Raw genomic sequence first — 480,169 nt, 5'->3', positions numbered from 1 at the left:
AGAACCAATAAAAAAAACTGATTAAAGAGGTATACATGATTCCTCTAGTATCAGAATATCTAACATAAAATCTCCTAAGTCTCCAAGATACAGAGTCACAGCTATGAAGCTAGCATAATCCTTTAAAGAAATTTGGTAAAGGACAACATCCAAATCAAATCAGCTATAAAAAATAATCCACTGTACTTATGGTATAGGAATATTCCAATTAAAATAGCAAGTAAAGGGGCACCTGGGTGGCTCAGTCGTTAAGCGTCTGCCTTCAGCTCAGGTCATGATCCCAGGGTCCTGGGATCGAGCCCCACATCGGGCTCCCTGCTCTGCAGGAAGCCTGCTTCTCACTCTCCCACTCCCCCTGCTTGTGTTCCCTCTCTCGCTGTCTCTCTCTCTCTGTCAAATAAAATCTTTAAAAAATAAAAAAAATAAAATAGCAAGTAAAGGGGCGCCTGGGTGGCTCAGTTGGTTAAGCAACTTCCTTCGGCTCAGGTCATGATCCCGGAGTCCCAGGATCGAGTCCCACATCAGGCTCCCTGCTCAGTAGGGAGTCTGCTTCTCCCTCTGACCCTCCTCCCTCTCATGCTCTCTGTCTCTCATTCTCTCTCTCGCAAATAAATAAAATCTTAAAAAAAAATAATAAATAAAATAGCAAGTAAAATCTAGCAGCCTGTTGAAGAAAATAGGGTGGTTGGTTTTTGGGGGTCTTTTTGTCCAGAATAAAATGGTTCATGACCCGTCCAATTTTTTTTTTAATGTAATGTATAAAGGTAGTGTTTTCACATTGAAAACTAGACCCTAAAATAACGATTTCCCACGGAAAGTAGTAAATGAGAAACTATTAAAATATATACATATTCAACTGCTGTGAAGTCACTGCAGTTATCCACTTAATCCTACCTCATGGGCTGCAGACACATTTGGAATAATCACCATCCAGTGGGTTCCACTTTAGCCTCACACTTTAGAAAATGATACATACTTCAAATAAGTTTTTGGGTTTTTTTTAAGATTTTATTTATTTATTTGACAGAGATTGTGAGAGAGGGAGCACAAGCAGGGGGAGTGGGAGAGGGAGAAGCAGGCTCTCCGCTGAGCCCAGAGCCCAATGCAGGGCTCTATCCCAGGATCCTGGGATCATGACCTGAGCCACCCAGAAGCCCCAGTTTTATACTCTTAAAGGACATACTATTCTGTGGTTGGGAATGAAGGAATGAAAAACTGTTAGGTAAGAGTAAAAAATGTAATTTTTTTTTAGTATAAAGGTAAGTTGGGTCATTTTATATTGGTTCTTATTTAACATATTAAAACACATGTACTAAGGCAAAAGGGCTTTCTCTCCCCATCTACCACTCACAAACACAATGACCCAGGACTTTACTATTTTATTTTTTTTTAAATATTTATTTATTTGAGAGAGAGAGCATGGGGGGGGCGGTCAGAGGGAGAAGTAGACTCCTCGCTGAGCGGGGAGCCCGATGCGGGACTCGATCCCGGGACTCCAGGATCATGACTTGAGCCGAAGGCAGTCGCTTAACCAACTGAGCCACCCAGGTGCCCAGGACATTACTATTTTAATCACAGGGCAGTTCAGCCCTTTCCAAAGAGATGTATTAATCTGATTACATTGTAGTTTATTCCCTAGTCCCACCCCCAACTCCCACTCCTTGTCTTTCATTCAGTTATGTGAAAAGGATCCAGGAAAAATTCAAGAAAATGCCCTACTCCAAATGGAAGAGGTCAGCTAATGGATGAAATGGAACCAAAGTGAAACTGTAAAAGGGGCAGTCGGTAGAGCACGCAACTCTTGACCTTGGGGTTGTAAATTCGCGCCCCACATTGGGTGTAGAGGTTACTTAAAAATAAAATCTTAAAAAAAAAGTGAAACTATAAGAAAAATAATTGACATGACAGGCCATATTAAAATTTTAAGTGACAACATAGAAAATTGGGTGGATATTATAATTACATTGGTTTTCACCTCCCAGTTATTTACCCATTTACCTCTTTTGTTTCCAGTTTGTGGCTATTATAAATGTGTAATATATTCTTTTAAAATTGAAGTACAGTTGACATTTGTGTAATACATTGTTTATTGAACTAGGGAGATTCCTGAGGTGACTCATTCATCCCTTCTATGAATGCAAAAAAAAAAAAAAATCACCTGTGTTAATTTACCTATTTAAGTACAACTGGTTTTGCTTTCATTTGTAAGCCACAACTGCACTATGACAGAGTCTGGCGGCTTTCGGGGGGTGGGGGGGATCTTTAGAATTCTTTTAGAACTCAGGAATGAAGAAATGTTGTATTAAGGGAATTGGTGAATTTTTATTTTTTTAAAGATTTTATTTATTTATTTGACAGAGAGACAGCTAGAGAGGGAACATAAGCAGGGAGAGTGGGAGAGGGAGAAGCAGGCTTCCCGCTGAGCAGGGAGCCCGATATGGGGCTCGATCCCAGGACCTTGGGATCATGACCTGAACCGAAGGCAGATGCTTAACGACTCAGCCACCCAGGCGCCCCAATTGGTGAATTTTTAAAGAGAATAAAGGACTGACTGTTCAGCCTGAAACAATCTGTTAATGACTTACAGCAAAAATGGAAAGTAGTTAGTTCCCTGTTTTCACTGATTGAACTAAAGGACATTATCACAGGTGATCTTAAGGCTTTAAGTTAATGAACAAATTCCTTAGTGTTAAATCCAAATTAGCTTGTGGTCAGTCAGTTCAAAACTTTTTTTTCCCCAAGATATGAACCCTAAAAAAATACCCTGCTTATTTTCATGCTAACATTTTTATTGAGGTTTTATATAGTAAAACGTTGTCAGTGTGTTCCAACCAAATACCACCAGGAACATTCCCTGTGGTCAAACAAGTTGGGTTTACTGCTCATTGCAGCGAAGGAGAACACACAACATTGGATTTGTGTTTATTGATTTAGAGAAGGTTTAAGGAAGTGAGGCTTTGTTCTGGATTGGATGTTGTCAGGAATCAGGGCAATTCTATAACTGCATATCTTAATTAATCTTATCCATAAGGAAGGAAGACTAAAGGAAGGCTAAAATTGTAATTGGTAAAGAAGTAGCAAATTATCCAGGAGTGTTTACCATTTTGTGGCTTGAATAATGTTCATGTGTTATCTGTTTAGATATGTTTAGATATGATTACAAGGTGATCTTGTTTTTGTCTTGATCCACTAGGATCCCAAAGTTGCCTATCTGTCGTTGATGTTATGTGAATTCATAACAAGATCTCGTTCACAGTACTAAGCTAGCTCTTACATGTCAGCGGCAGCTTCTCTTTCTCAACTGTATAAAGAGCATAAATCTTTTTTAGAAAAGATTTTATTTGAGCGAAAGAGAAAGCGTGTGCATGAGCAGGGGGAGAGAAGCCCAAGCAGACTCCATGCTGCGCACAGAGCCCCACATGGGGCTCCATCTCACAACCTTGAGATCATGACCTGAACCAAAACCAAGAGTTGGACGCTTAACCGACTGAGCTACCCAGGTGCCCAAAGAGCATAAATCTTAAGTGTACAGCTTGATGTCATTTTATCCACTTTATTGATTTATATACAATAAATAACACTTAGTGTACAGTTGAATTTTGAAAGGTGATACCCATGTAACTACCATGACAAGTATGATGCAGAACATTTCCATTGCTTGAGAAAGTTCCTCATGGCCTTTATAGTTAACCTCTCCCACCACACCTGGTCCCAGACAACCAATGATCTGCTTTGTCACTGTAGATTAGTTTGCATTTTCTGGAATTTCACAGAAAGGAATCCTACAGTATGTATTCATTTGTGTATGGCTCTTTCACTTAGAATGCTTAGGGCATATGGTTTTCTTGTGGGTATATTCCCAGGAGTGGAATTCCCCAGTTCTTAAGTTTATAATTCACCCTATTAGAAAATGCTAAACTGTCTTCAACAGAGGTCATTTCATTTTACATTCCCACAAACAGTATTGGAGTATTCTCACCAACACTTTGCATTGTCAATCTTTTTTTTCCTTCCCCCATCCTCAGCCTGTATGGTCAATCTTTCTAATTTTAGCTATTCTATTGCTTGAGTTGCAGTGTCTCATTGTGGGTTGTTGTTGTGGTGGTTGTTTTTAATAGGTTACATGCCCAACATGGGGCTTGAACTCATGATCCTGAGATCAAGAGTCAGATGCTGTACTGACTGAGCCAGGTGCCTCTCATTGTGGCTTTTTATTTTTTAAAGATTTATTTATTTGAGAGAGAACTAGTGCATGCGTGCATGAGTGAGGGGAGGGGTGAAGGGAGAATCTTCAAGCAAACTCCCCACTGAGCACAGAGCCTGACAAGGGGGCTCGATCTCACGACCCATGAGATCTGTGACCTGAGCTGAAACCAAGAGTTGGATGCTTAACCGACTAAGCCACCCAGGCAACCCCCTCGTTGTGGTTTTAACTGGCATTTCCATGATAACTTTAATGATGTTGAGCATCCTTTTGTGTGCATATTGGCCACTCTTTTATATTCTTTTTGAAATATCTAATAAGTAAGACTGAAGGTTTTTGTTGCATGTCAGTACTTACCACAAAACAAATAGGGCCCAGAGGTTGAGGTTCTGAATGTACTGGTTACAGCAGAGAAATCATGAGCAATATTGGGATACTGAAGAGATAGAAGTCTGAAGGATGATACACCTGAATAATGGAAAGGTAGAAGAACCTATTGTTTTTTAAAAAATATGACCTATAAGACAAGATATTTAGAGAGGAGGGACATCTTTCCCATAGTTGAGATTGACCTTAAGACTTGCTTCAATAGAGAGCTACACAAAAACTTACGGAATTGATGGAAATCAATTAAAATGAAACCTGAGGGGTGCCTGGGTGGCTCAGATGGTTAAGTGTCTGCCTTCGGCTCAGGTCATGATCCCAGCGTCCTGGGATTGAGTCCTGCATTGGGCTCCCTGCTCCGCGGGAAGCCTGCCTCTCCCTCTCCCACTCCTTGTGCTTGTGTTCCCTCTTTCGCCGTGTCTCTGTCAAATAAAATATTAAAAAAAAAAAAATGAAACCTGAATATAGAATTTAATGAATAGACACTTCCAGATTATTGGTTTTCCTTTCCTTTCAAATATGTCTTTATCAAAATCTCTTGCTCCTCCCACTTGAGATGAAATATAGGGTAAGAAGATAACCACCAAAATACGCTGGGATATGTAGTTTGTAGCATAGCAAATAGGAAGTCTAGCTTAAATTGTGTGTGTGTGCATGTGCTCATGTGTGAGCCAAAATCTGGGACCATGGCTTAAATCTGAACTGGGCACTGAATAATAGAATGATCAACTTTTTCTTTTTTTCTTTTTTCTTTTTTTAAGATTTTATTTATTATATAAATAAATATAGAGAGACACAGTGAAAGCAGGAACACAAGCAGGGGGAGTGGGAAAGGGAGAAGCAGGCTTCCCAGTTGAGCAGGGTGCCCGATGTGGGGCTCCATCCCAGGACGCTGGGATCATGACCTGAGCCAAAGGCAGACGCTTAACAACTGAGCCACCCAGATGCCCCTAGAATGATCAACTTTTTAGAGAGGCAAGCTGGGGCTCAGCCATATGAAACAAAAAGCTTCCCATAACAATACGATATATAATAATAATACACATGTATTAATATGAAAAGGATTTATTTGAAGTTAAATATTACTGTCTTATTTACTTTTGTCACATCCACACTATCATTTAAACAAAACTATAGGACTAGTTAACAGTAGCAATTAGTAATAATTATTAGGATTAAATAAAAATAAGAAACAGGCGCCTGGGTGGCTCAGTTGGTTAAGCGACTGCCTTCAGCTCAGGTCATGATCCTGGAGTCCTGGGATCGAGTCCCACATCAGGCTCCCTGCTCGGCGGGGAGTCTGCTTCTCCCTCTGTCCCTCCCCCCTCATGCTCTCTCTCTCAAATAAATAAAATCTTAAAAAAAAAAGAAAATACAAGTTTTTATACAATTTCTGTTCTCTGATTCAACAATTTAACTCTATTTTGAAACTTAAATTTTGTAGTCCATATTACTGTATATATATTTTTAAGTAATTACTATCCCCAGTGTGGGGCTGGAACTCACAACCCAGAGATCAAGAGTTGCATGCTCCACTGACTGAGCTCGCCATGTGCCCCATTTTTTTTTAAAGATTTTATTTATTTGACAGAGAACAAGCAGGGGGAGCAGCAGACAGAGGGAGACTGAGCAGGGAGACTGACGGGCCCCATTATTATACATTAAGACACAAAAATGTCAGGGGTGCCTGGGTGGCTCAGTCAGTTAAGCATCTGACTCTTGGGTTTCAGCTCATGATCTCCAGGTCATGAGATTGACCCCACACTGGGCTCCACAATCAGTGTGGAGTCTGCTTGAAGTCCTCTTTTTCCCTTTGCCCCTCCCCGCCAAATAAATAAAAAGAAAAAAAGACACAAAGATGTCAGACTTTTAAAAAAGAGAATGGAAATATAATAGAATCAATTAAGCATATATTACCTACGTACATGAAAAATTAATGACATGTTTCCTTCTATCCTTTGGTGTAACAGGATATTTTTACTCATCTCCTTTTCCAAGGAGAACTAAGAACTAAGACATTTTTCTTGTATATTGGTAAAAAGGAATATAGTCAAAACAGAATTCCCTTTGACTTATAGCTCTGCTCTTATCAAGCCCACATTACAGAGATTCTTGGTGTCAGCCCAAGGTGATGATATCAAATACCCTCTCAACAAAAGCATTTGAGCATGAACATACAGCATTTTACTTACAAGCAAGAGCATATTTTTAGACTTGTAGATGATCTCTGGGGCCCTGGAATGTCCTGCCTGATAGGAGTATCTTTGCTTGCTTGGGAGCTTTGGCCACCAGACAGTCTAGGCTGTGAGTTATGATGGGGGCTTTAGGACACACCATATCAGTTGTGAACTCTGGAGGAACTGGAGACTAAAGGTAAGAGTTTGAACCTTCAGAAGGAGCTGGAGACTAAAGATCAGCCTCATGGGAAGAATGTAATTGAACCCCAGGAACAACTCTGGCAACCAAAGGCTCAGGTAAGCTTTCCTGTGGGAATTATCCCATGTCATAACCAGGAAGAGGTAATGCCATCCCTAACTCCACAGGGAAAGGATGACTGGAAGCTCCACATTTGGATCCCTCCCATAGTTTTCCCTATGTATCTCTTCCTTTAGCTGATTCTAATTTGTATCTTTTCACTGTAATAAAACTAATCATAGGTGCAGTATTTTCCTGAGTTCTGCGAGTTGTTCTACCGAATTACTGAACATAAGAGTGGTCATAGGAACCCTTGAAATTGTCAAGAGATTTGTATAATTCATCACATCAGCAAATTAAAGGAGAAAAACATGTTCACACCAACGGGTGACAAGATGGCTTCTGACAAAATCTAGCAGGCATCAAGTAAAATAGGGCCTGACTGAAAATAGTTATGAATAACAGACTACTCTAAATCAAAAGGCATTACACAAAATGTTTAAACAGTTACATGATTTCCATTAAATTGGAAAAAAATGAGAGAAATGTATCCCCACTAATACTCAACATTATTCTGAAAATACCAGCTACTGCTATGAGAAATATAAATAAAATAAATATAAATATTGAGAGAACTCTTTTCTACTTGCAAATGCCATGAACATATGGCACAAAAATATAAGACTAGAAATAGAAAGAGTAAGATAATCTGGTAAGGTTGAGAATGAAACTATATCTAAATTTAAAATGTGAGCAAAACAGTAAATGCCATAACACAGTCATAACACAAGTCACCTTGAGAGAAAATAACTCCAATATTTATAAATGTGTAGTACCTGGAATATTTTACATATCATGAAAAATCAATGAGATAACCCCAAAGAAATAGAGAAAATGCATGAATAAAAAAAGCACTGTTAAGAGAAACATGACTGACCAATAATCACATATGAAAAAGATGCTCAAGGGGCGCCTGGGTGGCTCAGTCGTTGAGCGTCTGCCTTCGGCTCAGGTCATGATCTCAGAGTCCTGGGATCGAGCCCCGCATCGGGCTTCTCGCTCTGCGGGAGGCCTGCTTCTCCCTCTCCCACTCCCCCTGCTTGTGTTCCCACTCTCGCTGTGTCTATCTCTGTCAAATGAATAAATAAAATCTTTAAAAAAAAAAAAAAAAGATGCTCAAGTCACTTGTAATCAGGGAAATACTGAAACCAGTAACAGAAGTAGGAAAATCTAGATGCTTGTTTCAGTGATTAGAGAAATGCAAAATTAGTGCAGTGATGGAGCAACCATCTGGCAACATGTAAAGTGGAGAGTCTGTACAACCTACAGAGAACAATTTCACTTCTAGATATGCACCTTAGATTCTTCACTCTTCAAAGAAATCAGAAAATACACAAAATGATATTTAATATAGCATTTTTATTACAATGAAAAATCATTTATGTCCTAATCACTATTTAACAGAATATTTAAGCATGTTTAATATATACATATCAAGGACCAAGCTAGAATCTTTTACATTCTATAGAAAAGCACTAGCCCTCAAGATTCAAGCAGGAAGCTTTCAGAATATGACGTGAGTTACAAAGAAAAGTGCCCTTTCCTCATCCCCTGCCAACACAATCACTCACCGTAATGTCTGAAATGATGGTCTTAAAGACATTCATTGTGGTAATAGAAGCATCTAACAAAGTGGTTCACATTCTAAAGATGGTACGAAGATACTGGGAATGAGAATTCCACAGTGAAGTAAGTTTGAGATACACTGTGTTAAATAAAAATCTCTTTACTGTATCTTTTGACAAGCTGATGATGTGTACTTGGATTTCCCCACAAGCAAATGCTTTGCTGCACTTACACATTTTCCTAAGAAATCTTTTCCCAAATATCATCAAGGACTAGAAAATCCCAAAACAAGTTTGTGGAGAACGCTGGGTTAAGGTCTTACACTCTGTTAAACACAGCTCTCCTGGAGATATCTGAAACTTGGGAAAGGCAAACACATGGATCTATTAGTGAAGACTGATTTTGTAATTAATTCTAAATAGAATTAAGATGAATAGAATCTTCATAAATGAAGCTGGTCTAGATTTTGCTTTTTAGGAGCCATCTTCATTCAGGTTTGTATCAGGATTATTTTAGCTGTGCAGAATTAACTGGTAGAATTTTGTGAAGGATTATCTATTTCTTAAAGCTTTTACCTGCACAACTATCAGACTTTTTCTTAAGCAGGGAGTTCATATATACATACACATTTGCTTGTTGGTCTATTTGAGTCAATTTTCATAACCTTCCTACAGAAAAAAAAGGTACCTATATTTTAGGTATTAGAATACATATAGCACATATATATAGTATTGTGTTGTAATTAAAACAAAATTTTCTGGATAATCTGTAGCTATGTCACCTTTATCACGGTCAATATTCTAAAGGCATTATCTTTCATTTTCTTTTTCTTGACTGGATCTTCCAAAATCTTATCATTAGTACTGGATTAAATATACTGTCTAGTCCTTAATTTCTATTTTCTTTGCTTCTCTTTTGTAGGTTTTATTCTGTTCTGTTTCTGGTTTCTTGACGTAAGTATTCACTCCCTTAACACATTTATTTAGGTGACAGGCTCTGTGTTGACTGCTATGGATAAGGTGAAGATGATGAAGACTGGGTCCACAAATAAAACTTCCTTATAATGCATTAAAGGGGATGAATTTCTCACTGAACAGAACTTTGGTGACATCTAACATGTTTAGATGCACACATCTCATTAACAATCATTTCTAAGTAGTCTATAAATTTCAGTTTTGATTTTAAACATTTTATTACTGAAACTTTCAAACACATAAAAAAGTAGAAATATTAGAACGAACCCCCCAAAGCAAACCACTCCATGTCAGTAATTACCAACATTTTACCAACCTACTTCCCAGCTCTCTTTGCCAATTCTTTTTCCTTTGCTGGAGTATTCTAATGCAAATTTTATATCTTACCATTTCTTAAATATATAAGTATGTATCTCTAACACACAGAACCTTTTATCTTTTAATAACCACGTTGACATTATCATCCCTAACAAAATATTTCTAAATATCATCTAATACTCAGTGCATGTCCACTGTCTCCAAAATATCTTTTTACGTTTTGTTCAAACTAGGTCCAAGCAATGCCCACGTACTGAATTTAGTTGATGGGTCTCTTAAGTCTCTTTTAATCTGTTAATTGTTGCCCTTCCCCTTTTCTTTTTCATGCCACTCATTAGTTGAAGAAATCAGGGTCATTTGTTTCTTAGAATTTTACGCATTCTGGATCTGCTTGGCTACTTCCTTGTGGTGCCATTTACTTTTTTCATCTATTCCCCAAATTGTTGTTTTTAAAGAGTTTGATTCAAAGGTTTGCTTCCTTCAGTTCACTGTTTTGGCAATAAGGCTTTGTAGGCAGTGGTTTGTATTTTGTATTGCATTTTATCAGGATGTAGATATTGTCTGATAGTCCCACTTTTATAGAGATTAAAATTGATCAAAGGGCTCAGAGGTGGTCAGCTTGATAAATCCACTGTAAAGTTCTCACTATAAAATATTTCACCCAATAGTTTTTTTTTTTTTTTTTTTTGAGACAGAATGAGAGAGAGAGAGAGCTCATGAGAGGGAGGAGGGTCAGAGGGAGAAGCAGGCTCCCCGCCGAGTAGGGAGCCCAATGTGGGACTCGATCCCGGGACTCCAGGATCATGACCTGAGCCGAAGGCAGTCGCTCAACCGACTGAGCCACCCAGGCGCCCCACCCAATAGTTTTAATATCGACTGAAGATCATTTTCTGGACCCATTATTCCATTAGGGAACTAGAAAATGGTGATTTTTCTAATCCTATCATTCTTTCTGTATTTACGGATTTCTTAAAAACAAAACAAAACAAAAACCTTTTAATCTGAGCAGCTTTTGGTGGCCCTGAAACTTGGTTCACATGGAAAAAGCAAAATAAATGCTTGTTTTTCCCCTTACCAATTTTCAGGATGAGTTGGTGCCCAAGCATCTTCCATTGCTGACCAAACTGTGCAGCTGTAACCAAGTAAACTATCAAACTACTAGTGGGGTCATGTCAGAAGACCCAACTCCCACTGGTTGAAGATGGGGCAATTTGAACATCAAACCATACACTGCCTGTAATGGAATGATGATCTTTCTTTTATATGAGTTTTACATACATGTATACGCACACACATGCGCGCACATTATTAAATTTCCAACTGGTTTCCTTTCTGTCATCTTTTTGATGTTTCTAATTAAGCTTTAACAGTGGCCAGACAACAGGGATTGCAAAACATTTACTCTTTGGAATTTATTATGGGAAAATAATTTCGTATTTTTCTGATTCTTCAACAGTTGTACTCTTAACCTCACATTCATGACATTTGTAAGGTTTCTTTTCAGCATGAAATGATTGATGCAGCTCAAATGATGAAGAACTTCCCACATTCAATATAACCTCTTAGATTTTATCTGGAATAAATTATCTTAAGTTTAGTAAGTGCTGAGCAGTGACATGAGGCATTTCTACATTTACTACTTCTAGAGTAAATTCCTTTCATATGAATTCACTAACACTAATGATAACAATTGTAGATAATATTTACAGAAAACATGCTATGTGGCTGCTATTTTTCCAAACATTAACTACTTAATCCTTAAGACAATCCTATTACACAGTGTGGCAGGCTGACTCTGAAATGGTCCCTACAGCCTGGTATTCATACTCTTGTGTAATCCTCTACCCTTGAGTGTGGGGTGACCCAGTAACTTGCTTCTAACCAGTAGAATACAGCAAAAGTGACTAAAAGGTGTTACTTTGGTGATTAGACCACACAAGATTATAGCTTCTATGACGCTAGTAGATTCTACTGCACTCTTGGCTTGCACACTTAATAATCAGTCATGCTGAAGAAGCCCATGTGGCACGGAACTAAGGTCAGCCGTCAGCCAGCTAGAAACTGTGGACCTCAGTGCGAGAGCCAACAACCATGTGAGGTTGGATATGGATCCCTTCCCCTGTTGAGCCTTCAGATGAGACCGAACCCTGGCCGAAACCTTTAGTTTAGCTCTGTGAGAGACCCTGAAGCAGAAGACCCAACAAAGTTATGCCCAGACACCTGACCCATAGAAATTGTGAGATAATGTATATTATTTTAAGCTACTAAGTTTGTGGTAATTACACAGCAATAAATAACTAATATACATAGGTACTATTATCACCATTTTACAAGTGAGCAAAATGAGGCACAGAAGTTTAAGTACCTTGTCCAATAACACACTGGTAATAAAGGAGTGAAATGCGGATAATGATAGGTAAGGCTAAAGATTTCCCTACATTCATTATATTATTCCCTCATACAAATTTGCTAAAGATAAACAATGTTTGAATGGTGATAGATGGCTTTTAAAGCAACATATTTTTTTCAATAATATAAAATTTCTTATGCTTAGTTGAAGCATGAAGCAAATTTCTCAAAAATGAATTTTCAGATATTCTGTAACATAATGTACAATTGAAGGCTTTCTCATATTAAACCCCATTATGAATTTTCTGATGTTGAGTAAGGTGTGAATGTTGTCTAAAGGCCTTCTTACATTCCTTACATTTGTAGGGTTTCTCTCCAGTATGAATTCTCTGGTGCTGAGTAAGGAATGAATAAAGTCTGAAAGCCTTACCACATTCCTTACATTCATAAGGTTTCTCACCAGTATGAATACTCTGATGCTGAGTAAGTTGTGACAGCAGTCTAAAAGGTTTTCTGCATTCCTTACATTCATAAGGTTTCTCACCAGTATGAATACTCTGATGTTGGGTAAGTTGTGAGAGCAATCTAAAAGCCTTCCCACATTCTTCACATTCATAAGGTCTCTCACCAATATGAATGCTCTGATGTGAAATAAGTTGTGAGTAACTACTAAAGGTCTTCCAGCATTCCATACATTCATAGGGTTTCTCACGAGTATGGATTCTCTGATGGCGAACAAGTTGCTGCCTTAGTCTAAAAGTCTTCCCGCATTCCTTACATTCATAGGGTTTCTCACCAGTATGAATACTCTGATGGACAGTAAGTTGTTGGCATATTCTAAAAGCCTTTCCACATTCCTTACATTCATAAGGTTTCTCACCAAAATGAATTTTCTGATGTACTCTAAGGTCTGGACCACATACAAAGGCTTTCCCACATTCCTTACATTCATAGAGCTTCTCAGCAGTATGAAGTCTCTGATGTCGAGTAAGGTGTGTACACTGCCTAAAGGTCTTCCCACATGCCTTACATTCATAGGGTTTCTCACCAGTGTGAATTCTCTGATGTCGAGCAAGTTGCTGATGCACCCTGAAGGCCTTTCCACACTCCTTACATTCATAGGGCTTCTCACCAGTATGAAGTCTCTGATGTTGAGTAAGTTCTTGGAGCACTGTAAAGGCCTTCCCACATTCCTTACATTCATAGGGCTTCTCACCGGTATGAAGTTTGTGATGTCGAATAAGGTGCGCACGCTGTCTAAATGCCTGCCCACATTCCTTACATTTATAAGGTTTCTCACCAGTATGAATTCTCAGGTGTTGACTAAGTGTTGAGCGACGAATAAAGGTCTTCCTACATTCCTTACATTCATACAACTTTTCTCCATTATGGACTCTCTGATATTCAGCAAGAAAATTATGCTTTTTGTAAGTGGTCATTTTTTCAGAAGTAATTTTCACTTGCCCAAAATATCCCTCTTGTGGTTCCTTTTGTCCCTCAATCTTGCCTTTGCATTCCCAATCATTTCTAAAAATGGAGTCCTGAAGACTACAGCTTTTAATTCTTTCCATTATCTCCCACTGGAATGAATATATTTCATAAATGTCCTTTTGTGGAGATAAAGTATTGGTCCTATATCTGGACTGCAAATCTGAAAGAAAACAGAAGGCAAACACACACTATTTTCCTGTGACAGAAGAAAGAAAACTTCTATAGAGAAATAAAAGGCACCTAAAATAATGCTTACTACAAGTGAATGGATTAGATATCTCTAAAACAGGCATTTCTGCTACAATACCACATATGTGTACCTAAAAAAACCCTTATCTTCTGCAAAATTACACACCAAAAAATTAAGAGTTTATGAAGAAAATGGCTAGAGAAGACCACTCAAACCCATGCAACTTTATTGGCAGAGCGCTAACAAATATAATAATTGATATTTCAAGAGATAACTCAAAAGGCAGTTCAACACGGCTGAAGGCCACTTCCTGGATACTGAAATGCACACACAGAAAAGTGGAAAAGCTAGATTTCAGGTGCTGAGACATTGCAATGAACAAGAAGCCCTGAGGGGCGCCTGACTGGCTCAGTCAGTTGAGCCTCTGCCTTCGGCTCAGGTCGTGAACCTGGGGTTCCTGGGATCGAGTCCCGTGTTGGGCTCCCTGCCCGGTAAGGATGAGGAGTCTGCTTCTCCCTCTCCCTCTGCAGCTGCCCCTGCTTGTGCTCTCTCTCTCAAATAAATGAATAAAATCTTAAAAAAAAAAAAAAGCCCTGAGCCAGCAAGGCTACCATTAAGGTGGGAATAGGGTAAAATGTAACCTGTCTCCAGCTAGAAGCCATGCAAGGTTGATGGCATCTATCTCTGGGAAGAAAGTCCTGGATGTAGACACTTACTACTGATTTTTTTCATATAGAGGTGAAAGGGCCACCAACAATAAAATATCCCATTGAACGCTTTGCCTTGCTGAATGTTGTAAGTTTACTTCTATTCTGGCTTCATTCAAGTAGGAAAATGACCTGTGAACCAACTAACTCTCACATTATACTGCTATCATTCCCTATTCCATAACACTATTAAACTAATTTGTATTGAGGGTTATTAATTGTATTATGGAACACACTGTATTCTCATATATTAAAAAAAGAGGAAAAAGGCAAAGGAAACACAGAGAATGGAGTCCAGGACTGGAGATAAGGCTGGTGATTAGAGAAAGAAGTTACATCAGTGATAAGAATCACCTGAAGATTTCTTAAAACTATACAGAAGCATTTTTAACAGACTGCAACATAAACTACAGGATTAAGTCCTGGGCATGTTTTTGTTTTGTACTTATTTAAATTCTCCAGCAAATGATTCTGATGCTGATCAATATTTGAGTCTCTCTACTTAAATGTTTTTAATGCTTTCTCTTTATATTTAGAATCAAATATAAATACCAGAACATGGATAATAAGCTGCTTAACTGCTTATCAACGCCTCTCATTTACTCTCTCTGTTCATGCCACAAAGGCCTCTTTTCAGCTCACAAAAGGCACTACCACTGTTCCCATTAAATAGGACCTTTCATAGGTTGTTCCTTCTTTGAGAAATCCTCTGCCTGCATGCTTGGCTTCCCTTCATCATCAGGTCTCAATCAAAAATCACTTCTTCCAAAAAGCCATTCCTGCTGATCCTGTTTAAAACTATGCACTCTTGGGGTGCCTGGGTGGCTCAGTTGGTTGAGCATCTGCCTTCGGCTCGGGTCGTGATCCCAGGGTCCTGGGATTGAGCCCCGCATCGGGCTCCCTGCTCCGTGGGAAGCCTGCTTCTCCCTCTCCCATTCCCCCTGCTTGTGTTCCCTCTCTCACTGTCTCTCTCTGTCAAATAAATAAATAAAATTAAAAACAAAAAACAAAAAACAAAACTATGCACTCTATATTCCATCCCAGCAACAGGTTGCTCTTCTTTGTCCCAATTTTGGAATATTTATAAATTTTCTCATTTGTTATTCTGTTAGTTTCTTACCCCTAAGCTTCCCTAGTGGCAGAAACAATCTGTAAAGTCCATTTACCATTAAATAACAAACCCCAAATACACAATGGATGTTACTCATTTATTCCCATAATTACATAATCACTAATGAATATGTACATCTGTTTCTAAACTTTTAAAATGTACTACAATAGGGGCGCCTGGCTGGCTCAGTCAGTGGAGCATGTGACTCTTGATCTTAGAGTTGTGAGTTTGAGCCCCATGTTGGGAGTAGTGTTTACCTAAAAAAAAAACGTACTACAATGTTTTACTTTTCTCCACTAGAGTTTATACTATTACTTATCAGTGCTACATTTACTCAAATTTTTGTTCCTTCATACCTCCTCCAGGTGTTCCTTCCCATTCTATATAGCTAAAGCAAGGTTTGTACTTCCCAGAAAACTACCTCAAGTATCTTTCAATAATCCTAACATTGAAAGGCTTATGAAATCCTGAGCAAAAAGGCATGGGCAGATACTGAGTATAGGAGAATGACTGTCAAATATGGAATGGTACTTGGGATCACCTGAGTGCAAAAGAGTAAAAATAAAGGCTATGTTGGATATAGGCTCGAAACTAATGATCCAAAGATAATGGGGAACTTGCATGAGAAAATCTAAAAGTTGAATGAAATAAGCAAAAATATGGGGACAAGTGGGTAGGAGAGATAAGAAAGGTTTTTTTCTATGACTACAGTACAAATGTATAAAACTGCTGAAATGACTCAAAAGTCTCATCACTATGAAACATGAAGAGACTTTGAAACTATTCTAAACTCTTGATTATGGTGGTTACATAACTGTATCATTTTTCAAAATTCATAAAACTAGGTACTAAAAAGAGTGAATTTTAATGTACATAAATTATATTTCATTAATTAACTAGACTTATAAAGTATTTTAAAAACGTAAACACAAAAAAAGATGTCAATTCCCACTAATTTGCAAAAATAATGCACTCTTAGGGAATATGTGGAAAATCTCCACCGTCTGCTCAATTTTGCTGTCAACCTAAAACTGCTCTAAAAATGAAGTCTATTAAGAGAGGGGTCCTGGGGCGCCTGGGTGGCTCAGTTGTTAAGTGTCTGCCTTCGGCTCAGGTCATGATCCCAGGGTCCTGGGATCGAGCCCCATATCGGGCTCCCTGCCCCGTGGGAAGCCTGCTTCTCCCTCTCCTACTCCCCCTGCTTGTGTTCCCTCTCTCGCTGTGTCTCTCTGTCAAATAAATAAATAAAGTCTTAAAAAAAAAAAAAGAGGGGTGCTGGGTGGCTCATTCTGGTAAGCATCTGACTCTAGATTTCAGCTCAGGTCATGAGCTCAGGGTTGTGAGATCGAGCCCTGTGTCAGACTCCACACTGGGAGTGCTTGCTTAAGATTCTTGCTTAAGATTCTCTCTCTCCTTCTCCTTCACCCCCCCAATCTCTCTCAAAAAAAGCAAAACAAATTATATATGTATATATAAAATCTTTTTAAAAAGCATACATTTACATGTATGTATAAAAAATATGTATATATGTGTATATATATATCTCCAAATAGAAATCTCATAACTGAAAAATACAATAGCTAAAATTAAGAATTTAACAGATATCTTTAACAGTAGATTAGACTTTCTTTAACAGTAGATTAGACTTAGCAGAAAAGAAGATCAGTGAACTAGGAAATGGGTTTATAGAAGCAGCACAGAAATAAAAAATAAGAAAAAAAGAAAAAACAGAAAAGAACATAAGATATATGCAACAATTTAAAAAGGTTTAACATATGTGTAACCTGAGTCCCAGAAAGAAAAGCAAAAATGGGAAACAATACTTGAAAATATAACCAAAAAATTTTCAAAACTGACAAGATATGAAGCCTAATTTAATTCTTTAAAACAGCAAACAGAATACATACATCACGATATAAAACTAGATACACCACAGTAAATCTGTGAAAACCAAAGAAAGAATATTCTAAAGGCAGTCATAAGGGAAAAAAAATACTTCCAAAACAATACCTTGGAAGGAATTACAATATGACCAACAAATTGTTGCTAAATGGAAATGATAGAAGCCAAAAGACAAGATATTTGCTAAGAGAAAATAACTGCCAATCCAGAATTCTATCCAACAAAAACAAAGACAAAATTCTGTACCCTTGAAAAATATTTTCAGGGACGCCTGGGTGGCTCAGTTGTTAAGCGTCTTCCTTCAGCTCAGGTCATGATCCCAGGGTCTTAGGATCGAGCCCCGCATCGGGCTCCCTGCTCGGCGGGAGGCCTGCTTCTCCCTCTCCCACTCCCCCTGCCTGTGTTGCCCTTCTCACTCTCTGTCAAATAAATAGATAAAATCTTTAAAAATATATATATTTTTTCAAACAAAACCTAAGAGAATTCATTGCCAAGAGGCACAATAAAAGAAATATTCAAGGACATTCTTCAGGTACAGAGAAAATGATTCCAGATAGAAGCATGGCAGTGCAGAAAAAAATGAGGAGCACTGTAAGAGGTAAACATGTAGGTAAATCTAAATAAATATTGAGGCACCTGGGTGGCTCAGTCTGTTAAGCGTCTACCTTTGGCTCGGGTCATGATCCTGGGGTCCTGGGATTGAGCCCTGCATCAGGCTCCCGGCTCAGCAGGGAGCCTGCTTCTCCCTCTCCCTCTGCTGCTCCCCTTGCTTGTGCTCTCTCTCTCTCAAATAAATAAATAAAACTAAATAAATACAATGTTACTAATATCTTCACAATATTGGGAAAGATATAAAGGAATTAATTTAAGGTACAATGTAGTAAGTAAAGAATCCATGTTTTAATCTCTAGGGCAACTCTGAGAAGAAAACTAAAAGTATACATAACTAACACACTCAAGAGGCAAAGCTAAAATTGAAACATTTCATTAATCCAGAAAAGGCAGGAGAGGAAGAAAAGGAAGAAAGAATAAGTTGAACAAATGGAAAAAATTAGGAAGATAGTAGATTTGCACCTGAATACGTAAGAAAATGACTTAAATGTAGATGGATAAAATAATATCAATTAAAGGACAAAGATGCTTCTTATCCATGTTGGGGGAAGGACGCTGTGTGAGGAGTCCAATCCGGGTAAAGAGGGCATCCACCGATCAGGGCAGCCCCAGGCAGGTTGTTGAAATCCAAGTAAGGTGAGGAAAGTATCCAGACAGAGGAGCAGACCAACATGTACTGGTCACATCTACCATGAATCTAACTCTACCTCCCATCACTACTATTCCAATCAAAACCACTATAATCTTCAACCGGGACAAAAGAAATAACCTCCTAACTGGTCTTCCTTCCCATCTTGCCCCTATTCAATCTGTTCTCCATAGAGTGATAATTATAAGACAGATCAGCTTATGTAATTCCCCTGCTCAAAAGTTTCCAATGGCTTTTTTCACATTTAAAAGTCACATGCCTTACCTCTGAATAATCATCATTCTGGCCTTTTTGCTGTTCCTCAAACATACAAAACTTATCTCCTGATCCAAGGCCTTTGCATGTGCTGTTCTATCAGGACTGCTCTGGCTTTAGATATTCCTATAACTTGAGCTCTTTTTTCATGTCTCCACTCAAATATCACCTCCTTAAAAAGCCCTAACCACCCTAACACAAATGTGTCTACACCTGCCAATTTCTATTCCCTTGCTCTTCTCACTTAATAATACTTGTCACCACCTAATATTATTTATTCATTTACTTGTTTACTTCATGTCCTTACTCCTATTAAAATGTAAACATGACTGCTGGAACCTACCACTCTTGTTCACAGTTGTTCCACCAGTGGCTAGCACAGTTCATGGTTCCGACCAGGTACTCAATGAACGAATATATTTGTAGACAACAAAAGACATATAAACTAATCAAAACAGAAGCCAGAAAGAAACTGGATCCTATACAGATAGATATTGCTATGGACTGAATTGTGTCCCGCCCCAAATTATACATTGAAGCCCTGACCACCCACCCTGACTATATTTGGAAATAGTGTTTTTAGAAGACAATTAAGGTTAAATGAAGTCATAAAGCTCCTAATCCAATAGGACTGGTGGCCTTATAGGAGGTCTCTCTCCCTCTCTCCTCCTCCTCCTCTCTCTCTGCCATGTGAGGACAATGTGAGAAGGGAAGATCTGCCAGAAAGGAAGAGAGCCCTCATCAGAGCCCCCAAATGCTAATCTCAGACTTCCAACCTCCAGAACGATGGGAAACAAATTTCTGTTGTTTAAGTCACCCAATCTATGGTATTTTGTTATGGCAGCTCAAGCTAACACAGATTTATATATAAATGAATTATAGTCATTGACAATAAAAAGGAGTACCCCCTCTCTTTGTTCAAATTTTTTACCCATCATCCCTAATGGGACATTTTTGCTTCCTTTTTATTTTGAAAAAACTGTAGATTCCTATGAGGCTGCAGAGAAATATACAGGAAAGTCTGACGCAACCTTCACCCAGCCTCTCTCAATGTTAACATCTTACATAACCATAGTATAATATTCAAACCAAGAAATTCTCCTAGTTTTCTTCTAAAAGCTTTATATTTAGCTTTCATTTATTTTAAAGTTTATTTTCTTATTATTTTTAGTAATCTCTACACCCCACAACCCCAAGATCAAGAGTTGCATGCTCCTCTGACTGAACCAGTCAGGCATCCCTAGCTTTCATGTTTTTTATATAAAATTTATATTGAATTTAAAAAATTTTTATTTTTCAAGTTTAGCTTTTATATTTGGCTTTTTATATTATGTTTAGTTTTTATATTTAGGTCTAAAATACATCTTAATTTGGGGAGGAGGTACGGGGTCAGGATTTTTTTCCCAGTTATCCAGCACCATTTGTTGAAAAAACTTTCCCTTCCCCATTGGAATGTTTTGGTGCCTTTGTCAAAAAATAAATGATCTTTTAAGTGTGAGTTCTACCTCTAAGGTCTTTGTTCTGTTCTGTCTGTTTATCCTTATCCAATACTCAATGTCTTGATTACTGTAGTTTTATTTAAGATTTATCAATTTGAGAGAGACAGAGAGATAATGTCAGCGGGGGACGGAGGGAGAGAATCTCAAGCAGACTCCCCACTGAGTCTGGAGCCTGATGCAGGGCTCGCCCTCACAACCTGAGCTGAAGCCAAGAGTTGGACATTCAACATACTGAGCCACACAGGCGCCCATTGATCACTGTAGTTTTTTTTTTTAAGCTTTTATTTATTTATTTGACAGAGAGAGAGAGCCACAAGCAGGGGAGCTGCAGGCAGAGGGAGAGGGAGAAGCAGACTCCCCACAGAGCAGGGGGAGCCTGATGGGGGCTCAATCCCAGGACCCCGATGTGGGGCTCGATCCCAGGACCCCGGGATCATGACCCGAGCCAAAGGCTTAACCAACTGAGCCACCCAGGCGCCCCTCATTACTGTAGTTTTATAATGAATCTTGAAGTATCTTGAAGTCATGTAGTCTAAGTCCTATAATATACTCTTCCTTTTCCAAGATTATCTTAGAAATGCTAAGACCATTGTTTTTCCATATCAATTTTGGAATCAGCTTGTTAAAACTATAAAATTGACATTTTAAATTTTTTTTTTTTAAGATTTTTTATTTATTTATTTGAGAGAGAGAGAATGAGAGAGAACACATGAGAGGGGGGAGGGTCAGAGGGAGAAGCAGACTCCCTGCCGAGCAGGGAGCCCGATGCGGGACTCGATCCAGGGACTCCAGGATCATGACCTGAGCCGAAGGCAGTCGCTTAACCAACTAAGCCACCCAGGCGCCCGACATTTTAACAATACTGAGTCTTCCCATCCCCAAACAGTCTCTTTACACTTATTTAGGTCTTTAATTTCTCTTAGCAATGTTCTATGATTTTTTGTGTGGAGGTCTTGCATGTTTTGTTAAATTTATTCCTTAGTATTTTTGGGTTTTGACACTAATGTAAATTAACTTAATTTGCTTTTAATCTTAATTGACTTAATTTACTTTACTTTAAATTCCTTATTTTTTTCACTTCTAGTATATGAAAACACAATTGATTTTTATATATTAACTTTGTATCCTGTGATCTTACTGTGATCTTCATTTATTACTTTGAGTAGCTGCTGTTTTGATTCGTTAGGATTTTCCATCTACATAATCATGCCATCTCCAAACAAGAGTTTAACTTCTTCCTTTTTGATTTTATGTCTCTTATTTTCCTTGCCGTATTGCAATGCTAGGACCTTCAATACAATGTTAAATAGATATGGGAGGGGCGCCTGGGTGGCTCAGTCGTTAAGCGTCTGCCTTCGGCTCAGGTCATGATCCCAGGGTCCTGGGATCAAGCCCCGCATCGGGCCCCCTGTTTGGCGGGAAGCCTGCTTCTCCTTCTCCCTCTCCCACTCCTCCTGCTTGTGTTCCCTCTCTCGCTGTGTCTCTCTCTGTCAAATAAATCAATAAAATCTTTAAAAAAAAAAATAGATATGGGAAAAGTGGGCACTTTTGCCTTGTCCCCAATCTTAGAGGGGAAATTCTTCAATCAAGTATGATGAAGTTTAGGGCGCCTGGGTGGCTCAGTTGGTTAAGCGACTGCCTTCGGCTCAGGTCATGATCCTGGAGTCCCGGGATCGAGTCCCACATCGGACTCCCTGCTCAGCAGGGAGTCTGCTTCTCCCTCTGACCCTCCTCCCTCTCGTGCTCTCTCTCATTCTCTCTCTCGCAAATAAAAATTAAAAAAAAAAAAAGTATGATGAAGTTTATGATGTAGTGTTTTTCTTTAAGCAGTATTTTTTGAGGAAGTTCTCTTCAATTTCTGGTTTCCTGAAAATTTTTATCATGAATGGATGCTGAATTTTGTCATATGCGATTTCTATATCTATGGACACAATCACATGGTTTCTCTCATTCCTGTTAATACGGTGAATGACGGATTAATTTTTTTCACACTAATTTTTGAATGTTAAGCCAAGCTTGCATTCCTGGGATAAACCCTACTTGATTATCATTTTTATTGCTGGATTTAATTTACTAATATTTTCTCAAGGATTTTACATCTATGTTCATGAAGGATAATGAGCCTGTAATTTTTTTTCCCTGTAGTAATTCGTCAGGACACAGTATACGAGTTACACTATTTTCGGAAAATGATTTGGGAACTGTTCTTTCCTTTTCTGAAGGAAATTGTGTAACACTGCTGCTAGTTCTTCCTTCAGTATTTAATAGAATTCACCAATGAAGCCATCTGAACCTGGTGTTTTCTTTGTGGAAAGATTTCTGATAATGAATTCAATTATTTTGATAGATATAAGATTACTCATTTTTTTTTTATCTTGTATCAGTTCTGGTAATTATGTTTTTCAAGGAGTTATTTAAGATGTCCAATTTATTGGCATAAGATTATTTATAGTATTCTCTCACTATTCTTTTAATGCCTACAGGGTGTTAAGTGATAACCCAGTTACTCTTTCATTCCTAGTATTAGCAATTGTTGTTGTCTTTTTTCTTTTTTCTCGATGAGTCAAGCTAGTATTTACCAACTTTGTTGATCTTTTCAAGGAATCAACTTTTGGCTTTATTAATTTTCTCTACTTTTTCTATCTTGTTGATTTCAGTTCTTATGTTTGTCATCTTTTTTTCTTCTACTGAGAACAGCTCCTCTCTTTGAAGTAGGAGAAAAATATGAGAAATGAGAAAAACAGAGTTGTAATCAAGATCAATATGAAGTTCCTTTGGTGTCCAGGTTTAAAAGATTTTAATTTGCTTCCCAGGTCTCAGGCCTTTCCTCCGCAGGCCATGGGCTTCTGAAGAGAGATTTCCAACAACATCTCAAGGCTAACAGGCTTGGCTAATTATCTGCAGTAATTAATTCCCCATCCTGCTCAGCCCTCACTCACCAGAGTAGTGTCTTCTGGTCCCTTCCCTCACGACCATCCAGGGCTCTTTCCCTTCATCCAATAAGGTAATCACATCTGGTTTAGAAATGGAAGGTTCTGCTTAAAAGATAATGTGACATGAAATTATAAGCCCAAAAGTCAGGTTCAAATCTGGTTAAGTTCGTGATTAACTACAGATCAAAATGGTACTTTATAAAGCCTAAGAGCAAAATGCAAGGGAGTTGAAGAGCACTCATATTAGGGTAACTTTAGGAGCACAAGGAACAGATGGTTAAGAACAGGCCTTAATATAATTTAAACTCATACTAGCTCTGTTGAGAGGTAGTCTTGTGTAGTGGTTGAGAACACAGAGTCTGGATCCAGACTGCCTGAGTTTAAATCCTGCCTTTGTTGCTGTGTTACCTCAGCCAATTATTAACCTTCTATGCCTAACTTTTCTCATCTGAAATGAGGATATCATAGTATATTTCTGATAGAGTTGTGAGAATTAATAATGCATAATGCTCAGGATAGTATCCAAGTACAAATATATAAAGTTATATATACACAAACACACATACACACACACACCTATGTGTGTGTATTGGCTATTTTTATTGTTATCAATTTGCTGACAGGAGTGTACTTCTTCTGATCCTTTCTAGGATTATTTATTCAATATTAAATGCAAAGTTCTTAGTTTTTAAATTTCAACCGCAGAGCAGGTAGAACTGAATATGTCTGTTATAGGAAACAGAATGTGTTTACTTGAGTTTTAAACGAACTTTGTGGATCCATTTCATACTTTGTAAGTTCTATAGGCTCCCCTGATTTTTAGAGAGACTCAAAATCCCTGTGTTTAGGTACTCTCCTTGCAGGTGGATTAAAAAGGAGTGTTAAGAATTTGTATCAATTCTGGGCTCAAATATAATGTAAAATCTGATTTCTTGGACAATGCTTCTGTTGTAAGCAACCCAGAATTCAAGCCCAGCCCTTGGATACCAATGAAACAAGTAAATTACAGAGCCTGAAGAAAAATCTGAAGGGCATAGCCGGATGAAAGTGATGAAGTATTAAATGGTGGAGCCTATTTCCAACCTAACAAAGCTAAAACCATTCCTTTGGAACAGAGAGAAAAAAATTTATCTAGTTTCTCAAAACATTTTCCTAAAATTGACAGTAGAGAAAGTCAACAGAATTTGGGATAAATAGCCTTACCTAGTGAGATGAAATTGCTATAATTCTCCCACATCACATCCCTATATAAGTCTCTCTGAGCTGAGTCCAGGAATTCCCATTCTTCCTGTGAGAAGTCTATGGCCACGTCCCTGAATGTCACTGAACCCTGAAAAAATAAGACTCATGTATTACCTGTGAAAATAAATGAAATATTTTTTAAATGAAAAGGGAGGAGATCGAGGACTGCAATGCAGAGAAGGGTTCACATAACAAGCAAATGGGGTACGGCTTATGTGTCGGGGACGGTAAGAAAATCAGTATCACTGAAGGAGAGTTCTACATGTCTTAAACAGTCCTGTGGCTGCAGGTAAGATGAACTTTTTACCCCAAAATATCTGGAAATGAATAAAATAAGCAAAAAAAAAAGTCCCAATTAAATGAAACCCTAAACACAAGACTTCTACAAGCTCTGTGTCTCCACAACAAATTCATGGGAAACGTCTTCCCCCTTCTTTTCCCTTTAATGATCGTGAAAAAATATTGATAAAAACTTCTCCCAAATGTACTACAATATCTCTTCTAAGAAAATGGACTCAAGCTCATCATAAAGTCAGATTTTCTTACATTTTCCCTATAAGGACCACTTCTTTAGTCAACTTTAAAGAAATTGCTACATGGTAGTCCACGTTTTGAATATATCAGATTCAGTCTTTTTCTTTTCGATTTAGATATTTTAATTCAGTTCAATTTCAAAAATCTTCCTCAGCTCTCACAGCCTACATTATCTATTACTTATGCATCTGGATGACCTTCTTAGTCTTTATTATCCGTCATCCCTCACTGAACACCCTTCCTCATTCCTGAGTTAGAGGATACTGAACCATGATGATGTCACTCTGGACCAGTGGTTTTCAATAAGGAGTGATTTCACTCCCCAGAAGACATCTGGCCATGTCTGGAGACAATTTTGGTTGTCACCACTAAGGGGGAGGGGGTGTGTTACAGGCATCTAATTGGTAAAGGCCAGGGATACCGTTAGATATCCAGCAATGCAGAGGACAAGCCCCCACAATGAAAGATTCTCTGGCTCAAAATATTAATAGTCCCAAGGTTGAGAAACCTTGCTCTAAACCCGTACATCCCATAAAATTACACAATGGACTTTGCTCCTGGTGTTCTTCTCTCAGGGTTTGCTGGAGATGATTCTTGATCTCTCTTTGCAGTTCTGTTCTGATTACCTCCCAATCACCCCACTGGTGAGGGAGAGATCCCCTGCCCTAAATATTATGAGGTGGCTCAATGCCTGACACTGGACAGATGAGATTGACAGCATTTATTAGACATGTATACTCACAGCCCAGGGGAGGAGAACACCACACGTCATGCAGGGCCACACAGGGGTTGCACTCAGGAATGGAGTGAACAAGCAGGGTCTGTGGGAGGCAGGCTTTGTAATAAAAAGAGGGTAAGGTGTCCCTGATTCCCGCAGGAGGACGTGACTGGTTTGTTTGAGTAATTCTGTGGGCCGGCAGGGAGGTCCTCACCCTTCAGAGTGAGGACCAGGAGGGGTTTAGGTCATCTGCCTGATAGGAAAGCTAGCCAGGTGGAAGTCTTTTCTGCTGGATGGAGAACTGATTTGGCAAAAGCAGGGAAACTCATGATTGGGCCTTTGGAGCCCTGTTAAGATATCAAGTCAGCATATGAAATTTTAGGCCTTACAGTGTAAGGCCCCAATTACATCCCTAACGAATCCACCCCATCCCAAAAGCCTTACATGCATACCATAAGATCTCAACACATACAGAGACTGAGACCAGCCAACACTAAATCTCATCTTATGTACTTGGAAAACTCACATCTGTGAAGAAGTTTGGAGTTTTCCCTCTAGGCAGTCAAACAGGACCAAATTCTCTCTTCCATCAAACCACCAATCTTCAAGGAAAGTTTTCAAAACAAGGACCTCCCACTTAATATCAATAACCCATTCCCGAATATCAGACATTCTAACACTACATTATTAAACAAGTACCTATTTTCCCATCATTTTAAAGCAAAGAACTCCATTGCATTATACATCAATTCCAAGCTTCCAAATAGCCTCACAGCTCCCTCCAGTATAGAATTACATGGGTTAGTTATTGCACACTTATCTTTAGCTTTAGTATTTTCATTGTCTCTTTTACTGAATTCACTTTTCTCACTTGCTTTGTGTCTTTCCCCACAATTTCTTCAGTACTTCCCCAACTTTTTGGAAACTCATTTTACACTACACAAGAACTACATGTTAAGTGCACTATGAAAATGCACTTCAACAAGAACCTAACACTCAGTTATGACGCACACTCAGTATGATGCTCTGATACCTCCATTCTCACCAGCAGCACCAGATACACACATATTTGCATGCATCTCAAAACATGTGCAGATGGTTCTGAGAGTCTAGCAATTATATGTGAAATATAACAAGACTCTCTTGCACAGTATTTTTTGTTAAAAAAGGTTGTATTGAACTATACAATTTCTTATTTAAAGTTCTAAAAATACGCAAAATTCAATTATAATGTTAGAAGTCAGGATAGTGGGGGCGCCTGGGTGGCTTAGTAGGTTAAGCAGCTGCTTTCGGCTCAGGTCATGATCCTGGTGTCCTGTGGGATCGAGCCCTGCATTGGGCTTCCCTGCTCAGCAAGGAGTCTGCTTCTCCCTCCTTTCCTTCCCCCCACTCATGAGCTCTCTCTCTCTCTAATAAATAAAATAAAATCTTAAAAAAAAAAAAAGAATTCAGGATAGTGGTTATATCTGGGCTGGGTGGGCAAGCAGTGACTGAAAGGGGGGCATCTGAGGTACTAGCAATATTCTCTTTCTTGACCTGAGTGCTGATAGCACAGATATGCTCAATTTATGAAAATTCATTCAGCTACATACTTAGGACTTGTGCACTTTTCTCTATTTACATGTCAATAAAAAGCTCAAAAACTTTGAAAAGATGTCAAATTGTGTACTGGGGACACAAATTTTTCCTACATAAAAACCAGACTAAAAATCACTGTATTCAGAGAAATATACTTTCTCTGAAGTTTAAATCTTAAAATCAAAAGCTGTTCTATTGGAAAATGTTAACAAGGGGACGGACATTCTACAGAGAACGCCTACATTTTTCTCAAGGCATTTCACTTTTGCTCCCTCATGGCTCTTGACAGAAGATTTTGGAGCTAGGAGATGGTCCACATTAGTGCAGAAGAGGGAAGGGCACGTAGAAAGGACACTGGGTTATCTGTCCCCAATCTTCACAAGACTGAAAGTAACTAAAGCAAGTTCTTGGGCAGAGTTCTGTTAAATAAGAAGTTTCAGGATAAGGAATGAGTATGTACACATGACCTAGAGATCAACAATATTTCAAAAAGGAGAAAAGAACATCAACTTACATGGGCCATGGTTTCGAAATGCAAGAACTGGTCAGTCCTTTGCAAGATTTCTCTTTTGGAGAACTGCAGAGCCCTGATAAGCCAGATCTGGAAGAAAAAAAAAGAGGCCATGAAATCAAATGTAACTCGGAGATCCCAAAATGACTTATGTTAATGAGATTTTTTCTTTTCCCTTCCTACTTCCTAACTATTCTCCACCACTATAGCCACCCTGATCTCATACTCACAACAACTAGAGGAGACTATAAGAAGTCTGAAGAAATCCAAGCCCTGAGAAGATCCAGCTGAACAATGATGGGTTTTGTATAGAAGCCTGAATATTTCGGAGGATTCCCCATCTGGCAATGTAGATCTGGTCCTGACGTTGGACTCCTCCTCCCTCCAGTACTTTTCAGGGCTGAGAAAGGGCCATACCACCCATATACAGCCTCTTGAGCCCCCAGGATCCTGCCTGAACTTCCTAAATACGAAGCCTGAAAACCACACAGACTGAGCCTGGCAGCTGCTGCCACTGGCCTTTCCCCAGCCCAAACAACTCACTACCCTGTTTCCCAATCAGGACCTCTCACACCGTGACATCCTTTGCACCACCCCCCTCTCATACTATGACCACTGCACTTAGTCAACAACATTCATGGAGAACTGTTACGTGATGGGTGCTTATGTACATCACCCCATGACCCTCAGCACTGCTCTGCTATGTATTTCTTCTCATCTCTCAGTGGATCAGGAAACCAACGCTCAGGGGTGAAATCATTTGTCCAAATTCACAATGATTAAGTGGCAAAGCTTTGTTCTGAGTTCACATTTCTCTAACTAAAAAATCATCTTTCAACTTTGGTTTTTGCCTCTGAAGACTAGATTTCTACTTCACTGTGAGGAACCTGAGCAAGGGCAATTCACTAAAAAAAAAAAAAGAAAAGAAAGAAACAACCTTTCAAAAGATACTAAGCATCACTACTAATTAACGAGATGTGTGTAAAACACACACACAAAAATTATATTCTTACAGTGACAGGGCTGGGAGGTCTAAAAGACTGATGATGTCCCAGATTAGCAAGGTCACGAGGAAATGGGCACTGTGTTGGACCAAATTTAGAACTATGTGAAGCAGCATTTAAACGTTATAACCCTGTAAACCCTATGAACCAGTTCCCAGAACTCCACTTCTAAGACTAAAGAAACTATTTGCACATGTATATAAAGATATTGGCAGAGGTATGCTGACAGGTATGGTTTACAATGAATAAAAGCTGAAAAGAATCTAACTGGGGAAATGATTAAATAGTAGTGCATCTGTATCACTGAAAACCAGGCACATGCTAAAACGTGATGATGTTGCCCTAATTTTGATGAAATGGGTGAAGCCAGTGTGTTTAAAAAAAAAAATCCCATGGGGCACCTGGGTGGCTTAGTTGGTTAAGCGTCGGACCCTTGATCTTAGCTCAGGTCCTGATCTCAGGGTAGTGAGTTTGAACCCCTAGTTGGGCTCCACACTAGGTGTGGAGCCTACTTAAAAAAAAAATTAAATCAATCAATCAATCAATCAATCAATCCCAACATGTGTGGCATTAAATTCTTGTGACAGAAAAAAAATCACATATATGCCTAGAAGGACCTGTTAAAATGTTTACAGGAACAGCCAGCAACACTCACCACCGTATTAAACACAGTGTGAACCTAACATATACAACTATGCCAAATAAGGCAAAAATTTCCCCATTTCAAGGTTTTCTTTAAGTCTTCTGTTGAACTGAGAAAAAAGCCCAGGATACTCTAAGAACAGCTGTTCTTTTTTCCTGAGTGACTTTTCTCTCTCTTTTTTTTTAAGATTTTATTTATTTATTTGACAGAGAGAGACACAGTGAGAGAGGGAACACAAGCAGGGGGAGTGGGAGAGGGAGAAGCAGGCTTCCCACTGAGCAGGGAGCCCGATGCGGGGCTTGATCCCAGGACCCTGGGATCATGACCTGAGCCGAAGGCAGATGCTTAACTGACTGAGCCACCCAGGTGCCCCAAGTGACTTTCAGAATACAAATCTCAGCTCTGCTAGTTATTAACTGTGATCTTGGACATGTTACTTAACTTTTCAGCCTTAGTCACCTCCCATAAAAAAAGGTGGTAATTATAGATTCTATCTCAAAAGGTTGTTATGAGGATTAAATAAGACATCACATATAATAAAGCACTTCAAGTAGCAAATAAACATTAAATAAAAGTCAGTTATATCGGGCGCCTGGGTGGCTCAGATGGTTAAGCGTCTGCCTTCGGCTCAGGTCATGATCCCAGGATCCTGGGATCGAGTCCCGCATTGGGCTCCCTGCTCCTTGGGAGCCTGCTTCTCCCTCTGCCTCTCTCTCTCTCTCTCTGTCTTTTACGAATAAGTAAATAAAATCTTAAAAAAAAAAAAAGTCAGTTATATCACTGAAGATGAAGAATATTACATACTTTTTCCCAGAATTATTAAAGAAAATTCTCTTCTGCTCTTTCCTTCTTCCATAAAAATTTGAGCTTCTCAGCCTTGCTCTCTTATAATGCTAGCTAATAAATTTCAAACTTCACATTGATAAGCAATTCCTCCTGATTAACAACAATTTACAAAAGGGGGTTCGTGGATGGATGAAGCCAATGTGGGGAAATCGTCACAATTTTTGGATCTGTGTGATGAGAAAAAAGATGGAATTACAACATAATAGTAACAATTAAATCTACTGAGCACTTATTATGTGTCAAGCATTATCTTAGGGCTTTATATATATTAATTCATCTATTCATAGCAATCCTATACAGCAGTTTCTATCATTATCCTCTCACAGATGAAGGAACTATGGCACAGCGATGAAATAAATTACCCCAATTTCACCCACCTCTAATGGGGTAGTTTTAGGACCAGAACACTGGTAATTTAGCTCCATAACTAAACTGCCTCTCATAAGAACACATAAATAATATGGCCTGACCACTCATGCTGTCAAAAACTTCAACCCATTTCTCAAATTTCTACTAACATCTTCCATTCCCTTCCCTTAACACAGACCTCTCCATTAAAAACCCTGTCACATTTCAACTCCTTAAAAGCCTCAAAAGCAGAAAACCCTGTCACCAATCAAACTATCTCCTACCTTTGCCTGCTTCTGAATTCAGGGCAGTGGTGAAGATCAAAGACACCTAGCATATGATTCTAACTAAACTGTAATCCTCTCAACAAATCAAAGCCTAAAATAAAGCTCTGCAGTTGGCCTCTCCCATTCAGGAGGTTTATTTGCAAACCATTTAAATGATTAGAAAGAAACAGCTCACAGAAGGAATTAAATGATTGCCAAATGTTCATGTGAATACCCACTGGAGAGGAGGCAGGAAGTAACCTCATCACCCCTATCATTCACTGGGAAAAAAGAGCAAAGCACCAGGTCTACGGATAGGATATTTCCCGAGTTAAAGCCTAACCAGCTAAAGACTACCTGCAACAAGCCTGTATAGTCCAACAAAACCACATTTATTGACTCAAGGAGGAAATTCTACAGGAAGGGTTGGAATGCAATGGAAGAGAAGAAAAGCTCTTTTGTAAAGGGTTGAGTTCCAACTGAAGGATTTTGAAGGATGTATGGGAAGCAGGGAACAATTACGGAATGGTTGCGGTTTCTGAGATGAGGGATTAACTGGAGAGTAAGGGTTATCTTGAAGGGAGGGTAGTTTAGCAATTGGGTATCTCCAGTAATAAAATAAAAAATGGCAAAGCGAGTCTGGAGCATCACTGGTAAAACAGCTGTAATCGTTCAAAGAGGGAGTTGTTACAGCATTTCACAATTGCATGAAATAATACTTTCTATTAATTTTGCAGCTGGCTTTCCCTGTCTCTTCTCTCCCAGCGTGATTAAAGCAAGGGCTGCTTTTTTCTCTTTTCAGTCCGCGCTGATTTTCACCATTCTTTTCCAGGAGATGCAAAAATAAAAGTTACATTTCGCGGAACAAAGAAGCTATAGACGTGCAAATGCTTATCTCCTCCTTTCTTTCTCCTTCCTAAAGATCAGCAGGATTGGGGAAAAGAGACGGGAATCTTGAGGCACTGAGCCTTTTTGGCACTCAGCCCCGCCTGGCTAACTCAGAACACACCCCCGCATCACACTTGCTCCCACCATCCACCACGCACAGAACACGACGGAACTAAGAGGGAGTCCGGGGAAAAGCTCAGCCTTCCCGGTATCAGAGAAAGGCCGAGTACAAAGGCCGAGTCTGGAATCTGTCTCCGAAGTCATAGTAGTTTCCTTACGAGGGAGCTCTGATTAAGCTGTGGTTCTGAGACCTGCAGTTCTCAGGACTGCGTCTTTTTGTTGGGGGCCTTCACTCTGGGGCTCATACATCTAACTCGGAGCCATTCTGGGCCGAGGGATATGTGCAGCCCTTAAGCGGAAAGGGAAAGGACGCCTCAGGGCACCCGATGCCCAGTCAGCGTCACAAATTCCACAGTCAGTGCAACCCGGTTCACACAGAGGCCCGCGCCGCGCCCGCGCCGCCCCCGCGCCGCCCCCACGCCGCCCCCGCGCCCATTTCCTCAATGCACGCGACCAACTCACCTCTCCGAGCCGACACCAGCAAGAAAGCCGGAAGGAAACTAGGAGCAGAGGCCTGTGGGAAATGTAGTCTTCGGTAGGGAGGGCCCGGCCCCTCCCCCAAATTCCTGCGCGGAGTGCGCAAGCGCGGGTGCCAGCTGGAGCTGAGGAGATCTCTGGGAGGCCCTTGGGGTTTAAGGGTGGGCTACCAGGGGAGGGGCTTCGAGGCTGCCCCGGACTGAAGGAAACGCGTTCTGGGAGCTTGGCGTCGTGTTTGTTGCTGAAAAATCCCTGGTAGGTCTTAGAAAGAAGTCTTGACACCAGCAAACACATAATATACGTACGAGGCGCACAGCAGGTGCTCAGTATATATGCCCAAGTAGAATGTGGATCTACATCAAGTACTCAATAAAAATATCCCCAAACCCTAGTAGAACGGGGAGCGGACGACACAGAAAGGTCGCTCGCGCTTGCTCGCTCTCCCTCCTTCCCTTCCTTCCTTTTCTCGGGGTTTTTTTTTTTTTTTTCTTCTTCTTGCAGTTCTGAACAAATTGTTCTGTAAATTCTGTTAGGTTAAGGTGATCCATAAATTTGCCCCCCCACCCCGTTATCGGCCATTTCTCTTTCCTCAGTTTTAGTTACCAGCCCCTCAACTGCCATCCCCTCCTCTTTTGGTGAGGTCAATAGTAGCCTAATGCTGTGTTACAATGTGTACATCATTCACCTCACTTCCTTGCATTATTAGGCATTTTATCCTCTCACGTCACAGAAGAAGGGTGAGTACGGCCCAATAAGTAAGATATTTTGAGAAAGAGAACACATTCATATAAGTTTTGTTATATTATACAGCATATTGTTATAATTGTTCTATTTAATTATTATTTCTGTTAACCTCTTACTGTGCCTAATTTATAAATTAAATTTTATTATAGGCATGTATGTATGGAAAGAAAAACAATATGGGTTCATCTACCCTTCCAGGCATCCCCTGAGGGTCTTGAAATGTGTCCTCTGAGGATAAGGGGGGACTAATGAATTGCCATTCAGATGTCCTTTATCCTTACTGATTTTTTAAAATCTAGTAATTAGAGGTATGAGAGAAGTGTGTCTATTTCTGTTTTCCCTTTAGTTCCATCAGGTTTTACTTCAAGTATTTTCAAGCTCTGTTAAGTACTTATATTTATGTTTTTGTCTTCCTGATGAAGAGGATTGAAAAGTGAACATTAGGAAGATATCTTCGGAAGTCTTTCTCAAGGGAGTAATCATTGAATTTGTCATGTCCTGGGTTCATTAGGAAAGGAATAGGATAAGCCCACCAGGATTTATCCACCACTGCAGCATCCTCCCCATCTCAAATGTTTTGATACAGGAGTTAATTGATAGAAGAAGTTGTTCTTCTCTCAAGAATATAAAACTTAAAAAAAGAATACAAAACTTTAGAAATTATTTAAAAATGTTGAGGCCAATCTTATTTTGCAAATAGAATATATATGAAGTAGGAGATACATGAAAACTACAATTCTGGATTTGTCTATTTCTCCCTTGAGTTGGTTCAGTTTTTGCTTCATGTATTTTGAAGCTCAATTGTATAGTATATTCACATTTATGATTGTCTTCCCAGTGAATTGACCCTTCTATTATGAAACGTTTTTCTGTGTCTCATCTTCATGTCTATTTTGTCTAGTATTAGTATAGTCAGTCTAGTTTTCTTATGCTTACTGCTTGGCTGGTATATCTTTTTCCATTTTTTCCCCTTGAATCTACCTGTGATTTTATATTTAAAATACGTTTCTGGTAGATCTCATGTAATTTTTTTAAAAAGATTATTTATTTATTTATTTGACAGAGAGAGAGAGAGAGCGGGAGAGGGAACACAAGCAAAGGGAGTGGGAGAGGGAGAAACAGGCCTCCCGCTGAGCAGGGAGCCTGATGCGGGGCTCGATCCCAGGACCCTGGGATCATGACCAGAGCCAAAGGCAGATGCTTAACGACTGAGCCACCCAGGTGCCCCAATTTCATGTAATTTGGGTTTCACATTTTTTATCCAGTGTGACAGTCTCTGGCTTTTCATTGAAATACTTAGTCCATTTATATTTATGTAATTAATAATTTGGTTGGATTTATATTTACTATTTGGTTGGTTTCTATTTGCCACATTTTTTAATTAACTATCCTTTTTTTGGAGAATTGATCAATTTTTTCTGATATATTTGAATTTTTCTGTTGGCTCTTTACTATACCTTCCTGCATCTTGTTAGAGGTTGCTGTAGGGATTAAAATATGCATCCTTATTTATTTATTTATTTATTTATTTTAAGATTCCATTTATTTATTTGACAGAGAGAGAGATAGCGAGAGCAGGAACACAAGCAGGGGGAGTGGGAGAGCGAGAAGCAGGCTTCCTGCCGAGCAGGGAGCCCGATGTGGGACTCGATCCCAGGACCCTGGGATCATGACCTGAGCCGAAGGCAGACGCTTAACGACTGAGCCACCCAGGCGCCCAATATGCATCCTTATTAAACATAGTTTACTTAGAATTAATATTATACTACTCCATGTAAAATATAAGAGCCTTGTAAACATTATCATTTCATTTACAATTCTTATTCTTTGTCCTACTGTTGTCATGATTTTTCCAGCTACATACATTATAAACCCCACTACACAGTGTTGCATTATTTTGCTTTAAACAGTCATGTATATTACTAACATTTAAAGAAGAAAACATACTTTATATTTATTTTATATTGACCATAATTGATGTTCTTCCTTCCTTCCTATTGGGACTGTATTTTCATCTAAAGTCAATTCTCTTCAACCTGAAGAATTTCCTTTACTATTTTCTAAACTGCAGTTCTGCTAGTTATAATCTAAATTTAAATTATCTGACTATATCTTTATTTTATCTTCATTTTAAAAGCATATTTTCTGGGCGCCTGGGTGGCTCAGTTGGTTGGGCGACTGCCTTCGGCTCAGGTCATGATCCTGGAGTCCAGGATCGAGTCCCGCATTGGGCTCCCTGCTCAGCAGGGAGTCTGCTTCTCCCTCTGACTCTTCTGCCTCTCATGTGCTCTCTCTCTCTCATTCTCTCTCTCAAATAAATAAATAAAATCTTTAAAAAAAAAAAAGCATATTTTCTCTGGAAATAAAATTCTAAGTTGACATACTTTTCCTTAGCGCTTTAAAGATATTATTCCATGGTCTTTTGGCTACCACTATTTCTAATTAAGTCAGCATTATTCATATTTTTGTTCCCCAATATTTTATGTATTGTTTTTCTCTGTCTGATTATAAGATTTTCTATTTGTTGAATTTTGGTAGTTTTGGTCATAGTTTTTGTCCTACCACATTCTGTTAATCCTCTCATTCTAGAACTTTAGTTATAAGTCTTGTTCCATAAATACTTCTGTTTAGTTTTTTCAATCTTTTTCCTTTTTGTACTTCAGATTGGATCATTATTGATCTATCATGGTGATTACTGACTGTTTCTTCCGATGCCTCCCATCTGTTCTTATGCGCATTCAGTGAAATTTTCATCTCAGTTTTTTCAGTTGTAAAACTTCCATTTTCTTTTTTTCTTTTAAGATTTATTTATTTATTTAAGAGAGAGAGTGCGCAAGCGGGAGGAGGGGCAGAGGGAGATGGATAAGCAGACTCCTCACTGAGTGGGGAGCCCAAACAGGGCATTATCCCAGGACCCTGAGATCATGACCTGAGCTGAAACCAAGAGCCAGCTGCTTAACCGACTGAGCCACCCAGGTGCCCCATAAAGCTTCCATTTTCAGTTCTATTTTATACATTCTGTTTTTCTGCGGAGGTTCCTATTGTTGACGCAAAATGAACAAACCTTTTAGAATCTCTAAGAAAGAGTTTTATCTGAGCCCAAGTTAGGACAGCTGCCCAGGAAACATGCTCTTCACAGGAAAGAAAGTGCTCCAGAGAAAGAACAGTTTTTACAGGAATATATAGTTTTTTACATCTTGTAAAAGCTCAAAAGATTATAATTAGCATATAGGCAGGAATCACAAATTTTAATGTCAAGGAATGCAGGGATTAGGAGCATTGATCAATAAATATCTCAAGGAGAAGATGGTTCTCCTTTAGGCTACTCATTCACAAAGCAGATGTACAATGCAAACATGGCTGATCATAAATCAGACTTTTGGTTTGAACAAAGTTTATATATAGTCATGCTGACTTAGAAAGAAATCTTAAATGGCTTCCTTTGTGTATCAGGCCTCTAGAGAGTTTGTCTCTCATCATTGTCCATTTATTCGTTATCAAAGGAAATTCTTCAGGTTGAAGAGAATTGACTTTAGATGAAAATACAGTCCCAATAGGAAGGAAGGAAGAACATCAGTTATGGTCAATATAAAATGTCCATATTTTCCATTAAGTTAATAAACATATTTATACTACCTTCTAATTCCGGTATCTGGGTAATCCCAAGTTCTATTTCTATTGATTGCTTTTTTTCCTGCTTATGGATCACATTTTCCAGCTTTTTTGAATGCCTAGTCATTTTTTATTGTATACTGTACATCATGGATACTATGTTGTTGAGAGTTTGGATTTTGTTATCTTACTTCAAGAATATTGATTTTTTTATAGCAGCCAGTTAATTTTCTGGCAAATCAGTTTGATCCTTTCAAGGCCTACTTTGAAGCTTCTGGTAGATTTAGAGTAGCTTTGCTTTAGGTCTAACTTAGCCCTACACTTAAAATGTGTACTTTCTAGAGTATTAGCAAACTACTCGGGTTTTCAGAAGTGTTTATCCACTCTACGTGTTTTGAATTTCCTGTTTCCCAGTACTGTGTAACTTCTAGAATCACCGTTCAGCTCACAGCTCTCCAGCAGTTGTTCTCTGCTAGGTTATGTGGAGTCTCCCTGCACATGCACAACGTAGTATTAAAATTTTAAGAAAATTCCTATGCACAGTTCTGGGACTCTTCTTTGCAGAGAACTGTTCTCTTGATCCTACCCCATAAATTCCAGCCACCTGAGCCTTCCCAAATAGTTTCATAATATAACTTGAAATCCGGAATTGTGATGCCTCCAGATACGCTTTCCTTTTCTTTTTTTTTTTTTTTTTAGATTTTATTTATTTATTTGACAGAGAGAGACACAGCGAGAGAGGGAATACAAGCAAGGGGAGTGGGAGAGGGAGAAGCAGGCTTCCCACAGAGCAGGGAGCCCAATGTGGGGCTCGATCCTGGGACCCTGGAATCATGACCTGAGCCAAAGGCAGACGTTTAACGACTGAGCCACCCAGGCGCCCACGCTTTCTTTTTCAAGATTGATTTGGCTATTCGGGTTCTTTTGTGGTTCCATACAAATTTTAGGATTGTTTGTTCTAGCTCTGTGAAAAATGCTGTTGGTATTTTGGTAGGGATTGCACTAACTGTGTAGATTGTTCTTCCAATCTATGAACATGGAATGTCTTTCCATTTCCTTCTGTCATCTTTAATTTCTTTCATCAGTATTTTATAGTTTTCAGAGTACAGGTCTTTCACCTCTTTGGTTAGGTTTATTCCTAGGTATCTTACTATTTTTGGTGTAATTTTAAATGTTTTTTTTTTTTTAATTTCTCTTTCTGCTTCTTCATTGGTGTATGAAATGCAACAGATTTCTGTAGATTCATTTTTTATTCTGCCACATTACTGAATTCATTGATCAGTTCTAGCAGTTTTTGGGTAGAGTCTTTTGGGTTTTCTTTATATAGTATCACATCATCTGCAAATACTGAAAGTTGTACTTCTTCCTTACTGACTTGGATACCTTTTTTGTTGTTGTTGTTGTTGTCTAGATTGCTGTGGCTAGGACTTACAGTACTATGTTGAATAAAAGTGGTGAGAGTGGACAACCTTATCTTGTTCCTGACCTTAGTTAGGGGAAAGGCTTTCAGTTTTTCCCATTGAAGTTGATGTTAGCTGTGGGTTTCTCATATATGGCCTTTATTATGCTGAGATATGTTCCTTTTAAACCTACTTTGTTGAGTGTTTTTTAAATGAATGAATGTTGTACTCTGTCACATGCTTTTTCTGCATCTATTCAAATAAACATATGATTCTTACCCTTCCTCTTATTGGTGTGATATATCATGTTGATTCATTTGTAAATATTGAACCCCTTGCAACCCAGGAATAAATCCCGCTTGATCATGGTGAACGATTTTTTTAATGTATTGTTGTATTTGGTTTGCTAGTATTTTGTTGATGATTTTTACATCTATGTTCTTCAAAGATACTGGCCAATAGTTCTCTTTTTTTATGGTGTCTTTATCTGGTTTTGGTATCAGGGTAATGCTGGCCTCATAGAATGAATTTGGAAATTTTCCTTCCTTTTCTAGTTTTTGGAATATTTTGAGAAAAATAGGTATTAACTCTTCTTTAAATGTTTGGTAGAGGGCACCTGGGTGGCTCAGATGGTTAGGCGTCTGCCTTCGGCTCAGGTCATGATCCCAGGGTCCTGGGATCGGGTCCCGCATAGGGCTCCCTGCTCAGCGGGGAGCCTGCTTCTCCCTCTGCTTCTCTCTCTGTCTCTTATGAATAAATAAATAAAATATTAAAAAAAAAAATAAAAATAAATGTTTGGTAGAATTTGCCAGGAAGCCATCTGGTCCTGGACTTTTGTTTGTTGGGAGTTTTTTGATTACTGATTCAGTTTCATTGCTGGTAATCAGTCTGTTCAAATTTTCTATTTCTTCTTGCTTCAGTTTTGGTAGGTTATATGTTTCTAGGAATTTATCCATTTCTTCTAGGTTGTCCAATTTGTTGGCATATAGTTTTTAATAACATTCTGGTTTTTATAATTTTTTAAAAGATTTTATTTATTTGACAGAGAGAGAGAGCACAAGTAAGGGGAGTGGCAGGCAGAGGGAGAAGCAGGCTCCCCACTGAGCAGGGAGCCTGATGCGGGGCTCCATCCCAGGACCCTGGGATCATGACCCGAGCTGAAGGCAGACGCTCAACTGACTGAGCCACCCAGGCGCCCCAGTTTTTCATAATATTCTATTATAATTATTTGTATTTCTGTGGTGTTGGTTATTTCTACTCTCTCATCTGTAATTTTATATTTATTTGGGTCCTTTCTTTTTTTTCCTTGCTAAGTCTGGCTAGAGGTTTATCAATTTTATTGATATTTTCAAAGAACCAGCTCTTGGCTTCATTGATCTGTTCTGTTGTGTTTTTAGTTTCTGTATCATTTATTCCTGCTCTACTCTTTATTATTTCCTTCCTTCTGCTGGTTTTAGGTTTTGTTTGTTACTCTTTCTCTAGCTCCTTTAGGTGTAGAGTTGGTTATTTGAGATTTTTCTTGCTTCTTGAGGTAGACCTTAATTGCAATAAACTTCCCTCTTAGCAACTGCCTTTGCTGCATCCCAAAGGTTTTGAACCATTGTGTTTTTATTTTCATTTGTTTCCATGTACCTTTTTTATTTCTTTTATATCCTGATTAACCCATCAATTGTTTAGTAGCATGTTATTTGACCTTCATGTATTTGTGGTCTTTCCAGGTTTTTTCTTGTGGTTGACTTCTAGTTTCATAACATTGTGGTCAGAAAAGATGCATGGTATGATTTTGATCCTTTTGAATTGTTTGAGGTTTGTTTTTTGGCCTAATATGTGATCTATTTTGGAGAATGTTCCATGTTCACTTGAAAAGAATGTGTATTCTGCTGTTTTAGGATAGAATGTTCTGAATATATCTGTTAAATCCATCTGGTCCAGTGTGTCACTCTAAGCCATTGTTAACTTGTTGACTTTCTGCATAGATGATCTGTCCATTGATATAAGTGGGGTGTTAAAGTCCCCTACTATTATTGTATTTATTATCAGTTAGTTCCTTTATGTTTGTTATTAACTGTTTTATGTTTGAGTGCTCCCATGTTGGGTGCATAAATATTTATAATTGTTACATCTTCTTGTTGGATTTCCTCTTTATTATTATACAGTGTTCTTTCTCTTGTTACAGTCTTTGTTTTAAAGTGTATTTTGTTGGGCCACCTGGGTGGCTCAGTTGGTTAAGTAAGCATCTGCCTTCCGTTCAGGTCATGATCCCAGAGTCCTGGGATCAAGCCCTGTGTGGGGGCTCCCTGCTTAGCAGGGAGCCTGCTTCTCCCTCTCCCTCTGCTGTTCCCCCTTCTTGTGCTCTCTCATTTGCAATCTCTCTCTCAAATAAATAAAATCTCTTTTTAAAAAGTGTATTTTGTCCATTATAAGTATTACCACTCCAGATTCCTTTTGACATCCATTTGCATAATAAATATTTTCACATCCCCTCACTTTCAATCTGCAGGTGTCTTTAGGTCTAAAATGAGTCTCTTGCAGGCAGCATATGGATGGGTCTTTATTTTTTTTATCCATTTTGTCACCCTATGTCTTTTGACTGGAACATTTAGTCCATTTACATTCCTAGTAATTACTGATAGAAATGTATTTATTGCCATTTTATTACTTGTTTTGTGGTTGTTTCTGAAGGTTTTTCTCTGATCCTTTCTTGTCTTTTGTGGTTTGCTGGGGGGGGGGTTTGTGGCTACCATTAGGTTTGTATATAACATCTTCTACATATAGCAGTCTATATTAAGTTGATGGTCATTTAAGTTTTTGTTTTTGTTTTTTTTAATTTGAGAGAGAGAGAATGAGAGACAGAGAGCATGAGAGGGAGGAGGGTCAGAGGGAGAAGCAGACTCCCTGCCGAGCAGGGAGCCCGACGCGGGACTCGATCCCGGGACTCCAGGATCATGACCTGAGCCGAAGGCAGTCGCTTAACCAACTGAGCCACCCAGGCGCCCCGATGGTCATTTAAGTTTGAAGCCATTCTTTACTCCTCTTCTCTGCATGTTTCAGGTATATGATATCATATTTTACATCTTTTTGTTTTGTGAGTTCCTTGCCTGATTTTTTACAGAAATACTCATTTTTACTGCTTTTGTGTTTCCTACCTTCATACTGTCATTTTTGGTTTCTCCTTTCCACTGAAAGAGTCTTTTAATATTTCTTGCAGGGCTGGTTTAGTGGTCATGAATTCTTTTAGTTTTGCTTGTCTGGGAAACTCTTGATCTCTCCTTCTCTTCTGAATGATTGCCTTTGTGGATAGAGTATTCTTGGCTGCAGATTTTTTCCCATTCAGCACTTTGAATATATCATGCCACGCCTTTCTGGCTTGGAAAATCTGCTGATAGCCTTATGGGATTTCCTTTGTATGTAACTGTCTTCTTCTGTCTTGCTACTTTTATTTATTTTTTTAAAAGATTTTATTTATTTATTTGAGGGAGTGTCCTCCACTCTTTTGTCAAGTCCTGTAAGTATCCTTATGATCATTGCTTTAAATTTTCCATCAGGCATGTTACTTATATCTGTTTCACAATAAAAAATGGCATTGTCCTATTTTTTATTTGGGACAAATTCCTGTGTCTTCTCATTTTGTCTAAGTCTCTGTACCTGTTTCTGTGTGTTAGGAAGGTCTACTACATCTCTCGTTCTTGAGGGCAATGGCTTCATGAAGAGGAGGTACTATATTCCCTTTCCATGTAGTGTCCCCTGTCCCTCTGGACCTGGTACTTCTGGGAGTGTCTCCAATGTGTGCTGCATGCACTCCGCTGTTGTGTCCTGGCCACTTTATCCTTCAGGTCAGTCATCTGCAGAGACTCTCTTTGCCTGTTGTGGGCAGTGTTTGGTCCCTGACCTGAATGTGGTGCATTTTATTTTTTTATGTTTATTTTTTAAAATATTTTATTTATTTATTTGACAGAGAGAGAGAGTGAGCACAAGCAGGGAGAGTGGCAGGCAGAGGGAGAGGGAGAAGCAGACTCCCCACTGAGCAGGGAGCCCGATGCAGGGGCTCGATCCCAGGACCCTGGGATTATGACCCGAGCCGAAGGCAGACGCTTAACTGACTGAGCCACCCAGGCGCCCTGAATGTGGTTCATTTTAACTAGGTGTGCTCTGGCCTGCTTGTGAAATGAGACCTATCACTGCCGTCATGGGAAATGAGGCCTCACAAAACTCCCAGGTCAAGAGACATGGTATTGAGCCAGTCTTCTGGGGAAGGGGGCATGCCAAGCTGGGACTGAGGACGGTGTGACTGGGAAGGGTGCAGGGAGGTGGGGTTTGGTGTAAGCAGTTAGGTAGTGAGTATGAGTGCCTGGGTGGTTTCCTTAGGTGGCCCTGTGCTTATGCTGACCGATGGCTGAGGGAAATGATGCCTGACAATTCCTTTCTTCCCAGAGAGCTCTCTGTGAACACTGCCTCTCTGGGATGCTCCAAGATGAGCAGTAACCTCCCCACCGGGTACCCCAGGAGCTCTTCAGATTGCTGTTTCCATGCTCTATGTCTGTGGGCTGTGTGCCTTACCTTTCCCCCAAGAACAGCCCCAGTGCCCTCCAAGCTCTCCTATAGCCAAGCATGCCGGTCTTTAAAACTCCCGGCATTAAGCCCCACTAGTTGCAAGAACTCATGAAATTTGGGCCTTCTTGGGGCGCCTGGGTGGCTCAGTTGTTAAGCATCTGCCTTCGGCTCAGGTCATGATCCCAGGGTCCTGGGATCGAGCCCCACATTGGGCTCCCTGCTCAGCGGGAAGCCTGCTTCTCCCTCCCGCACTCCCTCTGCTTGTGTTCCCTCTCTTGCTGTGTCTCTCTCTGTCAAATAAATAAATAAAATCTTAAAAAAAAAAAAAAAAAAGAAATTTGGGCCCTCTCGCTTTCCAAACCAATTGCTGTGGGGATTCATTTTTCCTGTGCATTCCCCTGTGTGTAGTCTGTCTCTCACCCTTCTCTGCAACCATGGATCCCTTGCTGCTGCCATGACCACGATCTGTTTCTCTCCCAAGCTGCGTCTCCATACTTCCTTCTTCAGTGTGGCCTCTTCTCTGCCTTTAGTTGTGGAGTTTTTTCTGCCAGTCTTCAGATCGATTTCTGGGGTATTTAGGATGATATGATAGTTATGTAGTTGTATTTGTGAGCCTAGGGTCCTCCTATTCCACCACCATCTTTTCCTTCTTATCCACTCTTTTAATTTCCTTGTCCCACCCCATTTCTCCCTTAAAACCTTCCTATTTCCTATAGCTCCCTAGAGCTCCTTTCTACTTGCTAGATGGGATGCTGCCAGCTTCAGGAATCATGGAATAAAACTAAGAGACCTTCAAATTTACTCAGTTGAATTTTGTTTTTTAACAACACACACATATATAATTATAGATATGTGTATATACTTGGGTTAGTATATACAAATATATTCTTTACTTTTGTCTGCTGAGAGGGCCTGGAAGCAATGACATCCCAGGGAAAATGAGCAATCTCTGTGCCCAGATCTTGGCTTCTAATACCATTCTTTTTTTTTTTTTAAGATTTTATTTATTTGCGAGAGAGAGAATGAGAGACAGAGAGCATGAGAGGGAGGAGGGTCAGAGGGAGAAGCAGACTCCCTGCCGAGCAGGGAGCCCGATGCGGGACTCGATCCCGGGACTCCAGGATCATGACCTGAGCCGAAGGCAGTCGCTTAACCAACTGAGCCACCCAGGCGCCCTCTAATACCATTCTAAAATGAAAGGAATAATAGCTCTTGGAGAAATGGCTGATTCTAGGACTGGGCAGAGAATATACAAAATAAGCCTGGAATATATTGTAGTACCAGCAAGTAAAGGAAGTACTCAAAAACAAGATGATGGAACTTTGTCAAAGGGCCACAGGAGCCAACTGAAAGAGCTCACAATAGCCAAAGCTGGAACAATTTGAGAAAAAAAAATAGTATGGTATAAAATAAATACCCATGAGTCCATCCTGATATAAATAAATGGTTGAATAAATAAATAGATGGGAGTTGGGGTGCCTGGCTGGCTCAGTCAGTAGAGCATGTGACCCTTGATCTCAGGGTTGTGAATTCGAGCCCCACAGGAGGCATAGAAATTACTTTTTTAAAAAATGAGAAAAAAAAATAGAGAATAGATAAATCTCCCATATAGAAGAATTCTAGATAATTTGTAGATTACCCCCTCTGCAGGTAGTTGGAGCATTACTTCCTACACATTAAGTGTGGGCTGTACATAGTGACTTTCTTCCATAGAGTAAAGTACAGGAAGGGGAAAAAGTAAATTTACAGTGGAGAAAGCTGGCAAACACTTCCTCAGCTAGGTGTTTAAGGCTAACATCATCAGTGATAAGTTATGTTGATAGCATACCTTTGATATGATGTTTTGAGAATGGTAGTTGTGATCTTTCTCCCAAAAAATCCAAACCCCCAGTCTAACTAGGAGGAAAACATTAAACAATCCCAACTTTAGTGACATTCTATAAAATGTCAGTACTTCTCAAAACTGTCATGGACATCAAAAACAAGGACACTCAGAGAAACTGTCACAATCTTGAGAAGCATAAGGAGACAGGATGACTAAATGTATGTATCCTGGATGGGATTCTGGAACAGAAGAAGGACATTAGGTAAAAACTAAAGAAAATTGACTGGAGTATGGGGCTTTAGTTAATCATGTATCAATATTGATTCATTAGTTGTGATAATGTACCATAGTAATGTAAGATGTTAAGAAAAGGGGAAACTGGGTACTCATTATTTGGAAACTGAACTATTTTTGTAAATCTAAAACCATTCTAAAAGAAAAAGATTGTTTAAAACAAAGTCTGAGGCTATAAAATAATTAATTTAATCATTTTAATTTTAAATCTTTAATTGTAATTTAATTGTAAATCTTACTTTTAATTAAAAACAAGTGAAAAGTTAGATTTATTATAATGACACCAGAGTATTTCAAGGATCCCAATAGCAGAAAGTGGCCAGACCTCAGGAATTTGGAACAAAGCCTTTAAAACTCAATTAAGCCTCTAAATCTCCCACCATACCTCAGTTCCCCACTCCCTGAAATATTAAAAAAGAAAACATATGCATAAAACCAGGTTAATCTCCAAAAGAGCAGACTGGGCTTTTTTTTTATTCTAAAAGCTTAGTCCGATTTTATGCATTCTTTTTCCTTCCTAAGAAAATGGAGACAGTGGCAGAGACGATAGAAAAATCAAGCTAGGGCGCCTGGGTGGCTCAGTCAGTTAAGCATCTATCTGCCTTTGGCTCAGGTCGTGATCCTAGAGTCCTGGGATTGAGCCACCATGAGTTGGGCTCTCTGCTCAGCAGGGAGTCTGCTTCTCCTTCTGCCTTTCCTGCTACTTGTGCTCTCCCTCTCTCAAATAAATAAATAAATAAATAAATAAATAAATAAAATCTTCTAAAAAAATCAAGCTCAGTGTTGCTCCTAGAACTCTATTCAAAAGAAAAGAAATGGAAAACACGAGAGAAAATGACATGTAAAAGGCAGCTCCAGAAATTCTAATGTCTGATAGAAATTCTAGAAGGAGAAACCAATAATAATGAAGAAGAGGGAATTTGAAGCAAAAAAAAAAAGACAAGGAGAGAAATTTTCTTGAAGGTGAAAAAAAGACACATTTTCAAATAAGACTTGTAAAAAGCTAAACTTTAGCTCTATTTGCCAGGCTAGTTTTAAGAATGTTATATATATTGGGGCGCCTAGGTGGCTCAGTCATGAAGTGTCTGCCTTCTGCTCAGGTCATGGTCCCAGGGTCCTGGGATCGAGCTCCACATCGGGCACCCCGCTCCGCGGGAGGCCTGCTTCTCCCTCTCCCACTCCCCCTGCTTGTGTCCCCTCTCTCGCTCTGTCTCTGTCAAATAAATAAATAAATAAATAAATAAATAAATAAATAAATAAATAAATAAATAAAATCTTTAAAAAAAAAAGAATGTTATATGTATTAATTATTCCTCATGACAGCCCCATTTGTGTGTGCTGTTTTGATTCTCATGTGACAGACACAGAGGCAGAGAGAGGTGAAGTAGCTTGCACAACATCATAGAATAAGTAAAGGAGGAGGCAGAATGCAAACACATTCTCTTTGTTAGTAAAACTTTTTATTTTGAAATAATTTCACCCTTACGGAAAGTTGCAAGAATGCCACAAAGAATTCCCACCCTTCATGTAGATTCTGCAGTTGCTAACATTTACTACATTTGTTTCATGATTTTTTTTTTTCCGAACAGTTGTCATTCGGAAAAGTCAGTTGCATACATAGGCTCCTTTACCCCTAAATGTTTCAATATATACGTTCTCTTTTGTAATCGCAGGACAATGATCAAAATTGGAAAATTAGACTGATATAATACTTTTGTTCTATCTATAAACCTTATTCATATTTCACAATTGTTCCAATAAAGCTTTTATAGAAATTTTTTTTTCTGGTCCAGGGTCATCCATTACATTTAATTGTCCTGTCTGTTTAGTCTCCTTTCATGTGAAACAATTCCTCAAACTTTGTCTTTCTTGATCTTGACTTTCTTGAACAGAAAAGGCCAGTTGTTCTGTACAATATTGCTGACTTTGCATTTTTCTGTGATTTCCTTATGATTAGATTCTGATTATGCCATCTGGCAGGAATAGAACAGGAGTTGCTCTGTTCTTCTTAGTGCATTATAACCTGTCAAAAAGGAGACAGCAGACCAAAAATGGAGTCATTTGTGCTAAAACCCATGTCAGCAAACCAAGACTTAATGCCTAACCTAACTGCAGTTTCAACTCCCAGGAATTGCTGATCTATATCACTGTGTAAATCAGTCCTACTAGCTAGCTAATTATTTGTTGTTTTTTTTTTCCTGCTTTTGGCTTGAGGGAGTATGGTCAAATTGTCTTTCAAATGTTGCTTAGGTTAGGGGCACCTAGCTGGCTCAGTCAGTACAGTGTGTGACTATTGAATTTGGGGTCACAATTTTGAAATTGTGTAGACCTATGTTGGGTGTAGAGCTTACTTTAAAAAAAGTTGCTTGGTTTTTTTCCCTTGTAGTGTGGGGAAATACCTTTTCCTGCTTATATTCCAACTTAGGGTCTTTATTTGTATAAATAGCTAAAATATTAACATGGTCCCCAAAGTAAAAAATATCCAGAAAGGTATATTGGAGAAGTGTCACCTCCCCATCCCTTCATGGACTAAAATTTCCTATATTTTTGGGTCTATTTATAGACTTTCTGTTCTATTCCACTGGTCTGTTCATGCATGAGTACCACATCATTTTGATTATAGGGACTTTTTAGTATTTTTAAATATCTGGTAGGACTAGGACCCCTTTGTAGCTTTTCTTTTTCAGTGTTAACCTGGCTATTCTTGCATAAAACCTGTACTGCTCCCACTATATATACTTTAGATGAAAAGACCGACTGAATTGTCCCCCTGTGGTAATTCTCCTTCCCAGTATCTTTTCATGACCCTTATCAGAATCTGAACTTTTCTTAATTAGGGACACACTGATTGTCTGTTTCCCAGATTTTCCTGGGGATCTTGTCTTCAATATTCACTAACATATTGTCAAAGGCTAGAGCATTCCATGGCACACTGTAGGGATGCATTAAACACAAGCACTTTGTACACATTTTTTTCATTAGCTATTCTGGTGGGTGCATACTCATCACATTCTGGTTTTAATTTTTGCATTTTCTTAATAATGAACTTGAACAAATTTGGTTATCTTTTTTGGCCATTTGGATATCATTTTTTTGAAGTGTTTGAGTTTCTTTCCCATTTCCTATTTGGTTGTCTGTCATTTATTGATCTGTAGGGGTTCTTTATATATTCTGGTTGACTCTTTGGTCAAATATACATATATTTATTTAATATATATAATATATATTATAATATATCTAATATATTAATTTACATTTTTGTTTATATACATATGTTATATATATTTTATATTAACATATGTTGTATTATATTTATATATAATATAAAATATAGTCTCTCTGTGGCTTCTTTTCACTTTCTTAATGGTGTCTTTTGATGAAAATAGATTCTTAAATTTAATACAGTAAAATTTAGGGGCGCCTGGGTGGCTCAGTTTGTTAAGCGTCCGAATCTTGATTTCGGCTCAGGTCATGATCTCAGAGTTGTGAGATCAAGCCCTGCATTGGACTCCACACTGGGTGTGGAGCCTGCTTAAGATTCTCTCATTCCCTCTCCCCACCCCCACTCATGTGTGCATGTGCTCTCTCTCCCTCTCTAAAAAAATAAAAATAAAAAAACAGTATAGTAAAATTTACAATTTTTCTCCGAATGGTTAGTTCCTTTTTGTTCTGTTTAAGAAATCTTTGCTATCTGGGGCGTCTGGGTGGCTCAGTCATTAAGCGTCTGCCTTCGGCTCAGGTCATGATCCCAGGGTCTTGGGATTGAGCCCCACATTGGGCTCCCTGCTCAGCAGGAAGCCTCCTTCTTCTTCTCCCACTCCCCCTGCTTGTGTTCCCTCTCTTGCTGTCTCTCTGTCTCTCCGTCAAAATAAATAAAATCTTAAAAAGTAAAAAATAACTCTCAAAAAAAAAAAAAAAGAAACCTTTGCTATCTCAAGCCTAGAAGGATATTCTATGTTTTCTTCTAAAGCCTTTGCTTTACCTTTTATAAGTAGATCACTAATGCATCTGGAATTTATATGTGTGTAGTGTGAGGTAAGAGCCAAGATTAATTTTTTATCAATATGGATATACAACTGACCCAGTGCTATTTATTGAAAAGACTGCTATGTTGTAACCATATTGCAGAGGAACTTTTGTCATAAATCAAATGACCACATATATGTAAGTCTATTTCAGGGCTGTTTATTTTGTTCCATTGGTCTACTTGTTCATTCTTGTACTAATACCATAATGCCTTAATGACCAAAGTACTATTTATCACACTAACAAATTGAAGGAGAAAAACATTATATCGATGTGAAGTAGCATCTGATAATATTCAGCAGGCATTTCTAATAAAAAAGTTAGTTAGGGACTAAAGGAAACAATTGAGCCACAACAAAGTCTATTTACCTCAAACCTAGAACAAACATTATTACACTAAGTGGTTTCCATTAAATAGGTGAAAACAACTAAATGCCTGCTATCACCACTAATCCTAAATCTTATTCTGGAGATTCTTTCTATGAGATGATTAATAAAATAATCACTATAAATACTCAGAAAGAAACAATTATCTCCATATACAGCTGACATAACTGAGTGCCTAGAAAACCAAGGGTCTAGTAAAAAACTAAAAAGATTATTAGATAATAATGAAAGGTATGATTGCCTCCATTAAAAATTTTTTTTATTTTAATATGACAGTATCACCATAAATACAGCTGTAAGCCACAATCTGGGGAAGCTAAGTCCATCATTTATAATACTCGGTAAAGGATTATTATCTAGAATTCCACAATTCTCATATGAAAGTTTTTAATAAAAAGGAACATGGGCAAAGACATGAACTGTTAAATTATAGTGTTTAGCAATAAACAGATGTGCAAAGATGCTCAACTCACTATAAAGCACATACCAGAAGTGGGAATATAAGGAAATAATACTTTATTGGTTGAAGGGGTTGGAAATTGGTGCCACAATGATGTTCTCCACTTCTACAACAATTATCTAATGAGGTTAAAAATGAATATAATCTGTGACTGAGCAATCCCACTTTTTGATAAATACCTCAGAGAAACTCTTGTTTATGGATAGCAAGGAACACAGATATGCAATATTTTGCAGCAAGAAATTGTATATAGTCTAATAAAGAATTAAGTGCTGGGGGTTTCTATTCTATTGAAATGCACCATTTTATTATTTATTTATTTATTAAGATTTTACTTATTTGACACAGAGGAGAGAGCAAGCACAAGCAGGGGGAGTGGCAGGCAGATGGAGAGGGAGAAGCAGGCTTCCCGCTGAGCAAAGAACCCGATGTGGGGCTCAATTCCAGGGTCCTGGGTTCATGACCTGAGCCAAAGGCAGCCGCTTAACCAACTGAGCCACTCAGGTGCCCTGAAAAGCATCATTTTAAATTAAAGAAAAAGCAAGCAGCTGACTGGATAACATAATTTATTTATTTTTTAAGATTTTATTTATTTTTTGACAGAGAGAGAGAGACAGCGAGAGAGGGAACACAAATAGGGGCAGTGGGAGAGGGAGAAGCAGGCTTCCTGCCGAGCAGTGAGCCTGGCGCGGGGCTCGATCCCAGGACACTGGGATCATGACCTGAGCCAAAGGCAGACACTTAAAGACTGAGCCACTCAGGCGCCCCTGGATAACATAATTTAAATTGCTTTCCTTGCCATACAGATAACCATACACCTGTCATAATGCTGACATTTCCATCCTTAAAGCCACTCCTTCTGGTTATGGCAATATCTTCCAAAGTAGAATCACATCTGCAGTAGGTTCTATACAGTAGAGTTCTCTGTAGTAAAGTACAGAAGAGCACAGGGAGTTCTATAAAGTCTGAGATACAGTGGGTTAGATAAAATGAAACATTTTTTGATAGTCTCTTGTTAGGCACTTGATGTGAATTTTCCCTGCCAGAAATATAGTATACAGAGCTCCCATGCTTGTTTGACCACAAAATTATTTTCTTCCATTTTCATTAAAGTATTAGTGTTTTGGGGCACCTGCCTGGTTCAGTTGGTAGAGCATGTGACTCTTGATCTCAGGGTTGTGAGTTTGAGCCCTACAGTGGTTGTGGAGATTGCGTAAAAAAAAAATCTTAAAGTACTAATGTCTTGTGGAACATAACTTCCAGAAATTTTGAGTTAATGTACTGTCTCCAGAAGACCTCTGTTCACATGAAAATGATACCAGGCAGGAGAAACATACTGATTAGTGAAAACTAATTTTATTATACTACTTACTTTTTGTGTGTTACATTTTTATATAAACATTGTACTGTTTACAAATTTAAAATTTGAAATCATGAATGGGTCTATTATTCTAGATGAATGATTATTCAATGACACCTGCCCAACCTGAGCAAAATGGATTTGGAAGTATAAGTCTTAATGTATGACTAAAGTGACATTACAGAGGTTTGTAATAATATTCATTTTTATTTTGTGGAAGGTAATAATTTTTTTAAAAGATTTTATTTATTTATTTGACAGAGAGAGTACAAGCAGGGGGAACAGCAGGCAGAGGAAGAGGGAAAAGCAGGCTCCTGCTGAACAAAGAGCCCGATATGGGACTCAATCCCAGGACCCTGGGATCATGACCAGAGCCGAAGGCAATGACTTAACCGACTGAGCCACCCAGGCTCCCCGAAGGTAATAATTTTTTGTTGAATGCCAACTTCTCATATCTGTTGTTGTTCACTCCTTTTTTAAAGCTGATGAAGCTAAGATAAATGAGAATAAGAAAAAAAACCTAAAACATACTGAGGTGAATAACTTTTGAGGTGAATAATCAATAATTATTGAGGTGAATTTTTTCCAACATGGTTACATTGCTCAAGCTAAAATCTGATACCTAATTAAATCACAACAAATCAGGTCCCTGGATATTCCTGGTATATTGTTGTATGTTTTATAATTGTTTTAGTAGACTGTTGAGTTCAATTTATTGAACTTTATTTGGAATGTTTGTGTGTATTTTAAGTGATACTGGTCCAGATTTTGCTTTCTAAAGGCTATCCTCATTTACTTTTATTATTGGGATGTTTACCTTATAGAATGATCTAGCAAAATTTTGTTAGAGGTGGTACGCCTGAGTGGCTCAGTCGGTTAAGCATCTGCCTTCAGTTCAGGTTATGATCCTGGGGTCCTTGAGTGGAGCCCCCCATCAGGCTCCCTGCTCAGTGGGGGTCTGCTTCTCCCTCTCCCTCTGCCCTTCACCCACGTTTGTGTTCTCTCTCAAATAAATAAAATCTTTTAAAAAAATTTTGTTAGAGGCTATCTATTCTTTAAAACTTTTTAGTACTTGCAAAACTATAAAAAATCATAACCACAATATTGTCCTTTGCTTATAGATCTGTTCAGGTTTTGTATAGTATCTTCAACTTTGATGATTTAGGTTTCTCTAGATAATTCATTCTCTGTATTTTTATACATATTGAAATATATGTATATAGTAATACATATAACTTTAAAATCTTTAATTCTCTTTGATATGTGGCTATTTCACCTTTCTCACATAAAAAGCTGTGTGTCTTTTTTTCCTTCATAACTGCCAATTCTATACTAACGGCCTTTTCAAAGAGAACATCCTTGGATAAACTCTGTTATATTAACTATTTCATTAATTTCTACTTTTATTGTATGAATTGCTTCCTGGTATTTAGCTTAGTTTTTTAAAAAATTTACTAAAAAAATTATTTTCTGGCTCAAGCTAATGTGGTTTTTCCCCCCCAATTTTTAAAATCAACTGCCTGTTATACAACAGGCACTGTAAGTGTGAGGACAGAGTGATAAGACAAACAGTAATTCCTCAATCAAGTTTTCTGAATGCATTAAGGTCATTTCTCTTTTAAGATTTTATTTCAGAGAGAACAAGCAAATGCAAGCATGAGCGGGGGTGGGGGGAGCAGAGGGGGAAGCAGACACCCTGCTGAGCAGGGAGCCTGATTTGAGGCTCTATCCCAGGACCCTGAGCCCAAGGCAGATGCTTAACTGACTGAGCCTCCCAGGCACCCTGGTTATTAATTTCCTAATGGGTAGACCTTTGGTGATTTCCCACAAATTTTAACTTGTAGGCATCCCATTATCATTTATCACTAAGTGGTCTAAAATTTCAGATTTGATTTCTACTTAAGCTTTATTGTGGAAATTTTCAAACACATGCAAAGGTAGTAAGAATAGCACACTGAATTCTGTGTACCCATTATCCAGCTTCAACACTTATCCAGCAACATTTGCCAATCTTGTTTCATCTGTTCCTCCATCCCACCTTTTTTTTCTGAAGTATTTTATTTTATTTTTTTAAAGATTTTATTTATTTGACAGAGAGCGAGAGCAGGAACACAAGCAGGGGGAGTGGGAGAGGGAGAAGCAGGCTTCCTGCTGAGCAGGGAGCCCGATGCGGGACTCGATCCCAGGATCCTGGGATCATGACCTGAGCTGAAGGCAGATGCCCAACGACTGAGCCACCCAGGCGCCCCTTTTCTTAAGTATTTTAAAGCAAATCATAGACATGATGTAATTTCACCCTTGAATACTTCAGTATGGATCTCTAATGTATAAGGACTTACACCCACATCTGCACCCCCAAATCCATGCCATCATCATGCCTAAAAATGAACAATTGCTTAATATAATGTAATATCTATTCTAGGTTTATGTTTTCACGACAACCTAAAAATTTTTTTCATTTGTCTAAATTAGGATTGCATTGACTATATTTTCTTATTTCTGTAAGCTTATGCTCTGGCATTTGGGGACTTGATCCTGGAGAGACTACCCTTCCCAGGGGTAGCAAATTCCTAGACAACAAACAATTTTTTTTTTTAAGGGACAGGAGGTAGGGACAGAGGGAGGGGGGTTAGAGGGAGAGGGAGAGAATCTTAAGCAGGCTCCATGCCCAGTGCAGAGCCAGACAAGGGGCTCAATCTCACAACCCTGAGATCATGACCTGAGCCAAAATCAAGAGCCAGATGCTTAACTGATTGATCCACCCAGGTGCCCCAAACAACTCTTCTGAGATCATGCCTTTGATTTACAAACCAACCAATCCAAATTCCCCAAGTGTTTCCTTTATCAAACTCTCACAAACCAAGCCAATATTCCTCCTGCCCAAATCACCCCAGGGCCAGGTAACCAGACAACTAGGGACCATCTCTGTAACTCAGCCTGCCAAAATTATTAAAACTATCCAATCCCAGACTTTCTCAGTGTACTTACCAATGTCACCCATTCCTGGGGAAAACTTCAGTAAAGGCTCTGTGCCACACTCTGCCCTCTCCCACTTTCTGCCTCCCAACAGAACTGGGTACTTCCCCATGTGGCTCTGCAGGCGTGCTGCGCCTCCTGTTTTTAGAGATCTTTGAGTATAAACTTCTTCCTTCATGACAGTCATTTCCATGTCTGCATATCCTACCGTATTTGATTAGAGTAAATCCTGGGTACATTTTAACACAAGGATCCCAAAATACTCCACACCCTGCATTTAATTGATAGGTCTCTTAAGTCTTTTAATTTGCAACATTGTTTTTATTTTGTCTTAACATATATTAGTTAAAAGACCATTTATTCTGTGAAATTTTGTACATTCTGTATTTGGTTGTTTGCTTCCTTGTGTCATTAATTTGTTCCTTTATTCCCCAAGTTTCCTATAACCTGGTAATTAGATTTAGAGACTAAGGTATACATCTGGGTCAACATTTGGGGCAAGAACACTTAACAAATGATGCTACATTTAGCCATTGCATTAACATCAAGATGCACACGGTCTGGCTGATGTAATTGAGATGTTAATGTAGATTAGTGGGTTCTGTCATTCTGCTCCATTAAAAGCTTACTATTAATCTTTTTCACCTAATGATCTTTGCATCCATCAATATCACCACCAAGATCCATTATTTTGTAGAAAGTGATTTTTCAAATTGTCATTCCTTTGACCTTTATTAGCTAGATTTCTCTCATAATAAAGAGCTGTTCTTCAACTTTTGGTTGTCTTAAATATAGGTAATAAAGGAAAGACAAAATAAATGCTCCACTTTCCCCCTTTATTTATCAATAAGTGCCCTGATATACTTCATACCTAACCAGTGCATTTGGTCAGGGAAAAAAGGAAGCTATCAAAGGCTGTAGTGGTCATGACAAAAGGATATAGGAACCAATTTGAGGGGATTCCCACTGGCCAAAAATAGGACAGTCTGATCATAAAAAGGCTACAATGTATTTTTAAAAATCAACACAAGAGTTGTAATACAAGTGATTTTTAATTTCCAAATAATTTCTTTTTACATTACTCTGTTGATTTTAAATTAAATTTAGACTGGGACCAGAGAATGGAGATTATAGAATATCTGCTTTTTTTTTTTAAAGATTTTATTTATTCATAAGAGACAGAGAGAGAGGCAGAGGGAGAAGCAGGCTCCCCATGGAACAGGGAGCCTAATGCGGGACTCCATCACAGGTCCCTGGGATCATGACCTGAGCCGAAGGCAGACACTTAGCCGACTGAGCCACCCAGGTGCCCCAGAATATCTGCTTTTTTATGAACAAATTGAGAAAGAATTTCTATTTTAAAGAGTAAGTTATCTGAGGTTCAATAAGGGTGAGTGTTAGTGGAAGGCATTTCTTTATTTGTTGTACCCATAGTCTTTCATATGACTTTTCAAAAGAGTAATATTAATGATAATAATAAAACAAAATTTAGTGGCTTAAAACAATCATTTTATTATATCTCATGATCTTATGGGTTAGGAATTTGGGCAGGGGCTCAGTTGGTAGATTCATCTATTTTATATGGCATCAACTGAAGTCAGTCTGGCATTCAGCTGCTGGCTGGTCTGGAGGATCCAACATTATTTTACTCAAATATCTGGTGTCTTGGTAGGCATGTGTGGAAGACTGGGCTAAGAAGGGTGCTCTTCCTTTCTATGTAGTCTTAGGGCTTCTCCATGTGGTCTCTTCAGCAGAGCAGCCAGACTTTTTAACAGAATTCAGGGCCTAAGCTTAAGAGAGCATTCCAAGAAATGAAGTAAAATCTGCCAGTAAAGCCTGGGTCCAGAAACTGGCACAGCAGTACTTCTACTAGTCAAAACAGTCACAGTCTGCCCAGCCTCAAGGGGAAGGGATGTAGATTCCAGCTCTTGACGGTGGGAGAGAAATGTCAAAGAATTTACAGCAATCTTTATTCTGCCACAGTATTATATTACCATTTTACAAGTGAAAAAATTATAGCACAGAGCAGTTAAGCATCTTATCAACATAATACAAGTGGGAAAGTGACTGGACAGAGATGATGTGTCTCCCACATTTGTTACATTGATAGGATTAATTTTTAGAATAAATGTGAAGTTTATCAGGTTTAAGTGATGGTGGAATACATTAAGTTAACATATTCTTTTAATGATATAAAACCTCTCATGCCAAGTCAGTTCCCTGTATGAAGGAAGCAAAAGGGATTAATTACTACAGTCATAGAGTGTTCTACAAGACAGGATTGAAAAACTATCTTATATTTTTACATTATGAATTTTCAGATGATGGGTAAGGTGTGAATGTTGTCTAAAGGCCTTCTTACATTCTTTACATTCATAGGGTTTCTCACCAGAATGAATCCTCAGATGTTGAATAAGGGATGAATTAAGTCTAAAAGCCTTCCTACATTCCTTACATTCAAAAGGTTTTTCACCAGTATGAATACTCTGATGTAGAGTAAGCTTTTGACGCAATCTAAAGGCCTTCCCACATTCCTTACATTTATAGGGTTTCTCACCAACATGAATACTCTGATGTTGTGTAAGTTGTGAGAGTAATCTAAAAGCCTTCCCGCATTCCTTGCAGTCATAGGGTTTAACACCAATATGGATACTTTGGTGTGAAATAAGTTGTGAGTAACGACTAAAGGCCTTCCAACATTCCTTACATTCATAAGGCTTCTCACCAGTGTGAATTCTGTGATGAAGAATAAGATGATAACCACGACTAAAGGTCTTTCCACATTCCTTACATTCATAGGGTTTCTCACCAGTATGAATTCTCTGGTGGAGTGTTAGTTGTTGTCTCACTCTAAAGGCCTTCCCACATTCCTTACATTCATAGGGTTTCTCACCAGTATGAAGTTTGTGATGTACTCTAAGGCCAGAGCCACACAAAAAGGCCTTCCCACATTCTTTACATTCGTAGAGTTTGTCAGCAATATTAAGCTTCTGATGTCGAGTAAGGTGTGCATACTGTCTAAAGGCCTTTCCACATTCTGTACATACATAGGGTTTCTCACCAGTATGAATCCTCTGATGGAGAGTAAGTTGTCCACGCACTCTGAAGGCCTTCCCACATTCTTTACATTCATAGGGCTTCTCACCAATATGAATTTTCTGATGTACTCTGAGGTCTGGGCCACATATGAAAGATTCTCCACATTCCTTACATTCATAGAGCTTTTCACCAGAATGAAGTCTCTGATGTCGAGTAAGATGTGCAGTCTGTCTAAAGGCCATTCCGCATTCCTTGCATTCATAGGGTTTTTCACCAGTATGAATTCTATGATGGAAAGTAAGCTGTTGGCGTACTCTAAAGGTTTTCCCACATTCTTTACATTCATAGGGTTTCTCCACAAAATGAAGTCTCTGGTGTGGAGTTAGAGATGTGCGTTTTTGGTAAGAGGGCACTTTTTGAGATGCAGTTTTTATTTGACTGAAATATCCCTCCTGTCCTTCAAATTTTCTTTTGGACTCCCAATCACTTTTTAAAATTAGGCCCTTAAGGCCATGGTTTTTAATTCTTTCCATTATCTTCCACTGGGGTGAGTTTATTTCATGAATGTCATTTTCCGAAGAGAACTTCTTGGTCTCATACCTGGTCTCTAGATCTAAAAGAAAGTAAGAAGGCAAACACATGGTTTCCTTTTTTTAAAAGAAGTAAAATTTCTACAGTAGAAATAAAAGACAACTAAAGTAATACTCAGTGAAATTCTAAATATCAGTTATACAGTTTGAAAAAAAAAGCATAAGGTAACACCAGGAAAAATGAAAGTTCATGTAAGAAAGTGAGACTGGTGATTAGTAAACATTTTAAGGCAGTGGGTCTCAAATTGAGATGTAGAGTAGAATCACAGAGAACTTGTTCTAAATATTGATGTTTATTTTTTAAAGATGTATTTATTTGAGAGAGCACATGTGCACATATGTGTGCGTGCACACCCCCACACACACACCTACACCTCCCCCCCCCCATACACACATGCTCGAGCAGGGGGAGAGGGAGAGAAAGAATCCCAAGCAGACTCCCCTCTGAGCACAGAGCTTGACCCGGGGCTCGATCTCATGACCCTGAGAACATGACCTTAGTTGAACCAAGAGTTGGATGTTCAACCAAATGAGCCACCCAGGTGCCCCTAAATACTGAGGTTTAGATACCACCCAAACCACCTGGATCAGATTCTACAGTCCTGGCCAGTCCCGTATTTAATATTCTTCACACAATTCTGATGGAGATGAAAGGTTAAGAATTCATACTTAACTTTTTTCAATAATTTCTCTTTATTCTTAGACTAAAATAAAACTTGCTATGGTTAAAAGGCCTCTGCTTACCTGTAACACATCATCTCAGTCTGCTCTATCTCCCAAAATCTTCGGCCTGGGTTCTTTGCACTGCTGGCTACTTCTCATCCTGAGGTTTTTTTTTTTTTTTTAAGATTTTGTTTATTTATTTGACAGAGAGCACAACCAGGGGAAGTGGCAGGCAGAGGGAGAGGGAGAAGCAGGCTCCCTGCTGAGCAACGAGCCCGATGTGGGGCTTGATCCCAGGACCCTGGGATCCTGACCTGAGCCAAAGGCAGACGCTTAACCAACTGAGCCACCCAGGTGCCCCTCATCCTGAGGTCTTAGGTTAAAAGTCACTTCCTTTAAGACTGACTACTGTCAGTATCTAAACCTATGTTCTTATATATGTATTGCATAGCAACATATGTCTGTGTTGAAATTATATATTTATAAATGTTTCCACTTGTTGCTCTCCTTTCCTTACCCCTAGACTTCTGTAATGGCAGAAACAATCTCTACTTTACTCTCCATTAAATAATACATTCAGGGGCACCTAGATGGCTCAGTTGGTTAAGCACCTGCCTTTGGACTAGGTCACGGTCTCAGGGTCCTGGGATCGAGCTCCATGTCAGACTCCCTGCTCAGTGAGGAGTCTGCTTCTCCTTCTCCCTCTGCCCCTCCCCCCGGTCATGCTCACTCTCTCTCAAATAAATAAAATCTTTTTGGGGCGCCTGGGTGGCTCAGTTGGTTAAACAACTGCCTTCGGCTCAGGTCATGATCCTGGAGTCCCTGGATCGAGTCCTGCATCGGGCTCCCTGCTCGGCAGGGAGTCTGCTTCTCCCTCTGACCCTCCTCCCTCTCATGCTCTCTGTCTCTCATTCTCTCTCTCTCTCAAATAAATAAATAAATAAATAATAAATAAAATCTTTTTAAAAAATAATACATGCATAGCACAAGATGAATTTCACTCATTGAATTCCCATGGTTCTATACTCATTCTTTTTTTTTAAGGTTATATACTTATTCTGAATATACTTCTGTCTTTAATCTCTCACATATTACAACAATGATTAAATACTCCCTTTATTCATCCAAGCTAGTCCAGCTAAATATATAAATGGAAAATGGTGGTTATATACTCTTATATATCCCTTCCATTGCTTAAACCCCTTATCTATCTTCATATAGCTGTGAGCTACTTTTTCTTTTGTCTCCACATCACAATAAAAGTACTGAGGAGTTCTATTCATTAATCTCTCTTGAATTCTATTACTCATCCATTTTATAATGCTCATCTGGTTTTGTTCCCTCATCTCTTTGCTCAGGTCTCCTTTCCATTCCTTTAGAGGCAAGGCTGTTCCTGTATTTCCTAGAAATGTGTGCCAGTGATTTTCCATACAGGAAAACATGTTTATACTTTACTGAAGTTCTTATGAAATCCTTAGCAAAAAAGAAAAGGAAAAAAAAGATGCGATATGAAGGAACTCACTAATAGGGAAAAGGGTCTTGCAGTCACTTGAGTGTGAAGAATCTGCTAACAAGGGTCATGTTGGATTTAGAGAGAAGATGGTAAACCAGTAGGAGAAATAGCCAGAGAAACATTTAAGTGCTGAATGAGTTACGTATGAGAGAGAAAAAGGAGGAGGTTTTCAATTATTATATGGTCTGTATAAAAAGGTTGAAATAATATAGACATTTTCTTTTTTTTTTAATTTTTTTTTTTTAGAGATTTTATTTATTTATTTGAGAGAGAGCGAGCATGAGAGGGGGGAGGGTCAGAGGGAGAAGCAGACTCCCTGCTAAGCAGGGAGCCTGATGCGGGATTCGATCCTGGAGTCCAGGATCATGACCTTGGCAGTCGCTTAACCAACTGAGCCATCCAGGCGCCCTAGACATTTTCTACTAAAGCTGGAAATAATAAAATTTTAAAAACCCAAAGCTAAATCCACTTGAAATTTTAGAAGTCTATATTAAATAACTTTTAGATCAATAGGGAAATAAATTCCAAAACAGTATTTTTGTTTTTTAGAAAACAATGGTAATAATAATTTTAAAATCCACACTAAATTAGTATCTACAAAATATAAGCATAGTGCTTAGAAGAAAATTTAAAAACTTAAACACAGCAATAAACATGAGAGAAAAATCAATTAAAAATCAAAGAAATCAGAAAAAGAATAAAGTAAACTGAAGCAAAGCAGAAGAAATTAATTGATATAAACGCAGAATTAGAAAACAGAAAAGAAGAACTAATACATAAAACAAAAACTTTCTTTTAAAAAACAAATCAGCAAAACAGATAAAGCATTAGTTAATACAAGGAAAATAGCAAGAAAGCACACAAGAAGTGACAAAGTGAAAATAACCATGAATACAGAGGATAGCTGAAAAAAAGATTACTGTGACCATAAATTTTAAAACATAGCTAAAATGAGTAATTTTCTAGGAAAATATATTTACCAAAACTGGCCACAGAAGAGATACAATGCATAAACATTAATTTCCAAAGAGCAAATAGAGAATGTGGTCAGACTTACCATCTCCTTCTCCTAAAAAAGAAGCTTTAAAGAACAGGCCATCCAAATTCTATTTAGACGGAGAACTAAGAAAAAGGAGGACTTCCGAACTATTTTCATAAAGTAATATTATACTAAATAAAGGTCACTAATAAAAACTACATACCAATTTTCTGAAAACTGATATAAAAATTCTAAGCATCTAATAAAACACCACATTGACCCAGTATTGTTTATTCAAAGAATTTTAGAGTGATCCAATATGGGGAAATCTATGAAAATAAATCAACATTTTTTTTAAAGATTTATTTCTTTTATTTCTTTTTAAGATTTTATTTATTTATTTATTTATTTATTTGAGAGTGAGAGAGCACAAGCAGGGGAAGAGCAGCAGGGAGCCCAGATGCGGGGCTCGATCCCAGGACCCCAAGACCACAACCCAAGCCGAAGGCAGACGCTTAACTGATTGAGCGTGCCCCTATTTATTTTAGAGAGAGACAGAGCTGGGAGAGGGGCTGAGGGAGAAAAGCAGACTCTTCGCTGAACAGGGAGTGCAATGCGATGCCGGTCTTGATCTCAAGACCCTGAGACCACGACCTGAGCCTTCTTTTTATTCCTCAAACATGCAAAGCTAACTTCCTCCTTAGGCCTTTTCTATTGGCTCAGAAGCCTCTTGCCCTAGAGAGCTTGAGCTCTTCATGGCTTGAGCCTTCATATCTCTCCTCAAAAAAGTCTTCCCTCATTTGTCTACTTTTCTATATGCATGTTATATACTTCACTAAGTTACTTACAGGAAGAAAGAAACAAAGGAAGAAAAGAAAATGAAAGAAAAAAATGATCTTGGGCGCCTGGGTGGCTCAGTTGGTTAAGCGACTGCTTTTGGCTCAGGTCATGATCCTGGAGTCCCGGGATTGAGTCCCGCATCGGGCTCCCTGCTCAGCAGGGAGCCTGCTTCTCCCTCTGACCCTCACCCCTCTCATGTGCTCTCTCTCTCATTCTCTCTGTCTCAAATAAATAAATAAAATCTTTAAAAAAAAAAATGATCTTGTTTAAGATGTCTAACTTTGAGTCAACAGTTGTCATTTTGGCTAAATATTTCCTGATTAAACTGATATCATCTTATTCATCTGGAACCTCTGCATGTCATTGTTTTTTTCAGCATTAATAGTGGTAAATGTCATTTAATTATCTAAATGTGAAAAGAAAATAAGTTAGGATTGGTATAAAAAGCGTGTCTTTCCTTCCTGTGGTAGACAGTGACTAAGAAGATATAACATTATAGACAGTGTGGGCACTGAAATGGCCTTGTTACAAAACAAGAACTCTTAGCCTAAAATGGGTCTCCTCAGTCAGACCTGAATGTACAGAGAGCAAAATACAACATGACAACATATGTCTCTATATAAAGAATTTTGAAGAATTTTTTTTAAGTAGGCTTCATGCCCAGCATGGAGCCCAACGTGGGGCTTGAACTCACCACCCTGAGATCAAGACCTGAGCTGAGATCAAGAGTCAGACGCTTAACCGACTAAGATACCCAGGTGCCCCTAGGATCTTTTTTTAAGAAGACATTCAAAGAGAAATGAAAACAGCACAGAGGTAGAAGCTAAACCAAGAGATCATTCTCCCCATACTCTATTAAACTAATGTTTCTTCCTGATATGAAGGTATATATATACACACACATAGGTACACACACACACAGAAAAAAAGCAAAGAATGATATTCTGTGATCTAAGGATCTATCTTCTAGAGTAATTCATATGAAACTTTGATTGCTGATAAAACATTTATTATTACAATGTCAAGCATATTTTTCTTTATAGTCTTTTATTTCCCCAAAAAAGGTTTTTCAGACCATACCTAAAATAGCCTTTTAGCCCACACCATTTTCTCTTCCCTTACTCTTTTTATTTTACTTCATAGTACTCTATTAGCTGAAATTATATTTTTTATTTATCTACAGTTACTATGTGTCTCTTATTACAAGGTAAATTCCATGAGGACAGAAACTTTATTGGTTTTGTTTACCACTATATATATATATATATATATATATATTTAAGATTTTATTTATTTATGTGACACAGAGAGACACAGCGAGAGAGGGAACACAAGCAGGGGGAGTGGGAGAGGGAGAAGCAGGCTTCCCGCTGGGTAGGGAGCCCGATGCGGGGCTCGATCCCAGGACCCTGGGATCATGACCTGAGCCGAAGGCAGACGCTTAACGACTGAGCCACGCAGGCACCCCGTTTACCACTATATTGATAGTGTCTAGCACTGTGCCCAGCCTAGAGGTAGGTAGATAAGTCAGTCAGTCAGTCTACTTATCTACTATTTATAAATGCAAAAGAAAGCAGCTGAGTCAAAAAATATATAGAGAGTGGTTGTCAGTAGGGAACAAAGAGAGCACCTCTCCACCCATGCCCCCTTCAAAGGGGAGGAAAATTTGAAACAACAACAACAACAAAAGAGTGGTAAATGGGATAAAGAAATAGTTCTATTAGTATCCCTATTAGTATCTATTAGTATCCCTAACTAAGATAGCATCTTAATTTGCTCCTCAGGTCTTAGACCTTTTCTCTTCAGGCCTTGGACCTTTATATTTAAAAATTTTTTAAGATCTTATTTTTAAGGGCACCTGGGTAGCTCAGTCAGTTAAGTGTCTGCCTTTGGCTCAGGTCATGATCCCGGAGTCCTGGGATCGATCCCCGCCCCCCTCCCCCCTAGGGCTCCCTGCTCAGCGGGGAGTCTGTTTCTCTCTCTGCCCCTCACCCCACTTGTGCTCTCTCTCTCTTACTCTCTCTCTCAAATAAATAGATAAAATCTTTAAAAAAAAAAAAAGTTTTTATCTTTAAATAATCTCTATATCCAATGTGGGGCTTGAATTTACAAACATAACCAAGATCAAGATTAGCACGCTCCACTGGCTGAGCCAGCCAGGTGCCCCAGGCCTTCGACCTTTAAAGAGGACTCTGTAAACAACATCAGTAGAGTGTGCCTCTTCCCTAACTAATTGGGTGGTTTCCTCTGTGATGGCTTCCCCCTGTTCAAATGGCTCTCACTCACCTGGATATTGCCTCCTTCCTTTCCTCACAACTTTCCAGGGCTCTTTTCCTTGCTCCAATAAGGAAATCACGTCTGGCTTAGAAATGAAGCATCCTGATTAGAAGGAGGTGATATGGAAATAGAAAATAAATTCAAAATTACTTCGATTCAGTTTTGGTTAAATTTTTATTAACTATAAGTCAAATGGGAATTGATAAAACCTTTAGAACAAAGAAGGGCAAGATGGTTAAAAAATATTCACATTAAGGTTACATAATAAATAGATTTATATTCATACAAGTAATCCTTCTTGAGAGGCAATAGTGGTTAAGAGCACAGATTGCCTGAGTTTAAATCCTGTCTCTGCCACATCTCAATTGTAAGATGAGTAATAGCACCTATCATACACAATTGTTGTGACAGTTATATTAACATATATCCATATCTAAACATTGCCTAGAATATGTACTCAGCACTATATATACAGTTGACCCTTGAACTATGCGAGATTGAACTGCACGGATCCACATATATGTGGATTTTTTTGATACAGTATAGTACTGTAAAAGTATTTTCTTTATGATTTTCTTGACATTTTTTCTTCTCTAGCTTACTTTATTGTAAGAATACAGTATAATACATATAACATATAAATATGTTAATCAACTGTTTATATTATCAGTAAAACTTCTGATCAACAGTAAGCTATTAGTAATTAAGTTTTTGGGGAGTCAAAAGTTACATGCAACTTTTTGACTGTGTAGAGGGTTGGTGTCCCTAACCCCTATGTTGTTCAAGTGTTGAATGTATTTTATTAGCTATTATTTATTGTCGTTGTTTTGCCGAGAGGAAAACAAAAAGCTTCTGGAGGCATTTATTATTTCTTAGGATATTCACACAATGTTAAGTGCAAAGTTCTTGGATTTTTAACTTTCAATCATAAAAGTAGGTAAAAGTAAGTTTATTAACAAAAGGAACGAGTTCTCTTGAATTGTAAATAAATCCTGTTGATCCAACTTATCACTGCAGATATTATATATTCTTTTGATAGATTAAAAACTGAGATATAGGGTCTGGCCATTTTCCTTACATGTATAACAACAAATAAAACACCTATAGCAATTCTGGGTTCATACACCAAGTGAAACCTGGTTTCTATGACACAAGTAAGGCCAATTCAAATCCAGCCCTTTTTCATCATTAAGGAAGGCCTGAAGGCCACTTAAGGATGAGGAAGATGAATATGCTTAATTGAGGTATTCACTTCCAAACAAAAAAAGTTCAAACCATTCACTGGGAAAAGGGAGCAGAAATTTAGTTTCTTGAAAGATATTCCTAAAATTTCCAGAGAAAAAAGCAGATATTACAGTGAACAGGTCTAAATTACTAGAGGCAGAGAACCTTACCCAGTGAGACCAAGTTGCTGTAATTCTCCAACATTACATCTCTGTACAAGTCCCTCTGTTCCAAGTCCAGGTATTCCCACTCCTCCTGAGAGAAGACTATGGACACATCATTGAACATCACTGACCCCTGCAATGACAAACGATATAATACATTTGAGGTTAAAGAAAATTTGTTTTTAAGATGGAAGAGATACTGGAGGACATGGACCATGTGGCAAACCAAAAGGCTTAGGTAAAGGCTTAGGCTAGAAGCCTTTAACATAGTGAGTTAGGAGATGAGTGTGCCTGAAGCAGCATGCCTATGTGCTCTTGAAGAATCCTGCTGCTACAGGTGCAGTCACCTGAATACTCTGGTGTATCTTGATCATCCCAACATGTCTGGGAAAGAAAAAAATCAGTTTTCCAATTAAATAAAATATTTTAGATAAGCCTCTGCCTGTTGTATGTCTCCCTCATAAATTCTCAAGAAATGTGAGTTCTTCCACCCTTTCCCCTTAAAGAACAGATTTTTTTAAAGTTTCCTTACAATATTTGTTAGAAAAGGATCTGAATATAGTTAAAGAATTTCTTCCAAGTTCATCATTGAATCAGATAATATTGTAAGCATTTTTCCATTTATGACAGATTCTTTAGTGAACTTTAAAAAAATTGTATAATAGTCTATGTGAGGGATATATGAGACTTAATCATTCTTCCATTTTGGTCTATACAAAATATTTAAGGTACTCCTGAGTTCTGAAGGTCCACAACTACTTATGTATCTGCACAATCTTCCTACTTGTTACCATTTTCCGTCTTTCACTGTATGCATTCCTTGTTCCTGACTTAAAGGATATGGACGTAGATTCTGGATACTGATGATCCAGATTCACAAAGTTATCATTCTAGACAGCATATCCTGTTCAACTACAAATGGAACCCTATTCCTAGTGTACAACTCTCAGGGATTCCCAGAAAAGATCCTTGATCTCTCTGCATGCAAGACCCAACAATATCTCTGCCCAGTCCTAAAAGTCTCACAAAACATGAGATTTCACCATATATTGAGGCTGAGGTCAACCAACAGCAAATCTTATCTTACATACTTGGAAAACTCAAATCCAGAAACACCCAGTTTCCCCATGAGTAGTCAAATGGGCCCATCCTCTTTCATCAACTCACAAGAGATGGTCAAACATCTCCCTCAAGTGATTTCATTTCTACCCCACTACAGCCCTTAGCAGAAGACCGAGCACATATAGGAGATGCTGAATGATTTTCTTCAATGAATACATGAATAATGACTGGGGAAAAGAGGATTCATAGGATAGGTGTGCTAAACAGCCTCATCCCTCACTGAATTTGGAGGACTGGGAGAAGATTCCTAGGCTCTGATAGGAAGTTTCAGGATAAAAAAATGTTCATAGGGCATTAACATGAAAGTATTTTCAGAAGGAGAAAGAAACAGTAACTTACATGGGCCATGGTTTAGAAATTCAAGAACCGGTCAGTCCTCCTTGGGGTTTAGTTTTCTGGAGAAGCAGAGTTCACAGAGGCCAGAGCTGGGGGAGGAAAAGGAGGCCATAAGATCAGATAGGCCTCAGAACTCCCAAAATGGCTGGAGTCCATTTGTTCTTTCCCCTCCCTTGACTTCCCAACACACACACACACACACAGGGAAATATGAGGGAGTCTGGACAAATCACATCCCTCCTCAGAAATTCCAGGGCTAGGGGTGCATGGCTGGCTTAGTCAGTAGAGCGTGCAACTCTTGATCTTTGGGTTTTAAGTTTGAGCCCCACATTGCATGCACAGATTACTTAAAAAAGTAGAAAGATTACTTAGAAAAAAAAATTAAAAAGGAATTCCAGGGCTGATAAAGGGCCACATCATCTAAACAAGAATATCTTTCAAAGCCTCATAGGCCTGCTTGGATTCATCAGATACAAAGAGAGAAATTCATTAGAACCAATCCTGGCAGTCATTAACCACTGTCAAACTGATGCACTGGCACCCCGCTGGCCTGCCAGCCTGCAGCCAGGACAGTAACTTCCAGAATCTTCTGGGTTCATTACTCTTTTTTTTTTTTTTAAAGATTTCATTTATTTATTTGAGAGAGAGAGAATGAGAGAGCACATGAGAGGGGGAAGGGTCAGAGGGAGAAGCAGGCTCCCCGCCGAGCAGGGAGCCCGATGCGGGACTCGATCCCGGGACTCCAGGATCACGACCTGAGCCGAAGGCAGTCGCTTAACCAACTGAGCCACCCAGGCGCCCTCATTACTCTTTTCAATCAGAATCAACCGCACTGCTTTCCTGCATGACTTATTTGCCATTCTCTTTCTTACAACCTAGGCTGAAAAGGTGTGGATACATGCTCTCAACAGGTAGACAACACATATCTATTTATCAAAGACTTTCATACGATGGATATTTTATATACATTAAGTGGATCCTCAGGATTGCTATGTAGTATATAATTACCTATGCGGTGGACCAGAATATTCACAAAGTAAAACCACTTGCAGAAATTCAGTTAAGTAGCAAAGCTAAATTTGGAATCCTTATTTTTCTAACCAAAGTCAGCTCTCAATCAACTCTCTTGTCTCTGAAACCCAGAATCTCTTGTTCCATGAGCATGCATAACTCATTAAAAAAGCAGAAATAACACGTGAAACCTCCAAAGACATTTTTTTTTCAAGATTTTATTTAATTATTTGTCAGAGAGAGAAAGAGAGAGAGCACAAGCAGGGGGAGCAGCAGGCAGAGGAAAAAGCAGGCTTCCCGCTGAGCAAGGAGCCCGATGCAGGACTCGATCCTAGAACTCCGGGATCTTGACCTGAGCTGAAGGCAGATGCTTAACTCACTGAGCCCCTAGGCATCCCCCCCAAAGACATTAAATACTCTTTAAGAGTATTGATGCCCATATTAGCAAGTTTGTAAGGAAATGAATATTCTAACCTGCAGATTGTGTAAATTTAAAAGTATGTACAGACAGCATTTAAACCATGCACATCTTCTGACTCAGAAATTCTACTGTGGGGATTAATTCTACTCCGTATATGTGCACAAGATATAAGAATGTGCTGACAGACATTAATCAAAATGGAAAAAAGCTGGAAGGAACCTAAATATCCTGCAGTAGGAAACAGATCAAATAAATTATAAAGCACCCACAGAGTGAAAAAGCTTGTCACTTAAAAAAGGATAATACAGATCTTTAATTGGAAAGATGGAAATATGTTTACTACATATTGCTGAATGAAGAATGTAGGTAATAACAGTTGTGAGTACTGTGATCCTGTTATAGCAGGGCAAAAAGACTTATATGTGTGTGTGTATATATGTGTATATATTTATATTTATGTTCATATGTACATAGTAATCACTAAATACTAAGCTTTTAAAAATACATAAGGACTGGGGCGCCTGGGTGGCTCAGTTATTAAGCGTCTGCCTTCGGCTCAGGTCATGATCCCAGGGTCCTGGGATCGAGCCCCTCATTGGACTCCCTGCTCGGTGGGTAGCCTGCTTCTCCCTCTCCCACTCTCCCTGCTTGTGTTCCCTCTCTCGCTGTGTCTGTCTCTGTCAAATAAATAAATAAAAAATCTAATAAAAGAAAAATACATAAGGATATACAAAATATTCAAGATGTGTAGCCTTCAGAAAAATAAAATGAACATGAATACATTTGTAAAGTATACATACATATCAACATAAAGAGGCACTAAGAGACATCAACAGAAAAAAATCTGCAAAAATTGTTCATTTACCCATTGTGATCTTAATTTTCTTCTTTTTGCTTATATTTACTTAATAATTTTATATGGCAATATATACTCTTGAAATATATTTTTAAAATTTTGTAAGTAGTAAGCTTTTCTTCAAATAGGTGAAAGAGACTCACTTCTAAAGCAGTCATCTCTTGAAGGAAAAAAACTGCTATGTTCTTTTCTCCTAGCTCCCAATATCTGATCCAACTCTATGATTTGTAAGTTTGTTCATGTATGTTGGAGTTTTGCCCAGAAAAGAATGGTTAAACATCCCCAAATAATGCCTTGTTTCACTGCTGCTGTCTCTCTTAACTTCTTGACTCATACATTTATCTTGCTTCTGAACCAGTCATTTTAGCCATGATGCCCTCCAAAGAGCTGCTGAATCTTCTTGTCCTGTTGGTCTCATTTTGCATCAACATCATGAGAATAAAAACTATTAAGGCCTAAGACTTACTACATAAAATCCATTTACCTACACAGAAATCCTCTGGATTTGGTTATTTTTTGGCACAACCTGACAATGCTTGCTGTAATCAGATGATGTCTCTTCACAGGAACTCCCAAGCTGTGCTATCTGACTTCTTCAAATATTACACTTAGTCTTATTCCTCTAGAGGTTTATCTACCTTGATAGATAATAAGCAACTTAAGAATCACAACCATGTCATTTTAGTCACTCTATATTCCCCAAGTACTAGCATAGGATCAGGCATATTATGAGTACTTTATAAAATGTCTGATAATTCAACCTAGAAGTTCCATTTCTAGGAATTTATCCTTAGAAAATTTTTATAAAAGTACACAAAGAGATATCTGCAAGGAAGTTCATCAAAGAATATTCTGTAACCAAAAGTCAGAGTACCTTAACAGTAAGACAACCGGCTAAATAAACTAGGTTCCACAATATGATAGCATATTACACAATTATTGACAATGATGGTACTAGTTCATATTAATTCATGAAGGAAAATATCCATGATAAATTGCCAAGTACAACAGGCAGACTAAAAAGAATATCCACAATGTTGGGAGGTGACTGACTCTCATATATAAAGAACACAGGCTTTGCTGTCTTGATCCAGGATATGAAACTAAGGTTTGACAGTTATCAACTAGGAGACATCAGACATGTTAGTTTTCAGTGCCACTGTTGCCTCATAGATAAACTGGAGAATAACAGTATCTACTTTATAAAGTTGTTATTAAAGTTAAGTAACATAATACACATAAAGAACTTAAAATACCTCATTATAAGCAATGAATAAAATGAAAACATGACATGCCCCATATTCCATGTATTAAAAAAAGTATCTTTAATAAAAAAAACTTTAATTCTTTGATAAATGATCTTTAATAATTTTTTTTTTAAGATTTTATTTATTTATTTGACAGAGAGAGAACACAAGCAGGGGGAGTGGGAGAGGGAGAAGCAGGCTTCCTGCGGGGCAAGGAGCCAGATGCGGGGCTGGATCCCATGACCCTGGGACCATGACCTGAGCCGAAGGCAAACGCTTAACGACTGAGCCACCCAGGCGCCCCTTTAATAATTTTTTAATACTAGGATGCCCTTTCTCTTACAGTAAACCTTTTTTTTTTTAAGATTTTATTTATTTCTTTGACAGAGGGAGAGAGAGAGCACAAGTAGGCAGACAGTCAGGCAGTGGGAGAGGGAGAAGCAGGCTCCGCGCAGCACAGAGCCCAATGTGGGGCTTGATCCTAGGAAGCTGGGATCATGACCTGAGCCGAAGGCAGCCGCTCAACTGACTGAGCCACCCAGGCGCCCCTACAGTAAACTTTTTTTTAAAAAAGATTTTATTTACTTATTTTAGAAAGAGAGAGCGAGAGGAGGGAGAGGAGCAGCGGGGAGGGAAAGAGTAATCTCAAGCAGACTCTGTGCTGAGCATGAGCTCGGTGTGGGGCTCGATCTCACGCCACTGAGATCATGACCTGAGCCAAAACCACGAGTCAGAGCTTAACCAACTGAGCCACCCAGGCGCCCCTCTTTTAGTAAACTTTTTTTGAGATTTTCAGGACTGCTCTTTATTACAACATCACTAAATTTTAAAGATTTTTTTTTTCTTTATTTGACAGAGAGAGACATAGCGAGAGAGGGAACACAAGTAGGGGGAGAGGGAGAGGGAGAAGCAGGCTTCCCCGCGGTGCAGGGAGCCCGATGTGGGCCTCGATCCCAGGACCCTGGGACCATGACCTGAGCCGAAGGCAGACGCTTAACGACTGAGCCACCCAGGCGCCCCAACATCATTAAATTTTAGAACTAAGTTTGAGAATGTAATTCTTCTTAATTAATAATATTAGCAAAAAAGATTCATAGGAATCAAGAAGTAGAGCAAAGCCCCTTTTGCTCTCCATCCCTAGCAGCTCCAAAGAGACACCACTTGGCATCATAAAACTCAAGAAATTTGATTTGATAAGGTATTATTCTGAACACATTAAAAACATTTGATCAAGTTCTTCTGTATAACATGTCTAAATATTTATTGTTACTACCACTTTCTCCCCCCTGTTATAAATCTCTACTTAGGAGCAACCTTGAATTACTTAAAAAAAAAAAAAAGGGTTTCTGATTCTGAAAAGATACCTCACTTGATAACTTGTTACCCTAGTAAATGTTTTCATAATCCTAAAATGTATAAAGTCTTCAAAAGTCTTTCAAATTAGAGGAGAACACTGTACTCTCCAGCAATATAGTAAATCTTCTGACTGTACTGGATTTCTTTTCAGTGTTGGAGAGTCTTTATCTCCTTAAATAATCAATTTTTGTGATTCTGCTTTACAGAACAAAGAAACGTACACAAGTGCACAGACAAAATATTTGGAAAAACATCAAAATAGTTCTTCACCAAAACAATAAGCTGCCTTCACTCTGTTCTGTGACTGAACACAATCAAGGCAAGCAGCATTCTTAAGTGGGGTCTGAGGGTTTTGGCTAGGAGTCTTCTCTGGCGCTCAGATATCTGACTGGGGCGGCGGGGGTAGGGGGTCCTCTCCGCGGGTGGGCTCGAGCGGCTAGAGGGCAGAAGATCGAGCTGTGACGCTGGGGTCGGAGTCACACAGTCCAGGCTCTGCACCCAATTCAGTCACACACACGCCACCACCCACTAGTCCCGACCTCACAACCGCACATAGTCCTGATGTCACAGCTGGGCCCCGCCACGCCCACAGTCACCCAGATACACAACTACAGCACCGCCGTTCTCACGCACACTCGGCCTGAGACGAGCGGCTCGCAACGCTCTGCGGTGCTGCAGGGCTTCCCTTCCCTCGCCTAATCTCCAGGCCGCAACGCCTTTCCTACAGATGGCTGGAACCAACCCTGCGAACCAGGACTGCTCACCCGGGGTGTCGCACCTGCCTCACGGTGATGCTCCGCGTCAGCGAGAACACGACGCACCCGGCAAGTCCACACACAGCCCCCGGGGCTTAACGGGCCGCGCGCGGAGGCTGCTGGGAGCTCGCGCTGCAGGCACTGAGTGCGCCGGCGCGGCCAGCGCCAGGGAGCCGAGCGTCTACCCCGCCCGCGAGCTGAGTGCGGCGGAGGTCTGGGCGGGCTGCGGCCGGGGCGGGGCGGGGTTCTCGGCTCTTGGTCCCGAGGAGTCCCGGCAGGTCCGGGAGCGCTGCGGGGGCGAGCGACGGGCGCACTAAAGGGGGATGTGCGTTAACGCGACTCTCCGTAGGACCTACTCGGATGGCGCTGCGTGTGCGTCTTTGGAGTGGTTTTGGGTGCGATTTTTTCATTGGGTGTGGCCGGCTTGTGTTTGAGAGGTGCTACTTCGCGGACCGGAATGTGGTTTGGGAAGGAGCTTTTAACTGGAATTGTGTGTCAGACTGTGTAGGACCGAGAATGTTGTGGCAGCCTGTGAGAGAATGGGTTTGACAGTGCCTGTGAACGTGTCTGTAAATGAACATTTAGGTGGCGCGGTTCTGATAGATTTTCCCCCCAGGCCTTCCCTACAGACGGTGGTTGGAAGTCACTCAGTGTGCGCCGATTGTGTGGCGAGTGTGTGTTCCTCAGGACTGTGACGAGGTAGGATGATTAGATGGGACCGGGATGCTCACTCTCCCCAACCCTGAAATAGAGAAATGAATGTTCCATTTTCAAGGAGCATCATCTTCACTGAAGGATTTGGTGAAAAAAACCCTGATTTTTCTGGAGAATTATGTATTTACATTTAATCACAAGTTTATTATGGAGAAGAATGTAAACAAGCATAACTTTTAAAGTAAGATTTCAAAGGAAATTCCTGTCATGGAGTAGTTTATTTGCTTCGTCTCCGGATTTCTAGAGTAGGCTGTTCCTCTTAGTGTTAAGGGGACTTTGTTGGGAAGATTTAAGAAGCCCTAGGCTAAGAAAAAAACATCTTTTTTTTTTTAAGATTTTATTTATTTATTTTGACAGAGAGAAACAGTGAGAGAGGGAACACAAGCAGGGGGAGTGGGAGAGGGAGAAGCAGGCTTCCCACTGAGCAGGGAGCCCGATGCGAGGCTCGATCCCAGGACCCTGGGATCATGACCTGAGCCGAAGGCAGACGCTTAACGACTGAGCCACCCAGGCGCCCCCAAAACATCTTTTTTTTTTTAAAAAAAGATTATTTTAGAGAGAGAGCTTGAAGGACAGGGGAGGGGGTGGCAGAGGGAAAGGGAGAAGCACACTCCTCCCTGAGCAGGGAGCCCGATGTGGGACTCCATCTGAGGACCTTGAGCTGAAGGCAGACCTAAACCGACTGAGCCACCCAAGCACCCAAGAAAATACATCTTTACAGAAAAGGGAAGCAGTATGGCTAGAGCAGACGACCCAGGATTAGGGAGTCAAATATCTTAGGTTCTAGATCAGATATTCTTTGTTAAAGGAGGGCAAGAAACTTGTTTAAGACTCAAAGTATCAGTTCATGCTGACATTACTAATTCAAATTTAATGTTACAAGGTTTTATTCTTACCTTTTATGTTTCTGCTTTTTTTCCCCTAATGATCTTTCTCTAGAAATCCTGGTTCCTAGTAATATTAGCATATTTATATATTTGCAGTAGCTTAGAATGGCCATAAAATAGTTTAAAATGGTAATGCCAATATTATTACTAACAATAAAGCTAGTACATACAATTTTATTTATTTATTTATTTTTTAAAGATTTTATTTATTTATTTGACAGAGAGAGATAGTGAGAGCAGGAACACAAGCAGGGGGAGTGGGAGAGGGAGAGGGAGAAGCAGGCTTCCCGCGGAGCAGGGAGCCCGATGCGGGGCTCGATCCCAGGACTCTGGGATCATGACCTGAGCCGAAGGCAGACGCTTAACGTCTGAGCCACCCAGGCGCCCAAGTACATACAATTTTATTTATTTAATTTTTAAAAATTTTTTTGAGGATTTTATTTATTTGACAGAGAGAGAGCACAAGTAGGCAGAACAGCAGGAAGAGGGAGAGGAAGAAGCAGGCTCTCCACAGAGCAGGGAGCCTGATGTGGGGCTCGATCCCAGGACCCTGGGATCATGACCTGAGCCGAAGGCAGCCGCTTAACCGACTGAGCCACCCAGGCGCCCCCAAGTACATACAATTTTAGATTATAGTTATTCTAAAGCAGAGGTTGGCAAACTACAGCCTGCAGGCCAAATCTGGCCTGCCATCTGTTGCATAGCTAGTGAGTAAAGAATAATATCTATCTTTTTAAGTGGTTTAAAAAAATCAAAAGAAGAGTAATATTTTGTGAGGTGTGAAAATCATGCATTTCAAATTTCAGTGTCCATAAATAAAGTTTTACTGGGAACATAGCCATGTTCATGTATGCATTGTCTATGGCTGCATTTGAGCTACAAGGGCAGAATTGAGTAGTTATGCAGACTGAATGGCCTGCAGAGCCTAAAATACAGTCAATTCTCATTATTCACAGTAGTTCCATAAAGTTGTTGCAAACACTGAATTAGCAAACCATTGCTCCTAAAGGAAATATGGGGTTTCCTGCAAACATCTGATGACATTTCCTTCAACCAATCAATACATACCTGGTTTTATGTGTTTCTACTTGAAGACACAGTTGAGAGACCTGGGTGGCTCAGTCATTTAAGCATCTGCCTTCAGCTCAGGTCATGATCCCAGGGTCCTGGGATCAAGTCCTGCATCAGGCTCCTTGCTCAGCGGGAAGCCTGCTTCTCCCTCTGCCTGCCACTTCCCCAGCTTGTGCTCTCTCTCCCTCTGACAAATAAATAAAATCCTTTAAAAAAAATACACAGTTTATGTATAGTTGATTCATCAACATTGGACTCATGGCCAAAAGCACTATAGCTCATGCCTGAATAAAGCTGATCTAATACATGTATTTTCTCTGCCAGGCACATCACAGACTTGTGCTTAGGAACACTAGGCAGCACTTCAGCACTATGCTTTGGGGTCATTTGAAACAGCAAAATCACCAATAAAAAGCACAAAATGAAAAAAAAAAAAAACAACCCATGGTACTAAAGAGACTGAAAAGAACACTTATTATTTTTTTTTTTTAAGATTTTATTTATTTGACAGAGAGAGACACAGTGAGAGAGGGAACACAAGCAGGGGGAGTGGGAGAGGGAGAAGCAGGCTCCCCGCCGACCAGGGAGCCCGATGCGATCCCAGGACTCCGGGATCATGACCTGAGCTGAAGGCAGATGCTTAATGACTGAGCCACCCAGGCACCCCCAAAAGAACACTTATTTTTTTTTTTTTTAAGATTTTATTTATTTATTTGACAGAGAGAGACACAGCGAGAGCAGGAACACAAGCAGGGGGAGTGGGAGAGGGAGAAGCAGGCTTCCCGCCGAGCAGGGAGCCCGATGTGGGACTCGATCCCAGGACCCTGGGATCATGACCTGAGCCGAAGGCAGACGCTTAACGACTGAGCCACCCAGGCGCCCCAAAAGAACACTTATTTACGGTATAAGAGCTGAAACAAGAAAGCGGAGGGTTACCTTATTTGACTTCAGCTGAGAACATGTGTGTCAAGGGACTCATTTTTCATTTTTCTTCACATGTCCATGAATGAACACAAAAGTGCTGCAGGTACTGACTTTGGGATCACAAATAAAATTTTAGCAGGTAGGTAAGTTTGCAAATATGGAATGCACAAATAATGAGGATCAACCAATTTACTGCCTGGCCCTTTACAGAAAAAGCTTGCCAGCCCCTGTTTTAGAATATATCCCTCTTGGTGGCCCGGCGGAGCGGGCACCGGTTGATACCTGTGGAGAATCTCCTAAATTGTACCCTGAAAAGGCAGAATGGAGATGTCAATGCCCCCACCTCAGATATATGTAGAAAAAACTCTGGCTATTATCAAACCAGAATTGCTGACAAAGAGGAGGAAATACAAGATATTATTCTCAGATCTGGATTCACCATTGTTCAGAGAAGAAAACTCCATCTCAGCCCTGAGCACTGTAGTAATTTTTTGTGGAACAGTATGGGAAAATGTTTTTCCCCAATTTAACAGCTTACATGAGTTCTGGACCACTTGTTGCCATGGTATTAGCTAGACATAAAGCCATCTCTTACTGGAAAGAACTTTTGGGACCAAGTAATACCTTAGTAGCTAAAGAGACTCACCCAGACAGTTTAAGGGCAATTTATGGCACAGATGACCTGAGGAATGCACTTCATGGGAGCAATGATTTTGCTGCAGCAGAAAGAGAAATTCGATTCATGTTTCCTGAAGTGATTATTGAACCCATTCCAGTTGGACAAGCTGCTAAGGATTATTTAAATTTATATGTAACACCAACTCTGCTTGAAGGACTCACAGCACTTTGTAAGGAGAAACCAGCAGATCCTTTAATTTGGTTAGCTGATTGGCTCCTGAAAAATAATCCCAACAAGCCAAAGCTGTGTCACAATACAGCTGCAGAAGAACCTTAAAATTCCTCAAAGAACAAATCACTATCTTACTGTGAAAGACATGCTTCTACTTTAAAACAAACAAACTGTCCTAAGGCTTTAAGTAACTACGTGTGAAATAAATTGTTTAAAAAAAAAAAAAAAGAATATATCCCTCTTAGTTATAAAATTAGAATATTTAAAAACTACTTGAAGTAATTCCATTCCCGTGCCATCAATAATTTCTCTAATTGACTGTAACATATTAAATAAATTAAAATCTGGGCTCCTGGGTGGCTCAGTTGGTTTTGGTTGGGTGGCCGACTCTTGGTTTTGGTTCAGGTCATGATCTTGGGTGGGCTCCCGGCTCCAGGGGGAGTCTGCTTGAGGATTCTCTCTCCACTCCCTCTGCTCCTCCCCCTGTTCACTCTCTCTGTCGTTCTCTCAAATGAACAAATAGATCTAAAAAATCCTTGTAAATAAAAATCCATAAATGAGAAAAAATGGCATGAAAAAGGAAAGCTCTTTATAGAATGTCAGCTATTAAGTTTGATTTTACATGATTATGAACTCAGTTTCAAATATATTTATGATATTTGGTTTTGAAGAGGTATTTTTACAGTATGGTGTTTTCCTTTAAGTTTATGTCCATTTCTATTATATCCTCTCATGCCAGCTATCACCTGCATTTAAATAAAACAGCAACATCATTAGAATGGATACATCTTGGCATGAAAGCTAGCTATTGGTGAGGTAATAGAACACAATTTATCAGGCAACACTGAATTTTCTTTGAAGTCAGCCTCTTTCTGATTTCTTCCAATGCTTCATGTTTGCCTTCCCTGCTAGTGACCAACTCTTTTGCTTCTTTACACAGCCTTGACACTCAGTGCCACTTGCATTGGTAGAAACAAGGTGCCCAGGGAATAGCCTTTCCAAAGCCGAGCAAAAGTTGGGTGAATGAATTATAATTACAGAAGCAGTGTTGGTAGCTTGTGTGCACCCTCAAATGCATTACTACTGGGGTGCTGGCTTAAGCCTGTATGGTTGCTGGGTACCTGTCCAGGGAGGGAGGGTGCTGCTGCATTGCTCACTCCTTAGGTGTAGATTGCCTGGACCAAAACTCATACTTGCTTACCAAAGGGTTCTACACCCAATTCCAATGTGTTTGTCAGAGAGGGGAGGTTCCCCACACCACCAAGCAATTCTTGGGAACCATCTGGGGATCCTACAATTCAACTCAGTTCTGACACTGTCTACATGGAGACAGCATCAGAACTCACAGTTTAAAAGCTCTGTCCTACAAGAATCCCCCAACTACTTCAGACGCCAGTCACAAGTCCCAAGTTATCACCTGTTCTTGTGACCAACTGCTATATATTTGAGGTTCCAGTGACTTCCTCCTTGGGTTCAATGAATTTGCTAGAGTGGCTCGCAGAAATCACAGAAACATTTTACTTACTTGAGTACCAATTTATTATAAAAAGCTATAACTCAGGAACAGACAGATGGAAGGGAAGCATAGGGCTTCTAAAGCATAGACCCTAATCCTTAGGTGTTCCAAAAGTCACCTTATTAACCCATCAAAAGACACCTTGATTGTCCTCATCACAGGAAATTCCAATTGTTTTAGGAGCTTTGTGCCAAAAACAAGAGGAAGACCAATTATATATTTCTTATTATAAATCACAATATCACACTTACATCATTGCTGTCATGAGCAGGTGGGCTTCTGAATGTACAGAGCTTCTCAGTAGTGGCAGGCCAAGGCGTTCTCTTAATGACTTCAAAGCCTATGAGAAATTGCAAATGTATTTGTATCTTTACAACGATGTATTCATATATTATTTAATACAGTGACAGAAAGCAATAAAAAATAGTTAAACATAGCAATGGAAAAAGGGTATGAACAGGCAGTGAATCAAAGAAAAAATAGATTGTTAATAAGCATGCAAATTTAATCAAGTTAGTGAGAAGAATGATCTCGAAAGAAGTGTGATTTTAAATGAATTCTTTTGGGGCACCTGGGTGGCTCAGTTGGATAAGCTTCCAGCTCTTGATTTCAGCTCAGGTCATGATCTCAGGGTTGTGAGATTGAGCCTGGCATTGGGTTCCATGCCTGCTTGGGATTCTCTCTCTTCCTCTCCCACTGCCTCTCTGCCCCTGCCCCCCACCCCCAACTTGTGCTCTTGCTCGGGCTCTCTTTCTCAAAAAAACATGAATAAAATAAAATGAATTCTTTTAAATTAGGCAGAAAATTTTAAAAGATAAATATCAGGATAGGCATGGAAGTAGAAAACAAGTTATGCTCATGCAGGCAGTTTAGTTAACATATATCAAAGACCACAGATTCAACTTTTAGAAGTTATTTTAAGGAAATAGTGAAGTAAATGCCCACAAATATGTGCGAATGCTTGTTCACTATGGGATGGTAATAATCTTGGAAGTAGTACATTAATAGGGCAGTAGTTAAATTTGGGGGTTTCATGTGTATGCTATTAATCTAGACAAAATATACTATTATAGACTGGTTAAATATGAGTGATATATAAGTACATATTATTATTTCCAGATTTAGAATGTGCAAACTGCCTGGATCAGCATGACCTTTAGTATTGTTCTCAAGGAAAAATGTACTTCCTAGACATCCACAATAAAAGACAAAAATAATCTATTTGATATGCTCTACAGAATCTATTCAAGTAATCACTGTGACTACAACATGAAAAAGAAAGTGAAATAGGTATAAATACTGTGAGACACCATATTGGTCTCCCTGCTCAGCAGGAAGCCTGCTTCTCTCGCTCCCTCTACCCCTCCCCCCTGCTCATGTCTCTCTCTCTCTCTAATAAATAAATAAAATCTTAAAAGAAATACTGTTCGACAGATACTACTTTATCCACAGATTATAAAGATCAAAAGAATCTATCATTTGATAATCAATACCCTAATAAGAGATATTAAATGCTCAGCTATTACTAGCATATTTTAAGTATTGTGAAGTATTATATCATAAAGATATTAGAGGAAAAGGAGATGAAAAGTTGTCAAAGACATTTTGAGACATACGTGTATTAATATTCACTCAAGGTCAATTCAATGTGAACTCATTTTGAAATACTCAGTATTTAAGTTGAATAAAATTCAAAATATAATCTCAATTAGTTTCTTATTGGAAATGGATAAAATAAAAAATTCTAATAAAGAATCATTTGTCTTTATTTCCAAATAAAACCAACATATTAATAATATATATAACTCTATTTCCAAGTAATAAGTTACTAAAAAGTGTAAGTTAAAGATCACTGTAAAAGCACAGAAATAGATCTGAGGCTATGAGCATTTAATATATGATAAAAGTATTTTAATCTAGTAGAAGAAAGAGGGATAGTTCAGTAGTTGGTTGTGGCATAATTGGGCTTATTTCTGAATGGAAACAGAGCTGACATCCTGTATCACACCATATACAATAATGAATTCCAGATGGATTAAAATGTTAAAATCTCTGTGTGTGTATATACACCCACATATATGAAAAATTACACACTCTATTCCTTTATCCTCTTCCCTCCAAAAGTTTCTATAAGCAATACCTTCCTAAGAAACAGAAAACATTGGAAATGGTTTGGGAAACCTATTTTATAGAAATGAAATAGAGAAGAATATAAAGTAGGAATGTTTATTGAAGCACTACTTTTAAGTGGCAAAGAGGAAACAGTCTGAAATATCGAAGTTGGGGAATAGTTGAATAGGTATTGGTATAAGCATACTTGGGTATGCAATATAATGTAACCATTCTAAAAACTAAGTTAAGGGGCACGTGGGTGGCTCAGTTGGTTAAGTGTCTGCCTGTGGCTCAGGTCATGATCCCAGGATCCTGGGATCAAGCCCAGTATCCGGCTCCCTGCTCAGTGGAGCGGGGAGCCTGCTTCTCCCTCTCCCTCTGCCCTCCCCCCACTTGTGTTCTCTCTCCCACACTCTGCTCTCTCTTTTTTTTTTTTTTTTAAGATTTCTGGAGTTCCAGCTTTTTTTTTTTTTAGATTTTATTTATTTATTTGAGAGAGAGAGAATGAGAGACAGAGAGCATGAGAGGGAGGAGGGTCAGAGGGAGAAGCAAACTCCCCGCTGAGCAGGGAGCCCGATGCGGGACTCGATCCTGGGACTCCAGGATCATGACCTGAGCCGAAGGCAGTCGCCCAACCAACTGAGCCACCCAGGCGTCCCTGCTCTCTCTCTCAAATAAATAAATAATCCCCAAAAAATAAAAATAAGAACTAAGTTAAATCATCATTTACTGACCAGGAAAATTCAAAATGTAGTTGAATTTAAAAAGCAAATTACAGAGAAATGTATAAGGTATCATCCATTTTTTGGGTAAAAATATACTAAAATAAATTAGTTGTGTTAATGTTTAAGTATAAAGAAATATATGGGGGATATACACAAGGTTCAAAAATTACTCAGAAGGAAATGGACAGAGGGGAAGGGAGTGAGAAATAATGGAGGACAGATTTTTTTGTTTATTGGTATTGCTTCATTGGTTTGGGTGCAAATGCATTATCTCTGTAATTTTTTTTTTTAAAGATTTTATTTATTTGACAGAGAGAGACACAGCGAGAGAGGGAACACAAGCAGGGGAAGTGGGAGAGGGAGAAGCAGGCTTCCCGCTGAGCAGGGAGCCCGATGCGGGGCTCGATCCCGGGACCCCGGGATCATGACCTGAGCCGAAGGTAGACGCTTAACGGCTGAGCCACCCAGGCGCCCCCACACTCCACTTTTCTTAAATTGGTTATAAAATATTTTACGAGCATACGCCTGTAACAAAATAACTCAATGTTTTTAAAAAATCAAAACCCTCTAATATGGGATCTAAGAAAAAAGGAAGTGGGGAATGGAAGGATAGACCTGTAACTTTGGATATTATATGGGATTTTCCTTCCAAGAATGGTATCTATCCAATGCAGGAAGTTGCTGCTAAGCATGAAAATTGAGGCATAGAAAAGATCTATTTCAAAACACTAACCTAACCTAAACAAAGTTAAGATGTGGGACATTTTCTTAACTTCAGATTTCTTAATCTAGGACTTTTGGTAGGCTTCCACACTCTAATGATAGAGTTAAGTAGTTCCAGCAGAAATAGTATGGCTCACAGGGCTAAAATATTTACTATCTGGCCATTTATGGAAAGGCTGCTAACCTTTCATCTAGAACACAATACATAATTCCAGTGACATTTTTGTTGCTAGTACAAAACTGTGATGGTCAGGCTAGTTTTCCTCTTCACAGGTTAACTATTTTTCAAGATGTGTGTGTGTATATATATATATAAAATATCTCAACAATGGGATATGCAACATATAAAATATATCCAATTTTTAAACTTGATATGATGCTTAGAATAAAGAACTACATGTAGGAAATATTGGGGCTGAATCAAGTCCTTTAAAAAAAAATCCTTACATTTGGAGCTTAGTTACTCTATCCCTGGAAATATATATATTTTTTATATTTATTTGACAGAGAGACACAGCAAGAAAGGGAACAAAAGCAGGGGGAGTGGGAGAGGGATGAAGCAGGCCTCCCACTGAGCAGGGAGCCCGATGTTGATCCCAGGACTCTGGGATCATGACCTGAGCCAAAGGCAGGCACCTAATGACTGAGCCACCCAGGCGCCCCTACTCCTGGAAATATTTTAATCTAAACCTGTTCACATCTAAGAAATTCTGGGTAAATTATCTTATTTTGTACCATTCCTTCATTTCCTTAAATTTCCTTGGGACCAAGGAGTTTACACTATTAAAAACTCACTGCTCTAGTCTCCAGAATAAAAGTAACTCATGGGCTGTTTGTGCAGTCCCTATGTCTCCTTTGGCCCTCATGGTGTCCTTAAATAAAAATCTGAACTACCACTTAAAAATCAAGAGCTATTGGGCCACCTGGGTGGCTCTGTTGGTTAAGCGTCTGCCTTTGGCTCAGGTCATGATCCTGGGGTCCTGGGATCAAGCCCCACATCAGGTTCCTAGCTCAGCAGGGAGCCAGCTTCTCCCTCTTCGTCTGCTCCTTCCCCCACCTCCCATTCATGCTCTCTCAAAATAAATATTTTTTTTAAAATCAAGAGCTATCACACACTAACAAAATAAATAAATAAAATATCTGGATTCTCTCAAAAAATCAGAAGAGCTGGCAAAATGGGGCCTGTGTTTCCTCACATCCGTTAGCTGGAACTGGGCACTGGATATTATCCTCTTTAGCTACTGTCACAACCAGGTTCATTTCTATTATTCTTTTAATAGGTACCTATAGTTTGCTAGTTTCTTTAGTATGCTTGCATATATCTTCATGGATGACACCAAAAAATAGCTTTCCTTTTTGGGTGTCCTAAGATTGTTCTAACATCAAGATTATATCTGAGTATGTTACGAGATGTCTAGGGGCACTTGGTGGTTAGGTGTCCAAGTCTACATTTCAGCTGAGGTCATGATCTCAGGGTTGTTAGATCGCGCCCCAAGTCAGGCTTGCACTGGGTGTGGAGCCTGTTTTAGATTCTTTCTCTCTCCCTCTGCCCATCTCCCCATCTCTCTCTCTCTAAAAAAAAAACCAGTTGATAATGTTTTGCCTGAAATTTGGTTTGGTGCTTCATTAGTAGTAATAGTTACTATATCACACTAAAGTTCCCCTTTTCTGTGTTTTTATAAATCTTCCAAGAGTTCTCTGAGACAATGCTGTAATTTTTATTTTCCTAAAAAATAATTTAGGTTTTCAAATGTATCAGAAAGAAGCATTGTATTTAACATTTTATTTATTTTTATTATTTATTTAAAAAATTTTAAAGATTTTATTCATTCATTTGAGAGACAGAGAGAGAGCAGTGGCGGGGGGAGAGCCAGAGGGAGAAGCAGATTCCCCGCTGAGCTGGGAGTCCAATGTGGGGCTCAATCCCAGGACCTAGCAATGCTTAACCATCTGAGCCACCCAGGTGCCCCTTTTATTTTTAGTTTTTTTTAAAGATTTTAAGTAACCTCTACACCCAACTTGGGGCTTGAACTCACAACCCTAAGACCAAGAGTTGCACGGTCCACTAAGCCAGCCAGGCACCCCTAATATAACATTTTAAATCAGTAACTCTAAGGTTTCTCTTTGTGTGTGTATTTATCCATTTTTCAAACATGATTGTTTGTCTTTTCATACTTTTCCATCAGTTTCACAATGGTTTGTCTATATTTTTATTTGTTTTTATGTTAGGTATTATATGATGTAGTAAAAAGGATGCCAGTCTGAGTGAAGTCCTTCGCACATGGTACACACATTACTTTCCCCACCAACACCTAGGATTATTTCATGTTCCATATGAAAGAAGTCACGATGGAAAATTTTCTGAATTCATTACCCTGAGTGGTGTCTTCTTTCAACTGTATGTCCTGCCTGATGTTCAGCAAGTTCTGCAGAAACTGTTGTTTTGCAACCAATAATACTAATGACAACAATGAATAAAATAATGACCAACATTCAGTGAGTATTTATTATATGACAGGCACAATTCTAAGCAGTTTATGTGTCTTAATTTATTTGATCCTCACACAAAATTTTGAGGTAGGTGTTATAATTATCCCCATTTTATAATTTCTACTGAGACAAATATGTATAAAAACATAGAAAAATGCTTAAGAAGGATAAATACTAAACAGATAATGACTATCCTTCAGAATGGGAAATGGGTACAAGGATGGTAGTCGTATGTTTGCCTTATTTGCAATGTTTAAATCTTTTAAAAGGAAAATGTGTTCATGCATTATTTCTGCAATTAAAATACATGATACAAAGATATGCCTAGGGAGAATTTTCATCAGGAAACTGTGAATAATGGCAAAAACTCTGGGAAACTACAATTTCTTTCAATAGGAATTTGATAAAATGATACCACACATCCTTATATTGCAACATAAGGAAACACCAGGAAGCAATGAAAGGATCTCTATTTACTGTGTTAAGTTTTTCATCACTGTTTTTACAAGAAGAAAGCCTAAGTTTCGTAAATAACAAAAAGAATAAGCCATCTTTGAATAAAGAGATCACTTCTTTCAAGTTTTAAAGGTGTTTTACAAACTGTGATGTCAAGAAATTGGACTTTATAAATTTAAGATGGGTTAAAATACTAAGGATATAGCACTATGACAAATTAGGGGGGAAATGAAAATTAGGATTATATTTCACATGAATTGTGAGGTTTAAAATAAGGTTAAAAAGATGTCAAAAGTGCTACGATTTTCAGTATTTGCTAGCTTGAATTATCTAATGTCAAAAGAAATATATGCTTTTATTAAAGGGCTTCCAAAATATATTCTACTCATAGGGTGTTTCTCCTACATGATTTTTCTCAAGTTGAATAAACTAGAATCAACAAAGAAGATGTTTTCACATTATTCTATTTAAAGGGATTATTATCAAGGTAAATTCTCTAATGTTGAATAGTTTTGAGCTGTAATTAAAAGCCTTCCTACAGATTTCATATATTCTATGGTTTATCACCAGTACAAATTTTGATGTTGAATAAGTTGTGAGCCATAATTAAAGGTCTTTCCACATTCCCTATATTCATAGGGTTTCTCACCACTATGAATTCTATGATGACTAATAAGTTGTGAACTCTGAGAGTAGGCTTTCCCACATATCTTACATTCATAGGGCTTCTCACCAGTATGAATTCTCTGATGTCGAGTAAGGTCTGAACCAGAACGAAAAGCCTTTTCACATTCCTTACATTCATAGGGTTTCTCACCTGTATGAATTCTCTGATGTTTAATAAGTTGTGAGCTCTGACTAAAGGCATTGCCACATTCTTTACATTCATAGGGTTTCTCCCCCGTATGAATTCTCTGATGTTGAGTAAAGTTTGAGCCACTACTAAAAGCCTTCCCACATTCTTTACATTCATAGGGCTTTTCACCAGTGTGAATTCTCTGATGTCGAGTGAAGTTTGAGCCACTACTAAAGGCCTTTCCACATTCCTTACATTCATAGGGTTTCTCACCAGTGTGAATTCTGTGATGTCGAGTAAGGTCTGAACCACAAATAAATGTTTTCCCACATTCCTTACATTCAAAGGGTTTCTTGCCAGTATGAATTTTCTGATGATGACTGAGTCTTGAGGGATGTCTAAAGGCCTTTCCACATTCCTTACATTCATAGGGTTTCTCAATGGTATGAATTATCTGATGTGTACTAAGTTGTGAGTCATGTCTAAAGGTTTTCCTATATTCCTTAGTTGCACAATATTTCTCTTTATTATTAATGATTTGCTGTAATGTAAAGGATGGATGCTGACTGAAAGTGGGCATGCCTTCATGGGTGAATATCAGTTGACTGAAGTGTCCCTCCTGAGAGCCATGTTGTTTCTCAAACTGGCCATTACATTCCCAATCATCTCTGAAACTAGAGCACTGAAGGTCATGTCTTGTAAGTCTTTCCATTATCTCCCACTGCGCTGACTCTATTTCATAAATTTCCTTCTTCAGAAATAATTTCTTGGTCTCACATCTTGATTCCAGGACTGAAAGAAAATATGAAAGTAATCACTCACATTTTTCTTGTTTGGGAGAAATAAAACTTCAATAAAAATGGAAGAATTAAACTGAACTTTAAAAAAATAGACAAGAAAAGAGCGAGGACAGATCATATATTAAGATGAGGGCAGTAATAAGCTATTGGTTTCCAAACATTGCTATGGATCAGAATTACTTAGGGGAACTTGCTGAACATAAAGATGACTTAAGTCTTATCTCCCTTGTTACAAAATGACTCTAATCATAAATACACATATAAAATCTCACAGCATATGCACACACAGCTATAAGAGCATCCCACAGATGAACTGTAAAATAAGGGAAATGATCATACCTACTTAAAAGAGTTATTATCAGGATTAAATGAATATGTCTAAGAAAAAATTCCCAGGCTTTGGCATACTTGACCTGCAGCACTGCAACAATTTTTATAAGTAAAGATTTATTGGAAGACAGTTACACTTACTTGTTTACATATTGTCTATGACTGCTTTTAAGCTACAATGGCAGAAGTGAGTAGTTGTAACAGAGAACACATTGACTGCAAACTTAAAAATATTTATTACCTGGCCCTTTAGGAAAATGTTGCCAGCCCCTGGTTAGATCTATGTTGTCCATTACAGTAGCCATGAGCATATGTGTGTATTTAAATTTAACATAATTAAAATTAAATAAAAATCAAATTTAATTCCTCAGTGGCACTATCCACATTTCCACTGGCCAATTGTGACTAATGACTACCATGTTGGAAATGACAAACTTAGGATATTTCCATCATCGCTGAAAGTTCTATTGGACAGCACTGGTCTAGATTCTGCAACTAGAGGCCCAGGGTCTCTTTAACAAATGATAAGGAAATAGAGGGTGGCAATCTAGATGGGAGAATGAATGAATCTAGTGTGAGTGGTAGATAGCGAGGGTTCTTTTGTGGCTAAATATGGAATATGTTTGGGGTTTGATGAAAATACTTTTTGGCTTGGAATTCTGTGATGCTGATCTTAGAAGAGAAAAGGACTTAACAAGTACATAAGCATTATGATAGCGATGACCAACTGACAGGAAGGGTATTTGTAGGTTTAAAGAGAAGGAAGAGAATGAATATAAAGGCAGTGTTCTGTGCTACTGGAAGTTCAGAGTTACCAGATTCAGTCATGAATTTTGAACTCACACTCAGGTTAATTACAAGCTTTGTTTTCTTGGCCAAAGTAGTTCCTTTTTCTGAGCCCTCAATTCTGTTTATATAATAGAAGTAATAACTTTTACAATCATTGTGAGGATTATAAATAATATATAAAAAGTATTTGGCATAAAATAAGTGTTAGTATTTGAGAGATAATACGAAAGAATCTCTATACAAAAATGGGGACATTAGGCAGTGAAGTGTTTTGAAGACCACACTATGGACCCAGTGGGAAAGCCTCAAACCAAAAAAGTGAAAATCATTCGAGTACCATCGTCTCTTTCTCTCATATAATTATTCAGCAAATACCTCCTAATCTTGCTCCTAAATATATCTTGAAACTCTTCTTCCTATCTTTAATAAAATATCTAATACATCTCTTGAACTATCAGGACAGCCTCTTTCTTTCCTAGTTTCCCCACTTGAGGTTTGCAATCTTAAATCCATCCCTTATATTTCTCTTACAATAAAAGCCAAACTGCTGAACATGGTCTACAAAGCTCTGAATGACCTAGTTGCTGCCTGCCTCTTCAAACAAATCTCAAGCTATGCTCCCTTTTGGTTGCTAGGCTGGCCCTATTTTGCAGTTCTTCAAATGATCCCAGTTTTTAGTCCCTTTCCAAATCTCTAAAGGTCATACTTTTTGAGGCCTTCCCTGACTCCATGACCAAATTATATCCTCCCTGTAATTACACTTTTAGCACTCTGTTCTCTTCCTTAACAGGATTTTCAGAATTTGTAATTACATATTTATTCAGGTTCACTTAATATCTTTTCCCTTGAATAGGTGTTAAGGTCCTTGTGTTTACTTCATTTTAAAAGTAAAATGTCTATTGTCTTCACCAATATGTATCCAATTCTAAGCACAGTATCTGATACATACTGGAAGATCAACAAATATTTATTAACTGACTCAATTAGCAAGTATTTGAATATATACTCCTTAATAAAAGATGTCTTTAAAAATTCCTCTAGAAAAAAAAGGATACACTCTTTTCAAACACCACACAGTGAATATATACATTTATTACTGTTCCTTCAAGAAGTCCCACTAAAGTGATAGTGATGAGATTAAACAAAAGAAGAAACTCCATTAAGGACAAAGAATAGGAGAGGGAAGAGCAACAATCAAATTTTGGAAGCTAGAGTAGAGGTAATGGTAATAAATAATGTGTCAACCATAAACACACTGAAACCTAGGTTGCAGATTGGTCTTACTGTACAATCTAGTTATTTCCAAGAACTGCAATCAACAGGTATCTTTGAAAGCTGGGTGCATGAGGGGCTGCAAAAAGGAAGATTAACTGAAAATCTGTAAGAAACAGACAGACCTCAGATTCTCAAATCTACCCCATACAGCAGGCTGATCCCCCAGCCTGATATCCTCAGTAAACTTTCAGAATCTGGCAGTCAAGCTCATTTTATTGATTCCTAGAAAGAAAGTAGAGGATTCCATTCTGGAGAAAACCAGCCCAATAGAGAAGACTCGATAAATTGTATCAGTCAATGAACTGTTCTAAGTAGATCACTCTACAGTACCTACCACCAATAAATTTACACATTCTCAGATGTAAATGAGCTCAGATCAACTTTTTACTACCATAGTTTTATATGAGCAGACAGCCTTGAGTCATTAACAATTTCAGGAAAATCTTAAACATGAGAGATTAAAATGAACAAGGGAAAAAACTCAGGAAAGAGAGACAGTGGAGAAAAATTTAAATATTCAGAAAAAGAATGCTTCTAAAAACATAACAATCTCATAAGAGAATAATGTCAGAAAAAATATTCAAAGAACAGTGAGAATTAGAACTTAATAAAATCTCACAGAAAGTACAAAAAATATGAAAAATGGAAAAAAAATTCTAGAGCTAAGACAAGAAATTCAAGATCTGAATTATGAGTGTTCAATCATTCAAAAAATTTAATGAGCCCATACTATGTGTCAGACATGGTGCCAGGCACTGGAAATAAAAAGTGAACATTCAAATTTGAAACAGAGAAGATAATGGGGAATAAATAATCAAGAAAATAATACAAGAAAATCTCAGAGATTTTGTTTCTAGAATGAAATGTCTCAGTGAGTGCCCAAATGAAAGAATAAAATCAACATCATGATACCTCAACTTGAAATATTAGAACATTATAAAGAATAAATTCTAAAAGTTTCCAAAGAGATTAAACAAATCACATAAAAGAATTAAGAACCTGAATGTGTTTTAGATTTCTCAATGACATTAGATGCTAAATTTTGTTTTATTTTTTACTTTTTTTAAAGATTTTATTTATTTATTTGACAGAGAGAGAGATAGCGAGAGCAGGAACACAAGCAGGGGGAGAGGGAGAAGCAGGCTTCCTGCCGAGCAGGGAGCCCGATGTGGGACTCGATCCCAGGACCCTGGGATCATGACCTGAGCTGAAGGCAGATGCTTAACGACTGAGCCACCCAGGCGCCCTAGATGCTAAATTTCAAAAATCCATGGAACAATGCCATCAAAATTTTGAAGTTAAGTTTTTCAACCTAAAATTACATCTCCAGTCAAATATCCATGAAAAATGAAGGTGAAATGAAAACATTTTCAGACATATAAGGGTTCATAAAATACACTATTTACTTTTCTTGAATACTTTCCTTGGTTTCTTTTGGGACATGTGCCTTAGAATAATGAAGGAATAAACCAAGAAAGAGGATGGCAAGAGATCCAAGAGTCAAAGTATATCAATGTATCCAAGGCATCCAAATATAGAAGCGATCAAAAGAAATTCAAAGGAGTATGGTGAAGGGAATCAATGGGATGATAATGAAGAGAAATTCTAAAATGATAGCTATGTAATAGTCTCAACTGGGACAGAACAGGTTAGAGGAGAAATGTCTCAAAAAATAAACCAGTTACCTGATGTGTCTGAAAAGAGATTAATGAGAGATACTGAGAAAACTGAGCAATTCTCAATTAAGACAAGGATTAATTGCATGGAAAAGAACAAGTCATATAGGAAGTGAAATGTGACTAGAGCTCAGCAATGAAAGACGTTTTACAAAGTCATTAAGTGAACTGAATAATTTAATTTAAAAATCATGCTACTTGGAAGATGAAGGTGTATGCTAAATCTTCAAATTCCACAGTGAAAAGTCAATTATCACTAAAACAAGAATTCATGAAAAAAATTCTCAGAGAAAGGATAAAAATGATGACAAAAAAGTAGTAAGAATCATGGGGAGGGAGAATTATATTTAAAAAATGAGTTCTGGATAATGCAATGATGCAGATCTAACAATGAAACAAATTTTCAGGGCTGAACAAAATGCTTAGTAATCACAGAGCTCCTTTCTGTGTTGAGCAGAACTTATGAAGAGTTTTAACTGGATATATCTTGGTAGAATTTCTGAAGTTCAAAGAAAAAGAGAACTTCACAGAAGTAAAAACCTGATGAATCAGGTTGTATCTTATTCATGCATTTTTGTTTGATGTTGCCCCCAAGAGTTCTCTAAAGTTTTGATTTAGTTATTAGCCTTGAGATATCAGATTTAATATGAAAATCTGGATTTCTGATTCCCTGAAAAACATTATCTGGAAGCACTGGGCCACCATTCTCATATGACAGCTGTCTTCTAGACTTAACAAGTGCTTACTCTTTTAAGATGGTATAAATTCTCTCTCATTAGCCAGTCTCCCCACTACTGCCTGGTCCCACAGGGACCCTCAGATGAGTCTGTTTACAGTATTGCTTTTCTTAATTTCACCTTCATTCCTGAAACATTTTTGCTGGATTTGGAATTCTGGGTTAACAGTTCTTTAGCACAATAAAATATTGTTCCACTTTCTTCTGGCCTCCATGGTTTACTAAGAGAAAGAGAAATCCAGTCATTCAAATAATGGTTTCCCTATATGTATTATTTTTTCTATGGTTCTCTCAATATTTTTTTGGTCATCCATTTTCAGCAATTTGATTGTGATGTGTCTGGTACAGATTTGTTTCTCTTGTTTGGGGTGGTTGAGCTTCTTATGTTTTATCTTTTACCAAATTTAGTAAGCCATTATTTCTTCAAATACTTTTTTCAGTCCTGAACTTTGTCCTTCTGGGACTTCAGTGACAAATGTTAAACCTCTCTTGTTGTCTCCCATGTGCCTGAGGCTACATTCTTAAATTTTTAAGTTTTTAATCTTTATTCTCTGCTATTTATGTGAACTAATTTCTTTTGACTTACCTTCAAGTTCATTAACTTCTCCATTATTTCCATTCTATTGAGCTTATCCAGTAAGTTTAAAAAATTTTGGCCACCGTATTTTTCAGTTCTAAAATTTCCATGTTTCTTTTTATATCTTCTATATTTTAATTGGATTTTTTGCTGTGGAGTTTATGGGTTCTGCATATATCTTTTATTTTTTTTAAAGATTTTATTTATGTGACACAGAGAGACACAGCGAGAGAGGGAACACAAGCAGGGGGAGTGGGAGAGGGAGAAGCAGGCTTCCCACAGAACATGGAGCCCGATGCGGGGCTCGATCCCAGAACCCTGGGATCATGGCCTGAGCCGAAGGCAGACGCTTAATGCCTGAGCCACCCAGGCGCCCCCTGCATATATATTTTAGCTATTACCCCCTTATCAAGATATATGATCTGCAAACATTCTGTCCCATTCTGAAGGTTGCCTTTTAATTTTGTTGACAGTTTCCTTTGCCGTGCAGATTTTGGGTTTGATGTGGTCCCACTTATTTTTGCTTTTGTTGTCTTTGCTTTTGATGTCAAATTCAAAAAAAATGATCACCAAGACTGATATCAAGGATCTAGGAGCTTACTGCCTACATTTCCTTCCAGGAGTTTTGTGGTTTCAAGTCTTATGTTCAGGTCCTTAATCCATTTTGAGCTGATTTTTGTGCATGGTGTAAGATAGAGGTCTATTTTCATTCTTTTGCATGTGGCTCTCCAGTTTCCTCAACACCATTTATTGGAGACTGTCCTTTCCCCACTGTATATTCTTGGCTCCTTTGTCATAAATTAATTAACCATATGTGTGTTCGTTTATTTCTGGGCTATTTGGTTCCATCGACTGATGTGTCTGTTTTTATGCCAATACCATACTGTTTTGGTTTTGATAGCTTTTAATAAATAGTCTGAAATCAGGAAGTGTGATGCCTCCAGCTTTGTTCTTTCTCAAGATTGTTTTGGCTATTTGGTTCTTTTGTGGTTCTACACAAATTTATGATTGTTCTATTTCTCTGAAAATTGCCACTGGAATTTTGATAGGGATTTCACTGAATCTGTAACTTGCTTCGGGTAGTATGGACATTTTAACAACGTTAATTCTTTGAATCCATGAACACAAATATCTATTTATTTGTGTCTTTTCTTTCTTTTTTTTTTTTTAATTTTTTTTTTTTAATTTATTCATGAAAGTCAGAGAGAGAGGCAGAGGCAGAGGGAGAGAAGCAGGCTCCCCGCCTAGCAGGGAGCCCGATGCGGGACTCGATCCCAGGACCCTGGGATCATGACCTGAGCCCAAGGCAGACGCTTAATCATCTGAGCCACCCAGGCACCCCTATTTGTGTCTTTTCAATTTCTTTCATCAGTGTCTTATAGTTTTCAGTGTTCTTTCACCTCTTTGATTAAATTTATTCCTAGATATTTTATTCTTTTTGATGTAATTGTAAGTGGGATTATCTTAATTTCTTAGAGTATTAATTATTAGAACATAGAAATGCAACTGGTTTTTGTATATTGATTTTGTACCCTGGGCCTTCATTGAATTCATTTATTAATTTTAACAGTTTCTTGGTGGAGTCTTTAGAGTTTTCTATATAAATATTATGTCATCTGCAAATAGAGAAAGTTTTACTTCTTCCTTTCTAAATTAGGTGCCTTTTCTTTTTCTTGCCTAATTATTCTGGCTAAGACTTCTGGTACTATGTTAATAAAAGTGGTGAGAGGAGGCACCCTTATTCCTGATCTTAGAAGAAAAGCTTTCAGTTGAGTATGTTAGCTGTGGACTTGTTATATATGGCCTTTATTATGTTGAGGTACATTCCCTCTACACTCACTTTGTTGAGAGTTTTATTCATGAATGCATGTTGAAAAAAAAACCACATATATTTTTTTTAAGAGAGAGAGTGGGGGAGGGGCAAAGGGAGAGGGAGAGAGAGAATCTTAAGCAGGGAGCCAGATGTAGGGCTAATCTCACAGCTCTGAGATCATGATTTCAGCTGAAATCAAGAGTCAGACGCTTAACCAACTGAGCCACTCAGGTACCCCCCCAAAAAACATTTTTTTAAAAGTTTTTATTTATTTGAGAAGAGAGTGAGAGAGAGAGTGAGAGCATGAGCAGGGAGGATGGGCAGAGGGAGAGGGAGAAGCAGGCTCCCCACTGAGCAGGGAGCCCCGTGAGGGACTTGATCCCAGGACCCCAAGATGACCTGAGCCAAAGGCAGACACTTAACTGACTGAGCCACCCAGGTGCCCCCCAAAAAACATTTTTTTTTTTTAAAGATTTTATTTATTTATTTGAGACAGAGAGAATGAGAGACAGAGAGCATGAGAGGGAGGAGGGTCAGAGGGAGAAGCAGACTCCCTGCCGAGCAGAGAGCCTGATGCGGGACTCGATCCCGGGACTCCAGGATCATGACCTGAGCCGAAGGCAGTCGCTTAACCAACTGAGCCACCCAGGCGCCCCAAAAAACATTTTTAATGAAACTTTACTTAATGTAAATTTTTAAATTTATATGGAAAACAAAGTATAACCAAACATTTCTGAAGGAAAGGGTGGACGGTTCTGTCTTGTCAGAGATCAGGACTTTTTATAAAAGTAAGACTAATTAGGACAGGGATAGATAAAAAGGCCAATGCGACAAGAGAGACATATATATACACAAAATTTTAATATATGCAGAAGGAACATGTGGATTGGTGGATCAGTGGAAAATGGATGGACTTTTCATTCAATGGGGAAAAGATAATTTGTTTTTATATGGGAAAAAATTACAACTGATCTCTACCTCAAACCATTCATAAAAATAAATTTTGGTTATGTTAATAGGGCTTTAATAAGAAAGCCAAAACACAAAAATTCTTGAAAGAAAAAATAGAGGAAAATTGGGCTAGGAAAAGGTTTAAGATTCAAAGATATGGGGGCACTTGGCTGGTTCAGTCAGTAGAGCATGCAACTCTTGATCTCAGGGATGTGAATTTGAGCTCCACGTTGGGTGTAGAGATTACTTAATAAAATCTTCAAAAAGAAAAAAAAAAAGACCCAAAGATATGAAGCATATAGCAAAAAAAAGTAGACTGTTTTATAAACTATATATAACTTAACCATTATATATATAATTTAACCACACTAACATACAGAATTGCTGTTCATCAAAAGACATCATAAGGTAAATAAAGAACCTACAACAGGAAAAGATGTCTACAAAATATGTTATTGACCAAAAATTAGTATCCTCAAAATATGTAAGAAATTCCTACAATCTTAGAAAAAAGACAAATGGCCTAATACAAAAATGATCAAAATGGCATTACACAGAAGGGGCAATAATGGCCAAATAAGGAAAGGCAATCATCTTTAATAGTAACAAGGAAAATGTAACTTAAAACAATAAAATAAGATTTTATACTCATCAGATTATTAAAAAATGAAAAAAAATCTTTCAGTATCAATTATAGGGAAAGACAGTGATACAAACACTTGGAAAATGGTTTGGTATTACCTAGTAAAGCTGAGTAGTAAGTATGTATGCCAAGACCCAGCAATTACATTCCTAGGTATATTTCCTAGCAAATCTCCTGCATATGCAAGTCCAGAGATTTACATGTTATTACCTTATAATTTTATGTTCATTATGTTATATATATCCTATTGTGTATACAGTTTTTTTTTAAAAAGATTTATTTATTTGAGAGAGATAGAGTGTGTGGGGAAGGCCAGAGAGGGAGAGAGAAACTTTAGCAGACTCCTCACTGAGCCTGGAGCCAGATGAGGGGCTTGATCCAGGACCCTGAGATCACGACCCGAGCTGAAACCAAGAGTTGGACGTCTAACCAACCGTGCCACCCAAGGGCCCCTTTTGTATACAGTATTATTTATTTACTTATTTATTTATTATAAAGATTTTATTTATTTATTTGTCAGAGAGAGAGTGCGTGCACACAAGCAGGGGGAGCGGCAGGCATAGGGATACGCAGGCTCCCCGCTGAGCAAGGAGCCGGAGGTGGAACTTGATCCCTGGACTCCGGGATCATGACCTGAGCCGAAGGTAGATGCTTAACCAACTGCGACCCACACAGGCATCCCTACGGTTTTTGTTTTTGTTTTTAATAAATAACTATACTTTTTTTTTTTAAATAAAAAACTTAATGGATAGGCTGAAGAGCCAAATGGTCATAGCTGAAGAATGTATTAGTGAGCTAATACAAAATAAGCCAAGGAATTCCATGTAAAGGCAGTATAAATTGTAAAAAAAGGATAAAAAGTAACAGACACTAAGGATAATCCATATGTTCTAATGTCTAATTATAACCTCAAATAATAGAGAATATGTTCTGTTCATGGTCTTATGGTAAGCAAAGACTTCTTAAAGAGGACAAAAAAGTACAGATAATGTGATTCTGTTTATGTAAGATTCTAAAACAAGCTGAAGAAGAATTTCTCACTTAAGATCCAATGAGTGTGAAGCACAAAACACTCATAAATTTGACTAAAATTAAGAACTTCTGTTCACAAAATGAAACCATAAAGAGAGCTAAAAGACATTTCAGAATGAGAGAAGGTATTTACAATTTTAGAACACTGAATGTACTTATAAGCAAAATATATAGAGAATCCTTACACATCATTAAAAAAATTAGAGACAATCCAACAGAAAGACATTTTAAAAAGACCTGAATAGGCAATTCACTAAGAAGAATTTCAAGAGACCAATAATATGAAATGTGTCAAACGCATCAGTAAAAAGGGAAATGCAAACTAAAATCACACTGAACTATACTATATACTCATCAATTGGAAAAAATCCAAGCATGACAATACCATATGTTAAGAAACGTGCAATAATGAGAGTTCTCATATACGCTGGTGCGATTGTAAACTAGTAGAGGCATTAAAGAAAAGTTGAAAATTTGGCAGCTGAAGACATTATGTCTTATGATCCACTCACTTCTCTCCTAGTTCTAAAACAGAAAATGTTCATAGTAGCTCATTGTCATGGTCAAAAACTATAAACAATCCAAATGTCAATGAACAATACAACTGTTAAACTGTGGTATATTCATATAATGAAATGAATCAAGACTACAAGCAACACTATGTATGAATCTTAAAAACAAAATGCTCAATGGCACTCTTAGATAGTAAAACTATGAAAGGACACAAAGATATTGTGGACACAAAGAGATCTGTGTTGGTAGTGCTGTAGTTCTTGACCTGGGTAATGGTTCTGTGAAAGTTCATTTCACAACTGTTGGAATGTCCATCTGCAGTTTGTTACATTATTTGTGATAATCTCCAATAAGAAAAATGACAATATAGTAACTTCTGCTAGGCATATCTATCTCTGTAGGCATAAGTGGACAGATGGATAAAAGAAATAGAAAAAGAGGCCCTGAAATGCAAACTAACATAAATCAGAACTTATTATTGAACAGGCAGATAAAACAATGATGAATGAGCTAAATGATGACATGCTGCTAAAATGTGTGTGTGTGAGAGATGGAGGTTAATTGATTTAGACTCTCAATTTATACCTTATTGCAAAAGAAACTTAAAATGGATTTAAATGGTATAAAACAAATTACAGAAAAATTTAAAAACAACAGAATACAGTATTACAAAATTTGTAGAGGACCGTTAATTTTTTAAAATCAGAAATCACAATAATCACTAAGGAGCTATAAACACATTGAAAATACATATTAAAGACGCCAACGCAAATTAAAATTAAAAAGTAAAAGCACCTTCTGGAAATGGGTAAATGGATGTTTTTATTTGATAAAGTCCATAAAAACTGACTGGAAAAATGATAGTAATAGATAAAAAGGGTAAAACTTAGTAGAGACCAAGTTAAAGACAATAGCACCATTAAGATGAAAATGTCCACTCTCACCAGTATTCAATATAATGACATGAAAACCATTCAGTGTACCAAGAAATTGTAAAATTTATTAGGGATGATGATGGCATTAAAATTATGTAAGGGAAAAAAATGTCCATATATTTTAGAACTATATACTGAGATTATGCAAAGGTGAAATGACATGAAGTCTTGGATTTACTTGAAATAGTTAAACAACCAGGGTAAAGCACTGGTCTCCTGGCTGCTCCTTGAACACAGCCAATGCACACCTGCTTCAGGGCCCCTGAATGTCTGACTTCCTCCCTCTGGAATGTTCTTCCTTCCAGTAACCACATATAATGATTTACTGCTATACTTCAAGTTTCTGCCAAAATGTCACCTAATTGGAAAAGTTTCTCTTACCCCATCCTATAAAATAGCATCCTCTATCCCCTTTCTCTACTTTTTCTTTTTAGCACTTACTATTACATGACATATATTCATTTATTTTTGTATCTCTCTCAGCATTGGAGGGTAAGCTCTGGGAATAGAGATTTTGCATGTTCTATTCACTGCTGTAACATCAGTGTTGAGAAGAGTGCTGGGCATACAACAGATATTCAATAAACATATACTGAATGAATGAATGAATGTGCTGTCCTGTTTAAACTCCTGCATACCAATTCTGTTGATCTCTGCCAGCTCTAAGTTCTCAATGGAGGCACAGAGCCTTCATTTCCAACATTCTATCTAAAGTTAATGACAGGCACACTCAAATCTCCCTCTATGACATCTATACAGATCAATTTCTCTTCTATATCCTAATCCCTCATTTTTTCTGAGCTCCCTACTTTAACCTCTCTTATGATGGTTCTACTTTATAGAAGTTATATATAGACGTGTTGTAGTGCCCCTATTAAGCTATACATTCTGCAACTGCTTATTCCTTTTTTAATCTCTGCAGTATCTAGCAGAGTACCTCACACATTCGAAAATCAGTAAATGTTTGTTATAAGTATGAATGAAGCAATGACTATATGAGCTACTTTATCTAAAACACCCTAAAGAAAATAAATGTTTGGCAATACAGAATAAAAATATATTTCAGGAGAGAGTGGTGCTTTTTTAAGATTAAATACAAAAGAGGATGAGAAGTGATGAGGAATTAGATCCAAAATATGGATAGAAAGGAATATCATTAGAGAGAGTAGAGGAGGTCACTGGCAGGTTAGAACTGGGCAAGACTAAGAGGAATTAGAAGTATAAGAGGAGAAAAACAGGTAGAGTGTGTTAAATAAGGGGAAAAGGTAAGGTCATTTGAAAGCACATGCTGAAAAGGCTTACTTGTGTACAAGGGGCCTAAAGCTTTTACGGGGAGATTCCCAGATAGCACCTCAAAGGTGCAGTCTTTCCACTGACAACTGGGTCATTACCTGCCACGCCTCACTTACCTGGCCACTGCTCTCTTGTTAGTTCTCTGTCAACCAACCAGGGCTCTTTCCCCTGCTCCAAGAAGGAGATCACATCTGGTTTAGAAACAGAATGTCCTGCTTACAAAAGAAGTAATGAGATAAGTTTATGATGAGAATATCCCAGGATTCAAATTTAGTCCCTTCATTAAGAAAGAGTCAAAGAAAGGTATATCAGATTTATGAAACATAACAGAGGACTTGAAACTTCCCCCATAACTCAACACAGCTTCTTTTTTCTAATGTTACAATATTCAAAACATTCCTCAAGCACAGAATATAGAAATACCTACTTGAAAGGTGGGTATTTCACATGGGACAAAGTAGACCTTCTAAGGGCAGAATCTGAATTATTATGGACAGACGTCCTTACCCATTGAAACCAGGTGGCTGTAATTCTCCAACATCACATCTCTGTATAAATCTCTCTGATCATCATTCAGGCATTCCCACTCCTCCTGAGAGAAGTCTATGGACACATCACTGAACACCACTGACTCCTGGAACAACAACCATGTATATGACTTGATTAATAAAAAGAAGTGTTTTGTTTTGTTTGTTTGTTTTCTTTTTTTTTGTGAAGGAAAGAAAGAAGAAAAGAACGAAGGTAGAAGTGAAAAACAGCAAGCATATAGAATAGGGCTGGATGCTTGGGACGCAAGTGGAGGACCGTAAACATATAAGCTGGACTGAATCTTGTGTTTCCATGTTCATTCTGTCTCCCCCGGATAAAACTGGGAAGGTACAAAATCCTGCTAAGAGGGGTATCCCAATTAAATGAAATAATATATACAAATGGCTAGCATAATACTTGCCATACAATAAGTCAACAACACATGTGAGCCTCTTTCTCTCTCTTCTTTTCCCAAATAGCTAAGAGTAAAATTTCAGAATAAGGGATAAAGAGAAGACATTGTAAGTACCCAGAGAGCAGATCATATAAAAGACTTCAAGAGTCAGAGAGGCAATGAGGTTCTCAAGAACACTACTAAAAACAAGAAATGATAAGAACAATTCTTCAATATGCTAATGGAGAAAAGAAATTCTGACCTAGATTTCATAACTCAACTATCGTTCTGTTGTGAGGGTTGAAAAAAGACATTTCTAGGGGCACCTGGGTGGCTCAGTCGTTAAGCGTCTGCCTTCGGCTCAGGTCATGATCCCGGGGTCCTGGGATTGAGCCCCGCATCGGGCTCCCTGCTTAGTGGGAAGCCTGCTTCTCTCTCTCCCACTCCCCCTGCTTGTGTTCCCTCTCTTGCTGTCTCTCTTTCTGTCAAATGAATAAATAAAATCTTTAAAAAAAAAAAAGAAAAAAGACATTTCTAGACATAAAAGGACTCCAGCACAATTTCTTAGAAACTACCAGAAGATGTGTTCCACCCAAAGGGAGGGAGTAACCAAAAAAGAGGAAGATGTAGTATTCAAGAAATAGGTGAATTAACCACAGGAGAACAGTGAAAGGAAATCTCAGGTAAACAAAAAAGGGGAAATCTTGGGAAAGCTACGCAGCAGGCCCAGAGAGTAACCAGACCAGGTGGGAGCAGGAAAAAGGGAAAAGGGGGATGGCAGTCTCCACACTCAGAACAAACTGATGTGTCTGACCAGAGGGAAAACATGGACAACTAAACAAATGGGGAAAAAAAGCAATTAACCCCAGGAAAAATGAAAGGTTGTAATAGAACAGAGGTATGAGCTGGCTCAGCAGTGAGCAACATTTGCAGTCATAATATTCTGTATACTACTGATTTGACAAAAAGTATAATTAATAACAGAATCAGAGGAAATGGTGCAATACAAGAGTACGATGTCCCTTCCACTCTGTAGTAAGTCAAGAGAGTAAAACTGATTCATCAAAAGATAGCAATTAAACCATATTCAAGAGAGTTGAGTCACCTTTTAGGAGTGGGACTCGTGATGGGGTAAGATTGAAATAGCACTACTTCACTTGTAAAAGTGTAAAATGACTTTAAAAACTATTTTATCTTAGAAAATTAAATTTGCATTAAATTCAAGACTGATCCTTTCTCATCTCACACTATTATATAATAGTTAATTCCTTGTTACAACAAATTCTTTTCATAAGCAAATTTTTTCACTGAATAATATCCTATAATATGGATATAAAACAAGTTTTCTTTGGTTTTCAGACACTGAGGTTGAAGGTTATTTTTAAAGAGCTCCCCAGTATTGGCCCAGTCTTATACTTATAACTGCCCACTGCTCAACTGTAAATTCCCTTTGTTCCTGCGCTATAGGAAAGTGATGGTAGATGATCCAGATTCACACAAAAGCATTACTAAAGTCTATTTATCATGGATGATCTGGTGAGGAGAGCTTTCTACTAACCAGGAATCATATCCCCAAACCTGAAAGGCTCATACACCAGATTTTCCCATGTATTAAGACTGAAATCAAGCAAAACCCATTCCTTGTATTTTCTTCTTTGAAAACCTAGGTCTGTGATGATCAGGGCTTTTCCCTATGAGTGCCCCTAATTATCTCCATCCCATCCAATCACTGTCCAAGCATATTAGATTCATTAACAAATGGGGAACACATTTCTGTTCTATCAAGCTTTCTGGCAGAAGTCTAAGACAGAAGATGCTGAAGGACTTACTAAATGAGTTTGTAAACACTGGTTAAAAGAACAGGGAACTGGGGAGGGCCTTGGGGTTGTTTATGAAGAAATGGGGATCAGGTTCCTGAATGGGGACCATGTTAACCAGGGTAAAATTTTCTTTTCCAAACCTGGTCTCAGTCAGACCATTTTTACATTATGTAATTAACAATCTCTTTGTAGGAACAAATAAGGATTCTTGATGGGATCCATAAGTAATTTTCTGATGGATTTTAATCTGATTAAGACATCTTCAGAGAGTTGTTATCGAACCACTTGGCCCTCTGTTACCTGTAATTTAAGAATGTAAAAATCTTTAACCAGATTTTCTTTTTTCCAACAATGGTTATGGAACCAGTTCTTTTTTCTGTAAATATCTCCACCAAGACAGACATTCTTTTAATTGACTTATTGGAGACCTTTTTCTTTAGAGCAAGTGTAAGAGAACTTTGACATTTACACTGCTTTTAACTAAACTGTTTGAAAGTTGTTTTTTTTTTAAACACCAAAAATATCATGATGAGGAAAGCAAATGTTTACATGTACTAGGGGTAAAAATGATTCTATTTGAGCAAAAGGAAACTGCATCTCACCTGAGCCATGGCTTTGGTATTTGCAGAAAAAGACCAGTCCTCCTCTGGGCTCCTCTTGGAAAAGGGCAAAACTGGGGAAGACAAAAGAAACTACATAAGATTCCACTTGCCTCATAGCTCCCAGAATGATCATTCCCCTCTGTTCACCCCATACAAACACCTGAGGGTTATCAATTACAAAAATGGGCAAACCTTTCATTATCTCCGACTCCAGAGACCTCAGTCTTTGACTGGAGTAGGATAGATTTCAACAATCAGATCTGGCTTGGAGAATATAGCGTATATATACACACAAAGATACAAATTTTTTTACACAAATGATGGCATATTATACACAGTTATACATACTGCTATTTTTATTTAATGTATCTTTTAAAAAAAAATTTTTTTTTTAAGATTTTTTTATTTATTTGCGAGAGAGAGAATGAGAGACAGAGAGCATGAGAGGGAGGAGGGTCAGAGGGAGAAGCAGACTCCCTGCTGAGCAGGGAGCCTGATGCGGGACTCGATCCTGGGACTCTGGGATCATGACCTGAGCCGAAGGCAGTTGCTTAACCAACTGAGCCACCCAGGCGCCCCTTTATTTAATGTATCTTGAACTGGATCCCAACTAGTACATACAGAGCTATGTAATTCCCTTAGCTACATTTATTTCATTAAATGGATACACTTTATTTAACCAACCTGCTGCCCATGACCATTTGGGCTATTTCCTGTCTTTCACTGTAACAAACAATGCTGTAATAAATATCCTTATATGTATTTTATTTTACTTTTATATGAATTCTGAATAATTCCTAAAAGTTGTTCATACACATATTAGTTTGGGTGTACATTTGTCAAAACAGTTTTAATGATCTTGGGTTGTACAATCAGGTCCCAGGTCCTGACCAAGAAACAACTGGTTAGGGGCGCCTGGGTGGCTCAGTCGTTAAGCGTCTGCCTTTGGCTCAGGTCATGATCCCGGGGTCCTGGGATCGAGCCCCGCATTGGGCTCCCTGCTCCACGGGAAGCCTGCTTCTCTCTCTCCCACTCCTCTTGCTTGTGTTCCTGCTTTCACATGTCTCTCTGTCCAATAAATAAATAAAATCTTAAAAAAAAAAGAAACAACTGGTTGATGAACCAGATCCTCCAATCTTACCCAGTTTGAGAAAACTTTTTGGGGTTAGTGAATTTTATCTTAAGAAAAGTGAAATCCAGAAAAGGAAACAAAGCAATATTACAAAAACTTTAGGAAGATACTTAAATTAACTTAACAATAGGAATGAATTAAAAACTATAGAAATGGAATAAATCCTTATCACTGATGCTTTAGAATGCTTTTAATTGTAAATGTAGTAATAAAATTTGTAATAATTGTATATATTTTGTGTGCTTAAGATGTTTAAAATGTCCAAAAGAATGTTATACTAAAATACTAATAGAAGTCTAAATTGTTTAAGGGGAGTAAATGAATTTGAGATCAATGTTGAAATGTTTAATGAAATATGGCTTTTTTTGTTAGATAATATTAGATATAGGAATATAATAAAGACAGCATTATAAAAGTATAAAGGGCAGTGAGCATTCCTAGTACAAAGCTTCTTGGTCATTAAATAATTTATCAGTAATTGCATGTAGGGCACCTGGGTGGCTCAGTCGGTTAAGCCTGCCTTAGGCTCAGGTCATGATCCTAGAGTCCTGGGATCGAGTCACGCATCAGGCCCCCTGCTTGGCGTGGAATCTGCTTCTCCCTCCTGCAACCCCTCCCCACTGCTTGTGCTCTCTCTCTCTCTCTCCCAAATAAATAAAATCTTAAAAAAAAAAAATAATTGCATGTAAAACTGGCCACCTAGGAAGTAGAACCTTGTTATCAATTATTTAATGGATACTTCTACCCCCAAGCACTCACCCCCAGGGATATATATATTTCAGGAAACGAAAGTAATCTACAAATGTCTCTTCTTTAAAATCTGAAAGCACTCCTTTAATATTTTTATTATTATTACTATTTATTAAGCTCTCAGTATTTTTTTCTTTATAAACCAACATAATCTATTATGTGGCAGGCATTGTGCTAGATTCTAAAGAATCAATAATAATCCAGGAAGACTTGGAAACAGGGCTCCTTCTCCCATACTTCTCACTTTAAGTCTCCCTTTCTGGTCTCTTGTAATGGCCTTTCCTTGGTTAAAGGGGCATCCTCAAGTGCTGTACCTTCCAGGTAGAATGGGCAGGAAACATTCTTACTTCAGTAGCTCCATACTGTTTGTTACATTCCCAACCCTCTTCATGTTTGCTCCCAGAGTAATATTCTCTGGCTGAATTCTTGCCATCTGGGGAATCTGCTCCTCCCTTTTAAAGCCAATGATTTCTGGGGCCAAGACTGTAGTGTACTTGCAAAATAACCACACCTTGGGTATGGAGCACCGCCAAAAGATACCACTACAGACAAGAGAGTCCTTTGAAATCTAGTTAATAAAATTTTTGAGAATTTTGCACTCTTCTAAATAATAAGCCATTCTTTTAATAAAAATATAATGTCTGAATTATTTCCAACATTATCCTAAAAATTTCCTGTATGCTGAGAATTGTATTTGTTAGTTAACAAAAACCTGAAAAGCACTAATTTTTCTTTATAATGAGAAGGCTAGATGTAGGTAGTGGTTGCCCTTCGCCTCCATGGTTGTTTTAGACACAATATCTATCATTCAACTAAAAATTGCTAGACATACTTGGAGAGAAAACCAGAAAATAGAAGCAGTACTATGGGTGATTCAGATATTGGAACTGGCAAACAATTTATAATAGCTATAATTAAAATGTTAAAAACTAAAAAATATAGGCAAATGGATAAGATGAAGAAATTAAACAGAACTGAAATCTATAAAAGAGAATCAAATAGACAACCTAGATCAGTAAATTAAGAAATTAGGAAGTTGGGGCACCTGGCTGGCTCAGACAGAAGAGCATTCGACTCTTGATCTTGGGGTCGTGAGTTTAAGCCCCATATTGGGTGTAGAGATTACTAAAAAAACAAAATAAAATAGGGATGCCTGTGTGGCTCAGTCTGGTTAAGTGTCTGCCTTCAGCTCAGGTCATGATTCCAGGGTCCTGGAATCGAGTCCCACATCAGGCTCCTTGCTCAGCAGGGAGCCTGCTTCTCCCTCTGCCTGCTGCTCCCCCTGCTTGTGCTCTCTCTTCCTCTCTGACAAATAAATAAAGAAAATCTTTAAAAAAATAATAAAATAATATAAACTTAAAAAAAAATTAAGAAGTCATTGTATGGTTTTAACATAAGACCAGACAAGCAGAGGATAGGACTACTGAACTCAAAGACAAGTCAAAAACAAAAAAAAAAACCCACATGAAGTGCAGAGGAAAAACAGAACAGAAACGGGCGCCTGGGTGACTCAGTTGGTTAAGTGACTGCCTTCAACTCAGGTCATGATCCTGGAGTCCTGGGATTGAGTCCGCATTGGGCTCCCTGCTCAATGGGGAGTCTGCTTCACCCTCTGACCATCTCCCCTCTCATGCTCTTTCTCACTCTCTCTCTAAAATAAATAAAATCTTAAAAAAAAAAAATACAACAGAAAGAACAGAAGTGAGTGTAAGACAAAAGGGACACAGTCAAAAGATTTGTAATGTATGTAATGTAATGTAATGTATTTGATATGCATATATGTAAGTGGAGCCTCTGAAGAAGAAAAGAGATTGGAGAATAATTAATATCTGAACTGATTAACTGATAAAAAGCCTCAACAAAATTTTCAAGAAGCTCAGCAAACCTGAATAAAAAATAAAAAGGAAAACACACAAAACAAAAAGCAAAGCCGCAATAAGAGAAAAAAAGTCTTGATAGTACCCAGAAGAAGAAAAGACACATTAATGAGTAAGAAAGGGATAACACAAATAAACAAAATCAGGAATGAAAAAGGGAACATCATTATAGACACCATAGACATTAAAAACATAGTAAGAGAATACTAATAACTTTATGCTATTAAATTTGAAAGCTTAGATTAAACAGATAAATCCTTTAAAAAACATGCCAAAATGGACAAAACAAACAAAAAACCTGAAACATCTGAAGAGGTGAATTGATTCCATAGTTTAAAAATCTCCAGGGTGCCTGGGTGGCTCAGTCAGTTAAGCATTTGGCTCTTGGTTTCAGCTCAGGTCATGATCTCAGGGTCCTGAGACTGGGCTCCAGTGTTGGGCTCTGTGCTCAGCATGGAGTCTGCTTGGGATTCTTTCCCCTTCCTCACCCTCCCCCTCTGCTCGTCCCTCTGCTTAAGCCTCTCTAAATAAATAAATAAAATAAAAATCTTCCTATCAAGAAAATTTCAGGCCCAGAGAGCTTCATCAGTGAATTCTTCCAAATTTAAGGAAAACCTTTATTCTATATAAGACTAATAGAAAATGAACAGAAAAGAAAGTGAATAGAAAAACACAGGGAATTCTTCCTAACTCATTTTATGAGGCTAATATAAGCCTGATGCCAAAACAAAGATATTAAAAGAAAAGAAAACCATGGGCCAATATTTCTCATGAACATAAATGCAGAAATTCAATAAAGTTTTAGCAGATCTAACCCAAATTCTTTTTTTTAATTTTTATTTTTTTTAAGATTTTATTTATTTATTTATTTATTTGAGAGAGAGAGAGAAAGAAACAGCATGAGAGATGATAGGGTCGGAGGGATCCCCACTGAGCCAGGAGCCCGATGTGGGACTTGATTCCAGGACTCTGGGATCATGACCTGAGCTGAAGACAGTCGCTTAACCAACTGAGCCACCCAGGCACCCTAACCCAGTCAAATTCTTAAAAAGTTTAATACATTATGGAAAGTAGGGTTTACTTCAGGAACAAAAAGTTTGTTCAAGATCTGAAAATTAAGATAATTTACCACATTGATGATAACAGTAAAAAACATATGATCCTCTTGATAGAGAAAATGCATTTGCCAAACTCAGACTTCATTAATGTAAAAATCTTAGCAAATGAGAAAGAGAACTTCCTCAACTTGATAAAAGCATATACAATAGGTATTTTGTAGATGCTAGATACAAGGACAATATACAAAAAACAACTGTACTTCTAGCAACAGAACTGGAAAATAAAAAAAAAATTAAAAACCATGTACAGTTTCAACAATAAATGTCAAATATCCAGGTACAAATCTAACAAAAGATGTGCACTGAAAACTACAACAAAGTGTTGAGAGAAATTAAAGATCTTAACAAATGTAGACATACACTACATTTATTAATTGGAAGATTCAATATTGATAGGATGGCAATTCTTCCCAAAGTAACATACAGACTCACACACAAAACCCCAGAAAGGATTTTTCATTTTTTGTGAGAATTAACAAGTTGAGGGCGCCTGGGTGGCTCAGTTGGTTAAGCGTCTGTCTTAGGCACAGGTCATGATCGCAGAGTCCTGGGATTGAGTCCCACATCAGGCTCCCTGCTCAGTGGGGAGTCTGCTTCTCCCTCTACCCTCTCCCCCTGCTCATGATCTCTCTCTCAAATAAATAAATAAAATCTTAAAAAAAAAAAAAGAATTAACAAGTTGATTCTGACATCCATTAAAGCGACTTTAAAAAGCCAAGACATTCTTGAAAAAGAAAAGAAAAAAGGTTGAAGGACTAATACTATAGATTTCAAGACAGTGGCACTGACAAAATGATAATAAAACAGAATACGGTCCAGAAAGAGGGCCACATATATGTCACCTAACTTATGATAAAAGCCTCCTGTAATTCAGATGGGCAAGGATGGTGTTTTCCATAAATACCATACACAAAAATTAATTCAAGATGGACCACAGACTAAATCTATAAACCTTCCAAAAGAAAACAGAAGAATACCTTCAGGAACTTGGAAATAAAGATTTCTTTTCAAGATACAAAAAAAGCACTAATCATAAAAGACAAAGGGCTAAAAACCTTCTAGGAAAATGGGAAAAGATATACATAACCATAAGAAAGTACTCAAAAATGATGCCATGTTAAAAGGACACAGGAGCTAATTTGAAGGAGTTCCTAATGGCCCAATCTGGGACAATTTGAACAAAATATATAACAATACTAATGGATTAAAACTCATAGAGTAAAATAAATACCCAAGAGTTAATAAATAATTGAATAAACACATGAGGAATAAAGGACAGCTCTTTACAGAATTTAAATTAATAAATATAGAAGGAATGATGGAAAGAGAAAATCACCACTAGACAAACATCACAGTAATAATTGTTAGACAAGAATGATCAATGGATGTTAAAGTTAATGGGTGAAAGTATGATGAGAACATCTTTTTTAAGTTTATTTAAGTAATCTCTATATCCCGAAGTGGGGCTCAAACTCATGATTCCAAGATCAAGAGTCCCATGTTCTTCTGACTGTGCCAATCAGGCACACCCATGAGGACAGTATTTTTGCATAGTCTCAAAGCATCTCCCCACAAGATACTTATTAATTAAAAAGAGAAAAATCGTAGTTTTACAAAAGAGAAACCTGGCAGATAACCCCTCAACCAAGTGATCATAGTTAACGTTACCAGTAATGAAATATATTGATAACATTATATGACACATTGAGAAGAAGACAAACATAATTTCTGTAATCTTTTAGCCAAAAATGCATAGTCTAAATTTAACCATGAGGGAAAAAGCAGAAAAATCCAAATGGAATGATAGTCTACAAAATAACTGGCCAGTACTCTTCAGAAGTGTCAAGGTCATGAAAGATAAAAAAGGCTAAAGAACTATGTCTGGGGGTGCCTGAGTGGCTCAGTTGGTTAAACATCCGCTTTCGGCTCAGGTCATGATTTCAGGGTCCTGGGATCTAGCCCCGCAGCAGGCTTCCTGCTTGGTGGGGAGCTGCTTCTCCCTCTGCCTCTGCCCCTCCCCCCGCTTGTGCACGCATGCCCTCTCTCTCTCTCTCTGAAATAAATAAAATCTTAAAAAAAAAAAAAAGAACTATGTCTGATGGGAAGAGATAAGACAATTAAATCAATGTGGGAATCTTCAATTGGATCCTGAAAAGAACAGGGCACTGATAAGACAATTAGCAAAATTTAAATAAAGTCTGTAAATTAGCCAGTAGATTTCCTGATTTTCATCATTGTACCAAGGGCACCTGAGTGAAGAATATATAGGAATTCTTTACACTATATTTACAATATAAAAATAAAAAGTTTTTTAAAATGAAAAAAAAAAAATTTTTTTTTAAAGGGCAGTGGGCAGAAAGACCTAAACAGACACTTTAAAAACCAGGATATCCAAATGGCCAATAAACCTATGAAAAGGTGCTGAACATCATTACCCATCAGGGAAACACAAATTAAAACCGATGAAATTCTACTATACAACCACCAGAATAGTTAAAATAAAAGACTGACGATATCAAACAGAGACGATGAGGAGCAACTGAAACTCATATATTGCTGGATGAATTGGTACAACCACATGACAAATTGGTAGTATTTATTAAATATATGCCCAGTGTATGATCTAGCAATTCCACTCCTAAGTATTTAGCTAACAGAAAAGTATTTACATGTTCACCAAAAACAGAATGTTCATAGCAGCAATACAGTTCGTAATAGCCAAAGAAATGTTAACTATCAAATGTCCATCAATAGTATAAGCAATTAATTAATTGCAATATATCCCATATGTAAAGAGAACTTAGAACAATGACACTCAACAACATGGATGAGTCTCAGACATAATGTGGAAGAAAAGAGACCAGGCATAAAAGAGCACATGCTATACAATTCCATTTATATAGAAGTTCAGGAATGGGTCATTAATGGTGATAAGACTTCTGAATAACGATTGTGGGAGAAATAACTGAGAAGGGGTATAAGGGAATCTTCTGGGGCGCTGGCAAAGTTCTTAATGTTAATTTAGGAAACTGTGATACAGCTCTATTCTTAAGATTTGTGCACTTTATATATGCTATATCTCATAAAAATGTTTGTTGTTTTTTTTTTAAAGATTTTATTTATTTGACAGAGAGAGAGAGATAGCGAGAGCAGGAACACAAGCAGGGGGAGTGGGAGAGGGAGAAGCAGGCTTCCCGCTGAGCAGGGAGCCCGATGTGGGACTCGATCCCGGACCCCGGTATCACGACCTGAGCCGAAGGCAGACGCCCAACGACTGAGCCACCCAGGCGCCCCTCTCATAAAAATGTTTTTAAAAAAACTATCAGAACCATGTTTTGGTAGGGACATGAAGCAATGAGATGTTTCAAATATTGCTGTGCATGCATAAATTTGTGCACCCACTTAGGTAATTATTTTGGTACTATTTAGTAAAGTGCAAGATATATGACCCAGAAATTCCATGGTCTGGTAGATAAATTCATGCACATGTATCCTTTGTAAAAGAATGCTGTGGCAGCACTGTTAATAAAAAGTCACAAACTAGAAATGGCTCAAATGCCCATCATTGATTGAAGGGATGAACAACAGTGGTATACTTCAAAGGACAGAATACAATATAGCAAAGAAAACAAATGAACCACTACTATACCGAATATGACAATTCTCAAAAACATAGTTGTACAAATAAACAAAAGAAAAAGAAAAAAGACAATACGATAGCATTTGTAAAAGTTTTAAAATGAGGGAAAACTACAGTATAATACTTAGGTAGACAACCTAAGTGAATAAACCTCGTACATTTATCCACTCACCAAGCAATCACACAACCACTACGGGGACATACAGCTAGAGGTAACCCACAACCAAAGCACACCCAGGGCCTCAAATGGTCACATGGGCACAATCACACATTTACCAAGAGGACATTCAGTCACAACCGCACTGTCACAAGTACCTGACACCTGCAGATGGTCGCACAGTCACAATCACACTAACCACAGATAAAACCACATAGTATTCACAGGTACCCCCACCTGTACTCTGCAGCACACGGCCACAATGTCGCACAATCACACACCCTTATGGGGACAAACGCTGTATCACATCCACGGAGTCACAAGCTCCCCACACCCTCACACACAATGCCGCACGTGGTCCCAATCACACACACACCACCGGGTCGCATCCAATCTTACCAGCACAGTCACGGGCTCCCAGACTGTGCTGCACACTGGTAATCACTGGAAGCACTTACTCACCATAGGAACAGCTAGTCACAACCACACGGTCATTCACCACATCCCGCCAGACACAATCCTACAATTTCAATCTAACCTACCCAGCCGTACAAAGCCGAGCCTCCGGCTCCGCCCTCTCCTGGGGATCCTCACCTCAGGCCTTCCAAGCTTCCAGAACAGCAGAAGTCCCCACAGCGCTGCAACAGTTGCCGGTGTAGACCCGAAGGTCCCGCCAGCGCGTGACTTTGAGGCTGAATTCACGCGAGAATCACAATGATGCCGAGGAGTTCTCTGGGAAATGTAGTCAGAAAATTACCTATGGCGAACAAGATAGCTCCCGGTCGCCAGGCTTTCTCTCAGGGGTTAGCTGCAGCCCCGCTTGCTTAAAGGATTGCTCCCCTTTATGGAACCGCGCACCGGAGGCCACGCAGAGCCTGGTTCAGTCTTAGGCAGTGGCCTCCAAGGAAGGCCACTCCGACGTGTTTGAAATGGGATTGCTTCTCGGACCCACCTTATTATCCCCAGAATACGGGCTCAGGAAGAGGAGGGCTGGTTTGGTTTAGGTAAGACTATTCGCACCGTTGAGCCTTCTGGGAACTGTAGTTCGGAGCCGGGAAAGCGGTGGATGGACCGTTTGAAATTCGTCGGCATTCTTCACAGCTTGCTCCGGGCTACACCCCAGAGACTTCTGGGGGTGTCGCTGCGTCCAAGGAGTGCGCAGGCTTCTTGGGTTGCCCTTTCGGTGTTTGTTCGGGCGTGAGTTTGGCTTGCGTTTCCTCACTGCGGAGGAATTGTGGGACCTGAACTTCTGAGACTGAAAGCTGGGGTGACCGAAACGAAGGAGATTAGAAAGTTGCGACGGGATTGGGGAGGTCCAGAGGGAGGAATCGCTAAAACTTGAAACGGGGTTGTGGAGGCCAAAAGGGAGGGGTTTCCCACGTTGCAAAGGGGGCTGGTATTTTTCTGTGCTACTGGTTTCTGAATGAAAGTCAGGGCGTGAGGAGAATGAGGAGGCGGTGAGACAGCCTTTGCAGGAAGCAAGTAATGAGATTCCCGGTGTGTGTGATTTGGGATGTTGGGGGTCGGGAAAGAGGGAGAAACGGGACTCAGGATTGTGTGTGTGTGTGTGTGTGTGTAATGGGTGATTTAAATAAGTATCACTGTATGTATGAGTGGGATTATATCTTGGAGAGTAGTCGCTGAGCCTCAGTGGTAAAACAGTAACAAGGATAGATTTTCCTAGGACATCTTTTTTTTTTTATGGGAGGAAGTTTACATAATTGAGCTATGAAGTGAGCTAAAGCTTGACTTTTGTGTAAAAACAGTAGCATTATTATGGAATTGAAATAAAAATAGCATTGTTTTTTTAAAAGAGAAAGTCTGTTTGAAAGGAACTGGGTTTTTTTCTTTTTTTTTTTTTTTAATGGGGTGTTTGCTCTTGCTTAGAGTACAGATCCTAGAGACAAAGCAGTTCAGGCTTCTTTGTTCTTTTAATGTCCTGAGGGAAGGGTGTAGGTCTAAGGGAGCTGACTTGTGAAATCCTGGAGTAAGAAAGTTTGGAGGGTAGTGTCGACCATTGGAAATAGCAGAAAAGTGAATTAGTGTTATTCCCATTTTCTTAAGAAAAAACTGGCCTTAGAGAGATCAAAGAATAAAAGTTTAAAGTTTCTCAAGGAGCCTACTCAGATAAACTAATAATTCCTTCGGGTTACCCCTAGGCCAGGTGGATTTTGTTGGTTATAAAAATAGGTTGCTCTTATTTGCAAAGGTGCTTTCTCCAAGAATTTACTACAGTTGCTTTTAATAATTTTATTATATTTTACTTTTTTGAAGATTTTGTTTTTAAGTAATCTACATCCATCCTGAGGCCCAAACTCACAGCCCAGAGATCAGGAGTTACATATTCCACTGACTGAGCCAGCCAGGTGCCCAACATAATTTTAAATAAAAGGAGAAAGTAAGATTGGGTCTAAGATTCGTGTAAGTAAATTTTGTATATACAAACAAAACCTTGGAATAGGATAAAATTCTTCAGGATATCTTAGTAAGAAATAAATAAGACCTGTTTAAGAAAAAATTTAAGACCCTATGAAGATACACAAAAAAAGACTTAAATGAAAAGTTATACCACATTCTTGAATAGAAATCCTTCATTATAAACATGTCATTTAAATTAATTTATGAATTTAACATCCCACTGAAAATAATATCTTTCTCTAGATAGGTAGGAGTTACTCTAAAGTTCAAATGGAGGGTAGTCTGGCTGGCTCAGTCAGAAGAGCAAGTGACTCTTGATCTTGGGGTCATGAATTCAAACCCAATGTTGAGTGTAGAGATTACTTAAATATTTTTTTAAAAAGTAAAGTTAAAATGTAAAAACAAAGGCAAGAATAGACTGGAAGAAAAAAGCAATGTGGGGCACATGGGGCTAGTCTTATGATATAACAAAACATATTCTAAAAGTTCAAAAATTTAACTAATATGGGATTGTCATCTGACTGGACAGGCCAGTGGAACAGAATAGAGAATCCAAAAATAGAACTGGAACAGAATAGAGAATCCAAAAATAGAACTAAATAAAGAAGTTTAGTGTATGGTGAACAGGGCATCTCAGATTACCCCTCAGGTGAATGGGGAAAATGTGAACTTTTCAACAAAGGTAATAGGGACAACTTGATAGACTTTCTAGAAAAAAGAGTGGATTATGACCTGTACTGAATGCAGAGTTAACTCCAAATGGGTCAAAATTTAAAATTGAAACAAAAAACTTAAATTATAAAGACTGAAAACTTGAGTGAATTACTTTATAACCATGGAGGGGGGGAAGACCTTTCTAACTTCAGATTCTAAAAATCAAACCATAAAAGATTAATTATCCTTTCTAAATGGAAAAAAGAAGTTGAAGTGGCAAACTGGAAACATAATTTGCATTTTATAGTTACAAACAAATGGCTAACCTCCCTAATATATAAGGAGCACCAAAAAAAATTGATTAAAAGACTAATAATCCAGTAAGAATGGAGAAAGAGATTAACAAATAATACACAGAACATAGTCTTCATGTTCTCAAATGTATGAAAATATGCTCAACCTCATTCATAATCAGATAACTTTCATTAAAACTATATAGATATTGATTCTTACAGACTAGAATGGCAGAAATTCCCCAAATTTGAAAACCTATATTGCTAGAGGGACTGCAGATTGGTACAAACTTTTTGGAAGGCAATTTGGTAGCATATATCAAAATTCCAATTGCATTTAACTTTTCACTGAGCAATCCCACTTCTGAGATTTTATCCTACAGTTATGATGATGTATATCCAAGATTATTCATATAGCAGTCTTCACAATAGTGAAGATTAACCGTAAATAAACCATTGAACATAATGCAACATTATGTAATTGGAGAAAAAACTGAGAACACTGTCTATGGCCTGATACAAAAAGCCTCCAAAATATATTAATGAAAACAAAAACACCATGCAGAACCTTATGTGATACTGTTCTACTTTTTGTATAAGAAAGGGGGGAAATGGATAAGAATAAGTATTTGTGTTTGCATAAAGAACTGAAATTTGCAAAAGAAACTAATAAAAATAATTTCTGTGGCAGCCATTGAGGTCAAGAGGGTGGGTAGGGACAAAGAAGGGCATTATTTTTTACTGTATACTCTTTTGGGACATACTTTTTATATTATGTATAAATATTACATTATAAATATGATTCTATTCATTGTCATCTTTACATGAGAAGGAAGAGTTGTGTTCTTCACATTTCTTTTCAGAAACCTATCACAACTGCAATCTTGACAACTTCCTTGAGACCACTCATTTTTCTAATTCTGATCCTCTGATTAGAAATAAAACAAACAAATTTTTTTTCCACTTGTCTTTATTTTTTTAATTTTTAATTTTTAATTTTTTAAAAAGATTTTATTTATTTATTCATAAGAGAGAGAGAGGCAGAGGGAGAAGCAGGCTCCCCGCTGAGCAGGGAGCCCGATGTGGGACTCGATCCCAGGACCCTGGGATCGTGACCTGAGCCGAAGGCAGACGCTTAACCATCTGAGCCACCCAGGTGCCCTATAAGGTTCATTTATTCAGCAAATATATATTGAGTGCTAATTATACAATAGACACTCAAGATACATCAGTAAACAAACAAATCCCCATCTTTAAGGAGATTTCTATGTAGTATTGCCAGATAGGGGGTTGAAAGAGATAGTGATCAAATATATAAACTGTGTAGGAGATCAGATAGTAATAAATGGTACAGAAAACAATAAAGCAGAAAAAGCAATAAGGAATGAGAGGAGAGATGCGACTTGAAATAGAGTTGTCAGGGATGAAGGTCAAATCTGGCAAAGATTTGAAGGGGGAGAAGGGAGAGAAACATGGAAATTTGGGAGAAGACCATTCTAGGCAGAAGGAACAGCTAGTACAAAGGCCCTGAAGTGGGGGCCAAACTTGAGGTTAAGGGCACAGTCCTCTAGACTTCCAACATCAACTGTAAGCTCAGACCTCCCCATGGCCACCCTCACTTCAGACAGTTGGCTATAAATTTGGAGGTCTCACAGATGCCCTCAGTTTTGATAACTTGCTGTAGCAAGTCTCAGAACTCAGGAAAACACTGTACTTGTTATTACAATTTTATTGTAGCAAAATAATACAAATTAGAACCAGCCAAAAGAAAAGACACAGAGCAGAATCTGGGGCTTAGAGAGTCCCAGATGTCAAACCTGTGTCTCCATGGGTGTATTACCCTCCTAGTGTCAATGAGTGGCAATATGTGCGTGGAGTATTGCCAACCCAGGAAGCCCACTCAAGCTCCTATGTCCAGAGTTTTTATCAAGACTTAATTACATAGGCATGATTGATGGAGTCATTGGCCATGTGAACAAAGTTGATTTCCAGCCCCCTCCACTCCCTAGAGGTCAGGGGTTTGTATGGCTCCATGCCCCAAAGGTCTAATCACACAGTTGGTCTTTTTGGTGTGGTTGTCCCCACCCTGAGTCATCTCCTTAGCATAAACTATTGAGGGGTCCACCATTAAGTCACCTCATTATCATAAAGTATCAGGTGTGGTATGGGGCCCACCATGAACAGAGACACTCCTATCACTTGGTAAATTCTACAGTTTTCGAGGTTACCTTCTAGGAGCTCAGACAAAGGTTTTAGGTGAAGTTAATTCTTCACTACACATCCTCTCAGTAATCTTGAGGAGTTATGGAGTCAAATGCAACAAGAAAACTAGTATTTGAGGTTTTTGTTTTTGTTTTTCCTGAAGACATTTCTCAAGTTTTTTTCCTGCTACAATCTAAAACTTGATTTTCTCTATACCTGTTAGCTGTCCTCTGGGGATATTATCATTCTCTTGGGTATTTTCCTACATTTCTTTCCTGTGTGGGGTTTCTTCTGTCCTTAATGTCGTCTCTTCCTTTCTCTTGAGTTACTACAGTTGACCCTTGAACAACACTAATTTGAACTGCCCACTTATGTGTGCATTTAAAAAAAAAATAAATACAGTACGGTACTGTAAATGCATTTTTCCTTATGACTTTCTTTTTTCTAGCTTACCTTATTGTAAGAATACAGTATATAATACATATAACGAACAAAATACATGTTAATCTACTGTTTATGTTATCAGTAAGGCTTCTGGTCAACAGTAGGCTATTAGTAGTTAAGTTTTGGGGGAGTCAAAAGTTACAGAGGATTTTCAACTGCATGGGGTCGGTGCCCCTAACCCCTGCATTGTTCAAGGGTCAACTGTACTTCATTTTTGTGGAATACATCCTCCAGTAATATCCTGGCTAAAGTATTTGGGCCCCTGCATGTATAAAAATGTCTTTATCTTGTTTTCTCACTTGATTAATAACTTGGCTAGATTTACACTTCTAGATTAACATTTTTCCCCCAGAATTTTGTTTATTTTTTATTTTTTATTTTTTTTTTAAAGATTTTATTTATTTGAGAGAGAGAGAATGAGAGAGAGAGCATGAGAGGGGGGAGGGTCAGAGGGAGAAGCAGACTCCCTGCCGAGCAGGGAGCCCGATGCGGGACTCGATCCAGGGACTCCAGGATCATGACCTGAGCCGAAGGCAGTCACTTAACCAATTGAGCCACCCAGGTGCCCTCCCCCAGAATTTTGAATGCATTGTACTATATAGCTTAACTTAAAGATGGTCTCTATGCTGGGAAGTCTATGACCTTTGGATACTTGTCCTTTTATATAGGACAGGTTTTTTTCTCTTTCTATTTAGGATGTTCTCCTTATCCCAATTAAGAAATTTAACAATGATACACATTAGTGTGGGTCTTTTTAAAAACTGGAAGGACACTGTGTGTTTTTTAATACGGAGATTCATAATGTATAGTTTTAGGAAATTTTCTTTAGTTCTTTGAAATTTTCTGCACTCAATTTTTATCATTCTCCCTCGGTTGTCTTTTTATTTATTAATATAAAAATTTCAAATATATACAGAATTACAGAGGACTATATTTAGATAATTAGTAAGCGTTTGGATTTATCCTCTTCTTTTCTTTTTTTTTTTTAAGCTTATTTATTATTTTTAGTAATCTCTACACCCAACCTGGGGCTTGAATTCACAACCCTGAGATCAAGAGTCCCATGCTCTATTGACTGGGCCAGCCAGGTGCCCCAATCCTCTTATTTTCTAATCTTTTCCCCTACTGTTAGGGTGACCAGTGATGAGGGCAGCAAAGAATTGCACAGAGAGTGGAGCAACAAGTAGGACAGAGTTTATTCACTCTCCAAGGGAGGAGAGGGGCCAGACATCTAGAGAAATGTCAGCCTCGAGTTTCTGTCAGGCAGACTGAAGGGGTTTTGAAGGATGTGAGAGGGTTGTAGCTGTGCCTATGGGGGATGGGTGTGAGGAGGGGGTGGCTAGGTAGAACAGGAGGTGGTAGAGGGAGAGGGAGAGAGAGAATCCCAAGCAGACTCCCCACTGAGCCTTGAGCCCGTTGCGGGGCTCAATCCCAGGACCCTGAGATCATGACCTGAGCCAAAGTCAGATGCTCAACCTACTGAGCCACCCAGCAACCCTCCTCCCCCCGCACTTGTGTTTTTAAATATATACCTCAGTGTTTTGATTGGAGAATTACTAGTTTTAGTCTTCATTTGTTCTTGCTAGAATACAGAAATAAGATTGATGTTTATAGGTTGACCTTGTACTCAGTTTTGATAAAGTCATTTATTAGTTTTAGTTTTTTGGTAGATGGCTTGGAGTGTTGTAGTTAGATAATCATGTCTATAGAGACAGTTTTAGTTCTCCATTTCCATTTTGATGCCCCTCCTCCTTCTTCTTCTTCTTTTTTTTTTTTTAATTTCACTGGCTAGGACTTCCAGTATGACATTCAATAGGAGTGATGAGAGTGGACATCATTGTGTTGTTCCTGATCTGGGACAGGAGGCAATTCAGTCTTTTACAATGTGTGATAGGTCCTCTATTAGTTTAAGAAAGGTCATTTCTGTTCCTAGATTGCTGAGAGTTCCCATCATGAATAGACATTAAATTTTGTCAAATGTTTTCTCTGCATTAGTTGATATGATCATCTGTTTTTGTTTTTAGTTTATTACTATGGTATAGTACATTAATTAGTTTCCATATATTAAACCAGTGTTGCATTCCTCAGATAAAAACCAGTTTGTGATGCATTCTATATTGCTGGCTTTGATTGCTAACTTTTTGTTGAGCAAATTTGTGTCTATGTTAATAAGGAATATTGGTCTGTACTTTTTTTTTGGTACTGCCTTTGTCTGGTTTTGGTATCAGAGTAATGATAGCCTCATAAAATGAGTTGGGACATTTTCCCTTCTGTGTTTTTGGTAGAGACTGTGCAGAATTGACATTATATATCCTTTAAATATTTGGTGGATTACAACCACAAATCATCTAGGCTAGAATTTTCTTTCGTGGAATGTTTTTAAATATGAATTCAGTTTTTTTCTAAAGATTTTATTTATTAGAGAGAGAATGAGAGAGAAGGAGCAGGGGGAGGGGCAGAAGGAGAGGGAAAAGTGACTCCCCACTGAGCAGGGAGCCTGATGTGGGGCTTGATCCTAGGACCCCGGGATCATGACCTGAGCCAAAGGCAGACGCTTAACCAACTGAGCCACCCAGGCACCCTGAGTTCAATTTTTTTCTTTTGTTAATTAAAGTGTAGTTGTTATATCATGTAAGTTTAGTGTACATAATATGTTGATTTGATTCGTTCATATATTGTGGTATGGTTGCCACTGTAGCATTGTTAGCACCTCTACCACATTACATAATTATCATTAATTTTTTGTGGTGGGAATAATTTAAAAAAAATTTTTTTATTCTTATGTTAATCCCCATACATTACATCATTAGTTTTAGATGTAGTGTTCCATGATTCATTGTTTGTGCATAACACCCAGTGCTCCATGCAGAATGTGCCCTCCTCAATACCCACCACCAGGCTAACCCATCCTCCCACCCCCCTCCCCTCTAGAACCCTCAGTTTGTTTTTCAGAGTCCATCGTCTCTCATGGTTCGTCTACCCCTCCGATTTCCCCTGCTTCATTCTTCCCCTCCTGCTATCTTCTTCTTTTTTTTTTCTTAACATATATTGCATTATTTGTTTCAAAGGTAGAGATCTGAGATTCAACAGTCTTGCACAATTCACAGCGCTTACCAGAGCACATACCCTCCCCAGTGTCTATATGTGGTGGGAATAATTAAGATTTCATCTCTTAACAAGTTAAATGTTTATAATACAATATTGTTGTTTATAATCCCTATACTGTGCACTACATCTCCAAGACTTACTAGTTGCAAGTTTGTACTACTAAACAATATATCTCCTGTTCTCCCAGCCCCTAGCCCTTGGTAACCACCATTTTACTCTCTTTTCTTATGAATTCAGTTTTTTTGTTTTGTTTTTGTTTGTGTGTATGTGTTTTTTAGATTTCACATGGGAGTGGTATCATATAGTATTTGTCTTTCTCTGTCAGATTTATCTCATTTAGTATAAAATCTTCAAGGTCTGTCCATGTTGTTGCAAATGGCAGGATTTCCTTCTTTCTCATGGCTGAATATTATTTGTATGTGTGTGTATATATACATGCATATGTGTATATATGTATGTATATTCACATCTTCTTTATCCATTCATTGTTGATGGTGCTTGGGTTGTTTCCATACCTTGACTTTTGTAAATAATGATGTAATAAACATGGGAGTGCATATATCTCACCAATATACTATTTTCATTACCTTTGGGTGTATAGCCCAAAGTGGGTTGTTGGGTCATATGATAGTTCCAGTTTTAATTTTTTGAGGAACCTCCATATTGTTCTCCACAGTAGCTGAACAAATTTACATTCCCATCTATACTGTACAAGGATTCCCTTTCTCCATGTCCTCACCAACTCTTGTTATCTCTTGTCTTCTTGATGATAGCCATTCTAACAGATGTGAAGTGATATGTCATTGTGGTTTTGATTGTATTTCCCTGATAGGTAATGATGTTGAGCATCTTTTCAATGTACCTGTTAGCCATTTGGATGCCCCCTTTTGAAAAATGTCTATATAGTTCCTCTGCCCATTTTGTAATTGGATCATTTGGGGGCTTTTTGTTTGTTTTGTGTGTGGTTTTTTGTTTGTTTTTGCTATTGAGTGGTATTAATTCCTTACATATTTTGGATCTTAAACCCTTATTGATATATGCTTTGCAAACATTTTCTCCCATTCTGTAGGTTGCTTTCTATTTTGCTGATTGTTTCTTTTGGTGTGCAGAAGCTTTTAAGTTCTTTGTGGTCCCACTCACTGATTTTTGCCTATTGCCTTTGCTCTTGGTGTCATATCCAAAAATATCATCGCTAAGACAAATATTGAGGAGTTTCTTTTCTATATTTTCTTCTAGGAGTCTTATGGTATGATGTCTTATGTTTAAGTGTTCCATCTGTGTCTAGTTAGTTTTTGCAAGTGATGTATGACAGGAGTCCCAGTTCATTTTCCTGCATATGGTTATCCAGTTTTCCCAACACCATTTGTTGAAGAGACTACCCATTTGGTGTCTTGGGTCTCCTTTTGAATATTAGTTCACTGTATATGCAGGTATTTAATTATGCATTCTATTTTGTCGGTCTGTTTCTCTTTTTTTTCCCCTTCTTTTCTTTTTCCTTTTTTCCTTTTTAATTTTATTTTAATTCCAGTATAGTTAACATACAGTGTTATATTAGTTTCACGTGTACAATGGAGTGATTCCACAATTTCATGCATCATCCAGTGCTCTTCTTAATCCCCACCATCTATTTCCACCATCCCCTCACCCACCTCCTCTCTGGTAACCATCAATTTGTTCTCAATAGTTAAGTCTCTTTCTTGGTTTGTCTCTCTCTCTTTTTCTTTGCTCATTTGTTTTGTTTCTTAAATTCCACATATGACTGAAACCATATGGTATTTGTATTTCTCTGACTGACTTATTTCACTTAGCATTATACTGTCTAGCTCCCATCCATGTCATTGCATATGGCAAGATTTAATTCTTTTTTATGGCTGAATAATATTATGATGTAATATTATAATGTAATAATGTAATATATGAGACATCTTTCTATTTGTATCTTGGCATATAATTGTTCATATTGACCATATGTATTTCTGTAGAATCAGTTGTAGCATCTCCTCTGTCATTATTGATTCAATTTACTTGAGCCCTGTCTCTTTTTAGTCTAGTTAAAAGTCTATTGATTTTATGTTTACAAAAACCAGCTCTTAGTTTAATTTTTCTTTCTATTGTTCTTTTTCTGGTTTGTATTTCATTTATTTCCATTCTGATCTTTATTATTTCCTTTTCCCACTAACTTTGGGCTTAATATATTCTTCTTTTTTCTGGTTCCTTGAGATGTGAACTTTGGTTGTTTGTTTAAGATTTTTCTAATTTCCTAATATGTTTATTATCATTATAAACTTCCCTCTCAGATCTGCTTTTGCAGCATCCCATCGGTTTTGGTTGTTGTATTTCCATTTTCATTTGTTTTTTGTTTTGTTTTTAATTTTATTATGTTATGTTAGTCACCATACAATACATCATTAGTTTTTGATGTGGTGATCCACGATCCATTGTTTTCATATAACACCCAGTGCTCTATGCAGTACGTGCCCTCCTTAATACCCATCACTGGGCTAACCAATCCCCCCTCCCCTCTCCCCTCTAAAACCCTGTTTGTTTCTCAGAGTCCATAGTCTCTCATGGTTCATCTCTCCCTCCAATTCCCACCCCCCTCATTTTTCCCTTCCTTCTCCTAGTGTCCTCCATGCTATTCCTTATGTTCCACAAATAAGTGAAACCATATGATAATTGACTTTCTCTGCTTGACTTATTTCACTTAGCATAATCTCCTCCAGTCCCATCCATGTTGATGTAAAAGTTGGGTATTCATCCTTTCTGATGACTGAGTAATATTCCATTGTGTATATGGACCACATCTTCTTTATCCATTCATCTGTTGAAGGGCATCTTGGCTCTTTCCACAGTTTGGCTATTGTGGACATTGCTGCTATGCACATTGGGGTGCATATGGCCCTTCTTTTCACTACATCTGTGTCTTTGGGGTAAATACCCAGTAGTGCAATTGCTGGGTCATAGGGTAGCTCTATTTTTAAAATTTTGAGGAACCTCCACACTGTTTTCCAAAGTGGCTGTACCAACTTGCATTCTCACCAACAGTGTAAGAGGGTTCCCCTTCATCCACAACCTCTACAACATTTGTTGTTTCTTTCCCTGTCCATTTTTGCCATTCTAACTGGTGTAAGGTGGTATCTCAATGTGGTTTTGATTTGGATTTCCCTGATGGCTAATGATGATGAACATGTTTTCATGTGTCTATTAGCCATTTGTACGTCTTCTTCAGAGAAATGTGTTTTCGTATCTTCTGCCCACTTTTTGACTTGATTATTTGTTTTTTGGGTGTTGAGTTTGAGAAATTCTTTATATAGGTCTTGGATACTAGCCCTTTATCTGTAGTGTCATTTGCAAATATCTTCTCCCATTCTGTGGGTTGCCTCTTTGTTTTGTTGACTGTTTCCTTTGCTGTGCAGAAGCTTTTTATCTTGATGAAGTCCCAAAAGTTCATTTTTGCTTTTGTTTCACTAGCTTTTGGAGATGTATCTTGAAAGAAGTTGCTGTGGGTGATGTCAAAGAGGTTACTGCCTATGTTCTCCTCTAGGATTTTGATGGATTCCTGTCTCACATTGAGGTCTTTCATCCACTTTGAATTTATCTTTGTGAATGGTGTTAGAGAATGGTTGAGTTTCATTCTTCTGCATGTGGCTGTCCAATTTTCCCAGCACCATTTATTGAAGAGACTGTCTTTTTTCCATTGCATGTTTTTTCCTGCTTTGTCAAAGATTATTTGACCATAGAGTTGAGGGTCCATATCTGGGTTCTCTGTTCTGTTCCATTGGTCTATATGTCTGTTTTTGTGCCAGTACCATGCTGTCTTGGTGATCACAGCTTTGTAATATAGCTTGAAATCGGGCAATGTGATGCCCCCAGCTTTGTTTTTCTTTTTTTAACATTTCCTTGGCGATTTGGGGTCTTTTCTGATTCCATACAAATTTTAGGATTGTTTGTTCCAGCACTTTGAAAAATGTCATTGGCATTTTGATCGGGATGGCATTGAAGGTATAGATTGCTCTGGGTAGCATAGACATTTTAACAATGTTTATTCTTCCGATCCATGAGCATGTAATCTTTTTGTGTCTTCCTCAATTTCTTTCATGAGTGTTTTGTAGTTCCTAGAGTATAGATCCTTTACCTCTTTGGTTAGGTTTATTCCGAGGTATCTTATGGTTTTTGGTGCTCTTGTAAATGGAATCATTACTCTAATTTCTCTTTCTACAGTTGCGTTGTTAGTGTATAAGAAAGCAACTGATTTCTGTGCATTGATTTTGTATCCTGCCACATTACTGAATTGCTGTATGAGTTCTAGTAATTTGGGGGTGGAGTCTTTTGGGTTTTCCACATAAAGTATCATGTCGTCTGCAAAAAGAGAGAGTTTGACTTCTTCTTTGCCAATTTGAATACCTTTTATTTCTTTTTGTTGTCTGATTGCTGTTGCTAGGACTTCTAGTACTATGTTGAACAATAGTGGCGAGAGTGGGCATCCTTGACGTGTTCCTCATCTTAAGGGAAAGGCTCTCAGCTTTTCCCTATTGAGGATGATATCTGCTGTGGGTTTTTCCTAGATGGCTTTTATGAACTTGAGGAATGTTCCCTCTATCCCTATACTCTGAAGAGTTTTAATCAGGAAAGGATGTTGTATTTTGTCAAATGCTTTTTCTGCATCAGTTGAGAGGACCATATGGTTCTTCTCCCTCCTCTTATTAATGTGTTCTATCACATTGATTGATTTGCGAATGTTGAACCACCCTTGCATCCCGGGGATAAATCCCACTTGGTCGTGGTGGATGATCCTTTTAATGTATTGTTGGATCCTATTAGCTAGGATTTTGTTGAGGATTTTGGAATCCATATTCATCAGGGATATCGGTCTGAAATTCTCCTTTTTGATGGGGTCTTTGCCTGGTTTGGGGATTAAGGGAATGCTGGCCTCATAGAATGAGTTTGGAAGTTTTCCTTCTGTTTCTATTTTTTCCTTCTGTTTCCTTCTGTTTCTATTCTTCAGTAGAATAGGTATTATTTCTTCTTTGAATGTGTGGTAGAATTCCCCAGGGAATCCATCAGGCCCTGGACTCTTGTTTTTTGGGAGGTTTTTGATCACTGCTTCAATCTCTTTACCGGTTATTGGCCTATTCGGGTTGTCAATTTCTTCCTGTTTCATTCTTGGCAGCTTATAGGTTTCCAGGAAGGCCTCCATTTCATCCAGATTGCTCAGTTTATTGGTATATAGTTGTTGATAATAATTTCTTTTTTTTTTTAAGATTTTATTTATTTATTTGACAGAGAGAGACACAGCGAGAGAGGGAACACAAGCAGGGGGAGTGGGAGAGGGAGAAGCAGGCTTCCCGCTGAGCAGGGAGCCCGATGCGGGGCTCGATCCAAGGACCCTGGGATCATGACCTGAGCCAAAGGCAGACGCTTAACCATCTGAGCCACCCAGGTGCCCCAGTTGTTGATAATAATTTCTAATAATTGTTTCTATTTCCTTGGTGTTAGTCGTGATGTCTCCCCTTTCATAATTTTATTAATTTGGTTCCTTTCTCTTTTCTTTTGGATAAGTCTGGCCAGTGGTTTATCGATCTTGTTAATTCTTTCAAAGAACCAACTTCTAGTTTTGTTGATCTGATCTACTGTGTTTCTGGTTTCTAATTCATTGATCTCTGCTTTAATTTTAATTATCTGTCTTCTAGTGCGTGGCTTAGGCATCGTTTGTTGCTTTTTCTCTAGTTCTTTAAGGTGTAGAGTTAGTTGGTGAATTTGGGACTTTTCTATTTTTTTGAGTGAGGCTTGGGGTGGCTATGTATTTCCCCCTTAGGACCGCCTTTGCAGTATCCCATAGGTTTTGGACCGATGTGTTTTCGTTCTCATTGATTTCCATGAATTGTTTAAGTTCTTCTTTGATTTCCTGGTTGACCCAAACATTCTTGAGCAGAGTGGTCTTTAGCTTCCAAGTGTTTGAATTTCTGCCAGATTTTTTCTTGTGATTGAGTTCCAGTTTTAGAGCATTGTGGTCTGAGAATATGCAGGGAATAATCTCAATCTTTTGGTATCGGTTGAGACCTGATTTGTGACTCAGTATGTGGTCTATTCTGGAGAAAGTTCCAGGTGCGCTCGAGAAGAATGAGTATTCTGTTTTTTAGGGTGGAATGTTCTGTAACTATCTATGAGGTCCATCTGGTCCAATGTATCATTCAAAGCTCTTGTTTCCTTGTTGATTATCTGCTTAGATGATCTGTCCATTGCTGAGAGTGGAGTATTGAGGTCTCCTACAATTAACGTATTGTTATCAATATGACTCTTTATTTTGTTTAACAGTTGGCTTATGTAGATGGCTGCTCCCATGTTGGGGGCATACATATTTACAATTGTTAGATCTTCTTGTTGGATAGACCCTTTAAGAATGATATAGTGTCCTTCTGTGTCTCTAATTACAGACTTTAGTTTAGAATCTAATTTGTCTGATATAAGAATTGCTACCCCAGCTTTCTTTTGAGGTCCGCTGGCATGGAAGATGGATCTCCATCCCTTCACTTTCAGTCTGGATGTATCTTTAGGTTCAAAATGAGTCTCTTGTAGGCAGCATATGGATGGGTCCTGTCTTTTTATCCAATCTGCAACCCTGTGCCGTTTTATGGGAGCGTTTAGGCCATTCACGTTGAGAGTGATTATTGAAAGATACGAATTAGTTGTCATCATGTTGCCTGTGAAGATGTTGTTTTTATAGATTGTCCCTGTAAATTTCTGTTATATATCTCTCTTGGGGTCTTTCTCCTTTTATAGAACCCTCCTAAATATTTCTTCCAGGGCCGGCTTAGTGGTCACATATTCTTTCAAATTCTGCTGGTCGTGGAAGCTCTGCATCTCTCCATCCATTCTAAATGAAAGCCTTGCCAGATAAAGTATTCTTGGCTGCATGTTCTTCTCATTTAGTACCCTGAATATGTCTTGCCAGGCCTTTCTGGCTTGCCAGGTCTCTATGGATAGATCTGACGTTATTCTGATGTTCCTCCCTCTGTACGTAAGGAATCTCTTCCCCCTAACTGCCCTTAAGATGGTTTCCTTGGTTCTAAGATTTGCAAGTTTTATTATTACATGCTGGGGTGTTGGCCTGTTTTCCTTGATCTTGGGAGGGGTCCTCTCTGCCTCTAGGATGCGAATGTTTGTTTCATTCCCCAGATTAGGGAAGTTCTCAGCTACGATTTGCTCAAATACATCTTCTAGTCCTCTCTCTCTCTCCACTCCCTCCGGGATTCCAATGATTCTGACATTGGAATGCTTCATGGTGTCACTTACTTCTCTGATTCTATTTTCATGGATTCTGAGTTGTTTTTCCCTGGCCTCCTCTTTTCCCTTTTTATCTATTATCTTGTCTTCCAGGTTGCTTATTCGTTCTTCTGCCTCAGTTACCCTAGCTGTTAGATTATCTATATTGGATTGGATCTCATTGATAGCATTTTTAAGTTCTGCCAATTCAGCTTTCATTTCTGCCCTTAGAGACTCTATGTTGCCATTAATTGATTTCTCCATTCTAGCCATTGTCTTCACAGTTGCTAGCCTGAATTCCATCTCTGACATCTTTTATATCTGCATCCATTTGTAAATCTGCAGCATAAATCATAATCTCTGAGTCTTTTCTATTTTGGGGGCTCCTCCTCCTAGTCATTCTGTTGATGGGTGTTTGAGGGAATGTATAGAGTCCAAATTATTGACCATAACCCAAGCAAGATGCACCTGTTTTCTTGGGACCTTAGGGTTGCTGGTCTCTTGTTTTCCCAGCCTGTCTTCTGCGGGAGGGGCCTGCCGGGCTGTTACTCAGGCAGCCCTGTTTGGGCAGCGTTGCCCTGCCCCCGTGTGGCGGAGGATGGGCTCAGCAGGAATCAGTCTTTGGGGCTTTTGTTCTCTGGCGGCTTTCTCTGGCGGCTTTCCCTGGGGGCTTTCCGTGTCTCTTCCACGAGTCAGAGCAGAAGAGACCATTTCCAACCCTCTGCCTCAGAGCAGAGAGACTGCAGTCTGTTCTTCAGTGAGCTCTCCAGGCCACACAGTCTCCGTTTCTGTCCATGCTGCTATAAACTGCAGCGTCCTGGGTTGTGCACATATCTCCCAGTCCTGCCTCCAGATTGGAGCATGTCTCTGCCCTTTGTGCTTCTAAAACCACCAGCCGCCCCCAGTTCGCAGGTGCGACCCCCGCCGCACCGGGTTGTCGCCCCAGGGGCTGCCCTAAAGTCCTTTCCCCGCCGCTACTGGTCTGCGAGTCTGTGCCCCATCCCCAGCGCGGGAGGCTGTTGCTCAGCCGCAGTGTAGGATCCCCATGGCCAGGCACCCTCCCGCTGCCGTTTATCCTCCGATATCTGCCTGTGGAATCACAGCTCCCCGCTTCGTACCTCGAAACCAACTGCCTGCGATATTCTGTTTGTAGAGATCCAGATCTTCTTATATCTCAGGCTGGTTTCGTGGGTGCTCAGAGTGGTCTGATAGATATCCAGCTCAATTCCGGGGACCAGTTGAAATAGGGTCCCCTACTCCTCCGCCATCTTTCCTCTGCTCCCATTTTCATTTGTTTTGAGATTTAAAGTATTTCTCTTTTGATTAGTTCTGTGGCCCATTGGTTGTTCAGAATTGTGTTTTTCGTTTCCACATATTTGTAGATTTCACAGCATTCTTCTTGCTGATTTCTTGTTTCATACCATTGTGGTCAGAAAAGATACTTGGTATGATTTCAGTAATCTTAAATTTGCTAACCTTGTTTTGTTGCCTATCATATGATCTATCCTGGAGAATGTTCTGTGTGCACTTGAGAAGAACATATGTTCTGCCATTGTTTGATGAATTGTTTACATATATGTGTTTTAGGTTCTTTTTGTCTAAAGTGTGGTTCAATTCCATTGTTTCCTCGTTGATTTTCTGTCTGAATGATCCATCCATTGTAGGAAGTGGGTTATTGGTCCCCTATTGTTGTTGCATTGCTATCTATTTCTTCCTTAAGGTCTGTTAATATTTGCTTTACACATTTAGCTGCTCCCATGTTGGATGCATAAATATTTGCATAAATATTAAATGTTTTATCTTCTTATTGGATGGACCCTTTTATCATTATACATTGACCTTCGTTGTCTCTTACTACAGTCTTTCTCTTAACGTCTATCTTGTCTGATGTAAGTCTAGCTTCCCTCTTTCTTTTGGTTTCCATTTGCATGGAATATCTTTCACTCTGTGTCTCTTACAGGCAGCATATAGTTGGGTCTTGTTTTTTTTATTTATTTAGCTGTTCTATGCCTTTTGATTGGAGAATTTTGTCCGCTTATATTTAAAGTGATTGTTGAAAAAAATAAAGTGATTGGGCGTCTGGGTGGCTCAGTCGTTAGGTGTCTGCCTTCGGCTCAGGTCATGATCCCAGGGTCCTGGGATCGAGTCCCACATCGGGCTCCCTGCTCTGCGGGAAGCCTGTTTCTCCCTCTCGCACTCCCCCTGCTTGTGTTCCTGCTCTCGCTATGTCTCTCTCTGTCAAATAAATAAAATCTTAAAAAAAAAAAAAGTGATTATTGATAGATTTGGACTTACTATTGCCATTTGTTAATTGTTTTCTTGCTGTTTTGTAATTTCTTTCTTCCTTCCTTTTTCTCTTGCTCTCATCTTTTCTGATTTGATGATTTTCTATAGTGGCTTGCATGAATTACTTTATCTTTTGTATCTCTACTGTAGGTTTTTGTTTTGTGGTTACCCCAAAGCTTATATAAGCCATCTTGGAGTTATAATAGTATGTTTTAAACTGATAACAAATTATGATTGGATTTGCCTTCTAAAGCTCTACATTTTTATTCTGTCACCATGTTTCATGTTTTTGTTTTTGTTTTTAAAGATTTTATTTATTTGACAGAGACACAGCAAGAGAAGCAACACAAGCAGGGGGAGTGGGAGAGGGAGAAGCAGGCTTCCCGCATAGCAGGGAGTCCGATGTGGGGCTTGATCCCAGGGCCCTGGGATCATGACCTGAGCGGAAGGCAGATGCTTAACGACTGAGCCACCCAGGTGCCCCTTCATGTTTTTGATAACACAATTTTCATTTTTTATCCTGTATCTATTAAGTTCTTGTTATTATTCTTATTTGTACTAATTTTGTCTTTTAATCTTCATACTAGGTTTATAAGTGATTAACTCACCACCATTACAACACTATTCTGAGTTTACCTATATATTTACCTTTACCAGTGAGATTTATACTTTCATGTTTTCCTGTTATTAATTAGTGCTCTTTCTTTCATCTTATAGAAGTCCATTTAATATTCTATAACATGGTGTAGTGATAATGATCTCCTTATCATTTGCTTGTTTTCAAAACTCTACATTTCCTTCAACTCTGAAGGACAACTTTGCTGGGTAGAGTATTCTTGGTTGGTTGATTTTCTTTTTTCTTTCAGCACTTTCAGTATATTGTGCCACTCTCTTCTGGCCTGTTAAGTTTCTGCTGATAGTCTTAGGGGGAATTACTTTGTTCATAACAAGCTCTTTTTCTTTTATTGCTTTTAAGATTCTCTCCTTGCCTTTAACTTTTGACATTTTATGTATTCATTTATTTTTAAAGATTTTATTTATTTATTTGAGAGAGAGAGAGAGCATTAGAGGGTGGGGAGGGGCAGAGGGAGAGGGAGAAGCAGACTACCTGCTGAGCAGGGAGCCCGATGTGTGGCTCCATCCCAGGAGCCTGAGATCATGACCTGAGGCAAAGGCACATGCTTAACTGACTGAGCCGCTCAGGCACCCTAACTTTTGACATTTTAATTATAAGGTATCGTAGCGTGGGTCTCTTGATTTTTCTTTTTGGAAACTTCTGGGCTTGCTGGATCTGGATGTTAGTTTTTTTCACCCATGTTAGGGAAGTTTGCAGCTATTCTTTCTTTTTTTTTTTTTTTTAAAGATTTTATTTATTTATTTAAGAGAGAGAATGAGATAGAGCATGAGAGGGGAGAGGGTCAGAGGGAGAAGCAGTCTCCCTGCCGAGCAGGGAGCCCGATGCGGGACTCGATCCCGGGACTCCAGGATCATGACCTGAGCCGAAGGCAGTCGCTTAACCAACTGAGCCACCCAGGCGCCCCTGCAGCTATTATTTCTTTGAACAAATTATTTGTCCCTTTCTCTCTCACTCATCTCCTCTGGACCCGTATAATGCAAATATTTTTCTACTTAATAATGCCCCTGAAATCTCTTATAAACCTTTTTCATTTTTTTTCTTTTTGCTCCTCTGAATAGATGAATTCTGTTGCCCTCTCTTTATGTTCACTGATCTATTCTTCTGTTTCATCACGTGGGCTCTTGAATCCCTATTGAATTTTTCAGTTCTATATTTTATTCTTCTGCTCTGTCTTTTCTTTTCAATACTTTCTTATATTTCCTGTGTCCTTGTCGAAATTCTCACTTTGGGGCGCCTGGGTGGCTCAGTTGGTTAAGCGACTGCCTTCGGCTCAGGTCATGATCCTGGAGTCCCAGGATCGAGTCCCGCATCGGGCTCCCTGCTCAGCGGGGGATCTCCTTCTCCCTCTGACCCTCTTCCCTCTCATGCTCTCTGTCTCTCATTCTCTCTCTTTCAAATAAATAAATAAAATCTTTAAAAAGAAAAAAAGAAAAAGAAATTCTCACTTTGTTCATGCATTGTTTCCTGACCTCAGTGGACATCTTTATAACAATTATTTTGAACTTTCTATCAGACAGATCACTTACGTCTTTTTCATTAAGGTCTATTTCTAGGATTTTTATCTTGCTCTTTTGTTTGGAGCATATTTTTCTGTTTCTTCATTTTCCTTCACTCTGTATTGGTTTCTGTGCATTTGATAAAACAGCTACCTTCCTCAGTCTTGAGGAGTGGCTTTGTTTAGGAGATGAGCCATGTCTTAGCTCTTGGTTGTTTCTTAAACCTTTGTGCTTGTCTAGGCTTGTTCTTAATGACTCCCAGTTGTCGAGAGTGTGCCAAGACCTATCAGTGTCCCAAAGGGAAGAATCTCAGTCAGCACCTAGATACAGGCTCATTGGAACCACACCCTCAGCAGCAGCTTTTAAAGTATACAGATATACCTCTTTCAGGGGAAGACTGGGAGATGAGTGTTTCTGTCCTTCCTCTGCACTGAGCCCTGGCAGGATAGCCAGTTAAGTTCCTTAATTTGCTACTGTCTTGTTGAACCAATGAACACAGCCCCACTGGCCACCAGAAGCAGAATATCAAGGGTTGTGTCCTCTGGACAGCATCCACCATAGTTAGGGTGCCAGATGTATGCACAAGTTCCTTTCCTGGAGTCCCCATTAACCTGTGTTAGGGCAGAGGAACAGCATGAAGGTTGTGTCTGCTGGTATCCTCAGTCTCTGCAGAGAATTATATTTGGCCTCTAGATGTTTGTTAAATTAGAAGACTGCCCCTCAGCTCACAGCTCTTAGGCTTTTTCCATAGTGTGCTGAGCCTTTTGGGGATGGATGGCCAAGCCTGTTAGGTACAGTTTCTTAGTTTGCTATAGTCTTTGGGTCTCATGGATACAATCCCCATTTGCTTTCAGAGCTGGATATTTTGAGGGACTATCTCTCAGGTATAAGTCTTTTCTTTAAAAAGATTTATTTATTTATTTATTTATTTGGGAGCCAGAGAGTGAGCAGGGGGAGGGGCAGAGGAAGAGGGAGAGAGATTCCTCAAGCAGACTCCCTGCTGAGCGCAGAGCCCAACTTGGGACTCGATCCCAGGACCCTGAGACCATGCCTTGAGCCTAAATCAAGAACCAACCACTTAACTGACTGAGCCACCCAGGTGACCCTCAGGTATAAGTCTTTTTTTTTTAGGATTTTATTTATTTATTTGACAGAGAGAGACACAGCGAGAGAGGGAACACAAGCAGGGGGAGTGGGAGAGGGAGAAGCAGGCCTCCCGCGGAGCAGGGAGCCCAATGTGGGGCTTGATCCCAGGACCCCGGGATCATGACCTGAGCCGATGGCAGACACTTAACGACTGAGCCACCCAGGCACCCCATGTATAAGTCATAATAGTGGTGTTCCATACATGTGGTTCAAACCCTCCACTCATTAGGGAGAAGCTAGGATTTGAGTTCTCTCCTGATGGTTTGCCACTGTGCTGGGGTGGGGTATTTGTGAAGATTGTATGTCACACACTCCCACCCTAGGAGTAGAGAATCTGAATCCACCTTCCAAGGGAGCTGAGTGAATGAGCAGAATGTGACAACTGGAATGGTGGTTTGAGTATAACAGGAAGTGTTCATATCAGTCTCAGTCTTCTCTCATAACAATTCCAACTCTTCCCATACTACTGATACCCAATAAAAACCACTCCCCCATGGTTTGAAACATCTTGGGTCCAATTAGTCATTGCCCCTGGTCTGGAAAGTGATTCATTTTTTTTTTTTTTTAAGATTTATGTATTAGAGAGAGCATGCGTGTGTGTGCACACAAGTGGGGAGACGGGCAGATGGAGAGAATCTTTAAGCAGACTCCCTGCTAAGCACACAACCTCTGAGATCATGACCCAAGCTGAAACAAGAGCTGGACACTTAACCGACTGAGCCATCAAGGTGCCCCTGGAAAGTGATTCTCATAGATCATGTTAGCAAGTCTGGATTTTTCTCCTCTCAAAAGTTATTTATGGAAATTACTAAAAGTTAAGAGCATAAAAGTATAGGGTAGTCTGAAATATTTATATATCGTGTTGTGTGCCATGCAGCCATTATGTGCTAGGGTTTCTGGAGAGACCAGATGTGCATCACCCCACCCTTTACCCATCAGTTGTTATCTAACTGAGTTTTAGGACAAATAGTTAAGATGTAGGGAGGCCAGATATTACTTTTATTATAGATAAAGGCAAATTGGAGTATGGTCACTGTAGAAGTCCAATGAGCTTTCTGTTTGGACTCCAGAAATACAGCCTGACCCAGTGAATCATGACAGTGGCAAGAATAGGCTCTCAATCTCCAAGTTCACATCTTGACCTAGAGCATCGGGGAATGCATGCTTTATGCAGATAGGCAGATTCCAAAGTGAAGAGGAAAGAAGGGCCAGGACACCTCATGCCTGGGTCTTCTTCCAAACTCTGTATTAATCTGGATCCAGTGTGAAGACAGGAAACCACACGTTAATTAAAACAGGGGAAGTTTAATATAAAGAATTAGTAAGTGGCAATAATAATGTAACTATTAAGATGGAAAGGGACTCTAAAGGGACTCCAGGGCTGAGGCAGAGTACCCAAGGAAGGACAATCTTGGAAGGGAAAGGGTTCACATTTCATCAAAGACTACTAGCTGGTAGAGAAGTTTGCTTGTTTGCTCAGGCCAGATATGATTCATATTCATTAGGCAGTTTGGTGAGCAGAGCCTAGAGATAGGCATATAGAGGGAGTTTGGGGCACCACTGTGGACACTACTGGAACCTGGAGCTGTAGAGACCTTTCTCTGCAGGAACCTAGCACACATCCATGAAGGGCTTGGGCCAGAACAGCTCCAGGTTAGCTATGTGGAAGAGGTCGGGTACTGGCTTGCATGAGGTCCCCAGTGTGCATGTGTAGGCCTATGAAGAGGGTATAGGGAGTATAGACCTAGCTGGGGTATAGACACATGTTTGAAAATCTCCTGTGATGCCTCTCACTTGGTCAAGAATGGAGAAAACATGGTGGCCAAATGCTAGAGAAAGCTGTGCTTCAGAGGCATTTTGTAATGGAGTAAACTGTGGGGCAAAGCTTTAGAGAAGAGAGCCTACTTTCAGAAACCTGGAGAGGAAGCCACACCAGAACTAAGGAGAACTCCCTCCCTCTGCAATGTCTCTCCAGTACCCTCTAATGACAAAGCTTACCATTATGCCAGCTGGTAAAAAAAAAAAAAAAAAAAAAAAAATTTAAAAAGTAAAGATCTGTTTTCACCCATCAGGCAACAAAAGGTTAATTTGGACCAGAGAGGCAACAAATTCTCTAATCAATTATTTTGCTTTACCTCTCCAGAAGAGAAATAAAAAGTAGGACAAGAAGCCAGGAGTATTTAGGGAAAAAAATCTCTCCTCTTGAAGAATAGATGAGTGGGGAAGATGCATTCTCCACTAACATTCCCAAGCTTTTTCTTCTGTTAATTCAGTGGATCTGGCTGGTTATAACCCTCTGAAATCAATAGTTTAATAGTTTATTAGTATAGTCTTGCCTGTATCTTCTTGAGATCAGTGCATCCATACTAACTCTTGCTACCTAGGACATCCTTTTTTTTGGTTTTGTCTTGTTTTTAAAGATTATTTGAGAGAGAGAGAGGGAGATAGAGCACGAGTGGGGGGTGGGGAGAGGGAGAAGTAGACTCCCCAGGATCATGACCTGAGCTAAAGGCAGACACTTAACCGACTGAGCCACCCAGGTACCCCCAGGACATACTTTTGAACTGCTAATGGGCATGCATAGTTTGTCTCCAGAAGTCTCTGAAATGGGTCATTAATAGCACATTAGTAAAATTAACCCCAAGGTCTTGTTTTACCCAAGTGCCAATTCAGTGACAAAGATTCTTTGACCAAACTTTAGACTCCTGAACCTTCTAGATCTATCTGTGCACTTATTTATAAAATCAAGATTTAGTAAGAATCCTCAGTCAAACTAGAACCCTCTACCCTTAATACATGATCACCCTTGATATCTGATCAAGTTGCTCATCCTCCACCTTCTCCCAGGTGCTGTGTGATCATGCTGGCCTGCCTTCAGCAGGAATCCTCTTTGGTTGGTTTAGCCAGAACACCCTTACCCCTGGTGTTTCCTCTTAGAATTTTTCCATCCACTGACCCTCACCCTGCTCCCTGACTATACATTTCCACTTCCCTAATCTTAACAATCAGACTTTGGATTTGTAGTCCACCTTGTAGGTTTTTTTTGTTTTTGTTTTTTTTTAAGATTTTATTTATTCATTCATGAGATCTGACAGAAGCAGAGGGAGAAGCAGGCTCCCCACGGAGCAGAGAGCCCGATGTGGGACTCGATCTCAGGACCCTAGGATCACGACCTGAGCCAAAGGCAGACACTTAACTGACTGAGCCACCCAGGCGTCCCCACCTTGTAGGTTTTATGAGCAGTTCCTGCTCCTTTTCCCACCTGCATTGAGTAATGTGAAACAGATGATGCTTGCATCATTTCTTCATGTATCCTCAAGACAGGTTAGAACAGATGTATACAATAATTTGCGAACATGGTCCATTCTGCTTCCTCCAGTTTGAGGGGGGAAACTGGGTTGCCACCTCCTCAAGACCATATCAATACCACACCTGGGAGAGTTGGGGCAAGAATAAAAATGACACAAAAGATTACTAACATTTGAAGATGGCATTTGACTTGTTTGGGCATTTGCTTGTTTCTATAAATAGCTGTTTTCCAGAGATACTACAAAGTTGGTTCAGGAAGTTTTTGGTTTTTTTCCAGTTTCTGTAGGGAAATGATAGCTTGGGGATTCCTAGTTCAACATTTTCAAGATGTCACCCCAGGAACTGTATTTTTCACTTTTCCTGTTCCAACAATTTTTATTTTTAAATGAATATGGTGGGGGAAGTTTTATAAATTGCTAAAAATTACAGACCATATTAATAATGTAGTTGGGATTTTACTCTCCTAATGAAAAGTGCTTTTGTCTTACCACATATTAGGAGCACAGGAGAATTAAGCAGAAAAGGAATTGTCTTAGCTCAGGCATTATAACAAAATACCACAGACTGCGTGGTTTAAATAACAGACATTTATTTCTTACAGTTCTAGAGGCTGGGAAATTCCAACATCAAAGTGCTGGCAAATCCTGGTGAAGGTCCAATTCCTGGTGTAGACAACTGCTTTCTCACTGTGCTATACTCACATGACCTTTCCTCAGTGTATACACATGGAAAGAAATCCCTTCTTACAGTCTCTCTCTTCCACTTCTATATATGGGTACTGTTCCCGTCATGAGTGTCCCACCCTCATGACCTAATCTAAACCTAATTACTTCCTTATAGCCCCATCTCCAAATACCATCACACTAGGGATCAGGGCTTCAAAGTATGAATTCTGAGTGGGCTACAAACGTTTAGTTCATAATAGGGATTCTCCTCATTCACTGAACAAACTTTTCAAAATATATATTAAGCAGGGATGGCATTCAAATTACTTTGTTTAGGACCCTCATGCTGAAAGACATGATTATAGTTTGAACAAATGCAAAGGCACACTATGATTTGGGTCAGAAAGACTTAAAATAAAAAATGTCATTTCTCCCAAAATAAATATATAAATTTAATGCAGTTCCAACTAGACTATCAAAGGGTCTTTGTATTTTGAGAACACAGTCTTCATTTATATAGGAAGAAAATTAACTTAGAATAACCAATAAAACTATGAAAAACAGCAAGGAGGAGCTGGTCTATTATGCAGTATCAAAATACAATACGGCTAATGTTAAATCAATTTATCAATTAATATGGTATTAGTATAGAAGTAGAAAAATAGATTAGTGAAACAAGAGAATACAGAAAATAGGTCTTGGTATAAATGAAAGTACAAGGCAGTTTCAGTTGAATGAGGAAAAAATCATGTGGTTAAAGGATTACATATCTGAGTTTCAGTTGAATAGGAAAGGATGGTATTGGTAAAGAATTAAGAATAGGCCTCTCCCCCTGACCCTTGTCTGGAAAGATGACCTTAGATTTGATTTTCTGCCAGTTTCCTTGATGAAAATACTACTGTAGATTCTTCATGTGTATCCTGTACCTGGATGGGGATAGGGGGCACTGTGACTTGGCATGTAGACATCGATAGCCTATGTGACTAAGGCATCATAAGTCTTGGGAAACCAAGGCAGCAGCTTCCCTGTGCTTAAGTGGGTATCAGTGTTACAACTGGGTGTGCTGCATGGATGGGGGCACACCATGCAGTTGCAGTAGTGGGTTATCATAAGACGTCCTGGATGAGAATGTTAATGTTTCCCAGTGCTTAGGTGAACCACACCCATTCTGACCTCTCCCCTGAGCAGGGCAGAGGCCCTGAAAGCCGTGCTTGCTTGGGCAGTTGTAGTATTGTGAAGGCGATTTTGTTTTCGTTTGTTTGTTTTGTTTTGTTGTAGTTTGGTTTTTGTGTGTGTGTCAGGGAAGGCTAATAATAAACTTTGTTAAAGCCTGTTCTGTTTTTTTTTGATTACTCGTTCAAATCTGTGATTGCTGCTGGGGGACACCACAAGTTGGTGTCAGAACTGTGTGACTGGCTGCTGAATAGATGGGTTATTTTAACAAATTGTGCTTGTATAACTGGAAACCCATCTGGAAGAAAATAACAAGGAATCCTCATTTCATATGACATTAAAAATTAAGTTCTAAATGGACTAATATTTACATATTGAAAAATGCAAACATTAACTTGCAAGAAAACCTAAGAAATCTACAATCTAAAGTATCTTCTTAATCAATCCATAAGCTTAGAAAAAATTAATACATATCTAGTTACACAGAAATTTAGGGTATTTTTATGGAAAAAATCATTTTTATGACAAAAATTAGACAAATTCCTAATGTCTAATACATAAAGAGGACTTCAAAATGAGCTAACAATGTGAAAATTTACAAAGAAGCTAGGAGCAAGTGGTTACACTCATCAGACAAATATGAATTTGAGTAGTACGTTACCATCTGTTGCAGGGTTAGAGGAAAGTTGTGTTTTTGAAAATGACTAATAGCACCTCCAAAATAAAATAATAGCATACGTCCTTTGATCTAACACTCTCTTGCCTGTAACCTATCCCCTAGAAATAAAAACATCTGAAATTTAAGGTCTTATTTTAAGAGTGTTTACTGTAGTATTGTTTGTGGTGGCAAATAACTAGCAAAAAGTCGAATCAATAGGGGGATGTCAGTAAATTTGACACTATTTATAGTGAAATGTCAAAATACTGTGATAGTACTCAGATATTATTCATCTTACTCTATGTGATATCCTATTTATTGTTGTTGCACCTTGGCACTAACCAACTACAGGCACCAAAAGGTAATCCTCCTAGTTTGGTCTGAATTGAGAGTTCTTAGTTGTTCTGGTGACTTCAAAGCTGCACAAGCTCAAAGGCAAGCAAAACACTTAAGAAATGTGAGGGGAATGCTTAATGAGGAATGGAAGAAAATAGAGGATAATTTAGATTCATGTAGATACACATGTTATTTGGGTATATTACCCCAGGAAATCAATCCCTGACATTTATAATGTTATCTCAAGACTAACCTTCAAAACCATTAACAAGCAGTATAGTAGTATGGTTCTATTAGCATTTCATTATTTTGAATTTACAAGAAATTGATATATTTGAAATATGCCTAAGGTTTAAATGTTGGATACCCATTTTTATCACTATTCAAAAAGAGCACTAACAACTTTTTATATGTCAAGTTGTTGTGGAAAGGGACCGAGTAAACAAAAATCCTCAAAAAGATTTGCTTCAAATAAAAGAATATTGTTTACGTCTCAGATCTCCTTTTTAGCACCATTTTCCCCAAAGAAACAAACAGGGGGTATTGGTTGAGTATATCTGGCAGAATAGAGAAAAAAATGAGGTTAAAATTGAAGGTGAAATGCAAGAGTTGACATTTTACTCAGTGGCATATTTAAAAATTAAGGGTAACTTGGTTTCCTCATTTTAAAATACCAAATCCTTAATGCCAATACTGCCTATGTGGACTTTTAAAGTTTCTGATAAATGTTCCGGTAAAAACCAATTCTAAATATCAAGTCTGTGCATGTATTATTAAATGGTATGGTATGATCCTTAAATGTATGTAATACCAACCTGTTGCACAATCAAATGCTATAACTTCTAAGTAGAGATCACACAGATTAGTGATGTCACATGCAAGAGTAAATTTAAATTAAGCTACCATCCCAATTTTATTTTATTTTATTTTATTTATTTATTTTTTTTATAATTTTTTTTTAAGATTTTATTTATTTATTTATTTGAGAGAGAGGGCGAGAAACAGCATGAGAGGGGATAGGGTCAGAGGGAGAAGCAGGCTCCCCGCCGAGCCAGGAGCCCAATGCGGGACTCGATCCCAGGACTCCGGGATCATGACCTGAGCCGAAGGCAGTCGCTTAACCAACTGAGCTACCCAGGCGCCCCGCTACCATCCCAATTTTAAAAAATGACTTATAGTAAAGATAAGATTTTAGAAATATTTCCTATAAAATATTAGTTATCTGGGATTGTGAGTCTGTTATTACCTGTACTCCATGTACAGCTTTCCTACTCCTATCTTTATTTTTTTTTATTTTCAGAAATAGCACAAACAATAGAACACATATATTACCACAACCCAGAGGTAACTAACATTTTGTTATATTTACTTGGAATCTTTATTTCTTTTTAATGATAGGTGTTTAGATACAAAACTGAAGTATCCTTAACTACCATGCTTGGTCCCATTTCTTTTCCACTACCATTCTTTCTAGAGGCAACCACCTTTGGGAATTGAGTGTGTATCTTTCCAATCCATTCTTCAGTTTTACATAAAAATGTTTATCCATAATCAATGCTTAATACTAGTGTTTGTTAGTGTTGATTTAATATCCACAGTTATGATTATATTTATCCCTTCATTGTTTTTACTCTACATGACTTTTTGGGTCTTTCTCTGTTAATATATTTATATATATATATATATATATATATCACCTGTTATACTTAACTACTAGAGAATATTCTACTGTGTGCCTATATCACATTTTATTATCCATTTCACAAGCAACAGCCATTGCTAATGTAATTCATGCTTCAATGAACATAAAGATACATGACTCCCTAGGTACATGTATGTTTCTTGGGGATATGCATGTATACTCAGGAGTGAGTATCCTGGAATCTATTTTAGAAATTCCCTCCTACCCCAAGGTTTTAAAAACACTCTCCTATAAAATTCTTGTATTACTAAATTTTGTTTTTTGCATTCTAGTCTTCAATACTTTTGGATTTCATAATAAATACTTTAATGTATTACTACAGCAGAGATCTAATATTTTTCCACATGAAGAGTCAGTTACCCTGAGACCATTTTTTGAATCATCCATGATTTAATTTCTCTACCAACCTGTGATACCACCTCTATCAATTAACAATTCCCCATAAAGGCATGCATGTTTCTGAATACAATATTCTGTCCCAATCTGATTTCTACAAATGAATCAAGAACAAATAATTTTGATTACATGTATAGCAAAACATTTTTTAAATGACAATTTTGTCTCTTAATGTCAAATCTTTATACCTCTTAATGCATCAGGTAGGCCTTCCAGAACCATGCTGATTAATGTTCATGACTGGATCCTTATGTCAATGAGATTGCTCCTAAAAGTATATCATTAACAATGTTTGTTGTGGGAGTTCTGGGCGTATAGGTTTTCATGATACTATGATACTTATTAAAATTGTTAGTATTTAAGTTTTGAGTTGTTGAAGTATTTTCCACATTCATGTCACTATTATAAAATGAATTTTCAGTATACCATTAAAGTGTGAGTTCTGATGAAAGTTTTCCTAAATTCAAGGCATTCATAGAGCTTTAGTGAGTATGAATTCTCTGGTGTCTAATATGATGTGACTTCTGGCTAAAAGCTTTCCCACATTCACTACACTGATAAGGTTTTTCTCCAGTATGGATTCTCATGTGTAGAGCAAGAGTTGAGAACTGAGAGAAGGCTTTCCCACATTCATTACAACCATAGGGCTTCTCACCTGTATGGCTTCTCATATGAACAGTAAGAGATGAGCTTTGACAGAAGGCCTTCCCACATATTTTACATTCATAAGGTTTATCACCCGTATGAATTCTCACATGTACAATGAGTGATGTGATTCGAGAGAAGGCTTTTCCACATTTATTACATTCATAGGGTTTCTCTCCTGTATGAATATTGTGATGTTTAATGAGGTATTGCTTCTGCCTAAAGATTGTTCCACATTCATTACATTTATAGGGTTTTTCTCCAATATGAATTTTCTCATGCTCAGTGAGATTTGATTTGCCACTGAAGGCTTTCCCACATTCTTTACATATATAGGGTTTCTCTCCTGTATGACTTCTCTGGTGTCTAATGAGGCTTGACTTCTGAATGAAAGCTTTCCCACATCCTTTGCATTCATAAGGTTTCTCTCCAGTATGTATTCTTTGATGGATAATGAGATTTTCCTTCTGGCTAAAGGCTTTTCCACATTCATTACATTTAAAGGGTTTCTTTCCACTGTGGATATTCTGATGTTTAATGAGGTATTGCTTCTGGCTGAAGGCTCTTCCACATTGATTACATTCAAATGGTTTCTCTCCCGTATGAATTTTCTCATGCTCCGTGAGATATGATTTGCCATTGAAGGCCTTTCCACATTCCTTACATGCATAGGGTTTGTTTCCAGTATTATTTCTCTGGTGTTTAATGAGGCCTGGCATCTGAATAGAAGCTTTCCCACATTCATAAAGTTTCTCTCCGGTATGATGTTTCTGATGAGAAAGGAAGTTTCTTTTCTGGCTGAAGGCTTTTCCACATTTATTACATTTATATGGTTTCTTTCCTGTATGACTTCTCAAATGTAGAGTAAGGGATGAGACTCGAGAGAATACTTTACCACATTCAGTACATTCATGTGATTTTTCTCCAGTATGCATTTTCTTATGCTCTATGAGGTTTTGCTTCAGGCTAAAGGTTTTTCCACATTCACTGCATTCATGAGGTTTCTCTCTACTATGAATCTGGTCATGCTGAAGGAGATCTGCTTCAGGCTGAAGGCTTTCCAACATTCTTACCATGCACAGATATTTTTTCCAACAAGAATTCCTCAGTATCTCTTGACACGTGACATAGATAAAAGCTTTTCCACATTCATGAAATTCATATGGCTTCTCTTCAATATTAATCCTCAGGTATCTAATGAAGTTGAATTAATGATGAAAGACTTTACATTGCTTATACTGAGATTAGACAATTACAGATTGGGATGAAATATAGGACATCATTGTATTCTTAATGCTTCTTTCTTAGCTTCTCTTATATTTAAGTATAAATTATGTTCTAAATTCTCTTAAACTGAGTCCCATACATAGAAATATAGTCTTAATCAATGTCTGTGTTCAGAGGAAATACTTCTCTGTTACCCAGGTTTTCTGAGTTTTTTCTTAGCTGTATTTTCATGGAGAAGGAGACTTATTAACTCACATGTCTTCCATGTTGTGTCTTTATCTATTTATAAATTTCCCAGGCCTTTTCTAAAAGAGAATTAAAAAAAAAAGAACATTGAAAAGAGCTAATAACATGCCATACCTGGCATGTAGTAAAAATCCAATAAAGTAGCTGTCATCACCATCAACATCACTATACTTGTGATTTTTCCCAGTATTATTATTTTTTTTAAAGATTTTATTTATTTATTTGAGACAGAATGAGAGAGACAGAGAGCACATGAGAGGGGGGAGGGTCAGAGGGAGAAGCAGGCTCCCCGCTGAGCAGGGAGTCCGATGCGGGACTTGATCCCGGGACTCCAGGATCATGACCTGAGCCAAAGGCAGTCGCTTAACCAACTGAGCCACCCAGGCGCCCCTTCCCAGTATTATTAATAAAATATCAGAAATATGGTATTGTAAAATAGACTCTATTTCAAACCTAGTCTACCAGTATAAAAGAAAGCTTAAATACAAATAACATTCACAGGTACATGTAGCTTAAACTGCTTTTATTATTACTTTTTCTATGTTTTATTTATTTTTTTTAACAGCATGGGGCCCAATGTGGGGCTTGAACTCACAACCCTGGGATCAAGACCTGAGCTGAGATCAAGAGTTGGACACCTAACTGACTGAGGCACTCAGGTGCCCCTTAAACTGCTTTTAAATGTAACTTTGTACACTTTAAAAATAAGTAAAATAAAACATAAAGAACAGGTGACAAACAGGATGAAAGGACAAAAACATAAAACTGGGAGAGCCTAGGATGAAGGGGAAAAAAAAAAGTAAAATGAACCGAAGAATTATTAAAAAGGATGTGTGGTTAAGTAAGATTCTGTATCTTTCTGAAACTCCATTAAAATGACAGTAAGAGGATGAAGGGCATATATTCATAAACATTAAGAGGTTGAGGAGACCCGAGTGGATGAAAAATTTTAGGAAATTCTGAAAGGAAAGCAAATAAAGAACTATAAATTAACAGCAGAATCGAATGACTTAAATAAAAAGCCAGCAGAAGAGGATGCCACCTAGAAGCAAGGTAATTTGTGACACAGCTGTCAACACAAAGGCTCTATAACTGGAGAGACTGGGTGAGTGGAAGGTGAGATTTATAAAAATGATTATAAAAGCAGCAGCTGATGGTATAACTGGGAGGCTCCAAATTTAGTGATGATAGGCAAAGAAGATTAGAGTAACATATTAAAAAGAAGGTAGTAAGTAAAAGTTCATATGCAGATTAGGGTCCCAACCCCTTTCTACTGCTGCTTGTTAGAAATGCTGGTGGTTGGGCGCCTGGGTGGCTCAGATGGTTAAGCGTCTGCCTTCGGCTCAGGTCATGATCCCAGCGTCCTGGGATCGAGTCCCGCATCGGGCTCCCTGCTCCTTGGGAGCCTGCTTCTCCCTCCACCTCTCTCTCTCTCTGTCGCTCATGAATAAATAAATAAAATCTTTAAAAAAAAAAAAAAAGAAGAAATGCTGGTGGTTGCTGGTGTCAGACAATGGAAGGGTTCTTTTCTGAAAAAATGAGAAGGCCATGAGAGCGTTTATAGATATTAACATATAAAGTCATATAAAAGAAACATCTAGATATCTGACTGAATGGTGCACAGTGAAGCCCATTATTTTACAAGCCCCAACCATGCACATAGATTATAGTAATAATTCAGGTACCTCAATGTTAAATATTAATATAACACTAAAGATCAAAAAATTTGATGAAAGCCCCGAGGTGAAAGACAGATCAAAACAAATAGGAAAAAACAAAGAAAGGAACAAAAGAACACACATATACAATACTATAATTAGTATTACAGAAAGCTAAGAGGTTGTATAGCACTGAAATATTAACAGGGTTCTATAAAGAAGTGCTTTTTACAAATAAACAATATAATGTTGACCTCAAAAATTCAATAGTTTGGGGGGGAAAATTCCAGGAAATCTCCCAGAATAAAAAAAAAGAAGAATGGAAAGAAGGAAGGGAGAAAGAAATAATGATTGGAAAATTCCTGGGTTAGTGGAGGTTCAACATTTCCTAAAGGAGTTCCAGAGAAAGTACAAAGCAAAATGAATGCAGGAAATTTTCTGGATCCCTGCATGTTACCAATCAGACTACATATATAAATGATGTATTTTAAAAGATTTTATTTCTTAGAGAGAGCAGGGGGAGAAGAGAATCTTAAGCAGACTCTACGCTGAGTGCAGAGCCCTACAGGGGGCTTGATCTCAGAACCCTGAGATCCCCACCTAAGCTGAAACCCAAGAGTTGGACATTTAACCAACTGCACCATGCAGGTGCCCATAAAAGATTTTATTTTTAAGTAATCTCTACACCCAATGTGGGGCTTGAACTTACAACCCTGAGATCAAGAGTCGCATGCTCTACCAACTAAGCCAGCCAGGTGCTCCCAAGCTGATACTGTTTCAAAATGGTTAAATCAAAAGTAGGTAAAATAGCTGTATAAAATGTGGGAATAAACATCAGTAGACTCAGTTAAATGAGTTGAAAGTAGTTGCCTATGTGCAGTAGGAACTGTGGGTGAGGAAGGATGGAGCAAGCATAACTATAATCCTATTTCATTTTTTTTTAAGTATTTTATTTTTTTAAGTAATATCTACACCCCATGTGGGACTTGAATTCATAACCCTGAGATCAAGAGTCGCACACTCCTCTCACTGAGCCAGCCAGGCGCCCCCTATTTCACTTTTAAAAGCCCCTATTTGTTATACCTACAGAGATGTCCTTGACTTGAGCCTTTCAACTTGAACTGATCTATAATTGTATAGTAACTAGACTGTGCTCTTTTTATCTGGTTGCAACTGAGTTTCACATGGCTAAACAGCAAAGTACACAGATTTAATGAAAAAAGGAAAATAGGCCAGAAAATAGCTATTTTTGCTCTGAAATCTGATTTACTGCAGTGTTCTGATTACTGATACTATCATTTTTAGATACAGAAACTGTCATTGCCATCAATTTCAGTTTTCATTTGTTTTCCTTTCATTATGCCTGAAATAAGTGGCACCAAAGCTCTTCTTTTGTGAAGAGCTCTTTTCTTGTACCCCCTCTGAATTCTTTCTTTTATAATTGCTTCCTGTCCACTAACTGGAAATCTTCAATTTGATCCTGATCTGTCGTGTCTCTCTCAAAATCTTATCCTCATTTTCTTTCTTTCTTTTTTAAAGATCTTATTTTTAAGTAATCTCTGCACCCAACATGGGGCTCAAACTTACAAACCTGAGATGAAAGTCCCATGCTCTAAGACTGAGCCAGCCAGGTGCCCCTCCTGATTTTCTTATAAATCATTGCAAGAACTGACTCTAGTAATATGCTGTCACTCATATCAGTGCTATAATTTACATAATTAGAAGACAAAAGCCCTCAACCTTTACTGTATGCCATATGCAAAAACTTACTCAAACTAAATCAAAGACCTCAACATAAGTGTTAAAAACTATTAATATAAAAAGAAAAAATGGTAGACTTCATCAAAATTAAAAACTAATGCCCCTCAAAAACACACTTAACAAAAAGAAAAGCCAGACTGGCAGAAACTAATAAAGGGCTCATATCCAAAATACATAGAACTCCTAAAACTCAAAAAGATAATCTAGTTTTTTAAATGGGTAAGAGACTAGAATAGACACTTCACAAAATCAGATATATGAATGGCCAATAAGTACATTAGACGTTCATCTTAACTAGTGATCAGAAATGCATATTAAAATCCCAGTGAGGGGCGCCTGGGTGGCTCAGTTGGTTAAGCATCTGCCTTTGGCTCAGGTCATGACCTCAGGGTCCTGGGATCAAGTCCCACGTTGGGCTCCCTGCTCAGCGGGGAGTCTGCTTCTCCCTCACCCTCCGTCCTGTTCATTCTCTCTCTCTTAAATAAATAAAATCTTAAAAAACAAAAAACAAAAAACACCCAGTGAGATAGATTACACATCCACTAAAATGGCTAAGGGTAAAACAACTGCCAATCCAAGTGCGAGAATGTGAAGCAACTGTAATTCCCAATGATGGGAGTAGTAGGTGGGGATAAAAATGGTTCAACTACTTTGGAATACAATCTGAGAGTATTTTATAAAGTTAAATATACACTTAATATTCTATGCAGCAGCCCTACTCCTAGTCATTTATTTAAGAAAAATGAGTATGTATGTTCACACAAAGACTTAGTATATGAATGTTCATAATAGCATTATTCACAATGGCCCAAAATGGAAGTAATCTAAATGTCTATCAACTGGTGAATAGACAAATTATGTCCATACTTATAATAATAGTCAGCAATAAGAAGGAATGAAATATTAATCTACACATGAATTAATTTCAAAAATGTAAAACTAAGTCAAAGAAATTAAATGCTAAAGATTATGCACTACATGACCACATTTATATGAAATTCTAGAAACAGCAAGCTATAGTACATAAAGTCAATTAGTGATCACCAGGGATGGGAGAGGGGCATGGGTCAACTGCAAAGGGGCACAAAGAACTGTTGATGAATCTGTTCTGTATGTTTGTTTTGGTGTTCCTTTTATGCCTATATACAATTACCAAATTTATCAAATAATATACTTAAAGGGGGAGTGACTTTATTTTCTGTAAATTATTCCTCAGTAAAGCTGAAAATGTAAATCCACACTTGAAGCTCTATAATAATCACTAATTATTTAATAATCATTTTGCATGTGTTCAAGACTGCAGATCCAAAGGGTAAAATACTGGCCTTTCAATGAGCTCCAATGTAGGTCTTAAACATGAAAGTGAAAAATAAAAATATAAGAGAGTATATACTTAGGATCCATGTTGCTCTGGAAGACATAATATGGTATGGGAATAGAGAGATTAGAGAAACTGAGCTAAAAGTGATAATGAAGATACATTTTAATAAAAATGAAGCTCAAGGGTAAATAATGGACTTTGATAGATGGATTACTGCACAATCAAAGGCAAAGACACAAATAATTTCATATATATGAACGGGGAGGTAAGAAGGATGCAGCTAATCCTATTTAAAACTGGAATAATAATCGCAATCACCAACTGTGTGGTAAAGAGAGGAGGGAGACTGCAAACATACTAATGTATAAAATACACATCACTACTTAGTGGGGACTAAAGAAATGAAGGATGAAGACTAAGAAAGTTATGAATATAAACGCAACCAAGAGAATACTACAAAATAATATAATAAGCTTTCCAAATTTTTAGAAGGAAAGACATATATACCCAAGACAAGGAAATCAAAGATCCTACAGTAAAGGATAAAAAAGATGAGGTCAAATTTAAAACAATGCATAATATTAAATATGAGAACCAATACTAACCATATTGTTCCTCTCAATAAATAAAACTAAAATAAAAAGAACTATTAAAAGAAAAAGACTAAAACAGACTCATACAGAAAATTCTCAGGCTCCAACACATAACTCCTGAATCAGAAAATCTGCCAGTAAGGCCCAGTAATCGGTATTTAAAAAGCCCTCCAGGGGCGCCTGGGTGGCTCAGTCGTTAAGCGTCTGCCTTCGGCTCAGGTCATGATCCCAGGGTCCTGGGATGGAGCCCCGCATCGGGCTCCCTGCTCAGCGGGAAGCCTGCTTCTCCCTCTCCCACTCCCCCTGCTTGTGTTCCCTCTCTCGCTGTGTCTCTCTCTGTCAAATAAATAAAATCTTTAAAAAAAAAAAAAAAAAGCCCTCCAGATGATTTTGACACATGCTAAGGTTTAACTGATATAACAAAGGCACCTAAACTCTATACATACAAGATACACATCTAAAACAATATCAGAAATGCTGAAAATAAAGAATAAAGATAAGATAATCATGAATACATAAACCACAGAAATCCAAGACACAAAAACACATTAGTAACTGAGAAGACTACCTTTCCTCAAGCATCAAATCCATAAAAATAGGAACATTAAATAAAAACATATACTAATTTATAACACAGAGCTAATCAGTTGTGTTTTTTTAAAGATTTTTTATTTAGGGGCGCCTGGGTGGCTCAGTCGTTAAGCGTCTGCCTTCGGCTTGGGTAATGATCTCAGGGTCCTGGGATCGAGCCCCGCATCGGGCTCCCTGCTCCGCAGGAAGCCTGCTTCTCCCTCTCCCCACTGCTTGGGTTCCCTCTCTCACTGTCTCTCTCTCTCTCAAATAAATAAAAAAAAAATAAAATCTTTAAAAATATATATATATATTTTATTTATTTATTTATTTGAGAGAGAGAGACACAGCGAGAGAGGGAACCCAAGCAGGGGGAGTGGGAGAGGGAGAAGCAGGCTTCCCGCGGAGCAGGGAGCCCGATGCGGGGCTCGATCCCAGGACTCCGGGATCATGACCTGAGCAGAAGGCAGACGCTTAATGACTGAGCCACCCAGGCGCCCCAAGAGCTAATCAGTTTTAAAACCACCTTTTTAAAGGCTCACAGAACATTCTTAAAATCAGCCCATATAATGCCTATAAAACTTCAAATATTCCACAATGTGGAAAAGGACAAAATACTTGAGTAAAAACAATTGCAATAGAAAAACAAATTTTCACTTGTAAATTTCAAAATGTACTGGCTTCAACAAACACTTTGGTCAAAGAGAAAATTAAAATAAATTGCAGAATAGTCAGAAAAATTCAGAAAAAAATATATATCAGAGCCCATAGAATACATTTGAAAAAATGCCTGTATAAGTTTTAACATAAATGTTTACATTATTTTAAAAAGAAATAACAAAGTAAGCAAACTAAGGAATTACAATAAGGAAAAGTAAATATAAGAAAAACAGAAAAATTGGGTGGCTCAGTCAGTTGTCTGACTCTTGATTTCAGCTCAGGTCATGATCTCAGGGTCATGAGATTGAGCCCTGCATTGGGCTCTGCACTGAGTAAGGAGCCTGCTTGGGATTCTCTCTCCCTCTCTCTCTGCCCCTCCCACCACATGCTCTCTCACTCTCTCTCTCTAAAAAATAAATAATAAAAGAAAAACAGAAAAATTAGTAAAGATAAATTAATTATTACAAACAGAAAAACAATAATAAATTCGTAAGTTGATTCTTAGGTAAAAACTAAAGAGGAATAAAAGCAAAATTACAAAACTAAAAATTATTTGGAAATAACCATAGAAAAGGACTGTAGATTATTTGCTCAATCCCATGCAAATAAATTTGAAAACCAAATATAACCTATGAAAACTGAGACCAGAAAAGACAGAAATCCTAAACAGAAAAGTAAACATAGAAAAAAAAGAGACAATTGTTAAAGTATTTTATCACCCCAAAGCCCAAGGCATAGATGGCTCAACATGTGGATTTTACTAAAGTTTTACAAATTACAGTAATAGCATTTATTTTAAAATTTCCAATTCATTATATTTGCAAAAGAATGATGCAGAATAGATCAAGACTCAACCCACTATAGTCCTAGTAAAAGAAAACACAGGGGCACCTGGGTGGCTTAGTCAGTTGAGCGTCTCTTAGTTTCAGCTCAGGTCATGATCTCAGGGTCCTGGGATTGAGCCCTGCACGGGGCTCCGTGCTCAAGTGCAGTCTGCTTGTTCCTCTCCCTTCCCTTCTTTTCCTCACCTCACTCATGCGCTCTCTCTCTCACATAAATAAAATCTTAAAAAAGAAAAAAAAAAAGGAAAAGAAAACACAGAAATGACATCTTGGTAATTAAAACTCCTTGTATTTTTATAGGGATGACATCAACATACTTCATACATATTTATCGGAATTGAATTTTTCATACTGTAAATTTTTTTAAAGACTTATTTATTTTAGAGAACAAGACAGAGAGAGAGCTGGGGGGGGAAAAGGGAGAGAGAGAATCTCAAGCAGACTCTTCACTGAGTGTGGAGCCCGATGTAGGGCTCAAACTCACCACCACGAGATCAAGACCTGAGCCAACGTCAAGAGTCGGACACTTAACTGACTGAGCCACCCAGGTGGCCCTCATACTGTAAAATTCTGAACTGAACTAGGCAATGTCATCTGAAAATCAGGCAAAGTGGTTCTTTCAATAGCATTTAACTTGTTGTTTAAAAAATATTTTCAAAATAGAAATCAGGATAGTCTAATGCTAAACAAACTACTTTTGTGCTATAATGTCTGACTTGAGTAGTTGTAGCAGAGATCCTATGGTCTACAAAGCCTTATGTATTTACTATCTGGACCTTTACAGAAAAAGTTTATTGACTTCTTGCCCTACCGTGGTGATTTCTCCCTCCTCCACCTGGCTGGAACCAGGAATGCACTGCTGATCCAGTTTCAACCACAACTGAATGATAAAAGAGACAACCTGGAAGAAATCTGGATCCTTAAAGGACCACAAAAACCAAAGCAACCATGCAACTCTTCACTACTTACCATGTTAACTGTTACATGACCAGGAAATCAATTCTTATATTCCTTAAAGCAGTACATTTTGGGTTTATTATGGTCACTTAGCTTTACCATCACTGATATACTTTTTAGTCCTGTCTCATGCTTTATAACATCATGTATCTGCAGATGCCTGCTCAACTCAGGCATTTGTAGCATGAAAGTAGCCACAGATAATAAGAAAATGAATGGACAAGATGCACTGTAGGTGGCCATGTTTCAGTAAAACTTCACAAAAACACGTACAGGCTGTAGTTTGCCAACCCCTACTCTACCAGGTCACCATTTCCACAGAATACAGTTAAGAGTTTGCTTGACATTTGTGCATTATGATACAGTATTTTTGAAAATATTTATTCACTAGCCTGGACCTCTTTCCCCAACTGATTCACATATCCACTTGCTACTCAAAATCTGCACTTGGATGTCTAATAATTTACCCTGCCCCAGACAAAACTCTAGTTCTCCCAAATGAACCTCCCCCAAATTCTTCTCATCTTGTTAAATAGCAACCTCATTTTCCCAGTTGCTCAAGCTTTGAACAACTGTCTCCTAGATCACACCCTATTAGATCTCCATGTCCTGTTGGCTTTATCTTCAAAATATGGTTAGCATCTGGCCATTTCTCATAATCCTCACTCACGAGGACAACCAAAGTGTAAGCCACATCATGTCTTGACTGGATTATTTAATAGGCTCCTCACTCTTCTTCCTACCTTTGCCTCTTTATAACTCCTCTCAACACAGCAACAGCTCTGTTTATTCTTGTCACAGTTAAATCATATCATTGTTCTACTTGAAAGCCTCCTTGTATACTCACAAAAATATTTAGAAGAATACACAGTTAATAGTGGCTGCTTCTGGGGAACAGAAATGGAGAAGTGAGGGCCAGGATTGAGAAGACATACCCATTATTTTACTTTTCTATTAAGTATTATGTATTGGATTTTAAAGAGAATAGTATTATTTCTTTTTAGAAGTAACAGAGAGGTGAAGTCATAGGAAGTCAGGACAAATCTCCAAGCATGCTATATTGTTAAAAAGCAAGAGGGGGAGAAATGTTGTGCTATGATAGTTGGAGGTAGGAAGAGAATAAGAAGTAAGGATAAGGGGGTAAATAAAATTCAACTCTGAGATATATAACAATGGAAGTGGGGAGAAATGATAGAAAGTTAAATTTTATTTAAAAAAAAATTTTTTTGAGAGAGGGAGAGTGCAAGCAGGGGATGGGAGAGGGGGAGGGAGAGAGATAATCGCTCCCAAGCAGGCTCCATGCCCAGCGTGGAGTCCGATGCTGGCCCTATCCCATGACCCTGAGATCATGACCTGAGCCGAAATCAAGAGTCGGATGATTAATCGCCTGAGCCACCCAGGCATCCCCAGAAAGTTCAATTTTAAAGAAAAGAATCTATATGCTAAGATTTGAAAGACTAGAGATCTTATAATCCTTGGCAAGATGAATGAATGCTTAAGGGAAGGAGTCTAGACATCTAGGGGGAAATAAAAAATGGAGAATGTTAGTGAAAGGGAGAACACAACATGTAGGTCATAAAATTTATCAAATTGAGACTACAAATGAAGAGAGTGGCATCCAGAGAGAGGTTAGAGGGGCAGCCAGCCCCCCAGAATCTGAGGAAAAAAAAGCACTGATCAAGCAAGATTATCTGGGAATGTTATTTAGGTATCTAAAGAATTTCCAGCAACTGTTACTCCAAAAGACAAGGGCTGATAAGACAACTGCCTCAAAAAAATTTTCAGAGGTTGCAGGTTGAGTAACTGTAATGAGCCTTTATCCCATTGATACCTGCTGGGTTCTTTCTTACTCACCTAGATAGCACCTCCTTTACATTTCTCTCTCAGTCATCCATTGATCTTCTTGTTAAACTGGTGCCTTAAACTTCTAAACAGTGACACAGGACTTGGACGTTACTGTTGAGGGTCAAAGCAGCATCCCATAATTCAGGTTGAGGCCATAGGACTCTTGGGAGGTTTTGAAGGACAAGGCAAGTGCAGTTCTCGTGGATGCACAAGGAACCTGGCCTGTGAAAAAAACAAAGTAATGATGACCCTTTGGCTTAGAAGTTGGTGCACACGCATACATGTGAGCACATGGATTTATACTTTGCATCCCAAGCCAAACCCATTATGCCATTTAAAGGCTCTATACAGGGGCACCTGGGTAGCTCAGTTGGTTAAGCGTCTGCCTTCAGCTCAGGTCGTGATCGGTCCTGGGACTGAGTCCCACATAGGGCTCCCTGCTCTTCGGGGAGCCTGCTTCTCCCTCTCCCTCTGCCCCTCCCCCCTGCTGTGTGTGCACACTCTCTCTCTCAAATAAGTAAAATCTTAAAAAAAAAAAAAAAGGCTCCACACATTTCAGAAATGGGTTATGTCATTTTCAGGATTTAGGTGATACAGAGAAATTACAAGACTGAGTTGTTAGAGTTCTACAGAATCACAACCTGAACAGGTACATTAGAGCAGGTGTCACTTGTGGCCTTGCTCCTGATTGAACAGTCACAGTTCTGAATGTCATTTTCCCCTATAAAAACACTTTTCTCATAAATCTGAAGTCACCAACCTTAAATGATATGGATAAAATGTAAAAGATGTTATTCATGTATTCGTCACGGTCAGCGTTCCTAAAAATTTTTAGCAGCCTAATATTTTACCTAGGTTATGTTACTCTAGGAGAAATGAAATATTTTAAGTGCCCTATAATTATATGGTCATTCATTGATTCAGCAAACATACACATTTATCATTTATTATGTGTAATTAAGAAATCCCTGGGCCTCCAATTTGTAATGTGGTGTGACAGACAAGAGTCCAACTGAGAAGTTCTTCCCTTACTCAGATATAAGAGGCTTCGAATCTGGCTGGACAGTGTTATGAACTGACAAAACAGGTAATACAAAGAGGAAATGGATGGAGGCAAACCACAGGAAACAGGAGATAACAGTACTAACATTGTGGGCATAAATTTAGAGTTTGAAGTTCCTGTGCAACCTCAAGGTGGAGCTGTCCATTATGCATTTGGATATGTGAATCAGTACCTCAGGATGTGGCTCAAATAGGAATGGACATTTGTTAGTCACCTGTCAGGTGAAGCCACAGCAATGGAATTTTGTTCTTAGAGATAATATATTTATTTATATATATATAAATACATATTTTACATATATATAATCAAAGTGAGAAACTTAGGAACACTAATAGTTAAGGGGTAAACAGAAACATAAGTCACTAATGGAGCTTTTTGGTGGGGGAAGATTATTTCTTGGTTTTGACTAGAATATACAAATGAAAGTAGTATAATGGAAGTCAAGGAAACATTCAAGAATGAGGCAGTGCTAAACATCTAAAAAGTAATGGAGTGAACATAGAAATTAATTTCTCCATCCCAGTTAAAAATGGAAATCTACAAACAGGCAAGCAAAAATGTGATTCTTACCCCTGCCCTAGCTGTTACATCTCCCTCCTCATCAACCTTTTTTATTTTCTGTGTAAACTTCAAAAGTTTCTTTATGCACCTACAAATATACATTCTTATTCACACTTACTAAAAAAGTGGTATATTACGTATTACCAAACAGGCACTTAGCTTTCTTCACAAAACAAGATAACTTGTAGACTTTTAAAATCTAAGATATGATATGTATTTCCATTTGTTCAAGTCTTCTTTTGCGTCTTGTTAACTAAAGAATTTAGTGTTATATAGATTTTATACATTTCTTGTTTACCCCAAGGTGTTTTGTCTGATTTGTCGCTGTTGTAAATAAAGTACTGCCTTCATAACTATTACTGATTACTTTTTGTATATACCAAAGCTATTATTTGTGTATATGAATTTTTGTACCGTGGTACTTTTTCATTTTATTGAAAATTATGTTAAGTGTCATAGAATACTGTAAGAAAGTGTTTTAGATAGAAGACAATTTGTTTCACTACATTTACAAACGCCATTTGGTCTGGGGAAAACCTGGTCAAATTACGAGTCACTGCCACGTCGTTTAGAAACAAGGGAGTCTTAAATCAGTTACTTGATATCTCTGCACCAAAGACAGGACAATATCCTTCACAATTCTGTGCTGTCTACACTAGTGGAAACTAGCTCTTAAACTCCTCCTTAGTCAAGGGCTTCTCAAAGCTGCTCACCAAAGTTCCTCCAAAGAATTACGAAAAGTCAATACACAAGGGGAGTCTAGTAACCCAATAACAAGTTTTTCGGAAATAAACTCCACAATCAGTCTGCCTTTATATAAAAATCGCTTTAAAAATTACTTATCTCTCGTCTTAGCCATTTTCCTTTCTTTCAGAAAAACGGATACTCCAGAAAGATGCATCTTCATTATCATTATTTTAGAAACGAGAATAGTGAGGTTGAGGTTACTGCCCCATAAAGCTCACCATGCCATCCATCCTCACAAACCTGGAACCACGCAATTCTCACGCAAGTTGTACCTCTACAACCCTTTCACACCCTCCGTCACCCACCCGCGAACTCGCCCGTTTCCTCCTGTACCCCTGCCCCCATCCGCACAGGCTTTGAACACTGCACGTCACAGAAAGCGATTCCTCCCCGTCAGCCTCCCCAGCCCTGTCGCAGGCTCTAAGAATCCTCCCCTACAGCTTCCCTGACCGGATTCTGAGCCCAGAACCCCAGGTCCCACGCCCAGACCTGCGCCTTGCGAGGCCGAAACCACACTCACCCGCAGACAAAGACGACTATGGCGAGCCAGAAAGTCTGCGCCTGCGCACTCCTTGGGCTGGCTAGCACTCCCAGAGGTCTCCTGGGCTCCGCCAAGCCGGGCTCAGTGCCGTACGGAATCTGTCGGTATTGGCCGGTCCTCCACTTTTCTGACTGCGGACTACATTTCCCATAAGTTTCAGGGGGTTCAAGTTCGCTTTTCGCGCTTTCTTTCCTGCGCCAGAGTTTGCGGGACTGTCTCCCTGGTTGGGGGAGGAGTGTAAGTAGTCCGAGTCTCAGGACTTAGTTTAATAATCTTTCCTGTGTTAACTCTGCCTTTGAGAGAGGGCAGTGGTGTACCTTGGGTTATGATAAACTCAGTTCAAGCATGCCGGGCTTACTCCAAGTAGGGGCCAAGGTGTAAGGCTACCTACCCCTGGAGCGCCGAAACATTTCGGGGCACAGTTCGTGCCTCAGGGTGGGCCGGGGAGAGGGGCCGAGGGGGGATCTCTGGCAGGTCTCAAGCCGGACGCCATCTTCTCCATCGCTAGCGCGGAGCTTAACTACATTTCCCAGGAGGCATCGCGTCCGCCGCTCCTCCCCACAGCGAGGCGGGCTGCTTGGAGCTGAGCGCGCTCCGGCCACTGACACGTTTCAGAGGAGACCGAGGTTGAAAAAAGCCCAGAGCCCGGCGCCGGTACGGAAACTGAATATTAAGTCTGTTCGGGTAGAAGGGGCTGAGGAAGGGCGGTGGTGAAATTTTGTGACTGTCAAGTGACGTGTGTATGTGTGATTGTGAACGTGTGTGATACCGTGTGTGCGGGTGTGGATTAGCTTATAACACTGTGAGTACCCGTGGTATGATTGTTCATGTGTGACCGTGTGTAACACTGGGGGGGGGGGGGGCGGTACCTGTGACTGTGTCCCTGTAGTGGGTATGCGGTTGTGGTTGTGTGACCTGGTATTCCACTTTGTGTGCTTTGTGACTGAGCCGCCGTGGGTATTGTGACTGTGGAGCCCTGTGTGGGAAGGGTAGGGAGGGTGTGACTTTGTGTCTAGTAGTGGGTGTGAGACTGTGCAGCACTGTGTGGATTTGGGGAGATTGTGTTGTTGGCTGTGTCACACACAATCATATATGGGAGCACAAGACAAGACGGCTCTGCCCCTTGACGGTAAAAGCCTTGACTTTTCTCTCTGACCCTGAGACTGCTTTGGAAGCTCTGGTCTCTGATGGCGAGGGTCGTGTGTGGCAGGTGGAGCCAGTTGACTTTCTCATCGGGGCCCAAAGAATGGCCTGTTGTCTCCTTGCCCGTCTCTATACTTCTCCAAGAAAGGTCTCCGTTGGAGGAGGAAATAATTGTGACAATTAAGAGTAATGTTTAAGGGGCGCCTGGGTGGCTCAGTTGGTTAAGCAACTGCCTTCGGCTCAGGTCATGATCCTGGAGTCCCGGGATCGAGTCCCGCATCGGGCTCCCTGCTCGGCGGGGAGTCTGCTTCTCTCTCTGATCCTCCCCCTCTCATGCTCTCTGTCTCCCATTCTCTCTCTCAGATAAATAAATAAAAAAAAAATCTTAAAAAAAAAAAAGAGTAATGTTTAAGGTGATAGTATTTACTCTTTGTCTCCGAAATGCTTTATTTTTTCAGACTTGATCTTTTTTCTTTCTTGGCGAACACCTAACAAAGACCCATCAAGTAACCTGGAACCTACTGTTTCTCTTAGAAAATATCTTCCTTGCACTCCCAATTTTTTTTTATTAATATAGAAAATAGTACATTTTATTTATTGTTTATTTTAAAAGATTTATGTATTTGAGAGAGAGCGCATGCAAAGCCTAAACGGGGGCGGGGGGGTGGGCAGAAGGAGAGGAAGAGAATCTCAAGCCCACTCTCCACTTTGCTTGGAGCAGGAGGCGGGGTTGGATCAACGACCGTGAGATCAAGACCTGAGGGAAACCAAGAGTTGGTCGCTTAGCAGACTGAGCCACCCAGGCCCCCACAAATAGTACATTTTATATTGAGTGCTGGGTATGTTAGTTTTACTTATATACATATATAAACATGTAGATTTATATACACACATATATACATATTTTCATTTAAGTGATACCGTAACTTATCACATGATTAAATTCTTAGATAATATATTTAAGTTTTTATTTTAATCACCTGAGGGTGCTTATCACAAGTGCACTCCTTAATTCCCATCACCTGTTTCACCCATTCTCCCCCCTCCCCCCTCAATCCACCTATTCTCTGGTAACCATCAGTTTGTTCTCTATACTTAATAGTCTGTTTCTTGGTTTGTCTTTGTTTTTCCCCTTTGCTCACTTATTTTGTTTCTTAAACTCCACATATGAGTGAAATCATATGGTATTTGTCTATGACTTATTTCACTTAGCAGTATACTCTCTAGCTCTATCCATGTCCTTGCAAATGGCAAGATTTCATTCTTTTTTGTGGCTGAATAATATTTCATTGTATACATATATATACACACCACACTTCTTTATCCATTCACAATTAATGGACACTTGGGCTGCTCTCATATCTTGGCTAGATACGTAGCCAAGATATGATACATTTCTACGTATCGTATCATAGAGGTGCATGTATCCCTTTGAATTAGTGTTTTTGTATTCTTTGGGTAAATACCCAGTAGTGTGATTGTGAGATCAGATAGTAGGATGGTTCTATTTTTAATTTTTTGAGGAACCTCCATACTGTTTACCACAGTGGCTGCACCAGTTTGCATTCCCACCGACAGTGCACAGGGTTCCTTTTTCTCCACATCCTCACCAACACCTGTTGTTTTTTATGTTGTTGATTTTAGCCATTCTGTCAGGTGTGAGGTGAGATCTCATTGTAGTTTTGATTTGTATTTCCCTGATGATGTGGCATTGAACATCCTTTCATGTGTCTGTTGGCCATCTGTATGTCTTTGGAGAAATGTCTGTTCATGTCTTCTGCCCACTTTTTAATTAGATTATTTGTTTTTTACATGTTGAGTTTTATAAGTTCTTTATATGTTTTGGACATTAACCCTTTATTGGATATGTCATTTGTAGTTATTTTCTCCCATTCCATAGGCTGCCTTTTGGTTTTGTTAATTGTCTCCTTCACTGTGTAGAAGCTTTTTATTTTGATGTAATCCCAATAGTTTATTTTTGCTTTTGTTTCCCTTGCCTCAGGATACCTATCTAGAAAAAAGTTGCTTTGGCCAATGTTTGAGAAATTACGGCCGGTGTTCTTTTCTATGATTTTTATGGTTTCGGGTCTCACATTTAAGTCTTTAATCCATTTTGAATTTATATTTTTGTGTATGATGCAAGAAAGTGGTCCAATTTCATGTTGCTGTCCAGTTTTCCCAATACTGTTTGTTGAAGAGACTCTTTTTCCCATTGGATATTCTTTCCTGCTTTGTCAAAGATTAATTTACCATTTAGTTGTGGGTTCATTTCTGGGTTTTCTGTTCTATTCCATTGATCTATAGGTCTATTTTTGTGCCAGTACCATACTATTTTGATTACTACAGCTTTGTAATGTGAAGTCAGGAATTGTAATGCCTCCAGCTTTGCTTTTCTTTATAAAGATTGCTTTGGCTATTCAGGGTTCTTTGTGGTTCCCTACAAATTTTAGGATTGTTTGTTCTACTTCTGTGAAAAATGCTGTTGGTATTTTGATAGGGATTGCATACTTTGGGTAGTATAGACATTTTAACAATATTTGTTCTTCCAATCCATGAGCATGGAATTTCTTTCCATTTCTTTTCTTGTTTTCAATTTCTTTCCCCAGTGTTTTGTAGTTTTCAGAGTTTAGGTCTTTCACCTCTTTGGTTAGGTTTATTCCTAGGAATCTTATTAATTTTGGTGCAATTGTAAACGAGATTGTTTTCTTATTTTCTCTTTTTGCTGCTTTATTATTGGTGGGTAGAAATGCAACATATTTTTGTAGGTATATTTTGTATCCTGACACTTTACTGAATTCATTTATCAGTTCTAGCAGTTTTTTGATGGTGTGTGTTGGGTTTTCTACGTATCGTATCCTGTCATCTGCAAATACTGAAAGTTGTACTTCTTCCTTACTGATTTGGATGCCTTTTATTTCTTTTCTTTTTTTTTTTAAGATTTTATTTATTTATTTGACAGAGAGAGACACAGTGAGAGAGGGAACACAAGCAGGGGGAGTGGAGGAGGGAGAAGCAGGCTTCCCGCTGAGCAGGGAGCCTGATGCGGGGCTCGATCCCAGGACCCTGGGATCATGTCCTGAGCCGAAGGCAGACGCTTAACGACTGAGCCACCCAGGCGCCCCTTGATTACTTTTCATTACTGTCCTCTAAGTCATTCATTTGTTCCTCTCCTTCTTATAATCTGTTGTTCATTCCATCAAATGTGTGTCTCATTTTGTTTATGGAGCCCTTTATCTCTACTAGGTTGTTTCTTATCCCTGGGTTAATTGTTTCACTGATGTCTTCCAGTCTTTAGTCAACACCAGTGAGTATCCTCATAATTATTGCTTTAAATTCTCTATCAGGGGGAGGCCTGGGTGGCTCAGATCCCAGGGTCCTGGAATCGAGTCCCGCATTGGGGGACTTGCTTGCTCAGCGGGGAGCCTGCTTCTCCCTCTACCTGCTGCTCCTTCTGCTTGTGTGCTCTCTCTCTCTCTGACAAATAAATAAATAAATAAAATCTTAAAAAAAAAAAATTCTCTATCAGGCATGTTACTTCTGTTTTGCTTAGATCTCCAGCTGTGGCCTTGTCCTGTTCTGTGACCTTGTCCTGTTCTTTCATTTGGGACAAATTCCTCTGTCTTCTCATTTTGTCTGTCTCTGTACCTGTTTCTATGTGTTAAGAAGGTCAGCTATGTCTTCTGTTCTTGGCTGCAATGGCTTTATGAAGAAGAGGTCCTGTAGTGCTCTGCAGTATAGTGTCCCATGTTCCCCAGGGCCTGTTGCTTCTGGGAGTGTCTCCAGTGTGTGCTGCATATGCTCTGCTCTTGTGTGCTGGCTGCTATATCCTTCAGGCCAGTTGTCTGCAGAGACTCTCTCTTTGCCTGTTATGGGCAATGTTTCGTTCCTGGCCTGAATGTGGTGCGTTTTTACTAGGTATGCTCTGGTCTGCTTGTGAAATCAGACCTGTCACTGCTGCCACTGGAACCGAGGCCTCACAAAAGTCCCAGGTCAGGAGACGTGGTGTTGGCAGGGACTAGAGCTCCTCTTCTCGAGGAGGGGGCTTGCTGTGCTGGAGCAGAGGCAAGCTGAATGGGAAGGACCAGTCTTCTGGAGTTCTGGGGCTGGGTGGAGGGTTTTGGTGTGAGCAATTTAGGTAAGAAATGTGGGTGCCACACTAGTTCCCACAGGTGACCCTCTGCTTATGCTGAGGGTGAGGGAGGGAAATGGCTTCTGCCAGTTTCTTTGTTCCCAGAGGGGTCTCTCTGTGAATGCAAAGGCTACCTCTCTGTGACATACTTCGAGATGAGTAATCAACCTTCCCCCTATGTGCCCCAGGTGCCCTTCAGATCCAGTGTCCTCCAAGCTCTCCCAGAGCCAAGCACAATGACCTTTAAAAGCCCTGCTGGTTATTTGGAATTGAAGAATCAGTTTATGGAGCACAGATTCTGGCAGTATCCAGAAAAGTATCTCACATGCAAGGTGAAAGGAAGGGGTTTTTATGAGAAAGGATGTGGGGGGCAATTACACGATTTGGTTAAAAGAAAAAGTTAATTGTTATTCACAGGCAGAACCAATGTGGTTACACAATGACTGTTCTCTTGATGTTGATAAATGAAATTGTTCCTTCTATGCATTAGTTAATTATTCTGTCTTCAGAAAGTCCATAGCCAGCAGTTTTATTGATCAAGATGTTCATGGCCCTCTTGATTTTACAGATAATTGCTTGTAAAACAGTTGCCGCTTCTGGGTCAGACCAAGGGTCTTTTTGCCCAGTTCAAGATTATTAGATCATTAGCCATTTGTTTTAGAAAGGAAAATGGAGCTTTTCTTTCTTTTTTTTTTTTTTTTAATATTTTATATTTATTTGAGAGAGAGTGGACATGAGAGCACAAACGGTGGAGACGGAGAAGCAGGCTGTCCTCGAGCAGGGAGCCTGATGCAGGGCTCGATCCTAGGGCCCTGGGATCATGACCTGAGCCAAAGACAACCACTTAACCGACTGAGCCACCCAGGCTCCCTGAAAATGGAGCTTTTCATGGGGTGCCTGGGTGGCTCAGTTGGTTAAGCATCTGCCTTCAGCTCAGGTAATGATCTCAGAGTCCTGGGATCGAGCCTCACATCCAGGCTCCCTGCTTCTCCCTCTCCCCCTGCCCCTGCTTTCTCTCAAATAAATAAATAAATAAATAAAGCTTTTCTTAAAAATGGAGCCTCTCATGTCCAAAAATCTTGTATGAATTTACAATATTAAATGATAATAGAGAATTTTAAGTTGTACATATAGGAAAGTTATTTGGTAAAAATGTATTTCCCTTAGATGTATGAAATGTGAGTAGCATTTCTCTCCATTATAAGTATGAGGTTTATGAAAGAAGGGTTTTTTGTTTTTTTTTTCACTTTATCTGGGTAGGTTTTATTTTTAACTTTAGTATTTTTTATTTTATTATGTTATGTTAGACACCATACATTACATCATTAGTTTTTGATGTAGTGTTCCATGATTCATTGTTTGAGTATAACACCCAGTGCTCCATGCAATACATGCCCTCCTTAATACCCATCACTGGGCTAACCCATTCCCCTACCCCCTCCCCTCTAAAACCCTCAGTTTGTTTCTCAGAGTCCATAGTCTCTCATGGTTCGTCTCCCCCTCCAATTTCTCCCCCTTCATTTTTCCCTTCCTACTATCTTTTTTTTTTTTTAACATATAGTATATTATTTGTTTCAGAGGTATAGGTCTGTGATTCATCAGTCTTACACAGTTCACAGCCCTCACCATAGCACATACCCTCCCCAATGTCCATCACCCAGCCCCTGCATCCCTCCCACCCCCCACCACTCCAGCAACCCTCAGGTTGTTTCCTGAGATAAGAGTCTCTTATGTTTTGTCTCCCTCTCTCGTTTCATCTTGTTTCATTTTTTCCTCCCTTCCCCTATGATCCTCTGTCTTGTTTCTCAAAGTCCTCATATCAGTGAGATCATATGATACTTGTCTTTCTCTGATTGACTTATTTCACTTAGCATAATACCCTCTAGTTCCATCCATGTTGTTGCAAATGGCAAGATTTTGGGTGGGGTTTTTTTTATGGCTGCATAATATTCCATTGTATATATATACCACATCTTCTTTATCCATTCGTCTGTTGATGAACATCTTGGCTCTTTCCATAGTTTGGCTATTGTGGACATTGCTGCTATAAACATTGGGGTGCACATACCACTTCAGATCACTACATTTGTATTTTGGGGGTAAATACCCAGTAGTGCAATTGATGGGTCGTAGGGTAGCTCTATTCTCAACGTTTTGAGGAACCTCCATACTTTTTTTCAGAGTGGCTGCACCAGCTTGCATTCCCACCAACAGTGTAGGAGGGTTCCCCTTTTTCCGCATCCTCACCAACATCTGTCATTTCCTGACTTGTTAATTTTAGCCATTCTGACTGGTGTGAGGTGGTATCTCACTGAGGTTTTGATTTGTATTTCCCTGATGCCCAGTGATGTTGAAAACTTTTTCATATGTCTGTTGGCCATTTAGATGTCTTCTTTGCAGAAATGTCTGTTCATGTCTTCTGCCTATTTCTTGATTGGATTATTTGTTCTTTGGGTGTTGAGTTTGATAAGTTCTTTATAGATTTTGGATGCTAGCCCTTTATCTGATATGTCATTTGCAAATATCTTCTCCCATTCTGTCAGTTGTCTTTTGGTTTTGTTGACTGTTTCCTTTGCTGTGCAAAAGCTTTTTATCTTGATGAAGTCCCAATAGTTCATTTTTGCCCTTGCTTCCCTTGCCTTTGACGATGTGTCTAGGAAGAAGTTGCTGAGGCTGAGGTCGAAGAGGTTGCTCCTCTTCGACCTCAGGATTTTGATGTTCTTCTCAAGGAATTTGATGGATTCCTGTCTCACATTTAGGTCTTTCATCCATTTTGAGTCTATTTTTGTGTGTGGTGTAAGGATATGGTCCAGTTTCATTCTTTTGCATGTGGCTGTCCAGTTTTCCCAACACCATTTGTTGAAGAGACTGTCTTTTTTCTATTGGACATTCTTTCCTGCTTTGTTGAAGATTAGTTGACCATAGAGTTGAGGGTCCATTTCTGGGCTCTCTATTCTGTTCCATTGATCTATGTGTCTGTTTTTGTGCCAGTACCATACTGTCTTGATGATGACAGCCTTGTAATAGAGCTTGAAGTCCGGAATTGTGATGCCGCCAGCTTTGCTTTTCTTTTTCAACATTCCTCTGGCTATTTGGGGTCTTTTCTGGTTCCATACAAATTTTAGGATTATTTGTTCCATTTCTTTGAAAAAAGTGGATGGTATTTTGATAAGGATTGCATTAAATGTGTAGATTGCTCTAGGTAGCATTGACATCTTCACAATATTTGTTCTTCCAATCCATGAACATGGGACTTTTTTCCATTTCTTTGTATCTTCCTCAATTTCTCTCATGAGTATTCTGTAGTTTTCTGAGTACAGATTCTTTGCCTCTTTGGTTAGATTTATTCCTAGGTATCTTATGGTTTTGGGTGCAATTGTAAATGGGATTGACTCCTTAATTTCTCTTTCTCCTATCTTGTTGTTGCTGTACAGAAATGCCACTGATTTCTGTGGATTGGTTTTATATCCTGCCACTTTACTGAATTCCTGTATGAGTTCTAGCAGTTTTGGGGTGGAGTCTTTTGGGTTTTCCACATAAAGTATCATATCATCTGCAAAGAGTGAGAGTTTGACTTCTTTGCTGATTTGGATGCCTTTTATTTCTTTTTGTTGTCTGACTGCTGAGGCTAGGACTTCTAGTACTGTGTTGAATAGCAGTGGTGACAGTGGACATCCCTGCCGTGTTCCTGACCTTAGGGGAAAAGCTCTCAGTTTTTCCCCATTGAGAATGATATTCGCTGTGGGTTTTTCATAGATGGCTTTTATGATATTGAGGTATATACCCTCCATCCCTATACTTTGAAGAGTTTTAATCAAGAAAGGATCCTGTACTTTGTCAAATGCTTTTTCTGCATCTATTGAGAGGATCATATGGTTCTTGTTCTTTCTTTTATTAATGTATTGTATCACATTGATTGATTTGCGGATGTTGAACTAACCTTGCAGCCCAGGGATAAATCCCACTTGGTCGTGGTGAATAATCCTTTTAATGTACTGTTGGATCCTATTGGCTAGTATTTTGGTGAGAATTTTTGCATCCATGTTCATCAGGGATATTGGTCTGTAATTCTCCTTTTTGATGGGGTCTTTGTCTGGTTTTGGGATCAAGGTAATGCTGGCCTGTAAAATGAGTTTGGAAGTTTTCCTTCCATTTCTATTTTTTGGAACCTTTTCAGAAGAATAAGTATTAGTTCTTGAAAGAAGGGGTTTCTTGTCTGTTTAGTTAAGTCTTCATTTAACACAATGACTGGCACATGAATGGCACTCAGTAGATATTTGATGAAAGAATAGTAAGTATTTAATAAGTGATAGCAGTGATATTTACTTTCTGGTTGCACAGAAGTAACATGCACAGAATGCCTTAGGTTTGTGTTACTATGTAAAGAGTACTCTACATGTGTTAACTCTGCCTCTAGAGGAGGGCAGTCATGTGCCAAGGAATATGTTAATCCTGTGTTCTTCAAACTGAGTATGAATTTTTTAGCGTCGACAAGACTTTTGATGTGGGTGAAAGATGTTCACTGTTAGTCATGTTTTCTTCAAGGCTTACTTTATTAAATTTCTAAATCTAATGAATAATATATCAATAACCATCTTTTCAAGAGCACTTAAACAATTACTAATTTTGTTTAGTATAAATTCCTTAAGCTGTTTAAAGTTCAATTGCAACTTTAATAGTGTGATACTATAATTTATAGTAAATATGTATTTGTTCTTCATAGCCTTTTCTGGCAGTGAGCTCCTAAAATCCTTGGAATTCACTAAGTGCAGAGAGCTATCAGGATGTCTTTTGTTATGTTAATGAGGTGACTTTGGGAAACCCTAGATGACCAAAGCCTGAGCTGCTTGCTAGTGGCCCCTACCAGGTGATTGGAGGGTTGGAACTTTCAGTCCCCCTCCAACTTTGGGGAAGGGAGAGGGGTGGGAGGTTGAATCATTTGCCAATGGCCAATGATTTAATCAATCATGGCTATTGTTAAATTTAAAAAATTCAACAGAGTACATTTTAAAGTTTTAATTAGCTTTATTAAATGATTCGTGAATGTGGCAGCATCCCATTGTTGCTGAGCCCTGAAATCAGATTTGTGTGCCCCATGCTTAGTAAGCCCATCCCTGAGTTAGGGAGTTTGAAGCAGAGAAAGGTTTATTGAAGGGCAACCCAAGGAGAAGACAAAGACAGTTCCCAAATCTACCTTGCCTTGTTGAGCCTAGGAACAGTTTATATATTATTATCAGAGCATGTGGGTGTTAGGGCAGGAACTGGAGGGCCTTGAAACTTCTAGAGAAGGTCTTGAAACTTCTCCTGGTTAGTAGTTGCCCTCTGCATACTGATCTGGTGCCTTCCAGCGGTCCTGTCACATGTTGCCCTTGTGTCTGCAAAAGAGATGTTATTGTTGCAGGGTCATGGAGCACAATGGTCAAGAAAGAGTTCTTGAGACCTATAGTGCAACTTAGTGTATTTAGCTGCACTTTTGCTGTGTGAAGCTGCTGGTTATATGCTTAGTACTTGAGGGGGAGGGGACATGAAGGGAGTATTATAAATATCTTTAAATTTCTACTTGTAAATTTCTACTCACATGATTTCTCTGGTGCTTACCATTCAGTTCAATATTAACTATCAGTGAGATTTACAGACAGCCATGAGACCCTTTAAGAATGTAGCAACCAGCATGTATTTATTTAAACCTTATCAGAACTATTCAGGGCTAAAGGTAAACATTTTTCTGCTTCTATCCTTGATCAGTTATCAAGCAGCCTGTGTCCCCAGTTCCTATAGCTAGTACTGGGGAAAAAAGAACAAAGAACAAAGTTAACAATTCTTGCAAGGCTGTAGAGGAATATGCCTCTGTGCAGTGTGTGGAAATATCTGTCAGAGTAGTTTAGTTTACATGAATAAAGAAGTATATGCCCAGGTTCACAATCTAGCAAGTAGGGGGAATCTACAAAGAGCTACAGAAAGGGAAGTTTTTAAAAGCAGGACAAGGAAGTCCTAAAAAGACAAAAGGATTATTTCAGGTGAACTTGAGACAGAGCAGGGACTGGACTTGGGTCCCCTCACCCCTAACCAAAAAATCCAGAGTTCTTTGGCTAGGTCTATAGAGGGAAGAGCTGAACCACATGCTTCGTGAGTAACCTACCTCTCAGGATTGCAGAAGTACCCTATACATCTAAAAGGGAAGCAGGGCTGCAAAAACCAGAACAAACTGGTCTGCACCAAAATGGACCCAGCGCTGACTTTTCACCAAATTTCTCCCTTGTTGTAATGCTAAAAATCATGCCCAGCAGTGGAATTAGACATGTGCTGCATGAAGAAGTATGACCTTTAAGTGTGCAAGTGCCCCCAAAATTCCCTGCGCCTACATGCCTAGCCATCCCCCTTTTCCTGCTTAAGTCTCTTTAAAGCTCTCCTTGACGTCTCCTGGAGAGACAGCCTGAGGATCTTCCTTTTGTGCTGTCTCCCTTGTGCTTGAGCCAAAGTCCCAATAAAGCCTTCCCTGGAACTCCTGTTTGGACTTCAATATCAAGGTCACTTCCTCTGGGGGGGAAAAAGCATTTTATTAGGTGGGTTTCCTCATTTTCCTTTGGGGGTGGAGAGGGCCTACATGACAGATAACTTTATTGGTGCTGACCAGACTGGTGAAGATAGCATTTCTGGGGGAGGTTGAAAGTGCTATTAGGTTAGGTATTAATTAATTACCCCTGTAATTACATTTTGGGCCAGTGGTTTTCTTTTAAAATAGTTGTTTTGCTAGCAAAATGAGTTTATTTGAAAATAGCAGAGGAGGGGCGCCTGGGTGGCTCAGTCGTTAAGCATCTGCCTTCGGCTCAGGTCATGATGCCAGGGTACTGGCATCGAGTCCTGCATTAGGCTCTCTGCTCCGCTGGAAGCCTGCTTCTCCCTCTCCCACTCCCCCTGCTTGTGTTCCTGCTCTTGCTATCTCTCTCTCTCTCTGTCAAATAAATAAATAAAATCTTAAGAAAAAAAAAGAAAGAAAATAGCTGAGGAATTACAATTTGGGATAAGAAAACCATGGCAAATCACAGACAAGTCTGAAGAAACAAAGGGAAAGTCAGCTTTTATTAGGCATTAGTAGGAAATTGGGGAGGGTTGTTTTGAACACAGGTTCATTAGAGAAGAAAAAGAGTTTGAGATTGTAGAGTTTTCTTATTGGCTGCAAGCGGTGGTTAGTGCATTGTTGCAGGGGCAGGGAGAGATCTTCCCTCTTTTTATTTATTTTTTAAAAATTTTTAAAAAAGATTTTATTTATTTATTTGACAGAGAGAGAGACAGCTAGAGAGGGAACACAAGCAGGGGGAGTGGGAGAGGGAGAAGCAGGCTCCTGGCCGAGCAGGGAGCCCGATGTGATGCTCGATCCCAGGACCCTGGGATCATGACCTGAGCGGAAGACAGATGCTTAACGACTGAGCCACCCAGGCGCCCCTCCCTCTTTTTATTAAATGCAGGAGATAAAATTCCTACCTGAAAAGTATCCTCCCTTGGCAAAATAAGAATTATCTTCCTTCTTCCTGCTGGTTATGCAAACTGCAAGGAATGGTACATGAGATCTTCCCTTTCACGGGAGATTTAAATGAGGTTTTCTTTACTCATTTTCACTTTTATTTTTTTTAATACAGTGTTATAGTCGTTTTAGGGGTCATTTTCACACTTTTTAACACTGTAATGAAGCCTCCATAAAAATCCAAAAGGACAGAGTGCAGAGAGCTTCTGAGTTGGTGAACATGTGGAAATTGGGGGAAAGTGGCAAGCTTAGAGAGGGCATGGAAGCTCTTTGCCTTTTCCCCATACCTTGCCCTATGCATCTTTTCCATTTGAGCTTTCCTGAGTTATATCCTTTTATAATAAACTGGTAATCTGGTAAGTAAAATGGTTTTTTGAGTACATTAATCAAACACAAGGATGGGTCATTGGAGCCTCCAATCGGTAAGCTGGTTGGTCAGAAGTACAGGTGAGAACCTGGGTTTGCAACTGATGTCAGGAGGAGGTGGTATTCTCATAAGACTGAGCCCTTAACCTGTGGAATCTAATGTTATCTCCAGGTAGATCGTGTCAGAATTGAGTTAAACTGTAGGGCATCTAGGTGGTGGTGGAGAATTGCTTGGTGGTGTGGGGAATCCTCCCCCAACATTAGAAACCAGTCAGAATAGTTTAGTAAGGTTTATTCTTTGGATACTTTATTTATTTATTTTTAAAGATTTATTTATTTGAGAGAGAGAATGAGTGAGAGCATGAGCGGGGGCAGGGTAGAGGGAGAAGCAGGTTCTCCGCTGAGCAGGGAGCCTGATGTGGGGCTTGATTCCAGGACCCTGAGATCATGACCTGAGCTAAAGGGAAACGCTTAACCGACTGAGCCACCCAGGTGCCCCTATTCTTTTGGATACTTTAAACATGAAAACAACAGACAACATTGGAAGTAGGGAGATTTAAAAAGTGGGGAGATTTTTAAAAAGAAGGAAATTGTGGTATTTAAGGAAGAGATAATGGTAGCCCAAGCTATTGTGTTAATAGTGGAGATAGGAATAGAGGGATTTGAGATACAGTCAGAGGGAAAATGTTAGAATTTGCTGAAGGAGGAAGAGGAGAAGGAAGAATGAAAAATGACAGTGAAATTTCCGGTTAGATTTGACAGAGCACAAGCCAAAGAAACATGCAAATTTTACCTGCTGGGGCCATCTTCCCCAGAAGACTGTTGGCATGGCAGAGACTGAAATAACTTGTCACCATTATTCAGTCTTGAATTTGGGCCCTTCTAATGATTATCACATGACCTGGCCTTTCATGTTAAATGTAAAAAATAAAGGTACAAAAAATTAAAGGTAACAGACTAGTAAGAATATTTTCTGAAGATAAGGACTTGGTTCTTTGAGTGTGATTAAAATCATTTGGGTGTCAAGTGAAAATCAAGATGAGAATCTTTCCCCAGTACCATTGAGTCTACAGCCTTTCCACCTTAATTTCCATGGACATGGATTGTTTTCCCAGTCCCAGCCTATGTTGAGAGGCTCTCACTTCTCTAACTTCCTTCTGACTATATTGCCTCCTGTACTGAATGCACCTTGAAATTTACTGTCACTTCAATTCGGATTATTACCCGTTCTGACTTAATAAGAGTAACTGTAGAAATGCAGTGACTATAGTAGAAAATACACAAGAAAATAAATGACAAGTTTGTGATTCTTTTTTTTTTTAAGAGATTTTTATTTATTTGAGAGCAAGAGAGAGCGTGAGAATGGGGTGAGGGGCAAAGGGAGAAGCAGACTCCCTGCTGCACAGGGAGCCTGATGTAGGACTCGATCCCAGGACTCCAGGATCATGACCTGAACTGAAGGCAGATGCTTAACCGACTGAACCACCCAGGTGCCCAAGTTTGTTATTCTTTTTTTTTTTTTTTTTAAGATTTTATTTATTTGACAGAGAGCGAGCGAGAGTGAGCACACAAGCAAGGGGGAGCAGCAGAGGGAGAGAGAGAAGCAGGCTTTCTGCTGAACAGGGAGCCCGACATGAGGCTCGACCCCAGGAACCTAGGATCACGACCCAAGCCGAAGGCAGATGCCCAACCAACTGAGCCACCCAGGCGCCCCCAAGTTTGTGATTCTTAATAGGGAAATACTAGAAACATTCCTATTAAGTTAGGAAAGAGATAATATATCTATTTTTTTCTACTACCAGTTAACATTTCTTTAGAGGTGCTAAGTAGAATAGTTCAACAAGAAAAAAATTAGAGGTAAAACAAAATTCTGAAAAGAAATAATATCATTAAATGCTTGATCTATAGGAAATATGAAGAGAGGAAAAATTTTTATCACCCTCTGAATCTGAAGTTGAATTAAACAGATTCACTAATCATTAATTGATGAAGGACTCTGTCAATCTTCATTCAATCTCCACCCTGTTTCCATTCTCCCACGATAGACATTCAAAATATTTTTATATTGAATATGTTCTTACAAAATCATATATTTTACAGGCCAGTGTTTTTTTAATCTATACACATAATATGTCTTCTGTTCCTTTTTTCTTTTTCACTAACCACCATGTTATTACAATCCTTCTGTCACAATGTAAACATTGGTCAGGGCATCCACCTCTTTTTGCCTATCTGCTCTTCCAGGGGATGGACTCTTAGGTTACCTCCAATACGTGACCACCATAAAAAATTAAATGAACATCCATGTATATATCCCTTTATGGACCTGTTTGAGAATTTCGAAGGCCATTGATATCTGGGTCATAGGATATGAGTTTACTTGTCTGAGTAGTGTCAAATCATCTTTAGATTGGTTGTACAAGTCCACATTTCCACTAGGATTGCATATGAGTGTTTCTGTACCCCTAAATCTGCAATGAACACAGCACTACCTAGCTTTTTCATATTTATGAGTCTAAAGTATTACATCTTTGTAGTATTACTTTGCTTTCCACTGATTGCCAGTGATTTTAAGTAGTATTTTAATGCTTGTCAGCTTTTTGAGCTTCTTTATTTGTAAATTGCCTCTTTGTACCTTGTGCTCATATTTCAATTCAGATTGCTCCCTTTTTCTTGCTGATTTGCAAGAGTTTCTTAAATATTCTAGGTATTAGGGGTGCCTGGGTGGCTCAGTCATTAAGCGTCTGCTTCCGGCTCAGGTCATGATCCCAGAGTCCTGTGATCGATCCCCGCATCGGGGTCCCTGCTCAGCAGGAAGCCTGCTTCTCCCTCTTCCACTCCCACTCCCCCCTGCTTGCGTTCCCTCTCTCACTCTCTCTCTCTCTCTGTCAAATAAAGAAATAAAAATCTTTAAAAAAAATTCTAGGTATTAATTCCCTGACAGTTTCAGATTCTGCAAATAATCCTATATGTATTCTGTTTCTGTTTCTTATTAAACAGAAAGCCTTTATTTTAATACCACAGTGGCATATTTTCCCCCTGTGGTTTATAATATGAAATTGCTATTTGTTTTTCTGCTCTATGATCATGAAAAAATTCTCCAGTTTTGTATATTAACTTTGTAGTTTTACCTTACACATTTAGGTCTTTAACCCATTCCAGCACCCAGTTTTGTATTTTCACTTTTTTTTAAAGATTTTATTTATTTATTTGAAAGAGAGAGAGAGGGAGAACAAGCTGGGAGGAGGGGTAGAGGGAGAAGGAGAAACAGGCTCCCCGCTGATCAGGGAGCCCAGGGCGGGGCTCGATCCCAGGACCCTGGGATCATGACCTGAGCCGAAGGCAGCTGCTTAACCGACTAAACCACCCAGGCGCCCCCCAGTTTTGTATTTCGAAAAAACATATTCTCCCAGGGGTGCCTGGGTGACTCAGTCAGTTAAGCATCTGCCTTCGGCTCAGGTCGTGATCCCAAGGTCCTGGGAATGAGCCCCGCATTCGGCTCCTTGCTCAGCAGGGAGTTTGCTGCTTCTTCTCCCGCTGCTCATGCTTTCTCTCTCTCTCTTTCAAATAAATCTTTAAAAAGCCCATATTCTCCCATAATTGCCTCTTTCAACCCTTCTCTGTAAGGTTATATTTTTTTCCCTACCCATGGATGAAATGTTTGACAAGTACTTTTACAGTCTTTACTATTAAAAAATCTAGCGGACCAGATAGATCACCCTCAATTTGCCAAATAAAATGCTCAGTGCATTGTATTGATTAGGGCTCTAAACTCTTTAAAATCAAAACTTCTCTCTTCCTACAGCTCAGTCTTACTTTTTTTAAAAAATTGAGTTTCCTCTATATTTATGGCAACTGTTAATTAATTATTTAATTTAATTAATAACATTCACAACTTAGTAGCACCTCAGTCTTAAAGACAAAAGAAGCCTATGGGGCGCCTGGGTGGCACAGTGGGTTAAGCATCTGATTCTTGGTTTTGGCTCAAGTCGTGATCTCAGGGTTGTGAGATTGAGCCCTGCATTGGGCACCGAGCTCAGCACCGAGTCGGCTTGAGTTTCTCTCTCCTCCCTCTGCTCCTCCCCCACATGCTTGCTCTCTCACTCTCTCTAAAATAAATAAATCTATATATATATATAAAAAGATAGAAGCCTATGGAAGACAGAGAATGTGTGCAGTTTCTCTGTTTCCCCTCCATGTTCTTCTGATCTTTTCCCAACACTAGATTGTCCCTAAAGTAGGGGCACAGGAAGGGAAGAAAGATAAGAGACAGGAAAGATCTTACTTATCTAATACTGTTGTAGTCAATTTTTGGTTTTTTCCTGTGTTGGTGCATATTCAAAGCTGACCTTTTTTCTTATTGTCTCTTGCCTTTCTGGGTTTCTGAGTAAATACCTTGCTGAAGATATCTATCTGCAGGGGAAGCCATGAGGCTGGCACCTCCCCTTCACAGAGGCCACTTAAAATCCTTACATTACCCCTAGGTCCCCAGGAATACAGTGGTCAACCTTCTCTGATGGATCAAATGGCTTCTCCAGAATTTGTCTAGGACAAGATAGATTGCCACAGGCCAGATCCCTCCATGTTGTCCACATCTAGTCACCAGGTGGTAATTAGGCTCCCATTTCTTTTTTTTCCCCCAGATGGCAGGAAAAAAGAGAAATTTCTCCTAAGAACTCCTTTACTACACTCCACTTTGGATCTTAGAAGCACTGGGACCTATAGGGTCCCCATGCTTTGTTTGAGGAGACGAGGAAAAACCCACCTTCTTTCCCCAGGGAGCTTGAGAAACACTGACAACTCTATCCTTAAATAGTCCTGCCTTACAAAAACAGTCTTTTTCCTCATCTCCAATTTCTCCAATTTCCCAAATACCTTGAAGTATGTTGAACTGAGGGTGGCAAAATTTGTTTATAGCCTGTTCTTAATTTTCAAATCTTGTATAGATATCCAGAACCTCATTATGGAATGCAGCATATGCTACACCTCTTTTTCTTTTTCTTTTTCTTTGGTTGCTTAGGAGAAACTGATACAGAATGAATTCTAGTTCAACATTCAATTTTTTTAAGACTATTTTTTTTTTTTAAGATTTTATTTATTTATTTGGCAGAGAGAGAAAGAGTGCAAGTAGGCAGAGCGGCAGGCAGAAGGAGAGGGAGAAGCAGGCTCTCCGCCGAGCAGGGAGCCCAGTGTGGGACTCAATCCCAGGATCCTGGGATCATGACCTGAGCCAAAGGCAGCTGCTTAACAAACAGCCACTCAGGCACCCCTAAACATTCAATTTATAAATTGAAAGCAATTTTAAGCAATAAGAGACTTTAAGTTGGTTGGGAATAAAAATAAACACACCAGAATCAATATACATTATATGTAACATGGATATATGTGAAGACTATAACAGGATTAATGGGGAAAAAAAAAACCTAAAGGGCGCTTGGGTGGCTCAGTTGGTTAAACGACTGCCTTCAGCTCAGGTCATGATCCCAGGGTCCTGGGATCGAGTCCCACATCGGGCTCCCTGCTCTGCGGGAAGCCTGCTTCTCCCTCTCCCACTCCCCCTGCTTGTGTTCCCTCTCTCGCTGTGTCTCTCTCTGTCAAATAAATAAATAAAATCTTTAAAAAAAACCAAAAAACTAAAAACCAAAAAAACCCCAGGAATAGTAGACACAAAATATATGATAGTAATGAATAAAGTCATTAAGAAATGAGCATAATCTTATGAAGAGAACTTGGATAGAGAGGAAGCAATCAGGAAAAAAAAACATAGTATACGAAGCCTCAAACAAAGATTAAAAACAATTTATAGGGGCACCTGGGTGGCTCAGTTAAGCATCCAACTCCTGGTTTCAGTTCACGTCACGATCTCAGAGTCATGAGATCGAGCCCCACATTGGGCTCTGTGCTCAGCTTGAGATTTTTTTCCCTCTCCTTCTCCCTCTTCTCCTCCCCCTGCTCCTGTGCTCTCTCTCAAATAAGTAAAAAAATAAAATCTTAAAAAAAACACCCAATTTATAAAAATTTAATATGATCCCAACCTGATAATTATTTTATGAAAGGTTTCTGAAGCTTATGTCAAAACACAAATATGGTAGAATAGGAAAATTCTCAAAAAGAATAATTCATGACACTTGTTCTACCATATATTTAAATATAATGTAGCAATATTAAAATACCATAGTGGCAAGGATACTGGGAAATGAGCAGATGAATCAGTGAAACTAAATAGAAAGTCCAGAAACAGGGGTGCCCGGGTGGTTCAGTTAGTTAAGCATCTGCCTTTGGCTCAGGTCATGATCCTGGAATCCTGGGATTGAGTCCTGCATCCAGCTCCTTGCTCACCGGGGAGTTTGCTTTTAGGATAGTAATTTCATTTCCTTCAATAAATACCCAGAATTGGAATTGCTGGATCATATGGTGGTTCTGTTAAGTCTTTGAGGAAACTGGTATTTTCCATAGTGGCTATACCAATTTACATTCACACCAGCAGTACAGAAGCGTTCCTCTTTCTCCACATACTCACCAACACTTGTTATTTCTTGACTTTTTGGTAATAGCTTTTCTAGTAGATGTGGTGATATCTCATTGTGGTTTTACATTTACCTTGATTTGCATTTCCCTGATGATTAGTGGTGTTTGGTACCTTTTCATCTACCTGTAGGTCATATGTATGTCTGGAAAAATGTCTTTTGAGATCCTCTGTCAAATTTTTAATTGGATCTTTTTTTCTATTGAGTCATAGGAGTTCTTTGTATATTTTGGATATTAACCCCTTATATATTATTTGCAAATGTTTTCTCCCATTTCATAGTTTACGTTTTCATTTTGTTGACTTTTTTTTTTTTAAGATTTTTATTTATTTATTGACAGAATGATAGCACGAGAGGGAGGAGGGTCAGAGGGAGAAGCAGACTCCCTGCTGAGCAGGGAGTCCGATGCGGGACTCGATCCTGGGACTCCAGGATCATGACCTGAGGCGAAGGCAGTTGCTCAACCAACTGAGCCACCCAGGCGCCCTCATTTTGTTGACTTTTTAGTTTGATCTAATCTCACTTGTTTAGTTTTGCTTTAGATGTCAAATCCAAAAAATCATCAGGAAGGAGGTGTAGGAGCTTAATCTCTGTGTTTTCTTTTATGAGTTTTATGGTTTCATGTCTTAACATTCAATTATTTATCCATTTTTATTTGATTTTTGTGCATGGTGTTAGATAGAGTCCAGTTTCATTCTTTTGCATGTGGCCCAATACCATTTATTGAAGAGACTGTCTTTTCCCTACTGTATATTTTTGCCTCCTTTATCATTAATTAATTGAGTATATATGCATGAGTTTTGTCTGGACTCTCTAGTCTGTTCCATTGGTGTATGAGTCTGTTTTTATGCTAGTAACCATTCTGTCTTTTGTTCTGTTTTTAAAATTAAACTCTACACCCAATGTGGGGCTTGAACTCAAGATCCTGAGATCAAGAGTCACATGCTCTACCAACCAGCCAAGTGCCCCAATAACCATTCTGTTTTGATTACTATAGCTTTGTAATACAGTTTGAGATTGGAAAGTGTAAAGCCTCCAGCATTGTTCTTTCTCAAGATGGATTTGGCTATTTTGGGATCTTCTGTGGTTCCATACAGATTTTAGGATTATTTGTTCTAGTTTTGCGAAAAATGCTGTTGGTATTTTGATAAGGATTGCATTAACCCTGTAGACTGCTTTTGGTAGTATGGACATTTTAACAATTTTTTGTTCTCCCAACCTGTGAGTATGGAATATCTTTCCATTTTTTTGTGTCAACTTTAATTTCTTTCATCAGTGTTTTATAGTTTTCAAAGTACAGGTCTTTCACCCTGGTTAAGTTTATTCCTAGGTATTTTATTATTTTTGGTGTAAGTGTAAATGGGATTGTTTTCTTTGTTTCTCTTTCTGCTACTTCATATTAGTGTATAGAAATACAATGGATTTCTGTACATTAATTTTGTATCCTGTGTCATTACTGAATTCATTTATGAGTTCTAGTAGTTTTTTGGTGGAGGTTTTAGTGTTTTCTATATATAGTATCATGTCATCTGCAAATAGTGAAGGTTTTACTTCTTCCTTAAATGATTTGGGTGGCTTTTATTTCTTTTTGTTATCTGATTGTTGTGACTAGGACCTCCAGTATTATCTTGAATAAAAGTGGTGACAGTGGACATCTTTATCTTATTTCTGATCTTAGGGAAAAAGCTCTCAGTTTTTCACCTTGAGTATGATGTTAGCTGTGGGTTTTTTCATATATGGCCTTTACTGTGTTGAGGTATGTTTCCCCTAAACCTACTTTGTTGAGGATTTTTATCATGAATAGATGTACTTTGCCACATGCTTTTTCTACATCTATTGAAACGATCATATGGTTTTTATCCTTTCTCTTATTGATGTGATGTATCACGTTGATTGGTTGCAAATATTGAGCCATCCTTGCCGCCCAGGAATAAATCTCACTTTGTGGTGAATGATTTTTTTAATGTATGTTGGATTTGGCTTGCTAATATATTATTGCCTCTGTGTTAATCAGAGATACTGGTCTATAGTTCACTTTTTTTTGTAGTATCTTTATCTGGTTTTGGTATCAGGGTAATGCTGGCCTCATAGAATGAATTTGGAAGCTTTCCTTCCTCTTCCATTTTTTGGAATAGTCTGAGAGAGCTAGATATTGATTCTTCTTTAAATATTCAATAGAATTCACCTATGCAGCTGTCTAGCCCTGGACTTTTGTTTGTTGGGAGTTTTTTTATTTAATTTGATTGCTGGTAATTGGTCTGTTCAAATTTTCTATTTCTTCATGATTCAGTTTTGGCAGGTTATATGTTTCTAGGAATTTATCCATTTCTTCGAGGATGTCCAGTTTGTTGGCATATAATTTTTCATAATATTCTCTTATACCCCTTTGTATTTCGCTGGTGTTGGTTATTTTCTCTCTCTTCATTTCTGATTTTGTTTGAGTCCTCTCTCTCTTTTTCTTTTGATGGGCCTGGCTAAAGGTTTATCAGTTTTTTTGATCTTTTCAAAGAACCAACTCCTGGTTTCATTGATCTGTTCTATTGGTTTTTTAGTTTTTATTTCATTTATTTCTGCTCTAATCTTTATTATTTCCTTCCTTCTACTGGCTTTTGGCTTTGTTTATTCTTCTTTTTTCTAGCTTCTAAAAGTGTACAGTTAGGTTGTTTGAGTTTTTTCTTGCTTCTTGGGATAGGCCGGTTTTGCTGTGAACTTTCCTTTGAGCACAGCTTTTGCCACATCCCAAGGATTTTGGACTGCTGTTTTTTCATTTTCCTTTGTCTTTATGTATTTTTAAAATTTTCCTTTTTTATTTTTTTGATTGACCCATTCATTGTTTATTAGCATGTTATTTAGCCTCAGTGTATTTGTGTTCTGTCCACATTTTTTCTTGTGGTTGATTTCTATTTTGATAGAGTTGTGGTCAGAAATGATGCATGATAGGACTTAAGTCTTTTTGAATTTGTTGAAACTTGTTTTGTGGTCTACCATGTAACCTATTCCAGAGAATGTTCCATGTGCCCTTGAAAAGAATGTGTATTTTGCTATTTTAGGATGGTAATGTTCTGGATGTATCTGTTAGAGCCATCAGGTCCAATGTATCATTCAAATACACTGTTTCCTTGTTGATTTTCTGTTTAGATGATCTGTCCATTGATGTAAGTGGGTGAGAAAGTTCCCTACTATTATTGTATCATTATTGATTACTCATTTTGTTTGTTGTTAGCTGCTTTATGTGTTTATGTGCTCCCATGTTGGGTACATAAATATTTACAATTGTTATATCTTCTTATTGGATTGTTCCCTTTATGATTGTGTAGTATCCTTCTTTACCTGTTGTTATAGTCTTTGTTTTAGAATTTATTTTGTCCAATAAAAGTATTGCTACCCTCATTTTTCTTTTCAATTCTCTTTGCATGATAAATGCTTTTTTATTGCTTCACATTCAATCTGAATGTGTCTTTAGGTCTGAAATGAGTCTCTCGTAGGCAGTGTGTAGGTGGGTCTTGTGTTTTTATTCATTTCATCACACTCTGTCTTTTGATTAGAGCATTTAGTCCACTTACAGTCAAAGTTTTAGTCCATTTACAGTCAAAGTAATTATTGAAAGGTATGTATGTATTGATATTGTTACTTGTTTTATGCTTGTTTTTGTAGTTGATGTTCCTTTCTTACTGTTTGCTGGCTTTTGTTAGGGATATACTTGGGTTCCTATGTGGGGTGGGTTTTGGGGTTTTTTTTTTGCATATTTATTACTAGTTTTTGATTTTTGGTTACCATTAGATTTATATAGAACATCAACTGCATATAGGAGTCTGTAGGAAGTTGATAGTCACTTAAGTTTGAACCCATTCTAAAATTACTAAATTTTTACTCATCTCCACCCCCCCCCCATGTTTTAGGTATATGGTGTCATATTTTACATCGTTTTATTTTGTAAATCCCTTGACTGATTTTCACAGATGTACTTAATTTTACTGCTTTTGTGCTTCCTACTTTTCTTATTCCTGTTAATGGTCTTTCCTTTCTGCTCAAAGAGTCCTCTTTAACATTTCTTGTAAAGCAGGTTTAGTGGTGATGAATTCCTTTAACATTTGTTTGTCTGGGAGAGTTTATTTCTCCTTCTATTTTGAATGATAGCCTTGCTGAATAGAGTATTTTGGGCTGCAGGTTTTTTCTTTTAGTACTTTGAATATATCATGCCATTCCCTTCTAGCCTGCAAAGATTCTGTTGAAAATCAGCTGATTGCCTTATAGGTTTCCCTTGTATGTAACTGTTTTCTTTTCTCTTGCTACTTTTAAAATTCTCTATCCTCTTTTTTTGCATTTAAATGATGTGTTTTGGTGTGGACCTCCTTGGGTTGATTTTGCTGGGGGATCTCTGTGTCTCCTGGATCTGGATTTTTGTTTCCTTTCCCAGATTCAGGAAGTTTTCAGCTATTATTTCTTCAAGTAAATTTTGTCCTTTCTCTGTCTCTTCCCCTCCTGGGATCTCTATACTGCAAATGTTACTATGCTTGATGGTGTTGCTGAGTTTCCTTAGTGTATTTTTATTTATTGTTATTTTTCTTCTTCCTGTTCAGCTTCGTTGTTTCCATTACTCCAGGTTGCTGATCCACTCTTCTGCTTCCTCTAGTCTACTATTTATTCCATGTAGTGTATTTTTAATATCAGTTATTAGGTTCTTCATTTCTGATTGGTTCTTTTTTATGTTTTCTCTCTTTGTTGAGTGTCTCACTGAGGTCCTCCATTCTTTTCTCAAGTCTAATTAGTATCTTTATGACCACCACTTTGAATTCTTAGGTATTTTACTTATCTCCATTTCATTTAGCTCTCTTACTATGGTTTTGTCATGCTTGTTCATTTAGGACATATTCCTCCGTCTCCTCAAACTCTGTGTTTGTTTCTCTGTGTTAGGAAAGTCAGCTATGTCTCCTGCCCTTGAAAGTGGTAGCCTTATGAAGAAGAGCTCCTGTAGTGTCCTGCCATATAACGTCCCCTGTTCACTAGAATCTGGCACTGCAGGGGACTAAAGTTCAGGGGAATTCAGTTCAAGGGCACTTTAGTTGTGTGTGCCCTGCTCTTGTGGCTGAGCCATGTTTGCCTTCAATCTAGTCATCTGCAGTGGCTCTGTTGTGAGCAGGGTTTGGTCCCTGTGTTAATGGGCCAGTTTGGGGCTACCTTGGGCTTGACTTGGGTCAGAGCAGGCATTTGCCAGAGCTGTGGTAGCACCATATTCAGGGCACTCTCCCTGTGTTGATCCCTGAGAAGCTTTTTTGGTGGGCAAGGCCTGCAGTCAGACCAGATGTCTGCCCCCAGCCCACTTCTGGGGCTGCAGGTGAACTGATGTGTGTGGTTAGCTTCTCTCCCCAGGGCAAGAGTCACTTTGGAGTGGTCCTGGTTTCTGTTTGGGCTGCTTGCACAGTGTCAGGTTCTGGCAATGCTTTGGATGGACGCCTGCTACAGACAGGTTGGAGTGGGCGGATCCACAGGAGAGCAGTCGGGGGAAAAGCACTGTTAGCATTCTAGGTGGAGAGTGTTTGCGTTGGTCCCACAGGTGTCCATGTATCTAGGTTGCGGGTCAGGGATGGTAAATGGTGCCCGCCAGCTCCTTTGTTCCTGGAGAAGTGTGAAGATCCCTGCCCCTCCAGTATACATTCTGAAATTAACTAATAAATCCTTTCCAAATACCCCACGTGCCTCTCACACCACTGCTTGTATGCTGTATTTCAGTGTGGCTGTTTGTTATGTTTTTTTTTTAGGGCGGGGATTCAGTTTCTTTCAGAGCCCAGCTGTTGATTTTTAAAGTTCCCAGTGTTAAGCCCCACTCATTGTAAGAACTTCCAAAGTTATCTCCCTATGGTTTTCAAAGCTAAATGCTATGGGGATTCATCTTCCCAATGTGGGCCCCCCATGCCTGGAGTGCCTGGTGTGGGATCTGCTCCTCTCCCCTCTCAGTGCCTGTGGTGTACCTCCCTCTCATGGACAGGTCTTCAGGTCAGCTTGGTTCCTGACCACGTCTCTGCCTTTCCTACTACTTTTGATGTGGCCTCCTCTCTACATCCACCTGTGGAGAGTCTGTTCTGCCAGTCCTCAGTTCATTTTTGGATTATTTACATTGATGTTGGTGTTATCTAGGTGTATCTGTGGGAGGAGGTGAGCTTAGGATCCTCCAACTCCACCATCTTCCCCAGAATTCTATCTGAAATCTTTGTTTCTTAGGGCGCCTGGGCGGCTCGGTTAAGCATCTGCCCTCTGCTTCTCCCTCTGCCTCTCCCCCTGTTTGTGCTCCCCATCTCTCTCTGTCAAATAAATAAAATCTTTTTAAAAAAATGAAATCTTTGTTTCTTAATCTAGGTGATTATTGCTATGGTCTTCCCACTTAGAATGGTGTTATAGTGCATCCCATAAGTTTTGGTGTTTTTTTTCCATTTTCATTTGTCTCAATATTTTTAAATTTTTCTCTCTCTTTTTTTAAAGATTTTATTTTTACGTAACCTCTACACCCAGTGTGGGGCTCAAATCCACAACCCCAAGATCAAGAATTGCATTCTCCATTGACTGAGCCAGGCAGGTGCCCCTTAAATTTCTCTTTTGAGTTCTTCTTTGACCCATTGTTTGGTTGTGAGTGTATTGTTTACTGTCCATGTATAAGTAAATTTTATAGTTTTCTTCTTGTGATTGATTTCTAATTTCTTGATTTCTAGTTTCATACTATTGTGGTTGGAGAATATGCTTGCTATGATTTCAGTTTTCTTAAAATTTCTTAAGACTTCTTTTGTTCCCTTTATGATTTATGTGCACTTGAGAAAAATGTATTTTACTTTTGCGTGGAGTATTGACTGTTAAGTCTCTCTGGTTTAACATGTTGCTTAAGTTCAGTGTTTTACTTACTCATTTTATGTCTTGATTACCTATGCATTGATGAAAGTGGGGGTGTTGTAGTCCCCACTTGATTTTCGTCCCTTACATCTCTTACACATCTTTATTATTTTTTTTTTCCCCTTATGGTCCTCTGTGTGAATTCCACTGCCCTCTGTTTAAATCTACTGATCCTTTCTTCCACTTCATTAGTCTGCTGTTGAACCTCTGTGTTATATTTTTTAGTTCTGTGGTTGTATTTTCATTTCTGTGGTTTCTTTTTTTTTTTTTTAAGATTTTATTTATTTATTTGACAGAGAGAGAGAGAGAACACAAGCAGGGGGAGCAGGAGAGGGAGAAGCAGGCTCCTCACTGAGCAGGGAGCCTGATGTGGGGCTCGATCCCAGCACCCTGGGATCATGACCTGAGCTGAAGGCAGACACTTAAACAACTGAACCACACAGGCTCCCCTTCATTTCTGTGATTTCTGTTTCATACTTTCTTATTTGGTCTCTGTTGAAACTCTCACTCTGTTCATGCATCATCTCCTGGCCTTACTGAGCATCTTTTTTTTTTTTTTAAGATTTTTTTTTTTTTAAGATTTTTTTATTTATTTATTTGAGAGAGAGAGAGAATGAGAGAGAGCAAGCACATGAGAGGGAGGAGGGTCAGAGGGAGAAGCAGACTCCCTGCCGAGCAGGAAGCCTGATGCGGGACTTGATCCAGGGACTCCAGGATCATGACCTGAGCTGAAGGCAGTCGCTTAACCAACTGAGCCACCCAGGCGCCCAAGATTTTATCTATTTATTTGACAGAGAGAGACACAGCAAGAGAGGGAACACAAGCAGGGGGAGTGGGAGAGGGAGAAGCAGGCTTCCCGCAGAGCAGGGAACCTGATGCGGGGCTCGATCCCAGGACCCTGGGATCACGATCTGAACTAAAGGCAGACGCTTAGTGACTGAACCACCCAGGTGCCCCCTTACTGAGCATCTTGATCACCATTATTTTGATCTTTTAGTCAGATAAGTCACTTATTTCTGTTACATTGAGTTCTTTTTCTGGGGTTTTATCTTTATTTTGAATCACATTCTTGTGTTTCTTCATTTATCTTTACCTCATTAGTTTCTGTGCATTAGATAAAACAGCTACCTCTCCCAGTCTTGAAGGACTGGCCTCATTGAAGAGACGAAACTTACTATTGAACCCTGCTTTAGCTCTTGGTTATCTTCCAAACCTTTTTGATTATCCATGTAGCTTTCTTGTGTTGTTGTTCATTGTGGCTCCCAGGAGTTGTGTGTGCTGAGCCCCTTACTTACAATGTGTGATTTTCTTGTCAATCTGATGTGTAGGAGTTGCTCAGCTGGTGTCTGGATTTCTTCCAGAGGTTATTGTTTCAGGAGCCTCCCATTTTGCCATCACAGACTAGAACCTCCAGAACTCTCTTTTGACTGCTGCCTTTCTGTGTCTTCACATGATCTATATTATATGCATTCATAGAGAGAGGGGAGGGGGGTTAGGTGTCTTTTACTAGTTTATATGGACACTACCCTTTTGAATTATTTAACTTTAATTATCCTTTTAAGGCTTAGTCTCCAAATACAGTTATTTTGGTGTTAGGGCTTCAACATGTGAATTTTGGTAAAACAACTTAGTCCATAAAAATGTGAAAAGATGTCCTCACTGATAAGAATAAAATGTTAATTAAACTTACAGTTTTTACCTAGCAAAAGTTTAATATCAACTAGATTTTTCAAGGTGAGGGAAAATATTTTCTTACATTACTGGTGTTGAAGTTAATTGGTATACGCTTTCTGAAGGGCAGTCCTGTAATATGTGTCAACATTAAAATGAACCCTTAATAAAAGTTTTTGAAATATAATTTACACAATATGGTTCACCCATTATAAATGTATAACAATCATTTTTTAAAATAACAACAGGGTTTTATTTTTTTAATTTTAATTTTATTTTATTATGTTATGTTAGACACCATACATTACATCATTAGTTTTTGATATAGTGTTCCATGATTCATTGTTTGCGTATAACACCAGTGCTCCATTTAATACGTGCCCTCTTTAATACCCATCATCAGGCTAACCCAGCCCCCACCCCCCTCCCTCTCGAACCCTCAGTTTGTTTCTCAGAGTCCATATTCTCTCATGGTTCATTGCCCCCTCTGACTTCCCCCTTTTCATTTTTCCCTTCCTACTATCTTCTTTTTTTTTTTTTTTAACATATAATGTATTTGTTTCAGAGATACAGGTCTATGATTCAACAGTCTTACACAATTCACAGCACTCACCTTAGCACATACCCTCCCCAATGTCTATCACCCAGCCACCCCATCCCTCCCACCTCCCACCACTCCAGCAACCCTCAGTTTGTTTCCTGAGATTAAGAATGCCTCATATCAGTGAGGTCATATGATACATGTCTTTTTCTGATTGACTTATTTCACTCAGCATAATACCCTCCAGTTCCATCCACGTCATTGCAAATGGCAAGATTTCATTCTTTTTGATGGCTGCATAATATTCCATTGTGTGTGTGTGTGTGTGTGTGTGTGTGTGTGTGTGTATATATACATACCACATCTTCTTTATCCATTCATCTGTCAATGGACACCTTGGCTCTTTCCATAGTCTGGCTATTGTGGACATTGCTGCTATAAACATCGGGGTTCATGTACCCTTCGGATCACTACATTTGTATCTTTGGGGCAAATACCCAGTAGTGCAATTGCTGGGTCGTATGGTAGCTCTATTTTCAACTTTCTGAGGAGCCTCCATACTGTTTTCCAGAGTGGCTTCACCAGCTTGCATTCCCACCAACAGTGTAGGAGGGTTCCCCTTTCTCTGCATCCCTGCCAACATCTGTCATTTCCTGACTTGTTAATTTTAGCCATTCTGACTGGTGTGAGGTGGTATCTCATTGAGGTTTTGATTTGGATTTCTCTGATGCTGAACGATGTTGAGCACATTTTCATTTGTCTGTTGGCCATTTGGATGTCTTCTTTGGAAAAATGTCTGTTCATGTCTTCTGCCCATTTCTTGATTGGATTATTTGTTCTTTGGGTGTTGAGTTCGATAAGTTCTTTATAGATTTTGGATACTATCCCTTTATCTGATATGTCATTTGCAAATATCTTCTCCCATTCTTTCGGTTGTCTTTTGGTTTTGTTAACTGTTTCTTTTGCTGTGCAAAAGCTTTTTATCTTGATGAAGTCCCAATAGCTCATTTTTGCCCTTGCTTCCCTTGCCTTTGACAATGTTTCTAGGAAGAAGTTCCTGCGCCTAAGGTTGAAGAGGTTGCTGCCTGTGTTGTCCTTTAGGATTTTGATGGACTCCTGTCTCACATTTAGGTCTTTCATCCATTTTGAGTCTATTTTTGTGTGTGGTGTAAGGAAATGGTCCAGTTTCATTCTTCTGCATGTGGCTGTCCAGTTTTCCCAACACCATTTGTTGAGGAGACTGTCTTTTTTCTATTGGACCTTCTTTCCTGCTTTGTCGAAGATTAGTTGACCATAGAGTTGAGGGTCCATTTCTGGGCTCTCTATTCTGTTCCATTGATCTGTGTGTCTGTTTTTGTGCCAGTACCATACTGTCTTGATGATGACAGCTTTGTAATAGAGCTTGAAGTCTGGAATTGTGATGCCACTAGCTTTGCTTTTCTTTTTCAACATTCCTCTGGCTATTTGGGGTCTTTTCTGGTTCCATACAAATTTTAGGATTATTTGTTCCATTTCTTTGAAAAAAGTGGATGGTATTTTGATAGCGATTGCATTAAATGTGTAGATTGCTCTAGGTAGCATTGACATCTTCACAATATTTGTTCTTCCAATCCATGAACATGGGACATTTTTCCATTTCTTTGTGTCTTCCTCAATTTCTTTCATGAGTATTTTATAGTTTTCTGAGTACAGATTCTTTGCCTCTTTGATTAAATTTATTCCTAGGTATCTTATGGTTTTGGGTGCAATTGTAAATGGGATTGACTCCTTAATTTCTCTTTCTTTTGTCTTGTTGTTGGTGTATAGGAATGCCACTCATTTCTGTGCATTGATTTTAAAGATTTATTTATTTATTTATTTATTTATTTATTTATTTGAAAGAGAGAGAGCTAGTGAGCAGGAACAGAAGCAGGGGAAATGGGAGAGGGAGAAGCAGCCTTCCACTGAGCAGGAAGCCTGATGCAGGGCTTGATCCCAGGACCCTTAGACTATGACCTGAGTCGAAGGCAGACGCTTAATGACTGAGCCACCCAGGCACCCCTCTGTGCATTGATTTTATATCCTGCCACTTTACTGAATTCCTGTATGAGTTCTAGCAGTTTTGGGGTGGAGTCTTTTGGGTTTTCCACATAAAGTATCATATCATCTGCAAAGAGTGAGAGTTTGACTTCTTTCCTGATTCAGATGCCTTTATTTCTTTTTGTTGTCTGATTGCTGTAGCTAGGACGTCTAGTACTATGTTGAATAGCATTGGTGATAGTGGACATCCCTACCGTGTTCCTGACCTTAGGGGAAAAGCTCTCAGTTTTTCCCCACTGAGAATGATATTCGCTGTGTGTTTTTTGTAGATGGCTTTTATGATATTGAGGTATGTACCCTCTATCCCTACACTGTGAAGAGTTTTAATCAAGAAAGGATGCTGTACTTTGTCAAATGCTTTTTCTGCATCTATTGAGAGGATCATATGGTTTTTGTTCTTTCTTTTATTAATGTATTGTATCACACTGATTGATTTGTGGATGTTGAACCAACCTTGCAGCGCAGGGATAAATCCCACTTGGCCTTGGTGAATAATCCTTTTAATGTACTGTTGGATCCTATTGGCTAGTATTTTGGTGAGAATTTTTGCATCCATGTTCATCAGGGATATTGGTCTGTAATTCTCCTTTTTGATGGGGTCTTTGTTTGGTTTTGGGATCAAGGTAATGCTGGCCTCATAAAACGAGTTTGGAAGTTTTCCTTCCATTTCTATTTTTTGGAACAGTTTCAGGAGAATAGGTATTAATTCTTTAAATGTTTGATAGAATTCCCCTGGGAAGCCATCTGGCCCTGGGCTCTTGTTTGTTGGGAGATTTTTGATGACTGCTTCAATTTCCTTAGTGGTTATAGGTCTGTTCAGGTTTTCTATTTCTTCCTGGTTCAGTTTTGGTAGTTGATACATCTCTAGGAATGCTTCCATTTCTTCTAGATTATCTAATTTGCTGGCATATAGTTGCTCATAATATGTTCTTATAATTGTTTGTATTTCTTTGGTGTTAGGTGTGATCTCTCCTCTTTCATTCAGGATTTTATTTATTTGGGTCGTTTCTCTTTTCTTTTTGATAAGTCTGGCCAGCGGTTTATCAATCTTATTAATTCTTTCAAAGAACCAGCTCCTAGTTTTGTTGATCTGTTCTACTGTTCTTTTGGTTTCTGTTTCATTGATTTCTGCTCTTCTCCTGCTGGGTTTAGGTTTTATTTGCTGTTCTTTCTCCAGCTCCTTTAGGTGTAGGGTTAGCTTGTGTATTGAGACCTTTCTTGTTTCTTGAGAAAGGCTTGTATTGCTATATACTTTCCTCTTAGGACTGCCTTTGCTGCATCCCAAAGATTTTGAACAGTTGTGTTTTCATTTTCATTTGTTTCCATGAATTTTTTTAATTTTTCTTTAATTTCCTGGTTGACCCATTCATTCTTTAGTGGGATGCTCTTTAGCCTCCATGTATTTGAGTTCTTTCCTACTTTCCTCTTGTGATTGAGTTCTAGTTTAAAAGCACTGTGGTCTGAAAATATGCAGGGAATGATCCCAATCTTTTGGTACTGGTTGAGACCTGATTTGTGACCTAAGATGTGATCTATTCTGGAGAATGTTCCATGGGCACTAGAGAAGAATGTGTATTCTGTTGCTTTGGGATGAAAAGTTCTGAATATGTCTGTGAAGTCCATTTGCTCCAGTGTGTCATTTAAAGTCTTTATTTCTTTGTTGATCTTTTGCTTAGACGATCTGTCCATTTCAGTGAGGGTGGTGTTAAAATCCCCTACTATTATTGTATTGTTGTCGATGTGTTTCTTTGCTTTTGTTATTAATTGCCTTATATAATTGGCTGCTCCCATGTTAGGGGCATAGATATTTACAGTTGTTAGATCTTCTTGTTGGATAGACCCTTTAAGTATGATATAGTGTCCTTCCTCATCTCTTATTATAGTCTTTGTTTTAAAATCTAATTTGTCTGATATAAGGATTGCCACCCCAGCTTTGTTTTGGTGTCCATTAGCATGGTAAATGGTTTTCCACCCCCTCACTTTAAATCTGGAGGTGTCTTTGGGTCTAAAATGAGTCTCTTGCAGACAGCATATCGATGGGTCTTGTTTTTTTATCCAATCTCATACCCTGTGTCTTTTGATTGGTGCATTTAGCCCATTTACATTCAGGGTAACTATTGAAAGATACGAATTTAGTGCCATTGTATTGCCTGTAGGGTGACTGTTACTGTATATTGTCTGTGTTCCTGTCTGGTTTGTATTACTTCTAGGCTCTCTCTTTGCTTAGAGGACCCCTTTCAATATTTCTTGTAGGGCTGGTTTCGTGTTTGCAGATTCCTTTAGTTTTTGTTTGTCCTGGAAGGTTTTTATCTCTCCTTCTATTTTCAATGACAGCCTAGCTGGATATAGTATTCTTGGCTGCATATTTTTCTCATTTAGTGCTCTGAATATATCATGCCAGTCCTTTCTGGCCTGCCAGGTCTCTGTGGGTAGTCTGTTGCCAATCTAATGTTTCTACCATTGTAGGTTATAGATCTCTTGTCCTGAGCTGCTTTCAGGATTTTCTCTTTGTCTCTGAGACACGTAAGTTTTACTATTAGATGTCAGGGTGTTGACCTATTTTTATTGATTTTGAGGGGGTTCTCTGTGCCTCCTGGATTTTAATGCTTGTTTCCTTCTCCAATTTAGGAGAGTTTTCCTCTATAATTCGCTCCAATATACCTTCTGCCCCTCTCTCTCTTTCTTCTTCTTCTGGGATCCCAATTATTCTAATATTGTTTCCTCTTATGGTATCACTTAACTCTCGAATTCTGCCCTCATGATCCAGTAGTTGTTTATCTCTCTTTTTCTCAGCTTCTTTAGTTTCCATCATTTGGTCTTCTATATTACTGATTCTCTCTTCTGCCTCATTTATCCTAGCAGTTAGAGCCTCCATTTTTTTTTTTTTAAGATTTTATTTATTTATTTGAGAGAGAGAGCACATGAGAGTGGGGAGGGTCAGGAGGGTCAGAGGGAGAAGCAGACTCCCTGCCGAGCAGGGAGCCCGATGCGGGACTCGATCCAGGGACTCCAGGATCATGACCTGAGCCGAAGGCAGTCGCTTAACCAACTGAGCCACCCAGGCGCCCCTGTAGAGCCTCCATTTTTTATTGCACCTCATTAATAGCCTTTTTTATTTCGACTTGGTTAGATTTTAGTTCTTTTATTTCTCCAGAAAGGGTTTCTTTATTATCTTACATGCCTTTTTTAAGCCCAACTAGTACCTTTATAATCATCATTCTGAACTCTAGTTCCAACATCTTACTAATGTCTGTATTGATTAGGTCCCTGGCAGTTGGTACTGCATCTTGTTCTTTTTTTTGAGGTGATTTTTTCTGTCTTGTCATTTTGTCCAGAGCAGAATAGATGAATGAGAGAAGAAAATGGTAACAGGGTAACAGCGACCCCAGAAAAATATACGCTAAACAAATCAGAAGAGACCTGAAACCAGAGGAAAAGAAAGAGAAAGAAAGAAAAAAAAAAAAAAGGAAAAGAAAAAGATTTAAAGAAAAAAAGAGAGAATATGATCAAATATGATCAGGCTGGTGAATAGATCAGTGCCACACACTAGATTTTGGGCATATTTTGGTCTGTTAGAGGAAACTGCCTCCCAAAATTTTAAAGAGAGAAAAGCTTATATATGTACAAAAATAAGGGTAAATATGATGAAGGATTGGAATATGACTATAAAGATGAAAATTATAAAAGATTTTATAAAAGGAATTGATAAGAAGTTGGTTGAAAAAAGAAAGAAGAGGAATTAAAAAAAAAAGGGGGGAGAGAATGTGATCAGGCAGGAGACTAGAACAAAGCCATACACCAGAGATTTAGGGTATATTTTGGTCTGTTAGAAGAAACTGTATCCCAAAATTTTAAAGAGAGAACAACTTATATATATATACCAATAATAAGGTTAACTACTATAAAGGGATAGAATATGACTCTAAAAATGAAAAATAAAAAAGATTTTTAAAAAAGGGATTGATAAGATGTTGGTTGAAAAAGGGAAAAAGAAAAATTAAAAAAAAAAAACGAAAAAAGGAAATTAAAAAAATTAATTTTGAAAGACTAAAGAATCAGGGAGGAAAAAGCCATGAATTCTATCTGCTGTATTCCCCTAGAGCTGGCGTTCTGCTGTTCTCATTGATCGGTAAACTTGGTCTTGGCTGGCTGTTCTTGCTGATCTTCTGGGGGAGGGGCCTGTTGCTGTGGTTCCCAAATGTCTTTGCCAGAGGCGGAATTGCTCCGCCCTTGCCGGTCTGGGCTAAGTAATCTGGTGGGGTTTGCTCTCAGGAGCTTTTGTTCCCTGCAAGCTTTCCGTACAGCTTTGGAGGCCAAGAGTGAAAATGGTGGCCTCCCAATCTCCACCCCAGAGGAGCCGAGAACTCGGGGCTCCGCTCCTCAGTGCGCCCCCAGATAAAAGCAGTCGATCACTCCGGTCTCCCCAGTCTTCAGCAGCACTCCGTGCTCACCTGGCCTGTGACCCAGTGTTTCTATCTCTGGCACATGACCCCATTTGGAGTCTCCAAACCCAGCAGATCCCTGTGGTGTGCTCCCGTGCCACTCCCCCCAGGGGAGTAAGGGGAATCTCCCCAGATCTGCCACTTGTTGAGTCCCTGCTGGAGGAGCAGTGGCCCAACAGTGCCGTGGATCACAGTTGATGGCAACCCCGAGCTGAGAGCCTGCTCCTCGGCTCCATCTCTGCAGCCGGCTTCCCCGCTCCGATACCTGGGAGCTCTGCCGCACTCAGGCACCCCCAGTCTTTCTGTGACCCCGAGGGTCCTGAGACCACACTGCCCCAGTGAGGGTTCCCCCCGCCCCCGCCCCGGTTAGCCACTAGAGCGACATCCCTCAGCGGAGCCGACTTCTAAAAGTTCCAATTTTGTGCTCTGCAGCTCTATCACTTGCTGGTAGCCGGCTGATGGAGGCCCCCTCCCCTGCCATCTATCTTCCCGAATATCGCCTTGGATTCACTTCTCCAAACGTCCTACCTTCCAGAAAGTGGTCGCTTTTCTGTTCAGAGAGTCGCTGCTATTCTTTTCTTCGATCTCCTGTTGAGTTTGTAGGTGTTCAGAATGGTTTGATCCCTATCTAGCTGAATTCCTAGGACCAGATGAAATTTAGGTCTCCTACTCCTTCGTCATCTTGCTCCCCCCCCCCTTATTTTATTTTATTTTAAAGATCTTATTTATTTATTTGAGAGAGCAGGAGAGTGAGACAGAACACAAGGTGGGAGAGGAGGGTCAGAGGGAGAAACAGACTCCCCCAACTGATCAGGGACCCTGATGCAGGGCTTGATCCTGGGACTCCAGGATCATGACCTGAGCCAAAGGCAGATGCTTAACTGACTGAGCCACCCAGGCACCCCCAATTCAATCATTTTTAGTAAATTTATAAGAGTTGTGTAACCATTACCATAATTGGATTGTAAAATGTTTTTATCATCCCAAAAAGATCTGTGTGCTGTTTGCAGTCAGTCCTTGCTCACACTCTCACTCAGGCAGTACGTGAAGGGCATTGTATATGTGTAGATTTCCCTTTTCTAGAAATTTGGTAGATATGAAATAATGTAATGTATAGTCTTTTGTTTGGTTTCTTTTCCTTAGCATAATGTTTTTGAGGTAAATCTTTGTTGTATTACTGATCAGTAGTTCCTTTTTATTCCTGAATTATATTCCATTATATAGTTCTGCCCCATGTTGTTTATCCATTCCCCAGTTAATAAGTATTTGGACAGTTTTCATTGTTGGGGCTGTTATGATTAATGCAACTATGATGATTCACATGCAAATCCTTCTGTGGATATTTTCATTTCAACTGGAGAAATACATAGTGAGTGGAACTGATGGTTTGTGTGCTAGGTTTATATTTAATAGTTCAAGAAACTGCCAAACTGTTTTCCAAAGTAACTATAACATTTTACATTTTCACCAACAATGTAGGACTGTTGCATTTTCTGTACATCTTATCAAAACTTGGTATTGTCAGTTGCTTTCATTATACTGATTATTGGGGGTGTATAGTGGTGTTTTACTGTGGTTTTAGTTTGTCCTTGACTAAAGATGTTACAGCATATTTTCATGTGCTTAGCAGTTAACATATTTTCTTTGTTAAAATATTCAACTTTTGCAAATTTTTATAACTGGTTGTTTGCCTTCCTAGTATTGAGTACTAAATTGTGAGAGTTTTTTATATGTTTGATAGAAGTCCTTTATCAGATATATAATTTGTAAATATTTTCTCCCAGTGTAGTTATTTTGCAGTGTATTTGGAACGTCTTTTCTTTTTCTTAAAAGTGTCTTTTGCGTAGCAAGGTTTTTAAATTATAATGAAGTACAATTTGTGAATTTTTTTCATTTAGTGTTTGTTTTTGATGTCAAACTAAGAAATTTTTACTCAACCCCAAGTCACAAATATTTTGTCCTATGTTTCCTTAGAGGATTCCTATTGTTTTAGCCTGTATACTTTTGTATATGATCCATTTTAATTAACTTTTACATATGGTGTGAGGCATGGATCTTAGTTCTTTTTCTTTTTGCATGTGGTTGTCTAAATGTATCAGTACAATTTCTTGAAAAGACTAGACTTTTCTCATTGAGTTATTGGCACCTTTGTCAAGAATTAGTTTACCATAGGGGCACCTGGGTGGCTCAGTCGTTAAGCACCTGCCTTCGGCTCAGGTCATGATCCCAGGGTCCTGGGATAGAGTCCTGCATCGGGCTCCCTGCTCCACGGGAAGCCTGCTTCTCCCTCTCCCACTCCCCCTGCTTGTGTTCCCTCTTTCGCTGTATCTCTCTCTGTCAAATAAATAAAATCTTTTTAAAAAAAAAGAATTAGTTTACCATAAATATAAGGGTTTCTTTTTGAACTTCCTCTTTCATTGAGATATGTATGGCTATCCTTATGCCAATACCAGACTGTCAGAATTACCATAGTTTATAAATTTTGAAATCTTGTAGTGTAGGTTCTCTATTATCTTTCAAAGGTGCTTGGCTATTAGAGGTTCTTTATATTTCCCCATAAAATTTAGGATTGTTTTGTCATTTTCTACAAGAAAGCCTGCTGGGATTTTACTAGGAATTTTTGTTGAATATGTAGACCAATTTAGGGGAGAAATGCCTTCTTAACAATATTGAGTCTACTATCTCTCCATTTATTTACATCTTTATTTTCTCTCACGGTCCTTTTTTAGTTTTTATTGTACAGGTTTTATACTATTTTTTGAAGATTTTATTTGAGAGAGAGAGAAAGAGTACAATAGTGGGATGAAGGGGCAGAAGGAGAAGCAGACTCCCCACTGAGCAGGGAGCCTCATCTGGGGCTCTATCCCAGGACCCTGAGATCATGACCTGAGCCGAAGGCAGACGCCTAACTGACTGAACCACCCAGGTGCCTTATACTGTGTTGTTAAATTTATTTCTAGGTGTATTGTTTTTCATTCTGTTGTAAATCGAAGTGTTTTATTAGTGTTTTCATTTTCATTCTGCATATAGTGTATAGAAATATAATTGACTTTTGTGTATTAGCTGTATCAGTGACCTTCCCAAACCTGCTTATTAGTTTTATAATATATAGTCTTATAATATTTTGTAAGTCACTTTGTGTTTTCTGCATCCAGTTGTCAGATTTTTTCTTAAAGGATCAAATGAACGATCTCAGGACTGTGGCCATGTGCTATCTTTTGCAAGTACAGTTGAACCTTGAACAAAATGTTTTAACCTGCATGGGTACCCTTATATTCCTTTTTTACCCCCAATAAATACAGTACAGTACTGTAAATTTATTTTCTCTTATGATTTTCTTAATATTTTCTTTTGTCTAGCTTACTTTATTGTAAGAATACAGTATATAATACATATAACATACCAAATGTGTTAATCAACTGTTTGTTATCAGTATGTCTTCCAGTCAACAGTAGGTGATTAGTAGTTTAGTTTGGGGGGAGTCAGTAGTTACACACAGCTTTTCGACTGCAGGAGTCAGCACCACTACCCCCCTGTTGTTCAACTCTGACATGAAAGCATTTATTGGCAATATTACATAAATGAATGGGCAGGGGTGTGAATCAGTAGTACTCTATTTACAAATTTACGTGCTCTTTGTATTTTATAGGCAAACTGCAGGCTGTAGTTCTCTAATTCCTGTTTTATATACATAGTTATGTCATTTGCAAATAAACACCATTTGTGTATGTGTGTTTCAGTTTATAATCCTTTCGTATCTTGTTGTCTTTTAACATCAGATCGAAAACACTGTAAAAGATAAATGAATATTGTAGCATCAAAAATCTTTGTCTTATTCCTTATCTTAGGGATAAAGAATTCAATATTTCACTGTTAAGAATAATGTTAACTGTAGAATCTTTTGTAAATGCTCTTTATCATGATAAGGAGGTTCTAATCTTCCATTGTTGAGCATTTTTTAAAAATCTTTAATGTTTGTCAAGTGCTTTTTTATCATTCATGATAAAACATCATCATGAGATTTTTGTCCTTTATTCTTTTAATAAGGTATATTGTATTAATTGGCTTTTAGCTGTAAACCAATCTTACATTCTTGGGATAAATACCTTTGGTCATGTTTTATAATCTTTTTTATTAGTTGCTGAATTTGGTTTGGAAATTTTTTTAAGTAAACTCTATCCTGACCTGGGGCTTGCACTCATGACACCAAGGTCAAGAGTCACATGCTTCACTGACTGAGCCAGCCAGGTGCCCCTGGTTTGCTTTTTTTTTTAGTGACCTCTGTGTCCAACATGGAGCTGGAATTCACTCATGACCCTGAGATCAAGGGTTGCACACTCTACTGACTAAGCCAGCCAGGCTCTCCTGGTTTGCTTTTTTTTTTTTTAAAGATTCGTACCTCTATGTTCATGGGTATTTTGGTCTGTAACTTTTATGATGTCTTTTTCTAGTTTTAATATTGGGGCAATATTGGCTTCATTGAATGAATTGAGAAGTATTCCCTCCTTTTTTTTTTTTTTTTTTAAAGATTTTATTTATTTATTTGACAGAGAGAGACACAGCGAGAGAGGGAACACAAGCAGGGGGAGGGGTAGAGGGAGAAGCAGGCTCCCCGCAGAGCAGGGAGCCCGATGCGGGGCTCGATCCCAGGACCCTGGGATCACGACCTGAGCCGAAGGCAGTCGCTTAACCGACTGAGCCACCCAGGCGCCCTCCCTCCTTTATTTTCTGAAGGAGTTTCTGAAGGATTAGTATTATTAAAACAAACAAACAAAAAACATCTCACCAAAGAAGCCATGTAGGCCTAGGCTTTTCTTTTAGGGAATTTTTTTTTTTTTTTAACTCTATTTCTAAGACTGCCCATTTTCATCGTGGCTTCAGTATTTTCTTTTATGCATCTGGATTTTGAATAACATTTAGAACAATTTCTTTTTACTCAGCATACCAGTCAGTTCTCAAACATTTCCATTGCTCCCCCTCCATCCACTCACTACTCTCTCTAGTGACTCTTTTTTTTTTTTTTAAAGATTTTATTTATTTATTCATGAGAGACAGAGAGAGAGACAGAGGCAGAGGGAGAAGCAGGCTCCCCGCAGAGCAGGGAGCCCGATGCGGGACTCGATCCCAGGACCCTGGGATCATGACCTGAGCCGAAGGCAGACGCTTAACCGACTGAGCCACCCAGGCGTCCCTCTAGTGACTCTTTTGTCTCCCCCTCCAAGCAATGTAAGTGTTCTGAATACATCTTCTAAAAAATTAAGGAAACATGACCCCTCCCTCCAGGGAATACAATTTTCCAGTATCTGACTCTAAAGAAATGGAGATCTATGTTTTCCCTGATACAGAATTCAAAATACTGGCAAGGAGGTTGAGTAAGCTGCAAGAAAATACAGATAGAGAATGCAATGAAATTAATAAAATGATATGCAGACAAAATGACACTTACTTCAGTGAGTCAGAATAAAAAACGAAACAAATACTGGAACTTAAGAAGACAATTAAGTAATGAAAAGTGAAATACAGAGCATCAGCAGTAGACTTGATCAACCAAAAGAGAGAAACTGTGAACTTGAAAACAGGCCATTTCAAACTATTTAGTTAGAGAAGAACAAAGAAAAAAATTAAAATGGTTAAGAAAGCCTATATGAATTAAGGGAGACCATGAAGAAAAGCAATTTATACATTGTGGAGTCCTGGAAGGAGAAGAGATGGAGAAAGGGACAGAAAGCTTATTTAGAGAAATAATGACTGAGAACTTCCCAAATCTGAGGAACAATTTGGACAATCAAGTTTAGGAAGTTCATAGGTCCCTAGATTTAACCCAAAGAGAGCTTCTCCAAGATGCATTATAATAAAACTATCTAATAAAGACAAAATTTTAAAGCAGGAAGACAAAAAAGTCCTCATCTACAAGGAAACACACATGATGCTATCAATGGATTTAACCTTGCAGGCCAGGAAAGAGTGGGTGTATATATTCTAATGCTGAAAGAAATAAGCTGCCAACTAAAAATATGTTATCCAGCCAAGCTTTGCTTCAGAAATGGAAGAGAGAGACTTTCCCTGATTAACAAAAAGCTACCACTTCACCTGCTTTACAAGAAATGCTAGAAGGAGTTACTTAAGCTTAAATAAAATGACACTAATTAATAACATGAAAAAATATGAAAATATAAAACACATTAGTAAAGGTACTTATATACTCAAATTGTGTTACTTGAATACTGTAATATGTAACCATTTGTTTTTAGTATAACAGTTAAAGAACAAGAGTATTAAAAATAACCCTAGCTACAATCATTTGTTATTGTATACACATTAAAAAATGGCAAATGGTGACATGAAAAATGAAATGTGTGTGCTCACTTCGGCAGCACATATACTTAAAAATTGGCATGATACAGAGAAGATTAGCATGGCCCTGTGCAAAGGATGACATGAAAAATGAAATGTTTGCATGGGGATAAAAGAGTAGAGTTTGTATGCATTCTAAATTGATTTATCAGTGTAAAATAGACTATTATATCTGTAAGATGGTTTATATAAACCTTGTGGTAACCAAACAGCAAAATCAATAGTAGATACAGAAAAGATAAAGAGAAGGGAGTCAAAGCATGGTACTACAGATAATCATCAATTCACAAGGAAGATAGCCAAAGAGGAAGAAAGGAACAAGTGCACTACAAAACAGCCAGAAAACATGGCAATAATAAGACCTTAACTATCAATAAATTGGCAATAATAAGACCTTAACTATCAATAATTATTTAAATGTAAGTGGATTAAATTCTCAAATTGAAGGAATAACATTGCTGAAAGATTGTAAGAATAAGACCTAATTATGTGCTGCTTATAGGAGACTCACTTCAGTATTAAGGACATACATAGGATAAAAGTGAAGGAATGGAAAAAGATGTTCCGTACAAATGAAAACCAAAATATAAGGCGACTGTACTTCTATCAGACAAAATATACTTTAAGTAAAAAGCTTTAACAAGAGAAGAAGGTCAGTTCATCAAGAGACCTAACAACTGTAAATATATATGTGTTCAACATTGGAGCATCTCAGTATATTAAAAGAATAGCAGATATGAAGGGAGAAATAGATGGAAATACAACAATAGTAAAGGACTTCATTACCTCTCTTTCAACATTGGATAGATCATCCAGATAGAAAATCATCAAGGAAACACTGAACTTGAACTATCCTTTAGATGAAGTGGACCCCCTTATAATTTATTAATCAACATTGATATATTATTAATTGAGGCTCATAATTTACATTTGGAATCACTCTTTGTGTTGTATAGTTGTATGAGTTTATAAAATGCATAATGTCATGTGTCATATAGCATCATGTTACACCATTACAACATCACACAATAGTTTTACTGCCCTAAAGATCCCCTGTGCTCCAACCATTCATCTCTCCCTCCTATTCCATGGCATCCATTGATAATTTCGTTGTCTTTATAGTTTTGTTTTTACAAAATGTCATATAGTTGGAATCATACAGTATGTAGCCTCTTCAGAGTAGCTTTTTAAAAAATTGACCCAGGATTTGTTTTAATCAGGTATGGTAAGACAGACACAGAGATGACTGTCAGGAAGGGAGACATTTTTATACTTACTGGAGGTACAGCATGCAACATAGGCTTACATGGGGAAGCACCAGCGTCTGTTTTGAGGTAGAAAAAACAAGGAAAAAACATGGGCAAGAGACTTTACTGTGATTTCTGCAGAAAGGAATGGGTGGGATAGGGTAAGCAGGCTTAGGATTGATTAGTTTGAACAATTTCAGAAGGCTTTGTGACAAAATGCTGTCCCTAGTTGCTAGTATATGGCTCTGGGGTGATTAGGGCAACGGAATAGTGGCCCAGTAAAGAAAGTTTAAGTTTGTGCTCTGGTTGGTTAGTTTGCATGTGAAAGGCTTACTCCCAGGTAAATTTTTACTATCTATAAGGAATTAGCTACCCTAGGAGACACAGGTAGCCACGGAGACACACACTCTCCAGAGTAAGGAAGTCTCCGGGTATGAAAAAATCAGAAATACAGAAAGTAAAAAGGTATTTATTTCATTCACTACACAATATGCATTTAAGTTTCCTCCATGTTTTTGTGGCTTAGTAGCTTAATTTTTTAAAGATCACTGTATAATAATCCACTGTAGAGATGTATAGCAGTTTGTTTTCACCTCTTAAAAACCTTTTAAGGACCTCTTGGTTGTTTACAGTTTGAGAAAATTAAGAACATGCTATGAACATCCAAGTGTGGAGTCTTGTGGACATAAGTTTTCTATTTGTTTGGGTAAATATCTAGGAGAAAGATTGCTAGTTCATATGGTAAGAGTAAGTTTAACTCTATAAAAAACTGTCAAATTATCTTCCAAGGTGGTTGATCCATTTTCTGTTCCTACCAGCAATGAATAAGTGTTCTTGTTTCTAGACATCTTTGTCAGCATTTTGGATTTTAGCCATTCAGATAGGTGTATAGTGGTATCTCATTATTTTAATATGCAATTTCCTAATTGCTATAGGATGTTAAGCATCTTTGCATAAGCTTATTTGCTATCTGTATATCTTCTGTGAGGTGTCTGTTCAAATCTTTTCTGTTTTTTAATTGGATTGTTTGCTTTCTACTGTTAGGTTTTAAGAGTTCTTTGTATATTTTAGATTCAAGTCATTTATCATGTATGTGTTTTCCAAATAATTTTCTCCTAGTCTGTGGCTAGCCTTTTTATTCTCTTAAGAGTGTTTTTTGCACAGCAGAAATTTTTAATGACATCTGACTTAACAGGTTTTATTTTTCATGGATCATGCTTTTGGTTTCTTAAGATATCATTCCCAAGCCCAAAGTTACCTAGATTTTCTTCTGTTTTATCTTCTAGAAGTCTTTTAGTTTTGCATTGTACATTTAGGTTTGTGATGAATTTTGAATTTTTTTAAAAAGTTTAAAGCCTGTCCCTAGATTCATTTTCTTAATGTGGATATCCAGTTGTTCCACCTGCATTTGTTGAATGACACCTTTCTTCACTGAATTGTATTGGTTCTTTTGTAAAAGATCAGTTGGCTGTATTTGTGTGGATCTATTTCTGAGCATTTTATTCTGTTTCATTGATCTGTCTATTCTTTTGACAATACACAGAGTCTTGATTACTGTATCCTTGTAGTAAATCTTGAAGTCAGAGAGTGTTAGTGCTCCAACTTCTTTATCTTCAGTGTTGTGTGGATTTATTTTGGGTCATTTGCCTTTCCATATGAACTTCGGAATCAGTCAACGTCTACAAAATAACATGCTGAGATTTTGATTGATATAGTAATGATTCTGTAGCTCAAGGTTGGAGTAACTGTCATCCTAACAATACTGAGTGTTCCTATCTATGAATTTGGAATATTTCTTCATTTATTTAGTTCTTTGATTTCTTTCATCAGTTTTTTTAGTTCTGTACTTTTTAATGTGCTAAATGTTTATGCATTTTTAATTTTAATTTTATATTGTTCATTGCTGGTATGTAGGAAAGAACTTGACATTTGTATGTTAACCTTGTAGCTTGCAAGCTTGGCTATGCTCACATTAGTTCCAGGAGTTCTTTGTTGTTGATTCTTTTGGAGTTTTGCATAGTCAACCATGTCATCTGCAAACAAAGATGGTTTTATTTCTTCCTTTTTAATCTGTGTACCTTTTAGTTATTTTTCTTGACTTGTTCCATTAGCTAGGACTTCCAGCACAATATTGAAAATAGTGGTGATGGGTTTTGGTAGATGTTCTTATCAAGTTGAATAAGTTCCCTTCTATTCTTAATTTGCTGTGAGATTTTTAATCATAAATGGGTATTACTCTTTTTTAAAAAATGCTTTTTCGGCATCTATTGACATGATAATATGATTTTTCTTCTTTAGCCTGTTGATGTGTAATGGATTACATTACTTTGCAATGTTGAGGTAGCTTTGCATGCATAGGATAAATCTCGATTGTGTTGTATAATTCTTTTATACATTGTTATATTTGATATTATGTTTGTTGAGGATGTTTGCTTTTATGTTCTGAGAGATACTACTATGTAATTTTCCTTTCCTATAATGTATGTGATTTTGGTAGTAAGGTATTGCTGGCCTCATAAAATGAGTTAGGAACACTTTCCTGTTACCCTATTTTCTGAAAGATACTGTAGAGAATTAGTATCATTTCCTATTTAAATGTTTGGTAGAATTCACCAAGTGAAACCATCTGTGCCTGATGCTTTCTGTTTTAGAAGGTTATTAGGGATTCAGTTTCTTTAACAGGTATGTGCATAGATTATCTTTCTTTTTGTGTGTATTTTGCTAATTTTGACCTTTCAGGATTTTGTTTAATCTAAGTTATCTAATTTGCTTTCATACAGTTGTTCATAGCATTTCCTTATAATACTTCTAATTTCTATGATGTCAGTAGTCAGGTACTTTTTCATGATGGATTTTTGTAATCTGAACTTTTTCCTTTTTTTTTAACAATTTTTTTTTTAAAGATTTTATTTATTTATTTATTTGACAGAGAAGAGCGCACAAGCAGGGGGAGCAGCAGGCAGAGGGAGAGGGAGAAGCAGGCTTCCCACGGAGCAGGGAGCCTGATGCGGGGCTCGATCCCAGGACCGTGGGATCATGACCTGAGCCAAAGGCAGACGCTTAACTGACTAAGGCACCCAGGCACCCTGAACCTTTTCCTTTTTTATTTCCATGGTCATTTTAGAGAAACATTTCTAATTTTGTTGATCTTTTAAAGAAACAAATTTTGATTTTATGTATGTTCTCTATTTTTTTTTATTCTCTCATTTGTTTTTCACCTATTCTTTATTTCTTTAATTCCTTTTGTTTCAGGTTTTTCTCCCTAGTTTCTTAATGTGCTAAGTTAGGTTCTTCCTTTGAGATCTTTTAAAAATATTGGTATTTACAACTATAAATATACCTTTATGTAATTTATATGCATCTCTTCGGTTCACTTTCATTCATCTGAAAGTATTCTAATTTTCCTCATGATTTTTTCTGTGACATTTTAGTTACTTAAGAGTGAGTTGTAGGGGCACCTGGGTGGCTCAGTTAAGCATCTGACTCTTGGTTTTGGCCCAGGTAATGATCTCAGGGTTGTGGGGTCAAGCCCCACTCTGGCTCTGCATTCAGTGGGGAATTTGCTTGGGATTCTTCCCCCCCCTCTTTCTCTCCCCCAGTGCTGTCTCTAAAATAAATAAATCTTTTTAAAAAGTGAGTTGTATAAGTTCCACATAGTTGTGATTTGTAATTCTTTTCACATTTTTGTTATTGACTTCTAATTCATTATCAAAATATACTTTGTACGATTTTAATTTGTCAATTTATTGAGACATGGCCTAAGACGTGTTCTAAGATGTGTTCTATTCTGGAGAATGTTTTGTGTACTTGAGAAGAATGTGTATTTTGCTATTATTGGTTAGCGTTTTTATTGATGTCTTTGATCTGGGTGGTTTATAGTGTTGTTCATGCCTTCTACTTTTTGTTGAACATCTTCCTAGTTGTTCTAGCCATTATTGAAAGTGGTTTGAATATTCTAATTACTGTTGTCAGTTGTTATTTCATGTATTTTGGAACTCTGTTTTTAAAGGTGCATTCTTTGTCACTGAAGCATTTTTATGATAGTAGTTTTAAAATTCTTGTAAGATAATTCCAACATCTTTGACATCTTATTAGTGTTTTTTGATGGTCTTTTCTCATTTAAGTTGAATATGCCTCATTCTTGCTAGGATGAATAAGTTTTGACTGTACTCTGGTAATTTGGTGTTATGACATTCTGGTTTCCGGGTAAATGTTACTCAGTGAGCTGGAATTTAGTCATGGCTCTATTCACATACATAGTTTGTGGAGGCCCCCATTAGGTGGAAGGGGAAAAGGCCTTTGTTCCTGCTGTTAAGAGTAGTAGTCAGTGTCTGATTATACAGTGCCTCTTCAAATGCCTGTCAACTAGTACAGGGTAGAACACCAGCTAGTAAGTGCCAGGTCACAATGATAGTCAAGGCCCTAATCACACTCACACCCTCCCAGTGCACCTGTCCACCAGGAGAAGATGAGGTGTGTTTTATTTCTGGGCTATGATGGCAGTGTTCCACTCACATCTTTGTAGGGTCCACATTATTAATGTGCCAGGATTGGCAGTCGGTTTCTGCTCATACAGCAGCTGAATGTACCCAGTGTTTGGGAGAAGGGACATTGCCTTATTCCTGGGCTGGGATGATAGGGCTGTGCACACATGCAGTCTCTGCAGATACTTACTGGCAAGGTTGTGGTGCTGCTTGCTGGCTGTTGTGCAGAATGGTGTGGGAGACAGGCATTTCTCTTTGTACCATTCAGGTAACATAGAGTTGGCATTGTCAAAAGGGCTTTTTGTTCTGCAGGGCCACAACTTTTTCAGCCCCTTGTCTGATCATATCATGGGTGTTTTTTGTTTTCTTGTTATTAGCGTGTGGTGTGTTTTTGGGTAATTGTTTACATCTGGTGACATTTCCAATTTGCAAGGTTCTCTGGTACTCAGACCTGAAGCCAAAACAAAAACAAAACCCAACTCTCATCCAAGGAAGTCACCACTGGGCTGGGTTGTTCCTTAAGTCCCAAAGTCCATAATCAGTTTGCCCCCAGGTCTCAGTTTCAGATTCTTCTTAAGTTTCTTTCATGTATTTATCCCCATGGACCTTATGTCTAGTAAGTGGGGAGGAGTAGGGCAAAATATGTTTACTCCATCATGTCTAGAACAATTTTTTTAATCTTTGCTCTTTTGCATGTAGGATTTTTTGTTTTTCTGCTGCTGTTAAGATTCTTCTGTTATTACTGATTTTAATCAGTTTGGTTATGATTGCTTTGGTGTGATTTGCTTGGATGAGTTGAACTTCCTGGGTATGTAGGTTTACAGTTTTCACCAAATTTGGAAAACTGATTTCTGTAAATGTCTTTTTTTTTTGGTCCCGGCTCATTCTTTTTGCTCTCTTCCAGGGATCCCAGTTACAATAATTAGGTTGATTGCAGTTATCCCATAGTTTTCTGTTACCTAATTTACTTTTATTAGTCTGATTTTCTGGTTCAGCTTATAGTTTTTGTTGCTGTGTTCTCAAGCTTAATGTTTTCTTTCATAGTGTCTACTCTATTAATCTCATTGACTGTATTTTTAAATCTTAGACATTTTTTAATCTCTAGAATTTTGTTTAGGTCTTTTTAGTATTTTCCACATCTTATCATGATCAATCTCTTCTTCCTTGTTGGGCATGTAGAAAATAGTTGAGATGGTTGTACTGCCAGTATCTATTGCCAAATATGAAATCTAGCAAATCAAATATAAAAGCTATTTTTGTCATTCCTGGGTGTGTTCCTATAGATTTTTCTTGTTACACTCATGTATTCCTGCATTTTTACACTCCTGTTTTTGGTGTTTTTCCTACCAGCCACACATCATAAAATTTGCCTTCTATGTGCTTGGTATTTTTGTATTTCTAGAAATATACTCAAGGGGCGCCTGGGTGGCTCAGTCGTTAAGCATCTGCCTTCGACTCAGGTTATGATCCCAGGGTTCTGGGATCGAGCCCCGCATCAGGCTCCCTGCTCTGTGGGAAGCCTGCTTCTCCCTCTCCCACTCCCCCTGCTTGTGTTTCCTCTCTCGCTGTCTCTGTCAAATAAATAAAATCTTTAAAAAAATAAAATTATAGAAATAAACTCAAGCTTTATTCTGGAATATATCTATGTTACCTGGTAACAGTTTTTTCCTATTAAGATTTCCTTTAAACTTCATTAGGTGGGACCAGAAAGCCTTTAGTACTAACTTGCTTCTCTACTGAGGCACTAACTTTTCAAGTAATCTAACCAGTTTATTATGAAGTTTACCTCTCTGGATGATGGGGACACAAACTATTTCTGACTGTGTGAGCTCCCAAGGGTTACCTGTGCTTTTTCTAAGCAATTCTTTTGCTGGATTCAGGTAGTTACCTCCATGCACTGATCAAGACTTGCTCTAGTAGTCTGCCCTGCACCTAGCTTTCTCTGCCTCCCTGGACCCTCATCTCCATCTTTGCATCGCGATGCTCCCCCTGTATTCCTCCTCCCTGTGCTGAGATGTGGAAATGCCTAGTAGGAAATAAGTGGAGTCAAAAATATGGATATCATATTTGTTTACACTTGGTTAGGTGTTTCTGTTGTCTTATGTTCAATATCTCAAAACAATTGCTGCTTGTATTTTATCTAGTGTTTTGTTACTTTAGGCAGGAAGGTAAATCCAGTCTATTTTCCATTCTGGCTGCAAACAATATATTTTTTTTAAAGTTCTAGACTTACAGAAAAATTGTAATAATACAGAATTTCCATACATTCTTCTCCTAGTTTGCATAACATTAACATATTACATTATCATAGTACAGTGATCAAAACCAGGACATTAACATTGGCATAGTACTATCAATTAAGTACTGGCTTTTTTTTTTTTTTAAGATTTTATTTATTTTAGAGATAGTTGGGGGGAAGAACAGAGGGAGAGGGACAAGCAGGCTCTGTGCTGCCAGATGTGAGGCTCAAGCCCATGACCCTGAGATCATGACCTGAGCCGAAATCAAGAGTTGGGCGCTTAACTGATTGAGCCACCCAGGCGCCCCTAAAGTACCAGCTTTATTTGGATTTCACCAAGTCTCCATTAATGTTCCGAAGATCAAATCCAAATTCCTGCATTGTATTTAGTTGTCAAATGGCCTCAGTCTCCTCCACTCTTTTGGGAGTTTTTCATTCTACCCTTGCCACTCATGACCTTGAAAGCTCATGGATTTCTGGAGTAAGTTATTATATAGAAAGTTCTTCATTTTCAGTTTGTCGGCAGTTTCCTCATGATTACATTATGGTTATGCTTTTCTTTCTTTTTTCTTAAGTCAGAATACTATTCCTGTGGTATGCCCTTCTTAGTGCCTCACTTCGGGTAGTATATATGCCAGTGTCTTATTACTGGTGATCATTTCAAAAAGGTGGTATATGGAATGTTTTCTCCTTGTAATTATATATTTGGGATAGATACTTTGGTATAATTCTAATGGCCTGTTTCTCTTTAAACTGTCACCTTCATATTTTAGTAACCATCAGTGAATTTTGTATATAATTATTACTGTTATTACAGTGTTTCCCTATCTCCCTCATCCCTTTTATATTTATTAATTAGAATTCTTCACCACTAAACTGAAAAAGGATTCCATTATTGGAAGCTAATTTCATGGTTCACTGCAGCAATAAATAGGATAGGTCTGCCACATTCTTTTGTATTTGGGGGGAAAAACCCAAAAACTTCTATGTAGACTAGGGAAAATGTGGAAAGGATAAAGTACCAAATGAAAATGGAAAGGAATGAAGTTTTAACAATCTGAGCACCAGAGAAGTAGCAAAAAAAAAACGTTAATAGCAATAATTACATTATGGTTTATTGTACCAGCGGTCTGTGAAATTTCAGGAGTTCTTAACAGTTCGAAGAAAAATGTTGATGTAATGTGACCAAAATATAGTTGTAATTACAAATAAGGGAGGCATAATAAGGGTATCTTGTATTTATTAAATTTTTATTTATTAATCATTTCAAAAAGTAAATGCCAAGATACATGGTTGTTTCTGTCATTCTTTTTAAGTGTATATGTAAGGTCTAGATAACTCATTGTTTTAATTTGTTCAAGCCAGCAAAAAGAAAAAGGAAAGGAAAAAAAATAAATATATATAAATTTTTTTTTTTTAAGATTTTATTTACTTCAGAGAGAGTAAATGAGTAAGAGAAAAAACACCGGAGAGAGGGAGAAGCAGACTCCCTGCTGAGCAGGGAGCCCGATGTGGCGCTCGATCCCAGGACCCTGAGATCATGACCCGAGCTGAAGGCAGATGCTTAACCAACTGAGCCACCCAGGCACCTCTAAGTATATATTTTTAAAAACTGCTAATTTAAATAAAATACTAATTAGTAATATTTAAATAAAAAGGTCAATATATACAATAAGAAAACGGCTTAATTACTATTGCTGGGTCATGCAAAACTTTTATAGAGTCCAAAAATTCTGGGGAAGACCAATTTGAAAAATTAAAATCTAATAAATGATACATAAATGTATACATAAATACATATGTATCTAAACAATAGGTAAATTTTCTTATAAACATCTAATAACCAGTGGCTCATAATTAACATTAATTGCATAACCAGGTCAACTCTCCTGACTAAAGAAAGAGATAATGGACAGTTAAGAATTACAACTTTATCTCTGTTCACTAATTTTCTTTCTTCTTTTTTTTTTTTTTTAAAGATTTTATTTATTTATTTGACAGAGAGAGACACAGCGAGAGAGGGAACACAAGCAGGGGGAGTGGGAGAGGGAGAAGCAGGCTCCCCCCAGAGCAGGGAGCCCGATGCGGGACTCGATCCCAGGACCCCGGGATCATGACCTGAGCCGAAGGCAGTCGCTTAACCAACTGAGCCACCCAGGCGCCCCAATTTTCTTTCTTCTTTGCTTTTCCTTTCCTTTCTAAAATATTGATTGTCAAGCTGCCACAACCCAGCAAGGCAACACTAACAGGGAATAAAATGTATAAATATACAAAGCCCAATTGAAGCCATGGTAATAATAGAGTTGTAGACCCTCCAAATATAAGTTTACTAAGTTTATAATCATTGCAATAGTTGTAGATTTTCCCCTCCTTTAATAAATCTAAGAGACAGATAAGAATGGCTTAGTAAATTTTACAAAATATTTAAAAGTGCCCCTTTCTTTTGGATCCTCATTGGTACTGCCTAGAGGTCAAAAGACTCTTTATTTTTTATTTGACAGAGAGAGACGGCGAGAGAGGGAACATGAGCAGGGGAAGTGGGAGACGGAGAAGCAGGCTTCCCGCTGATCAGGGAGCCCGACGCGGGGCTCGATCCCAGGACCCCGGGATCATGACCTGAGCCGAAGCCAGATGCTTAAAGACCGAGCCACCCAAGTGCCCCTCAAAAGGCTCTTTAAAGGAATTGTGTTGTGGTAGGTATTTAGGCAAGTCTGTCATGTCAAAACAGAAATTTTAAATCAATCAATTGATGACAATGGGAAGGAAATTACTTATCTAACATTAAAACAAAAACAATAGAAAATTAAACAAAAACAAATCTGCACAAATACCATGCAGGGTCATAAGACTTTTTTTTTTTTTTTAAGATTTTATTTATTTATTTGACAGAGACACAGCGAGAGAGGGAACACAAGCAGGGGGAGTGGGAGAGGAAGAAGCAGGCTTCCCGCAGAGCAGGGAGCCCGATGCGGGGCTTGATCCCAGGACCCTGGGATCATGACCTAAGCCGAAGGCAGACCACTTAACGACTGAGCCACCCAGGTGCCCCGGGTCATAAGACTTTAAAACAACATAGTAAGTGACTGGAAGTTTTAACTCTCTGGAGGAAGGAAAGTACATCATATGTAACAAAAAATTAGAATGCAAAAGATTTATTTGAATAATATTACAAATTAACAAGCCAAAAACAATGAAAAGACAAAAGAACAAAAACACAAACATCAAAAGTAACTGTAAACAAAACATGCCCGGAAAAGAAATTCATGTGAAATTGACTAATAATTAGTGAAACACATTTTCCATACATATCAGAAATGAATAGGGACCATCTTATCTAAACGGATATTCACAATGTTAACTGATATGAAAAGGAGAAATAAAAACAAATATTTGGCAATATCTAACAAAACAAGTATACATCACCTATCACTGAGCAATTCTACTTCTAAATAGAGGGGCCAGGAAGTCTGGAAACAATAAGAGGAACAATGGGCCCTTGATTACTTCATATTATAATGCATGGACTTTCCCAGTGAAACTCAGATGCAAAAGGCTTTTGTACATGTCTTTCATTCGAGACAAAACACCAGTACAACTTTTTTATCATCAAGTAAGGTGCTTACCCACGCTAAAGGCACTGAGACATTCCTTACATTCATAGGGTTTCTTACCAGTATGAATTCTCTGATGTTTTGTAAAGGATGAACTATGTCTAAAGGCCTTCCCACATGCTTTGCATTCATAAGGTTTCTCTCCAGTATGAATTCTCTGATGTTCAGTAAGGGCTGAACTATGTCTGAAAGCCTTCCCACATACTTTACATTCATAAGGTTTTTCACCACTGTGAATTCTCTGATGTTGAATAAGTGCTGATGTAAGTCTAAAGAACTTTCCACACTCTTTACATTCATAAGGTTTCTGACCACTGTGAATTCTCTGGTGTCGAGTAAGTTCACTACCTACTCCAAAAGCTTTCCCACATTCCTTGCATTTATAGGGTTTCTCACCAGTATGAATTCTCTGATGTCTAGTCAGGGATGAACTATTTCTAAAGACCTTTCCACATGCCTTGCATTCATAGGGTTTCTTTCCAGTATGAATCCTCTGATGTCGAGCAAGTTCTCTACAGACTCCAAAGGTCTTCCCACATTCTTTACATGCATAAGGTTTCTCACCTGTATGAATTCTCTGATGTTCAATAAGCTGTGAACTAATTCTAAAGACTTTCTCACATTGTATACATTTGTATGGTTTTTCACCAGTATGAATTCTCTGATGTTCAGTTAGCTGTGAATGGAATCTAAAGTCCTTGCCACATTCCATACATTTGTAAGGTTTCTCATCAGTGTGGATTTTCTGGTGTCGAGTAAGTTGTGCATGCACTCTAAAGGATTTTCCACAGAAAGTGCATTCATAGGGTTTCTCACCATCATGAATTATTTGAAGTGGAGTTATTTCTTCAACTCTTCTAATGGTCCTTTCATATTCCTTACATTTATAGCACTTCTGATCATCATGCATTTTCTGTATACTAAGGTCTTCATAAAAACTAAATGCATTCTCATATTCCATATATTTACAAGGTTTCACACCACTATGTATATTCAGTTGTAGGGTATGTGGGTCATCTCCAAAGGTTTTCCAATATGCATTATATTGATAGGTTTTCTCATCAGTATGTATTTTCTCATATTCATCAAAATTTAAGTCACACCTAAGGACCTTCCCATATGCCTTATATGCATGGGGCTTCTTGCTATCATGAATTCTCTGATGTGATATAAGAGACTTATGATGTTTGTAATTGGGCACTTTTTCAGAGTTGATTTTCATTTGGCTGAAATATCCCACTTCAGGTCTTTGTACTTCAGTCTTGCTTTTGCTTTGCCATTCATTTCTGAAAATGGAGCTCTCAAGACCAATGAATTTACTTTCTGTTACTTTCCACTGAGAACCAGTGATGTCCTTTCTAGTCTTTGTGTCATACTTGGACTCCAAATCTGAAAGAGAGGGGAAAAAGAAACACAATTTTTGTTTTCATGTGCCATAAAAATGAAACATTTATACGATGCAAAGGAGAAAAACTGCAAATACAAACAATACAAGTGAATGACTAAAATACCTCAATGAAGTCTTAAGAAAGATCAGAGAATGATGAAAGCATAATGTAAGATTGTGAGGTTTGTGATAAGGGAAACAGATAAAGTCAATGGGTCTGACATTTAGGTGTTGATCATCACTTAGTAAGCTTGTTGACTGTACTAATGTTTGGGAACCAATCCAGGTAAACTGACCAACATCTACAGATGTAGAACTAGTTATCAATATCATGTATAGATATAGCTAATGCAGATCATAATTTGATAATCTACACATACTAACAATTTTGGTTTTGTTTTTTGTTGGGGAGCCCAATGCGGGGTTTGAACTCACGACCCTATGATCAAGACCTGACAGATCGAGTCGGACACTTACCTGACTGAGCCACCCAAGCACCTGAGGTTGGTTGGTTTCTATTTTTAAAACTTTTTATTTTATTTTTATTATTTGAGATAGAGAGCAAGTGAGAGAGAGACAGCATGAGCAGGGGGAGCAGTGGAGGCAGAGGGACAAGCAGACTCCCCACTGAGCAGGGAGCCCGACATGGGACTCGATCCCAGGACCCTTAGATCATGACCTGAGCCGAAGGCATACACTTAACCAACTGAGCCACCCAGGCGCCCTGGTTTGTTTTTTTTTAATAAGAGAATCCAAATACTTCACTGTGGATAACAAGGTGCTTGTAAGACCTCATCTTAATCCATTATTCCTTTTCACCTAATCTTTTTTTGACCTCTTACAACAAACATAATTTCCATCCACAGGATGTTTCATTGCTTAGAAATGGGTTCTTTATATACCACCCACATTTTACCATCCAGATCTAAAAGTTACTACCCTCAGAAATGAGGTACTAACTGATCGTAAGTTCATATTTGTTTCTGTTCCAATATCTAGTTGCTCTAGTTGCCTCACATTATTTTTTTTCAGTTGTGTATTCAGTAACTTTCTGTTGTTATGCTGTTTAGCCTTATTCCTTAAATTCCAAAAGGAGAAATATAATCATTATATGCCACTGAATAACAAGCCCCAGGGACATTTAAGTTGATAATTACAGGGAAATTAAATCACTTGATGAAAAGAATCTAAATAAGACAAAAAGGAAATATTATAAAGATCAGTCACTGGGTAACACAACTGATCATCAAAACAGTTATGTACACATAAGAATGATGCAGTAGTTTAAGTGTGCCTCCGTTCCTTCCAACCCTCACACTATCCTGCAGTGATTTATACACACACACAAGTAGTGTTTATGAATGATTTTTTTCTAATTGACTCTCCACTTACATATACTGTCTACATCACTGCTGTTAATTCCCTGCTACGCATAACCATGATTTTCTTTACCCCACCTGTCAGTAAAGATGAGGAATTTTATTTACTGTTCTTCATTAGCTTTTTCACTATCACACATCTATCCTACTGAAATCCTAGTCTATATTTAAATGTTTCCTTCGTGATGTTTCATTTTCCTGTACTCAAAGTCAACGATTGTTACACTCTGCAAAGCAGTTTCAGAATATTTTCGATATTATAGTAGGTATAAATCATACTATAAAGCTTATGCAATTCTGAAAGGGGAAAAAGCTAACAGAATGATGTGGAAAAGGTGGTATAGGTGGGCAAGAATGTAAAAAACAATCTGTTGAACATTGGCTGGAGATTGGCAATTAGATGAGGGGATAACCTGAGGAAAATCCAAAATGAATGATAAACATTCATGAAACACGGCAAAAATAATTTCCTGTGACTGAATTATGTTATAAGTAACAAAAGTATAATAATGCAATCATTATTTGATTAGAATAATAAAACTGTAAATGAACGCCAGTATTAGTAAATTAAAAAGCACTTCTACCTAGAAATGAAAAAACTTTCTACCAAATGTGGAAATGTGATATTACAAAAATTTCAGAGAATGATCCCATTGAAAATACAGTTGACCCTTGAAACTGGGATTAGGGTGCCATTGCCCTGCACAATCAAAAATCATCATATAACTTCTGACTCACCCCAAACTATTAATAGCCTACTACTGCCTGGAAGCCTTTCCAGTAACAGTTGATTAATACATATTTTATATGCTATATGTATTAGGTACTGTATTCATACAATAAAGTAAGCTAAAGAAAAAATGTTAAGAAAAACGTAAGAGGGGCACCTGGGGGGCTCAGTCAGCTGAGCATCTGCGTTAGGCTCAGGTCATGATCCCAGAGTCCTGGAATCAAGCCCCGCATTGGGCTCCCTGCTGCAGGAAGCCTGCTTCTCCCTCTCCCTTTGCCTGCCGCTTCCCTTGCTTCTGCTGTCAAATAAATATAATCTTTAAAAAAAAAAAAAATAATACATTTACAGTACTGTACTACCTTTATCAAAAAATTCACGTTTAAGTGGACCCACACAGTTCAAACCTGTGTTGTTGAAGGGTCAACTGTATTATATATTAAAATCTAGGGCGCCTGGGTGGCTCAGTTGGTTAAGCGACTGCCTTTGGCTCAGGTCATGATCCCGGAGTCCTAGGACTGAGTCCCGCATTGGGCTCCCGGCTCAGTGGGGAGCCTGCTTCTCCCTCTGACCCTCTCCCCTCTCATGCTGTTTCTCTCTCTCTCAAATAAATAAATAAATAAAATCTTTTAAAAAAATCTATGGAAGTCAGCATTAGTCACACAAAAAGTAAGGATTTAAATATTTATGTTAATAAGGAGAAAATGAAAATAAGTAATGTATACATCCCAATCAAGAAGATAGGAAACGGGCGCCTGGGTGGCTCAGTCGTTAAGCGTCTGCCTTCGGCTCAGGTCATGATCCCAGGGTCCTGGGATCGAGCCCCGCATTGGGCTCCCTGCTCCGCCAGGAGCCTGCTTCTCCCTCTCCCACTCCCCCTGCTTGTGTTCCCTCTCTAGCTGTCTCTCTCTCTGTCAAATAAATAAAATAAAATCTTTAAAAAAAAAAAAAAAGAAGTTAGGAAACAACAAAGTGACCTAAAGAAAAGGTGAGGGGGGAATTCAATAAATACAGAATCAGATATAGCTAGAAAACATAGAAAGAATATAAATAACAAATATAAAAAATAAAATGATAAAAGAGAAAACCATCAGAGAAGGTATTTTCTAAAATGTTTTAAGACTGCTATGCTAATCGGGGCGCCTGGGTGGCTCAGTTGGTTAAGCAACTGCCTTCAGCTCGGGTCATGATCCCGGAGTCCTGGGATCGAGCCCCACGTTGGGCTCCCAGCTCAGTGGGCAGCCTGCTTCTCCCTCTGACGCTCTCCCCTCTCATGCTGTTTCTCTCGCTCTCACATAAATAAATAAAATCTTAAAAAAAAAAAAAAAAGACTGCTATGCTAATCAATTTGAAAATGTTGAATTACTGAATGAAAAGGGTGAATTATTTTCTAGGTAAATAGATATTAGAAACCCCAGGAGCCATAAAAATTGAAAAAAGACCAATTTGCTAGACAGATAAAACTTGTTAGAGACTCCCCTCCCACGAAACAAAAAATCATAAGCATGCCCATTGCTCAGGTTGTGGTAGTAAAACATGTAACAAGCTAGGGCTCCTAAAAGAAAGATCCGACTCATGATGTGGTGTAGGGAAGGGAGATGTGCCCTTGATTGTTGTGACAGAAAGCAAGAAATCTGAATATAGACACACTACTATGGTGTGAGGATGGAAGGCATGGAGACATGCTTTAACTGTTGCATCATTCTTATAGGACACACAAATCACCTGAAGGAGCTAAGGGAGACCACCATTTGACAATACAAGAATCAAAAGGGGAAAAAACCTTTGTGTACTAAAATATGCTAAATAAATAAGTAAAATTAATACCTAGTATTGATTTTTTTTAAACTACAACAGAAATCACAAACTTAGACTAGAAGAACACACTTTTCACCAATTCAGGTGTCTGGTCTGGGATAAGGAAGGTATAGGGTGAGGCTGGGAAAGTCTCAAAAAGCAAGAATAAATTTAAAGATTAAAGGACTGAGTCAGAGACACACAAAAATCACCATAAGAAATTTCTTGATATCCATACAACTGGGCATCAAGAATTAAGACTGGTGAGCTAAAGTAAACTGAATCAAAAACCAATTAAAAAAAAATGAAACATAAACAAGAAAAAGTCAGAAAATTTCAGATGCACCATTTTTAGTCGCTAATCAGTTATAATCGTAGGAAGAACATAAACATTCTTGCTGGTAACAACATGAGGGCAACTAATAAATGCAGAAGGAATGAGGGATTTAGAAGAAAACATTGATCTAAATGAAGATTTTTAATTGTAAAAATCATTAGGCTAATTATTAATAAGGAACTATATATTCACAGGATGAGAAGCTAAGACAACAGATTTTTCTTTTTCTTTTTTTTTAAGTAGGCTCCCTCGGGGCTTGAACTCACAACGCTGAGATCAAAACTTGAGGTGAGGGCGCCTGGGTGGCTCAGTTGGTTGGGCAGCTGCCTTCGGCTCAGGTCATGATCCTGGAGTCCTGGGATCGAGTCCCGCATCGGGCTCCCTGCTCGGCAAGGAGTCTGCTTCTCCCTCTGACCCTCCCCCCCTCATGCTCTCTCTCATTCTCTCTCAATAAATAAAATCTTAAAAAAAATTAAAAAAAAAAAAAAAAACTTGAGGTGAGAGCAAGAGTAGGATACTTAACCGACTGAACTACCTAGGCGCCCCTCACAGAGATATCCTTCTGACCATACTGTGTGAATTTGCTTTCTCCCTCATTCTTTATTCCTTTGTTGTTATTTTTTACTTTTCTTTATAGCACTTACCACTATATATGATACATTTTCTAATTGTTTTCCTGTTTATTATACATCTCGCTAGTGAGTCAATTCCGTAAAGCAAGAACTGTATCATTTTTTCTCACCATTGTACTGATAGGTCTACCATAATATTTATCTCAGTGTAGACAGTGATTAAATGTTGAGTATATAAATGACCATGGTTTTTTGTCAAGAGAATTTATATAAATTCAAATAGAAAGCAACATGGAAAAAATGTTGGTTGCACTAGGGAAGACCTTAATTGGCTTCCCCAAGTGTTGGGCTTTTTTCCACAGGGCTTTAAAGGGAGTTTCCCAAAAACATCACAAAGACCCACCTATTCCCAGAGAAGCTGGGCTTTTTACTCTGGTGATGGCTTTCCCTCTCTTACCAGCAGCCCTCACTCACCTGGCCCTCTGTTCTTGTCATATCCCTTACGACCCTCCAGAACAGCTTCCCTTCCTCCAATAAGGTGATCACAAATGGCTTAAAAATGGAACAACCTGGGCACCTGGGTGGCTCAGATGGTTAAGCGTCTGCCTTTGGCTCGGGTCATGATCCCGGGGTCCTGGGATCGAGTCCCGCATCGGGCCCCCTGCTCTTTGGGAGCCTGCTTCTCCCTCTGCCTCTCTCTGTCTCTCATGAATAAATAAATAAAATCTTTAAAAAAAAAAAAAGAACAACCTGCTTATGACAAAGGAATGTAACATAAGGTATAAAAAAAGAACTACAATTATATAAAACACTTAAGAGAATTGGTTCAGTTTTGATAAATGAAGTTGAATTGATACTGATAGATTTCAGAGAAAAGAAATGTGAGGAGATTGAAAGACCATTCACCTTAGAGTGACCACAGAATTATATAAAGAGATCTTTATTCAAACCCATTCCAACTCTTTGTCTTGTGAGGCAATTTATTGTACCAGTTAATAACACCAGCTTTTGTGTCAGACTACTTGGGTAGAAAACCTCCATTGATACTAATTAGCTGTGTAATCCTGGAGAAGTTGCCTAAATACTTTTTGTCTTAGCAAAATAATACAACAAGTATTCATGTCATAGGGTTACTGAAGAATTAAAAGATTCAATATATTAAAAGTGCTTAGAATAGAACCTGGTACATGCCAAGATCGATGTGATCTGACAGGAAAACAGGCAGCTTTCTAAAACATTAAAAGATCCTTATTGGAATACTGACAATGTTAAATGCGAAGTTCTTCAACCACAAAACAGGTGTAAGACCGTACATGTGAGGCAATGAACATGAATTCTGTTTATCCATCTAACATACAAATTATGCATTCTTTTAATAATCATAACAAATCAGGACACAGTTTCCTAGCTACTCTTCAAGAAGGTGGGATAGAAAATAGCAAAGCATTTGTAGCAATTCTGACTTCGAACCCAATATAAGAGCTATCTCAAAGGATGTGTTTTATGTCTTCTAAAATTCAAATTAAACTCCCTGGGTATCAGGGAAAGCAGAAATATGAAGGGACTGAGAAGATACAAACATCATCAAGAATGATGAATGTGCTTAATGGAGGTCTCATTTACAACCCAATGTTCAACCATGCCTCTGGAAACAGGTACCTACTTTCTTATAAGATAGCCTTGGGTTTACTAAAAAGCAACTGATATTCAATAGCGCATATTCTAAATTATATGAAGCAGATAAATTTACCCAGTGAGACCAAGTTGCTATAGTTCTCCATCATCACATCCCAATACAAGTCCCTCTGAGCTGAATCCAGATATTCCCATTCCTCTTGAGAGAAGTTGATGACCACATCCCTGAATGTCACCAATTCCTGAAACAACAAACCGTATATAGGTGAAATTGAAGGAAATATTTTTGAGAAAAAAGAAAAGAATTGCATTATGGCAGGTAGACTAAATAGTAACCTGGTAGGCCAAGGGTAGAAGATCTGTAGAACAGATAGGCACACAGGAGTTATACTGTTATGTGTGGTTCCAACTCTCACCAGAAAGTGAAAAACTATGGGAATGTGGGGCAGGCTCTATTTGGTAGGAAGGTTCAGAAAAAGGAAATGTTCACAAAGGTGACAGATCCAGCAACTTACATGGTCCATGCTTAGAACTGTAAAGAATTGGTCTGGGAATTCCATTTCTGCCATGACAGCGTGAGGAACTCCGATCACATGCTCCTCCGTCAAAACTGGTGAAAATTATATATAAAAATGTATAGCAAATGAAAAAAACATTTGTTCAAGAAAATCTGCTAAAACTTATTACAAGCTGAAATTCTACGGTATCTGAACCAAACCCTTCCTTGTTCATTCCATCTGAGTGAGAAAAATCCTCTATTCCATACTGGTACAGTCAAGGCTTCCTCACCACTCATCAACCCTTGCTCCCAGATAGATGGCCATCTTTCTGCGAGGAGCAGGACATCAACATTTCTCATCCTGCCCCCACCTACCTATTGCTCAGGAAAATGCAGCTAAGGGATAGAGATTTTCTTCTGTCTAGCAGCCACACACAAAATGTAATATGTGCCCTGGGTGTGGCAGTGGTAAGAATACCAGGGTTCTAGTTGTCTGCCTTGGATCATGGGAGAGGATCATTGATCATGCCGAGAGCAAATTGCAACTTCTGGCTGCTGTACCCCACCCCACCCCCAATCTACCAAGTACTCAGTTCCTAAAAGCAGAGGTGTGACTCAGAGTGAAGCATGCTATTGTCCCAAGCACTAGATCTGTGGCTCTGATTTCATCCAGGGGGAGAAGCAGGCCACAGACAAGAGAGCTGTATATCCCTCTCCAAAGGAAATTACTTCATTTGTAAACTATGGATAAATTCAAGCCTAAGGACATTCTCAAAAACAGCAAAGTTTTGGTAAAAGACTGAAAGACTCACTGGACGTGGATGTTTGATTTTCACAGGCATATATACATGTATTTTTTCCCCTTTCACTTAACCATTTTGAATATCAACTGTATAAAATAATATATTATTGGGCCTATAACATATAAAAGTATAATATTTCTGCTAGTAACACAGGGGAGGTGGGTAAAAGCAAAGCCAAATTGGGCTAAGTAAATGAATATAGCTGGTACTTCAAATCCACAATATCAAATCAAAAAAATAAAAAACAGTAAATAAGGGGCAACTGGCTGGCTCAGTAGGCATAGCATGTGGCTCTGATCTTGGGGTTGTGAGTTCAAGCACCATGCTGGGTGTAGAGCTTACTGAAAATTATAAGATTAAAACAACAAAAGCTATGACAGGTTTTCTTTTGTTCTCGTACTTTTAAAAAAAATTTAAATTCAATTAATACATATTATTGGTTTCAGAGGTATAGGCCTGTGATTCATCAGTCTTACATAATACCTAGTGCTCATTATATCACATGCCCTCCTTAATGTCCATCACCCAGTCACCCCATCCTTCCATCCCCCTCCCCTCCAGCAACCCTCAGATTGTTTTTTTTTTTTAAAGATTTTATTTATTTATCTGACACAGAGAGACACAGCGAGAGAGGGAACACAAGCAGGGAGAGTGGGAGAGGAGAAGCAGGCTTCCTGCGGAGCAGGGAGCCTGATGCAGGGCCTGGGATCATGACCTGAGACAAAGGCAGATGCTTAATGACTGAGCCACCCAGGCGCCTCCAGATTGTTTATGATTAAGAGTCTCTTATGGTTTGTCTCCCTCTCTGGTTTCGTCTTGTTTTTTTCCTCTCTTCCCCTATGATCCTGTTTTGTTTCCTAAATTCCACATATCCGTGAGATCATATGATAATTGTCTCTGATTGACTTATTTTTTAAAGATTTTTTATTTATTTATTTGACAGAGGGAGACACAGTGAGAGAGGGAACACAAGCAGGGGGAGTGGGAGAGGGAGAAGCAGGCTTCCCATGGAGCAGGGAGCCCAATGTGGGGCTCGATCCCAGGACCCTGGGATCATGACCTGAGCCGAAGGCAGACGCTTAATGATTGAGCCACCCAGGCGCCCTCTGATTGACTTATTTTGCTCAGCAAAACAGTTCAATCCACGTCACTGCAAATGGCAAGATTTCCATTTTTGATGGCTGTGTAATATTCCATTGTGTGTGTGTGTGTGTGTGTATACACCACATCTTCTTTATCCATTCATCTGTTGATGGACATCCGGGCTCTTTCCATAGTTTGGCTATTGTGGACATTGCTGCTATAAACATTGGGGTACGGGTGCCCCTTTGGATCACTACATTTGTATTTTTGGGGTAAATGCCCAGTAGTGGAGTTGCTGGGTCGTAGGGTAGCTCCATTTTCAACTTTTTGAGGAAACTCCATACTGTTTTCCAGAGTGGCTGCACAGTTGCATTCCCACCAACAGTGTAGGAGGGTTCCCCTTTTTGTTCTCATACTTTTTAAAAGACAAGTAACACTTCTCTATCTCATGGGATTTTAGTATATATGGAAAGCTGTTTCTCATTAGATGTATACATTAAGCTCTGGATCAACCACTAAAAATAGGTGCAAATCATTTATCTCATAAGGGGTTAAATATCCAAAATACATAAAGGACTCTTACAACTCAGTATAAAAAAAGACATAATCCAATTAAAAAATGGGCAGAGGATCTGAATAGACATTTTCCCCAAAAATATAAATGGTTAACAAATACATGAAAAGGTGCTCCATATCATTAATTGTCACAGAAATGCAATTCAAAACCACAATGAGATACTGCCTTATACCTGTTAGAATGGCTGTTATCAAAAAGACAACAAATAACAAGTGTTGGTGAGATGTGGAGAAAAGGGAAACCTTCTGCACTGTTGGGAATGTAAACTGGTGCAGCAGCTATGGAAAACACTATGGAGGTTCCTCAAAGATTTAAAAATAGAACCACCGTATGATCTAAGCAATTCCACCTCTATTTATCTGAAGGAAATGAAAGCTTTCAGAAAGATTTCTGCACCCCAATATGTTCACTGCAGCATTATCTAAAATACACAAGGCATGGAAACAAAATAAATGGTCACTGATGGTTGAATGGTTAAGGAAAATTTGGTGTGTATACAGAATGGAATATTATTCTGCCATAAAAAGGTAAGGAAATTGTGCCATTTGCAACTACTTGAATTGACCTCGAGGGCATTATGCTAGCTGAAGTAAATCAAAGAAAAATACTCAATGATCTCACTTATATCTGGAATTAAGACTTAAAAAACAAAACAACCTCACAGATACAACATAGTGGTGGTTTCCGGGGCAGGTGGGGGGGGGTGGAATGTGGGTGGGCGAAATGGATGAACGTGGCCAAGGAAGGTACAAATTTCCAATTATAAAGTAAGTCAAGAGGATATTAATGTATAGCATAGTAATTATACTTGATACTGTGTTGTATGTTTGAAAGTGGCTAAGATGGTAAATCTTAAGAGTTATCAGAAGAAGGTGATGGATGTTAACTGAATTTATTTTGGTAATAATCATTTTGCAATATACACATATATTAAATCATGTTGTACACCTAAAACTAATGTGTTACATGTCAATAATATCTCAATAAAGCTAAAAGAAGTAAAGAACAATGGTGAAGGCAATTGAAAGGCAAATATATAATCCAATAATACTGTATTTTGTGTTTGTTGTTCCTCCTTTTTTGTGATGTCTTTAAAGACCTGCGTAAAACATAATTATAAACCTATTTAAAGGGCACACAATGTATAAGGATATGATCTGGGACTAAAACATTAGAAAAGAAGGTTGGAGCAGTTATAGGAGCTAAACTTTTCTATACTATTAAAGCTAAATTGCTGTACAGTGAAGGTTTGACTCAGCAGGTCTGAAATGTTTAAGCCCTGCCCATTCCAAACAAAGTGTAGGCCCTTAACCAGCTCCTGGTAGATTACCTCTAGTCCCTGGAATATCTGGCATTTAATGATTTTAATCTGTATCCTGTCACTGGAAAAAATGAGTACAACAGCTTTTCTGATGTGTGTGAATCCTTCTGGCAAATCATTGAAACTGAGGGTAGTCTTGGGACCCCTGAATAAAGATGGTTTTATTTCAAACTAGTTCATCATAAATACAAATTTTTAATTGAAGTCTACAGGATAAATGCTAAGAAAATGACTAAATGGTATAATGAATAGGAAATAAAAAAGGAGTAAAATGATAAACTATAAAAAAAATCAATGGACAGAAAGGAAACCAACTAGGGACAGAAAAGTAAAGAAGATACAGTGTATATAGAAAACAAGTAGAAAATGGTAGAAGCAAGTCTTCCGTTATTACATATTAAATGCAAATAGATTAGACTTTTCAACTAAAAGGCAGACATTGGCAGAATGGGTAGCAAATATGGTATAACTGTATTCAATTACAACAAACTGATAACAAATCCAAATATATAAATAGGTTGAAAATAAAAGGATGGAAAAGTATATTGCATACCGTAGTCATCAAAGAGCTGGATGGCTATACTAATTATGAGACCAAACAGGCTTTACGTCAGTACTTCTTACAGGAGACAAAGAAACCTCATATGTTGATAAAAGGGTCTGCCTACAAGAAGACACAACTATGAACACATATGCCTTGAAGCAACAATTGACAGGATTGAGGAGAGAAATAGAAAGTTCTTTTTTATTTTTTAAGATTTATTTATTATTGGGGCACCTGGATGGCTTCAGTTAAGTGGCTGATTCTTGATTTCAGCTCAAGTCATAATCTCAGGGTTGTAAGACTGAGAGCCCTGAGTTGGGCTCTGTGCTCAGTTGGGAGTCTGAGATTCTCTTTCCCTCTCCCGCTGCCCCTCCTCCTGCTTGCAGACGCATGCTCTCTCTCTCTCAAATAAATTTTTTTTTAAGAAAAGTTTTGCCTATCCATAATAAAATTAGAAGTAACAGAAAGAAAAATGGGAAACTCAAAAACATGTGGAATTTAAACAAAACACTCCTAAATAACACATCAAAAATGAAAAGGGAAACTGGAAAATATCTTGTGAATAACACAACATATCAAAATTTATGACAGGCAATTAATGATTAGAGGAAAACTTTTGAAGCTTAAAGTGCCTATAATTAAAAGTAAATATCTAGGGGCGCCTGGGTGGCTCAGTCGTTGGGCGTCTGCCTTCAGCTCAGGTCATGATCCCAGGGTCCTGGGATTGAGCCCTGCATCGGGCTCCCTGCTCAGCAGGAAGCCTGCTTCTCCCTCTCCCACTCCCCCTGCTTGTGTTCCCTCTCTCACTGTGTCTCTCTCTGTCAAATAAATAAAATCTTAAAAAAAAAAAGTAAATACCTAGGTCAAATCTAACCTCCCTCCTTAAGTCACTGGGAAAAGAGTAAAGATATCAAATAGGAAAAATACCCCAAAATAAATGAAACTGAAAGCTAGTTTTATGAGAAGTTTTTAAAAGTTCACAAATGTTTAGAAAATCTAAAATGACTGAAGAGAGAAGACTCCCATTACTATAATCATAACTGAAAGAGGGGACAACACTACCAGCTTAACAGAAATGAAAATTGATTACGAAGGATCAAAATGAACAATTGCACAAGAAATCAGAAAACCCAGATGAACTGGATAAATTCATAGAAACACACAAACTTTCAAATTTACTCATGAAGACAGAATATTTGAATAATCTTGAATTATTTTTAAAACTACCCATAAAGAAAAGCCCAGGTCTGCATAGCTTCACTGTTAAATTCTATGAAACATTTAAAGCAGAATACTAATTCTTCACCAACTCTTCAAGATGTAAAAAAGGAGAGAAAACTTCCCAACTCATTTTATGAAGCCAATACTAGATAGTAATATCAGAAGAAGACATTACAATAAAATGGCAACTACCACTGTATCTTTTATGAATATGGATGCAAAAAATCTAAACAAAACACTGGTAACCTGAATCTAGGAACATATAAAAATAATTACATACCTTGATTGAGTGGGATTTATCCCTGGAATTCAAAATTAGATTGTTAATCTAATGTGATATATCGTTATCAGTGTAATAAAAAATAAAAACTACATGACCTTTTTCATACATGAAGAATAAGCATTTGACAAAATCCAACACCCTTTCATGACAAGAGAGTGAATTTAGGAATAGAAGGGAACTACCTCCACATGATAAAATTGACAGCTACCATTAGACACAGTGATCTTACCCCTAATATCAGAACAGGACAAGGATATATAAATCTTATTGCCTCTTCTTTTTTAAAATTTATTTAGTTGAGAGAGAAAGAGTGAGTACAAGTGGGAGAAGCAGAGGGAGAAAGAATCTCAGACTCCGGCTGAGCACGGAGCCCCACGGTGGCTTGATCTCACGACCCCAAGATCACAACCTGAGCCAAAACCAAGATTTAGACACCCAACCAACTGCGCCACCCAGATGCACCCCCTCATTGCCTCTTATCATCAACATTGTTCTAGAGGTATAGCAAGGACAAACAGGAAATAAAAAGAGGCACGCGTAGTGGAAAGAAGGAAGGAAAATAATCTCCATTAATAGATGACATGACCTTGTATACAGAAAACCCTAAAACACTGACTGTAACACTATTAGAACTCAGCAAATCGCAGGATGCAAATAAATATGCAAAAATCAATTATATGTTTATACATTTGCAATAATAATCTGAATTAAAATAATTCCAAGATGCCTGGGTGGCTCAGTTGGTTAAGCAACCGACTCTTGATTTCAGCTCAGGTCAAGCAGGAAGTCTGCTTGAGATTCTTTCTCCCTCACCCTCTGTCCCTCATCCTCGCTCACCCTTGTGCACATGTGCACTCTCTAAAATAAATAAATCTTTTTTAAAAAAGGAAAAAATAATTCCATTTATAACAGTATCCAAAGGAATGAAATATTTAACAAAAATGCAAACTGTGTCCTTTAAAAAAAAATTAGTAAAAGAACTTAATTAAGCTTAAAGTCATCCCATGTTTATGAACTGGACTACTAGACAGTAAGATCGCAATATTCCTCAAAACGATCTACACATTCAGTGTAACCCCATCAGAGTCCCAGTTGGCTTCTTTGTAGACACTGACATGCTGACTTTTTTTTTTTTTTAAGATTTTATTTATTTGTTTGACAGAGAGAGACACAGCCAGAGAGGAACACAAGCAGGGGGAGTGGGAGAGGGAGAAGCAGGCCTCCCACGGAGCAGGGAGTCTGACACGGGGCTTGATCCCAGAACCCTGGGATCACGACTGAGCCACCCAGGCGCCCCTGACATGCTGACTTTTAAATTCATGTGAAATTGTAAGTGATTCAGAATAACAAAAATATCTGGAAAAAAAAAAAAAATTGGAAGACTAGCAATTCCCAACCTAATCAAAGCAACTGAATGTTGCCATAATGTTAAATATATTAATCAACAGAATGGAACTGTTTGGAAATTAAACCCATGTATCTCTAGTCAATTGATTTTTTTTAGGATTTATTTATTTATTTTAGAGAGAGTGAGAATGGGTGTGGGGGGGAGGGCAGAGGGAGGGAGAACGAGAATCTCAAGCGGACTCCTTGCTGAGGGGCGAGCCTGACTCCGGGCTGGATCTCACGACCCTGAGATCATGACCTAAGCCCAAATCAGAGATGCCTAACTGACTGAGCCACCCAGGTGCCCCAAATGATTTTTGACAAGAGCACAAAGACCTTTCAGTGGGGAAAGGACAGTCTTTTCAACAAATGGTGCTAAGAAAACTGGATATCCACATACAAAAAGAATGAAATTAGACTCCTTCCCACACAATATATGAGAATGAACTAAAAACTGATCAATGACCCAAATGTAAACCTAAAAATATAAAACTCATAGAAAATATAGGAGTAAATCATCATGACCTTAAATTCAGCAATGGATTCTTGGGGACACCAAAACACACATAACAAAAGAAAAAAATGGAAAAATTGGGCTTCATCAAAACTGAAATCTTTTGTGTATCAAAGAACATTACTGGAAAAACTGAAAGGACAATCTACAGAATAGAAAATATTTGTAAATGATATATACCTGGCAAAAGATTTCAATAAACATTTCTCCAGAGAAGATACATAAATGTTAATAAGCACATGTAAAAAAAATTCTAAAAATCGTGATCAGGGAAATGCATTTCAGAACTGCAATGAGAGTGACAGCAGCAAAATGTCAGACTTGAAAGCTCCAGATCCTTGTTCCCTTACAGAATCAAAAAATAACTAAAAACAAAATCCTAAGAATTGGCTAAAATAATTTTCATATGAGTTTTAGAAATCTAAAACCTACAGCAACAAGTAAATGCTCAATCAAGTAAAACCAGACTGAAAAAGTAGGAAATTTTGTAAGGCTTTTTACTTCCCCTTACCCCAATGCTGGCATGGTAAGGAAGAACTGTCCTATTTCACAGTTCCCTCCTTTTGGCTGAAAGTAGCAATACAACTCATTTGCAACATTCCAGTCTATCTCTGGGCTGCCTAATAGACTTTTCTCTCTTTTACCTGAGTTGGAGTTCAGACAGGTAATCGTGGCACAGCTTAGATGTTAGGCTGTAAAGGGCCACAGAAGTCAGTGGCAGGCACCATGGTCCACAAAATCTGCAGGGGGACTGTAGACCTGTGGATGCCTGGGGCAGAAGATTACAGGGAGAGAAATACAATAGAACCTGTAAGGCCCACAGAAGATGGGGTGAGATTCTTTAGAAATTGAGACATTCATTATTTTTTAAAATATTTATTTATTTATTTGAGAGAGAGAGAGAGAGAGGCAGAAACTTTAGCAGACTTCTGCGTTGAGGGCAGAGCCTGATGCGGGGCTCAATCCCAGGACCCAGAGATCACAACCTGAGGGGAAACCAAGTCGAATGCTTAACTGACTGCGCCACCCAGGTGCCCCTAGAAATTAAGCAGGTGGTGTATGAGGAACACTGAGCAAAGGCACATATACAGGCATTGGCACAGTAAACACCTAGGGGAAAAAAAACTAAGAAGACCTTGTGTTTTCACCCTGGGCTGATACAAGGCTCAGAACATGCCCTACTAATGCCCTACTTCACTAATAAGTGAAGGCCCATCCCACCAGTCTGCAAAGACTGAGAGAGGTAGCTGTTTTATCAAATTCCCAGTTTTCAACAAAATTCATAAGGCATGCAAAGACACAGGAAAACATGATCCAATCAACAGACCAAAATAAATACCCTGAAGCTATTACTGAAGAAATAACAGAATCACTAGACAATGAGTTTAAAACGACTATCTTAAATATGCTCAAAGAACTAAAGGAAAATTGACAAAAGAGTAAAGGAAATTAGAAAAATGACATGAACAGGGCGCCTGGGTGGCTCAGTTGGTTAAGCAACTGCCTTCGGCTCAGGTCATGATCTGGAGTCCCGGGATCGAGTCCCACATCAGGCTCCCTGCTCAGTGAGGAGTCTGCTTCTCCCTCTGACCCTCCCCCCTCTATGCTCTCTCTCTCTCATTCTCTCTCTCTCTCAAATAAAAATAAATAAAATCTTAAAAAAAAAAAAAAAGAAAAATGACATGAACAAATGAGAATATCATCAAAGAGAAATTCAAAAAATAAAGAACCAAACAAATTCTGGACCTGACAAATCCAATAAGTGAATTTTGAAATTCCATAACTGACTCAAAAAAGCTGATGAACAAATCAGCACACTTGAAAACAGCTCATTGGAAATTATCAAGTCTGAGGAGTTTAAAGGAAAAAAAAATGAATAAAAGTCAGTGAAGCATCAGGGACTTATGGGACATTGCAAAATAATACCTGCATTACGGGAGTCACAAAAGGAAAAGAAAGAAAGGAACAGTGTGATTATTTGAAGAAACAATACCAAATACTCCCCAAGTGTGAAGACAAGGATTTACAGATCCAAGAACCTCAATGAACTAATAGTAGCATAAACCCCAAAAGATGCACACCAAAATACATTAACATCAAAATGTTGAAAAACAAAGAATATTAAAAGCAGCAAGAGAAAAGACACTCATCATGTACAAGGGATCCTCCATAAGACTATCAGATTTTGCAGCAGAAACTGAAGTCCAGAAGACAGTGAAATGATATATTTAAAATGCTAAAAGAGGGATACCAGCTGACTCAGTCAGTAGAATATGTGACTCTTGATCTTGGGGTTGTGAGTTCAAGCCCCACATTGGGCACAGACATTACTTTAAAAAAAAAAAAAATTAAGGGCACCTGGGTGGCTCAGTCAGGTCTTGATCTCAGCTCAGGTCTGGAGCCTACTTAAAAAAAAAAAAAAAAATTAAAATGCTAAAAGATACCCCGTCAACTGAGAATTTTATATGTGGCAAAACTGTTGTTCAAAAAAATGAAGGAGGGCACCTGGGTGGCTCAGTCGTTAGGCGTCTGCCTTCGGCTCAGGTCATGATCCCAGGGTCCTGGGATCGAGTCCCATATCAGGCTCCCTGCTCTGCAGGAGGCCTGCTTCTCCCTCTCCCACTCCCCCTGCTTGTGTTCCTGCTCTCGCTATGTCTCTCTCTGTCAAAGAAATAAATAAAATCTTAAAAACAAAACAAAAAAATGAAGGAGAAATTAAGACTTTCCCTAGATAAAGAAAAACTGAGGGAATTCATTATCACTAGACATTCTGTACAAGAAATGCCAAAGGGAGACTTTCAGGTTGAAATGAAAGAAGCTAGAGTATCTCAAAGCTATATGGAGATATAAAGAAAATAGTAGGGGAAAATATAAAAGCCATTATTTTTGTAATTCTGGTTTGTAACTCCACTTTTTGTTTTCTACAGAATATAAAAGATATATGAATAAAAAATAGTTATATATCTACATTAATGGGTATAAAATACATAAAAATGTTAATTCATGACTTCACTATTCTTTTTTTCTTTTTTTTCTTTTTTTAAGATTTTTTATTTATTTATTTGAGAGAGAGAATGAGATAGAGCATGAGAGGGGGGACGGTCAGAGGGAGAAACAGACTCCCCACTCAGCAGGGAGCCCAATGCGGGACTCGATTCAGGGACTCCAGGATCATGACCTGAGCCGAAGGCAGTCGCTTAACCAACTGAGCCACCCAGGCGCCCATGACTTCACTATTCTAAAGTGGGTGAAAGTGGAACTGAAAAGGAGTACAGATTTTGTATGTGATCAAAGTTGATACCAATTTAAAATAGATTTTTATAACTTTAGGATGTTATACATACTTCCCATGGTAACCACAACCAAGATATCTATAGAACATACTCAAAAGGAAAACAAACGGGAATCAAAAAGTGTCATTATGGGTACAGAGCTTCAGTTTAGGAAGGTGTGAAAGTTCTGCAGATGGGTGGTAATGGTTGCATAACAATGTAAGTGTACTTAATGCCACTGAATTGTAACCTTAAAAATGGTTAATATGATAAATTTTATTTAAATATATTTTAGAGTAAAATACTACAATGAGCTACTACTTTATACCTACTAGGATATCTACAAAGAAAAAGTCAGATAGGGGCACCTGGGTGGCTCACTTGGTTAAGCATCTGCCTTCGGCTCAGGTCAACATCCCAGGGTCCTGGGATTGAGCCCTGTGTCGGGCTCCCTGCTCAGTGAAGAGTCTGCTTCTCCCTCTCCCTCTGCCCCTCCTCACAGCTCGTGGTCTCTCTCTCTCTTGCTCTGCTCTCTAATAATAAAATCTTAAAAAAAAAAAAGAAAAAGAGAACAAGTGTTGGAAGGATGTAGGTAAATCAGAACGTTCATATGCTATTGATTGGAATTAAAGATAGTGTGGTTACCTTGGAAAACAGTCTGGCAGTTTTTCAAAATGTTCAAAATAGAGTTACCATATGATACAGCAATTTAACTGGTAGACATATAGAAAAGAAAAACAAAAATGTACATCTGAACAAAAACTTGAACACAATATTCTTCGCAGCATTATTCGTAATAATCAAAAGGTAGAAAACACCCAGATGTCCTTAATATCAAGAGTGGATAAATATGATGTGGGATAGCCATACAGTGGAATGTTACTCAGCCATGAAGAGGAGGGAAGCACTGATACATGTTACATCATGCATGAACCTTGAAAACATGTGAAGTGAAAGACATCAGACACAGACAACATATTAGATGATTCCATTTATATGAAAAGTCTAGAAAAGGAAAAACAGACAGAATGTAGATTAGTGTTTTCTGAAGGTTCAGGTATGAGGTGGAAAATAGAGGGGTAAGGAGTTTTTTTGGGATGATGAAAAATGTTCTAATATTGGTTGTGGTGATATGTGCACATATCTGAATATACTATAAAACACAACGGTACTGTGAATGGGTGAATTGTATGGTATGTCAATTATACAGCAATAAAGCGGTTATTAAAAAAAAATGGAGCAGCAGGAAAAAGTCCATTCGTGGTTCATTGACAGGAGAAGCAGATTCCAAAGAAGCCAGAGCTAGGAGAGATAAAGGAGACTATCTGACTAGATGTGCCTTACAGCTACCAAAATGACTTGAATTGACACAATTTTTTTCTCCTTCTATCTTCCTACTTTCAAACTCCTCTTGCTGAACTCACACACAATATATTCAGTAAGAACAATGGACAGACCTCTGGGAACAGAGTTCTCCAATAATGGATTCAGAGCAGAGGACCTTCTGCATTGATGTAGGCAACAGACAATGCAGCAAAAAGGTTTCTAGCCAGTCCACCATTTGGTTGATGTAGACTGGACGTGGATTTATGACACTCATACATTCCCTGGGGAGATCTTCCTCCCTCATCCACACCTTCTAGAGCTGAGATGGGATGACATCATCCACACTAGAACCTCCTGCCTGGCTACCACAGACAAAAAGTAGAAAACAGAACTAACAAAGCCTAGCAAGCTTTGATACCTGTATTTAAACCTTCCCACAAAGACTTTTGGACTCCTTGTTGTATATATTCCTGAAAGAGGTATGATCTTCAGGTATGGTAATGGAGTTACATTTTTTCTTCTTAATTTTATTAATGTTTGCTTTATATACTTTGAAGTTATGCTTTTGTCAAAACAAAATATCATTATCTTCCTCTAAAAATAATCCCTTTATTATTATGAAATATGCTCCTTTATCATTCATAACACCCTGGTTTCAAATGTACTTTGGAGATACCAATATAGCTTTTATCAACTTTCTCATAGTATTAGCATACTGTATCTCTTTCTATTTATTTTTATTTTTTATTTATTTTTTTTAAAGATTTTATTTATTTATTTGAGAGAGAGAGAATGAGAGAGAGCACATGAGAGGGGGGAGGGTCAGAGGGAGAAGCAGACTCCCTGCCGAGCAGGGAGCCCGATGCGTGACTCGATCCAGGGACTCCAGGATCATGACCTGAGCCGAAGGCAGTCGCTTAACCAACTGAGCCACCCAGGCGCCCCTTTATTTTTTATTTTTAAAAACCTTATTTATTTATTTGAGAGAGAGAGCACAAAGGGAGAGTGAGAGGGTAAAGCAGATTCCCCCATGAGCAGAGAACCCAATATGGGTCTTGATCCCAGGACCCTGAGATCATGACCTGAGCCAATGGTAGACACTTAACTGATAGAGTCACCCAGGCACCCCCTTTCTATTTTTTAAACTTCAATATATCAGGATCCTTTTATTTAAAACATATCTCTTATTAAAAGCAAATGGCTTCTTCCTTTTTTTTTTTTATTCCAATCTGTCTTTAGTTTGGAGAGTTTAGTCCTTTTACCTTTAAAGTACTTTTTACAGGATTTAATAAGCCTGTTACCCTTTTGGTTTTCTATCTGTCCCATCTGTACTTAAGTACTCTCTTCCTCTTTTCTTGACTTATTTGGATTAATCAAATTTATTATCCCATTCTATTCCACTATTAAAATTTCTGATATACATCCTCATATAATTCTTTTAGTGGTTATTTACACTCAAGCATGTACTGTCAATCAGAGCAAAATTGTACCAATAAGTGAAAATTGATAGGGAAGGGGGGAGAGTCTTACTCCTTTTATGTATAAAGCACAAATATACATACAGCACATAAAGAGATACACAGGGTACATCTGTGGTTCTAAATTGTCATGGGCATACTCAATTAGGAAAAAAAAAATTTCTAAAGATGTTTCCTCTGGAGGGCAATCAGGAAAAAGTTTGCCAAGGGCCCTAGGCCACAATTGTATTAATTTGACCTCTGGAGGGGCTTGAAACTGAGAAGCTAAAGTAAACTACATAGTTGTTCCCTGCCTATGTTTTTGACCCTCAATAAAAACCCTGGACACCAAGGCTCAGGTGAGATTCCATGGCTCACTTCACATGTGTTCTTACAAATTGTTGCTGGAAGAATTAAGCACTGACTGTGTGACTCCACTGGAAGCTCACATCTAGTTTTTCCTGCTCTTCAGCCTCTGTGATTTTTCTCCTCACTAATATTAAACTATATCCTTTCATAACCACCCTTTTTCCTAATTCTGTAAGTCCTAGCACATCATCAAATTTAAGGACGGTTTCTGGGGAACTCTGATAAACCATGGCTTTAGTGTAAACTGGTCAAAACCTTATAGCTTTGAATTTGTCTCTATGATATCTCTCCTCAACAACTACAAGGGTGCACTGTCTCATTTTTTAAATAGTCCTTACCATACCCTACCATAGTTTTAGTCCTACTCATAGTTTATATTTACATGATCAATTATAAACAAATTAAGGGATAGAAGCTATGTCTCTTTAATGCTAGTATCCCAAGTTACATGAACAGTATTGGCATATTGTAGGCACTTAATAAATATCTGATATTTGACTTATAAATGCAACTTCTAGAAATTCTTAAGAAACATAAAATTCTGTTATAAAGATCTACATATATTACAAAGTAGTTTATGATAATTCTAAATAAGAGTAGGCAATAGGCTAAATAAAGTACGGTGAGCTATATGTTATCAATATCTGTAATATTTGACATTGATCCATATTAAATGTTGATGAAAAACATTTTTTGATGTATTAGTGAGACAATCAGATTTAAAAAGTGATTGGAGGTTGGATCCTGTCATAATAAAGAACATAGGATCCATCATCCAAAATTCAGGTTGTTAACTTTATCTTTGGTTGTTATTGCGTAACTTTTTACTACATTACTTAACTGACTTTATTTCCTCATCAGCAAAATGGGAAGAGCAACAGTGACCTACCTGAAAGTGTTCCTGTATGTATCAAATGAAATAAAACATAAAGCACTTTCAGTGGCATATAATAAACACCTAATTACACCAAGTATAAGTTGCCTATTAATTAATGAACTTGTAAAGGATATTTCATGTCCCTTGTTTCATTATTATTATTATTTTTAAAGATTTTATTTATTTGAGAGAGAGAGAGCATGAGAGGGGGGAGGGTCAGAGGGAGAAGCAGACTCCCCGCTGAGCAGGGAGCCTGATGTGGGACTTGATCCTGGGACTCCAGGATCATGACCTGAGCTGAAGGCAGTCGCTTAACCAACTGAGCCACCCAGGCACCCTCATTATTATTTTTAAAAATTCCCTTTGTGCTTCTTTTTCTTAGAGTAAAATTCGAGATTCTTAAGTCTGTGCTTCCATGTCATGTTAACTCATTTAAGTGTCCAATCTTCAGATTTCAGTTCTTCCTCATTAATAATATTTGTCACAAAGATTCTCAAAAAGCAAAGGAAGACATTTTTTTTTTTTTAAGATTTTATTTATTTATTTGACAGAGAGAGAGAGACAGTGAGAGAGGGAACACAAGCAGGGGGAGAGGGAGAGGGAGAAGCAGGCTCTCCGCTAAGCAGGGAGCCCGATGCGGGGCTCGATCCCAGGACCCTGGGATCACCACCCAAGCCGAAGGCAGACGCTTAACGACTGAGCCACCCAGGCGCCCCGGAAGACATATATTCTTGCCCTCCACATAAAGCTGCACACATATAACTAGCTCAAAGAATCTGATCTAATAAGTGACAACCTGAGCGTAATAATAAAAGGCTCAATCTTGTTTCTATGTCCAACACAGGAGTTACTGCATACTTATTTGTTTCTATAAATCTGTCCTTTGAAGTATAATGTATATAATGATGTACATATGACACTTGGATCTCCCAGTTCATTCCTATGTCCTATGAAAGAAACCATCTCTGAAAAATATGGAATTCTGAATAGCAGTCTTAATTCATAATTTGTTCCCCAGGTAACTGAAATTCCAAAAGTCTTGAATACTTAGAAGTGTCAAATCACATGGTGACCACTGCCACTATCTACTTATAACTACATGCCTAGACATACGATAAAACTGTAACTTTGTCTCTTTTATGTGGCAAATTCATGTGCTAAATGTCCTGTTGGCAGAACAAAATAAAAAACATACCCAGCTGCAAATACCCTCAACAAAATAGCAAAATGAATTCAACAATATATTAAAAGGATCATATACCATGATCAAGTGAGATTTATTGCAAGGATACTAGGATGCTTCCACATCTACAAATTAATCAACTGACACACAATGAAGGATTAACAAAATGAAGGGTAAAAAGATAAAAAATTAAGGATAAAAGCCACATGATCATCTCAATAGATGCAGAAAAAGCATTTGACAAAACTCAACATTGATTTGTTAAAAATGCAATAAAGTGGGTACTGAGGGAACATACTTCAACATAATAAATGTCATATAAGACAAACACATAGCTAAGATCACACTCAATGGTGAAAATCTGAAAGCTTTTCCTCCAAGATCAGGAACAAGAAAGGATGCCCACTCTTACCACTTTTATTCAGTATTAGAAGTTCTAGCCAGAGCAATTAGGTAAGAAAAAAAATTAAAGGCATCCAAATCAGAAAGGAAGACATCAAACTGTCACTATTTGCAGAGACATGCTATTATCTATAGAAAACGCTAAAGACTACAACAAAAACAAAACAAAACTCTTAGAATTAATAAATAAATTCAGTAAAGATGCAGAATACAAAATTAATATACATAAATAGGTTGCATTTCTATATGCTAATGATCAGAACAAAATTTTTATTTTTTTTATTTTTTATTTTTTTTTAATTTTTATTATTTTTAAAAGATTTTATTTATTTGACAGAGAGAGACACAGTGAGAGAGGTTCGGAACACAAGCAAGGGGAGTGGGAGAGGGAGAAGCAGGCTTTCCGCGGAGCAGGGAGCCTGATGCGGGGCTCGATCCCAGGACCCTGAGATCATGACCTGAGCCGAAGGCAGACGCTTAACGGCTGAGCCACCCAGGTGCCCCGGAACGAAATTTTTAAAACAACCCTATTACAATTGCATCAAAAATAATAAAATACCTAGGAATAAATTTAGCCAAAAAGGTGAAGGAACTGTACACTGAAAACTGTAAGACATTGATGAAAGAAATTGAGAAAGACATAGATAAATGGAAAGGTAATCCATGTTCATGGATTGGAAGAATTAATACTGTTTTGAGTTGTTTGGTTTTTTTAAGATTTTATTTATTTGAGAGAGAGACCACAGAGGGAGAGTGAGAGGGAGAAGCAGACTCCCTGCTGAACGGAGAGCCCAATGCAGGGCTTGATCCCAGGACGCTGAGATCATGACCTGAGCTGAAGGCAGATGCTTAACCGACCCAGCCACTCAGGTGCCCCAGAAAAAATTAATAGTGTTAAAATATCTAGACTATGGGGACGCCTGGATGGCACAATCAGTTAAGCAGCTGCCTTCGGCTCAGGTCATGATCCCAGGATGCTGGGATCAAGTCCCGTATAGGGCTCCTTGCTCAGCAGGAGCCACCTCCTCCCTCTGCCTGCCGCTCCCTCTGCTTGTGCTCTGACAAATAAATAAATAAAACATTTAAACTAAAATATCTAGACTACCACAAAAGATAGATTCAACGCATCCCTATCAAAATTCCAAAGACATTTTTCACAGAAATACAACAAACACTCCTGAAAATTTTATGGAACCACAAAAGACCTTAAAGCTAAAGGAATCTCAAGAAACAAAGCTAGATGAATGAATGGATAAAGAAAATGTGGGACACACACACACAAATACATATAATAGAATATAATATTATTTGGCTATAAAAAGGAAGGAAATTGGGCACCTGGGTGGCTCAGTTGGTTAAGCAACTGCCTTCGGCTCAGGTCATGATCCTGGAGTCCCTGGATCGAGTCCCGCATCGGGCTCTCTGCTCGGCAGGGAGTCTGCTTCTCCCTCTGACCCTCTCATGTGCTCGCTCTCTCTCAAATAAATAAAAATCTTTAAAAAAAGGAAGGAAATCTTGCCATTTGTGAAACATGGATGGACCTGGAGGGCATTATGGGAAGTGAAATAAGTTAGGAAAAGACAAATGCCATATGATCTCACTGATATGTGAAATCTTAAAAACAAAAACAAAACCCCCAAGCTAATAGATACAGAGAACAAATGGGTGGCTTCTAGAGGCAGGGAGTGAGAGGTAGACAAAATAGGTAGAGGTGTTCAAAAGGTACAGACTTCTAGTTATAAAATAAATAAATCATGGGGATGTAATGTACAGCATGGTGACTATGGTTAATAATAGTGTATTGTCTACTTGGAAGTTGCTTAGAGTGTATATCTTAAGATTTAGATTTATTGTATCATTCTAGATTTAATCTAGATTTACAGTGGTGGTCATTTCACAGTATATACAAATATTGAATCATTACATTCACCTGAAATTAACATGTTATATGTCAGTTATATCTCCAAAACAAAACAAAACCACACATCCAGAGAGAAAAAGTTTAAAATAAGGTACACTGAATTATCAAGAGTGATTATTTCTGTATGGCTAATTACTATGTTTGTTCTTTACAGATTCCTTAAAATTTGAGTATCTCGCAACAAACATGCATTAATTCCAACATCAGAAATATATAAGAAGCTATTTCCACTTAACAGATTCAATAGTTGGGAGGCAAGTTTTCTTTCTGTTAAGAACACTGTGAGCAAAAAGACCTTCAAAATGAATGGGACCATCAAGGATATCTGTGACTGAAATTACTCCTGTAAACTTACGAACATCCTTTTGCTGTATCTCAGCAATGCAAGAGAGCACATTCACTACTCAAAAACCTGAATTAACAAAATTCAGGGAGGTAGCATTTTCAGATTGTTAAAAAGAAAACGACAGGCCCAAACAGGCGTCAGTTAGGTTAAGGCCTGTGGTCAGTAAACTAAGACTTAGTACCTAACCAAACTGCAGTTTCAACCCCCAGCAATGTAAACTTTTAACCAGTCGACATGGAACTTCCTGGCCAAGACTAGGAAATTTACTGATATAGCGCTTCTTCACCCCTTAGGAGAGCAACCTTACATAAACAATATATTCCTTGCATGAACTGCTTAACAAATTAATTATTAGTTAAGAATTATTAAAGGAATTAATAAATTCCTTTCTCTTTTTTAGTTCACTCTCTTTACCTTTAAAAACTTTTGTTGTTGTTGTTTTGTTTAGCCCAGCAGAGCTCCCCTTTACTTGCTAGATGGAATGCTGCCTGATTCATGAATTGTTCAACAAAGCCAATTAAATCTTCAGGTTTACTTGTCTGAATTTTGTTTTTTTAACACATCTGGTGGCAGCAGTAGAGTCCAAAGAGAACTACTGGCATTTGGGGAAAATGAGGAACACAAGTGTGGCAGCCCTTGAACCCTTCTAAATTCACTGTCTTGCCGTTTCCAAAGCCTGCTGGTTAAGTCCCCTCTTAGTTTGAGCTCTGCTCTTTTTGCGTTTGAGCTACCGATCTAATTGGCTTTTAGTCCAGGTTGAACAGGTCAGTCTAGACTGACAGGAGGCTCTAACAGCACTATTTCTTAGCCCTTGGTTCAGTCTGCAATTCCATGTTGGAATCCCTTCCCCAGTTCCAGTCCACAGTCCCCATTTACTACCTTTCTCCATTTCTAATATGCAGTCTCCATTAATGGAGTCTGCTGGTTTAGTCCATACTGGAAATTCCTGGTGGTACACACAACTCTCTCTTGGTCAGCCCACAATGACATCTCTTGGTTACTGTTGGTAATGATGCAATGTTGGTTACATGCACACTTGTTTGTCTTGTTTATGGAAATAATGGGATTCTTTAAATTCCAAAGAGTTAAGCATTCCACCTTCTGGCACACTTGCTTGTAAGATTTTATTTATTTATTTGACAGAGAGAGAGAGAGAGAACACAAGCAGGGAGAGCAACAGGCAGAGGGAGAAGGAGAAGCAGGCTCCCTGCTGAGTAGAGAGACTGATGTGGGGCTCAATCCCAGGATCTGGGGATCATGACCTGAACCGAAGGCAGACGCTTAACCGACTGAGCCACCCAGGCGCCCCAGACACTTATTTTATATCTAAGATCTATGGTCCTGGAAGCTATAAAAATCTACCTGCTTGTTTTGTGTCCTAAAGAATTTGGCTTGGTAACCATCAAGCTGGGGGCCCAGGCTAAGGCTGGATAGAAATGTGAGTTGTACCCCATTTGCAACTAGACGTGGCTAGGCAGAAATGTGGGTTAATTCCATTTGTGGTTAGGGTCCTATCGAACTGCTGTCAGCCCTCATGGGAAATACAATGTAGAAATACCATGGTCATGACAGGAAACAATCCAACTGGGTAAGATCGTTTAAGTGCACTTGAAAGCAAGGCTTCCCAAATTAGAATTGGCAAGCAGAAGCCTCCAAAGGTTTAAAAATTCCAAAATAGTGTCATTAAAAGATTAGGCTGAAGAAGGCTGGAGAAAAATTAAATATGTAAGAGGTATCTACAACAAAAGACTATAAGACATAACTCCTACTGCTCCTCTCTATCCTCCTTTGAGTACTCATTCTACTAATCTTCTGAATTGTTATCCACTCTGAAGACTACATAACCATAAACAAAAGTCTGCCAAGTTAATGGCCTCACAGGCATCCCCATACCACCTTCAAAGGAGGGCCCCTCCCCAAGTTGACAAAACTGAGGGATTTTCTGGTAAACTTCCACATTTTCCTTTAAACAGCCAAGGGGAAACTCTGATAAATATCAGAGACTGCAGAGTGGATCCTAGAAAAACTGGCAGAAGCCAGTAAAGAAAATTCTTACCATAATCAGTTCTTCTGAATCACTATCTGTAATGCCAAGTTCAAAGGAAAATAAAATTTCACATTTTCTCTTCCTTTCCAAATCCAAATCCACTATATTGATCCTCTGTCTCCCAGGGATAGCTGCTGCCTTCTTGCTTATCTAGTTGTGTGTGACTGGGTTTGGCTTTCTGCCTGTCTGGGATGCGCAGGTTGTTGGTTCTTACTATTGGCTATCTTTGGGAGTAACTCTGGATTTTGGGAAGGTAATATCCTTTACATGCTCTTTGGGGACCCATCTTAGACCCAAGACAGCTTATTCAGACTGCCAGAAATATTTAAATTTTTTTTTTTTTTTAAGATTTTATTTATTTGCGAGAGAGAGAATGAGAGACAGAGAGCATGAGAGGGAGGAGGGTCAGAGGGAGAAGCAGACTCCCTGCCGAGCAGGGAGCCCAACGCGGGACTCGATCCCGGGACTCCAGGATCATGACCTGAGCCGAAGGCAGTCGCTTAACCAACTGAGCCACCCAGGCACCCCCATTTTTTTTTTTTTTAAGATTTTATTTATTTGCGAGAGAGAGAATGAGAGACAGAGAGCATGAGAGGGAGGAGGGTCAGAGGGAGAAGCAGACTCCCTGCTGAGCAGGGAGCCTGATGTGGGACTTGATCCCGGGTCTCTGGGATCATGACCTGAGCCGAGGGCAGTCGCTTAACCAACTGAGCCACCCAGGCGCCCAGACTGCCAGAAATATTTAAAATTAGATCTACCCATAAAGAAAGAAGCAAACTGAGGATAATATAGTTGGATAGGTGGATCAACCTATAATGTTGATTTAAGTTACAACCCAATTCTCTCAATTGAGAGCAACTATCCTTACAAATCCTTTGCACAGCAAAAGTCAACTTTATTTTTTTTTTAAGATTTTATTTATTTGGGAGAGAGAGAGCAAGTGAGAGAGAGCACGAGCAGGGGAGAGGGGTATAGGGAGAGGGAGAAGCAGACTCCCTGCTGAGCAGGGAGCCCGATGCAGGGCTTGATCCCAGGACCCTGGTATCATGATCTGAGCCGAAGGCAGACGCTTAACTGACTAAACCACCCAGGCGCCCCAAAAGTCAGCTTTAAAGGCAATTCAAAATTCACCTAATCCTTTACCGATTCCAAAACTTCCCTTGTTTATCTCAAAAGGCTTGTAAATTATTGGCCTTAGGAAACCAAAGTCCTTCTTGGAAGCACTTATATTCTTTCTCTGTCCCTAGAAGTTACATCTCTTATCATACCTTTGAAATGTAAACCTGAGATTAAAAGAAAGAAAAAGGGAAAGAGGCCTTTTAAAAATACAAACTGCTGGTGGCGCCTGGATGGCTAAGTCGTTAAGCGTCTGCCTTCGGCTCAGGTCATGATCCCAGGGTCCTGGGATCGAGCCCCACATCAGGCTCGCTGCTCTGCGGGAAGCCTGCTTCTCCCTCTCCCACTCCCCCTGCTTATGTTCCCTCCCTCGCTGTGTCTCTCTGTGTCAAATAAATAAACAAAATCTTAAAAAAAAAAAAAAAAAAAAACTGCTAAAAGGACTCTTGTACCCAAATTTGGTACAACCTCTTTAAGATTAATTCCAGGGACAAAAACAAATCTTAAAAATCTTCTCCACAAATATTAGTAACTATATGGTCTTTGCATCTGTGTGTCTGTGTCTATGCCCATATACAGTTGTAAATGTATATGGATGTATATGAGATATTCTACCTCCAGATGGTATCACTAAAATTAATTTGTAAAAGCCCTATTCAAGTGAAGCGCCTGAAAGTATAGGCCATTCTGTAACACTCAGAAAGATAGAAACTAACCCAAAAGCTTTTCAAGTTTATGTTATCTGAGGAAATATTCTATTTGAAAGCTAATTTAAGGTTGATGTTTAATTAAAACAGGCATGTCTTTAAAGATAGCATTAAATATAAAACTTTTATTCTACCTGAGTTTACTAGCCAAGTAAGTTCATATTGTCTCTTACAAAATCTGTCAACAAAAAAGTAACAGCTTGGGGAAGACTTCCAGAAAAGATGGTAGAGTGAGGATCCTAATCTCATCTCATCCCACAGATACAACTAGGTCATACATCAGTGCAAATAACCCTGAAAATGACCTGACCATTGGCAGAACAAACTCCACAACTAAATGTAGAGAAGAGGCCACACTGAAGATGGCAGGAAAGGCAGAGTTGCAGTGGAAGCTAAACCCTGCAGGACAGATGCTGGAAGGAGGGAGCTGCAGATGCACAGAAAGGCAAGAAACAGACTATCACACCAGGGATCCTGAACAGGGAAGATGAATCCCCACAACATTTGGCTTTGAAAGTCAGGGGGCCAAATTTCATGAGTTCTTACAACCAGTAGTACTTAAAGCCTGGAACTTTAAAAATCAGCAAGCTCAGCACTGGGAAAAGCCAGAGGGTGATATGAAGCTGAGTCCCTGTCCTTAAATTAGAGTCAGTACAACAGACAGCCCACTGAAGTACGGCTTAGAAGCAGCAGTTTGAGAAAGGCCTGGGCAATACACGAGGGAGAGTAAGTTATTAATTAATCTCAGAGTTCATGGAGGGACTTTTCCAGGAACAAAGAGCTGGCAGATAACAGCATCCCTCCCCTGGGCCCAGCACTGTGGGGACCCGGGCAGTGCAGGCATTTGCTACCTAATTTGCTTACGCCATGGTCTGCTACCCTCTCCCCCGCCCCGCCGGCCAGGCCTGTCTCAGTCCCTGCTCTGTGGGGCCCCTCCCCAAGAAGACTGGTGCAAACCTTGCCAATACCGCATCTTTTGACCTCTTGTGGAGGATGTGGGCACCCTGGTACAATGGCACCCCTGACCTGAGTGACTCTTCAGAGCGGTCCAGCTGCCCAGGTCTATACCATGGCTGCAAGTCTCTGTGGAAGACGACCAGCACCGCTTTGTTAAAAGTGCTTATGCTGCACCCACTACTTTCAAGAGAAAGCGACACAGCTGACTTTCATCACACACAAAACCAACACAGAGGGATAAAATGAGCCCACAGAGGAATATGTCCCAAATGAAAGAACCAAAAAAAAAGTATAGCAATAAACCTAAGCAAAATGGAGGTAAGTAATATGCCTGATAGTAAATTTAAAGTAAGGATCATAAAGATTCACTGCACTTGAGAAGCATGCAGGACCTCAACGAGACTCTTAATACAGAGATAAAAAAGAACCAATCAGAGATGAAAAACACAATAATTGAAATTGAAAATACACTTGATGGAATAAATAGTAGGCTAGAGGAAGCAGAGGAACGAATTAATGACCTGGAAGACAGAGTAAAGGAAAAGAAATCAAGCTAAGCAAGTGAGAGAAAAAATTATGCAAAATGAGAATAGACAAGGGATCTCAGCAACTCCACCAAGCGTAATAACATTCACATTATAGGAATCGCAGAAGAAGAGAACATGGGGCAGAAAATTTATTTGAAGAAACAGTATCTGAAAACTTCCCTAATCTCGGGAAGGAAACAGATATCCAGATCTAGGAGGCACAGAGATCCCCCAACAAAATCACCACAAGGAGATTCACACCAAGACACATAGTAATTAAAATGGCAAAAAGTAGTGATAAAGTTTAAAAGCAGCAAGAGAAAAGATGACAATTACATACAAGGGTAATTGTATATACATACATAAGGCTATCAGTGGATTTTTCAGCAGAAACATTGAAGTGTGGGGCGCCTGGGTGGCTCAGTTGGTTAAGCAACTGCCTTCGGCTCAGGTCATGGTCCCAGAGTCCTGGGATCAAGTCCCACATCGGGCTCCCGGCTCAGCGGGGAGCCTGCTTCTCCCTCTGACCCTCTCCCGTCTCATGCTGTTTCTCTCTCTCTCTCTAATAAATAAATAAATAAAATCTTTAAAAAAAAAAAAAGAAACATTGCAGTGTGGCATGATACTCAAAATGCAGAAAGGGAAAAAATCTGCAGCCAAGAATACCTAGCAAGGCTATCATTCAGAATAGAGAGATAGAGTTTCTCAGACAAACAAAAACAAAAGCAGTTCATGACCACTAAACCAGCCCTTTAAGAAATATTAAAGGGAATCTTTGAGTGGAAAGGAAAGACCATAAGTAAGAGTATGAAAAGCATGAAACACAAAAGCGTATGCCTCTAGAATTTATGTGATATGTTCATAAATTTGCAAATCTAGATTGCTGATATACCAGACAGTTCACATTTGCTTACTACTTAATTTTCACTAGAAATTAAGGTTTCTAAGAGTTAAGAATGCTAATAAATATAATTAAGACTACTGAAAAGAATAAGGGAAACAACTCTATGCAAAGAAAGATGTGTGGTTTTGCTAAGAAAAAGCATGAGGAATGGAAATACATTTTTGTTAAGGAAAAGAAAGTAATTTTGTCCTAAAGTGAGGCTGGTTAGTTAAAGAGGGAAAACATAAGGCAATATCTAAATGTAAAAAAGAAAGTAGTAGATTTGTCAGAAAAGAATCTTTGGAAAGAAATTTTAATATGTGATCAAGCTGGCTTTCATCAAAGATAGCAGCACAATCATAAAGATTAAGACACACATGGATAAAGTCAATTCTGCTTTTGCAAAAATGGCCCCTCATTGCCATACTTTTGCCATCCTGATGTACTTGTAACAGCAACAGTTTCCTCTGAAATCAAAGAAATCAAGATGGGTAAACAATGGCTGTAAATTAAAGGAACAGTTAGTGGTATGGGAAACCCAAAACAGCTATTTGGTTTTTCCCCACTCCTTGACAAACCCTGTATTTTGTCTTTTGCTTTCCTTTACCTACCATAGTGCATTTAGGATGACTCATTGTAAGTAAGACATTGGTGGGGAGACATCTGCAAAATTGCAAAAATAATCTGCCAATGCCTCATCTGTCAGGTCCATAATCCTGGAAAAACTATTCTTGTCCCCAGGGGCCTGAGATCCCCTCCCTCTGGACCCTCTGAACACCTGCAATTATTCATTCAGCTGCCACTCAGTATGGATTGTTATTGTACATGTTTTCTCTTAAAGCCTTCACATGTCACAAGGCTTCAAAGTAGCAAAGAAAAATATTATTAACAAGTGTGTTTCCCACTTGGGGTATACATTCCACGATCTGCAGTGATTAAGGCACCCACTTCATTGGACAAATCCTATGAGCCTTACCAACTTCTTGAAATTCCAGCATTATATAACCTTCTGCTGATGCTTTATTGTCTCATGCTAGTATGACCTGCTACCCTAAGTCTCTAATGTCTTATGCTCAAGTTTATCATCAACAGGTAAAGAAGCTTCCTGGATCCCAGTTCAAAGGGTGTGGTTGGTCAGTATAGAGCCTGGTAACTGGGTATTCTGCAACAATCATCAGAAAAAGACAGCCCTTGAGCCAGTTGTAAAGAGGGCCTTACTTATCAAGTGCTCCTGACCACTGACTGACACTGCTGCAAAACTAGAAGGTATTGAGCCTTGGGTACATATCACACAACCAAAGAAGGTTCCACATGACACCTGATCTCATACAGATGCTGGAGATTTATAAATCAAATTAACAAGGAAGAGAAGTAGCTGACATCAAGGTAGATTGCTTTCACCCAAGATTATGGATCAAAACTTCGTACTTCAACTACACATGAAACCCTTTCTCCTTCTGTTCCTTTTAGATATTTTCTTGCAAGATTGCTTACAAATGCAATCTTAGTAAAACTGATTCATATACAATACTAATAATTTGGAGTATTCTTTTTCTTACGTAAATATATTATATAATATTAATGTCAGTCATTTTCCTTTTTTAAGACTACATAGTTTCTCTTACCTGTATGGTATTACATCACATTTATGTAATGTGATTAACTTAGTTTTTAAGCTTTCACATATGTTTCATGTAACCCCATGAAATTCAAGATATTCTGTAAACAAAACAACCCCCCAAAATAAAAAATGTTAGGCATTATATAGAATGATTTTGAATAGACTTTCAAGAGATTTGTGGTCCCTGTGAGAACTAAAATGGGAGTCAATTTACCTTAGGTTAAGAAGATTGCTGTGTTTTTTGTTTGTTTTCAATTTATTTTTGAGAGAGAGCATGAACAGGAGCTGGGGGGAGAGGCAGAGGGAAAGGGAGAAGCAGACTCCCCGCTGAGCAGGGAGCCCCACGCTCCTTGGGATCATGACCTAAGCCAAAGGCATCATTCCCTTAACCAACTGAGCCACCCAGGCATCCCTAGGTTAAGAAGTTCTACTCTAGGATGTTAGCAAATCTGATTTTCAAAGATTCCTTTTAAATACTCATCAAAATAAATTTTATATCTTCATTGTTCTTGATTTTTAGAAAATTTATGGTGAATACTTAGAATCTTCACATAACAGTTTTGTTTCTTGAATCTTCACATAACAACAGTTTTGTTTCTTGAGGATTTGTTAAGTGCATGGCTGTTATTAAGTGCTCTAGGGCTGTGCCCAGATTAATGTGTACAATCCTTATAAAAACTGTAAGGCATTAATATGATCATTATCTACACTTACAACAAAAGATTATAAAACGTAAAGATTAATAACTACTGACCTCCTTGAAATGTGGCTAGACTGAACAAGGAACTGAATTTTCAATTTTATTTTAATTTTTAATTCAAATACAAAAGCAATATAAAATGTTTTTCAGTTAAACACAATTTTATTCTTTTCACCATAACCACTGAAAATTTAGCAAACTGAGAAGTGCTATAACAGTAAAATATGTAGCAGATCTTGAAAACTTAGTATGAAATAGGAATGTAAAATATTTCAACTTGGGGCGCCTGGTGGCTCAGTTGGTTAAGCGGCTGCCTTCGGTTCAGGCCATGATCCTGGGGTCCTGGGATTGAGCCCCATGTCCAGCTCCCTGCTCAGCAGAGAGCCTGCTTCTCCCTCTCCCTCTGCCTGCCACTCTGCCTACTTGTGCTCTGTCGAATAAATAAATAAAATCTTTAAAAATAAATAAATAAAATATTTCAACTTATTTATATTATTACATGTTGAAATATTTTAGATACATTGGTTAAAATTAAAAAATTAAAATAAAAATGTATTATCCAGCTTAATTTTGACTGTTTTTTAACTTTTTAAAATGTGTGCAAAAGAATTTTTTTTTTTAAAGATTTTATTTATTTATTTATTTGAGAGAGAGAGAGAGAAGCACATGAGAAGGAGGAAGGTCAGAGGGAGAAGCAGACTCCCTGTCAAGCAGGGAGCCTGATGCGGGACTCGATCCCGGGACTCCAGGATCATGACCTGAGCCGAAGGCAGTCGCTTAACCAACTGAGCCACCCAGGCGCCCTGCAAAAGAAATTTTTAAATTATGCAAGTGGCTAACTCTGGAAAACAGTATGGAGGTTCCTCAAACAGTTGAAAATAGAGCTACCCTACAACTCAGCAATTGCACTACTGGGTATTTACCCCAAAGATACAAATGTAGTGATCTGAAGGGGCATATGCACCCCAATGTTTATAGCAGCAATGTCCACAATAGCCAAACTATGGGAAGAGCCTAGATGTCCATCAACAGATGAATGGATAAAGATGTGGTATATTTATACAATGGAATATTATGCAGCCATCAAAAAAAAAATGAAATCTTGCCATTTGCAACAATGTGGATGGAACTAGAGGGTATTATGCTAAGCAAAATAAGTCTATCAGAGAAAGATAAGTATCATGTGATCTCACTGATATGAGGACTTTAAGAAACAAGACAGAGGATCATAGGGGGAGGGAGGAAAAAATGAAACAAGACGAAACCAGAGAGGGAGACAAACCATAAGAGACTATTAATTTCAGGAAACAAACTGAGGGTTGCTGGAGTGGAGGGGGGTGGGAAGGATGGGGTGGCTGGGTGATGCACTATGGTGAGCACTGTGAATTGTCTAAGACTGATGAATCACAGACCTGTACCCCTGAAACAAATAATACATTGTATGTTAATAAAAAAAATTAAAAAAAAATAAAGGCCTCATTTTAAGGATAAAATAAATAAAAAATAAAAAAATAAATTACACAAGTGGCTTACATTGTATTTCCATCAGAAGGTGCTGCTTTAGACTCAATTACCATTATATCATGCTGCCTCTCACAGTCTGTACCACTATACGGTCTCAAAGAGAGTCATACTGCCAAATCTCAAGACTTAGTCACCATTCAAATCTCCTCATGGACTCTTCAGGAAAAACTCCCTGCCCTTGTTCACAAAGACCTCTCTTCACAAAACTCCAACCATATTCCTACTCCTAAAATGTCTTACTGACTGAAATCAATCAAACCATTTCCTACCTTGCTTTGTTTGAAAATCAAGTCTCTGAATAAAATCAAAGGTATGTGGTGTTTTATTCTACCTAACCACTAGTCTCTTCCTTGACAAAACACATTCTAAAATAAGTCCTTAGTTTATCCTTGAAGAGTTCAACTAGTTCTATTTCTGTACCATCCTTTGGAAAGAAAAGAGCACATGGGGAAACTGAATAATTACCAAAGCAATGTGAATATTAACTGGGAAGAAAAAGGGTATTTGGAAAGGCATTGGAAGAGATGGGGACCCATCCCTATGGTGCTGTTATTAATTGGGAAGGGGTAACCTGAGGACCAGGTAAATGGACAGCTCACAATTAGGTCTTACAATTTAGAACGACAGCAAATATTTAATGTTCTGTAAAACAAATTTACATGACAGAACAAAAAGTAAACATGAACTGACCTTGAATGGGCTTTTAAGTGGCAACTCTCTCCTCCACTTCAGGGGGCTTCTCTTGCAGAACTATAGGACCAAGAAGAAACTCTTGAGACTCTGGACAGGCTAAATAAGAACACACTGTCCACCATCAGACATAACCCATTACCCATCACAAATACATCCAGGTGGAAGTAAGAGGTAACTAGGATACTGCTGACTTTTACCAGTATCAGAGAAAAAGGTCAGCATCACCTACAACCAGCGCTGGAATCTAAGTAAGTTCACAGCAGTTTCTAGGGGGCACACGTGTGGTTCTGAAACATGTAAATGCCCTCCAGAGTGTATCCAAAAGAGGTTTGCCAAAGAAGAAATCCTTTACCCTGTGACACTCCCCTCATGTATTCCCAGAAGTTAGTCCTGAAGTCAAGTGCAAGCCTAAATTCTCATCCCATGACTGAGGTGTACTTTCCTGCTTGGAACTTTCATTGTAGGCCTGACATCAATGACTTCCCCTCTGATGTCTATTTCTCTATAGCTAGATCAAACTGGCCCTAGAGTGTAAGAAAAGAGAATTCAGGGAAACGCGTTCCAAGGAACCATGGAACTTAGAGTGGACCCTGGGTGGGCAACACTCACTTCACCAATGTTCCCTCTGTGTTAAGCACCAGGCTGGGTACTGGGGAAAAGATGATATATATACTTATATGTAAAATGTAATATATATATTATATATATTTTTTACATGCTCTTATAAGCTCATTGAAAAAAAAAAACAAAAAAACTTCAAACTCCTACAGGTTTACTGGGGAAAACAAAAACCCACACCCACTTAGTTCAAACTTAGCAGTCGGTACAACCGAGCTGTCAGAGGATTACTCGGTCACAGTACCAGATACCCACATCACCGTAGACAATGTACTGATAGTCCCACTAGCCCAATAGTATACCAGTCTGGGCACTCCAGGGCCCGTCACACACTCTCACTCACACGCATGCACGCGCGTGCATTAACACCCCACAATAAACTCGTCACAAAGCACCGGAAACCAACGTCGTCCGGGGTTCACGCAAACACTGGGACGAGACCCTTGGCTCCACCTGCCCCACCCCCAGCCCCCGGAGCTTAGGGCCTCCACACCGCGAGCCCCTCCCGCAACCCGACCTGGGTCACCTCAACTCACCAGGCATGCCCCAATAAGCACGACGATACCGGAAGGGGAACCAAAAGTCGAAGTTCATTCGTCGCCCTGGGGCCTGTGGGAAACGTAGTCCAACACTGAAAATGTCCAGGTTTTCGAGCGCAGCGGGGAGGGCAGCGGTCGCAAAGTCCCGCCACGCCCCGGAGACTCCTGGGAGTTCCAGGGTGCGCGGGTCGCTCCTCCGGCGCGGAGGAGGGTTGCCGCTGGCGGTTCTCCAGACGCCGAAGAGCCGGGTGATGATTTTTTGGGAGCGAGGGTTCCTGAGTTGAACTAGAGCCCCGCCAAGGAAGAAATTGGAAACCTGGGCGGGGGAAAGAAGGAAAAGGGAAGCGCAAGCCTACCGGAGGCGGGGCGAGGAGGAAGACAGAAGAAGCCTGCGTCGGGAGGACCGGCTGAGAACCGGAATCCCCAAACCCGGAGCGTTGAGGAGAAAAGAGGGAATCAGGAACCTGGTCGAGGAGGACCAAGGAGGGAATCAGAAATCCGTGCTGAGGGCGGTCGGGCCAAGAAGGGCTGAAGCGGGTACCGCAGGTTGGGCGGAAATGGCTGAGGCGAGAACCGGGAGCCGGTGCCTGTCGAGGTTTCTCTTCACTCAGGCCTGTATGTGCGGGACCCCAGGTCCGTGGTCGTGAACCAGAGGGTGACGAGTTTTGTTGTCACTCTTGCCCCTTGAGAAAGCCGCAGCACCTAGAATGGCATCTGGCACTGAGCAGATGCTCAGTATGTGTATGCCTGCCCTGGTGCGGGTTTTATACTGTCACTGCCAGGAAGTTCTCTGGTGTCCTTTTCCAGTCAGTCTCACGACAGACAGCCATCGTTCTGAGATACGTCGCCGTAATTTAGTTTTGTCAGTTCTGCAATTACATATGTCTCCTTTTGCACATCCTAGTTTTGTAAGCTTTATTAATGTTGTGTAGCTCATTCTTTTTATTTATGGACAGCATTCAATTGTGTGAATATGCCACAATTTGTTTATTCATTTTTCTCTTGGTGAACATTTGTTGTATTTCCAGGTTTTCTATGTTACGAATAAAGCTGACATGTTTCCATTTCTCCTGGGGAAATACCTAAAAGAAAAAAATGCTGGGTAATAGGTCAGTTTATATTTAACTTTCTAAGAAGTTGATAAACCTTGCAGAATGATTAGTGACTTGTGTTTGAGACTCAATGTGACTATTCAGTAAGTGGTTTCCAAGATCGATTTGGTATTCTTGTATGGAATTATGAGATGGGCTTAGTGGAGTTATGAATGTCATGTAAGGTCCATGGGTTTGTGGTTTTGTAAAATGGATGAGATATAGGAAACTGTGTCTGTACAAACTCTTATTTATCATGATTTTGTGTATTCCACGATGACTATGAAATTAGATCACTATGTAAGTGGTATTAATGAATAATTGGGAAGCGCTCTGTCTTTAGGTATGTGTCATTTTGATTCTGCTTCCAGAATTATGACTGTTTCTAATCAAGTAAAATAGCAGTATAGAGATATCCAGAGGAAATGAGGATATCGAAGAAATATCTGCAGTCCCATACTCACTGTAGCATTCTTAACAACAGCCAAGACATGGAAGTAATCTAAGTGTCCACTGATGGATGAATGAATGAAGAAAATGTGTATATATATATGTAATGGAATATTATTCAGCCTTTAAAATGAAGTACATCATACCTTTTGTGACAACATGGATGGACCTTGAGGGCATATGCTAAGTGAAAGTCAGAGAAAGACAAATATTGTATGATCTCCCTTACATGTGAAATCTAAAAAACCAAATTAATTGAAATAGAGAGTAGAATGGTAATTGCCAAGGGGTTAGGAGGGTAGAAGAAATGTAGATATCGGTCAAAGAATACAAAAAATGAGTAATTTCTAGAGAACCTAATGTACAGTATGGTGACTATAATTAACAATACTGTGTATTATGTACTTGAAAGTTGTTAAGAGATTAGATCTTAAGCATTATCACCACAAAAATAAGAAAGGTAATTATATGAGAGGATGGAGGTGTTAACCAACCTTATGGTGGTAATCATTTCATAATATATACATGTTTAAAATCATCAAGTCCCACATCGGGCTTCTTGCTCTGTGGGGAGCCTGCTTCTCCCTCTGCCTGCTGCTTCTCCTGCTTGTTCTCTCTGACAAATAAATGAAATCTTAAAAAAAAAATCTGTTTGTGACAAACTCTACATTTAAAAAAATAATAGGGCGCCTGGGTGGCTCGGTTGGTTAAGCGACTGCCTTCGGCTCAGGTCATGATCCTGGAGTCCTGGGATCGAGTCCTGCATCGGGCTCCCTGCTCGGCGGGGAGTCTGCTTCTCCCTCTGACCCTCCCCCCTCTCATGTGCTCTCTCTCATTCTCTCTCTCTCAAATAAATAAATAAAATCTTAAAAAAAAAAAGTTGTGAATAAAAAAAATAAAAAATAAAATCATCACATTGTAAACATTAAACTTAACACATATTTTTTTAAAAAAGAATTGGGAAGAGGTAAAATTACAGATAATAGGATCACATACTAGGAACACCATATTAAATAATCCTAATGTCTTGAACTGAGCAGGAAAATTTTTTTTTTTTTTTAGATTTTATCTATTTGACACAGAGGGAGAGAGAGCACAAGCAGGGGGAGCAGCAGGCAGAGGGAGAGGGAGAAGCAGGCTCTCCACTGAGCAAGGAGCCCGACATGGGGCTCAATCCCAGGACCCTGGGATTGTGACCTGAGCCGAAGGCAGCCGCTTAACCAACTGAGCCACCCAGGCGCCCCAAGCAGGAAAATTTTTTAAAAGAGAAATGACCAGGATTCAGTAGGTAGCACAAAAGAAAAATACTTTTTATCTCTATGTACTTCTTTTAACAGATTTGACAGGTTCCCCCCCTTTTCCTAGATGAAATCATGGTGATTTAATAACTTTTTCAGACACTCTAAATACCCTGAAATACTTCTAATCACAGTCTTATTCTCTGATAAAAATATTTACTGTAAAAATTAATATTTGAAACTTCATTTAAAGGAAAAATTTATTCCATGTGACTGGAGCCTGCAGTGCAGAAAAGTACATAATCAGTTTCTTCTCTATTACTCAAACCTGTATTACTGAATAGTTAATATTTAATACAATGATAATTAATACTTAATAGTAAATGTTTACTACTTAACTAGGCAGATTTAACCAAGTTATTATGGAAACTCTATGGTAAGTAGGGTTTAACATTGCTTCTTTTACCTCTCTTTTCTCTCCCCTGTTCACTTTTCTAACAAAGAATCCAAAAGAATAAAAGGTCCTCTCTTGAAAATCTTAAAGCAATGCCTCAGGTAAGATGATGTTTCTTCTCTCTTTTCTGAAATATTCTTTTTCCCTCTAGCATATATGAGCATTTTCCCATCTTGAAACTTCCTAGAGATATGATTCCCCTTCACAAAACTGGTCATTTCCTTTTATTCTCACCAGATAAACCTGTGCCTTTTCCAAGTTCTTCTAATTTTAAATAATGTTCACTTATCAATTGGGTATTTCACTTAGCATCTCCTTTCTCATGCCCACAAACGTAAATATATTTTCTTGAATTAAATAACTCTATATTCCTTGAATGAACCTGTCCTGTCTAGACAGTGATTTGATGTCTAAGTAGTGAGTGCTTAGGAGAACCCATAAAAGGGAAAGACTTCATGTCCCCAGACCTTGGTTACCTAGGTAAAATCAGGTTACATACAATATTAGTATATGGCAAGAAGGGAGATCCCATGTGGCACTGTGTCCTTCCTTTTCCAACTCACCCTTCTGGATCATGTTTCTGCATTGGGTCATATTCCAGGAATGCCTTGCCTTGTTTATATCCCTCCACTCAGTAATAGATATCAAAGACATGAAAGTAATCTATGGTTGAAAGAGCAGATGGGGGCACTTGGGTGACTCATTTGGTTAAGTGACTGCCTTCAGCTCAGGTCATGATCCTGGAGTCCCAGGATCGAGTCCTGCATCAGGCTCCCTGCTTAGCAGGGAGTCTGCTTCTCCCTCTGACCGCCCCCCCCATGCTCTCTCTGTCAAATAAATAAAATCTTTAAATAAATAAATGAATGAATGAATAAATAAACAAACAAGCAAGCAAGCAAGCAGATGGGAAAGCCTTTCTATACACAAAGCACTTAAGAGAAAGAACAAGAGGAGCAGGTCTGAGATGACAAGTGCCTAGGAATAGAGTAGGCCTTGAATCTCAGTAAAGGAAGAAAGGGTGTCCTAAGTCTTCCTTTGGACATAAATTTAATACTATCCACTTTTTTCTTTCATACACTCACTGGAGAATTTCTAAAGGATGTACGTTAGGAAGAAGTAAATTAAATTTGGAAAGATAGAATGAGATCCAATTGGTAAATACATTGGGAAGTCTAAGCATATACTAAGTAATAATTTTAAATTTTTTATTAAATTTTAAATTGTTTCAAATTTTGTTTCAAAATTTTTGCATTTGTTTCAAATTCAAATATTGTTTCAAGTTGTTTCAAAATGTAATTTTGAAATTAATGTTTCAAAACAGATTAAAATCACAAGATAACAACAGAAAGAATGTACTTAAAGCATTCTCTTTTTTTGAGATTTTATTTATTTATTTGCGAGAGAAAGAGAGAGAGAGCACAGGGAGGAAGGGCAGGGGGAGAGGGAGAAAGAGTCCCAAGCAGAGGCCACACTGAGCGCAGAACCCAATGCAGGCCCATTCCCAGGACCCCAAGATCATGACCTGAGCCCAAACCAAGAGTTGGGCGCTTAACCAACTGCGCCACCCAGGCACCCCAGTACTTAAAACATTCTAAGGTGTTTCGTGAGATGCCAGCTAATTACGAATCAAAGATACAAACTAAAAATTTAAGGGTATGGGGCGCCTGGGTGGCTCAGTCATTAAGCGTCTGCCTTTGGCTCAGGTCATAATCCCAGGGTCCTGGGATCGATTCCCGCATTGGGCTCGCTGCTCCGTGGGAAGCCTGCTTGTGTCCCATCTCTCGCTGTCTCTCTGTCAAATAAATAAAATCTTTTAAAAAAAAATTTAGGGCGCCTGGGTGGCTCAGTTGGTTAAGCGACTGCCTTCGGCTCAGGTCATGATCCTGGAGTCCCAGGATCGAGTCCCGCATCGGGCTCCCTGCTCGGCGGGGAGTCTGCTTCTCCCTCTGACCCTCCTCCCTCTCATGCTCTCTGTTTCTCATTCTCTCTCTCTCTCAAATAAATAAATAAAATATTTTAAAAATAAATAAATAAATAAATAAATAAATAAATAAATAATTTAAGGGTAACCTCTAAAAGTGATAGACTATTTTTTAATCCAGTTGAGGGAACAGAAGAATAAAGAAAACTTGATAGATCCAGTAAAATTCAAAGTAACAGAAGAAGCAAGTATAAGCTTGAATAAAAAGAAACTAGGGAGATGGGATATGGAGCTAAAAGGAGGCTTGGGCAACAGCTCTTGGAAGATAAAGACTCAGCAGGATAACAGGTCAGTTGCTGAGGCTAAAGTGCAGTGTCCTTGCTTTTCTCAGTCTGTGTATTTAGGGAAATGAACCCAAATGCTCACTGCAGAAAAGAAAAGGGAAGAATTGGTTGAAGATTCAGGCCTATTACTTTCTACTCCCTGCCCTCCCATTACTCCCATTTTAGAGGTTTATGGGGCCTAAAGGATGAGTGTGAAGTTTTTGTATAATTTGATGTAGAAATGGGCTGCCTCCTGACCAGCAGATATTCCCAGATCCACGCTCATGTGGAGACAGTCAGTTACAGGTTAATGTTCCTGAGTTCTGGGGTCAAAAAGATCTAGATTCCAGTCCCCACCCGAACCATTTTTAGTTGTATATATCCTTTAATATCACTGAGACTCATTCTCTTCAGATAAAAAATGAAGATGTGCTGCTGCTCTGCTATTCTCTGTAAATGAAGGGTATTTATAAAAACTATAAAGTGCCTGCAGTGTAGTCATTCAGTAAATTAGTGTTTTTCTACCTGTATGTCCCAAAACTAAGAAAATACCTGGAAAATTATATAACATAAGGCACTATGCACACCAAAAGAGTTACTATGAATTCTTGTTGATTAACTACTTTAAATCACATTGATATGCCCTCTTTCCTTTATTCTTCAGCAGTGGCAACAGGGGAGGTTGGGTTTTGGTGGGATAGGAGGTATTGACAGCCTGGATCCTGACTGGATCCATTACTGGATGTGATGGTTAATGATACACACAGCCCAGTTCCCAAATGGGTCAGTAACTATGGATCTGTAAGCAACATCTTACATTTACCCTTTTTGTCTTGTGAGTATGAGTATATATGGTTTCTTGATTTACATGCCATGTTATTTAGGTGGCTCAGACATTCATCATGAGGCAGAAGATGTAACACTGAGAAATCAGGCAAAGACAGGATTGTGCAAGATGGAACATGAAATCTCTGCCTGACTGTAGAACATTATATGCTCTACATTATATTGTGTCTTTAAAAGATTATCTTCTGCATTTTCTTTTTTTTTTTTTTTAGATTTTATTTATTTATTTGACACAGAAAGACAGCTAGAGAGGGAACACAAGCAGGGGGAGTGGGAGAGGGAGAAGCAGGCTCCCCGCTGAGCAGGGAGCCCGATGCGGGGCTCGATCCCAGGACCCTGGGATCATGACCTGAGCCGAAGGCAGACACTTAACAACTGAGCCACCCAGGCGCCCCTGCTTTCCATTTTCTTATATTTTGAGCTTTTTGGTCCTGTTTCATCTTACAATGCAAACAAGTAAACATCTTAGCCTAAGGATGCAGACCCACCTAATGAACAATAGTTAAAAAAAAAAAAAGTAAAAAAACAATAGTAAAAAATAGTAAAAAAAAAAGTAAAAAATAGTAAAAAAAATAGTAAAAAAGATACAATATACAAAAAAATAGTAAAAACAATAGTAAAAAATAGTAAAAAAATTTTAGAAAAATATGAAGGAAATGTTCACCCTCTCCCTGTGGAGCTGCAGAGGATTTTAATACCATTTTTTGTTTTAAAATTTATTTCAAAGAAACCTGATATAATAACGTGTTGAATTGAGAATAATAAATGAGTATCAGCCTCATTCTCCTTTCCCTTACCTTCTAAATCTGTAAACCTAATTAGTTATTTATTTCACTATTTGCTACCCTTGTAATAATGTTTAAACTGTCATTGATGTTTTACTGAAAGCCATAAATAATTATAAGATTTTATGTTAAGGGATTCCTGTTTACTTTCTTTATGCATAAAGGTATAATAAAATCCTGTGACTTCCTTTAGCCAACAGGGAAATGCAAAACAAGATAACAATGAAATACTACACACCCACCAGGATAGCTATAATCAAAAATAAAGATAATGAGTAATGCTGGATAGAATATAAAATGGTGAGTTACTGTGGAAAATAATCTAGCAGTTCTTCCAAATGGTTAAACATAGATCCACAATTCTAGTCCCATGTATATACTCAAGAGAAATGAAAACATATGTTCACACAAAACATGCACATATGTTCATAGCAGCATTATTCACAACAGCTCCTCAGAAAGTGGAAGAATTACCATATGACCCACCAATTCCACTCCTCCATATATATCCAAGAGAATTAAAAGCATATACTCAAAACCTTGTACATGAATGTTCATGGTAGCATTATTTATAATAGCCCCAAACTAGAAACAACCCAAATGCCCATCAACTGATGAAGGGATAAACAAAATGTTGGCATATCCATACAATAAAAAGAAATGAATACTGATACGTGCTATATACAACATGAACCTTCAAAACTTTATGGTAAATAAAAGAAGCTAGTCACAAAGGACCACATGTTGCATAATTCCATCATATGAGATGTCCAGAAAAGGCAAATATACAGACAAAGAGGATTAATGTTGGCCTAGGGCTGGAGCATATTGAAGGGTACTTAACTAATAAGGTCAGTTGATATTTTTCATACCTATGTATACAGTATATACAAATTTTATATCAAAAAGCCCTAGGGGCACCTGGGTGGCTCAGTCGTTAAGCGCCTGCCTTCGGCTCAGGTCATGATCCCAGGGTCCTGGGATCGAGCCCCGCATCGGGCTCCCAGCTCCGCGGGAAGCCTGCTTCTCCTTCCCCCACTCCCCCTGCTTGTGTTCCCTCTCTCGCTGTGTCTCTCTCTGTCAAATAAATAAAATCTTAAAAAAAAAAAAAAAAAAAGCCCTAAAATACAGTAAAATAATAGGTTGCCAAGTAGACAAGACCAAACATTTAAAACTGTTTCCCCTTCCCTTGCTCTCTTTTTCCCACCAGCTAAGGTTGACAGATTCTGGAGCTGCAATAGATCGCCTTTCTATATTCCTGGCTCGCCTATTCCTCCCTCTTTAATTTCCAGAAAGAAAGTGATACAATATACAACAGATACTCTCTTATAAAACCCGAATGAATGTTGTTCTTTTCAGCAAGTTTAAACCAAACATTAGTTTCCCAGAATCAAACTTTGTATCCTTTTTACTTTTTAAACAATCTCTCTTTATTTTTTTTGGTTTGGTTTGGTTTGGCTTTGGTCCATTTACACCCCTTAACTGGTTTGTTCAGGCCCTACTTCATCTCTTTTGGGGAACATCATTCTCCTCTGACATTTTCCTAAGCTGGTGAATGCAGAAATAACAATATATTATCTAAAATGTCTATTATGGGGCACCTGGATGGCTCAATCAGTTAAGCATCTGCCCTTGGCTCAGGATATAATCCCAGGTTTTTGGGCTTGAGCCACCTCAGCCCTGAGCTGGGCTCTCTACTCGGTGGGGAGTCTGCTTCTCCCTCTGCCCCTCCACCTCCCCGCTTGTGCTCTCTCTCTCAAATAAATAAAATCTTTAACAAATAAAATAAAATGTCTATTTGCCAACAGAAAATTTATAAACATGCAAAGAAACTGCAGAGTATGATCCATATATTAGCAAAAAGAAAAAGAGTCTGCCTATGAGAGCAACCAGATATCAGATTTAACAAAGACTTCAAAGAAACCATTATAAATATATTCAAAGAACTAAAGGGAATCATGATTAAAGAAATAAAGGCATGGTGACAATGCTGTATCAAATAAGGTGTTATCAATAAAGATAGAAACTCTTTTAAAGAACCAAATGGAAACCCTAGAAATGAAAATTTCATTAGAAGAGCTCAACAATATATTTGAACTAGCAGAAGAAAGAATTAGCAAACTTGAAGATAGGTCATTAGAGAGTATACATGTTGAAGGACAGAAAAAATAGGAAAAATGAGCTTCAGAGAAATGTGGGGCACCAGTGAAGTGTGTCATCATATGCATATTGGGAATACCAGAATAAGCAGAGGGAGAGAAAAGCATTACAAAACTTTAAAACTTCCCAAATTTATTGACAATAATCATGAGAGTTTAGCTAAACAATTCCATGGTATTGCTGCTTTGGCATACATTTTGTTTGGCTAAGTGGCTTGCCAAAATCTTAAACTGACACTAACCTCCTCATATAAGCACATGCCCTACATAGCAGCCTGCAGAGTCACAGCAAGGGGAAGTTCCTGATATGATTTCTCCAAAAGCCTTCTGATCAAGTCCCCCCTGCCTCCCAGCATCTGTGTGCCTTATGTGATCCTTAGATAAGACCCCTGTGGGGCTTACTAAAACACCACTCTTGGTTTGTATTGACCAATCCAGTCCCCAGCCCAGGAACCCTAAAGCACTCCATCCATGGACTCTAATAAAGGCCTGCGCCCCAGGTGCGAACCCTCTCTGTCTGCACTCTGCCTTGACCTTCCCATCTGGCCTCTCAAGGCATGTGTGTACTTCCTCCAGGACCTCTGAGTAATATACTTCTCTATTTCAATTTCTCTTGTGTTCTGTTGCTGAACCACAACTCACCAGCATCTGTGCTCCAGTTAATGAATGTTAATTTAACAGTCATAAATAATTTATGTGTCTAGGAAGTTCAGCAAATTCAAAGTAGTAGGAACACAAAGAAATCCACAAACATATCAGAGTAAAAATGCTGAAAGCAAAGGCAAGAACATCTTGAAAGCACTAAGAGAAAAGAACTCATCACTTAAAAGGGAGCCCAAATTAGATTAACAGGTGACTTCATATCAGAAACAATGGAGGCCAGAAGGGAGTGGGGAAACAAATTCTAAGTCCTGAAAGAAAAATCTTTTAGCCAAGAATCCTATACCTAGCCAGAGTAGCTTTCAAAAATGAACCCTAGAGGCACCTGGGTGGCTCAGTTGGTTAAGCATCTGACTCTTGATTTTGGCACAGGTCACAATCTCAGACATCATGAGATCAGCCTCATGTCTGGCTCTACGCTCAGCAGGGAGTCTGCTTGGGATTCTCTCTCTCCTTCTCACTCTGCCCCTCCCCTCACTCACACTCTAAATCAATTAAATAAATAAATAAATAAAATCTTTTAAAAAAATGAAGGTTAAAGAAAGACATTCCAAGATAAACAACTGAAGAGAATTTGTAGCCAGCAAATCCACTTTAAGAAACTACTAACTTGCTTCAAGCTGAAAGTAAATGTAATTTTGATCTACATTAAAAACAAAGAGCACCTGTAAAAGTAATTATGTAATTATACAGTACAAATCACATTTTTCTACTCTATTGCCTTAACTTATTTTAGAAGGAATTGTATAAAACAACATGTATATAATGTGTTGGAAAAATAATGCAAAATGTTAATATGTAATATTACTATACAGTTACAGCACAAAGGAACAAAAGAGATGGGAGAAAACCATACTGTAGGGAGATAAGGAAATGACTCTGATGGTTACTCAAAACGGTAGAAACAAATGAGAACCAGAATAATAAGAAAATTAATGTAACAAAATCTGTAAGTATATACTTATTCTTCTATTAGCTTTAAAACACGTACAGTTATAGAAAGTAATAATCATAGCAAAGTATTGTAGAGTTTATAACATAGATGGAGTATGTATAATAATAATAATACCAAAAATGGAGAAAAGGGAATAAATATATAGGAGTAACATTTCTCTGTCTTATTGAATTTAAGTTGGCATAAATCTGAAGCTGTTTCTGATAAGCCCCAGAACAAGATTTAAGGAAATAACTCAAATAACTAAAACAATATAGCAAGTAATTAGAAACATTAAAATATTAGAAAATATTCACAATAAAGAATGTGGTAAATTAGGAATAGAGGAAGAAAAAGGACATGACACACGTAGAAAACCAAATGTACAATGGCAGACATGAATCCAACCATGTCAACACTATTCTAGTGGGCCTCACTGAACTGGGGAGGTTTTTAAAAAGAGACATCAGCAGTGGCAGACACACGACTGCTGTCCTAGAAAAAAGCATACAACCATCTTGTGAACTAGGGTTGGGGCATTGTGCCTAGTATCTGAGGGTGGCCTCTAGGAGATGAAAGTGACCCTCCGCCAAAAGCAAGCAAGAAAAGGGGATCTCAGCCACATACCTTCAGGGAACTGAGTTGTGCTAATAACCCAAGTAAGCTTGGAAGAGAATCTCTACCTCCAGATGAAATCACAGCCCCAACCAGCAGATACAGATAGATACAGTCAAATGTATTTATTTCCTGTGACTAGGTAAGTCTACTTCTGTGTAAAGAATAGCAATAAGGAAAAAAATAAAGACAATTTTTGGAAACTGAACTGCATCCTTTACTTTTGTGATATGCTAAAGGTGCAGGTTTGCTCAGTGCAAATCAGACAAATCATCCATGACAATGTAACAAACACCACAGACACATGAAGGAATTGATGGAAATACCGTTATTAAGTTATACTATAGTTTTGTACAGCACCTGGAACTATATATTGGTAATGAAACATAACACAGTAAATGTATGTAATGTCATCAAATATATATTTTATTGTAATATCAATAAACCATTTACTATGTATATTCAAATGTTTCCAGATTTATGGCTACCTTATATACATACCTTAGAGAAAATTCTACTTATATAAAAGAGGAGGACAAATATCTTAGTGACAAAAATTTTGTAATAGTGAAAAAAGTTTCAACAAATTAAATCTTGAAGAATGCGAAAAATATATTCATATATATGAGTAAGTTAGAAGGATTTCCATTCTCACACTTATTACATTAACAGGGGTATTTTCTAGCATGAATTTAAGATGAATTGAAAGTAACATGGGGGCGCCTAAGTGGCTCAGTTGGTTAAGCGACTGCCTTCAGCTCAGGTCATGATCCTGGAGTCCCAGGATGGAGTCCCACATCAGGCTCCCTGCTCAGCAGGGAGTCTGCTTTTCCCTCTGACCCTCCTCCCTCTCATGCTCTCTGTCTCTCATGCTCTCTCTCGCAAATAAATAAAATCTTAAAAAAATATTAAAAAAAAAAGTAACATGAATAATATGAAATAGCTTATGATTTATTACTGTGATGAAAAGAAAGTAATTTTCAAATTTACAGAATTTTTCTCTAATAAGGATATCCTAAAATTCAACAAGAGGAATGAATGAAAGTCATTAATGTTAGTTCAATACATTAAAAATTCTCTGATTTTGAGAATGTTGTTAGAAAAGCCTTAATACAGTTTTTTTTTAATTTTTTTTTTTTTTAAGATTTTATTTATTTGCAAGAGAGAGAATGAGAGACAGAGAGCATGAGAGGAAGGAGGGTCAGAGGGAGAAGCAGACTCCCTGCCGAGCAGGGAGCCCGATGCGGGACTCGATCCCGGGACTCCAGGATCATGACCTGAGCCGAAGGCAGTCGCCCAACCAACTGAGCCACCCAGGCGCCCGCCTTAATACAGTTCTTATATTTATATGTTTTCTCGACATGTAAGTTCTGATTGTCATTAATGTGTGAATAAAATCTTACCATTACTCAAATTGCTATTTCATAGAGTGTCTCGTGTCTCATCAGGAAACCTTTTCTGATATACTCAAAAGCATCTTCCAGAAGTGAAGGCCTTCCCACATTCCATAAATTCATGGGACTTAACACCAATATGAATTCTCTAAGTTCTCTAAAGCTCTTCCTACATTACTTACATTCATGTGGTTTCTCAACAGTGAATTCTTTAATGACCTTTAAAGTTTCTACTAAACCCCAAAGCCCTGCATTTTACTTGCATTAATAGTTTTTCTAACTAGCTGGAAATACCCTTTTGTGGTTTTAAAGTAATCTTGCTAATAAATGCTCTGTAGAAATGAAATGCCTGACTATTAGAGGGTGATGCTCTTCCAGCATATTTTTTAGTCTATTTTTTTAAACTGAGATATAATTCATGTAACCACAGAATTTACCCCTTTAAGTGTACAATTCAGTAGTTTTTAGTATATTCACAAGGTTGTGCAATCATTACCACTAATTCCAGAACATTTTCACCATCCCAAAAAGAAATACTATAACCATTAACAGTCACTCCCCATTCTTCCCTCTTCCCAGCCCCTTATAACCACTAATCTATTTTCGGTCTCTGTGGTTTTACTTACTCTGAATACTTCATATAAATGAAATCATACAGTATATGGCCTTTTCTGCCTGGCTTCTTTCACTTAGGATGATATTTTCAAGGTTCATCTATGTCGTAGAATGAATCAGTACTTTATTTCTTTTTTAAATGGCTGAATAATACTCCATTGTACGGATATACATTTTATTTATCCATTCATCATGTGATGGACATTTGGGTTAATGTGCATATTTTTGATTGGGTCAATTTAGACTATGATTGACAAAACAAGCAGTCTAAGCTTTTTCTGCTGCCAAAGAAAAACCACTGGCTTTTTTTTTTTAATCCTGAATTCATATATTCTAATTACCTAGGCCTGACTCTTTTTTTTTTAAGATTCTATACATTTATTTGTCAGAGAGAAAGAGAGCACAAGCAGGGGGAGCAGCAGGCAGAGGGAGAAGCAGGCTCCCGCTGAGCAGGGAGCCTGATCGGGGGCTCGATCCCAGGACCCTGGGATCATGACCTGAGCCGAAGGCAGACGCTTAACCGACTGAGCCACCCAGGTGCCAACTGATTTATGTTTTGAATTCTGCAACTTTACTGAATGCATTTGTTGGTTCTAACGGTTTTTTTGTGGATTCTTTAGGATTTTCTATATATAAGATCATGTATTCTGAAAACAGACCCAATTTTATTCCTTTCCGGATGCCAATATATATTGACCTAATTGCTCTGGCTAAGACTTCTAGTACTATGTTGAATAGAAGTGGTGAGAGTGGGTATTCTTCTCTTGTTCCTTTTCTTAGAGGAAAAGCTTTCAGCTTCTCAACATTGAGTATGACATTAGCTGTCAGCTTGTCACATTTGGCCTTATGTTACATATGACTATAACTGTAGTTTTTCCAGGACATTCTCCGTTGCTGGCTTTGATGAAGCAAGTGGCCAAATTGGAGAGGTCCATGTATACTGAGGGTGGCTTCTGGGCAAGTGCCAGCAAAAAAACAGGAGGCCCTCAGTCCAACAGCCTGCAAAAAGCTGAATGTTGCCAACAAGCATGTGTGCTGAGAAGTGAATCCTTCCCCCATTAATGATGAGACCCAGCCCTGAACCACACCTTGATTACAGAGTTGTGAAAGACCCCGAAGCAGAAGACCTAGCAAACTGTCCCTAGACTCCTGACCCTCAGAAATAGCTCTAGTGTGCTTATTCCATCTTACCCAGGACCAGCAACTCCACATTTTCCACCACAATGTTTCTATTATTTGAACATTGGCTAATTAAATTCTTTAAACTGATTTCTGTGGACATTTGATTTAATATTGTAATCTTTGAAATAATTCTTGCTTTCTGACACAAGATGTGCCACACTTATACTTTATACCTCCCCTTCATATGAGCAGACACTTGAATTGAGACAACTGCATTTTTCTGTATCCTTTTTCAGCATATTATTCTTTGTTTAAAATGTTTATTATGTTTATTACAAACATTTTATTTTTAATTTTTACTCTTGTGAGTTATAATGCTGGCTTGTTATAACTATTTCAGGTGGTTCTGTAGCCTATTAATATGATCAACCAATTAACATGTACTTCTGCCTGGCACAAAATATTCAGGGCTCATCTTGTGTTTTCCCTGCCACAGATTCAGACATTTTCCCAAGGAGTTCATAAAATGGGCATTGGTATTTAGTGACTAGAGTATGAGCAATAAGGGTTGCTTATGGCTTTTTTGGCTTAATTTTAAGTCTTTTATCTCTTTCTTGAAATTGACCTCTTTCAACTTTTTATGTTTTCTGGGGTTTAGATTATTTACTAGAATTCACCTACATTTTCAAATGATTGGCACAGGAGTTGTTTATCATTTAAATGGAAATATATGCTGTGATGGTTATTTCTCCTCTAATTTTATTATACTTTTAAATGTTTTCCAACTCCATACATTCTACCTCTATGTTTATTAATTCCTTCCATTACTTTTCTTTGTTTTACTTGTTTATCCCTAACTTGTTGAAGGGGATGCTTAATTTATCTTTATTATTTTATTTTTACTAATATAAGCATTTAAGTTTATGATTTATCTTCTGACCACTATACTTGTATGCTCTAGGTACTAGTCAAAAATTATTTAATGTTTCTAACATTATGGTTTTCTAGAGGTTATTTATTTATTAGTTTTTATTTAATTCCAGTTAGTGAACATACAGTGTTATATTGGTTTCAGGTATACAATATAGTGATTCAACAATTCCATACATTACTCAGTGCTCATCACTTAATACTTGTGGGTATTAAGTGACCCAGCTGGTCCAGCCAGTCCACGATGTTTTCATGGTTTATGGCCCCACAGTGGGGTATTCCAAATCTTCAACAGTTCCAGCGTCTGAACCCTGTTTACTGAACAGAGCAATTGTATCCAATTTCCATTTGGCACAAGCTTGTGTGCTAAGGCTGAAACAGCTTAGGGTCAGGTTTCAGCTTAAGAGTCAGGCCTAGGCACAGGGCACCTGGGTGGCTCAGTCATTAAGTGTCTGCCTTCAGCTCAGGTCATGCTCTCAGGGTCCTGGGATCGGGCCCCGCATCAGGCTCCCTCTGCCCCCCTCCCCCTCATGTGCTTGCTCTCTCCCTCTCTCAAATAATCTTAAAAAAAAAAAAAAAGGCAGATTCTCAAGCCAGATCTACTGAATCAGAAACTCTGGGTGGGGTCTGGCAATCTGGGTTTTAACAAGCACTCCGGGGGGGAGGGGGGCGCACCTGCGTGGCTCAGTTGTTAAGCATCTGCCTTCGGCTCAGGTCATGATATCAGAGTCCTGGGACTGAGTCCCGCATCAAGGCTCCCTGCTCAGTGGAGTCTGCTTCTCCCTCTCCTTCTGCTCCTCCCCCTGCTTGTGCACTCTCTCTCTCTCGCAAATAAATAAATAAAATCTTTAAAAAAAAAGACTCTCTCCCCCTCTCCCTCTGCCCCCCCCACCAGTTCTCTCTAAACAAATAATCTTAAAAAAAAAAAACTATAGAGAGCTAAAGTAATCAAATCAGAATGGTTCTGGAATAAAAACAGACACATAGAGGAGCAGGAGCAAGATGGCGGAGGAGTAGGAGACCTGGATTTCCTCTCCTCTCAGGAATTCAGCTGGATAGGGATCAAACCATTCTGAACACCTACAAACTCAACAGGAGATCGAAGAAAAGAAGAGCAACAACTCTCTCATCAGAAAAGCGACCACTTTCTGGAAGGTAGGACGTGAGGAGAAGTGAATCCGAGGCGAGATTCGGGAGGATAGACAGCGGGGGAGGGGCCTCCGTCGGCTGCTTCTGGCAAGTGATAGAACCACGGAGCACAAAATCGGAACTTTTAAAAGTCTGCTCCGCCGAGGGACGTCACTCTGGTGGCTAAGCGGGGGGTGGAACCCTCCGGGACAGTGTGGTCTCAGGACCCTCGGGGTCACAGAAAGACCGGGGGTGCCTGAGTGTGGCAGAGCTCCCAGGTATTGGAGCAGGGAAGCCGGCTGCAGAGGCGGAGCCCAGGTGCGGGCTCTCAGCTCGGGGTGGCCATAAACCGTGATCCGCGGCACAGTCGGGCCACTGCTCCTCCAGCAGGGACCCAACAAGCGGCAGATCCGGGGAGACTCAACTTCCTCCCCCGGGAGGAGCCGGGCGGGAGTGCACCGCAGGGATCTGCTGGGTTTGGAGACTCCACCCGGGGTCGGGTGCCAGAGATAGAAACGTGCGGTTGCAGGCCGGGTGAGCACGGAGTGCGGCCGGAGACAGGGGAGAAGGGAGTGACTGACGGCTTTTCTCTGGGGGCTGAGGAGCGGGGTCCCGAGTTCTCGGCTCCTCCGGGGCAGAGATTGGGAGACCGCCATTTTCACTCTCCACCTCCAAAACTGTACGGAAAGCTCGCAGGGAACAAAAGCTCTGGAAAGCAACCCGAGCAGATTACTTACCCCGGACCTGGCAAGGGAGGGACAATTCCGCCTCCGGCAAAGACATTTGGAAACCACAGCAACAGGCCCCTCCTCCAGAAGATCAGCGAGGCCAGCCAAGACCAAGTTTACCGATCAATGAGAACAGCTGAACTCCAGCGCTAGGGGAATACTGCACATAGAATTCATGGCTTTTTTACCATGATTCTTTAGTCAAAGTTAATTTTTTTTTAACTGTCTTTTTTTCTTTTTTTTGAATCTTTCTTTTTCCCTTTTTCAACCAACATCTTATCAATCCCTTTTTTAAAAAAACATTTTTATTTTTCATTTTTAGAGTCATATTCTATCCCTTCATAGTAGTTACCTGTATTTTTGGCATATATATATAAGTTGTTCTCTCTTTAAAATTTTGAGATAGTTTCTTCTAACAGATTAAAATCTACCCTAAATCTCTAGTATATAGTTTTTTTACTCCCCTGCCTGATCACATTCTCTCCCTTTTTTTTTTTCTTTTTTTAAATCCTCTTCTTTCTTTTTTCAAACAACTTATCAATTCCTTTTATAAAATTTTTTATAATTTCCATCTTTACAGTCATATTCCATCCCATCATATCAACCCTTATTTTTGTACATATATAAGTTTTCCTTTCTTTAAAATTTTGGGAGGCACTTTCTTCTAACAGACCAAAACACCCCAAATCTAGTGTGTGGCACTGATCTATATACCAGCCTGATCATATTTGATCACATTCTGGTTTTTTTTGTTGTTGTTGTTTTGTTTTGTTTGTTTTTATTTTTCTTTTTTCTCTCTTTCCCTTTCTTTTTCCACTGCTTCAGGTCTTTTCTGATTTGTTTAGAGTATATTTTCTGGGGACGTTGTTACTCTGCTAGCATTTTGTTCTCCCATTAATCTATTTTCCTCTGCACAAAATGACAAGACGGAAAAAATCACCTCAACAAAAAGAACAAGAGGTAGTACCGACTGCCAGGGACCTACTCAATACGGACATTAGTACAATGTCAGATCTAGAGTTCAGAATCATCACTTTAAAGATACTAGGTGGGCTTGAAAAAAGCATGGAAGTTATTAGAGAAACCCTTTCTGGAGAAGTAAAAGAACTAAAATCTAACCAAGTAGAAATCAAAAAGGCTATTAATGAGGTGCAATCAAATATGGGGGCACTAACTGCTAGGATAAATGAGGCAGAAGAGAGAATCAGTAATATAGAAGACCAAATGATGGAAAATAAAAAGCTGAGAAAAAGACATAAACAACTACTGGATCACGAGGGCAGAATTCGAGAGATAAGCGATACCATAAGACGAAACAACATTAGAATAATTGGGATCCCAGAAGAAGAAGAAAGAGAGAGAGGGGCAGAAGGTATAATGGAGCAAATTATAGCAGAGAACTTCCCTAATTTGGGGAAGGAAACAGGCATCAAAATCCAGGAAGCACAGAGAACCCCTCTCAAAATCAATAAAAATAGGTCAACACCCCGACATCTAATAGTAAAACTTACGAGTCTCATAGACAAAGAGAAAATCCTGAAAGCAGCTCGGGAGAAGAGATATGTAACCTACAATGGTAGAAACATTAGATTGGCAACAGACCGATCCACAGAGACCTGGCAGGCCAGAAAGGACTGGCAGGATATATTCAGAGCACTAAATGAGAAAAATATGCAGCCAAGTATGCTATATCCAGCTAGGCTATCATTGAAAATTGAAGGAGAGATAAAAAGCTTCCAGGACAAACAAAAACTAAAGGAATTTGCAAACACAAAACCAACCCTACAAGAAATCTTGAAAGGGGTCCTCTAAGCAAAGAGAGACCCTAAAAGCAACACAGACCAGAAAGGAACACAGACAATATACGGTAACAGTCACCTTACAGGCAATACAATAGCACTAAATTCCTATCTTTCAATAGTTACCCTGAATGTAAATGGGCTAAATGCCCCAATCAAAAGACACAGGCTATCAGACTGGATTAAAAAACAAGACCCATCGATATGCTGTCTGCAAGAGACTCATTTTAGACCCAAAGACACCCCCAGATTGAAAGTGAGGGGGTGGAAAACCATTTACCATGCTAATGGACACCAAAAGAAAGCTGGGGTGGCAATCCTTATATCAGACAAATTAGATTTTAAACCAAAGACTATAATAAGAGATGAGGAAGGACATTATATCCTACTTAAAGTGTCTATCCAACAAGAAGATCTAACAATTGTAAATATCTATGCCCCTAACATGGGAGCAGCCAATTATATAAGGCAATTAATAACAAAAGCAAAGAAACACATCGACAACAATACAATAATAGTGGGGGACTTTAACACCCACCTCACTGAAATGGACAGATCGTCTAAGCAAAAGATCAACAAGGAAATAAAGACTTTAAATGACACACTGGAGCAAATGGACTTCACAGACATATTCAGAACATTGCATCCCAAAGCAACGGAATACACATTCTTCTCTAGTGCCCATGGAACATTCTCCAGAATCGATCACATCCTAGGTCATAAATCAGGTCTCAACCGTTACCAAAAGATTGGGATCATTCCCTGCCTATTTTCAGACCACAATGCTTTGAAACTAGAACTCAATCACAAGAGGAAAGTCGGAAAGAACTCAAATACATGGAGGCTAAAGAGCATCCTACTGAAGAATGAATGGGTCAACCAGGAAATTAAAGAAGAATTTAAAAAATACATGGAGACCAATGAAAATGAAAACACAACTATTCAAAATCTTTGGGATGCAGCAAAGGCAGTCCTAAGAGGAAAGTATATAGCAATACAAGCCTTTCTCAAGAAACAAGAAAGGTCTCAAGTACACAACCTAACCCTACACCTAAAGGAGCTGGAGAAAGAACAGCAAATAAAGCCTAAACCCAGCAGGAGAAGAGAAATAATAAAGAGCAGAGCAGAAATCAATGAAATAGAAACCAAAAGAACAGTAGAACAGATCAACGAAACTAGGAGCTGGTTCTTTGAAAGAATTAACAAGATTGATAAATCCCTGGCCAGGCTAATCAAAAAGAAAAGAGAAATGACCCAAAACAACAAAATCATGAATGAAAGAGGAGAGATCACAACCAACACCAAAGAAATACAAACAATTATAAGAACATATTATGAGCAACTATATTCCAGCAAATTAGATAACCTGGAAGAAATGGATGCATTCCTAGAGATGTATCAACTACCAAAACTGAACCAGGAAGAAATAGAAAACCTGAACAGACCTATAACCACTAAGGAAATTGAAGCAGTCATCAAAAATCTCCCAACAAACAAGAGCCCAGGGCCAGATGGCTTCCCAGGGGAATTCTACCAAACATTTAAAGAAGAATTAATACCTATTCTTCTGAAACTGTTCCAAAAAATAGAAATGGAAGGAAAACTTCCAAACTCATTTTATGAGGCCAGCATTACCTTGATCCCAAAACCAGACAAAGACCCCATCAAAAAGGAGAATTACAGACCAATATCCCTGATGAACATGGATGCAAAAATTCTCACCAAAATACTAGCCAATAGGATCCAACAGTACATTAAAAGGATTATTCACCACGACCAAGTGGGATTTATCCCTGGGCTGCAAGGTTGGTTCAACATCCACAAATCAATCAATGTGATACAATACATTAACAAAAGAAAGACCAAGACTCATGATCCTCTCAATAGATGCAGAAAAAACTTTTGACAAAGTACACCATCCTTTCTTGATCAAAACTCTTCAGAGTATAGGCATAGAGGGTACATAACCTCAATATCATAAAAGCCATCTATGAAAAACCTACAGCGAATATCATTCTCAATGGGGAAAAACTGAGAGCTTTCCCCCTAAGGTCAGGAACGCGGCAGGGATGTCCACTATCACCACTGCTATTCAACATAGTATTGGAAGTCCTAGCCACAGCAATCAGACAACAAAAAGAAATAAAAGGCATCCAAATCAGCAAAGAAGTCAAACTCTCACTCTTTGCAGATGATATGATACTTTATGTGGAAAACCCCAAAGACTCCACCCCAAAACTGCTAGAACTCATATAGGAATTCAGTAAAGTGGCAGGATGTAAAGTCAATGCAAAGAAATCAGTGGCATTCCTATACACCAACAACAAGACAGAAGAAAGAGAAATTAAGGAGTTGATCCTATTTACAATTGCACCCAAAACCATAAGATACCTAGGAATAAATCTAACCAAAGAGACAAAGGATCTGTACTCAGAAAACTATAAAATACTCATGAAAGAAATTGAGGAAGACACAAAGAAATGGAAAAACATTCCATGCTCATGGATTGGAAGAACAAATATTGTGAAGATGTCAATGCTACCTAGAGCAATCTACACATTCAATGCAATCCCCATCAAAATACCATCAACTTTTTTCAAAGAAATGGAACAAATAATCCTAAAATTTGTATGGAACCAGAAAAGACCCCAAATAGCCAGAGGAATGTTGAAAAAGAAAAGCAAAGCTGGCGGCATCACAATTCCGGACTTCAAGCTCTATTACAAAGCTGTCATCATCAAGACAGTATGGTACTGGCACAAAAACAGGCACATAGATCAATGGAACAGAATAGAGAGCCCAGAAACGGACCCTCAACTCTATGGTCAACTAATCTTTGACAAAGCAGGAAAGAATGTCCAATGGCAAAAAGACAGTCTCTTCAACAAATGGGAAAATTGGATAGCCACATGCAGAAGAATGAAACTGGACCATTTCCTTACACCACACACAAAAATAGACTCCAAATGGTTGAAAGACCTCAATGTGAGACAGGAGTCCATCAAAATCCTAAAGGACAACACAGGCAGCAACCTCTTTGACCTCAGCTGAAGCAACTTCTTCCTAGAAACATCGCCAAAGGCAAGGGAAGCAAGGGCAAAAATGAACTATTGTGACTTCATCAAGATAAAAAGCTTTTGCAAAGCAAAGGAAACAGTCAACAAAATCAAAAGACAACCGACAGAATGGGAGAAGATATTTGCAAATGACATATCAGATAAAGGGCTAGTATCCAAAATCTATAAAGAACTCATCAAACTCAACACCCAAAGAACAAAGAATCCAATCAAGAAATGGGCAGAAGACATGAACAGACATTTTTCCAAAGAAGACATCCAAATGGCCAACAGACACATGAAAAAGTGCTCAACATCGCTCAGCATCAGGGAAATCCAAATCAAAACCTCAATGAGATACCACCTCACACCAGTCAGAATGGCTAAAATTAACAAGTCAGGAAACAACAGATGTTGGCGGGGATGCGGAGAAAGGGGAACCCTCCTACACTGTTGGTGGGAATGCAAGCTGGTGCAGCCACTCTGGAAAACAGTATGGAGGTTCCTCAAAAAGTTGAAAATAGAGCTACCATATGATCCAGCAATTGCACTACTGGGTATTTACCCCAAAGATACAAAAGTAGGGATCCGAAAGGGTACGTGCACCCTGATGTTTATAGCAGCAATGTCCACAATAGCCAAACTGTGGAAAGAGCCAAGATGTCCATCGACAGATGAATGGATAAAGAAGATGTGGTATATATAAACAATGGAATATTATGCAGCCATCAAAAGGAATGAGATCTTGCCATTTGCAACGACGTGGATGGAACTGGAGGGTATTATGTTGAGCGAAATAAGTCAAACAGAGAAAGACATGTATCATATGACCTCACTGATATGAGGAATTCTTAATCTCAGGAAACAAACTGAGGGTTGCTGGAGTGGGGAGTGGGGTGGGAGGGATGGGGTGACTGGGTGATAGACACTGGGGAGGGTATGTACTCTGGTAAGCGCTGTGAATTGTGCAAGACTGTTAAATCTCAGATCTGTACCTCTGTAACAAATAATGCAATATATGTTAAGGAAAAAAAAAAAAGAAGAAGAAGGTAGCAGGAGGTGAAGAATGAAGCGGGGGAAATCGGAGGGGTAGACGAACCATGAGAGATGATGGACTCTGAAAAACAAACTGAGGGTTCTGGAGGGGAGGGGGGTGGGAGGATGGGTTAGCCTGGTGGTGGGTGTTGAGGAGGGCACATTCTGCATGGAGCACTGGGTGTTATGCACAAACAATGAATCATGGAACACTACATCTAAAACTAATGATGTAATGTATGGGGATTAACATAAGAATAAAAAAAAAAAACAGACACATAAACAAATGGAACAGAATAGAGAATCCAGAAACAAACTATATACAAACAGTAAATTAATATTGGACAAGGGAGCCAAGAATAGTCAATGGGGAATGGAGAGTCACTTCAATAATATGGTGTTGGAAAAACTGGATGTCCACATACAAAATTTCACATAATTCACAAAAATTAACTTGAAATGGATAAGACTTAAATGTAAGACCTGAGGGGCGCCTGGGTGGCTCAGTCGTTAAGCGTCTGCCTTCGGCTCAGGTCATGATCCCGGAGTCCCGGGATTGAGTCCCACATCGGGCTCCCTGCTCGGCGGGAAGCCTGCTTCTCCCTCTCCCACTCCCCCTACTTGTGTTCCTGCTCTCGCTCTCTCTCTGTCAAATAAATAAAAAATAAATAAATAAATAAATAAAATAATAAATTAAAAAAATAATAAAAAACAAAAGTAAGACCTGAAATTGTTAAGACTCTTAGAAGAAAATGTAGGGAAAAAACTCCTTGACATTGGTTTTGGCAATGATTTTTAAGATATGAGACCAAAAGCACAGGCAACAGCAGCAAAAATAAACAAATGGGACTATATCAAACTGAAAAGCTTATGCCCAGCAAATGAAAATCAATTAAAATGAAAAGGCAACTTATGGGATGGGAGAAAATATTTGCAAACCATATATCTCATAAGAAGTTAATATCCAAAATATATAAGGAACTCATACAACTCAATAGCAAAAAAATCCAAACAACAAAACCCAAATAACCTGATTCTAAAATGGGCAAAGGATCTATAAGCCTTCTTCCAAAAAAGACATACAAATGGCCAACACATTCATGAAAAAGTGCTCAACATCACTAATTATCAGAGAGATGCAAATCAAAACCACACTGAGATATCATCAAATATATCATTTGATGGCTGTCATCAAAAAAACAAGTGTTGGCCGCCTGGGTGGCTCAGTTGGTTAAGCGACTGCCTTCGGCTCAGGTCATGATCCTGGAGTCCCAGGATCGAGTCCCGCATCGGGCTCCCTGCTCGGCAGGGAGCCTGCTTCTGCCTCTGACCCTCCCCCCTCTCATGTGCTGTCTCTCTCTCATTCTCTCTGTCTCAAATAAATAAATAAATAAAATCTTTAAAAAAAAAAAAACAAACAAGTGTTGGCAAGGGTGTAGAGAAAAGGGAACCCTGTACATTGTTGGTAGAAATATAAATTGGTACAGCCATTATAGGAGATAGTACAGAAATTCTTGAAAAAAATTTTAAAAAACTAGCATATGATCCACCAATCCCACTTCTGAGTATTTATCTGAAGGAAATGAAATCAGTATCTCAAAGAGATATCTGCATTTCTGTGTTCATTGTGGCACTATTTACAATACCCAAGACATGGGAACAATCTAAGTGTCCATCAACAGATGAATGGATAAAATGTTTATCAATATATTATCATATATATTTATGATATTTATCATATATTTATTATACATTTACCAAATACATGTTTATCAAATATTTATATAATTTATTAATATATTTGTTAATTTATATTTGTTATATATATCACCATATATATATATTTTATATATATATATTTAACAGAAGGATATTCTGTCATCTGCAACAATGTGATTAAGCCTGAGGCCATTATGTATGCTAAGTGAAATAAGCCAGGCAGAAAAACAAATACTATATGGTATTACTTATATATGAGACTAGAAAAAATGAGACCCATAGAAAAAGAGAGTAGAATGATGGTTGCCAGGGTCTTGGGGGAGGTTTGTGTGGAAATGTTGAAATGTTGGTCAAAGAGTACAAACTTTCAGGGGCACCTGGGTGGCTCAATCAGTTAAGCGTCCAACTCTTGGTTTCTGCTCAGGTCATGATCTCAGGGTTGTGGGATCCAGCCCTGCATCAGGCTCTGTCTTCAGTGGGGAGTCTGCTTCTTCCTCTCCCTCTGCCCATCCTTGTGCTCTCTCCTTGCTCGTGCTCTCTCTCTCAAATAAATAAAATCTTTTTTTAAAAAAAAAGGTAACTGTGAGGTGATAGATGTATTATTTTGATTGTAGTAATCATTTCACAATATAGGCTTATATCAAATCATCACATGGCACACCTTAAATATATACAAGTTGTCAATTATATCTCAATAAAGCTGGAGAGTGGAGATAAAGGATTAAATTAATTAATACAAAGTAATACAAGATTAAAATGTACTGGGAAAAAATCTCATCAAAGTAGAAATAAAAGAGAACTTTCTCAACCTAATAAAGGGGATCTACAAAAGAACTTACAGATATCGTATTAAATGGTAAAGGACTTAAATGCTTCCTTGCTAACATCAAGACCAGGCAAAAACATCTGTCTCATAACCCCTATTCAATGTAGTATTGGAAATCTATAGTAATGCGATGAAAAACAAATAAATACAAGGCATATAGATTGGAAAGGAAGAAATAAACTATCCTTATTCATAGATGACATGATTGTCATTCTACGAAATCCCAAAGACTTTTATAACTAATAAGTGAGTTAAGCAAGGTTGTAGGACAGAAGGTCACACAAAATCAATCATATTTCTATATACAAACAACAATCAATTGTAAAGTGAAATTAAATAAACAATACTATTTATTATAGCCCACACCCACAGTTGAAAAACTTGGGTATAACACTGACAAAATATGTAGAAAATATGTATGCTAAAAACTATAAATGCTGATAAAAAAGAAAGACATACCATGTTCACAGATTGGAAGACAACAAAGTAAAGATGTTTATGCTCCCCAAATTGACAACTTAGATGGAATGGACTTAATACAATTCCGATCACAATACTTGCCAGCATTTCTTAAGATAGAGAGAAGATGATTCTACAGATTAGAGGGAAAAGCACAAGAAATAGAATATCCAAAATAATTTTGAAAAAGAAGTGGGAGTAAACATACTACACAAATTTAAACCTTACCCTAAAGCTACACCAATCAAGACAATGTGGCATTAGCAAAAGGTAGAAACATATTATTAAGGAAACAGAATAGATTCCAGAAATAGGCCAACTGATTTTTGACAAAGTTATGAAAGCAACAGAATTGAGAACAATCTTTTTTAACAAATGGTGTTGAAACATTAACTATCCATTTTTTAAAAACCCACAGCCTCTTCCTAAACCTCATATATTATAAAACATAAAATTATAAACTTTTTAGAGAAAATCATCCCCTAAAGGAGACTTTTAAGTTTTTTCCTAGTTGCCTCCTCCCCAGGAATTTAGAAAATTGCCATCATACTAAAACTATGGCATTTTATTAACTGGCTTTTATATCAAATATCTTGGTTAAAAAAGGAGCAGTTTCTACTAATTCCAAATTAAGCTTTTCAAAGTAGACTTGTTAGAGGAGTGACATCTTATGCTCAACACAAAATACCTTTATTATACTCTTCCACAAATCTTTTCTTTGGGTTAACTTTAAAAAGTACTCAAGTCAAATGCCCAATTACCTCAACAACCCAATTTAGTTACTTTTCTTTTGAAATTATGCAGTAAAGTTGAAAATCAAAAGAGAAAATATAAACATTTTGTAGTTTGACTGGAAGAAGAGTTCATTTCATGATGACTCAATAACTTCTAATACATATTTCTGATAGTCTCCATAAATCTTAGCAAGGTAAATCCATTTACTAACTTTTCAAAGGCAAAGCTGTGTTGTTTTTTTTTTTAATCAAAGTGCAATATTAGCCTTTCTTTGCCAGTTGGCAACTTGAAATATTTGCAGAAGTGAATATTAATACTCCTTTGCAGCTGATTATAACTTTATTTTTCTCTCTCTCATAATTGCACATTGGTCCTTTAAGAGAACAACTGGATTACTTAAAAACAGAGGTTAGGGGCGCCTGGGTGGCTCAGTTGGTTAAGCAACTGCCTTTGGCTCAGGTCATGATCCTGGAGTCCCAGGATCGAGTCCCACATCAGGCTCCCTGCTCGGCGGGGAGTCTGCTTCTCCCTTTGATCCTCCCACCTCATGCTCTCTATCTCACATTTTGTCTCTCAGATAAATAAATAAAATCTTTAAAAAACAAAACAAAACAAAAAAACAGAAGTTAGCTTTTTCATTGCATTCCATAACATGGTACAAATCCAGATACATCATTCTTTTATCTCAGTGACTATAAGTTACTGAAGAATCACTATTAACACAGCATAATTCCCCCAGCTCTTTAAAGTCTTTCCATAGATGAGTGCCTGGGTGGCTCAGTTGGTTAAACGTCTGCCTTCAGCTCAGGTCATGGTCCTGGGATGGAGTCTCGCATCACTCCTTATAATATAGCATAGAGTATAATAAAGGTATTTTGTATTGAGCATAAAATGTCACTCCTCTAACAAGTCTACTTTGGAAAGCTTAATTTGGAATTAGTAGAAACTGCTCCTTTGTTAACCAAGGTATTTAATATAAAAGCCAGTTAATAAAATGCCATAGTTTTAGTATGATGGCAATTTTCTAAATTCCTGGGGAGGAGGCAACAAGGAAAAAAATTTAAAAGTCTCCTTTAGGGGATGATTTTCTCTAAAAAGTTTATAACTTTATGTTTTATAATATGTGAGATTTAGGAAGAGGCTTGTGGGTTTTTTAAAAATGGATAATGTTTCAAAACCATTTGTTTAAAAAGATTTTTTGTCTGTTCTCATTTTGTTGCTTTCATAACTTTGTCAAAAATCAGTTGGCCATATTTATGTTGGCCTATTTCTGGAATCTATTGCTCAGCAGGGAGCCTGCTTCTCCCTCTCCCTCTGCCTGCTGTTCCCCCTGCTTGTGCTCTCTCTTGGTCAAATAAATAAATAAAATCTTTAAAAAAAAATAATAAAGTTTTTCCATAGCTAAAAAGCAACTGGTCATTGTGTCCTCATGAAATGTTAATACTACAGATATATAGTATATGTTTATATACTGTATGTATATATATGCTTTATACATAAAGAATGATGTTCTTTCACCATCGAGTAACAATTTTGGCCCTTGTAAGGGCAATATTGCCCCATTAAGATTGCATAGATTAGGCAAAGAGTTCTTAGGCTTGACACTAAAATCACAATCCATCCAAGAAATACATTGATAAATTAGAGCTCATCAAAATTTTAAAATTTTGCTCTTAAAAAATAATTTGAAGACAATGAAAAGTTATAGATTGGGAGAAAATAGTTGTAAACCACATATCTAACGAAGAACTTGAATCCAGAATACATAAAGAATTTTAAAAACTCAACAGTAAAAAAACCCCAGATTTAAAATAGTCAAAATACTTCAACAGACATTTCACCAAAGATGATAAAAGGACAGCAAATTAGCAGGTACTTAATATAACATCATTAGCCATTAGATAACCACAAATTAAAATTATAAGATACTGTGCCATCTTATTAGAAGGGCTAAAATGAAAAATACTGACAACATCAAAAATACTGACAATACAAAAATACTGAAAATACGCATCAGCTTGCAGAAGAACTGGAGCTCTTATACAGTGCTGGTGAATGTAAAATGGTATAGCTGCTTTAGAAAACTATTTGGTAGTTTTTTAGAAAGTTAACAATACACTTAAAATACAGCTCAACAAGACCAATGTTATGTGTTTATTCTAGAGAAATGAAAAGTTATGTTTATAGAAAAACCTGTACATGAATATTTATGAGCTTTACTCATAAGTAAATGGTCAAATTTATAATCGAAAGCTGGAAACTATGCAAATATCCTTTATCAGATGAAACTGGTATATTCATATGATATTACTCAGCAATAAAAAGGAATGAACGACAACCACTTGGATGAATCTCAAAGGCATTACACTGAATGAAAGAAGCCAATCTCAAAAGATTACATACTATATGATTACCTTTATACAGCATTCTTGAAAAGACAAAACTATAATGACAAGAAGCAGATTATTTGTTGCCAGTGTTTAGGGTTGTGGGGAGGATGTGACTACAAAGGGATCATGCATGCAAGGGAGCTTTCTGATGTAAACCTTGGGTGTATGTGGATTGTGGTGTAGTTACATGAATATATACATGTGTTAAAATTTCTATAACTACAAAAAAAGGCCAATTTTACTGTGTGTTAATTTTAAAAATAATTAACAAAAAAACATGGTAGAATAAAATATATTGCTCTTTAATACAGCAAAGAATTCATAATAAGATTTTTATTTATTATTCTTTTTTATAAGATTTACTTATTTATTTTAGAGAGAGAAAGAGCACATGAGCCAGAGGGGCAGAGGGAGAGAGAGAATCTCAAGCAGACTCCACGCTGAGCTCACAACCATGAGATCACAACCTGAGCCAAAACCAAGAGTCTGATGCTCAGCCAACTGTGCCACCCAGGTGCCCCCATAGTAAGATTTTTTTTTAAAAGATGACCAGAAAATATCATATATCATTTGAGAAAGCTAATTACTTGGAAAACATACGTAAAAAGTCAGTATATCAAACATTCTTTCTCAATTTCCCCGTGGAACTAAGAATATATTTCATTGTCACTAAATGCCTCTAGTTGATGAAACTAATAAATGTAGACAGACTCAAAGAATTAGAAAAACATTTTTTATTTGGATAAGGACTTTCAACTGTAAAGCCATTAGATTAATGGGTAATGGTTATATATATTCATGGAATGCAAAACTAAGACCACATAGATTACAAGAAGGAAAACTGAACTACAGAATGAAGGAATCAAACTGCTTTCATCCTAATTCATTGTGTTTTTCCATCTTAAAGAGTCTATCATATATTATACAGTATGTATTCTGATAAAGTACTAATTACCATCTATGATATAGTCTAAAAAACCATCCATGAACTTTCACATATATATCTAGCAAAGGGTCTAATTTCACATCTGAACTCTACTTATTCTTGAATCAAAGAGGAAATACAAGCTAAAATTTTAAAACTCATAAAAAATAATTAGAACACTATATATCAGATCTTATGTGAAAAGATAGAGCTATTTTCAGAAGAAAACTCAGTGTCTTACATGTAAAAAAAATGTCAGAAAAAGTTTAAGAGAAATTGTAAAGCTTTAGGTATTACAAGTTTGGGGTTTCCCAGGATAATTCTAGCAAATTATTGGTAGAAGGACTTACAGAATTCACTAAAAGCTACTACAGTCAGAGTTACAGTTTATTACAGTGAAAGGATACAAATTAAAACAAGGCCAGAGTCCAGAAGTCCAAGAGCAAAGCTTCCAGGTGTCTTCTTACAGTCAAGTCATGGACAATGCTCTTTTTCTAACAACAGTGTGTGACTAAGCATGGAGTACTGCCAGTCAGGGAAGCTCACCTAAGCCTTGGTGTCTAGAGTTTCTACAGGGGCTCAGTCACATAGACATGGCTGACTGCCTGCACGGCTAACTTTAGTTTCCAGCCTCTCCAGAAATTGAGCCAATTAATGTTGCATAGCTCAAAACTCCAACCATAAATCACATTGTTAGACTATCTGGTGTTTACAGGTAGACAAAGACATTTACAGGACAGGGCATTCTAAGGGCTTAGTGATCACCTCCCAAAAGTAAAAGGCAAAGGCAAGAACTCATTTTGTATAAGGTTAATTCTTTAATACACAGGAATAAATACTGATAAAATATGACAATAAATAACATCATAGTATATATTAGAAAACCTCAGAAATGAGGTGATAGAATTCAAGAATAAATGACAAATGAAAGTTCACTAGAAGTGAAGACAAATAAGCAATAAAAACCCCAATAAAACCACAGATTATATATTACAAAACAAATCAAAATTTTTAAAATATAAATTTTTAAGATAAAAAAGATATAAACAGCCAGGGGCTCATGTGTCTACCATAAAAGTAGTGCGTTCTGGATTAAGGAGATTAATTTGATATATATGTCTGCCATGAGAGTGGTGGGTCTTAGTATCAGGGCTTGCTCTATGAGAATTTCTTCCCCCAAAATTTCAAACCAGGTACAAAAAGAGAAGGGTTCTCATAGCCTCTGTGAAAGTGGTGGAAGCTAAGGCTGGTGGAGGAGTTCAGTCTTTGTGACCACAACTGGGGATAGAATTAGGGCCTAAGCCCATGTTTTGACCTATACAGAGAAACTCAGGCAGAGGTTATGATCTGCAGGGATGGAAGACTGGATACATGCAGGGTAACTGAGTAATAAGTAATAAATAAATCAAGGCTATCTGGAACCATGTTTCTCACAGTTAGAGAGATACAAATATGTAAAGGAAGAGGTCTAAACTAAATCCTGTTAAGCTGGATTGGAATTAGAGGTGTCAGGGTACACTAAACAATTTTAAAAATTGTTTAAATTTTAACAAAACAGAATTCTATATTCAGAGGAAAATGTATTCAAGAATGAATGCAAAATAAAGACCTTTTAAAATAAAACTAACAGAATTTGTCACCAACAGACCTGCATTACAAGAAATGATAAAAAGCAGCTCTTCTGGCTAAAACAAAATGCTACCAGTGGGAAAGCAGGATCTGCAGGAAGAGAGCATAAATGGCAACTCTCTGGATAAATGTACTAACTCTTTTTATTATCTTTTTTTTTTTTTTAAGATTTTATTTATTTATTTGACAGAGAAAGACACAGCGAGAGAGGGAACACAAACGGGGAGTGGGAGAGGGAGAAGCAGACTCCCCGCCGAGCAGGGAGCCCGATGCGGGACTCGATCCCGGGACTCCAGGATCATGACCTGAGCCGAAGGCAGTCGCTTAACCAACTGAGCCACCCAGGCGCCCTCTTTTTATTATCTTAATTTCTTTAAACTACATATGACTATTAAAAGCAAAAATTTTAAGAGTGTGATGTGGGGTTTATAATGTATGTTGATATAGTATATATAGCTAAAGTGACTATATTAATTTCAGATAAGCTAGAACCAGTGATAAAGGGACATTTCATGACAGAAGAGTCTATACATTAGGAAGACATAATTATCAGATGTGTATGTACCTTAAAACAGCAGCAAACAATAACTGCACTTGCATGACCCTAAGAATGAGTGTCCCCTTAAATTTTGTACCCCAGGGGCTTTACTCACTTCAGCATTACCATAGTCTCAAACATGATTTTAATAACCATCTCTCAGCAATTGAAAAAAAAGAAAAATATTAGTGAAGATATAAATGACATGAACTATCAACCAACTTGGACTAATTAATATTTGTACAATAATTCACCTGACGACCATCAAATACATACTTCCTTTCAAGTGCACATGGCATATTCACCAAGGCAGACTATTGGGCCATACAAAAAGTATCAATGAATTTTTAAGGATCAAAATCATATACCATGTATTCTTTGATCAAATGGGACCAAGTTGGGAATCAGTAACAATGAAGTATACAGAAAAATCCACAAATATTTGTAAATTAAATAACACACTTCTATATAATGCCTGGGTTAGAGAAAAAATCAAAAGGGCAATAAAATATTTTTAAGTGATTGATAAAAATGCAATATATACAAATTTGTGGAATGGAGTTAATGTAGGGAATTTCTAGCTCTAAATGTTATATTAGAAGAAAGGTCTAGTGTCAGTAACTAGAGGTTCCACTTTAAAAAGCTAGAAAGCAAAGTAAACTCTCAGTAACTAGAAGGAAATCAGAGAAAAAATAAGTGAAATAAAATAAATATACAAGTAGCCAAACCAGAATGATTTCTTTGGAAAGAGCAACAAAATTGATTAAACCCTGGCTAAATTTATCAAAAATGAAAAACTATAAGGACAAATCACCAATATCAGGAATTAAAAGAGAGCTCATCACTAAGGAACACATAAATATTAGAAGTCTAAAAGCCACTTCATTCCCACAAATCTGACAACACAGATGAAATGGACAAAATTCTTGAAAAACACAACTTACTATAAAAAAAGACACAAGATGAAACTCTAATATCTGAATAGCCCAATACCTATTGAAGAAATTAAATTTGTTACCAAAAACAAACTCCAGGCCCAGCTGATTTTATTACAGGATTCCACCAGACATTTAAGGAAGAAATAATACCAATTTTACACAAACTTTTGCAGGAGATAGAAAAGGAGTAGACAGTTCACATCTTGTTTTAAGAGGCCAGTACTACAATACCAACACCTGACAAAGACATTACATGAAAATGATGTACCAAAAACTTCATGAAAATTTCTTAAGAAAATATTAACAATATGCAATGGGGAAAAAGTCTCTTCAAAAATGGTTTTGGGAAATCTGGTCAGCTACATGCAAAGGAATGAAACTGAACCACTTTCTTACACCATACACAAAAATAAACTCAAAATGGATTAAAGACCTAAATATGAGGCTGAAACCATAAAAATCCTAGAAGAGAGCACAGGTAGTAATTTCTCTGGCATTGCCATTGCAACATTTTTCTAGATATGTCTCCTGAGGCAAGGGAAATAAAAGAAAAATACACGATTGGGACTACATCAAAATAAAAAAAACTTCTGCAAAGCAAATAATCAACAAAACTAAAAGACAACCTACTAAATAGAAGATATTTGCAAATGACATATCTGATAAAGGGTTATTATCCAAAATACATAAAGAACTGATACAACTCAACACCTAAAAAAAAAAAAAAATCCAATTAAAAATTGGGCAAAAGACACGAACAGACATTTCTCCAAAGAAGACATACAGTTGGCCAACAGACACATGAAAAGATGTTCAACAACACTGATCATCAGGGAAATGAAAATCAAAATCACAATGTGATATTACCTCACACCTGTCAGAATGTAAAATCAAAAACACAAGAAACAACTGTTAGCAAGGATGTGGAGACAAAGGAACCCTCCTGCCCTGTTGGAATGCATACTGATGCAGCCACTGTGGAAAACAGTATGAAGGTACCTCAAAAAATTAGAAATAAGATTATCATTATGATCCAGTAATTCTAATACTGGCTATTTATACAAAGAATATGAAAACACTAATCTGAAAAGATATAGGCATCCCTATGGTTCCTGCAGCATTATTTACCAACAGCCAAGATATGGAAGCCACCTAAGTGTCGACAGATAATGAATGGATGAAGACGTGCTGTATATATACAATGGAATTTTACTCAGCCATCAAAAAGAATGAAATCTTACCATTTGCAACATGGATAGATCTAGAGGGTATAATACTAAGTGAAATGAGTCAGTCAGAGAAAGACAAATACCATATGATTTCACTCATATGTGGAATTTAAGAAACAAAACAAAGAAAAAAAGAGACAAAATAACAGACTCTTAAATATAGAGAACAAACTGATGGTTACCAGAGGGGAGGTGGGTGGGGAATAGATGAAAGAGATGAAGGGGATTAAGAGTACACTTAATTGTGGGGCACTTGGGTGGCTCAGTCAGTTAAGCGTCTGCCTTGGGCTCAGGTCACAATCCCAGGGTCCAGGGATCCAGCAGGAAGCCTACTTCTCCCTCTCCCACTGCCTGCTGCTCCCCTTGCTTGTGCTCTCTCTCTCTCATTCTTTCTCTCTCTGTCACATAAATAAAATCTTTTTATTTTGAGAGAGAGAATGAGAGAGAGAGAGCACATAAGAAGGGGGAGGGTCAAAGGGAGAAGCAGACTCCCTGCTGAGCAGGGAGTCCAATGCTGGACTCGATTATGGGACTCCAGGATCATGACCTGAGCTGAAGACAGTCGCTTAACCAACTGAGCCACCCAGGCGCCCATAAATAAAATCTTTTTTTTAAGAGTTTTTATTTTATTTATTTATGTGACAGAGAGAGACACAGTGAGAGAGGGAACACAAGCAAGGGAGAGTGGGAGAGGGAGAAGCAGGCATCCCGCGGAGCAGGGAGCCCCATGTGGGGCTCGATCCCAGGACCGAGATCAGGACCTGAGCGGAAGGCAGACACTTAACGACTGAGCCACCCAGGTGCCCCTAAATAAATAAAATCTTAAAAAAAAAACCCAACAACCTAGTATCTTAAAAAAAAAAAAAAAGAGTACACTTAATTTTGATGAACTGAGTAATGTACAGAATTGCTGAATCACTATATTGTATACCTGAAATTATACAACAATCTATGTTAATTACAACGGAATTTTTTTTTAAAGAGGGGCACCTAGCTGGTTCAGACACTGGAGCATGTGACTCTTAATCTTGGGGTCATGAGTTCAAGCCCCACATTGGGCTTAGAGTTTATATTTTAAAAAAAAGAAAGAAATTGGGTAGGAAAAACACTCCTCCTGAGCTACTCCTTTACTCTTACACTACTATGACACTTCATTTCACTTCTGGTCACCAAATGTTTGGGAGTTTTCACTCCACCAAGCAATTCTCTAACACTAGTTGGGTATTCTACAATTTAACTCAATTCTGATGCTATCTACCTGTAGGTAGCATCAGATCCTATAGTTTAAGGGCTCAATCCCACAAGACTATCCTCCACCACACTTTCAGATGCCATTCATAAGTCCCAGGATATTGCCTGTACTTTTGACTGAATGGCCATAAATCGGGGTTCCCATGATCCCCTCCTTGGGTTTGAGCATTTGCTAGAACAGATCACAGAACTCAGGGAAACAATTATGTTTACCAATTTATTATAAAATAAAGGATACTAATGAATAGCTAGATGAGGAGTAACATAGGGCGAAGTCTAGAAGGGTCCTGAGAAAAAGAGTTTGTATCCCCATGTTGCTGGGGTGCACCACCCTCCCAGTACATGGATGTGTTCGCCAACCTAGATGCTCTCCAAACCCTGTACTTTTGGGATTTGTTATGAGGCTTCATCATGTGCATGATCAATCATTAACTTGATCTCTAGCCTTTCTCCCCTTCCCATGGAGGGGTGGGGTGAAAATTCCAAACTTCTAATCATGGCTTGGTATTTCCAGTGACCATCCCCCCATCCAGGGGATGACCAGAAGTTGCCTTCTTGGAACAAAAGACATTGCTATTACCCAGGAAATTCCAAGGAATTTAAATACTCTGAGTCAGAAACCAGGGTCAAAGACCAAATATTAGAACAAAAGATGCTCCCAGTATTCTTATCACTTAGGAAATTACAAGGGTTTTAGAAGCTCTATACCAGGAACTGGGGGGGGGGGGGGGGGGGCAGAGACCAATATATATTTTTCTACTTCACACAAATTTAATCTGGAAATATATATAAGGAAATAAAACATGACCCACAAATACAAGGTTGACTTAACATTCAAGAGCCAATAAATTTTATTCATCATATTAGTGAAATAAAGGAGAAAAGACATATCACTTAGATTCTCTTTAAAGGTGGGTCGGAAAATAACATTACCAATTTGGAGTTCAAACACAATATAACACTTGGTTTATTTGACAATGGGTATGCCTTAGTTGCTTCACAATTAACATCTAGCTCCCTAAGAATCAAGGAAGGTAGAAATTATATAATGGGCCTAAGAAAGTTCAGAATATCATGAAGAATCGTGAAGGTATTAAAGGAGGTATTATCTTTTGCAACATTCCCTTGGCGATTTGGGGTCTTTTCTGGTTCCATACAAATTTTAGGATTGTTTGTTCCAGCACTTTGAAAAATGCCATTGGTATTTTGATTGGGATGGCACTGAAAGTATAGATTGCTCTGGGCAGCATAGACATTTTAACAATGTTTATTCTTCCGATCCATGAGCATGGAATGTTTTTCTATCTTTTTGTGTCTTCTTCAATTTCCTTCATAAGTATTCTGTAGTTTCTAGAGTATAGATCCTTTACCTCTTTGGTTAAGTTTATTCCAAGGTATCATAAGGTTTTTGGTGCTATTTTAAATGGAATCAATTCCCTAATTTCTCTTTCTACAGTTACATTATTAGTGTATAGGAAAGCAATTGATTTCTGTGCATTGATTTTGTATCCTGCCACATTACTGAATTGCTGTATGAGTTCTAGTAATTTGGGGGTTGAGTCTTTTGGGTTTTCCACATAAAGTATCATGTCATCTGCGAAGAGAGTTTGACTTCTTCTTTGCCAATTTGAATACCTTTTATATCTTTTTGTTGTCTGATTGCTGTTGCTAGGACTTCCAATACTATGTTGAACAACAGTGGTGAGAGTGGGCATCCTTGTCATGTTCCTGATCTTAAAAGAAAGGCTCTCAGCTTTTCCCCATTGAGAATGAGACTTGCTGTGGGTTTTTCATAGATGGTTTTTATGAAATTGAGGAATGTTCCCATCATGCTGCCTGATTTTAAGCTGTATTACAAAGCTGTGATCACCAAGACAGCATGGCACTGGCACAAAAACAGACACATAGATCAATGGAACAGAATAGAGAGCCCAGATATGGACCCTCAACTCTATGGTCAACTAATCTTCGACAAAGCAGGAAAAAATACCCAATGGAAAAAAGACAGTCTCTTCAGGGGCGCCTGGGTAGCTCAGTTGGTTGGGCATCTGCCTTTGGCTCAGGTCATTATCCCAGAGTTCTGGAATCGAGCCCCGTGTCAGGTGCCCTGCTCAGTGGGGAGTCTGCTTCTCCCTCTGCCCCTCACCCTGCTCATGCTCTCTCTTTCTCTCAAATAAATGAAATTATTTAAAGAAAAAGTCTCTTCAACAAATGGTGCTGGGAAAACTGGACAGCTATATATAGAAGAATGAAACTCGACCATTCTCTTACACCATACACAAAGATAAACTCTAAATGGATGAAAGACCTCAAGGTGAGACAGGAATCCATCAAAATCCTGAGAACATGGGCAGTAACCTTTTTGACATTGGCCACAGCAACTTCTTTCAAAACATGTCTCTAAAGGCAGGGGAAAAAAAAGCGAAAATGAACTTTTGGAACTTCGTCAAGATAAAAAGCTTCTACACAGCAAAGGAAACAGTCAACAAAACGAAGAGGTAACCCACGGAATGGAAGAAGATATTTGTAAATGACACTATAGATAAAGGGCTGGTGGTATCCAAGATCTATAAAGAACTTCTCAAACTCAACACCCAAAAAAACAAATAAGTCAAAAAATGGGCAGAAGACATGAACAGACAGTTCTCAAGACATACAAATGGCTAATAGACACATGAAAAAATGTTCAACATTGTTAGCCATCAGGGAAATTCAAATCAAAACTACACTGAGATACCACCTTACACCAGTTAGAATGGCAAAAATTACCATGAGAGACGATGGACTATGAAAAACAAACTGAGGGTTCTAGAGGGGAGGGGGGTGGGAGGATGGGTTAGCCTGGTGATGGGTATTGAGGAGGGCACATTCTGCATAGAGCACTGGGTGTTATGCACAAACAATGAATCATGGAACACTACATCTAAAACTAATGATGTAATGTATGGGGATTAACATAAGAATAAAAAATTTTAAAAAAAAAGAATGGCAAAAATTGACAAGAAACAACAAATGTTGGAGAGGTTGTGGACAAAGGGGAACCCTCTTACACTGTTGGTGGGAATGCAAGATGGTACAGCCACTTTGGAAAACAGTGTGGAGGTTCCTCAAAAAGTTAAAAATAGAGCTACCCTATGACCCAGCAATTGCACTACTGGGTATTTACCCTCAAAGATACACATGTAGTGAAAAGAAGGGCCATATGCACCCCAATGTTCATAGCAGCAATGTCCAAAATAGCCAAACTGTGGAAGGAGCCGAGATGCCCTTCAACAGACAAATGGATAAAGAAGATGTGGTCCATATATACAATGGAATATTACTCAGCCATCAGAAAGGATGAATACCCAACATTTGCATCAACATGGATGGGACTGGAGGAGATTATGCTAAGTGAAATAAGTCAAACAGAGAAAGACAATCATATGGTTTCACGTATTTGTGGAACATAAAGAATAGCATGGAGGACATTAGGAGAAGGAAGGGAAAAAATGAAGGGGGGAATTAGAGGGGGAGATGAACCATGAGAGACTATGGACTCCGGGAATCAAACTGAGGGTTTTGGCTGGTGGGGGGAATGGGTGAGCCCCGTGATGGGTATTAAGGAGGGCATGTATTGCATGGAGCACTGGGTGTTATATGCAAACAATGAATCATGGAACACTACATCAAAAACTAATGATGTACTGTATGGTGACTAACATATAATAAAAAAAAATTATAAAAAAAAAATAAAGGAGGTGTTATCTCCAACACAAAGCTTAACCCATTCCTTTGAAAACACGGTAAAAAAATTCACCTAGCTTCTTAAAAGATAACCTTGTTATTCCAGAGAGCATATTCTGAATTATTTGAAGCAGATAGCTGCTGTTCTCCATCATCACATCCTAGTACAACTCCCTCTTGAGCAGAACCCAGATATTCTCACTTCTCTCAAGAGAAGTCTAACGCCACAATCCTGAATGTTACCCAAGCCTAAAAGCACAAACCCAAGTATTACTGGTGAAATTTAAAAAATGTCTTCAAAATAGAAAGTAAGTAGATAAAGGTTTGATATCCAAGAAGGGGGCTATTACATAGCGAGCAAATAGGCTATGGCTGGAAATCTATGGTAAGAGGAGTTACAGAAATTAGTGTTTCAGAAACAGATTCTCTACATATTTTTAAGAAATCTAGTTGTTTTAGACAAAAATTCCTATGTGTTTTTTAAAAGATTTATTTATTGGGGCACCTGGGTGGCTCAGTCATTGAGCGTCTGCCTTCGGCTCAGGTCATGATCCCAGGGTCCTGGGATCGAGCCCCGCATCGGGCTCCCTGCTCCGCGGGAAGCCTGCTTCTCCCTCTCCCACTCCCCCTGCTTGTGTTCCCTCTCTCGCTGTGTCTCTCTCTGTCAAATAAATAAATAAAATTTAAAAAATAAAAATAAAAAATAAAAGATTTATTTATTTTTAGAGAGAGCCATGCATGCATGAGCTGGGAGGGGGGAGCAGAGGGAGAAGGAGAGAGAATTTCAAGCAGACGCCCCACTGAGCATGGAGCCTGATGTGGGGCTCAATCTCATGACCCTGAGGTCATAACCTGAGCCAAAATCAAGAGTCAGATGCTTAACTGACTGAGCTACCCACGGACTCCAAAAGTTCCTATGTATTATGTGATTCCTCAATTATCCAAATACGTCTAGAAACATGGCTAGAAATGAAGAAAATAATCACAATTTACCAATTAAGTGAAATAGGGAATATAAGCAAACTGCATGCCATACACCTATCTCATAAATTATCAATAAATGTGAATTCTTACATCTTTTTTTCCATTACAGACTAAGAAAATGTAATTCATGGAATTTCTTTTGTAATATAGTATTAAATCTCTAGCTTAGATAATAGAGTTCACATTAAATTTAAAAATTTCTTGAAAACTTGGGTTCATCCTTAGGTCACATACTATGTTTTTCCTAGTTGTCATTGTTTTGTTTCATATTTCATATTATTATTTCCTACCCTGTTTGGGTTTGGGTATAGGACCATTATTTTAAAATATATCCTAAGCACCTCATTTTCTTTTTTTTTTTTTTTCAAAGATTTTATTTATTTATTCATGAGAGATAGAGAGAGAGAGAGGCAGAGGCAGAGGGAGAAGCAGGCTCCCCACGGAGCAGGGAACCCGATGCGGAACTCGATCCCAGGACCCTGGGATCATGACCTGAGCTGAAGGCAGACGCTTAATCAACTGAGCCACCCGGGCATCCCTCACCTCATTTTCTTATACCAAATTATTTAGCAAATTGTTGTATTGGCTACAATATAGTCCACCTTGTAGATATATATCATCCTTAATTATTCTTTTATACTACTATGCTTAGGTCGGGATAAAAAGTCTCTAATATCTTTTCTACTGATGGAGTCTATAGTTTCAATTTTAAATCTGGATGATCCACCATCTCTCACTGAATAATTTCTTTGATTCTGGGCTAGAGGATGCAAAATGCAGAAATTACCTAGATAATCATGCTAAACCAGCAAAACCCTTTCAAGTACACAATATATCCTCCTTTTGGTATTCATCTTTCCATGACTAACTCTGTATGCAGATCCCAGTCTTACTCCTATTCAATCCTAAAAGCCTCATAAAACATTGAATCTCAACACACACTAACAGTGAGATCAGTCAAGTACCAATCTTATATTTTCCTAGAAAATGCAAAGAATTTCTAAGTTTTTCCACAAGTAATCAAATGAGACCAACTTCTCTCTCTCTCTCTTTTTTAAGATTGATTTATTTAGTTGAGAGAGAGAGCATGAACAGGAGAGGCAGAGGGAGAGGAAGAGAGAATCCAAAGTGGATTCTCTGTTCTCAGCATGGAGCCCGACGCAGGGCTCGATCTCATGACCCTGAGATCACGACCTGAGCTAAAACCGAATCAGATGGTTAACCGACTGCACCACCCAGGTGCACTGAGACCAACTTCTCTTAATCATCTCTTCACCATTCTTTGCATGGTCAAATACATCTTCCTCGAGGATTTAATTTTACTTCCTTGAAAGAAGGGCAAATTTATAGGAGATGCTACATATTAATGGGAGAACAGAGGAACCCTTTAGGAGGACCTTAGGTTGTTTGGCATCATCTTTAACCTATATGGGAAGAACTGGGGACAGCTTCTTTGATTTCTGTTATATAGGACATTTCAGAATAAGAAAATGTTCACATGATCTAATGTATAACTATGTTCAAGAACTAGAGAGAAAGAGGCTCATTAAAGCCATGGTTAAAAATGCTTAAAAACTTGTCAGTACTCTTCAGAGACCCCTCTTGGAGAAACACAGAGACCACAGAGACAAGAACTGGGAAAAATTGGCTATGAAACCAGATGTACCTCTCAGCTCCCAAAATGATGTACATTAATGTGAGCTTTTCTTATGTCTTCCTGCCTGCAAACAATAGCTTATGAACACACATGCGAAATGAGATAGGTAAAAGAGATTCTGGAAAGATCCAAACTTTCTATATACAAGGAATCCAATAGACAGGCATAGAAACCAAGCAGAGGTCCTCCTGCGTGAAAGTAGGATCTGACACTTCAGCAGGTGGTTTCTGGCCCATCTTCCACTCTACTCATGCTGGCCTAGACCTGAGATTGAGCACGTCTTGAACAGATATTCCTCCCTCTATTCTATTTTTCAGGGCTGCAAAGGGATGACAGCATCCACATTAAAACCTCCTCTGTGGCCCCAAGGACTATCACATATTGTAAATTCCAGTAAGGCCCATAACATTTCAGATGCCACATGTTCTTCCAGAACTTTGCCACTTGTTCATGAAGAAGTGGAGTTTATTTCTCTTCCTCTTGAATCAGAGCAGGCCTTTGTGCTTCTCTTGATGGACAGAAGGCAGTGGAAATGGTATTGAGTACCTTCCATGGCTAGGTTAGGAAAGGCAAAAGAGCTTCCTACTCTCTCAAGAAGCTCACTCAAACCCAGCCATTTAGCTGTGAGGCATCCAACCAGCTACAAAGAAAGGCCACAGCTAGATATTCTAACAACAGTCCGAGGTTCCGTCTGACTGCAAGCATCAACTGTAAGTGAGCAAGCCTTCCGATGATTCCAGCTCCAAACCTTCAAGCCACCGCAGGTGAAGTCAAATAGAGCAGAGACTAGCCATACCCACAAAGCTCTGCCCAACAAACAGATTCATGATTAAAATAAATGTTATTTATCATTGTTCTAAGGCTCAGCCACTAAGTTTTGGGATGGTTTGTTATGCAAAAACTAGGCATGCCTGATCATCTCACACACAAAAGCAGAAAACAATGCTGTTGCAAAACAGCATTGGCCCACTTGAAACCCAGCCTGCCCCTAGCACCAGTCCCGGAACCCTCTAGTTTAGCACTTCCTACTCTTTTTTTTCTTTAAGTTTTATTTATTTATTCATGAGAGAGAGAGAGGCAGAAGCAGGCTCCTTGAGTAGCAGGGAGCCCGACGCAGGACTCGATGCCAGGATGCCAGGATTATGACCTGAGCCGAAGGCAGACACTTAACGGCTGAGGCACCAAGGCGCCCAGCACTTCCTACTTAATCCCAATCAACTACACTGGATTCCTTCAGTAACATCATTCACCACTTTTACTTTTCTTCAGAAAAGTAAATTCATGACCCTTGCAGTGTGGAAAAAGAAAAAAAAAAGAAGAATATTTCCTGAGAACTCTATGTGATAGGTACTTTGTAAATCTAACCACGTAATTCTCATCAATGCTCTGTAATTTTAGTCTCTCCATTCAACAGAACACAAAACGTAAATCAGTCAGCAATTTGCAATTTCAATAAGTTGGGGCGGCTGTATATGTATTCTCCAGTTGTTGGATATACTATTTTATATATGTCAATTAGGTCATTTGCTAACCTCGATCATTAATAATTTTTAGTCTCCTTGTTCTAAGTTATTGAAATATATGTTAAAATCTTCAACAATAACTGTGATCTTCAACATGTGATTGTCCCTAATTTATACTTTTACTTTTGTTAATCTTTGATTTGTATTAGGTATTTACAATTTTGTGATTTTGTGAAATTTGTATTACTACATCTTCTTTTTAGATTTAAACATTCATCATTATGAAATGTCTCCCTGTTATCTCTCATAATATTTCTTGCCTTCAAGTCTTTTAATGTAGACACCAACTTTCCTTTAGTTAGTATTTGCATTCTCTCTTCCATATTTCTATTTTCAACTTTTCTGTCATTATACTTAAAGTGTGTCAGCTGCTAAAATCATATAGTGTGGTTGATTTTGTTCTTTTCATTCAGTCTGACAACAGCTTTCTTTTTATTATTCAGTCCACTTTAATTAGATTAAATTACTACTAATGTTGAGTACGTCAACATTAGCTTTCATGTGTCCCCCTCTGTTTATTTGTTCTTTTATTCCACCATTCTTACCTTCTGCTGTATTAGTCAAATAATTTTATTATTTCAGTTTTCCCCACTAATTTATACTCTCATACATTATTCTTTTAGTGGTTAGCAAAGACTGCAATATTATGCTTAACTTAGTACAATTAGAACTCTCATGCAGTGCTTGTGAGAACATGACACACTGGAAATCTGTTCAGCAGTGTCTAAAAAACTAAACATAGATATATTATATAACCCAGTAATCCTACCCCTGTGGATCTCCATGGCAAAAATGAATGCTTATGTCCACAAAGTACATGTACAATAATGTTCGTAGCAGCGGTATCTCTAAAGAAAAAATTAGAAACAACCCAAATTTCCAGTAACAGAAGAACGGATAAATAATCTGTGCCACATCCTATAATGGAATACATAGCAAAAACAAAGGTGCCTGTTACATGCAACAACATGAATAAATCCACAAGATGATGAAAAAAATGATTTTACTTATGTGAAATTCAAAAGATTTTAAATGGGGAGGTGCACAAAGAAGATATTTTTATTGGGTGAGACCCAGTTGACAGGGTAAACTCTCCATTCCTACATTATTCCCCTGAATAAATACATCTATGCAGGTTGCTGCCATCTGCATTCCACCCAGTAGAAACCAATGCCACATTCCTGAACATATTGTACACTTGAAATGACAAAGACAAATATTCCCAAGAGGGTACTGGAAGGGGAAGTAGGGTTGGTCAAGACACAGGAGCTACATACACATCAAGTAGAAGAAATTGCCCAGGTAAGATTCAGCTTTAGCAACAGCTGACTGGTTTAAAATAAATTACATTACTGACATTCTTGACTACTAAGGTATTCATTAAATGCAAAGTTATAAAAAATATTTATAATTAAAAATATCATCAATTATATCTAATAAATTAGGGGAAAATATAAAAATGTTCAAAAGCATGTTCTATAGTAAAAAAATAAAGTGCATATATGCAATGTCATTTTGCTTGTAAATATGTAATATAAACATATAGAAAAAGAAAAATGTCTGGACAGTTATGCAGTCTTATGTAGCATTGCTCCTCTGTGTTCTCTACGATTTTCTACTTAAGGCTACTTAATTTAACAGCAGCCATGTATTAATATAAATATGCATTGTAAAATTCTGTAAAAGGGGAGGGTACTTGGGTGGTTCAGTTGGTTAAGCTCAGGTCATGATCTCAGGGTCATGAGATGAGCTCTGCTTCAGGCTCCGTGCTCAGCAGGGAGTCTGCTCAGAAGATTCTCCCTCTCCCTCTGCTTCTCCCCCCTTCTCTCACACGGGCACATGCTTTCTCTATCAAATAAATCTTTAAATAAAATAAAATTCAGTAAAAAGGAAGCTATTTTTCAAAAAGATAGTAATATTGATACATGGCCACTATTAAAATGTAGTCTTAAACAGTCTTCCCTTGAACTTTGAGAAAGGGCTCAGGATAAATAGGTACCAAGTCAGAATGGCTTTTGTTTCATTTAGATCCCAAAACCTAATTTAACACTTTGACTTTTACATATGGTCAAGGAAGTTGAAGTTTTGCCTAGAAAAGAATGGTTAAAAGTTGGTAAGAGAAGTCTCAGGTATTTATGATGTTCTAAATGCTGCTTTCATGTCTCTCTGATATATGGGTTTAATTTGCTTCTAATTCATTCCTTTTAGCCCTGATACCTGCCAAATACCTATATAATCTTGTTCTAGTAGTCACACTTCACATCTAAGCTTACTAAAAATATAAGGCATGGGGCACCTGGGTGGCTCAGTCGGTTAAGTGTCTGCCTTCAGCTCAGGTCATGATCTTAGGGTCCTGGGGAGTCTGCTTCTCCCTCTCTCCCTGCCCCTCCCCCCAACCCCACTCATGCTCTCTCTCTCAAATAAATAAATAAAATCTTTAAAAAATTGTAAGGCATAAATCTTCTTGAATAAAACCTATTTACCTCCACAGAGCTCTTATGTCATCAGTACAACTTGGTCATAACCTGAGAATGCTGTCATCAGAATGTCTCTTACATATAAATTCCCAACATGTGCTTCTTTAAAGCCTTTATCACAGTCTACATTTATTCCCACATATATTTGATCTTCTTTGTTTAATCATGAGCAAATTAACTCTTTTTAGTGGTGTCCCCTCAAGTAATAGAATAAGCTCCGTGAGCAGGAACTAGATGTAAAAGTAGACAAAGATTTATCTCAAGGATATTCATCACAGAGTAATTTTAGTAACTATAAATATCTCAAGGTAGGGAAAAGGTGAAATAAATTATCGGTAGCTATTATAACTATATTAGCTTTTAAAAATTATTATCTTAATTCATATTAAATGTTGAAGAAAGTCATTTGTAATGAATTAATGAGTAAGAAAGGCAGGTTAAGAAATTGAAAGGTTATATACAGTCATAAATAAGAACAAGCTCTGTGGTTAAACCTTCAATTTGTCAATCTTAGCTCTGAAAGTTACTGTGTGCCTTAGTAAGTACTCTATCTGCTCTGCCTAGATTTCCTTATAAAATGAGAAAAACAATAGTATCTGGCACCTCAGCAAGTTGTCAGGATTAACTGAAAACAAACAAACAAAATATTATCTATTTTTTATTGATGATGAAGAAACTATTTCATGTCCTATAATCCACTACTATTAAAGGAAATTCTCTTCAGTTCTTACTGAAGGGTGAAATTTGAGTTTCTTAGGCTCCTCTTCCTTATAATGCTAATATATCACAAAGCACAGCTTGAAAATATAGTCCTTCACTAACAACGTTACCACAGAGATTTTCAGAAAAAAAAGGAGGACAGCAGCTACAGAGTCACCACTCTGTCTCATAAAACTAGCTCAGAAAATCTGACCCACTTAGGTAACAAAGTGAAATTATTAACAAAAACTCAATTTTGTCCCCTGCCTAACCCAGACTTTTATGTATATTTATAACTACTAACATATAATTCTGTTATCTGAAATTATAAACCCAAACTTGTCAGCGTAATTTATAAAATGGAGACTCCTAAGACAGTTGCTCTTGAGATATTAGTGCTGTCCTGTGAAAGTTATCCAAATCTGTAAGAAGAAAGAAAGAAAGAAAGAAAGAAAGAAAGAAAGAAAGAAAGAAAGAAAGAAAGAAAGAAAGAAAAAGAAAGGAAAGAAAGAAAGAAGAAAGAAAGAAAAAAAATTCTGGGTATCCTTACTTGATAATTTGTTCTCCTGGAATTATTCATAAATTGATATCTATATAATTCCAAAAGGTACAAACAGGTTCTTATACCAACTGATAAGGTTAATTTGTATATCAAAGCCCTCAAAATGGAGGCCACCCTAGTGGCCTGGCCCACATCACAAATCTAAACTTTAGTCAGTCTGCACTTACAGGAAACACCAGTCAAGAAAACATAACATATACCAATCACAATCCGTCATCTCAGCTTTAGCTAGCTCACCTTACCCTAAAAAATAGGACCTAGTAGTCTTTTAAGGAAATCCCTGACCTCTTAGTCAATCATACCATTTCTGTGTTGCCTCTTCTAACATTCTAGAAAACTCTCTCTTGCCCAAAATCCCTCCGGAAAAGTGTTCCATTGCGTGTGAGGCACAGTACTCCCGCAATCCATGGATTGTTTTCCTTTGAATAAAAAACATCAAACTCATCACTAAATTGTTTTAGTTTTGTCATTTGACACTACAGACATGGAGGTGTAACAAAACCAGTGATTGGATTGTATTCCTTCTTCAATCTAAGAGGTCTTATTTTAGTGACTAATTCTTGTAAATTTTTCTAGAAACACAAAATCATAAACATACGCACAAGGAAAAGTTTAGAAGAATGTACACCAAAATGTTAGTGACTATTTCTGAGTACTTTTTTTTAAGCTTATTTATTTTTTAGTAATCTATACACCCAATGTGGGGCTCAAACTCACAACCCTGAGATCAATAGTCGCATGCTCTTCTGGCTGAGCCAGCCAGGCACCCCTAAAATTATGAGTACTTTTAACGTTCTATTTTATAAGTTCAACTTGGATTAATAATTTTTTCAAGAAGACTATGTTAGTTTCATCATCAGGAATATAGAACAATTTTCATTTAAAGCATTTTTCTAAAAAGAATTGTAGGATGGGCTATCTTCTTATTATGAAAACTGTGAGCAAACAGGCTGGCAAAATAACTGGTAATAGCACTAAAACCAGTGTGACTTAAACCTACCAAGTCTTGGGCCCTCTTTTACTTTATTTGATCAATATGAGACACTTTCCGTGTTACGATTCCCCTGTGAATGAGCACAACTCAGGTGACATTTTCAGAGTAAACTGGTCCATAGTAGAGGCTTAATAAAAGTGGCTTTATCATTGCCTTTTGCCACTGAATGTCCGGTTAATGTATTCTACTGGATATAATCCCTGAAAAATTGCTAAGAAATGCCTATATTAAACTTTATATTTATAATTTAGCAATTTCTTGAGTATTTTTGTTCATAAACATGAATACTGCATAGCATTACATTTTTTATTTCTTATATCAGAATATCTCTAATATTAATTTGGATGTAATGTGATTAACAATAATAACATAATACAGGAAATTATTTTTAGACAAACTCCTCCTAAACTCAACTTCCAAGTATAAGTATTTTTTTATTATTATTTATTTATTTATTTGACAGAGAGAGACACAGCGAGAGAGGGAACACAAGCAAGGGGAGTGTGAGAGGGAGAAGCAGGTTTCCCGCTGAGCAGGGAGCCCAATGCAGGGCTCGATCCCAGGACCCTGGGATCATGACCTGAGCCGAAGGCAGATGCTTAATGACTGAGCCACCCAGGCGCCCCTCCAAGTATAAGTTATTATAACTAAGTTAGTGGTTCAAAACTTGTTTGGGTCATGTGTACCTTTGATAGTATCATAAAATTATAGAATTTCCCCCAAGAAAAATATGTATTAATAAAATAAATATGCAATAATTGGATATACAATTCTAAGGCAATTCATTTAAGGTGAAGGATTCCTGTTTTGGTTTTTTTTTTTAGATTTTTTAAATTTATTTGACACAGAAAGAGAGAGAGAGCACAAGTAGGCAGAGCGGCAGGCAGAGGGAGAAGCAGGCTCCTCACTGAGCAGAGAGCCCCATGTGGGGCTTGATCCCAGGACCCTGGGATCATGACCTGAGCCAAAGGCAGACACTTAACTGACTGAGCCAGCCAGGTGCCCCGAATTCTTGTTTTAGATCATCTGGGCATATGGCCCATTTTCTCACTTACAAGTGCCTATTACAATTAACTTTGCTCCTTATCTATGAATGTGGACTTAGATTATCCACATAATAACATGTTTTTAACTTAAGCACTTATTGTCAGTCACTGTTGTAGTGCCCTATTAATATTAACTCTAATCCTCATAAAACCCTTTGAAATTCATACTATTATTGGCATTTTACAAACAAATTATGGAATAGAAAGATATTGAACATATTATCCAAACTCACAAATACTAAATGGCAAAACTAAGATTTTAAGTTAGATTAGGGGTCAGCAACTTCTGTAAAGGACCAGATAGTAAAAATGCTAGGCTTTGTGGGCCTAAAGGCAAAATCAAGGATATTACGTAGTGCTTATTTAACGAGAGAGATAACAAATTTCCACAAACTTTTTAATTGACCAGATTCAAAACTTTATTTGTAGACACTGAAATTTGAAATTCATATAATTTTCACATGTCAAAATATGGCTCTCCTTTTGATATGTTTTTAATTATTGAAAAATGTTAAAAATCAGTCTTAGTTCACAGGCCAAAAAAAAAAAAAAAAAAAATAGGGCACAAGCTGGATTTGGCCTGCTGGGTCAAAGTCTGCTGACCCCTGCTCAAGACTCAGAGACCATTATATAGTACACTGAAATCAATCAAATTATCTACCTTGCCATTTTTCCACTCATGTGTCTGAAGAATATCTAAAGTACCAAATGTATAATTCTACCTAAACATTGGTCTCTTCCTTAACAAATCATTGTGTAAAGTGAAAAAAGACTATTTCTGCATCACGAGAATGCTCAGGACAAAAAGCATACAAGGGGAGGTGTTGGCAAGTGGCTATATGAAAATCAACTGTAGGAAGAGCATTTGATGAGGAACTGGGAAAGGAGATCCAACCTCATGGTACCATCATTAACTGGGAAGAGAAGGCCTAGAGACCAGGTCAATGTATAAGCCACTATTTGGCAGGGCATTTCAGATGAAGTTATTCTATATCCTGAAAAACAAAATGAAATTTCATAAAACAAAGAGAAAGCTCAAAATGACTTCTAGCTTGGCTTTGAGATGTGAACTATACCAATGTTCTCTCATTGCTCTTCTTTTGGAATACAGCAAAAATTGGAAGGAAAATGGAAGGACAACATAGCAGGCCTTTCCTGGAGCCCAGACAAGAACAAGAACACACTTCCTCATCACTAGCAAGCCCCCATGATATGTATTAAACACACACTAATGGAAGTCTGAGAAAGACTGGAATACTGTTGACTCTTCCTTGTATCATTAGGAAAACTAAGGTTCACTGAAGCCTGGGACTGGAATCTGTTTCTATGTTCACAGCAGTTTTCTGTCAACAGAGCTGTAAAAATGCTGTGGATCTGCAACATGCAGTCTGACCCCACAGAGCTGCCAAGGGGAAGATTCAAAGAAGTAATCCTACTCTTGGTGCCTCAGTATCACGTCTTCCCACGACCCTACCTTGGGGGCAATTCCAGCTGTAAAATCGCCACAATAAACACAGGGCTATGCTTTTTTAATTGTAACCTTCATTCTAGGTCTCAAATGTTCAACTTTCCTTTGACAGCCATTTTTGTGCAACTAGCATTTCTGTGCAGTGTGGTTATAGGATGAAATGACAGAGACAGTGAAAGAAAACCCCGTACAAAAAATTCCAAGTGGAACTTACAATTGGGTCCAGAATAGGCTATACTTAATGTACTCTATTCCTTCACTACGTTAAGCACTAGGCTGGACAATACATACAGGGTGCACTGATGAAGGCATGAAGGCAACAAAGGCCATCCTTTAGAACAGGGGGCCCCTGTGGTTAACTAGGGGCTCGAAGTCTCTCACAAGCACAGAATGAATCACACGGGGATCTTGTCCACAGATTCCTCAGCACGAGAACTGCAAAAATGAAGCCCTACCTTACCTAAAAATAAAAAAGCCACACTAAGCCATTTCTCATTAGCCTCCGGTTGGTCACAATAGAGCTCTCATGGGATCACTCGATCACAGTACAACACAACTCACAGTCACAGCTGACCATGGTCATAAAAAAGGCTCCGCCCCCACACAGTCCCGGGAGCCTAATGTGCACCACTCAGGGCCTCCCCACCGTGCGCGCGCGCACACATACACACACTCTGACACACACATACACTCATCACATCCCACACCTACGCAGCCACACAATCACGCACACACACACACACGCACACACTCACCTTCTCCACACAGGCCTGACGCTCCTGCTCCACCTGCTCATTACGCGCCTGGGAAACTCCGGACCTCCCGCGGTGAGCTCCTCCCGCACCCAGACCCCGGTCACTTCAACTCACCACACGGAAAACGGTGACCTCAAGCGTAGCGGGAAATGAACACGAGGCTGAGATTCACTAGCTCCCCCAGGGCCTGTGAGAAACGCAGACTACCCTGGAAGAGCGCGGACGTTGACACGAACAGTCCCGGGAGCCGGTAGCTCAGACAGCTGGGCTACTAACGCGCCGCCCCGTGGACTCCTGGGAGCTCCGGCCCACGCGGGAGTGCGCAGGCGCAGATGACTGATCCTTGGCCGGGGGTGAGGTTGGTAGGTCCTAGGGGCTCTGAGGAGGCGGGAACCCGGAGCTCGGACCGGGAGGGCAGACTAGGGAGCCGGTCGCGGAGGGGAGGCCAGGGAGGAAACAGGGAGTTCAAGCGGGCCTGGTAATTCTGAGGAGGGAACCGGAACTGAGCCCACGGTAACCAGACACTCGGATCTGTGCGAGCGGGGCCTCGGGCGTGGTCCGTGGGCGTGACCCTGAGGGTGACAATCGAGTTTGACCTGAAGCGAGCTCCGCGCGGGGAGGGTTTTGTCTGTTTTGAGCCCGAGGAAGCTCCATCGCTGGGAGCGGGGCCTCAAACAGCGGGCGCTGTGTGTGTGTGTGTACCGAATTGAGGCGGCCTCCTGTGCCCAACCTGCTGCGTTTTGGGTGCCTGCTACTCTGAGAGATGTTGGGACCGAATGTGTGTGAAAAGTGGACAGAGTTGTGTTGCTGCCTCGGGTTTCCTCCTTACGTGTCTAATTTTAGAGTAGGTGGGAGTCCTGCTTGATACTATAGGTGACTATGGAGAAGCGAAAGTGATTTTGTGACTTTGCCTGGAATTATGCAATGTGCATGTAGAATGACATATGGGTACTGTGAGATGGTGGTTTTCTGAAGTAAGTTTGGTTGAATGTAACTGTGCATGTGTTTGTAACCTACTGTTATTATTTGTGATGGTTTTGTGATTGAGAAACTGTGCATGACCACTGTTTAGTTGGGTGTTTAAGATTTGATTATCTGAAGAGTGGTCGTTAAGCCTGTCTCCAAAATTGTACCTCAATAGCAGTTTAGCAAATAGAGGTATAAGTATTGGAAAGGAAGAGGTAAGATTTCATTCCCCAGATGGTAAGATTCATTACAGAGAAACACTATGTGAACTAAAACCAATGTGTTGAAATTAATAGTGTTCTGTGAATAGCAAGCAGTAAAAAACAATCTTTGCTCATAACTAGTACTTTCAACACTATGTATGAGTGAAGTTTCCTGCTTCTGGATGAAATCAGTGGTAGGGTCAATAGCTTCTTCAGGCATTCCAAGATTAAAAAGTATTTGGTATACTTTTAATCACAAGGTCAGTCTCATTTTAATAGTTAAAATAGTTTGCTAATTAAAACATTCACTGTAGCAGTCAAAACTTCAGACTTCACTTAGCATTGTATCATCTTCTCTTCAGGAAGCCTATAGAGTGGAAGGATCAATTTCTTTTCTAGTTCCATACCTGTACTACTAAAAAGTGTTGTTCAATAGTTAATCCTTAAATTAGCTATAAGTAAATAATAAGTTAATTTTCAATAATTAATTATGCTTATTAATTAGTGTGATACAGGTGAATCAATAAAGATTAAGTAAAGGAACTTAGAGTTCAGAGATTCTCAAGCATATAGGGATATGTAATATATGATAGAGATCGCATTTCACATTAATTGAAAAAATATGGATTACATAATATGTAGTATTGCTAAACAAGAAAACATACAACAAAAAAACTTCACAAGGTAAAAACACTTTAATAGTCATATGAGCAACTAAGAAAAATTATTTGCAATTTAAAATAAAGGGTTTACTAAATAAAAAAGGAAGATAATATCAATTAGGAAATTAAAACATATGAGAAAAATAGACATTATAAGAAGATGCCATCATAGAAAAGAAATAAAAGGAGCTTATTCTCTCATAATAAGAAATATGTAAGCTAGAACTACAATATATATCTGATAGGCAGAGATTAAAAATTTATTATCAACGGCATTCATCAGGGTGTGGGGAGGTATTCTGTGCTGATACTAACAGTGTAAATTGGTAGAAATCCCATGAAGAACTATTTGGAAATACATGACAAACCTGTCTTCCATGGGAAATGGAAGGTAGAGCTGCAGAGGGAAAAGCACAATGTTCCCTCTCTCTCTCCAGCAATGACAGATTGCCCAGATCCATTCTAATTCATGAAGAGACTAGGTTTCTTGTGGTTAGGGAGCAGGAATTGCCCTTTTCCCCACTAACCTCCAGCTTGGATATGTGTGGGTACACAGAGTGGGCAAGTGCTGAAACAGTGAAAATTGATGCAGATTTAACTGAATTATTCTGGGAGATCTAAGTCAAATATGGTTTCACATGGCTCTTTGTATCCTCCCATCTCTGCCTTCTCAGGATTCTTCCCTTTTCCAAAAGAAAGGCTCAAAAGAGAAGGTTCATCTCTTGCAAATCTCAAAGCCATGCCTCAGGTGAGATGATGTTTCCTCTCTTTCTGAAATAAGTTGTTTTCAGGTGATATAAACATTTGCTTCCCTATCCTTAAATTTCCGGGATGTTGGCATTTGCTTCCATGAAACTGGTCTCCAGTAGGGCAAGCAAGTGGCCTAAGTGCAAAATGTAAGGAGTGCTCATAGGGTTGTGCATCCCTAAATTGTGCATCCTACGTTCCTCACCTTCCCTACCTAGTTACAGACCTGTTCCCAGTTTTTCTTATTCCAACCAGATAAACATAAGCCTTTCCCATGTGTATCTTCTTGTTGTAGCCAATGTTTACATACTGACTTGGTATATTATTCATCATCTCCTTTCTTAGTCTTCTCACAAAAGTACTGCTGGAACAGAAATGTATTATTTTGATTAAAAAGGGAATATATCGGGGTGCCTGGGTGGCTCAGTCGTTAAGCATCTGCCTTCGGCTCGGGTCATGATCCCAGGGTCCTGGGATCGAGCCCCGCATCGGGCTCCCTGCTCGGCGGGAAACCTGCTTCTCCCTCTCTCTCTGCCTGCCGCTCTGCCTACTTGTGCTCTCTCTGTGTCAAATAAATAAAAATAAAAAAAATAAAATAAAATAAAAAGGGAATATATTACTTTACTGAATCTATCCATCTTTAATGAATCTATCTTGTCTAGACACTGATTTGAGATCTAAGTTGTGAGGAGTCAAGGAGCAGACATGGAAAAACTTTGATCATCTCCACTCACCTAGGTTTTGCAATGATACAGTGGGAGGTAGAATTGGTAAATTACATCATTAGCTTGTGGTAAGATGTCTTGTTGTGTGAGGTTTCCAAGATAGAGATTGGCTTGCAAGCTTGTACAGAAAATTGTGATTTTGCATTCTCCCCTGTGATCCTCCTGTGCATTTTATCCAATTCGTACAAACGGTGGCCGGCCAGTGAAAACCTTTCCAGTATTTCAATGCTGTTACAGATTTATTCTTATCTTTTTAGTTTCTTCTAATTTTTCATATGTGGGTGCAGCAGAATGAAATGCATATGCTAGTCCATTCTTGAAACATTCTACTTTGAATCAAAGGTGGTACTTTTTCCTGTTTTCATGTCTTTCAGAAAATTCCTCTTCATCCACCCATCTTCAAAATACTGATTTTCCCCAGATGCCAGTTGGTTCTCTTCTCTTCACTGTCTCTTTTTCTCTATGCACAGATCCACTCTAAAGGTTATACTGATCTAATTCTAGTGACTCTCAAATACCTCTCTCCATCCTAGACTTCTATTCAGAGTGTCAGAATCATATATCCAATCTCCAAAAGTTATGACCACCTGAATGTCCCTTAGACACTTCAAGTACATTTCCAAGGTCTACTTCATTACCTCCTTTGGCCCAGCTTATTCTTTCTTCTGTTTTCCATTTCCATTTTCTAGTCTCAGCACCTCCCCACTTGCCTATGCAGGTAACCCAAGAGCTATGCCTCTTTTTTCCACTCTACAACCAATTTATGACCAATTCTGTTGCAACCCATTATACACTAACCAGTTTTCCCCTCTCTAGACCACTAATATCACCTTAATCTAGGAAACATCTCTAACAATGGTTACTTAATTGTCTTTCCCACTTAACACACCTCAAGCCTTCTCCAGTCTTCAAGAGTATTGCCTCTAAAGTACAAATTTTATCAGATAACATATGTGCTATTTAATATTTCTTTATACTCCACAAAGCAGCAGACCAAGCAAAGTGGGGTACGCATTAGAATGGAATGTATAAGACAGTGTATCGGAAGGGAGGAAAATACTAACAGATTGCATTCAAGAGCAGATCATCAACTCTGTGGATTGCCATTATTGCTGACTGATGACTTATAAATAAATATAAATATGTTGAGAGCGTTCTCAGTACATTTTTAAGACCACTGCTCTGTAGGAAAGAATTTAGTATTATTTGATAAACATGCGCACTGCCTAGCTCATTATATGTTTTTCTTCTTAGAGCTCAAAGAATCTTAACATACCGTGTCTTTTGCTGTTTCCTCAATTTACTAACTAATTTTCCTCTCCTCATGAATTTTAAAAGCTGATGCCCTGTACAAAGCAAATTCATTGTGAGGACAAAATTTTGATGTTCTCAGTGAAGCCTTGGAATACAAAATGAAATTTTTCTTCACTTCATAGCACTTTCCCTTGTACATATTTCTGTCATTCATCTGTAATATCTCTTGGGTATATGTATTTATATGTATGCCTCTCACTTAACCTGTAACTTCTCATGAGCAAGGCCAGGGTTTTATTCATTTTGGTCCACCAGGCAACCAGTCACATTTAAGGCAAATAGTATAATCTTATATATTTTTAGCATGAGATAGTAAGTAAATACAGAATGTATTATAAGAGAGAATTTTCTACAATAGAAAACACAAAATAAGAAAACTAGTCTGACCACTGACATGGTCTCCAATATCTAGTTCTCACTAGTTCCAATCACTTTAGGATGAACTAGAGTATGCCCTTACAGGGATCAGTGTCATTCAAGGATGTGACTGTGGACTTCACCCAGGAGGAGTGGCAGCAACTGGATCCTGGACAGAAGGCCCTCTACAGGGATGTCACGTTGGAAAACTACTGCCACCTCATCTCTGTTGGTAAGGAAAATTCCTTGAATCTTTCAACATTATACATCTTTCAAGGATTTCTAAAGCATATGGAACTTTGAATTTCAGACATCAGAGGTGATGAATCCCTTTTTGTTACCAGATAGTGTGATTATGTCCTCACATGCCTAGTGCAGGGTATTAACTTGGTAAGATGTTAATGTGTACATCGTCTGTCACCTTAGAGCTATATCTTTCTCTTCTTTCAATAGTTTTGAAGCCCAAGCAGCTTAGACCAAGTCTCATTTTTTATTACCAGGGTTTCACATGACTAAGCCTGATATGATCCGCAAGTTGGAGCAAGGAGAAGAACTATGGACAACAGAGAAAATTTTTCCAAGTCAGAGCTACCTTGGTGAGTCTGTAAAGATAAAATCCAGTGGACTCAGGTAGTTGACACCTTTGAATGTTTTGAGGGATCTATTTTTTTAATTGTGGTAAAATACACATAACATAAAACTTATTATCTTAACCATTTTTAAGCATATAGTTCAGTGGCATTAAGTACATTTACATTGTGCAACTGTCACCACCATCCATCTCCAGAACGCTTTTCATGTTTTAGAACTAAAACTGTACTCTGGGCACCTGGGTGGTTCAGTTGTTAAGCAGCTGCCTTCGGCTCAGGTCATGATCTCAGTGTCCTGGGATCAAGCCCCACATTGGGCTCCCTGCTCAGCGGGAAGCCTGCTTCTCCCTCTCCCTCTGCCACTCCCCCTGCTTGTGCTCTCTCTCTCTCTCTCAAATAAATAAATAAAATCTTAAAAAAAAAAAAAGAAAACTATACTCATTAAAAAATATCTCCCCGTTACCTTCTCCCCTTAGCCTCTGGCAACCACCATTCTACTTTGTCCCTATGAATTTATCTACATAGGTACTGCATGTAAGTGGAGTCATGTGGTATTTGTATTTTTTGTGATTAGCTTTTTTCATTTAACATAATGTCCTCAAGGTCTACTCATATTATAGTATATCAGAATGTCCTTCCTTTTTAAGGCTGAGTAATATTCCAATTGTATGTGTATATCATATTTTGCTTATCCAGTGGACACTTGAGTTGCTTCTACCTTTTGGCTACTCTGAATAATGCTGCTATGAACATGAGTGTACAAATATCTACTTGAGTCTTTGCTTTCAGCCTTTTTGGTATATACTCAGAAGGAGAATTGATGGAATATACAGTAATTCTGTGTTTAATGTTTTGAGGACCTGCCATACTGTTTTCCATAATGGCTACACCATTTTACATTCCCAGTAACATACACAAGAGTTCCAATTTCTCCACATCCTCACCAACACCTGTTATTTTCTATATTGGGTTTTTAGGTTTTTTTAAATAGTTGAAGTCTTATTAGGGATCTCTTTTTAAAGGCCTGAAATCTTTGACATGCTTATACATGACTGATTTCCATGCCTCTAAAATCTAAGTTTTGATTTTGACTATCACTCCTCATGTAAGTTCTTTCCTTGTTTGCCTTATTGTTTATAGATATACTGACTGCTGTTACTTTGCCAAGAATCTACTCCATGCTTTGTAGGTATAATGTACGTGGAGATCTTAAGTGTGAAGTCCTTCGAGTTCTGACAGAAGCATAAACCCATGTATGTCACACCCAATATAAAGAGGCCTTCAGGCCTCTTCCAAGTCCGTCCCTTCCACTAGGACAATCACACTTGTGATTTCTACCAGCATAGATTAGTTTTGTCTATCCTAGACCTTTTTCATATCTATTTTCTTTAACTCAGCTTAACGTGTGAGAGACATACACATGTTTTTGCAGTAGTTTAGGTAGTTTCTTTTAATTATAGAATAGTATTCAGTTTATACCAGTTTGTTTATACATCTCCAGTTCATAGACATTTGAAATGTTCCAGTTTGGGGCCATTATGAATAAAGGTATTGTGAACATTCTTGTAAACATCTTTATGTGGACATACGTTTTTATTTCTCCTCAGTAAACACCTAGCAGGTGGTATCACTCATTCATTAGGCAGGTGTATATTTCACTTTTTTAAGAAACTGTCAGCTTTTAAAAGTTACTGTACCATTTTAAACTTTTACCAGAAATGTGTGAGAATTTTGATTGTCCCACCATCTCTTCTGTATTTGATGTTATCAATATTTTCATTTTGGTCATACAGAAGTGTATGGTAGTATATCTTTGCAGTTTTAATTTAGATATCTCTTAATGATTGATGATGTTGAGAACTTTTTCAAGTGCTTCTTCAGAGGTGCCTATTCAAATGTTCTGCCCATTTTTATTGGGTACTATATTTTTTCCTCAAGTAGTAGGAATTCTTTACATATACTGGATAGAAGTCTTTTGTTTGATGTAGGTATTCTGAATATTTCTTCAGGTCTATGACTTGCCTATTTATTTTAACGATGTCTTTCAATAAGCACAAATTTTTAACTCTGATGAAATCCAGTTTATATAATTATAAAAATTATATAAACTGGGGCTCCTGGGTGGCTCAGTCGTTAGGCGTCTGCCTTTGGCTCAGGTCATGATCCCAGGGTCCTGGGATCGAGTCCCACATCGGGCTCCCTGCTCGGCAGGAAGCCTGCTTCTCCCTCTCCCACTCCCCTGCTTGTGTTCCTGCTCTCGCTATCTCTCTCTCTGTCAAATAAATAAATAAAATCTAAAAGAAAAAAGAAAAAAAAATTATATAAACTGGATTTCATCATCTTTTATAATTTTATAATTATATAAACTGGATTTCATCATCTTTTATAATTCTTTGACCTCTCAAATATTTTCCTTCTACTAGGTTGTGATGATAGTTTCCTATATTTTCTTCTAAAAATGTTATGAATATTTTGCTATTTTTATTAATTCTATAGCCCATCTCATGTTAAGTTTGGTTTATGATGTGAGGTAAGGGCCGAAGGTCTACTTTCTTCCATATAGATACCAATTTCTCCCGTCACTTGTTAAATTAAATTAAATTGCTTGGTGATCTTATCAAAAAATTGTTTGATTATATTTGTGTCAGTGTATTTTTAGACTGTTCTTTCCTTTGCTATGTTTTAAGTCCTATTGCCAGTACTACCTGGTCTTTGATTATTGGAACTTTCTAATAAGTCTTCAAGTCATAGTAAGTCTTTTAACTTTCTTCTCTTAAAAATTGTTTTAGCTATTCTGGGTCATTTTCTTTTTCAAATACATTTTAGAATCAACTTCTTAATCTCTTTAAACAAATGTGCTGGGATTTTTATTGGTGAGAACAAACATCTTAGCAATATTGAGTCTTCCAGATCATGACTATACTATATCTTTCTATTTTAGTTAGCTTCTGTACTTTCTGTAAGCAATATCTTATTATTTCTAGTATAGAGGTCTTATACATATTTCATTGTGTCTAATCTTTTAATATTTTAATGCCAATGTAAATAGTAGGATATTTAAAATTTCTTTTTCCAGTTTGTTGTTAATGTACGTACCCACAATTGATTTTTATATATTGATTTTGCATACTTCTACTTACTGTATTCTACCTATTACTTAAGTTTTATTGTTGTTGCTGTTGTCCCTTGTTTGTTTTGGTATATTCCTTTAGTTTTTGGAATACAAAACATGCCTTGTAGAAAAGAGATATTTTACTTCTACATTTGTATATGTTACTGCTTTCATTTCTTTTTCTTACTCTGTTGTACTGATTAGGATCTACAGTACAATGTTGAATAGAAGTGGTGACAGTGAGCATTCTTATCAGTTCACTAAATTTAGAAGGAAGACATTTAATATTTCATTCTTGAGCCTAATATTAACTGTAGGCTTTTCATAAGTGCTCTTTATTAAATTCTGGAAGTTCTTTTCCTAGTTTTCTGATTGTTTTAATTATGAATGTTGTTTTTGTTGTTGTTGTTGTTTTTTTAAAGATTTTATTTATTTATTCGACAGAGAGCACAAGTAGGCAGAGAGGCAGGCAGAGGGAGAGGGAGAAGCAGACTCTCCACTGAGCAGGGAGGCCGACGCGGGGCTTGATCCTAGGACCCTGGGATCATGACCTGAACCGAGGGCAGCCGCTTAACCGACTGAGCCACCCAGGCGCCCCATGAATGTTGTTTTTAACATACTTTTTCTACACCTGTTGAGATGATCATATGATCTTTCTTCCTTAATCTATTACTATGTATATGACATTAATTAATTTGAATTTTAAACCAAATTTGGACTTCTGGGATGAACCCCAATTGGACAAGATGTATTATATCCTGCTTCTAGATTACTAATATTGGTTTGCTAATTTTCTAGCAAGTTTTTATGCATGATTTTACCAAGGATAGTGATCTGTAGTTTTCTTGTAATGTCCTTGAAAAGTTTTTGTATCAGAATTGTGTCAGTAATATCAAACAGGGGGTGTTCCCTCTTCATCTGTTTTCTTATAGGATTTGTGTAATATTGGTATTACTGCTTCCTTAAATGTTTGATGAAAATCACTGTTAAGTCATCTGGGCCTGCATTTTTATAATTCAAGACTTCTGCTTCCAGCCCTGAGGAAGTAACAGAGTCTGGAATTACACTCTTACAGGAACAAAAAGAAAACTGGACAAAACTATTTTCAGATATTGAACAACAGGCAGCACAGGCCTGGATTCCTGAGAGAAGAGAAACAAATGAGATGAGCCCTACCTCATCCCAGGCTTTCATCTGAAAGCAGCTTCCAGACTACAGTACAGAGAAAGGAATCCAAAAAGAACCTGGCAATTTTACTGACTTGAGGAGACTGACCTTGGCATTCAAGGAGATTGAGGTGGCTAAAATTTCCAGGACATACTTCCCAAAAGAAGTGAGCTATGCAGAAAAAGAGTTCCCCAAATCTGGAAAAGTTTCTCCTTGAGTCTTTGGCTAAATATAAGCCTGCACATGTATAGGTGAAACTCTGTGAGACTAGACAAAGACATGTTCTAAGGAAAATACAACTACCATGGTGTTGTAAGATGAACAATCCCCATAGCCTCCTGTACAAAGAATCATTTTATTTCTTTCGAGCCAGAATGGAGAGAACTTGTTGATAGAGGATGTTAGATAGACACCCTAGGAAGGCCACACCTAATAAATGGGGCTAGATTAGCCATAGGTTAAAGACTTTGCAAGATTTGCCATAAAAGAGCTTAAATGGGTGCCCGGTGGCTCAGTCGGCTAAGCGTCTGCCTTCAGCTCATGTCATGATCCTGGTATCCTGGGATCAAGCCCCGCATTGGGCTCTCTACTCAGCGGGGAGTTGGCTTCTCCCTCTGCCCTCTCCCCCATGCGTGTTTTCTCTCTCTCAAATAAATAAAATCTTTTTAAAAATTTTTTTAAAAAGAGCTTAAACAAAAGCATCAAAAGGATTAAACCAACCCAAAAATAATTGCTATGTATCTGTTGGGTCCTCTAGAATGGAGATACTGAGATAGAGTTAGGAGTATAATAGATTTCTTAGAGGTACATCTATGAAATATAAAGGAGAAGAAAGTAAGATTGAACATAGAAAGCCATTAGATCATGATACAGATCTGGAACCTATGGAAGGAAAGAGGGAGATGCTAACAGGTTTGGGCAGGGAGAGCCTCAGACCATTGTGCAGACCTGACAAAGTCTTAACCAACCTAACTGGTCTGAAGCAAAGACTGTCCATCTGAGGAGTCCCCCATGGAGAGAATAGCCAGCCTCTAGTATCTTCTCACTGTTCAGTCTTTGGATGGGAACTTCCTGGGGAAACTCTTGTTTGATTCATCATCTGAAGAGTATCCTGAAGATGCTAATAATTGCAGGCTGTCAGGTAACTACACTTCCTTTTTTTTTTTTTTTTTTAAGATTTTATTTAGTTGAGAGAGTGAGTAAGAGAGCACAAGCAGGGGGAGCAGCAGAGAGAGAGGGAGAGGCAGGCTCCCTACTGAGCAGGGAGCCCAATGTGGGGCTCAATCCCAGGATCCTGGGATCATGACCTGGGCCAAAGGCAGACACTTAACCAACTGAGCCACCCAGGCACCAAGTAACTACACTTCTTGCACGTGAATGGCAAGTTCTCTCCTGAAGGGAGGTCGTGTGGGCAACTCTATGGCTGCCACGGAATGCCAGTAAAAGGACACTACTCTTTATAAAAATACAACATGTGTTAAACTCAACAACATTAAACTGATAATGTCTGATATCCAATAAAAAATTATTAAACATATGAAGAAGAAGGAAAATATGACCCATAAACAGGGGGAACAAATCAGTCAATTAAAAAAAACCCACAAAACTAAGTCAACAAAATCAGACCTAAAAAAGGTAGAGGTGGTGGAATTTGCAGACAAGGATGCTAAAAGAGTCATTATAAATGACCTCAATATCATAAGGGATGTAAAGCAAAAATGAACATAATGAGGCAAGATAGCAAAGATAGAAATAACCAAATGAAACATCTAAAGATGACGATTTAATATCTGAAATGAAAAGGAAGACCCAACTATGTGATGTATATTAAAAATATTAAATATAAAGACACAGGAAGGTGAAACATAAAAACATGAAAAATATATATCATACTCTCTTGTGGTTGCCCAAAGTGAGGATGAAATTAACAACCTATCCCACTCACCCAAAATTTGACTTCAGATGTCAGGACTAAAATCTGACATAATGAGGCTTTCTGGGAAGAGCAAGGAAGATTCCCAGACTGGTCCTAAAATGGCTTGTGAGTGCAAGAGGGTGTGTCTGGGTTTCGTGTTTATTGTGGTTGGGGGGTAGGTTAGGTGAGGGTTCTACATGTGGGCTAGTGATTGCATATTTTAAACTTTCTGCCAGCACCAACAGAAAGAGCATAAAAGCTCTCTTACTGGCTTGCCCAGGTGTGGGGCAAGAGGGGAAAAAAGAAAGACAGGTCTAGGAAGATGTCAGCAGTAAGACCTCAAAAATGGAATCAGACTCTATTACACATGCAAACACTAAGCATATAGAAAGTTGGAGTGGCTATACATCCAAGTAGATTTCAGAATACAGAATATTACAGTGATAGAGACACTTCATTAGAAGTCATAACAGTTCTTTTTTTTTTCCAAGATTTTATTTATTTATTTAACAGAGAGAGGTACAGACACAGCGAGAGAGGAAACACAAGCAGGGGGAGTGGGAGAGGGAGAAGCAGGCTTCCCGCAGAGCAGGGAGCCCGACGTGGGACTCGATCCCAGGACCCTGGGATCACGACCTGAGCCGAAGGCAGACGCTTAACGACTGAGCCACCCAGGCGCCCCGAAGTCATAACAGTTCTAACAGAGCTTCAAAATACATCAGTGTTTCTCAGCTTTTTATCATTATCACTCCCCTAGAGAGTATTTTTAGAGATTTTTTTTCTAATTGCCCCCCATTAAATTTCAATACCATAATCTATGTTCTGTTGCCATTTGGAGGGCCACAGACTATTATAATATCTAAGAAACCTTTTTTCATTTCCCCATTATAAGTTTTGCTCCCTTGGGAGAAGCCCCCATTGAGAATGCATGAACTACATGAAACAAAACTGATAGACCTGAAAGGAGCAATGTAATTATAGCTTGAGATATAAACACCTCTCACTCAGTAATTGACAGAACAAAGAAAACAATAAGGTTATGGAATGCTTGAAAAACTATACAATCATTTGTATCTAGTTCATCTTTATAGAGTATTTTACATGGAACATTCACCAAGAAAGACCATATATGCTGGGTCATAAAACAAGTATCAACAAATTGAAAAGAACTGAAATCATAATATGGACTCTGACCACAACAGAATTATATTTGAGCCTTGAACAACACAGGTTTGAATAGTGCAGGCCCACTTATACGTGTTTTTTTTTTTTTAATAAATACAGTATGTGCTGTACTGTATTTATAAAAAAGTACAGTCCTTATGATTTTTTAAATAATATTTTCCCTTGCTAATTTTATTCTAAGAATACAGTACATAATACATATAACATACAGAATATGTGCTGTTTATGTTATTGGTCAACAGTAGGCTATTGGCAGTTAAGTTTTGGGGAGAGTCAAATGTTATTTATGGATTTTCAACTGTGTGGGGGGTTGGTGCCCCAACCTCACATTGTTCAAGGATCAACTGTAATTCAATCAAAAATATCTCTATGTGTAAAACTAATGTAATGTTGTGTGTCGACTATACTTCAATCTTTAAAAAATGTATGTCTAAATTTCCCAAACATTAGGAAATTAATCACCACATTTCCAAATCAGAGGAATCAGAGAAGAAATCCTAAAGTAAATTTAAAGATACTTTGAATGATAATTAAAACAATATACCAAAATTTGTGGGATGCAACTAAAGCAGCATTTTAATTTTTTATCCTTTTAAATCAGGGATCTAAACTGTCACCCAAAGTAACTAGAAAAAGAAAAATAAATTAAACTCAAACGTTAGTAAAAGGAGGGGTGCCTGGCTGGCTCAGTCAGAAGAGCATGCAACTCTTGGGGCGCCTGGGTGGCTCAGATGGTTAAGCATCTGCCTTCGGCTCAGGTCATGATCCCAGGGTCCTGGGATCAAGTCCCGCATCGGGCTCCCTGCTGGGGGGGGAGCCTGCTTCTCCCTCTCCCTCTGCCTCTCTCTCTCTCTGTGACTCTCATGAATAAATAAATAAAACATTAAAAAAAAAAAAGAGCATGCAACTCTTGATCTCAGGGTCAGGAGTTCAAGCCCCACATTGGATGTAGAGGTTACTTAAATAAACTTGAAAAGTTTTTTTTTTAAAGTTAGTAAAAGGAAAAAATAAAGACTAAAACAGAAATCAGTGAAATATATAACAGAAGAATAACAGAGAAAATGAGTGAAGCCAAAAGCTGATTCATTAAAATAATTGATAAATTAATAAACCAGGGCGCCTGGGTGGCTCAGTTGGTTAAGCGACTGCCTTCGGCTCAGGTCATGATCCTGGAGTCCCTGGATCGAGTCCCGCATCGGGCTCCCTGCTCGGCAGGGAGCCTGCTTCTGCCTCTGACCCTCCCCCCTCTCATGTGCTCTCTCTCTCTCATTCTCTCTGTCTCAAATAAATAAATAAAATCTTTTTAAAAAAATTAATAAACCATAGCTAATATGGTTAATAACTTTTATACTAATAAGAAATAGAAGACACAAATTACCAATATTAAAAATTAAAGAGGCTGCATCACTACAGATCCTACAGACATTAAAAGGACAACTAGGGAATAAACAAGTAATTTTATATCAACAAATAGAGTAGGAGAGGACACTTCCCAACTCATTTTATAACACCAGCATTATCCACAACCAAAGGCACTATAAAAATAAAAAAACTACACACCAACATCATGAAGCTAGAAAAAAATCGTTAATAAGATATAAAACAGAACCTAGCAATATTTTAAAAGGATAAAACCTCATGACTAAAAAGAGCTTATCCCAGGAAAGCAAAGATGATTTGATATTCAGAAATCAGAGGCACAGTCAGTTAAGTGTCCAACTCTTCGTTTGGGCTCAGGTCATGATCTCAGGGTTGTGAGATTGAGCCCCACGTCAGGCTTCATGCTCAGTGCGGAGTCTGCTTGATATTCTCTCTCCCTCTGCCCCTCATGCCCATGTTCTGTCTTTCTAAAATAAATCTTTAAAAAAAATCAATCTATGTAATTCCCCATATAAAGGTGAAAAGAGGTCTAAAGTCAAGGATCTGAGGTGCCACTTAATGTAACTAGAAAAAAATTAAGGAGTAAAACCATGAAAGTATCTCAGTAGGCATGGGAAAATAATTAAATTCAGTTCCTTTTATAAAGCCTTAGAACAGATTAGCAATCAAAAGGAATTTCCTCAGCTTCATTAAGGGTATCTTTGAAAAACTTATAGCCACCATCATACTCAAGGTAGAAAGCCTGAATGCTTTTCCTCTGAGATCAAAACAGAAAAGATGCCCACTATCACCACTTCTATTAAACATTGTACTAGACACAAGTCAGTACAATAAGGCAAGAAAAAGAAACTAAAAGGCTAGCAATTAGAAAGGGAGCTATCTTCATTTGTAGGTGAAATGATTGTGTACCTAATAAATCCTAAGGAATCTCAAAAAGAACTGTTAGAGGAGAGAGGGCGGGCTGACAAGAGGGCGGGTTGTAGACTGGCGGAGCAGGGACCCACTCCAGCGACCCGCGGACAGCGGCGATCCCGACGCCCGTGGAGCCGCAGACCAGCAGGAAGAAGATGAGCCTTAAGTCTGAACGCCGAGGAATTCATGTGGATCAGCCAGAGCTCCTTTGCAAGAAAGGATGTGGTTACTATGGCAACCCTGCTTGGCAGGGTTTCTGCTCCAAGTGCTGGAGGGAAGAGTACCACAAAGCAAGGCAGAAGCAAATTCAGGAGGATTGGGAACTGGCAGAGCGACTTCAGCAGGAGGAGGAAGAGGCCTTTGCCAGCAGTCAGAGCGACCCAGGGGCCCAGTCCCTCACGTTTTCCAAGTTTGAAGAAAAGAAAACCAATGAGAAGATCTGCAAGGTTACCACAGTAAAGAAATTCCTCAGTGCTTCATCCAGGGTTGGATCAAAAACGGCAGAAATTCAGGAAGCAAAAGCTCCCAGTCCTTCCATAAACCGGCAAGCCAGCAATGAAACGGATAGTGTCTAAAGAGTTCATATAATTTCTCAAGACCTTCCACAAGACAGGCCAAGAAATCTATAAGCAGACCAAGATGTTTTTTGGAAACAATGCATTACAAAAGGGATTTAAGCATTGAGGAACAGTCAGAGTGTACTCGGGATTTTTACCAGAATGTGGATGAAAGAATGCAGACTCGTGGAAAAGTGCCTTCAGAAAGAGTTGAGAAGATAATGGATCAGATCGAAAAGTACATTATGACTCGTCTCTATAAATTTGTGTTCTGTCCAGAAACTACAGATGATGAGAAGAAAGATCTCACTATTCAAAAGAGGATCAGAGCCCTGCACTGGGTTACACCTCAGATGCTTTGTGTCCCTGTTAATGAAGAAATTTCAGAAGTATCTGATATGGTGGTGAAAGCAATCACAGACATCATTGAAATGGATTCAAAGCGTGTACCTTGAGATAAGTTGGCCTGCATCACCAAGTGCAGCAAGCACATCTTCAATGCCATTAAGATCACCAAGAATGAGCCAGCCTCAGCTGATGACTTTTTACCACCTCTAATCTACACTGTCTTGAAGGGCAACCCCCTACGCCTTCAGTCCAATATCCAGTATATCACCCGCTTCTGCAACCCAAGCCGATTGATGGCTGGGGAGGATGGCTGCTATTTCACCAATCTGTGCTGTGCTGTGGCTTTCATTGAGAAATTAGATGCTCAGTCTTTGAATTTAAGTCAGGAAGATTTTGATCTATACATGTCCGGCCAGACTTCTCCCAGGAAGCAGGAATCTGAGAATTGGTCTCCTGATGCTTGCTTAGGGGTTAAGCAAATGTATAAGAACTTGGATCTTCTGTCTCAGTTGAATGAAGGGCAAGAGGATCATGAGTGAAGCCAAGAAACTTGAAAAAGACCTAATAGAGTGGACGGATGGAACTGCAAAAGAGGTTCAAGACATTGTTGAGAAATATCCTCTTGAAATTAAACCCCCAAATCAATCTTTAGCAGCTTGTGACTCTGAAAATGTTGAAAATGATAAACTTCCTCCACCATTGCAACCTCAAGTTTATGCAGGATGATAAAAATTTACATGGGTAGTATTTATTTGAGCCTAAATTGTAGCTAGCCCTTACTACAGTCCATGATTGGAATCTAGACTATAACTTAATTGCTTATAAATGTCAAAGCATTTTTAAAGGTACAGTTTGCGGGGATTGTTTTGTTTGTTTTGTTTTTCCTGGCAGGGGAAGCTTAGTAAATAATAAAATACTATTTATTTGAGTTAAAAAAAAAAAAAAAGAAGAACTGTTAGAACCAATAAGTAAATTAGCACATTCACAGAGTTCTTGTTTTAGAGCAAATTTGAAGAAACTTTGTCCAGTATTTCTACAATTATTTTTCTGTGCTATTCTCAATTACATTTTAAATAATTTTAACCTATTCTCTGTAGAGTTTATTAAGAAGTTTATATATATTTTTTTAGTTTGGGTAATTTCTGTTAACCAGACTTCCAAAGTACTGATTCTTCATTCTCTTATGTTCCTATGCTGTTAAACTCATCCAATGAATTTTGCATTTAAGATACAAGGTTTTTAAAGTTTGCATTTCCTTATCTCTCCTGAATTCTCCATCTTTAACCATATTTCCATCTTTTCTTGTAGATTTTGTAAGCATATTTATTACAGTTATTTTAAATTCCTTATCTTGTAATTTTAATGTAGAGGACATATATCAGTCTGATTCTGTTGACTGTTTTTTATCTTCTCTATTGGTCGTATTTTCCTGTTTCTTCTCAGGAAAACCTTGTAGATAATATGTTGTCAAGATGCTGGATTCTTTTTCTTCCTCTGAAGATTGAGTTTTCACCCAGAAGGCAGTTAAGTTACTGGTGGCTCACACTGATTCCTTTTTAAGATTGCTTTTATGTTTTTTAGATGATTTCTATTTCAGTTTCAGTTTTGCCTTTAGTTTTATGGTGTTTCTCTTAGTCCTGGGATGCAGGCTTTAGCCATTCTGGGGTTTCAGTAGAAAGACCAAAGGTTCCTCTCACCAGGTTCCTCTGACTTGGCACAGGACTGGTATTAAAAACTATTTTTCCAGAGCTAAACAGCTGCTGAAATCTTTAATCAATTCTCCCAGTGCTCCAGCTTTCTTTTCCCTTTGTGCTTCTTGCAGTCTTGACCTGTAGATGCAGTTAACCAAGGTTTTGAGGAGAGGTTTATGCTAATTTTGGGGTTTTCCTTCTATGACTTTTCCATTCTCAGATTTTGTCTTAAGGTTTTTTTCCTCAATTTATTCTAGTAGCCCTGAACTTGATCTCAGATTTTTCTGCACAGGATGACTCCTGCTTTCTCCCAGAGATCTATCTATCCCTTGTGTGCTGCACAAGCTACCAGGGCCCACAGTGGAAAACCTGGGTAAATGTAGATCTTAGGTAGTGTGGTTTCTTCCTTTTCAAATGTTATATCCACTTCAGTTTCTGCCTGCTTTTGATCACTCTTTAGTTCTTTAAAACAAGTTGGTCTTTTACAGCTGGTCCATAGTTTATCATTGTTATCAGCTGGAAGGTTGTTTTGAAACTAACTTCTTTGCCATTATCAGAATCTGGATATCTAGATAAGCAATTTCTCAAACATTTTAGTTTTGGGACTTGTTAATATTCTTAAAATTATTAAGGATTAAAAGAACTTTGTGCATGTGTCTGTGTACCTTATTAGAAGTTAACACAAAAAATTTTTACTAATTCATTTTAAAACAATATAAAAATAATAAACTTATTACATGTTGACATAAAATCATATTTTTACAAAAATAACTATTTCCCAAAAGAAAAACAATAGTGACAAAAGTGGAATTGTTACATAATTGAAATTTATTTAATAAATAGCTGATTTTCACATCTGATTCTGTATTCATTTGTTGTAAAATGTTGTTTGAATCATAATATATGAAGAAAACGTTCCTTCATGCATTATATGTAGTTTGAATGAGAAATATTTTTTTAAAGATTTTATTTATTTGTCAGAGAGCGAGAGAGAGAAATAGAGAGCCAGCACAAGCAGGGGAAGTGGCAGGCAGAGAGAGAAGCAGGCTCCCTGCTGAGCAAGGAGCCTGATGCGGGACTCAATCCCAGGATCCTGGGATCATGACCTGAGCCGAAGGCAGATGCTTAACCAACTGAGCCACCCAGGTGTCCCTGAATGAGAAATATTTTAAGCGCCTTTTTAGACTGTCATAGATATTCTTCATTAATACTACATCCAAATGTAACAATTGGTAGTTCCTGAACAGTTAGTTGCAATATAGAACCTGAAACCATAACAATGAACTTTTGTGCCCTGCTCAGTGAGAAGCCTGCTTCTCCCTCTCCTCCCCGTTCATGCTCTCTTCTCCCTATCTCTGTCACTCTCTCTCTCTCAAATAAATAAATAAAATCTTTAAAAAAAAAAGAGCTATTTTTTTCATCCCAAATCATCATCTAAAAAAAAACAACTACAACAACAACAAAAAACCCATAAAATCCAATGGTCTACTTAAATGGATATTTTACCCATGCATTTTTTGGTAATATTATGTATTAATCATTTGGAAAGTAACAGTTCAGTGACATCTAACATCTTCCAAATTTTGACATATTTCTATATATAATATTAACTTTAAAAAAACACCAAAGGCTACATTTGTTAATATCATCAGAAATGTTATCAGAAAAGTCTTAAGAATTGGGAAGCTGACAAGCTCACAGTAGCAAATACAAGCTTTCCAACATAATGACCTTTATTTGAAAGCTTGAATTTTATCATTGGCTATAAATATTAGCATATGTTTTCCTTGAATTAACAGGCTCACATTGTTCAAGAAAATATCTACCAGGGGCGCCTGGGTGGCTCAGTTGGTTAAGCGACTGCCTTGGGCTCAGGTCATGATCCTGGAGTCCCGGGATCGAGTCCCGCATCGGGCTCCCTGCTTGGCAGGGAGCCTGCTTCTCCCTCTGACCCTCCCCCCTCTCATGTGCTCTCTCATTCTCTCTCTCTCAAATAAATAAATAAAAATCTTTAAAAAAAAGAAAAAGAAAAAGAAAATATCTACCAGAAGGATGCCTGGGTGGCTCATTCGGTTAAGTATCTGCCTTTGGCTGAGGTCATAATCCCAGAGTCCCTGGATGGAGTCCTGCATCAGGCTCCTTGCTCAGTGGGGAGCCTGTTTCTCCATTTGCCTGCCACTCCCCCTGCTTGTGCTCTCTCTCCCTCCGACAAATAAATAAAAGCAAAAAAAAAAAAAAAAAAGGGCGGCTGGGTGGCTCAGTCGGTAAGCATCTGCCTTCGGCTCAGATCATGGTCCCACATCGGGCTCCCTGCTCTGCGGAAAGCCTGCTTCTTCTTCTCCCACTCCCCCTGCTTGTGTTCCCTCTCTCACTGTGTCTCTCTCTGTCAAATAAATAAATAAAATCTTTAAAAAAAAAAAAAAAAAGAAAATGTCTACCAGATAACCACGTTTGAATAATAATCAGTTGTACTCTCAAGTAAAAATGCTGTTCCACCAAAAGTAGATACAGATATCCCCTGCTTTTTAAAAGTTCATGTTTTGCCACTTTGGTTTTACTAAAGACCTCCATTAGTACCTGTTTTCACTAACCAAAAGAAATCCGAAGAGGATTTTTGCTTTTACAAAACAAGGTGAAAAGCAAAAATAACACTCAGTGTTTGCTTTGCAGCGAGCTGTAGAGGCACTGCCAAGCTCCTTCCCCGGAACTACACTCAGCATCTCAGCATCAGGCTGCCGTAGCTTTGAGCATCTGTGCTTTACCTCAGTTTATTTTGCACGTCCATTAGCACGATGTGTCAGAAAAGCTGAAGAGAGGTTATTTTTTGGATCTGGGAATGCTCAAAAATTTTTCTGTATAAATTAATGGTAGTTGCTTCTTCACTTTATGCCATTTCAGCTTATGAAAGGTTTCACAGGAACATTCTGTTTTTGGATGCAGCGGGAGGGGACGGAGGGCCCTGTATTCAGTTAATTAATTACACCGGTACTTTTCCTCACAAAATACATTATACTCTGGTATGCAACAGAAGTGCTTTATGCATACGTCTTTAATCATCACACAGAATATTGAAAATATGTGTACTCAAGGGTGGAGATCTAATAAAATTAATGATTTTTTCCTGCTCTATCAAAAACAGTCTTACATGAAATCTTTTTTCTTATGGATTAGAAATGTAGTGATTACTATTATAGATTGGTGCAACTGTTTTCATTTATGCTGATGTGCCAGCATTTTACCCACTGTATTAATCGTATTTTTAATCTTCTATATTTTATGATGTCTTGACAACTTTGGAGGGCCTTGCTGGCTGGGGAGAGATTGCCCCTCCCAGAGCTAGCTAATTCGTAGAGACAGTAAACAACCTGTTGGTAAGCCCACATTTCATATAAAAACCAACAAATCCAAGTCCATACCCTCAACTATCTCCTTTACCTAAGTCTCACACACCAAGCCAACATTTCCCGTGCCCTAAATCACCCAGGGCCAGGTACATACAACTAAAGACCACCCCTGTAACCCATAGCCTCCAACACTGTTCAAAAAAGCAATCCTAAACTGTTTCTCCTGCCCTTTCCCATGCAAGCAAGTCCCATAAAAGGCTCTGGCATAGGCTTTCCCCTCTCTCCTTTCTGCCTCCTGACCAAGCCTGCTGTTCCTACATTTGACCCTACAAAGGAGGAAATGTACGGAAGATCATTTAATGGCATCAGCCTATGTCATCAGTTAGTCACCCTCATAAATTAAAATTCCATAAGTACAAATCAGACACCCATCTTAAAAAGACAGATGGAATGTTGTTATTAACAAAAATAGTTTTTATGGACTACCTCTCCCCCTCCCTGCCTCCCACATAAGGATCTCATATACTAAGGTCCATAAATCACACTTACGGAACTGCTGGTTTAGGCCTTCCTGTTTTTCGTGTTTTTAACATTTCAGTCCTCTTTTTTCTTTTGTTTGGTCTCCTATTTATAGGCAGTCTTAAATCTATCCAAAAAGTAAAAAGAGAAATCATTGTCTAATATATCTTCCTCTTAGTTTTCATTTCCTTTCCTTTCTTTCCCTGTGCAGTGTCTTAACTGTTTCTTGCAGTCAGGCTTACATCCTATTCTCACCATGACACCTGCCATCAGATTTCAAAATCCATATGCTGTGGACCTAAGATAATTTTATTATCACTTTTTTTAAATAACTTTATTTCCAATAAGTTTCCATGTTCCATATCATAGTGCTCAGATTCCTGATTCCTACCCACCTTGATTTGGGTAAAAAAAAAACTAACTCATTTTAATTCTAGTTCCCTGAGTGCCTTTTCACACCTTCATTTCTTTTCCTCCCTCCTTTATTGCCTAGGAAAATAAATATTTATTGAATAAATTGATTTTATTTCAGTGGTCTCTTGTTGATATCTTTAAAGGCTCTTTCTTCATCTTCAGTTCTTGCTTTTATAAGAGTCCTATAAGTTGGGGCACCTGGGTGGTTCAGTTGATTAAGGATCCGATTCTTGGTTTCCACTCAGGGCACTCAGGTTTTGGTCTCCTTGTGGGGTCTAGCTTTGTGTCAGGCTCTGGACTCAGCGTAGAGTCTGCTTGGGATTCTCTTGCCCTCTCCCTCTGCATATCCCCCTCCCCACTTGCACGTCCGCATGCTCTCTCTTAAAAAAAAAAAAAAAAAAAAGTTCTGTAAACTAATCTGATCCATTCTCAAGTTGTGGTTTTCTTGTTTTTTATGTGAATGGCTTTCAAATAGACATTTTCAGCCCACTTCTCTCATTTGAACTCTAGTGTATATTTTGATCTTCCTAGATCAATACAACAATCAGTTGTGTCATACCTGTGATTATTGATTTTTTAAAAAGATTATGGGGCACCTGGGTGGCTCAGTCACTTAAGCAGCTGCCTTCGGCTCGGGTCATGATTCTGGGATCAAGCCCTGTGTCGGGCTCCTTGCTCAGCAGGGAGCCTGCTTTTCCCTCTCCCTCTGCCTGCCGCTCCCCCTGCTTGTGCTCGCTCTCTCTCACTATCTCTCTCTGTATGTCAAATAAATAAATAAAATCTTTTTAAAAAAAGATTTTATTTGTCCGAGAGCGTGCACAGTATACACAAGACCACCCTCACTTTTGACACCAGCTGTCAGTTCGGGGGTCCCCAAGACTACTGCTAGTATCAACAATATGCTATAAGGATCCATGGAACTTACTGAAAGCTATTATGTTCACAATTAACAGTTTATTACAGAAGAAAAAATACAGATTAGAATCAGTCAAGCAGAAAGGGCAGAGTCCAGGAAAGTATCAAACATGAAGCTTTTAGTAGACCTCTCTCTGTGGAATCAGGGGCAAAACTACCTTGCTGGTGTGACAATACATACAGAATATTGCCAACCAGGGAAGCATCACCTGAGCCCCTTGTCCAGAGTTTATTTCGGGGCTCCATAACATAGGCATGATTAACTGTACATGTAGCCAGTCTCAGTTTTCAGCCCCTTTAGAGGTCAAGCTGATACTGTTTGACCCAAAGCACGCACCCTAAATCACACTCTTGGTGTGGCTCAGAGACCTCACACTAAATTACATTGTGACTTACTAGCTGGCCAAACGCTCCCAGGCAAATAAATACATATTCCAAGGGCTTAGAAGATTACTTCTCAGAAGCCAAAGGCTAATGTCAGATGTCTCTTTGGGCAAGGTTATATTCTTTACTATACAATACAATATGTATATCATTTAGTTAAAAGATCAAGTTTCACTTCCTCTGTGAAATCCTTGACTTCTCCAGACCATGTTCAATTCCTTTTTTTCTGCATTCACATTCTACTTATGTCTGTAAATTGCAAACAGACACATTCTCTAGTATGATCAAGCTTCTTTTCCCATCCGAACAGTTGCCCCCAAAAAAGGTTCTTTTACTTTTCATTACTGTAGTTTGTAACAGAGGCTAGATATCCAATAGTTACCTAACTTTCGTTGATTCCATGCAAGGAAAACATCTTTCCTATCCATTCAGAAATCATTTAATGATAATTTCTTTTTTTAATTATTTATTTATTTATTTATTTATTTATTTATTTATTTATTTATTTGACAGAGAGAGAATGAGAGAGCACATGAGAGGGGGGAAGGTCAGAGGGAGAAGCAGACTCCCCGCCAAGCAGGGAGCCCGATGCGGGACTCGATCCAGGGACTCCAGGATCATGACCTGAGCCGAAGGCAGTCACTTAACCAACTGAGCCACCCAGGCGCCCCAATAATTTCTTTTAAATATACATGCCAAGAGGCACGTGGGTGGCTCAGTCGGTTAAGCATCTGCCTTCAGCTCATGTCATGATCCAGGGGTCCTGGGATCGAGTCCCACATCAGGCTCCCTGCTTGGCGGGGAACCTGCTTCTCCCTCTGCCTCTGCTGCTCCCCCTGCTTGTGCTCTGTCTCTCTCAAATAAATAAATAAAATCTTTTAAATAAATAAATAAATATATATATACATGCCAAGATCACATCCCTTTATCTCAGATAACCGTGTGTTAACATATATTCAGAAGATAGTCAATAAAATATTGACATCCAAGAGCATAAGTTTTAGTTGGGAAGGCAATATTATCAAATTGAGCATTTTACATATAATATTCATATTAAAAGAGCAGGTTGTTGAAAGAGTTCTTGAAACGGATGGTCCAGACTATAATTATAATCTAATTTCAGACAAATTCGACATTAAAGGATACAAATAATATATGAAGGCTTTTCAATAAATTGAATAGTAGAATGTCCCTGCAGGTGGTTAAGGTCCTTAGAAAGATGATGTTACTCCAGTTACTAATACAGATTAGTTTTAGTGTGTTCTAGAACTGCACATAAATGGAATTTTATAATATATACTCTTTTGCATAAAGCTTTCACTCTGAAAAATGAGATTCATCTCTTTCCATTGTGTATCAGTAGATTTTTTTCTTTTTTATTGGTAAGTAGTATCACATTATATACATACATGACACAATATTACCAATTACCTTTTGATGAGTACTTGGGCAGTTACCAGTTAAGGGCTATTATAAATAAGACACAAGTCAAGGGTAAGATGAATCCATATTTAAAATTACCCTACTAGAAATGGGTGGTAGTAAGGGAACAATAATCAGATATAGCCAAGAATTATAAGAAAAATAATAGAGTTAAAAAAAAAGAAAAGAAAAATATTAGAGTCGGTCAGTGCTGTAAACATACAGTTGAAGAATCTAGGCCTTCACATTCCCCATAGGGAATAGCAGAGTTAAGGTATGTTACTGCATTGGGAGGAAAACTTAAACCCATCCTTCCTGAAAACTGAAAAAGTAATTCAGAAAATGAAAGGAGGAAAAGTTAGAACTGATGGTCAGGAGAATTTAGTTATTGACCATCTCTGCAAGAATAAATCGATGGTAACAGCAGTCAGAATACAACAGTGATTATATTCATGTTTCAAGTATGCTTTGTTGTCTGGTTTATTTTACAACTCCTAATGGAAATAGGTTTCCGAAAGTCTTCCCTTTCAAGAGAAAATAAGTTGTGTGGAGAGTTAGGGCCTAGGCTATAAATAGTGTTTCTCTCAACATTAGGAAAGGAGTGCTTGAGAAAGTTCATTTGCCATGGATGGGTTACATGCAAGTGAGGAAGAAACAAATGGAAGTATTTTATAACACATATTTAGGCATGAGGGAATAATATTTAGGCTTTCGTTTCTACCTGAACATTTTCCTTGCTTACTGGTTAGTACCCTTAATAAGCTCACTCCATTATTTCTGAATCTGCCTGTTCCAAGAACAATCCCACTTTCATCATCCTTTGTCTTCTGTTTACTTGTCCTTGTGTTTATTATATCTGCTCAACGTAGTTTATATTTACAATATGCCAAAGATATGAGTGTTCTTTTCTTATGCCAACTTTTCCTCATTTTAACTGTGTAGCAGGATTTGTGTTTATGTCATATGAATTTTCCCTACGAAGAGGTATTTTATTTTGGCCCTTGTATAGACCACAATAGTGAGGCTGACAGTTGCACAATGGGTTGTTTGTATATACATCCAATCCATAACATTTATGTGAAAACTTACAATGTTGTTATTCTTTTCTAGAAGAAGATGGAAAAACTGAAGATGTTTTAGTGAAGTTCAAAGAATACCAAGACAGGCACTCCAGATCAGTCATATTCATCAACCACAAAAGACTAGTTAAGGAAAGAAGTAATATTTTTGGGAAAACACTTACTGTAGGCAAGAACCGTATTATTTCAAAAACATCGCTACGTGAATATAAGCCTGATGGAAAGGTTTTAAAAAATATTTCGGAATTAGTCAGTAGAAATATAAGCCCTGTAAGAGAGAAGTTTGGTGAGAGTAATGGATGGGAGAAATCATTCCTCAATACTAAGAATGAGAAAATTCATACTACAGTGAATCTCTATAAACAAACAGAAAGGAGTCTGAGTGGTAAACAAGAGCTTATTCAACATCAGAAGGTTCAAACTCCTGAGCAATCATTAGATCATAATGAATGTGAAAGATCCTTCCTTATGAAAGGAATGTTATTTACACATACCCGAGCTCACAGAGGAGAAAAACCCTTTGAATACAATAAAGATGGAATAGCCTTAATCGAAAAGTCAAATCTCAGTGCCCATTCACAAACTCTTATTGAGAAGAAACCCCATGCATACAGCAAATATGGGAAGTTCCTCTGCAGGAAGTCTGTTTTTATCGTGCATCAGAGATCTCAAACAGAAGAGAAACCCTTTCAGTGTCCTTACTGTGGGAATAACTTTAGAAGGAAGTCATATCTCATTGAACATCAACGAATTCACACAGGTGAGAAACCTTATGTTTGCAATCAATGTGGGAAAGCTTTCCGTCAAAAGACAGCCCTCACTCTACATGAGAAAACACATATAGAGGGGAAGCCCTACATCTGTATGGATTGTGGGAAGTCCTTCCGCCAGAAGGCAACTCTCACTAGACATCACAAAACACATACAGGGGAGAAAGCCTATGAATGTACTCAGTGTGGAAGTGCTTTTAGAAAGAAGTCATACCTCATTGATCATCAGAGAACTCACACAGGAGAGAAACCATATCAATGTAATGAGTGTGGGAAGGCATTTATCCAGAAGACAACTCTCACTGTACATCAGAGAACTCACACAGGAGAGAAACCCTATATTTGCAGTGAATGTGGGAAGTCCTTCTGCCAAAAGACAACCCTCACTCTCCATCAAAGAATTCACACTGGGGAAAAACCGTATATTTGTAATGAATGTGGGAAGTCCTTCCGCCAGAAGGCAATCCTCACTGTTCATCAGAGAATACATACAGGAGAGAAATCCAATGGATGTTCTCAGTGTGGGAAAGCCTTTAGTAGGAAATCAAACCTCATTCGCCACCAGAAAACTCACACAGGAGAGAAACCGTATGAATGTAAAGAATGTGGGAAGTTCTTCAGTTGTAAGTCAAACCTCATTGTTCATCAAAAAACTCACAAGGTAGAAACCTTGGGAATTCAGTAAAGGATATGACTCTTTGGTAAAAACTTTTGAAGTCATAGTAAACCCTGTACATGATGTAGCTTGCAAATATAATAATATTCAACAGTTTTAGGTACTATTCCACAAATTTACCTACTGTTTGTGAGCCTATATAACAAAGAATGACTAGACAAATGACAATAGTCATTGAAAATACCGCCCTAAATTTTTTATTATTAGATTCAGCAGGCATAAGCTTCCTCTGTCAAGTTTCTACAAACATTTAAAATTGCTTATTTTCAATTTCAAAACATACCTTGTTGTGACCCACTAATAAGGAGTTGACCAACTGGCAGTGGTCTGTGGACCACACTGTGAGCAGAGGTGTTTTAAAGAAAGGAAGTGTGAACTGTATTTCTCGTTGGAAATATGATATAAAAATTAGTTGTTACCTCCTCAAAATTTACCACAGTTCTGACTTCTAACATTATAAATTAGGTTTTGCTTATTATGAACCTTTATATAAATTGGATTATACATCATGTATTCTTTTATATATGGCTTGTTTCATTCATCATTATGTCTGTAAGACTCATTAGTGCATGCAGCAGTTCACTTATTTCTATTCTATATAGAATTCCATCATATGATTAAATGACAATTTATCCAATCTACTCTTGATGGACTTTTTCATTGTTTACAGTTTAGGGTCATAATAAATAATGCCTCTGTGAATATATTTGTTTTTTGGTGTACATATGTTCATTTCTCTTGTTTTCATACTAGGAATGGAATTGCTGGGTCCTGGAGCATATTTGTTTGGTCAGCTTTGGTAGATATTACCAAACAACAGAACTTTCACAGCATGAGATAATTCACTCTGAAGGAAAACAACTGTGAATATAAGTGATATGGTGATGGTTCCAACCAGAGAATTCATGCTAGAGGGAAATTCTACAAATATGAAAACTGAGAATCCAATTATAATGCATGTATAAAGACTTTTAGCCACAGCCCAAACTGTAATATAATACCAAACAAATGTAATAAATGTGAGATTGCCTCCAAAAGTCATATGCAGGAAAGGAAGGCTCCTAGTAGGCTTCCTTGCGTTAGAGAGTTCTAACTGGAGAAAAATCCTATGAGTATAGTAAAGAGAACAGGGGGATAATAGCTTTTACCTATGGCCTATATCTTGCTGGATGTATAAAAATGATGAATATGGAAAAGCTTATAGTTCAAATCATACACAACACCATGGAATTCACATTGGATGGGAACTCTTTAAATGAAATGATCATAAGGGGTACCTGGGTGGCTCAGTCAGTTGAGTGTCCAACTCTTGATTTTGGCTTAGGTCATGGTCTCAGTGTCATGAGATCAAGCCCCGAGTCAGGCTCCACCCACAGGAGCCTGCTTGGGATTTCTCTCTCCCTCTATCCTTCCCCACAACCCCCAACACACGTGCTCTCTCTAGAAAAAAAAAAAATGATGATGATCATAAGAATGACTTTAGCCATAGCTCACTCCTTATACAATATCAAAAAATTTATACTAAAGAAAGGAAAATTTAAAAAGGGAATAGATAAGGCTTGGAACTCTAACTCTGGGGAAAGCTGCTTCCAGGAAGAAGTCTAACCATACTGAGATTATAATGCTAGAGAGTCTACATGCTATAATGCTAGAGAGCACTTGGTTAATAGCCCCAGCTAAGCTCCCAGCCCTCATCCAGTAACATCTGTCAACTAAATGAGCCATCTGGGACACCTAATCAAGTCTTCAGATAACTGTAGCCCCTACTAACATCCAACTGGAACCACCTGAAAGACCCCAAGCAAGAACTGCTCAGCTAAAGCCTTCTCAAATTCCTGACTCACAAAATGGTTACATTTTAAAAATTAAATTGGATTGATTAAAAGAAAGGGAAAATAGGGGCACCTGGGTGGCTCAGATGGTTAAGCATCTGCCTTTGGCTCAGGTCATGATCTCCAGGTCCTAGGATCGAGCCCCACATCGGGCTCTCTGCTCAGCAGGGAGTCTGCTTCTCCCTCTTCCTCTTCTTCTCCCCACTGCTCCTGCTCTCTCTCTCTCTCAAATGAATAAATAAAAAAATTCTTAAAAAAAGGAAAATAGGGCACCTGGGTGGCTCAGTTGGTTAAGCGACTGCCTTCGGCTCAGGTCATGATCCTGGAGTCCCAGGATCGAGTCCCGCATCGGGCTCCCTGCTCGGCAGGGAGTCTGCTTCTCCCTCTGACCCTCCCCCCTCTCCTGCTCTCTCTCTCTCATTCTCTCTCTCAAATAAATAAATAAAATCTTTAAAAAAAAAAAAAAAGGAAAATAATCTCTGAATATCTATATTATAAAATAATGGTATGAACATTTGGATTCAGAGTCAATGAGCAAAAGTGTGGCGACCACTAGGAGATTTTTGGCATGAAAAAAAAAATCCTGATACACAGTTGAAGATTGGCTGTATTTTTTGTTTGTAATTATATACATAAATAACAACTCGATGAAGGGTTCATATGCTATCTTTCTCATTTTCCGGCAGTAAATTATACTTATCAACTTGGTTAGCTTAGCTATGCAAATGCATTCTTCACAATTTTGCAAAAATGAAAATAGCCCCAAAAGACCTACTGTGGATAATGCAGGGAAACAAGTCTATCTTTGAAAGATCCTGTGCAGGGGCGCCTGGGTGGCTCAGTCGTTGGGCATCTGCCTTCTACTCAGGTCATGATCCCAGGGTCCTGGGATCGAGCCCTGCATCGGGGTCCCTGCTCTGCTGGAAGCCCACTTCTCCCTCTCCCACTCCCCCTGCTCGTGTTCCCTCTCTCGCTGTGTCTGTCAAAAAATAAATAAAACTTAAAAAAAAAAAAAAGAAAGATCCTGTGCAGAGTCATTTCCCTGATGTTCCATGAACTAAGATGCAGAGAGAAATCAAGATATGGAGATAAGGGGGCACCTGGGTGGCTCAGTTATTTAGTCATCTGCCTTTGGTCGGGTTATTTTCCCGGAGTCCTGGGATCGAGCCCTGCGTTGGGCTCCTTGCTCAGCGGGGAGCCTGCTTCTGCCTTCCCTCTCCCTCTCCCTCTGCCTGCTGCTCTCCCTTGCTTGTGCTCTCTCTCAAATAAATAAATAAAGTCTTTCTGAAAAAAAAAAGACATGGAGATAAGTACAGCCACGTCCCTGTAGAAGGTACTTTCAATGCTTTGAAGAAAGTCTAAATGAATTTTTGCTTTCTAACAGCTATTCACATATAAGCTGCTTCTTAGAAAAAGCAGGTCCAATATTTTATGTTTTGGTGTGAAACAGCATTGGGCTATGTTCCATACTCCTATATTAAGATTTCTTTTGAAGAAGTTGGGCATGTTCTTTTTCATTAATTTTTATGTATATTTTATGAATGGATAAATATATGAAATGAGGACTTTTCAACTAACCTATTGGTGAATGAAGTTTGGGCAGCTCTTAGGAGTGAATATGATTTTGGATTACTCCTAAATATATATAACAGAATAGGAACTAATTCACAAATTCATATTTTATACACCTAACTGCAAGGTCATGAGACAAAAGATGGTTAACCTGTGCAAAGATTCCATCAGTCCAAAGGACTGACAAGACTCCACAGAGCATATCCATGTAATGCTTTCATTTAAAAGCAAAAGGGGGGTGCCTGGGTGACTCAGTTAAGCATCTGACTCATGATCTCAGCTCAGGTCTTGATCTCAGGGATGTGAGTTCAAGCCCCACATTGTGGAGCCTACTTAAAAAAATAAATAATAAAAATATAATAAATAAAACCAAAGGATGTGGCTCACTAAGAGAAAGAAAAGGTAGGTGAGTAATTAGGGAGTCAGAATCATTCACACGCAACCTCCCCAGTGTCCTTATTCACATCCAGACTGCACTTTTTCTCCAGGTTGAACCACTAAGATCTGTGTGAATCTTTACTTTGGGAGAGCTCAAGGCAGAAGTTCCCTGCAAGGGCTTTTATGCCCGTCTGTTCACTCATTACATAATCAAGCTAGGCTATCTAATCATTTACTTGATAAACAAATTGGCTCTGGGGATCTACAGGGGAGCTTTAGACTTTAAATAGCGCCTCACATATCTCTGCCCTTATCTCAATCAAGGGTCAATGCCAGACATCCAAGCATCATGAACATAATGTTAGAGCTTTTCTAACTAACTACTGTTAACCTTTCTCCTATCCTTCTCCAAAGGAAAATATGGCCACTTACCAAGGTAGCTGCACTGGGGAAAAAGAAATAATCATACTTTTTAGGAATTACTGAACACTGGGTTGAATTGACTCAAGTTTCTGGAAACCCAAAATGTCACTGTGGTCCATCAGTTACAGTCGGGGCTAATGGAGGTCAGGTGACCAATGGAATTTTAGCTCAAGGCTGTCTCACAGTGAGCCCATTGGTCTCTCAGCCCATCTTGTGGTTATTTCCCCAGTTCCAAATGCGTAATTGGAATAGACATACTTGGCAACTAACAGAACCCCATATTAGTTCTCTGACCTGTGGGGTGAGGGTTATTATGGTAGGGAAGGCCAACTGGAAGCCTTTGTAGGTATAACTGCCTCTACCCACAAAAATAGTAATTAAAAAAAAATAATACCACAATCCTGTAGGTCTTGCAGATATTTGTGGCACTGGACTTGAAAGATGAGTGGTGATTCCAACATACTTCATTCAAGTCACTTACTTGGCTTACGCAGAAAACAGATGGATCTTAAATGACAATAGATTATCATAAATTTAATCAGGTGGTAATCCTAATTGCATTCCAGATGTGGTTTTGTTGCTTGAGCAAATTAACACATCCTCTGGTATGTGGTATACAGTTATTGACCTGGAAAAATTATTTTCTAGATATCTTTTAGTAAAGACCACCAGAAGTACTGTGTTTTCAGGCCAGCAATATACCTTCACTGTTCTACCTCAGTAGCTGTGTTAATCTGGGTTCTCAAGAGAAATAGAACAACTTAGGGGTTTATATATAACACACATACACAGATCTGTGTGTGTGTGTATTTGTGCAAACGCCTAAGTGGTACCCCCCCTACAGATACGTATATGCATACATGCATGTATATTTTGTATATACACACACATGCATGCGTGTAACATATATTTATACAAATATATATATACACACACACACATATATATTCTTTAAAGATTTTATTTACTTATTTGACAGAGAGAGACACAGTGAGAGAGGGAACACAAGCAGTGGGAGTGGGAGAGGGAGAAGCAGGCCTCCTGCAGAGCAGGGAGCCCAATGTAGGGCTCGATCCCAGGACCCCGGGATCACGACCTGAGCCGAAGGCAGACGCCCAACATCTGAGCCACCCAGGTGCCCCTACACACACACATATATAAAGAAACAGAAGGCAGAGAAAGAGAAAAAGATATTTAATTTATTTTTTTTAAGATTTTATTTATTTATTTGAGAGAGAGAATGAAAAAGAGAGAGAGCACATGAGAGGGCGGAGGGTCAGAAGGAGAAGCAGACTCCCTGCTGAGCAGGAAGCCCGATGCGGAACTCGATCCTGAGACTCCAGGATCATCATGACCTGAGCCGAAGGCAGTCACTCAACCAACTGAGCCACCCAGGTGCCCGAGATTTAATTTAAAGAATTGGATCAAGTGGGGCACCTGGGTGGCTCAGTCGGTTAAGCGCCCAGGGTCCTGGGACCAAGCCCCACATTGGGCTCCCTGCTCAGCGAGGAGCCTGCTTCTCTTTCTCCCTCTGTCCCTCTCCCTGCTCATTCTCTCTCTTTCAAATAAATAAATAAAATCTTTTTTTTTAAGATTTTTAAGATTTTATATAACAGAGAGAGACACAGTAAGGAGGGAACACAAGCAGGGGGAGTGGGAGAGGGAGCAGGGAGCCCGATGCGGGCTCGCCCCAAATAAATAAAATCTTAAAAAAAAAAAAAAAAGAATTGGAAAGAGAAGAATTGGATCATGCAATTGTGGAAGCTGGTAAGTCAAAAATCTGCAGGGTAGTCATGCAGGCTGGAAAACCAGGTAAGAGTTGATGCTGCAGTTCAAGCCTAAAGCAGTCTGCTGACAGAATTTCCTCTTCTTCAAGAGAAGTCAGGTTTTTTTTCTATCAAAGCCTTCAACTGGGGTGCCTGGGTGGCTCAGTCGTTAAGCATCTGCCTTCGGCTCAGGTCATGATCCCAGGGTCCTGGGATCAAGCCCCGCATCGGGCTTCCTGCTCAGAGGGGAGTCTGCTTCTCCCTCGCCCACTCCCCCTGCTTGTGTTCCCTCTCTCGCTGTGTCTCTCTCTGTCAAATAAATAAAATCTTTAAAAAAAATTTTTTTTAAGCCTTCAACTGATTGGATGAGGCCCACACACATTATGGAGGGCTATCTGCTTTACTCAGTCTACTGATTGAAATGTTAATCTTATCTAAAAATTACCTTCAAAGAAACATCTAAAATAATGTTTGAACAAATATGTAAGTACTGTGGCCTAGCCAAATTGACACATAAAATGAACCATCACAAGGGTATATCAACTCTCCAGCTCTAGGCCATAATTTAATCCACCCACACCTCGATCACTTTTCCCTTGCACAAGTCATCATGCTAGGCCATTACATTAATAAAGACTCTAGACATACTAGCAGAGAGTGGGAAATAACTTTGGCAAAAATTCAGGGGCCTTCCACCTCAGTTGAATTTCTATGGATTCAGTGTGGTGCATACTGAGATATCCTTCTTAAAGTGAAGAATCCCGGGGTGCCTGGGTGGCTCAGATGGTTAGGCATCTGCCTTCAGCTCAGGTCATGATCCCAAGGTCTTGGGATCAAGTCCCACATCAGGCTCCTGGCTCAGCAGGCAGCCTGCTTCTCCCTCTCCCTCTGCCTCTCCCCCTGCTCATGCTCTCTCTCTGTGTCTCAAATGAATAAATAAATGAATGTCTCAAATGAATAAATAAATAAATGAATAAATGGCATCTTAAAAAAAATAAAGTGAGGAATTCCCTCCTAGAACAAAAATAGAGCCACGACACATAGTGGACTTTTTGGATTTTAGACACAACGTTAAAAAAAAAAAAAGTAATTTGGATATGCCATTATGGCCCCTTTACTTAATGAACTGAAAAACTCCTAGTTTGAGTGGGGCCCAGAATGAGAGAAAGCTCTTCAACAGGTCCAGGCTGTTTATACTATCTCAAATGAGAGTGGTATATTAGAGATTTGGCTCAAGCAGGCCCTGAAGGCAAAGTTGCATGAAGAAGTGGACTAAAGGGGCACCTGGGTGGCTCAGTCAATTGAGCGTACGACTCTTGATTTCAGCTCAGGTCATAATCTCAGGGTGCTATGAGATTGAGCCCCGTGTCAGGCTCTGCACAGGGCCTGGAACCTGCTTAAGATTTTTTCTCTCTCTCTTCCTCTCCCTTTGCCTCTCCCCACCATGCCCTCTCTCAAGAAAAAAAAATTAAGTGGACTAAATAAATGCACATGATCCCTCCACCCCTAAGCCTAAGATACTACAACTCTCAGCCCACCCTATGGTCTCATGGGGAGTGCCCTACAACCAGCTGGCTGAGGAAGAGAAAAATGTGAACACAGTTTACAGATGGTTCTGTATGACATGCAAGTACCACCCAAATAAGGACAGTTGCAGCACTACAGCCCCCTTCTGGAAACTTCTTGAAGGACAATGATGAAATTTTCCCAATGGGAAGAAATGTGAGGAGGGCATCTGGTTGTTTATTTTGCCTAGAAGGAGAAATGGCCAGAAGCAAGTCTATATTCATAGGCTGTGGTCAATAGTTTGGTTGGATGGTCAGGGACTTAGAAGGAACATGGCTGGAAAATACGTGACAAAAAGTCTGGGGAAGTGGTAGGTGGACAGACTTCTCTGAATGGGAAATGATGTGACTAAAATATTTGTGTCCCATGTGAATGCTTATCTCAGCAGAGGATCTTACTACATGTATAGGATGACCAATTCTGAGGATATCAGTCAACCTCTTTTCTCAGCCACTTGTGTCATTACCCAGAGGGCTCATAAAACAAAGTGGCCATGGTCCCAATGATGGAGATTATGCATAGGGTCAGCAACGTGGACTTCCACTCACCAAAAATGTCCTGGTTATAGCTACTGCTGAGGGCCCAGTCTGCAGAGACCAACACTGAGTCACCAAAATGGCCTCATTCCCTGGATGATATGGCTTTTCTTTCCCTGCATTCAGTGCTTCCACCACACTACTATCTGTGGACTTATAGAGCACCTTATGCATCATTGTGGTATTTTAAATAACATTTGCTTCTGATCAAAGGGGTCATTTCATAGCAAATGAATTATGGCAATCAGCCCATACTCATGGTACTCACATGGTCGTCCCATGTTTTCCATCATTCTGAAGAAGAATTTTTTTTCCTGAAAAAACTATCTTGATAGAATGTTAGAATGGCCTTCTGAAGCCTCAATTTCAGTGTCAATTGAGATAGCAACATGTTGTGGGACTGGGGAAGTGTCTTTGAGGATGCTGTATATGCTTTGAATCAACATCCAATATATGGTGCAAATGGGTCTCGGAATCAAGGAGTGCAAATGGAAGTGGTTCCACTCATTATTACCCATCATGATCCACTAGCAAAATTTTTGCTTTCCATCCCTGTAACCTTAGGCTCCGCTGGATTAGAAGCCTTAGTTGCAAGGAGAGGAATGCTTCCACCAGAAAACAATAATTTTTCCATTAAACTGAAAGTTGAAGGTGCCACCTGGGGTTGAGGCCGCTTTGGGCTCCTCATGCTTCTGAATCAACAGGCAAAGAAGGAGGTTACTGTACTCAATGAGTGATTGGTCCTGATTACCAAGAGGAATTTGGGCTGCTAATATATAATGAGTGTAAAGAATCTTGTGTCTGAAATATAGGAGCTCCCTTAGCATATCTCAATACTACCATGTCCTGTGATTAATGTTAATGGAAAACTACAACTGGATTCAGGCAGGACTACTAATGGCTGAGACACTTCAGGAATATTTGGTTTATCCTGACAGGAAAGAATCAAAATCCTGAGGTACTTGCTGAGGGCAAAGTAGATATGGAATGTGTAGTGGAAGAAGATAGTTATAAACATTAGCTGTGACCATACAACCAATTGTAAAAATGAGAACAGTAATAGCATGCATAATTCTTCATTTTGTTATGTTTGTATACATATTAACCAAATATTTTTGTTTCCTTCCCTCTCTTATCCCCTTACTGTCAAACATAAGATTTATTAGTAATAGCTTTATATCACAGTTACAGGAAATAAGAGTGACCCTCACCCAAGGACTTCTGCGTCCTCTCTTGGGGAAAGGGTTAATGTGTTTTCAGTTGTACACAAGATAGCGTTTCATGTTAGTTGGAAGTATGGCTTATTGTCTTCATTTGAAGAGTGTGATTAAAGGAAATGTGTGTGGGTGCCAAGCTGATAAGCAGTGGACAGTTAAGGTCATTTTTATGTGTCAACGTGGCTAGACTACAGTTATTCAAACACTAATCTAGGTGTTGCTGTGAAGGTATTTTGTAGATGTGACTAAAGTCCATAATCAGTTGGCTTTAAGAGAGATCACCCTAGATAATCTAGGAGGGCCTGATTTAATCAGTTGAAAGACATTAAGAGTAGAGCTGAGGAATTCTTGAAAAAGAAAAAATTCTGCCTGTGGATAGCAGTTTCATCTGTCCAAGAATTCTAGCTTGCCCTTCCTGATTTTAGACTTGCCTAGACAGCCCCCACAATCACATAAGCAGACTCACTGCAATAAATCTTTATATATACTGTTTCTGTTTTCTGGTTATAAATACTGTTTCTGTATTCTGGCAATAAATCTTTATATATAAAGATATATATGTTTTCTGGTTAAATACTGACTGATATAACAATCTTCCAACCTTTCTTCTTCCAGGCCCCTGACTAGGCCATTTACCCTAGGAGTGTGATTATTCTTCTCTTCGGCACTTCCACTCCATGAAGTGGAAGACCAAATGCAATACCTGAAATTTCACCCATTGAGAAAAATGTCTCTTTAAGAGCTACCAGTGTGAAGCTTCTGTGTAATGCTGCTACTTTCCATTTCAGTTTAAAGATTTTTTTTTTAAATTTATTTATTTGAGAGAGACAATGAGATAGAGAGAGAGAGCATGAGAGGGGGGAGAGTCAGAGGGAGAAGCAGACTCCCTGCTGAGCAAGGAGCCCGATGCGGGACTCGATCCTGGGACTCCAGGATCATCCATTTCAGTTTACATTCACATATAGAGCCAACAGACTGTAAGCCAAGTTCAGCCTTTTTCTTTCTTCCTCAGCTGGTTATATGGGACTCTCATATGTCCATATGAGTGATCTGAGAGACACACTGGTGGAAGTGATGGGTGACATGCTCAGTAGATTGTGTGCCCTTAGTACTTCTTGTGCACTATTCTGAATGTACCATTTCCATTTTTTTCAAAGGTTGCACTGGGCTCATCCAACTTTATCACTTTGTGGTTCTGACAGGACATACCACACAATGGGCAATTCAGGGTGCATGGTGACTTGGTTTCACATGGTCAAGCATTCTGTCTTCACAGAGCCCAGTAGCACACCAGGAGCTTATTTTCAAAAACTATGTAATTATCTGCCGTGGATGACATGTCCTTGCTCATTCTGCTCTGACTAGGGCTTGCCATGAACTCCACGTCACATCATTTTCAATCAGTCATATCTCCAACAGTATACAGTATTTCAGATCATATAGCTCAAGTGGAAGCACTATTTGCACCTCAGCTGGGACGTGCTGCTTTACTGTGGTAGGCTCCACTCAAAGCTGGCTGCATTCTTTGTCATTCTGTATATGGGTTTTCTAAAATGTTGAATGTGTTGCTTTCATAGCACAAAGAAGTTTGCCCGGACGTGCACTTTCTTCTCAATAGTAGAGGATACAAACAGAGTAATTTCTCTTTTACTTTACTAAGTGGCAGGTCTCCGAATCTTTGTAGGTTTTTCTCTCATGCCTTGGGGAACATATGTCTTAACAAGGCTTCCAATGTGCATGACATCCTTTCCCCATGCTGTCTTATCAAACTGATGTCATCAATGAAATTAATTACTGTGACATTTTTCCAAAGAAGACAGACACCCAAATGGCCAACAGACACATGAAAAAGTGCTCAACATCGCTCGGCATCAGGGAAATCCAAATCAAAACCTCAATGAGATATCACCTCACACCAGTCAGAATGGCTAAAATTAACAAGTCAGGAAACGACAGATGTTGGCGGGGATGCGGAGAAAGGGGAACCTTCCTACACTGTTGGTGGGAATGCAAGCTGGTGCAGCCACTCTGGAAAACAGTATGGTGGTTCTTCAAAAAGTTGAAAATAGAGCTACCATATGATCCAGCAATTGCACTATTGGGTATTTACCCCAAAGATACAAATGTAGGGATCCAAAGGGGTATATGCACCCCGATGTTTATAGCAGCAATGACCACAATAGCTAAACTGTGGAAAGAGCCAAGATGTCCATCGACAGATGAATGGGTAAAGAAGATGTGGTGTATATATATACAATGGAATATTATGCAGCCATCAAAAAGAATGAAATCTTGCCATTTCCAACGACGTGGATGGAACTGGAGGGTATTATGCTGAGCGAAATAAGTCAATCAGAGAAAGACATGTATCATATGACCTCACTGATATGAGGAATTCTTAATCTCAGGAAACAAGCTGAGGGTTGCTGGAGTGGTGGGGGGTGGGAGGGATGGGGTGGCTGGGTGATAGACATTGGGGAGGGTATGTGCTATGGTGAGCTCTGTGAAGTGTGCAAGACTGTTGAATCACAGATCTGTACCTCTAAAGCAAATAACACATTATATATTAAAAAAAAAAAAGAAGGAGAAGAAGAAGAAGATAGCAGGAGGAGAAGAATGAAGGGGGGGGAATCGGAGGGGGAGACGAACCATGAGAGACTATGGACTCTGAAAAACAAGCTGAGGGTTCTAGAGGGGAGGAGGGTGGGAGGATGGGTTAGCCTGGTGATGGGTATTAAAGAGGGCATGTTCTGCATGGAGCACTGGGTGTTATATGCAAACAATGAATCATGGAACACTACATCAAAAACTAATGATGTAATGTATGGTGATTAACATAACATAATAAAAAAAAGAAAAAAAAAGTACAAGAATGAAAAAAAAAAAAAGAAAAGAAATTAATTACTGTGATAGTCCAGATTTCCTCATTTTATATTTTGACAGAGGTGACAAAATTATAAACACGTATTTTGTCACTTGCAAATGGTCTTTGGTTTTCTTTTGTGATTGGGATAGAAAAGAATACAGTCATTCAAATCAATTACTATGTACTATATATATTCTATAACAAAAATACCAATTCCAGAGGCTACTAACTGGTAGAGCTTGCAGTAGTCTACAGCCATCTTCCAGTTACATTCACAGACTGGTGCATAAAATAGACATATGATCGTGAGATATAATAATGACTGCCAATATTATATCCTTTTGATCTTCGGGGTGCAACTAATATCTACTCTTTCTGGATGTGATACAGTTTTTAATTTACCATTGTAGCTTGAGGGGACAGAGGTAATCTCAGAGATTTCCACTTGTCTTTTCCATTGTTACTCTTAACACTTAAAGGCCAAGAATTGCCTATGTGGAGTATCTCCAACTCCAAAGTATGTCAATACTTCTTGTAAATTTAGGGATACACAAAATAACCACCAGATGGTCTGTGAACCCAACAGATCCACTGTAAGCTAGACATTGGTCAGAAATCCACTTATTACCCGACCCCTGCATATGACTATTTTAACATGTGGACCATGATAATGCTTTAGGTCTCTGGATATCATTGTCAACTCAGACCCCTGTATGGGAGATTTCAAGATGTCTGGGTATTTTCATTTTTCCAATGTGTGGTTGCTCAAGTAAATAGCCATAGGTCTCTGTGACAGAAAGACTAAGATGACCCTCAATGATCTCTGACTCCTGATATGCATGCCTTTGTGTAATCTCCTTCCCTTGAGAGTGTGCTGACTTGTCAAGTTATTTCTAATCAACTGAATATGGCAAAGACCGTAGGAAGTCACTTATGTGATTAAAGTTACAAAAGAGAACTTCTTTCTTTTCTTGCTAGAAGACTCTTTATTGACTGTCTTGCTGGCTTTCATGAAGTTTGAATGCCATATTGAAGTTTTATGACTATTTTCAACTTTTTGAAGAACCTCCATACTGTTTTCCAGTTTGAATGCCAGTATGTATATATGTATGTATGTATGTATGTAAAGTTTGAATGCCATATCGAAGAAGCCCATACAGCAATGGAACTGAAATTGGATCCTGGCCAACAACCAGCCTGAAACTGATTACCTTAGTCTAACAGCCTGTAAGGAACTAAATCCTGTGTGAGCTTGGAAGTCATCCTTCCCCAGATGTGCCTTCATGTAAAACCTGGCCCATACCTTGACTATAGACTTTTTTTTTTTAAGTTTTATTTATTTAAGTAATCTCTACGCCCAAGTTGGGGCTTGAACTCACAACCCTGAGATCAAGAGTCACATGCTCTTCCAACTGAGCCAGCCAGGTAGCCCTTGACTGTAGCCTTTTGAAAGACCTTGAAGTACAGGACAAAGGTTGTGCTCAGACTCATAAACCTCAGAAACTGTGAGATAATGACTGTGTGTTGCTCTAAGCTGCTAAGTTTGTGGTAGCTTGTTACAAAGTAACGGATAATGCAGTGTAATAAAGGGTATGATTTCCATTTTTGATGTTTGACTGCTGTGTATCATTTCCTTTAGTGCAGGTGGGGAAGTTCAAACTACACAAACCCCAGCCTCTTCATGGGAACTCTTGCAGAGCCTGACCCATAAGTGCAATAAAAAACCCAAGCCACTCTCCCCTCCCTTACCTCTCAATCCATTCTGAGACCTGCTTGGAATCCTCCCTTCTTCTCCCCAGAAAATCTCACTATGTAATAAACCTTTCCCTACCCTGTTGGTGCATGTGTGGTACCATCAGTCTTGACACCCAAACCAAATTTTGAGTTGGGGTCTATCCCACATCTTTAGGGTGGCTGTAAAAATGAGAGCAGTGAGCAGAGTGTCCAAGCAATAGCTACCACTACCAGGGGTCTCTCTTCTCATGCTTTGGTTTCCTAACAAGCTCTGTTGCCTTTTAGCAACTACGTATTTTGGGTTGTTGCCTCCTGGAAAGCATGCTGTTTGGTATGTGCTGCTGTCTGGAGAGTTTGTGCTTTGAGCTTTGCCACTTTGTGCTGTATTTTCTGAATCCTACCGAACCTCCATTATAGATTTAACTGATTTAAATCACAAGTTTTGATAATTGGCATTTACAGGAATGAGATTGAGGCCCTCCTTAGAGTAGCTCTCGGTCATGTGTCTTTGCCCAAATCTCTATCTCAGATTGAATCATATGTCTCAATTCCAGCAAAGTTATTACTGATGCTAGGCTCAGGGAAATGACACTTACCCTGGGACAATTACTTGTGTGTTTCAACCAGGCACTGACACTCCTTCTAAAGTGCATGCAGGAGAAAGATTGATAGCCTGTGCAGTATTCAGGACTGCTGGGTGATTGCTTCTGTGAAAGAAATGCAGTCACCTAGCATGTTACAAATCTATACTCCTAGGGCACCTGGGTGGCTCAGTTGGTTGAGCGGCTGCCTTCGGCTCAGGTCATGATCCTGGAGTCCCGGGATCGAGTCCCGCATCGGGCTCCCTGCTCGGCGGGGAGTCTGCTTCTCCCTCTGACCCTCCCCCTCTCATGCTCTCTCTGTACCTCATTCTTTCTCTCTCAAATAAATAAATAAAATCTTTAAAAAAAAGAAAGAAAGAAAGAAAGAAAAACACTCATGGAACCCTGTGGCATGGTCCCTTATGAAAAGTGGCCCTGAATACTTTATGCTCATCCCTTTTAAAGGGTGTAAGACAATATCACCGTATAGCCAACTGTAAAATAAAACAAGAAAGACTTTGGGATTGATTGAGGGCCACAGATTATCAATGTTCAGAAAGCAGGGTGGGAAAATCAGTACCCAGAATTGCTAAAATATATAACACAATATATTACCTAATGTGTTAATTTTAAACAAAAAAATTATGAGACATACAAAGGAATAGGAAAATACGACCCAGACATGGGGGAAAAAAGCAAGCAATTGAAATTGTCTGAGAGGGCCCAGATGTCACATTTAACAGAAAAGGACATCAAAGAAGCCATTAGGGGCGCCTGGGTGGCTCAGTCTGTTAAGTGGCTGCCTTTGGCTCAGGTCATGATCCCAGAGTCTTGGGATCGAGCCCAGCATCAGGCTCCCTGCTCAGCGGGGAGCCTGATTCTCCCTCTCCCACTCCCCCTGCTTGTGTTCCCTCTCTCACTGTCTCTCTCTCTCTGTCAAATAAATAAATAAAATCTTTAAAAACAAAACAACAAAAAAGAAGCCATTAAAATTATTTTGAAGAACTGAAAGAAAGCATGACTAAAGAAGCAAAAGAAAACATGATGACAATTCTTCATCAAAGAGCAAACATTAATAAAGAAATTGAGGGGTCCCTGGCTAGCTCAGTCAGAGGAGTATGTGACTCTTGATCTCGGGATCATGAGTTTAAACCCCACATGGAGTGTAAAGATTACTTAAATAAATAAAACTTTAAAAAAAAAGAAAAAAATTAAAATTATAGTAAACCAAATAGAAATTGAGTTTAAAATTGCAATAACTAGGGGCACCTGGGTGGCTCAGTTGGTTAAGCGACTACCTTCGGCTCAGGTCATGATCCCAGGGTCCTGGGATTAAGCCCTGCATCAGGCTCCCTGCTTGGCTGGAAACCTGCTTCTCCCTCTTTCACTCCCCCTGCTTGTGTTCCCTCTCACACTGTCTCTCTCTGTCAATTAAATAAATAAAATCTTTTAAAAAATAAAATAGGGGCGCCTGGGTGGCTCAGTCGTTAAGCGTCTGTCTGCCTTCGGCTCAGGTCATGGTCCCAGGGTCCTGGGATCGAGCCCCACATCGGGCTCCCCGCTCGGCGGGAAGCCTGCTTCTCCCCCCTCCACTCCCCCTGCCTGTGCTCCTCTCTCACTGTGTCTCTCTCTGTCAAATAAATAAAATCTTAAAAAATAAATAAATAAATAATTTAAAAAAATAAAATAAAATTGCAATAACCAAAATGAAAAACTGACTTGAGGAACTCAACAGATTTGAGCTGGCAAAAGAATGAATGTGAATATTATGAAGATTAGTAATTCCAAGTATAGAAAGAAAAAAGAATGAAGAACGGACAGAGCCTCAGAGAAATGTAGGACATCATTAAGAATGCCAACATACATGTAAAGGAGAGAAGCAGAAAAAACACTTAAGAAATAATGGCTGAAAATTTCCTGATTTACTGAAAAACTTTAATATACACATCCAAGAAACTCCAGGCAAAGATCCACAAGGACCTCATGGTAAAATTAATAAAAGGTAGTCAAGAAGAAACTCTTGAAAGCGACAGAAAAAGACTTATAACTTACAAGGGAGCCCCGATAAAGTTAACAGTGGATCTCTTATCAGAAACAATGAAGACCTGAAGACAATGGGATGAAATATTCTAAGTTCTGAGAGGAGGGGGTAAATCTGTACACAAAGAATTTTATATGCAAGTAAAATTGTCTTTAAAAAATGGTGAAATAGGGGTGCTGGGATGGCTCAGTCAGTTAAGTGTACGACTCTTGGTTTCAGCTCAGGTCATGATCTTGGAATCATGGGATTAAGCCCCACATCTGGCTCTGTGCTCAGCATGGAGTCTGCCTGAGATTCTCTCCCTCTCCCTCTGCCCTTGACCATGCTCGCATTCTCTTTCTCTCTAAAATAATTTAGGGGCGCCTGGGTGGCTCAGTTGGTTAAGCAACTGCCTTCAGCTCAGGTCATGATCCTGGAGTCCTGGGATCAAGTCCCGCATCGGACTCCCCGCTCGGTGGGGAGTCTGCTTCTCCCTCTGGCCCTCCCCCCTCTCATGCTCTCTCTGTCTCATTCTTTCTCTCTCAAATAAAATATTTAAAAAAATAAAATTAAATAAAATAAATAATTCAGGGGTGCCTGGGTGGCTCAGTCATTAAGCGTCTGCCTTCAGCTCAGGTCATGATCCCAGAGTCCTGGGATGGAGCCCTACATCAGGCTCCCCATTCAGTGGGAAGCCTGCTTCTCCCTCTCCCACTCCCCCTGCATGTGTTACCTCTCTCGCTATATCTCTCTCTGTCAAATAAATAATTTTTAAAAATTTAAAATAATTTAATTAAATTTTTAATGAATGAATAAAAATTGAAAATGGTGAAATAAAGACATTGCCAGTCAAACCAAAACTGAGGGAATTTGTTGGTAGCAGACTCACCTTACAAGATACATTAAGGAAAGTTCTTCAGAATGAAAGTGACTTTAGATGGTACTCAAAAAAGCACCAGTAAAGGTAATGATGTAATTATAAAAAAGAGAGCACAAATGCGTATTTCTTCTCTTAACTGATCTAAAAAGCAATTATATATATAAAACAATGTTTTGTGATAGTCCCAATCTATTGATAACCAATGTTGTGGCTGGACTGGCCCTTGTGGTTCTTATTATGACTGCAATATGCTCTCAACAATAAATATCAGGAAACTTTGGAAGAAAACATTTATTACTTGCAAGACCTGAAAATTACATGACACCCTTAGAGCCACACAGAGGGGTTGCAGGGAGAGAGACAGAGAGTGAAGGGTTCTACTTTTTTTTTTTTTTTAAGATTTTATTTATTTATTTGAGAGAGAGAATGAGAGATAGAGAGCATGAGGCGGGGAGGGTCAAAGGGAGAAGCAGACTCCCCGCTGAGCAGGGAGCCCGATGCGGGACTCGATCCAGGGACTCCAGGATCATGACCTGAGCCGAAGGCAGCCGCTTAACCAACTGAGCCACCCAGGCGCCCAGGGTTCTACTTTTATTGGGGTTGTGGGGGGCCTAGGGTTTTGTGGGCTTACTATTTACTGATGAAGTTAGAACATAAGAGTAGGAATTTAATGTGAAGGAAGAGAAAAAAAAACAAGCAGCCCAAATGGTCAGTTGTTGAAATCAACCAAGATCTCTAAAACAAAAAAGCCCTGGAAGAGAGGAGGCCTGGCTCTTTATCTAGTCATGTGGCTGGCAAGTGTTTGAAATAGCCATCTTTGAAGTGGATGCCTCTTTGAAATGGATGCCTTGGTTTAAGTCAGGCACTTGCATTATTAAAGAAGGAAAACTGTTAGGGCTTATACTATACAATACTTATAAAATTGTATACAATATAACTGTATTGTTAGGCCTAGAACATATAGAAATATACTATATTAAATAATAACAGCACAAAGATGAGTGGAGCAAAGTTGTATTAGAATGAAGAAATGACACTAAATAGTAACTTGAATCCACAAGAAACAAAGAGAAATAGAAGTGGTAAATAAGGGCGCCTGGGTGGCTCAGTTGGTTAAGTGACTGCCTTCGGCTCAGGTCATGATCCTGGAGTCCCTGGATAGAGTCCCACATCGGGCTCCCTGCTCAGCGAAGAGGCCTGCTTCTCCCTCTGACCCTCCCCCCTCTCATGTGCTCTCTGTCTCTCTCATTCTCTCTGTCTCAAATAAATAAATAAAATCTTTAAAAAAAAAAAAGTGGTAAATAAGGTTAATATAACAAACTCTATAGTATAAACTTTGCCTCTTATTTATTCAGCACCTTTAGTTGACACAAAAATATGTAAAGTTTGGGTTCATGACATATATAGATATAATATGTAAAATAACAACATGAAACAGAGGATGTGGAAATAAAGCTACCGATGGGTAACATTTCTGTATCTCACTGGAACTAAGTTAATACACAGGTAAAGTAGATTTTGATAACTTAAGATGGATATTGCAAGCTACACAGATGAGATTAAGACATTTCCAAGAAGACAAAAACTGGGAGCTCATCACCACTCTACAACTGGGTTAAAAGAAATGCCAAAGGGAATTCAAGTTGAAATGAAAGGACACTAAGTAACAACATGAAATCTTAGGAAAGTATAAAACTCACTGGTAAAGATAAATAGTCAATTTCAGAATACTTTAATATTGCAAAGGTGGTGCATAAGTCACATTTCAATATAAAAGTTAAAAAACAAAAAATATTAAAAATAACTAGCTATAATAATTTCTTGATATGCAATATAAAAAGGTATAAAATGCATCATTAATATAAAATGGGGGAGGGCAAGGGTAAAAGCAGGGCATTTTTATGCAACTGAAGTTGTTATTAGCTTAAAATAGACTGTTACAAGATGTTTTATATAAGCCTCATAGTAACCACAAAGAAAAAACCTATAGTAGATACATGAGATAGAGAGAAGGAATCTATTTTAAAAAATCCTCAGGGGCGCCTGGCTGGCTCTTTTGGTGGGACATGTGACTCTTAATCGTGGGGTCATGAGTTCAATCCCCACATTGTGGGTGGAACCTACTTAAAATAAAATAAAATAAAAACTCTCCCCCCAGCTCTTACTCTTTCTTGCTATCTCGGTCTCATTTATTTATTTGAGAGAGAGCCGGGGTGGAGGGGATACAGAGGGAGATTGAGAGGAAGAAGATTCTCCGCTGAGCAGAGTCCCAACATGGGACTCGATCCCAGGACCCTGAGATCATGACCCGAACGGAAAGCAGATGCTTAACCAACTGAGCCACGCAGGCGCTCCAAATAAAATCTTTAAAAAAATAAAAAATAAAAATTTGAAAAACATAAATAAAAAATCATCAAATCACAAAGGAAAACAGCAAAAGAGGAAGAAAGGAACAAAAGAACTACAATACAGTAAGAAAACAATGAATGAAATGGCAATATTAAGATCTTACCTATCAATAATTACTTTAACTGTAAAGAATTAAATTCTTCAATCAAGGCCACCAAGTAGCTGACTGGACAAAAAAAAAAAGAAGAAAAATAAAAAAGATCCCAAAGTACGCTGTCTACAAGAAAATCACTTAAAAAAAGAAAAAAGAAAGAAAGAAAAGAAAATCACTTTAGCTTTAGGACACACATAGGCTGAAAGTGAAAGGATAGAAAAAGATATTCTGGGGGCTCCTGGGTGGCTCAGTCATTAGGCATCTGCCTTCGGCTCAGGTCATGATCTCAGGGTCCTGGGATCGAGCCCCGCATCGGACTCCCTGCTCCGTGGGAAGCCTGCTTCTCCCTCTCCCAATCCCCCTGCTTGTGTTCCTTCTCTCGCTGTGTCTCTCTGTCAAATAAATAAAACCTTAAAAAAAGAAAGAAAGAAAGAAAGAAAGAAAGAAAGAAAGAAAGAAAGAAAGAAAGAAAGAAAGAAAGAAAGAAAGAAAGAAAGAAAGAAAGAAAGAAAGAAAAAGATATTCTGGGATGCCTGGGTGGTTCAGTCAGTTAAGTGTCTGCCTTCAGCTCAGGTCATGATCTCGTGGTCCTGGGATTGAGCCCCACATCGGGCTTCCTGCTCAGCAGGGAGTCTGCTTCTCTCTCTCCATCTGCCCCTCCCCACTGCTTGTTCTCTCTTTCAAATAAATAAAATCTTAAAAAAAAAAAAAGACATCCTGTGCAAATGATAATCAAAAGAGAGCAGAGGTAGTTATGCTTAAATCAATAAAAATAGACTTTTAGTCAAAATCTGTCAGGAGACAAAGGTCGCTATATAATAAGTGGTCAATTCAAAAAGAGGATATAACAATTATAAATATATATGCATTCAACATTAGAGCATTTAAATATATAAAACAAATACTGACAGATCTGAAGGGAGAAGTAGAAAGCAATAAAAGGATAGTGGAGAACTTCAATATCCCACTTTCAACAATGGATAGCTCTTTCAGACAGAAAACCAATAAGGAAAAAGTGGACTTGAATAACACTTTAGACCAAATGGAACTAATGGACATACACAGAACATTCCATTCAACAGCAGCAGAATACACATTCTTCTCAAGAACACACACAACATTCTCCAGGATACATCATATGTTAGGCTATAAGACAAGTCTTACCATGTTTAAGACTGAAATCATATCAAGTAACTTTTTTGACCACAATAGTTTGAAACTACAAACAGGAGGAAAACTGGAAAATTCACAAATATGTGAAAATTATATATTTTCAGGAGTACACACTCCTGAACAACCAATGGATCAAAACAGAAACCAAAGAGTATCTTAAGAAAAATGAAAATGGATATAAACGTATGGGATAAAACAAATGCAGTTCTAAGAGGGGAGTTTACAGAGGTAAAAGCCTACCTTAAGGGAAAAAAAAAAAAACAACTTAAGTACCTAACTTCACACCTCAAGGAACTAGAAAAAAAGAACTAAGCCCAAAGTTTGCATAAGGAAGGAAATGATAAACCTAAGAGCAGCTATAAATGAAAGAGACTTAAAAGACAATAGAAAAGGGCGCCTGGGTGGCTCAGTTGGTTAAGCGACTGCCTTCGGCTCAGGTCATGATCCTGGAGTCCCTGGATCAAGTCCCGCATCGGGCTCCCTGCTCGGCAGGGAGTCTGCTTCTCCCTCTGACCCTCCTCCCTCTCATGCTCTCTGTCTCTCATTCTCTCTGTCTCAAATAAATAAATAAAATCTTTAAAAAAAAAAAAAAGACAATAGAAAAGATCAATAAAAACGTAGAGTTGGTAGGTGCCCAAGAGTTGGTCCTTTTTAAAGACAAAGTTGAGGGCGCCTGGGTGGCTCAGTCATTAAGCGTCTACCTCTGGCTCAGGTCGTGATCCCAGGGTCCTGGGATCGAGCCCCGCATAGGGCTCCCTGCTCAGCGGGAAGCCTGCTCTCCCTCTCCCACTCCCGCTGCTTGTGTTCCTGCTCTCACTATCTCTGTCTCTGTCAAATAAATAAATAAAATCTTAAAAAAAAAAAAAAAGACAAAGTTGAAAAACTTCTAGCTTGTCTGACTTAACCAAAAACACAGAGACAGAGAGGACTCAAATAAATAATATTATAAACAAAAGGAGAGAGTTCCAATATTGCAGAGCAGGCAATGAAGGATGAGGAGCAGAAAGGCAGTAACTTTATAGTTGGCACAGTGTTTATAAATCCCTGGATAATATTGAAAATAAATGAAAGAGGGCTAAATTTGGACCAATGATGAGAATTTCATGAATAAAAGATTATGACTGGGGCACCTGGGTGGCTCAGTCGATTAAGCATCTGCCTTCAGCTCAGGTCATGATCCCAGGGTCCTGGGATCGAGCCCCGCATCAGGCTCCCTGCTCAGTGGGGAGCCTGCTTCTCCCTCTCCCTCTGCCTGCTGCTCCCCCTGCTTGTGCTCTCTCTCTGCCTGTCAAATAAATAAAATCTTAAAAAAAAAAAGATTATAATTAATCTACTTTCATCCGAAGAATTTTTTTAAAAAGTTAATCCCTGGAAGAATACAAAAGAATTGACAGCTGTGGTTGACCCTGTGTAAGTAAAGCAGGTGGCTATAAAACCAGATATTAAGGAAGCTTTAATTTTTACTTTACTTGCTTGGTAACTTCTGAATTTTGTAGCATGTGCTTTTATTGCCTAATTTTTAAAATTAAAAAATCAATGTAATATCAAAACATACATACACTCTCATGGCTGGTAATCTACCCTCCATAATGGAAATAAAAGAATGACAATGTAAGAATGTTTATTGTATGACCATTTGTGATGAAAACAGAAACAACTGAATGTCTACAGTAGGAAATGGCTTAAAATACAGATATATATCCCATACTAGAAATATTCTGAGGCTTGAAAGAAAATGAGTTAGATCTTTATGTATTCACCTGGGAAAATGTTTGCAATTATTTGTGCAAAAAGAAATTGCCATGAAATATGTCACTGTAAGTGGTATAACCTTCCACACACATGCAATAAACCCTTCATATTTGCAGGTATGTTTGAGCAGGATGGAGCAACACTCACATATTGGCTATCTCAGGGATTTGTGAAAGGGGAAGAAATTGTTTTCATTTTATTTCTGCCACATTTCACTAGTTTCAGTAAAAACACGGTTTTATAAAATTTATCTCCAATACTGGGTGTTATAACAACCCAGAAACAGCACTGGAACCAGAGCAATTAAAAAATTTTACCTGTTAATTACTTTTCCATTTTCCCGCTTGAAGTTTTTTTTTCCCCCAAGGATTACTGAAATAAATCCGTATTAATGAAATTCAGTATTTTACCAACTTTTACCTTGAAAACAAAAAGGAAAACCTGTATTTCTAAAAATATTATCATGATGCTAGAGTAGGATGGGGAGAGAGGAGAGGAAATCTTACTGGCATCTCAACAGTATGAAGTGCCTGATGTAGATTAAATTGCAAGCCATGATTAAAGGCCTTCCCACACTCATAACGTTTCTTCCCAGAATGAATTTTCTGATGGTGTGAGAAGCTTGAATGATAGCTAAAGGCCTTCCCACATTCCTTACATTCATAGGGCTTCTCACCAGTATGTATTCTCTGATGTTGAATAAGGTGTGAATGAAGTCTAAAGGCCTTACCACATATCATACATTCATGAGGTTTCTCACCAGTATGAATTCTCTGATGTCTTTTGAGGTGTGAGCACTGTCTAAAAGTCTTCCCGCATTCCTTGCATTCATAGGGTTTCTCACCAGTATGAATCCTCCGATGTAGAGTAAGTTGTAAGCCATCACAAAAGGCCTTCCCACATTCATTACATTCATAAGGTTTTTTGCCAGAATGAATTTTCTGATGGTGAGAGAAGCTTGAGTGATAGCTAAAGGCCTTTCCACATTCTCTACACTTGTAGGGTTTCTCACCAGTATGAATTCTCTGATGTATGGTAAGGTGTGAGCGATGCCTAAATGTCTTTCCACATTCTTTACATTCATAGGGTTTCTCACCAGTATGGAGTCGAAGATGTTCAGTAAGTTGAAAGCCACGAATAAAAGCCTTCCCACATTGCTTACATTCATAAGGTTTTTCACCAGTATGAAGTCTCTGATGTTGAGTTAGCTGTGATCGCTGCCTAAAGGCCTTCCCACATTCCTTACATTCATAGGGTTTTTCACCAGTGTGAATTCTCTGATGCAGAATAAGTTCTGAGCCGTAATTAAAGGCCTTTCCACATTCTTTACATTCATAGCGTTTTTCACCATTATGGATTCTCAGGTGTTGTTTAAGTTGTGAACAATGAATAAAAGCCCTCCAACATTCCTTCCATTCATTGCACTTGCTACTATTTTGAATTTTCTGTTTAGTAAGATATGATGTATTAACAGTTTCTGCACATTCCTTACATTCAAAAAGTTTTTCTTTAGAATGAGTTCTTTTGTGATGACTAAAAAATAAATAGTAACTGAAGATTTTTCTACATTCTTTACACTCAACATTTTTCTCTCTATTATAAAATTCCTGAGTGAGTAAAGTATGTTGGTTAAATATAGGCATGTGTTCATGGTTGATAACAAATTGCCTGAAATAGCCCTCCTGTTCCTGTTGTATCTCCAACTGACTACTGCATTCCCAAATATCTCTGAAAATGGACTTCTCAGGATTATGACTTTTAAATTGTTCCACGATAGCCCATCGGGATGTCTCTGTCTCATAAATGTCTCTTTTTGGAGATAACTTCTTGGCCTCACACCTGGACACCAAGTCTGAAAGATAAGAAACATATTTTAATTGCTGGCTTTGTGTTAGAAAACAAATAAAATATCTATGGTAGAAAAGAGAGATAACTGAAAAATAATTCACACAAGAGATGAAAGGCTTGGAGAGCTCTTAAACACCATCATGCAACTGAATGAAAAAAAGGGTAAGGAGAACATAGAGAAATGAGAGCTCATAGGAGAAAGTGAGGGAGTTAATTAACAAGTCAAGTCAGTGGTTCTGAAATTTTTTTTGAAGATTTTATTTTTAGGCAATCTCTACACCCAACATGGGGCTTGAACCCACAACCCTGAGACCAGGAGTCAAACTGAGCCAGCCAGGCGCCCCAATGGTTCTGAAATTTTGATCTACCTCAGAATTTGTTGCAATTATGGATGTCTAGGAAACATTCTAGATCAAATGAATCAGTATCTACCAGAGTCAGTTTTAGAATGAGATCAACTGAATTAGAATCTACAAGTATATGTTTAACACTTTCCACCAGGCCAAAGGATTATGATATGGAGACTACTAATTACCCCCAAATGTGTATTGTATATTGATTGAACCCATGGTTTTTAGTTGAGAACAACGCTGTCCAATATAAAACACTGCCATTTCCCAGGCTCTTTTGCAGAATATGCGATGTAACTGAATTCTGCCTTAAAAAATGCATAAGTATTATATAGTAGTTTCTGAGATGTTAAAAGCCAGCTGGCCCCTGTCCTATATCCTTTATTCTTCCATTTCCTCAGACTGCAATGTGGATGTGGTGTCATGTCACATAATGGTTTTGCAGAGCAGAACTTCCACTCCAGCCTGGACTTTAATGCAAGAGAAAACTAACCTTCTATATAGTTTAAGCCATTATTATTTTTGAGTTTCTGTCACATGCAGCCAAACCTATAACCAAATTAAAGTAGCTTTCTATTGAACTGAAATTTAAAAATCCAATTCTTTATTATGAGAACACAAGGCCCTCTGTGTACTAATAAGGCCTCACTTAGAGTCCATTTCCATTTTTTTTTTTTTAAGATTTTATTTATTTATTTGAGAGAGAGAGAATGAGAGACAGAGAGCATGAGAGGAAGGAGGGTCAGAGGGAGAAGCAGACTCCCCGCCGAGCAGGGAGCCCGATGCGGGATTCGATCCCGGGACTCCAGGATCATGACCTGAGCCGAAGGCAGTTGTTTAACCAACTGAGCCACCCAGGTGCCCGAGTCCATTTCCATTTTATTGGTGTGCTACAACACTAACCTCCTTTCAACAATTAGGACATTCCATAGTCTTTATCTTAGAGCTTTTCAGAGGCTGTTTCAGAAGAAAAAGTTTAAGACTGACAGCTGTATAAAGCATCCTATTCTAACACAATTTATTTTCCCATTTTCCTAGTGATGGACGTTTGGGTTGTTTTCAATTGTTGGCTATTATGATTAGTACTGCTATGAACATTCCTGTACATTTCTTTAGGTGGAAATAGGACTCCTTTCTGCTAAATGTATCCATTTAGGAGTGAAACTGTTGCATCATGGGATATGCATTTGTTCAGAGTTCACTGACACTTTCCAATAGTTTCCTCATTTTCTCATCAAATTGTAAAAGAGTTCCAGTTCCTCACATCCTCACCAACACTTGTTATTGTCAATCTTACATTCAGGCATCCTAGCAGATATGTTATGATACCGCATTGTGGTTTAATTTGCAATTTCCCTGATGGCAAGTGAGGTTGAGCACTTTTTCATACGTTTATTGGCCAGCTGGATATCTTCTTTAATAAACTGCCAACTCAGGTCTTTTGTCCATTCTTACTGATTTTGTGTGTGTGGTAAAATTCATATAACATAAAATCTACCAGTTTAAACTTCTGGAAGTATACAATTCAGTAACTTTTGATACATTCTCAATGTTGTTCAACCATCAGATCACTATCTAATTCCAGAACATTCTCATCATGCCAAAAAGAAACCACATATCCATAGTCATTTCCTCTTCCCCTCAGCTCCTGGCAACCACTAATCTGCTTTGCATCTCTATAAATTTGTCTATTCTGGAAATTTCATACAAATGGAATCATACAATATGTAACCTTTTGTGTCTTTTTTCACTGACTACAATGTTTTCAAGGATCAACCCTTTTGTAATATGTATCAGTACTTCATTTCTTTTTTAATGGCTGAGTAATATTCCATTGTACAAATATACCATTTATTATTTATCCATTCATCAGTCGAGTGTCATTTGGGTAGTTCCTGGGTTGTACTGTTCTTTTTTCTTTGTAGAAATTCTTAATGTAGTCTGAATATAACCAACATATTGCAAATATCTTACTCGGCCTGGCATTTTCACTCTCTTAATGTTTTGATAAATAGAAGTTCCTAATTTTAAGGCAGTCTAATCCCAAGGTCATGAAAATATACTCATATTGTTTTCTATTTTGCCTTTCATATTTAGACCTATAACCTACCTAAATTAGGTTTTAAATTTTAAGATTTTATTTATTCATTTGAGACACAGAGATATATATATATAGAGAGAGAGAGAGCATGAGCAGGGAGAGAGGCAGAGGGAGAGGGAGAAGCAGGCTCCTTGCTGAGCCAGGAGCCCGATGCGGGGCTCGATCCCAGGACCCTGGGATCATGACCTGAGCCGAAGGCAGACACTTAACCATCTGAGCCACCCAGGCACCCCACCTAAATTAGGTTTTATGATGTGAGATAGAACTCAAGATACCTAGCTTCTGATGTAGTTATCCAATTGGCTCACACCATTTATTGAGAAGACAATCCTCTGCATGTCTTTCTCTGTAATCCACTCCAATAAATATTTCAACTCCCATACCTATGTTGAAATATTTCTAAAGTCACTAATAAAATCACTTTGCCAAAATCAGTGCTCTAGTGCTAGTCATTACTCTACTCGACTCATTAGCAGCATTTGACACAAATGATCAGTCCCTTTGCTTCCTATATACCATATTCTTCTGTTTATCCTTCTACCTTTGTACTTGTACTCAGTTCCCCTTAATGCATCCTCTTCTACTACCTGACCTCTAAATATTGGAATGTCCTGAAACCCAGGCTCTGGCTAGCCATCAATCTATACTCTTTGCCTATAACAGGTCTCGCTTAAATTCCAGTCATATACTCCTAAGTCTTAAATTGATAATGCTGACTTTTTAAAAAAATTGTGGCAAAATACATGTAACATAAAATTTACCATCTTAACAATTTTAAGTGTACAGTTCAGCAGTGTTAAGTATGTTCACATTTTTGCACAACCAATCTCCAGGACTTTTTCAACTGAAACTCTGCACTCATTAATAACTCCTCCCCATTCCTTCCTCCCCCAGTTCCTGACATCCATCATTCTACTTCTGTTTCTATGGATTTGACTACTCTAGATACTTCATATCAGTGGACTCATACAGTGTTTGTCTTTTTGTGACTGCTTTATTTCACTGAGCATAATGTCCTCAACATGTTCATCCATGTTATAGCATGTGTCAGAATTACTTCCTTTTTAAGACTGAATAACATTACACTGTATACATATGCATATATACATATAGACACACACATTTTGTTTATCCACTCACCTGTTGATGGACACCTAGGTTGCTTCCACCCTTTGGCTCTTGTGTATAATGCTGCTAAGAACATGGGGGTACAAACATCTGTTTAGATTGCTGCTTTCAATTCTTTTGGGTATATATCCAGAGTTAGAATTGCTGGATCATATGGTAATTCTCTTTTTAAGTTTTTGAGGAACCATCATACTGTTTCCCACAATGGCTACACCATTTTACACTCCCACCAACACAAAGGTTCCAATTTCTCCACATCCTCACCAACACTTGTTACTTTGTTATTTTTTTTCTTTTAAGATTTTACTTATTTGAGAGAGAGAGAGAATGAGCACAAGCAGGGGGAGCAGCAGAGGGAGAGGGAGAAGCAGGCTCTCCACTGAGCAGGGAGCCTGATGCAGGGCTTGATCCTAGGACCCTGGGATCATGACCCAAGCCAAAGGGAGACCTTTAACCCCTTGGTTTTTCATAGTAAACATACATACTAATGGATGTGAAGTGAGATTTCATTGTGGTTTTGATTTGCATTTCCCTAATGGCTAGTGATGTTAAGCATCTTCTCATGTGCTTACTGGCTACTTGTATATCATCTGTGGAGAAATCTGTATTAAAAATCCTTTCCCCCTTTTTTAAATTGAGCTGCTTGGTTTCTTTGATATTGAGTTGTAGGATTTCTTTATATATTCTGGATATTAACCCTTTGTCAGTTATATGATTTATAAATGTTTTCTCCTATTCCAGAGGTTGCCTTTTCATTCTATTGTATACTTTTATGTATATACTTCTAGCTTTTATCTTGTATTCAATACAAGTCTAATAAAATTCCTACAATGTTGTTTGAAGAACTTGAAAAACTAATTCAAAAATATATTGGAAAAACAAACATTTAAGAATAGCCAGAACACTACTGAAAAAGATCAGAGTCAGAGAATTTACAATGCCTATGATAAAGACATCACAAAGACTTAAAAATTAAGACAATGTAGTATTCATATAGGGCCTGACTCATGGAAAGACCAGAAGCAGACCGACATAGAAAGCATTACAGATCAGTGATGAAAGAATAATTTAAAAAATGATATTAGAACAACTAGCTATAGATATAAAAAAATTACTCTGGTTCCCTACCATACACCATAAATACATAAACTCAAACTGCATTAAAGACCTACAAGTTGAAGGAAAAATTGTAAAGTTTATGGGAAAAAATATGGATATATATAAAGCACACCTAAAGGTAGAATGGATTTCTCAAACAAGACACAAACAGGCTAACTAGAAAAAAGATAAAGCTAAAAGAAAAATGGGCAAAAGATCTGTTTAGACATTTCACAAAAGGAGAAACACTAATGCTAAACAATCATATGCAAAGATGCTCAAACTCACTAGAAATCAAGGACATTCAAATTAAGATATAATGTGATACCATTTCATACTCATGAGATTGGTAAAACTTAAAATATCTAAGAATTTCACTCATTGTTAAGATGTTGAATCACCAAAATTATTAAACATTGCAGTGGTAATGTAAATTACTACCAACACTCAGGAAAACAATCTGGTGTAACAAAGTTGAAGATGAACATGTTCTCTGATCCAGCAATTCCAATAGTACATAGCCTGGAGAAAATCTTGTATTATGTGCTTCAGGAGACATGTAAGAATATTCATTGCACCATTGTGCATACTAGTCAAAAATTACAAACCCAAATTCTAACAACCAGAAATTTGTATACTCTGGTTTCTCTTCAAAACGCATAAATCTTTCGCCTTTTACTAACAACCAGAAATTTGTGGAATGAAATATTATACAGCTAAGAAAATGAACTCAGGCATAAAACAATATGGGAAAATTATTATAAACCATATGGTACAAAATAACCAAATCACAAAAAACACATCTCATTATCATTTTTATAAACTTAAAAATAAGCAAAACACAACAAATAGTATTTAAGGGCATACACAAGTGTCATAAGCTATTTTTAAAAATGGAATAATCATAAAACAATTCAAGATAATGGTTACCTTTAGAGATGTAGCAGGGGAAGAGACCAGGGAAAAGCATACAGATAGCTTGCATGGCATTGGTCACATAACAATTCCTAACTAAATCACCAGATAGACTCCTCAGATTAAATAAAACATTCCATTCTCTCTGGAATACATTATGACAGGATCCAGCAAGATCAGTGGTACTAGTTACTTGGCTACACGTATCCAAGACGATCCCAACAGCCAAGTTGTATGCCTGCCAGAAGTCAGCTGTATTTGTTCCCCTCCCTGTTTATACCAATAGATGAAATGAATATGAAAACTGTTTCAGTAAACTAACTGTTTTGGAAAGATCACATAATGGCAATCATTTAAGAAAAAGCAAAAAAAAAAAAATGCTACGAGAGAAAGATTGGTGATGGTGACATAAAAATGAAGTACTCCACACACACAGTCTTTAGGATCTTCCCCTTCTTTAAAGAAATCAAAGCAAATATCATAGAAAATGCACAGTCTAAAGTTCATTTTTTAAAAATTTTTTAAAGATTTTATTTATTTCAGAGAGAGAGAACACACGTGGAGGGAGGGGCAGAGGGAGGAGAGGGAGAGAATCTCAAGCAGACTCTGCCTTGAGTTTGGAGCCTGATGAGGGGCTTGATCTCAAGACCCTGGGATCATGACCTGAGCCAAAACCAAGAGTCAGACGTTTAACCAACTGAGCCACCCAGGCGCCCCTAAAGTTCATTTTTAAAGGAAAATTTAAAATCTCTATCACAAACCAAAAACCCTGGAAATTACCTATCATACAATAAAATTACTTTGAATGCCTGAAGCAAGAAGGTCAATTGATTTGGATTCTGTGGATTTGAGGAACTACCGTGTGGTGAGTTCCCTGGGGTTTCTTTTCTTTTTCCTGTTTTTTCTTTTTTAATTCCACTATAATTAACATAGAATGTTACATTAGTTTTAGGTATACAATATAGTGATTCAACAATTCTATACATTACTCCATGCTCATCCAATTAAGTGTAGTCTTAATCCCCTTCACCTATTTCACCCATCTCCCCACCCACCTCTGGTAACTATCAGTTTGTTCTCTATATTTAAGAGTGTTTTCTTGTCTCTTTTTTCTTTGTTTCATTTCTTAAATTCCACACATGAATGAAATCATATATTTGTTTTTCTTTGACTACTTCACTTAGCATTATACCCTTTAGATCCATCCATGTTGTTGCAAATGGCAAGATTTCATTCCTTTTTATTGCCGAATAATATTCCATTGTATATATACACACCACATCTTCATCCATTCATCTATTGATGGACACTTGGGTTGCTTCCATATCCATGCTATTGTAAATAATGCTGCAATAAAAATGCTGCATATATCTTTTCAAATTAGTAATTTATTATTCTTTCTGTAAATACTCTGTGGAATTACTGGATCATATGGTAATTCTATTTCTAGTTTGTTTTTTTTTTTTAAAGATTTTATTTATTTATTTGACAGAGAGAGACACAGCGAGACAGGGAACCCAAGCAGGGGGAGTGGGAGGAGAAGCAGGTCTCCCATTGAGCAGGGAGCCCAACGCAGGGCTCGACCCCAGGACCCTGGGATCGTGACCTGAGCTGAAGGCAGACGCTTAACGACTGAGCCACCCTGGCGCCCCTATTTCTAGTTTTCTGAGGAAACTTCATACTGTTCTCCACAGTGGCTGCACCAGTGTGCATTCCAAACATGCATGAGGGTTCCTTTGTCTCTACATCCTCGCTAACACTTGTTTATTGTGTTTCTGATTTAGCCATTCTGATAGGTGTGAGGTGATACCTCACTGTGATATCTCATTATGGTTTCAATTTGCATTTCCCTGATGACCTGTGATGTAGAACATTTTTTCATGTGTCTATTGGCATCTGTATGTCTTCTTTGGAGAAATGTCTGCTAATGTCTTCTGCCCAATTTTTAGTTGGATTATTTGTATTTTGGGTGTTGAGTTGTATCAGTTCTTTATATATTTTGATACTAGCCCTTTATCAGGAATGTCATTTGCAAATGTCACTCACTCTAGTGAGTTTCTAGTGAGTAGACTGTCTTTTAGTTTTGTGGATTGTTTCCTTTGCTGTGTAGAAGCTTTTTACTTTGAAGTAGTTCCAATAGTTTATTTTTGCTTTTGTTTCCCTTCTCTCAGGAGACATATAAAGAAAAATGTTGGTATGGCCAATGTGAGAGAAATTACTATGTGTGCTCTCTTCTAGCATTTTCATGGTTTCAGGTCTCACTTGTAGGTCTTTAATTCATTTTGAGTTTATTTTTGTGTATGGTGTAAGAAAGTGGTCCAGTTTCATTTTTTTTGCATGTAGCTGTGCAGTTTCCCCAACACCATTTGTTGAAGAGACTGTCTTTCACCCATTGGATATTCTTGCCTCCTTTGTCATAGATTAATTGACCATATAATTTTGGGTTTATTTCTGGGTTTTCTATTCACTTCCATTGAACTATGTGTCTGATTTTATACTGTTTTGGTTACTACAGCTTTGTAGTCTATCTTGAAATCAGCTATTGTTTCTTCAGATAAATTTTCTGCCCTTTTTTCTCTCTTTTCTGGGATCCCTATAATATGAATATTATTATGCTTGATGGTGTTGCTGAGTTCCCTTAGTTTATTTTCATTTTTTATTATTCTTTTTCCTTTCTCCTGTTTGGCTTAATTGCTTTCCATTATTCTCTCCTTCATGTTGCTGATCCATTCTTCTCTTCCTCTAGTCTACTACTTATTTTTAATTTCAGTTGAGTTCTTCATCATGGATTGGTTTATTTTTATGTTTTCTATCTCTTTGTTGAGGGTTTCACCGAGGTCCTCCACTCTTTTCACAATTCCAGTTAGTATCTTTATGACCATTACTTTAAATTCTCTATCAGTCATATTACATATCTCCGTTTCACTTAGGTCTATCATTGTGATTCTGTCCTGTTCTTTCATCTGGGACATATTCCCCTGTCTCTTCATTTTGTCTAACTCTCTGTGTCTGTTTCTATGTGTTAGGAAAGTTAGCTATGTCTGATTAGGAAAGTGGTGGCCTTATGAAGAAGAGGTCCTGTAGTGCCCTGCAGTGTAGTGCCCTGCAGTGCAGTGTCCTCCAACTAGAACCTGCACTTCAGGGGTGTCTCCTATGTGTGTTGCATGTGCCCTACTGTTGTGGCTGAGCTGCATTTGCCTTCAGTCTAGTCATCTGCAAAGCTTCTCTTTGCCTGTTGTGAGCTGAGTTTAGTCCCTGTGTTGTTAGTGGGCCAGTCTAGGGCTACTTTGGGCTTGAGTTGGGTCAGAGTAGGTGTCTGCCAGAGATGCAGTAGCACCTAACTTCACGGTGCTCTCCTTGTGTTGTTTCCTGAGAAGCTGTCATTGGTGAGCAGGGCCTATGGTCAGATTAGATGTCTGCTCCAAGCCCACTGCTGAAGCCATAGTCAAACTGACATGGTTATCTTCCCCTGTCCCCAGGGCAGGAGTCACTTTGGAGTGGTGCTGGCCCCCGTTGGAGGTGCTTGCACACTGTCACATTTGTGGCACCATGCTGGAGAACTCCTACCAGGCCAGGTTGGAGGGGCGTGATCCAAAGGAGAACAAGGGGGAAGGTATGTGGTGTTAGCAAGGTTTGTACTGGTCTGCAGTGGGAGAGGACATGTAGCCACTCTGGAGAGCTGCTAAGGGAGGGTCCACAGGAGAGCATGGGGGCAGGGCATGCTGTTAACAAGCTAGGTGGAGAGTGTGCATGCTGTGCTGGTTCCCACAGGTATCCATGTATCTATGCTGGGGGGCAGGGGAAGGAAATGGTGCCTGCCAGCTCTTTTGTTCTCAGAGAGGTCTCCCATAGATCCCTGACCCACCAGCACATATTCTGAGATTAGCAAATAAATCTTCCTATGTACCCCCAGGTGTTTGTCAAATTGCTGTTTCTATGCTATATATCAGCAGGGCTGTTTATTATGCTGTCTCTTTAAGGGCAGGGACTCGGTTTTCTATCACCCTCCTGGCTCTCTCAGAGCTGAGCCTGCTGATTTTTAAAGTTCCAGGTGTTAAGCCCAACTAATTTAAAAAACTGGTGAAGTTAGGGGCGCCTGGGTGGCTCAGTCGTTAAGCGTCTGCCTTTGGCTCAGGTCGTGATCCCAGGGTCCTAGGATCGAGCCCCACATCGGGCTCCCTGCTCCGCGGGAAGCCTGCTTCTCCCTCTCCTACTCCCCCTGCTTGTGTTCCCTCTCTTGCTATGTCTCTCTGTCAAATAAATAAATAAATAAATAAATAAATAAATAAATAAATAAATAAATAAACCTGGTGAAGTTAGACACCTCTGGCTTTCAAAGCCAAATGTTATGGGGATTCATCTTCCCAGTGTGGGTCCCCCATGCCTGGGATGGGTTCTGCTCCTCTTTCTTGTCAGTGCCTGTGGTGTCCTTCCCTCCCACAGACATTATTACAGGTCAGTTTGGTTCCTGCCCACATCTCTGCCCTTCCTACCTTTTTCAATGTGGTGGTTTCTCTACACTTAGCTGTGGACAGTCTGTTCTGGCAGTCATCGGATCATTTTCTGGGTTACTCAAACTGATGTGGGTGTTATCGAGGTGTAGCTATGAGATGAGATAAGCTCAGGATCCTCTTACTCCACCATCTTCCCAGGAAGTTTGTCCCTGGGTTTTCTTTTTATTTCTTATATATCCCCATAATGGGCACTGGACAGCAGGCCTGCAACCTGGAACCATTAGCAGATGCACACACACACCCCAAGAAAAATCCACTCTCCAGCCAAAAGACTAGGAGGAGGGAAGCCCAAAAGACTTAGTGGAATCCCTAGCACCTGCTCCACAACCTAGACCCTAGCAACAGTTTCATCAGCCAGCTGCAGTAGCAGGAAGAATTCTGTGATTGATGTATCAGTAGCCACAGCAAGAGGAAGTCTCGTGATGTACAAGCCAACAGATCAATTCACCCAGAAAGGTACCATTAGCAGAGTCTTGCATCTCCCTGTCCTCTGCCCAGTGGCATAAGGAAATCCATGCCCAGTGCCTTCGGTATCTCACTGAAGCTAAGTGTATCTCAATGGCTTCTGCCTCCCCCAAACCACAGAAGGTGGCCTAGCTACACTAGGGATTCACAGAAGTTTCTGCCCTTGCAGACAACACCAGCAGGCACTGAACAGGATTCCCAGCAGTACCAAAGATATAAAGCATATCAGAATAGCATTGAAAGGGCTCTGAAAACTAAGCTGCCATTAGAACTAAAGCTTACAAAAGTAGGACAGATCTATACACTAAACCTAACAGCATGACTCCCTGATAAAATAGATTTAAATAGACTTAAATAGAATCAAGACTCTCTTAACATAAAAACAAAAATGTCCACGGGCGCCTGGGTGGCTCAGTTGGTTAAGCGACTGCCTTCGGCTCAGGTCATGTTCCTGGAGTCCCTGGATCAAGTCCCGCATCGGGCTCCCTGCTCGGCAGGGAGTCTGCTTCTCCCTCTGACCCTCCCCCCTCTCATGTGCTTGCTCTCTCTCATTCTCTCTCTCTCAAATAAATAAATAAAATCTTAAAAAAAAAAAAAAATGTCCACGATACAACAAATCACCTGTCATACCAAAAGCCAGGGAAACCAAAATCTGAAGGAGAAAAGACAATCAACTGAAACCAATACCAAGATTAATTAGATGCTGGAACTACCTGACAAGGATTTTATTTTATTTTATTATTATTATTATTTTAGATTTTATTTATTTATTTGAGAGTGAGAGGGAGAGTGAGCACAAGAGAGACAGCACCAATGGGAGGAGAGGCAGACTCCCTACTGGGCAGGGAGCCCAGTGACATAGGGCTTGATCCCAGGTCCCTGAGATCATGACCTGAGCCGAAGGCAGATGCTTAACTGACTGAGCCACTCAGGTGCCCCCTGACAAGGATTTTAAAGTGGTCTTCATAAAAACACATTGACAATCAATTACAAACTCTCTTTAAACAAATGAAAAAACAGAATATTTCTGAAAAGAAAGTACTTACAAAAACGAAGTAAATGCAATGAAAAATATAATAATTGTTATAAAAGACACACTACTGGTCTCTAGAGTAGACATAACAGAAGCTAGAAATCAGTGAACTTAAAGACAGAATTTACTTCATCTGAAAAACAAAGATAAACAGACTTAAAGAAAAAAATACAGCCTCATTCCCTGTGGGACAATAACAAAAGATCCAACATTCATATCATCCAAGTCCCAGAGGACAGGAAAAAGACTGTGGGAATGAAAAAGTATTTAAAGATATAACAGTTGAACTTCCCAAATTTCATACAACACAAATCCACAGATTCAAGAAACTCAGCAAATACCTATTAAGAAAAATCCAAAGAACTCAAAACCAAGACATCCATTTCTAAAAACTAGACAAAGAAAAAAGTCTTTAAAATAGAAATGCGTATTATATATTGATGATAAAGAAACACCAATTCAAAAGACTAGATTTCTCATTTGAAACCATGGAGACCAAAAAGAAACAGCACAATAATTTTCAAGTACTAAAAGAAAAGAACTGTGAACCTCAAATTCTATACCCATTGAAACTATACTTGTTTTTTAAAGATTTATTTATTTATTTTAGAGAAAGAGAGAGTACGTGAGGGGGAGAGGCAGAGGGAGAGAGAGAAACTCAAGCAGACTCCAAGCTGAGCGCAGAGCCCAATGTGGGGCTCAATCTCACAATCCTAAGATCACAACCTGAACCGAAACCAAGAGTCAGACACTCAACCGACTGTTCCACCCAATGAAACTATTCTTAAGGAATGAAGAAGAAATATAGGCATTCTCAGACAAAGGAAAACTAAGAGAATTTGTTTTTACAGACATGCCCTTAAAGAGTGGCTAAAGGAAGGGGCGCCTGGGTGGCTCAGTTGTTAAGCGTCTGCCTTCGGCTCAGGTCATGATCCCAGGGTCGTGGGATCGAGCCCCACATCGGGCTCCCTGCTCAGCGGGAAGCCTGCTTCTCCCTCTCCCACTCCCCCTGCTTGTGTTCCCTCTCTCGCTGTATCTCTCTCTGTCAAATAAATAAAATCTTTAAAAAAAAAAGAGTGGCTAAAGGAAGCTCTCCCAAAACAAAGAAAATGATAACAGAAGAAGGCTTAGACATTCACAAAGAAAAGAATAATAGAATGAGCAAAAGGAGAAAAAAACATACCAGGCTATTCTTTACCCCATGAGTTCCTTTAGTCCTATTTTATGGAAAGGCAAAAATTTTAACACTATCTCTTGTGGTGATTAATGTTGTAGAAGAAATACTTAAAACAATTATACCAAAAAAGTGGGGAGGATAAAGGGACCTAAATGGATGTAAGGTTTCTACACTTCACTTGAAGTGGTAAAACATCAAAACCAGCAGGCTGTGATAGGTATGTACATATATGCTAATACTTAGAGAAAACAATAAAATAAAAATAAAGCAACATATTAAAAAGCATAAATCAAAATGGTACTCTAGAAATGTTTGAGTAACTCACAGGTAGGCAAGAAAAAAGAAACAGAAGAACAAGAAACAGAAGAAAACAACAAAATGGCTGGGGTGCCTGGGTGGCCCAGTCAGTTAAGCATCTGCCTTCGGCTCAGGTCATGATCTTGGGGTTCTGGGATCAAGTCTTACATTTAGAAGATCCCAAAAAAGAAATCTCCAAGTCTGCATGGTTTCACTGAAGAATTTTACCAAACATTCCCAGAATCTTGCACACAGTTTCTTGCAGAAAACAGAAGAGAACACTTCCCAAGTACTTTATGAGGCCATTATTACTCTGATACCAAAACCAGGCAAAGGCAGCACACACAAAATAACTGCAAACCAACATCCCCCATGAACTCAGATGAAAAAAAAACCTCAATTAAATTTTATCAGTCAAACTCATTAATGAATAAAAAGAATGATATACAATGACTAAGTGGGATTTATTCCAGGTATGAAAGGCTGATTCAATATTTAAAAATCAATGTAATCCATCATATCAACAACTAAGGAAGAAAAAAATCCCATGATCATATTAATAACCATTTATGATTTAAAAAAACTCTTAGGGTGAGGGAGACAAACCATAAGAGACGCTTAATCATAGAAAACAAACTGAGGGTTGCTGGAGGGGACAGGGGTGGAGCGATGGGGTAACTGAGTGATGGACATTGGGGATGGTATGTGTTTTAATGAGCACTGGGTATTTTGTAAGACTAATGAATCACAGACCTGTACCCCTGAAACAAATAATACATTCTATGTTAATTAACCAATTTAAAAAAAAAAAAACTCTCAGGGCATCAGGAAGAGAAGGGAACTTCTTCAAACTCATAAAGAGCATCTACAAAAACCTAGAGTTAATATACTTTATGGTAAAAGACCAAATCCTGAATGTTTTTCCTCTAAAATTGTTAAAAAGGATGTCTACTCTTACCACTCTTATTTAATTTTTTTTTTTAGATTTTATTTATTTATTTGCCAGAGAGAGAGAGAGAGAGAGAGAGACAGCGAGAGAGGTAATACAAGCAGGGGAAGTGGGAGAGGGAGAAGCAGGCTTCCCGATGAGCAGGGAGCCCGATGCGGGGCTCAATCTCATGACCCTGGGATCATGACCTGAGCCAAAGGCAGATTTTTAACGACTGAGCCACCCAGGAGCCCCATTACCACCCTTATTTAATACAGCCCTGGAAGTTCTAGCTATTCCAATAAGGCAAGAAAATAAAGGGCACAGTTTGGAAAAAAAAGGAAATAAAACTATTTGCAAATGATATGACTGTCTACAATAATGAATCTACAAGGAAATAATTGAGTTGAATAAGGTCACAGAATACAAGATCAACATACAAAATCAATTTAATTTCTATACATTGACAATAAGCAACAACCAAAATAAAAAGGCAATTTATAAATGCTCCTGAAAAAAAAAATAGGTAAAAAATTAACAAAACATGTACAGGATTATAAAATGCTAATAAAAGAAATCAAAGAAAAAATACTTGAAGAAACATACTGTGTTCATGGATTGGAAGACTCAACAGAGTAAAGATGTTAATTCTCTAACTTCATCTACAGGTTTAACATAATTCCTATGAAAGTATCAGCAAGTTTTTTTTGTAGACACAGACAACCTTATTTTAAAATTTACATGCAAGGGGTGCCTGGGTGGCTCAGTTGGTTAAGCATCTGTCTTCGGCTCAGGTCATGATCTCAGGGTCCTGGAATCGAGCCCCCTCTTCAGGCTCCCTACTCAGCAGGGAGTCTGCTTCTCCCCCTCCCTCTGCCCCTCCCCCCACTTGTGCTCACTCTCTCTGTCTCTCAGATAAATAAAATCTTTAAAAAATAAAAATAAATAAAATTTATATGCATAGAAAAGAGCACTAAGGATAGTCAAAGAATTCTGAAAAATAACAAAGTGGGAAGAATCACTCTTTCCAGTATTAAGGTTTACAGTAATTAAAGTATGGTACTGGCAGAGGGTCACAAAGATCAATAGTACAAAACAGAGAACTCAAAAATGGAGCCACACAAATGTGTCCAACTGATTTCTGACAAGGATGAAAATGCAATTCAATGGATAACGTTTTAAATAAATGGTGATGGAGCAACTGGACATCCATGGGGGAAAAAAAATTAACCTTGACCTAAAGTCTCACATCTGTAAAAATGAACTCAAGATGGTCCATACACTTAAATGAAAAATGTAAAACTATAAAACTTATAGAAAAACACAGGAGAAAATCTTTAAGATGTACGACTAAGTGAAGTGTTTAGGCTTGACATCAAATAAATAAAAAAAAAAACAACCCTCACAATTCGTAAGATTAAAAATGGACAAATTAGGGCGCCTGGGTGGCTCAGTTGGTTAAGCGACTGCCTTCGGCTCAAGTCATGATCCTGGAGTCCCGGGATCGAGTCCCGCATCGGGCTCCCTGCTCAGCAGGGAGCCTGCTTCTCCCTCTGACCCTCCCCCCTCTCATGTGCTCTCTCTCTCTCATTCTCTCTGTCTCAAATAAATAAAATCTTAAAAAAAATAAATAAAATAAATAAATAAATAAATAAATAAATAAATAAAAATGGACAAATTAGATTCTATGTAAATTAGAAACTTTTGCTCTGCAAAAAACCTTGGTAAAAGGTTGAAAAGAAAAATTACAGACTTGAAGAAAATATTTGTTTAACTCACAAATCCACAAAGGCCTATCTAGAATACGTAAAGAACTTTGAAAATGCAACATTAAAACACCAAATAATCAAATTAGAAAATGGGCAAAGACATGAACACACACGTCACTGAAGAGGATACACAGATAGCAAATAAATACATGAGAAGATATTCAACAAAATTTTCTATTAAGGAAATTCAAATTAAAACCACATTGAGATATCACTACCCACATATCAAAATGGCTAACATGAAAAACAGATATAACAACAAATGCTGGCTAGGATTCAGTGAAACTGGATCACTCCCGTATTGCTGGTAGGAATATAAAATAGTAAAACCAAAAATAGTTTGGCAGTTCCTTTCATTACATGTTTGAGCTTTATCCCAGACTTCTTTTCTTTTTTATTATTATTATTTATTTATTTGACACAGAGAGAGAGCACAAGCAGACAGAACGGCAGGCAGAGGGAGAGGGAGAATCAGGCTCCCTGCAGAGCAGGGAGCCCGACGCGGGGCTCGAACCTAGGACCCCGGGATCATGACCTGAGCCAAAGGCAGATGCTTCACCGACTGAGCCACCCAGGCGCCCACCAGATTTATTTTCATGTACACACTTTTACATGAATATAAGGAACATATATATATACATGTTTATGTGTATATATATAGTTGTAATTCATATAATATATATATTTACATTCAGGTACTATATACATGAGATAGAAGAGCCAACTTCAAAAGGACATACCGTAGGATTCCATTTATATAACATTCATGAAATAACATAATTAAATAGATGTAGAAGAGATTAGTGGTTACCAAGGGTTAGGAATAAGGGAGAATGGGATGGGTATAGCAATAACAAACAGGAGGGAGCCTTAAGGTGACAGTACTATTATTTTGACTACTGTGGTATGATACAAGACTATGTGATAAACCTGCATAGAACTATACACACAGAAGTCTGAAAAAGTTCTATGGATTGTACCAATGTCAATTTTTCAGTATGATATTGTACTGTTGTGCCAGATGTTAACATCTGGGGAGGCTGGAGGAAGTGCACATGGGACTTCCTTCTACATTTCTTTTTTTTTTTTTTTTAAGATTTTATTTATTTATTTGACAGAGAGAGAGATAGCTAGAGCAGGAACACAAGCAGGGGGAGTGGGAGAAGGAGAAGCAGGCTTCCCGCTGAGCAGGGAGCCCGATGCGGGGCTTGATCCCAGGACTGAGATCAGGACCTGAGCGGAAGGCAGACGCTTAACGACTGAGCCAGCCAGGCGCCCTCCTTGTACATTTCTTCGTAACCTCCTATGAATCTAAAATTATTTCAAAATTCAAAGTTTTTTTTTTTTTAAGATTTTACTTATTTATTTGAGAGAAAGAGAGAAAGAGCACAGAGGGAGAGTGAGAGGGAGAAGCAGACTCCCCGCTGAGCAGAGAGCTCAATGCAGGGCTCGATCTCAGGACCCTGGGATCATGACCTGAGCTTTAGCAGATGCTTAACCGACTGAGCCACCCAGGCGCTCCTCAAAATTAAAAGTTTTAAAAAAGAAACCACTACACCTTTGCGAAAAGAAAGGCATGGTCAGGCATCAAAAACTGATAGAAGAATGACATCTTTAAATGAAAACAAAACACTTAAGAGTATATATCATTTTTCCATGATTCCTTCCATATTAGTTTCTTAGGACTGCTGTAACAAAGAACCACAAACTGGGTGGCTTAAAACAACAGAAATATACTCTCTCACAGTTTTGCAGCACTAATACTGATTCACAGATATCATCAAAGACCACTCATCTGGAGTATGGCCCTGCTCTTGGCCTCCAGGACCCTATACTTTCCTAGATGACCTCCTTCCTTCCCAATCAACCCTCTACTATCTCTCTCCTTTTTTTTTTTTTTAGTATTTTATTTATTTACTTCAGAGAGAGAGAGCACAAGTGAAGGGCAAAGGGAGAGGGATAAGCAGACTCCCCGCGAGCAGGGAGCCCGATGAGGGACTCGATCCCAGGACCCTGGGATCATGACCTGTGCCAAAGGCAGACATGTAACTGACTGAGCCACCTAGGCACCCAACCCTCTGCTATCTCTACTTCCTCAATGTAATTTTCTTTAACTTTCCCAATTTCTAATCAACCTTAATTTTGCTACTATACCATTAGAACATATGTTCTTGATCCACTACTGTAACACTTAAAAAAAGGTATTCCTGTTACCTCGTAAAGCAACTTGTAGGAATTTTTTTAAAAATTAATAAACACTGTTGACTGTCTTTTGATGAATAAATATTTTTAAGTTTGCTGTACTCCCATTTGTCTATTTTGCTTTGTTTACCTATACCTTGCTTGGTGTCATATCCCAGAAATCACTGCCAAATCCAATGTCATGAAACTTTTTCCCTATATTTTCTTCTAGTTTGGAGTCTTAGATTTAGTTCTTTGATCCATTTTGAGTTAATTTTTGTATATGGCGTAAGGTAAGGATCCAACTTTATTCTTTTGCATATGGATATCCAGTTTGCCCTACTCCATTCATTAAAGATAGTCCTTTCCCCCATTGAATGGTCTTGGCACCTTTATCTAAAATCATTTGGTCATATATGTGAGGGTTTATTTCCAGCCTTTTTATTCTATTCCATTTTTGAAAGATTTTATTATTTAGAGAGCGCGTGCAAGTGAGGGAAGGGGGAGAGAGAGAGAATCTCAAGCAGATGCCATGCTGAGCACAGAGCCCAATGTGGGGCTCGATCTCACAACCCTGAGATCATGACCTGAGCTGAAATCAAGAGTCAGACACTTAGGCTACTAAGTCACTCAGGCGCCCCTATTCTATTCTACTGATCTATATGTCTGTCTTTATGCCAGTACCACAGTCTGATTACATAGTGTTATAATTAGTTTTGAAATCAGGTTTTCCCTAATTAGTCTAAAATAACCTTACTAGCCCAACATTCTGACCAGTGGGCCTACTCCTTGAAATAGCTTCCTGCCTCCTGATCATTGCTCACTTACCTGGGCACCGTCCTCCTGTCACTTCCCTCACAACCATCCAGGGCTCCTTCCCTTGCTCTAATGAAGAGATCACAGCCGGCTTAGATATAGAAAGTCCTGGTTATAAGAAAAAAATGGAGATGAAGTGGAAATCAAAGTACCCAAATACTATGGTTCAGAATTGATAAAAAAAATAAACTATAGCACAAAATGGTATTTGATAAAGTCTACAGTTGAAAAAAAGAATAAATTAAACACTCATATTCAGGTAAACTCAAGATAAAAAAACAAAGCAAATAAATAGGTGATAAAATGCTACTTAAATTAGATAAGCTTTCTATCTCTACTTCGCTATGTGGAAAAAACAGCTTCTTAAGTATGCTTATTTCAGATATTTTTCAATGTTAAATGAAAAGTTCTTAGAATGTAACTCCCAAGTGCAAAGTGTTTAAAAGAGAGCACATTTGTTGTAGGAAATGCAATAGTGCTCATTTGAGCACTAAATAGTTAAGTGATATTTCTTGATCCAGTCCATCACTACATTAACTGGGAAAGCTAAAGAGCTTTACACCCAGGCCCCATGTGTTTAGTTTTAACCTACTCTAGTGCACCTGCAGGTTTAGCACAGTGCAAATGAAACAAAAGATTAAGTGGTTTCTTTGACCATTAACTAATTAACAATTAATTTATTAACATTAAATAATTAAATAATTAAGCATAAGCTTTAATGGTACAGAATTCCAATTCTGTTCTTTAATCATCAAGGAAGAACACTGATTATAAGGACCAGAGGAAGGGTCAAGGATGGGGAAAATGAAGACGCACCCCCATCTAAGTGTGCACATTTTTATGCAAAGAAAAAAATTCATCTAGTTATTTGAAAGGTAGCTCTAAAATTCATGGTAAAGAAAGCAGAAATTCTAAGAAACAGATTCTAAATTATTAGAGGCAGGTAACTTTACCCAGTGAAACCAAATTGCTATAGTTCTCCAACATCACATCTTTGTACAAATTCCTCTGTGTAGGGTTCAGGCATTCCCATTCCTCCTGAGAGACATCTATAGCCACATCTTTGAACATCACCATCCCCTAAAATGACAAATAACAGTACTATTTTCTTAAATTATAAGAAATATTTTTCAAAAGGAAGAAGAGGTGCTAAAAGAAAGCATGCAGGAAAAGGACAGTATATATACATATATATGTGTGTGTGTGTGTGTATATATATATATATATATATATATATATATATATATATATATATAGTGTATAGTGAGTATATAGGCAAAGGTGGAAGCTTGTAACATGGGTCAAAAAGAAATTTAGTGGAAATGAAGCAGAGTGCTTCCATGTTCTTAAAAATTCAATTTTTGCAGACACATCCTCTTGCATAGGATGGAAAATCAGTCATCTAGAAATTTTAAAAAATAAGTAGAGGTTTCCAACTAAGTTAAATAGTTGGAATTTTTAAAATCTTTCCAGAATGTCTTATGAAAACCTCCAACTTGAGAAAAAGGACTTGAAGATTTTTCTTCATCATTATGACCATTATGTCATAACCATTTTTACTTTTCATGCAAATTCTTTAGTAAATATCCAGTGCAGATTGTATTTTCCAAGGATAGATAGAACAACAACTCCCATCCCATATGCTCTTCTTCAGTGTAACCTTGACATGCCCCCACACCACTGGTATAAGGTCTATGTCCTCTGCCCTTGAACCTGATCCTGGGAAAACAGTTGTGACTTACTCAACTTATAAAGTATAGCAGAAATAACTATGTGACTTCTGAAACTGGATTATAAAAAATGTCTCTCCACCCAGTGAGAACACCCTACACCAGTTCCCATAATGTCTATCTGGAAAAGTCAAAATTGTGGAAAAGTTCAAAGATTTCCCATGTGTGATTCAATTAACCATTTTCCCCTGACAACACCATTTCCTGTGAGGACATCTCAACTGGGTGGCTGGTTTTTCTCCTACAATCTTACTCTTTCCTCAATCTCACTCTGTCCTCTCTTCTCCTCATTGCTGGTGCCAGCAACTGTCCCTCCGTCTCTAAAATCTAATGTCATCATTTCATCAGACTATACATGCATTATTTCTACCTATTGCAGTGATGTGCTAACATGCAGATTTTTCCCCCTCAGGAATTTTAGCTCCTGGCTCAGTGCCACCATCTCCAATACTACTCCTATCTTAATTCTCAGTGATTTCAAATATCTATTTAAGTATTCCATCTATCATCCTGGCCTCCCAATTTCCTCACCTCCTCTCCAATGAGCTTGTCTTCCACTCTAGTTCACTCTTTGTATCACTATCCTAGACATCATCATTAATAGTAACTTCAACATCTCCAAAATATCAGCTGTCTTTCTCTCTGGACACCTTTACATTGTCACTCACCACACTCATACCTCTTCTCCCTTCCTACCCAACTTAAAGTCTATATTCAGCTAATCATCCAACTTCATAATGAGCCTGATGTGAACTTCCTTTTCATATTTGCTAATAAGCAAAGCCTGAATCCTAGATAAATCTCTCTTCCTACTCTATCACTGTATCTATGTAACTGAATATGATTAGAGAAAATCACCAACCTTAATGACGAGTTTTTATTTTTATATTTTGTTTCCCTTTCTTAAATAAACATTCAGATGTCTTACGCCCACCTTGTCCTTTCCATTTTGTCTCCCACCTCCTAACCCCTTACAGATAAGCAATTTCGTAAGTTTCTTTGATATCTTTACAATGTTTTTAAGCAAATACAAATATATATATTATTTTCTACACTTTTACACAGAAGGTAACATACTATAATATATACACTGTTCTATACTTGATTTTTAAATTCTAAAGTTAATGGTTTCCTTATTTTTCTATAGGTACATATAGTCCATTTTTTGCATTTATCATAGTTTATTTAACCAGACATCTCTAGATGGATACTTGGTTGTTTCCAATCTTTTGCTCTAACAAACAATAGTGCAATGAATATTCCTGTAAATATGTCATTTTGTATACATACAGGTATATCTGTACCAGAAAGTCTCAGAAATCAGATTGCTAGGTCAAATGGAAAATGCATTTGTAATTCTGGTAGATGCTGTCAAGTTTCCCACTATAGCAGCTGGACCATTTTGTCAGACACCAGCAATATATGAGAGTACCCATTTCCTCACAGCCAAGGCAGCAAAGTATTTTGTCAAAACATTTTGTTTTTATCAATTTAATATGATAAAGAAATTATATGTCAGTAGAATTTTAAATGGTATTTCTTGAATTATGAGTTGAGTATTTTTCTTTTTGGGGGTCTTTTATATTTCTTTTTCTGTGAAATTTCTGTTGATGTCCTTTGACTCTTTTCCTACTGGGCCATTGGTCTCTTTTTTAAATTTCTTAGTCTTTACAAATTAGATGATAAGTTCAGTGCCTGTATATGAATTGTAAATACTTTCCCCATTTTGTCATTTCTCTTCTGACTTTTCTTACCAGTGTTTCTTGCCATGTAGAAGTTTTTTATTTTTATGTAATCAAATTTGTTAATACTTTCTCTTTTAGTTCCTAAAATTTTGAATCCTAGTTAGAAAGTCCTTCCAAACATCAAAGTTATGAAGGAATACTCTCATGTTTTAGTCTAGTAATATTATGATTGCATTTTTAAAAATTAAATCATTCAATTTAATTAGAGTTTATTCTATATGGTAGATGAAATACAGAGTGGGCTTTATTTTCCAAAATGGCTACCTAGTCTATCTTTAACCAAGAAGGTAAAAGAATTGTATACTGAAAACTGTAAGATGCTGATGAAAGAAAGACAGAAGTAAATGAAAAGATATCCCATGCTTAACGTATGGAAGAATTAACATTGGTAAAATGTCCATACTACTCAAAGCAATCTACAGATTCAATGTAATCCTTCGATTCCCAATGGAATTTTTCACAGAAATACAACAAATAATCCTAAAATTTCTATGAAACCATCAAAGACCTCAAATACCAAAGCAATCTTGAGAAAAAGGAACAAAACTGGAGACATCACATGTTCTTGTTTCAAACCACATTACAAAGCTATAGTAATCAAAACAGTATGGTATTGGCATAAAAACAGACACATAGATCAGTGAAACAGAATAGGAAACCCACACATATATGGTCAATTAATTTTTGACAAAGGAGCCAAGAATATACAATGGGGAAAGGAGAGTCTCTTCAATAAATGATGTTGGGAACAGTGGACAGCCACATGAAAAAGAAGTAGACTGTATCACTATCTTATACCATACATAAAAATCAACTCAAAATGGATTAAAGACTTGAATATAAAACCTAAAAGTATAAAACTTCTAGAGGAAATCATAGGTGGTAAAGGTACTTGGCAATGACTTTTTGGATTTGATACCAAAACAGCAAAGGCAACAAAAGCAAAAATAAACAAATGGGACTACATCAAACTAAAAATCTTCTGCACAGCAAAGGAAATCATCAACAAAATGAAAAGGCAACCTACATGGAGAAAAATTTTGTAAATCATGTATCTGATAAGGGTTTAATAATCAAAATATAAAGAACTCATAAAACTCAATAGCAAAAAACCCCAAATAATCTGAATTAAAAATGGGCAGAGGATCTGAGTAGACATTTCTCCAAAAAAGACATAAAAATGGCCAACAGGTACATGAAAACATGTTCAAAATCACTGATCATCAGGGAAATGCAAATCAAAACCATAATGAGATATTGCCTCACACTCAGAATGGCTATTATCAAAAAGACAAGACATATCAAGTGCTGGCAAGGATGTGGAGAAAGGGGAACCCTTGTGTACTATTGGTGAGAAATGTTAATTGGTGAACCTACTACAGAAAACAATATGAAGATTCCTCAAAAAAATTAAAAATAGAATTATCATATGATCCAGCAATTCCATTTCTGGGTATTTACCCAAAAGAAATGAAAATATCTACTTGGAAAGCTATTGGGACCTCCATGTCCACTGCAGCATCATTTATAATAGGCAACATGTAGAAAAAAAATCCCAGTGTCCTCCAATGGATGAATAGATACAGAAAATGTGATACACACACACACATAGACAAGAATATTATTCAGCCATTAAAAAAAAAAAAAAAAAAGGAGAGGCACCTGGGTGGCTCAGTTGGTTAAGTGTCCAACTCTTGATCCCAGCTCAGGTCTTGATCTCAGGGTCCTAAGTTCAAGCCCGGTGTTGGGCTCCACATTTGGTGTAGAACCTACTTTAAAAAAGAGGGGGTGGCGCTTGGGTGGTTCAGTTAGTTAAGCATCTGACTTCAGCTCAGGTCATGATCTCAGGATCCTGGGATCAAGCCCTCCACTCAGCAGGGAGTCCGCTTCTCCCTCTCCTTCTGCCCCGCCCCTTGCTTGTGCTCTCTAATAAATAAAAATAAAATCTTAAAAAAAAAAAAGGAAATCCTACCGTTTCCAATAACTTGGATGGACCCTGATGGCATTATAATAGGTGAAATAAGCCAGACAGAGAAAAACAAATGCCACTTATATGTGAAATCTAAAAACAGAAAACAAAAATCAAACTCATAGATGCAGAGAACAGATTGGTGGTTGTCAGAGATGGGGGGGTGAAATGGATGAAGCTGGTCAAAAGGTATGGTGACTATAGCCATTAATACTGTATATCTGAAAGTTGCTAAAAGACTAGATCTGAAAAGTTTTCATCACAAGAAAAAAACTTGTAACTATGTGTGGTAATGGATATTAACTAGATTTACTGTGGTGATCATTTTATAACATATACATACACCAAACCACCCAGTGTTGTGCACCCAAAACTAACACAATGTTACATGCCAATTATATCTCAATAAAAAAAGTCTATCTTTAGCTTGCTGTTTTGAGATATCACTTTTACTGATATTCAGTTACCATATGCAGGTGTATTTCTAAATTTTTCTATTCTGTTCCCTTGATCTATTTATACACCAGTACCATGATGTTTTAAGTACCATGCTTTATATTATGTATAATTATATGAATTATCTGGTAGAGCTAACCTCTTCTAAGAGGGGATTAACAAGATCCAGAGTCAGAGTCAACAATATATAATATACAATGTTGAGTGTACAATAAAAAATTATTAGAAGTGATTACTAGTAAAAGATTACTAGAAATACAAAAAAAAAAAAAAAAGAAGAAGAAGAAAATATGACCCATACTCAAGAGAAAAATCACTTAATAGAAACACCAGTAAATAATTCAGATGTTCAGATTAGCAAACAAAGATTTGAAAAATTTAGGTACTTTAAAAAAGAACCACAGGCAAATCCTAAAATCAAGAAATAAAAAATTCACTGGAAGAATCTGCAGCAGATTAAACACAATAGAAGAAAAGATCAGTAAACTTCAGGACAATTCAATAGGAATCCCCCACTGAGGATCCAGACTGAAAAAAGACTGGGGAAAAAAAAGAGCCATAATGATCTATGAGACACCAGCAGTCCAACATACATGTAACTGGAGATTCAAAAGAGAAAAACAAGGCAAAAAAAATCCTTAGAACCAATGGGCAAAATATTTTCCAAATTTCATTTTTAAAAAAGCAACCCATAGGGCGCCTGGGTGGCTCAGTTGGTTAAGCGACTGCCTTCGGCTCAGGTCATGATCCTGGAGTCCCAGGATCGAGTCCCGCATCGGGCTCCCTGCTCAGCAGGGAGTCTGCTTCTCCTCTGCCCCTCCCCCCTCTCATGTGCTCTCTCTCATTCTCTCTCTCTCAAATAAATAAATAAAATCTTAAAAAAAAAAAAAAAAAGCAACCCATAGATTCAAGAAGTTCAATGAATCCCAAGTAACATGAAACAAAGAATGCTAGGGGCGCCTGGCTGGCTCAGTTGGAAAAATGTGGGACTCTTGATCTCAGAGTTGTGAGTTCAAACCCCACATTAGGTGTAGAGATTACTTAAATAAATAAAACTTAAAAAACAAACAAAGAATACTATACCTATGATCATACTTATAATCAACCTACTGAACACCAAGGATAAGGAAAAAAAATCTTAAAAGCAACCAGACTCCTTTTCCTACAAAAGACACATTATGCATAGGGGAACAACAATAGGAATCAAAGATTAATTCCCATTAACAACAATGGAGGCAAGATGACAAAACAGTATCTTTAAAATGCTGAAAGAAAGCTGTCAACCTATAATTCTATATCCAACTGAAATCTTTCAGAATGATAGGGAAATAAAGCTTTGGTGGGTTTGGTTCTATTTGGATTGTTTTTTGAAAGAAACAAAACCTGAGAGGATTCTTCACCAAAAGACCTGTGCTACAAAAAATGTTAAAGCAAGCTCTTCAGGGGGACAAAAATTTGATACTAGGTAAAAACTTCTATCCATAGAGGAATGAAGAGTACTATAAATAATAAATTTGGGGGTAAATAGAAAAGATACCATTTTCATTTCATAATTTCTTTAAAATATAATTGACCATCTAAAGAAGAGAAAGCTTTGTGGTTTTAATGCATTTAGAAATAAAATATATGAGAACAATAGAATAAAAAGATGTGAAGGGAAAATGTAAGTATCTAGTTGTAAGATTTTTGCATTATTTGTGAAGTTGTATAATCACTATAAGACTGTAATAAGCTCTTTTTAAAAGCATACTGGAAACCTTAGAACAACCCCTAAAACAATAAAACAGTAAAAATATAGTATAGCTAATAATCCTATAGTGAGATAAATGGAATTCTAAAAAGTAGTGAAGATACATGGAATACTAAGCAAATATAAAACTCGTCCAAGAGAAGGCAGGAAAATAGGGGATAAAAGTAAGACTAGATGACAAGATAATAGATTAAAACCTAATAATTACATTCACTTTATTTTTTTTTCTAAAGATTTTATTTATTTATTTGAGACAGAGAGAATGAGAGAGACAGAGAGCACATGAGAGGGGGGAGGGTCAGAGGGAGAAGCAGGCTCCCCGCCGAGCAGGGAGCCCGATGCGGGACTCGATCCAGGGACTCCAGGATCATGACCTGAGCCGAAGGCAGTCGCTTAACCAACTGAGCCACCCAGGCGCCCAAATTACATTCACTTTAAACAGTCCGTGGAGAAGTCAGCAAACTTTTTCTGAAAAGGCTCAGATAGTAAATATTTTAGGCTCTATGAGTCACATATGGTCCCTATCACATATTCTTCTTTATTTATAACCCTTCAGAAACGCAAAATCATTCTTAGCTTGAGGCTGTGGGCTGGATTTGGTCAGCATACCACAGATTGCTAGCCCCTGGTCTAGACACTAAAAGGCAGTGATTATCAGACTGGATAAAAAAGTAAGACCAAACTATATGCTGTTATATGAGATACACTTAAGTTAAAATAAAAGGCTAGAGAAAGATATGCCATGAAATAACAATAAAAGAAAGCTGAAGCAGTTATATTAATACATAGAACGCAGGAAAAAGAATATTACCAAAGGAACATTTCATAATAAAGGCGTCAATTCATCAAGAGGATATAGGAATCTTGGGCCACCTGGGCTCAGTCAGAAGAGCATGCAACTCTTGATCTCAGGGTTGTGAGTTCAAGCCCCACACTGGGTGTAGAGATCACTTAAAAATAAATAAACTTAAAAAAAAAAAAAGGACATAGTAATCCTAAATATGCATGCACCTACTAACAGAATTTCAAAACATAAAGCAAAACTGACAGAATTGTAACAGACAAATCAACAGCTGTATTTATAGGTTTCAAAAGTCCTCTTTCAGTAACTGATAGACCAAGTGACAAAAAAAATCAGAAAAGATAGAGAAGAGTTGAGTACTATCACAAAACACTTGACCTAGGGGATAAACACTCTATCCAACAATAGTATAACACTGCTTTTTTTTTTTTTTTTTCAAATGCACATTGAAAAAGATAGTCCACATTTTGGGCCATAAAACAAGTCCCAATAAATTCAAAAGGACTGATGTTACAGAGTATGTTCTCTGACCACAACAGAATTAAATTATGAACTAAATAAATTAAATATGAATTCTCAGAAAGATCTGAAAAAGTCCCCCAAAATTTATATGTTAAAGAACACTCTTCTAAGTAGCCCATGGGTAAAAGAAAAAAGGGAATTTTGAACTCAAAAGGAAGAGAAAATTATGCAGAAAAAAGGAAAGAATAAAATCAGTAATCGAAAGTAGCAATCAGAGAAAGGGCAAACTGGAGAGAAAAATCAGTAAAACTAAAAGCTAGCCTTTGAAAAGATCAATAAAACTGATAAATTGCTAGTATACTGATGAAGAAAAAAAGACAAATTATTAACATCAGGAATTAAGGGGGAAGCATTACTATAGATCTGACAGGCATTAAAAGGATAATAAGGGAATATTATAAACAACTTTATGCTAATAAATTTGACATCTAAATGGAAATAAATAAATTTCTTGAAAGACACAAATTACTAAACTGATTCAAGAAGAAATAAAACCAGGGTGCCTGGGTGGCTCAGTAGGTTGAGCGTCTGCTTTTGGCCGGCCCAGGTCATGGTCCCAGGGTCCTGGGATCAAGCCCCGCATCAGGCTCCCTGCTCAGCAGGGAGTCTGCTTCTCCCTCTGCTCCTCCCCCCGCTTGTGCTCACACTCTCTCCCTCTCTCGAATAAAATCTTTAAAAAAAGAAAAGAAAAAATAAGCCCCCCAAACCCTATATTAATTAAAGAAATTAAAGTCTCCCCATGAAAAAAACTCCAAATTCAGATGGTATATTCACTTTCTATTACTGCTGTAACAAATATAGTACCTTAAAACAACAAATTTATTATCTTACAGTTCTGTATGTTAGAAGTCCAACAAGGGTTTCACTAGACTAAATCCAGGTGTCAGCAGGGCTCTGTACCTTTCTGGTGGCTTTAGGAAAGAGTCTATTTCCTTGCCTTTTCCTTGCCTTGACTAGCTTCTAGAGGCCACTTACATGGGTCATGGCCCCCTTCCTCCATCTTCAAAGCCAGTAACATTGCAGTTCTCTAACAGGAGTATACACATTACATTCTCACATCTCCCTCTGATCCTGATTCTTCAGATAATAAAAATAACCTCCCTATCTCAAAATCATTAATTTAATAACATCTGCAAATTCCCTTTTGCCACATAAGGTACCATATTCACAGGTTCCAGGATAAGCAAGTAGACATATCTGGGGGTGATTATTGTGCTTACCACAGATCCCTATGTTGTTGAATTCTATCAGACAATTAAGGAAGAAATACTACAATTCAATAAATTCTTCCAGAAAATAGAAGAAGATTTATTTCCTGACTTATTTTATAAATTAAGGTGAAATAAAGACATTTTTATGTTAAGAAAGCTGAGAGTATTTATCATCAAAAGAGACAAACCATGGGAAATGCTGAAGGAAGTTCTTCAAGCTAAAAAGAAATGATACCAAACAGAAATTCAGATCTCAAGAAGCAAGAGCAATTAAAAATGGTATATATGTGGATAAATAAAATATATTTGCAAATAATCCAATAAAGTATTTTTTCAAGATTCTTTTGATTCCTTTGTTTCTGTGGATTTTCCCCTTTTTAAATTTTTATATTGCACTTTCTCTTTCCTAATTTGAGATTTGTCTTATCTTATTAATGATAAGTTTTTCCTGTTTTCTAACACATATAATTTTTATCTTTATAAATTCCTTCCATATTTCCTTCTACTTCCTTTCAACTTATGTATTTTCATTATTTTTGTTAGAAGCATTAAAACTGTAACTCTGCCCTTAGAGTCTTACTTTAACAAAATCCCATGGGTTCCAAAATATAGTGCTATCACAGAGTACCAGAAAGTCTTTACTTTTATTTTATTTATTTATTTATTTTTTTAAAAGATTTTATTTATTTATTTGAGAGGGAGAGACTGAGAGAGAGAGCACATGAGAGGGGTTAGGGTCAGAGGGAGAAGCAGACTCCCTGCCGAGCAGGGAGCCTGATGCAGGACTCGATCCCAGGACTCCAGGATCATAACCTGAGCCGAAGGCAGTCGCTTAACCAACTGAGCCACCCAGGTGCCCCAGAAAGTCTTTACTTTTAGATTATATTTCTTCTTTGATCCAGGAGCAATTATTGAGACAGATTTTACAAATTGTTGGTAAGAGTAACTTTATTTTTCTGATTTTGTTATTAAATCCTTGCTGTATTTCATTGTGTTCAGAGGATATGGTTTATCATTTGTACTTACTTGGACTTAATTGTAGCCTAATATTTTGTTATTTTTCCTGAATGATCTATGAACACTTGAAAAGAATGTATAATTATTATTACTAGGATACAGAACTGAATATACATCAATTAGGGAGATTTGATAGAGTGTTTCGTCCTTACTAAATTTGTCCACTTGGCCTGACTTTGACTGAAAGGATTAGTTAGTGTCCTCTACTGCTTTCTTCTTCTATCTGCTTTCCTATCTGCTCACGGAAATGTGATATTTGATACATGTGTATTTATAACTATGTTATCTTCATTTTGAAATGTATACCTTAGAATTATATAGTGTCCTTCTTTGCCATGTTTAGTGGTATGATATGTCATGAATTTTGGTGTTTTTAGTTTCCATTTGTTTGTTATAATTTATCCATCCTTTCATTAAACTTTCTAAGTCACGTAAGTGTCTCAGAGTCTCCTAAATACAGAGAGTTGAGTTTTTCTTTGAGACTCAACCTAAAAGCCTTTTTCTGAGTTAAAATTCATATATATTTATTAATAGTACATATATTTATTTTTTGCTCTTAGTTTTATCTTGTAATTGTTTTGTTCATTTGTTTATATATATACGTGCATATATATCTGTGGGTCTTAAATCTTAAGTCTGGTATTATACAAATTTATTTTTTGTCTCTGTCACTACAAGTTAAGTTTCACAAGGGATGATTTGTATGTGTCCGATTTTTTTCCCCCACTGATTTATTTGTAGTTACCTAGAAGTAATATTTGTTAAATCACCTCATCAAACCAAAGTTCTGACAAGAGAAACATCAGTATTTCCCTTTTCAAAAGAATACTATTTCTGTTCTCTCCTTCTCCTGGCAGAAGTCTGAGCATATGAGAAATGAAAAATTATTTATTGAATGATTATAAGAACACTGGTTAGAAAGGAGAGGAGGAAGACCCTGAAGTTTTGAAACTAACACTTACTCACTAGTAAGTTATTGTATGATATTCAATCAGGCAACAATATCAGGATAAAGAATGCAAATATTCATAGGACTATAGAAAAAAAAGGACATTAGGAACAAAAAAATCAACTTACATGGGCCATGGTTTTTTTTTTTAGAATTCAATGTATTAGTCCTCTTCTTAGTTCCACTTTAGAAGAAACTCACAGTCCAAAGAAAATATTGCTGGATGAGAGGGGTTTAAAAAAAAGACATGAGATGATTTTGCTTCTTAGCTACCAACTTGCTAATTCAGAATGACATTTTTCTTCCCCTTGCACGTCTCCTATGCCCAATCTCCATACACACATACATGAAAGATTAGAGGGAAATTGGACAAATCCCAACCTTACTCAAAACAAGAAGGGAAGCCAGGTATAGTAGAATGGAGTCAAGAAAGACTGGGCCCAGGTCCCAGAACGACTGGGACCAGTGTCCCAACCCTATGATAAAATGAACACAACCAACCTGTTCAGACCTATCCGGACAAGATCTTCAGTGAATTAAGAGGAAAAAGAAAAGGAAATGGACATTACAAAAAGATTAGAGAAATAGAAAACAACCCAAAAGCCCTAATGCATGACTCACAGGAATTTTAAAAATAGAGACTGATGGAACACAGAAGAAAAAGAAGAAATAAACAAAACAAAAATTTCCAAGCCAGAGGCGCCTGGGTGGCACAGTCAGTTAAGCGATGGACTCTTGATTTCAGCTCAGGTCACGAGATCCAGCCTGTGTCAGGCTCTGCACTGAGCCTGTAGCCTGCTTAAGATTCTCTCTCTCTCCCTCTGTCCCCCCACCTCCGCACGCACATGGACATGCACTCTCTCTCTATTAAAAAAAAATTCCAAACCGAAATAAATACTTGAGACTTTAATTCGAAGTACTGGTCAGAAAGCACACCTGGAAGCATCCTGGAAAATCTTCTGAAATTTATTCCTGAATACATACAAAAGACCTAAATATCCTGTAATAAAGAATTACAAAACAATGTGTATTGTGGTCTAATCTTTCAGGGAAAACACACATATACATAAGCATATATGTATGCATATAAGGAGGGTGAAAGCACTTGTAATAAAATGTTCAAAGATGGGGTGCCTGGGTGGCTCAGGCGGTTATTCATCTCACTCTTGGTTTCGGCTCAGGTCATGATCTCAGTGGGATCAAACCCCGTGTGCGGTGGCTTGTCCCTCTCCGTTCCTCTCCCTGCTCACATGCTCCCTTTCTTTCTCTCTGTCAAATAAATAAATAAATAAATAAATCTTTTAAAAAATGTTTAGAGTGGTTGAAGAATTATAGGTAACTTTTACTTTAAATAAAGTAATATAACAAAAGAATTTCAAAAGTTTATATGAACATTTTGGTAAGTAGCAGCACCTAATCATCTCAGACACTGATTTTGGAAGTGCAACAGTGCCATTCTTTCCTCCTACCCTAGGTGTTTCTAAGGGGAATGGCAGAAGTAGTGAGGTAGATAAGAACTACGAGACACCAGGCCTTTCCTAAGTAATCTCTAAACCCAATGTGGAGCTGAACTCACAACCCCAAGATCAAGAATCCCATGCTAAAAAAATCTTTAACAAAAAAACAAAAACAAAAAAGAATCCCATGCTCTACTGACTGAGCCAGCCAGGTGCCCCCAACCAGGCCTTTCTTGAAGCTCAAACTTTGTGTGACCTTGTGTGTGATGTGGAGTACACATTATTTGTGACCATGGTAACTATGATTCTATGACACTTGGTGATGTGTTTGAGCTCTTCAGATAACTGTTGGGGATGACGGCTAAGTAGGCATAAGGGCAGTTTGTGGTTGGGGAGTGGTTGTTTTTGTTTTACTATATATATGTGTCTGTGTCTGGGGTAGTGGGATGATGATAAACGTGAGTTGTATTATGTCTTTTTGGCTTTGTGTTGTATGAATCTACAGTTGAATACTGGAATGTCTCCCTAACTGCCTGATTACGTGAGCCTGGGTGTAACGCTTTGCGTAATTGTGCTTTTTTTCTTTCATGCAAGTATCTGAGGCTCACACAAATAGCCACCTGCAATCATGGTCACAACCACATACAAACTCCATTCACACAAATGGCCACGCAGACAATTACACTGTCACAAAAGCACGATCCGAATCCAGTCGCTCTCACAACTAACAGCCAAATATCCTTAGTCCGGAGACAAACTCATAGTTTCCTTCAAGCACTCACAACAACCCAATCTATCCTCCTAGAGCAGCTCCTGCACTTTGGAGGCCTAACACTCCAGACACTCCTCTTGCTCCAGTTCCAGGAGTCCTTACCTTCAGCATCCTCAGGAAGGGCTCTGGTCCAAATTCTGATTTGCATTCCAGGTGAGGCCGCACGCCTAGCCTTGCACACTCCGCTGGTCGAGTAAAAAGCCCTCACCTGCCTCTGCGGCCGACCAGTCAGCCAACGTTCCTACCGGAAATAGCTTTGAACCGCTGTGTCCTCTGGGAAACGTAGTCCAAAAGGAAAGCGCCGGGGAGTTGAAAGTGGTAAATCTCCTGCCGGGTTTCGGGATGCACCTGCGCAGTTTCATCGGGCCTGGAGTGACGCTACCACCTCCCTCTTTCGAAGGCTCAGACCCGAATATTGGGTCTGAATCCGGGTCCTCGGATTCCTCTGAGGGCGGATTTCCCCAAGCCTGGCACCGTGGCTGCCCCTGCCTCTCAAGGTGGACGCGCACGTGCTGTGGTTTGAGGGAATTGTTGTCCGATGCGGAGGGATCCGGCCTTCGTCTGTAAGGTGGCTGTGGGAGATGTGTCCGAAGGTGCGAGTGGCCGAGGGTGAGTTTGATCGAGAGGGAGAGGATGTATATGCTACACCGACTGAGTGTGTCCTGAATGAGGAAATTAGTTTGTGAGACGTTTCTGAGACCGTTTGAAATAGTGGTCGTGATGTATACCCGTGTGGGGCCACGCGCAGTGATTGTGAAGTGGTGTAATATAACGTGGCTTAGGAGTGAGGAGCCATTTGAGGCCTGTGATTGATTACGCATGCTTGTAGGTGGCGTGACTATGCGGGCAGTGAGTTTGTAAAGTTTTGTGGGAGGCTGTTTGTGTTGGGTCTACGTGTGACTAGCAGGAGCGGTTGGCTGTGGTAGGTGTCCGTCGCGAGAAGGGAGGAGGCTGGTCTCCCTGATGGACCCTGGTGGATGAAACAGACACCTGGGCCAGGCAGAGCTGATCCTGAGCCTTACCTGTATGCGTGCAAGAGGCGTGAAGCGACCTTGTGGGGTCTAAGCGTGTGCGAGAAACCAGAATTGACTGAGAGGGGTGGAAACTAGTACAGATGATCTGCCAGAAGATGCAAATCTAAAGATTTTTAACCTTGCTGAAAGTACAGAAACCCTATCTCAAAGTGTCGTATGAAGAAATTTATCTGTGAGAACAAGTGGTTGTGTTTCTGGGTCTGATTCTTGGTCACGTGTATGAGTTGGTTTGCATTTGATATTGTCCAAGGTGTTGAGTGAAATATACAAAGTATCGGAAAGTGGTTTGTGACTGTACCCAAGTCTCTGAATGAATTGTATGACAGTGCAAAAGCAGGTGATTAAACATTGTGACGTTGAGGTTGATATATGTGAGTTTTAATTGAGTATGATTGGGAGATCTTGTGAGAGATCTAATAAATTTGTTGAAGGCCTTGATAGACTAAAGACTGCTCTCTCCCAGAGCGGAAAGGAACCCTGCCAGCAGGCAGCTTTTGGACTCAAACGGCAGCTGGGTGTCCAACCTGCTGACCTGACCTATAGATTTCAGACTTAACAGGCTTCTACAATCTTATGAGCCAATTCCTTAAAATCTCTTTCTTAACTCAGTACACACACACAGACACACACATACATCCTGTTGTTTCTGTTTCTCTGGAGAACTCTAATACACTATTATAAGGACATGTATTGTCTAATTTAATCCTCATGAGAACCCTGTGAGGGAGGCATTACCATTCTCAGTAAACTGCTTAGGCAAGTGAGGCATCAAGGGCTGAAATAAGTTGTGAAATGTCACAGAGTTCCTGAGAGATGAAACTAGAACTTGAGTTCCAAAGTCCTCAATCTTTAACTACCAGATTCTACTATTTTCCAACTCTATACCTTCTGCTGTATTTCACTAAGCCATTCCTGATGAGTATCTCTCTTTGACAATTAAATTGAGGCCAAAATCATAGTGATTATAGTGTGGTCTACCATATCTTATTTAACACATTGTTTATTCTGAAACCTTTTTTTTTTTTACTAATTACTGTCAAGAATTCTTTTTTAAATTATTCATTTGAGAGAGAGAGAGCACACACACGAGTGGGGGGGGGAAGGGGGGAGAGAGAGACGCAGACTCCCTGCAGAGTGGAGAGTCCAACTCAAAGCTCAATCCCAGGACACTGGGATAATGACCTGAGCCAAAGGCAGACACCCAACCAACTGAGCCACCCAGGTGCCCCTATTATCAGGAATTCTTCAGTGAACATCTTTGTAATACTTGTTTATTTTTAATTCTTCCTAAGTATCCAGAAGTGGGATTTCTATATAAGACATTAGACATGCCTACAGTGTACCAGAAGTTGTGCCTATGTATTAGGATGAAACACAGATGAATAAGATACAATTGCTACCTTTATGCTGTTCATAATCCAACAGGGGAAATAAAAGTAGGTCAAAGGTAGAACATAACAAAGACCTCTGGAGAAGTGCAATGATAAACCATAGGAGTTGACAAGAAAGAATCCTAACTATAGCAGCATGTCCAAATTATTGTGAATTCACAGGAACTCTTGAATGTGAATTTTCCCTAGTCACGTTTATGCCCTACAGTTTTGACTCCCTTGATGTTGGGTCCAAAGGGAAACTAGTGGAGCAAGGTGATTCTCTGACTGGTTGCAGGGCATTATGGCTAATATTTCAGAAGTGAAATAAATTCTTCCATCAAAAGACATAAAACAACTAGACCAGGGTTTGAGCCTCTTAGCTCTTCTCTAGGCAGAAACCCCTAGGTATGCTTGGAAACAAACTGTTAGAAGGGACATAAGACAAATCATTCATAGCCAACTATATTTAGAATATGCTGAGCTATAGGGCGCCTGGGTGGCTCAGTTGGTTAGGCGACTGCCTTCCGCTCCGGTCATGATCCTGGAGTCCCGGGATCGAGTCCCGGGATCGAGTCCCGGGATCGAGTCCCGCATCGGGCTCCCTGCTCAGCAGGGAGTCTGCTTCTCCCTCTGACCCTCCCCGCCTCATGCTCTCTCTCTATCTCATTCTCTGTCTCAAATAAATAAATAAAATCTTAAAAAAAAAAAATTAAAAAAAAGAATATGCTGAGCTATAAATCTAACCTAAGGACCCATAACAGACTTTTTTTCACCTATTTTTTAAGAAGTTCCCTTTAATAAAATTTCTTAAAAAATAATCTAAAATCAAGACATTCTTGATTCCTCTAAAGAAAATAGGAAGTAAATTTAAATTTATATAAGTTATGGAAGTATACTTAAACCAAAAATCAGTATCACAGACTAGAAATCAATAATGTTAACATTTAGAGGTATAAATCCAGATATTTTTCTTTTTTTTAAAGATTTTGTTTATTAAATGACAGAGAGAGACACAGCAAGCGAGGGAACACAAGCAGGGGGAGTGGGAGAGGGAGAAGCAGGCTTCTGCGGAGCAGAGAGCCCAATGCGGGGCTCGATCCCAGGACCCTGAGATCATGACCTGAGCCGAAGGCAGACGCCTAACAACTGAGCCACCCAGGTGCCCCCAGATATTTTTCTTTCTATTGCTGATGTATGACATTCTATCCGTAATGATATATATGACCTTTTGGTAAATGGAATAGTTGTACATGTTGTGTAGTAACCTGCTTAAGCCACTGTCAGTATATCTTGAATTTTTCTCTATTTTTTGGTTATTCCTCAATTTAATTTTTAATAATCACGTAATATCTTATTGTGAGGAACTTCTGAAATTTATTATATTTGTATATTCTTGCTGGACTCAGAAAGCTGAACCATGCCAGAGAAATTCCTTCTATATGCTGCCTAGCTCCCACATCTGGCCCACCTTCCCCTTTCTTCCAGGGTCATATGGGGCTAGGGTTTGTGGAGTTGGAATGTTTTTGTCATTGGCAGTACTATCACTTCCAAAGACGTCCATCAAGTTCTCCCAGGGGAGGAGTGAGTGCCTGAACCCTGTTCAGAAGGATGTAACTACAAGGATGGGATGTTGGAGCCTGATTTTGCCCATTAAGAATATTTTCGCTCCACTACATCAAAAAAAAATTTTTTTTTGCTCATTATTTATGATCTGCCTACTGGAAGTATCCTCCTTCAGTATGACTCTCTGGAGAGCCTTTGAAGAACTGATTTGGGAGCGCCTGGGTGGCTCAGTCTTTAAGCGTCTGCCTTCGGCTCAGGTCAGGATCTCAGGGTCCTGGGATCGAGCCTGCTTCTCCCTCTCCCACTCCCTCTGCTTGTGTTCCCTCTCTTGCTGTGTCTCTCTCTGTCAAATAAATTAATTAAATATTTTTAAAAAAAAGAATAACTGATTTGGCATTTGTATAACTGGAAACAACTGCATTTTGTTTTTACTGAGGCTTCATTTTCTTGAGATCTAAGGTGATTTCATCTTCCTCTGGCCCTTTTTCCCTGATTGGCAGCACCGCAGCAGACCCAAGTCCCATTTCATTTCCTATATATAGGAGTTTATATCTCTCAGCCAGGTGTGATTTCCTTATCAGAGGAACGGAGACAGCCCTGAATGGTAGAGAAACCAATGAGTAAACAGGCTCCAGGAAAAGGGAAGCCATTACAGTTAAAAGCTCAGCTGATATGAAAAGCTAGAACTTTAAGATGTTTGAGCAGCTTTCTTTAGCCTGAATTCTCAAAGATACATCACCATCATCCCCATTCTGTGTCTGTAGCTATTTCTATAATTATTTTGTGAATGTAAAAGAAATAAATACAGAGCATTAAAATTCAGAAAACAGGGAATCCTAAAATAACAATAGTCTACTATGAACATTTATTGTAAATCCCTTTACCCTCCCTGTATATGTAGACTTTCCTTTCAAAAATAGAATTGGCTACACATGGCTATTGTGAAACCTACCTTTCTTACCTAACACTAGTGAACATTTTTCCATGCCAACAAGTAAAGGTCTAGAGCATCTCTTGTAATGTAAAAAACTTCCATTTTTTAAAAGATGGAAGTGTATCTTCAGAGTAAATTCCTAATATTGAATGTCTGGTAAATATATACTTGAATAGCAATGGTTTGAACTGTGCAGGTCTACATATAGGCAGTAACTATTGTTATTGGTAAGGATTCCACTCAACAGTAGGCTATTAGTAGTTAAGTTTTGGGGGGAGTCAAAAGTTATACATGATTTTCAGCTGCACAGAGGATAAGCATCCATAACCCCTGTGTTGTTCAGGGTCAAATGTAGATATTTGTGGGGTTTTTTTTAATGTGGATAGTTTTTAAACATACTGTTATATGCCCCACTATAAGGCTTGTACCAGCAATATATAATACTGCCTAATCCCCTCTGTATTAGTTTTCTGTGGCTGCTGTAACAAATCATCACAAACAATTATTTTCTCTCATAGTTCTGGGTCCAGAAGTCCAAAATCAAGAAGTCATCAGAGCCAGACTCCCTCTAAAGACTCCAGGGAAGAACCTGTTCTTTGCTTCTTCCACGTTCTAGTGGCTGTAGGTTTTCCTTGACCTGTGGCCCCATCACTCCAATTTCTGCCTCCATGGTCACATTGCCTCCTCTTCCTCTGTCAAATCTTTCTCTGCCTCACCCCTACAAAGACACTTGTCATTGGATTTAGGGTCCACCGAGACAATCCAAGATAAACTCTTCATCTCAAGATCCTTAATTTAATTATATCTAATTGAATTAATTTCCAAATTAACATTCCTAAGTTAGGACCTAGACATATCTTTTTTGGAAGTCACCATGAAGCCCATTATACCCTATCTTAATAACAATATGTTGTTATATTTAAAATTTTTGCCATTCTGACAGGTGGGAAATGGTGCCAGTATCATTTTAATTTCCATTTCTCTTTTCATACATTTAAGTGCTTTTACATATTTTTTGTGAATTGTTTGTTCCTTTTAGCCATTTTTTCTGTCAAATTTGTTGGTATTTCCCTCAATTTTTTTTTTTTAAGATTTTATTTATTTATTTGACAGAGAGAGACATAGCGAGAGAGGGAACACAAGCAGGGGGAGTGGGAGAGGGAGAAGCAGGCTTCCCGCTGAGCAGGGAGCCCGATGTGGGGCTCGATCCCAGGACCCTGGGATCCTGACCTGAGCCGAAGGCAGACGCTTAATGACTGAGCCACCCAGGCACCCCGGTATTTCCCTCAATTTTAAGAGTTTTTTTAAATTGGGGTATAATTGACATATAACTTAGTTTCAGATGTACAACATAATGATTCAATATTTGTATATATTGTTAAATGAAGTGGTTTTTTTTAATATTAGGAATTCTTACAGACTGAATTATGTCCCTACTCCCAGTTCATAATGTTGAGGCCCTAACCCCTTGCACCATACCTTAGAATGTGACTTTATTTGGAGATAGGGCCTTTAAAGAGTTAAGTTAAAGTGAGGCTGTTAGGGTGGACCCTAATCTAATCTAACGAGTGTCCTTAGAGGAAGAGGAGATTAGGGTATACAGAGAGACATGTGTAATGCATACATACAGAGAAAAAAACCACATGAGGACACAGCGAGAAGGCAGTCATCTTCAGGCCAAGCAGAAGCGACCTCAGGAGGAAGTAAACCTCCCAACACCTTCATCTTGGACTTCAGCTTCCAGAACTATGAGAAAATTAATTTTTGTTGTTTAAACCATCCAATTGGTGGTATTTTGTTATGATAGCCCTAGCAAACTAATACAGGAATATTAGCTCTTTATTTGGAATATTATCCCAATTTATAAGTGGTCTTTTGATTTTATGTTTTTTTCTAATGTAGTCAGATCTTTGTAGTCAGATCTTTGAATATTTTCTCTTATTGCATCTGTTTTCTGAATCATAGTAAGAAAGTTCTTTCTTACATCGAGGTTAAAGAGGGATTCACTGATGCTTTCTTCTAAGACCTATATGGTTTCATTTCTAATGTTTACATTCCTAATCTATTTGGAGTTTATTCTTGTGGTATGATAATGTAAGGATATAATTCTATTTTTTTCCAAATGGCAAACCAGGAAACTTGTCCCAGCTATGTGCTTATATTTTAATTTTTTATTTTGAGATCATTGTAGATTTACATGCAGTTGTAAGAAATAATAGATCCCACATAACCTTCACCCAGCTTCCCTCAATGGTTATTTCTTGTAAAATAATAGTACAATATCATGACCAAGATATTGATATTGATACAGTCCACAGAACTTATATCTTTTGTCGTTTTACATGCACCCATTTGTGTATCTATGTGTATATTTAGTTCTATGCATTTTTATCATTTGTGCAGAGTCCTGTGACAACCACTACCATCATGATTCAGAACAGTTCTATCCCAAGGATCACTTTTGCTACCCTTTTATAGTCACAGCCACCTCCTCTCCACCCAATTCCTGGCATCCTCTAAGCTACTCTCCATCTCTATAGTTTTGCATTTTAAGAATGATACATAAATGGATTCATACAGTTTATAACTTTTATGAGATTGGTTTTCAGTTAGCATTATTCCCTTGAGGTCCACCCAAATTGTGAGTTTCAATGGTTCATTACTTTTTTTTTTTTAAGATTTTATTTATTTATTTGAGAGAGAATGAGAGAGAGAGAGAGCATGAGAGGGGGGAGGGTCAGAGGGAGAAGCAGACTCCCTGCTGAGCAGGGAGCCCGATGCGGGACTCGATCCCGGGACTCCAGGATCATGACCTGAGCCGAAGGCAATCGCTTAACCAACTGAGCCACCCAGGCGCCCTGGTTCATTACTTTTTATTGCCAGTGTTTTTCCATGGTAAAGATAAACCCTAGTTTGTTTAACCATTTACCTGTTAAAAGACATTTGGGTTATTTCCAGTTTGGGGTTATTACAAATCTACTATGAACATTCACGTATAGGTGTTTGTGTAAACCTATGTTTTCATTTCTCTGGGAAAAATGGCGAAGATCGCAGTTGGCTGGGTCGTATGGTAAGCTATGCACTTCTTTTATTGTGAAACTTCACTTATTTCAATTTTGTTCATTCCCAGCTCTGTGGATACCCTTATCCTTAGGAATTTATGTTGGCAGCATCACTGGTCATAAGGGGAATGCAAATTAAATATAAATGTACTACTACACACCCATTAGAATGGCTAAAATTCAAAAGACTGATGATAATAATGCTGATCGGGTGAGGCAACTGGAATTCTCATACATAGCACGTGGGAGCATAAAATGGAACATTCACTTTCAAACACTACTTTGCAATATTTATTAAATCTAAACATTTACTTTCTAATCTAGCAATTCTGTTTTGGGGTACATAATACAAACAACTGATTTCATATGCATGCCAGAGACTGACACAAGAGTGTTCATAGTAGCTTTACTCATAATAGCCAAAAACTGGAAACTCAAATACTCCATCAACAAGGGAATGGATAAATAAATTATGGCACATTCAGACAATATAATACTATGTTAAGTTACAAGCTACTGCTGCATACAGCATGGGTGGCTGTTACGGATACAATGTTGGCTAAAAGAGGCCAGACGCAAAAGTACATACTGTATGATTGCAGTTCTGTAAAATTCAATTATTGTGATAGAGGTCAAAATAATGGTTAACTTAGAGGTATACTGATTGGGAAGAGACATGAGGGAGGCTTCTGGGATGTTGGAGTTTATCAAATGGTGGTTGTAAGGGTTTATAAAAGAAATCATTAAGCTATGATTTTTTTTAAAGATTTTATTTATTTATTTGACAGAGAGAGACATAGCGAGAGAGGGAACACAAGCAGGGGGAGTAGGAAAGGGAGAAGCAGGCTTCCCCGCGGAGCAGGGAGCCCCATGTGGGGCTCGATCCCAGGGTCCTGGGATCACGACCTGAGCCGAAGGCAGACGCTTAACGACTGAGCCACCCACACACCCCATTAAGCTATGATTTTAAGATCTGTGTTCTACTTTGTACAGAAGTCTTATTTAAAATGAAGGAAAAGAAATTATATATGCTCAGTAAATGGCAGGTCTATGATATGAATCCACATTTCTCTAACTACAAAATCAGTTCTCTTTGATTCTGTTTTTTTGTCCCAGACACCCAGATTTTATTACATTAAATGAAACCTCAGCATAGGTAATTAATTTAAGCAAACAAACACAACTTCCACTAAAGGTAGATTTAAAGGATTGATAATATCCTATATTAGTAGAATAGACACTCTTTATGGTATGTTGGTGAAAATTTAAGCAGGGCAGTTGATGAAGGTATGTAAGTCGATTTTAACTTTGAAAGCTTCATTCTCAACAATGTTTAAGACTTTAAGATATACATGTTCACAAAAAGGAGTGTGCAGTGAAATGCTGTATGGGGAAAAGCTAGAAAGAAGTTAAATATCCTTCAATAGGGAAATGTCTTAGTCAAAACATTTGTGGCAGTTTGTAATTTGATGACATGAAAAGCTGTTCACTATATTTTGTTAGATGAAGAAGGTAGATTACAAAACAGTATTGTGGTGTGATTCTGTTTTGAATGAATAAATCCTATATGCCTATATCTATGTGTTAATTCACAGAGAAACAGATGAAATGATTTGGAATAAAATGTTCAAAGAAGCTGTTTCTACATGAGCTTTATTTTAAGCTTTTCTGTATTTTCTAAATTTCTGAATGAAGAATGTACTAATTTTACAGTCAGAAAAAACAATGAAGCTAATCCCTCCCTCTTTGAAAGCAGAAGAAATAATAGGAGATATGTGTATGAAACATGGAGTAGAGTTCTGTAGTGGTATGAATTCTGGCTATAAGTGGTCTGAAGTTTCTTCATAGACATGAAGCCTTTCAGATTCTACTACCTTAAAGGTCTTAATTTTGAAACTTAAGATTTTTTTTTTATAAAGATTTTTATTTATTTTTTGACAGAGAGGGGCACAGCGAGAGAGGGAACACAAGCAGGGGAAGTGGGAGAGGGAGAAGCAGGCTTCCCGCCAAGCGGAGAGCCCGATGCGGGGCTCGATCCCAGGACCCTGGGATCACGACCTGAGCCGAAGGCAGACGCTTAACGACTGAGCCACCCAGGCGCCCCAACTTAAGATTTTTTTTTAATTTAAATTCAGTTAGCCAAGGTATAGTACAAAACCTAGGATTTTAATACACAATGGATACCTCTTGCTGGTTGCCCCTCAGTTACCTCGGCTCAGATCTCTTATTGCCAGTCTCTCCACCAGCCATTGCTCCAACAAGGAAATCACATCTGCCTTGGAAATTAATTAATACTAAACCCTGCATGTAGGAGAAGAAATGGGACTTAGGCCTGATGTGGCTATGCAGAAATTCAGACCGTTCCTTTGATGATTAGGCAGAAAAGGAAGTTAAAGTAATCTGAAGGATCGGGATGATGACACTTTAGAAAACACAGCAGAGATGTCCATTTCTACCTCCAGGAATCTTAAATCAGTCCTTCAGAAAATTAGCTAAGTACCCTAACAAGTCACAATGAAGGAAGTAAGATGGCTCCACAATGTAGATTTTGAATTGGAAAGGGGGAAAAAGATATTGTAATCATGGAGACTCAGTTGATTAGTTAAATAAATGTATATAGAACCTGTATCACACCCTTGAACAAATTCCTCTAAGTGGGTTGAGTCATCTATATTCCACTCAGCAGAAGTCAATATCACATTCCTAAGTCTACATACCCATGAAATGACAGGAACCATGTCCTGCTAAGGTTCTGGAAGGGAATGTAAAGTTGGTGAAGACATGGGAGCTGGACAGTAAGAAGGAGTTGCTCAGCAAAGTTAATAGTTAAATACATTATAAAATATCCATGTAAAAGAATACCAAGATAAACAAATGCAAAGCTGTAGGAAGTAATTAAGGATATAGAAAAATTTCAAGATATAATACCAGTAGAGAAATCACTTTACAAAACAGGTTAACCAATACAATTATATCAATATGGAGTGATAGATTTTTAAAAAGTCTAGAAAGTTAAACACCTGTTTCAGTTATCTATTGTTATGTAACCATCCCCAAAGTTTGTGGCTTAAAACAAAAAACATTCATTAGCTCATTATTCTGGGGTTGGCAAATTTGGCTTGGCTTGGCTGAGCGGTTCTACTAATCCACTCATCTGATAGCAGCCAGTGGCTTGGTGGGGGCTGGATGGTCTAATATGGTCTCAATGAAATATCTGGCAGCTATTGCTGAATGTCAGCTGGGTTTCTGTCTCCAGGTGATCTTTTGTCTTTAAGCAAGCTAGTCATAACCTTCAGTTTGAAGTGGTCTCAGGGCAGGAAGAGGAAAAGGGCAAAAGCTGCAAGACCTCCTAAGGCTTTGTCTCGAAAGTCTTACAACATCACTTCCACCACATGCTATTAGTCAAAGTACATCACAAGGCCCTGCCTAATAGTAACCTAACCATTTCACAGAAGAACTTTTCTGAAAAACAAAAACAAAGAGAACAAGGGCAACAAAACCCCCAACCTTGAGCTTGGTTTCCTATATGCCCAGTAATGTTTTCTTTTATCTGCGCTCTTCACTCAGAGAAGAGCACTGCAGGGGAAGGGGAGGGAATCATCAGACACCAGACCTTTCTTGGAGCACAGGCTAGTGAAATCGGAAGAAGTTCTTCAACACCACACAGCCTCTTGCCATCTATCACACACAGACGGAAATAAAAGCGAGATGGGGAGTACTGCTAATCCTTTTTAGTATCAAAGGAAAAAGCCAGGGTCACTGACATCCAAGGCTGAGACTTTCTCTAAGTTCACAGCAAGTTTCCTGGGGAGACAGCTTTGGGAATGATGTGGTTCTGAAACATGGAACTTGACCTCAGCTCCCAAGGGAGATCCTCTGAGGAAGGAATCCTACTCCTAGGACTCTTCCAAATGTCTTCCTGGGACTCTTCCAATTCTAAAATTCATTCCAAAAACAGGTGTGTGCTTTTTTGCTTGTATGTAACCTTTATACTACCACTCAAATATCTGACTCCCTTTTGGTGACCTTTTCTCTGCAGCTGGGGTCCATGGCTCTAAAGCAGGAGAAAAAAGGAAGTTGCAGGGAACCCAGGCATATACAAATCCTAAGAAAGGACAGAACCTAAAATTGGCCCCTAGATGGGCAACATCATCTTCACTGATACCCCCCACTGTGTTAAGCACGAAGCTAGGCACTGGAGGTGGGGGTGCCCTGACAAGGCAGCTCAGGCCATGCTTCGGTGCAGCGCGACTTGAGTTAACATAGGCATTGCAGTCTTCACAAGCACAGATATACTCTCAGAGAAGTCTTCAACAGACCCCTCAGTCCCGACGTTAAACCCAGAACTGAAGACATGAAGCTCTATCTCATTACACAACCAAACTCGTACCGGTCAGAGAATTAAAAGCCTCTTCCATCACACTAGGTAACAACTAGGCACTATCTTATGATGGGCAGTCTCAAACCCCACAGTGTCACATGCCTCACATCCCAGCCGACTGGTCAGCCACAATGTCCTGCATCCGATTCGGGACACACACGCAAATCACACACCTGTCACAGCCACATTACCGCACATACTCGCACTCGGCTTCGTCACGACCACAAACGCGCATACACAGGCTTGAGCCCCGGGCTCCACACACCCTGTCAGCACTGTGGGAGCGATGGGCTTCCTCACCGTGCGCGACGGTTGCCACTCGGAACGCGACGACTTTCAGGGTTTCGGGCGATAACCAGAGAGAACCCAGGAATCAAAGTTCTTTTCCAAAAGCTGCACAGGGGCTGTGGGAAATGTAGTTCAAGGGCGGAAAAGCCCGTATGTCGAGAAGGCGCGCGTGCGCGCGCGCGCGGAGCCCACGGCCTGAAACACCGAGCCGCGGAGACACTTGGGAGGTACAGCCCGCGCGGGAGTACGCAGGCGCAGACGGCTGGCCAGTGGTCGAAGGTGAGGCTGGTGGGTCTTAGGGAGGCGGAGGAGGCGGGTGATGGCGGGACCCGTGGGGAACGCCGAGGAGGGAGGCGGGAACCTGGGCTGGGAAAAGCGAGGAAGGAAGAGGGAACCTGGGCCAAGAAGGCCGGGGAGGAAGGCGAGAGTCTGGGCCCTACAGAGAGCGAGGAGGGAAGCAAGAACCTAAGTAAAAGAAGGAACCAGGATCCAGGGCCGAGGAACGCCGAGGAGGGAATAGGGAGCCCGGGCCGGGGAGCGCCGTAGAGGCAACTGGTAGTCCAGGCTGGACAGCGCTGAAAGGGGAACTGGAAGCCCGGGGCTGGTGTGAGGATGGGGAGGGCAGGAATTTTGTCTGTTTTTTTCTCCCCCGTAAGGAAACTCCAAGTCTAGGAGTGCGGCCTGGCACACACGGGCGTTCAGTTCGTGTAGCTTTTTGTGGCTGTCCTTGTATAGTTTGGGCATGTGTTACTCCGGGTGACGTTGTGGAACCGGTTGTTTGTGAAAGTGATAAGGTCTCCGTGTGTGTCTAATTTTTAAAATAGGTTACGAGTCGATTTGTGTTTGAGACTGCATGCGACTTTGGAGAAACGACAGTAAAGGGTTTGTGAGTAAAATCTTGCTACTTTGTATGGAAGTCTGTTATAGGCTCTGTGAGATTAGCATGACGTGTGTTATGGGATTGTGATTGTGTCGTGGGTGATATAATTGTGTCTTTGTCTAATTTTTAAAGTGTTTTGTGTGCACAGTCCGCGGTAATTCATGAATATTGTTTATTGTGTGACTGAGTTGGAGCGCTTGAGAAATTGGATGCATGACCAGTTAAATATGTATTTAGGTTATCTGAATATTGGCCTTTTTATACGCTTGTAAAATTTGACCCTGTGGCAATTAGACAAGTGAAATAGAGATTTTTTTTTTTTTATGGAGAAAAGGAAGTAAAATAAAAATAATTTTCAGATGGTAGGATTGTATATTGGGAAACCCCACACTGACTAATAACTTGTATGTTCAAATGAGTAGAACACCATTTGGGAAGACACACATAAAAAATTTCTCCCATAATTGCCACTCAAAGTTTCTATTTGGGTGAATCTCTTTATTTCCCTGCTGCTGGATGCATTCCTAGACAGATTCAGTAATTTCTTCAGTCATTTTGAAGACTGAATCTGTTGAACATTCAAATATAAGATTAGTCTCATCATCTAATAGCTATTTAAGTAAGAGTCTCTATAGAAATCAATACTTCGAACTTGTTTTAAAAGTAAAAACTCTCCCTCCTGCTGGAAGCCTGCCGGGGGAAAAGAGTACATGATCAGTTTCTTCTTTAATTCCTCAACCTTTATTTTGTCTCCTCCTTATCCCCTCTAGGTGGGTAGTCTCTAGCTGGAATGGATTGGGAGCTGGAAAACAGGAGACAAGTCAGAAGTCAGGGACAAGAAGAGACTAACATAATTGGTACCGTTATAATTTAGTGTAAGTCATCTCTTAACCTTCTGAGAGAACCCACTGCTGGGAACTTCCAGATACACTTCCCTTCTCATGGGTGCAGCCACTTCTCTAGCTGTCTCCTCAGTGTTTTCTCTGAGCATGCAGTAGTCCACCTGCTCTGGTGGGTCTTGTTGTCTCTCCAGTGAGTCCTCTTGGACAAGAGGATCCAAGTCAACCCAGGCAGGCTCCATCCATGGGTTGCCATCTAGAGCTCAGGTGAGAATTAGCCCTCTCAGTCACTTTGCCCTCTCAAATCCTGGAAATATGTACATTTCCCCCCAAATTCTCTCACCACTTTGGTTTCCAGTGGCATCAGCCTCTGAGGGGCCCCTTGTTTTCTTCCCCTGGAAAACTATGCCCTAAAAACGATTTTTACTCTCCTAGACATTTCCTTCTCTCAGCCTCTCCAGCCTCTTAAAGTTGGGGTTAAATTAATGATAGCAAACCTTATGTTTTTTACAAGATTTTATTTTAGAATTAGGGACACTTAGAAGCTTGTTTTGCTCACCAGCTTTGGGATGTCTGCTGAGACTGAGAGAAAAATTTCTAAGTTACCATGCTGTTAAAAACAATAACAACAATTAGAAAACTCAGAGGTTTGTTGGAAAAAACATTGACAAATCAATAGGCTTTCTATGTGTGCTTATATGTATGTATATATATATGTATCAGAAAACTATGGAAAATGGCCAGTGGCCATCAAAAATATGAGATACAAAGGATTTTGTAATCCGTGAAAAAAGAGTGTTCCTAAGGGACTCAAAAAGTCAGACTTGAATAAAAGAACAGGAAGACACAAAGTAATAAAGTGTTAAAACTCCCTAACATCGTGCAGTTCCATTAAAATTTCAGTAAAATTTTTGAACTTTCTAAAATTCTTAGGAGAATATGAACAAGCCAAAAATTCTGAAAGAAAATAATGAAGGGGGAAATAGCCCAAACCTGATACTAAAATATGTTTGAAAACTGTAGTAACTGAAGAGTCATCCAGACAATTAAATGAATAGATTAGTGAAACTAAATATAAACTCCAAATCTACTCAAATATATAAAGGAAATAAAGTACATGATGTCAGTTTTGATGAAGGGAGGAAATAATGTTATTGAACACCTAACGGTACTAAACCAGATGGTCAATAATCTTTTATAAGTTACTTTTGCATGGGAAAAACAAAGACAATTGAGAAACTATAACAAATTATTTTAAGTGAATGCAATATTTCCGGGGCGCCTGGGTTGCTCAGTTGGTTAAGGGTCTGCCTTCGGCTCAGGTCGTGATCCCAGGGTCCTGGGCTCACACATCGGGCTTCCTGCAGAGCCTGCTTCTCCCTCTCCCTCTGCCTGCTGCTCCCCCTGCTTGTGCTCTATCAAATAAATAAATAAAAATATTTTCTAAAAAAAGAATACAATATTTCCTTCCTTTTAAAAAGATCTAATAACCAATCTAGAAAATAAAAATATGATAGAGAAATGAAAGAATTATAAGAGACCATTCACATGAGAAACTAAGGATGTTTTTTAAACTTATGGAAAGAAGCTTATTTTCTGTCATAATAAAAAAAAATAGGGGCGCCTGGGTGGCTCAGTTGGTTAAGCGACTGCCTTTGGCTCAGGTCATGATCTCAGGGTCTTGGGATTGAGCCCCGCATCGGGCTTCCTGTTCAGCGGGAAGCCTGCTTCTCCCTCTCCCACTCCCCCTGCTTGTGTTCCCTCTCTCGCTGTCTCTCTCTCTGTCAAATAAATAAATAAAATCTTTAAAAAAAAAAAAGAAAAGAAAAATAAAAGCTAGAACTACAATTTCTACCTATTAGATAGGCAAGCATCTAGAAGTTTATATCTGCATTTGTCAGGGTGTAGGGTGACAGGTATTCTCATATATCATTGGTGATAGTATAAATGGTAGAGCCTCATGGAGAGCAGCTTGGAGGTAGGCTACTAAGAGAGAAAAGATGGTGCTAGAAAGAAGGGGGACTTGCCCAAAATCTAACCTGTTGCCCAAGAGCCTGTATCTCTGGATTTGGGGATAAAATAAGATCTGTCTAGCTCATTCTCCCCCCATAAATGATGTGGAATGTGCAGGTCAAGAGCCAAAGTAAGGGAAACGGAGGCAATTTCAATTGAGTCCTAAGTCACAAGAGAGCTGTAAGGCATGTATAGTGTCATGTGGCTTCATTTCATCTCAGCTTTGCCTTCATAGGAACTGCCTCTTTTCCAAAGAGGAACCCAAAGGAAGACTGGTCACCTCTTGCAGATCTCAAAACCATGGCTCAGGTGAGGTGATGATTTCTCTTTCCTTTCCAAAATCATCTTTTTTTTTTTTTAATGGATATTTGAGCATTTGTCTTTCTTGCACTAAATCCTCCTGCCTATCATCCCCTACAGAGAAGTGGTCCTCATTTCTTCCCATATTGGCCAGATAAGTCTTTTCCTTCCACAGATGCTCCTTCTAATTTTAACCAGTGTTCACACATTAAGTGGGTATATCGTTGAACATCTTTCTTCTCCCAGAGGCAGAGTTGGGACAAAAAAAGCGTTTCCTCAAATGAGAACATATTACTGCATGAACTTGTCTTGTTTAAATAAAAACAGTCAAGAGGGAGATGGAATTGATATATTGCTATTAATAAGTGGCAAGGAGTCTTGTCTTGAGGCTTTGAGAATAGAGCTATGCTGAGAATCTTACTTTTCTCCTGTCTGATCCTTCAGTTTTGCTCATAGCTGCTAACAATTCCTAAAAATCTGTGGCTTGCCAATAACACTCCCCCATTATGCTAATGGTGTTCCTATGTTTAAATTTCTTATAATGGGGAGCCTGGTGGCTCAGTCATTAAGCGTCTGCCTTCGGCTCGGGTCATGATCCCAGGGTCCTGGGATCGAGCCCCGCATCGGGCTCCCTGCTCGGCAGGAAGCCTGCTTCTTTCTCTCCCACTCCCCCTGCTTGTGTTCTTGCTCTCACTATCTCTCTCTCTGTCAAATAAATAAATCTTTAAAAGAAAAATAAAAAATAAAACTAAATAAATTTCTTATCCTTTTATATTTGGATGCAGGAGAAGTAAATGTATATGTTTAGATCACCATACTGAATTACAAGTTTAACTCTTGAAATATTCTGTTCTTGGTTTCAAAGTCGTTACTCTCTCTTGGTTCTTTCAGAAAATTCATCTTTAGGGGCACCTGGGTAGCTCAGTCGGTTAAGCATTCGACTCTTGGTTTCGGCTTAGAGCATGATCTCAGTGTTATGGGATTGAGCCCCTTGTCCGAGTCTCCTTAGGATTCTCTCTCTCCCTCTCCCCCTATGCCTCCCTCCCCCACCCTGCTCACATGTGCATGCTCTCTAAATAAATAAATAAAATCTTAAAAAAAAAAAAAGAAGATTCATCTTTGTATCTGGACGTCTTAAATACTAGTGTCCTCCAGATTTTTTATTGGTTCTCTTCTCTTTAGTCTCCTGTTCCTATTCACAATCTACCACTAGTCTAATGAAGCTCACATAATTTTAAACCTGAAACTCTGTCAGAACCATATCCAATCTCCAACTAAATATCACCACCTGCATGTTCCACAGATACTTCAGGCATATGGCCAAGATTTATCTCATTATCTCCTGCCCATCCTATTCTTTCTTGTTTTGTTTTCAGTCTGCTTTTGGCCCCAGTCCCATACCCACCTACTAATACAGCTAGCTTGAGTTAAATAAATGTCTCTCTTCCACTGCATAATTTAGTGGTAAATATTATTCCTTATAACACAGTTCCTTCATCCCCACTGATATCTTTATTTTGAGTGCCTCTTCATCCCGTGGTCACTTGTTTTCCCATTTAACACCTTTGCTCCTTTTCTAGTCCTCCAAGTGCTCACCCCAGTGCTCACATTTGGATCTTTGTGTTTCTGTGCTTTTCTGTTTAACTGTGTGTGTATCTGTGGGTGTGGGTGTGGTAAAATATACATAATATAATATAAAATTTCACCATTTTAGCCATTTTTAAGTTTTTAGTTTAGTCCCATTAAGTACATTCAGTATTGTGTAACCAGCACCATTATGTATTTCCAGAAGGTTGTCATCATCCCAAACAGAAACTTAAAACATTAATCAATAACTGTTCTTTTGGGGCGCCTGGGTGGCTCAGTCGTTAAGCATCTGCCTTTGGCTCAGGTCATGATCCCAGGGTCCTGGGATTGAGCCCCGCATCGGGCTCCCTGCTCGGCGGGAAGCCTGCTTCTCCCTCTCCCACTCCCCCTGCTTGTGTTTCCTCTCTCGCTGTCTCTCTGTCATATAAATAAATAAAATCTATAAGAAAAAAAACAACAACTGTTCTTTTATACTTTTTATAGCATCAGACCTAAAGCACATTAGAAGAATGTGTAAAGACAGCCTGTTAGGGTGGAAGATGTTAAAATGCTTATTAACAGTTTAAATTCAAGAATAGTCATCATTAATAATAATACGATTTTCTTTTTTTTTTTTTTAAAGATTTTATTTATTTGAGAAAGAGAGAGAGAGAGAGAACCCATGGGGGGCGGAGGGTCAGAGGGAGAAGCAGACTCCCCGCCAAGCAGGGGCCCCGATGCGGGACTCGATCCAGGGACTCCAGGATCATGACCTGAGCCAAAGGCAGTCACTTAACCAACTGAGCCATCAGGCGCCCCAATAATACGATTTTCCAATTCATGTACATCTCTTTTTATTTAGATCGTTAAATTCTCTCAGTTATGCTTTGTTGTTTTCAGTTTACCTTCTTGTATATGTTTTGATATATTGATCCCTGAGTACTTTTTTTATGTAAATGCTATTCATTTTTATGTCAAATTCTCACTGTTTACTGCTAATATATGAAAATGCAATTGGTTTTTGTATATTGACCTACAATCTTTTTAGTCACTTATTAGTTCTAGTAATTTTTTGTATATTATTTAGGATTTTCTACATAGACAGTCATGTCATATGTGAATAATGACTGTTTTCCATCTTGCTTTTCTTTTTTTAATTTTATTTTATTATGTTATGTTAATCACCATACATTACATCATTAGTTTTTGATATAGTGTTCCGTGATTCATTGTTTGCGTATAACACCCAGTGCTCCATTCAATACGTGCCCTCTTTAATACCCATCACCAGGCTAACCCATCCCCCCACCCCCCTCCCCTCTAGAGCCCTCCATTTGTTTCTCAGAGTCCATAGTCTCTCATGGTTCATCTCCCGCCCTGATTTCCCCCCCTTCATTTTTTGCTTCCTCCTATCTTCTTCTTTTTTTTTTTTTTAACATATAATGTATTATTTGTCTCAGAGGTACAGGTCTGTGATTCATCAGTCTTACACAATTCACAGCGCTCACCATACCATCTTGCTTTTCAATCTATTTATTTACTACATTGTCTAGAACCTTCAGTACAGTATTGATTAAAAGTGGTGAGAACAGACATTTTTACCTTATTCCTGACTTAGGGGAAAGGGATTCAGTGTTTTACTATTAAGTATGATATTAGCTACAGGTTTTGCATAGATTTATCATGTAAAAAAGTTCTAGTTTGCTGATAGTTTTTATAATGAGAAGGTATTGAATTTTTTCAAAAGTTTTTCTGAATCTATTGGTTATTCCCCATTATATGAATTTTCTCTTTTTTCTTTTTTCTTTTTTTTTTTAAAGATTTTATTTATTTATTTGAGAGAGAGAGAATGAAAGACAGAGAGCATGAGAAGGAGGAAGGTCAGAGGGAGGAGCAGACTCCCTGCTGAGCAGGGAGCCCGATGCGGGACTCGATCCCTGGACTCCAGGATCATGACCTGAGCCGAAGGCAATCACTTAACCAACTGAGCCACCCAGGCGCCCGAATTTTCTCTTTTTTCTATTAACACAGTGAATTATATTGATTTTGATATGTTTAGCCAACTAAGTAGCTCTAGGATAAATGCCACTTTGTAATGATATATTTTTTTTATATATGCTTAATGAATTTGCTAATACGTTGTTAAGGGTTCTTTTGTTTATGGTTCATAAGAATTTGGTTTGATTTTTCTTGTAATACCTTTGTTTAGTTTTGGTATCAGGGTAATTTTTTTTTTTAAGATTTATTTATTTGAGAAAGAGAGAAGTGTGCATGCGTGTGAGTGGGGGGAGGGGCAGAGGGCAAGGGAAAGAGAGACTCTCAAGCTGCTCCCCACTGAGCTGAACGCTGGGCTCAGTCTCAGGACCCTGAGATCATGACCTGAGCCGAAATCAAGAGTCAGCCGCTCAGCCAACTGAGCCACCCAGGCACCCCAATATCAGGGTAATTTTTATAAAATAAGTTGGGAAGTATTCTCTCCTCTTATTTTCTGAAAGAATTTGTGTAAATTGGTATTACTTCTTTTTTTTTTTTTATATTTTTATTTATTTATTTGACAGAGACACAGCGAGAGAGGGAACACAAGCAGGGGGAGTGGAAGAGGGAGAAGCAGGCTTCCTGCTGAGCAGGGAGCCCGATGTGGGGCTCAATCCTAGGACCCTGGGATCATGACCTGAGCCAAAGGCAGACGCTTAACCAACTGAGCCACCCAGGCGCCCTGGTATTACTTCTTCGTAAAATGTTTGTTAGAATTCAGCAGTGAAGCCATCTTAACCTGGAGATTATTTTATGGATAGGTGTTTAACTAGCAGCTCAGTTTCTTTAGTAGAATTAGGAATATTCAGGTTATTGGGTTTTTTCCCTTCTGTGAGCTTCTGTAGTTTGTATCTTTCAAGGAATTTATCAAATTTATTGACAGAGTTGTCTAAAATATACTTTTTATCCTTTTGATGTTTGTGCAATCTGTAGCAATGCCCCTCTTTCGTTTATGTTATTGGTAATTTGTGTCTTATTCTTTTACTAGGTCAGTTGGCTAGAGGTTTATCAATTTCATTGATTGTTTCAAAGTACCAGCTTTTGGTTTCATTGGTTTACTCCATTGTTTTTTGGGGGTTTTTTTGGTTTTTTTTTAAAGGTTTTATTTATTTGACAGAGAGAAACATAGCTAGAGAGGGAACACAAGCAGGGGGAGTGGGAGAGGGAGAAGCAGGCTCCCCGCGGAGCAGGGAGCCTGATGCGGGGCTCGATCCCAGGACCCTGGGACCAGGACCTGAGCCGAAGGCAGACGCTTAACGACTGAGCCACCCAGGCGCCCCTACTCCATTGTTTTTGTTTCCTCTTTCTTTACTTCTTTTCTTATCTTTTTTGTTTCCTTTTTTTTTTTTTCCAGTACTTTATTAAATCATGTTCTGGTTTTGCAGATGGAAGCTTATATTATTGATATGAGACCTTACTTTTTTTCTAATAGAAGCATTTAATACTATAAATTTCCCTCTAAGCACTGTTTAAGTAGTCTTCAAGAAATTTGGACATGTTATATTTTTATTTTGATTCAGTTGAAAATATTTTCTAATTTCCCGTGAGTTCTTTTTCAACCTATTGGTTTAGAAGAAATGTATTTAATTTCCAAAACCTGTGGGGATTTTCCAGATAGCTTTCTATTATTGATTTCTACTTTTAATTCTTTTCAATCAGGGAACATATTTCTATTTGATCTTAAATTTATGGAGATCTTAAATTTATGGAGACTTTTTTTGTGGTACAGATATAGTTTAAGTAGATGACTTTTCCATGTGCACGTGTATAGAGTATTCTGGTGTTATTAGGTAAAGTATTCTCTAAATAATCAGGTCAAATTGGTTGATTGTGATGGTAAAGACTTCTGTATCCTTATTGATTTCAGTCTATTTGTTATAGCAGTGACTGAGAGGAAAGTTGAAATCTTCAGTTATAATTTTGGTTTTGTCTATTTTTCCTTTTCTATTCTATCAGTTTTTACTTAACGTATTTTGAAGTTCTGTTTTTAGGGGCATTCACATTTAGAATCGTTACATTCTCTCATGAATTGACCCACTCTATTATTATGAAATGCCTTATTTAATCCCTAATAATATTCTTTGTTCTGAAATCTATGTTGTTTGATATTATAGCCATTTTGGCTTTCTTATGATTAGTAGTTACAGAGTGTTACATGTTTTCCATCCTTTAAAAAAAAAAAAAGATTTACTTATTTTAGAAAGAGAGAGAGTGTGAGCAGGGAGAAGGGCAGAGGGAGAGAATCCTCAAGCAGACTCTCCACTGAGCATGGAGTCTGATGGGGAGCTCAATTCCAGATCATGATCTGAGCCAAAACCAAGAGTTGAACACTCAACCAACTGAGCCACCCAGGTGCCCCTCCATCCTTTTTACTTTAACGTTCCTATGTTTTCATATTTATAGTGAGCTTTTTTTTTTTTTAAGATTTTATTTATTTATTTGAGAGAGAGAGAGTGTGTGTGTGCGCGCATGCACGCGCAACCAGGGGGAGAAGCAGAGGAAGGAGCCGAGGGAGAGGGACAAGCAGAGTCAGTGCTGAGTGCAGAGCCTGATGTGGGCCTCGATCTCTCGACCCTGAGATCATGACCTGAGCTGAAACCAAGAGTTGGATGCTTAACCAACTGAGCCACCCAGGCACCCCTATAAGGAGCTTCTTTTGGACTATATAGTTTGTTCTTACTTTTTTCTCCAGTCTGATACTCTCTACTTTTTTATTGCAGTTTTTAGTCCATTTTCATTTAATGTAATTATTAGTAAGTTGGGTTTAAATACACCATATTGCCATTTTTTCCTTTTTTCCCCAATTGTTATTTTACTGTTCCTTTTTTTCTATTCTTACTTTCTTTTGGATTGAGAAATTTTTTTATGATTCCATTTTTTCCTCTGTTATTCACATATTACAAGTACTTCTTTGTTTTATTTTTTTAGTGGTTGTCCTAGGCCAAGGATTGGCAAACTATTGCCTGAGGACTAAATCAGTCATGCCACCTGGTTTTGTAAATAAAGTTTTACTGGAACGCAGCCGGTTGCCAAAGCATTTGGATAGCTTATGTTGCTTTCTCTTCAAGTTTACTGCTCTTTACTTCTTCAGTGTCTAGTCTGTTGTTATTCCCATCCATTGATTTTTTCATATTATCTACTTTTCTTCTCTAGAAGTTTTTTTTTTATCCTTTTTTATATCTTCATTTTCTCTCATCATATTCATCTTTTCCTCTATATTCTTGAGCTTATGGATCATGTTCCCAATATCTGCTTTAACATCCTTATTTGCTAAATCCATCACCTGTTATTTCTGGTTTGTTTTGTTTTGTTTTTTTCTTCCTTCTAAATATAGGTCCTATTTTTCTGCTTCTTCGCATGCCTGGAATTTTTTTACTTGAATTTTCAAATTGCTGAAGGCTGGCTGTATTTTGTTATGTTCCTTTAAAGAGTAAGTTACTTCAGATCATTTTGACCCTTTTGAGGCTTAAGCTTTTGTTAGTGTAGAGTAGCATTTGGTCTAGGGCTAGTTTAGCCCCATTACTAAGGTTAGCAACTTAGAGTTCATAGCCAAATCCAGCCTGCTGCCTGTTTTTGTGAATAAAATCATATTGGAATGTAGCTAGACTCAATTTTTTTTTTTTTTTAACATGTTGTCTGTGATTGCTTTTGCACTACAACCAGAGTAGTTGTAACAGAGACCATATGGCCCCCAAGCCTAAAATATTTACTGTCTGGCCCTTACACAGAAACCTTGACAACCCCTGCTCTGCTCAAAGCCTGTATATTATCAGCTCTCTCTATTCTGGCTGGTGGGAATACAAACTGTTCTCAGGCCTATTTGAGCTCTGGGAATTGTTCACCGTATTACTTTCCTCTTTTTCCTTCCCCAGCTCCACAGAGTTTTACTTCCATGTATTTGCAGATCAGTGTTCAGTCATAGATTCAAGGGAATCACTCTGCAGATGTCTGGAGTGGTCTTGGGGTGTGTTGTGTGTGTCTCTGCTACTCCCTACTCCTGATTATTTTGCCTGGCAGTTCTAGCTATCTTGGACCCTCCAAACTCTGATCTCTGTTTCTGCAACTCAGGGAGCCTGCTGGGCTCTGTTTGTGTATCCTCTCCAGGTTCCTGACCTAGAAACTGTTTTTAGGTGGTAGGCTGGGGCAGTTATAGAGCTTACTTTGTTTCCCTTCTTGCAGGATCACCATTTTGTCCTGTCAGCTCTGCAGTACTTGAAAATAGATGTTTAATATATCTTTATAGTCTTTTAGCTGTTTATGGTAGAAGAGAATTTCCTATAGCAGTTAATGTCTATGGAAATGGTAGTGTGGAATACTGATTTGCTTATTGGACAGTTAATTTGGTTCAACTCAAATCTCAGACTCTCTGATTGGTGGCAGCTTGAATCCCTGCTTTATTTCCTTTATGTTTAACCAGGGTGCTTGGCTTTGGGCCCACCCATGCCTAATTTGGGTATTAGCCAAAGGTATGAATAAAGTTTATTCAAACTCTTTGGGGCTCCCTTCTGGCTTTCATTTCTGTGGGATTTCCCTGCTTCCCTTCCAGCTGCTGCTGTCACCCTAAACTCTGTCTTTTGGTTCTTCAAGCTAGTATGACCATGGGTTTCCACCTCAATTTTATTTGCCACACACGGTCTCTACTTGGTACTTTCCCTCAGGCTACAGGTAGTATAAATTGGCAATTCTCCCCTTGCTCTTCTGTTCTTCCAAATGTAAACCCTCCCCTCCAGTTTCTATCTGTTTGGGTCTCTTTGCAGTGCCTTCAGATAGTTTTTTAAATATATATTTTTAATCTGGAATTTATACTTGCTATCTACAGTAACAGTCAATTAAGAGATATTCTGCCATTCTTGAAGCAGAACCCCAAAGCCACTCTCATTTTTTAATCAACTTCATTGAGGTATAATTTATATATAATAAAAGCACTCATTTAAGTATAGAGTTCATGAACTTTGAAAAGAATATAGGTCTATATAATCACAACAGTCAAGATTACAAAATTATCTGTTACCCCAAAAAGTTCCCTTCTCTGCCCCCATACAACCAGTAGCTCTACTGCCACTCCTGGCCTTCAGTAATCATATATCTGCTTCTGTTGCTATAAACTAGTTTTGCCTCTTCTAGAATTTCACATAAATGGGATAATAGAATATGTGCTTTTGGAGAGATTGGTTTGTGTAACTCAATGTTTTTGAAGTTTATTCATGTTGTGTACATGAACATTCTTTGTATTGCTAAGTGGTACTCAAGTATATAAATATACTATAATTTGTTTATCTACTCATGTTTTGATAGACTTTTTTTTTAAAGATTTTATTTATTTGAGAGGGAGAGCATGCATGAATGTGGGGAAGGAGCAGAAGGAGAGGAAGAAGCAGACTCCCCACTGAGCAGGGAGCCCGACATGGGGCTCAATCTCTGGACCCAGAAATCATGACCTGAGCTGAAGGCAGATGCTTAACCAACTGAGCCACCCAGGTGCCCCAAGACATTTTTTCCCCTACTTTCTGACTATTACAGATGATGCTTGCGTGAACTGTATTTTCATTTCTTTGGGGTAAATGCCTAGGTGTGGAATCAGTGGGTTGTATGAAAAATATATGCTTAACTTTATAAGAAACTGCCAGATTTATGGAGAGTAGTACCATTCTACATTCCCACCAACAATGTATAAGAGTTAGAGTAGCTCCATATCCTCACCAACACTTGGTATGGTCACTTTTTAATTTTAATTATCCTAGAGAGTGTGTAATGGTATTTCACTATTTTAGTTTTCATTTCCCTGATATAAGTGCTGAGCATTTTTTGCTTGACATTTAGATATCTTCTGAACTTGTTCAGAGCTTTTTCCAATTTTTAATGCATTCGTTGTTTTCTTTTTGTGTTGTATGAGTTCTTTATATATTCTAGACATAAGTCTTTTGTCAGATAAAAGTACTGTGAATTATCTTTTCCCAGTCTGTGATTTGATTTTTTATTTTCTTAAAGGTCTCTTTCAGAGCTGAAGTTTTTAATTTTGACAAAATCCAGTTCATTAGGTTTTCAAATTTTATGTTGCGTGTTTTTTGTGTCCTATTCCAAAACTCTTTGCACACTCCAGGTTGTGCATATTTTGTTTTTTTGCTTACTATATGAGTATTATGAGTTTAGACTTTCTTTTTTTAAGTGAATTATCTATTACAGCTTAATTCTTTTGTATGCCGTAAGAATTGAGGTTCCTTTTTTAAATTTTTTTAATGAATATTCAGTTTTTCCAGAGTTGTCTGTGAAAAGACATCCTTTCTCTACTGAATTATCCTGGAGCCTCTCTTGACAGTTATCCATATATGTATAGGAGTGTTTCCATAGTCTGTTTTATTGATTTGTATACTTACCCTTTCACCAGTGTACACAGTCTTGATTAGTCAATGAGGTCACAAAATCAGATAATGTGAATCTTCCAACACTGTCTTTTTCAAACTTACTCAGACATGCTAGGTGTTGTACATTTCCAGTAAATTTTAGAATCAACTTAATAATCTCTATAAAACAGTCTACTTAGGGGTGCTTGGGTGACTCAGTCGGTTAATCGTCCAGCTCTTGGTTTCAGCTCAGGTCATGATCTCATGGGTTGTGAGACTGAGCCCTGCATTGGGCTTGGTGCTCAGCGGGGAGTCTGCTTGAGGATTCTCTCCCTTTGACCCTACCCCTATATGCATGCTCACACATGTGCTCTCTCTCTCAAATAAATAAATTAAATCTTTAAAAAAGAAAAACAGATGTGTTGGGAGATTATTAAAAGTGGTACTGTAGGGGGCGCCTGGGTGGCTCAGTCGTTAAGCGTCTGCCTTCGGCTCAGGTCATGATCCCAGGGTCCTGGGATCGAGTCCCACATCGGGTTCCCTCCTCGGCGGGAAGCCTGCTCTCCCTCTCCCACTCCCGGGGCTTGTGTTCCTGCTCTCGCTATCTCTGTCTCTGTCAAATAAATAAATAAAATCTTGAAAAAAAAAAAAAGTGGTACTGTAGGGGCACCTGGGTGGCTCAGTTGGTTAAGTGACTGCCTTCGGCTCAGGTCATGATCCTGGAGTCCCAGGATCGAGTCCTGCATCGGGCTCCCTGCTCAGAGGGGAGTCTGCTTCTGCTTCTGACCCTCTCTCCTCTCATGTTCTCTCTCTCATTCTCAGATGAATAAATAAAATCTTTAAAAAAAAAAAAAAAAGCGGTACTGTAAGGGGTACCTGGCTGGCTTAGTTAATGGAGCATGTGACTCTTGATCTCAGGGTTGTGAGTTTGAACCCCAGGTTAGTACAGAGATTAGAGATTACTTAAAAATAAAATCTTTAAGGGTCGTCTAGGTGGCTCAGTTGGTTAAGCATCTGCCTTCAGCTCAGGTCATGATCTCAGGATCCTGGGATCCAGCCCCACATTGGGCTCCCCGCTCAGCAGGGAGTCTGCTTCTCCCTCCCTCTGCCCCTCCCCCCACTTATGCTCGCTCTCTCCTCTCTCTCAAATAAATAAAACCTTTAAAAAATAATAAAATAAAATCTTAAAAAAAAAAAAAAAGGGACGCCTGGGTGGCTCAGTTGGTTAAGCGTCTGCCTTCTGCTCAGGTCATGATCCCAGCGTCCTGGGATCGAGTCCCACATTGGACTCCTTGCTCAGCAGGGAGTCTGCTTCTCCCTCTGCCTGCTCTGCCTGCTGCTCTCCCTGCTTGTGCTCACTCTCTCTCTGACAAATAAAATCTTTTAAAAATATAAATAAATAAATAAAGTAGTACTCCACAAATATGAAATGAGTTAGGTTGTTGTCAGTATTCTTTAGAGATTCTGAATCTGTCCAGATTTCCCCCCCTTTGGTCTAGTTCTTTCATTTACTGACAAACATTAACATCAACCATGGTTTTGGACTTTTTTAAGTCTCATGTTACTTTTGTCAGTATTTGCCTAGTGTACTTTGAAACTTTTCTTATTTAAGTACATATACATTTGTAATTGTTATTCTGGTGTATTTTCTCTTTTATCATTATAAAATGCCCCCTTTGTCTGTAGTAGTAACACTCCTCAACTTTCCCATGTTTAGTGGTTGTGTATAATTTTCCATCCATTTCCATTTTCAGCGTATTTGTGTCTATGGTATTTAAAATATTTCTCTTACAGACAGAATTATATGAATCTTGCTTTTTCATGCAGTCTAATAATCCTGGCCATTTTATTGGAGTGTTTAGTCCATTTATATTTAATACAGTTAGAGGTATATGGATATAGGGCTACCATTTTGCTGTTTGTTTTCCAAATGCCTAACTTGTTTTGTTTTAAGTTTTTAACTAATTCTTTTTTTTTTTTTAAGATTTTATTTATTTATTTGACAGAGAAAGAGAGATCACAAGTAGGCAGACAGGCAGGCAGAGGGAGAGGGAGAAGCAGACTCCCTGCTGAGCACAGAGCCCAATGCGGGGCTCAATCCCAGGACCCTGGGATCATGACCTGAGCCGAAGGTAGATGCTTAACCATCTGAGCCACCCAGGTGTCCCTTTAACTAATTCTTATTAGTTAACATATAGTGTAATACTGGTTTCAGGAGTAGAATTCAGTGACTCATCACTTACATATAACCAGTGCTCATCACAACATGTGCCGTCCTTAATACCCATCACCCATTTAGCCCATCTCCCACCCACTTCCCCTCTGGCAACCCTCAATTTGTTCTCTATCATTAAGACTCTTATGGTTCACCTCCCTCTTTTTTTTTTCCCTTTCCCTATGTTCATCTATTTTGTTTCTTAAATTCCACATGAGTGAAATCATACGGTATTTATCTTTCTCTGACTGACTTATTTCACTTAGCATAATACACTCTAGCTCCATCCATGTCATTGCAAATGGCAAGATATTATTCTTTTTGATGGCTGAGTAGTATTCCATATAGATACACATACCACATCTTCTTTACCCATTCATCAGTTGATGGACGCACGTTTGGGCTCTTTCCATAATTTGGCTATTGTTGATAATGCTGCTATAAATATCGGGGTGCATGTACCCCTTTGAATCAGTATTTTTGTATCCTTGGGCAAATACCTAGCAGTGCAAATTGCTGGGTTGTAGGGTAGTTCTATTTTTAACTTTTTGAGGAACTTCCATACTGTTTTCCAGAGTGGCTGCTACCAGTTTGCATTCCCACCAACTGTGTAGGAGGGTTCCCCTTTCTCCGCATCCTTGCCAACATCTGTTGTTTAATGTGTTGCTAATTTTAGCCATTCTGATAGGTGTGAGGTGGTATCTCATCGTGGTTTTGATTTGTATTTCTCTGATGATGAGTGATGTTGAACATCTTTTCATGTGTCTATTAGCCATCTGGATGTCTTCTTTGGAAAAATGTCTCTTCGTATCTTCTGCCTATTTTTTTTTTTTTTTTTAAGATTTTATTTATTTATTTGACAGAGAGAGACACAGCGAGAGAGGGAACACAAGCAGGGGGAGTGGGAGAGAGAGAAGCAGGCTTCCCGTGGAGCAGGGAGCCCGATGTGGGGCTCAATCCCAGGACCGTGGGATCATGACCTGAGCCGAAGGCAGACGCTTAATGACTGAGCCACCCAGGTGCCCCTCTTCTGCCTGTTTCTTAACTGGATTATTTATTTTGGGGGTGTTGAGTTTGATAAGTTCTTTATAGATTTTTGGATACTAACCCTTTATCAGATACGTCGTTTGCAAATGGGAGAAGTCCCATTCTATAGGCTACCTTGTAGTTTTGTTGATTGTTTCCTTCACTGTGCAGCTTTTTACCTTGATGAAATCCCAATAGTTCATTTTTGCTTTTGTTTCCCTTGCCTCTAGAGACTTGTCTAGTAAGGTTGCTATGGCCGATGTCGAAGAGGTTTCTGCCTGTTTCTCCACTAGGATTTTGATGGTTTCCTGTCTCATATTTAGGTCTTTAATCCATTTTGAATTTATTTTTGTGTATGGTATATAAAAGTGATCGAGTTTCATTCTTTTACATGTTGCTGTCCAGTTTTCCTAACACCATTTGTTGAAGAGACTGTCTTTTTTTCATTAATCTTTCCTGCTTTGTCAAAGATTAGTTACCATATAGTGTGGGTCCATTTCGGGGTTCTCTATTCTGTTCCATTGATCTATTCATCTCTCTTTGTGCCAGTACCAGACTGTCTTGATGACTACAGCTTTGTAATATAACTTGAAATCTGGAATTGTGATGCCTCCAGCTTTTTCTTTTTCAAGATTGCTTTGGCTATTCAGGGTGTTTTGTGGTTCCATACAAATTTTAGGATTGTTTGTTCTACCTATTTGAAAAATGCTGGTGGTATTTTTATAGGAATTGCATTAAATGTGTAGATTGCTTTGGGTAGCATAGACATTTTTTTTTTTTAAGATTTTATTTATTTATTTATTTGAGAGAGAATGAGAAAGAACACATGAGAGGGGGGAGGGGCAGAGGGAGAAGCAGACTCCCAGCCAAGCAGGGAGCCCGATGCAGGACTCGATCCAGGGACTCCAGGATCATGACCTGAGCCGAAGGCAGTCGCCCAACCAACTGAGCCACCCAGGTGCCCTAGCATAGACATTTTAACAATATTTGTTCTTCCATTTCTCTGTGTCATTTTCAATTTCTTTCATAAGTGTTCTATAGTTTTCAGAGTTCAGATATTTTACTCTGGTTAGGCTTATTCCTAGGAAAGTTATGGTTCTTGGTGCAACTGTAAATGGTATTTGATTCCTTGATCAAAGGTGTATTGGTGTATAAAAATGCAACAGATTTCTTTATGTTGATTTTGTATCCTGCAACTTTGCTGAATTCCTGTATTCTAGCAATTTTTTGGTGGAGTCTTTCAGGTTTTCTACATAGAGTATCATATTGTTGTGAATAGTGAAAGTTTGACTTCTTCCTTGCTAATTTGGATACCTTTTATTTCTTTTTGTTGTCTGATTACTGAGGTTAAGACTTCTGGTACTATGTTAAATTACAATGATGAGAGTGGACACCCTTGTCTTGTTCCTGACCACAGAGGAAAGGCTTTCATTTTTCCCCATCAAGGATGATATTAACTGTAGGTCTTTTGTATATGGCCTTTATGATGTTGAGGTATCTTCCATCTATCCCTAGTTTGTTGAGGGTTTTTATCAAGAATCGATACTGTATTTTGTCAAATGCTTTTTTTGCATCTCTTGACAGGATTGTATGGTTCTTATCCTTTTAATAATGTAGCATGTCACGTTGATTGATTTGCAAATATTGAACTACCCTTGCAGCCCAGGAATAAATCCCACTTGATCATGGTGAGTAATTGTTTTAATGTACTGTTGGATTCGGTTTGCTAGTATCTTATTGAAAATTTTTGCATTCATGTTCATCAGGGATATTGGCCTTTTTTTTTTTTTTTTAAGATTTTATTTATTTATTTGAGAGAGAGAATGAGAGAGAGAGAGAGCACATGAGAGGGGGGAGGGTCAGAGGGAGAAGCAGGCTCCCCGCCGAGCAGGGAGCCCAATGTGGGACTCGATCCCAGGACTCCAGGATCATGACCTGAGCCGAAGGCAGTCGCTTAACCAACTGAGCCACCCAGGCGCCCAGGGATATTGGCCTTTAATTATCCTTTTTAGTGTGGTCTTTGACTGGTTTTGGAATCAAGGTAATGCTGGCCTTGTAGAATGTGTTTGGGAGTTTTCCTTCCATTTCTATTTTTTGGAACATTTTGAGAAGAATAGGTATTAACTCTTCTTTAAATGTTTGGTAGAGGGGCACCTGGGTGGCTCAGACAGTTAAGTGTCTGCCTTTGGCTCAGGTCATGATCCCAGGGTCCTGGGATCGAGCCCCGCATTGGGCTCCCTGCTCCATGGGAAGCCTGCTTCTCCCTCTCCCACTCCCCCTGCTTGTGTTCCCTCTCTCGCTGTGTCTCTCTCTGTCAAATAAATAAAATCTTAAAAAAAAAAAAAAAGTGTTTGGTAGAATTCTCCTGGGAAGCCATCAGGCCCTGCCTGGACTTTTGTTTGTTGGGAGATTTTTTTGCTTACTGATTCAATTTCTTTGCTGGTTATGGGTCTGTTCAAATTTTCTATTCCTGTTTCAGTTTTGGTAATTTATGTTTCTAGGAATTCATCCATTTCTTCCAGATTGCCTAGTTTGTTGGCATATAATTTTTAATGTTCTCTTATAATTATATTTCTGTCGTGTTGGTTGTGATGTCTTCTCTTTCATTTGTGATTTTATTGATTTGGGTCCTTCTCTTTTCTTTTTGGTAAGTCTGGCTATGGGGTTATCAATTTTATTAATTCTTCCAAAGAACCAGCTCTTAGTCTGATTGATCTGTTCTACTGGGTTTTTTTTTTTTTTTCTATTATTTGTCTATTATTTACTTCTGCTCTAATCTTTATTATTCCCTTCTTCTGCTGGCTTTAGGCTTTATTTCCTCTTACTCTAGCTCCTTTAGGTATAAAGTTAGGTTGTGTATTTGAGAGTTTTGTTTCTTGAGACAGGCCTGTATTGCTACGTACTTCCTCTTAGGACCACTTCTGCTTCATCCCAAAGGTTTTAGACTGTCATGTTTTCACTTTCATTTGCTTTCATGTATTTTTTTTTTAATTTCTTCTTTAATTTCCTGGTTAACCCACTCATTCTTTAGTAGGATGTTCTTTAACATGTATTTGTGGTCTTTCCAAATTTTTTCTTGTGGTTGACTTCAAGTTTCATAGCGTTGTGGTCAGAAAATATGTATGGTATGATCTCAGATGTTTTGTACTTGTTGAGGCCTGATTTGTGACCCAGTATGTGATCTGTTCTGGAAAATGTTCCATGTGCACTGGAAAAAAATGTGTATTCTGCTGCGTTAGGATGAAATGTTCTGAATATATCTATTAAGTCCATCTGGTCCAGTGTGTTATTCAAAGCCATTGTTTCCTTGTTGATTTTCTGTTTAGATGATCTTTCCTTTGCTGTAAATGGTGTTAAAATCCCCTGTTGTTATTGTATTTTTATCAATGAATTTCTTTATGTTTGTTATTAATTGATTTGTATATTTGAGTACTCCCAAATTGGGAGCATAAATATTTACACTTGTTAGATTTTCTTGTTGGATAGGCCCCTTTATTATGATATAATGCCCTTCTTCATATCTTGTTACAGTCTTTGGTTTAAAATCTCATTTGGGAGTGCCTGGGTGGATCAGTTGGTTGCCTGTCTGCCTTCAGCTCGGGTCATGATCCCAGGGTCCTGGGATCAAGCCCCACATAAGCTTTCTGCTCAGCAGGGAACCTGTTCTCCCTCTCCCTCTGCCTGCTGCTCTTGTGATCTCTCTCTTGCTCTGTCAAATAAATAAAATCTTAAAATAAAATAAAATAAAATAAAATCTAGTTTGCCTGAAAAAAATATGGCTCCTCAGCTTTCTTTTGATGTCCATTAGCATGATAAATGGTTCTCCATCCCCTCACTTTCAATCTGCAGGTGCCTTTACTAACCCCTTTTTTTAATCCTTTTAAATATATTCTGTATTTTAAGGCAGTTTTAGGTTCATGGCAAAATTATATAGAAAGTACAGTTTCAGGGCTCCTGGCTGGCTCAGTCCCTGGAGCATGTGACTCTTAATCTGGGATTTTGGGTTCAAGCCCCACATTGGGCATAAAGATTACTTAAAAATAAAATCTTTTTTTAAAAGAAAGTACAGAATTTCCATTTACCCCCTGCCCCTACACAAGAATAGCCTCCCCATTATCAACATTTTGCACTAGAGTGATACATTTATTACAGTGAACCTACATTAACACATCATTATTTCCCAAAGTCTGTAGTTTACATTAAGGTTCACTCTTGGTCTTATATATTCAGTGGATTCTCACAAATATATAATGATATATCCACCATTATAGTATTATATGGAATAGTTTCACTGCTCTAAAAATCCTCTGTGCTACACCTATTCATCCCTTGTCCCTTCCTTTTTTTTTTTTTTTTTTAAACTATCTCCTTAGTTTTGCCTTCCCAGAATATCATATAGTTGGAATCATACAGCCTTTTCTGATTGGCTTCTTATCCTAACCTGTTTTGGGTTTTTTTTTTTTTTTAAGATTTATTTATTTATTTTAGGGGAGGGAGGAGTAGGGGGAGTGGGAGAGAGAGAATCTCAAGCCAACTCCCCACTGAGCATGGAGCCCAATGTAGGGCTCAATCCCACGACCCTGAGATCATGACTTGAGCTGAAATCAAGGGTCAGATACTTAACTGACTGAGCCACCCAGGCACCCCAACCTGTTTTTTAGTCATCTGTTCTTATATATGTTGTGTCTTGTGTCAATCAAATACATTTTAATAGTTCTTTTCATTCATGTATTGATTTTTTACTTATATCTATTTCCATGCCCAGGTTTTTCATTTTCTTTGAACACATTAAAAATAGCTGCTTTGAAGCCTTTTTTTGGCAAAATCCAACATTGGGGCCCACTAGGGATTAGTTTCTCTGGCTTTTTCTGAATATGGGTCATACCCCTTCCTCTTGTTTTGTTTTGTTTGTGTGTTTAGTAATTTTTGCTAGAAACCTGAATATCATGAATAATACAGTAATTTCATTCTGTCTTTTTTTTCTGAGGATTATTGGGTTTTTTTTAAGCAGGCAACTAATTTGCTTGAAATCGAACTTTAAAACTGCCCCCACCCTCAAGTGTAAAGCAGCTGATATATCAGTTCAGTTCTTTCAGCTTCCACCTGCTGCTTTTTGACCCTAGCCCCCTTAGGGGAGGGGAGGTCAGTTCTTTTTGTGTTCACGTACTTTAGCTCTTTATTAAGGAATTGGTGTTTATACTTATATTTTAGGGCTTACTTTCTGTAGGGCTCTTTCTTCCAGTGTTCACCCCCTATATTTCCTGCTGCTCTGTGAGCTGCAATTTTCTGACACCTCCCATCCAGTAAGGCTTCAGTTTTCTTCTGCTTGAGCTATGAGCAGGTTATGTAATGCTGTTAATAAAAAAATGCAGAAATCTCAGAATCTCATAGGTGTAGGTGCACTTCTATTTTTCAGAACTCTTTTCTGGTATCTTGCTAAGTCCTCTGTGATGTCTCCAACAATTGCTTAGTTTAACTACCAACCTGGAGTTCTGGCAGCGTTTATACTCTGATTTTGGTTCTTATCCTTTCTGTAGTTCTCTCACTTCAGTAATTTATTTCCAGGGGTGCCTGGCTGACTCAATTGGTCAAGCATCCCTTGATCTCAGCTCAGGTGTTGATCTCACGGTCATAAGTTCAAGGCCCGCATTGGGCTCAACATTGCATGGAGCCTACTTTAAAAAAAGAAAGAGAGAGAGAGAAAGAGAAAGAAAGAGAAGGAAGGAAGGAAGGAAGGGAAAAGAAAAGAAAAAGAGAGGGAGAGAGAGAGAGAGAGAAAGAAAAGAAAGAATGAATGAATGAATTTATTTCTAAATCTCCAGCTTATCTGCCAGTTCTAAATTCTGCCTCAGGAGCTGTAGGGTTTCTGCTACCTTCATGCAAAAAAAAGCCATGAACTGAACAGTTCTTACCCATTGCAGTTGCTGTCCATTAAGAATAAATTCTTCAGTTTTTGCTTGCTTTGATTATTTTCCAGTGCCATCTGTCATTTATTATATATTGTGTTCAGAAATATATGTTATGTTAATTCTAAATAATGATTATCTGAGGGATTATTTTCGTGACCAATTCACTGTATTAGTTTTGGATGCCAGTTGTTCCTATGCATTCTAAAACCATATTCTTCCCACATAACATAATCTTGACAGGGAAAAATTTTACTTCCTCATTTGTGCTCCCCTTGTAATATACTGCATCTTGTATATTCTTTTGTTGTAGTACCTGTAACACCTTCTAGCAGGTTTGTGTTTATACATACCGTATTAAAGGTGTGTGTTCCTTGCTTTGAGGCTATGTAGGGACCATGCTTTGTATGTCTTGGCATTCCAGTAAACGAATGCAGTTTTGGGGTACAAAGCAACTTCACGTAAATATTTTTAGAATTAATTATTAAATAAATTCAGTGCCAGTTACTTCTGTCTTCACTTTTGTTTATCTTACCATGTAAATCACAAGACAAAAATGATTGGCTTTCTTTATATTCATATGAATGCCCCAAAGAAGCAGGATCAAAAGTAGTCCACAATATCTAGTCAGCTTACTCTGATCATAGTCCCAATCCATTGCAGTCATCAGTGTCATTCAAAGATGTGACTGTGGACTTCACTCGGGAGGAGTGGCAGCACCTGGATCCTGCTCAGAAGACTCTCTACATGGATGTGATGTTGGAAAACTATTGCCATCTCATCTCTGTGGGTAAGAAAAACTCTCTTTGAAAATTCCAGTAGTATACATTTCCTTTCAAAGTGCCTGAATTATGCCCTGAATTTCAGGCTTAAGAGGTGATGAATTATTTGTTAACAGAGAGGATAATTGTGTACTTACCCAGAACAAGATGTTAAGTTTTCTCTTACATGAAGAAGTATCTTAATTTGCATTGAAAATGTACTGTACTAATTATTCAAATGTATTGAGGCCTAAGCAACTTAATCCAAATTTTTCTTTATCAGGGTGTCACATGACCAAACCTGATGTGATCCTCAAGTTGGAACGAGGAGAAGAGCCATGGACATCATTTACAGGTCATGCCTGCTTAGGTGAGTTTCTGACTCTTCAGGTGGATAAAGTCTAGTGGAGAATAAATTTTAAAATGGTCATGTGGTGGGTGGCACCTTTGAAATATTTTGTCTTTTTAAAGGCTCCTAAATTTTTAAATGATCATCATGCCTGCAAAATTTAAACTTTTAAATATCACTTTCCCAATATAATATTCTTTTCTAGTTTGCTTGATGTTATCAAGGATAGTTGCCACTCAATCAAAATGTACTATAAGCCTTCCTTTAGATCTTTTTTCTCGATTTGTGTCTTTTTCTAGGCTCAGTCCTTTATCTTCTTGCCGTTGTATATATTTCTTTTAGGCATTCTTAAATCTATTTTTAAAGAAGAGAATATTCTTGGTTAATGTTTTTCTTCTCACTGCTTTCCATTTTTTTTTTCTTTTTATTACCTCAGATTTGTTTTCTGTGCTAAGTCTAATAAGCTCCCCTTCTCACCACAAATCTAGCTGTTGGTTTTAAAACTCACTTGCCTTGGCTAGATTGATAATTCCACAGTTATCATTTTCTTCCAGTAAACTTTTGTGGTTCATTTTATATGGCTGATCATCACACCTGAAGTCAACCCTTGGTGTGAGTAAAACATTACTTATTCTTACCCTGATTCCCTTAGTGATTATTTCCAACTTGTTCTGTTTTCTTCATTACTGGCCATATTGCCTGGAACAATACCTGGCATGTAATAGTCACTGATACATATATTTTTAAATGTATATTGTTTTACTAGACTCTCAGTCTTATTTCTCTGATTTGACCTCAAGGGATCTGCCTTTAAATTATAGTAATCTCATCCATTCTGAGGACTGAAGCTCTTTGTTTTATGTAGATGTCTCTAACACCAACATACTCAGCACATTTCTCCCACCTTCACTGTAGTACTTCAGGAGTTCTGAACTCTGATGTTTCATCTATTTTGTGACATTATGTTGAAATGAAAATCATGAAATTGCCTAGCTTTTAAATTCTTCCTCATTATCTATTTCCAAATTATTTTATTTCTACCATGATACCAGCTTTTTCTGTCTCTATCACCATCTCTTGTGGATCTCTTCACAATTTGTATTATGTTTATCAGCCTGTGAGATATATTTACTTACATCTTCCCATATTTTCATTTTTCACTGATGTCATACAAAATGATGTTACCTTATTTCATGTCTTGACTATAATAATTACATCTTGGCTTTCCTCTAATTTTGTCTTAACTCTTTCAATTTATTGTTCCCTATTATTATATGAAATTGAAATTCTTGATTCAAGGACTACTAAAATAAGCCTTCATTTGGTCTTTTCAGCTTTATTTTTCTCCCTGTGGAAAACTTGGTAATTTCCACTTGATCTAGTCTCCTCAATGTTCTCCACACATCTATGATTTGTCAAGATGTATGTACTTCTCATTGTGTTGTGTTCTCCCTTTCATATACTATATATCTTTTAAGTTAAGTCTTGAGATTTTTTTCTCCATAAATTGTTCCTTAACTACTCCACATTCTTTTTCTGAATTCCCATGCTACCTACTAACTAAAACACAACTCTTGGATATGGTTATATAATTTGATACCTGATTATACATGGTTTATATTTAAGGATTCTTTCCTTAAGAGGATAAGATCCTCTGTTCGAATCTTTTTTGCTGTAGTGTATAATATGTTAAGGACTCAGTAGTTGCTTCATTAACTGTGGAGCTATACAGAGGAGGTATGTTTTCCTCTATTCAGAAAGCTCATACTGGTAATTCCTTTCAGATACCTGCTCAGGCCATCACTGTATAGATTCTGATTGAAATGGTTGAATTCTGCCAAGCACTATCTATCTAGGTAGGATACACAGTGTTAATGTACACTCAGAAGAGTTCAAAGGAGATAACCAATAAAGTATTTTTTTCTATGAAAAAGGATTACTATCAAAATCTGCATTTTTCATGAAATATTTATGGCTTGATTAAGCTTGTAAAAAGATTTGTTAAAAAGACTTTCCTAGACTATAACCATTTTCAAGTTATAAAGAAATAGTGTTTAAAGTGGTGGGGGGAAGTAAGTGATGGAATTTTCATATCATTGAATGATAGCATTACCTAAATATGAGCAGAAATAAGACTGGAAGGCAAGCCAACTGATTAAAAGAACATGAGCAAAGCATGTGATTAAGTGAGATATTTATAAGGCAATAAATATGAGGCCTTCTATTGTTATGTGTGAGATTTGTCAGATACGTGGACAACGCTGAAAGCTTGTTTGTGTATAAAAGTGAATCTAGGTGATTTAAAGTCTTGTTTACAGAGGTTCCTTTTATGTTCGTGTTGAGGGTATGGGCTGAAGGAAAAAACCCTAGGTTTAACATTGTTCTATTGGATGTGGATGATTGCAGAGTAACAGAAGTCAAATATAGCTACAAAATAAAGCTACAAAAAAATAAGAGAAATGAAGGTTAAAGTTAATGATTTAGAATGAGAATGAACAATCTAATCTTGTCCAGCATATGGAAAACTGAGTTAAGAAAAGTTATTTTATTGGGGAAAGACTTGCAGCAGTCTTTAAACATGAAAAAGTAAGTCTACAAAGAGGAATAGTTATAATTGATGGTCATGAGATTTTTGTTATTGAACCATCCTAGAAGGATAGATAATAGCAATATGAATATGCCAGTAAATGTACCCCCAGTTTTATAATTCCTGTGGAAATATTTTCTTAGCTCTTTTCTCACAAGAGAAAATGATTCCCAGCTATATGGGGGATTAGAGCCTAGGCTATAAGATTGTCTTTTGGGGCGCCTGGGTGGCTCAGTCGTTAAGCATCTGCCTTTGGCTCAGGTCATGATCCCAGGATCCTGGGATTGAGCCCCGCATAGGGCTCCCTGCCCCCTCTCTCACCCCTCCCCTTGTGTTCCCTCTCTCGCTGTCTCTTTCTCTGTCAAATAAATAAATAAAATCTTAAAAAAAAAAAAAAGATTGTCTTTCTAGGGGTGCCTGGGTGGCTCAGTTAGTTGACAGTCCAACTCTTGATTTTGGCTCCAGTCATGATCTCAAGGTCCTGAGATGAAGCCCCACATCAGGCTCTGCACTCACTGGAGAGTCTGCTTCCTCAAGAGTCTGCTTCTCTCCCTCTCCCCCCACTTGCATGTGTACTTTCTCTCTAAAATGTATCTTTTTAGAAAAAGTGTCTCTCTAAACACTAGGAAATTGATACTTGGAAAGATTAATTAGCCATTGATAGCTACATGGAAAGGGGTGGTGGAACAACTGTAAGTGTTTTGCCTCACAATCTAGGGATGAATGTATAAAAATACAGGTTCTGATCTGTGTTCTCCAAAAGTAATCCTTCCTCTAGTATTTTTCTTGAACAAGCTTTTCTACTAATTTTTCTTGTCCATCCTACTTAAAGTTTATTGTCTTTGAAAGGTTCACTTCATTGCTTCTGAATCCACCTATCCAAGCATCAGTCTCTCACCATTCTTTGTCTTCTCCTCACTGCTTGGTGTATTTGTTTCACTTTCTGTATGAAGTTCTGGTACAAAGTGCAGAAGTTGCTAATGTACATTGCTTAATTTTTTATTTTTTTCCACACTGAGGCAGGGTTTTTATTTAGGTTTTGTGTCTTTTCCCAGGCAGGGAGTAATTTGTCCTGGGTCTTTCTTGATCTCATATGCTAGATACTAGTACAACTTCTTTCCATAGCAAATATGTGAAGATTCACAAATTGTTATTAATTATATTCTTTTGTAGAAGAAAATTGGAAAGAGGAAGACTTTTTAGTGAAATTCAAGGAACACCAAGATAAGTTTTCTAGATCAGTTGTATTCATCAACCACAAAAAACTGATTAAGGAAAACAGTAATGCGTATGAAAAGACATTTACTTTAAGCAAAAACCCTATTAATTCAAAAAATCTACCTCCTCAATATGACACTCATGGAAAGATTTTGAAAAATGTTTCAGAATTAATCATCAGTAATCTAAGTCCTGCAAGAAAAAGACTTAGTGAGTATAATGGATATGGGAAATCACTCCTCAGTGCTAAAGTGGAGACAGCTCAACCTGGAGTCAAATCCCATAATCAACATGGCAGGGCTGTCAGTCATAATGAAGTACTTATGCAATATCATAAGGTGGAAACTCCAGCACAGTCATTTGGATATAATGACTGTGAGAAAGCCTTCCTTAAAAAGGGAGGCTTAATTACACATAATAGAGCTCACAGAAGGGAAAACCCATCTGAGTATAATAAAAGGAGAAGAGCAACCAATATTGAAAAAAAACATACATGCACTGAATGTGGGAAGTCCTTCTGCAGGAAATCAGTATTGATTCTGCATCAGGGAATTCACACAGAGGAAAAACCCTATCAGTGTCATCAATGTGGAAATTCATTTAGAAGGAAGTCCTATCTCATTGATCATCAGAGAACTCACACAGGAGAGAAACCCTTTGTTTGTAATGAATGTGGAAAGTCCTTCCGCCTAAAGACAGCCCTCACTGATCATCAGAGAACACATACAGGGGAGAAATCATACGAATGTCCACAGTGTAGGAATGCCTTCAGATTGAAGTCACACCTCATTCGTCATCAGAGAACTCATACAGGAGAGAAACCGTATGAGTGTAATGACTGTGGGAAGTCCTTCCGCCAGAAGACAACACTCTCTTTACATCAGAGAATTCATACAGGAGAGAAACCCTATATTTGTAAAGAATGTGGGAAGTCCTTTCATCAGAAGGCAAACCTTACTGTACATCAGAGAACTCATACAGGGGAAAAGCCCTATATTTGTAATGAATGTGGAAAATCTTTCTCCCAGAAGACAACCCTTGCTCTTCATGAGAAGACTCATAATGAGGAGAAACCCTATATTTGTAATGAATGTGGGAAGTCCTTCCGCCAGAAGACAACCCTTGTGGCACATCAGAGAACACATACAGGGGAAAAATCCTATGAATGTCCTCACTGTGGGAAGGCCTTTAGGATGAAGTCATACCTCATTGATCATCACAGAACTCACACAGGAGAGAAACCATATGAATGTAATGAATGTGGGAAATCCTTTAGTCAGAAGACAAATCTGAATCTACATCAGAGAATTCATACAGGGGAGAAACCCTATATCTGTAATGAATGTGGAAAGTCCTTTCGCCAGAAAGCAACTCTAACTGTACATCAGAAAATACATACAGGACAGAAATCCTATGAATGCCCTCAGTGTGGGAAAGCCTTTAGCAGGAAGTCATATCTCATTCATCATCAAAGAACTCATACAGGAGAGAAACCATATAAATGTAATGAATGTGGGAAGTGCTTCCGCCAGAAGACAAATCTCATCGTACATCAGAGAACTCACACAGGGGAGAAACCCTATATTTGTAATGAGTGTGGTAAGTCCTTCAGTTATAAGAGAAACCTCATTGTCCATCAGAGAACTCACAAGGGAGAAAACATAGAAATGCAATAAATGATGTGATTTCTTTGTAAACCCTTTCCAAGTTATTGTAAAACTTTAGTTTAAAAAAAAAAGCATGCTAAAACATTTTAATAAGGTAATTTTAATCACAAATGTAATAATAGTTAAAGTACCAACTACATAACTATCTACTGTTTACTAGCATATATAATGGGTATGATCATTGTTATTGAATTCTATCAGAAATGAAGCTAATTTTTAAGTTTTCAAGTTCTGTTGACTCAGTTTATTTTTTTAAAAAGTTTTACATAATACATGCAGAGGCAAGATACAAAATGGTCATAAAATCAGTTTTTATAAAAGAAAATATGAAATATATTTCTCCTTATGCTCTGGAATAAAAAAGTTGTTACTTCCCCAAAGATTACCATGTACCTGGCGTATAACGTCATGAAGTAGTCTTTGCATATCTTTAAACTTTATGTATGTTTTATCATGTGTCATGAATTTTTTTGTGTCTTGTTTCACTCAACATTCTTAAGATTCACACATTATTGCATGTGGCAGCAATGTGTTCATTTTCATTCTCTTTACTCTTCCATTTTAAAATATACCATATTTATCCTCTTGATGGATATTGGTATTTTTTATAATTTTGTGTTATAATAAAAATACTGCTATAAATGCTATAAATATTCATGTGTGTGTGTATTTCTGTTAATCTTATATTAAGATGAATTACTCAGTCCAAGGGTATATGCAAGTTTCTTCAGCTATGGTAGATAACTGCCAGACATCTCAGACCTTTCTGACTATGAGTTGATTCACTTTGGAGAGTAACAGCTCTGATTGTAAGCAATGTGGAGAAAGGTCTTTTAGCAGTCATCCAACTGGAGAATTCTAAAAAAATCCATATAGTGTTATAATTGTAAGAAGACTGTTAGTCATGAGTATATGAATGTAAGAAATTTTAAAAAGACTCTTTAGCTGTGGCTTAAACCTTACACAAAACCTGAGAATTCATATTGGAGGGAGTCCTACAGTTGTCACGATTATAGGGATACTTTTAGCCATAACTTACACCTTATTCAACATCAAAGAATTCATACTAGAGAAAGGGAGACCAAGAAGTGACATAGATGAGTAAAATTTGAGAGAATAAGTCACTGTAGACAGAATTATGAAATAGATATATAAGTAAGCCTTTATACCTTGATTTTTCTCAGGAAATGTGGGTCTCTGAACTTCTCAAATGAAAAATCACTGGAGGGGCACCTGGGTGGCTCAGTTGGTTAAGTGTCTGCCTTGGGCTCAGGTAATAATCCCAGGGTCCTGAGATCGATTCCCACATCGGGCTCCCTGCTCAGCGGGGAGCCTGCTTCTCCCTCTCCTCCCCACTTGTGGTCTCTGTTGCTCTCTCTCTCTCTCTCAAGAAAAAAATAAAATCTTTTAAAAAGGAGAAAAATCACTGGAGAGATTGTGATGTTTGAGAATTGGAAATCTGCCAAAACAATAACATCTATAGCATCTTTTCTGTGAAAATAGTAAATTCAGCAACCTTGAACAGTGTTACTGAAAGCCCCTGATTATTTATAACATATATTTACTGTATACACTGTTACTCTGTATAATAAAATGCAGTGGAAATTTAAATAAGCTTCCCCTGCCCCCCAATTGAGGCCGTCTGTCTTACAGAAAGGGACAGCAATTGCCAGTGGATAATAAATGGAAACATGCTTGTCCAGGGCTTGCAGATAACTTGAGAGAAAAAAAAAGTGGGTGATAAGGAAATTCTGACATGATAAGAATTCAGACTTGAGAGGGTCATAGAAAATATAATGCCTTGTCTGGCCAGACAGAACATTGTGGAATTTAGCCTTTACAAATAATTATTTATGCTTACTGGGATTTGGGGTCTTTTGAGGTTTGGGGTTTGTTTTGTTTTTTTGAGTGGGCAGTTTGAACATACTAGAATAAAATAAATAGGTAAGTTATAGAGTCTGTATTCATAAATATGAGAATCTAATCATTGTTTCATTTGAATAAATCTATATTTGTATATGAATAAATACTATTATATGCTAACAATTGGCAATTAACAAAAGAATTATACTCACAACTGAGGATGTAAGCCTATCCTTTTTCCTGGGTATGTAGTGAGTGGGGAGGTAGTGGTACAACTGAATCTGTTCTAGCCTCAACCAACCAAAGATGTTGGGAATGTGTGAGTCACTTTTTCTTGGATATTCTACTCTCATTTGTTTCTTCTCTCCTATGCATTTCTGTGGCTGTCATAAAAATAAATTATCTAGCATTCCTACATGTGCTATCCTGCCTCCTGGTTTACTAGTTATGTCCTGAAATAGCCATGTTTTGTTTTCAGTAGAGCATTGTATGCATATACTTATTTTATTGCTATACATAATAAAATTCATGTTTTATAGGTCTTGTGTATGAGGTACTAGAAAATCTGGTGTACTAATGGACAGTGTTTTAAATGGCTAAACTTAAAAACACAATTATGAACTCACAGATGACTAGGCTGTTTTCTTACCTACTAGAACTTCCAGTATAGGAGGTTATATAAACAAGTCAAAAGTATTTGTATAGTCATCATTGGGAACCTCTACATATTTATGCTCTTAACTGTTTCCCAAGATCTCCTACAATTTCTACTCTCCTATCATAGTTACTATACCCACCAAAATATATATCACTTATAGGAGGGGATGGAATGGAGTATTATTAGAAGAGACACATTGCTACTGTATTCATTATAATGAAAACATTAAAAACAGGTAGGCCAGTCCCAGACTCCTTTGGTACCCTAGGACAAACAGCAAATATCCTAAACCTATATTTCACATTTTACATTTCCCTTACTCCCAATCCTATAGTAAGCCCTCCTCATGCAAATCTGTGGGATGTAATATATCTCAGTTGGCTAAAGAGGGAAGGGGCAAAAAAGATATTATGCAAATGTCTGTCCATAAAATGTTACCCACTTGAAGTGTCCCTCCAAAAATCCAAAGAAGTGGCAGAAGCGAAGTTTTCTGTATGATTTTTCTGTTTTTAAATGTATAATTTTTAACTTTTCCATTTAAAATCAAGTCCATTCAATTTAATTTTGTAAGTGTGCTACTTTATAAATATACTGCAATTTTCTTGTTTTAACCACCAAATTTGTGATGATTTTTATGGTAGCTCCAGGACATTAATACAGATTTTGGTACCAGGAAATGGGGCTCTGCTAAAACAAACACCTAAAAATGTGGAAGTACATTTTGGCAATGGGTAGAGGCTGGAAGAATTTTAAGCCACATGATAGAAAAGCCTAGATTGCCTTAAACAGACTGTTAGGCTTAGGGATGGTAAGGTGTCGGCTCAGGAGGAAAAGAGCAAGATTGAGAAAGCTATTTTCTTAGAGGATACATATATCCTCATGAGGAGAATGTTACTACAAATATTAACATTTAATAGTGTTTCTGGTGAGAGCTCAAAAGAAAATGAAAAAACTATTACTGGAAACTGGTGGAAAGATGATTCGTATTACACAGCAGAAAATTTGGCTGAATTGTGTTTTATAGTTGTGTGAAAAGCAAACTTGTAAGTGATGAATTTGAATACTTGGCTGAGGAAATTTCCAAGGAAAATGTTGAAGGTGGGACCTGGTGTATTCTTGCTGCTTATAGTAAAATGTGAAAGAAAAGAGAAATTGAGGAAGTAACTATTATGCAAAAAGGAACCACAGTCTGGTTATTTGGGGGAATTAGCCTATCCAAACTGCAAAGGATGCTGAAATTAGGAGATTCACTGGAGAAAGCTTGCTCTGGAGAGAGGGTGTGCCTGGACAACTTTAGCTGAAGAGATTAGGTATGTGACTCATGGATCCAATCAACCATCTCAATAGAAATGAATAGAGATGGTTGCCCAACAGTGATGGCTTTTTTTTTTTTTTTTTTTTTTGAGTGTGGGCAGTTTGTCCTGCCTCCTGACTAATTGTGTGGATCCCTGTGACAAACAGAGAAGACCCACAACCCGTAAGGTCTTTGCAAATTTTGTATCAGCAGAAACACTGCTAGCTTGGACTGACAAGAACAGAGACAGGATGAAATAACAAGGCTGTCAGGTTTCCAAAATTCTACAGGCAGGAAAAGGGCTGATCAAGATACTCAACTATAAACATGCGTTACCCTTCAAGAAGGGTAGAGTCTCAGGGCACAGGGGATTACTGTCAGGCCTTGAAAACTAATGGAATTTACTCCACTGGGTTTTCAACTTTCTTGGGACCAGTGACTTTTTGTGTTTACTGACCATCCATATAGTTTATATCTTTTGTCTGTTTTTTCTTTTTTTGGGGGGGGGGGTTTGTGGGGGGTTTTGCTGTTGGATATTGAGAGTTCTTTATATATATTAGATATTAGTACTTAGCAAGATATGTGATTTGCAAGGATTTTCCTCTAGTGAGTAGGTTGTCTTTTTATCCTCTTAGCAAAGTCTTTTGCAGAGCAAAAGATTTTAACTTTGATGAGATCTAATTTATCAGATTTCTCTTTTATGAATCATGCTTTTGGTATCAACTCTAAGATCTCTTTACCTAGCTCTAAATCCTCCCAATTTTTTCTTTCTTTTTTCCTGCAAGTTTTATAGTTTTATGTTACACATTTAAGTCTACAATCCATTTTGAGTTAATTTGTGTTATATGATTGTATCATATATATGACTGAAATATTATTGAGTTATAATGTATAAGACTTAGGTAGAGGATTTTTTGTTTGTTTTTGTTTGCCTGTAGTGTCCAATTGCTCCAGCACCATTTGTTGAAAAAGCTGTCTTTCCTCCATTGAATTTGTTTTATACCTCAGAAATCAGTTGGGCATGTTTATGTGAATCTAGTTCTGATTCTTTGTTTTGTTCCATTGATCCAAGGGCCAGTTTCTACTAATACCACACTGCCTTTATTATTGAATCTATACTATAAATCTTGATATTGGGTTGAGTGATTCCTCCCACTTTGTTATTCTTTATCAAAAGGACTTTACACATTCCAGCTCATATGTCTTTCCATATAAATTTTAGAATGATCTTTAAAAAAATAATAATCTGGGGGGCGCCTGGGTGGCTCAGTCGTTAAGTGTCTGCCTTCGGCTCAGGTCATGATCCCAGTGTCCTGGGATCGAGTCTCACATCAGGCTCCCTGCTCGGCAGGAAGCCTGCTTCTCTCTCTCCCGCTCCCCCTGCTTGTGTGTTCCCTCTCTCGCTGTGTCTCTCTCTGTCAGATTAATAAACAAAATCTTTAAAAAATAATAATAATAATAATCTGGTTTATATTTACCAACATAGAAAAAGTAATGGCCTCACAAATATATCCACATCTTAATCCCTGGAACTTGTGAATTTCCAGGTTATATAGCAAGGGATTGCAAGATGGAATCAAGGTTGCTAACCACCTGTCTTTAAATAAATTATTCTGGATTATTCACACGGGCATGATGTAATCACAAAGGTCTTTTTAAAGATGGAAGAGACAGAAGAGGAAGTCAGAATGATGCAGGACTCTACCTATTGTTGCCTGTTTGGAAGATGGAGACCAAGAGGGCCATGCGCCAAAGAATGCAGGCAGGCAGCCTCTAGAAGCTGGAAATGACAAGAAGATGAAGAAGAAAGAGGAGGAGGAGAATAGAGGAGAAGATAGAAGAAGGTCCCACCTGAGCCTCCAAAAGGCCATAAAGGAATGCAGCCTGCCCACAACTTGCTTTTAGCCCAGTGAGACCCATGTCGGACTTCTAACATATAGAACTGTAAAATAATAAATCTGTGTTTTAAGCCATTTGTTACAGTAGCAATAGTACATTTACAAAAATTCTTGCTGGATTTGGATAGGAATTACATTTAAACCTCTATATCAATTTGGAGTAAATTGACATCTTTACGGTGCTTGGCCTTCCAATCCATGAACACACTGTGTCTATATATTTTGTTTTATTTCTTTCATCATTGTTGTGTAGTTTTCAACATAAGAGTCCTACATATGTTTTGTTTTACACTACTATGTATTTTTGAGTGATTATAAATAGTATGTATTTTTTAATTTCAGTGTCCACATGTCCATTGCTAATATATAGAAATACAACTGATTTTTGTATGTTTGTCTTCTACTTTGTGACTTTTCTGAACTCAGTTGTTGGTTCTAGAAATTTAATGACTCATTGAATTTTTCTACATAATCATGTTATCTGTAAGTAGGACAGTTTTATTTCCTATCTATAGGCCTTTTATTGCCTTTCTTTCCCCTATTGCATACACAAGAATTTAAGGATTATGTCAAGAATAGTGAGAGGATAAATTCTTGCTTCTTGATCTTCAAGGTAGGATTTACTATTACACCCTTAAGTATAATATTAGCTGTAATTTTTTTGTAGATACTTTATCAATTTGAAGACGTTTCCCTCTATTCCTGTTTTTCTGAGTTTTTATCATGAATCAGAGTTGAATTTGGTCAAATGTTTGTTCTATATCAGTTGATTTGATTGTGTTGATTTTTTGTTCCTTCTTTAGTTTGTTGAAATGGTAGATTACCTTGATTGATTTTCAAATATTGAACCAGCATTGAATCCCTGGAGTAAACCCCACTTGGTCACGTAAAATTCTTTTTATATAATATTGAATTCTCCTTGTTAATGTTTTTTAAGGATTTTTTGTGTCTATATTCATAATGTATAGTAGACTGTATTTTTTTCTTTTATACTGTGTCTTCAGCATCAAGGTAATACTAGTATTCTGTTTTCTGGAAGAGATTGTGTTCTTTAAATATTTGGCAAAATTCTCAAATGAAATTATCTGACCCTGGAGGTTTCTTTTTGGGGAATATGTTACAGATTATAGGTTAAATTTCCTTAATAGTTTTTTGGCCATTCACATTATTTTATATTGGGTGTGTTGTGGTAGTTTTGTGATTCAAGTAAGCTGTTCATCTAAGTTGTCAAATTTATGCGTAGAATTGTTTGTAGTATTCCCTTATCCTTTTGATGTCTGCAAAGTAGTGATATCTGCTATTTCATATGGGTATTGGTAATCTGTGTCTTTTGGGTTTTTGGTGGTGATGGTGGTGGTGGTGGTCTTTCTAGAAGTTTGTCGATTTTATTGATCTTCCCAAAGAACCAGCTCTTAATTTCAGTGATTTTTCCTATCTTTTTTTTAAGTTTTAAGTTTCACTGATTTCTGTTCTTACTTTGATTTGTTCTTTCTTCTGTTCGTTTTCCATTATTTTCTTTTCTAGATCTTGTTTTGGGAAGTTAGATTAATAATTTGAGAATTTTCCTCTTTTCTAATATATGCACTTAGTGCTATAAATTTCCCTTTCATCCCTGCTTTATCTGCCTCCTACAAATTTTGATATTGTTTTTTAAATTTTCTTTTCTTTTTCTTTTTTTTTATTTGACAGAGAGAGAGCACAAGCAGGCAGAGCAGCAGGCAGAGGGAGAGCGAGAAGCAGGCTCTCTGCTGAGCAGGGAGCCTCATGTGGGGCTCGATCCCAGGACCCTGGGATCATGACCTGAGCCGAAGGCAGACGCTTAGCCAACTGAGCCACCCAGGCGCCCCTGTTTTTTAAATTTTCATTCAGTTTTATTTTCATTCATTTCAATGTCTTTTTTCTATGAATAATTTTTAATTTTTATTTACTTAGAAAAATTAAATAACCAAAGCAGTATTTTAAAATTGCATATGGTTCACTTATTTATCAATAGAGAGTATTCTTTCTGATGAAAATGCCATTTTCACTAACATCTCATTTTTAAAATTCAGGTAAGTCTCTTTGGTTATCATTCACTAAAATACATTTTGGTTTTTACCATATACCAATTTATATATGTAGTATTTATTTCCAAAATTAGGTTCCCAAACCATAATCAGCTCAACATGTTTTTGAGACTTCCTCTTTGACCCATGGATTATTTAGAAGTGTGGTTTTTTTGTTTGTTTGTTTGGTTGGGTTTTTTTTAAAAGATTTTTATTTATTTATTTGACAGAGAGAGAGAGACACACAGCGAGAGAGGGAACACAAGCAGGGAGAATGGGAGAGGGAGAAGCAGGCTTCCCGCTGAGCAGGGAGCCCGATGAGGGACCGATCCCAGGACCGTGGGATCACAACCTGAGCCGAAGGCAGATGCTTAACAACTGAGCCACCCAGGTGCCCTAGAAGTGTGTTTTTAAGACAGCCACTCCTGGTTTTCTTTGATTAATGTTTGCATGATATATCCTTTTCTATTCTATTACTTTCAACTTGCCTATATCTTTATATCTGAAGTGCGTTTCTTGGCAACAGCATATTTTTTGTTTTAAAGATTTTATTTATTTATTTGACAGAGAGAGACATAGTGAGAGAGGGAGCACAAGCAGGGGGAGTGGGAGAGGGAGAGGGAGAAGCAGACTCCCTGCAGAGCAGAGAGCCCGATGCGGGGCTCGATCCCAGGACCCTGGGATCATGACCTGAGCCGAAGGCAGACGCTTAACCGTCTGAGCCACCCAGGCGCCCCAACAGCATATTTTTTAAAATGTTTTAATTGTGGCAAAATATACTTAATGTAAAATTTACCAGTTTAACAATTTTTAAGTGTACAATTCAATGGCATTAAGTACATTCACACTGTTTTGCAAACATCACCACTATCCATCTCCAATATTTCATCATCCCTAACTGAAACTTGGTATCCATCAAACATTAATTCCTTATTACCACTTCCTCCCAGCCAGTGGTAACTACTATTCTGCTTTCTGTCTCTATGAACTTGACTATTCCAGGTACCTCATATCATGGAATCATATATTTGTCCATTTGTGTCTGGCTTCTTTCACCTAGCGTAGTATCTTCAAGCTTCATCCATGTTGCATGTGTCAGAACTTAATTCCTACTAAAGGCCAAATAACATGTCCATTGTATGTATATACCACATTTTATTTTTCCATTCATCCAATAATGGACATTTGGGTTGCTTCTACCTAATTTTAGCTATTGTGAATAATGCTGCCATGAACATTCACATACAAGTATCTGTTCTAGTCCCTACTTTAAATTTGTCATTGTTGTACTGTATGATAATTATATATTTAATTTTTTAAAGGAACTGTCATAATGTTTTCTACAGCAGCTTCACCACAAGGGTTTCTCCACATCCTTGCCATTGATTATTATTTTCTTTTTTTTTTTTTATTATAGCCATCTCAGTGATTGTAAAGTGGTATCTCATTGTGGTTTTGATTTGCATTTTCCTAATGACTGATGTTGGTTCCCTTTATTCTTGAATGATTTTTATATATGTTTCTGTTTGGGTTTTTTTGGTTTTTTTGCTGGATATAGGACTTGGAATTTGGAATTCTTTCTTTCAGTGCTTTAAAATGTACCACTTCTTCTGGCCTCTATGGTTTCTTATGAGAAGTCTGCTTTTGTTTGAATTTCCCCCTCCAGATTTAAGGTGGTGTTTCTCTTACTTTCAAGATTTTTATTTTGCCCTTAGTTTTTAGAAGTTTGACTATGATATGACATGATATTGATTGGGGGCAGAGGTGGGGGGAAGCTTGTTACTCAGTGTCTTGAATCTGTTTATGGTCTTTTGCCAAATTGGGGGAATTTTCAGTCATTATTTCTTTGAGTACTTTTTCAATCCTGTTGTATTTTTTCTTCCAGGACTTCCATGTTAGGAATGTTAGATCTTGTATTATAATCTCACAGGTTTCACTCTTTTTCAGTCTATTTTCTGTTGTTCAGATTGGGTAATTTCTGTTGTTCTGATTCCTTCCTCTGTCTCCTCCATTTATGCTGTTAGCACATCTATTAAGTTTATTTCCATTATCATACTTTTCAGTTAATTTTCCTTTGTTTATTTTTTATATCTTCTATTTTCTTCACTGGACTTCACATTTCTTTGCTAAGACTTTGTTTTTTCTTTTGTTTCAAGTATATTTGTTTCAGGCATTTTTGTGAAGTTTTATGTATTTATGAGATAATTCTAACATCTTTGTCATCTTGATACTCTTTTGAATATCTTTTTTCACTCAATTTGAGATTTTCCTGGTTCTTATTATGATGATGGATTCTAAATCTTATTTAAACCTTGTTTAAACTGGCATTCTCTTGACTCCACTCACATGGGAAGGGGTGTGCCATCTTGTTATGGCAGGTGGGAGACAGAAACACAGGTTTCTCACTCAGCCTCCATTGACAGGGGAAGGAGTCCTCCTTACTATTATGTGTGAATGGGAGTTCTGGCACCCTACCAGCCTCCTTTTTATACCTTCCTGGTTGACAGAGGTAGGAGTGCCTCTTTATTGCTCTTCATTTGCCCTCCATATTCACCATAGAAAAGAATGGCCTAGTTAGCCTGGGTGGTGGTGAAGATCTTGACTTTATATTACACTTACTCTGACACCAACCCAGTTAGTTGCTAAAAATTTCCCTCTTGGGGGATGCCTGGGTGGCCCAGTCTGTTAAGCGTCTGCCTTTTGCACAGGTTATGATCCCAGGACGCTGGCTGGGATCGAGTCCTATGTCAGGCTCCTTGCTCAGCGAGGAGCTGGCTTCTCCCTCTGCCTGCCACTCCCCCTGCTTGTACTCACTCTCTCTCTCTGACAAATAAATAAAATCTTAAAAAAAAATTCCCCTCTTGGTACTGCTGTGGCTGTATCCTATAAATTAATATCCTATATTTCCACTTTTGTTCAGTTTAAAATATGCTCTAATTTCGTTTGAGACTTCCTGTTTGATTCATGGGTTGATTACATGTCAGTTGTTTAATTTTTAAGTATTTGTGGACTTGCTAAATATCTTTGTTATTTTTTTCTAATTTAATTCCATTTTGGTAAGGAAAATGCTTGGCCTGATTTCAATTCTTTTACATTTATGAAGATTTAGTTTATGACCCAGAATATAGTTTATCTTGGTGAATATTCCACATGCAACTGAAAAGCATACATACTCTGCTGTCAATCTATAGATGTCGTTTAGATGGCATTGAATTCTTCTGTACCTTGATTTCTTGTCTGTTGATCTATCAATAGGAAGAGATAAATGTTAAAATCTCCCACATTAATTGCAGATTTATCTACTTCTTTCAGTTTATCAGTTTTTGCTTTGTGCATTTATTTTATATAGACACATATATATCCCCCACCTTTACCAAGGTGTAACTGACATACAACACTGGCTAAGTTAAGATGCACAATGTCGGGGCACCTGGGTGGCTCAGATGGTTAAGCGTCTGCCTTCGGCTCAGGTCATGATCCCAGGGTGCTGGGATCAAGCCCCACGTCCGGCTCCTGGCTCGGCGGGGAGCCTGCTTCTCCCTCTCCCTCTCCCTCTGCCTCTCCCCCTGTTCATGCACACACTCTCTCTCTCTCTCTGTATCTCTGTGTCTCAAATGAATAAATAAATAAAAAATCTTTAAAAAAAAAGATGTACAATGTGATTATTTGATACATGTATATATTGTGAAATGATTACCACAAAGGGTTAATTGACACCTCCATCATTCCATATAATTACCTTTTTGTGGGTATGGTGAAAACAGTTAATCTACTTCCTTACCAACTATCAGTTACATAATTCAGTATTAACTAGAGTCACCACGTTGTACATTAGATTCCCAGAACTTATTCATCTTATATCTAGAAGTTTGTACCCTTTGACCAATATCTCCCCACTTTTCCCATCCCCAAACCTCTGGCAACCACCATTCTCACTCTGTTTCTGAGTTTGCCTTTTTTAGATTCCACATATAAGTGAGAATGTACAGTATTTGTCTTTCTCTGGCTTATTTCACTTGCACAATGCACTCAGGGTCCATCCATGTTGTCACAAATGGCAAGAATTCCTTTCTCGGGGCGCCTGGGTGGCTCAGTTGGTTAGGCGGCTGCCTTCGGCTCAGGTCATGATCCTGGAGTCCCTGGATCGAGTCCTGCATTGGGCCCCCTGCTCGGCAGGGAGTCTGCTCCTCCCTCTGACCCTCCCCCCTCTCATGTGCTCTCTTCCTCTCTCATTCTGTCTCAAATAAATAAATAAAATCTTTAAAAAAAAAAAAAGAATTCCTTTCTCATGGCTGAAAACTATTCCATTGTATTTATGAGTGTACACACACACACACCACATCTTCTTAATCCATTCTTCTATAGATGGATACTTAGATTGTTTCCATATCTTGGCTATTGTGACTAGTGCTGCAATGAACATGGCAGTGCAGATATGTCTTTGAGATCCTGATTCTATTTCCTTTGGATATATACCCAGAAATGGAATTGCTGGATCATATAATACTTTTTTACTTTTTGATGAATTTCCATACTGTTTTCCATAGTGGCTGTACCAATTTACATTCTCACCAATGATGTACAAGGGACCCCTTTTCTCCATATCATCACCAACACTTGTTAGGTCTTGCCTTTTTAATAATACTATTCTAACAGGTATGTGGTGATATCTAATACTGATTTTAATTTGCATTTTCCTGATAATTAGTGATGTTGAGTACCTTTTCATGTACATGTTGGCTATTTGTATGTCTTCTTTGGAAAGGTATTTATTCAAAGGTATTGTATGTCTTCTTTGCCTATTTTTTACTATTGAGATTTTTGCTGTTTGAGGTTTTTTGCTATTGAGTTGTAGGAGTTCCTTATATTTTAGATATTAATCCCTTATCCAGGTAGATGGTTTACAAATATTTTCTCAAATCTATAGGTCAACTTTTCATTTTATTTATTTTTCTGTGTGGAAACTTTTATTTATTTTTTTAAAGATTTTATTTGAGAGAAAGAGCACAAATGGGGAGTGAGGAGGCGGAGGGGTGGGCACGGGAGGGGCAGAGGGAGAGGGAGAGAGAGAATTTTAAACAGGCTCCACAGCCAGGGTGGAGCCAAGGGCACAAGGTTCGATCTCATGACCCTGAATATTTTCACTGAACAGAATGAGACTGATAGTGGTTTCCTTGAAGTATTTTAAAAATGTTCCACCTACCCATGGCATTCATACTTTCTGATGAGAAATTTTGTTATTAAAGGTATTGTTTTCCTATATGTAATACATCAGTATTCCATAAGAAGCTTTCAAGGTTTTTTTCCTTTGATTCTCAGCAGTTTTATTATGGTCTGTCTCAGCAAAGGTTTCTTTTTAGTTTATCCTTTTTGTGGGATTACAGGCATACCTCATTTTATTGAGCTTTGCAGATCAGGTATTTTTTTTTTTTTTTTTAAGATTTTATTTGTCCATTTGACAGAGAGAGACACAGTGAGAGAGGGAACACAAGCAGGGGGAGTGGGAGAGGGAGAAGCAGGCTTCCCTCCGAGCAGGGAGCCCGCTGCGGGGCTCGATCCCAGGACCCTGGGATCATGACCTGAGCCGAAGGCAGACACTTAACGACTGAGCCACCAGGCGCCCCTGCAGATCAGGTATTCTTTAAAAATTGAAAGTTTGTGACAAGTCAGTCTTGAACAAATCTATTGGTGCCAAAAAAATTTTCGAACAATATTTGCTCACTTTGTGTCTTTGTGTTATATTTTGGTTAAGTCTTACATCAAAATGTTCATTATTATTGTATTTTTTGTAGTGATCTGTCATCAGTGATTATGACTCACTGCTCAGATGATGATTAGCATTTTTTAGTGATAAGGTGTTCATTAAGGTATGTATATTTGTTTACACAATGCTATCGCACATTTAACATACTATAGTGTAGTGTAAACATGACTTTTATATGCACCAGGAAACCAAAAAATTCATTTGACTCTCTTTATTGTGACATACTTTATTGTGGCAGTCTGGAACCAAACCCAAAATATCCAAGGCATGCCCGTATCTTTCTTGAATCTGTAAGTTTGTATCTTTTGCCAAATCTGGTAGGTTTTTGGCCATTATTTCTTTAAATATTTTCTCTTCATTGCACTTTCTTCTCTCCTTCTACAATTCAAATGACACAAGTGTTAAACTTTTTGGTATTGTCCCTTAGGTCCTAAAGTTTCTGTTAAATTTTTTTAATCTTTTCTATTGGAGGGGTGCCTGGGTGGCTCAGTCAGTTAAGCATCTTCCTTCGGCTCAGGTCATGATCCTGGAGTCCTAGGATGGAGCCCCATGTTGGGCTCACTGCTCAGTGCTCCTCTCTTTCTCCCTCTCTCTCTCTCAAAAAAATATATAAAATCTTCTTTAAAAGTCTTTTATGTTGGGGGGCGCCTGGGTGGCTCAGTCATTAAGCATCTGCCTTCAGCTCAGGTCATGATCCCAGGGTCCTAGGATCAAGCCCCACGTCATGCTCCCTGCTCGGCGGGAAGCCTGCTTCTCCCTCTCCCACTCCCCCTGCTTGTGTTCCTGCTCTCACTGTCTCTCTCTGTGAAATAAATAAAATCTTTAAAATATATATATTTTATGTTGGGTAATTTTTATTGATATATGTTCAAATTCACTTCAATCTTTCCTTTGTTTTCTCCATTTTGTTATTGAGCCCATCAAGTAGGTTTTAATTTTTGTTATTATTTTCCAGTTCTAAAATTTACTTTTGAACCTTTTTTTTATAGTTTCTATTTCTCTGCTTAGTCATTCTCTGAGGAGTGTTCACCTTTACTTCTTGAAACATGGTTCTCATAGCATTTGAAAGTCTTTGGTAATTCGAACATGTGTGACCTCAGTGTTGGGTCTTTTATTTTTTTTTCCCCACTGTGAGTTGAAATTTTCTTCATTCTTTGTATGTAGAATACATTTTTGTTTCTTGGATATTTTGAATAATTTTATTCTCTTGGCCTAGATTAAATCCTATGGAAGTTGATAATTTTGGTTGGTTTTAGCAGGCAATTTATTTCCATTCAGCATGCAAGTTCCAAACCACTTTCTGTGCCTTGAGGCTCCAATGTCAATTCAGTTTTCAAAGCATTTGCAGTGTTGTTATGCTTTATGTGTGCTTCACCCACTATCCATTTTGGGACCCAGATGATGATCTAACTTCTGATTCAGTTCTCAAGGCCTTTCGTATGCTGCCTAGTGTCAGATCTACACATGTACAGCTTGAGAGTGCTGCCTCAAGTCCATACACCTTATGGGACCCCTGATTTGAGTTGCCTCCTCGCCTCTGTCTCCCCAGAACTCTTTAGTTCCCAGAGATCCCCTTCCTGATCTAGTTAGATCTAAAGAGCTTTAGTTTTCCTATTCTTTTTTTTTTTACACTAGGCTCCACAGCCCACCTGGGACTTCAACTCATGACCCAGAGATCAAGAGTCACATGCTCTACCAACTGAGCCAGCCAGGCACCCCTTTAGTTTTCCTATTCTGCTGTGCCCTTCCCACAGCTAGGTCTTCCTTCAGTGCCAAGCAGTAAGAGAATAAAGAGGAAAAAAGTAATGGGATTTCCTCTATTCTATTCAAAACAGACTTTCACTAATAAGGTAGGCTTCTCCTTCCTCAGGGTTTAAGTACTTGCTGGCAGCTGCTGCAACTACCACCTGCCCACTACAGGATTGCAGCTTTCAGACTACTGTTTGCCTGGGGTGAGACCAGAAAGAAAACAAAAACAACATAAATTTCTTAGACATTACCCCACAAAATCCTCTTCTCCCACTCATTTGACCAGAAAGAGCCTCTCTCGGAGTTCTTTCTATTTGAGCTTGGTGCACAGTTCTGGGATTCAGGTTGTGTTTTAGTCCAGGCAAGAACACTTAACCACCAAATTAGTCAAACTTCCAAATTCTGGTTTCCTTCTCCAGTCTACTAAAATTTACTTTCAGGTTTCTCTAATAGCTGCCCATCCATTCTCTCTAGGATTTTAACTGCATTCAGTGGGAGACACAGGGAAGAATATACTAATTCTATCTTAACTGGTATTGGCTCTTTCTTTTTTAAGATTTATTTATTTTAGAGAGAAAGTGCACATGTGAGTGGGGGACGGGGGGTGACAGAGGGAGAAGTGGGAGAGAGTCCCAAGCAGACTCCCCATCAAGCGCGGAACCCTTCCTGGGGCTCAATCCCACAACCCCAAGATCATGACCCGAGCCAAAAACCAAGAGTCAGACACTCAACCAACCGAGCCACCTAGGTGCCCCTTCTGTTTGTTTTTTTAACTTCTTGAGTTTGGATACATCTTGCTTAAGAAGCTGTAAATAGAGTGCAATCATATAAATTATATAAATTTTAAAATGGTGACTGATAAGCAAAGTTCTAGCTCTCAAATCATGATTTCCTCAATTCTTGGTTTCATTGCTAATGTTTTCCTTAGGGTATTTGTATTCATATTCATAAATCTGTTTTTTTTTTTTTTTTTAGAAATAATCCTCATCCAATATTGTTTCAGACTGTTAGCCTTATAGAATTAGCTTGTAAAATTCTTTTACAGATTATCTCTGCAGTTTTTACCTGGTGACTTATTTACGTATTTTTTTAAAAGAGAGATTTTGAACCAAATTTTCATTTTCCCACTACATTTATTAGATGAGGCCAATTTCTACTTTGAGTCAATTTGAAAAAAAAATATTTTATATACATAGTATTACCATGCTATTTTAAAACTCTCCATAAATATATGTATGCCACCTTATTAAAGCCATTGTATTTCCCATCTTTACATTGATCAAATTTATAAGTCTAGTTTAGATCGGTGTTTTTTCCACAGAAAACAGATGTTTTACTCTTCCTCCATTAACTTCTAACTGTATGAATGGTTTCCTTCTGCTGGATTTAGGTTAATCTGTTCTTTTCCTAGTTTTTTTTTTTTTAAGATTTGATTTATTTATTTGAGAGAGAGAGAGATAGTGAGAGAGAACATGAGTGGGGAGGAGAGGGAGAAGCAGGCTTCCTGTTGAGCAGGGAGCCCAACGCGGGGCTCCATCCCAGGACCCCGGGATCATGACCTGAGCCGAAGGCAGACACTTAACCGACTGAGCCACCCAGGTGCCACCTTTTCCTAGTTTCTTAGGTTTGGATTGCTTTGACAGCTTATCAACTCTCCACTATGTGACAGATACTGTATTAGAACTAGGATTATAAGTGTAATCATGTGGGGCAATATCATTTGTTAGATGGTGACTGTTAAGCAAATCAAAATTCTGGCCCTAAATTTTCATTTCCTGCATTTATTAAAGAGTACTAATTTCCCACAAGATTACTTTCCAAAAATGACTTTGATCACCTCCTACAGGTTTTGATATATAGCAACTCATTATCACTCATATCTGAATGGTATCCTATTTCAACTCTGGTCTTGCCTTTGAATCAAACAAAATATAAATTTCCAAGAGGGTGTTAGAATCACTTCACAGATTACTTTCTAATTGTAAGGATTAAAAAGGACCTTTAAAATGAGAAATTTAACAGTCATCACCTTAACCATATGATCAAATTTAGTTTCATGGTATCAATATGTGCCTCAATATACGACAATACAAAATATTTAACATCATTTATGATAAAATATTCTTGCAAAATTGTTTAACCCAAACTCAATCTTTTCTCTACACTTAATTTCCGATGTCGATGGAAGAGTAAGTTAAATGAGAACATTAGGAAACAAACACAACAATCCAAAATATGGAACACCCTACAAGACAACTGCATGGCCTCTAAGAAGAAAAAGCCAGTGTCATGGAAAAAAGGAATAAAGGTAAAGAACAAAACTAGACTAAAAGAGACATATCAACTAAATGTAATTTATGAACCTAGAGTTGATTCTAGATAAAAAGAAAAATAAACAGCTATTAAAGTCAATCTTGGGACAACTGGGAAAATTTGAACATGCATCACTTGACATATTTTAGAAGGTGTGATTATATTATGGTTATGTAGAAAATTATAGGAAGATAAAGCAAATATGACAAACTGTTAGCTTTTTTTTTTTTTTTTAATTTGACAGAGAGATAGTGAGAGTGGGAACACAAGCAGGGGGAGTGGGAGAGGGAGAAGCAGGCGTCCCGCCAAGCAGGGAGCCCAACGTGGGGCTTGATCCCAGGACCCTGGGACCATGACCTGAGCCGAAGGCTCAGATGCTTAATGACTGAGCCACCCAGGCACCCCTAAACTGTTAGCTTTTAAACTGGGTGGGGGTTGGATGGTAAATGCCTGTTCATTATCCTTTTCAACTTTTCTGTGTTTGGAAGTTTTCATAATGACAAGATGGGGAAGTTTAATGGGCAGTTTTCTCCGTTATCCTTTTGATAATTTCTAATAAATTTTGAATTCTAAGAAGATAGTGTAGATTATAGAATACGTGTTATTTGGACTTGACTGCAAACTGCATAATACCTTTTCTACTTCTTCAGCAATGAGCTATATTCTCAATATATATTTACAGCCATTAATTCCAGAGTATTCCAGGATTAATTTCCTGTTGCAACTTAGGAATGAAGTTGTCTCACATGTTCTTTATTTTTTTTAAGTTTATTTATTTATTTAGTAATCTCTACACCCAATGTGGGGCTCGAACTCACAACCCCAAGATCAAGAGTTGTGTGGTCTTCTGACTAAGCCAGTCATGTGCCCCCATGTTCTTTATATTCTACTATACTTTATTCAGAATCAATTATTTGAAGTTCAATAGGAGGTGGGTAGTGATTGGAGGCTTTCTAAGTTCATTACCAATATAGATTCTTTCATAAGAATTCACTAACAGTTATGCTATTATTACCAGAAGAACAGTAGCTAATCTTTAGTTGCCAAATAATCTTACAAGGGTTTACAGGAGTTAATCCTCACAAAAACACTATCAGATAGGTATTAACTTCACCCTTTTACAACTGAGGCACAGAGCTAATAAGTATATTGTTGAATATCTTGAAGATGATGATAGGCTAAGTATGTGCTGTGACTTAAGGCTTTCCTTCAGTTCCACAACTGATAGAGTAAGAAATTCTTCTCTAGTGTGAATCTGCTAACATCCAACAGGAACTGAGTGATTTTAGAAATCTTGTATATTCAATAGATTTAAGACACCTGGTATGAAATTTTTTATGCCAAATTAAGTTGTAAGATTGACCCCCCCGCCCCCAGAAAAGGGTTTCCTAAACATTTTCCCCTAGTATGAATAATATTCTACGAATAATGGAGTAAAAGTACTTTCATATGTACTCAATAAGGTTATGAATTCTCAGATTTGATAGTGGCATGAATATTGGGCCTTCATACATTTCTCACCTTTTTAGAGTTTTTCATCATTATAAATTCTCTGATGCTCAATAAGGTATAAACAAAATCTAAAGGCATTCCCACATTCTTTACATTCACAGGGTTTCTCCTTAGTGTACATTCACTGATGTACATTTTATCTAAAGGCCTTCCCACATCACTCCTCACTTATAGAATTGGTTTCTCAGCATTGTGAAATATCTGATGATCTGTAAGGATTTAATGAAGTTGAAAGGCTTTTCCATATACCTTCAACCGAATTTCTTGTTAGTATGCATTTTTTGATGTTGATTAAATGTTGAATTCCATCTATAGGCATTCTCACATTCCTTATATTTGTAGGGTTTCTCTTTAGTATACATTCTCTTTAGTGTACATAGTGATGTTGGGTAAGTTGAATTCTGTCTAAAGACCTTGCCACATTTCTTATATTCACAGGGCTTCTCACTAGTATGTATACTGTGATGACCTTTAAGGTGTGAATGCAGTCTAAAGGCTTTCCTACATTCCTTACATTCATAAGATTTCTCACCTTTATGAATTTTAGATGTCAATTGAGTTGTTCATGCAATATAAATGGTTTTTCACATTCCTTATATTCGTAGAGTTTTTCATCAATATGAATTTTCTGGTGTACTCTAAAGTATCTCAAAGAGCTGAAGGTCTTCTCACAGTCCTGACATTTACAGCATTTCTCACCAAAATGAGTATGCTGGTATATATATATTTTTTAAGATTTTATTTATTTATTTGACAGAGAGAGACACAGCAAGAGAGGGAACACAAGCAGGGGGAGTGGGAGAGGGAGAAGCAGGCTCCCCACCGAGCAGGGAGCCCGATGTGGAGCTCCATCCCAGGAAGGAAAATAATTTTGCATTTAGAACCCCATACTTTGCAAAACAGAAGGGGAATCTAAGCAGAATAAAGAAATCTGAGTGCTGACAGAAAATGAATATCCAACTTTTAATCAGGAATTAGACATCTGAAATCAGAGGGGGAGATGAACCATGAGAGACTATGGACTCTGAGAAACAAACTGAGGGTTCTAGAGGGGAGGGGGGTGGGGGGATGGGTTAGCCTGGTGATGGGTATTAAAGAGGGCACGTTCTGCATGGAGCACTGGGTGTTATACGCAAAAATGAATCATGGAACACTACATCAAAAACTAATGATGTAATGTATGGTGATTAACATAACATAAAAAAAAAAAAAAAGAATTAGACATCTGCCAGACGCGTGGCTGGCTCAGTCATTAAATGTCTGCCTTCAGCTCAGGTCATGATCCCAGGGTCCTGGGATCAAGCTCCACATTGGGCTCCCTGCTCCTTGGGAGGCCTGCTTCTCCCTCTCCCACTCCCCGTTGCTTTTGTTCCCTCTCTTGCTGTGTCTCTCTCTGTCAAATAAATAAATAAAATCTTAAAAAAAAAAAAAAAGAATGAGACATCTGAAGAAGCAGATAAACATGAGCCATAAACCAGAAAAATATCCATTCATAGAAATAGATGCAAGAGACAGAGATAATAGAAACATCACACAAAAATGTCAAAAACAGTTACTATAAATAAGATCCAATGTACAGGAAAACATGAACTTGATATTTTTTTTAACCAAAATGGACAGAACAGATGAAAACAGAATATCTCAGTATTTCCATACATTCTGTATGGAACTAACAGCCGATTAGACATTGTAGCAGAAAAAGTCCAGTGAACTTGAACAACATAGCAACAGAAACTATCTAGAACAAAGCTCAGAGGGAAAAAAAAAAAAAAAACCTGACAAAACAAAACAAAAACAGCAATAATTACCTTTGGGATGATACCAAGAAGTCCAGCATATGTGTAACTGGAGTCTAAGAAGGAGCAAAAAGAAGGTGAACAGAAACAACCTTTCAATAAATAATGTCCAGCTTTAAGATATTTTGATTAAAAAATATAAAAACCCCATAGATACCAGAATCTGAACAAACCCCAAACAGAAGAAACATAAATGGACACACACACACAGAGGCACATCATAATATGTTGCTGAAACACAGTGATAAAGAAAAAAATTTTTAAAGGAGCCAGAGGAAAAAAGATATCTAGATATTTTGCATACAAAGGAGCAAAGAACTGTAGTTCACTTTTCATTAGAAACTACACAAGTTAGAAGACAAAATTGTGAACTAGAACATTATACACAGTAAAAAATATCCTTCAAAAGTGTAGATGAAATAAAGACTTTTTTAGACAAACAAAAGCTGAGAATTCACTGTTGGCATACCTGCACTTCAAAAAATATTAAAGGAAATTTACTGAGCAGAAAGAAAATACTAACAGGTAGATATTTGGATCTACACCATGATGTGGAAAACATGGGAAATGATAAACATGAGGGTAAAATTTCACTGCTTAAAGGAAACACATATACATGTAAAATATATGACAAAAATAGCATACAGAATGGGAGAGGGGAAATGGAAATGTACTGCTGTTAGGTTCTTAAACTGTATGTGGAATAGTATAATATTATTTGAATTAAAACTGTGGTATGTTAAAGATGGTACTATGGCCATTATAGCAAGCCCTAAAGAAAAGACAAAAACAAAGAGGTATAACTAATAAGCCATGGTGGAATAAAATGGAATCACAAAACAAACAAACAAACAAAACAGATGGAACAAACATAACCAATGGCAAGATAGTAGAATTAAGTCCAACCACAGTGGTAATTACTTTAAAACATAATGATTTAAACCAGGGGTCGTCAACTTTTACGTGTAAAGGGCCAGGTACTAACTGTTTTAGGTTTTGGGGGCCATATGGTCTCTGCCATAACTATTCAACTATTCAGTTGCAGCATGAAAGCACTACAAACATGTAAACAAATCTGATGACTGTATTCCAACAAAACTTTATAAAAACAGGTGGCAGGCCGATTTAGTCCAGGAACTAGTTTGCCAATTCCTGGTCTTAACACTCCAATTAAAAGGCAGAGATTGTCAGACTGGATAAAAGTATAAGACCAAACTATAAACGGTCTAAAAGATAGCCACTTTAAATATAAACATATAGACAGTTTGAAATATAGGACAAGAAGGGCTCCTGGGTGGCTCAGTTGGTTAAGCATCTGCCTTCGGCTCAGGTCATGATCCCAGGATCCCTGGGTCCTGCATTTGGCTCTCTGCTCAGTGGAGAGCCTGCCTCTCCCTCTCCCTCTGCCTGCTGCTCTGCCTGCTTGTGCTCTCTCTCTCTCCCTCTCTCTGCCAAATAAATAAAATCTTTAAAAAATAATATATAAAATGTAGAAAAATATATAACATGCAAACTAATCATAAAAAGGCAGGAGTGGCTATATTAATATGAGACAAAGTAGACTTCAGAACAAGGAATATTACCAGGAACAAAAAATTTTATAATGTAAAAGGGGACAAAAAATCCTAATATATATGTACCTAATAACAGAGTTCCAAAATATGTAAAGCAAAAACAGAACTGGAAAAAAAAAATAGAGAAATCTATCATCACAGCTGGAGATTTCAACATACTTCTCTTACTGATAGGACAAGCAGACATAAAATCAATAAAAATAAAGAAGAGCTGACCAACTCTGTCAATCACCTTGACATTTATAGAATACTGTTTTCAACAACAGCAGAATACATATTCTTTTCAGCAGCATGTAAAACATTCATCACAAAACACCATACTTGGGGCCATAAAACAAGTCCTTATAAATTTAAAGGCTTGGAATATATTCTCTGAGCACAAAAGAATTAAGCCTGAAATCAGTAATAAAAATATTTGAAAAATCTACAAAATGATTGATATTCAAACATCATATTTCTGAAGAATCCATAGGTTAAAGAAGAAATCATGAGGGGGTCGCCTGGGTGGCTCAGTCATTAAGCGTCTGCCTTCGGCTCAGGTCATGATCCCAGGGTCCTGGGATCGAGCCCCGCATCAGGCTCCCTGCTCTGCAGGAAGCCTGCTTTTCCCCCTCCCACTCCCCTCGCTTATGTTCCCTCTCTAGCTGCGTCTCTCTCTGTCAAATAAATAAATAAAATCTTAAAAAAAAAAAAAAAAAGAAATCATGAGGAAAAATTAAACTTTTGACCCAATAAAGAAAATAGGGCATACTAAAATGTAGGAGGCAGCTGAATAAAACTACATAGAAGGGAGGGAGATTTCTAGCTTCAAATTCCTGTATTACAAAATTTAAAAAGTTATCAAAATAAATGATCTAAGGAAGAAACTATTTAAAAAGTGCATATTAAACCCAACGCAGAGAAAAATAACAGCACGGAAATCAGTGAAAGAGAACAGTAGAGATATAGAGAAAAATCAATTAAAAATTAATTCGTTCTACAGGAAGAAATAGAAAATTTGAACAGATCCATAACCAGCAAAGAAATTGAATCAGTAATCAAAAATCTCCCAACAAACAAAAGTCCAGGGACTGATGGCTTCCCAGGAGAATTTTACCAAACATTTAAAGAAGAGTTAATACCTATTCTTCTCAAACTGTTCCAAAAATAGAAATGGAAGGAAAACTCCCAAACACATTCTACAAGGTCAGCATTACCTTGATTCCAAACCAAAGACCACACTAAAAATGATAATTAAAGGCCAATATCCCTGATGAACATGAATGCAAAAATTTTCAATAAGATACTAGCAAACCGAATCCAACAGTACATTAAAACAATTATTCACCACGATCAAGTGGGATTTATTCGGGGCTACAAGGGTGGTTCAATATTTGCAAATCAATCAACGTGACATACCACATTAATAAAAGGATAAGAACCATACAATCCTGTCAAGAGATGCAAAAAAAGCATTTGACAAAATATAGTATCAATTCTTGATAAAAACTCTCAACAAAGTAGGGATAGATGGAACATACCTCAACATCATAAAGGCCATATACGAAAGACCCACAGTTAATATCATCCTCAGTGGGGAAAAAAATGAAAGCCTTTCCCCTATGATCAGGAACAAGACAAGGATGTCCACTCTCACCATTGTTATTTAACACAGTACTGGAAGTCTTAGCCTCAGCAATCAGACAACAAAAAGAAATAAAAGGAATCCAAATTAGCAAGGAAGAAGTCAAACTTTCACTACTTGCGGATGACATGATACTCTATGTAGAAAACCTGAAAGACTCCACCAAAAAATTGCTAGAACTTATACATGAATTCAGCAAAGTTTCAGGATATAAAAACAATGTACAGAAATCAGTTGCACCATTACAGAGCAGCAGAAAAAGAAATCAAGGAATCGATCCCATTTGCAATCACACCAAAAACAATAAGATACCTAGGAATAAACCTAACTAAAAGATCTTTACTCTGAAAACTATACAACACTTAATGAAAGAAATTGGAGAGGTAACAAAGAAATGGAAAAATATTCCATGCTCATGGATTGGAAGAACAAATATTGTCAAAATGTCTATGCTACCCAAAGCAATCTACACATTTAATGAAATCCCTATCAAAATGCCACGAGCATTTTTCACAGAGCTAGAACAATCCTAAAATTTGTATGGAACCACAAAAGACCCCGACTAGTCCAAGCAATCCTGAAAGAGAAAAACAAAACTGGAGGCATCACGATTCCAGATTTCAAGCTGTATTACAAAGTTGTAGTCATCAAGACAGTATGGTACTGACACAAAAACAGACACGTAGATCAATGGAACAGAGTAAGATCCCAGAAGTGAATCCACAACGCTATGGTCAACTAATCTTTGACAGAGCAGGAATGAATATATGCAACAAATGGTGTTGGGAGCAACATGCAGAAGAATGAAACTGTACCACCTTCTTACACCATACACAAAAATAAATTCAAAATGGATTAAAGACCTAAATGTGAGACAGGAAACTATCAAAATCCTAGAGGAGAACACAGGCAGAAACCTCTTTACTTCAGCCACAGCAACTTCTTACTAGATATGTCACTGGACGCAAGGAGACAAAAGCAAAAATGAACTACTGGGACTCCATCAAGTTAAAATGCTTCTGCACAGTGAGGGAAACAATCATCAAAACTAAAAGGCAGCCTACAGAATGGGAGAAGATATTTGCAAATGACACATCTGATAAAGGGTTAGTATCAAAAAATCTATGAAGAACTTATCAAACTCAACGCCCCAAAAACAAATAATCCAGTTAAACAGTGGACAGAAGACACGAAGAGACATTTTTCCAAAGAAGACATCCAGATGGCTCATAGACACATGTAAAAGATGCTCAACATCACTCATCATCAGGGAAATACAAATCAAAACCACAATGAGATACCACCTCATGCCTGTCAGAATGGCTAAAGATAACAACACAAGAAACAAGGTGTTGGTGAGGATGCAGAGAAAGGGGAGCCCTCTTGCACTATTGGTGGGAATGCAAACTGGTGCAGCCACTCTGGAGAACAGTATGGAGGTTCCTCAAAAAACTAAAAATAGAACTACCAGCAATTACACTACTAGGTATTGACCCAAAGGATACAAAAATACAGATTCAAAGCAGTACATGCACCTGATGTTCATAGCAGCATTATCAGCAACAGCCAAACTATGGAGACAGCTCAAATGTCCATCGACTGATGAATGGATAAAGAAGATGTAGTGTGGGATGCCTAGGTGGCTCAGTCGGTTAAGCACCTGCCTTCAGCTCAGGTCATGATCCCAGGGTCCTGGGACTGAGTCCCACATCAGGTTCAGCAAGGAGCCTGCTTCTCCCTCTGCCTGCTGCTCCCCCTACTTGTGCTCTCTCTGACAAATAAATAAATAAAATCTTTTTTTTTTTTTATTTGCAAGAGAGAGAATGAGAGAGAGCACGAGAGGGAGGAGGGTCAGAGGGAGAAGCAGACTCCCCGCTGAGCAGGGAGCCCGATGTGGGACTCGATCCCGGGACTCCAGGATCATGACCTGAGCCGAAGGCAGTCGCCCAACCAACTGAGCCACCCAGGCGCCCTAAATAAATAAAATCTTAAAAAAAAAAAAAAGGAAGATGTAGATGTAGTGTATATACAATGGAATATTACTCAGCTGTCAAAAAGAATGAAATCTTGCCATTTGCAATGACATGGATAGAGCTAGAATGTATTATGCTAAGTGAAATAAGTCAGTCAGAGAAAGACAAATACCATATGATCTCACTCATATGTGGAATTTAAGAAAGAAAACAGGTGAACATATAGGAAGGTGGGAAAGAAAAAAAAAAAGGAGAGAGGGAAACAAACCATAAGAGACCCTTAACAATAGAGAACAAACTGAGGGTTGATGGAGGAAGGGATGGGCTAGATGGATATTGGGTATTAAAGAGGGCATTTGTTGGGATGAGCACTGGATGTTGTATGTAAGTGATGAATCTCTGAATTCTACTCCAGAAACCAATATTGCACTGTATGTTAACTAAAATTTAAATGAAAAAAATTGGTTCTAAAAAAATTCTTTGGAAAGATTAATAAAATTGATAAACCTCTACTAGACTGGTCAAGAGAAAAGAGAACACAAAATTACCAGTATCAGAAATTAAAATGTGGACATCAAAACTAGTTTAAAAAAGCAGATATGGGGTGCCTGGGTGGCTCAGTCAGTTAAGCGTTTGCCTTCGGCTCAGGTCATGATCTCAGGGTCCTGCGATCAAGCCCCAGGTCGGGCTCCCTGCTCAGTGGGGAGTCTGCTTCTCCTTCTCCCTCTCCCCCTGCTTGTGCGCTCTTCCTGTGTCAAATAAATAAAATCTTTTTTAAAGGGCGCCTGGGTGGCTCAGTTGGTTAAGCGACTGCCTTCGGCTCAGGTCATGATCCTGGAGTTCCAGGATCGAGTCCCGCATCAGGCTCCCTGCTCGGCAGGGAGTCTGCTTCTCCCTCTGACCCTCCCCCCTCTCATTCTCTTTCTCTCTCTCAAATAAATAAATTTAAAAAATCTTTAAAAAAAAATCACTTTTAAAAATAAAGGGATGCCTGGGTGGCTCAGTTGGTTAAGCGTCTGCCTTCGGCTCAAGTCATGATCCCAGGGTCCTGGGACTGAGTCCCACATCGGGCTCCTTGCTCGGCAGGGAACCTATTTCTCCCTCTCCCTCTGCCTCTTCCCCTGCTTGAGCTCTCTCTCTCTCTGACAAATAAATAAATAAAATCTTTTAAAAATAAATAAATATAATATAAATAAATAAATAGGGAAGTTTATAGCAATAGAAGCCTCTCAAGAAACAAGAAAAATCTCAAATAAACAATTGCGCAATAGACCTTTAGGAGCTAGAAAAAAGAATAAACAAAACCCAAAACAAGTAGAAGGAAGGAAATGTAATAAAGATTAGAACAGAAATAGGGGCGCCTGGGTGGCTCAGTCGGTTGAGCGTCTGCCATCAGCTCAGGTCACGATCTCAGGGTCCTGGGATCGAGCCCCATGTCGGGCTCCCTGCTCAGCTGGAAGGCTGCTTCTCCTTCTCCCACTCCCCCTGCTTGTGTTCCCTCTCTTGCTGTGTCTCTCTCTGTCAGATAAATAAATAAAATCTTAAAAAAAAAAAAAAAGATTAGAGCAGAAATAAACAAAATAGAAACTAAAAAAGCAATAGAATAGATCGTTGAAACCAGAAGCTCGTTCACTGAAAATATCAACAAAATTGATAAACCTTTAACCAGATTCATGAATTTTTTAAAAAGGAGAGAGGATTCGAATAAACAAAATTAGAAATGAAAGAGGAGAAATAACATAATAAAAGATTATAAATATAAATAAATAAAAGATTATAAGAGACTATTATGAAAAATTATATGCCAACAAATTGGAAAACCTAAAAAATGGATAAATTCCTAGAAATATATAAACTCCCGAAATTGAATCAGGAATAGAAAATTTGAACAGACCAATTACTAGCAATGAAATTGATTCAGTAATCAAAAAACTCCCAACAAAGGAAAGTCCAGGACTAGACAGTTTCACAGGTAAATTCTATCAAACATTTAAAGAAGAATTAATACCTATTCTTCTCAAACTATTCCAAAAAATAGAACAGGAAGGAAAGCTTCCAAATTCATTCTATGAGGCCAGCATTACCCTGATACCAAAACCAGATAAAGGCACTACAAAAAAAGAGAACTATAGGCCAATATCTCTGATGAACATAGATGCAAAAATCCTCAATAAAGTTTTAGCATACTGGCCGCTTCCAGGGACAGGGTCTGGGGGAGGGGTGGCAGGTGCCATGTCTGGCCGCGAAGGTGGCAGGAAGCCCCTGAAGCAGCCCAAGAAGCAGGCCAAGGAGATGGACGAGATAAGGCATTCAAGCAGAAACAGAAAGAGGAGCAGAAGAAACTTGAGGAGCTAAAAGCGAAGACCGGGGGGAAGGGCCCCCTGGCCACAGGTGTAATTAAGAGATCTGGCAAAAAGTAAGCTGTTCCTTGTGCCCGAGGCAATGATGATCCTTAATTCCATTCCTGTTTAAACATTTGGATTCCCTGTCATAGCATCTGTTGCTACCTATAGCTGGAATGAAGTGTTGTCTTAGATCCTGTTGTACATTTAAGAATAAACTTCTGTAAAAAAAAAATAAAATAATCATAAAACAAAAAAAAATATTAGCAAACTGAATCCAACAATACATTAAAAATCATTTACCACTATCAAGTGGGATCTAATCCTGGGATGCAAGGGTGGTTCAATATTTGTAAATCAATCAATATAATAAATCACCATCAACAAGAGAAAAGATAAAAACCCTATGATCAGATAAAACAGATAAAAAGTATTTGACAAAGTACAACATCCATTCATGATAAAAACCCTCAACAAAGTAGATATAGAGGGAACATACCTCAACATAATAAGGGCCATATACAAGTAACCCACAACTAACATCATACTCAACAGTGAAAAACTGAAAGCTTTTCCCCTAAGATCAGGAACAAGACAAGGATGTCCACTCTCAACATTTTTATTCAACATAGTACTGGAAGTCCTAGCCACAGCAGTCAGACAACAAAAAAGAAATAAAAGGCATCCAAATCGGTAAAAAGTAAACCTTTCACTATTTGAAAATGATGTGATACTATATATAGAAAACCTGGAAGACTCCACCAAAAAACTACCTGAACTGATAAATGAATTCAGTAAAGTGGCAGGACACAAAATCAAAATACTATTTTATTTCCATACACTAATAATGAAGCAGCAGAGAGAAATTTAAAAAATGGTCCCATTTATAATTGCACCAAAAATAATAAAATACTTAGGAATAAACTTAACCAAGGAGTTTAAAAGATTTATACTCCGAAAACTATAAAACACTGATGAAAGAAACTGAAGATGACACAAAGAAATGAGAAGATATTCCATGCTCATGGACTGGAAGAACAAGTACTGTTAAAATGTCTATACTACCCAAAGCAATCCACAGATTTAATGCAATTGCCATCAAAATACCAAGAGCATTCTTCATAGAACTAGAACAAATAATCCTAAAATCCATGTGTATGGAACTACAAAAAAAAAAAAAAAAAATAGCCAAAGCAATCTTGAAAAAGAACAAAACTGCAGGAATTACAATCTCAGATTTCAAGATATCCTACAAAGCTGTAGTAATCAAAACAGTATGGTACTGGCATAAAAACAGAAACATACATAGATCAATAGAACAGAATAGAGAGCCCAGAAATAAACCCATGATTATATGGTCAATTAATCTTTGACAAAGGAGGCAAGAATATATAATGAGAAAAAGACAGTTCCTTCAACAAATGGTATTGGGAAAACTGCATAGCTACATGCAACAGAATGAAACTGGACCACTCTCTTACACCACACACAAAAATAAATTCAAAATGGATTAAAGACCTAAATATGAGACCTGAAACCACAAAAATCCTAAAAGAGAACACAGGTAGTAATTTCTCTGACATTGGCCATAGCAACATTTTTCTAGATAGGCCTCCTAAGGCAAGGGAAACAGAAGCAAAAATAATGTATTGTAACTGGGGCACCTGGCTGGCTCAGTCGATGGAGCATGTGGCTCTTGATCTCAGGGTTGTGAGTTTGAGCTCCACACTGGGTGTGGAAATTGCTTAAAAACAAAATCTTTAAAAATAATAATTTATTATGCCAAAGTAAAAACTTCTACACAGCAAAGGAAACAATGAAACTAAAAGACAACCCACCAAATGGGAGAAGATATTTGCAAATGACATATCTGATAAAGGGTTAGTATTCAAAATACATAAAGAACTGATACAACTCACACCCAAAAAACAAATAATCCAATTTTAAAAAGGGCAGAAGACATGAACAGATATTTCTCCAACAGATGGCCAACAGACACATGAAGATGCTCAACATCACTGGTCATCAGAGAAATGCAAATTAAACCACAATGAGATATCACCTCACACCTGTCAGAATGGCTAAAATGAAAAACACAAGAAACAGCAAGTGTTGGTAAGGATGTGGAGACAAAGGAACTCTTATGCACTGTTGGTTGGAATGCACACTGGTGCAGTCACTGTGGAAAACAGTATGAAGGTTCCGCAAAAAATTAGAAATAGGCTCCTGGGTCGTTCAGTCGGGTGGACATCCAACTCTTGATTTTGGCTCTGGTCATGATCTCAGGATCATGGGGTTGAGCCCTGTGTGGTGCTCCACCCTCAGCAGGGAGTCTGCTGCTGGAGATTCTCTCCCTCTGCTCCTCCCCCTACTCGTGTTCTCTCTCTCATAAATAAATAAATATATTTTTTAAAGATTTTATTTATTTATTTGACAGAGAGACACAGCATGAGAGGGAACACAAGCAGGGGGAGTGGGAGAGGGAGAAGCAGGCCTCCCGTGGAGCAGGGAGCCCAACTCAGGGCTCGATCCCAGGACCCTGGGATCATGACCTGAGCCAAAGGCAGATGCTTAATGACTGAGCCACCCAGGTGCCCCAATAAATAAGTATTTTTTAAAAAATTAGAAATAGGGTGCCTGGGTGGCTCAGATGGTTGGGCGTCTGCCTTCGGCTCGGGCCATGATCCTGGGGTCCTGGGATCGAGTCCCGCATCGGGCTCCCTGCTCCTTGGGACCCTGCTTCTCTCTCTCTCTGTCTCTGTCTCTCATGAATAAATAAATAAAATCTTTAAAAAAAAAAAATTAGAAATAGAATTATCATATGACTCAGTAATTCCACTACTGGGTATTTACCCAGAGAATACTAATTTAAAAAGATATATGCACCCCTACGTTTACTGCAGCATTATTTACAATAGCCAAATTTGGAAATGTCCAATGACAGATAAGGAAGATGTGGTGTGTGTATACACACACACACACACACACAATCGAATATTACTCAGCCATAAAAAAAAGAATGAAATCTTGACATTTGCAACAACATGGATAGATCTAGAGGGTATAAAGCTAAGTGAAATAAGTCAGTCAGAGAAAGACAAATACCATATGATTTCACTCCTATGTGAAATTTAAGAAACAAAACAAACGAACAAAAGGGACAAACCAAAAAACAGCTTCTTAACTACAGAGAACAAACAGATGGTTACCAGAGGGGAGGTGGGTGAAGGGTTGGGTGAAATAGTTGAAAGGGATTAAGAGCACACTTATCTTGAGAGCACTGAATAATGTAGAGAATTGATGAATCACTATATTGTACACCTGAAACTAATTAACACTGAATGTTAATTATACCAGAATTAATTTTTTTTAAAGAAATGCAGGAAACCCTGCCATTTGCAACAACATAGATGGACATTGAGGGCATTATGCTAAATGGAATAAGTCAGAGAAAGAAACTGTATAATCTCACTTGTATGTGGAAATCTTAAAAAAATCAAAAAATTAAAAAACTGAACTCGAGATACAGAGAATAGATTGGTGTTTCCAGATGTGGGAAGCTGGGAAGGCAAAATGGGTGACAGTGGTCAAAAGGTATAAACTTCCAGTTATAAAATGAATAACTCCTAGGGATGTAATATATAGCATGTTGACTATAGTTAATAACTTTGTTGTAAACACTATTTGAAAGTTGCTAAGAGAGTAGATCTTAAAAGTTCTCATCACAAGAAAAAAAAATTATTAACTATGTGTGGTGATGGGGACGCCTGGGTGGCTTAGTCAGTTAAGTGTCTGCCTTTGGCACAGGTCATGATCCCAGGGTCCTGGGATCGAGACCTGCATCAGGCTCCCTGATCAGTGGGGAGCCTGCTTCTCCCTCTGCCTGCTACTTCCCTGCTTGTGCTCTCTCTCTGGCAAATAAATAAAATCTTTAAAAAAAAAAAAACTGTGTGGTGATGGATGTTAACTAAATTTATGAGATCATTTCACAAAATATATATATATTGAATTATGTTGTACACCTGAAACTAATGTTATATGTCAATTATGTCTCAGGGAAAAAATGATAATAAGAGCTATGGAGAAAAATTAAATAGGACAAGGGTGATAGGAAGTACACTGGTTGAGATGCTATTCTATACAGGGTGGTCAAGGATGGCTTTTCCAATTTGGTGATGTCTGAGTTAAGTCTTGAAGAAAAGTGAAGGAATAAGTGATGCCAATATCAAGAGTAAGAAAATTCCAGGCAGGGGAATCATCAAACTCATACGCAGAGGGGTCAGAATTAAGTTACAAAAAAATTTACAGAAGATAGAGTCAGGTTGACAGAGAGCCAGATCACACAGGGCTATATAAACAACTGTAGAGACTTTGGTTTTTATTCTGAGATGGGAAACCACAGAAAGCTTTAAGTCAAGAAGTGACATAATCTGACCCACATTTTGGAAGAATCACCCTGGCTATTGTGTTAAGAAATAATTTTAGGCAGGCAATGGAGGAAGTAGAGACCAGTTAATAGGCTACTGCACAGATCAAATGAGAGAAGACTGTGGCCTAGATGTGGATCAGCTGAACTTTTACATGTAAAGGCTTCCAATATCTGAACTGCCCTTTCACCTGGGCATAGGTGTTAGTCACAATGTTGAAAATGCATATGCTCTATCTCAAACAGTTTCAATTAACTGCATAAAATGCCCGTATAGCAGGAATTACTTAAAATTTCCTTATTTATGAAACTCATTTTGGCTATTATTATCTCAAAGATTGTCCTACAGTGTTGTTTTTAAATCCATCCATCTTTTTTGTAATCCTTAGTATCATTACAGTCTCTTTCCCTTTAGAAGTCAATGATGGACGTGGATTCCAGGTTGAATACCCCAATGAGGACCATTTGAGCACTTAATTCAAAACAGACCTGGAAGCTGGTCCAAGTGTTTACTCACAGATTACTGGGTAAATCCTGGTCTTATTGGTATAGAACTCTTTGATCAAGCCCCCAATCTCATTTATACTTCAAAAATACTGCCAAAGTGAAAGATCTTATCACTTACTTGGACTGAGACTAACCAACACCATCCCATAAATTGCATGGCTTTCGGTACCAGAACTGTGGTGTGTGACGTTACATACAAGGTAATCTTATTTCCAACAATTCTGTTAGGATAAAGGCTCTTGTATTTGCCTCACTAGACCAGCAGAGATCTTAGCAGAGATCTGGCACACAGAAGAAACTGCCCAATTAATACTAAGAGGGAGAGGATAGATTAAAAAATTGAGTCTTTGGACTCAATCCAAATGGGAAGTACTATGGACAAGGTTTGTTGAATGGGCTTTTGGTAGTCAGGAACTGTCAGGAGAGGGAAAAAATTATGCTCTGAGAAACAAGAACTATTTCAGGGAAGAAAGAAAAAAACCCCAAAGCACCTTGATCTTGGCCTCTAGATGTTCAATAATCGTTCTTTACTCTTCCTCTTAGCAATAGAAACTGCAGAAAGAGAAAAGAAATTGATGAGACACTGGCTTTTCTTGGAATTCCAGTTGACCAGGTTGGAACATACACTTTAGGGACTCCAGTCACTCACTGTCCCCACACACATACAAAGGAAAGTCAGGGAAGACTAGAGAGTCCAGCCTAATGTAGTTACAGGAAAGGGCCAGAATCTGTCATGAACTCACAGATGTCTCCTGGATAGAGTGGTAACACCCTCCACCCCATGTGCAAACATGGTGCTGTACCAAGTCACTCGCTTACATATAATCCCACACCTTGGGGACACACAAAGTCAGAATCACACAGCCTCCCCACACCCATTGCCCCACAGCCAATCACAATCACACACACACACACACACATCCCCCAAGGGGGTCACACTAGTCACACCTGCACAGTCACAGACTCTCTCTCTCTCTCTCTCTCACACACACACACACACACACGATGCCGCACACGTTCCCAAAATCACACACACTCCCTCACCGCGGGACACAGTCCCAACTGCACAATCACCGGCCCTCTACATCCCTGTGCACGATGGTGCAGTCATGCAGTCACAATCACATACCCATTCTGGGAACACGCACAGTCCCAAGCACCCTACTCCATCACCCAGAGTCATCACCACATACAGTCACAATCACACACCACGACGACACGCGGTAACAATCACAGTCTCTCTCCCCCTCCCATCCCCTCTCCCTCCCTCCTCTCTCTCTCTTATTCTAGCTCTCTGTCTCTGTCACACTCACTCACTCACTCACTCACTCTCTCTCTTCTCTTCAGCCCGCTCCGGACACGAAATGCTCCTACCTGAACTCCTCACCCTAGTCCTTCCCTAGTTCCGGTCTGGCCCAAACTGGCCAAGTTGCACCGGACTCCAAAGGCCCCGCAGCGGCTAACTCGGGGAAGCCAACGGTCCCGCCATCCCGCAAAGCGGCCGAAATCCTGAGGAATGTAGCGTCCGCCCGCGAGTCCCCCGGAAAATGCAGGCCTCCAGATTCCTCTCAGCGCGCGAGCTGGGCTCGTGCTCATCTACAGCTTCTCCGCGCCAAACAACCGCGAGGCCCGACGCCGAGCGGCTGGTAGGCGGAGCGGGTCGGCGGGACGCACCGGCCAGGCCTTCAGCCGCCTCACCCCGGGCAGCTCGACCGTCGCCGTAGGCACTAGACGAGACGCCGCGTTCTCGGCGGACGCAGCCTCGAGCCGCAGCGTCTGTGGGAAATGTAGTCCAGGCCAGAAAAGCAGCCCCTCCGGCCAGAATGCGAGCGGACACCTGGTCCTGGCCGCCGGAATCCGACCGGCGGCGCCCGGGAGATTTCTGGAGGTTCTAGTTCGCCTTCTGCATGCAAAGGGATGACATTTCATCTTCGTCGGTGAGTGCAAGCCTCGGTCGCTCAGCGCTGAGGGTGAGTGAAGGTGGGACCTAGTCGTCTCTTTCGGGACCTAGTGGAGGCGGCGACCGGGAAAGAATCACGGTCTTGCAGGGGGAAGTGGGGACGCGCCCGAGGGACGCCCTCAGGTGAAGAAGGCGGCGGGGCAGAGGTGAGTCCGGAGATGCTGTGTTGCGACCGCAGGGTGTGACTGGGTGTTGTGTATATATGAATATGGGTCACCTATTTGGGAGAGCAGGATCGTATCTGTTTATCACCAGTTAACCCCTAAGCCTCGTCCGTAAAATGGTAAGGAGGCATCTTTCTGGAGCATCAGTTTTCTTTGAAGGTTGACAGGAGGAAAAAGTAACCTATTACATGATAGACAACATAAAAATGGGTTTTTATGTTAAAATAGACATGTTTAGTATGGATTAAAATGCTAATTTAACATGTTTTTAAAGCAAGAAAGAAGGTTGCAAAATAATTGTTATGAAATGCTTGATTTTATCAGTTGAGACCCTCAAGTTCAGAAACATACTTTCTTATGTACATTTAATGAAACTACTAAAATATTTAGGTTTAACTCTACCACCTCTTTGTTTTCTGTTTATTCCACCTGTTCACGATCTTAACCTTTTCAGAATACAGGTTCTTTTGCAGTTCTTCAATTTGTGTTTACCTGATGTTTCCTCATCATTTATACATTTTTAAAAAGATTTTTTTTTTTTTTTTTGAGAAAGAGAGCCTGCAAGTCTGTGGAAGGAGAGGGAGAGAGAATCTCTCTCTTTTTTTTTCTTTTGACAGAGAGACACAGGGTCCTTTTTGTGAATTGTACAGGGACCTCTTTATTTTGAAGAATCATGACCTATATTTCTAGAAAGCTTATATTTGTTCTCTTAAAGTTTCTTCCATTCAGTTTGCTCCTCTCTCTCTTGAACTCCTTTTATCTGGGTATTGAAATTCCTAATTTTATCTGTTATCCTTCTCATCTTTTACTACCTTTTTAAAACTTTTTTTTCCTACAACTGAGTGATTTCCACAACACAATTTCCCATATCTGCTATTAAATTTTTACTATAGCTATCTTTTTTTTTATTTCAAGAGCAGTTTTTAGGGGCACCTGGGTGGTTCAGTCAGTTAAGCGTCTGCCTTTGGCTCAGGTCGTGATTCCAGGGTCCTGGGATCAAGTCCCACATTGGGCTCCCTGCTCAGTGGAGAACCTGCTTCTCCCTCTCTCTGCTGCTCCCCCTGCTTGTGCTCTCTCTCTGTCAAATAAATAAATGAAATCTTAAAAAAAAAAAAAGAATAAACTTTTAAAAAAGAGCAGTTTTTATAGTACCTGTTATTTGTTTCCTTAATATAATATCTTATCTCTCTGTGGTATTGTGGGGGGGGGCGGTTGGTGGGTTGTTTCTGTTTTTTTGTCTTTTTCTGTTCCTTACATGTATCCATTTCCTTGGAAATTTTTTTTCATTGTTTTCATTTGTCTTTCGTATTACTAGGTTTACATTAACATTATTAGGTTTTCCCTAATTTACAGATTAATAGCTGTCCTTTCATCTTTTCTTAATGCACTAAAAAGATGACTGTAATATCTATATATAATGAGGACTTGTCAACTTGCAAGCTTCTTTATAGAACTATTGGTCAAGAATTCAGACATTTCTGGGGCGCCTGGGTGGCTCAGTTGTTAAGCGTCTGCCTTCAGCTCGGGTCGTGATCCCGGGGTCCTGGGATCGAGCCCCGCATCGGGCTTCCTGCTCTGCGGGAAGCCTGCTTCTCCCTCTCCCACTCCCGCTGCTTGTGTTCCCTCTCTCACTGTGTCTCTCTCTGTCAAATAAATAAACAAAATCTTAAAAAAAAAAAGAATTCAGACATTTGTTTGTCAGTCTCAAAATGTTAGTATTACAGGTTTTCTCCTGGGCTGTTCCATTTCTCCAGAGAAGAGTCTTCTCATCTCTCTTCTCTATAGGAGAAAAATCCTATACATGTAAAGAATGTGGGAAAACCTTCAGCAGGAAATCAATTCTCACAAAGCATGAGAAAATTCATATTGGAGAAAAACCTTTTAAATGTAATGAATGTGGAACAGCCTTTAGCCAGAAGCAATATCTCATTAAACATCACAACATTCATACAGGAGAGAAACCCTTTGAGTGTAATAAATGTGGAAAATCCTTCTCTCAAATTACATCACTTTTTGTACAGGTGAGAATTCACACAGGTGATAAGTCTTATGATTATGAGGTATGTGGGAAAGCCTTCTCACAAAGCTCATCTCTTACTGTACATACGAGAAGTCATACAGATGAGAAACCCTATGGATGTAATCAGTGCGGGAAAGCTTTCTGTTCATTCTCAGCTCTTGCTTTACATGTGAGAACACATACAGGTGAGAAGCCTTATCAGTGTAGAGATTGTGGGAAAGCATTCAGCCAGAAGTCACACCACGTTAGGCATCAGAAAATTCATACTCATTAAAGATAATATTAATGCCTTGATAGCAAAGCCTTCAGTAGGAACTTACACCTCCTACACATCAGAGAATTCATCGTGGGGTAAAACATTATGAATGTAGGAAAGCCTTTAGCAGGAGCTCAAAATATGAGATATCAGAACATTCTTATGAGGAGAAACATTAATATAATGAAAATCCTGAGTCCAACAAAATTTTCAGTAAACATCATAGTTAATGCTGAACCTTTGGAAACATTCCCATTAAAGTCAGAGACAAGGGGCGCCTGGGTGGCTCAGTCGGTTGAGCGACTGCCTTCGGCTCAGGTCATGATCCCAGGGTCCTGGGATCGAGTCCCACATCGGGCTCCCTGCTCTGTGGGGAGCCTGCTTCTCCCTCTCCCACTCCCCCTGCTTGTGTTCCCTCTCTCGCTGTGTCTCTCTCTGTCAAATAAATAAATAAAATCTTTAAAAAAAAAAAAGTCAGAGACAAGACATGGATGCCTGATATCACAAGTTAGTATAATCCTAGAGACCAGAGCCAATGCAATAAAATGAAGAAGTATAAGGATTGAAAAGGAATACATATTTTCAGATGATATAATTTTTATATAGTTATGATTATTAAAACTTTGTGATATGCATTAATAGATATTAGGTTAATAGAATGGAATATGAAGCCTACATACAGTTCAATTCTGTAAAGAAATTATGACCTAATTAAACAATGTTTTGGGTGATTATTGCCTTTCTCTGTAGAAAAAAAGATTCCTACCTCTTATCGTACATTGAAAAAAGAAAAATCCACTGTGAAAAAAAAAATCTGAAACTTTAGGAAAATGACTTAGTAAACCTGAATAGATTTTCCTAAAGTATACCTCAAAACACCCCAAAATTTCTTTTTTTAGTATTATGCCTTAGAGAAACTCCAATACAATAGAGAGAGATGTGTACCATAATGTTCTTTGCAGTGTGATTTCTGGCAGCAAAAACTATTAGCATGATTTCTAGCAGCCAAATATTGGGAGTGGAAGGAATTGGAAATGCCTGTCATTAGGTAAAAGGTTGAATAAAATGTGTTATATTTATATGATAGAATAATGTACAGCAATTTACCGCAACAAACCATATCTAAATGGATTAATAAGGATGATCTAAAAACCATGATCTTGAGTGAAAAACAAATCAAAGGGCAGATGATGCACATAATATAATAATATCTCTAACTGGAATAAAACAACATTAGATTGTATATTGGTTATGGGTATAGATATGTATGGAAAGGTATAAAAAAGGATTGGATGATTGTATGCTAAATTCGTGATGGTGATTGCCTTTGGGGACAAGGAAGAAGAATGGGATGGGGTGATGGTTACAGAGATTTTGGCTTCACATCTAAATATGTATGTTATTTAAAAACTACAAAGAAACATAAAATATTTTACTTCTACATGGTGGTAATACACATATTTGTCTTGCTATTTTTTGTGTTTGTGAAGTTCTTCATAGTTGAAAAGGTGGATTTATATTACCAATAGAAATAACGTAACAGTGGTCTCCATTTCCAGTCAGATTACTAAAGGTGTATTTTTTGAGAAGTTTTTGTAAGCTGTTAGGTCTATTGAACATCACAAACCATAAGCTATGAAAGAACTTTGGGGGGCGCCTGGGTGGCTCAGTCAGTTAAGCATCTGCCTTCGGCTCGGTTCATGATCCCAGGGTCCTGGGATTGAGCCCCACTGCATTGGCTCCACGCCCAGTAGGGAGTCTGCTTGTCTCTCCTACCCTTCCCCTGCTCGTGCTCTCTCTCTCTCAAATAAATAAATCTTTTTTTAAGTAAATAAATAAATACCAGTCCTTACTAAGTAATCCTGTCTTCCAGCTGTGTGTTGGCCTTGATACATATGCAGCTTCCTGCTCTGTCATAGAAAGAAAGCAGACCTCTCAGGCCACCTGCACCACACAACACTTTCCCAGGAACTTCTTTAGTCAGGCACCTCTTCCTTCCTCGCTCCTCACACTTAATTGTGTAAGAAGGAGTTTACCACCACGTACTGCCATGCCCTGGTGTGGCCACAGGAGCTCAGCCAAGCACTGGAGAGTGCAGTAAGAGTGGCAGAGGGGCTGTGTTCAAGAAATCCAGAGAGTCTGCAGCTGCCCCTCAAAGACCATTCCACACATTCATTTTCTAATTAGTCACACGTCAAAGGGGAGCAGAGGGACAGATGGATGGACTAGCATTCACACAAGCTGTGGTTGAAAGAATTCTGATTTTCCAAAACTGGTCTAACAGGGTGGTAGATGTGGTGATGTTAGTTGGGGTGGAAGAAGATTCATACCGTGTATTTGTTTAGTGACCCCAAAGATTTTAAATTATATTATCATTTGTATTTAATGACCATTAAATGCTCAGAAACTGATTAAGGTACCATGTTTTGACTCACAGTTTTTACGCCAAACCATTTCTTTGTTGTGTTTTGTTCTCTAAAAAATTCTAAGATTTACCCAACTCTGATTATATTTGTATTTCTCATGCCTATGTTTTAAAATTTGTATCCATGGGTTTTCTTTTGTCCCTTTCTTCTGAATCCTGGAAGAACTTTGTCTTTGACATCAGTGATATGATTTTTGAAGTGTCAATTTTTTTTTAAAGATTTTATTTATCCACTTGACAGAGAGAGAGAGCACAAGCAGGCAGAGTGGCAGGCAGAGGGAGAAGGAGAAGCAGGCTCCCCGCTGAGCAGAGACCCTGATGCGGGGCCAGGATCCTGGGATCATGACCTGAGCCAAAGGCAGACACTCAACCAACTGAGCCACCCAGGTGCCCCTGAAGTGTCAATTTTTTAAAAAATTGAGTTATAGCTCTCAGCTGCTAATACCAATGCTTCTTATAGTGGTGAAGTTTTGGTAGTTACTCAGAATTGTTAGATTCAGTTATATGCAGTTTTGTTTTTTGGTAGGGGAGAAAAATGTTTTTCTAATAGAACGTATTTCTGAAAACTTCTAATTGCTTACTATGTAAAATTACTCAACTAATTTATTAAAAATGAAATCAGAGGGGCACCTGGGTGGCTCAGTTGGTTAAGTGTCTGACACTTGATTTTGGCTTAGATCATGATCTCAGGGACATGAGATCAAGCCCTGTGTTGCTACACTCAGCATGGAGTCTGCTTGAAATGCTGTCTCCCCTCTCTTTTTGCCCCTCCCCCACTCACGTGCTCATTCTCTCTAAATAAATAAAATACAAATAAAAAATTTTAACAATACTCTCTATATATTAATTCATTGGATCCTTATGATGCAAGTATTATCATAATTCACAATTTTCCAGATAAGGAAGCTGAGGCAAGTTGTCCAAGGTAAGCTAGCAAATGATAGAGCTAGAAATCAAACCCCAGCAGCCTGGTTCTTACTCACTATGCTTTATTTCTTCTCACACAAGACCCTAGACGAGACTTTCATGAATTAGAAAAATCAATAAATGGATACTTAAAAAAATGAGTGAATAAATGAATACATGGATTGCTGAATCAAAATTAACTCATGGAAAAAAAAGAATAAGCCACTGGACAGTAAGAAAAATGATCAGAAGTGTTTTTATTTCTTTTAAGGATTTTATTTATTTATTTATTTATTTATTTATTTATTTATTTATTTATTTATCTGAGAGAGAGAGAAACAGCATGAGAGGGGAGAGGGTCAGAGGGAGAAGCAGGCTCTCCGCTGAGCTGGAAGCCCGACGTGGGACTCGATCCCAGGACTCCGGGATCATGACCTGAGTCAAAGGCAGTCGCTTAACCAACTGAGGCACCCAGGCGCCCCAGAAGTGTTTTTGTTTTTGTTTTTTTGTGTTTTTTTTGAGCTTTTATATTTGAGTTTATTCTTCATTTTTTTTTTAAAGATTTTATTTATTTATTTGACAGAGAGAGACACAGCGAGAGAGGGAACACAAGCAGGGGGAGTGGGAGAGGGAGAAGCAGGCTCCCCACAGAGCAGGGAGCCCGATGCGGGACTCGATCCCAGGACCGTGGGATCATGACCTGAGCTGAAGGCAGTCGCTCAACCAACTGAGCCACCCAGGCGCCCCTTCATTTAACTTTTAAAACACGACTATAGTTGAATATTAAAACAAAAACAATAGCAAGTAGTGAGCTATGATTACAGTCCTTCACTCATTCACTACTGCATATAAAATGCCAGCAGTGTTATTCACTGGCCCCATTAAGAGGTCTGACACTGAACACCACCCCTGGAATGATGTTCATCATCCTCAGAGGCTTCCCCATTGTAATGGCGCCATCTTTCCTGATTTGGATCAAAGTCCCCCGGTTCTACCTGGTCCATTTCATCAGTCTCTTCTACTTCCTTCCTCTCAGGTAGGAGTTTTTCCAGCAAAGAGAGTTTATCAGGAGAGAGAAAGCCATTCTCAGGAAAGTTTACCTTAAATTCAATGATTAGGCGACCCTTCTCATATGGTCTACAATAAATTGGCATGCCTTCATTTAGCACACACTTGATATCTCCATGCTTGACAATTTGACCTGGGTGAGAGGTGATGACGATGGTTCGGTTGTCAAGAGTAGATATTGGCTTTTGAAAGCCGCACAGTGCTTCAACCAGCTGTATGTCCATACACATGAAAAGGTCTTCTCCTCGCCGAGTAAAAACAGCGTGGTCCTTCTGATCTAAAACAATGATAATATCTCCTGGTTCCAGTCCTGGTTCTTGGTCTCCTTCACCATGGAATGTTATCTTCTGGCCATCCTTCATGCCTTTGTCAATATGAACTTCTAGAATCTTCTTCTCTCGAACTATCTTCCTCCCATTGCAGCTTTTACATCTATCTTTGGGACTGATCCGTTCCCCATGGCCCTGGCACTCCATGCACACAGACTGAATTTGCTGAACCATTCCAGGTCCTATCTGATGAATTCTTATTTGCATTCCAGTACCTCAGCAATTGGGACAACATTCGACTGCTCCTTTCTTACCACCTCAGCCTTCATATTTATCGCAAATCACATTCTTTTGCAGAGCTAGTTTTCGTGTTGCACCATTATATAAATCTTCTAAGGTTACTGAGAGCTGATGCACAACATTTTTACCTCTCCTTTCTCTCTGCATCCTTCCTCCTCCTCCAAAAAACATATCAAAGATGTCCATGGGGGAGCCAAAACCACCACCAGCTCCACCTTCTTTAATTGCCTATTCTCCTCCTTTGTCATATAATTCCCTTTTCTTTGCATCAGAGAGTACTTCGTAAGCTTGAGAAATCTGTTTAAACTTGTCTCCTTCATTTGGATTCTTATCAGGGTGATACTTCAAGGCCAGTTTCCTGTAGGCCTTTTTCAATTCCTCTTGGGTGGCATTGGGTTTGACCCCCAAAACATCATAGTAAGTGGTTTCTTTCACCATTTTCTACAGCCGGTGAGAGGGCAGAGGCCGGTGTTGGGGAGCAGGAAGGAGCGCGTTGCTGGGCGCAGCTCGGGCAGCTGCCGCTCCTCCGTGTCTCACCGAGCGTTCTGGAAAGTTCCCCAGAAGTGTTTTTAAAAAGTAGGTATTTGAGAGGGATGAAAACACATAAGTATAAATAAATGCAAAAGAGCAAATAAAAAAGAACAAGACCTTAAGGACTGGGAAAAGATGTCCATTGGGGAAGAACAAGGGCACCTCCCTTTTTGAAATGAGAGAGAAACAGGTAAGGGTAGCACAGAGAATAGTCATCGGGACACAGAGAGGACATGCTGAAAGATTTTATCTCCTCCCAATGTCCCAGGCCTTTCTCCATAGGCCATGGCCTTTGAGGAGAGCTTCCCACTAAAGATCTCAAGGTTGTTTCTGGGGCTTTCCCCCACCTGATCAACCCCTGCCTGGGCACAGTCCTTCTGTCACATCCAATCATCCAGGGCTCTTTCCCGTGTTCGCATAAGGAGATCACATCTGGCTTAGAAATGGAATATTCTCTTCACACACACACACACACACACACACACAGAAGAAAAGAAAAGAAAAGAAAAGAAATGGGACTTGACCAAGTTGTAGAGATTCCAGAATTCAAATCCAGTTGCTTAGAAATGAAGGAAGAGAGGCAATCCCAGATAGGATTTTAAAAGGTGGGGGGCAGGGAGGAAAGGTTTTCTGGAGATAAGATGAAATTGCCCAAAGGAGCCGCTCATTCCCAAACTTACAAAGCACAAACTACTCCCTTAAGAAAAGAGAAGAAAAAAAAAAAAAGAAGAAAGAAAGAAAGAAAAGGGAAGAGAAATTCTTCTAGGCACATGAAAGACGACCCATAAAAGCACAAATAAGAAATTCCAGAAATATTTGGAGATGGATATGCTTACCCACTGAAATTGGGCTGCTATAGTTCTGTAACATCACATCTCTATACAAATCCTTCTGAGCAGAGTCCAGGCATTCCCACTCTTCCTAAGAAAAGTCTACAGCCATATCCCTGAACATCACCAATCTCTGGAAAAAACAAATCCGTGTAGTACTAGTGAAATTGAAGGAAATATTTTAAAATGGAAGAATCAGAACTGTAAAAGGACACTGAGGAGAAAGGGTGAAAGGCTGGAGCTAGAAGTTTGTGTTATAATACAGCACAGTAAAATAATTAGAGTACATGCACGTTGCTTAAGCATGGTAGGACTTTTCCATTATCCTTATATACCTGGAAGTGAACAAAATCTATGTGGAGATTAAAAAAACAAAAAACAGGGGCGCCTAGGTGGCTCCATCAGTTAAGTGTATGGCTCTTGATTTTGGTTCAAGTCATGATCTCAGGGTCATGAGACTGGGTCCCACGTCAGGCTCCACGTGGAGTCTGCTTAAGAGTCTCTCTCTCCCTCTCCCCCTACCCTCTCCCCACCCCACTCCACTCCCACTTGTGCACCTGCTCTCTCTCTAAAAAAAAACAAAAACAAAAACAAAAAACAATGTTTATGAAATACAAAGCAAACTATAGGCTTGGTAATAAACAAATTATAAAAAAAAAAAAACACATGAATTCCTCATCTCCCATGAAGAACTAAACAAGAAAAAGGATTTTTCCATAACATCTTATAATAATAAATATTTCCTTCTTGGAAAACAGAATTAGAACCAGGAACTAAAACATGGCTGGATCTGGGAACAAGAGAACTTCAGAACTGGAAAGATGAAGGCTGGGCCTTCATTTTACTGTAATTTTTAAAAAACAAACTCAAGCTTACAGAATAGTTGGAAGTACAGTGGAAAGACATGCCCCATACCTGAATACTTCAGAGTGTGTCTCTCACAAACCAAGGACATTCTCACATATGACACAATACAACCATCACCATCAAAATCAGGAAATTAATATTGATACGCTATTACCTATCCTCAAACATACCATGTGAATTTTGCCAATTGTCCCAATAATGTCCTTCATGGCAAAATGAGTTCAATATCATGTCATGTCTCCTTAGTTCATTCCATCTGAATCACTTCTTCAGTACTCTTTGATTTCCATGAATTTGACAGTTTTGAAGATTATGGGCCAGTTACTTTGTGGAATTACCCTAAATTTAGTATTGCCTGATACTTCCTCATGATTAGATTCAGATTATACATCTTTGGTGGGAAGGTCACAGAAGTAATACTATGTTCTCAGTGTACTGTATCACGTTATACACAACTTGTCCCATTATTGATGATATTCACTTAGATCATTAAATTAAGGTGGTGTCTGTCAGACTTAGCTAAGGAAGAAAGCTTAAGAGGATGTAAGTAAATATTCCATTCATCAAATTTTCAATATATTTATTTTTTATATCAGTATGGATTCGTGGTTTCTCACTGTTGGAGAAGGGAGTTACAAATATTGAGAAGGGAAAAATTAGAATAAATACTGTGGTGTTAGAATGAAATTAGAGGAATCAGTGTGAACTCACGGTTTCTAATATATACAGTTAAATATAGAAATAAGTAAAGATGCTTAGATTTTGGCTCCTAAATATTTGGCTCCTAAATGCTTAGATTTGGCTCCTAAAAATTTCCTACTTAAAAGGATATTGAGGGGCACCTGGCTGGCTCAGTTGGAGGAGTGCAACTCTTGATCTCAGGGTCATGAGTAGGAGCCCCATGCTATTCCATCATGTGGATACAGAATGATTTACTCATAATTTATCTATTATTGTATATGAACTCTGGGCCAGGTCTTTATACTACATAATTCTCCTTATCTCTAAGTATATCCATAAAAAAATATCCAGAAGTAAAATCACTGAAAGTTAAAGGTCATTCCCAGATATTACATAGTTTTTGATTCTAAATAAATCATTCTAAATCTTTTGAGGTTAGACTCCCTTTGGTGGATATTATGAAAATATACATTCCTCTCCTCCTAAGATGGAACTGGACTTTTGGGGTCCACCTAACCACTGTCCAATAAAAACATAATACAAGCCATACATGTTAAATTTTCTTATAGCCATATTTTTTTTAAAGTAATAGAAGATAAAATGAATTTTAATAATATACATTATTTAATCCAATATTTTCAAATATTATTTCATCATGCAATCAATATAAAAGAATTATTCATAGGATATTTTACATTCTTTGTTTCCTACTAGGTCTTTGAAATCTGAATGTATTTTATACTTACAGCCCATCTCAATTCTGATCAGTTACATTTCAAGTGCTCAATGGCCACTTGTGGCCAGTAGCTACCATATTGCACAGCACAGGCTCAGTATTATAGCTCCCATCTTTCACTGTGACAGGAACACCTAGGGAAAAGATTACTGAATGATCTTGATTAAGAATTCTCACGAGAAGGAAAACAAACACTCTCATGCTCTGAAAAAATAAGAAGTCACTTTCAGGAAAGAAAACAGCCACTAACCTCAGAGTTTATAGATCACCATTTTTTTCCTTGTCCTCTGGGCACCTTTCTTGGAAATGGGCAGAAATAGGAGAAGGAATCATGAAATATGGGCCCCTGCTTGTAACCCAGAGTGACCCAGAAAAATCACAGCCTCAATCCTTCCCCACTTGTCACAGACCCACAGAGGGAATCTGGGCAAGCAGGCCCTCCCAGGATTAGAGAAGAACCAAATTCCTCTACAAGGTGGTCCAAGGTAGGGCAATTCAGAGGCTATAGGGGAATCTCCTCCTTCTATTCCAGAGTTAAACTGGTGGAAACCTCCAAGTTTCATTTTAAGACCTGGCATAGAGCATGGAGACCCTTCACCTCAAAACTTTACTCTAGGCTCATGTTCTTCCTTGCGGGTGATTTCTATGAAACTCTCCTGTCACAATAAGGTGAGAGGGTAGAGGGGCAGCAGAGACCGCACAGTCAGAAGCTTCCAGAAATCGAACACTCACAGTTAGCCTCCGGGTGCACATCACTCCCATAATGCCCAATCTGTGTCAGCTCCTAATAGGATACGGCTTGGAGATGCCAAGAGAAAACTGTACAGGTCCTGCTCGCATGAGGGTGTAGTGGCACTGTTGTGAAGCGAGGGGACAGGCCTGGGAGAAAAACAGGGGATTGGCACTAATACCAACCCCAGAAACACAGAAATAAGAATCTGTACCCATCCCCTGCCAGTTACATTCCTATGGTCAAACGCTCACAACTTCCCTCACGGTCTTCAAAATCCCCAAAAGTACCATTGCACAGCCAATAGAGATCCCAGAAACACTGAAATGAAGACAGAAACCTCTCACACCCACTCGCCTCACAGCCAAACTCTAATATTGTGACACAGGGTAACCACACTCATAGTCGCCTTCACAGAGACGCAAAAGCGGCCACAGAAACAGTATCACGCTGTCATAATCCAACCAACCCATATCCCGGAGACACAATTATGGAGATTTAAAAAAAAAATGGGGCAACTGGCTGGCTCAGTCAGTGGAGCATGCGACTCTTGGTTTTGGCGTTGTAAGTTCGAACCCCACATTAGATGTAGAGAGATTACTTTAAAATCTTAAAAACCGGGCGCCTGGGTGGCTCAGTTGGTTAAGCAACTGCCTTCGGCTCAGGTCATGATCCTGGAGTCCCGGGATCGAGTCCCGCATCGGGCTCCCTGCTCGGCAGGGAGTCTGCTTCTCCCTCTGACCCTCCCCTCTCTCATGCTCTCTCTATCTCATTCTCTCTCTCAAATAAATAAATAAAATCTTAAAAATCTTAAAAACCAAAAACAAACCCCAGGTATGGAGATTATGCTTATACCATCTCCACTGCTCTTCACCTCCAAACCCTTACCAAAATAAATAACACAAACGGTGACATGCAGTCACACACAATCACATTCACACAGCCGTACCACACTACACTTCCACTAGCTGAACAACACAAATATAAAGCAACCCCTCCAGTACATAGTCAATAACATAGACAAGAGACACACACAGTCCACGCCGTCACAAACGGTCACACGCATAATCCTGCAGTCACAATCATGCAAGCGTCACACAGCCAGCCGGTGCCTCACCCCACCCCACCCCTCGTGCGCGCGCGCGCGCGTCCCCGCCGCCGGCTCCGCGCTCCCTCACCGACCGCCTCTCGAGGGTGGGTTCGGCCGGCTTCAAACCGCACAAACGAAGCTCCCGCGAGGCCGCAGCCTGGCTCCTAGGCGACGGATCTGGGACAGAGAGTAGCCTTGGGCACAGAGGCTTCTCGGTAATGTAGCCCGGAGCCCCGAAAGCCGCGGACCGCGCCGGGATGGGCGGTAGATTCTGCCCGGAGACTGGAGTTGCCCTGAACTGCGGGGCCTGAGGAGACCCTGAGTTCACTCACCCTGGGCACCGGAGATTTAGCCAAAGCAGAACTGGGGCAGGTGGCAGCCTCGAGAAGAAGGTTCCAGGAAATGGAGGCCAGGGCTAGATGTCACTTAGAGGCGCGGTGGGCCCTGTGAAATGGAATCGTGAGTGGAGCCAGCCTCGCCCGCCTGGCCTGCGCTCCCCTCCGTGGCACCTCCGTTGCAGTGGCTGTCCCCGCGCAGAGCAGGCCCCTCCGCCCAGAACTGAGCCTCTTTCCTCGGCTGGGACAGTTCACGCCCCCAGAAGCGAATCAGTGCGCTGCGAAGGCCTGTGGTAGTCCCAGGGAAGGGGAAAACGCGTGCAGCTCTAAACCGAGGCCATGGTCCTGGGAAGTGGAGGGAGGCAACTGCCAAAGGGATTCAAAGGACAGTGTGCGATCCTTAGCGACAGACCCTATGACTCTGCTTAAATACTGATACATTACATCTGTAGGGGGCAATGAGGGAGGCTCCATTTCAAATTGGGTCAAAAAATCAGAAGAAATAAAATAGGGGCGGCTGGCTTGCTCAAAGGTGGAGCAGGGGACTCGATCTCGGGATTATGAGTTTGAGCCCCAGGTTGGGTGTAGAGATGACTTAAAAATAAAATCTAGAAAGAAAGAAAGGAAGGAAGGACGGAAGAAAGAAAAGAAAGAAAAGAAAGAAAGAAAGAAAGAAAAAGAAAGAAAGAAAGAAAGAAAGAAAGAAAGAAAGAAAGAAAGAAAGAAAGAAAGAAAACAAAAAGTCAAATAAGAGAATTAGAATTTCAGAAGTTTTCTAGCCACTGAACAGGATAACAGGAATTTAAGAAAAGGGAACAGAGGAAATAAAATACTGAAAATTATCAATACAAGAAAATGTCCTAAAATTGACAGACATGAGTCAATAAGAGGAAAGTCCATGGAGTACCAAGCACCAGTGAATGAAAAAGATCCGTTCTAAGGCATGTAATTAGACGATATCAAAGCATCAGGGACGGCTGACTTCCACTACTACCCAACATGAAATAAAGCCATTACAGAGTATCCAATAACTACTTAACACTCTGGACAGGATACAAAAAGCAACCATCCAAGGACTCAGAAATGTAAATAATTGCAAGTGGAAGGGGTGGGGGCTGGATAAAAATTTGAAGAATGAACGATGCAGAGGTATGTTAGCTGGGGTATTTTCCTTCCCCATCTCCTGGTTTTGCCTGGAAGGAGGGCATGTCCCAGAACTGTATAATTAGTGCAAACAGCAAAAGCTATAAGTGAAATCCCTTCTCTCTAGGCAGAGGACTAAAAAAAGAGGCTCCTGAATGGGAGTGGGGTGAAATTTCCCCTTTTTTTCTCTACTGACTTTGCACCAACATCATCACTGCAGGTCCTGAGGCTGCAGGTCCACTACAGTAGCTGTCAGCAGAACCAAGAAAAGAGGCCCACAGGGTCACCACAAGGTGAGTTGTATGACAGCTTGGGGGAGGGGGACAACCAAAACTTTGACAGAAACCCACTCTTCCTAACCTGAGGACTGGCAAAAGTGGCCGCTGGCAGTCATAGGATGGGGGGAATATCCTGGATGAGAGACCTAGAGAAGGGGATCCCTGACTCTGAATGAACTGGTAGGAGACCCATACTCCCTCTCAAGCTGTACAAGAATAGAACAGACTCAAAGAAGCATAATAGAGGCTCTGAGAAGTGAGCTGTGATATAAACCACTACACAAGTCCTAGACTAAGCTCAGAGTGGCATATATGTGGGCATGCCCAAAGCAGCATAGTAAAGCCTTTGAAAACTGAACTGATATTGAATCCATGACCCACAGAAGGTTAAACAGAACATTCAGTGTGAACCTAACTGGGTATACTGCCTGCTAAAATTATTAATATATATATATATTATCCAGATGATTTTATCAGAATACAGAGTCCCAGGTAATAATATTAAAAATGTCCAGGATATAATCCAAAAATTACTTGATACAAAAAGAACCAGGAAGGGGCGCCTGGGTGGCTCAATCAGTTAAGCGTCTGCCTTCGGCTCGGGTCATGATCCCAGGGTCCTGGGATCGAGCCCTGCATCGGGCTCCCTGCTCCACGGGAAGCCTGCTTCTCCCTCTCCCTTTGCTTCCTGCTCCCCTGCTTGTGCTCTCTCTCCTTCTCTCTCTAATAAATAAATAAATCTTAAAAAAAAAAAAAAAAGAACCAGGAAAATATGGCAAATTATCAAGGGAAAAGAAAAAAATCAATGGATGCCAAAGTCAAGATGACTCAAATGTGGGCGCCTGAGTGGCTCAGTTGTTAAGCCTCTGCCTTCGGCTCAGGTCATGATCCCAGGGTCCTGGGATCGAGCCCCATATCGGGCTCCCTGCTCGGCGGGGATCCTGCTCTCCCTCTCCCACTCCCGCTGCTTGTGTTCCTGCTCTCACTATCTCTGTCTCTGTCAAATAAATAAAATCTTTAAAAAAAAAAGATGACTCAAATGTTAGAATTATTAGACAAATTATCAGATAAAGACTTTAAGACAGTTAACACTATGCTACATTTGACTCTAACTGAATGGAACCACAGAAGTTCTCAAAAAAGACAAACACTATAAAAGGATCCAAAGGAAAATATTAAAACTGAAAAATGTAATACCTGGAATAAAAAAAAATTAGATGGACTCAATAGCAGAATGGAGATAACAGAAGAGTCAGTGAACTTGAACTTGAAGATCAGTGAAAAGTATCCAATCTGGGATGCCTGGGTGGCTCAGTCAGTTAAGCATCTGCTCTCGGCTCAGGTCATGATCTCAGGGTCCTGAGATTGAGTCCTGCATCAGGCTCCTTGCTCAGTGGGGAGCCTGCTTCTCCCTCTACCTGCCACTCCCCCTGCTTGTGTTCTCTCTGACAAATAAGTAAAATCTTAAAAAAAAAAAAAAAAAAGTATGCAGTCCAAAGAACGGAGAGAAAAAGACTGAAAAACAACAACAAAACAGATCCTTTAGCAACCTGTGGGACAAGAGCCAATGCTCTAAAATTTGTGTCACTGGAGTTCCAGAAATTGAGGAGGGAGAGATTGATGCAGAAAAAAATATGTAAAAAAATAATGGCTGAAATTTGGTGG

The 480,169-nt window shown here is 38.5% G+C and overlaps 7 protein-coding genes, 2 long non-coding RNA genes and 5 pseudogenes across 56 annotated transcripts; 8 read left to right on the top strand and 6 right to left on the bottom strand.

The window, feature by feature from the left end:
• Positions 1-8,402: 8,402 nt before the first annotated feature.
• Positions 8,403-32,877, bottom strand: ZFP14 (ZFP14 zinc finger protein). Of its 8 annotated transcripts, XM_064581382.1 has the most exons (7): positions 32,780-32,811; positions 30,654-30,862; positions 28,206-28,292; positions 26,138-26,216; positions 24,823-24,949; positions 23,626-23,724; positions 8,403-13,921 (listed from the first exon to the last, which is right to left on the bottom strand). In XM_064581382.1, exons 4-7 carry the CDS (start codon positions 26,165-26,167, stop codon positions 12,555-12,557), a joined length of 1,623 nt encoding a protein of 540 aa, XP_064437452.1. In that variant the 5' UTR covers positions 26,168-26,216; positions 28,206-28,292; positions 30,654-30,862; positions 32,780-32,811; the 3' UTR covers positions 8,403-12,554. The 8 variants fall into 8 exon arrangements, with proteins under 8 accessions (XP_064437452.1, XP_064437451.1, XP_064437454.1 ...); XM_064581381.1 differs by lacking the exon at positions 30,654-30,862 and having other exon boundaries at positions 32,780-32,877; XM_064581384.1 differs by lacking the exon at positions 30,654-30,862 and having other exon boundaries at positions 23,626-23,721; positions 32,780-32,877.
• A 35-nt stretch (positions 32,878-32,912) lies between these two features.
• LOC135362858 (uncharacterized) lies at positions 32,913-153,364 on the top strand. Of its 3 annotated transcripts, none has more exons than XR_010408232.1 (3): positions 32,913-33,049; positions 51,715-51,873; positions 151,961-153,364. It is a non-coding gene; the product is annotated as an uncharacterized LOC135362858 (long non-coding RNA). The 3 variants fall into 3 exon arrangements; XR_010408233.1 differs by lacking the exon at positions 151,961-153,364 and adding an exon at positions 72,795-72,979; XR_010408234.1 differs by lacking the exon at positions 151,961-153,364 and adding an exon at positions 72,274-72,380.
• Positions 56,207-112,873, bottom strand: LOC123855605 (zinc finger protein 82 homolog). 6 transcript variants are annotated; one of them, XM_064581391.1, is made up of 6 exons: positions 112,062-112,871; positions 102,794-102,864; positions 99,957-100,083; positions 99,566-99,664; positions 85,864-86,878; positions 56,207-57,837 (listed from the first exon to the last, which is right to left on the bottom strand). In XM_064581391.1, the coding sequence occupies exons 2-6, from the start codon at positions 102,800-102,802 to the stop codon at positions 56,724-56,726; spliced, it is 2,364 nt and encodes a 787-aa protein (XP_064437461.1). In that variant the 5' UTR covers positions 102,803-102,864; positions 112,062-112,871; the 3' UTR covers positions 56,207-56,723. The 6 variants fall into 6 exon arrangements, with proteins under 6 accessions (XP_064437461.1, XP_064437460.1, XP_064437459.1 ...); XM_045891412.3 differs by lacking the exon at positions 56,207-57,837 and having other exon boundaries at positions 81,630-86,878; positions 112,062-112,199; positions 112,420-112,872; XM_064581390.1 differs by lacking the exons at positions 85,864-86,878; positions 99,566-99,664; positions 99,957-100,083; positions 102,794-102,864; positions 112,062-112,871 and adding exons at positions 64,340-64,432; positions 65,725-65,851; positions 67,180-67,265; positions 72,846-72,968 and having other exon boundaries at positions 56,207-58,081.
• On the top strand, positions 75,642-79,922 carry LOC123855608 (nucleoside diphosphate kinase homolog 5-like; annotated as a pseudogene).
• ZNF260 (zinc finger protein 260) lies at positions 137,296-157,300 on the bottom strand. Of its 2 annotated transcripts, none has more exons than XM_064581400.1 (3): positions 157,282-157,300; positions 153,988-154,200; positions 137,296-143,830 (listed from the first exon to the last, which is right to left on the bottom strand). In XM_064581400.1, exon 3 carries the CDS (start codon positions 143,372-143,374, stop codon positions 142,136-142,138), a length of 1,239 nt encoding a protein of 412 aa, XP_064437470.1. In that variant the 5' UTR covers positions 143,375-143,830; positions 153,988-154,200; positions 157,282-157,300; the 3' UTR covers positions 137,296-142,135. The 2 variants fall into 2 exon arrangements, with proteins under 2 accessions (XP_064437470.1, XP_045747347.1); XM_045891391.3 differs by lacking the exon at positions 157,282-157,300 and adding an exon at positions 156,870-157,008.
• LOC123855616 (uncharacterized) lies at positions 156,986-246,035 on the top strand. Of its 5 annotated transcripts, XR_010408225.1 has the most exons (5): positions 156,986-157,127; positions 157,399-157,544; positions 209,015-209,206; positions 211,924-212,014; positions 241,474-243,328. It is a non-coding gene; the product is annotated as an uncharacterized LOC123855616 (long non-coding RNA). The 5 variants fall into 5 exon arrangements; XR_010408224.1 differs by lacking the exons at positions 156,986-157,127; positions 241,474-243,328 and adding an exon at positions 244,672-246,035 and having other exon boundaries at positions 157,273-157,544; XR_010408221.1 differs by lacking the exon at positions 156,986-157,127 and having other exon boundaries at positions 157,273-157,544.
• LOC123856301 (U6 spliceosomal RNA) lies at positions 198,548-198,644 on the top strand (annotated as a pseudogene).
• ZNF529 (zinc finger protein 529) lies at positions 209,650-248,159 on the bottom strand. Its single transcript, XM_064581392.1, has 4 exons — positions 248,115-248,159; positions 218,474-218,568; positions 218,074-218,200; positions 209,650-211,513 (listed from the first exon to the last, which is right to left on the bottom strand). Exons 2-4 carry the CDS (start codon positions 218,525-218,527, stop codon positions 210,120-210,122), a joined length of 1,575 nt encoding a protein of 524 aa, XP_064437462.1. The 5' UTR covers positions 218,528-218,568; positions 248,115-248,159; the 3' UTR covers positions 209,650-210,119.
• A 52,821-nt stretch (positions 248,160-300,980) lies between these two features.
• ZNF382 (zinc finger protein 382) lies at positions 300,981-329,156 on the top strand. Of its 16 annotated transcripts, none has more exons than XM_064581367.1 (5): positions 300,981-301,159; positions 303,593-303,666; positions 306,209-306,293; positions 306,562-306,657; positions 327,027-329,155. In XM_064581367.1, exons 2-5 carry the CDS (start codon positions 303,658-303,660, stop codon positions 328,448-328,450), a joined length of 1,614 nt encoding a protein of 537 aa, XP_064437437.1. In that variant the 5' UTR covers positions 300,981-301,159; positions 303,593-303,657; the 3' UTR covers positions 328,451-329,155. The 16 variants fall into 16 exon arrangements, with proteins under 16 accessions (XP_064437437.1, XP_064437433.1, XP_064437435.1 ...); XM_064581363.1 differs by having other exon boundaries at positions 300,982-301,159; positions 306,142-306,293; XM_064581365.1 differs by having other exon boundaries at positions 300,983-301,159; positions 306,167-306,293.
• LOC123855602 (rab5 GDP/GTP exchange factor-like) lies at positions 306,256-321,581 on the top strand (annotated as a pseudogene).
• Positions 329,157-346,386: 17,230 nt separating the features above from the next.
• Positions 346,387-463,675, bottom strand: ZNF461 (zinc finger protein 461). 5 transcript variants are annotated; one of them, XM_064581368.1, is made up of 9 exons: positions 463,290-463,675; positions 462,407-462,467; positions 449,482-449,525; positions 439,509-439,580; positions 384,140-384,230; positions 372,814-372,940; positions 371,873-371,968; positions 356,680-356,733; positions 346,387-353,092 (listed from the first exon to the last, which is right to left on the bottom strand). In XM_064581368.1, exons 5-9 carry the CDS (start codon positions 384,146-384,148, stop codon positions 351,702-351,704), a joined length of 1,677 nt encoding a protein of 558 aa, XP_064437438.1. In that variant the 5' UTR covers positions 384,149-384,230; positions 439,509-439,580; positions 449,482-449,525; positions 462,407-462,467; positions 463,290-463,675; the 3' UTR covers positions 346,387-351,701. The 5 variants fall into 5 exon arrangements, 4 of the variants coding, with proteins under 4 accessions (XP_064437438.1, XP_064437440.1, XP_064437439.1 ...); XM_064581370.1 differs by lacking the exons at positions 439,509-439,580; positions 449,482-449,525; positions 462,407-462,467; positions 463,290-463,675 and adding exons at positions 386,343-386,902; positions 398,888-399,224; XM_064581369.1 differs by lacking the exons at positions 439,509-439,580; positions 449,482-449,525; positions 462,407-462,467; positions 463,290-463,675 and adding an exon at positions 398,888-399,224.
• On the top strand, positions 399,070-466,511 carry ZNF567 (zinc finger protein 567). Of its 9 annotated transcripts, none has more exons than XM_045891356.3 (7): positions 399,070-399,154; positions 399,700-399,757; positions 400,526-400,630; positions 402,843-402,916; positions 422,659-422,785; positions 423,040-423,126; positions 426,866-430,385. In XM_045891356.3, exons 4-7 carry the CDS (start codon positions 402,908-402,910, stop codon positions 428,584-428,586), a joined length of 1,944 nt encoding a protein of 647 aa, XP_045747312.1. In that variant the 5' UTR covers positions 399,070-399,154; positions 399,700-399,757; positions 400,526-400,630; positions 402,843-402,907; the 3' UTR covers positions 428,587-430,385. The 9 variants fall into 9 exon arrangements, with proteins under 9 accessions (XP_045747312.1, XP_045747311.1, XP_045747313.1 ...); XM_045891355.3 differs by having other exon boundaries at positions 399,700-399,761; XM_064581344.1 differs by lacking the exon at positions 399,070-399,154 and adding an exon at positions 399,303-399,430 and having other exon boundaries at positions 399,700-399,761.
• On the top strand, positions 455,477-459,367 carry LOC129046315 (translation machinery-associated protein 7-like; annotated as a pseudogene).
• Positions 466,512-470,381: 3,870 nt separating the features above from the next.
• LOC123855609 (dnaJ homolog subfamily A member 1-like) lies at positions 470,382-472,777 on the bottom strand (annotated as a pseudogene). Its single transcript, XR_010408218.1, has 2 exons — positions 472,651-472,777; positions 470,382-471,828 (listed from the first exon to the last, which is right to left on the bottom strand). The product of XR_010408218.1 is annotated as a dnaJ homolog subfamily A member 1-like (transcript).
• Positions 472,778-480,169: the final 7,392 nt, after the last annotated feature.

The sequence above is a fragment of the Mirounga angustirostris genome, unplaced genomic scaffold, assembly GCF_029215605.1.
Source record: "Mirounga angustirostris isolate CCGP_5_RB_7025 unplaced genomic scaffold, mMirAng1.0.hap1 SCAF_16, whole genome shotgun sequence".
Lineage (NCBI taxonomy): Eukaryota > Metazoa > Chordata > Mammalia > Carnivora > Phocidae > Mirounga > Mirounga angustirostris.
The sequence above is the reverse complement of the archived record's forward strand: the minus strand, read 5'-3'. Positions and strand labels throughout refer to the sequence as shown.

Bases quoted from the DNA above. Each gene is read 5' to 3' on its own strand.
- ZFP14 (XM_064581381.1), bottom strand. From the start codon at position 26,167: ATGACGTGTGGTGTTCTCCTCCCCTGGGCT. The intron at 23,725-24,822 runs GTAAGGCTATTT...TTATCTTTTAAG, and splicing joins TAGCAATTTCATCTCACTAG to CAGAACCTTCCATTTCTAAA. The intron at 13,922-23,625 runs GTGAGTGAGGGC...GTTTTCTTTCAG, and splicing joins GACCAGAAGACACTACTCTG to ATTTGCAGTCCAGATATAGG.
- LOC123855605 (XM_064581391.1), bottom strand. The intron at 99,665-99,956 runs GTAAGGACGTCT...TTCTTTTGTAAG, and splicing joins CAGCCACCTGGTTTCAATGG to CAGGACATTCTGTTTCTAAA. The intron at 86,879-99,565 runs GTAAGTGAGGCG...ATTTTCTTTCAG, and splicing joins AACAAGAGAGCAGTGGCCAG to TCCTGGAATCAAGATGTGAG.
- ZNF260 (XM_064581400.1), bottom strand. From the start codon at position 143,374: ATGGTAAGAATGTTGGAAAGCCTTCAGCCTGAAGCAGATCTCCTTCAG.
- ZNF529 (XM_064581392.1), bottom strand. From the start codon at position 218,527: ATGGCAGAAATGGAATTCCCAGACCAATTCTTTACAGTTCTAAGCATG. The intron at 218,201-218,473 runs GTAAGTTGCTGG...TTGTTGTTTCAG, and splicing joins CAGTTCTAAGCATGGACCAT to GAATTGGTGACATTCAGGGA. The intron at 211,514-218,073 runs GTAAATTTATCT...CCTCTCTTTCAG, and splicing joins TAGCAACTTGGTCTCACTGG to ATTTGGAGTCCAAGTATGAC.
- ZNF382 (XM_045891367.3), top strand. From the start codon at position 301,420: ATGACTGATCCTTGGCCGGGGGTGAGGTTG. The intron at 301,450-306,166 runs GTAGGTCCTAGG...ATGCCCTTACAG, and splicing joins CTTGGCCGGGGGTGAGGTTG to GGATCAGTGTCATTCAAGGA. The intron at 306,294-306,561 runs GTAAGGAAAATT...TTTTATTACCAG, and splicing joins CTGCCACCTCATCTCTGTTG to GGTTTCACATGACTAAGCCT.
- ZNF461 (XM_064581368.1), bottom strand. The intron at 371,969-372,813 runs GTAAAGTTACCT...TCTTATAACCAG, and splicing joins TAGCAATTTGGTTTCACTGG to GACTTTCTATATCTAAGCCG. The intron at 353,093-356,679 runs GTGAGTGGATAA...CTTATCTTTCAG, and splicing joins ACCTAGGTGTCCATCAACAG to ACTTGGTGTCCAGGTGTGAG.
- ZNF567 (XM_045891360.3), top strand. The intron at 422,786-423,039 runs GTAAGAAAAACT...TTTCTTTATCAG, and splicing joins TTGCCATCTCATCTCTGTGG to GGTGTCACATGACCAAACCT. The intron at 423,127-426,865 runs GTGAGTTTCTGA...ATTCTTTTGTAG, and splicing joins TACAGGTCATGCCTGCTTAG to AAGAAAATTGGAAAGAGGAA.